Source organism: Rattus norvegicus, chromosome 8 (genome assembly GCF_021556685.1).
Source record: "Rattus norvegicus strain SHRSP/BbbUtx chromosome 8, alternate assembly SHRSP_T2T, whole genome shotgun sequence".
Classification (NCBI taxonomy): Eukaryota; Metazoa; Chordata; class Mammalia; order Rodentia; family Muridae; genus Rattus; species Rattus norvegicus.
The window spans coordinates 12,219,348-12,796,063 of NC_141541.1; the positions used below are offsets into that span (position 1 = coordinate 12,219,348).

The 576,716-nt window shown below is 41.5% G+C and overlaps 2 protein-coding genes and 2 pseudogenes across 4 annotated transcripts; 2 read left to right on the forward strand and 2 right to left on the reverse strand.

The window, feature by feature from the left end:
- Positions 1-2,668: 2,668 nt before the first annotated feature.
- Positions 2,669-61,605, forward strand: Pgr (progesterone receptor). Its single transcript, NM_022847.2, is given in 8 exon segments — positions 2,669-4,827; positions 6,404-6,555; positions 23,927-24,043; positions 42,528-42,833; positions 52,237-52,381; positions 54,317-54,447; positions 57,927-58,084; positions 61,167-61,605. Coding segments are annotated over 8 exon segments (2,781 nt in total). The 5' UTR covers positions 2,669-3,211; the 3' UTR covers positions 61,323-61,605.
- Positions 61,606-84,813: 23,208 nt separating this feature from the next.
- Arhgap42 (Rho GTPase activating protein 42) lies at positions 84,814-315,561 on the reverse strand. 2 transcript variants are annotated; one of them, NM_001430509.1, is given in 24 exon segments: positions 84,814-87,903; positions 88,372-88,451; positions 93,923-93,985; positions 95,978-96,134; positions 96,510-96,893; positions 98,204-98,348; positions 99,911-100,070; positions 101,873-101,978; positions 105,060-105,118; positions 105,899-105,983; positions 106,779-106,853; positions 108,029-108,091; positions 113,709-113,748; positions 114,901-114,979; positions 117,453-117,562; positions 119,560-119,660; positions 134,305-134,434; positions 136,177-136,281; positions 143,138-143,248; positions 152,990-153,091; positions 186,217-186,288; positions 222,118-222,179; positions 244,653-244,748; positions 315,137-315,561. In NM_001430509.1, coding segments are annotated over 24 exon segments (2,628 nt in total). In that variant the 5' UTR covers positions 315,291-315,561; the 3' UTR covers positions 84,814-87,814.
- A 36,106-nt stretch (positions 315,562-351,667) lies between these two features.
- Positions 351,668-351,971, reverse strand: Mpc1l-ps2 (mitochondrial pyruvate carrier 1-like, pseudogene 2; annotated as a pseudogene).
- A 69,628-nt stretch (positions 351,972-421,599) lies between these two features.
- LOC148003939 (NADH dehydrogenase [ubiquinone] 1 beta subcomplex subunit 2, mitochondrial pseudogene) lies at positions 421,600-421,920 on the forward strand (annotated as a pseudogene). The gene has a single exon (XR_015628256.1). The product of XR_015628256.1 is annotated as an NADH dehydrogenase [ubiquinone] 1 beta subcomplex subunit 2, mitochondrial pseudogene (transcript).
- Positions 421,921-576,716: the final 154,796 nt, after the last annotated feature.

The window sequence follows — 576,716 nt, forward strand, 5'->3', positions numbered from 1 at the left end:
TTTCCTTTTCCATCTAGCATCTTTGCCATACTAGCAGTGAAGCAGTCAACTGGCCCAGAGGGCAGCAAAGGAGCTCCCAGTACTCAAAGCTGAAGAACACTTGAGGAACAAAATGTATCCATAGTGGTCTACACTAAAGACAGAATACAGTGGTACCAGGGTGGAAGTGTGTTCTCTCATGCAGAATTACAGATAAACCTTTGTTACTTACTCTGTCTTGGAGCAGAGAATGTAACTTCCTGCTTCCACACATTCCCCGTCACATTGACTCTTACTGCTCTTAGTGACTTCCTACCAAAGGGTGGAACTAATACCCCGTGAAGGATCCTGGGAACCACCGCTACACACAGGTGCTGAAGCCCAACATCCTATCGTAATCCCTGTTCAGTGTGAACCCTTATGTTAGGCGGTGAAGCAGCACATGCCAAGTTTAACTTTATCTCCCAAACCCATGATCTATGACTACTTAGAGAATGTCACCCTACAAGAGCTCTCAGAGGTATCAAGGTCATGAAATACAAGGGATATCTGAGAGCCATGATAGCCCAGCGGATGCTGGGAAGCCATGATAACAATGAGACAATGTGTCCTGGGTGGAATGTGGAAAATAAATGAATATTGGAAGAAAACTGTATATATTCTGGGTATTAGTTAACAAGTACACACCAGTCTGAACTCACTAATAGCAACACGCAGGAAGCCATACAGAGAGAATATGGTTACTCTTTATTCACTGTAGATTTTTTAGAAAGCTAAAACTATTCTGAAAAGTGATGCCTGTTAATATAAAGTAAAAAACAAAAATTACCCTCATGTCTAAGATCCAGAGCATAGCTTACAGAACACCTAGTAAAGCAGACAGGAACTTTTAGAAGTCCTATTATACAGTGATAGAAGGCAGAGCATTGGTCACTGTGTGGTAGCAGTATTGCAAGGAAGGGAGGGGAAGGACAGTGTGCAGAGGGAATGAGTACACGTCTGGAGGCAAAGGTTCTATGTCTCACACTGTCTTCAGTCAGGGTTCCCCATATACATTATACATGCATATGCTCATATAGGGGGCTACCTGCTAGCCTCATTTCTTTGCCTTCTACACTTACTCTATGCACTGTTCAGAATACCCACTGCAATTCCCACACTCTTTTTCTTTTTCCATTTGGACATACCGTAAGGACATTTTTTACTGTAAAGACATACAATAACAGCTTTTTTGAATTCTCTTCTTCCTCCCTAATTCTCATACATCTAAAATTAGTCAGCGATAACTCATTGCTGGAAAAGTCCACACCCAAACCCAATGGTCCAATGTGACAGAGATTCCCTTCCCACATGTAGGACCTCCTGGTGATTCAGACACCCGGGTAGCTGGCCTCCAAGAGCCCCACCTGCTCTGAAGTTTCGGAGTGTTCTCCCAATCTTCTAGACCTGGCTGAGAATAACTGCAAGGCGTCAGCATGAAAAAGGACCTGGACACACTCAAAGACATTTCCCAAATGACCAACTCAGTTTTGAATAGGGCGTGCTTAAGACAGTGTCAAGATGTCCACTGATCTTGGATTGAGCGTGGACACTAGCTTATGACTATATATAAAATATATAGTCTCTCCCCTCTACAGTGTTCTCATGAATTTAAAGTGATTTATTTTTAAAGCTCAATGATAATTATTCTAAGAGTAGAGAAACATTGAGGGAGAAAATGCTGTTTGGCTTCCCCAGTGGAAATCTTAAGATGTGATGCAGGATATTTAATAAGGACTGAAGGGAACCTCGTGAAAACACAGAAATTTGCTCGTTAGGACAAACCAAAATGTGACACTTGATGTCCAGACTCCCCACACAGGCAGATGCATTACCAACCGTCTTCTATCCTTAACTGCTGAGTCACATTGGTGGCCCACTTGTCACAGGAATAGTTTGAATGTGTTAATGTTTAAAGGCAGGCTGGACAGGTAGCCAGTAAGAGTGCTTGGTTCCAAACTCAGGACGATTTATATCTCCAGAATCGGCATGGTTGAAGGAGGAAATCCACTGCCTGGTCTTGGGAGCGGTCTTGGCACACATGCAGTGGCCCACATGCATACATACACGCGCACTTGCTGCTCCTTCAGAGGACCCCAATTAGGGTCTCAGCACCTACATCAGACCCCTCACAACCACCTGTAACTTCACCTCTCAGGGCTCTCACCCTCTCTGCTGGCCTCTGAGCAACTATGTAACTATGTGACATACACTCAGAGACATATATACATAATAAAAATGAAAAAAATTGGTGATCATTTTATACCTTTTACACATAAAAATAATGTCACCCTATGTCATTGTCTGTGTTGAACTTTTACAAATTTCAAATTCTGAAGTCTTCACAAAAAATTTGCTTTTGATAGGGTATAGTTTTTCTCCCCTCGGGACTGGCATACTTCTTAATTGGCAGTATAAATTCTGATATGTTTAGAAGATTTTCTTCTCGAAGTCTGATGTTCCAGGTGGAATGCCAACTCCAGTTTTGGATCTCGCCAGTGATTGGCTAGGGAGGGGTTTGGGGCGGGCCTTCCTAGAGCGCGGAGGCTTACTAGAAAGCTGTGGAGCCAGTCTAGACTGTCACTATCAGGCACTGTAGTATTTACTGGTGTGAGGATTCTGCCTTTCTGCTAGCTTCACTTAGCTTAACAGACCAACCTGCAACCAGAACTCGCTGAGACTGTAGAAAACCCAGGGACTGTACTGACTGTCACAGCCTGAAAACGACTAAGAACGGGCTACTTCTTAGTCCCAGGGTTTTGGTGAGGACTGTGATGTAAACCTCCTAAGATGCCTAGCTTTCAACTAACGTAAGAAGTCCTGAGAGCGGGAGCCCTTTTTTGCAGCACCGGCTGCTCCAGCACCGGGTCTCCCATCCAAGGAGAAACAGGGCAAAAGTCTCTTGAAAACTTGCCCAATTCTGAGACCAGCTTGATCCAGCTACTTCTTCCTGCTCTCACCCCACGCCGCCGGGACAGCGCGACTACCACCCTTCCTCTGCATCTGGGTGGAGGGTAAGAACAGGAGCTGACCAAGACTGCCCCTCCCGACCAGGAGGTGGAGATCCCACGGGTCCGGCGACTCAACACCCACTTCCCCCTCCCTGTGCCCCTATATCACCGGCACCCCCTCCTCCTTCCCTTTTCCCTCCTCCCAGGAGACAGGGGAGGAGAAAAGGGGATCTCGGGTCGTCATGACTGAGCTGCAGGCAAAGGATCCGCGGACTCTCCACACATCTGGCGCCGCGCCCTCCCCCACCCACGTCGGGTCTCCCTTGCTTGCACGCTTGGACCCGGATCCCTTCCAGGGGAGTCAGCACTCGGACGCATCGTCTGTAGTCTCGCCAATACCGATCTCCCTGGACCGGCTGCTCTTCTCTCGGTCCTGCCAGGCTCAGGAGCTCCCAGACGAAAAGACACAAAATCAGCAGTCGCTGTCCGACGTGGAGGGAGCTTTCTCTGGAGTGGAAGCCGCTCGCGCCGAAGGAAGCAGAAATCCCAGAGCTCCGGAGAAGGACAGCAGACTCTTAGACAGTGTCTTAGACACCCTGTTGGCGCCCTCGGGGCCCGAGCAAAGCCAAACCAGCCCTCCAGCCTGCGAGGCCATCACTTCTTGGTGTCTCTTTGGGCCAGAGCTTCCAGAAGACCCCCGCAGTGTCCCCGCTACCAAGGGGTTGTTGTCCCCGCTCATGAGCCGGCCAGAGAGCAAGGCTGGCGACAGCTCCGGGACAGGAGCAGGGCAGAAGGTGCTGCCCAAAGGGCTGTCACCACCCCGGCAGCTGTTGCTCCCGACCTCGGGGAGTGCTCACTGGCCCGGGGCAGGGGTGAAGCCATCTCAGCAGCCTGCTACGGTGGAGGTGGAGGAGGACGGTGGTCTCGAGACCGAGGGCTCTGCGGGTCCGCTTCTGAAGAGCAAACCTCGAGCACTGGAAGGCATGTGTAGCGGAGGAGGAGTCACAGCCAACGCGCCCGCGGCGGCCCCAGGAGGCGTCACCTTGGTCCCCAAGGAAGATTCCCGGTTTTCTGCTCCCAGGGTCTCCTTGGAGCAAGACGCTCCAGTTGCCCCCGGGCGCTCCCCACTGGCCACCACAGTGGTGGATTTCATTCACGTGCCCATTCTGCCTCTGAACCACGCTCTCCTAGCCGCCCGCACCCGGCAGCTGCTGGAGGGAGACAGCTACGACGGCGGGGCTGCAGCGCAAGTCCCTTTTGCTCCACCTCGGGGCTCGCCCTCCGCGCCATCCCCGCCGGTGCCCTGCGGTGACTTCCCAGACTGCACCTACCCTCCAGAAGGCGACCCTAAAGAGGACGGGTTCCCAGTTTACGGCGAATTCCAGCCTCCCGGCTTGAAGATCAAGGAGGAGGAGGAGGGCACGGAGGCTGCTTCCCGCTCGCCGCGCCCCTACCTGTTGGCCGGAGCCAGCGCCGCCACCTTCCCAGACTTCCCGCTGCCGCCGGCGCCGCCGCGAGCGCCACCCTCCAGGCCCGGAGAGGCGGCGGTAGCCGGCGGCCCGGGCAGCGCCGCGGTGTCGCCAGTGTCCTCGTCGGGCTCCGCACTGGAGTGCATCCTGTACAAAGCGGAGGGCGCGCCGCCCACGCAGGGTTCGTTCGCCCCATTGCCCTGTAAACCCCCGGCCGCCAGCTCCTGCCTGCTTCCCCGGGACAGCCTGCCCGCCGCTCCGACCTCCTCCGCAGCACCGGCCATCTACCCGCCGCTCGGCCTCAATGGGCTCCCTCAGCTGGGTTACCAGGCCGCGGTGCTCAAGGACAGCCTGCCCCAAGTCTACCCGCCCTACCTCAACTACCTGAGGTGAGCACCTGCCATCAGCCCAGCCATGCTCCATTCCCCCATCTCGGTGTAGCAGGGTGGCCAGGGCAGTGGGGGAGGGAGAACTGGATTTTGGAGACCTGACACCCATTCTCCAGTGCCTCCCTTCTTCTTACATTTTTTCGGGGGAGGAGCGTAAAAGGAGGCGCAGAGATACCATTTTGTTGTGCACCATTTTCCCAAACATTGCCTGCAAACTTCCTGAACCAGGAGCACCCAGGTTCAAAACTTGAGGCGCCACTCAAGACCTTTTATTGTGGTGAGGATTTGTTAGGAGCTTCATAAATCTCTTGCAAGAAGGGCAATGCCCTCACGGGTGTGTGTGTGGTATGGTGTAGTGAGTGTGTGTTGTGTGTGTGTGTGTGTGTGTGTGTGTGTGTGTGTGTGTGTGTGTGTGTGTGTGTGTGTGTGTTGGGAGACTGAGGTGCAAAAGCCCAGGTTTTCTGGGAGAGGTGGGGCTTAAGTGTGACTTCAGAACTGATATCAGAAACACCTTAGGGATCTAGGCAGATCTCTGGCCCAATTTTCCTAGGAACATCAAGAGTGAGGAGGTAAGTGTTTAACACCAAGGGCAGGGCTGCCAGAGCATTGAATCCTCACACTGGTGCAGACGCCTTTACTTTCCTCATATGTGTTTTCAAGAACATTTACTCCCACATACTGAAGTAATGGACACGAAAGGGGGAAAACTGCCCAGGGTTTGGAGTCTCAGACACAGTAACTAGGCAAAGTAATGTCAGCGCGTTAACAAAGCCTTAACATCACATCTATATGTATATGTTGGAGCAGTCGACCGTTTCCAGGGCTGAGTTTTCAAGCCGGAACTGCTGCTAATTCCAGTTAAACTCCTGAAGCTCAGCCGTATTTGTTGTGACCCAGCATTCAGGAAGGAGGTCATATTTCATCTGCCAAAGGCGAAATCACTTCTGTATAAGGAGCTCTTTTTAAAGGAGCATTTCTAGCTTTTGTGAACATGAAAGGGTGCACCCACAGGCTCTCCTTTTATTAAGCTGATGAATGTTAATGATTTGTGAGTCCAAAGAATCCATTTTAGGGAGTTTATGATATCAAGCATCAAGTTTAGTCCACTGACATTCAAATACGTGTGTACACGTGGTATGTGTGTGTGTGTGTGTGTGTGTGTGTGTGTGTGTGTGTGTGTGTGTGTGTAGTTTTGTATGTGTGTTTATGGCCCTAGGAGCTGGGGATGCGGACCAGTTCCTAGAAACCTTGCTTACCTATCATACACTAAGCCCAGACTTCTATCCCCAGCAACTTATAAACTGGGAATGGTGGTGCTTCTGTTGCCAACACTTAGAAGCTGGAATTTCATGAGTTCAAGGCTAGGCTTTGATAAGGAACAAGTTTAAAGCCAACCCAATTACATGAGACCTTTAGCAAAAAACAAAAACATAAACAAAAAGCCCCATAAATAAATACTATGGTTCTATTTAAAAAACAAAACAAAACAAAAACTTTGTTCTCATCAATACCAGAAAGCTGTCTTTATCAGATAGCAGTGTACCTAAAACTAAACAGAATCTGTTTGCGTTTCAAGGCCAGATTCAGAAGCCAGCCAGAGCCCACAATATGGCTTTGATTCCTTACCTCAGAAGATCTGTTTAATCTGCGGGGATGAAGCATCTGGCTGTCACTATGGTGTGCTTACCTGTGGGAGCTGCAAGGTCTTCTTTAAGAGGGCGATGGAAGGTAGGAAGCTTCCTCCTCATTCTTCCTCCTCATCCCATTGTCATGGAGACCACCTAACACTTCATACCGTTTAGTTGTGCTTGTTTCTAAGAAATGGTGACATTTCTTTACACCTGAAATTATGATGCTATTTTAACCATATGCATTGCCTACAATATCGAAGAATGAATGTGGTTGGCTATTATAAATTTACACTGTGACTCATACTTTCAAACAGTACCCAAGTCATGACACTGGCCAGGGATTCTCTTCCTCTCAAGATACAGCTTCAACTCTAGTGAGGTGTTTATATGTATCTCCTGTATAAACAAAACACTGGGTTTTTAGTAATTAAAGGTACATATTTGTGCATATTTGTATATTTGTGCATACATTTATATACATGTGTTACATGTTCACAGTATATGTACAAATATATGGCATTTATATAATGTATAATACAGTTGCAAATTATCTACACGTTTGTCTTTTCCATAAATGCATTTTGATATAATATTGATATACTATTTCTAAACAAAAATTTAGTTGGTCTTTTTGTTTAGCATAGCTTCATGTATATGGGAGGATAGGAATTATTGCTTGGAATCAATGAACAATCTGAATTCCGCAGTAATACAATTTCCCTGGCACTATCTTGCTTTCAGTAAAACCTGCACATTTTTAAAGAACATCTTACTTACCCACTTAGCCACTGGTTTTGCAATAGTTTGCAGGGTACCTTTCAGACTTTACCTTCCGTAGAAACATTTTAAAATTCCTTCCACCTCAGTAAACTCCAGGAAACATGTTTGCCTTTGAAGATTAGAATGCATTTCCAGATTGTGTCATAGTTTGTTGCTGGAGACAAGTGTGTTTTCTAAGAAGCTGACATGGAGTGCGGAGGTGGACGTGGGCTGGGCATCAGCAGTAAGTTGTCCTCCTTCCCAGGATTCTGAGATCCAGCAGCCCCTACTCATAGGCAGCCCGAAAGGGGCTGGAGCATTCAGAGGCTTCCACGAAGGCTCTTCTAAAAATGTGTGCACTTTGTTCGCTTTTAGAGGCCTGTTTTGGTTTTGGTTTTATGTTCTGGCTAAGTCACAGATTATTTAAGTAAAACTGAATGCATTCAGCTTCAAGCACAGGGTTCACTGTGCCACCGTCCAAGAGCACATGTGAGAATGGGGGCAAGTGAGAGGACCTTAAGTTTCTGGGCTCATTAGTGGAGTGTTAACTTCTTTCGTGGGAGGATTCTTGTACCCTACAGGATCTCTAGAACATCATAAGCTTGTAATGGAGCAGGTCCCTTCTATCCTCCTTCCAGTTTATTGCTAAGCAAGTTTCAAATAGAGTAGATAGAGGCTTCTAGGAGTGTCCAGGAATGAGACATAAGCGGAGGACTTTAGTGGCTGGGAAGAAGCTGAAACAGAGCTGGGTTGTGCATTAGTTCATGGCAGACAGCTGTGCATAAGCCAGGAGGACCAGAGGTGGATGGCAGGCGTGTTCACTGAACCAATGATGTGACTGACAACCGTGGCATTACAAAGTGCTTCCCACCATCCAGTGCCCATGTCCTAGGCTCCACTGGACTCACCTCAGCCCCTCAAGAGAGACGAGTTTTTATTCACTCTTTATTCAGGAGGAAATCAAGCTGCCTTCCTGACAGTTAGGAAGTGGTAAAGTCAGGATTCAAACCCAGATGGTTCCAGCCCCTCAACCACAGCACTTCCTTTCTCATATAGGAAACACCGTCAAACCCGTTGGCCAAGTGGGGAAACATCTAGAATGCTAAATATGAATTAAGAGAGAATGTAAAGACCAGAAGTGTGTGGTATAAAGATATACATCACGTTTTCTTCACGTTTGGTGAAGTACCCCGAGAAAGGCTTACCCGGCTGACAAGCAAGTATGTTGAGTGTTCCTTTCCCAGGGTAAGAGTGGGAGACACAGTCAACTAGGACAGCTGGTTTTCATTGGTTTTCTGGTTTTACGTGGAAGAGAGAAGAGAGAGAGAGAAAAAATAACGTTCAGGAAATAGAGACTATAAATGAGAGAAATGCCTCCCCTTAAGTAAATGAATCCAGTTGGTTGAAAAGCCTATTGCACTCCTTTGCAAAGACATTGACAGAGTCAGCGTGAACCAGGACATGGTCAGGTATTACACAATGTCTCTCAAAGAGATGAAAAATATCACTCGCAAATTCTACTAATTCAGGCCTGGAACTTGGCCTTGTGGGGGACAGGGACATTTTTATTGGCTTATTTTAATATGCCCAATGACCAGAAATATATTGAATATTCAGTAAGTCAATATTTTGCTCTGTAAACTGGTCATCATAACTAATTATGCTGCATTCTCATTTGGATGGTTCACTGTGTGACAACATTAGTAGGATAGACATTGAATGCAGTATGATTAAACAAATATAACATAATAGAAATGCATTATTTACAAGGCAAGACTTTATAAAATGGATGTATTTGTAATTGCTTTGTAACATTATAACACTTTCATTTGGGTATTAATTATTCAGAAATTAATTCCCTGAAGGACCTTAGCTCATGTACTAACTTACTAACTATCTGTCATACCCAGGCCCTGGGTTAGGTACAAGTGAGAGACCATTAAACAGAATATATACCCCTGGCAGAAAAGGACATGCCACCAATAGATGGCCACAATTAATTACATATATGCTAAGTGATTGGGCCATGCAGTGCTGCACAGCCTGAAGCACTGACCCTTTGTCAGAAACAAGGAGGCTTAGGAAACTTTTATAGGAGAACTGTCATTGGTAGGCCGTGCTGAAACAGGACAGAAATGAAATTGCTTCTATGAACGGCATGCTTCTTTCAACTGGAGAGGATAATTAAGCATCTAAACAAGACTGCCTTAGAGTCAGACTTTCCCACGAGGCCATTTCATGAAGAGAAATGAGAGAAGGCTGTCCACCAACAGCTGCAGAAGCTGGATCTTCCCTGTCTCTAAACTCAGGAAGGCTTTATCATTTGCAGTCCACAAAAATAACTGATAGTCTTCTCCACTGTAATTTGTGTAATTAACATTTGGGCTCTGGAGGAGATAATTCACCAATCATCGTATTTGGTTTAATGTGCTCTCAGAAAGTTTAACCTGGGCAGTTTTCCCATTATCCTAAAAATAAATGTGCAGTAATTCATTGGACTTCATTTCAAAACTCTACAGCCAATTTCCTCTCAAGCTGGAGGTCTTTCTGTCTAACACTGAAAATAAATAAACACAGGCAGAGCTGTGACACACTGAAGTGAGGAAGAAGCAGAAAGGTGCGTTGTGTGATATCCGTGTGGCAGTTGTTAATGGCCCTTTGCCCTGTGTGTCATTAACACCACTGTTCTGAGGAAAGCAGAGTTTTCCAACCCCATACTGACAGTAGCAGCCGTGCTCCTGTCCTGTATTGATCAATCTTAAGTCCTCATGCTCAACACTTGGTCTCCTATCACTGATTCTTCAGTGACTACGTCAATGTTTTACAATATATGTATATAATGTTGGGAACTGTTAAAACATAAGCAGTATCATTTATTAGAATGTATGTGTCATTGAATCATTAGCCATAATGCTTTCTTTCCTATAATGATGTGAATTCACTTGCATTTTCATGTGTGTTTATGCATGTGTGTGCATGTGCACATTTGGCCATGTGTGCATACTTCTGTATGAATGTGTGTGTTCATATGTGTGCCTACATGGGAGTGGGGGGTTTCATGTGTGTATAAATACATATGTATGCACTTGTGTTTGTGTGTGTATTTTAGTCATATTCTATTGCTGTGAAAAGACACAGTGACCATAGCAACTCTGATAAGGGGAAACACTTAGTTTGGACTTCCTCATTGTTTCAGATGTTTAGTCCATTATCTTCATGGTGGGGAGCATGGCAGCACACAGGCAGACACGGCAGCTGAGAGTTCAATATCTGGATCTTAAGGCAGCAGGAAGGGAGAGACACTGGACCTGGCTTGAGCATTTCACTTGATCTTAGCCAAAAGGCCGAGAAGCGATGGCTTGAGCATTTCAAACCCTAAAGTCCTTGCTCCAACAAAACCACACCTACTCCAACAAAACCACACCCACTCCAACAAGGCCACGCCCCCTAATTCCTTCCAAGTACTGTATCCCTGGTGACTAAGCATTCAAAGACATGAGCCTCTGGGGGGCCATTCATATTCACGCTGCCACAATGTGTGTGCATGACTGCATTCATTCATATATGCATGGCATTTGTGTATACGTGCTTATATGTGCATGTTTGTGTGTACATGCATATGAATGCACATGCCTGTATATGTAGCTGTGTGTGTTCATACATGTGTATGGCTTGAGGCACAAGCATACTTTTGTATGTATGCTTGTGTGTACTGTATGTATGTATGCATGTGGGGGTCCATGTGTAAGAGGATTGGTGTAGTTCTAACTTTCTGTTCAAAGCTTTCTATAGTAATTCATGGAATTAAACAACTTCTCTCCAAGCATTGCTGGAGGTAGTATTTCTTGTGCTTGGTAAATGTCTGCTCCATTCTCTGGGATTTAAGTTCTTTGATGAAGCTCCTAACACACAAAGTCCTCCTGCTGCCACGTGATTTTATTTATTTTAAAAGTGTCTATTTATGCTACATGATTGTATTGGGGATACAGAGATAAATATGTAAGACCTGCCTTCAACCACTGAAAATGTAGGAAAAGGAAACTCAACTGTGCATCTAGTCTGCTGAATGTACACACACATGCCATGCATGTATGAATGAACACACACAAGCATACATACCCATGCACAAACACAAGCACATCCATATGTATGCATACACCCATGAACCTCCACTTTCATATAGACACACACATTCACACAAAAGCATGCATACACATGTGCATACACACAGCATTATGTGAAAAGAATATGTGAATGTTCTGGTTTGCCGTATCCTGGAGCTATAGGAGACAACACTACATTGCAGAAGTCCAGGATGGATGCAGGATCAAATATCTGATGTTACACAAGGGAATCTCTCATCTAACAGACTCTGACTGGCCTTGACTCTAATCTGGGCACTGGTCTAACATCTGTAACTCCTTTATGAATACAATAAAGTAGAGATACTATATTATATCTAAATTTTACCAAGAAATACACAAAGAATTACCACTATGCATTAAGTCTGACAGCAGTGTCTCTCCTCTGTCTTTTAACTCCTACCTCCCTGATGTCTTACCAGATTATTTTGCATTTGAATGAATATTAATTTACATTTTTTAGAAGTAACCATGGTTTTTCTCTGGAGACTGACTCCTTAACTCTGTCCTAATTCTTTCTGTGCTCAGAGTGTCTCTTCATTGTGCTTTTGATTTATGTTTCCACTCCAAAGTTTATTTAAACAAACTATTATAAGCAAACGCGCGCGCGCGCGCACACACACACACACACACACACACACACACACACACACACACGCCTCTTCTATGACAGGAAATCCTTAGGTCTCAGTTGAGTGATTATGGTATCAGAGCAAATCCTTGGCAGGAGGATTTTTTATGTGGGGACATCTTTGACATCTGAATAAAGATAGGTGAGCACCATTTGGTGAAGATTTAGCACCAGATTGCCCCACAGTCAGTAGGCCATCAACACTGACACCTGAAAACCATGCCTGAGACATATGACTGCCACTCTTTTTCAGCAAAATAGTGTCTCCAGTGATCTTCAGACAGACATTAAAGTGGACACATGAGTCACTGTCATCATTTAAAGCATTTGAAAGTCACCTATAAGAGTGGTAGTTTAGCCCTGTAATCTCAGTCTTAGGAGACTGACGCAGGAAAACCGTGTTTAAAGCCATCTTAGATATTTATATGTTTACATTTCAAATGTTAGCCCCTTTCCCCCCTCTTCCATACCCCTCCCCCTGCTTCTCTGAGGATGCTCCCATTCCTACCCACTCACTCCAACCTCAACACTCTGGCATTCCCCTATTTCGGGGGAAAAGGTGTTCACAGGACCAAGGGTTTTTTCTCCAATTGATGCTGGACAATGCCATTCTCTGCCACATATGTGGCTGGAGTCATGGGTCCCTCATCTGTACTCATTGATAGGTGGTTTAGTCCCTGGGAGCTCTGGTGGGGTTTGGTTGGTTGATATTGTTGTTCTTCCTATGATGTTGCAAACCCCTTCAGCTCCTTCAGTCATTTCTCTAACTCCTCCATTGGAGTCCCTTTGTTCAGTCCAATGGTTAGCTGCAACCATCCTCATTAGTATCAGAAGGGCTCTGGCAGAGCCTCTCAGGAGACACCCATATCTGGCTCCTGTCAGTAAGCACTTCTTGACATCAGCAATAGTGACTGGGTTTGGTCGTAAAAAATAAGAAATAAATTGTATTCAGTAATTAGTTACTCATACTTTAGGCACTGTTTAAATTAAACTTTGAGAAGTTTGGATTATGTGGCATTTTTCATTAACGCAACCAATGTATACTATTAAAAAAAAAGCCTTCTTAATCTACAGGAGAAGGCCCTATTTTCTAAAAGAAGTAAGTCATATATTTTGAACTTGTTCTACAGCTACCTAAGAACTTATGGAAGGGAAGATGAATGCAATTTCACTGTTGCTGGATATTCATGCATTTAAATATAGATGCATGCTCCATTTAATTTCTCTTTGGGAAGTTTGTCCCTTTTCAGTGATCACCAATCCCAAGCTGTTCTCAAATGTTTGCAGACAGTATAAAAGAAAGGATAGACTGGTTATTACTAATCTGTAAAGGAAGGAACTCTGTTGATGTCTCTCGGTGCACTAACGTGTGTGGTTAGCCATCACACCGAGACTTTGAGGCAGGTTCTCTTTCCCTAGTGTACAGATGGCATTAAGAAACAGTGGAGCTGATTCCTTCCATGAGTCCTAGGATTGTACATCCGCTAAATACTGCCTCTGTAGCAGATGACAGGGTCCTTGGCTCTAAGGACTGTGGGGAAGTGGCCGGTTAACACTCAGCACAGCAGTGTGGTGGAATGGAGACTTGGAGACCTGCAGTCAGTAGAAGTGGAGGAGAGTAGAAATGGCCATTACTGTCTTTCTATGGTAGAAACCTTGCTATATATTTTCGATTTGTGTCTTCTATCCTTCACAACATCCTTCAACAGAATTTACCATTCCCACTTCAGAGGTAAGTAGGCCAGGGCTCAGATGTCATCAAGTTCCCCAAATAAGAAAGAAAACAGGAAGAGACCACACATTTCATCTAACAGAAATTTATGTCTTTATTGAAGCAGAACTTAGGAGCCATTAAAACTACATCGCAATGCATCTTATGCTATTCTTAATCCAGTCCTCAATGGCAATAGCTAGTTTCTACCTCAAAAAGGCAGAGGAGAGTGGAGTAGAGAAAAACAAGAGAACCCCAGAGAGTCAGTTTACCAATCTTCCCAGGTGAGCTGGCAAACCAGAAACTAAGCAGAAGCTTCCTACTGTCCAGGGGTCAAGATCATTGTCCACTGATGTTTGGACATGGCCCATGATGGCAGCTTAGATCAGATGTGTTTGGGTTTCTGCTCAGTGGGTCCCAGTTTTTCCAACTGGAGGTTGCCTGCTTCTATAAAGAAGTATATGAAGATGACTGATGAATTAATGAAGTTGATATGTCCAGACAAGACACAGTTCCCCCCAGTGAACTAGACTGGTGGGGGGAGGGCGGCAATGGGGGGAGGGTTGGGAGGGGAACACCCATAAGGAAGGGGAGGGGGGAGGGGGATGTTTGCCCGGATACCGGGAAAGGGAATAACACTCGAAATGTATATAAGAAATACTCAAGTTAATAAAAAAAAAAAGACACAGTTCCAACACTAGTTGCTTCTTATACTGCAAAGAATATCTTATTAATGGGGCTGCAAAAGGGATGTGAGGTGCTGGAAAGATGTACGAAGATTTCAAATTTAGGTTTTGAGTTACAAGACAGGGAATAACATGACTAGAATGACAATACTATGAATAACATTCTCCTTCAGAGAACTGAACCAGTGCAGCGGGCATCTTGGGCCTTGCAGGAGCCATTGTGATTAATTTTAAACAGAAGGCACATAAGAACCATTAGAATGTTTATGAGAGTATGATGCTAAACACTTTATCACCACACACAGATATGGTGCCTAAAAATAGTTTTTATATTTTAAAGCCAAGCATTTTTTCATAGAAGGTTACATCTCTAAAATGCTGACATTGTCCATGGTGACGCCCTTCCCAGTAGACTGTGTTGCCTGGCAGATACTGAGTTTACAGCCCATATAATATTGCTTTGAGATAAAAATTACATTTTTGATAGAAAAATGTAACTCCCTGTTAGGAGCCATCTTTGTTGTATAGAGAAGGTTTTAAAAAGCAAAAGTGCCTGGGTATGATTACCCAAGATAGAGGCACTCCACGATGTCAAGTGTCCCAGAGCTACATGCTTAAACACTTATAAACAGATATTCTAGATGGTTAATCTGCTTGAGAGTTTCAACATTTGGGTAATGAGCAGATTTAACCAGAGCGTCATTTAATAAATACTTCCTAAATGCCAGGAACTCTCCTAAGCAAACAGTGCAAAAATGGCGGAGCTGAGATAGTAGCGGGAGCCTTCTCTCCTAACCATGATGTTATGTCTTGTTCATCTACTAGTGTCTAGTGCTCCTTAGCACTTAGGATAAAAGCTCATCGACATCAATGAAGGTTCACATTACATACCTGAATGTTTTAGAAGAAAAATTCATTTTGGGGTAAGGAGATATTAAAAATTAATATCTTAACTTAGGATCCTTCACTGTAAGCAGACCATTATGTCTTCACATTGTCTGGGAGGTCCCCTCCCCTTCCCGTCCCTACCCCTTCCTCTCCCCTCTCTTCTCTTTCCTTTCCACCTCCTCTCCTCTTCCCCTTCCCTCCCTTTCCCCTCCTTTCCCCTTCCCCACCCCTCCTGTTCTTCTCTTTCCTCTCCTTCCCTTTCTCCCCACCCCTCCCCCTTCCTTTCATCTCCTCTCCTTCCCTACCTTTCCCCACTCCACCATTCCCCTCCCCAATGCTTCCCCTCCCCTTCCTTTCTCCCCTTCCATTTCTTTTCCCACAGAGGCTAACTGCTAAATAGAATGAAAAATGCTGGGATGTGTCCTAAGTAGGTTTCTGTGACTGATCTGTCCCTACATTCCGCATATGTCTACAAAAGTCTCATCTGTTCTAACCTCCTGACTGACCACATTGCTGTGATCCTCAATGATTACACTTAGGGTTTATTGTAACAGCTGGAGATGGTCTTGTCTCTACCCCTACTTCCCGGTTCTGTTCCCATCTTAGATGCTAAAGTCATGCTTTTTAAACAGAAGTCAGAATACACCATTCCTCTCTTCAACCCTGTCCCATTCCCATGCACTCTGCTTCTGCTGAGTGCTCTCAGCCCTGATGGTGACCTCCAGTCTGTCCGATGATCTCTTTTGCACATTCTGCCGCTGTGACCTGGTAGGCTCACAGGTAGCCATGGACTGACCCTGTGTGAGTCTCACTTTCTTGTCAGTCAGTTCACTCTCTCTTCTCTAGTTTCTCTTTCACTCATTCAAGATACCAGCTCGGATGCATGAACTGAAGTGTGTCAAGTTTTGATGACCACCAATTTCTTGTTCCATGTTCTCCTCTGTGGCATGCTAACAGATTATATATTTTAACGCTATTTCCAGAGAATAGCATACTAGCCTTAAAAAAGCATACTTAATATGCATTTACTGGGAGAAACAGAAGGAAGCCACAAAAAATAAACTTCAGATTACTATAAATGAGAACAGCATCTGAGAAACAAGAATTAATGTCAGAAACAAAAAAACTGGATAAGGTTAAGAGACTTAGATGAGAGAAACTTAACAGTAAAGTCCAAACTTCAGTAATGAAATTTAAATCTATACTGGAAGACAGAAAGATCAGAAGGTGCCTCCAACTATGTAGACCCCATATTAAAGATATTTCTTCAGAATGGTGAGAAAATAGCCAACTGATGGAAATTATGTGATAAATTATGGCTTACACTGCATTTCAGCCCTTATGAGAGCCTCTTTTTAGCTCCTTTCATCAGTACCTAAGCCATGTATAACATTCGTCTTCATCTCTAATTGCATATACAAAATAGACTGAACAGGTCATTTCTCTAGGGGGTAGATACCATTTGAACTGAATTAGAGTTTAGGCTGTAATGAATTTGCCGTGTTGGCTTTGTAGTTAGATAACAAACCTGGTGAACAAAAAAAGGTGGATATTTAACTCAATAAAAAATCAGTCTCTGAAGGATGTAATGAAACCAGACTCCAGAAAAAGCATTCAATGGGAGTAAAGATAAACTTCTGGGATATTTTCTTATAAAGTTATACAGGCAAATAGTAGGTAGTCAATAAGTCTTTGCTTATTGAACCATCAGAATTACTACCTAGTGAGCATTTAGACTGCACCTGCTGAAGTGTGGAAGGTTTTATTTACTTTGCTGTACTGAAATGGTATTTTATTGATATGGAAATGAAAGCCCCGGGATATTAAATGTGTTGTTCAAGGCTATGGACCTAAAAGGTGGGAACGTGGATAGTGAAAGTAAGTTCAATAGTTGTATAAAAATTGTTTTTAGTAGGCCAAAGAGATGTAGAGCATCCTAGAAACGTTAAAATTACTGAGACCTTCAAAGATCGTGTGTATATAAAGATTATACATACCAACCATATTAGAAACTAAAGCTGATGTTACAGGAATTAGAAAGATTTCTCAGTGGTTGTGAGCACCTGCTAGGGCAGGAGTTTAGATCCAGTGCTTGGCACCTCAAATTGCTGGTGTGTGCACGTGTGTGTGCACACGTGTGTGTGTGTGTGTGTGTGTGTGTGTGTGTGTGTATTACTGCATGCCAGCTGTGTGAGGGTGCCCATGGAAGTCAGAAGAGGGCACTCACTTCCCTGAAGCCACACTCACAGGTGGTGTGAGCTAACCAAGTTGATGCTGGGCGCCCACCTTCAGTCCTCTGGAAGAGCAGGGCACACTCTCAACCACTGAGCCAGCTTTCCAGCACCCAGATTTTGTATATTTTGAGACTTTGATTTCCTCATTTAAACCATAACAATCTATCAGATATTATTTTTTTCTGAACAAAGAATCCAATGCGCAGTAAAATTCTGATTACAAGTGTCTGATTGTTAGCATGACTGCTTAATTTGTGTTTCACGAATCTCTGACAGGGTACATGCAGAACAAATCCTACTTGTTTCATTTCAAAGTGAAATTAAAATATGCTTAAAAGCTGAAAGGATGGCACTGTTTTACAAGTTTGTAAGTCACTTTAGTATTAGTCTTCATAGAAGACAGATGGCGTCTCCTGTCTGCAAGGACATCCAATATGCTGTTTTGGTTGAAGTAAATGAAGAAGTGACCCCACAAAGACACACAGTTGTAAAATGCATGGGTGTTTTGATGGTCATTTTAGGTATCACAAGGGGTAGTTATTTCTTTGGAGACAGCAAAAGGATGCATTTCTACTTTTATTATCCTTTCTGATTTTATCTCCTACAAATCACTCTCCTGTTTCTTTCTTCAAAATGGAAATTTGCTATTTTTAAAATACAATTTATAATGGAAGCCTTGAGCTGGGCAGTTATTTAAATTAAATTATCAACTTCCAAAGTGAGTAATTTGTATCCTAAAATCTTCTAGAACTTTCCAGTGAGTTTTGTGTCTTTCTCTCATTTGTTCCTTTTTACATAATCATGGTATTTATACATTCAATGTGCTTTAATCTCTTGAATTTATTTAAATTATGTTTAGCTATTGTCTTGGGTCATTTTTCTGTTGCTAACAACATAATACCACAAGCCGGATGAGTTACAAGAAAAGTGATCTGTTTTGAGATCATGGTTCTGATCCAAGTTGAGGGGACACACCTAGTACTCTCTTGGTTTCTGAGTTCTGAGGCAGAGAATGATGCATGTTGATACAAAGAGACAAATTGAGACCCAGAAAACTGGATGTAATAGCCAACCCTCTCGTGAAGTAATGCATGAAATCACTATTCTCTCGGGCCTTGAATGGCATGCGCAGATTAGCTGTAATCGCCCATCCCATCTGCTCTCACCTTTTTATGCCTCTCTATGGTATTAAATGCTTCCATAGCATGATCTCTGGAGGACACAAATGGTCTATAAGCTTCATGGCTTTGACACAGCCTTCCACAAAACCAAATTCTTTGCCACGAAAGAGCATCCTATCTGCTTGCCCATTATTTAATCAACAAATTCTCCAAAGACTGCAGGGTATTTTGGATGAAAAGGCTACACGTCAATAATCTGATTAGTAGTCTGATTCCTAGTCCAGTCAACAGTAGACAGAAGTAGAAAATATCTGTTGAAAAGTGATGGGGCCAAGAATTTATACCATTATTTCACAAAACAGTTCTGCAGATATTTGGAGACCACATAATTCTTCATTGTTAGGGATGTTCTGTCCATTGTAGGATGCTTGGCAGAGTATCAGGACTCTCTTCCATAGGTACCTACTTAAGTGTATCAATCAAATTTTTCTTCATCCATAGTGGAATACCTAACAGAGGGTTGAGGAAAATTGACTCTAGCTGCTCCTGTTTCTGTTAAGAGTGTATAAAGCCTTTAAATTCTACAAAATATCCTTTAGTTAGAAATAATTGATAAATATTTACATTTCTAGTCGCATTGAAGTAAACTGCATTGTCCTGATTTTGTACAGTTGTGACCAGATAACTGACAGAGTGACTTAAAGAGAGAATGGCTTGCTTTGGCTCACAGTTTTGGAGGGCTCAGTATATGGAAATTGGGCCCAAGTTGGGCCCCAAATCATGGAAGGATTGTAGAGGATTAAGCCATTCACCTTGAAGAAACATGGAAAGAGCCAAGAAAAGTTCTACATAGCCTTTCCTGCCTCCCACTACATACAGCTGCACCGCTCTATAACCAAGACTTCATTTTGTCATGATTTTAGTCCTAGACAATTCTCTTTCTCATCTGAAGTTTGACTTCATTGCGCTTGCTGTGTCCTGTCTTCTACTCCTGTTTTCATGGACACAGTAGCTTTGTGAAAGTCTACTCTTTAAGCAGAGGTCAACTTTTAGTGTTCTTCTTTGAGCCTGCTTACATTACCTGTGTTTTTGTTTCTGTTAGAAATTGTATTCATCATATATATATTATATATATGTATATATGAAATATATAATATATTATATATATAATCATGCTTTTTCTTCCTTCCTCAGCTCTTTTCAGTTCTTCCTCATCTTTCTACCTACCCAACTTTATGTTCTCTTTTTCTTCACCTCTACTGCTTTCTTCACACACACACACACACACACACACACACACACACACACACACACACACACACACAGGACCTAATTCAGTTGCTAAATTTCTGTGACTTAGACGGTCTTGTTTTCTTGGTGTCTTCCTTTCCCTCTGGGTCCTACACTCTTTCTGTCTCTTCCCTGTGTTTCCCTGAGCTCTGAGGGGAGTGATTTGATGGGGACTCACCAGTTAAGTCTGTGTCCCAAGGCCTCTCACTCTCTGTGTAATGTCTGGCTTTGGGTCTCTGTATTTTTCCCATCTGCTGCAGGAAGAGGCTTTTCTGGTGAGAGTTGAGCAAGGCCTTGATCTATGAGTACAGAGAAATAACATTAGGGGACATTTTATCTCTACATTTTTTCCCTTTTTTGACCAGTATTATTTGGCTTTTCCATTATCCTTGGACTGTCTAGTTTTAGGTTCTTGATCACCCAACAGTGCTACATATGGGCTCCATCTGATAGAGTGGGCTTTAAATCAAATCAGTATTGGGTTGGTTACTTCACAAGTTTGTGCCACCATTGCCCAGCATATTTGACAGGCAGTATACCCTTGTTGTAAAGGGCTTGTGCTTGCCTTGGTGTCTGTGTTATTCATTTGATAACATGCAGATTACTTTCCTGTACCAAAGAGGCATGGGGTGAAGGTTCTATGGAGATACCAGCTCACCATCATGTTCAATATAGGTATTGTCTTCAGCAATGGGTCCTTGCTATCAGTTTGTGGAGAGCGACCCAATAGTACTGGCAACAGACTGTGCTGTTTGGGGATTCCCATTAGCCCTTTGGTCAACAACGTCATTAGCTGTAACCTAATCCGAGTACTGGAGCTTGGCTGGAGATTCCTTCTCCCCCATTATTTGGAGATTTCATTTAGGTCAACTTCACGGATGTATATATTTTAAGAAGTTTCTACTTCATTCGGTTTCCACTCTACCCTTCAAATGCCCCTTAATTTTAACAGTCTCTTCCCATAGTGCCTCCCACATCCCCCATGCCCTCCCACTCTTCATTTGTGTTAATTGAGTGGGTCTTTGATTCTAGTGCCTTCTTTTGGGATAATTTCCACCTGTTGGTTTGTCTTGTCTAAATGTAATATGATAGTTTTTATTTTATCTTACTATATTTTATTTTGTTATTTTTTAAAAAATAATGGATGAATGACTGAAAACCTAGCTACAAAAGTAAAAGTTGACAACTGAATTGTCATTTATCCATGCTGGGAAAAATCAGCACTGGTTATATCAATCATCCCAAGACAACCCTTCTGTTCAGGAGTAGTTGACAAACATATACGGACACCACATGTGTCGGTGTGGTTTTCTTTTGTTATAGTTTGGTGGTTTTTTTCCTTCTTGTGTGTGGTTTTCTTTTGTTGTCTTCATTTGGAGGTTTGTCGTTGTATGTGGTTTTGAGAAAGAACTTAAATCTGAGTGTGCTGGGAGGAGCAGAGGATTTGGAGGGACTTGGGGGGAATGGAAAAATATGATCAAAATGTATTTAAATTTAAAAGTTATTTTAAACAATAAAAATATAACTTAAAAATTACCATGGTAAAAACAAAAGAATGTTTTAGACAGCAGCTATGTTTTATAGTGATAGAATGATTTTAAAAATGTGGAAGTAAATACATAATGAATTATGAAAAGTAAGAGCCCAAAAGATATCTGAGAAAATCAAAGTTGTTATCTCGTTTCCATGTGCATACACCCACCCACCCATCAATGAATGCATATACACAGAAGCACCCACACACATGCACACAAACATAGACACACATGCACACACACAGAAACATAGACATGCACACACATATGCACACACATGCATACACACATACAGACATGCACACACATATGCACACACATGCATACACATATACAGACATGCACACACATATGCATGCAAACATACAGACACACATATGCACACAAACATGCACACATACACATATGCACACACACACAAATACACATCATGCGAGAGAGAGAGAGAATTGCTGTATTATACATTTAATTCATGGTGTAGTACTATAAAAGGCAATGGATTATATATATAAATGGTATATAATAAAATGCTTGGACAGGATAACAATGACTATCTTAATTTACTATGCATAACAATACATAAAATTGTATAGGTCATATAGCTGTGTATGACTATATTTGAATGTCCAAAAGTGAACAACAAGCATTAAGATGCATATATTTATCCAACAAATGTTTATCAAAATTTTAACAAATGTGTTAAAGCATTAAAATTCAGCTTCCACTAGGAAAAACAGGCATGCAGATTGTACGAAACAAGCATTTGGTCCACAGAAAAGCACCGAAGGTTTTATGGGATCATCCAGGTTAGACTAGACAGGAAAGGGTAAGCAAATCCCTGAAGGATGAATCAGAGGAGGGGAGGGAATCAAAGAACATGGGAGTCACTGGTGAGACTGCTGTACTTAGCATGTTAGACTCTGAAGAACATGAAAGGGTATAAACATTTAAAAGGAGAGGGAGTGCTGAGGTAGCACATTTGAAACAGTGCATACAGCCATGTATGATGGTGTGAGCCTTTTATCACAGTGTTCAAGGGGCAGAGGCACATGGCTCCCAGGAACTTACTAAGGAGTCAACATAGTCTAATTTGCAAGCCTCAGCTCTCAGTGAGAGATCTTTTGTAAAGACACTAAAGGTTGACTTCTTGCCTTCAACTGTACACCCCCCCAATATACACACACATGCTTACATACATACATACATACACACACACACACACACACACACACACACACACACAAATACAAAGGAAAAGCATAGTATAATGTAATAGTTGCTATTTCTTTCCTTCTTTTCCCATTCTGAAATAGACAACCAATTTCCCCAGGAGGATGAAATATCATCATGTTGTGTCATTCATTGCTGTAAATATTCATTGGGAGCTAGACAGCATCTCCTATTGGGATTGTCATTTTGACATGCATGTGGTTATCTCCTGTTGGAGAATATGTGGATAGATAGCTAAGTAGTTTAATAGGTTGCCTTGTTATAGACTTGCAGACTGACCATGTCATATTGGACCAAGGAAAAGTTATGATGTACAACCAACAAGCAGATAGGCCATAGTGTGCTCCGTCTTAAAACTGGAGCATAAGCTGGGAAGATTATTCTTAGAAAAGTGGAGGCTACATATATTTTACTGGATTATCATCCCAAGGTATAAAACTGTATAGATTTCCATAGTAACACTGGAACAAAGCCAGTCCATTTGTTCTTGACAATTTAAACCTAAACATACACCCATGTACCTGAAGGAATGGTACCCAAATGAAGCCCCTTACATTCTCAAGGGATGGATGCTCTGGCCAGCATTGAGCTTCAGAGACAGTGCCTGGGCTCCATGCTACCTTCATAGGTGACTCTTGCATGCATGCCATGTTCTTTTAGGCAGACTACATGGAGACTAACCCGTAACTGTACATTGGGTGATGGTGTGTCTGCTTCCCAGTCCTGATGGCCCAGCATTTAGTTTCAAAGATGGTTATCATTAGAGTGAACTGAGCTTCCTGGTCCTGTGGATCCATTAGTACCATTTGTGTATCCATTCTAGTCTTCAGTAGGCGCCCATTGGAGTGACACATGGCAGGAGATGTGGGTTATATCAACCCATTTAGACTGCAACTTCATATCAGAGTGCTCAACTGTCAGAATGCCCCTTGCCACTTAAATTTACATGCTGAAATGCCCAGCCTTTTGTCTGCCATGACATAAAAATTTCATTCAGTTTAATAGTCACAGTTTCCTTATTTACATGTAAACAGTTGTTTAAATGTTTTTAGCACTCACTTTTATCTCATTTAGGCCCTCAACTCAAAGGTGAGGTACAAAGTGGCTCTGTCTCACTTTTAGCATGCAGTGGTGGCTAGCAAGAGGTGGGCTGCAGGGGCCATGAGCCTGATGCTCTGTGTAGACCTATTGACTTTTAGTCTTTAGAACCTACGAATAACTTGCACTTTTCTCATTTTTAGGGCAGCATAACTATTTATGTGCCGGAAGAAATGATTGCATTGTTGATAAAATCCGCAGAAAAAACTGTCCAGCATGTCGTCTGAGAAAGTGCTGTCAGGCTGGCATGGTCCTTGGAGGTAATGTTGATGTCTTCATTGATACTTTAGTGTGTCTTGCACTTCTATTATAACACTGAGTCAGAAGGATCCCAATTTTTTTCACTAATTAAGTTATTTATTCACTTTACATCTTAATCACAGTGCCTCTCCCAGACTCACCCTAACAAATCCCTCCCCCATTACCCTTTTCCTTCTCCTCAGAGAAGGGGAAGTTCCCCTTGGGTACCATCCTGCCCTGGGACATCCAGTCTCAGCAGGACTAAGGACATCCTCACCCATTCAGGTCCAATCAGATAGTCCACTTAGGGGGAGGGGATTCAAAGGCAGGAATAGCGTCAGAGACAGCACCCACTCTGTTTCAATTCTTAGAGGATGCATATGAAGACCAATCTGCACATCTGCTACATATAAGTAGGGGGCTTAGGTCCAGCCAGTGCATGCTCTTTGGTTAGCTGTTCAGGCTTTGTGAGCCAATATGGGCTTAGGTTAGTTGACTCTGTAGGTATTCTTGTGGTGTCATTGACCCCTCTGGCTCCCAAATCCTATCCCATACTCTTCAGTAAGACTCCCAAGCTCTGCCTGATGTTTTGGCGATGGTATATGGGTTTATTTCTGAGAAGCAGCTCTGCATCTGTTTCCATCAGTTTCTAAATGAAACCTCTCAGGAGATGGTTATGCTAGGCTCCTGTCTGCAAGCATAGCAGAACATCAATAAGTGCCAGGGGTTGGCTCTTTGCCATGGGATGGGTATCAAGTTGGGCAGTCATTGGTTGACCTTTCCTCAATCTCTGCTCCATCTTTATCCCTGAGTAGCTTATAGGCAGGACAAATTTTGGGTTGAAGGTTTTGTGGGTGGGTTGATGCCCCCTCCCCTCCATTGGAAGTCCCATCTGTTACAGGATGTGGGCACCTCAGTCTTCATATTCCCCCACTGGTAGGAATCTTCCCCATTCCGAGTCTCCTGCTAGTCCTAGAGATGTCCCCCAACAATTTTTTTCTTACACCCTGCCCCTTAACCAAACTTGATCCCCATCCTGGTTCTCCTCTTCACCCCCCTCCCATCCAAATCCCTCCCTTCAGCCACCTCTGATGTCTTTTTTATTTCCTCTTCTGAGTGAGATTCACACATCCTCCCTTGAGCCTTCTTTCCTACTCAGTTTCTTTGGACCTGTGGGTTGGCATGGTTAACCTATACTTTATGGTTAATGTCTACTTAGATGTAAGTACATGCCATTTGTGTCTTTCTGGGTCTATGTTACCTCACTCACGATGGTATTTTCTAGCTCCATCCATTTACTTGAAAATGTCATGTCATCCTTGCCTTTAATAGCTGAGTAGTATTCCATTATGTAAATATACCGTATTTTCTTTATCCATTCATTAGTGGAGGGACATATAGGTTGTTTTACTACACATCCTTGCTATTATGAAGAAAGCTGCTATGAACGTAGTTGAGCAAGTGTCCTTGTGGTATATAGCATACCATATGTGTTCTTTTTTGACTGGGTTACCTTACTCAAGATGATATTTTCTAGTTCCCTCCATTTGCCTGTGAACTTCATGAAGTCTTTGTTTTCCCAATTTTTTTATTCATCTTTATTCTTACTTTTTCTTGTTTGTTGTTGGTGACAATTCATACTCCCATTTGAAGCAACCAACAGTACAATCTTGCTAATTCTGCGGATTTCCAGCATGCTAAGTTCTATTGTGTATCAGTAGACTTTATGATAGTGTGTGGCCTTATCTTTAGGTAGGATGGGTTGGAGCTTAGCCACTGCTGCTTATTACCTGTGTAATTTTAAATGATTCTCAATGCCCTTTGGGGGACATTTAGCACCTTAACTGTAGAATAAGAGATCAGAGTTATCTTCGAGCTTAGAACTTGATCCTGAAGGTGTGTCAGATGCAGACTAAACAGTGACAAAATAAATGTCCATCACCACCATCAGGCTGAGAATCCACTTGATGGATATGTAGTTGTTCCCTGTACATGTCTTTGTTATTAGACTCCTTAAGGCATTTAATAAAATGGTAATAAATACAAAAAAGTTGGACCTGCAGATGATTGAGTAGGCAAAAATATTTGCCACATTCACTCAAGTTCGAACCCCAGAGCCTATGTGATGGAAGGGGAAAGCAAACGTTCTATAGTAGTACTCTGTTATCCATATATACAGCATGGCATGTGGATATGCCATTCAATCAGACATACTGAAGTCATGAGCTGTAGAGATAGTGAAATACTTGTTTTGCAAACCCGTGAATAGCTTTTTTAAAAGGTTGGCTATGGTAACTCTGACTTATGACCCAAGTTCTGGGGAGACAAAGACTAAAGTATCACTGAGCCTTGGTGGCTAGCCAGTATAGTCTACTTGGCAAGCCCCAGGGCTGTTAGTAGACACTGTCTCACAAAGGAAGAGGAGCAACACCCATGGTTATCCTTTGACCTCCACAAACACATGCGCAATATGCACACTCTTTTACACACACACGCACACACGCACACGCACAAATGAAAATATAGTCAGACTTCAAAATAATGGTTTGTTTATTTTTCAGATATTTCATATATTTTGATCATATTAGGTCTATCTATAATATTTCCAAGATTTTCCTTACTTCCCTACCCACGTAGCTTCTACCTGTTTTTCCCTTTCTCTTTCTCTCTCTCTTAAAATTAAAAAGATGTGTTATCCAGGGCCTGGCCTGGCATGTGATTGTTAGACCCTAATGACATTCCACTGGGAGATGTCTGTCGTATCCTACAGGATAATGCCTAGGAATACGTTTTGTACGAGGATAAAACCTGTACAAAGCATAATAAACCATGCATTATATGCTGCCATTAAAAGCTTTCTTTTTCCTGGTGCTGCCTAAGGCAAACTTACTTGTGTTCCCTCAGTGTCCCATATTTCTTCCTTCAGGATGTGTTATTTTTAGACCAATGTTCTTCAGATTTAAAACCTCACCCAAGTGCTATTTCCTCCCTAAAATTTTTGCCAGTGTTCTTGGGCAAGATTAACACCCAGTCAACATGCTGGCCACTTTGCAGTAACTCACTGAGTTAGAGCATTCCTGGTATTTTATGGTCTCATGATTACTGACTATTTTCCCCAAGTCAACGCCCAGGTCTCAAATGTGCTCATACAATGCCTGGCTGGGGAGGTACTCAGAAGGCAGTGACTATATCAGTACACCCACTTTCAGTACTTTTCAAGTCCTGTGTCTCAATTTCCTACTCCTTTGTATCCACATTATCTCCAGAAGTCTTTGTGACCTCCCATGTGTTAGAAAACCAGCCTTTTTCACAAGTCATGTATCTCATTCATGCTATGAGAAAGACTTGGAGATGCTGTGGTTTCTTCTGCCTCCACCCCTCCTTTTCTATGGCACTGCTATCTCTAATACAGTGGCCAACCCCCACCAGGATTATAATAATTTATCAATCATTGACAATTTGATAATGGATTTTGATGATACTTAACTCCTGCTACTCTCCCAACTCCTCTTAGCTCTATCCTACTCAACTTTGCTCTCTCTCTCTCTCTCTCTCTCTCTCTCTCTCTCTCTCTCTCTCTCTCCCTCCCCCTTCTGCCCTCCTCAAATTAATAACCCACAGAGTACAGTTTGACTTCCCACATACTTCTGGGTATGAGGTCATCCACTGATGCTTGGACAGACGATTCTTCAGGTTCTCTGTGAGGATGTGGGGTCTGATCTAGAGAGTCTCATGATGTTATTGGGCTCTGCCCTGTCATCCAAGTTTGTACAGTCTTTCATTGCCCTCTCTGTACAAACTTCCTGTCTTCCTGTCCATTCACTCCATTATTTGAGTATTCTCAAGCCAAGCTCTACCACCTCAATAATTACCATTGTATTGCCACAATTCGACATTATTACTTTTAACTAAAATTTCTCCCTCTTCTGACTTCTTTTCTCTCAACTCACTTCTCTTTCTTATTTGCTTTTTTTACCTGCCTCCCTCCCTCTTTTTCCTGTTTCTTTATATCATCAGAGAAATAAATATTTCATTGTGTCCAATGCTTACCTTGCAAGCAGGAGGACCATTTGTTTGATATCGAGAACTTACTCTTTTGAATGGCCGGGCATAGTGATTTTAGTTTTAGGCAGTAAAGACCAGCCAACTTGTCCGGGGTTGTAACAGACAGTCTCACCAACTCCAGCCCTCACAGGGCTTACACTCTGCAGTGCAGGAGGTGACCCATAGGTCAAAGAACAACAGGTTCTGTGAAAAATGTTAAACAGGTGGATGGATGAATGAGTGTCGAGGAGACAGCTAGTCCCTCAGCCTTACTCCACTTCACACCTTCATTCCATAGCAGAGCTATTTCTGAGACAATGGGTTTGACAGTGATGACTTTCCTAAAGCAGTGTGCATACATTACTAACAGTCTAAATGTACATCCAATGTATTGCCAAGAAACTGCTTATGTAGTGGTTTGCACTCATCTGTGGGAAGAATGGACTAGACCAATATGGTTTGTGTTTAGTGTATTACACACTCTGCTTAGACCTGTCCTTGCTGCTCTTGCCCACAGTTCCATCTAATCTCTATTTAGATAGTTACGTTGTAAAAGAGGCGGGTCTGAGTCTGGAAAGCAAGGGCAGTTTTTACCTGGGTGTTCATAGAAGAGCCCGGCTGTATGCTGTATCCGGCCTGTGGCCTGGTTTCAAGGGGGATAAAAGTGGGGAGAGAATAGAAGCAGGTCCACCTGGACCTTCTGTGTGCCCCTTTCATAGTGCCCTGAAAGTTCATACAATTGGCTTCTCAGAGCCCTTTAGTTAGTGAAGCCCAGGTACCTAAGGGCTTCCATTGCAAACTGGTTTCCTCCAGATGATGATCTTTATGTAGCTTTCTCTACTTGTAACACTCCCACCTCTCCAGTAAGGCAGCACACAAGACTTAAGGTTTTCACAGTGTTATGATAAGGATAAGGGAAAAGGAAATTCTGAGAGACATGGCCAAAGTTTTCAAGGAGAGTCCCAGAGTATGAACCCTTTAGAAGAAAAGGGAGAGAGGCGTTTATCCAGTAATAGTGTATGTCCAAAAAGTATAATATTTTACAGCTTCGTGAGGATTTTTGTAGGGAGTGGAACTGGAAGAAATAAGCTTGGAGCAGCAGGAACCTGGGGTTTGAAGTCTGTACATCAGAGAGTGTAGCAGTGGTCTTTTAAAGCAACTACTCTTGGTCTGTTTGCCAATAAACCCCACTTTCACAGGCAACATGTCTTCCATTCCCAAAACTGTCTTTCTCTTGTCCTCATCCATCTCTACCACCACTTATGAAGCCTGCATTCTTCTGTGTCTATACATGGTTTGCCTCCGCCTGCCTTCTCTCTTCACTACTCAGGAGCTTTGACTCGGGCTTCAAATGTGACTTTCAACAGAGTGACTAGCATCCGAGGAGAGGAAGTGAGGCTGATCTCTGGTGTGACACACACAGGCACACATGCACACACACACACACACAGAGAGAGAGAGAGAGAGAGAGAGAGAGAGAGAGAGAGAGAGAGAGAGAGAGAGAGAGAGAGAGGAAAGGAAAGGAAAAGACTCAGAACTTGGGAGACAGAAGAATTCCATGCCATAGCTATATACCAAGTAGCCCGAGACCAGAGGCAGTAGCAAGGTTAACTTGGGATAAATCTGTTGCAGTTGCTCCAAATTTCTTTATAGTTCTCCTGCTTATGGTGGGATTGGAGCCAACAGTTCACTGCCCAGGGGCTGCAGCCTCATAGAGCAGAAAAGATGCAGAGCTAGGAGCATATTGGCAAAGCTTCTTTGTCCACTCTTTCGTTTCCCCATTTTTACTGCCATCCTAGGACCCAGATCTTCTCAAATCACAAAGAATTCAATCCCTATGCATAGCATACTTCCATCAGTTGACCTCTTTTATGTGTCATGGTCTATAAGAATGAAGGGAAACTAGCAATATTTAAAATGTGACAAGAATTACAAATGGGAACTTTTATGGGCTTCCTAACATGAGGGTGTGTTCTCCATTTCCCTAATACAAACTAAAACAAATATATATCCTCTTGAGTATGTGAATGAAATATTGTGTTTTGTTATAGAGTATCTAATGCCTAAAGTCAATTGAATGAGGCTATGTAGATTAAATACAGGAATTAATTATTTAAAATGGCATTTAAATTATATTTTAACTAAATGGTCTCCTCCTGCTTATTCTATGGATGAGTTCTTGCCCCCAGGAATAATTAAAGATATATTATTTTTCCTTTTTAAAAACCAGATATTTTCAGCAATGTTCCAAACCACCCCTGAAGATGTTTCTCATTTTCCAGTTTGTCTTTTCAAACAGCATGCTGTCTCCAAACAATTCAATTTCACAGTGTGCATGGCCCATAAAGATTAACAGAGTATAGCTTTTTTGTTTTGTTTTGTTTTTTAGTTTGTATTTTAGTTACAATGTTTCCCCTTTCCCTTCTCCTCCTCAATTAGCCCTTACTACTTTCCTTCAGATTCATGATCTCATTTTTCATTACTTGTTATCGCATGCTAATACATATTTGCATATGCATGTAAACTCCTAAATAGAACCTGTAGATTCTGAATAGTGTAACTTGTATGCATGTTTCAGTGATGGCCATTGGTACTGCACCAGCTAGTGCTCTGTCCTAGGGAAGGCCTCCTCTCCCTCTCCCAGCTTTCTTCAGTTGCCTAGAACTCTTTGTGTAGGGTTGAGTCCTTTTGGGCTTTCTATCATCCAGTTCGTCATGTTCATTGGTATCATCTTTGTTCAACTCACTTTTGGGCAGCCATGTTGGTGACACTTTAATACTTGTTGCTAGGAGATATAATGTCACAGAGAACTCCCTGACCTCTGACTTTTATACTTTTCTGTCTCCTTGTCCACAGTGGCCCATGAGCCTTAGATGTGGGGATGTCTTGTAGATGTATCCGTTGAGTCTAGCCTCCACAACTCTGCATCTTGGTTGGCCGTGGATTTCTGTAATGCTCCCTATCTGTCACAAAGAGAAGTTCCCTTGATGAGAGGTGAAGACTACACTTAATGGTGGATGTAAGGACAGTTGTCTATAGATGACTGTTAGGACTTGTGGTAGGGTAGTAAATTGTGGATTCCCTTCCAATAGCCATGGCTTTATTAGCACCGAGTAGTTATCGAGGTTCCCAGCACCAGGGATTGAGCAGTTTTTGTGAGATTATTTGGAGATTGAAAAAATTAGTATATTGTAGGGCTATATATTAGAAAAAAACATTGAATTGTAGCTTTCGAATACACAGTGGCCCAAGAACTCTATGAGGAACAGAAGCATAGCAGTGGCCTACCGTATTACACCATAAATGGAATTATACAGAAGTTTGTTAGCACAGTATGCAGAGATTCAATCATAGCTGATTCTTTCATTGGCAAGAATCTGCACAATAAATAAAACAATTCATGTCACCCAGAAGGGAGGTCATTAGTGAAAAAGATTAGATTTGAAGTGTCAACACAGGTTAAGTTCAGTTCAAGTTTTAGCAGTAGAAACGCTCACTCTTAAGTTTCTGTGAGCTGTAAGAGATGCATCCTCCTTGGAGTGACATCTGAGTTATTCTGAGCTGGGTCCTCCCACGTCAGGAGAAGACTGTGGAAGTAATCACAGCTTGCACACTGCTTGAAGGAGACTAGAACCTTCCTCCACCTCCTTCCTTCCATCCTTTTTGTCTTCCTTCCTCTCCTCCCTTCATCCCTTCCCCTCTTCCTTCAGTTAGATCCTCCTTTCTAAGGTTTCTGATTTCTTATACAAGCCTGAGTAAAGGTGAAATATGAGAGGACACTGGAAAATCTTGCCCAGAATTTAATAAAATCCTCTGGGGGAATGTCAGAAGAAATATGGTTTTGACATGCCAAGACATAGATTCTGCTAATGGGCTGTTTGTTCCTATCTACCCCAATGACTGTTCTCATCCTAGGAATGATGTCGAGGCCCTCTGGTCTTCTCAGTGCACATGATTCTTGTTTTTATGAATCACTTCCCTGGCTTTTCACAGGTCACAGTGAACTTTTACATTTAGTTCACTGCTGTGCATTACTGAGTAGGAAGATAGTTCCACCCCTAAGGATGGTAATATATCTTCTCAGTAAGGCTTCATGTGCTTAAATTCTTGCCTTTAGAAAAACATTTCTGAATAATGACTCAAAGACTGGTTGGGGAGAAAGACGGGGGGGCATAGGGAGAGAGAGAGAGAGAGAGAGAGAGAGAGAGAGAGAGAGAGAGAGAGAGAGGAGAGATTCCTTTTACATTTGTAGGAAGAATGCTATAGCACCATGAAAATGACTAGCTCTTTGAAAAATAATGAGTTTCTGAATAGAGCAATAAGTAAATGAACAAGTCACTAATTAAATGAATGTTCATTGGAATGTTGTTGTAGCTAAGGTTCTTTCTGTAGAGAGTCATACACTTAATGTTGAGTGAGGAAACCAGTCTCTGCCTGACTCCCCTCACCTCTCCTCCACCCACATTCAGCTGAGCTTCTCTTCACATAGAGGAGGATGTCCTGGGATGATGAGAATGAGTCATAAGGCAAATTCTCCTACACCGCACTTCCATCCATGCTTCCTCTGGAGAATCCCCAAATATGAATTTCTGGACCCAAAAATGTGCAAACATATATTCAGAAGTCTGAGAGCTTGTTCTGACCCTTTGTTTAAAAAAACAAAAGCCAAAAAAAACAAAAAACAAAAACCCTGAAGCCATGATTCTCTTTTTGAGGCAATTGTGCATGATGACTGTTTCTTATTTCTCTGGACTTCACCCTGTCTTCCCCTTCACAGACAAATTCTTTCCTATCCTTTGAGCCAGCATTACGATAGACAACCACCATACCCCTGGCTTTGCTCGCCCACCACTACCCTGAATTCTGTAGCATCAAGCTGTCTTCTTATCACTGTCTAGGTGTCTGCTACACAGCCTCTCTCACAGGTGAAGCAGAGACCACTGAGTTGCAGTCTCAATTTTCAGCTTAACATTCTTCTCTGTTCATCTGGAGCTACTCTTAGTCCTGCTGTCCAGAGCTGTGTGAAGAATCTGCCAGAACCTTTTATTCTCCAGGTACAGATTGAGTAGAGAAACAGGGGTTCAAATTTTTATTTTTCAGGTAATATTGAGTGATTGAGAGAACACAAATGTTTTAAACTCAGCTCTTACATATTTGACCAAATGATTGCATTGACATCTTTGTTCTCTTTGAATATATGTAGACACATTTTGGGGACTGGAAATTGTAGGTGGATCCTGGCATGACAATGAGGGACCAAGTGGCATCAGTACACTAGTTGCTGCTAGAGCTTAGTATGAGGCAGCATTCCGGGCCTTGCACATTGGCCATTGTTCCCTGTTAATCTGAAGTCATAACTTTTCCAAAAACATTCTTCCATGATTCCTTACAAATACTGGGGAGAGACATGTAAAAATTCTCCCAGACTAGTGTGATATGCATTAAGACACTCATGAAGTCAGAGGATCCCCGTCGATCCTTAATGCCTGTTCAGCCTCATCCCGTGTCCCTGTCCTATTCCCAGAAGCTTGGGGACCTCATCGAGGCTGCATTTTAGCTTCTGACACCATGCCGATGCTTCATTTCCTACAACAACGAGTGCTGTCGCATGAAGGTGTCACACCACACTTTCAAGACCAAATGTTTCCTGCAGGAATAAAGAAAAACAGCAAAAGAGAGGGTGTGCCGGTGGACAAATAGCCACAAGCATTCAGAGTTCTCTTCATCACTGCTCTCGTTCATGTGCACAGCCCATGGTGTGAGGACCACACCAGACCAGCATCCTTCTAACAGCTCTTCCTGATTTGCTCCTCTTTCAGAGAATAGTTAGACGTAGCATTTCACTGGTGCCTCTCCCTGGTCATTTCCCACTCAGAACCTTTAATTGGTTGTATACTGTAGTCAGTTCAGTATTCTAGTTCATGATTCTTCTATGGGTTGTGTAGTTCAGTTTTATATTTTCTATCTTAATGAGGAGTTTAAAAATATGGGTGTGTGTGTGTATTTATGTGTAATGTGTGCGTGTTTGTGTCTATGCATTTTTTCATGTGTCTGTGGAGGCCTAAAGTTGATGCCTGGTGACATTCTCAATCTCTTTCCACTTAATTTAGTCAGCTGATATCTCTTTGAAACTGAAGCTTCCTAATTCAAGCTGGATTAGCTAGCCAGCTTTCTCTAGGGAACTAGTCTCTTCCGAATAAATGCTGGAATTATGACAGCTTGTTTTACACTTGAAGATACACCAAATTGTCTCTCCAGACCTAGTATTTATTTTATATCAGTCGTTGTACTTGTTTATTTAACAAAGTTGTCTCTTTTGTGAGAATAACTTATTTTTTAATTCTTTATTAATTATATTGCAAACAATAACTCTAAAATCCAAATATTCAGTTACCTGCTTAATACTATTATAGCATGCTGGTAAATCCAATCTATTTCCCATTGATGGTGATATCAGTATTCCATTTGGCTTCCATTGGTCACTCGGGATTTTTAACAATCAGCCCATTAAAGTTCTTAAAGAGCTAGCAATCAAGTCTTATATACAATAGTGAGCCAAGGACAGCACAGTGGTGACTGACTGCTGTTTTTCACTTCTTGTACTTTTAAAATTTTGGACCACAGGCTCCTTATTCAGTAGAATTTAGTTCTGTGTGGCTTTGACTGAAGTTGTGTCTTTCACAGAGCATTTACATTGGGCTATTCCAGACACTTGGGGATTGCAACAGTGAAGAACAACTTTTAACACTGACTTTTTGCCCTTGGTTTCCCATGTCTTGCAAGGAGGGTGATGACAAGCGTCAGAGCCTCATGAGGGAGCCTGTGATTTTGAATTATGAACAACCATATATCAAGTGGAGAGAGAAAGAATTGCTTCATCCACAGTCACACAAAGTGTCCTTTTATTAGGGACCTCCAGGCAACTTACTGACATTTCCAAGAGCTGAGACACACAACAATAGAGGTATTTGATTTAATAGCAGTATATGCTTCTGTCCTCCAATTACATTTACATATAAAAGCATAATCTTAAGGACACTGTGTACATTTTTCAAATGATAGAAAAATCATGTAAATGAATAAACCTATCTGTCAGTTGAAAATTTTGTTTCCATTTATGTAGGTTAGTGGTGGGGTCCGGCTTCCTTTCTACCACAGGGCTTGGCCGCTTGAGGAGGCAGGATGTGGGAAGTTGACCTGCAAGGAGGTCAGGGCTGTCAGGTTCTCAGGCTCTTGGGCATCCAGGCGCCACTGGGATGCCGCAGGAGAGCTGAGATCAGAATGGGGGGCCTGCGGGGCTGGATTTAGCCCAGGGCGGAAGGGGGAAAAGGGGAGGCTCTAGCTGGTCCCGCAGGCAGAGTCCCTCGGTTGGTGAGTAGTGGTGGGCTTGGGCTTGGTGGTGGCTGCAGCTGGGAGCTCAGGGAGGCTTTCTTCTTCAGAGATTAGACAGTGGCTCTGTAGGCAAAGGCCTTCTCCGTGACTCCCCAGGACGGATCCCTATAAAAGAGGCAGTCCATGGTTTCAAGGCGTTTGTTGTCATGGCAGAAAATGATGAGTAATAAGGTACCCCTCTTTTCAGAGTGGGCCTGAAACTAAATACCTTTTGTAGGGATGAGTGTCTAGGAAGGGAAATTCATTGGCTAAGCCTCCAGGTCTTTAGATACCTCATTATAATGGAGATCTGTCTTGAGCTTATGTGACCTGTGTTCACATCCTCTACCTGTGAAGGAGCTTGCGCATTCCCCTTACTGACTGATGGTCACAAATCTATGGACGGCTGCAGGCTATTGAGCAGCCTGACTTCCTGGGAGTCAGGCGAAAATGCCTACCATCCCTTCAAAACTCAACGAGGAACCATGGTCCCTTTCACTCTCCCACAGTTTAGAGGACAATGTCACACGTTTTGATGTTAGAAGTGCCTTGGCGGGCTGCTTGGGATAGAGTCTATGACTCCAGGAGCACGAGGAAGTTAAAGTATTTGCTAATTTGACCCACTGAAGACAAGAGATGGGCTCCTATACTGCTGGGGAAGGAGCACATGTGCACAAAGAGGTGATGGGGAAATCAGCTGTGTGTGCATCTTCAACTGCTCAGAACTTCACTAAAGTTTTCTGAGAAGATCATGCATGCCACTGCCCTTCCTCTGTCCCCTAGATCTGTACATTGCCTTTCGAGTGTCTAATATGAGTGAACAAGCCCCCAGCCATCTGTATTGCTTTCTTCCCTTGATGAGCTACTGTGTCTTGTCAAATGTCTATATCTATATCTCTCTATCTAATCTCTCTCTATCTAATCTCTCTCTATCTAATCTCTCTCTCTCTCTCTCTCTCTCTCTCTCTCTCTGTGTGTGTGTGTGTGTGTGTGTGTGTGTGTATGTGTATGTGTACATGTATTTGTATATGTATATATTCCTTGAAGTTTAGGAAGTGACTTTGTAAAGGTTTTGCCCTGCCCCGGCCTGTTTTTCTTGGGCAGTGATAAACACTTTTGATCTGAAAGTTGGAGTCTTTGTAGATGCCTTAGTGTCTGCCTTAAAGGCAGGCTCGCCCATTCTCCTTCTCCCTCTCATGGTCCCTGGTCAGAATCTCGGAACTGTCACTTCAACATTGACTCTACACCCATTATCTTTCCTCTGTTCCCATGAGTCTTAGTCCTTCAACAAACTAGTAGGGAAAGTTTTCTCCTTTAAAATTCACATGGCTGACACCATTTGTTACACTCATGAGCTCTCATTTCAGTATCACAAGTGTGTTCTTATTCCAAGATGGTTCCGATGTTTGCCCTGCCACCTCATATTGCCTTATTCTCCTTTTTGTTTATCTTCAATGCTTGTGTTTCTTAACACTTAGATGCCACTGTCTCTTTGCTATGTGTTGAATGATCTAGGTAAGGGAAGGATGGCTCCTCTAATCAAACACTGATCACCTATGACAGAAGATGCCACTGTACATGTGACTGTTAGAGACAATTCATGAAGAGGAAAATGAAAAGCAAACACAAGTAATTTTCCTTCGCCTTTCATTTTTCCCCATCAAGTATCAAACACAATTAACAGTGCTGGCCTCAAGGTTAAAGCGCTTGCTGCCTAAGAATGAGGACTAGAGTTCAAATCTCCTAAAACCTTTCATGGTGCTGTGGAGGTGAAGCAACCCTGCTCTAATTCCAGCCTCAAGCTGGTTGGTGAGACTGAGAGACCCTGTGTCAGTGAACGAGGTGAAGAACACCTGAGGATGATTCCAAACACCAACCTCGGGCCTCCATATACATGCACACGGACCTGCACAAGCACACACACACTCATACATACACACCTATACATGTATCCCTGTATATATGCTACACACACACACACACACACACACACACACACACACACACACTTACACATGTGTTTCCACACATTCACAACACTCACACATATGCACATGTAGTGGAAAATGGGGGAAAGTAATTGATTATTATTAGTGACTGTCATTGTATATGAGCCATTTAATATGCATAATTATACTTTATCCTGTGACTAATTTAAAAACGAGTTGCTTAGTATTGACTGGGTAAAATAATAACACTAGAAATACAACTTTTACAAAATTGCAGAACTTGCATGAAGATATGGCCATACCATAATTCATTATTTATTATAATATACTACTGCCGATGAGAAGAGTCATTACATCTGTTCTAAGCACTTTTGGAAGAACAGGCTGACACACTCATGGTGGGAGGTAGATTATAGATTTAGTAAGATTCTAACAATTCAGCTCTTTAGGAAAAGATCTCTTAATAATACTATTTTGCATCTTAAAAATAATTCTCCTAATGTTCAAAGTCCTCCCTTAGATAAATTGCTTGATTTCTTCAGTCTGAAGGTTTCAAAATAAAGGCACTTAGGAGAGCCTCGGTGGGGTCAGGTGAGAATCTTTCCGTGACTCCATTAGCTCATGTTGCCATATTCCCTCAGCTCACTATGCATTGTGCTACATCTATTTTGTTTGTAGTATGTCCAGTGTTTAGCATGAGTTTCTTCTTTGTTCAAGGGCCTTTTTTGTTTTGTAACATCAAAATAAAATACCCATTAAAGAAGGCTCTGTGCTATCCAATGCTGTGAACTCAGATTCGTACTCAAGGTCTGGCGCATGGCACCACTAAACATTTCCCTTGAAAATAAAAGATAAATGAAAATGGCCTGTGAGTGGCACATTCGCCCTGCTCCATCTGCGCCTCATAAAGTTGACAAATCACTAGAGTTCCACAAATCTCATCCCTAATATGCAAACACTAATATTTCTTCAAAAGTTTAATCTATTAATCAGGACACTGGAAAAACCCAGTTCAACATTGGGTTACTCATTGACTTATGAAAGATTGAGCATAACCATGAATGTTTCCTATATTTGTTCAAGCTACATTTTAGATAATCAGTATGCCAAGAAGTTGGGGTTGTTATTGGGGGAATGTTGCGGTATGTTAAAAAAAAATGATTCTTTTATCCTGCACTAGAGCCTACACTGCAGTGCCACAAGACATCTCTTAGATATTTTCATCTCAGTCAGCAAAGCATCTCACCTGCTTTGCTCCATCCCATATCACACTGCCGATGGCTACTCTCTGTGCCCAGCAACAATCTCTCTACCCATCCAGTTCCCAAGGCAAGCTGCCATCATGCCAGACATACACATCCCAGTTCCATGGTGGGTCCAGTGTCTAGCCATTACACACTCTTGAACTCAATTAAGTAGCCACCTGAAAGATCACAGAACACAATAACATCTGATCCATTGGTAAGATATAATTTGCTCATCTAGACATACAAAGCCCTGTACACATTCATCCCTTAAGAATATTCATAACAACTGTAAATGTGCAGAGAGGAATCATAATATCCACCTCCATGTTCTCTCGGCTGCTTCTCCTCCTCTCACTCCTCTCTCCTCTTCCTCTAAAACTTTTCTCCCGCCCATCCTTTCTTCTCATCCAAAGATAGGCCTTGCTCTATCTTGTACCTGCCTTCACCTGCATAATGAAATCATCCTACAGGGGAAGACTTTTTGTTTTATAAAACATCCAATCAGTGTGTAAACGTTTACTCTGGTTTTGAAAAAGGCACCAGTATTTCAGTGTAATCAAATACTTAACCCAGAACAGGGAAAAGAAGAAAAGAAGAAAGAGGGAGAAAGTGCATCATAGTAAAAAGCAAAGGATTGTGGGTTGCCATAGGAAACAGGGTGGCTGTCACATGGAGGGGACTAGGGTTTAAAAGGGTTTTCCGTGTTGCTGGCCACGTTAAGTAATTATCTTTTCATCTAAGTATTTACTTTTCAGTGAATGTTTTGCTCTACATTTTTCTTCTGTGCTTATATCATAAAGTGTAACTAAATACTTGTAAGGAAACACTTAGGAGGTGTGTGCTGAGGAGGGTTAGAGAAGAGGTGAGGTCACAGTGCTTCCCATACTTTCCTTTTCTTGTCCATTTTATTCTCTCTCTCTCTCTCTCTCTCTCTCTCTCTCTCTCTCTCTCTCTCTCTCTCTCTCTCCCTCTCTGCCTCTGTCTATGTCTCTGTCTCTTCCCTCCCCCCTCTCTCTGCCTCTGTCTATGTCTCTGTCTCTTCCCTCCCCCCTCTCTCTGCCTCTGTCTATGTCTCTGTCTCTTCCCCTCCCCCATCTCTCTCTTTCTCTCTCTGAGAGTGTGTGTGTGTGTGTGTGCGCGTGTGTGTGTACGTGTGAGAGTATATGTGTCAGTCTGTTTGTTGGTCTCTCTAGTGTTGGTTTTCACACATGCCAGACAATTACCTTGCCACTGAGTTGCATTCCTGATGCCCTTATAGTTTATATTCTGAGACAAGAGTTTTCATTACTAAGTTGCCAAAGTTGGCCTTGAATTCCAACATTTTATACTGTCAGTTTGAATGTCTGCTGTTTGAGCAATGTGATTAAAATGTTAAGCATATAATTATCATTGTAAGTTAAAGTGTACTAAAAGAAATAAGAATTCAGAAGAAAAACTACATGGAGTTATCATTAGGATTGAGGGAGGGTATGTCATATTAGCTATTAACTATTGCATTGTTAAATAGGAACCAACCATTAAAAATTATTCAAATCCAATTCTGTGCTGTTGCCTGCAACTTCTTCCCTAAATCTCCTCACAAAACCTCACTCCATGAAGACTTGGCCCACAATGTATCCCAGGGAGAGGGGCAAGGAGCAGGCTAGCCAGGGCCTTTACATCAGATACCCTGAGCTCTTGAGCTCAGCACTTCTCTCCTGCTCCAACAACAGGTGTAAAGACCCCACTCCTCACCTCTTCCCAACCTACAAATGAAGTCAAAAGTTTTCACTTTAAGACTGCAGTGAGACTAGATTACACATCTGCAAACTTTGTTTACTGTGAGAGCTCTGTATGTCTGACTTTTCTTCTCCTTAGTGACATATTTCTTTCCCAAGAACCTTGTCTGCTTTCTACACGGGATTTTCAACTTTTTCTCCTGTTGACTCTGGGAACTCTGCCCCTGAGATGTTCATGGAGTTTCAGAGCACAACTCTCATTCTTTGTCATTATGCCAGTGCCTGAACCAAGAACGAAGTACGTTAGCACTGTCTACTACCAGTATATGGTAGGAACTGGGACAACCATATCTCACCACCTACAACAGTAACTTCTGTCCACTCAGGTCCCCCAGTCTAATGCCTAATATAGAAGGGTGTTGTCCTAACTGGGCTCTGTGCTGTAGAAGCAAACAGATGTCTGAGTCACATTAAGAGCAAGAGCCAAGCTACTGCCATCTCTGCTCCAAGAGAATCCAATCTTTTGCAGACCCGTGTTGTGTGACACTGTTCCCAGAATGAAATGAGCAAATACCTGCTTGTCCCAGAAAGGAACTGACAACAGACAAATATAAATGATACTTTCAAAGTCCAATGTGCTGAACCAGTGAGATTATTGGGGTCATTTATAGAACCATTGACAATCCAGAAGCACCTATATCACCAAAGGCCACCCTAACATGGTGACATTTCAGGAAAGATGGAACCCTGAAGTACTCTTCATGGCTTACAGGCAGCTCAACATATTGAAGAGTTCTTCTTCAAGGTAGGAAAGAAGGACTTCCTCCCCTGGCCACTGCATCTAAACCTCTGAGGTGTCATCAGGAATCTTTGAGTTCTCCCAAACTCACTAATGTTTTTTACCTCCTCAGTGACATGACCCTCCTGAGCTGTGCAACGATTTGTCATCTAGAGATGTGTTCACATACAGTGATTGCTATCCCAAACACATATGGCCTATCGGCCATAGGTGGACATTACAGTCACTGGGACTCTCCCAGAACCATGGCACAGGCCTTCACATTGAAAAGCTATGCCCTATTCAGGATATCTTGAGCTGAAATCTAGCCCATTCTCAGTCACAAAGTCTTCCTCTGGTTCACTCCCAACATGTTGTGAAGCAGCGGTCTTCATAAGCATACAGGTGCCCATCTATATGTTCTCCCACCCAAGCTTTACCCAGGACCAACCCCGCTTAGCCTCTGAGATTGGTAAGTATGGAGGCATTCAGGGTAACCTGACAACAACCAATCTGTTCTCAAAAGCTAATTCCTTCTGAGCTTTGCCCTCATTCTTTTCCTTTTGAATATACAGTCATTCACCAAAATAGGAATTCTATAAGTTAACTAGAAATACATATATTCTGCAAGCACAGATAATAGGGTGAAAATTGTGTCTTCCCTTAATTTTGGTTATTTAGATCTTGCAGCAGTATGTAGAGTTATTTTAAGAAACATATGAATCTGCTGAAATTGTATGGAAGATGTTGTGGGCTTTACATAATGGACATGAATTATAATAGGTTCATAAAGAATAAAACCCAAAAGAAGACTCACAACGGTGATGAACCCTGTTTGCATGAATGTAGCCTGGGCCTCCAGCTTTGGAAGGCAATCCTGTTGTACAAGTGATCAATCCTGATGTTGGTGTCTTTTAAACACTACTCACCTTAGTAGATATCTTTTTCACTCAAGGCTCCATAACCTCTGCTTGGTCCTGATGTGAATACAAGCACTCTGTCAACCCAGACAGTACTGTTATTATTTACCCCAAATCTGATGCCTATCATTTACATTCTCTTCTTCCTCCTCCTCCTCCTCCTCCTCCTCCTCCTCCTCCTCCTCCTCTTCTCTCTTTCTCTCTCTCTTTCTCTCTCTCTGTTCTTTGGGATAAGGTCATATGTAGTGCAGGCTGGCTTTAGACTTACCACATCATTCAAGTAAGGATGCCTTGAGAGCTCCCACCTCTCAAGCACTGTGCTCACTGCATCACCATGCCTGCCTGACTCTGTTTCACTTCCAGATTAATGATAAGGTGTATACAGCACAGTGGTTATAAGGCTTAAAAAATACACTGCTAGAATAATGGATTCCTATGTGTTTACACAAAGTTCTTTTCTTTTTGTCTTCTCTGTAGGTCGTAAGTTTAAGAAGTTCAATAAAGTCCGAGTTATGAGAGCCCTCGATGGTGTTGCTCTCCCCCAGTCAGTGGGCCTTCCTAATGAGAGCCAGACCCTGGGCCAGAGAATCACATTTTCACCAAATCAAGAGATTCAACTGGTTCCGCCACTCATCAACCTGCTCATGAGCATTGAACCTGATGTGGTTTATGCAGGGCATGACAACACAAAGCCCGACACTTCCAGCTCTTTGCTGACCAGTCTCAACCAACTAGGCGAGAGGCAGCTGCTTTCAGTAGTCAAATGGTCTAAGTCTCTGCCAGGTAATTGGTACATGGTATCATGCATCAAAAGGTACTATGTTTGTGGCACTATCTGAATGTGAAAATAGTCGTACAAAAAGTCAACCACCATGTAAAGAGCACCATATGCTTTAGTGGTTCATAATGCTTGGTAAATGTCACATTTTGCTTGTTTAGTTGATAGAGCACCAGGCTAGCATGCATAAGCCCTTGGATCAATCCCCAACAACACTTGCACTCAGGCAAGACTCATATAGACTATGGGAACCCAGAGAAGTAGAGAACACATTAAGGTTGGCCAACTGCTACCTACATGAAATAGTTAAGAATAGCTAAGTGTACGTGTTAAATCACAAATATAGTAATTCAGAAAAAGACATGTCAGCCATCCCTTTAGATCACCTAGTTCATTCTAAAACCTAACTGAAGCTTTCGATCTGTTGGAGAAAAGATCAACATGTAACAACATGTAACTCCTGTAACACATCAAAACAGCACTTGAAGTACCTATATAAAGTCAGTGAGGAATACAGAAGTCCTAGGTCATTAGGAGTCTGGAAAGACAGACAGACTTCAATCTTGGTTCTTCTCATCACACCAAGAGAAGCAGGATATGGACCAGCAATCCCGAGAACCTGTGTGTTTACGGAAGTGCTTCACTGACTTAACTGGCGAGATGTGTCCCTCTGTGTGGCTCTTCAGCAGCCACATGGCTGCTCGCATTCCAACGATGCATTTCTCACCTGGTTGAGCCTTAGATGCAGAGACAGGTGAAGTTGTTTGTGTGGGCCTTAACCTCGTGATTAGAACAGAATGATTCCTTCAAAAATCATGTGTTCCTTACACCAATAGCATCCTTGTAATGCTCAGTTTTCTGACACATGGTCAAGAATCAAATGCATTATGTCCTTTTTGTCCTGAAAGAAATCCAATTCAGTTTTTATTTTTATTTTTTTAAGACTCCCCTCCCAATTTATCTGAATACATTTCTTGGCTATTATTCTACCTAAAAGGTTTGAAATAAAATGGATGAATTGTTATCGAACATCCAAGGTTATATGAAACAGAAAACAGATTCTTGTTTGTTAGGCCTTCAAACGGATATGTATTGAGAAAAATTAATAAAACTTGCTATTCTAATGGAGATGAAGTAATCCTACAGATGAGTCAGAGCGCCCAGCTTTTCACTTGCTTTGCCATAGCTGACAGGCCTTGGATGGTTAACGGTTTTCTTCAAAAAAAAAAAAGTGGCTATCACATTTGATAGATCTTTACTAAGTAAATGGCTTAATAGCATTGATATAAATAATTCTGTTTTTAAAGTGGGTGTTTAGCTGTGCTTTGATTTTCTGTCTTCATTATCTGAAAATGCTGGCTTCCTTGGCCGCTGTTGCTCTGGGTCATTGTTTCTCTAGCTTGTATTTTTGGAGACTCTTTATTGTTTAAGATGATTTTACCATCAGCTAGTAAAGTTTAAAAAGAGAGCAATTAAAAAGAACACTTATTCACTTAAGATAAAAGCTGTTTTAAGTTTAAATGTTTATAGATCAAGATATTCTGACCTCCACACATCCTTGAAAAAACAATGAGAAGAAATATGAGTACTGAATTTGGCAGGGACTTTTTAAGTGCTGAAGAATATAATTTACATGTGGCACATCAAAACAGTGGTCACGTCTTTACGATTCCCTCAGTTTCTATCAATGATTCACAAAGGCAACATTGAGATGATCAAGCGTTTGTGTGGACTGCGCTTTCTTTAGGCCACACTGGCAAAAAAGTGGATGCAGACACGCTCAAGGAGCCGTGATTAACTCCTCCGAGAAGAGCTGGAAAGGACATAAATTTAAGATTGTTCTTGTTGCCTTTCTCATCGCTGTGGCCTACTAACAAGTCCCGTAGGGAAGCAGAGGATTGTTTGAGCTTAGAAGATGGTACAGGCCATCACAGAGGGGGAGACACGGTGGTAGGAGTGTGAGACAACCGTCCCATTGTGCCCAGTCAGTGGGAGACAGAGGTCAATGCTGGTGTGCAGTGAACTTGCACCTTTGTGTCCAGTTGGAAATCCCAGGCATAACCGTTGACAATGATTTGGGTGGATCTTCTTTCTCCAATTAACACTGTGGAAATGTCTTGACAGGCAGGCCCAGGGTTTTGGTCCCTAGCTGGTTTGAAATCCAGGCAAGTTAATAAGAGTAACCATGACATTGATTCAGTGTTATTAGATACTCTGAAGTAATGTCAGCTGCCTTTACACAAGGTTATGGTTCTTATTTAGTGACTAAATGAATGCTACCACGTGCCTGCGGAGAGCAGAACTTAGCAATTAAATCGTGCTGCTAGGACAGAAAGCCAGAAGGCGAGCTCACGGCATGTAAGGACTGGATGCTGCACACCTTTGCATCTGGGCACCTGCTTTGCACAGAAGACAAGTGTATTTTATTCAGTTACTTGTTTACAATGATGTTATTAATTATGTGGAAAATAAACTTTTGTTAAAGGAGCCTTAACAATAAGCCAGATTGTGAAATTGCATATTAACCGTGAAAATGTAGCTGCATTCATTCATGTATATATGCTGTTGGAAAACCTGGTGACAGACCAGCTCATTCTTTTGAGACAGTAAAGTGTACATCAAAGTCTGATGAAAAGAGCAAGTTCAGAAGCCGAGGTAATCAGTGAGGGCTCTCGGTGCGGTGCTGCAGGGGCTCTGGGGTCTGCACTTCCCAGGCAGAGGCTCTTCTCTCTTTCTCCTCACTCTAGTTGTCACTGACCTGTTACCATAATTACAGCTAATTTTACTTCTCTCCAATAATTTTACTTCTCTCCAATAATATTTCAGAGATGTTTTAATTTAATGAGAACATGTGAGATGCCATAACCTCAAGGTATTATATTTATAGACCATCTCATAGATACACTCCATTTGCCGACATTTTAACATCTGTGTATGGATGACTTTGTGTGATATTGTTTTTATTGTCTTGAGTAAGCACTGTGTTCCTGGTTAAGGTGTGAAGCAAGGTGTTACCTACTAAATTTTAAAGCTTAACAATACACATTCCTTCTATTAAAGAACTTTCAACCTAGGGAGAGAGCGGAGACACCTGACAATAGAAGACACAGAAGTTGAGAAAACAGGGACAGATAAATGGCTTTAGCACGGGGTTCTAAAGGAATGGCAAGGAGACTCATTAACTGTGTAAAGAGAAAGCACGGTCATTGGAAGAATCAGTGTGCCCGAGAGTATAGGAAAGAAACTGTGAGTGAAATTTGGTTAGTGATAAATGAAAACACAGGAGACAGTCAGTAGCTCTCCATCTTTCAAATACAGGGATTCTTAAAAACATCAGGAGTTGAATTATTCAGTTACCCCTCTCCCTGCCCAATGAAAGGTTTTAGTAGTTGCTGAGAGAATGCATCTGCGTAGAAGAACTGGTGGATACTGTTGCAGTGAGTGTTGGTCTTCTGAGGATCTCACCACCGATTCACGCAGAAACAAATGGTAATAAATTTATTTGGGGACTGGTAGTGCAAAGTAATGGCACAGGTGGAAATCAGGTAGGGTCTTGAAAGGCATAGTAAGACAGAAATTAATAAGTACTCATTCAAAAAGCAAGAGCACCTTCTCTAGCAGTGAATTGTACCAGATTCAAAACAATAGAGAAGAGCAGAGTAAACATTTTCTTACCATGAATGTGTCTTGCTATTTGCCCTTACTTTGTGAAATGTTCACCCCAGGCCATGCTGCCACTTGCCCATTTGAGTGCTTCTCCTTTTGCTTTCAATGATGCAGACTACTTGCTGTGGTGACAGCCTGAAGGGAGGAACAACCCTTTCTCAGTTTTCTAGCTCTGCAGCATGAGGCAGTGGCAGTGTGAAAAGGGACTGTTTTCCTTCTTCCCCAATGCAATGGATAGGGCAAATCACTACATTCAAAGCCTGAGGAGAGGAGTGAAGGCGGTCTGCTGGGGGTAAAGTCAGACATGACCAGAGCGTCTATGACAACTGTCAAAGTCCACTCCCTAACTGTATTGCACTGAAGTTGTCATCACCAATGCTGACGTCTTCAAATTGTCAGGTCCAAGTCTGTCCTCAGCCATGACACACTTCGGTGCCCATGAGTAACCACTTCCTGCTGAAACTGTCCTTCGGTGTCCATGCATTCCTTCCAGGAACACGGTTTCTCCCACAAAGTTTTAGTCACTGTATAACTGTTCTTCACCATACATTTTACTTTCCTGAGTTCTGCCCTCTCCTCCACTGGTTTCTCATGCTACACATTTTGGACGGGCAGATGTATAGCCTTGATGTTCTCACTCCACTCCAATGACACTTAAATAATGGCATCAGTCCACCACTCTCAGTCGTGTTTTTCAAGTGCTCTTAACACAGCTCCACCCAGATGACCTCCCAAGTCAACATGGACTTACTGCTCATATGCCAAAGCCATTTTTCTTTTTCTGTATCCTGAAAAAAGTCCTCAGCCAGCCCTTCAGAACCATCTTTGGCTCTCTCCTTCCTTTCTTGCCTGGGTGGTTGTCAGTTCTTCCAACACCTCTATTCACTACACGGCTTCTTCCCATGGTGCTTCATGACTGCTGACTCAGCTTAGTTTGGTCCCCACCCTTTCTTTGTTTACCTAGATTTCAGCTCTCCAACAATCTAATCCAAGATTCCAACCCAAGAATCAGCTTTCTAAAATAATTGTAACCAATCATATTTTTCTTTTTCCACCTCAGAATAAATTTTAAACTATGTGGCCTTACAAATCAAGGCCGTTCTGTAACCCAGTTCTGAACTGACAGCACCCCTCTTCCCCTCCCTTCGACCACAGAACTAAGGAGCATGTGCTGAAAGGCTCTTTGCTCCATTGTCTGCCTTTCTCTTCCCATGTCGCTGTTGTTTTCTGTTCATACACATATTCTTCTGGCTGGCTCCTAATTACCCTCCAGCATTCACACTAGTCTAATCTGCCCTACATCTTCACCATACATTCCCACCATCCCACCACTTGGGAAGAGGCAGAGGCAAGTGAGGGTCTTAGGTTCAAGACCAGCCTCTGACACAAGTAAGATCTTGTCTAAGAAAAGACAAATAAGGTATAGAAATCTAAAGTGGGAGATTTATACAGAGAGCTATATTATCTTAGATGAACTCTAGCATTCTTGATCAGACTAAGCTACGGAATGTGTTGGTGATGCATCGCCTATGTCTCCCTCTGATCTGAAAATCCATATACATACTGAGATTGATGCCTTATACCACAAGGTTCTGAGATGTGTAATCCTCCAACCTTGGCTGAGGTTCACCATTTCAACTATATGACACATTTTTAAACAGAGGTAGAACTCATACATTTTTTTTATCAGAACCTTGGAAGCACAGCAAGTCTCATGAGTCACCTTTGTCTTCTCCATTATCTTGTTTTTAAGTATTGAGAATTGGACAATTCACAGTCATTTTTTTTTCAAGCATTATTAGGCCAAGACACTTAGAGAAAATTACTTTTTTGCACTACTTCTTAAGCACAATTAGCAATCATCCATCACTTTCCAAAGAGTAGGTTTTCCAGTTTGATTATCATCTCAAATGCATGAAATTTCTCTGATCAGTATCACCACAGGAATCTGATCTCCATGTTCCTGGCTTTGTTTCAGTATAAAATGATGGAATGGTATCACAGTCAATGGGGAGAAACGTTACTTGTGAGCCAGCCATGTGCAAGTCGATTTAACATTGGACTTTTTCCACAGCTTCACCTCCAAAAGGTGGAGGAAGGAGGTTTTCTGTTAGATGGAAATATGTGTTCTGCTATGAATGTTAGTAACTGAGTAACTTTTGAAATATTTCAATAAAAGTTGCCTTTTACACTACAAAAAGTAAGTGTTCCTTTATTTCAAGACACTGATAGACCTAGATTCCAGAAGTGCAAGAAAAAGAGATAAGCACAGGGATAAAGTGAATATAAACAGAGTCTGAGTTTCAGAAAAGAAAACAGAATCATGTATGTATAACTTTTTGAAAATTTAAAACTAGCATAGATTAATATAAAACAATGATTTGAAATGAAAAAAATCTATCAGAGTTACATCAAATACTTAGATGTTTTAAAATATATTAGAGAGGTTAGAATTGAGAACCAAATATACAGACTAATGAGTTACTAGAGATCATTCTGTTAATACTTTAATATGTTCAATTAATTGAATCTCAGTTTCTACCAACCTGTCATTTTGTATATGATGAAATTCATATTTGCATATGATACAAGCTGATAAATAAAATAATACATATGAAATGAAATTCTGAAAATATTTTAAATATACATTTCATTACTAATGTTTACTTGTATGTATATGTGTAATTTTATGAATTTATTCATATATTCATGTCCATGTGCACATAGAAGCACATGTGTGCATGTGTGGAGGTCAGAGGTTGCCCTGAATGTCTTCCCAGCTGTTCTCTACCTTACTTTTAAGGGCAGGGTTTCTTACTGAGTCTGGAGCTCACTGATTTGTCTAGATTGGCTGGTCGAGAGTTCCCAGGATTTACTAGTCTCTGCTTGTCCTTAGCTCTGGGATTATGCAACACCACACACCTGGCTTTTCTCTCATGCTGGGAAGGAACACTCACTCCCCTTGCTTGTGTGAGAAGCACTTTGCTGGCTGGCTGTTTTCCCAGGCCAGGCATGCCTAATATGTCTTCTGGATTTATTGTCACTCACAGCATTTATATTTTAATTATATGTGTGTTTTCCGTAACATAAAGGATTGTGCTTTCTAGCTTATAATTTTGACTTTATTTTGTATGAAGCCATATTCTTTCTTCCTTTTTATTTATTTATTTTTCATATTGTTATTTTGACACAGGTTCTCACATAGCCAGGGCTGGCTTAGAACTTACTCTGTAGTCAAGGATAAACTTGCACTCTTGATCTTCCTACGTCCACCTCCTCAGTGCTGAGATTACAAGAGTACACTACTACAATGTGGTTCATTTTTTTGTGTTTGCTTGTTTATTTATTTATTTATTTATTTATTTTTGATTCATTTGTTTTAAATTGGGGATTTTTTTCTCAAATTGATTAGTGGTTTTCCTATAGCCATTAATCCAATTAGTGATCTGTCACCAGGATCCACAGTTGGGATAATAAATATTTGCATATTCCTCAACAAAGTATATAGTTATCCTGAATCTTTAATTCAGTTATATTTAGTTATGTTTATCCTCATGGCCTGACTTGTTCAAAGTAGCATTCAGCTGCTAGAGTCACGAGTGGAACTGAGGCCTTTTTGCACACCATCACACAACTCTATCTACTCATGCCTCCTTTGCGTAATCTTCATGTTTTAAAAAGAATTGATTTTTTATCATCAATTAATTCTGAATTTTATGAAAGAATTATCCATTTTGCTCAATATTTAATGAAAGCAATACTTGTGCTCTAGATAAATTGTATTAAGATTCACACTTTTTCTAAAATGACATATCGTGTAGACATGAGCTTAAAGGAGCAAAGTCATGTGAAAATAAGAAACTTAAAAAATCACAAGCAACATTTTTTTCTTGGCAAGCTAGTGTCTTTCTGCCACAAAATAAGTTAGATCTGTGGATGCTAAAAGTATCAAAACAAAGAAAAAATAACTATTCTAATCATAATAGGAGAAAACCCTGGGCTCTCAAAACAGAAAAGAAAGGAAACAACCTCTGGAAGGCACCAGGAATTCACTGAGCTGGAGTGAAAGACAGGTTAGGGATCCAGCACAAACTGAGACCTGTCATGGGCAGGACAATGAACAAGTGTCACACAGAGATGCATTCCTCAGATGCCTTGAGACTTCTACCTCTCTCACAATAAAAACCCACACCTTGTCTTTGCTGACTCAGAGACAGAGTCCTGGTAGTGAGTGCTTCACAGACCTTCCCCAGGCACCATGCAGAGGGCAGCAGGGATTGTATGCATTTCCCCTGATCGCAGCATTTGCTGTTCTATCACACTCCAAACAGAAGGACTCATTAGTCAAGCAGAAACAGAGAGGAATGATGAGGAAGGGTGGTTAGACACTGAAGAGTGTGCCACAAATGTCAGGAGGTTGCCCAGCTACCATTAGTTAGGGAGGCACACTTGAGTTTTCATCTCTATGGAGACTAAGAAGCACAAAGACAAGTAAGTCAGTTCCCCAACTGATGGTGGGCCATCAGGAGCACATGCAGAAATTTTCAATGTTTAACAGAAAGAAATGCTTTCTCTTTCAACAGCTAATGGATTAAGTGTTACTCTGGCTTGATTTCTGAATTAGATCTTTTGTAAATGGGTAGCAGTGGACTTAAGGAAAATCACTACTTTTCAAAGAGCTTCATGGAAAGGATTTGATGCTCATGTTAAAACATTTTTACTTAATCTTAAACAAAATATTAAATACAGTTTCATTATTCAACTGTTGTATGTTACAGCGGCATCTACATCATATTCTTCCCCTAATACATCCCCAGGTTCAAGTCCGTATACCCAAATGTGATCAATACTCTCCAATATGGAGACCAATAAGGTCTCTCCAGTATGTCCAAAATGTGCTACTTTTACCCCAACTTGTCTCTTTGCCCTTATTTCAGATGTGAGGAGGACTACTGAAGAAAGGCCTTAAATCCTTCTTGCCTCCACAGGAGAACCAAGTGTCTTATATATTCTTTAAGTGTTGGGATGATGCAAACTCAGTCTCCCTCCTTTCCCTAATTCCTCCCATATCCACTCCCCTCCTTCCATGCCTTTTTCAACACTATGTCCTCTTTCCCTTTTCTTTTCCTTTTTCATTAATAAACTACTTGGTCAAATGCATGCTGCTCATATACTCATTGTTATGGGAGCAACCACTGGGGTGTGGTTGACCTATCAGGACCATATCCTTAATGAAACTGACTCTCCCTCTCCTAGAAGCCATCAATTGTCTATAGTTTCTCAGCCAGGGGTAGGGCTTCTGAGTCCCTCTCTCTGCATACTGGAATGCTTACAGGCTTGCTCTTGTACAGGTCTTGTATAGACACCACAGAAACTGTGGGTTCATGGTGAGAGAATATCATGTCAAGAAGACACTGAAAGACTAATAGTACATGTTCTCACCCATATGCGGATTCTGGCATTGATTTTTATCATGTTAACATAGTGCCTAGCATGGAAATGGGTATTACATAAATCCAGAACAGATAATTAATTCAGTTAATGATTATTACTAGCACTAAATCACATTGAGGATATTCATGACTTACAAAATGGCTATCCATTTTTCTCTTTATAGGCTGTGTTATTTATGAGCATTTTCTGATTTTTAGAAAAATATATCAGTATCTAGTTTCGACTTCCTACAAATTTTTAACATGGTTCACATGATTTCTGTGATTGGTTTCTTTCGAAACATTGCAGGTTTCCGGAACTTACACATCGATGACCAGATAACCCTGATTCAGTACTCCTGGATGAGCCTGATGGTGTTTGGCCTGGGGTGGAGGTCGTACAAGCATGTCAGTGGACAGATGCTATATTTTGCACCTGATCTAATCCTGAATGAGTAAGTTGTGACTTTTGGTGCTTCTGTTGTTGACACAGGTACATCAACAGTATGATTTGGAAAGCGGCATTACAACGGTGAATCATGTGGCAATCGCCATTGATGTAAGGGTCTCTGTAATGTGTTGACTTGGAGACCTTTGGGTGAATACTCAGGAGATTGTTAGGTGGGTAATATGTAGATCTGTTTTTAGTGTTTCAAGAAGCCTCTGGCTGATTTCCATGGCGGCTGGACTGGTTTATATCCCCAGCAGCAGGGTATAAGAGCTTCCTTCTGCCCACATCCTCATCAGCACGATGATTTTCTGTCATTCTGACTGTGGTAAGATCAACTCTCACTGTAGCTGTAATTAACTTTTGCTGGGTGACTCATGAGGGTGAACATTTTTATGTTTTTATTGGCCATTTGTACTCTATCATTTGGGAACTGTCTGTTCATTTCACAATAATAAGTTCAGTAATTCATTTATCGATTGGGTCCTTTAATTTCTTGATTTTTTTGGTTTATAATCCTTGCATATTCTAGATATTAATCCTCTGTCAAATGTTTAGTTAGCAGATATTTTTGCCTATTTTAAGGTTTTCTCTTCACTCAATCACATTTCTCTCTTGCTGTACAGAAGCAACTTAGTTTCATGCAATCCCATTGGCCAACTCTATTACTTCCTGAGAACTTGGAGAGCTTTTCAGAAAGTTTTTTGTCTATGATTATTTGCTTGAAAATTTTAGTTAAATTCTCCGAGTTAGTTACTTATTTGATGTTTGAACCCCATTCCTCTTGTCTTGAAATATGTTTTTATCTCAAACTAATATTTTTATTTATTTTTAAAAATCTGAGACATACAATTCAATATATCATGTTATATTAAGTGTTTATCATATTAAGTTTTCAGACTTGTACTTGAGGTATTGAAATAAATCAAATAGTATCACTTGACAGTAAATTTACTTTTAAAAATTAAACATAAAATATTCTATGACTATTTCAATTTGATTTATCATATCTGAGTAGTTTTTAGCATGTAGTGTTTAGATGGTACGATTTCGTCCAAGGTAATGCCTACACTGTTCTAATGGTGAATGTCAAGCTGTGTGCATTTAAGTAGTAATTGACACTACTATCTAATATCTTCACAGTTGACAATCTTCATGCTCCATTCATTCTTTTTTAACTGATAGTCCCTTGACATAGGCAAGGACTCAGCATCATCCACCTTAACAGTTCAAGAAACTGGGGCTCGGGAGAACTGGATAACCTGGTACAGACCTGAGGGGCCAGGGTTAATCTTAATCCTTCAGTGTGGGTATCTTGTCTTCATCCCACTATTTCTACTCGCTACAGTGACTAATGCTGGCCTTACAAAATGGCACATGCCGAGAGAATCCCTCATATCAGAGAACCCTGTCTACAGAGCCTGCACTAACCTTTCAATTACATGTGCTACCGTGCTTTTATTTGTTTCTCTGTCACTACATACATCACTAGGAAAAGTCAGTGTTGCAAAGTTTTAGGAACTGAAGTAATCCATTAACCTGTGCACAAAATTATATTTACACATACAAATAAATACATATACTAGTCCACCAATACAGCAGTTCCTGGCTCCAAATTCTTCCAAATCCTTCAACATTGCTCACAGCAGATCTAGGTATTTCAAGTGTCCTAATAAAAGCAAGAGACAATATTAACTTTGGTCAATGTGTATGTAATAATATTTTTAAGTCTAAATTTTCTTTGCCTTAAAAATGTAGTGCTACCATGTAAAAAAGTTTAGAGACATCGAAAATTCAAAATATTAAGTTTGTTGATTAAATATGCAGGAAAGACAGTTCCTGACCTTTTGCTCCCTGACAAGTTACATTACTACCTGGCTGATGGGCATTGGTTGTTTATGTTTACGCTGCTTTTTCTTTTGTGTGCTGTGTGTGGTACAAGGCAGAGGATGAAGGAGTTGTCATTCTACTCGCTGTGCCTTACCATGTGGCAAATCCCACAGGAGTTTGTCAAGCTCCAGGTGACCCACGAGGAGTTCCTCTGTATGAAAGTCTTACTTCTTCTTAACACAAGTGAGTATCCAAGCCTAAAGACACTTGGCGCCTTACTTTTAAATTCACAAGGTAAACATCAAAATGTCATCATATGGTCACATACCACGTATACAATTTAGATTGTAACTGTGAAGGATGAATTTCCAATATATTGCCCTTGACCTTAAAATAGTGACTTGATGTTTTTTATATATAGTCACACAACATTAAAATAGCATAGCCAATTTCTTTATTTTACATGAAATATGACTACAAACTGATTTGCTTACTCCATTTCGCAAGCTTGTTAATATGAAATCAAGTTATGCTTCCTATTAAACATACCACGCCTGCGCGCACACTCTTGTTTGGAACTATTTTCTGTGAGTGAGAACAGTTTGACTGTTCCAGCAGATGGCCTCAGGGATCAGTGACTTGGAGCATCAGCAGAGTGTGTGTTACTCGAACAGTCCCAGGGGTAAACAAGAAAGACGTAGCTTCCTCCCATGTAGTGGCTACACTGTCATGTGCCCTGCAGCCTTCCGTTGCATCTGACTAGAAATGAACAGATAAGGAATGGGTGGAAGTTTGGGTGATGCAAGACCTGAGACACATGCATGCACTGAGCCTTTCTGTGCCCTTCCCACACACGGCAGCTTCAGCCTTCAGCTGTATGATTGATTCTTTGATTTGAAAGTGAGTCACTGGGCGCTAAGAACTTAGGATGAGGTCACCTCAGTGTTTCCCTCAGCAGTATCTTTTCAGGGACTTCTGCTAGTAGCACAAATCTCAGTTGGCTGAGGAAGGGAGCTTGGGATGGGAAGGAAGAGTCAGTTCCTTAGGAGCAAGGTGCTTTCGTGGAATCCACACGAATGCGCCTACATATCTTATGCATCCTAGTGAAAACTGGAGTAACATTTTGGCCAGTGGGGAGAACTATACAACATCTCTGGAAAAGCATCTTTAAATCAGCAGCTGACACTGAGAGGCAGGGGAAATATTGGGTTTTAATGCTAGGCTTGTGCAGCATTACAAGATAGGAGAATTGTAGTGCCACATACTTCTTACTGTCCACGAGATGGATGGTCACATTCAATTGTCAAGCAGAAATTTAAATACTGTGGCGAATATAGCAAAAGTCAATGATTAAAAAATTAGTGGTGTTAAGAGGAAATGACTTCATATTTAGAAAAATTAGTTTATTTAGCTCTTTATATATCCAGATAATTAAGTTAAATACAAATATTGAAATTGTTTAAAAACTATGAAGAAATATAAGCTTTTCAAACCTCAAATAGGAACTACCTTTGCAAAAGCAAAACCAAAACTCTGGGTCTAGAGATGTGTCTCAGAAGTTAAGAGTTGAATGGTCCTTGCAGAGAAAGGACCACAGCTTGACTTCCAGCATTCCTGCAGGGTGGCTCCCAGCCACTCCAACTCCAGGTACAGAGGAATCCTCCATCCTCTTCTGATCTCTGCAAGCACTCACACGTGGGTGTGAGTATATTCAGGGACACACACAGACACAGACACACACGCATACACACACACACGCACACACACACAGAGACACACACACACAGACACAGACACACACACAGACACATATACACACGCACACGCACACACACACAGACACACACACAAATAAATAAATAAATAAACGAATGAATGAATGAAGTGGCAAAGTTGTAAGGGGATGTTTGCTAATTTCTTACAAACTTAAAGTCGCTGTATGCCATAAAATCAATGGAAAACTCTGCAGGAACAGGCAGCAGGGTCACACAGGGTCACACAGGGTCACACAGGCTCTGAGAAATCTCCTAATGAGGGGATCACTAAGAATGATTTCCTGTTCTCATGTCAGGGTGACTTACTTATGAGGATTGGTTTGGAAGCTATAGAAGTGCATTGTGTGAAATGACTAGAGTCTGACGTAACTGAAGAGAACAGACTGTAGGTCTGGTAGGGACGCATGCTGCACATCCATAGAGATGCGTAAAAACAATTTCATGTTTATTGAATTTTGCAAGAATCACTCCTGAGAAACCCCTCTATATTTAGAATCTGAGCAGCTGCAAACTGAAAGCCGAAGTGTTATTTCTTTGATTTCTCTTTGGTTTGTTTCCTTATCCCAGAGACTTAGAAAGCAGCTGACACTGAGAGGCAGGGGAAGGATTGGGCTTTAAAGCTAGGTATGAGCAGTATCTTTAACCTCGGAGCACGTCTTTACAGAAATAGTGCAGAATAAATGTCACTAATGTGGAAAACCATCGTTGGAGGAGGTTTTCTATTTTTCTCTTGGATCTACACATGGCTTCAGAAAACGTTTGCTTGAGGCTGAAGGTTGCTGTGTAGGAGAGCAAAAAAGAAGAGGTAATTGCACAAAACTCTGGCCTCTGGAATCAGAGGGTGTGGAGGGGGAGAGTGGATAACCATGTTCTTGTTGTATAAGAGATCTATGGAGGATTTGGAAGAAAGGAGCTAAAACTGTGTACTGCTGAGGAGTAACCCCAGTGCTCATCTTAGTCCCAGCACAGAAATCCACACGAAGGCAGACCAAAGGTTAATGTCCAAACTGTTAGTTAATGTATATGACAAAGTCAATTCTCTTCAAAATAAATCATCCAACATACACACGTCCCACCACTGTTGTTAGTTAATATTGTTATGTAAGTGTTGAACAGTGCAATGAATTGATTGACGAGTGACAGCTAGAAGACCTGAGCATGTTGGCTTATGTCTATAATCCAACATTTGGAAAGGGAAGGCAGGAACAAGCATTCAAGGTCATTAGCAGTTACATAATGTTCTGAATACTGGGCTACATGCAACCCTGTCAGGAAGGAAAGAAGGAGGGAAGGAGGAAGGAAGGAAGGAAGGAAATGAATGACAGCTGACAGGTACAATTACAGGAAAGAAGACAATAGACACACTATTAGAAATATACAAAGAAAACAAAGTGGCCAGGTATAAGAGTTAAATCAATGAATATAAAATAAATACTCAAATATAATAACTTTTCGCATAGCAGCAGGAAAGCAGTAATAAATATAATAAAGCAATATTAAAACTACAACAAGAAGATAAAGTTGCCAAGATCAATTTTAATAAGAAACAGTTGAGATTTACATAAAAACAAAGCTATATAAAGAAACACAAATGTAATAATGTATATAATAAAATGTATATAAAAGACTTTATAGTAATGCCAAGGCCTCTTTTGAGCAAATGTTACATTAAATGCATAATTCATAGATATAAGTCTGAAATGCAAGTTGTTCACATATTCTTTGACAATTAAAAGATTTCTGTTTTGATTTTGTCTTCCACCATTATTTTCCTTCTTAAATTGTTTCTATTTAAAATTATGTGTGTGTGTGTGCGTGTGTGTGTGTGTGTGTATGTGTGTCTGTGTGTCTGTGCGCACGCGCGTGTAAACTTAGAAATTATGTATAATATGTTAGTTATCTGGCTCAGAAGTATATTCACTGCTATTTCTTGTTAACTTTGTGCAGTTCCTTTGGAAGGCCTGAGGAGTCAAAGCCAGTTTGAAGAGATGAGGTCAAGCTATATTCGGGAATTGATCAAGGCAATTGGCTTAAGACAGAAAGGGGTGGTCCCCAGTTCACAACGCTTCTATCAACTTACAAAACTTCTTGACAGCTTGCATGATGTAAATATTTTTGTCTAACAGATTATTGGTGACAACTTTGTGAATTTCTCATCTTAGTTGGGTTTTTATTGCTGTGAAGAGACACCATGACCAAGGCAACTCTTATAAAAGAAAACATTTAATTGGGGCTGGCTTACAGGTTCAGAGGTTCAGTCCATTATCATCATGGTGGGGATCATGGCCAGTGTCCAGGAAGACACAGTGCTGGAGGAGGAGCTGAAAGTTCTACATCTTGATACAAAGGCAGCCAGGAGGAAGGTCTTTTCCACACTGGGCAAAGATTGAGCATAGACCTCAAAGTCAACCCCCACAATGACACACTTTCTGCAACAAGGCCACACTTCCTCCAATAATGCCATACCTCCTAATAATGCAGTGGCATTATGGGTCAAACACTGCAAACCACCACATACCATACAATGAACTCTGGGAGCTCTGAAAGCATTTTCCTTGTTAGATAGTCTGGACCCCAAGCCTAAGAAGTGGTGCTATTAACCTAAACTCTCACATCTTACATAGAAGCTAATATAAAGTCACAGTCCCTTTTAGATGTGTCCAAAGGCTTATCTTCTGGGTCATTCTAGATCCTGTTAGTTGATGACCAGTATTAGTCATCACAGTGTGGTTCCCCCAAATTCTCGTTTGTAGTTGGGTTTTAAAAGACAGTATCATAAAGTTGTGTTTGATGTTGACCATATATTGACCAATGTTGACCTTACATTAACCATATAATCATATATGGTTATCTGAGACATATTCGATACAAGCTTTTATTGCTGGTATATAAAAAAAAAACAAATAAAATGAGAATCAAAGTCATGAAAAAGCTACCCAGTCACCAGGCCAGCTTGTGAGCCTGAATCATGAGCAACCTGCAAAGATGATGAGCCACTTGAATTAAACCTTTACGATGAAAAGCAGAAAGTAAAAGAAGCTTTAAAAGCTCAACCTGAGGAAGAAAGCACCAGTGCAGAAGACAAATTCACAGAGCATCAAGGATACACAATGGCACTGTGTCAAAACAAACAAACAAACAAACAACAGAGAGTCTTCAATAGCGGGTATTCAGCAAAACTATCTAACTAAATAAATAAGTGAAACTTTGGGATAATTAAGTTCAAAATAGAAGACATTAAAATTCAACAAAAGTAATGAAATACAAAGGACATTCTCAGTAGAAACATTATTTAAAACCTAAGACATAAATCAGAGAGAAAAAGGTAGGAATCTTAAGAGATCAGTAGTACAAATTTCATCCTCAAATTCAACTTAATACGAATTTTCAGAAGAAAAGCTACAGTCAGAGAAATTATTACTGAAGTTGTTGAAATTGAAGGTTCTGAGTTCTTTTTTTCTCCCTTTTTTGAGACTTGGATTTCTTTGTAGTTTATACTGACCTTCAACTGGTAACAATCCTCCAGGCTTGCATGCCTACTCTTTGCTAAAGATATGAGTTTTCTAACTATACGGGAATAGAATATGGGAACTCAAAATTGATTCAAGGTACACCACAAAAACTCATCATACCAAGAGTGAGAAGACCATTCTAAGCATACAAATGAGAAAAGAAACAAGTCATGTGCAAATTACCAGAATTTTGGATGACATTGCATCTATGACAATGACAGGACATTGACCAGTGTCTGGGGGAGCAAAACCACCAGCCAAATACTCCAACAATGGGAAGGCCACCATCAGAGCGATTCAGACTTGTAAAGTCTTACAGAGTTTATCTCAAATATAGCCTTTCCTAGAAAGTGCATTAGGATGTGTCACAAAGGAACAAAGAGCTGGAGGCAAGGAGGATTCCAGCCAGAAGCTATGTATGGTGATGTCCTTGCATAATGATGGGAAGGATCAGTCAGAAGCGCTGGACCAGGACCAGAAAGACTTCACGGGTCTCCAGAACATCAGCTCCAGGATGAAAGTGGAGCTAGGGAGTGGCTAATAAGCACAACCATATTGGGGTGACCTCTCACAGTCCTTCAGAGAAGCTGATTATGGCTTTGTGACAAATGAGGGGAAATTAAGGAAATGAGATACAAGGTTATAAAATAAAATAAAAATGATCAAGAAAAGAAGTGAAATGCCAGGCAGCAGGAAGCAATACCAACGTTTCCGGTAAAAACCAAGGGCACTGAATCAGTCAAAAATGGAAACATAATTGAGCAAGATGCCTGTTGAAGAGTTTCTGGATTCTGCTTCCTCCCTTTCCTTTGTGATCGATCTTGTAGTCTGACACTTTTAAAATTGTGTACATAACATATTTCATTGTAATAGAAGCTGAGCCTGTTGGCATGGACCTGTAGTCCCCAGGGAGCTCACATGCTTACAGACTCCTCTGATCTACAGAGAAAGAGGTAATCTGGGCCACTTAGCAAGTCCCTGCCTCAAAAGTCAGTATTAAAGCAAGGCTGTGTTGCTCAACAATACACTGCTTAGAGCACATGCCTGGTTTATGTTGGGTTATTGACATAGAAACAGTCCATTGTTCTGAAAAAGTATGATTAACAAATAGGATTTATGAAATAATTGCATTTTGAAAATTTAGGTATTTAATACTCCCTTTCTATCTGCATACGTGCATTGAAAAGAAAAAGTGTTGAAAATTAAATCAAAATGTTTACTTTAAGTGATGAGAAAGTAGCTAATTTTACTACCTTAAAATATGGCAAGCTTGGGCCTGGAGAGATGACTCAGCAGTTCAGAGCCATTGCTGTTCTTACAGAAGAACCAGAGTCAGGTCTCAGCACACACAGGGTGGCTCACAAGCATCTGTAATTCCAGTTCCAGTGCATCTGATGCCGTCTGCTGGCTACTATGGGCACTACATGTAAGGAATGCATGTTCATACTCATAACACAAAAATAAGTAAATCTGTAAAATAACATACTATCAGCATGCCCCATCATACACATAAAACATTTTCCATATTACCCTGGAGCCTGGAGAGCGTTGTTTGCATGTTGGTAAGAACAAGGATCTAGATAGGTGTTTCCAGCATTAGAAAAATGTTATCATACTTGAACAGTGTGATTTTATTGTTTCTCTCACGTTTTCTACCCACGTGTTGAACCAACAGCTTGTGAAACAGCTCCACCTGTACTGCTTGAATACGTTCATCCAATCCCGGGCACTGGCTGTGGAATTTCCGGAAATGATGTCTGAAGTTATTGCTGCCCAGTTGCCCAAGATCCTGGCGGGCATGGTGAAGCCTCTCCTCTTTCACAAAAAGTGATGACTTTTCTTTGTTTCCTCTGCAAAAATTGAATTTTGTGGTGTGTCATTTTGTCTCAGTCAGGACAGTCAGCTCTGTGTCTTTATAATGTCCTTCTGAAAGCCTTACGTGTATACATATCACACTGTAAACTTAGGAGAAAACCAATGAAATTTGGATTTTCCTTTGTGATGTCTAAGCAGAATTTTTAAAGTGTTTTGTGCACCCATATTTTGAGAGTTTACATGGTTAAAAAGGACTAAAGTTGATTGTATAAGTAAACTATATCTCACCCGTGTTATTTTGAGCTTTCCAGATGAGGATCTTTAGCTTCCACATCTAACAGCTCTCCACTGGAAGGGCAGAAACCCCCTACCTGCAATTACCACAGGCTACCAAACGGGCTATGGCTACGTAGTACCTTTGGTCTCCTGCTTATATTTCCAAAGGGGAACTCTCAAAACGGCAGCCAAAAATGTGATGTGAAACAGATTTTTAGAGGGTTTTTAATGGAAAAAAAAGCAGCAAAGGAACAAAAACAAACCAGGGATGAAACGAGTTGATGTTTTTAACGTTAGACGAACTGTGTTCAAGGCTGTTTGGAAGCAGATTTATGACAGAGTTAATGACAGCCATACAGTTTCTGTGACATTATTGAGGATGGGTTTAGGGGTAGGCTGTCTTTAAATAAGACCTGTGAATAGAGACAGAAATCATGAGGTCTGTTCTTTCATTGGAATCCCTGTGGTTGGCTGACCTTACAAAGTAAGTCTCCCTTGGTAGGTCCATGTCCTTGCTTTTTAAGAACGATATGACAGCATTCTCTTGACAAACACTTTCTTTGGTCATATTGTCTTATTGACACTTTATCAAAGAAGGCTGGGGGAAGGAAAGGAGGGAGAAAAGAAAGGGGGGATAAATACCATTATTTATTATGTGTTTCTCTTGGGAAATGTAGAGAGTGAATCTCAGGAGGAAAGTATTTTTAGTGCCTCTAAATCTGAAAGATGCATTAGAAATAGACAAGTCTCAGGTGAAAAGTTTTGAGTGTCTATGACCCAATTCTAAGTGAGATGCTTCAGGAAAACCTAGATACTTGCTTAAAATCACACAGCCAGGTACAGTGATGATAAAACACACAGTTCACTTAGTCATTGCTACTTAAAATATTCATTTGGAAGACAGTTCTTTTCCAAGATGAGTCACTAGAGATATATTAGTTAATAAAACAAGTCACACATATGAACTACACCACCATGGTATAAATAGTGAGCTCTTCAGCATATTTGGAATAGGGATTAAAATGGGGACTAATGGAGACCCTTGGCGTGTGTTCCCTTCATGCGTGTGGAAGTCATAATGGCCCCCCTGCACAGCAGTACCTTGGTTAGAGCAGTCAGTCAGTTTTACCCAGGCACTCCAATGGTCAGCGTTAGAAAATAGATGCTCCTGCTACTGACTGACCTACATGCCTCCTTCTGCAATATGTCTGAAATGCATCGCATTCTTTACTGGTGCGTGGCACTTCTTAATCTCCATAGACACACGCAAACTTCACTTTACAGGCCAAAGCAGGATCTGATTCCTTGGGCTATACCCCTAACCATTATTGTTTAATTCATCAACTTACTCTGCTGCTGTTATGTGCCTGTGATGCCAATCTTTACATAAGAAAAAGGAAAAAAAGGAAAAAAGAAAACAAATTTCTGCTAGAACTTGACTCCAGATCCATGCACATATCAATCTTCAAGACCCCCTATCATTCCTGTAAAGTTTTTCTGTCTTTCATATAGTGATTGGATCCCTCGTATGTTCCCCAGAAGTTGTTTAAATTACGGTAATATGTAACTGCATCATTTTGATGGTCCATAGGTCTAGAGGTTGTGCTTAGGACAGATGGCAGTGTTTCTTGACAAAGAGTTGACTGTGACACTTGTCCTGCTGAGGTTCTACTGGGTGATACTGATAAACCTCTTCTTGTGTCTTTATCAATCATTTTATCTGAAAATTTCTCTTCATTTCTAAGCTATATTTTCCCTATCCCATGGCAACTTGCCTTTTATTGACTACATCATGGGAGCACATTTTATATGCATTTAGGAAAAGAATGGTTTGTTTCCTGTTCTGAACTGAATGAATGGAATATTATTTTCTTCCCTATAAAAGATTCTATAGGCAGTTAAATACTCTGACATCGTTTTGTACTCGAAACTTCGATGTAAAAATTTTCCCTCGTTTTTTATAGTATTCAACAAATATTTTGGAGTGCCTAATGTGAGCATAAGAAAACACACGAATAAGCTTTAATAGAACCTGGAGCTAAAGGAAAACTGTATATAACTCAAGAGGTTATAGCTATGAGTTGTACAAATCTAATGTCTGCTAACTAAAGGATCATCAGATATCTGTGGTATATAAATATATCCTTAAAGTTTGATAGGTGTGAGGCATTACTTATGTACAACTTGAATGAGATAAGTGCTTGAAAAGATTGTATTTTTAAATTAATAATTATTTAATCCAGGCAACTGTCACCAATTCATTTGGTTTGAACTTTAGTGTATTTTTGTATGTTGGTAAAGATTTTAATACCATTTTCCAAAAATATAGTGACAATAAAATACTTTTAAAATCTCTCAAATAGGATACTTAGGGAATATTTTTTCTGTGGCAGTTGTATTCATTGTGAGAGATGGTGAATGACTGTGGCCAAGAACAATGTCACGAGTCCTTTTCCTCAAGCGATGGACTCTGAAACACTGGATACGATCATTATTCGATTATTTATTATTCACTATTCAATCAGTTTTCCTTTGAGTTAAAGGACTAATTTGATAGTAGTTATCTTTGTATACCAGCACAGTTTAACTTTCAAAATAATGAAAACTCTCTGATTTCATTCAACAATGAGGAAATAAAGTATGTTGGCCCCAGGACTGGATTTTAGTGTGGCCCTTGTTTTGCAGCTGCCTAAAAACATTTGATATTCTTGATCTTGATCTTGATCTCCATACATAGTTTAAATGTCTGAACACCAAGTTTTAATATTTAAAAATATTTCTAAGCTTAGAAAGAAAACATTCTCAGAAGAGCATGGCTTGACCAAATGGAAGTTATCTCATCTCTGGATCTTTTACTCTACAATTTCCAACTGTGATGACTCCATGCGTGTGTAGTCATTGTAGCCTTTATCTCCGTTCTGCAGGTCACGTTCTCTGGGTTGCTCTAAGGTAAAATCAAAGCGTAGGAACACAGGAAACACTTGAAGGTTAGACGGTTTTGCTGCCTGACATATTTCATTTACAAAGTTAGAAAATGACTTCTGTCTAAAGAGATTCTGTGTCCAGTATCGTTTTGTGGAACTATTTTGATTCTGCTGTTTAAAACATGGCACGTTTAGTTAGGTGATGCTTTTCCATTGTACTTTCTCACTTGACTTTACATCTTACTATTGTACATGTATGAAATAAAATATTTTTAAATAGCCACAGTAAATCAACTTGTAACTTCTAAATTATTGCCAACTATAGAGACAGACTTAATGACATCATATAAAGGGCTAACCTATGACCCTGCTCACTTCTTGGTCGCTTGCTGGCTATATAAAGGTAATATATTATTGTACTTATAAGAATAATGACATATTTCATTAAACCTTACCAAACTGCTTTGCAAATAATAGGCACAGGATATATATCTGCATATATGCACAGATGCTCAGAAATGGCATTTCCATAGTCTTATCTTCATTATGCCATACTTTTATTATAACTTTGTCATGCTAATCTGTCCTAGTCACTGGTGAAGCCAGGAATCTGGAAAGTCTGGTTGCTTTCCTTCTCCCACTGTTTACGATGAAATTGTTTTAATTTGATATGTTTACTTTATTTATTTTCCTGAATGAAATATAGTCCTTTGAGTTTAGGGCCTGATTCATAAGAAATTTAAAGAGCATATCACCCTTTGTTATAATATCTAATAGCAATAGTATTTTAATTTTTGACATTTCCCAATAACTCTTAAATATCCAGACAGCTTACACAGAGCACAGCTCTCTCATAAACCTATGTTCTGTGCTAAAAGTTATTCTTGTCGTGGCTCTAAATTCATGTATAACCTCTGACAATAGGGTTCAAAACCCATGATGAAATCAACTCCCCAAATAGAATTGCTGTTCTGATTATTATAAGAGCTCCCCCTGCCCACTTGATCTGATAGCTTTAATTCCTTCGATAACTGGTATATTTTCTTTTTTTTGCTGGGAACACATAGACAATTTGCATCATTTCTGTCTTCCCTGTCAATCAGATTTTGGGCTAGAATATGAACCCATTAAATCTCTTTAAAAATTTCATAGCCTCATGTATATGAAGCACTCAAGACTTAAGAATATATTTTCATAATTTTTTACTCCATATCTTAAAACACACCATTTTTACTGCATAACTCAGCAGCCATTCTCCTAAGGATAGAAGGAGTTGGACAAGAGGAAGACACTAGGGAAGACATAACTTTCTCTTTCCTATGATCTACCTCTCAGACATAGAAAACATATTCATCTCTTAAATTCCGAAAGAAAACCAAAGGTGGATACTCTAGGAAAAGAATGTCAACTCCCAGGTTTCTCACACACAGTAAACTAGGTCATGCCATAATTTTCATTAGCAGAAGATTGCCAGGAATCCATGATGTTGCTTTTGTCTTTACTTGAGGTTGGTGGCAAGTTCAATGTCTACCTCTACATTCAGCCTGCCATTTATTTACCAGAGCATCATTTCATACCCTCTGGCCTTTAAAGTAAAAATGAGTACAAAGCCATAGAGCAGCTAACGATCCATCCACAGGGTGGAATGCAATTGGATAGGAATTGCAGTCCACTTGATATGAATCCAAGTTGAACAAGACCTAGACAACCAGACTCATGTTGAATCCCACATTTATTTAGACTCAGGGGTTGGGGGGTGGGCACCATGCAGACCACCAGTTCCTTGGACTATGTTTCTGCAAAGTTAGTTCTTCAAAACTGAAGCTAAACGTTATGTGGTGATGTTTTCCTGGAACCCCGGAACTGTGTAGGCTGAGGAAGGATTTCACAATCTAAACCGGCCTGGGCCACACAGTTAGATTTTTGTCTCCATTTTAAAAAAATGCCGAGAGCGGTTTTTTTCATTGCTTATCCTTCTCTTCCCTGCAAGAGTTTAAGAGTTTATGGGGGCATTAATGACAGTTAAGTAACAGCAAGCTCCTGCTTACTGCAAGCTCCCCTCTCCTCCTAGAGTTGACAGCATTCCAAAGAGAGCTCTGGCCATGACTGGAGGCTGCTCCCAGGCTCCTTCAAGCTCTGTGCAGCTGGGGTGTCTGGAAAACTCTTGCAGGGTTGCTGGATGAGTCCCAGAATGTCAACCTCATTTTCGATTTACTGGCTCTGGTTCCCTCATGTCACGCTGACCTTATTGTTAAACACAGGTTTGTTTGCCTTACGACTCATGGCGAAATGGGGGGAAGCATTACTTTTAAACTAGTTGAAAGCTTTTAACTGACAGGGCACTTTCAGAGAAATGTGAAGAGACCAGCCATGAAAGACCATTCTGTTCATTACTTCCAGGAAGCTGCCGTATTATTAATTCTCGGGGTGACATCAGTGTCATGGCCCATATTTAGACAAATATAAGTAAAATATGTAAGCCACATTGTAAATAGTTTTCAGGAATACATTGTACTTTACTTTTTAATTGCTTTTTGAAATTGCTCAACCCCAATGGTAACCAATTTTTCCAAACACTATTGCAAATGAAATGTGTTCAAATATGATTTTCTTTCGTAAGATATAAAGTTTAACACATGGTTACTTTCCTTTGAGTTCTCATGTTTAGCTACTTTATACAGCAGTGGCTTAAAGTGTTTTGTAACTGAAGGTAACTTTTGCTATCTTTCTCCCCCCCAAGACTGATTTTAAAGTATCTATTCATCAAATTGTGTTTCTATTGCATATACAGCTGTTCTGTTTTCTTAATGTCTTCTTCATATACATGCCACTTAGAGTTACCGAGCCCTGCAGCAACACACTTGATGTGGTTGGATTATGTTAAAAGCAGACATAACTCAGTAAATCTAATTTTTAGCTTTTTAAAATATGAAAATAGCCAATCAACTCTTCTCGTAGCTTTCCTACGAGAAGTTGGCAACTAGAAATTGGAGGCCATAGAACATTGGAGAATATTAGCTTTTCTTCCTCTGAGGGTTTTATGACTTATAAGAGAGACAGACAGTGAGTGAACAGTAGTGTACCTTGTAGTTGTCGAAAACAGAGATGTGTGCTGCTCAGTCTCCACTGGGTAGAAACGCTGCCTAGAACTTCAGATGGTGTGTATAGACGGAGTTCTACAGGTTGCCTTCTGGGACCATCATTTTTATCAGTATTGTGTCATGTTTTGATCTAAATATTTTGTGTTTTAACTCTTCTGGGGTGCTCACAGTCCTAAGAAAAATCAGAGAGGTGTGACATCAAATTTTAAGGTATTTCAAAAGAACAACAGCCATTTAAAAAAACAATTTTTCCAAATTGATGCTTTGAAACAGAGGAAGTGAAACTGGCAAGGGCTTGAAAGAGAGGTCCAGCACACTGGGTCAGTTGGAAAGTTTGTTGACATAAAAGCAGATATTGCCCTTTTGATTACTGAGCACCATCCATGACAGGATGGTGCAAACCCCAGAAGGCAATGCGCCTAGTTAACATGAAAAAGGTTGGAAGAATTTTCAGCCATTATGCAAACATGAAATGCAAATATGCCCAGGGCCAGCCCCTGTGGGGTTTAAGGGGCTCATTGTTCTAACTTGGGGCTGCATAGCTTAGGGGGAAAGTCACTGATCCATAATCTCTGTCTAAATGACAGCTAACTGAGGGGTTTTCTTGTTATTGTTATTGCTGATCTTTGCTTCTTTGTTTTTAAGATCTTAACATTTCCCCTTAAAACAAAGAGAAAAATGTCTAAAATCAAATTAACTATTCTAACCCCCACAGTAAATCAAAGCACCCGGTTTAACTCTGAAACTTCCAACTTTCTAAATGTGTGTCATGGCCAGTTCCGTTACCTATTTAAGTAAAGGAAAAACTTGCCCTGAACACAGAAACAAAATGGTGGTCGTGGTCTGGTATGGTGCTGCTGCTGCCCCTGCTGCTGCTGCCCCTGCTGCCCCTGCTGCTGCTGCCCCTGCTGCTGCTTCCCCTGCTGCCGCTGCCGCTGCTGCTGCCCCTGCTGCCCCTGCTGCCCCTGCTGCCCCTGCTGCCGCTGCCGCTGCTGCTGCCCCTGCTGCCCCTGCTGCCCCTGCTGTCCCTGCTGCCCCTGCTGCCCCTGCTGCCCCTGCTGCCGGTAACTATGGTGAAGATAAACAGTGTTACTTTAGGCATCATCCCAGTCTCAACTGCAAGATATCACCCTACTGGGCTGTGGCAGTGCCCAGTTCCTTCTTCTCTGGGCTACAGTTGGGTGGAAAGGAAAGGCCGATGGTTAGAGAGCTGAGTATTGCACAGTGAAAGAGAGGAGAGTGGGAAACACAGGGAAAATTCTTACAATAGCAGATTCCAAAAATGAGTCAAGGCATCCTGAAAAATCTATGTAAAGTAGTTGAGTAGCTTAGCATTCAGTCAAAAAGAAGGGAAGAGTTCTCCACACTTCTAAACAATAGAGGCACAAAGAAAAGGAAAGAGCATGTGGACATATGCTGCCAGAGAGCATGGAGCCAAAGTCAATGCCACAGAATGAAATCCAAGTCCCAAATATCCATGGCCTTGCACACCATCATATCATATGAAGACATGACTCTGTGTGAAAAGAGTGTCCTCTATGTGATGCTCTAGAAAATGTCCTCCTGTAGTACAGATGGTGGGGTTGGGGAGGACTCATCCTGGAAGCAGGGAGCATGTTTTGAAGGAAGTTGCAATATTCTGTGCAAATGATGGGTCATAAACATACAGCGCTGGGGTAACGGTGACCTCATTAGTTTTCCAGAAGGCTCTGTGAGACATTACCAAGAGGCACTGACAGAATGACGACAGTAGATGAACACTCAGATAACCTGCTGCACACCAGGCAGATGCCTCATTGTTTGGCTTCTGTGTTGAAACAGAAAATCCTCATCATAAAGACGAAGAAACTTCAGTTTTATTGACCACTAAAGTCCAGATGAGGACTAAGCTGTAACACCCCTCCTCCAACATCCCCAGAGTTTCAAGTACCTGCAACCACAAGGTTCTGGTGTAGGTATTTACTGCCTGTGGTAAGGTCAGAAGAGCTCTAAGCTCAGCCAATGGGAAACAGAGACACAGTTTTGCCTACAAATACAAAACAAACACATCCAAGTGTAACTATTTCTTAAGATGACACTATCCAGTAGTGCGGCAGTATAGGGTAGGAATAAAAAGATTAAATACCTGCACAGGATCTTGCCTCATGAACCATCTGAGAAGTCTGGGGGGTGGAGGGGGGGTTGGTAAGAAGGAAGCTGATGGGTGGTAGTCTGGAAAGGAAACTTGTTAGTTTGAGGTATGTCCAGCTCTCTTGATTTAATATATCCTTTGTCCTGTCAGTTCCTATTAAGGCCTCACCTCCCATCTTATGCCCACTAACAGAAGCACAGTGAGGAGAGGAAGAAGCTGACTGTGAACATGGTACCAGGGGAAAGTATGGCTTCCCAGCCACTCTCCTGCCACTTCTTCACTTCCAGGCAATTGCCAAACCTGGTCATAAATACATCAGGGTAATGCTATGTAGAAAGCGATGGCTTTTGAACATCTCAGGTCTCCCTTCACCAGCACTACGGAGCACTTTGACTACTGGCTTGATGCTTTCTATTCTCTGGCCTGTCAGATTTCTGCTACAGGAGCTTTTTTCACCGTCTGGCCTCTGCTAAAGGGTCCTTTTCTCCTTTCAAGGGAACTGTGGCTCTCAGTACATGCTATGTTTTTGATAATATATGCATTGGCAGCAAGCAAGATGTATGTGTCTCTGAGACACTGCAGATGTTGCAGCTTCATAGGACAGTAGCCACCACATTTTTGGACTCTTCTTTCTTGGTCTAGATTATCTGTGGACCACCTTTTCTTTTTCAAGGTTAGTCCCTGAGTGTAGAATTCTGACATGCTTACTACATTTGTGGCTGCTTCCTTTTCTCTTCCTGACAATTACAGGATTCTGTTTCTGAGACTAAATTCTTGCCATATCTCTTAAGAGCTACTTGTGGTCAAGCTCAACTTTATTGGTTTCCTTGGAGATAGTATCTCGCTATGTAGCCCTGGCTCTCCTCGAATTCACTGTGTAGAAAGGTAGGTCCAAAACTCACAGAATTCACCTGCCTCTGGCTCCAGAGTGCTGAGGTTAATTGTGTATGCCATCTGGCCCAGTATTCTAGTCCAATTCAAGGTCCGTCTGCTTAATATTCAGGAGTTTCCATTTGTTTTTATTTTAGAAGACCTTGCTCTTCTAACTTGACTTGTTCTGGTCTATTCAAAGACCAACCCAGGAAGTCAGAAGATGAGCTCTGGCTTTCTTTAAGTGGTTCTCCTCCAATGTCCCTAGAGAAGGACTCATTGCCAAAAAAGACCAACACAAATTGATGCACTTCAGTGAGCATAGACTACACAGATCTTTGGGAATTTCTGTCAGGAGGGTGAAGTATTCCCTTCATCTCAATGAAGCTTTAGCCCCATTGAGTGCCGAGACATTCAGAACTGTGAAAGGAAGAATGACTTTAGATATTTAAAACTGGTCAGATACCATTTTAATTCATGTTTTATGCTTCCCTTGCAATAATTTCACTGCTTTGAATGCTCACTTCCGCAGTTGATGCCAAAGCTGTTGAAAGACTCATAGCAACAGAATATACTCTGTTCTTTGTGGGTTAAACTAGTTTCCATGGTGGCCTGGGAAGAGGAAACCATCAATGCTCTGTCCTGTCCATACCCTTTCGGAACATTTTGCCATTAGTCTACTTTAAGTAAATAATAGGTCTATTAGTATATTCAGCACACATAGATTAGGAAAGAAAGTATTTTAAAATATATTGAAAGTTGAGGGTCTTTGCTAGGAAGGTAAAATTGCCTCCCGGTCTGTGGAGCCCTGGCTCTCTGTCCCCGGAGATGGCCAGGTGATGACCGTAGAAGTTGAACAGTATCATCGTGTACTTACTTCCAACCCATTCGGAATTCCCTCTCGACTTCTCCACTATGGGTAGACTTCACAGGAAAGGTTTCGTGGTTCCCACAGGAAAGTTGAGTCAGCCTATCCAGCTTGAATGATTTTCAGATAAATTGTTTTTCAAAAAACATTGGGAATTTAAATGATTCTAGTGTAATACCAAGTCATGATAAAGAATAAACTCTTTCTTTATCAATGAATTAAAACACCCCCAACCCTTGCTATAATTACATACCAGACACACATGAATAGTCAAGACATTGTTCATATTTTTAATTCTAGTTATTATTTCAGCTTGCATATGAACATATATGGTATAAGGTAGGATGTTAATATGATTTGGCAATAGGTGTGTTTTTGATAATCTATGCATTTTAATAAAGCAAGAATTGATTCTCAAGATAATTAAATTGAAGCAAACTAGTTGTTTTAATCATACATGTAAGACAAAGTACCTTATATATTGTGAGACATAATAATATATATATATGTATTGTTACTGTGGTCAAATGTGATATTTATTCTACAAATATTAATTTTCATAATAAATTGTGTACTAAACTTTAGTATATTCAAGAGGTGTAATCTAATTGTTAAGATTGTTAGCCTGCATTGGCTTCATTAAAGTAATATAATTTAGTAGAGTAATGTAAATAAATGGTAGTCAATAAATAAAATATGTGCCTACAGTGTATGTGAATTTTCAGAGAATTTGAGACAAAAGGATAAAAGGGTAGATTTTTTTTGCTGTGTTTCTGCTTGATTGGATGCCCAATATTCCAAATTGTTTGTAATAAACATATCTATTTAATTTCCATCAAGTAATAAGTTGGAAAAATGTTCTTACAGCATAAACCATGCATTGCTAGCTTGGCATTATGTTTTCACATTAAACGAGTCCCACCTCACCAGTTCAACTTTTCAATAATATCGAGCAACTCCCCATTTATCTATGAAATCATATGCTATATAATGGAATTTTGTAAACATTTGATTACAGTTATGGATAGTAGGGGAAATGTGCTCCTGGGTGTGCCGCTGGTGCATGTAGGCATTCCCAACACTTGGTAAGTAGAGGCAGGGCCACAGCTGCAAACATGAGGCCAGCTGAGGCCACGTCATAAACCCTAGGCTGGCCAGGGCTTCAGAATAACACTCGGCCTCACATTTTAAAAGAAGAAACTGCAGTAATCCCCAGAGAATGTGTAGGCAAGGCTTCAGAGCAGTTGTCTGAAATGCTGCCCTCTGGAGTCACTTACCAGGCTAGGGTGTTTGCATCTCTCTCTGTATTACTGGTGCACAGAATGTCTACGTTCAAAACGATGTCTTACCTACACAGCACGATGCTATTTCACTTGATCAGAAGTGGTGAAATCTCATCTTATAATCAATTAATCCTAGCAGGCTTATTTTGTAAAGTGCAGAAGTCCACTGTGCATGAGCAGTTTGGAATTCAAAATGCTTAAACAACATGAACACAGCGAAAAAGCGAAGCCCTCTTGTGTCCAGCTTACATTACTTGCATGTGATTGGGCTGTAGCAGAGGAAAACTCTGTGGCACAGTACTGGCAGGCCACACTGGGGAGCCACCTGCAACCATCTGTTCTGTGTCTTTTGCTCAAACATCCTTCAACTTATTTCCTCCCTTCTCACTGTTTGCTTCATTCTCTCTGAGATGGCTGAGGAGCATATTGAAACCAGACATGATCCAGTCAATCCCTTAGTCGCCATACTTTTGGATTATTATGTTTGAAATAATCCCAAATGGGGAACACTGGAGAACTACCACATCACATACATCTCAAACTTGCACACCTAGCTCCCCAGTACATTACATAAAATTTTTTAAAGAAAATATGAACAAATGGAAGAAATTTGAGTTTATTAAAGATGCATAATTTAAAAAGCAATGTAAAATCTGATTGTTAAATAGACAAGATTAAGTTACCAAATGAAAACTTTTATTTTGTTGTCATTAAAGAATTTTGGTATCATTTGTATGTCAGAAATCACCGGGGAAACACACAAGCTAAGATTTTTACTGTGAGAAGTATTCTATTGTGTATTGCTTGTGTAACATGATAAACATCCTGAACATTAAAATTTTTCTAATAAAATGTGAATCACATATGAATGCAATATATTTAAAGGAAAGACAAATTCACCATCAACAATAACCACTGTTGACCAATCAATTAACAGTAATCATTGGTAGCTGATTAAGAGTGCTGATTGTCACTCTAGGGAATGATGTGAGCAGCGCAGCTCTTTATTTCCTTTGCATGCTTTGATTTCTCCCTATCATGAAAGCCATGTTAACTTTCATCATCGCTTTTGGTTCTCATGGACGCTAAACCAGCTTGCAATTTATAGTTCTTAAAATCTGAAATGGTCCTAGTCAAGAGGAAACCCTGCCTGTCCTGCAAACACCTTTCCTTATAAGCCAGCTTTGTAGCTCATGCCTGCAATCTCAGCACTTGGGAGGCAGAGGCAGTGAGATGTGTGCTAATTTGCAGCAAGCCAGGTCTGCATAATAAGTTTGAGGCTAATCAGGGCTGCATCATGAGGTCCTGCCTAGTTGCAACCTGGCAAAATAGGGAGGCAATGATGACATCAAAGCCCTTGATATTCAGTGAAGATCGATGGAAAAGCTCATCTTTCAAGTTTCTCTCACACTTACTGTTCTGTAATAACAGTTCTCATACGTTATAGGCCAGTGATAACATTCAGCCTTGGTGTTTGCTGTATTAGGAAAGAGAAGTAATCACTGAGAATTTCCTTTAAAATTATAAGACTCTTAAAGACCGTGATTAGGACACTGAAATGGACACTATGAGTACATAGATACTTACGGATCACCCAGTAGACAGTCTGTTCACCTCAGTAAATCAAAAGCAGCGCTCTACCCAGGGTTCTAAAAGATGGGTGTGCCACTGTTTGAACAAGGGTTTCTTGTTATTTCCGTAACCTGACCTAAGCTCCAGATCTCAGTGTCGATTAACACTTGGTGGTGACACCTCAACCAAGAGTTCTATACTTACATGGGAAATTCACGACGAAACCACCTCACATGCTAGAACACTGGCACGCACATGGACATTTTCCCAAATGACTGCTAAACATCAAGTTACCACAGAATTTCATACATCATAATAAGATTATATTAACAGATTAATAAATTGTGGATTACCAAATATGTCATTTTTTAAAGAACTCAAACACCCAAAGCTTATTCATATAGATGTGCATTGAAAAAAGTGAAATATTCAAAAGGATGACATGTCTATAAATTTGTTCTGAGGTAACAGATCTGTGAAAAGCTATGTTTTGTAAATGTGATGCTTTTTTGAGAAAGACAACTGAAAATGCATATTCTCGTGCAACTTTAGCCCCACTTTCCAAATAGAAAATCAGATTCACTATTATGTAAGATGTTCTCCCCCATTTTGGATAAATTTTGTGAAAAAGGAAAGAATATTATACTTAAAGTTCATGTATAAGAAATTTATACTGGTATGTTAACATTCTTTCTGAGTAGCGAACATCTGTAAGGAGGAGGCTGGCCTGGGGAGGTTTGGTTAAGCTGTGATGATAGACTCGTGTGCTGGTGTGAGTTCTGGCATACACAGTGCAGCTCATGGGGGGCTTACCTTCAGGGGTGCATCACATGTAGCATCATTTTTACGTTTTAAAAGTTTGGTTTGAATTCAGTTACATGTGTCAGGGAGATCTTTTTCTCCATTATGTTTTTAATCCCTAGTTACTGAGCTCATGAATGAACACTGTCAGCGTAGTGAATGGTGTGGACAATATTACCACGCAGCTAACAAATGCACAGAGCCAAGTGTCTGGACGCTTAGTGCTCTACACAGTGATCAACAAACCCTATCGAACTGGTTTGAGTTAGTTACCAGCAGAAATATTAAGTTTTACTAATCTTTGTTTTCATTTTCTCTACTTAAAAAAATGAGTAATATGATAGTCTCTGTATGAAGAATGGGCTGCATGAAATATTCCAAAATAATTTGGTTTTGTAAACCACTGGACTAATATTAGCTGCATTTTATTTAAACTTCTAATGCTTGATGCTCATACTGAAATCTATACAATAATGATTTAATGAAAATTTTAATAGATTTCTTTTAATTTCATCCTGTAAATTTCTCTTTAAATCTGCTTAATTATATTAATTGGAAAATGATAGAAACTTTTAATTTCTTCCTAATTCCCTATACATCATCAAACAATCTAAAGTTACTTATAGTATTGAATTCTTTCAATTAATTTTATAATCTTTTTCCTCCATTATTTTGTAAAATTGGATACTCTCATTCTAAGACATAAAACACTTAAAATATCGATATTTTGATTTGTGATGCTTTCAAACCAAAAGCAGTTTTCTCTTCATTTTTTTCTGAATTTTGTTTTTTGTAAATTTGAATTATTTAGATAAAAACTATTTAATCTGAAAAAATGCCTTTTGTCTTTCTATTCCTCAATCCATCTTCATTGATAAAACCTTGGCTCATTAAAGCAAGTAGCATTTCCCACTATGTGTTCCTCAAATTCAATTTGCCATTACAATTCAAAATATCAATCTACACTTTAATTCTTTCCAGCTATATTTAGAAATTTCCATCTTTTTATTGCTTGAAAAAAAGGTAAATCTCTTTACACTGTACTTCAAGGATAGACTGTCAAACAGAAATGTGGAAGTTTTATTGATTAAAAATAATTGTGAAATAAGCGGAACTGAACATTTAACAGTGTGCCTGTCAAATATAATAAACTAGTTATTTAAAACTATGCACACCTGCCATCCAAGCACTTGGCAGATAGAGACAAAAGAATCAAGAGCATAAAGCCAACCTTAACTACCTAGGTTAGTAGATAGTTAAGGCTCAAAGCCAACGTGGGTGTATGACACTTGTCTAAAAGAAAGATCAAATACATATTTCAAATGGGTAAAGTCTTCTTATTGATTCGAAGTATTATATATTAATTTGTTATTTAAATTAGTGTTGCTGCTTTTGAATTGAATAAGAAAATCATGGGCAGAAATAGTTGGTCATGAAATAAATTTCTATCATAATTGCAAGTGCTCATGCAAAGCTGCATTGCTCCCTCTGCTGTATTTCTTCTACAATCTATTCATTTCAGAACTCCAAATTCATCACTTTCAGCAAATTCTAAAACTGTAGTCTAGTATCCAAGTTGGCATTTCTTACCCAAATATGTGTCGCACTTGAAATACTTTGCTTATAAATATTGTTCCTTTCTTTGTGTGGTTCCTTAGCCTCTCAGTACACTGTTGATGCAAAATTCAAATGATCATATGATCAGAGAACCACAGGATGGGAGTGCAGCATGAGCCTAAATATTATGTGGTCTATGGAATCATCACTGCTTTTTTTGAAGCAGTAGTAATCCTATCTCACTCTAGCACATATTAAAGTCTGGATAATGAATGATGTTTTTCATAGTTCCCACGAACTTCTTAGAGATCAACAATGAGAATTATCTCCACTACCCATGTCAAAGAGATTCTGAGATTGAAAAGAGTTCATCACTCATCTAAGGCCAGAGTAGATGAGGTGAGTTGGACCTAGGTGCTGAATTGTATGTCATGAGGGATGGAGCAAGATGCACTAGCAAAAATATTAAAAGTTTTTTTTCTGTTGTCAAATTTCAAATTCATTGTAGACACAAACAAGCAGTCCTCTGGTCTGATGCAATTCTAACACTATGGACGTGCAGTTATTCAGCCCTTACAAGTTACAGTTCCTTCACAGGAGACAAGTCCCACCTCACGTGCCAGGTGCATACAAGTTACCCCAAACTTAGGTACAACTTCCCTACACATGAGAAAATATCAAGATTCTCCCTTCAGGTGCAGTTATTTCCCTAAAGCTCACAGAACAAGGCAGACGTTTATTTTCACCAGCTTCCCATAAAATAGAGCACCCAGATGAAGATCTAGGTTCTGAAGAACATTGGGTGGGACTCAGAAGGATCCCAAGTTCAGGAAGGATGCTTTCCCACTGAGCTGAGTTTCATTATCCTCTCATCATGTGGGGTCACTAAGCAGAAGCTCTCAGAACAGGGTCCTTTGGGAGATTGTGTGGAAATCCCTCTGTGATACAGTACCCATTATTTCACACTCCAACTCTCCTCTCTCAAATTCCAGGAGGATAGGAGATAGGTTTAAAAGTTCTAATCCTCTATACATGGATTGGTCTCTTTGCAAATCAGTTATAAATATCCAGAAGGCAGTTTGACAGTATGACCATTAAGCAAGATAATAATAGCACGTTCTACCCAAAAACCTATGATTTTCTCAGCTTTGGGTTTTTTGACCAGAAATATGGTGCCAGGCATGAGATTCCCTACTGCGCAGGCCTCCAATCCAGCCAGAAAGTGCTTCATTATCCCATAACAATCCTGCCACTCTTACACCAGTGGGCACTTGTTACCTGGTAGCTCAATGCTGCAGCATGCAGGGTTCAAAACTGGGCAGACTCCACTGTGGCTTTACCACTCCAGTGTCCTGGATTACACCTTCCAACACTATGAGTGCTAGCCAGGAGTTTCTCTCTAAAGTAAGAGTTCCAAAGAACTGAGTTTTACCTAGGACTTATGGTGGTGAACCATGGGCAATGACAATATCTTGTCTTGTTTTGGAAACCTGGGACCAATAACTCAGAAAGGAGGTATCACATGCCTGGCACTGGGATTTTAATTTCACAACCCATGTCTTCTAGGAAGAACACAGTTCACACATGCGAAATAATTTTTTTTTCTCAAATCCTATCCATTGGTTTTTCTAAAGGCTTTGCGGAAGCCCTTAGTTTGGGTTAATCCAGCCACTATGCTCTGCTTTGCCATGGTTTTTTTCATAGTATATATATATTTTTTATTCTTTGGAAGTTCCATATATTCATATAATGTATATTGATATTGATACATCACTACCTACATCTCCTTTTCATGCTCACGAGTAGCTCCCGCACAGCTTTCTGCCAGAGGAGGAGCTCCTGAGGTATCCTAAGTACAGTATTTGTTGCATTTGTTCCATACAACAAAATTTAGCATGTAGAAATTACCCACGTGGCCAAGAAGCTATAAAGAAGTCATAGGGAATTAGCCCAAATCTCTACATTTAAGAGAAATAAGAACAGCATAATTAATGATGAAAGTCAAGGCTTAGCTAACTAACCAGCCATGATAGTTGCTTCTAAACAACCACAAGGAAAACCCTTCTTGTGAGAATAAGATTTTTGTCTTAGGATGCTCCAACCTCCCCTCCCCTCTTTCTCTCAAACTATAGCTGAAGCACTTACCTTTGCATGAATCCCCAACATTTTTTGGAGACAGAGTCTCACTGTGTAGCCCAGGCTTGCCCCAATCTCTTGCATATGTGGCAACTGATCCATCCTACACCCTCTGCCTCTCTCCACAGTACTGGGATTCCAGGGTATGCTATCTACAAAGGCCAGCTTGACCTCCAGCATTTGACAAACTTCCTGCTCCTGAATAGACCATCTCCCATGCATTCGGTTATGTGGAAAAGCAGTCCTGAGGGAAGGCAGGCACCTGGCACCCCTGCACTTTCCAGATGGAAAAATGAGGGAGGTTCCAGTAGCCTTTACATCCAACAAAGGAAACATGGCCCCAGTCTGCCTCCTGGTCCATTCCCCTAAAACCGAATCTACTTTTGCCTTCTGAGTTAGACCTGTTTCTTCCCTCTTAGAGCAGATCAGTTTGGAAATGACTTACTGGGACACTAGCTTACTGTGGAAATATAGCCACTGCTATATCCCCAAACTTATTAGCAGAACAAGAAGGTATTAAACAAGTGCAGACAATACTATTACCATCTACCAGGGCATGAAGGTTTGAGACCTGATGTGTGAAGCCCTCCTTCTTCCTCACTGTTCTCACACTCGTTATGGATGTAGCAGAGTCTCATCTGTGCTCCAAGTGCTCCTGGAGACATGTCTGCTAAACACATACTGTGAAATGTCTTTCTTAGCCAAATCCCTAAGAAACAGCCACTCACTGGTCTGGTTCTCTCATGATCAGCATAGGCATTAGCAGCAGTGTTCATAGAGAGCTAGGAGGGAAGGCTGCTTCACACGCAATGTCCTCAACATGTGACAACATACTGGTTCTAAGTGACTGTGAGGTCTCTTTAAGGCTCTCCTGAAAATTCTTCATCTGACCATAGGCTGCTCCTAAATGTCCTCACCTTTCTCTCTTATTCCCACTTCCCCTCAAGTCTACCTTTCCTAGCCCCCAAATCTCCCTTTGCCTTCTGTCTATGAACTCTCCTTCTGTACCTGAAGCAGAAATGTCCTTCAGAAAGTGGGTGTCTAACACTAGGCACTGAGAGGTCATTTATCCTGTAGATTATACTGCAGCAGACTGGTGAAGCTGGGCTATTTGCTTCAGTGTGTAACAATAAATGATAGCTTCCTATCATCATGCATAGATGTCCTTAGCATAAGGAAAACACTCACAATTGTGCTATGCCTTTGGATTTTTTATTTTAACCACTGAACACAGAGGCAAGCACAAGCAGAATAGAGATCTAAAATACATCATACAGGTGAGTTGTACCTCACAAACACAGACTCTGCTGGACCAGAGTTCCAGCTCTTTCTAAAACAGGTGACATTAAGTAGTTTTGGCCCTTGTGGTACCTGGTGTAGAATGACTTAATAGGTTGATAGGGAAGCAAGGCATGTTTTTTTTTTCAGACTGGAATTAAAATAAACTGCTGCAGTATTTAGCCAAATAATGTTTTTTCCTCACAAACAATCAGATTGTAGCTAGCTACTCTAGGTTGTGTGTTGACTTGTCCTAGAATTTTTCTTGCATTAATTTTAGGGTCACAAGCAGGGTGTTCTGCGTTAAGTCTCTCATCTGTTTTCTAGGTATGATGAGGTAAAGGAGACTCATGGGAGGAAAAGGGTAGCCCTTCCTACAAGGAAAACAGATTGTCCTGGAGACATGCCATTTGCATTTACTTGAGTCCCATTGGTTGGAAAAGTATCCAGAAACCCTTATATTGCACTGGAAGGCCGGAAAGGTGGCTTTCAAACAAACCTACATAAGTTCTAGGATTAATTAAAGAAAAGAGAGCCCAGACAGTGAATAGATAACTCATATGGAGTTCCTGCCTATGCTCATTGGATGTGGGTACATGGAACTCCGGCTGGTGGATTGAAAACAGGTAAAGGTCAGATGTAAGCCAGGCATGATTACAATAGAACTACAGTGAAGGGTGCCATGGAAAATCAAGGGTTCAAGACTTGGCATCTGTTCCTCAATCCAGCACATATTTGAGCTATAAACACACTCTGCAGCAGGGCACAGCTTCCCATCACATGTGGCATCATATGTGTTCATCATTAACTCCTCAAGGCAAGCAGTCAAGCATGTATCTTTCCAAGTCCCATCAAGGCAGAGCAGCACCTGGAATGATGCACGTGCAACTTCTACTGGTCACTCCTGCTGCCAGCATGACGAGATTGTAAGAACCCCAATGAAACAGTTGGCTTAAAAATTCGATTACATATAATAGAGAACAGTTCCAAACAAATACATAAAACATCCAACTTTCTCCTTCGTGTATCAAACCAATGGACCACTTGAGCCCAAGGATACAAAATACAAATGTTATGAGGTTGGGGGGGGGGTGACTTTATTATAAGGGTTTTAGCACAAACTCTGTAAATGATGACATCATGTCACAATGTCAAAAGTTGGTAAATGCCATTCTCCTCCATGGAATTGTCCAAAGATCCACAGTCCTATTTTGTTGCTTCCCCAATCTGAACTGTATGTACTATTAGGACACAAACTTGATCCTTGTCTCAGCAGCAAGATGGAGGAATGAGGTCTCCTGCCCTTAAGAACTAGCAAGGAAGTTGTATGTATATTTCCCCATCAATCTGGTCATAAAGTCAAGAGGCTAGTGAATGTAAACTTTATTTTCAGCTTTTGTATCTTCTACTAAGAACTGAAGCTTCCGTTTGAGAAGAAAAATAAGAGACTGTAGGAGCACCAGTCACTACATTATGCAGTCAGAGAGAAAAGATTGATAAAATTATTCTAAATAAGCTTTTGCATTTATTATGATGTGTGTATATATGCTGTGTATATGTGTGTATAGGTGTGTGCACTCATGTGAGTTCATGCATGCATGGGCATTCGTGCACACACATGCAAGGTTTGGCTGTGTGAGTGCAGATATACATGTGGTATGCAAGGGTTGTCAAAGGCAACCTATGATGGTCCTTTGGTCCTTGCCTTCATCCCTGTTTCAGACAAGTTCTCTTCGTTGTTCACCATTACATGCACAAAGCTGGGTCCCATAAACTTCTGGTGATTCTCTTTTCTTTTCCTCCCATGTCACAGGAGCACTGGGACGACTGCACACATCTTTATGCACCTCGTAGGGATTTTGACTGAGGGTGTAATATTTGCATGGGCATCTCTCCATCCCCAAGCCTGAGCTTAATGAAATCTAGGGCTCTGGCCTTACGATGAAACCACTTTTAACTTCTATTACTCCATAACAGCCACGCTGAATTTTGTTGGCTTACTACAATAATTTATTATGCAATGTGACTTTGCCAGAAACTTGAGACAACTTGGCTGAGCAGATTTACAAATAAGCTGACTGGGGCATCTCACTCAGGTGAGTTCATTAAGCTGACCCCTGAGCTGAACTGAAAGGTCTAAGAACATCATTGCTCTAACACTTAGCTGCTCCTCTACAAGACACTGATACTGGCGCCTGAACTCTGGAAGATCAGTATGCACTCTAAACCAGCCAGCCAGCCATACAGGAACACTTCCTCCATAGTAGACTGGTGAATGCTTACGATGATGTGGTATATTGAAAAAAATCAGGTACAGGCTGTTATAATTACACAGCCCATTTCTAATCTCTCCTCAGATAAGTGAATTATTAAGATCATAAGAAATATTCTCCTAACCTCTCTTTCTAGTTTATCAGGAGAACATCACCAAGCGTTCATGATTCCCCACGTAACTAAATCCCAAATTAATAGTTTTCTGAGCTGACTGAAAATTTTGGTTTTCCTTAACATGAAGTCCAGACAACTACTCTCCAGTGGAGTGGGTCTTCAAATGCAAAGGCTAAGTTAGCTTGTTTTTAAAGGCATTTGAGACACAGTATAAATGTACAGCAAAGTTATTGTGCCAACTTAGATCAGGAATAACATGAGTGCAGATAAATACAGAAACACGACAAAACAAGCAAAGGATCAGCATGATAGTTTTTTGACTATAATTTTCACCATACTTATTACTTTATTCTTCATTTTAATGGCTGCAAAGGAGCTCCTGGTTTGGTACCTAAATATCTGACTTTTACACAGACAATAGTACCTCAAACTTGAACACTACATAAATGGACTCCAAATAAAGACACAGGTATCTTCCCTGTTAGACTCCCTATTTATAATGATGTGTGTGGTACTGTATGTTTTAAGCATGGAGTATGAACATGTGGTGCTCCCAGATCCAGCAAAGTACATGCCATTTACCTCAAAAGGTAGGTGGGAGAGGACTATGGCACACAGAACCTTCACCATGTTGTGACATAGAGAGCAGTGCAGTCTTCATCAGAGGTAAGTAGATTCAGCCACGGCTTCCATATCAACTATGGAAGAGCACAGATTATGGGAGGCACCAAGGAGAGATGGCCAATGGTGGGAACACCGCCATCTAACTGAGGTGTTCTGGGATGCTCCGCTACAACTCCATCCCACACTTCACTGCCTCAGTAGACCTCCTCATGAACATTCTGAACCATGAAAATGCTTCTTGCCTGTTGGGCTTATTCAGTAAACACAAAGACTTGACTTCTTCTTATAACCCTAAGAGATCCCTACCCACAAGCATGGCCTGTCTATCATACAAGGAAGGACATCATACCCTTCTGGGCCCATGACAACATACCCTCATCTATAGGAGGAGTTTATTGATTGTGCAAATACTGATCAGTTTCCTGCCAAGTGTCTTCCAGTGAATATTGCAACATTCCTACAGTGGTTTCTTAAAAAGATGGATGCAACAGTCTTATCATTCTTTTTGAAGTATCACTCAGTGCTTAAAGTGCTGTGTCATTCATAAGCCCGTTTTTCCAAAGGTATTACCACTCGAAGCAGGAAGGACAAACAAGTCAAGTGTGGTCAGGAAGTTGATAAATGCCTGTTATTAACTGAAAAAGACAGGTTGACTGGGGTCAGACTATTTGGAAATGCTAATCTCATTTTTTAAACGCGTTTTTATTTTGGAAAGCAAGAGAAAACAAAGGAAGTGAAATTAGACCCTCATTGGAAAATCTACAGTCAAGAGGGAAGTAATTTCAAGGTAGAGGTCAAACCTCTGCTTTTGTTTCTACTGAGAGATGATTTTCAAAGTCTCACACAGTGACATGAGATCATGATAAGAAGAAATGCATTGTGAATTCAAAAGACAAAGTCTGTTCCTAAGGTGAAGTGCTTCTGGTATTAGTTAATAAACTAATCATATTGAACTCTGCTGCTATGGCACAAACATGCTACCCAGGAAAGAATCGCGGTCCACAAACCCTAAAATTTATTTTGAGCACTTGCGTGGTTCTACAACTGAAAAATTACAGTTTGTGAAGCTTGCCTCTGTACATATTAAACATATTGTTTGAAATGACTCTTAAGCTATGTATAGCAAATATGAACAGAAATTGTTTTCCTGATTTGAGCTGGGTTCCATGCCTGCAATCAATCCATATTTTAGAATATCTGTTAGAACATAAGGTGTCTTATTTATACACAGTATTCCGCAATCGAAAAGACTCAGGCCTTTCTCAATAAGGCATGCTCAGGCAGCACTATCAGATAATGTTCTGAAATATTAGGACAACTTTTCTAATTAGCCTCTGTGTAAGAGAAGGATTTGAGGTTGGAAGAGAAGTTAGCAGCAGGATATCTTCACAGAAGCAGAGAGAGATTTCATGTATTCTCGACATAGCGTGTGTTCTAAAGGCAGTCACTGTATGGATCGGTAACTACTGAGGAGAAAATGGAGGAAGTCTTATGTATTTTTATTGTTATTACTTGGCATCCCAGTAGTTGGGGATTAGCAGAAATATAAAGTAATACTTGTTCTCTCTTTCACCCACTATCCCTGACAAAGTCTGACAGCAAAAGGGCTATTGGTGAATATTTCAGTCCTGCCTGTAACACAATAAACCATACCAGTAAGCAAGAGACAATGCTTCTTCACACTGCACAGACACTGAAGAGATTGAAAGATTCTTTTACTTTTCAGAAACTGGCAAACAATACATTAGGAAAATCGTTCAGTTGAATGACTAACTTGTATGAACCAAATGGAGTAGAATGGCAGCACAGGCCAAGAGTCGAATATACCAGTGTTTCAAACCCAAGGATACTCATACAGAACACCCAAGAGAATTACATCAGTCCCCAATGCTTTCCTCACATCCATCAAACTATAGGCCTTTATTTGGGTGCATACTGTAGCATTCAGAGTGTGGGTATGACAGTTCTAACACATCTCACTGTCCCTGAGCAGGTCAGGTTCTTCATGAAGTTGATAGCATCACAGTTTGGAGCGGGACTCTTTCCATCACCAGCGATGCTCTCCTGCCCTGCACAGCTTCCTTCCGGGCACTCCAGAGCACACATCTTCATCTCTGCAGTGCTCTTGCATGCCTCATCTGCAGGATACTTACTTCAGGGGAAAGCGCCCTTAACCTTTCTCCCATATATCCTCATGGTTTCCTCACATATGCAATCAACACAAAGAAAGAACTCTTAAAGCGCAAGTGCAACATGAACCAGCATGTTTGTGTCTTGTTTCAGGGAAGGAGCCTCAAACACATACTGACAGAGTAGATCTCACCAGCAGAAAGGAAAGCTGTGTTTCATAACCTAGTCCTACAAAGCTCTAAGTGAGCATCCATGGGTTTAGCTCACAATTGGGAGGCAGGAATGTTAGGGTCTACATTAAAATAAAATGAAAAGTTGGGATTTCTCTGTGCAGCAGCAGTGGAGAAAGATATTGGATACTTACTGCCAAGTTGGTCTTGGAGAGCAAACCAGCTTCCCTGCAGGGGTGCTGATCTAACAGGTTGCAAGGGGTTGATGACAAAGGGCTTCAACAGAAAGCCCTGCAGAGAGGCAACTGGTGCATTACAAAGGCTACTTTCAGTCCCAGAAAACGGTGACCAGAGGCAGCAATGCCATTTGTATACTAAAAACCACCAGATACCCACCTTGACCAAAGGGTTTAACAATACCTCACTGCAGTGTACAGAGACTAGAATCCAGAGGAAAGAAAGAGAAAGAGCCAAGATTTCATCGATTTCCTCTCAGGTCAAATCTTTGTGAGATGCTTTGCACTCATGGCCTTCAGTTCACTGGTGTTATTTTTGGATACATCTGTTTGTCAAGTGTTACTCTCTACTCGTTAATTCTAATCCATATCTTAACTTATTTAAAAGCATAAATGCACTGAGGCATAGCGCTGTGTGAATACTTTGCTTATTTTCTCTAGAAGTGCTGATGTAATGCAGAATAAACCAAGACTATAGCCTATACCACACAACAATAGCTTCGTAGCTCTTTAGACACCTGCGTGTCTATGAAGTAGAGAAAAGGTTGAAGAAGTCAGTTAGATAGCAAGGCCACATGGGCACATGCTCTGGGCAGACAACCTTTCAGACTGTGGAGAAGAAGTGCTTTTTGTCATTGTATATATTCATTGGAATTATTGAAATAGGTTATGATAGAAGGAGTGGCTGATATACAACCCTTAGTTTGCAACCTCATAAGGAAGAGTAAATACCTCTCTGCTGTATGAGGTCTATAATTCAGTGGAATTCATAGGAAAGGCTATGGCTGAATGCCATCCTAGAAAACCTTGTAAATTCCACTCCTGTTAACAATGATGGCTTGCTCTCAAACTCTGTGGTCGGGGGCTGGAGTTACGACCATTAGTAACTCAGTTCCCTCGGTAATTCTAGTTCAAGGCTATTAGCCTCTCTTTTCTGACCTTCATGGGTAAAAGGCATACATGTAGTACACATACACACATGTGGACAAAACATTCATATAAATAAATAAATCTTTTTTTAAGAAAGCACACTTTGTGGTCTAAGAATCGAGTAGGTGTTCATTTCCTGTTTCCAGTAAAAAAAGGTTTAGAAGGCACAGTTTCTCAATTAAGAGTTCAAACAATGTCTTTATCATTTGTACAACAGCATCTGAGTCCAAAACTTCCCCATCATTAAAACCAGAGGCCGTAGCAGTTCCAGTGGGCTGGCTGCATGGTACACCACACCTTTACATTGGCCCACAATGGCCATTACAATGTCACCATACTGACAGGAAGCAAAAGATGTGCACATGTGATTTATTAACACGTGTGTTTTAATGGAAAATTTTATAAAAGTCCCAAGATCAGTTTACATGACGTCTAAAGGAAGGATGGTTCATCTGGGCTTCATAAGTCACATCTAGCCTGCGACAAAAATATACCCTTACAGGCTTTACAGACGTGTTTCTCCGACTTGCGCTTGGAATCAGAGAAACCATCTACTGTTCTGGATGGACTGCTTATGGTGGAATCAGTGTTTGACTTACACTCGGCTTACTTTACAGACTTCATATACATTATTGCTTTCAAATACTATCATCTTAGAAAACAAATAAAATATAGTTATGATAAAATAAGGACTGATTTTCTTGAAATGTTTAGGACCAGCAAAACAATCACATATAAAAACAGTATATTAAAAAAACAAAAATAATAAATGAACAATTTAAATTACAATTTTAAAGTAATGATTTCAAGGTTCCCCAGAGACTATCAGGCAATAAGGAACAGATTTTAACATGGGCAGAGCAGATTTCTGACTTCCAAATTTGGGGTATGCAGGATTGGGTTTGGTATCTAGGATTCTGCAACTGCTAGCAAGCAGACTCTGTCACAAATCACTTCCTCTGAGAGAGGGAGAGGGAGAGAGGGAGAGAGGGAGAGAGGGAGAGAGAGAAGCATATCTTAAAAGTAAGAAAACAGCAAAAAGAATAGCTATGATGCAAATATTTGTGTTTCTCTTTCCATCAAGTAGGAGCTACATAGTCTGCTGGTGAAAAACTTGAGACACATAGATGTTTCTTTTAGTGGCTGGTCCCCCATATCTGTGTCAGATAAAATTATAGCACTGATTATGTGTTACCATGGATACCATGAAGATACTGCCATCCACTAATACTATTAGAGGAAGACAACGTAGTTTTCAGGGACTAGTCCTGTTCTGCCTTCATAAGTCGCCTTTAGCCACCCCGGCTCCACTGATGGATGTACTGGTCAAAAAAGAAGCAAATAAATGTTACTCCAAATAATAATGCAGCTTCAAATAATTACTGCAAACTAAACAGTCAGCTAAGGATCTATGTACTCATGTTATTACTGCCCTTACATAGTTGGAAGACTCTCTGGACTCCCACAATCAATTAGATAAACATATTTGTCTAAAATAGCCCGTTCTATATGTTTTTGTAAATATAATATACTTTCCAGGCTAGCCCTGACAGACTCATTATGTATCTCTGGCTGTCCTCAAGCTAGTGGTCCTCCCGCCAGACTCAGGAGTGTATTACCATGTCTTGTGAGGAAAGGTTCCTATGATGGAGGCTGGGATCTAGAAAGATGTGTTCCCTGAGAAAGATCTGAGAACCGGGGTGTGGGATGGAATCTGAACCCTCTCTAACTGTGCTACGGTTCCTTCATGCTCTCCTAGAGTCATGGCAGTAATTGACAGAGATACTCACCATTGGAAAAGATCGCCCCCTGGGGAAAGGACAGCTCATGGCTGTGCTCTGCTTTGCAGGAGTACATGGCTTTGGCTTGGCTGGAAGATCAAGAAAGTTCATAAAAACAACATTAAATTCAAATGTAGCCAAAACTACTTTTTAAAACTAATTAACTAACTTATTTATATCCTGAGAGCAGCTTGCCCTCCCTTCCTTCTCACCCTCCCTCCTTTTCACTTCAGTCCCCCTGTCTCCTCAGAAAAGAGGAGGGCATTCTTGATATGCAACCTGACATATCAAGTTGATAAAACTACTCTTAATTAATGTTAATAATACTTAGACTGTAACCTAAAGATGAGTACAGATGGGTCCACATCGATGCATTCTTCACAAACTGTGTATGATTCTACTGTGAGCAGATCACACCCTGTATACCACTGACACATTGGAAATTCTTCTTCTGTTTCTACTCAACATATCCTAAGCAGGCAAAACAACTGGCAGCCAATAGCATAAGCTGGTTTTAAATATACTGTGATCTGGCTGGGCAGTGGTGGTGCACACCTTTATTCCCAGCACCCGGGAGCCTAGGCAGGCAGATCTCCATGAGGTTGAGGCTAGCCTCATCTACAGCGCAAGTTCTTCAAAAGCCAGAGCTACAAAGAAAGACTTAGTCTTAAAAAACAATGACAACAAATATATGCTGTGATTTGTTAGAAAGCTCCTGAGAATGCTGCTTTGTTGTTGCTTTGTTTTTGCTTTTGTTGTGGTTTTGTTTTTTATTCCACTTTAATTTTCAAGTTATCTTATACCTAAAAGATATGGTAAATACGTTGAGTAATTGTGATATTTGAAGAATAAGAGTGGAGGTTGTTGATGAACCTCATTGTCTGGGTGATGATGGACTCCATTGGATGCTTTGCAACCCAGAAAGGTATTTATATCACTCTTAAAAGGAACAACGACAAACCCCTACACAGCCAGCACCAAACTCTGGGCAGCCAGAGCCTCTGTTTTAAGAGCAGCCAGAATCTGGGACTTTCATATGAAATCTGATTTACAAACACCAGAGACAACACTAGAGCTCCATCAACCAATGCTGGCCAGGGAGGAAGTTAAGAGACAAGTCCCCTTTCCTCTGCCACAGTCCATTACATCCCGAAAGACTTGCCACACCCCTGACTCCACCCACCATGTCTTTTACAAGGAGACCAAGACATGGTCATTTCTGTCTTTATTGACTTGATGGCTTCCCTGGCACCCTACAAACTCTGAGCTTCCTTTTCTGTTACCTGCTCTCCTATTATCTAGAGAACAAGCAGAGGACATAACTATGTGGCACTACATATGGTGGCTCAAAAGTTTGAGTGAGGGTCCACTTGACCCTGAGAGTGAAGTGTGGTTCACAGTGTTGATGAAGAGAACCTAGACATCTCTGCTGAAGCCTATTCAAAGCTGATTTCACCTTTAGACTGTACAGAAAATTATTACAAATGCACAGTCTGTTTACTAAACATCTAAGTGGTCTTTATCTTAGGACAGCCCTCTGACTTCACTAACAGCTTACTTTGCTAATACTCATGGGTTATCTTTGTAACTATAGTTCTGGCCAACTTTCATATCTGTAGGCTCCTCCCCAAACACACATTCAACCAACCACATGAAAGTATTCAGGAAAAATATGCATCTGTCTTGAATATACACAGATCTTTTTCTTGTAAGCATTTCCTAATCAACATGGATATAATATCTATATACAAAGCATGTATACAGTAGGTATCTACAATATTCTAGTGATAGCTATATCAAGGCAAATGCCATACACTGCCTATGAGAGGCCAAACAGCCGTGGATTTTGTGCATTGGAGGAAAGTTCTCAGAACCAATCTTTTTATGGAAAGAGAGAGAGGCTTGCTGTTCAGTGTTTACTTAACAAGACTACTTAGCACTTTATAATAGAAAGGCTCCATCTAGTGGAACAATTCCATTATTGTTTCTGTTTTTGATTTTTTTCTTTTCTTTTATTGGATATTTTCCTTACTTACATTTCAAATATTATCCCCTTTCCTGGGTTTCCCCTCTGGAAAATCCCAATCCTATATGACCAACCCCTACCTCTATGAGGGACATGACTAGACAAGGCTGACCACTCTCTCCCTACCTATTCAGTATAATACTCGAAGTCCTAGCCAGAGCAATCAGACAACAAAAGGAGGTCAAAGGGATACATATTGGAGAGGAAGAAGTCAAATATATTACTATTTGCAGATGATATGATAGTATACTTAACTCACCTCAAAAATTCCACTAGAGAACTACTTAACCTGATAAACAACTTCAGCAAAGTGGCTGGATATAAAATTAGCTCAAACAAATCAGTAGCCTTTTTCTACTCAAAGGATAAACAGGCTAAGAAAGAAATTAGGGAAATGACACCCTTCATAATATTCCCAAATAACATAAAATAACTTGGTGTGACTCTAACCAAGCAAGTGAAGGATCTGTATGACAAAAACTTCTAGTCTCTGAAAAAGAAAATTGAAGATCTCAGAAGATGGAGAGATCTCCCATGCTCATGGATTGGCAGGTTTAATATAGTAAAAATGGCCATCTTGCTGAAAGCAATCTACAGATTCAATGCAATCCCCATCAAAATTCCTATTCAATTCTTCATACAGTTAGAAAGAGCAATTTTCAAATTCATTTGGAAAATCGAAAAAAAAAACAGGATAGCAAAAACTATTTTCAACAGTAAAAGAACGTCTGGGGGAATCACCGTCCCTGACCCCAAGCTGTATTACAGAGCAATAGTGATTAAAAAAAAAAACTGTATGGTATTGGTACAGAGATAGGCAGGTAGATCAGTGGTATAGACCCAGAAATAAACCCACACACCTATGGTCACTTGATCTTTGACAAAGGCTATCCAGTGGGAAAAAAGACAGTATTTTCAACATATGCTGCTGGTTCAACTGGAGATCAGCATGTAGAAGAATGCAAATTGACCCATTCTTATCCCCCCCCCCATACAAAACCTTAAGTCCAAGTGGATCAAGGACCTCAACATAAAACCAGATACACTCAAACTAATAGAAAAAAAGTGGGGAAGAACCTCGAACACATGGGCACTGGGGGAATTTTCCTGAACAAAACACCAATGGCTTATGCTCTAAGACCAGGAATTGACAAATGGGATGTCATAAAACTGCAAAGCTTCTGAATGGCAAAGGACACTGTCATTAGGACAATAAGGCAACCAATAGATTGGGAAAAGGTCTTTACTAATCCTACATCTGATTGAGTGATAATATCCAATATATACAAAGAAATCAAGAAAGACTCCAGAGTATCACATAACCCTATTAAAAAGGTACAGAGAGCTAAACAAAGAATTCTCAACTAATGAATATCAAATGGTCACGAAAGAACCTAAAGAAATGTTCAATATCCTTAGTCATCAGGGAAATACAAATCAAAGCAACCTTAAGACTCTATTACTGATTCTTAACTTCCTAGTGATGTTTCTCACGCTGGTGACCCCAGCCATAAAATTATTCTGTTGCTACTTCATCACTGCAATTTTGCTACTTTTATGAATCATACTGTGAATATCGGATATGCAGACTACCTGATAATGTGAAAGCGGTTGCAACCCACTGGTTGAGAACCTCTGCAGGCCAGACAGGCAGAAGAACAAGGTTAAGTCTCTACCTGAGGCCAGAAAGCAACAACAGTATCAAAGAAATGCAAATGAGGTTTGTTGTGGCATGGCGGCTCGGTACCCTGTGCCTCCTCAGGAAGGAAGCCATGATGTGATACCTAGTCTGGTATTTGTGAGTGCTGTGGCGTGGGTTCATGCAGTGCAGCAATTATCCTACTGAAATAGCAGTGTGATTCCACTGAGGATTTCAAAAGAGACAAACCCAAAAGCAACATGCAAACTGTATTTCAGGCTTTGGCCAAGACGGTCATTGTCATCCCTAATAACTAGCATGTGCCTATAACCTTCCAGGCAGAAAGTACCCTAAGGGGAATACTTGTGTTCCCTTTTGTTGTCAGACTATTGAAACAATGGGGTTCCAAGGAATTGGAATTCCTCCAGGCAACTCATACTGGACAATGGTAAAAAGGGAAGCCTGGTATCCCCAGAGGGGCTCTTCTCCTTGGAGAGATTTTACAGTTTTGACACCTTAGTAGAACACCCTGTAAGAGAGAGATGATGGGGCCAGCCCACTCCTTGATTAGGACTGCTTTGTTTATACATGTCTCTTGCCCGCTCTTTAAACACAGATCTTTTGTTGCACTCCAAAAAGGGACTTGTTGGAGGATGTTACCAGGACTCTTTGTTCCTCTCTTGAATGTATCCTTATTCAATAACTCTCATCTGTCTGCTTTTCTCCATTTCCTGTCTCTTTAATTAGCCTACCGAGGGCAGGTGGGCAGGCCTGGCTTATTTTATTAAAGCTCTGTGGAATGACTTGCATGAGCCTGAGCTTTGACGCTAGCAGTGAGGATAACATCATAGGATTGTGTGTACTGAAAGGAGGCTTGCTGGGAAGTTCACACACTTGTAAAATTGACAAACAGCAATCATCAGCATGAGTATAATCAAAAATTAACACCAAGAACCTTTGGTTGAGAAACTACCAGAAGACAGACATATAAATCACATACATACACATACACATACATGTATAGCAACTACCCAGTTGTGGAAACTCAGAAATGCTCCAGCACATCTGAAAAAATGAGGAGGAGAGGCAGGTTCGTTCGACAAGCAAGCTCATTTTTATGCTTCTATGAAGTACCTCTTCTAAAGAGAACATTTTGGTAAACTGGCCAGTTTCGTGCAATTCCATTATTCAAATTAAAACCGAAGTCCTCTGCAGATTAGAGGAGTTTGGAAAGACAGAGGAAACTGGAACTTGAGACAGAAGCAGCAAGGAGCAGACCCACAAGACTGGAAATGGAGCCAGAAAAACAGAGACTCCTTGGCTAGTTAGCTCTGCAGTACTGTGATGTATTGTGCATTATTTTCTGGAAGATTCTTTCAGAGCACCAATACCTTTTAAAAGTCAAGCATATATTTTTGACATTGATCCCAAAATTTCACTAAACATGTACTAAGAGACAAGTTACAGGAACTTCCAATCTTAGAAAATTTGTTTGCAATCCTTCTTTTGGATGAGAGTGCAGGACCTTATGTATCCCAGGCTGGTCTAGGATGATCTTCAACTTGGCCTCCTGTGAGCTAGGATTATAGGTGTGCACTTTCACATAGTTTATGGTGGGCTATGGATCAAACCAGGGCTTCATGTACCAGGCAAACACTCCACCAACTGGGTTACAGTCCAGGTAGAAGTCTTTCCCAAGCATTTCAGAAGAAAGGTATCATGGTGACAATCTGATACAATGCTGTTGGCTGACATACTCTTCCTGGTAAGGGCTTATTATTTCATTATCTGAAAAACTGAGGTCCTGCCTGTCACAAATTGTGTTGTATCAGCAAAATGCAGTGCCCCCGCCACTGTTTTATTTAGTTAATGTGTTAATGCTTTTGAGAACATACCGTCCAGAAGAAACTGGCTTGAGCGACCCAGCATTTTCAAATAATTGAGCCTTTGCTGCCACTCTGAAAAACAATTTTAAATGTATTGAGTAATATTTAGAGAATTACAATATTTTCATATTTTTAAATGAAGTCAATCAGAAAAACAAGACATTCTGTTCAGTGGGATTCCCAGGACTACTGTGGAAACAAAAGAAAACAGAAACTGCCATCCAAGACCGCACAGTAGAACTGCTTCCTGCTTTGATGTGAAAGAGCTCAGTCTGTGGCTCACAGAGCCTGAGACTGTAATGGACCTACAGTTTGCTCCCTGGGCTCTCAGGGTCCTCATCCTTTTTATCACTGAAAACAAAGGTTGCAGCAGAGAGAACATTCCCTCCCACTAGGCTCCCAGCAGGAAGCATGTCATTGGCTCTTGTGCTTCCACAAAGAAGACTCACAGTTGACATGACAGGAGGAGCTGTTACTCTTTGACTGCAGAGGGACATTTTTTCCTGTGTTTGTAAGGTGGACATTTTGCTATAAAGCAAAAGGATAAAGGAAAACCTTTGAAAATACGTTCAGTAAATGAACGTGCTGGCTTGCATCTCGCTTAGCCACGGAGTGTGTGTTGGAGAGTGGGGAGGTGGAGTTCCGGCTATAGAACTGGCTACAGAACAAGCAGAGCAAGTGTAGTTAAAGCATCCTTGATAAATTCACACACAAAAATTTAAACTCCATAAATGAGGCTTTAAATTTGTCTTTAAATAACCTTTTTAATCCTTCTAATTAAGTCATTAAATTATTATTATTTAAATAACTTTTTGCATGCACGGAGAGGTCACAGGACAACTTTTAGGAGCTGGTTCCTTCTACCATGCATGCCTTGGAATGGAATTCAAGTCCTACAGTTTGTTGGCAAGACCCTTTATCCACTGAACCATCTCACTAGTCCCAACCTTTAATTAGTATTCCTCATAGAACTGTAACAGATAATTCTGAGGACCACTCCTCATCTTACTCAAAAGACAACCCCCAAAATCCCAGAAGGTTTTCTGTCTCCTAAAAGATAAAGTATATATTTTCTTATCTCCACAGACTAACTACCTAAATTTTAATTTCTTTTAAGAGCTTTAAATGAACACCAAGCAAACAGACTTGCAAACAGATTCATCTAACTGGACTTATGGAGACGGGCAGGGGAGGTTGGACACAGTCTGCAGCTAAAGACACAGAAAATCAATTATGTGCAGAACAGTTTATGAGCCCATTCCTATGGAGATGAGCTCGGCCAGTGAAATGCTTTACTAAACCTTCAGCCCTTCTAGGACAGATGAGTACTGTGTAGGGAACCTGATGGTCAGAGAACCCAGGGCACTTAAACATTTAGACATCTGTTCTGGTCTCTGACGAGGCCTTCGCTGATACTGCCACTCTTGATGGCAATGAGACTATAGACCTTCAGAGGAGACCACACATGGGTGAGGGCTCACAGACACCGGAAATGTTCAGCAACTGCCAAGAACATGGAAGCAGAGGAAGAAGAGCTTCCTAGTTGGATGTTAATAAATTCTTTCTTCAGGTTCCCATTCATCCCTCCTCACCCTCTTTTGCTCCCATTTATGTGCTGTGTTCTATAAGCTTTATTTTCTGGGCACTGTATTGATGAGAAGTGCCCTCGTTCTATTGCCTTCATGACCCTAGTTGTCTCTAACCTTGTGGAGGTAGAAAACCCTCACTTGTGGGAATATATATGTGTGTATATATATATATATATATATATATATATATATATATATATACATATATATATATATACATATATATATTCCTACATTAAGTCATGACTCTGAATGTAGACTAGCTTTTGAAGCAATAACCCATGAGATTAGTGATACCTTAACCCTACAGTAACTTTTACATTACTTATTGAAGTGAACAGAGTCTTACAGAAGTTAACGATACAGGCTTTATAGATGAGCCATTCAAATATAGAACTCCCTGATTCTTTTAGTACAGGCTCAACCCCTCTGCACCATTAGAAGGCACAGTGAATACAAACTCATTCTAACTCACACTGAGCCAGGTCGCTGGTAGCCATTGCTGGAGGCGGTGTCTAGCCTTAACCTCCGGCACATTTTTGGAGGCAGCTCTGGGTTTGGTGTGGCTTTGGGTGACTCTTTGGAGCCTATAGAAGTTAAGCTTTGAATGGATCCACTGTAGCTCTTGTTTCCTACAAAGAAAGCATAAGAAAACAGGCATGGTGCTATTAGCCAAAATAATAGCAAAAACACTGCACAGCACATCACAAAAGGCAGCATTTTCATCCAAGAAACAAGAAGGTACAGAATGTTCTTTGGGTACAGCGGTCCATCACTTAGGGAGATCAAAATCTATAGTAATTACAAGACATCAACCAACCCACAAAGATGGAAAGATTCAGGGGGGAAAATGTCACAGTGCTGAGAAGTTTGAAAACCCATGCTCAAGAACAAAGCAAGAAAGCTCAGGTGGTTTCCCCATTAACCTTGTCCCTGATTAGTCACCCTGAATGGGCTAGCCAGAAACACGGACTGTGCCTTCCAGCATGGGCTCCTGGCTTCCTCACCTTCTGCTGCAGAGATGGATCTGAGAGAGGAGGAAGCAGAGGATCTTTTCAGTCCTGAGAGCCCATAGGGCCCTTTCTTGACTAGGTCTATGGGGGGAGAGACGTCCCCCGGGCTGGTGACCGAGGCCACACTCTGGCAATCTGACTCCACGTCTGTTTTGGTTGCATCTTCTCGAGAACTTGATTCTGGACTAGTTGTCCAGAGACCCAGACTTTTCTGTCCATTGGAAGATGATGGGGCTGCGATCCAGGGAATCCCACCTGACTTCTCCCTGGGCTGGCAGGAAGTAGACTTTGTGGTGCTGTTTTGTTCAGAGGAGTGGGAGGAGAGTGACTCTATGCTGCCCATGGGTGTGCTGTCTGGGCTGCTGCTATAGGAGTCACCTGAGGAGAAAAAAGGGTCAGTGGCTATGGTCATTAACACAGCACCCACCACCTTGTGCAGTATGTTTATCGCGCCTTTCATGACCATCCGACCCCACAGGCATGGTGAGCCTTTACCTGGTGTGGTAGATTATTCCTCAGGACTAAAGAAAGGCTTTAACGTCTGCCTCTGATGGTGGCAAATGTGACAGACCATGCATCCTCCAGGATGATTTTTTTATGCATCTCTATGAACTAACTGTCTCTATGAACGAATGTGGATCTTTGAAACATTTTTGAACTCACTGGAAGTTGAACAAAAATTGCCTGTGACAGAAGACTCAGAAGTAAGAGAAGTAGGCTCCCTCCATGATATTGTGTATTTTTAAAAAGAATCAATGGAAAAGGCTCATTTCTATTAGAAGGCCTATTTTTGCCTTCTTTTATTTTGCTGATCAAAGATGGCTCTGATTTACAAGGTACCAGGTCTCTGTCATTCAAAGGTGCCACTGAATTTCACCAGCAAATTGCGAGCTGCTCCCAGCTTTAGAAGGAAAGATTTTTTTTTCATTTTCCTACTATGAATATAATAACACAAGAGACTGGCTGTTGGACTAGGGCGTGACTCAAGGGTAGAATGTTTGTCTAGTCTGCCATTTAACTAGGTTTATTTTTTAATGTTCCTAAAAGTCAAAGTATCAAAAGTCATAGAAATTACGCTAAATCTTGCAAATACACCTAAATCAAAGTTTACTAGACAATTTTCTATTAAATATGGATCACAGGGGAACACTGGGGGCCTGGTGGAAAAGACATCAAAAATGAGAATCACCATAGTTTAACATTTGTCATCAGGTCAAGCAACGGCCCACCCTGCCTGGAGGCTTGGTTCAGAATAAGAAATCTGTGATTTCCTGTGTGCTGTTGGTTTGCTTTATTTCCTAATGCTCTTTGGGACAGTCTGACATCCAAGAGTGGATTCTTTAAGAACATAATGTGAAAGAAAGCTGGAAAAGTGTCTTTTCAGTCCAACATCCGCTAGCTTCTCATCTGCTACTCTGACAACAGGACAAAACCTGCCACAAGTAGCACCCAGTGTCCTTAATCACAGCCACAGAAAAGAGAGCAGTGAACAAACTACTTTTTCCCTTTGTAGCAATAATGAATTTGCTTGCCCAAGGAACCTTACCATGATGCTGACAGGGACTGTCTCAGCACTAAAAGAGGGGTGCTAGGGAAAAAAGTACCCACAAGGACATCTATTTATAGTCAGTGAAGTCAGAATAATCAGAACAATGAGGGGAGCCACTTCCCGCAATAGGCACACTTACTATCAGGCTCTGCCAGGCACGGTGTGTACCTCCCTCTGGGCTTCCTAGAACCTGTGGACAGGCAGATGGCACGCGTCCTTCGGGATCCAGATCGAGACTGAGGCTGAGGAAGAGGAATGTTTGGGTCTGGGGCAGTATGAAAAATCTACAGAGGAGAAAAATGGACTGTTGTCAAGAAAGAGTGAAACTGCCCTGTGCATCCACACCGTAGAAACTCTATTGGCTATAAAAAGCATCCTAACGGTGCAGGAGAAGCCTGATTCAAAACTCTTGTTTTCCTTTGCATCTAATGAATAACACCTCTGGGTTTTCATCTTTGCTGTTCTCCATAGCTTATGGTGAAAGTGAGATCTGACATCTTTAGGGAGCCTATTGCATGAGCGAATGTCTACGCCAAGAACCTCTGCTTGTTCATAAGGCACTGCTCTTTCATCTCAGGAAAGTATAACCTGGGACAAACTTGGTTCTGTGTGCCTTCTGGTGAAGGAGCTCTTGCAATGCATGGGAAGGCCCTGAGATGCTGAGGGTTCTGGGCTGTAAGGAGGTGGGCTAGCCATCAGAATTAGGGTAATCAGCCCTTCAAATTTCTGCATCTCAAGAGTCTGTCACTTGATTCTAGGCCAGAAGGCTGAAGACTTGTGCTCACATGTTATTAACAGAGGACTGTACTAGTGGAGATTTGTCTCTATAACTTCTCAGTTCTGGAAGCCATGTTAGACTTCCTATGTGTATAGATATTTGGTCATTCTCAGATTTCTGACAGGGTTGAAGACTGATTGTAGACTCATAGCCTATCAGGCTGTTTAACTCTGAAAATACATATTATATTAGATAGTTATCAGATAGTATACAAGCTATCCAGAATATAAAATAGATATTAAGCCTTTCTTAAGCTGGAATGGATAACTAATATCTGTTTAACTGATAAAATGTTGGATTGGGTGTTAGGTATATTTTATGCTTTTAATTTGAAAATCATAATAGTTGTGCTCAGCTTATATTTGAGAGAAAAATTTTCTTTTTTTTTTAATTAGACAAAAAGGGTGAAATGTAGGATGATGTCATACAGGTGAAGGCAGGTACAAGATAGAACGAGGCCTGTCATTGGATGAGAAGGAAGGATGGGCAGGACAAAAGTTTGAGGGAAGAGGAGGAGACTGGAACTGGAGGAGAAAGAAGCGGCTGGGAGAACATGGAGGCGGATGTTAAGATTCCTCTCTGCACCTTACAGGAAGGTATGGATGTGTACAGGGCTTTGTGTGTCTAGATGAGCAAATTATGTATTACCAATTGGATCAGAGGCTATTGTGTTGTGTGTTCTTTCATGTGGCAATTTAAGTTCAAGGGAGTGTGTGGCGGCTAGAGATGTGTGTATGGTGGCAGCCTGCCTTGGGGACTGGATGGGTAGAGAGATTGCTGCCAGGCTCAGAGAGAGGCCATCGGCAGTGTGATATGGGATGGAGCAAAGCAGGTGAGACACTTTGCTGACTGAAATGAAGATATTAACCAAATTCCTTGGGGCACTGCAGTGCAGGACCCAGTATGGGTTAAAAGACAGCATTATATTTTTTTATAATTTTACAGCAACAGGAATTGGCAAGGAACTGACAAGATGGATGTTTTACATCTCAGATCACAAAGGAAAGCTCACAGAAAATACAGTGTCCTTAAAATCCAGCTAGCAATGCGAGGAAGGGTCTCTGCTACCTTCTCATAGTGCTCGATCAGGATCTCCACCACTATGTTCTGAAACTTGATGTTCATCATAGCAGCCACGGTTTCCTCCTGTGCTCTCATCAGCGTTGGACCAAATATGACGCCAAGATTCGAGATAGTCATGAGATTTTGTTGGCTATGTAGAGATACTCTGAAAAAAAAAGAACATGAACCCTTAATGTAAAGTTTCAATAGGTATGAAATGTTCTTTCTCTATCAGTATTGGTGTATTAAAAAATTAAGCTATATATGCCACTAGAGGGCAGTTTCCCTGACCAGTATTGCCCATTCCCAATGGATGTGAGTAGGAAATAGAACAAAAGGGAAGAAAGGTGTTTACAAGATTAGTAATTAATTGCTTTATAGGAGAGGTCACACTGCTGTATAGTAGAACTAGACATTCCCACTAGCCTACTGTAGTTTGGCATCGCTTATGGAGCTTCCCATCCCCTCTTCTCCCCTGACTCCCTAGGAAAATGACAAATGTTTAAGAAAATAGAAATAATATTAGAATATTTATAAATTATGTACAAACACTCATTGAATTTTCACATGGCACAATGTTCTATGTCAATTGAAGATTTAATGGTGGGTCTGGCAAAATGATTCAGAGGGTAAGAAGTTTCTGATATGCAAACTTGATGACCTGAATTTGATTCCTCAGCCCTGAGATGGATGGAAAGAAGGGATTCCTGAAAGGTCTCCTTTGACTCCACAGGTGCATTGTGCCTGCCCACGCCATCTTCCATATTAATATAAATAAGTATTTATATTTATAGTAATTTATAGAAAAATCACAGAATAATAACACTAGACAAAAGCTAATAACTAAAAAGATCAAATTACTGAAGGAAAGATGTCTTAGGGGTTTTAATTTTTGGTCGTGTTTTTTTTTTCCTGAATTAGATGCAATTTTCCTAGAGAAGCATCAACTGTTTGGTACTTCTGTATTGTACTTCTAGTAAACAGACAACTGAGAGTAGGTGAGTTAACAGTATATTTTGATTCAAAGAAATTTCTTAGGACCAGTTCTTAATTAGCTTCTTCTACCATTTTTGAAAATTCTGGGGATTAAGTTCAGAAAAATCTAGGCCTGGTGATAGAAACCCAGCATCTCAGATACTGAGGGGGCGCAGAAAGCAAATGTGAGGTTCATGCTCTCCCACTGAGTTACATCACCAGTTCTAATCAAAGCAAAACCAAAGTAAATCACTACAGTGAGTCATCAAATCATACAAATAAAAAGTCATCTGTCAATCATCTATCTATTTATCTATATACTTATCATGTATCTATCTGTCCATTCATCCATTCATCTATCCATCCATCATAATCTGTCTATCATCTATCTACATCTATTTACCTATGTGTCTATCACCTATGTATCATCTATTTATTACCTATCTACATCTATCTGTCTATCTATCTATCTACCTAATTATCTATCTAGCTATCATCTACTTGCCCATAATCCCAGTTACCTACCTGCCTACTTACTTATCTGATAATCTAAGTGAAATAAAATCTTCAAGAAAAACTGTGGGCCCCACGGAATAATCTGCATCATCTTTATGATCTGAGAGAACTTGTTGACCTTAGTCATACCTAGCACTGGTCTACAAACTCACTATTCTAACACACTTAAAAGAACTGGGAATACTATAAAATAACATACATTCCTTCATACATTTTTAAGTTGACATGAAATGTTTTATCACTAGTTTCATGGTTACAGGGGACACAATCATCTGCATATTGGAGACATGTAGATTGATACAAAGACAAACACATATCTTAAAAACAAACTGCATACCATTTTCTAAAGCTCCCTCAAGGGAGTCCAATTACAACAGCAATCACATAACAGCATCATTTACTTTAAGAAGACATGAACAAGTTCATCTTAGCAAGACTAGCAAGTCATTACAGGAACATTGTGAGTCACAGAATTACTTGAGCAGGTGTTTAATCAAGATGTCCAGCATCTCTCTGTTTTTCTCCGGCAATTTGTGCACCAGTGCATGGACAGCCTCCACCCTGTAGTTTTGGTCGTCTGACTCTGTTATGTAAAAAGGGTTACAGATGTAATTATGTTCAAACCTGTGACATAAACATTAGTCATGTGAACATCACATTCAATCCTGCCATTCATGCCTTAAAGCGGTTGCTTCACACGATGCTATTAACACATCTTTTAGGCTAAGAAATGCTGAATGAGTTTGCCCATGGCTGTAGTGTTAGGAAGTATTAAACCAACCTGTATTGTGCCTTGTTCCTCGTTACTAAACTATATTGTTCTGGCCTAAGCCATTGCCTGCTTGAGTTTAACAATAAGACCTTCATAAATATAATACATGTGTATACATGTATGTGGTAGGGGATATGAATTATAGATTCTGGTGTAGACTGCCCAGTCTGTTAGCTGATATAATTCACATCCCTACACAGAAATATGCTAGAGCTAAGCCTGTATGACCAGAAGGAGCCAGAGTTCCTCTCTTCAGTTCATAGTCCAAGGGCAAATTCAGTGTAATTGTGATGGTTTGAATGAAAATGGCTCCTGCCAGTTGACAGGGAGTAGTGCTGTTAGGAGCTATGTCCTTGTTGGAGTAGGTGTGGTCTTATTGGAGGAAGCATGCTACCATGCTTCCTGCCATGATGGTAATAAACTGAAAGTCTGAACTGTAAGCCAGCCCTAATTAAATGTTTTCCTTTATAAAACTTGCCATAGTCACAGTGCATCACCACAGCATAACACAATGACATTCCTGAAGTATGGGCATTATGTAAACAGAAAACAGTGACCTCACAGTAACACTAGGACATCTAAAACTTGAGAAATCACCTCAGCAAGTCCAGTGCTGCCAGACTAAAAGCCTGGGTGCCTGTAACATTTCAGAAGGAACTGACATTACCCCGTTATCAGTAGCAAGTTTGGGTAAAGTGGCCGGCCTTTCAGGCTCTTTCTCAAACTCTTTGTAACATCACAGGCCACCTACACACACCCGTGTGGAGACAGGAGGAAAGCACCCAGGTCAATACTGAGGACTCTCTAAGCTGGTAGAGTAGAGATGCCAAGACTCTAACATACCAGCTAAGTAAATGAAGGCCAAGACTCTAACATACCAGCTAAGTCTATGAAGGTAAGAACATTGAGAACCAAGGCCAGAGTAAGCAAAGTTACACAAGAAAATATGACTGCATAGGCAAAGAGAATGGACTGAAAATGCACTGGACAGAGATCCCTCACTGAGTGAGGAGGAGGGGCAACTGTAACAGTAGCCTTTAAGATCTGGAAGGAGGAAAATGGCCCCCAGTTCAAGACTGGAAATGGCTACCAGCTTAGATTGCTACACTGTGAGGCTTTACACTAAGCAAACCCTTGCCTAAGACCAAAGATGAACTCATCTGCCTAAAAATGTATTTTAAATATCAGGTTACTCAATGTTTTTCAAAGGTGAAAGTGAAGAAGACTTCCCGTCAAAAACTTTTATCAGCTCAGTTGTAGTTCAATTTTATACATTTTAGACAGTTGTTCAAATATCACCAAGTAAAAATCTCTGGATTAAGAGTCTAAAACCAAATTAATGACAACAGCTCCTGGCTTATAGCCCTGGCTGGTATCATACACTGGTGTCTTAGAGAAGTCATTTACCTACTTCAGGTCCTGACTGGCTCATCAAAAAAATGAGGTCCTATTCCTCGGGCCCTACTCATTTTGCAAAGATGTGTTCATATGAACACATGTTAACGGAGAGCATCCGGAAAAAGCCTTAGGAAGGTGATGAGCTAGCATATGGCCAGCCATGGTTGCTGACCTTCAAACCAAGTGAGCTGTGCTCCCTGAGTCTCCTTGGCATCCCAAAGCCTGGCGGAAAGGAAGGCACCTGTCTGGAGGATTTGTCAGTATTTTTGTTTTTCTTCAGTGTGAAGAATGAAGAGTACTTTTAAATCACAGTCACACCTTGACAATGAAAGGCCAACTAGTGTTAGCGTAGGTTGCTATAGTTTACATTGTGATAACCAATCAGATGCCCAGCTGGCAGTCTGGTTCCAATAGCTGTAAAGTATGAATTACTAACTCCTTAGGTTACATTCTTATTCTCTTCAAGCTCCCAACTCCTGATTTCCTAATCCAATCAACCATGACCACTAAATTAAACACTTTGACCCCCCCCCCAGTGACATAAATACATGACACAAATCTGAGACTATAACAAGTAACTTCAGGGGAAGGGAATTTATACAAGATTTTGCACTGGTTCATAATGTTTGGTCTTTATTTTTCAGCCTTAGGAGTATAGTATGTAAGTGTGAACACTGACATAACTTCCTTCATACACTCGTGATCATGCTTATGATAACCACAGTTGCTGTCTTAGGGATGGAGAGGTGGCTCAGTGGTTAAGGACACTTCCTGTTCCTATAAAGGACCTGGGTTTAGTTTCCAGTACCCATATCAGAAAACTCATAACTGCCTGTAACTCCAGTTTCTAAGGATCCAATGCCCTCTGAACTTCAAGGGCATACACCTGATATACATAAACTCATGAAGTTATCCCACATAAATAAACATTAATAAAATTTAAATTTTTTTTTCTGTCAGTTGGCTGGTGGTGGTAGTGATGCATGTCTTTAATCCTAGCACTTGGGAGGCTGGAAATGGCTACCAGTTTAGACTGATTGCTAAACTGTGAGGCAGGTGGAACTCTGAGCTCTGAATTCGAGGCCAGCCTGGTCTCCAGAGCGATTTCCAGGACAACTAAAGGTACACAGAGAAATACTGTCTCAAAAAGCCAAAAAGAATTTTCCTGTCATAGAAAACATGCTTTTGTTAATTAAATAAGAAATTAGAATTTTTTTCTACAGTCTTTTCAAATCACATAAGACTGTCACTTCAATAACAATGGGTTTTGGGGTATAGTGATGGTAGTCATGATTTGTGTTATTAAAGGACAAAATATTTAGTTTACTGTGTACTTTTTATTGGCTTGGAAACCACAGCAAATGCTATAATATGCCATATTGGCAATATTTTTAAGCAGCATATGAAAAAATGCTGAGGAGATTTCAATGTGCATATGTAAGTAACAGGCACTAAAGCTGCATCGGTTCTGTGCTTTGGGTAAAGGGTACTTACTGACAGCAATGATGAAATCCTTGTGCAGTTTGTAAGTCATCAGTGGTTCTGCAAGGCACCTGCAACAGATAATCAAAGGACAGCTAGAACTGTACAAACCTTGGTCTCCCTGCATTTCCAGGTTTTCTTTTAAAACCCTGTGATTGCTTTTAGCCAATCAAAGACAATGACTAACAGAATAATTGGCTGGTTAGGTAGTATGAGAAAGTCCTAGAAGGGGGTCCTGACGGTGCTAAACTACAGACCTCAGACAGACACTAGCCCTAAGAGCTCTTATCACAGTTGTGTGAAAGGGAATGCTACAGTGATGGCAGAAGCTGGCCTAGCATGTACAAAACCCTGAAAGATTGGTTCCCTAGTAACCCATGCATGGCTGTGTACACCTGCAGTCCTAGCACTGTTGAAGTAGAGGCAGGTGGATCACAAGTTCATGGCCATTCTCAGGCCATGGGAATAATAAGTTGAAGGACAGACAGGGATAGAAGAGAGCCTGTCTCAAAAACAAAAACAAACAAAAAGAAAACAAGGAAACATTGGTGCTATAACTTTAGAAAACCTCATTTCAATATATTTAAAAACACACACAAAGCCTAAATATTTAAGCAAATGAAAACACTAACTAGGGACGCACAGCTTTTTAAGTTACTGTTGGCAAAAGCACTATGAGTTCCCGAATATGTAAATGCCACTGGTGCTACTTCCTCTTATGTAAAGGCTTTAACTTTGGGGAGTGAGGACCCCGTGCATGGATTCCATGTAATCATGTGATTACTTTCCAAGGAAGAGGAGAGCATGCATGGCCAGAATTCCCAGTATTCCCAGTACTAACCCCTCCTCACCTGAGGTAGTTTTTCAGCCCGCTCGTTATAGTCTTATTGTCCCACAGCTCAATATCAATGTCCATATCAGGAGGGGACTTCGGAGCTAGAAAGAATAAAAATTGAAATGTTTAAACTGCAATTCAAAATATTTCCTGTGTCATGACAAGAACATATACCAACTCAAATGGGCCAAAGCGAGAGAAATTCACTTCTTAGGACTCCAGTAGAGTTCAGGAAACTATGCTCCAGTAAGAAAGTTGCCTTTGTGATCTGATTGAAAACTCACTGTTTCTTACCCTCAAAGTTACCATGTTGTATTGTTGCCTCCTGAATCAATTTCTTGGAAATGGCTGACAGGATGGGGCATGCTTCTAAGTGTTAGTGTGGGCCAAGTTAGTCATCCCTCACATATCTGAAGAAGCAGGTTGTATTATCACCCTCAGTTTAAAAATGGAGGAGACAGAGACCCAGAGAAGCTAAGCAAACTGCAGATAGAAGAAAGCTTTTAAATGTTGGAGCTGGGATTCTGAGTCAGGAAACAGTGTAGAACTATAAAGGGCATCTATAGGCCCATGCATGTTCCTGTATCACTTGCCAACAAAGGACACCTAAAAGAGTCCAACCTCACAAAATTGCCATCTGTTACAGAGCAACGTTTAAAACTGAATAAATGAACTAATGTTTTAGCAGACTGGTAAAATATGGGTTCTTACTTCCATGATCTTGGGTTCAGGTAGCAGCACCCCCACATTTCGAAGCAAACTTTCAAAAGTTAATTTTCAATATGATGTAAGAATTAACAGAAATAAGAAACTATCTATGTTACGGAGAAACCTGAATTGGATTACCTATACAAATATCCCAAATCAATGGCACCCCAGTTTCCTCTAACACTTACAAAATGTGGTGTTCATGAGTTTCTGGACCTTGGAGTTCACTCCTCCTATTCGGTACAGGCCCAAGATGTTGATGCCTAGTGGGAAGAAATTCACAAGAGAATGACTTAAGGAGCATCTCAAGCAGAGTGTAAAACTCCCAGAGAAACATGCCCAAGCGGACTCTGAAAGGCGCTCATCCAGTTTTGCGGTGGCTTCTTCCCTGAAAGCACGCAGCCAGCACAGATATCTCAGAGCAGACACTGGAACTGAACCGCGATTTATGTCTTTTGACATCTTCAAAGTCCTGAAGGAAAGCTGCCTATTCATCAGTCTTTGAATATAAAAACGCACAAATCAAAGAAGACCAATATTTCTCGTCTATTTCTTCTGTGTTAGAGTCCTCTGCATTCAATGATCCCAAATGTCATTTGTGTCTTTATTTCAAAGGCAGGAGTGCAGACTGAGAGAATTCAAGGATTCTACTCCACCCCCTAAACCATGTACATGTAGGAAAATTCTGAATGTGAGTTCAAAGGACTCTGAAGCACAACAGGACTTCTGCTTTAAGCAAGTATCTCGGGAGGTAAACATATGTAACCACTTTCTGGGGGCAGTTTTATGGGGTCATGATTTATTTCCACAGGGGAAGCTGAAAGACACCAAAAAACAAACAGCCATTTAAGTCACAGAGGGGAAGAATATAAGGCAGATAGACTATGGCTGCAATCTTCTTAAGATCTGACCTCTAGTATTTGAAAAACTGAAAAAGCTTGCAATGATAGATGGTATTTTGCCCTCCAGCTAGAAGTAAATGTTTGACAAAGCTGAGAGGAATAGTAAAGGGGTTGGAGAGAGGCCACAGTGGTTAAGAGCACTGCCTACTGAAGAAGCCAGGTTCATTTCCCAGCGCCCACAGATGGTTATCACCATGGTTAGCTCCAGCGCCCACAGATGGTTATCACCATGGCTAGCTCCAGTTTCAGGGGATCTGATATCCTCTTCTTGCTACCAGGCAAGCACACAGCACATAAAATTATATCCTGGAACTTACAGATACTCATATAAAATAGAATAAATTTTTTAAAAAGCATATAATCTGATTGAAAATATAGCTAGCTATATATTCAAATAGTTTAAATTTATAGCATTCTCAAAATGGTTTTTGTGTTCATGCCCCAAAGCTCACTTCCATTTCTCACTGAGGGGTTTGAGTGAGAGAGGGAGACATACATACATATGGGGATAACCATGCACTCATCCCCAAACTCACCTCTCGTTTCCACAGCTTGGATACATTTTCTCACGAAGTTGAACCCTGCTTCATTTAAGTACACTGCAAGTGAGACACAGCCGAATTATGATCTGATGTGAAGTTTGCCTTCCCCACTTCAGCTGACTCTGCTCTGTTCTCAAGAATTATGAGTATGGTGGTTGCTACAGCCTTCATCAAATATCTTAATTCATCAGGGAGCCTCACACTCAGTCACTTCATCAAGCTGCATAGTGGGAAGCATGGGCCTCTCCATGTTGTGTTGAGGCCTTCCGCTTTTCCTGGGGCAGCAATCCCCACTTCCAGGAGAGTGAAAAGTGAGAGTAAGGCCTTCCAAGCACTCATTCTTACTCATGAGGTCACTACAGCATCATGAGGCCCTTATCATAACTCATCAGGTTGCTGAAAACTCTAGTGCTCTCTTTTCATTTAGGATCTGAGTTTCAAGCTCGCCTCTCTTGAAGTCATGCTTTACACTCAGAATAACTCAGATGTCAGTCCTCGTGCAGGACCTCTGTGTTCAGAACCTCCCCAACCCCTAGTCCTGAAATAAAAAATAGGAAATAATTTTCCTAGACTTTCTTTGAATCAGGCTAAGTGTTGGCGAGATGGTAAGTGGACAGAAGCACTGGCTGCCAGACACCATGACCAGAATTTGATCCCTGAGATCCACAATGAAGAAGCAGAGAATCATCACTGCAAGTTGTCCTCTGAGCTCCACACAAATACTACTACAGCACGTGCCCACTAACTACAGTCATCATTCAATGTCAATCACGTAATACATAAGCTGTGAAGGCAAAACTAAACTAGATAATTACATAAAGGAAAACATTTAAAAATGCTAAGCAAGAGGAAAAACTTGAAAAGTCTTTATATTGTAGTAATTTTCATCACATGTAGGAGGTGTGTAATTTTTTAGTATGTCAAAATAGTAATAAATAAGGGTAATTGAAACCAATAAAAATAAAATTTTTCCAATATTAAAATGGTTTTAATTTTAATGTAAAACGTTGGGTAATTGAGCACATTGTTCAGCTTATCAATAAAACTGGATAGGAAGAAGAAACCATCTTCAAACTGTTTCAATAAAACCAGTCTTTAGCACATAGAACAAAGAAACAGTATCATGAAAATGGAATTATTTTGTCACATATTCATTTTGAGTCAAATAAGTAATAGATAGGCTATCTCTCAAATGCAGAAGCAAGAGGGTTCTGAGAGGTGAGAGGACGGAAGGCAGAAGAAATGCTTAAAACCAGATAAGAAAGAGAGAAAGATGATTGTACTCTTTCATTTAAAATTCATGTCACTAGGAGCTGAGGAGAAGACTCAGTAGTGCTTGCAAGGTAAGCAGGATAACTGGAGTTCAGATACCCAGCAGGCCACAAAAAATACAAAAAATAAAACAATAAGAAAAATTTCTCCCTTGGTGGACCTGGTGGCTCAGACATAATTCCAAACCCAGAAAGCAGAGACAGAGAGAGATTCTCCAGCTAAGCTGGTTAGTGACACTAGCCACAGGGGCGAGCTCTGGATTTGCCTGAGAGACCTGCACTCAGGGAATAATGTGGAAAAGCAATGGAGGATAGCTCCAGACCACAACCTTAGGCCTCACCATTGGCACACAAGTGCACACACACAAGCACGCACACATATACACAAACATGCTGAGACATGTAAAAACATCCAGGCACTTGCCTGACAACACATAATGAAAATGGCAAAAGAGAAGTGTTTGTTAGTTGACATGGTTTTAATCTCTTTTATTAAGTATAAAAATCTCTTTCTTATAGGACGCTAAAGGATGAATTAAAATAACACTTGGAAAGCGACAACAGTGGTGTTTACTTAAGCAGAGCAGGTGCTGTGCAGTGTGGCCCTGTGCTCGCTCACGCCTGTTGCTGACTGCAGTATAATGTAAACCCCTGTGTGTAGGGGAGCGCTTTATGAGCCAGGCCTTCCTTAATCTTGGGCTATGCCTGAAACAACTATGGCTTGAGGATCTGTCAACCAGCCATGTCATTTTTCTTTTTTAAGAGGCATATCATATTATAGCAACAATATCAACAAAAAACCAAAACCAAAAACCAAAACAAACAAACAAACAAAAACAAAAAACAAAGAGCAAATTGGGGCCAAAACAAAGCTTTGTTTCTTTGAATAGTCATAGCTCAAGCATTCAGTGGGGGAAGCCTTGTGAACAGAGGAGGCAGCTGAAAAGATTAAGACATGTTCCTCTGGATTTATTATACTTCAGTAAATCACAGTGATTTAATGCAACATATCAGTGATCTGAACAGATTGTGCACACTGTGCTGCTGTTCACATATATTCATGCTTTGTCCTTCAAGCAGGAAGACTGTACTTCTTGGAATCTTGAGGACTAGTTATGGTTGTGGGATCACTGCTATCCAGTGAGATGGAATGGAAGTCATCCTACATCCTGCAGACCAAGGTCACTGCAACTGGCATAAGATCAGCCCGATGTGGAAGGAGGTTACTCTCTGACCTCCCAAGTCCCCGAGTCCCTGTGTGGACATGCACTATGAACCGGATCAGAACTCTTGCTGCTGCAAGGCTCTGAGATCTGCAGATCCGCTGTCACCACAGCCTGACCTGACCTTCTCTCATTTAATTATGTATAACTGAACCAAGTTTTGCTGTGACAACAACAGACTAAGGGAAACAAATTCAAGCCAACAAAACTTGTATTCTTACTGAGAATTGTATGCCCTTCTGCACTTTTTGTGTCAGCTCATAGTCCCAGAGACCTGCTGAACAATGTTTCACTACAGAGCTCAGCATTCAGTGCTATGGTGGGAAAAAATGAAGGGCGTGTGGTTAGTATAGTTTGTCTCCAGTTGACTTGTAAAATATAGGCTTGGGAAGGGTCAAATTTTAGGAAACTTGTGTGATACAGAATGAGCAATACGCTAACGCTGTGAGAGGGTTAGTACATTGCTTTCATTAGTGCAAAGAAAAATTCAACTAAAGATGTTGTTTTTAGTGGCTAAAAAATAGAAACCACTTACTCTTAATTTCAGAAGAGACAGTGTGGGAAGTTTCATTAATAAGTTAAATGACACTATTAAAAAGAGTGTGCATGACCCAGAGGGGTGGAAGGAGTAACGCTCTTGCCATGCAGGCTTGAAGTTTAAACTCAAAGAACCTACATGAGGTTAAACTCGGGAGATGCAACTGTCCTAGCATTCAGACAGTACGATGGGAGCCACAGAAAAGAGACCCCCTGGGAGCCCCAGGCTGGGTAGACTGGGGTGCTCAGCTGCAAACAGGAGGCCTTGTCTCTGTTAAAGTAGAAGGTGAGGACCAACAGGGAAGTTGTTCTCTGACCTGCACACAATGCTGTGGCATGGGGGTCCCACACTTACACGCACAGACAGTGAGTGTTTCTCTTAGCTCTCTGTGGTAGAAGACAAAGTAGTCTTGGCATGGGGTAGAAAGAAAGGGAATTCATCCTACATGGTAAAAACTTGGAGTTCTGGGAGAAATGTCTGCTTTAGAACAGGGGACCAAGACAAGCAACCAAATGATGTTCCTTTGGTCTCCTTTCTCTACCATGCCTGAGTCTGAGCAAGCTTTTTCGGTGGCTTCTCAAGGGGTAGAGTAACAATCTGTGAACTCTCTGGAGACTGCCCTGTGCCCCACGCCTACTTCTCCTTGTTTTGGAGAAGAGCAGAAGAGTATTCAGAGTCCACCTACCACCAAATTCCCAGACAATGAAATCCTATAGTACTAATGGCATTTGGCCTGAAGACAGACTAATATAATAAAGTTAAGTTACTCAATCAAAAGTTAAGTGTAAGCAGTTGGAAACTGTTCAGGGCCAAAGCTTTTATTAAAATCCAACTGAAGTTTCCACAAGGCCATTTCGCATCACAAAAGCTATGCATCTTAACACAGTTCCAGCAGCCCGAGAACAAGAGCGGCTTTCTGAAGCTAAGGAAGCAAAAGGCCTTATTCTTTCAACTTCCTCCTGACTCAAAACCCAGCTGTCCCTTTGGGTGTGACCCTGGGGTCTCTCCACACCTCCCCAGGGCTGCCTAGAAAAAGCAATGCTTGTCTTTAATTCCCCAATCACATTTCTAATCTGGCATTTCTGACTAAAACATACAGATGCCCAACATCATACCATGTGTGATTTTAGACGGAAACGAGACAAGAGCACATCTATCTCAAGTGGTCCTCAGGGTCAACTCCTCATCCTTTAGGAAGAAGAGAAGGATGAAGGATGAAGAGTTGGCCCTGTACACCTGTCAGACTCATGCAATGCATGTAAGCTAGAAGTCCCTTTGATGATGGCCTTTGAACCTACAGAGCTTTGTCCCCATTGGAGAGTGAAATGGTGGCTCAAGTTGCCTGGGCCGCCTGTGAAGTCCCAGTGATAAACTATCCAGGCAACACAAAGTCCAGGAGGAGGACACTTCACAGATGGCCACTGTTCAGAATGTGAAGAGAAAGGCTATTGTCTGTTTCCCCTTAGGAAGACCACACCCCAAGGCATGCTTGGAGAAAGTCATCCAGACAATGGTTACATGTTAAAGCTGTTTGGAAACTTTAAAAGTATATACCTCACACACTCATCCTCTGAAATGTACCCGTTAGCCATCCAGGAAAAAAACAGGTGCCCAACAGAAAAATGTAGAACTCAATACTGTGGCTTTCAGGAATTGGTGCTTCACCTAGATCCAGGAGTAAAGGACCAGCTAAGGAAAATCCACACACAAAATTTGCCACCAGAGAAGAGACAGGCTTAACGCGGCAGTGGAGTAAAACTGGAGCACACTGTTGTCTTTTCTTTGTTAAGGACCTAGATGGAGGCACTGAGCTAGGACTACTAGCCAAGAAAGATGATTTTGTATTTCTGAAAAATGAGCTCAGATGGCAAAATCATGACGCTTTCCTAGTGAACGTCTATCCTGATGGTCCCACTTGAGGTTAAGTCCCACTATCCTTTCAACTGGACAGCATCTATTTAACACTGAAAATAACTACTCCCCCAGATAAATTAACAATGTCTCATCATCTCAAGAATAATACATTATATCTCATAATCACAAAGACATATATTCATTATCCCGGACCAGTTCTTTGTGGGCTTCTTGTTGTATTTCTCATGTGGAGGTTTGTCCTAAGGATGATCACACTTTCCTTTTCCAGTGAGTTATACAGCTTTACTTAGAGCATGGAGAGCAAGTACGGAATCACGTGTGACTGCAAAGCAAGGGACTTCTTCCTGCTCAGGCTTAGAGGTCTCTTAGCTGCACCAGCACAGCACAACCTCTGCTCTGTGGCTGTCTCGGAACACTCCTAGCACAGCCTTCTTGAAAACCCGGTCATCCTTACTGTTTGTTTTCATGATTTTCTGTGGAATTAGGAGATCAGGGTTTCCCTCTGGTTGTGTTTGAGGGAACGGACCAAGCTGAGGGGATGACACCAGCAAGGATCATGTTCAGAATTCATATTACTATTTCTGTGACTTCCTTGTCTTTTCTGTCAGGAAATATGACTGGATTGATTTACGATTTACTCTTCAGGGCAAGTCAGAACGTAGAAAAGCTTGTTTCTCATGAAAAGTTTCTGTTCCTTTAAAAGTCTTAGTTAGGCCAAAAAGTAGTGTTCATGCAAAAGATCTAAAGGAAGAAGAAAAAGGACTTACTTTCTTCTTTCTTGCTAATTATGGCGGGCAACGTGTAAATCTAGAGAAGAAAGGACATCAGTTAGTGATTGATGCTAATGGCCATGTGGAAGAGCAGCAAGGTGATGCTTACATTAAAACAAAAGGACTTTGCTCACAGTCCACCAACTGATTTCAGGGGGCTGTCTATCACCATGAGATTCATCTGATTTTGCTGCTTCCTCAAATGAGCCGCCTGGGCTTTCTTTCATGTGGGCACCGTCTTCATGGCATTGCTGAGATAACTAGTCACCCCCACATCTGCTTTAGTTCAGGAATTCTTAGCCATTTGTGAAAAGGTTTTTAAACATTTAAAATCTACGACTAGTTGAAAATTTTGATTGATTGACATTGTACAAAAACAACAACAACAGAGTAGAAAAAAAAAAGCGATGAACACAGAGCCAGGTCCTTTTATTATTTAGTTTGGTAGACTTAAAATCATGTCCTTGTGTGCTTAGTGTTTAGACTCTAAACTTCGAGTCGAGAATGCACTCCCAGTGCCTGGCACAACTGACTGTGGCCTAGAAATAGGGTTTGAGGGGAAGTCTCAGGGTCCACAGAACATGCTAGCTAGTGCCGAAGCTCAGGCCTGAGCTTGGACTGTTGTTGTTCTCGGCCATCAGTGGAAGCCTCTCTAGTGTCTGTTTATTCTATCTGTTCTCACTCCATGAACTGGGAATAGTGTTCCTACGGAAGCAAACAGCAAGGAGTAGCTTCTCTCTTTCCCACTTAACTTCCCTGGTGTTTGTGAGTAAATTACCACACAGACATCGAAATGACTATTACAGACTATTACAGACAAGATGTGCACCACATGGGGATGTCTCTGGTAAACTGCTGTTCTTTAAAGAGGCACGGACCACAAAAAATGACCCCACACATATTCTAAATAGGAACCTAATAAAATGAGGCAAGGCATGCAGCCAAATTCATGATTATAAATATTTTAAAGTAATTTTAGAGTTGTACATTGGTCTTGGAAATCTTGAGAGACAAATTGTAAGTAGGAGTTACGTGCTAATGACTGAGCAAACAACAGGAAAGCAGGACAGGCCATTCTCTTCTTTGCTACTTTAATGCTTCCAGTTAAATTATATACACATAAAAAGGAAATGCAGAACTGCTAAGTTTTAGAGGGAAACAAAAACTAGAGATGGCGTCCCGATCTTACCGGTTCTTTCCCGTCCATGGCCTCCAGCCAGAGTTTCCGGTTAGCTTCTGAGAATGCCTGTAGTGTGATGATGCCATGTCTGTGGATAAACAGACAGCCTCCATGTGAGTTTCATTCCACTGTGCCTTTCAGCATTTGCTAATTTTCAAGTCCTTGATTCATTAAGTGTAAACTCATAATTTGGAAAGAAAAAAGATCAAAGCAATGAACACAATGGAAATAGAAAACTGGAAGGTTTGTTCTACAGCCATCTTCTGGAAAAGTCACACATGACACACATATGATACTCACACATGACACTTGCACACATATATGCACACATATACCCTTGCACACATATATGCATAGAAACACACATGCATCCACATATACATTCACACACACATACCTGCACACATACATACATGGAAACCCAGATACACTCACATGCAAGCACATGCACACATGTGCGTGCACGCACGCGCGCGCACCCACACACACACACACACACACACACACACACTCATACACACATGGACACCCATATACACTTATACACATACATGCACACATGTCCAAGCACACACATACACACTTTTTAAATTTAAATGCTAACAGGTAAGCCATGAATGTGTAAGGCACGGGGCTGTCTGAAGGGATTAATTCAGTTTCCCCTGAAATGGTCAAAAAGATGGCAAACGCGTACCCACTGCTGCTCAAAGTCCCCGCTATTCGACACTGAGGGTTGATTAAGCTCATGAGCCTGATGGGACCAGCCAGTCACTAACAAGGGCAACGTGTGAAGAAGCGTCAGGTCATACCTAGCCCATGGTCCTTAGCGTTTCTCAGCACCATGAAATGAAGTGTCCAAATATAATTCTCCTGTCAGGCAGGCAGGTATATGTCTGCACCGGGGAGCCTGAGACCAGAGGATCTCAAGCCCAAGGCCAGCATGGCTTACACAATGAGTCTGAGTCCAGGCTTGGACTACAAAATGAGATCCTGTCTCAACAATGTCCCCAAATTTCTTCAATGCAGCCACTGTGAAAAGTTATCTAAGCCTGCATTTCCAGATAAAAGAAGGCACCATATAAAAGGAAGTTGAGGGTGATATAAAAACTTATAGATTAACTCATGTACAAAAATTGATAATATACCCACAATTCCTCTGTAAAACATTGGGAACCTTCATTATTTATATGAAATGATTAAAAACTTAAAATAGCATAATCTGTCAACAAATAACTTACTTATATTTCTTCTGAGATATGAAAATGGCTCACTAGAAGGACAAGAAAAGAAAAACATACGGAAGGGCCCAGGTTGTTTGATGTGGTTGAATTGATTTTCTTTCTCTGGGACAAATTCTAAGAATGACCAGCTTTATATATTTTAAGTGCATGATCCTCTTGCCTCAGCCTCCAGAGTGCTGGATTACAGATGTATGCTGTGCCAGCCTTGGTCCAGAGTTTAAGTCAATATCACAGCATGATACAATTAGTAACAACGGTCAATACGTGCTGGATGCTTCTGGGTGCTGTGTTCATAGGAACATTTGATTACCTCATTTAACCCTCAACACACCCTGGGTTTATTTCCCTATCTTGGGGAAGAAAATGCCAAAAGCACAGTTTAAGTAATTATAATAATGCAGAAATAGAAGGCGCTGTGCACACAGCAGCCCTCTAGCAGCACTGAACTTGGCCAGCTCTGCAGTGTGTCGTATCCCCCTAGAATCTTCATGGTCCATTATCATCAGGCAAAACCATCAGGCTTCAAGGGATGATAAAAATGCCTGTTCTGAGCTTTTGCCTGCTTTTCGGACCCTTGTCTTCCTACGGGGTTGCTTTGTCCAGCCTTATTGTGAAGGGAGACGCCTTGTCTCACTGCAATTTGATATTCCCTGTTTGACTGATATCCCTGGGAGGTCTGCCCCTTTCTGAAGGGAAACTGAGGAGGAGTGGACTGGGGGGAGGGTAGAGCTGGGAGGAAAGGAGGGAAGGAAAACTGTGATCAGGATGTAAGATATGAGAGAATAAATTTTAAAAGTAAAAAGATTTGTTTTTAAACCGGCAACCAACAACACACACACACACATAAATACATGTATGTATGTATATGTATATATATTTAAGTTCTTCTATGCCACTCTTTAGCAGCATTATGCCTCATGGTTTTTTCTTTTTCGAATATAATACAATGAAAATGTAGAGGATAAGTATGTGAAAGTCTGAAGTAGGCATGCTGACGGTCTCATCACCCACACTCTACACCAGTGGCTCTTGATCTTCCTAAACTTCGATCCTTTAATACAGTTCTTCATGTTGCAGTGACCCCAACCACAAATTTATTTCCATTGCCGCTCCATAACAGTGATTTTGCTACTGTTACGAATTGTAAATACTTGTGTTTTCCAATGGTCTGTTGTGGCTCCTATGAAAGGGTCGTTCACCAGCAAAGGAATTGTGATCTGCAGGTTGAGAACCTCTTCTCTACACCATTTTATGTTGTGCTTCTCCAGTCTTAGAAGCAGAAATGAAGTAAAAACTAAAGGTGGAAAGTAGTGCTCAAACCTTTCGACCACTTCTATGTCAAAGCAGAAGCGTTTGTCAATGGAATCTGTCTTCCGTCGGATACATGACTTTAACTTAAACATTTCGGGTGAACCAGTAACAAGGCCATTCTGAAAAAAAAAGAAAGGTATCTAGTTACTAACATCAGGGAGTGGATTGAGTACAGTGATTCAAAGTTGCCAACTGGAACTGTTAACTTACAGATAAGTCATAAGGAAAGTTAACTCCTGTTGCTCTCTAATCCTCTCCTCGCATTGACAATATACTGTGCTTTGTTTCAAAGAAATCTGTCCTAGGACTCCCCTGTACCTTTAGACACGTTTACTCTGAATGGGAACAGATACTGTACAGTGCACACACTCTTGGACTTGGGAAGATCCGACATTGCAGTCACTGTAACAGCACAGCTGCATGTGAGGTAGATGTGCTAAGATACTGCCCTATTTCTCCATCAAAATCCTCTATCATAAAAAAGTAATCATAATCCATATAGCTAAGAGATTAGTGCCATGGGTATGGTTCTGTACTGGAGCCTTGGGGTGATAAACAGTGGCTTGCACCAAGTCCCAGAGGAGCCTCCAGAATAGGGAAGCTCACATTCGCCATTCTGTTCCTGCAGGCAGCCATAACATTCATGGTTTCACTGCTAACCCACTTCTTGGAGAATCAAATGCAAACTCTCTGGATGGGACAGAACAGGGGCCTGAGAATTCTCAGGAGATCTTTTCTACATGTGAGACGCCCATCTAGAATGCAGAAAAGTTTAGTTCAATGATCATTAACCATGTCGTGGTTGTCACAGATTTAGTATCAGGACTTTGGCTTGGTTAGCTTGCACTGTAACACCCCAGCTGTCATGTAAGTTGAATTTCTGTCAATTGCTACTCTACGTGAGTCACAGATAAATGTGAATTGTGACTTAATAACTCTGCAGGTGAAGCTACCCACAGGCTCTTTTACTCTGCTAGGTTCCCCTTCTTTCACATGTGTCTCCCACTTTGAATTATTAGGCTCTGATGGATGCCTGAGCACAAGAAGTTTCAGTTAATATATCTTAACATTTCTACCTTCCGTCATTCACTTTGCCATGTTCCACATGATGAAGTACTTGGGTGACTCATTTACTTTCTAGAAACAACTTCCTCATCTGTTAGAATAAGGTTGGAACAAGTTCTCTTTAGGAGAAAAATCCACCTACAGAACTCTTAGCCAATGACCAAATTAGGGTTAGGGTTAGGGTTGGAGTTAGGGTTGGGGTTAGGGTTTAGGGTTGGGGTTAGGGGTTAAGGTTGGGGTTGGGTTAGGGGTTATGTTGGGGTTGGGTTAGGGTTAGGGTTAGGATTAGCAGGGTTAAGGTTAAGGTTAGTTTTATTAAAACAATGAATGGCAAAATAGATGGAAAGACAGGAAGGAAGGAAGGAAGGAAGGAAGGAAGGAAGGAAAAAGAAAGAAGGAAAGACAAACAGACATAAAGAAGGAATGACACATAGACGGAAAATGAAAGAGAAGTTCGAGTGAGTTACACTTGACATGGAGTACAGACTGCTCCATTTCATCCAATAAGGAGCATCATCATGTCCTATGATGCTGGCTCGCCGTGAAATATTTAGTGACAAATTTAATCTTTTGGGGAAGTGAGCCTTGATTTGTTGGTTTGAAGGTTTGTTCATTGGCATTTTGGTATGTGAATTGGTTGAATGTCAGAGGCTAGGGCACACATGGCATCTATAACATTGCCAGCTGTGACAGGGTGCAGAATCCTGGGGACAAGCTGGGTCCGGGCTCTGGCAATCCCTTCCTTGTTTGGTAATCAATCCACAGTGTAGACCCCTCTTCTGAAGCCAGGAATGTACGAGGGGTACCCCAGACATGTACTGAAGGACTCCTACCAGCAACTGAACTGCTTATAAATACATGATAGCCCCAGCTAGGTAGAAATACTGTGCATTATTTTAATGTCATTAAAGTCACTAAAAGTTCTTTTAGTGAACTTTTCACTTATTAAAAATGCATACTGTTTCTAGGGAAGGGAAGCACAGGTGACACTTTATTTATCTTCCATCCTTAAAATGATAAGCTTAATTTAAAAAGGAGAGAGCTCACTCACCATCTTCCCACTGGCTTTCACATCAGAGACGCTCATTGTGAACATTTTGCTTCCTTTGTCGTAAGTACAGTAGTGTTTAGTCCAGGTGAAACCCAGTGGTCCTAGTGCAGGAGGCAAGAACACTTCAGATTTGGTGAAATGGTTTGTACCTGAGTGTGTGCGTGGGCACATGGAGAGTGTCCACACATCAGTGTAGTTGGCACACTCTCTGTGCGTCTGGCCAGGAAAGGTGACTGAGGACAGCATCACAGACTCAAAGGGTTTCACTCAAGCTCTCTGAAGAATCTGGAAACCCACGAGTGAGCCTATCTGTAAACTTCAGCTATCTTATCCTTATCCATAAGAGTGGAATTTGGTCAATAAGTCCAACCAACTACAGACAGAAAATATTTGAAAACCCAATCACAAAGACACTTAACAAATATAACTATTTTTAAAGATGGGGGGATCTTGCTTTGACTATTCTCAATGTTACCATGTAGCTAAAGCCAGTCTTGAGCTCATGCTCCTCCTGCCTTCAGCTCCCAAGGACTGGGATTACCAGTGGGTTTCACTATCCCTGGCTGCTGATTAGAATACTTTTATTACTTAGAACCTAGACAGACATAGAGTCACTCAGTAAGCAACTGACAAATAAGTTAAGAGTGAACGATCATTTTCTCTGACATTTCACCCTTGGAGTTACTTCCTCTTACTGTCGATGTGAGAGAAATAAAGCAGAAGATGGAGCTTGGAGGGTAGGGTGCCCTCCTGATCCCCGCAAAAGCAGAGAGGGGTCTCCAGGGCTGAAATCAGCACTTAAGAGTCAGAAGTAAGGCAAGTTCACAGTCATTGTTAGCTACGTGGCAAGGGCTCACCTGGGCTACAGGAAACCTTGTTGTTTTTAAAAGTAATTTTACTAGAGTCTTGTGGAAGAGCAGGGGATAGAACTGAGAAAGCTGGAGGGGTGCATGCCAAGGACAGCACACAAAGACCTACAGAGTCAACCTACCTGGGCCCATGGGGACTCACAGAGAATGAACGATCAACCAAAGACCATGCAGGGGCCGCTACAGATGTGCAGCTTGGTCTTCACGTAGGTCTCCTAACAGTTGGAGCAGGAGCTGTCTCTGACTCTGTTGTCTGCCATGGAACCCCATTTCCCTACATGGACTGCCTAGCTGGGCCTCAGTGGGAGAGGATGCGATTGTCCTACAGTATGTGCAAGGGCGGGTGGTACCCAAGGGAGGCTTCTCCATTGAGAAGGGGGGATTTAATGGTGGGAGGGATTTGTAAGGGTGGGACTGGGGGCTGCAATCTGGATGTAAAGTGAATACATAAATTAATGAAAAAGTTCTTTTATTTATATCATTTGTATTAAAAAGATGTGTATTATCAGTAATGCTCACTTTGTTTCTCCTATAAATACTATCCCCTTCTCACAACACAGCACTCCATGTCATGGGCTGCTAGTGTCTCTGAAGAATCAGATGCTCCTGTGTCTACAGTGGGGTGTATTCTTCATTCTGCTTTCCTCTGATGAAGTACAAGAGCTTGCAATTACCCAGAAGATTGTCCTGAATCCAAATACCATGATGGGCTGTGTGGGTTGGAAACAGAGCTTAGGGCTCCCTTTCTTGAAGCTTCTTCAGCTTCTGCTCCACCCACTTCAAACAGAATCCCTTAGTCACCTGTATGCATAATGTGACTGCTGGCTCGGTTTCAGAACCCTGCACTGGAAGGCAAGCAATTAGAACAGAAAAGAGCGCCCCTTGAGACAGTGCTTCAGGAGCGCTGGGTTTTGTTTGTGTTAATGATAGTGTCCTTAGTGTCAGCTTGAACTTTGGTAAATACTTAAGCGACTTTAGATTTTTAAATGACAGGGTACACAAACACTTGGCAACTCGAGGGATTACCGCAATTAGATCCCGTTCTGTTCTGAGAGCACTTCATACCACAGCGCTCCACACTTGATACTCCATGTCATGCGACTACTTAACAGCTAGGGGCGCTGAGTGGGACAAACCTGATGCAAACTGGCAGCGACTGGTACTTAGGGAGCGATGTAATTGGTGGGATCAGCTGTTGCTTTAAATTGAAGCAGCCACCATGCTCTGATGAGATTTGAAACGGAAAAGTGTCGGTTTTTTTCCTGCCTTATGTTACATGTGTAACCTCCTGCACTTCGTGATGATGTTTGCTTTTCATCCCGCCGCCTCCCTCAAGGCTTACCGGCAGGTGTGGGAGATGGTCTTAGATAAATCGCTTAAAATCCCCCTATTAAAGTACCTGAAAAATTAAATTTTATTCCAACTCCAAGGCTACAAAACCAATGAATCCCAGTCACCCTTCTCAGTGATCACAGAGAGCAGTGACAGATCTTTGGGGGTCGGGTGTGGGTGGGAGTGGGGATCATGTTCATGAACACAAAGCTTTACCCCAGAACCTTCATGTTCGACTTGACAAAGGAGCATGACTCAACTCCTAAGGAAAACAGATCCGTCAGCCCTGCATAGGGGTTAGGTGTTAGTTTTAAAGGAATAAAATGCTAAATTGTCTTTATTATTTCATTTTCGAAAATAAAGTTATTTTCATACAATATAGTCTGATAATGGTTTCCCTTCTCTTATCTCGTCCCAGATCTAGCCCACACCCTGCCATTCCAAATCCACTCTCTCTCTCCCTTAAAAAAACGAACAACAAACAAATTAACAGCAAAAGAAATGAAGAAATATAGACACACACAGAGTAACAGGCGCAGACACACATACAAACACACACTCTAAAAATTAGAAATAATAATGAACAAATAAGATTTTTTAAAAAATACCCAAATAAAGCAATGTAAGACCCCCCACTCCAGAAAAAAAACTGTACAAAAATGCCTGAGTTCATTTTGTGTTGGTCATCTACTTCTGACCGTAGGCCTGCCCTTAAGAGTGGCGAAGCCTAGTGAGACTCACTGGAGAACCATTTGTAAGCCGTTATCAGTTGAAGATAGCTTAGTGTCTAGGGACAGGAGCATCCATCTGCTTCTCCATCTCAGCACTAGGACACATGTGGTCTGGGCCTGTGTAGACCCTTTGGCTGTTGCCACAGGATCCGTGAGTCCACATGTGCATCAGTCCTGCTGTGTCTGGGAGGTGCTGTTTCCTTCCATGCACACCGACTCTTAACAATCTTCCCACCTCCTCTTCCCCATAGTTCCCTGAGCCCTGAGGGGAGGGGTTTGATGGAGGCATCCCATTTAGGACTGAGAGTCCCAAGGTCTCGCACTCTCTGTCCAGTTGTGGGAGTCTGTCTCTCTCCCCACCTACTGCAGGAGGAAACATCTCTGGTGATGACTGATTGAGACAATGATTAATGGATGTGGGGTTTCATTTGTTTCAATAGTTTGTTTATTTTGGTTTTGCTTTTGTTTCGGAACAGTAGTATTTAGTTTTACCCTAGATCCCCATGCTGTCCAGTGTCGGGGTCTTGGCCGCCTAGGCGGTGTTGGGGATGGGTTCCATCTCTTGGAGTGGGCCTTAAACCCAATGAGATACGGTTGGTTAGAGCCACGTTTGGTCCACTATTGCACTAGCTCATCTTGCAGGCAGGTCACCCACCATTGTACAGTGTTTGTAGCTGGGCTGGTGCTCACCACTCTCCTCTAGTAGCATGCGGAGACGCTCCCATTACTAAACACCAGTCAGTAGCGGGTGAGGCTCAACTTCTCCATGTTCAGTGAGTTAGTTATATGGGCCTTATCTTCAGCAATAGCACATCAGTTTGTGGAGAGCAACCAACAGCCTTGGGAATAGCCTGAGCTCTTTGGGTGTCTCCTTAAGGCACCTTTGACCAACAACTCAACTAGATATAACCCATCCCTGATACTAGAGGTTCTCTCAAAGAGACAAGAAATGTCCATTGGGACTTTGACTCCCATGTTATTTGGTGATTCCATTTGGATTTCTTTCATATATATATATATATATATATATATATATATATATATATATATATATATGTGTGTGTGTGTGTGTGTGTGTGTGTGTGTGTGTGTGTGTGTGTGTGTGTGTGTGTGTGTTTGCTGTAGTAAGTTTCTGTATGAGTCCTCAAATGGCCCTTAAGTGTTAGCTGTCCTTCCTTCTATTCCCTTTCCTAATGCCCTTTAACTTTCCACTTCTCACTTCTCATTTAATGCTCCTTTTCCAGTCCCCCTGTGTAATTATATAAGTTCTATGTTCCCTTACTTAGGAGATCTTTTTTCCCACTTGGTTCCTTACTCTATACCTAACATCTGTGGTTATTCAGATAATAGCATTCTATTGAAGGATTAACGGCTAATATTCATTCACACACAAGTAAACGTGTACCATATTTATTTCTTTGTGGGTCTGCGTTATCTCATTGAGAAGGATTTTTTTATTACTGTAACTGTGTAGTGTAACTTGATTTCAGGATGGTGATGCTTCCAGAATTCTTTTATTACTTGGAATTGTTTTAGCTATCCTGGTTCTCTGTCTCTGTCTCTCTCTGTCTCTCTCTCTGTCTCTGTCTCTCTGTCTGTCTCCCCGCCTCTCTCCCTGTTTTCATATAAAGCTACATTCTGTCCTTTCAGTTTGCAAAGAATTGTGTTGAAATTTTGATGTGTTTAATTTTTACATTGCTTTTAGAAGAACAGCCATATTTGTTATATTAGTACTAGATCCATGAGTATAGAAGATCTTTCCATTTTCTGCTACCTTCTTCAATTATATTCTTATAATTGAAAGTTTATATAATTGAAAATTATATAACTATATATTATATATAACTGAAATAATTGCATTGAAAAATCTTATAAGGAAAATATCTATTTCTATAATATTTTAAAGTCTCACTTTTTTAGAATTAAGTTTGTTTATAAAATACATTGTATATTTTTAAGCTATTGTAAAAGATTTTGTTTCCTAATTTCTTTCCTATTTCATTTGTCTTTTTTATATAGAAAGGCTATTTACTTGTGAGTGTTAATTTTGTATCCAGCAAATTTTTTTTGAATTTGTATAGAATCATATCACCTGCAAAAAAAAAGATTTTGACTTCTTTGTTTCCAATTTATAACCCTTTACCTCCTTCAGTTGTTGTATTAATGTAGCTAAGATCAAGTTCTATATTATAGGTATGGGGAGAATGGAAAACCTTGTCTTGTTCCTGGTTTTAATGGAAATGCTTTGAGTCCCTCTCTGTTTAGGTTGATTTGGGCTGTGACTTGCTGTAAATCATCTTTATTTTGTTGAAATCTATCACTGGTATCCCTAGTCTGTCTCTCTGCCCTATCTCTGTCTCTTTGTCTCTCTGCCTCTGTGTCTCTGTCTCTCTCTGTCTCTCTCTGTCTCTACCGGAGACAAGCAGCCTCAATTAGTTTACAGGTTGAATTTCCTTACTCCTGACAAAACCTGCTCAACCAGCACCTAAGATTCCTGAGATGCTTCCCCATGCTAATGAGGCATTCCAGGTACCCCAGTCAATGACCTTTGTCTGTCCATTGATTCCTTGTTCAATGTCTCTGTTCCCGCTGCCCTCATGGACTGAATTGGCCATCAGTCTATGGAGAGACCCACAACTCAGAGCTCTTCGTTTGGTTGGTTTGTTTGGAGACTTTTATTTCCTGCTTCTATCTCACAAGGGGCTCTTAAGTTGCTCATATGATCTTAATTAATAGGCAGTACATACCTACAAATTTATCCCTTTCTTTTAGGTTTCCAAGTTTGGTGGAGTATAGGTTTTTAAAATATGTCCCTATTTTTCTCTGATTTCCTTGGTGTCAGTTGTTATATCCCTATTTCCATTTCAAAAGTTATTAATTTGGATCTTCTTTCTGTGTCTTTTACTTAATTTGTCTAAGGGTTTTGCAATATTTTTTTTAAAGAACCAACTACTTGTTTCACTTATTCTTTATATTTATTTGTTCTTATTTTATTGATTTCAGCCATGAATATGGTTATTTCTTGCCACCTACTACTTTTTGGTGCTATTTCTTCTTTTTTCTGTTTTCTATCTTTTAGATGTGTCATTCGGTTGCTAACGTAAGATTCCTCCCACTATTTTCTGTAGCTACTTAGTGCTAAGCACTTGCGTCTTAGATTGGCCTTCATTGTGTCCAATGTTTTTCCTTTGTTTTCATTTTCATTACACTCTAAAATGTTTCTAAGCTTTTACTAATTCATGTCTTGAGCAATTTGCTATTACTATCGAGGTGTTCGGTTTCCAGGAGTTTATATACTTTCTGCTGTTTTTGCTTTTGTAGACTTCCAGTTTTAATCCATGGTAATGAGATAGGATGCAAGGACTCCCTTCAGTTTTCTTATATATTTGTTGAGATTTGATTCATGTCCACATATGTGGCTAATTTTGGAGAAAGTTCTGTGAGATGCTGAGAAGTATATTCTTTTTGTTTGAGTGAAATGTTCTATAAATATCTGCTCGATCCATTTGATTTAACTCCAGTATTTCTCTGATTAGTTTTTGTCTAGATGACTTGTCTATTGGTGAGAGTGGAGTACTGAAATCACCCATTATCACTATGTGAGGTCAATATGTAATTATAGCTGTAGTAGTATGTACTGCCCTTATGTCTGGTGTATATGTGTTCAGAATGTCAGTATCTTCTTGGTAGACTTTTTTTCTTTGATGATTACGTAGTGTCCTTTCTATCTCTTATGATAAGTTTGGATTTGAAATCTATTTTGTCAGATAATGACATGACTATACCTGCTTCCTTTAGTCCATTCACTTGGAATATCCCCTTCCATCATTTTACCCTAAAGTGATATCTATTCTTACAGGTCAGATGTATTTCTTGGATGTTGTAGAAGGACGGAACTCATTTTCACATCCATCCTATTAGTCATTGTCTTTTTATTAAATTGACATGATTATTGAGAAATATTAATGAGCAGTGTTTGTTAATCCTTGTTATTTTATTGTTGTGTGGTGGTGGTGGTGGTGGTGGTGGTGGGGTGTGTGTGTGTGTGTGTGTGTGTGTGTGTGTGTGTGTGTGTTAGAGAAGAATAGAAATGGATTAGGAGAAATAGCTGAAAGAGGCTTTAGGAAAGGGCTAAAAAGATTCTGTTCACATCTAGAGTTAGGGTCCCCAAGACCCTGGAAATGTGGTGGGGAGAAGGGATCCTGCAAGAAGGATTCAGTAAAACAATGGATTGTCTGAGAGACAGGAATGCAAGGGCTAGAGAACCATGTGTCTGATGCGAGAATTAAAATACACAATGAATGGAGTTGAGGTGGAAAAAAAGACACTTGTAAGAAGGTTTTTACCAGGTTGAGAGTGAGACTGCAGAGGTCATCCTGGACAACTGAAAGGATAATGTCACCTTTACCCGAGTCACTGCCAGCTGTGGTCACTGGGGAGTGTGGGTAGAGAGTGTCTCTAGATATATGTGGCTGAGACGATGGGCTCTAAGTCATTTTAGGAACTAAATTAAACAACCCTAACTTGTACAGACTAACAAGGATTCAGGAGAAGTAGTCCTTTTAATAACATCACTGGAAGTTGAGATATTTGATATATATTATTGTTAATTCATAGATCCACAATAGGAATAAATATGAACAAGGAGGCTAAATTCAGTAAATTATGTACAAAAGCAACACAAAACAATACAATACACAATATAAAAGTTCATAACAGAGAGCTGGAAATACAGAAGTTTGTAACATGCTGACCTAACCATTCATAAAGCCTTAGTTAGGTTCATTCCCCAGCTTTCTTCACTCGGTGTAGTGACAGGGTCATCAAACCTTAACACAAGGGAAGTGGAGAGGCAGAACGATCAGTAGTTCAAGGCTATCCTGAGATACATCATAAGTTCAAGCCCAGTCTGAAGGGAACACGAGACCCTGTTTGAAAAACTAAACAAAATCCGAAAGGTGGATGGCAGACAATGAATTCCAATAGATTTCTGACTATGAGACCCATTTGCTTCCCATGTTGATTGAAGACTATTAGATGAGACTTAATGCTGCTCAAAGGCAGACAATGTCAGCAGTTCACATGCACATAAAGAACTCTATATTCAGAAGACAATGACTCTCTCTACCCTATCTTATCATATTGACTACAGCAATGATTCCAGAGGTAATAGGAAAGCATTAGTATATAGAAAATACTGTTGGCCAAATACAACTAGTGCCATTGTATACATGACACAGGCAGAACCAGAGAAATCCCAAGTAGAAACTGTGTTGGGACAGAAAAGCCATATCAGAGAGGGGTTCATTAAAATAAAGGAATCATCTTGCCTATGAAGGTCTCCAATGACAGACACTGTCCAAGTGCTCCCTCACAAGAGGACATTAACACAGGAGCCTTTCATGATGACCTCTAAGACACCTTGCTGCAGGGGAAAATTGAGGGGAAAGCCTGAAGGCAGAGGAGAAGCCTTGAAGAGGCTGCTGCACAAGTCTAGCCTGGACTAAGAAGGGGGAGGTGAGGGAGAGGTGAGAGGAAGACACAACAGACAGATTAGATTCCACGACACAGAGACTGAATTAAAGATTCTATAGCCTCGGAGAGTGCCATTAAAATAAGTGAAATAAACTCAGGATAAGGTTAGCACCACAGAGGCTCAGGATAACCCTGAGAAAAATCAGTTGTCTTATAACAAGGTATTACAGAGCAAAGTGATAAAAATTGTATGATATTGGTACAGAGACAGACAGGTAGATCAGTGGAATAGAATGAAGACGCAGAAATAAACCCACACACATATGGTCACTGGATCTTTGACAAAGGAGCTAAAACCATCTTGTGGAAAAAGATAGAATTTTCAACAAATGGTGCTGGTTCAACTGGAGGTCAGCTTGTAGAAGGATGCAAATCAACCCATTCTTATTGCCCTGTGCAAATGGGAACTGGGGAAAATTTCCTAACAAAACACCAATGGCTTATGCTCTAAGATCAAGAATTGACAAATGGGACCTCATAAAAACTGCAAAGCTTCTGTAAGGCAAAAGACACTGTCATTAGGACAAAACAGCAACCAACAGATTGGAAAAAGATCTTTACCAATCCTATATCTGATAGAGGGCTAATATTCAAAATATACAAAGAACTCAAGAAGATAGAATCCAGAGAGCCAAATAAGCCTATTAAAAATGAAGTACAGAGCTAAACAAAGAATTCTCAGTTGAGCAATATCAACTAGCCATGAGGCACCTAAAGAAATGTTAAACATCCATGGTCATCAGGGAAATGCAAATTAAAACAACCCTGAGATTCTACCTCACACCAGTCAGAATGGCTAAGATCAAAAACTCAGGTGACAGCAGATGCTGGTGAGGATGTTGAGATAAATGAACACTCCTCCATTGTTGGTAGGATTGCAAACTGGTACAACCACTCTGGAAATCAGTCTGGAGGTTCCTCAGAAAATGTGACATTGCACTAGCTAAGGACCCAGCTATACCTTTCCTGGGCATACACCCAAATGATGCTCTAACATACAACAAGGACACATGCTCTACTATGTTCATAGCAGCCTTATTTATGCCAGAAGCTGGAAAGAACCCAGATGCCCATCAACAGAGGAATGGATACAGAAAATGTGGTACATCTACACAATGGAGTACTACTCAGTTATCAAAAACAAGGACTTCATGAAATTCATAGGCAAATGGATGGAACTAGAAAATATACTGAGTGAGGTAACCCAATCACAAAAAAACACACATGGTATACACTCACTGATAAGTGGATATTATCCCCAAAACTCGAATTACCCATGATAAAAATCCACAGACCACATGAAGCTCAAGAAGGAGGATGACCAAAGTGTGGATGCTTCAGTCCTTCTTAAAAGAGGGAACAAAAATATTCATATGGAGAGGACATGGAGACAAAGTTTGGAGCAGAGACTGAAGAAATGGTCATTCAGAGCCTGGCCCACCTGGGTATACAGCCCATTTATATACAGCTACCTAAACTAGATAATATTGATGAAGCCAAGAAATACATGCTGTCAGGAGCCAATATAGATGTCTCCTGAGAGGCTCAGACAGAACTTGTCAAATACAGAGTCTAATGCTAGCAGAAAACCATTGAACTGAGAATGGGGTCCCCATTGGAGGAATTAGAGAAAGGATTAAAGGAGCTAAAGAGGCTTGCAACCCCATAAGAACAATACCAACCAACCAGAGATCCTGGGGCCTAAACCACTACCCAAAGAGTACACATGGACAGACCCATGGCTCCAGCAACATATGTAGCAGAGGATGGCCTTGTTGGGCACCAATAGGAGAAGCCCTTTGTCCTGCCAAGGCTGGATGACCTAGTGCAGGGGAATGTCATGGGGGTTGGAAGGGGGGGTTGAGAAGAAGGAACACCATCATAGAAGAAGGGGAGGGGGATGGGATAGGGCGCTTATGACCCGGAAATCAGGAAAGGGAATAACATTTGAAATGTAAATAAAAATTGTTGAAAAAAATTATAGGAATAAAAAATAAGGTATGAATAACATATAAGTACATTAAGTCCTCACTAGGTCTATTCAGGCAATCTTCAACCCTACATTATTAAAAGGTGCACACTTAGTAGACTTGTCCACAAATGCTACACTATCTGTAGATGGGTCAGCAAGCCATGGCCCCGTTCACTGAATGAACTACTAGATAGTGACTGAATAACACAGATTTGAAGAGTAAGGTCAAAATAATGTTAGTTTTTTTTTTTAATCCAAAGCCTTCCTGCCTTTCTGTTTAGAATGAAAATGGGACAAAAAAATGACAAAACAAATTTGTCCTGACTTTCAATTTTTGCTTTGTTTGTTTCTGTTTTGAGAAAGAGGGAGAGAGATGTGCCATGAAGTTGTGACCCTGAGTGGGTAGAAAGGGAAGTGAAGGCTTCTGGGATGAGTACTGGGGAAGGGAAAACATGATCAAAATACAGTGTACAAAAGTTTTAATTAAAAAAATAAATAAATGGTGTGTATGCCAGGATTGCAGCAACTATCTATATTATCTAGGGGAAAAATGAAATAAAATATTCATACAGAATGCCTCTCTGTAGCGTTACATTTAAAAAAAAAAAAAAAAAAAAAAAAAGGACACACCATCCCATACATACTACACCCAGCACCTGTGGGCCACATAACAATGGCGGGGTGTTCTCATCTCTGTAGACTCTCCCTTTAAAATTCTCTCCACCTGACTCAATGAGTCCCCATGGCAGGTAGCTACCATGGCAGCCCCACTCATCAAATTTGGTGGCTAGCTGCGGTGCTTTGACACCGTACCTTTCTCTGGAACTCAGTTGAGTCACCGTGTGAAGGCAAACAACACACAAACTTAGTTTAAAGTCAACAGGTAACTCAATCACTGGATATAACTACTAACATCCTACTTAGTAAGCCATATTAAAATAAATCCTCTAATGGCAAATAAATTAGCCTTTTAATTAAATCAAAAGTTATAATATCTACATATGTCAGCACTGACACACAAACACATCACCTTCAACCATAACCTTTCCATTTCTTCTCCTGACCATTGAGACTGTAAGATACTCAAGGGACATGTTCCACAGTCTCCATGTGTCTTAGTCAGGGTCTTATTGCTGTGAACAGACACCATGGCCAATGTAAGTTTATAAAAGACAACATTTAATTGGGGCTGGCTTACAGGTTCAGAGGTTCAGTCCAGTATCATAAAGGTGGGAGCATGGCAGCATCCAAGCAGGCATGGTGCAGGAGGAGCTGAGTTCTACATCTTCACCCAAAGGAAGCCAGGAATAGACTGAACATCCCCAGGCAGCTAGGAGGAGGGTCTCCAAGCCCACCCCACAGTGACACACTTCCTCCAACAAGGCCACACCTTCTAATAGTGACACTCCCTGGGTCAAGCGTATGCAAACCATCACACCATGCTAATGGGGGAAAAGGTTGATTTAGTTGGCAAAATACTGTAGTTGAAAGGTTTGTTACGGAGAACCCAGAGCTGCAGCACTGACTGTGAAGAACTTTGATATGCATTTGTAACATGGTCAGTAACATGACAGTGAAGGTTGCATGTGATACTCAGGCTGTGCTCAGTCATTAAATAGTGTCATACAAGCACATACCAATTTGATGGACAGACTTGGCAAGCATGCCTTACCACACAGCCTGGATGGACAAGGGACCTAGGCTCAGGTGAGGAGCTAGGACTCTCCCTCTCATTAGCAGTATGATCTTTTCAGATCTGAAGTTATGAATCTTGATGACACTCTAGTTATTTTATAATTAGAGCATAAGAAATAGCTAGAGTCCAACTATTTTAAATTTGACCAAAACAAATAAATTAGACTATGGTTATTTATTTATTTATTTATTTATTTATTTATTTATTTATTTTTGGATTTGACATTTCCTGGAGGGTAATCCCTAATTTACTTTTAACTGCTGACCTGACTACCTTCCCAATGGTATACTGAGGATACTTCCTCTTTCTCCTAGCCACCGTGGGCTTGTGGTCCATCTCTCCTCACAGCAGCTTTCTCCTCTCCTCTCGTTCTTTGTTCTTCCTCCTTCTGTCACTTTTCCATCCCCAACCAAAGTAACTCAAAACCAACCTACCTCTAATCCTCCAATAATTGACTATAGCTAATTTTATTCAACCAATAGTTTTAAATTAAGGAGCAGGGTTTGCACAACAAAAGCTGGTAAATGGGAAAATCCACTCCTAGGCCTAGACCTACAGACACAAAATTTAGCATTCCAATACACAGCAACATACAAACCCTCAACAAATAGCTTTGAGCCTCAGGTTCATAGGTCCATCCACTGGCCATAGATCAATCCATTGGTTCAGATAATATGAGGTATAGATTTGACTTGGCACACAGCATTTGGGGGGATGTTTACTTTAAATTTCTTAGCTTTGAAGGGTCGGAATGAGCATTACCTGAGAGTAATTTAATTTTCATTGAGTACAGATCTCAGCAAAGCTGAGGATTATTGGCATTGAGCAGCAGGCACTGAGACAGGCACTGAGACAGTTTTCTACTTTCCAAAGCACATACTGATCCACGAGGCCGGACATAACAGCTCGCTCACCACAATGTGAGGATGGCACATTACGGTACATCTGATGTGAAACTGGGTTGGTTTAGTCAAAATACTCAAGGCGGTTTCATTTAATGAGCACACAGAGAAGAGGCCCCAGTTACCCACGTCTGAGTGGATCTATGTTGATTTTTGTGGGAAGTACATCCTGGGCATGGGGTGGGTGGCTGTGACGGGTCTCTGTTGCATCCGCCATTTGTTTTCTCACTTCAGGAAGCAGAGAGTGCCCATGTGACATGGCATAATTTCTGCTTTTACTTCTGAAAACTGGCAGAGCCCAGAATTTAATGACATGGTGCTACTGAGAGAAAGATGACTAGTACAGTCACCAGCCTGCATCATCCTGATGAGGGCATTCATGGGACGTTCTCAATCTCCCATGGGACTTTAAATAGAGAGGGCTGCCACCATTACCTCCTAAAAATGACCCCTGCATTTTTTTTTATTAACTTGAGTATTTCTTATATACATTTCGAGTGTTATTCCCTTTCCCAGTTTCCGGGCAAACATCCCCCTCCCCCCTCCCCTTTCTTATCGGTGTTCCCCTCCCCATCCTCCCCCCATTGCCGCCCTCCCCCCATAGTCTAGTTCACTGGGGGTTCAGTCTTAGCAGGACCCAGGGCTTCCCCTTCCACTGGTGCTCTTACTAGGATATTCATTGCTACCTATGGGGTCAGAGTCCAGGGTCAGTCCATGTATAGTCTTTAGGTAGTGGCTTAGTCCCTGGAAGCTCTGGTTGATTGGCATTGTTGTACATATGGGGTCTCGAGCCCCTTCAAGCTCTTCCAGTTCTTTCTCTGATTCCTTCAACGGGGGACCTATTCTCAGTTCAGTGGTTTGCTGCTGGCATTCGCCTCTGTATTTGCTGTATTCTGGCTGTGTCTCTCAGGAGCGATCTACATCCGGCTCCTGTCGGTCTGCACTTCTTTGCTTCATCCATCTTGTCTAATTGGATGGCTGTATATGTATGGGCCACATGTGGGGCAGGCTCTGAATGGGTGTTCCTTCTGTGTCTGTTTTAATCTTTGCCTCTCTCTTCCCTGCCAAGGGTATTCTTGTTCCCCTTTTAGAGAAGGAGTGAAGCATTCACATTTTGATCATCTGTCTTGAGTTTCATGTGTTCTAGGCATTTAGGGTAATTCAAGCATTTGGGCTAATAGCCACTTATCAGTGAGTGCATACCATGTGTGTCTTTCTGTGTTTGGGTTAGCTCACTCTTACTGGGGAACCCACACTTGCCTTTGCTCGCACTGGCAAGGCTATTCTTCCATTAAAGCTACCTCCTTGACATTCCAGTGTATACTAATGAGCAGCTGAGCCATCCCAGACTGGGTGACTGCAGGACTACTGGACCTCCCATGTCTGACAACCGGACTTTATTGGAATAGATGGATCACAGCCTATAAATCTCTTAGACCTGTTTCTCTAGGTCCCTGACTAATGCACTGGATAATGGGACTAGCCCCAGAGCTCTGGGCTTGACTAACAGACCCTACCTATGTGACAACGTGGAGTGATGTAGGAGATGGTTTCTGACATGAGCTGCTATGCATTAGTGCATATGTGCACCTGTAACCACCTGTGTCCACACACATGCAGACATCCATATAAACACATGGGCCCCACACTCGTGGAATATCTAAAGGAAAGTAAAAAGAGAGACCTCAAGTCCGTCTCTGGGACTCACTTTTCTCCTGGACGTAAAGATAGCCCTCCATGGTCCACTGGCTGGGTGGTCTGTAGTCCTGGTTGGCAGCCTTCATCCTCTGCATCAATCTCTCCACCTCTTGTCGGGTACTTTCAAAGTTGTTCCTTGTCTTAGTGAAGAGAAGCCACAAACTCACTTAGCACTTCCCACCAGGGTTAGGAAGGTGTTGACTAGTTTTCAAACTGCTAAAGATAGCAGGGTAACCTTGATCTCGAGTTCTACTCAGTGTAAAGGACTCTGCTGTTCTGAGTCCAATTCCAATAAGTCTCTCTGTGTGAGAGATTCTGCGTAGAGTCCCAAGTCGGTAAACAAATGAAATTATTGACCATCTGCAAGCTTTGGATTAGCTAAGATTAAAAGTAGATACATAAGAACTTAATCTCTTTTTGAGGAAGAAAAACGATGCTTTTGATATATGTGACAATGAGCAAATTTAAAATAAAATCCCTTCTTGTCCCAAGGCTTTATATTCTAATTTCTATTTTTTTTTTAGAATTAAAGAAAATCGTTTTACTATAATGAACTCACAAATAAAAGCTTCCCATGGATAGAGTGAGGTGGCCACTCAGAAAACCTCAGCTTCAGAGTGTACCTCTCAGTGAAGTCTACAATTGGAGGGCTTGTTAAATGACACATCACATGATTTCCTTTCTGGAAGTACTAGGACAGTTGTTAGAAGGCCAGTGTAAAACTTATTCACATAAAATCCAAGTTCTTTCTTTTGAGACTAGTAATTTATGAACTTGATAATAAGTTTGTTTAAACTGTAGGGGGAAAGTAAGGTTTTCTCTAAAAGAGTCTGGTTTGCATTCGAAGCATTTCACCCTAACAAAAGTGTGCCAAAAATAAAGCGCACAGCTTACCTCCAAGGCTTTGTTGGTCCACAGCAAGAGAAGTGAGCCTCAGAGTAGCTGTTTCACTCTTTTAAACATAAAGATTGGTTGATTCTTTCAAGTGTTTCCTTTCTCCTATCTCTACTGAGGTAATTGTAGTTAATACTGTAAGAACTTGTAAAAACTCTCTGGCATCTGCAATTTTCCTTTTTCTTTTTTTAATGAAGACAGACAACTGTCTTCCACATTCGGGGGGAATACTAAGGGCAAAACTAACTATTCCTGCTCGGGAACCAAAGTACAAAAGCTGAAACCTGAACATGATTAGAAAAATGCAATTAAATAGTTGTACTAGGACATGCCATCTGGGTAGCATGGTGTCTAGACACCATGATGATAAGACCCAGATAAGCAGGGACACACACACCTTTTACAGATGATTAAGTGAAGGTTATTTTGGCTAAATTGCTATCCACTCAGGTATTCAGTGACTGAAGACTTAACATGAAGGCTTTGTTCTTCCCTAGCTGTTGTTCCCACAGAAGTATGCTGGCTCATGGTAGAAGTGTCGCTATGTGTTCAGAGACCAAAAGAACTAGAGGACCTCACATGTATTTTCTGTTCTTGTCTGTGTGTGGTGAGGAGAATTTAAGTTCCATAAAAAAATTTTAGGCGTATACACTATACTAACTATACTAAACACAGAGGATGTGTGAATCGTAGACCCTACTCATCCTGAGTCACTCACTGAGCTAACAAGAATACCAGTTACTCTCCAAGGACCTACTTTGTAATACTTTTATAAAATCCAGTGGCACACATTTTTCTAACATGACATTAGTTCTTCTCTGGTAGACATTCACCTGGTTGCTAGGAAATAAGTCATGAGGATGTCTGTGAAGAGGACTCCCTGAGTTACTGCAGTTGGCCACATATACACACAAGGTCTGGTTTGATCCTAACTGAGTCACTGTGAGGTCGTGGCTAAGGAACGACAGGGTGGGCAGAGCATCCTTACATTTTGTAAGTTGAATTGTAGCTGTTGCTTGTACGGTGCAAATTCCTGGGCAAGTTCATATCCCTCATGGTAAAATGTAAACAGACCCTGAAGGAAGGACAAAAGCTGCAAAGATAAAAACATACACATAAAAAAATCATAAAAATCAACATTCAATACAAAATATCAAGGAGATTATATTTCATTCTAATTTCTCAAAGTAACAGTTTTCTATCAGTGTTTGGCCACGGAAACGGGTGTGAGGTGGAAACAAGAGGTCATTGCCTTTTTATCTTGTCTCTCTGAGAAGTCATGAACATGCACTGTCCACTGTCCTGCTTCCAAATGCATCATGAGACAACTACGGGAGCCACTAAGGGGATCACAGAGAATTGGGAATGGTCTCGAGACAAAACAGAAGGTGAAAGAGCATCAGATTTACAGACTGGGCAGGATATCACAGGAAGGAGCTGGCCACGGACAGTAACAATTTGTCCAGAGGGAGGGAAGAAAAATTACCACAAGGTGGCAGTATAGATCCTGTTTGGGCTAGGGAAGAGTTTTCAAGAATTCAAAGCAGGTTTGCAGAACTTAGAATCACATGATCTTTTCTACTCAAAATTAAATCTTCAGAAAAGACATTCCAGGGGTTAGGGATTTAGCTCAGTGGTACAGCGCTTGCCTAGAAAGCACAAAGCCCTGGGTTCGGTCCCCAGCTCCGAAAAAAAAAAAAAAAAAAAAAAGAAGAAGAAAAGACATTCCATATTCCTAGCCTTGAAATCACAAATTCTTTTGTGCTTAATTACTATATACTTGCATCTGTAAATAAGGAGAGAGCTTATCATAAAATTATGCGACAGGCATGTTTACTAGAAACTTTATCTAGAAACATCATGATTTTGATACTTTATATAATTCGCTGCAGTTTTATTCCACAGTCTTAGGCACTGGCGTGGTCAGCCTACAACTTCTTGCTGCAATAAAATGGAAAACATTTTCATAAGAATCTTATACTATTTCACTTGTTATTTTTCAAATTAAAAGAGAACGACTAGACTATTTGAAAGACCTTTCTATGTGAGTAGCTTCTCCCACCTCCTCTGTGTGGGGAGGCAAGAGTACCCCAAGAGTCATCTCACATGGGTGTTAGGACTGCCAATCCCTATGAGCCGGATGTAAAAGAAAATGATGACGTCATGCTTTTCTTCAACGTGTAAGGAGTTGTGTTCATTTTAGGATTCTGACACTTTCAAAATGTTTTCTTAAGTTGTTTTCTTTTTCTTTTTCATGTAATTTAAACTTCCGGTTTAGAGCAAACTGGAGCTTAAAGCTGGATTTAAACCCTCTGGTTAGGCCCTGCATGTATAAATCTAGACTTTTCCAAAGGTTAAAAACAGTAAAATTTTTGGAAATGCATAACTACAGGAGTCCTCTGACTTGCCATCAGAAGAGTATTTCTCTGGTGGCATCTAATGAGCCTGCGGAGAAACTGTCTCGTTGTGACGTCATAGGGAGCTGGTGTCATTTCAAAGCCATTAGAAGCCACCCAGCTAGTTAAATTTACAGAGAAGATATTTTAAAACATTGAAATAAATATATAAAATAAATAATGCCCCTAAATCCACTTTTTTAATATTCTGACTTCTCAGAGCATGAGGGTGGGCGGGAAAGGACATACTGTACTGTGTGTGTCAGAAGTATAATGGCATCTCAATAGTGTGTGTGGATTCCTGGAGTCTGGCTTAAGGCTCTGGAGTAAAGTTAGTTTATATATTAAAAGATAAGATGCATACAGAAGTGTCACGTGGTTGCCACTGTGCTCACGACTACCCTTCGCACACGCTGACATTTGTCAAGTCACTCGTCAGGAAGCAATTCGGTAGGGATCGCAATGAGCCGTCATTCTCCACTGAAACCTGTTTACAACCTGAGCTTTAAAACCCACGATTCCAGCACTTCTGTCTCCCCGAGGTTGCTCTGTATCCTAAACATTCCCGAGACAGCGACGGCCACAGACAGAAATCCACCTGCCAACCTCGTTAGTGGGGCTGCAGGATCGCTTAGTCGGAGGAATCCATTTCCTCTCATGACATGTTCTAAGCACCCAATGGGGAGTGAAAAATTTTATTGAAGTACATAAAAATTACACACCAGATGCTGGATAGATGGCTCAGTGGAGGATCTGGGTATCAATATCAGGTATCCAAAGGGCGGCTTATAACCTCTGTAACTCCAGTTTCCAGGGAATCTCAGTAGCCCTCTTCTGGCCTCCATGGGAATTAGGCACACATACGTCCACACAAATACATGCAGGCTAAACTCATACCCACACAAAATAAAATAAATAAAACTGAAATAGTAATTAATGGCACACCCAGAGCCTTTTTCTCTGTGCTGCATTTCCCTGGAAGCAGCTTGAAAATCTAAACCGAAATGCGTGTGAAACAAGGGCCCCTAGATGGCAGCAGAGCTCAACTTTTCAGAAAGGAGTGCACACTCACACACATTGATGGCGCACTGAGCAGATGCCATGGCATTAAGCCAACGATGTTCGGTAGAAAGACCCGGAACTGTGAAGAACTGACCTTCCCAGACCCTCTTCATCTTTGGTCAGTGTGGGGTTAAAACAAACAAAGAGGAAAAGAAGGCTTAAGCTCACTGTGGAATAAATGTGACCTTTACAAAAATGTCAGAGATAACCATTACTAATTGTCATATACATGTGTCAAGGTGCACTTGTTCAGATCCATCAAGAAGATGGCCCTCCCCCTACCATGTGGGCTTAGTGGCAGGTAAGCATCTTTACTCCAGATTCACATTGCTTCAGCACCAGGGAAACCTCCTATCACTCTTTATTATCTCCACAGTGCTTAGAGTCAAATTATTATTGTTTAACCAGACCAAACCAGACCAAAGTCAACACAGATACCGGGTTTGCAGATAATTTTTAGAACTAAAAATACTTTCATAATTTTCCCACCTATTGGTTGCTGCTTGACTGAAATATAAACGAATGTGGTAGGCATGCATTTGCTACTCATCTTTACACACACAACTCACTGGGCTAAAGTAAGAGGACAGAGTGCGTGCAGTGTCTAGGGAGAGGCAGAACCAGCCGCAGCAGGGGCCTCCATAGTCCCTACTTCCTCCAGCCACACACTAATTCCTGACAGTTCCACAACCTCTGGAAACTGGGCACAAGGAGGACAGGACACTCCACACCAAAGTACATATGTGGGAAAGGAAATGCACGATGTCCAGACCAGAAAGCAAATTGCAAAACTAACCATTTGCAACTGCCCTGAACTTGTGTACACAAAATCCGAAAGAATCCCATAGGTTGATGTCATTATGCAGGTGAAGGCAGACGAGTTAGGTCAAGGCCATGATTGGACAGTAAAAAAATAAGGCGGGGACAAAGCTATTGTAAGGTGGGAGAGAAGGGGAAGAAAGGAGACTCAAGATGGAGACAGGGAAGGATGACTCAGATCTGGGTGGTCTTGAATTGCCAAGATTGCTGGGATGGATTTCTGTAGGCAAATTTATCTTATCTAGGTGGGCAGCTTACATCCTTATCAATGGGTTGTGAGTTTATTGTGTGGTTGTATCGTGGGTTGAGAATTTAACGTGTAAATCTGATTGTTGGGTTACAGTTTGTTGAGCCTTGATTTTACCAGGTAGCTGGGAGTTTATACTTTAACGACCAAGGGTCATTGCTGGGAGTGTGGGTAGAATATGTGGGAGGGAGCTGTGATAGGCCAGCCACTGCTGGACTTCTAGAACCATGATTTTACCAGGTAGCTGGACCCAGAGAATTAGAGGCTTGCAGAGAGCCACTGGGAGAGCTACTAATCTGAGATAAATTAGCGCTAGTTTCAATGACCCGTTGGAACCAGAAGTAGTGGTAGCCGGGGTAATCGTGGGAACCAGTTCTGCTGCTTTTTTATTTTTACTGCAACAGAATCCATCTTAAAGAAAACCAATAGAACTAATAAACTACTCCTGTGAGATCAGTGTGTAAAAGACTGACTTTACACTGGCATACACATCAACAAACAATCTGAAATGAAACTAAGAAAACTCTCATCTTCAACTGCCTTAAAGGAATAAAATACTTAGGAATTAATTTAGTAAATTTAATTCAAAACATATTCTGAAAACCATGAACACAGCATAAGTAAATTAAAAGATTTAAACAAATAAAAATTCTCTCCCCTTCACACTCTGAAGAACTTCAAACTGTTAAGACGACATTTTTTTCCACATTGATGAACAGGTACAATAAAATCAGATGCACATCTCACTCACATCTCTGCAGAACCTGGTGATTCTAAATTCATGTAGAATGGGAAACAACAGTAGCTGACCAAAGAGCTCTCAGTAAAAACAGAGTAGGATGCTTTACACATCTTAACGCCATTCCAACTTAATGCCAGACATTATAAATGTGCAGCATGCTGTGATAGGAGCAGAAAGACAGACACAGATCAGACACCATGGGAGAGTTTGGATGGACAACACTTGGTTCCCAGCTGGTGGCACTGGGACTGGGAGGCTGTGGAACCTTCAGGAGGTGGGATGCTGCTGGAGGAAATGAGTCACTGCAAGTTGGACCTAGAGTTTACCACCCACTTGGCTTCTAGTCCTCTGTTCTGCCCAGATCTGGGCCAGCGCCCATGGCTACCTTGCCTTCTCCTTCACAAAGGACTGAGTCCCCTGAAACAATGAGCCAAAACTATCTCCCCATATACCACAAATCTCTGGTCAACCAACGCTTCACAAGACTCTCCAGCGTCTCACAACTAGGAAATGAACACACAAACACACACACACACATACACACACACACACACATACACACACACATACACACACACATACACACACACACACACACACACACACACACACACACACACACACACACTTGCTTAAAGTGAATATCAGCTTGCATTTCCCCACAGTTCAAGAATACTAATCATATCTTTTGCCTGCCATCTGTGAACAAATTACTATAAAATCTCCTCTTCATACAACTAAGGTCATATCATATAAAGATGTACCTGAGTGTCGCCAGACAGAATGGGCCATAAAGAAGTTCAGATCAGGCAACAGACAACCCCCAAGTCACTCTCCAAGAGGTACACAGATAACAAAATTTCATTTCATGTTCAGACAAGGAATAATTGCCCAACCACTAGGCAGAGTCAGGAAGACAGGCAAACATGGAAAGAAATATGCAGAACTGTCAGAATTAATGGGCTCTCATGCTGTGGTGCAAAAAATAGGCCTCAACCTAGAAATGCTGAGAGGCACGTGTGACAGGAGTTCTCAAACTAGGGGAGAAGTAAGAAGTGTGGCTTTCTAGACTACAGTGATCCAGGAGGAGGCTGGATCAGTGGTTCAGAGAGATTCCAGTTCTTCGAGAGGATACGAGTTTGGTTCCCAGCACCCGAAACAGTAGGCACACAACCTGTTAACTTCAGCTCCCAGGGATCTAATGCCCTCTTCTGGCCTCCAAGGTGTGCACGCATGTATACATATATACGTACACATATATAAAGTTTTTCTAAATCTTACCCGACTCCCCCCCTCCAAAATAGTCCATCATGGAGCTCTCTATCACGGCTTAGTCAAAAAGAGGGGACCAAGAGTCATGAGTAGCAGCCTTTGCCATAGAATATGGCTCATTCGGCTGGGAAGCCATCCACAGGCCACAATAAGATTCAGAAGGCCTCCCCTAGAGTCGTATGGAGTTTGATCAGATGGTCTGTTAGGTAAGTTACTTTCTCATTCTAAGGGAATTTAACAACTTAGCACTTTAACAAGCAATGAAGTTGGTAGAAAATTAAATCCCTGAAGCTGAGTTGTGTTTCCAAAGCTCCTAATCCTCCTGGCTCAGGGACTAGCCTTATAAGATATAGAGGGCCTTGTTTACCAGACTGAGTTGGTGGACCCCAAAGCTGAGAACCTGCAACTCAGGAGGGGACCCACATTCTTGCAGCCTCTGTTCCTCCTCATTGCATATGTCTGGTGAGATCCCACAAAGAAACAGATTGTGACAGATGTGACTTTTCACTAGGTCATCGTCTCTCTAAAGCAGGGACAGGTTATTACTTTTCATTATGCATGAGTATCATTGGAAGAAACGGTTAGCTGCTCTATGGTTTCCTTAGGCACAGGCCTGTCTTCTCATCTCATGGGAACTGAGCTGTGTCTATGGATCAACATCAGAAGACTGCCCTGGTGCCAGAGCTGACCTTATCTATCACAGATGCCACCTTATGAAAATTCTTATGTGAGCAACACTGTTACAAATTAGACCATACTTGGGAAAATGCTAAGAAAATGGAATAAGCTTAATTAGGTCCAGGATCCCAGCCCTTGGGATGTGCCACCCACGTTCATGACTAACACACCCCTCCCATACCCCCAGTTAATTCTCTCTTAAAAGGCACTCCTATATATAACGAAAAGGGAGCATCCTTCATTCCCTGAGCATTTCCCACCAAATCAACTAACAAATAAGACTTCACTGCCATGCAATGGACACCATTGTTTAGCTTTAAATTAATAGATTTTATTTCTAGCATAGTTCTATGTTTTCTCAAGAAATGAGGGTTCTCCTCTGCTCCCTCAAGTACACATTCTGCATCCCACACATAAGGCCTCTATGGTTAATAGCCTGCATTCCTGTGGAAGAGTTATTACAGTCATGAGTCAATATGGATACATTATTAACTGAATCCAAAATTTGGTGTTTGAATTGTGCATTCTATGGGTTTTACTGGTACATTTCATTCATTCGCCATTACAAAATGACAGAGAGGAATTTGCTGCCCTAAAGGTATTTGTCCTTCCCCAGTTTCCCTTTTAAAAAAATTCTCATTCATCATAATTTCAAATGAAAAATTTTTCTCTAAAACATTTTTCTCATAGATCATTTTTGAAGCTATTTATACATTTAAAAGCTAAAACTTACCGGTTCCACAAACTCAAACTTCTTTTTCTCTTGAACCTCTTGGATTTTAAAGACATATTCTAATGAAGCTTCATAGAAGTTCTGATGTTCTCGGCCAATCTGTGAATCAGCCTAAAAAAAGGAAAGCCCAGCATATGACACAGGGTTAAACCCTCATGAATCTCTATACAGAGGGAGTAAGCACAGGGTGAACCCCACAAACTCTCATGAATCTATTACAGAGGGAGTGGGCACAGGGTGAACCCCACAAACCCTCATGAGTCTATGCACAGAGCGAGTGAGCATAGGGTGAACCCCACAAACCCTCATGAGTCTATTACAGAGGGAGTGAGCGCAGGGTGAACCCCACAAACTCTCATGAGTCTATACACAGAGGGAGTGGGCACAGGGTAAACCCCACAAACTCTCATGAGTCTATACACAGAGGGAGTGGGCACAGGGTGAACCCCACAAATTCTCATGAGTCTATACACAGAGGGAGTGGGAACCCCACGAACCTTCATGAGTCTATTACAGAGGGAGTGAGCATAGGGTGAACCCCACAAACCCTCATGAGTCTATACACAGAGGGAGTGGGCACAGGGTGAACCCTACAAATTCTCATGAGTCTATACACAGAGGGAGTGGGAACCCCACAAACCTTCATGAGTCTGTTACAGAGGGAGTGAGCACAGGGAGAACCCCACAAACCCTCATGAGTCTATTACAGAGGGAGTGAGCGCAGGGTGAACCCCACAAACTCTCATGAGTCTATCACAGTGGGAGTGGGAACCCCACAAACCTTCATTAAATACTAACTTCTGCAAATAGTTTTAATGCAGCTTCAACTCATTAGAGCTTATAGTGAGTGGAGTCAAGGTAAATACAGACACATACACAGAGCTAACCATCAAAGGGTAGGATACAACAAGCTACAATACCTTCACGAATGAAATGAAAATGCTACAGTAAACAAAAAAAAAGAGCTCTATTAAAATCACAGTAAAATTATGGGGAGAAATCTCCAGAGAGGAATACCAAGGCACATGAGAATCTACAGAAAGAATCTAGAGACAGCACTAAATTCTGAGAGAAAATGGCAGAAATTGGCTCTCGACATCAACAGTTGACAGTGAATTAATTCAGCCTAGAAGGGGAACAAAGATGTCTGAACAGAGAGGAAGGAAAGCAAGAGAAGGTGATGGAATAGACGTGTCTGTCCTGAAACAGGACTGTGTTTGACAGCGGTGGGGTGGGGCAATGGGGGTTGGAGTAGGGCACTCTGCGTGGGTGGGCTGGACAACGAATAATTATATTCACGTGTGAGAAGTTCACACTGGAATCTCCATCTTTGTAAGTTGAAAACTTAAGAAAGAAAAGAGAGAGAAAGAGATGGGGGAGGAAGGCAAGAAAGAAGAGAGGAAAGGAGGCAGGAAGGGTGGGCAGAAGTCACTGTCGTGAAAAACTGGAGGTAGACAAGCCCGGCAGAGCTGCCTGCAGAGGAATCAGGGAAAGTAAGGTCATAGCAAGTCTGGGTTTTAATAAAAGAAGTGTTTAAGGATGTTAATCAAGAAGGTGACACGCCATTACAGAAAATCTGGCATAAGCAATTTCTGCGCAGAGCCAAAACCAAACAAAAAGCTGAGAACAGTTCCATAGCGAACTGTTCCACCAACACCAGGGGCACCTCTTCCTCCTGACTGCAGTCGGGTTAGGACAGAGCTACTGACACAGGTTCACTGCTTCTCTGTGTCTCCTCTTCCATGCCGTCGTCAGACATCTTGGAAGAGTGGCGCTGGACCTGTAGAAGCACATAGGCTACTTTTCTTGTCCCATTCGGTTCTCCAGCAGCAGCTGGGATTGATGGAGGCAGCTGAGTGGCGCTCTGCTGCCGGCTGTCCACTGAGAGGTAACCTGGGAACAGACCGTGGTTCTGAGCCATTGACAAGGCTAATGTAGCCAAGCAAGGTAGCACAAGAATGTGCGGCTTCAGTTTCTTGTCCTGGTCATCACAGAAACAAGGGTTTTACTTGGAACCTCTCAAGATGACACATACTTAGTATGTATTTGGCCATAGAGTTATAAATAATCCAATACTATCAGCAACTCACTTGGGGCTTAAAGTTGAGAATTCCAGAGTTTAAACTAACATATGTTGAAAATTAGGTAGGTTTTAGCCAAAATTTTTCTGGCTCTGGAAAATCATTTAGGAACAATGTAGTCCCGAGTAGGAAGAAAAAAGAAATTCCAGATAAATGTACCACTGTTTCTCTTATCATCATCGAGGAGAATGAGCTAAGCTGGGCATCAGAAGGAGGGGCTAGCTCTTGAGAGACAACATCTAATTTGTACTGTATGTTGTTTTCTGTGGCACCAGTCGTCTCCATATGACCACCTTCAAACCACAAAAACCACTAGCAGTGAACGAAGAGTTGGAACTAAGAGACAGTGGTCTCTCCAGGTCAAGCTCTGAGCACAACATTCTGTTTCAGGCAGCATCCCATTTAAAGATTCAATTTTCTTTAAAAGGTGTGATCGATCATAGACAGTGCAACCAAGCACCTAAGAAGACAGTAGAAACCCAAGGCACCTTCAGAGTCAAAGTGACTGGTTCTAGCTCAAGGACTGAGCAGAAGACTCAGACCTGCAGGCCTGACCGCCGACATCAGAAAGGCTGCTAACCAGACTGACACTGGCCAGTAGTGGATCATACTGGCCAAGAAGAGTCCCATAGTAACCAGCCTGGCATTGCTGAAAATAACCTAATGAGACAGTTGTGTCCCTAAATCAACCACCAGACTTCCAAAACAATGCACCCAAGAAATGGGGATATCCTAGGAATCTCACACTGGGAGACAAAAAAGGTCTGGGAGTTTGCCTCCAGGCAGGAGAACCTGTCCCCAACACCTTGGCCAGAACTGTTTAGATTTGCACATCCCTGATTGGCCCTATATTTACTTTTTAATCTCATCTCAGGACGAAAGATGGACCTGGTGGGGGATGTCCACTCGATCTAATTTTCCCTCTTCCCAATGTAGCAACATTGAATAAACCTGACTTTTTTATGATTTGTTGGGCTCTTTTAATTGGCTTCTTGAGGACAGGTGAACTAATTTGGTCTCCTGGGGTACAGAATGTGACTCCAAATGTGGAAAACTCTCCCTAGCTGATAAAAATGGCAATGTGCCTAAACTAAACTAAATTGTGCCTGAAAGCAATATGGCTTATGGGAAATACTGCCTTTCCTTCTAGGGGAGATGTGAATGATGGTCATGTGGTCACCCTGCAGTGAAACCCTGGGTACTGACTCTCTAGTGTCTGAATGTTGCCTTGTAATGACAGCTTTTCAAGTGTGCACTTGGAACTCTGACTGAAAGAATTCAGCATGCCTGTGTGCCTTCCAAGGGTGAAGGCCTCTGCACCTGCCCTCCTCCGGGCTTGTCTCTTCTTCCCACTCTTGTCTCTCTGTCTTATCACCACATGAATCACAGCCACAAGCCAGTGGTTGTTGTGAGCTTTTCCACACAGTTACGCCCTAGTTGTAGTCTAGTGCGCCCCTGACATAAGAGTCTGAAATCATCTCTTTAGAGATTTGGCTGCTGTGTAGGCAGCCATTCCTCTCAAGGCCCCAGCCCTTCCAATGGAGACTGCAGAGAGAGAATCCAGATAGTTATTTTTGCCAGCTTTCAGTTTTAGATGCTTTTGCTTATTAATATGCAATAAAAATCAACTCAATGAAGATTCTCAGAGGGAATAAAAAGGCCACCAGAGGGAAGTATACATAAAGACTACGACAGCTCCATTTCTTCTCAGTACAAGATGAAGAAGGGCATTTTCCACCTGACATGAATTCCCTTAGCTAGAGGCTGACTGGAAAATACTTAAGTCAGGATTACTCACACCCATAATTTCAACATTCAGGAAATGGAGGCCAAAGGACTGCTGCAAGTTCAAAGCCAAGGCACACAACCACACTCTACAATGTGGGACTCTGTCTCAACAAACGTAGAAAAACAAAAGCAACCAGTAGAGGAATAGGGACAGCAACTCTCAAAACCATTCAGCAGAAATGTGTCCTGTCTACAGTTATGTAGGGACAAAGAGCAGAGATGGAGGGAAACCCAAACAAAGAATGGCCAAGATTGAGAGCCATTCCATGGGCAAGAACCGTCACTATCAATCATACTTGCAGACAGGAGCCTAGCATAACTGTCCTCTGAGAAACTCCCCCAGCAGACAGAAACGTGCAGAGATCCACACTCAAACATTAGTTGGAGCTCAACAAATCTTGTGGAAGAGTTAGGGGAAGGAGGGAGGGACGAAAAGAGGAAGAGAACTTCTCAGAAAGATCAACAGAGTCAACTAACCTGGACCCTTAGGGACTCCCAGAGACTGAACCACAACCAAATAGCAAGTATAGGCTGGACACTAGGCCCCTCACACATATACAGCACATGTGCAGGTTGGTCTTCACGTAGGAGCCCCAATAACTGGAGTGGGGGCTGTCCCTGAATCTGACTCCTGCCTGAGGAGAAGGCAGGAGGAAAATAGGGTTAGGATCTGCTGAGAAGGTCCTGGAAGGAGAGGGGCCTGATATTAGAATGAAAAGGGAATAAATAAATAAATGTAACTAAAAAACAGACTTTGTTTATAATACTAGCAACAAGCGTTGTCTCCTTCTTTTGACTAGGTGAAACAACACTGATTCAGCTTCTAAGTGGGACAGTTTTAAAGCTAACAGTGAACGGCAGCAGCCATGATGTCTGAGCAGAGGTGTGCCCTGTTGCTCATGGAGCAGAAGGGACTTTAATCATGATTCCATAGTAGCTGTAAGTCCTCTGGGATGCCGATGTGCTGTCTTGGGGTGAAGCATGGAGAGGCCTCAGGGAGTCTTTGGTGAAGCATGAGCCCTCCAGGGAAAACTGTGAGTGGTGAATTCAGAAAAGAAACGGAGAAGTTTAGAGTTGGTGAGGGTATATGAGAAGACTGGGAACGAACAAACAAAAGCAGAAACTACAGCAGGGTGTGCTGCATTCCTGGAATCCCAATTGGCTAAGGTAGGGGATTGGCGGGAATCTAGAGGTCATCCATAGCACATTCTGCCATGAATACACCGCAAGAGCCTGTTGAGAAGGGAAGAGAGAGAAAACAAGACAGAGAATCAGAAGGAATGAAACGTGTTTGTCTATTTATGTATGTGTGGACCTGCATGAATGCAGGCAGGCATCCAGAGAGGTCAAATGGTGTAGGATAACCTGGAACTGGAGTGACAGACAGTTGTGTGGTACCATGTGGGTACTGGGAACCAAATCTGAGTCCCCTGTAAGAGCAACAAGTGTTCCTAGCCATTGCGCCACTGCCCCAGCCCCAGAAGTTACATCCAGATGGATCAAAAGGGTGGTTACAAAATACGTACTTTGGCATGTTGAACAGGGACCTTACAGTAGAAATGACAGAGTGAGAACAGACCACATCCTGTAGACAGTGCAAGGATTTCAAAGGAACCAGAAGATTTCTGTAAGGGGACTGCATAATAAATGGATTAAACAGGGGTCAGTTGCAGGTAAGATGGCTTTTGTGGTTATAGCCAAAGTGGCTGGTGCACTGCCATAAACAAAGGTGAGTTGAAAGCTGTGGGATGACTGGAAAACAGAAAAAAATTGAGTATGAATTCCATGCACCTAAGGACAGAATATTAGCATGAACAGATCACTAAAATAAAATTAAAGGAACACATAGGATGCATAAGGTTTCTCAGGCCACTGAGTGGTAGCTGGCTGTCCTGGGACCTCTGAGTGGTGCAAGCTGCCCAGACATAGCAGGATAATGGCCTTTGACACAGGCAGTGTACACAGAGATTAGAGTGCACAGAGATTAGAGTGCACAGAGATTAGTGTACACAGAGATTAGAGTGCACAGAGATTAGAGTGCAGGAAGGGGTTTAGCAATGAAATGGTGGTGAAGAGCAGGACACAGGGTCTGAATGAAGGGCGTGGCTCCCTGAGGGGTGAGGTAAGAGGCATTTGTTGAAGTTTTCAGTGGAAAACTGAACCGCATTTCTAAAAGGAATCCACTTGTCCTTTTACATTTCCTATCTGTAAGTCAATGAATATCTACTGTCCTAAGCTCATTCTTTACCCATTAGTATGACTCAAAGGTATAAAGCCTAGAAATACAGCCCCAACAAGTAATGCTGGGATGCAACCTTTAGTATTGTGACACAACACAGTCCCTCATCAAACGAATCTGAGACATACTCTATATTCTGGCTTAGTTCAGTATTTCTCAACTCTTTCAATGATTTGCCGAACAATATTTTTAGGTTTTCTCCTTATACATGTGTGAGGGTTGGCAGTTTGGGAGTGTGTACTTAGCTGTGTGTGTGTGTGTGTGTGTGTGTGTGTGTGTGTGTGTGTGTGTGTGTGTGTAAGAGAGACACTGTCTCTCACCAAACCCGAAGCTCCTTTATTCAGCAGACTCCTGGCACTAGCCCTAGAATCAGTTGGTCTCTACCCAACATGCACTAGAGTTACAGGTGTGAACCATCACTCCTAACTTGTAACTCAGGAGTCCAGGGACCCAAGTGCAGGTCCCGATATTTGCAAAACAAACACATTATCCTCTGCCACATCTTCCCAGTTCCAAACACACAAGCAATTCTAACAGCCATACCCATACCATTTGAGTCACACTATGTGGTTTAACTGTACCAGGGCAATGTCTATAACTGTTGGTACTATGAATGTTTGCTGTCTATAAGAGTTATAGACTCTAAGTTCATCTCTCATCATTTCTGCAGGGCAAACTCTTAACAGTAAAAATTCTGTCAGCTACCTGGCACATTTTAAATCTGTGGAAATAATCCATTAGGTTAAATGAAGAATAGTCAATATTTTTTATGTCCTGTGAGTCAAACAGTGCATGACCATAGGCTGGGGAAGAGATGCAGGTCTTCAAGCACAACATTGGGAAGACAGAGGCAAGTGGGTTGGTTTGAGCTTTAGGATAGCCAGGGCTACCTAGTGAGAGGTTGCGAAAGAAAGAAAGAAAGAACGAAAGGAAGAAAGGAAGAAAGGAAGAGAGGAAGATAGAGAAAAAGAAAACAAAAAAGAAAAAGAAAAAGGAGGAGAGAGAGGGAAGGAAGGAAGGAAAAAGGCAATGTCGTTTACATGCCGTCATTAATCACCTCCCTCTTGTATCCGCACCTGGTTTTATCATTGCTTTGCAAATGTTTCTCATATATGAGGGTTAGAAACTGCTCTGCTATGGTATATAAATTCCCTAACAATTTATTATTTAATTTAGTTTAATATCTTTTAAAATCAATATTTTATATGCATTCATGCTCTTCTGTTTTTTCTTCACAGTCTCTCTCTCTCCTTCCTTCCTTCCTTCCTTCCTTCCTTCCTTTCATCTGTTTGTCTGTCTGGGTATTTTTTTGTTTCATCCTGGAAAGAAATTAATCATTTACATATCAAATGTTATTTTTTAAGTCCAGCCTGTGGTCTTGATGTGTCTGACTCTAGCTCTCTCATTACTTATTCCAATGGCCTTTTTAGTTGCTGGCCTTGGAATGCTGTCAACACAAACTGACAGTTTCATGCAGTGTCAGCGCCTGATTTTTCCAAGAAAATTGAGTAAGGATGCAGCTATGCAGGTGAGAAGACAGGGGTCCTTTTGAGAGCAGGTTACTAGCCTGATCCTGCCCGGGGAAAGAAGCAGGTGACATTTAATGCTATATCACAGAACTACACACAGGGTGGTGACTTAGCTCCCCAACAGGTCCGATTCCTGGAGGAGCAGCAGGAAAGGCTCCACGCCACACTCTCTGTGCTCCATACCAGGAGCAGCCTTAATTCAATGTCAGCTATGTTGTGCTATGGGCCATGCTTCCTAACAGCAGCCCATAATATGGGCTTGCATGCTGGAGAGTAATTCTGGATAACATTGTTAACCCTGTAATCCCTTTCCATCTCCAGCTAGATACAGACCCCCAACAAATACCTAGTTATTCTCAAGTAAAAGGCACTCACAGCCACTAGCAAGGACAGTATTAATACCAAGCTAAGCTGTCAGGAAGATGGGAGACACCCTGTAAAGAGACTGAATTTCAGGAACAGTTACTGCTTCCTGAAGAGGATGTAGGTACCATCTACCATCTCAGTAAGCATGGTCCTTATCTGTAAAGATCCTGAACTTCCAGGCTATGCTTCCTGCCACGGCAGGCACTTGCTATGGCTCACCGATGACACTCAGTAAAGACTTCAGCCATATGACTACATCTATGTCCATACTATAAACATGTCTCTCCAAAGTTAATTGTAATGCAGTAGACAAGGAAACATGTGGGACTTCATATATTTGTAATACGTAGACAATCCTAAATGATGCCAGATAGAGCCAAGTCTGATAGTGTTAGACATGGCCAAAAAATTATGAGAGCCCAATTCAGGCTTATATCAGGTGGTCTTTTGTTTCATTTTGGCCACAAGCATCCCACAATTGCACAACTATATAATGAATAATGTTTGTATTGCAGTTAAATAATGGTAAAAGGCAGAGATGTAAATGAACAGCTATAAAACATCAAGTAAAACAAACTTCCTAATACCAATCTTCTTTTTAAATTATTATTTTTATTTTTAACTTTCTGTGTATGTGTAGTGTGTCTGCAGGAATTGATGTGCATCATGTGTGTGCAATGCCCACAGAGGCCAGAAGAGGCTCTAAACTAGACTTATACATGATTGTGAGCTACCAGATATGGGTGCTGGGAACTAAATCCAGGTCCTCAGCAAGGAGCATCTGAACTGCTGAGCCAGATCTCCAGGTCCTAATCAGCTTTAAACTAAGACATTGGACGTCCTCTAGGAGAATGTGAGCAACAGGACACTCCAGGTCCTTTCCTGGCACTGGACTAAATTCTTCAACCTCTAAGTGTCAAGCAGCCATCGTGGCTGGACTTGGTAGTCTGTGAGGTGGGAAGAGTGAGGAGAGCAGAGGAGCAGAGTGAACTCGGGAAATAGTTCATAAAGGTAGGTGGCTTTCCTGGGAGATGTGTCTGAGAAGGTCCTCCTCCCTTGTGGACTTTGCAAACACAAAGATGGGAGAAAGGGGCTAAAGTGGACAACTACATAAGCAAGTTCTAAGACCCTGAGAAGGTAGAGAACTCAACATATTCCTGCACTGACTGGACCCTATGCCACACACGCTCTCAGGGGTCAGGGTGGTGCTCCACAGTTTTACTGCTCTGAGATACCAATGTCAACAAAAGTAGAACTTCCTCCTCTCTCTCTCTCTCTCTCTCTCTCTCTCTCTCTCTCTCTCTCTCTCTCTCTCTCCCCCCCCCCTTTTTTTCTAAACTCCCTCTCCTGAGACTGGTGCTGCATAGCTCCAGCCTGTCAGGGCTGCCCTTGACAGTGCTATCTACATTACCAATAGCAAGAACAAAATGATTCAAAACAAGAGAAGATGAAAATTGCTAGCAGGCATGAGACAGTAAAGTGTCCCTGAAATAATTAATGTAAAGTCACTGAGATTTCAGAACAAGCACTTGTCCATGTCCTTCATCTTGCTGGAAGCAAAGCCTTAAGAAGTAATATCACCAACATTTCAACTTTAATTTAAAGACTACAGTATGAACTGAATAGATCCTGTCTACTTAAAATATGTCCAAGGAAAAGAAAAAATCTTGTCTCAGGCTTTCTTATTATTGAAGGAAACCTGTATCTTACACAAAGAACCATCAGTACTGACTGCCATACAGTGTGAACTCGCCCAGCTAACCACGACGACGATCATTTAAGAAGTTACGGGTGGGCATACAGCCAGGCTGGGAATGTTGAGGTCACATGATTTAATGTGCATGCTTACCTCTTGCAAATGAGACTCCTTCTTCTTAGCCGACAAATTCAAATGTTTATCCAGAATAGAATAGTATTTTTCACTCTCTTTGTCAAACTTCTTCTTTCCATCCTAGGGAGCAGCAATTTAAGAAAAAAGATTCAGATTAAAACATCAAAGGAACCTCCATCTTCTCCATCCTCAACATTCTCGCCAACGGCAAAACTTATGAGGTAAAAACTTTAGCTTAATAGAGGATACCTTCATAACATATCTGCAATGTGACCAGGATGGAAATGTCTAATTTTTTAAAGACTGTTTTCGTAAGTCAAATTAGTTATCACATAACCAATCTAGAAAATCGCCCACATAACTCTTCACAACATGATCTTCTTTCACCAGGAAAAGGTGTCTGACTTTGTCTCTCTCCTTTCCTTATCCCTCTTCTTCCCCCTTTTTTTTCCTATCCTCCCATAATTTCTGTTTCTTTCTTTCCTATTCTTTCCATCCTTCCCTCCATCCTCAGTTGTATTTCAGCCTGAAACCCGTCCAGCAATCCCCCATCAGTGCAGCTGACTGGCCACCACTAAACAAGGAAGACAATTCACCCTTCAGACCAGACTAGAATCTCCTCAGTGCAGTAGAGGGTGGCTGGGCAGTAACAAGAGCAACACATACAGTCAAGTTTTGCTATTTCAAATAATTCTTTTTTACAGAGAAGGAAGATGTTTAGATTTTTGTCGGCTTTAAATAATTAAATATAATTAAAAGTCAATCAAATAAAAGATTAGTGATATCTTTTATCACACTCCCTGGATGGAATTCTAATAGCTGGTGTTTTCTTTTTCCTAAACCTTTTTTTTTTCTTTTCTTCTTGGTAGTGGTAGGGAATCTTGCTCCATTTGTGAGGTCATGTAAAAAATTCCGTGCATAAACCACCTTGGCCATTTCAATGTGCAGTCTTGACCAGGTGAAGCTTTTCAAGGGCTAGCACTTCACAGTTTGTTTAAATGGCTATCTCTGGCTTCCTTCATGTGGAGTGTACTGGTTTTGTGAACCAGTTTTGTGTCAACTTGACACAAGCTGGAGTCATCAGAGAGAAGGAGCCTTGTTGAGGAAGTGTCTCTATGAGATCCAGCTGTAAGTATTTTCTCAATTAGTGGTCAGTGGGGACGGGCCCAGCCTACTGTGCGTGGTACCATCCATGGGACCTGAGTTCTATAAGAAAGCAGGCTAAACAAACCATGGGAAGCAAGCCAGTAAGCAGCACCCCTCCATAGCTTCTGCATCAACACCTGCCTCCAGGTTCCTGCCTTACTTGAGTTCCTGTCCTGACTTTCCAATGATGAACAGCAATGTGGAAATATAATCCAAATAAGTCATTTTCTCCGCAACTTGCCTTTTAGTCGTGGTTGTTTCATCGCAGGAATAGAAACCCTGACTAAGACACTGAGTGCCCAGACTCTCTAAAGCAAGGTCCTGTGGTTAGAGTGCACCAGGCCTTGATTCAGCATGTGCATCCCGTCAGGGGGAAGAAAGGTGCTACTTGACTGGGATGGTTCTGGACCTGTTCCCAAATGACAGATTTGCAAACAACCAGGTAGACTCAGTTGAAAGCAGGAGTAACTACTACCTAGATGATGAGACATCTGAGCTGAGGTTTAGGTCACTTTGAAGACATGAGAAACACACTGAGTATCTGTATAGTGAAGGATTACATCTGTGAAGGAGGGAGAGGGAAAAGTGGTGATGAAGGAGACAAGAACCTCTCAAAACAAAACAAACAAAAACAAAAACAAAAACAAACAAAAAAACAAAAACAAAAACGAAACAAAACAAACAACATCACCTCTACAGATATTTACTACCTCAGGAGAACATATAGTATTTCCATAAGAAACACAATGAAAAATACTTGTGTTTCCATTGAAAAAAAAAAGGATGAAGAACCCACACAACACAGGATGTGGAAAAGACACCCAGCCCTCCAAAGACCAGACAAGCCCAAGCTTCTGGATGGGAAGAGGTTGCAGTCACTTCCGTCGTTCTCAGCCATGGACACTCATATTTGGTTCCAGAATAAACTGTCTTTTCCTGTCCCCTATCAGGGAGAGTTCTGCTTTCATGCTGGCATGAGGGAACAGCAGATGTTCAATGAGCAAATGAAATTTTGGTTGCACCGGTGGGCACCTCAGTTGCGCGAAGATATTCTACCTGCTCAGTCAACTGGAACACAAGACCCGGGGGTCATTCTCCAAACAATCTGTAACTGTTTGACATGGCTACAGAGACCTAATATCTGTGTGTGAGCAGCTGCACAGGCAGAGCCAGGCTGACAAAGGGGCTTAGAGTCCCATGCTGGGCACTGACGAGGAAGGAACTGGGTTCAGGAAGAGCATGCAGCTGTTGGAAGGACACTTACATCTCTGTTTTCCCTTAGCATTTGGTGACATTTTTGGAAATGTTAATTTGATGCCAATACATCAGCACATCTGGCAACACAGAGAGCAATCCTAGAAGCAATTTTTGAATTCTTATTCAAACCCTGACACGAGCTGAGACAAAAGATTGGAACATATAAAGGAGGCTATAATGTACAAAGTGAGTTCTAGAAAACCAAAAATAGTAATTCACACCACCCTACAGGTACAATTCAGCACTCTTGTGAGCCAGGTCTTGCCTGAGAACTTGATAGTATGTCTCCAGAAACTAACTCTTGTGTCTTGTGCAACTAGTGATGAACAAATAATTTTTTTCTGAAACCAGTGTCCCAGAGGGAGAAAAGAAATTGATCTATAAATCTTTATTTATATGTATTTGATTATATGATCACTGCCTCTTAGTGTTATGAAAATATTAGAGAAACAGAAACCTACCTATCATCATGACCCTTTCCTGAAGGCCACTTTTGTACTAGGTCACCATTTAAAAAAATACCAATGAAAATAATGATTGGATGGACAGAGAAGTGGCAGTGGAAAGGGCTTTTGATAAGATGCTACAGTCATAGGTGACGTACTATATAAGCTGCATTGTGTTTAGCACCTTGGTTGGGGCAAATATATGTGTGTGAAAATCCACAAAAAGGTGGACACAAAGATCAAGGTTATGTACATACATATTAAATAAAATAATCCAAAGTTTCAATTCAGTCCTGAGTCCACACAATAGCAAGGAGGGGCAGCCATTAGCATGGCTGGTAAGCTGTTTCCTTCTCAAAACACAGTGATAGCCTCTGAAGAAATCCATGATGGCTGAGTCACTGTGGCTGGACCACACCTTCAAATTACATAGAGAACACAGTGCTGGGGGAGCCATGACAACTCCAAGTGTCAATGTCACTATCAGAGCAATTATTCATTACAAAATATCTAATAGTTATAAAATTTTAGGCATTCTGTATCTATGAGATTAAAACACACTGTTGTTAAAACCATACTAACTCAAAGCCTTCTGCTGGCTTCAAGAAGACACTTTGAAGAACAGTATGATGGTTCGAATATAATGGACTTCATAGACTCATATATATAATACTCAGTACCAAGTTGAACTTTTGGGGAAGGATTAGGAGGTGTGGGTTTGTTGGAGGAGGAGGGTCAATGGAGGAAATCTTTCAGGTTTCAAAAGACTTGTGACATTCCCAGTGTTGTGTTCTCTCTCTCTCTCTCTCTCTCTCTCTCTCTCTCTCTCTCTCTCTCTCAACTTCAAACAAAATCTCATCAATCCATTCCCCACCAACGTGCCCATTCCAGACTGACAACAGAGAGACATTCCTGAGGGCTTCTTCCAGAGTAGTTGCAACGTTCTCATCCCCATATTGCCCCTTTCCCAATTACATCACCACGAGTAAATGATATTCAACATAACAAAACAATATCATCCTTGGACAGCAAAGGTGTCCTATACACCAGACAAAAGGATACGAGAATAGACATGGATAATAAGACATGAATGAAGTCTCAACACACAGAACAGAACACCCAAAGCATAATGAGGATACAAAGAGATGCTCAAACTCATTAACAGAGAAAACCAAATGAATCCATAAGATGTTCATATTAGAATTATTAGATGTTGCCAAACATTACAGAATTGAATGACATTTGCTGGCAAGATTGCACAGTGAGGAAAAAGATGCTTGCCACCCAGATGATGACCAAGTGTTGATCCCTGGGACTCACATGGTGAATGGGGAGACCTGATGCTCACCACTTATTCTGTGGTGTGATAGTCTACACACTTGTAGCAGGCATGCATCACACACATACATAAAGTAAGTAGGTGAATAAATAAATTTGAAGAAACGTGAACACTAACACATAGGACTCTGGTCTTCTCCTTCTTCTGGAACTAAAGGTGAACCTTCCATTTTAGAGGGAAGGGTTACCATAACCATTCCAGACAGACCTGCCCTCAGAAACAAGTTCTGAGTGATTTTTTTCTAAGGACAAGCTGACATCTTGTTCATGAGTACACTTTTTATAACTCATCAATCTGAGCCTTTCCCCAATTCTATTCTTGTGTCACATGTATGCATGTATGTGTATATATAGCTTGTGTGTGTGCATGGAGGCAGAGATAGACTTCAAGTGACTTTTATTCATTGAAGCAGGGTCTTCTCCTTAGGTCCAAGCTCATAACATATCTAATCTTGCTAGTCAGCTTTATCTGAAGATCCCCATTCTCTGCCTTTCCAGTGCTGGAATTTCTGTAGGTTCTTGTGCCTACCTGGTGTTTGCATGGTTTTTACAGACCGAAGCTCGCATACTCACACTTAAACAGTAAGCCCTGTACCCTTTGCGCTCTCTCCTCACCTAACTTTGGTCCCTTTACCGTCTTATCTTATATATGGTACCTATACTCTGAGGTGACCATGACTAGAACAATTAAAAGGAAACAAACCTTCCTTAAAGTTGGAGAAAAACAATTTGTCTACTCTAAAAGATAAGCACACCCAACTCTGACTTGGTGAGCTGATACTATTAGCATCGCCAGAACAAGGCCAGGTGTCAGCAGAAGCACTATGGGTAATCAGCAGAAAGCCTGTGTGGTCCCCAAGCCCAGGCTATCACACACACACACACACACACACACACACACACACACAATGGAGCAAATAAACCACAGAAACTTTTCTTTCCTCCAGAAGAATGTGGGGTGAAGGTGGGTCAGAGGAAAAATGAGAGAGGGTGTAAAGGGGAGGGAAGAGAAGAGGAACACAAGGAGAGAGAGGGAGAGGGAAAGATTTGGGGCAGAGAAGGCAATTGGACAACGAACTCTGAAGTTTCAGGCCTACTGGCACAGAAGGCCGCAGAGTGGGTAGGAGGGTCCATCTTTCATCTCTGCTTGGTCTGCATGGGCCGAGCATAAGGAGGAGGGGCAATGTGAATGGGCTATGGTCTCATAGGCTCTGACACAACAGTATGAATAAAATTATGATTGCGTAACTCTGTATTCCAGACAGGACATTTGGAAAATAACCCTGGGCAACTGCATTCTGAGATGTTCTAATTAGTTACCCAAACTTTTTTTCCACACTAAGCATTAAAATTTCCCTTTGCTTTGCAGACCACTGGAGTAGAAAAACATGGTGTAATAAAATATTGTGACAAAGGTTTAATAGTATGCTTTTGATACAGGAAATATATGATTGGAACTCAGGAAGGTATTCTCTAGTCCCCAGGGTCAAACAATAGCAGGTAGAAGTTAAATTTTATATTGTGTTAATTGTAATGCTGTTCTACATAAAATCTCTTAGAAACATTGGTTGAGGAGAAAGTTTCTTCTAAAACTTTATGTATGTATTTGTTTGTGCATGCATGTGTGCTTTTGTTTGTATGTGTATATGTGTATGTGTGTGCAGGTGTGTGCATGTGTGGATGTTTGTATGTGCACAGGATGTGTGTGTGTGTCTTTGTGTGTGTGTGTGTCTTTGTGTGTGTGTGTGTGTGTGTGTGTGTGTGTGTGTGTGTGTGTTTTGTGTGTGACTGATGTAGTCCTTAAGCAGCAAAATGGAAGGAAATGGATGTACAAGCAGGAAGGACAGTCAGCACAAGAGTCCATGACCAAATAGCCACTGCAGTAGGAGGAAGTAGCCAGGTGCTCAAACAAAACAACACATCTCATTCACTCCTTAGGAAGCCATTGTACCTTGGTGAGCAACGAGAGAGGGCACTCAAATGTCTAACTCCTTCTTATTAATCAAACTTTTTCTCTTGAGTGTCAGAAAGCCTACTGCAGTTCAAATGGTCCCTTCTGCAGCCATGGAGAACCGAGAGCAGTAGTGTGGTGCTCTGTCAGGAGTCTAGTTCAGATGGTCAAAACGCCCCTCCCAAAGTCTTGAAAAATACAGGGCAACAGTGTGCTGGCCAGTCAAGAGTCTAAAGGACAAGAGGGGCCAGTGAATGTTGAACTTCTCACCCAAAGTTCAGAAAAGGGACATGTGGAGGGGACAAGAGGAGAGATCCAGGGAGGGAGACCTAAGGGATAAACTGGGCTCAGCACCAAATACATAAGATCTTCATTGTATATTATCTTTATGACTTCGAGATAAGGTGAAGGACGCCCTTCACGTGACCTGCAGGCTCGTTTACAACCTTCCCTTGAGTCAGTCTTTATTCTTTCCTATGACAGGCCACTCAGAAATATTTATGGATAGGAAACAGTATATTATAAGGATTCCCACCTAAAAAGTAAGACTTTGACGTTCCTAGAAATGAATGACTATGGGTGATGCAGCACCAATAAATCATAACACCAACAAGAGTGGACTGCTTCTGAGGTCCACATCAAAACAACAACAACAAAAAAAACATAGAGTGGACTGCTTCTGAGGTCCACATCATAACAACAAAAAAAAAAAAAAAAAAAACAAAGAGTGGACTGCTTAGTTTCAATATGTAAAGGAAACAAAAGAGAGAAAGAGTCAGAGGTAGAACACAGTGAAGTTCTGGACATTGTACACCCCTGAATACCAGCTTATAGAATTTTTCACAGTAACAGAACCTCTGAATTGTACCTGGACAAATAGGTACCAAGATTAGACAGCACAGTTCCCAATCTCCTAGGAAGATGTGTTTATCCGACTAGTGCCTGAGTACAGCATCAAAAGAAACTTCTAGAAACTTTGTAAAAGGCTTTATCTCATTTGACCTTTAGTACCACAGAGAGGACATCGTCCCAACTTGGATTGTAAAATGCCCTTGCCTACCCCTGACTTCCTTCTATTAACTGTATTTTTTTAACTTAAAAAAGTGTGTGTGTGTGTGTGTGTGTGCAGGTAATCACAGAGGTCATACGGGGGTATCACATCCTTTAGAGCTGGAGTTATCGGCATTTATAACTCACCTGATATGGGTAGTGGGTCTCAAACTTCATTCTGATAGAGCTATGACCATCCTTAACTGCTGAGCCATGTTCCAGATCTCTCCACTGACTTTTGACATATAGATAGATAGATAGATAGATAGATAGATAGATAGATAGATAGACTTTTTAAAGAAGGATTATGTCAAAAAGATGAAAGGCTAAATTGCATGACTCTACAAAAATAAGGAAGAAAGCACAAAGAAGAGAAGAGGAGAGGAGAGGAGAGGAGAGGAGAGGAGAGGAGAGGAGAGGAGAGGAGAGGAGAGGAGAGGGAAGGAGAGGGAAGGAGAGGAGAGGAGAGAAAAGGTTTTAGAAGTTTGTAATGGCCAAGCCCTGTGAACTGACAAACAAGCCCTGATGTCAGGCTTGGGATATGCCTGTGGTGAGTAGAGCATATGCCTAGCATGCAGGAAGCCCTACGTTCAATCTCTAACGAAACACAAGCCAAGGATGGTAGCAAAAGTCTGTAAGGCAGGCCCTGCAGAGGTGCATCCTCAGCTATACAATGAGCCTAACCCGGATACATGAGACCTGTCTCCCAAACAGAATAGCGGCCATCTTTTCTCCTATCTTCCTTCTCTTCCTTCTTCTTGTTCTTCTCTCCACACACAAGCCAGCTGACATGGACAAGACAATGTCTCCAGTGTTACCTCCTTGAGGAAGTGTGAATTGTGAGAATTCCTTGCTTTTGCACCCCAGCTCTGGATACTTTAACTGCTCTCTGGTCTGCCTTTTAGTCATAGATTCCAAGGACAAAGCCCCATTCCCATTCCTGAAATTTCACATCAGCTGGTGAGGACAGCACAAGGCTGAAAGTAGGAAAGGAGATACTGTGGCCACCCAAGGTGAAAGGGACACTACAGAGCAGAGTCCTCACTCTCCAAAGACAAAATAAAACGTAAACAAAACCCAAGGCCCCAGAACAAAGTTCACCCCTTTTATGTATTTGCAAAATGTACCAAAGAAATAGAAAGTAGCTGGTGGCTTGTGACTTAGTGCACAGAGAGGTTGCAGTTTCTCGTTACATCTTTAACAGTGATCTCTGATCATGTTTGGGACTTCAGACAACGTAGTGGTAAAAGTAAGCCACAGGGGAAGAAGGCAGAATGCATGTTTCCTTCAAGTGCGCATGCCAGGTAACTTCAATAAGAGAGACACTCTTGAGACTTTAGCAGTTATAATTAGCAGACATGACTCTAAAAGAATTAACTTTATTAACAAAGAAGTCAAAATTAATTATTAGGTTTATAATTCTTTTTTTCCAACTGTCAACACACCAGTCAATACAAATCAACCTTTAGGTTGGGCAATTTTCTCAGATTTAAATTAATTGTCAGAGGATTTTTTTGTTTCCATAAGACATGAACCTATTAAAAGACAGTTTAATATTAAAATACTACTTGAGACCTCTCCTGCTGTTAATCACAGTGAATATGGTGATGGCTTGTCATTTTTGTCAATTACAACTTTTAGTTTTTTTCTCTCACTTTAAGTTTTACTGAGAACCATTTGGTCATTTGCTATGGCTACATAAAAGGAATCTGGCAGTATAGTTTAATGAGTAAAGATGCTGGCAGCCAAATTTTTTATGATGTGAGTTTGATACTAGGACCCACATGATAGAAAGAGAAAATTCTCACAAGTTGTTTGGCTTCTATATGCATTGCATGACATGATGTATCATCTCAAATAATAAAAATAAAATAATAATAATAATAATAAACTTTTTAGAGATAATTTTTATCCAATTTAATCCATCATGAATATTAACATACCTTGATAATTGAAAAGTTCATTTTATTTTCTAAGAAAGCCACGTTATTCTAATAACCTTACAAATAAAAACATCACAAAACCCAGTTTGTTTCAAAGTAAAGGGTAAAAACACGTTTTATCTATCCTATCAATTCTGAAGATATCTCTCTGTATCATGAAGTCTTAACTTTATTGCCAGACTAGGAACATCTGACTAAAACTAAGTTACATAAAACAGGGATGAAATTTAAAACAATCTCCCAAAGACACATACAAATTACACACACACACACACACACACACACACACACACACACACACCCCACATACATGAGCACATACTCTCAGCCATAGTCACACACAGGTACACACACATAAGCATACATGCACATATACACATACACATAAGCATGTATGCACATATACATATATATATATAACTACATGTACACATGTACATACACATATGCACATACTCCTAAATATAGCTCTAAAGTGTAGCACTGGTTAAAGATTCCCATTTCTTTTTTTTTTTTTTTTTTGGTTCTTTTTTTCGGAGCTGGGGACCCAACCCAGGGCCTTGTGCTTCCTAGGCAAGCGCTCTACCACTGAGCTAAATCCCCAACCCCAAGATTCCCATTTCTTATAGACTCCTTCATCCCTCCATGGAAATCTTATTTACCCACATACTCCTAGCATTCTGGAGAACATATGATGGGCTCTGGAGCAAAAGCAGGGTAAAGGAAACAACTTACAAATTTGTTTAGCTGCACACAAAACTGAACTGTTACATGGTGACCACATGTTCTCCATCTCCAGAGAGGGGAGACAGAAGGGAAATGACCAAATGAGAGATATTTATGTTACTCATCAGGAAGGGTTGTTAAACCACTTTAGCATACCAGATTACGCTGGACAAGAGCTAATTAACAGAAGCAGTCGGGGAATCTTCTTCCTGTTAGTCATGCTGTGTATGGGAGCCTAGTCTCTTTTTAAAGAGCAAGCGGCATTTAACAGCTAATGTATTTGGGAATCATTATAATTGATTAGAAACCTGACATTTCCCTTTAAGGCTTGTCTAGAACCATCTATGGGATTTTCATAGTGAAAGCAGCATTCTTCTTCATTTAATTCTAAACAGGCATTGCATATAATCAGTTCCAGTTGTATTTGCAAGGATGGCTTCCTTTTAATAAAATTGTGTAAATAAAAACCTAAAACATCAAATTTTATGGCAAGCCTTGGAAATGAGATGGGCAATGCTCCTTCTTAGAATGTGTCAGTACAATACAACTGATTCATGTGGACACAGAATTTCACAGTGGCCATTCACATCAAGAGTTACTAAAGAGCATTGGGTTTCAGGACCACAAGCTTCTCTCTAGATGCAGCACTCAAGCCCACAAACAACTTCCCATTTCTTGATGGTATAAGCGGCAGAATAAAATACATAGAGTGCATGAAGGCCAAGGTTCACCTCTCTGATGGACAGATGATCACAATGTGTGGGTCATCTCAAGAAATGACTCAAAAGGGGGCTACTTACCCACCCTCCAAGCAAAATAAAACCAAATCCTTGATTTACTTATTCCTTGAATGTGACAACTGAAAACCCTGAGGATATCAGCAAGAACAAGACACATTCCCTCCGCCTGAAGTCTTCATCATATAATATGAACCACAATAAAATAGACAACATATAAAAACAAAAAAAAAAACAAAGCAAATGAAACATCAGCAAATTAGGATGACGGTAAAGAGCAACTTAAACAATATCTGGGCTGACAAGTTACAACCAATTCTATACATGGAGAAATTTCTTATAGCCTACACCACGTATATCATGGGATGTGCAGCTAGAGATGAAGAATGCTTAGATCACATCTATTTTAAGTGTGATTTCTCTGGAAATGATCTGAGAAAGGAGGTGTAGACAAGAAATAACTGGATTGAATTAAAGTAATAAAAGGGATGAAGGGACCACTTCAGGAAATCACTGAATTGGTGATATTCACACAAGGGTAAGAGGAGGCACAAAAGGACGGTGAAGGTTTCTAGTTAGAAAAAACAGAGCCTACATGCAGATGTAGGAGCTGAGGCTGTACACCCTGGATCGAGTTACTGTCCTGTTCCACACTGAGAGTGGTGTGTTGGGGACTGTAAAAATAGTTAGGTCTTGGAACTGTAAACGATGTGAGTTAAGAGTCAGGGCCCAGATAATCACTGGCATGTTGTATGAGCACAGGGTGAACCACTAGAACAAGGGACAGCAGACAACATGGTTACCTCAGGACTACTTGATTCTTCTCCCAGACAGGAATTATTTACCATCACTAAACACCTGCACTTTGAAAGGAAAAGAGCTGGGGCAGGGGATTTAGTCCAGTGGTAGAATACTGGCCAGGCACATGTTTAAACCCTGGCATAGAAAAACAACCAAGCAAACAACAGCAAAAACAACACTAAGTCAGAAAACCAGGATTATTGGCCATCGTGTATTAGTGATAGAATTATCATGTGGCCCAAGATAAGAGACATATCCACTAACTTCATTTCCCTCATTTATAATAGCAGGAACGTCTACAACTGTCCTGTTCAACACATGAAGTCACATTAAGTGACTCATGGAGTATTTGCTGAAAACATGCTCACGTAAGAAAAAGACACTGACATTGTTTCAGAGGTCTTGAAGTACAGAGTATAGTGCATAAAAGTCAGATGGCAAGCACACTATGCTACAGCCATCACAAAGCTCAACAGGGAGGGTAGCTTCTGCAGTGGGGCTGCCAAAATCTTCCTAGGAAACAAATGAGAAAATACACATCAAAGTATGTATTGAGTCTACTGTGCTCTTACAGGCAATAGTGAGTCTATACCACCTCCGTGATAAATCTGTTTAATGTTCATTTTTATTTTATTACTTTTATGCATTGTGGGACAATGTGCACATGACTGAAGTCCCTATGGAAGACAGAAGAGGACATCAGATCCCCTACACATGGAGTAATAGGAGGCTCTGAGCCCCCCAACCCCCAATGGAGCTTAGATCCTCTGTAAGAGCAGTATGTACTTTTAATTGCTAAGTCATTGCTCAACCCTCCACCCTCCACCCACCACGTAGAAGATGCCAGTGTTGAAGCACATTCTGTAAAGACCTTATTAAATCATACTTATTCTACAAAGAATATTGTCCTCACTTCTTCCATAAAGAATATAATCCTCTCTGAAGATATTAGAACCACTTGCTTTTTGAATCTATAAGCTATCTGCAATAAATCAATTAGCCATTTTTATGATAAATTGGTTTCTTTTTTAAAATACATTTTAAGTGTCATAAAACAAATAGTAATTTACTTTCTTCCATGTGTCTTTAAAACTGAAAAATTTTAGAGCTGGCAGGAAAGACAGCAGACATGTAAACAACAAACACATGCGTAGCTCTCCCACCGTCCTCATGCATGGCTTTCCCACCGTCCTCATGCATGGCTCTCCCACCTTCCTCATGCATGGCTCTCCCACAGTCCTCATGCATGGCTCTCCCACAGTCCTCATGCATGGCTCTCCCACCATCCTCATGCATGGCTCTCCCACAGTCCTCATGCATGGCTCTCCCACAGTCCTCATGCATGGCTCTCCCACAGTCCTCATGCATGGCTCTCCCACCATCCTCATGCATGGCTCTCCCACAGTCCTCATGCATGGCTCTCCCACTGTCCTCATGCATGGCTTTCCCACCGTCCTCATGCATGGCTCTCCCACAGTCCTCATGCATGGCTCTCCCACCATCCTCATGCATGGCTCTCCCACAGTCCTCATGCATGGCTCTCCCACAGTCCTCATGCATGGCTCTCCCACCATCCTCATGCATGGCTCTCCCACCATCCTCATGCATGGCTCTCCCACAGTCCTCATGCATGGCTCTCCCACAGTCCTCATGCATGGCTCTCCCACAGTCCTCATGCATGGCTCTCCCACAGTCCTCATGCATGGCTCTCCCACCGTCCTCATGCATGGCTCTCCCTCCATCCTCATGCATGGCTCTCCCACCATCCTCATGCATGGCTCTCCCACCGTCCTCATGCATGGCTCTCCCACTGTCCACATGCATGGCTCTCCCACTGCCTCCACAGCCTCCACTTTGTTTTCCATCCTCTATCCCACTCTTCCCATGCTGTGCTTTGTGCACATCTCTATCCCATAAGTAGCTCACAAGGTGGTCAGATTAATTCAGATGAATGGGTCAGGTGGCGAAATTAAGACTATCATTTAAGTACTTCAATGGGTTTGTGCTAAAAATAAATAAATAAATAAATAAATAAATAGATAGATAGATAGATAGATAGATAGATAAATAAATAACCCAAAGAAATAGTCTAATATCATTTGAAAAAACAAAAACAAACAAAAACAGAAACTGGAGATAAAAGGAGGCAATGACTTTTACATAGAAGTTATGGGAAAGATGAGACTGATGAGACGCAGTGAGGAAAAGTATCCCTGGGCCATCATGAAAAGGGAAGCCACAGGAAAACCAAGGACTTACATTCACAAACATCTCCAGCTCAGCAGTGTTGGTCTACAGTGAGGCCGAGGGAACCTTAACAGCACCAAGCTTTTAGCACTGAGGAAGCCCTGGTTTGATCCCTCCCACCACATCCATGGGGCATGGAGGCACACAACTGTAAGACCCCCACCCAGAGGATGGAAGCAGGAAGAGAAAAAATTTCAAGGTCAACCCTGGCTACACAGGAAGTCAAAGGCCAGGAAGGGCTCCAGGCCTTCTCAAACACAAATAAACATCCAAACACACAGAGAAAAAAAAAGCAAGAGCTTTCAAACAAAGCTGTCAGCAGACAAAACAAATAGCTGCAAGGGATGCTGCAAGGGATGCTGTTGCTATTAACAACTGTAAGCAGAGTTGGGGAAGTCAGTAAAAGAGGGATAAAGAACTTCAGGTACTAGGCAGATACAGGACTGTTTGTTAGTGAATGATCACCTGCTGGACAGTAAAACCATGCCAGGAAGTTTGGTAAGGTAGAGCAGATTGAGACCTGAGAATCAGTGGACACACACCTGAGACTTAGGTGACTCCCAGCTCCCTGCCAGATTCCAGACTTGGCCAATAAGCTTCCGTTCCCAGACATCCCTCCCTGCAAAAGGTCTACCCTGAGAAATGGGTATGGTACAGTATGCATCCATTTTCTGCCATGAACAACCAATAAACTGTTTAGAATCATGGACTGTCATCAAGATCTGCCATGGGGAGCCATGGAGAAGGCCTTCGCCTACAGGGTCCCACCTTAATTCTCACGTAGAAGATCTCTCTGCACTCCCAGCCACAACTGTAAGCTACCAAGCCTTCCTCCACCAAACTAAGTACTATCACCCATAGAACAAGCCAGAGCTCCCCTTTTACACCCCCCTCCCCCAGCCAGCCTGGGCTTGAGAGTGTCCCCAGCCCACGGACCCCTGACTCCTTTCTCAGCTCTTCTGCAATTCCCAGTGGCACCTAGATGTCTAAGAGTCTGAGAACCACATGGCCTGGTCTCTTCACAGGCCCGGGGACCCTTGAACCAGCTCTGGCTGTCCCATGCCTCAGACTGCATTTTCTCACCCAAAGAGTGATGCCTCCACACTTCCCTATAGGTCAGCACCCACTCAAGTGGTGGTGTAGGACGGGCTCAGTCAAACTCCCTGTGCTCTGGCTCCCCAAGAGGCTGTGCCCAGCACTAGAATGGACACAGACGCACAGTGTCCCCATTTGGACCTTGTAATTTATAGCTAATATTTTCCTTTAAATGACCTATAAAGCACAGACTATTAAATAAAGGATGGTAAACAAGTCTGAACCCAAGTCATCGTCAGTCTATCTCTAATGTTTTTCACAAAGAACTGACGAATGCCTTCTTTCGAATATTTGTAGTCTCACTAACCTGTCTTCAAGGGGGCAAACTAGTAAAAAGTGCCCTGGTAAATCCTTCATAGACCTCATCATTCATATACAATAATATGTTGTCTCCAAAGCTTGCTTACATAAGGGAAATAGTACAGATGTAAATGTAAAGAAAATACTTTTCAAACCAAGGCATACCCAAAGGGGGAGATTTCACAGTAGCTAAACATTTACAATATTAAGCAATCAATGATGTTCATGGTTTGAGTCAGCTGTGAAGTGGTAGCTTAGACCAGTCCTATAAAGAAAGGCATTACTCCAGATTTTTTGCACAGAATTCAACAGTTCCTCGGAAACATCTCTCTCTCTCTCTCTCTCTCTCTCTCTCTCTCTCTCTCTCTCTCTCTCTCTCTCTCACACACACACACACACACACACACACACATACACACACACACACACACACACACACACACACACACACACACACACACACACAGATTTTTTCCATGAACATCTTTCCTTATACAATGTCTTGTTTTTGATTCACTGAATAAAAGAAAGGGTTCCTTCGAAAGAAAACGAAGATCAAAAAAGTAATGACTTATAATATATACTTCATAATATGTCAGACCTGTCACATCACCAATGTCACATGGTTTCATCAGAACCTTTCAGTATCTGGGCTGGAGAGATAGTTCAGAGGTTACAAGCACTTGCTGTGGCTCATACTGAGAACCACGGTTTCCTTCTCAGCTCCCAGAACCCTTTTAATCCCAGCTCCAGAGGGATCCTTTACCCTCTTCTGGTCTCTTGGGGTAATCTTCTCATGTACACATTCTCAGAAACACATGAACACATCATTTAAAAATCAAAACCTTTTAAAAGATTTCTTCTGTATTTACTTATCCAAGGTTACACAATTACAAGTCTTAAAGATTTTGATCTTGGGATTTAAAGATCTACATATGTATGACAGGTGGACTTGCTAGAAAGGGCAGGAAAATTCATCTTGTCCTGTTGCCTCTAACTTAGCCCGGTGGGAACAATGTGGATACAGTGTAATTAGATGAGGGTGTCACAGTGGCTTTTCCCCAAAGCATGTATTTAGTTCTTCTTGTGGAAACTTCAAAGGGCTTTGCATTTTGTAGCTTGACCTCCATGGACATTTATAACTTTGCTTTGGCAATAGTCATGCCAGACTAATTTAAAGAAGTTCATCATTAACCTATGTACTTGTAACAAAGCTATAAAATCTCAATCTGAACTTAACCTGGCAATTAGAGTTCTCAATGATCCTTTTGTTATTTTTTTTAAATTGACCAAAGCAAGTGGAGATGCTAAGTAACCACAAAATCTGTAAAACAAATTTTGGGGAAAAGTGTATGTTATTAAGAAGGTTTAGAAACCAACTTCGAGTTTATATAGCTACAGAAAAAAATAAGGCAGCAACTTGATGAAAAGTCTTTCTAAAATGAAAGGAATGAAAATGCCCCTGTATATCCCAACCCACACTGGAGGCTGGCTTAAACAGGCTTCATAACACTGAAATCTGAATACACCACAGGTTCAGGAAATGGTGAGTCCCATGATTGAATTTAGGTTGTGACTCTTGATGGCAAGTTACTTTACCTCTAAGTCATCTGACCAGCCCCCCTTGGCTGAGACATCTTACCAGCTCATCTACTCATGTTTTTAAAAGCAGTATGGCAAATCCTGACCTAAGAAAGCAGTCAATAGAAAATCCCATAAGATTCCATAGAAGATTAGGCTGTGACCAACACGCTTTGCTCCCTACACATCTGAACTGCTTTTGTAAATTCCACCCAAGGGCTCAACTTTAAACTTACTGAGCTCAGGTTTAGAATGTCAAGGGAAAGTGACCGCTAAGATGTGTCCTTCCCACAAGCATGTGTCAAGGGACGTACAGAGGAAACAAAGCTTTGGAGTCTGAGAAAATCTGCAAGACAATCCAAGAATTCAACCAGCACTCCCTCATCCACCTGTGGCCGCACTGGACCAGCTTTGGAGGCTGCCAGAGCAGCGTTGGACCAGCTGCCAGTATCTAGTCTGTCAATGAACAAATTCAATCACTCTGAGTACAGCCTATCATGTTTCAGGCTTATGGTCAATAATCAGGAAGCAAGGGAAACAGCTTGGCTTCAAATCCACAAAGTCATTATCCCAAAAGGCTGAAGTATTTTCAAACTGGCCAAAACACAGAGACTAATTGTCTACAGAGTCATAAGTCGCACACAGTACATCTCTATTATACCCCTCGCCCCTAAGATTCATGGACCTTCTCAGAAGGTGATGTAGAAGAGCCAGGAGCTATGAAGTACCGGGAGAAAAGCAGGATCTTTTGGACTGAATGGTACCACAGCAGCTGTGGCTGCCTGTGAAAAATTGAGCCAATCAGTGTCCCATGGATACGAAGCTCATGAGTCCACTGATAGTGAAGATGCTGCTCTCATGTGGTGGCTTCCAGAGGAGGAGTCAGTTTTCTCTAAGGGCATGGCCTCTGGATGTCAAGCTTTAGTAAATCTTACACCAGGAATATATGGGTATCACAAATTGGACTCATTGGATAAGAGAAATAACTAAGTAATTTTTAAAAAGCTAAAACAAAGTTGGGAAGTGTAGAGAGAGCTGGTTCTAGGAGGAGTTAGAGGGGCAGGGTAAACATGATCAAAACAGATCATAAATATGCCTGAAATTCTGAAAACAAATAAAAGATAATATTAAAAACCCACTTTCCAGAATACCATGACTCCCCCAGGCCCTGACTCTCTTCCGCTGTTTTTGTTTGTTTGTTTGTTTGTTTGTTTGAGACATCAACAGGCAAAGTCTTGATCACTCTCTCCCACATTCTGTGCTCACAGGCTTCGGCCACATACAGTGTTTTTGTGGTCTCAGAATTGCTTTTTGCTGTCTGTCCACAGTGGAGACTAAGGCAGAATTCCTAGAGTTTTGTGACAGTCCATCCCCGAAACGCAAATAGAAAATACTCCACATTTCTCCTGAATCTCCAAGTTGCTCTGAGTCACTGTCAGTTCTCTAGGGGAGAGTGCCTACAGAGAATTTGGAAACATTTTGAAATAGGAGCCATAAATTTCCCTATGGAAAAGCCACACTGGAATGCACAAATTGAGAGGGAAGTGTGCAAAGAGAGAACCTGACATAAACCCTGGGTAAAGTACCAGAACTCTGCTACAGCTCAGCAGTGGTGACGTCATCGTTGGTGATATCATCAGCAAGAGATCCCACTCTGGCTGCCACCAAACATTTTTTATCAACTTGTTAGCTAACATTAAATGGATCACTTCAACCTTTTTAAAATTTATCGGTTTTATAGCCTTGTTTATGAAGATGAATTCCTACCTACTAAAGAAAGGCCCTCAGAAAATACATGTGACAGATTAAAAGGGGGAAAATTTTACAATAGAAACCTTAGACTCAGTTTTGGGGTCTTTTGAGTGGAAGGGCCAATATGGCTTATGCTAAAACAAAGGCAAGCCAACCAAACTTGGCAGATGATTCAATCACCACCATGCTTGACTTCAAAGCATAAGGATTCACTTTAAAAATGACAGGAATGAGGGTGCATGCATGCAATTCTGGTGCTGAAAAGGCAGAGACAGGCCACTGGCCAGGCAGCCTGAACTAACCAGTGAGCTCCAGGCAGCTTTCTGGAACGCTGCCTCAGAAGTGCACATTCTCTGAAGTCCCAGCCTAATAATGCCTTGTGATAATTAGTTTTAATTAACAGCTTGGCTGGATTAGGAAACCACAAAGGTATTTGTAAACCTCACTTTTGCATCTAAAATGACACTTCCAAAGAGGTTCAACCAAAGCAGGGAAAACCTGTCCTGGATGTTGGTAGCAACATCCTATGGGCTGGCATCCTAGAATGAATGAAACAGGAAAAGGAGGAAGTGAGCAGGGCACAAGCATTTCCCTATTTCCTGCTTCCTAGAAAAATGGACAAGCAGTCTCATGGGCATCCTGTGACAGCCACCCACCCTTTCTTCATGCCTTTGCAGTTAAAGACTGTCCCCTCAAACCATGAACCGAAGGAAACCTTTCTGTACTTAAGTGGTCTCTTGTTGGGTATTTGGTCACAGCAAAAAGAAAAGAAGCTAACATAATGCCTCCATAATGAACTGGACTGTAAGGATGAACTCCAGGTACAAACTGTTAAATAACACGCATTAAATGGTTCAGTGTGGTCTAGACACAGTAAACCACCCTAGACTGTGTTCTCTAAAATTATACTGCATTCTGACAACCACACTCACCTCTGTGGTTATCCAAGTCCCCCACAGAGGGCAACAAAGCACACCATTCCTCCCTGCAAACCCAGGTACTAATGTCACTTCACTTGTCTATGAGGTCCTAGCTGGGGACACAGATGAGTGGTAAAATCTTTGCCTGGAATGTTCAAGGCCTACCAACATTGTATAAGGGAAAAGATAGTTAATATCCATTCATCTCAAAAAGCATCCAAAGTTACTAATCTTCAGAATTTTAATATTAATGAGAAAGTAGACATGAATTACACCAACACCAACATCTATGCCAAGTACTGGGCATTTCTGAATGAATAAGTCAAGTGGGACAGCTAAGTCGGTCAATGAAATGAAACCTTGTGACTCGGGATGGACAGGGACAAGTCTCCAGTCACAGCAGACCTCCAGATCCCATGCTAAAACATAGGCGGATTATTCGAATCCAAGTTTTATTTTAGACTTTATGCCTCTTGTCAAATGACTTTCTCAGCTGAAAACTGTGAGAGCAAAGAGGAAATCATACAGGATGGAGAGGGAAAACCTGCAGGGGAACACAGCGTGGAGGAGCTCAGATCACGTGGGAAGGGAAACTGTGTGTACTTTGACAGTCTGTGTGCCTGTGTGTCTGCCTCTCTGTATAGACAAGGGGGGGGTGTGGACAGGAAGATGGAGAGAAGGAGGGAGAGGGGGAGAGAGGGGAAGGAAGTAAAGGGAGAGGAGGAGGGGAGGGAGAACAAGCAGAGGTTACCCCAATGAATTAAAGGCCAGCACAGTTGGTAAGGGTTGGGAGACTAAATCAAGGATCTGCATGTGGGAGAGGGCAACTAGGCAGAGAGAAAGGCAACCATCTTCTGTCCCAGGAGAATGCCTACTGTCATCCTCCCTATGAGACCAATCTTACAGTAAGAAGGACCATGATTCTCTGTGTGATTGCTTTGCTAGTGCAAACCAATGAGTGTGCTCCCTAGAATCAGAGGGGCAGAGAGCCAGGTGCTTGTGATGCCGGACAAGATGTATAGGGACAGCTAGAAGTTGTCATGTGCATGGAATTAGTAGACAGATAAGTCTACTAGTTAGGGTGAAGCATTCTTTCAGTTCAGTCACCTCCCTAGCCATCTAGGTACTTCCAAATCAAGTGATAAAGCCATGCACAGGAAGAGCCTCTCACCAGAGCAGAGAATGCCACGCAAATGGGGGCTCAGATCCCAGCATGCATATGAATTGACTAGGGAGTGCCTTAAATTTTGGAGAAGTGCTTGACTAATTTGAAATGGAACCAAAAATAGTCCTCTGGCAGTGACAGGAATGACAATTAGCTCTCAGAAGCAGATTAGGGTGGTTTTTTTTGGGGGGGGGATGGGGTTGTTTTTGTTGTTTTTTTTTTTTGTTGTTGTTGCTTTGATGATGATGATGATGCTGTGGTGGGTATATGTGTTTATGAGAAAATGTCACAGTGTGTATCTGCCTGTCTGTCTGTCTGTAACTAGAGTGTTATTCCTCAGGGTTCATCCACCCTAATTTTTATATCACCTCTTATAGAGCCACTAGGGAAGCCCTGGGGTTCCCCAACTCTGCCCTGCCTGCAATAGCACTACAAGCACCCAGCTTTTTGATTACACCCATTCTAGGAATCACACTCACGGCCTTGTACTAGCAAAGCAATCACTTTTCCAAAAACCCCACCACATCAGGCCTGGACCAGACCAAATAGGGAAGGTACGGAGTACTCTTTGCCTCTGGCTACTACATGGAGAAGAGAGAGTTGAGACTGGAGACACAGGTGAATCCTAATAGAAACAACCAAAAGGAAAAGGAGCACCTCTGTGCAAGAAGGAGCTGGAGACTAAGAGAAAGTCACCAGGAGTCTTCGCACGGGTTGATTCCCATAACCTCAGAGAGGGTCACTATCACTTTTATGTGTGTCACCTGGTTCACACCTGGCAGAGCCCATATTAAAACCAATAACTGTTTCTAACCAAATCTCTCAAACATCAGACTCAGGATATAGTCAACAAAGAGATGAAGAATTTAAAGAGAAGCCATTTTTATCTCCCACGAAGCTTGACTGGGTAATTAAAGGAAATCCAGCACCAATTCCCCTTCCAAACTCTAACTGCATAGAGATCTAAGCTGAGAGGCACAGCTGAGGCCCAGAGGTCCATATGCAATCATTTTCCCAAACCAACACTATTCTACATGACATCAATTACATCCCCAAATCCCCAGAGGTCAAGTGACCTCAGAAACCAAAAAGACAGTTAGGGAATGCTAAAGCTTCAATGAACTTGAGTTTACATATCAGACTCAAATTCTTACTATCTCTGATTCCATCCTGTACCCATCACATACTGAGAAAAATTGAGTAAACACCACTTAGCATTCTACTTCTAATGATTTTTGTTTTTAAGTACAAATGAGTGGTTTAAAGACCAACAGATTTCCATAGAGCACTTGCCAGCATCACCAGAGAAACCAGTTAGCCATATTTACCAAATAAGGCAAGTTTTTTCAATGCCTGGAATCTTTCTACAGTGAGCTCACTCTGCTTCTTCCTGGGTTTCCACAGTCCCCACAGGTCATGCTCATGACTCCCACACAGTCCGTAAATCAGGAAGCTCCCATCTGGATGTGAAAGGAATGTCTCCAAGCTTCGTTCAGCTTGTTTTTAGATCACTCCTGGCTGCATATAGAAGTGTAAGAGGCAACATATAGCCCAACTGCAAGCAGTAAAGAGCAGTATTAGGGGGCTGGGGATTTAGCTCAGTGGTAGAGCGCTTACCTAGGAAGCGCAAGGCCCTGGGTTCGGTCCCCAGCTCCGAAAAAAAAAAAAAAAGAGCAGTATTAGACTAAACCCATTAAGGGAATTAGTGAGAGCCGTTTGCTCCTGTGCCCACATATGGCAGACTTTACCTCTCAACAGCCGAAACTGTCGCTCATTTTCCACTCAGGATTCCACACACCCATGTCCACTGATTTCTAATTTTCTAACAAATTACTTCATTCATATTGCTCAATTCCAAAGAAATGGCTTTCCATTTTTAACCATTTCTATATAGAAAACTGCTACACAAAGACAAAATTTCTAACTACATTGTATCTAATAAATCTATGGCAAAATCTATAATCCTTTTACCTCGCATTCACTGTATTGTGGAGAGGGTTACCTACTATATTTAGTAATTGTGGTCTTGATATGAAACCTGCCTGTCACAAACGTGGCGTGGTTTTCCCGTGACTATTTCAAGACAAATAGTTCTTCATCTTTCTCTTCCCAATGGTCTGGGCCCAGCCACACCCATGAGCAGCAAATCAGAAGTTTGTTTCCGAGGAAATAATTTCATGAAAGTAAATATTACAGAAGTAAGGAAATCTGCTGTTTGTGTTACAAATATGAGTTGTAAGCAAACTGTACAAAGTCACAACCAAGTATTCTTTCTAGAAATGCTCTGGTCTTCAAGCATGACACTTGTGCTTTGAGTATGGTATACATTTCTCACAGGTACTTGTGTGAAAACTTGGTTCCAGTCTGGTGGAGTTGAAAGAAGGGAAAACATTTAAAAGGTGGAAGGTGATTAGATATCTGAAGGGAATTTATGGGACTAAGAATGTAGCTTAGAGGGGGTTGGGAATTTAGCTCAGTGGGAGAGCGCTTGCCTAGCAAGAGCAAGGCCCTGGGTTTGGTCCCCACCTCTGAAAAAAAAAAAGAATGTAGCTTATAGGGTAGAGCACTTGCCCACCATGCAGGATGTCCTGGATTCAATTCTCAGAAAGGCATAGACTGGGCAGGCTAGCAGACACTAGTACTCCAGAGGTAGAGGCAGAAAGATGAGAAGTTCAAGTCTTCCTTGGCTACAGAGTGAGTTTGAGGTTAGCCTGGGCTACACCAGACTGACTCAGAAAGGATCAGGAAGCTAGCGGAAAGTGCTCTCTTCACTGTTAGGAGAGCAGAAGGCTACAGTCAGGTGGGGGTACCTCCCCCAAATCTCGCTGACTTCCTTCCTTGTACAGATCTCCCTTCTGCTCCTGCCCACTTCCCTATCTGTGAATTTGTCATGGGGCCACCGGCATTGTCTCTTTGGGACCTCCCAGACACTCAAATTATTAACCAAAGAAGCGTATTCATTTTGTAAGGTAACCTCGGGTACTTTGTTAACACAGAGTAGAAAAATAAAGGAGCCAAATCACCATACAAGTACTAAGTCTGAATGTATTACCAAATGAAAACTGAAATTTATTTTAAGACACAATCTTTTTTTATTTTTTTTCAGTAAGGAGCCAGGGAGTAAATATTTCATTCTTTGTGGACACATGCTGTCTTGTGCAAGTGTTCTACTTGGCTAATGGAATGGAAAAAGTTAGAAAACAGACAAATGAATGGTACCGGATTGCAACAAAGATTTCATTTCTGAGTACTAAATCTGGCTTTCATGCAATTTGCCCTGATATAAAATATTATTCTCTAAATTATAACAAAATTAAGAAAAATACTAACTGTTCACATCTCGTGGTCCACAGACACAGATAGGTAATTTGCTTGGCCTATAGCTTTCAACCTATTCCTTAAAAGATGAAATTCATGTTTAGGATTATCACAGGAAAAAACCATTACCCTTAATTCAACAAGGAAGAATTAGGAAGAGAGAGCAGCCACCCCAGGTCCATCATAGAGATATTTGGTAAGAGCCATTATCATAGCCCAGATGACACAGATGTCACACTCCCTTTAGGAATTTCCTAAAAGCATCCAAGAAGCAAGAAACAGTGCCATATAATTTTTAAAGGCAGCTATATTTTAAACCTGAATGCCTCCCACAGCCCCACTGTATATTTGGTACCAGCCTGTAACACTATTGGGAGAAGTCAGGAAGTAGGGCTTTGTGGAAAGAACTTAGGTTACTAGAGCTGTGTCCTTGAAGGGGATCTTGGGACTCCAGGCGTGCCCCTTCTACAGCAGAGAGCACTTTCTTCTGCCAACCATCCTTTGTGATGTGTGCAGTACTGTGGGCAACGTACCCAGGGCAACGGAACTGAGAGGTTACGAACTGAACTTTGAAACCAAATTCAATGAAAGAGCAAAGACTGATCTCAGGCACTTGTTATAGTAATGAAAAACCATGGCACAGTAGAGACCTACTGTGTGCAGGCACACACTTTGTGTGCAGGCACACAAAGGAAAACAGTACAGGGAAAGGAGCTACAAAGCCAAGGCAGAGACAAAGGTGACATGTCACGAAACCTGAGACCCAACATAAACTGCAAGGAAGACAGAGGACTTCAAGACATCTGTGAGTCACTGGAAACGGGGCAGTAGCAGCTTAGAGCACAGACATCCATGACCTGAATGAAGCCCAAGTGGCCTTCTGCCTGCACATTCACGGCCATACACTCACATGTATATATCACACACACACACACACACACACACACACACACACACACACACACACACAGAGAGAGAGAATTCTAAGAGGGTTTAGTCACTCTATGGATTGTATGACACTGGTAATTCATATGTTTAGTTTCTAACAGTACAACGGAAAGTACAGGAATCTATCCCAAGGAGTAACATCAGTATGCAGTTAGTATACATACTAAATTATGGTGGAAACCATATTACTTAATGTGGTTCATATTTTTAAAAACTTACAAAGAAGAACAAAACCTCTAATCCCCCGATGTGCAGGAAGCATCTCAGACACATCACAAATGTTCTACACTGTGACAGTTCCTCATTTCTCAGCCCTCTGCTTTGCCTGGGAAGTCAGTTCACCTTTGCACTAATTGGAAATCTTCAGGCATTTTTGTTTGTTTTTGCTGTAGTTTTTGAGAGAAAGTCTCAAATAGCTCAGGCTGGCTTCAAACTCACTGAAGCTAAGTCTTGCCTTGAAAATTCTATTCCTTCTGTGTCTACCTCCCGAATGCCAGGACTATTGCCAAGTGCTACCTCATCCAGGACTCTGCCAGTCTTAGACCTGCATCTGATAAATGCTGACATTTCTCAGTCCTCTGCTGGTCCCCACTGGTCAGCAGACTAGATTTGTTCTTCTGCCATGTTTAGGAAACAGTCTGCTAATGCTGCTCCGTCATAGCTCTTGGTTTCTGACATTTTCTCTTAGTGTGTGTGTGTGTGCTGAGGGTAGCAACATGGGCTATTTGTCTGTCCTTGGGACTGAGCATGAAACAGCTCAGTACTGCCTGCAGAGAGAGCATTTCAATGTCTAGGACAGATGACAGCATGCTAATAACACTTCAATGACTCAGGACTGGGAAGTGCAGCCTGGGTGTGATCATGTCTGTATGCCAAGGGTCTCATGACTTTGGAATAAAGAAACTGAAACTTTATCAGAATTTCACCAAAATGTCTGCTAAGCAAGGGGTGAAGGGAATCTAACTTAGAGGTTTCTAATATTCAATTTTTATCTCATTAGACGACGTGAGGAATGGCACTACATGGACACTTGTTTATTCTATTTTGGTTTCTTATGTCTGAGCATGTGTGTTTAAATTGGTGTAATTGTATGTGTGTGACTATGCATACAGAGGCCAAAAGTCAGTCTATGGAGTGTTCAGCTGCCATTGAAAGCAAAGATTTAAGTTAGCCAGGCAACGTAGGAAACTTCAGTAATCCCAGCACCTGGGATGCCAGAGCAGACCTTTCTCTGTGACTCTGAGGTCAGCCTGGTCTATAAAACAGCCTGGTCTACATAACAGCCTGGTCTACATAACAGCCTGGTCTACATAACAGCCTGGTCTACATTGCAAGTCCTAGGCTGACCACAGAGGTACGTGATGAAACACTGTCTTAAAGCAAAACAAACATTTAAAAGTTTGTCATCATTTTGTCAAGAAACATCTTTCCCAGAATTACCAGAAGAAACTAGATTTGTTACCAAAAAGAAAAAAAAAAGAAAAGAAAGTAAGGGGGGAAAAAAAGGCTTCATTATAAGAAAACAAGTTTGATTCCTATCTAGTCCTGACCACTGAAGAATGCAGATAAATTTAATATATAGCAGTATTTCTCAAGCTCTCACCGCACAGATACTACCGTGACGTAAGCAAGGCTCCACTGTACTTTATAGCCAACTACAATTTATATATGACACATGGAAATGGTTCTAGCATTTTTATATTTTTGGTTGTGAGCCTAGCCTTTAACGGCTGAGCCATCTCTCCAGCCCGTTCTAGCATTTTTAAAAAGTATGCATTAGACCTAAAAATGGATCATAAGGACAACACAAAAGTAAACCTTGTGGGAGCACATGAAGCATTCCGAAGTGTGGGAATTCACCCAGCGACGTAAGCTCACAGGGAAGTATTGGTAATTTCTTCTATAATTCAGGTTTAATTAAATTATAATGTGAGCACCTAATGTCTTGTTTTATTTAAATTAAAAATTGTTCAGCAGGGGGGCTCTGGGTTATAATCTAATTTCAAACACTAGCTTCATAGATGGCTCTGCTGTGTCAACAACTAACATAAAAACACTCAACACATCAGGACATAAGCCTCTTTTTCATTTTTCTCTTATGTGATTGTGTTGCTTTCACACATGGATATGTAGCACGTGTGTTCCCGAGCTCCGGGAGGCTGGAATGTTCTCTTATGTGATTGTGTTGCTTTCACACATGGATATGTAGCACGTGTGTTCCCGAGCTCTGGGAGGCTGGAATGTTCTCTTATGTGATTGTGTTGCTTTCACACATGGGTATGTAGCACGTGTGTTCCCGAGCTCCGGGAGGCTGGAATGTTGAGTCCTTGCAACAGGAGTTCCAGGAGGCCGTGAGCCTAACTGTTGCACTGTCTCTTCAGACTCTATGTGGAGTCTAGGGACGATGACACTTGTCTAATCAGAGACAACCTTATCTTCCTGTGATGTCATCTGGCTGGTTTGAGTGGCAGTGATGAGGACAGCCAGAGCTGATCCCTCAGAAGAGTTGTACATGTGTGAACACACGATTAGCTGCCAAGACAGTCCCATGCTGCTGGCTTGAAAGAGGCAGGCACTGTACATTGCCAAGATTGCTGAATTCAGTACCAAACACTCTGGACTCAAGTCCCAGAGGGAGGTCATGCTTACCTCTGGGTTCCTGGCAATGCCCCTTAGTCTCTTGGAGTTTCAGGTGAGTCGTGTAAAAACAGTGGCAGCTTCCACTCTAAAGCTGCTACCTGTGGTAGTGCTTTGCCTTTGTGCAGTGTGTCTAACCCAAGCAATGTCCGTCCAAGGTACCCCTGAGAACCACGTCGTATCAACCTTCTACGATCAACATAGGCATGTCTCCTCTACGATACAATGTGAGGTAAAGTGCCCTACATATGTGCTGACCTGCTTAGACAAAACCCACAGAACGGTCACATCTACTAGCAACTCTGAAATACAAGCAGGGAACGTTTTTGTCCTTACTATGTAAACACGAATTAATGTTCAGAAGATAGTTTTTAGTTAACAAGGCTTCAATTTCCATTCATGTACTAACATAAAACGTATTCCTAGGACCTCACTCTTCAAATGAGCTCATGCATGATCCATTTTGATGAAGAAAAAAAAGAAATATGTTTTGCATTTACCTAAATATGCTGTTGTTAGTGAACAATCATGTGAATTTCCTCCTCTTTGTTTAAAATCTGACCCCACCTCAGCTTATTTGCTTAACTTCTACATTCTTCAGGTTCCTTACCTAAGAATGGTCTAACAGCTTCCCATCTATGCTGGTGGCTGTGAGCAGTGAGGAGTTTACATGTAAAGTGCTTAGGAGGGTATTCAGTTAGTTACAGCAAAGGGTGACCATTGTTATTGTTTACAAATACGACTAATTACTAACCATCAAAACTTTTCAGGCTCGCACAGGTAGTGTGCTCTCCTGATGACGCTACAGCTGGTGTTGGAGCGAGCACTCAACAGTTAAGAACCTGTACTGAGCAGGGCATGGTGGGACACACCTTTAATCTTGGGACATGGGAGGCAGAGGCAGGTGGATTTCTGTGAATTTGAGGCCAGCCTACTGTACAAAGCAAGCTTCAGGACAGCCAGAGCTACACAGAAAAGCCCTGTCTGGAAAACACTTGAAAAGGAAGGGAGGGAGGGAGGGAGGGAGGGAGGGAGGGAGGGAGGGAGGGAGGGAGGGAGAGAGGGAGGAAGGGAGGAAGGAAGGAAGGAAGGGAGGAAGGAAGGAAGGAAGGAGGGGTGGAAGGAAAGACAAAAGAACATGTGCTGCTGTTTCAGAGGGCCTGAATTAAGTGCCTAGCGCCCATGTCAGGTGGCTAACAATCACTCCAGCTCACTGCGATATGATGCCCTCCTCTGTCCTCTATGGGCAATTGCACTTACATGCACATACTCGCACAGAAACCCACACTCATTTTATTAAAAATAACATCTTTAAGAAAATAACTTCAACAAGGAGAATTGCAGGTGGATTCAATCTATTCAATGGCTTATTATCTGCCTGGAGAACTGAAATGTTTTTATAGAAGAATTCGCCACTGGGCAGTCATAAACAGCACATGAAAACCATACCAGTACCTATGGGGCCTGTTGACAACAGGAGAAAATGTAAGCCATAACCTACCAAACCAGCACTGAGAACCATAAACCACCCCCTCCAGATTACTCTCACCACATGTCCAAGACTGTCCACTGCACTGCATGGACAACTCACAAGGTGAAAAGTAGCTTTATCACTCAGAACATCCTCAATTCTCCAAGATCATTTGAAGCCATGTATATGCATGAGACAACAAAGCAGACTACAGCCATTTTTTTTTTAACATGGACAGACGCTGTGGTTGTGATATAATTCTGGCAGTTCTGCCTGGATTTCTCTGCTAGATACTACAAAGTAAAGTAACATATGCAAGGCACATTTAAAAATAATAAGCAATGTTCAGAGACAGAACTACTACGGGCAGAACAAAGGGATGTTTGTGTTCTGTTACAGTCTTTAACATGAAGTCAATGTAGAACAATGGAGCTCAACTTCACAGTGACTACGGCTGCGTTGTTTATTTCTGTATTAAAATCACAGACGAATGTTCACATGACTTCAACTCTTCAACTCTTCAAACTCTCTCAGAAATGAAAATCAGCATCTTCAAAAGCATTTCTAGCCGAAGTGAAAACAGCTTTCAATTTTTATGGCCAGGAATTCTCAAGTTGCTTTTCTTTAGGAAAGTAGTCAGTCTTGAGCATCTAGTGTGTCCGGGAGACTGCAGGGCCAGCCTGGGAATCTGTTAACTAGCTGAGTTTGAAGTGAGGAGGTTTGGCCACACCTAGGATTTTTGGTAATTAATGTGCATTCTGCACAATCCTCTACTTACTAAGAGTAGAATTGAATATTTCACAAACGAGTTTTCTGAGGAGCAGTACGGGAGCCTGGAAGAGTCAGCAGACTGCTAGTGTGGTAGCCAATTTTGCCACTAGAGGGGGGGGGGTCACTAAGAAATGATCCCTGGACCTCCTTAAAGTCACTTCCATTTTAAAAATGTGTGACAATTACAGCTGTGCATTCTAGTTTTGCAGTATTTTTTGAGACATGTGGTTGTTGAGCAAGAACTCAGGTGAATACAGATGCTATGACAGATACCTCTCATGCTATCATTCATGGAGCTGAAGCAAGGACATGTACTGAACCCACACTCTGTCTGGAACCAAAATCAGCTGTCAGGCCAACTTGGAAATCGGAGCAAGGTGCTGCCTTAAAAAAAAAAAAAAAGGAAAAGAAACGAAGAGCTCTGTCTACCCTTACCATCAGAATCTACACAGGAACAAGGAGTGAAGGAGAGTGAAGGAGAAGGTGTGGCTGTGCCTTGCCTCTGTTCCTTCTGGAAGTAAGGAAGAGATTTCCAGCACAGTAGCCCTGAAGGCTATGATTCAGCTTGCTCTGTAAGAATGCTTTTCTGGGTACATCCAACATACTGGGAATTCTTGCTAATAGTAATTGTTTTGAATCCTCACTTTCACTTCATGTTTACAGAATATAAACAACATTGTCATGAGATAAATTAAAGCAAATATTCAATCTAACACATGTAAGAGGTCTGTCCTACAATAGAGTTCAATTCTTCATACGCTATCAGACCAAGAACCTTCCAGTAAATACATCCATGACAACTGTTTATAGATAAGCCTTCTAATCTACAGCTATGCACAAAAAGCAGGACCTGTCTCCTGTCCTCTAGTTCAGTCACCTATCATTAATCTTCTTGAATGCCTTTCTCTGGTACAGCCTGCTTCCTTCCCACAACTGGAGCTCACTAAGAGCCCGACTTTCCACAGTGGAGGATCAGGTGTCTCAAAGCTCCACGGAGCAACAACAGAAAAGTCTGTGGTTAGGGCTCTGATCCACTTCAGCTGAACACCATCGTCTGGCTATGAGGCCAGAGACACTTGATTCAGAGTTTTCCACTCCAGTCCACAGGATGAACAAGCTGGAGAGTTTGCTGACTGCCACGGAAGACTCGGGCTCATCCATATCCTGGTCTTCCCATCCCAGATGGCTAATTGGCCCCAAAATGCATAGGGAAAATTTCACTGGACAGACTGAACAGTTGCAGTATCCTTTGGACAATTAGGTTTACACACCAAATAAGGAAATCTGCAAATAAAGAAGCCATGAGCAACAAATAAGACATATACCCTCACGTATGGTTGCTTCATATTCTCAGAAGAAAACTAATAAATGCTTGACTTCAGAAAAAGATAGTTGCTTTTAATTCACTTTTCCCCTGACTGAAGATCTCTTAACAATTCGGTAGGAACAGTCCGAGGCACATGAAACAAAATCAACACAGAAGACAGACAGGTATTCCCGCTCACTGGGTTTGTATTTAGCATCCCAGCTAGTGGGTGATGGCACAATATCCTCGTGTATCTGCAGTTGTTCTGACCAGTGACTGGGATACTCAGGACACAAACCAGTGGGTGTTACTGCTCCTGCTTGAGGGCAGAGGCTCCTTCCTTAGCCTTCCTGGGAGAAGGCAGCAATCTACAACTGAAATCACCTCTTGCAGGATCGACTGGCAAATGTGGCCCATGCTAAACCCAGAAGAGAAGACCTCATGAGGCTCAGGATCCTGTTTAAGAAACACAGAGGAAGCAGAGCACTTGCATCTGAAAAAGCTTTGCTTGAGGACCACACCCCGATGTCCACTCATTACACACTTATCCCTTTCACTCTGGGTCACACTCTTCTGTGCATTCTGTATGACGTTAGAGTGTTGTCCACTGAGATGTAAGGGACACAGGGAAAGGATCATATGTCTCTTGTTTACAGCTGCGTTCCTTAATCTTATCAAACACTAGACTTACCAAGTGGGGCGACCATGACAAAAGTAAACATTTGCTGAGTTAATTAGCAGGAAGTGTTCTGACTCATTCTTTATGAAATTTGCTCTAAATTGGTGGAAGACTGTACTCAAAGCTCTAATTCAAGCCAAACACCGATAACTTATTATGGGAAACAAGGCAAAGAAGTATTCATTCAGTCCTTCGAGAGGGGAAAATGTCACTTATCAAAGAAAAAAGAGTGTAGGAAAAGGGGCTGAATGAGGAGGTCTGCTTCCTGACACTGCCATAGCACATAATACATCAGTAGAACTTCAGAGAGGAGAGGGTAAGCTATACCACAGGAGAGAGAAAGACGAGCAAAAACAAGTGATGCTTAGGTATGTGCACTTGGGGGAAAGTAAGCTCCCACTGTGTCTGATCCTGAGTGCCATGACATGTAGCCAGGGGCCAAACCATGGAAGATATTAGGATTAAATCGTCTGCTATTGTCACAACCACTGATGCTCTCCTGGGAGGAAGAATGACATGATCTAAAAGGACACATTTTGTTGGCAAATAAAAGTGGGGGGTTGCTGACCAATCAGTAAGACATGGCATTGCTACAGCCATAAAAGATGGAGGAGAGGGAAGAAAATAATCCCCCAGATTGTCACAGATTGACTACAAGAAAGTCCCATACAGAGAAGAGCAGGGATAAACACAGGAGGGGTGTGCTAAGGAGTTCCATGGGAGGGGAAAGAGGGTAACACAAGAGGTGACCATGGGAAGGGGAGAGAGGGCAATGCAAGACGAATATTAATCAGATTATATCAGACACATGTTCTAAGTTGTCAAAGAATAAATTTTACAAAAAGAGTGGGGGAAAGATAATGCTTCCGGTTATAAAACCCTCACAGTTTAGCAAGTGCAGGAAACAAAAGTCTAAGATGGTGGATTCTCATGAGATGGTTCATCAGGTATATGCTGCCAAGGCTGAAGACCTGAGTTCAATCCTCAGGACCCACAGAGTAGAGGAAGAGAAGCAATTGCTGCAAAATGTCCTCAGATTTGCACATGCTTACTCTAGGACGTGTGTGTGTGTGTGTGTGTGTGTGTGTGTGTGTGTGTGTGTGTGTGTGTGTGTTTCCTCATGATATTTCCAAATATTTACACACAACAATGACCCAATAAACAGGAATAGAAAAGCTTTCTGTCAAACGTATTTAAAGTTTTTTTCCCCATAGAAAACTTCATCATGAAAATATGACAAAAAATAAATAATTTTTAAAACTTTCTTTTTGAGTTTTGATAACATTTTCAGTATATAGTGACCAATGTTTTATTTTATTTCCAGTAAGAACAAAGCTTCTTTTCTTTTATGAATCCCCATCCTGATCCTCTTCTCAAAAAAAGTCAATTCCCAACCATTGCAGAGCAGGAGGAACCCACATAGCATGCACACATCTCCTCTACTTAGCAGAAGAATAATATCATTTATTTTTTAAAAAGAATTCCAATCTTTGTAATAGGATTTCTTTAAAAATTTAAAATGATGTCATCCTAAACATACAAAATATTTAAAAACACAAAATATTTTAAAAGGTCATTCTAATTTCAAAACATTAGCATCTGAAATTACATCACCTGTAATTAGTAGAAGAAGAAGGCAGAAGGAAAAAGTCACACTTACTTTAGCTGCACCGATCTGCTCTTTTCGAAATTTCTCAAGGGGTGCGATTAACACATCATTAGCATTTTGAATCTGAAATTAAAAATGCATATATATTAAACTCCATACAACTTCATGTCAATAATACTGAAAATGGTCTCCGTTTAGCCTATATAATGCGGTTTTTGTTCTCAAGCCTGATTCTATAAAAACTTCCTAAACTTCATATCCTATTGCATTTTTTACCTGATAATGGAGTGGGTTTTATGTATGATTTCTCTTAATACTAACAAAACTGTGGGTAATATGAAAGTAAGTTCTTAGAGTACTGAAACTGTTTTGAATGTTTACATTACTTCTACATTTTAACTAAGAAACAGTGTCTTGAATATTAAGTTTAAAAATGCCTTTAATTACACTGGTTTAATGTCGCCTCTCTGGGCATCATCCTAAAACTGGCACAGCTCTTCCACTTGTCACTAAGCTGCTAGAATTCCGTAAGTACAAAGGGAAAAAAGGCTCCATGACTTCTCTTACCTAATGAGTTTCCTTGCACTTGGGATTTGCCTGAAGGCTCTGGTGATATTTCCACCCGAACTAAAACAGTATCTGATTTCATTTCAACAAAGAACACTTTGTCTCCATGGTCCAAGTGGAGAATCATTTAAACTTTAAAACAGATAGATCTCTCAGTGCGGGTGGGTAAGAATACTGCAAGGGGGTGTGTAAGACACAAGGGCGTGAACCGGACAAACAGAGGCAACACACACACACACACACACACACACACACACACATAAAATACACACACAAACACACACACACAAACACACACACATACACACTGACAGAAACACAAACACACAGACAGGGACACACACAGGCACACACACATACACAACTTTCAACAAGCAAGCAAGAGAAAGACCCAGTGACCAAATGAGTGATGCCTTTTCACAAGGCACTCACTTGGTAGAACTTGTATAACTTGTTCTATATGCAGCAAGTGAAACGCTGAGGAGAAAAGAAAACCTACTTTTCAAATATGCTCACTGAAACATGTGGTTTTATCCAGTTACAGCTTTTCTGTAAGCATGAAATCATATGGTTTTTCCATGCGTTTAAAAATCTTATATAAAATGCCAATATTTTTATTTTTACTTATTTCATCATTTATTTTCATAACTCTGGTTAGTCTCTGTTGAGTTGTACTTGCTTTTTAAAGCCTGTGTGTATGCTTCTCTCTGTCTCTGTCTCTGTCTCTGTCTCTCTCTCTCTCTCTGTGTGTGTGTGTGTGTGTGTGTGTGTGTGTGTGTGTGTGTGTGTGTGTGTGTTTCTGGAACTTTGGACACACATGTTCATGTGGAGGTCAGAGAAAATCTTGAGTGTTAACTTCACCTTCATACTTGTTTCCTGTTTAAGAAACGGTCTTCTTTTTTCCTGACAGTGCACACTGGCTAGCTGGCTTGTGAACTTCTGGGAATTCTCTGTTCTCCACCTCCCACCTCAGCATAGGAATGGTGGGAGTAAAGATGTGTGACACCAAGTCCAGCTTTAAAAAGTTCTGGGAATCCAGATTCAAGTTCAGCAAGTGTTCCCCACTGAGATAACAACCTAACTTGATTTAGTTGTTAAACTCCATACTCTGAATGCCCAGAGACAATGCAAACAAAGGCAAAACTAAAATGCTGATGCTACTCCCATGACCCTGGCATTATTAACTCCAAAATCATGTTTCCAGAGAGGATTGACACAAGAGGGAAGAGTCACCCTGAGTGTGGGCAGGGCCAGCCCAGGGCTTGAAGTCAAGAACTGAATAAGAAGGCCCAGTGCAGAGATTAAAGCCACTGCTTACTAGGAGGGAAGTCACACTTGCAAACACTCATCTGAAATGTACCAGGAGCTCAAGTGGTAGACAGGCCTGGCCTTGCTGGCATCTTAGCACAGAAACTGGTAACCCCGAGACGACTCCTTCCTAAGCTTCTTGGGGTGTCCAAAAATCCGCAGGAGAAATAAATACGGTTTTTAATATGATTTTGGCACATGCCACTTTCTCAGTTCACATTTGTCTCTCCATCCTCTGCAGTCACCTCATCTTCACAAACAATTTAAAAGACAATTCTCTGAAGTAAAAGAAACCAAAACTCGGACAAATCTAAAGGCATTATCCAGCAGGGCCCTGGCACCGGCTCATAAACTTGAGCGTAATTTTTCCTTTAAACCATTGTAACATTGTGGAATTTTTGCATCTAGAGTTGATATGTCCAGTCAATGGCTGCTGTTCGTAATATGCGGATGTAAGTCCAAGAGATTCTGATACAAAGGCCAACACTAAATACAGGTCACTAAGTGGATTTATGACCAGCTTTGGCTATTCTAAGCCTGGTCTTTGCATCTCTCTGGGGAATGTGGGTTCTCCTTTGTGCACACTCCCAATCATGTGTGAAAGTATCCAGTTATGTTCTAAGTCACAGACAAAACGAAGGAGGTGAGAAATAATATTGTGAGAAAATTAAAAGACACTGTTGCTCCTGAAAAGCAAAGGAAAATGGTGCTCAACATAGCAAAAATCCACTAGTCAGTTTGTAAGGAGGATGTCATTTGTGTGACAAACCTTACTATTATCTTTGTTTAATCTAGATAAATACAATTTTGGTTCACACACGACACTTTCTCCTCATATTTACAAAGCAAAACCAAGAAACAACAAAAGGTCTGCTAAAGTCCCTCCGAGAAGTGCAATCAAGTCACAGAGAAGGTGGATCCACACTCCATTTCTGTGACTTGGTTTGGCTTTGCAGGAGTAACTTAGGAAAACTACAAGAACAATCTTATATATTTGGTTGTGAGCCTAGCCTTTAACGGCTGAGCCATTTCTCCAGCCCTACAAGAACAATCTTAATATTGTCTTGATAAGTAGTGGTAAAAATTTAGTCTTAGAAACATCTTACTTAAAAAAAAAAAGAAACATCTTACTTGACATTATTTATAACCCTTATTAATTCTAAACTGTTGGCTTTATTTTTATAGATATTGGCTCATAGTTAACATTCAAAAATATTTTGCCAATGACTCCACTTATTTTCGGGAAAAGAGAAGCAAATCAGATCAAAGACTCTAGCACCATGCCCTGTGTGAACTTAGTCCATTCTCAGCCTATTCCCTGATGCTGTACAACACTGGATGAGTCCCTAAAACTCAGTCTAGTGAAGAGGAAAACAGAATTTCATTTCATAGCTTGCTTACAGAAATGCCATCTTTTTGTCTATCATATGCTTATTAAGATTTATAAAGCATTGACTACTCCTATTAAATCCACTCTGTCATGATGATTTTTAGACTCCTGCAGCTATGGGATGTAACATTAAAGCAAGCTGTTAAGTTTCTCTTGGTGTTTAAGTGATTCTGGTAATCAGCCCCAATGATTCTCTGACATTACTCAAAAGCAAAGGATTCCACTGTTTTAATGTGGTTAGAAGTAAAGAGTCGGGTTGGGGATTTAGCTCAGTGGTAGAGCGCTTGCCTAGCAAGTGCAAGGCCCTGGGTTTGGTCCCAAGCTCCAAGAAAAAAAAAAAAAGAAAAACGAAAAAAGAAAAAAAAAGAGTCTTCAAAATCACTACACATACACGATACAATTTCCTACAGAGCTTGGAAGACCAAGTGATGGTCTACATGAATGACTGGTTCCTGCTTTTCACTGCTGTGAAGTTGTTTGTCAAGCAAGAGTCACTGAATGAGAGGAATCATAAAGATTCCTTAAATTTTTACTACTGCCTCTACCCCCGGCTGGTTAAAAACCAGTGCTATTGTTTCTAGCCACAGTTGCTCATTAACTATAAGGACTGCACTTCACTATACGGCAACTTTCTAATAATAAGATATTACTACTGCACATGTGCACATGCCCAAAGCACTCGAATATTTGAAGCAAATCTATAAACATATTCTATAGTACCAACCAGAGCAGATGTTTGAGACAGCTATAAGAGATGATGCCATTTACATGAAACCATGGGTGTATATACCTCACTGTAAAAGTAATGTCCTGTGAGATATCAATATAGCCAGTCCATGCAAAGAAGGAGGTCACTGCAGGTACACTTTAGAGGTATATGCAGGTACACATAGGACAGTCAATACTGAACGACATCCACAATGAGACAAAAATGGATGCTTCTCCTACTGGATATTTACAACTGGGAAAGCACACACCAGAGCTTCCCTTTGGGATGACAAAGCAGCATCCTTCCTCTGCTGTGTCCCAGATCTTTGTCAGTCCTTCCTCTTGAGCATCTTGTCTGACACGGTTGTTGTTAAGGTATGTCGGAAGGCTTCAGTAGGGCTCACCTCTTGGGTATTGACAATTCAGATTTCTACATTGCAAACTGCAATCCTTTCCCAGGTCACCAACCAAATCTCTTCTACTTGTCAACCACAGCTAAAGATCAAAACTCATACAGGATGTGGAAGTGAAGCATGTGGACAGGACTCACAGATAGTAAAGGATCACATCTCAAAACTAAAAATGCATTTTATTATGTCTTCCAAGTGTGAGCAATGATGGTGAAAAAGAAAAGGCTATTCAAGCTATCTGGACACCACAGTTAGCCAGTTAATTCTTACTTAAATTTAACTGTTGCTTCTATATTTGAATATTAGCCTCTTCATATTCAGGACATTGTTCTACTGTGAGTCCCAACACCCTAGATATCAACTGTTTAACTCTTACTCTAATTTAAATTAGTAACATTTTCCATCTAACTATTTTTTACTAGAGGTGACACCCATTTCATGCTGGAATATACTGGGAAAGGAAATGTCAGCTTGGAGACCTATGCCCATGAATCTACCCTTTTTTCAAAGGCAAGGCCACACTCAAGAGTCCAGCATCATGCCTTGTGTTAACCATATCAGTTATGAGTTTATTCCCCAATGCTATGCAACACTGAACAAGTTATTCACACTAAGTCTAATGGTAATGATAACAGAACTTCATTTCACAGCTTGCTAATAGAAACCAAATCTTTATATTTATATCTGTCATACATTTATTAAGATTTACAAAGCATAAATTGCTTCCTATTAAGCCCACTCTGTCATGCTGAACAAATGATATACAATCAAACACATGTCAATTCTTAAGATTACAGTAGACTCTACTACTGTAATTCAAATGTAAGAAATCTCGCTAGCACATCTTCAATGTCAGGCAGCCCTTGTAACTGCACAAGAACAGTCACCAGGGACAAATGGCTACCAGCCTCTCTGCTTCTAGGGTTTATGACTTCTTCTGACAAACATGAGTCAAATTGTAGCTTGCTGTTTCAAAATAAAATCATATATTTCCCATACAGTGAAGAGACAGAAAGTCATTCCACCATGAAAGAATCAAGCCAAGAAAGAGAAAGTCAATTACAGATGTTCATCTCGTCTGATAGGAGTTGGTCACAACTCAAGGCTGTGCCAGATGGAACTTCCTAAGTACTAAAATATTTGAACCAAGAGACACTTCTTTTAGCTTTTTCATGCTGTTGTTCTTAATTGAGATCACTGAGAGGTTAAGCAAAGAATATTTTTGAGCCCGATGCGGTGCTGCATACCCATAGTCCCATCAGATAGGAGGCTAAGACAAGAGGATGACATTTAAATATCATGGGCTGCACAACGAGAGCCAGCGTCAGAGCAAAGTCCCGTTAAAGTCAGTACACACTCAGGAAATACCTGTAAAAACTGCAGTGCGAGTCTTCTCCTACCCTGTCTGCTTTATCATTGTCCCGACAAATGACTCTTAGTACATAAACTGAAAATGATGACACTTTAAAGGAATCCAAGAAAAAAGAATTCCAGGTTGCTTTCCAGCTAAAAATAACAAGACCTCCAAAGAGGTCAAATTAGAATCGGTGCCTTAAAGGTTACTAAAAATAATTAGCCCAACCATCTGTAACTATGTGTACCTTAATATATTGTTTCAATTTTGAAAAGAGAATGCACTTAGCATTTTTATAGACTTTTCAAAAAGATGCTATGAACTCAAAAGCCATTCCAGAGGAGCTTTGTGTACACCGTTCAGAACCTGAGTTCTCAAGGCAAAGATAAAAAGTGCTCTGATCCCTGCTGCTTCTCCTCAGGTGCCTGAAGAGTCATTCCTACCCAGTTCAGGAAAAGGCGTCTTTGTAGATACTGGTAAGGTGGCTCTGATTACGCCTCTAATACTCCAGGGCCCCTCAGACCTGCATGCTTCTAGTGGCGCCACTATTAGATTCCAGTGCTGTTGTCTGCTGCTAACTCTCTATGAGGTGGCCAAAGATAACCCATAACAGCTAGCTAGGGCATACCAACACCCCCAGGCTCCTGACAAACAGACCTCCACCCATTCCCAGACCTCAAGAACCAGAAACACAATGCGCTCTGAGATGAGCTCATTGTAGCCTCAGGAAACTTCTTTTTTGTGTGTTTTATACCCTAATTGAGTTGAAAAGAAAAATGACTTTTTGGATGAGGACAGGAAGAGAGAGTTTCAGCAAATAGGTAAATTGATATAATTCAATATATTCTCTAACCTCTACCCCAGCAGCAAATATATTTTAATGCGATTTCTTCTTGGTGATTTATTGTACCCTTCCTTCTATTTATCACAAAGAATGCTTTTGGCATGAGAAAATAAAATTGTTCATCTGATTTAACTACTAATTTATTATTTTAAGCAAGTTTCTGACAATCTTTGCTTAAGGAGAGAAGCTTATAGGAAGAACAAAAATTCATTAAACAAACCCCGGAGTCATAGTGTTGTGACAGCGATTACGTCTTAGTAGTTAGATTTCAGAATATTTTAATCAGAATTCTCTAATAGTTAGGTCATTTTCAATTGCTCAAACCTTAGGAAAGATGGAGGATATCATCACGGATAGGAGATTTCTTAAACTCTTTACTGTGGTTCAACAGAAACAGGAGAGGGTGCAGGGAAGAGAAGCTGTCCACCAAGAACACAGGAATTTAGCAAGATAGAGCTGTGTGTAAGAAGACAAAACAAAGCAAAACAGAACACAGAAGCTGGCCTGCCACAGAGGGATACCAGAAGTTGCAGGAGCTATGCAGCATGGGATATGCTGGAAGAAGCTTATGAGCACAAGTGGCTTTGGGTCCGTGTTCCACCACGTCAATCAGCAAGTGCTACACATCAGGTTTAGCATATGCACACAGGTCTACATATGTACCTTGGTGGCAAGGGCTAACCTTTATTTCAGCACCCTTCTGCCTGGGGACAAGAATGTATTTCTTTGGCAAACAGCATTCTTAAGATGGCAATCAACGGTTGAGAAAATACTATGGATATATGTGTGGGGGGCAGTTCCCAAGGATTAGGCCTGAGAACAAAAAGGGAACAGCTAAACAGGCTGCTCCCACAGGGGAGCTAGGATGGGATTCTGGACTCACAGGTAGCAACAACCCTGAACTTTCTTTCAGCAGGACAGAGAATTTCTCCATGGGTAAATAAAATTATTATTCCCATCTCTCAGCTTGGAACACTGATGCCCAAAGAAATAAAATAACTTACCAGAGATCACTCACACCTCATAGACAGCAAAGCCAGAGCTGGAAGTCAGTCTGGATCAGACTCTAACCTGCTAATCATTCTACCAGTGTTCATTAGAACACCCCTCAGAAAAAATGTGCCGTATGGCCAAATCAAGGCCGCTCCCTAACACCATTACCTGAAGGATCAGTATACCCTAAACCATAATATTTAATAATAGTAATAATTAAAAAACAAAGAGAGCCGTGGAACTTGATTATGAGCTAACAGATTACTGTCAGAGACTTTCAACTTTGAAATACATCTGCTCTATTTCCTGTCATAAATCATTTTGAAAGCCATGTCCTGCAGAGTACATTCCAAATAAAGTACAGGTTCATGTGGTGCTGAAGCTATATTTATACATACATATGTATATGTATATGATTTTCTTTTTAAAAAAAGTCAAGCTGAGTGGAATAATAATGATTTTTCTTGGCTTATGTAGCTGTTGCAATAAAATAGCAGTGAGGTAAGAATCTGCATGGCTGGGCAAGGGGTTGGCTCTCCAGCTATTTACCTCAAGTAGAAGTATTGCCTATAGGCAAGTCTTCCAATTAAAGTATTAGAAATTAGGGGATAAGGGAGTATCCCTTAAAAGCAACCATACAAGCACAACCCACTCTTGGTTCAGTCTCCGTGGAAGAAAACTTCCATGAGGTGTTATGTCACACATTTTCTTGATATAAACATGGGAAACTTGGTAATTATAACACACCAGGGGTCAATATAGATGTCTGAGGGCAAGTGCCCATGCACACATAAATGCACAGAACATATTTGTACTGTAACTACCACTGTGGGGACCGCTTGGATGTGAGCATTTAAAAGATCTCCTGGGAATATGAGGAAAAGAAAATACTCTTTCTGAATAAATAATTCCTTAATCAAATAAGCCAACTGGTTGAATTTCTGTGATGTTAAAAACAATAAAGCCAGGGGAAAGTCATCAAAAGAGAAGAGATCAGCTCTTTAAGAGAGAACTATGGAGATCCATGAATAGCCAAGAGTGGCCTTGGCCCAGCAAATCTGAAAACAGGGATATGATTTATTTTGCAGGAATTTTTTTCGTTTCAACTTTCCCAGGCATTTGAGCACAGGCTCTTAGTCATGACTAAGAGTTACCTCATAAATAAGTCCCATATGCTGTAACCCTTGTCCCTGGTCTTCTTAAAAGCCAGGTCTAGTCATAAACTACCTGCCAGTTTTCCACACTCCACAGCTGTCAAATCCCTTCTTGACCAGTCAAATGAGAAAATCCCTTCACCCGCTTCTTCAAGGTCTAATATGAGAGGTACAAGTGATTTGCCAAATGAAACAGATTCTCTTCACATAATGACGGGCAACAGAAAAACGACATTCCTTTCCCTTATCTGTGGGATGGAGACCCCAGAGAAAACACAGCCGGTTACTACCACATCATTAACTTCTGACCTCTTTTGGTCTTAATCTCCAGACATAGCTGTAATCACTTTCAGGTCACAGAGCTAAACTGATGCTTCAGATTGCCCTCCAGGTAACCAAGCTTCTCAAATGCTTTTCTTCTGTAGTGCCTGAGACACTCTCAGTGTCCCCCACACATGCAAGTATTCACAATACACTGTGGGAAACCAGTTCACCTTGAAGAAGCTTGAAAGGAGACAAAACAACAAAATTATTGATGTCTACTTCTTTGTCATCCTGAAAAATAAAGAGCTAACCGTCAGGGGTTCAGTTCACATACCCTGAAAGACTGCTCCTGACTGTCAAACCATTTCCTATCTCATGGTTATCCAGGTCCCCAGACAGTCTTGACAACTGGACAATCGCCCGTCCCTTTCACAGTCAGCAACCACATCCTGTTTGTTAACACTTTTCTTTTAATAATATCCTATGAGATCCTAGCATACAAATGCTCAACAATATCTTTTAACTAGTCACAAGTTAATCAATATTGCAGTTTAAGTGATATAGCCAATTAATTATATAACATTGATGTGAGATGGAGAATTCAGGAATGAAATAAAACTCGTCCGAGTGCTACAACCTTCAAAAGACAAACAGCTGTCCACACTAATCTGAACACGTGGAGACAGAGCTATTAGGGTCAGTGCTTTTGATGCTGTGTCTCTATCCCAGGCCTGCCCTGTCTCTTGTTAGGCCAGCATCTAGGTATACATCAGGGCCTTTGATGTGGATGAATTCTCTGGGGTTATCTGTCAGGACAAAAGGAAGATAGATAATCTGAACCCGCACTTATCTTACAGTTTAAGATAAGAATGCCCATTCTCTCCTCAGGAGCCAAGCACATGCCTGAACAGGCAGGTGAGGTAAAGATTCATGGCCTGTCTCTGACAGACTCAGACTTACTAAGCTCCAAGTCTGAAAAGAAGTGTTCCTCTCTCATGGTATCTCACGAACTCAGCTTCCAATAGGTTCGGGTTCCTCTCAGGCCTTGTCCTTTCTAGTGAATACCAGAATCAGCAACCAGTCTAAGCAGTCAAGTAACTGTGGCTTCTCCTTCTAGGACATCTCCATTACCAAAGCATCCCATCATGACTCTCTGCGACTGCATCCTCTGGGCAAACCTACCAAGATGAACTTACACACACACACACACACACACACACACACACACACACACACACACACACACACACACACACCTTGTATTTGGTTTCCCACAGAGATGATGGTGGTATCTAAACAAAAAGAGAGATTAATTCCTTCCTCTAATCATCTCTTATGTCAACAACCAAAGACCCTCAGAGGTGGTTAGCCTGAGCTTCAAAAGTCCCCCTCCTCTCATGCACTGCAAGCCATCTCTCCTCCCAGGTAGAGCCGTCTCTACAGGCTCAAGCTCACACCCTTGCTTCCCAGGCTCACCCGTCTCACTGCCCGTCTATTGAAACATTTCCACCACAGAAGCCTCAGGCTGTGCCATCACCTGAGTGATCTGCCCTTACTGCTCCTTGTTTAAGTCTTAAAGGAATTTCTTGAGATTCCCAAATGATAGAGACCACCACACTACTCTGGCAGTGTGCTATGTGTCAGTTTCCCAACCACAACATGGGTGCTTCCCACTTTCCTTTTGTACCTCTTAGTGGCTTAAGCAGTAGTCATTATGGAGTGCAGCTATTAGACAAAAAAAATCTAAGGCATTTATCAACACAAATCCACTGATTAGAGATGGAGAAGATATGAAGAGACAGCGTATACAAAATGTCATGACACTGTTCATTTATTTTTGAGACATGGCTGCATGGAGCCCAGGATGACCTCCAACTCTCAAAGTAACCAAGAAGAATCTTGAATTTCTGATCTTTCTTCCTGTGTCTTTCCTGAGTTGAAATGTCTGTCCTTTGTCACCCTGCTTTATACAGAGTTGGAGATTGATACAGTTTTTTGGGGGGGTACACTAAACAAGTGAGCTAACTCTTACTAAGTTAAGTGAGATCATGCTCAGTGTTGACTTGGCATTTGTGCATGTTAACAGCATTTTCCTAATCAAATTCCAGCTCAGCCTCAAAGAGCATCCCATCCATTTACACACTAACTGAGTATAGGATTTTTTTTTATGAACCACCAGAAAAGATAAAGCCTGAGACTATAGATTCCTCCTTGTGACTTTTGCAGAAAGAAAACACTCTGGCCAATAATGAATGCAGATCACCTTCTACTGGGTGTTGAAATCTGAGCCTCTCAACATTATCTTCTGGAACTTACCATTTTGGAAATGGATCTTGAATAAGAAGCTGGAATGGGGCAGGGAGACCAGGCATGCTAAATGCTATCTGGCAGAGCAATCTGACCCCCGTCCCTGGCCATTTATTGGGGATGAATGAGGAATGGCATGCCTATCACCGTGTGCCAACGATTCAATTAGACACATAGCAACCTTGGAAGACTGGGTCATGACACATAGCTCCTTGCTGCCTTCAGCTTTGCAGGCAGAGAACACTCTATCCATGGTCCTACAGGATCCTAGTACAAGGGGAGCATGTGCACAAAACTAAGGGGGGTAACAGAAGAGGAGGGCAATGGCCAACCTGGAAAGTTGTTTACCTCTTTAGCTGCTCCCACAGGGCCCATTTCTGCTCTCCTGCTTTACTTTGATTTCCTTCTAGTGTTCCTGTGCACATTTAACCAGGCAGACCCTCAACACCCTGTCTCTTCACTAAATACACTCACCAAGGACCATTCTTGGGGAACCTATGGTCTAGTTATCTGCAACTCAGAGGACATGCCAGTTTGCCTTCAGTCCTTCCCACTCTACTAGTACCTTTGTGAATACCCTGATCCATTCTCTGGATCATTCCGTTTACTTGGTATCTTCTGGTTTCCAGGCAGTCCAGTTTGAGTTCAGTGTTCTGAAAGACAATTGCCCCTGGAAAAGGACGGATGGCTCAATACCACCAACACTCTATTTTCCTTCTGTTGCTGTGATAAAACTCTGATCAAAGCAACTTAGAGAAAGAGTGGATTCATTTATTTTTACACCTCCAGATCTAAGTTCATCACTGAGGGAGAGCAAGGAAGGAACTCAAATCAGGACCACTGGCTCCTGCTTGCAGCCATTTCCTTCAACCAGGACTCCCCACAGCCAGGAAAGCACAGCAGGAGCCATTGAGAATGCTGCCTCCGTGCTGGCACTCTCTGACTTGCCCCTACATCACCACAGTACCTTTTGCAGTTACCTGCCTAGGAATGTACTGGCTACAGCCGGGTGGTCTCTTCTACATCAATTAGTATGATAGAAAACTCGAGATTACTATCCAACCAGAAGAAACACTGAAAAGCTACACTTTATAACCGCCAGGTAAGAATTCAGTTAATCACCAACTAAGTATGGTAAAACATAGTGATGTGGGTCTGGGGATTAGCTCACAATGTTTCAACCACTAATTCCTGGGTTAATAAATGTTAATAAATGTAAATCAGCACTATAAGCAAGTACTCTGTAAGACAATGCCTCTCCTCTTCCACAGCTTATATTGACGTTCAGGAAGACCATTAAATAAGCAAAATAATAATAATAATAATACTTAAAGCAGCAACAAATAAGGAGAGGCACCAGAATGAAAACAAAACAGAGAGCTGAGAGGGCGATACCTTAACCTGGCAGGTACAGGTCAGAGCAATTTGTTCTGAGAACTTGACCCTCTGCTGCTGACCTTTGTTTTTTTTTTTTTTTTTTTTTTTTTTGGTTCTTTTTTTCGGAGCTGGGGACCGAACCCAGGGCCTTGCGCTTCCTAGGCAAGCGCTCTACAACTGAGCTAAATCCCCAACCCCTTCTGCTGCTGATCTTAAATGCGGAAGAGATGGTGAAGGTAAAATGGTTGTGTGTGAAAAAAAATGCCTTGGTGGCCTTGGGGTCTGCAAACCTCTGCCTGGCTTTGGGGAGGAGACACCACAGGGGGGGAAAAAAAACCACTAACACCAGGCACCTCAGAGACAAGACTGACTCCCTGACCTGACCAGAGGGCCATGGCTGTTTTCCTTCCCATGTACAGGCTGCTTAAAGACAAGACAGTAAAGAGGTCCTCAAGATGTAGATCAACTGTCTTCTCAGACTGTTGTGATAAAGCACTGTCTGGATAAAGCACAGGTCTAAGACAAAGCAAACAAAAAGAAAAGCAAAGGGCTTGGGGAGAGTGAAGCTTGAAACTGGCTTGAACTTCCTCACCCCTCCATGCCACACCCACACTCACAAACCCACACTTCACATCACCTCCACACCCCACACTCCTCTCACCCACAACTCCATGCTCCCCAACCCCTACTCAATGCTCTGGAGGATTTTGAGGTAAAAAGAAGAACAGGTATGAATGCCCTGAGCAGGACATGTGTGCTCGCCACACTGAGAGTCTGGACACATGGCCAGAGTGGCAGAAGCGCAGAGAGAGAAGCCTATGACACAGGCTCTGGCAAAGCCACAGTACATGAAGCCCCGAGACTCACAGGCTAGGGTCAAGATTATTTCATGAGCGCAGAATGTGGTTAAGGGACACAAGACTGTGAATTATATTACAGTGAACACCCCTTGTTCATCACACTATTGTGTGTAAGGTTGTGTCCCTCCTGAGGTTTCCAGAGTCCATTACTACAGAGAGGAGAAACAGCCACTGAGGATCCCCTGACCTGAAACTGAACCCAACGCCTGCACAAACAAAAAAGCAAGAACCCTGAAACCACCATGGAAAAACCCCCTGATGCAAGCTGCCAGGAACTTCCCATGAGACAGGCCCAACTGTTTGTAATTGTTATCTATGATTCCACACAGGGAAGGGCTGGCAAAATTAAAGCAACTGCTCTCTGGGTGAATGAGAGGCAGCTTTGTGTCATAAGTAACTTGGATGTTGTCTCATAATATAAAAGTTTATTGATCCAGACACGTAGGTCCTGCTTTACCAGGAAGCAATATACCATAGCCTATCTATACACTGAGTCTGCGTCTTTCATGTCCATGTTAGACTGAACTGAAAATAATTTGGAGCTAAGCAAACTGACAACTTTGTATAGCTAGTATAGGACAGATAGTGTCCCTTCTGGAATGACAGTGGCACAGACTAAGATCATCATCGTAAGATTGCTCTACCATGTGACAGCAGACAACACTAACGGAGCACCATCTTCCTAGATCTGACAGGAATGACTTCTCAGGGTTTCCCATTAGAAATTAATGTAGATTTAGGGACAGCTTTCGCCTCTCTTCTAAGTTACTGAGAAGCAACTTTGAAAATTTCAGAGCATTTTCTTTTACAGGATTCAATCACGAAAATAAATGGTTTGGCCACTCTATTTAAAGTAAATTAATTCTTTCCATGTTCAGGGAAAGAAGCTCTGCTTCAAAGGAATCAAATAGAGTGTGGCATGAGAAGGTACCTGGCAATATTGGTAAACACAGGCATGTGCGCACGCGCGCGCACACACACACACACACACACACACACACACACACACACACGCTACACAGGAATATTTAACAAGAAGAGATTCTGGTGTGGGTTCGCCTTCACAATCACACTAACTGTATAATTACAGGGCCAGCATGAGTTTGAAACACCACAGCATTTCATGTGGTGAGAACAATTCAAACACAATGGTAAAACTTAAAATCAGATTTAGTCCTAGAAAATACCAGCTTAATTCCTGGAGAAAGACAAGAGTGATTCCTGCGCGGGGAATCTGGGGGTACATAGAAACACATAGCACACTTGCTTACAGCTGCCTGAGTACTCCATGTTTAATGAGATGATAAGAGACATATACAGACCATAATAAGGGGAAATGGTTTGAACTGTACACTTTCTGGAAGTGTGCCTCAATTATATATAATACAGCACAGACCATGCTCAGGATTGACACAGCAAGTGCTAATTCCAGGCACTTTTGATGTGCCTGATAATTTCATGCTAATCAGTTCACATCTACAAAATCAGCTGAGCCGCAGAGGAGAGGTGATCTATTAAAAGGGTAAAATGGAAACTTGTACGATGGATCAGTCAACAGAGGCATTTCCCACTAAGCCTGACAGTCTGAGCTCCAGGCCCAGGAGTCAGGTGTTGGAGAATCAACGCTTAACAGGTTGTCCTCTGACCTCCACTGAAGCTATGCACCACATCACTCACGCACATGCGCTGGAAAGCACATACAGGCAGAGCACGTGCACGAGAGCAACACACACACACACACACACACACACACACACACACACACACACACAGACAGACAGACAGACACTCACAAAGTCAGAAAAAATGTAATTTTAGAAAAGCTTAAAACGCAAACCATATTTAAGAAAAAAAGAAAACACCATCAACCACTGAAAAACTCAAGCATGAAGAACTTAAAGTGCAAATTAACAAAGACATCATAATAGTTTAAACTAGAAAATTGCAGTGCCTGCATTGTGGCATTCGGTTAGAGAATACAAAATGGTGGAAATATGTCTAAGTTCCTCTGCAGCTCAATGCTAACCGCAGTGCAGTGGTGCCTTAAGGTCTATCAAGCCACAATAGGAACACAGCATGGCAGAGCAGGAACCCTGTGGAGAGCTCGATTTTCACATTTATATCCACACTCGTTTAAAAGATGAAAATATAAGGACAAATCACTCTCCTGGGTCACAAATCAGACTTCACATAAAAACGTGCAACTCGGGTAAATAGGATAAAGTCTACGTGGATTTGTAGATCTTTAGAATGTTAAACCTCAGTGATCGGGGCCGGGGGTGCAGCTCTGGAGTGTTGCCTGGTACAGAGTCAGGCTCTGGATCGGATCTCCAGGACCACATACACCAGGTGGGATGGTGCAGACCTGCAATCTCTTTGGTCAAGTTGTACAGGCAGAAGAACCAGAAAGTCCAGGTCATCCTCAGCTACAAAGTGAATCTGAGGCCAGCCTGGGCTACGTGAGACCCTATCCCACACCCACACGAAAGGACTTGAAAGTTCCTGCTCGGAGCGGAGTGTGGCCCACACGTGCTGGGTTCTGCCTCCCGAGTCTACTTTGCCCCACCCATCACTGTGTTCCGATCTTGGTCATAGCATTTATTGCTGTCTATGGAGGCTTCTTTGGCTACAGTCTGCCTGGGCTTTTGACATTTCCCAGTGCTACTGATGTTGCCTCCAGGAGGGAAGGTTGCCTTTACGTGCTGTGAGTTTGAAACTTCTGGGATAACTTAAGCTCTTAGAATTCAACCTTGACGTATCACTTCAACTCTGGTGTGTGACGCGAACACTGAGTGACAACGTATGTACTCCTAGGTATGAAGAGCTTTTGTAGCTTTCTCAATGAACCTAGGTCCAGGTCCTAACACGCAGAACTTGAGATCACAGTTTAAAACTGACCAAAAGAACGTACACTTTGACCCCTACAAAAGGAAATACTGCTACTCAGATACACTCCATAACAGGAAGGCTGTAGGGCTGAGAAGAGCATGCGGTACAATTCTATAACAGCAACCAGGGAACAGTCAAGCCTGGGTTCAAAGGCTTTTAGGTCCACCATTACATTCCTGACTCGGTTTCTCATTTATATGAAGCTCAAATCTTGTCAATGCAAAAGTGAGAATACGAATCGGTTCTGTAATAATGTATTATTTTGAATGGCTACAAAGAAGAGATTATTCATGTAAAGTGCTATCAATATCTATCACACAGGAAGCATTGACCCTCCAACCACTAAATATTAAATACCATGTGCTATTTTTCAGACATAAGATTATGAGCCCCAAGCATGTACTGGAAACTGTCAAAATCTCCTAATGATATTCAATGAGACTTGTCATAGAAGTCTGTAAATCCATTAACACTTCTCCCATGCTGAGATCAGTCCCACAGGGAAACACTCAAAGCAGCCAAGGCCAGCCTGCCTAGTATTTAAACCTTTTTAGCACCAGACAAAAGGCAAATACACGAGCTTGGAGTGCTGCTTGCACTGACCACCAAGCAGAACGGGGGTGTACTGTGCCAGCTGAGAGCTTCACAAATGACGTAATAAACAGGGCAAATAGTTTTAATGTTTGTGTTAGTCTGCTACAGTCTCAGAAAACTAGAACTGCACACCTCTGCTCTCTCTCTCTCTCTCTCTCTCTCTCTCTCTGTGTGTGTGTGTGTGTGTGTGTGTGTGTGTGTGTGTGTGTGTGTGTGCATGTACACATGTGCACGTATCTGTGGGGAGGGGACCTGGGAACTGAACTCGATCTGTGTTGTGCTTTGCCAGCTCTGTACATCTCTGCTCTTCATGTGTGTGTGTGTTTGTCTGTGAGTTTGTCTGTGTGTGTGTGTGTGTGTATGTGTGTCTGTGTGTGTGTGTGTGTGTGTGCGCGCGCGCGTGCGCGTGTGTAACTGTGGGGGAGGGGCTCTCGGGACTGAACTCAGTCTGTGGTGTGCTTGTCTGGCACTGTACATCTCTAGCCCTTTTTTCACATTTACTTTTCATGGTCTGTGTTGTAAGCAACAGCACCTTAGGAATCTACCTTCGGCCCTGATCTTACTGCATAGCTGAGGATCCCCGTGAACTTCTGACCCTCCAGCCTCTATTTCCTTAGTGCTGAGACTGGAGATGAAAGGCAAGACTCTGTGCCTGCTAAGCAAGCTCTCTAACTACAGCATTCTATCCCCAAACCCTTTGTACTTTCTAAAATAGTCTCTCTGAGTTACCTAAGCTGACCCGGAAGTTACTGTGTCAGTCAGGGAGACCGAAAACTCCCACACCTCTTGCCTCAGTGTCTCTAGCAACTGGGATTACAGGCCAGCACCTGCATAAAATACTAGACAGCACATGGTTGGCTACTTGTTAGAATGAATAAAGTGGCACCCTCTAATAAAGCATTGATGTTCCCTGAGGCTGAAAACTATTGGGTCATTTCTGGCTAGACAGACCCAATAACCCTGGTGGGTGCAAAGCTAGCTGTTAAATCCTACAGAACACAACGAGGCTACCCAAGGAGAAATGAACCCAAAGAATGCAAAAGACTAAATCTCAACCAAGTCCACTAAGACTTGAGTCAAATGGCCTAGTTTGTCCAACAGAAAAGGTGGATGCTGTCCCCAGAGTTTGTTCCCATGCGCATTTCTATCTAAAGCACAGTGCAGTGCTTGAAGCCCACAGTGCACTTTCCCACTTAAGTCATATATTTGACATGTTCCCAAATTAGCTCTCAGTGTATATAAGGCGTGGATACTGGGAGTGTGTCAGCTGGGAATGCCTGCATCCCTCCTCTCCCAGGGCACAAGGAAAAGCCGGAAAGTACAACCACATCCTGGCACCAGCATAGCAGGGACAAGGAATTCCTCACCATTCATGCCAAGCAAGAAAAGCAAAACCAGTAGAAACCAGATCTTCTATAGGAAGCAGGGCCCTGAAGCAGAACTGTGGGATTCCCTGCACACAGGCCCTTTGGGTGGACGAAATGACCACAAGTCACACATGCAGAGAGTACTGTCTGACATTTTATTGACTAAAAGTAAACAAGGAGAAAATATCATCCTGAGTGAGGTAACCCAATCACAGAAAAACACACATGGTATGCATTCACTGATAAGTCGATATTAGCCCCAAAGCCTGAATTATCCAAGATAAAATCCACAGACCACATGAAGCTCAAGAAGGATGACCAAAGTCTGGATGCTTCACTCCTTCTTAAAAGCGGAAACAGAAATATTCATAGGAGGGGATATGGAGGCAAAAGTTTGGAGCAGAGACTGAAGGAACGGCCATTAAGAGCCTGTCCCACATGTGGCATATATATATCCAGCCACCAAAATTAGATAAGATTGATGAGGCTATGAAGTGCATGCTGACAGGAACCAGATATAGATGTCACCTGAGAGACATAGCCAGAGCATGTCAAATACAGAGGCAAATGCTAACAGCAAACCACTGAACTGAGAATGGAACCACCATTGGAGGAATTAGAGAAAGGATTGAAAAAACCAAAGCGGCTTGCAACCACATATGAACAACAATGCCAACCAACAGATTTCCTAGGGACTAAACCACTACCTAAAGACTATTCACGGACTGACCCATGGCTCCAGCTGCATCTGTAGCAGAGGATGGCCTTGTTGGGCACCAATGGAAGCAGCAGCCCTTGGTCCTGCGAAGGCTGAAACCCCCAGTGTAGGGGAATGGTGGGGAGCTGGGAAGGGGGAATAGATGGGGAAGGGACTGCCCTTATAGAAGAAGGCATTCTTCATCATTCCTGGTATTTTGAAATGGGAGGAAACAGTGTATTCCAAGAAGAATGTTTCCTTCTGCTTTTCTTCCTTTGGTTCTGAAATAAAAAGCTCAATTCTCACCAGTCTCTGTCCCAGACTCCTAATTAGCTAATGCTAACCACCGGGTATTATTGTAGTGGATGGTTCTAAATCTTGTAGATGCCTGGGTTTACTGTTCATCAAAAGCTGAACTTCTACCCAAGCAACAATGCAAGTACTAGCATTAAGTGACTAGAAGAACTGATTTCTTTGTAGAATTAACATCAGGGTTCACATTAGTAAGCCTGAAGTGAACCCCTGCTTCCATATTTCCAAGTATTTATGAGAGACTCGTCATTAAAAGTCCACATACAGTGACAGCCATTGAGTTTGCCATAGAACTCAGGAAACAGTGTGCTCCTGTGTTCCACAGACTACAATGGCAGGGGAAGAACCTTCAACTTTTAGCTCCATGTAGCTGTGACAAGTATGTGTCATGGTTGAAGCAAAAAGGACTCCTATGTTGTTGGTTTGGTCCCCAGCTGGTGGTAGGTACACTTGAGATGTGACTGAGTGATGAGGGGACTAGTGTCATCAATAGTTTAACTCAATAGAGTATTAGGAGTTGGGGACTTATTTAAAGGAAGTAAGAAGTTAAGTCCCCAAGAAAGGGCACCTCCTGTGCCTAGCCTCCTCTTTCCATCCTGAGGTGAGCAACTTTGATCCACCACCCCCTCTTACTGCCCAAGAACAACAGGGCAAGCTGCCCACACACTGAACCCGCAGAAACTTTTCTGAATTGTTTTCTCATGCATTTCACCATGGCAATAACATGTGACTCACAAAACGTGGTATCCTTTCTTCACTGGCTGTTTACAGGCTTTGTTGGTGTTTCACAGACAGTGACTTTTCTCTGTGGATGAGGTAAGCCTGGGAACACTGAACAGAAGTCTCTATATGTGGTCTCTCTCCTATCACCCGCCTCCACCCTTATCTCCAGGGACAAATGGACCAGAGGTAAACATTTCGCCTGCATTCTAATGGGTGTTAGGGATCCATGTGCTTGTAACAGTCGTGGGGCGGGATTGTCACCCTTTCCCAGGAGCGCCGTTCTGCCATCCCAGATCACTGTGTTCCCATAACTACAGGAAAAGCACACTGTGCTGGAGCTGGTTCGGTGGAAGGCTTTACCTCTTTCTGTAAAGATGTGACTTACACGAATCCCAAAGGCTCTTTCTGCAAACCCTTCCCATGGCCACTTTTTCTCTTCATGCTAAATACAAGAACTGTGTGATCCTCTGAAGACCCAAACCTTGGTCAGGCAACCCACTCCTGCACAGGACACCAGTAGGAAAGCATTCTTCCCAGCTGCACAAACCAGAGAGACATAGGTGACATCAACTTGAAGGGACATTTTAGAGACAGTAAGTCAGTCAGTGCTTGAAGTATTCCCAAAATCACTACATAAGAACAGAGACCATGGATCCCTACAGCCCTTACAGTCTGAAGATTGGATGAATGATGCGTGAACAGTGAACAGTTGTTATTGGTAAGGTCTTCTCACTGACACTCACTGCCTATGATGTTTGGTTTACCTGAGTGGCATGACAGCATGTTTTCAACTGTGTCAACTCGGGAAGGGTGCAACATATACAAACTACAGTACAAAATATTTCATTTTGTACTGAAATACATTGAGACATTCTATGGAGTTGCCAGTTTGTTTATTTTAGAGACAGAGTTCCAGGTAGCCCAGGATGCCCTGAAATCACTGTATAGCTGAGGATTACCCTGATCCTTCTGCTTCTCCCTCCCAAATTCTGGGATTATAGGAATTTACCACCACACAGTAGCAATTATTTTTAAATTCTTCCCTAAGATAATTTCAGGGATAATTGAAGTGTCTAGATTAGATGACTGGTTTTGAAAAGTCCATGGGTGGGAAAAGTGCAGTTGTATTCAGCACCCTGAGTGGTAGGGGTCATCAATAGAGATCAGAGACGTTGGGCTACACAACGGTCACAAGATGTAACACATTCAGTGCCACATCTGTGCCCCTCTAATAAAACATTACAGGATGTGTTTCAGGTTCTGGAAATATCCTCTCAAATTGCTTTGCACAGAAATCTTAAAAATCCTGGCACAAATGTCAATTAATTCATTCAAAGTCACAGTCGTAAGAAGACGGGAGGGGAGGACAGTGGGAAACGCAAAACTTCATCAGCAAGAATAAGAAGAATGCATCAGTACGCATCCATCACTTCAGCTCCTGGATGTGGAACAGACTTCAGAAGTAGAGACCACAAACTTCCATGAAGTGCAGGCTGAGCTGACAGCCACAGTCTGAGCTGCCACACTTGTTTGTCTGATATAATACAGAATAAGCTGGGAAAGATGAACATTTCAGAGTAAATACGTAAACACATACAACCACGTTCTTTGAAAATAACGGCTGGGGCTGGTGATGAAAAACACATGGGCCCTAAATGTGAGGACATGCCACACACGCAGGACTTATAAAGATGGCAGCAACACAATAGACACCAGGGAGTGGTAGTTGGAGACAATCTAAGCAGCAGACTGCACAGAAGAGACAGCCATCCTGTTCTGTCCATGAAGAAAGGTCTGCTCACACAGCAAGCACAGCATCGGAGGAGAGAGTGCCCCCAAATGAATCCTCTCCACTCCCCAGTGTAACACAAGCTAGGTTCCCAAAGTCTAATTATGTGTGTGTGTGGGCGTGCGTGTGCGTGTGTAGCATATGTGTATACACACATTCAATTGGGTGCATATGTAAGTGCATATGTGGGGGTGGAAGTCAGAGGCAAACATAAGGTGTCTTCTTCAAATGCCAGTCACCATTTCTTTTTGAGTCTCTCACTGCATCTGGGGCTCCCTGATTCAATGTTTTCCAAATCTAAATCAGTTGGCCTAGAAAGGTAAACAAGATAACTCTATTCTAAATGGGTAAGCGCTCTCATCCTAAACAATACTATCAGAAATAACACCCAAGTGGATCAGCAAGACAGTTCGGCATAACAAAAGCCACTTGAGGCTGACAGAGCTCACACTACTTAATTATTAAATGGCAGTGGGCAGTGCTAGCCAAGTCCTTAAAGGAAAATGTTTTACTTTTTAGCAGTTGCTCTCTGTCAATTTTAAACAACAGAGATGTCCCAAACTTTCTCTCATAAGCCCTTCTATTGTTATTCTTTTTGGAGTTAAAATGACATTTCTTATTATTAATAAGGAATTAGTCACCTCTCAGTTGTATGAACCACTTTCTTTTGTTTCTCTATCGAGTTTGTTCATAACAATAGTCACTCATGCTAAATGCTGAGCTCTGTGCCTTGAGCCAAGGACGCCAATGCTCCAAGAGTGGTGACCACAAAGTCTTGGCTTCCATCACCAGGGGTAGAAGGAAAGAAATGGGGTGAAGAGGAAACACTTGCCATTCTAATGTCCTCACAGCTCATACTCAAACAAGACTTTGTAGTGTGGAGGGGAATGGCATGAGTCCTGATCTTCAAACATTATTCCTAATACAGCTGACTAAGTCTAGGTGGGAGAGACGTAAGCCCTACAGTGGGCTTCCCTCACCTAAACTGAGTAACCTACTGCATGACATAAAGTTACCATCGAACATAAAGCCAGTTATGAATCCATGTGCTTTTCCAGGTCCATACTGGGGCTTGAACAGAAGCAACCAATAGAGCCTTCTCTAACCCTGAGCCTCTGAAATGACGTTCTGGCTTTTCTTTCTCGTTTCTAAACCACATCTCTTAACTTTCTTGCCACACCTCTCCTGTGGAAAGGAGTCATTAGTAGTCTCAGTGAACAACAAGGAGAGGAACTGAAAGGAAGCCTCGTTAAATGGACATTAATGTGAACAAGAAGCCAAGGGCAAGCCACACAGTCTACAGCAGCATAAGCAGAAAAGATCTGGCCCTCTGACTGCTGAATACCAACTCTTTGCTGCCCTGGGAAATTTCCCACAGACAAATATTCCTACAACTTCCTTCAGCCACCCGTGGGCGGTGAGCACACATGTGGCTCCAGACGCACGCTGTAGAAGCACAAACGTGTTCTCAATTATAACCTGCTGCCTCTAAGAAACCTGTGGTTAAATTCGCCGCCAAATGACGTCCTCATTTTCTACAGTCATGATTTACTTCATCGAAAACCTTTGTTTTACAGTTTTGCTTTTGGAACCTGTCAAAAATAGTTCGTTCTTCTTCTCCACTGTCCTCAGTCACCATGACAATGCTTTTAAATGTGGGCGTGTCAGCAGAAGTGACTCTTCCTGTAGACCGGTGACTTCACCGTAGAATTAGGTTCAGCCTCTCCAAGGACAGCATTCACAAGACTAAACAATGGCCTGACACGTGGTAACAGAATCATCTTGGCATTTTCTGTTCACAGTTTATAAGACTCAGGAGCAAAGGGTTAATGAAAATGATCAAAAGTTTCACTGCCTGCAGCCCAGTTCAAGGGCCTACAGAACACTCCAAAGAAAATATTCCCTCTAATAACACTTGGATCAAATGGGTGATTTGGGTTTGGGGCCAGTTAAAACCTCAGGGAATTACCAGACTCCGCCTCTGTAACATAAAATGGAACCATATGTGGTATCAGTTTCCCAATCATATGAAGTTGGTACAGGGAAGCCTACTAAAGAGGAAAAAAATCTACTGTCAGGCTGACGCCTGCGCTAGCTCTCCTAGTTAAGGCAGGACTGAATGTCCCTTTCCAAGGAGGTTATGAAATGAGATGGAGCTCAGAAAAAAAAAAAAAAAAACAAACAAACAAACAAAAAAAAAAAACAAGGAAAATGACAAGGACCCACAGACTGTCCTGTAAGCTGCCATCTAGAGTAAGAAAGTACAAGATCTGAAGGTTTTGTGTGAGAGTTGCTGTCCTTATCTCTGCACTGTGAGTCCTGCCTGGCCCCTTTGGGATCCATGACCACACTGCTAGGAGTCTGAGTTAGAGTTGCCCCCTGCCCCCTTCCCAAGTGTCTGGCACATCTTCCAGATGCCCCTCCCACTGCCAATTTCAGTCCCCTCTCCCCTGCTCTTTTTGTCCTCCCCACCACTTTTCCCCTCCCCTCTCCTATCCAGACCCCTCCCTCCATCCACCTTTCTGAGAAAGATTCAAACATCCTCCCTTGGACTCTCCTTGTTATTTAGCTTCTTTGAACTCATAGTGACCTTCAAGCCAAGATGTGTCTTACCCACAAGATGTGCAGAGACGAAGATCAAGTAGAGACAGAGGAATGGAAAACCACTCACTGGCCCAAATCCCACGGGTCATCCCATGGGCAAGAACCAACCCCTGACACTATTAATGATACTCTGCTATGCTTGCACACAGGAACCTAGCATAACTGTCCTCTGAGAGGCTCCACCCAGCAGCCAATGTGAACAGATACCAAGACCCACAGCCAAACATTACATGGAGCTTGGTGAGTCTTGTGGAAGACTTGGGGGGGAGTATTGAGGGACCCAAAGACAACAGGAACTCTATCGGAAGTCAACTAATCTAGACTTTTGGGGGCTCTCAGAGACTGAGCCACCGACCAAAGAGCAAGCATGGGTTGGACCTACCTCCTCTCCCCCACAAATATGGAGCAGATGTGCAGTTTGGTCTTCATGCAGGTTCCCCAACAACTGGAGAGGGGACTGTCCCTGACTCTGTTGCCTGCCTGTGGATCCTGCCTCCCTAACTGGACTGCTGTGTCTGGCCTCAGTGGTAGAAGATGCAAGCCTAGTCCTGCAGAGACTTGATGGGGGTGGGGGAACCCCAGACCCTCCTCCACTCTCAGAGTCGAAGGGGAGGGGGAAATGGGTGGAGGATCTGTGGGCAGGGTACCGGGAGGAGGGGGGATGCTGAATTGGGATGTAAAGTGATTCATTTAACTGTTTTTAAAAAAGGGACAAAGTTCTACAGCAAAACAAACCAAAGTTAAATGAAAAGAAAAAAATAAACAAAAATTATGCTACTAAACACAAAGTGAACATGTGATTTGCAGTTTTTTCCTCTAACAAAAGGTTTTCAGTGTTTGCCTCCCACCAGTCTGGTTTTCCAAAATTTCATTTCTAAGTTGTATTTGGCATGGTCCTGTCTGCTGGGAAGGCAAACACGGCTTTGAGATAATAAATCAAATAAGTAGACTAACAGGTGAAATACAACACGCATGGTTCTAGGCTCAGCTCTAACCAAACTCTGCATGCTAGTCCAGCCCAGAGGTTAGCATCTGCAAGGACTCACTTCAAGGCACAGCCAACGCTCTCACTCAAGGGTACTCAAGCAAATGTGTGGCTTTGTCTTACAGTCTGTTATGTGTGAGCAAATGCTCTCCTTCACTCTTAGAGGTTCTTTAATTATGTAAAATGTTCCACTGTGGGGTTATAAGTAGATACTTACAAACTGTGAAAGTATCTGCTCTGCTTTTAATATATATATATGTATATATATATCCAATAATATATATCCAATAATATATATCCAATAATATATATATCCAATTATATATATAATTGGATAGTTTTTATTTACATTTCAAATATTATTCCCTTTCCCGGTTTCAGGTCCATAAGCCACCCTTATCCCATCCCCATCCCCCTTCTTCTATAAGGGTGTTCCCTCTTCCCAACCAATTCCCCTTCCTGACTCCCCACCCTGACATTCCCCTACACTGGGGGGTTCAGACTTGGCAGGACCAAGGGCTTCTCCTATTGATGCCCAACAAGGCAATCCTCTGCTATATATGCAGCTGGAGTCATGGATCTGTCCATGTGTAGTCTTTGGGACTACTCACTAGGTTTAGTCCCTGGGAGCTCTGGTTAGTTGGTATTGTTGTTCTTATGGAGTTGTATATATCTTTTTTAAAATATAAGGATCTTTTAAGATAGATAGATAGATAGATAGATAGATAGATAGATAGATAGATAGATAGAGGCAGGCCTAGAGAGATGGCTCAGTAGTTAAGTCAGTGGTTAAGATCACTGTCGGTTCTCCCATAGGACCCTGGTTCAATTTCCAGCACCCACATGGCAGCTTATAACTATGTGTTACTCCAGTTCCCAGGGATCCAACACCTTCACACAGACATACATGTAGGCAAAAACAAAAATCAAAAATAATAAGCATGAAATAAAAATAAATACATCATTAAAAGGAAAAGAAAAAAGAAGATAGGACACCAATTGTGCACTGTGGGAGGCACCATCGTTCAAGGGGCAGGGAGTGAGGAGCTTTCTGTGATGACAGAATATCTCTCTTTTCATTCCTTTGGAAGTCATTCAGATTACGTCACTAAAGTTTCTAAACTGTAGCAATAATTCACTCATCCCTCCATAACAGAGAAAACTAGAGAGTGAAACTTTTTCACAGAGGAATTTGGTTGTAAGAGCCAATCTACTCATACTTTCTACATGAAAAAAAAAAAAAAACCTCACAGTTCTGTGGACAGCCACGCAAGCAATAACTGGCTTTACCTTTTCAATTATCAGCACGAACCCCAACTCTACACACCAGTCTGCTTCACCCCTGCAACTGCCAACTACTCTGACGTTCCTGTGGGTGCTGAGGGTCGAGCTCGGTTTTCCACGACAGAAACCTGCACAGTCATCCAGAATTAAGCTGTTTTGAAGATAGAAGGAAGGTCAGAAACTCCCTGGAGCTGCTTAGCATGAACATGAAAACACAGCAGCCCAGAAGCCTCAAATGAAGTCCACAAATCATAGGCATTGTAGGATATGGAAAATACCAAATCTGTAGACGACTCAGAGTCACTTGAGAGCATAGTTTGAGAAAATTACAAATTATATTCTAAGAGCAAATTATTTTAAAATGTTTGTGCTCCAGACAGCTAATGACACTGCTGGCTTCAACTCAAAGTTCACTGAATGCCATCATCATCAGAACTCTTGACCCTACCCAGATGACTCAGCACACGGAACCACCAGCTACCAAAGCAAGTGTCACCACGCTGAGTTCTCCAAGCCTGTAAGGGATCCCTTGGCCTGCAACCTCTTTAATCCATTTAAAGACTCGTCTTAAAAACTGTTAGTAACTTTCCAGAAAGGGTAAAGCACACCCTGAGCTGCTTTAGTGAGAAAAACAAAGTCCTCCTACCCAGTGGCTCAGCAAATCCACAAAGGCAGATCCTGGCTGCCTTCAAGAGTCCAAAAGCTCCACGTGGTGACTGACGGACTGGTGCGCACGGCTTTTCTCTCTTACTGTGTTATCACTCTGCTCCTTTAGAATGGCCCAGTCACCTCTAGATAGATGGGGACATGGGCAGAGCCAGAGATAGGAGAATGGGAGGGGGAAGGAGAGAGAGAGAGAGAGAAAGAGAGAGAGAGAGAGAGAGAGAGAGAGAGAGAGAGAGAGAGAGAATATCAGGGAAGGACACAGAGTCACCATCCATTCACAGCTTGCCTGATCTGTTACTGACATGCTTGTGACACAGATGTGCGGCTGAGGGCACTTAGTTATCATTTAAGATCTGGTACACAAACCCTTCACAAATCCCTCCAGGCAGAAATAATCCACACCTCCCCTGAGCTCACACAGCACTTCCCACATGCTTGGCTACCAGCATTCAGCATACCTGACGTCACTGCTATTATTTGTGGAGGGTCTCATCACCAACTCAACACCTAAAGGCAGACACTGCCCAGCTTGTCTGCCTCTCATCCCGCTACAGCACAGGAGACATCAGATGATGCGAATCAAGAAGGGATGCTGGGTCTTAACAGCAGTTAAGAGCTACAAAATGAAAACGCCTGTCCAGCTGACCTGGAGCACCCACCGGTGAGGTTCTGACAGGCAGACCACTCATCGGGTTGGTCTGTGAACTGTCAGTACCATTCTCTAAAGCTTGTCCCTGCCCTGTTCGCTGTTAACAACAAAGACAACCGAAAAGGCAGTGTTCTGTGAGGTCCAGCATTGCCTGTCTGGTTGCCTGCTGAGGTTTTGACCATGCAGTCACTATAGACAGGCCTCGATGGGTCCATTCCTGAAACCGAAGCTGGGTAATCTTCCTTGCATCGAGGATGGAGTCACCCATAATGGGCACATCCTAGAGTTCTGGCCATGCACACAAAAAAGAGGTTAAATATGAATTTTAATAGAAAGGTATAAAGGCTATATTATTTGACCTCAGAAAACTTATGACTGAGTTGCAAAAACTTGCTCTTACATAAATTCTTCATCAGAATATAACATAGGAAACATTTCCTGTGCACCCGCTTACTATAGGTAATGAGAAGTGACTACTAGAAGCAGCCTTATCATTTAAGAGCTAAAGGCTAATAGACCTGAGTAATAACTACCCCAGTTAACTGTAAGTCAGATGATGTCAAGGAATACCATCAGAATCCACTAGAAATGGCTCCTGGTAAATCAAAAGACAATGGATCACAGCTGTGTCTATCTGGCAAGCTCTGCTATTTGGGGCTATCTCCACTAGAAGGACACAGAGAAGGACTCTACTGATAGATGTCATTAAGTGTCCTACAAGGTAGGAGACAGTCCTCTGCAGTAAAGAAGCCTTCAGCTCAAAATGCTAACAGTCCTGGGTCAACCTCCTGTCTGCTCTCCTCTCAGTAGTCCCAGTCACTGCTGTATTCCTCCTCCCACTCCCCATGACAGGATGCCCATAAGGCTTGTTTCTCTTACAGCGTCCTCCACCTCTCTGCCACCTGTTGGTACATGTCCACTGGGGCCAGGTTCACATCCTATACTGCCTTGACTTTCATTCTCACCATCAAAGCTCCAATTATGACAACAAGAAAAATGCTGTGGAAATATCAAACTATTCTCATTTTTATAGCATGCTTTTCAAAGGCTGGCAATAAAAGCTCTTTAAAATGCTTGTCTGGAAAGAACAGAAGACAAAGGAAATGACTCTTATTTAACTATTGCCAATGAAAATAATGAAGCATCAAATGACTACAATACCCAGAGTGTAAACACACTTTAGCTTTGACTCAGTGTGTCTACAGTGATCATCATTCACCTAACAATGATCATCTAACATGTCAACATGCACCGAGAACCACAATTCTTTTTAACATTTTGGCACCCTCTGTCCCACCACAAAGAGAGTGTCTTACACAAAGCAAGTTCTCTGAAATACTCCACATTGCCTTTTGCTTCAGAATGCTCACTGATAAACTTGTAAGTACATGGATGAAGTGTCTGCCACCCACTCCAGCATAGATGAAAGCAAAATTATGCTGCAGCTGTGGCTACTAGGAAAACAGAAACAGGAAGTGTTAGCAAGGATGCAGAGAGATCATACAGCCTGTGAACTATGTATGTGGAACTCCATAGCCACCTTGGCAAACAATAAGGCAGTCTCTCAGAAAACTAAAGGTGGGTCTGGAAGCTCAGCTGTGAGGAGCTGGCTTGTTATGCATGAAGCTCTGGATTCCTCTACTGAAGGAGCTCCATGGTGAACGATTGTTATCCCTAAAATCTGGAGATGGATCAGGGATTCCAGGCCATCTTCAGTTGCAAAGAGGGTTCAATAACAGTCTGGCTAACTAAACCATAGCACCATGTCTCAAGAAAGAAAACCCTCACAAAGTCAAGTCCATCAATTTCGCAGTGTGGTGAGGCCCCTCCCCGAGCTACACAAAGATTGGCAGTTAGGATTTGCTTGGGAAGGAGCGGTCACTGAGAGGTATAGCCACTGCTAAGCTACCCGTCATTGAGTAAGTAACCCCACAACTATTCAAGTGCAGGCAAGCGACTTTCACTAAACACAGTGGGATATAGACATGAACGTAGGAGTGGGATGTGTTAGACAAAGAAGGTTCCAGAGGGAGCAGGGTGAAGTACAAGAGAGAAATGGAGGGCTGCATATGATCAAAATACATTCTATGTATGCAGAGAATAAAATCTACCAAAAGTAGTCATATGAATGATAATTAAACACAGTTCTAAAACAGTGTGTGTATATTTGTGCATGTGCATAAAGTAGGGTCTCAAACACATCTGTTTACCCATGTTCATATTAGCATTGTTCCCAAGAGCCAAAAATAGAAGCAACCTTGTATCATTTGGTGACAGATGACTGTAAAGTGTGTATTGATGCTCGGAAACAGTACTCAGTCTTAGGACAGCAGCGGTTCTGGCCCACACTGTAATGGGAAATCTGAAGATGTTATTCTCTGTGAAGAGAGCCAGGCTCTGAAGGCCAAATGCCGGATGGCTTTGTGTATGTGAGGAAGGGAGAATACAGCACTGTTGTGTGGCAGAAGGGTTTGTTCAATGAAGAGAGTCTCAGAGCTGGTGATGAGTGAAAGAGCGAGGCACAGTAACAGGTGTCCAGAACACCACTGATTACAAGACAACAAATCGGGGGCTGCAGAGGTGGGTTAACAGTCCAGAGCACTTGCTACTCTTGCAGATAACTGGAGTTTGGTCCCCAGCATCAAGTAGCCTAGAACTCTGCTGTCTTCTGGTCTCCTTAGGCACTCCCACATGTAGGAACAAACAGATACACATAGACACAAAATGCATGTCTATGGCCCCCATCCCTCTGTACTTGATGACAAGCCATTTGAGCACACACACACACACATATATATATATATATATATATATATATATATATATATATATATATATATACACATACACACATTCAAACATACAACATGGGCTGGAGAGGTGGCTCAGCGGTTAAGAGGACCGACTGCTCTTCCAGAGGTCCTGAGTTCAATTCCCAGCAACCACATGGTGGCTCACAACCATCTGTAAAGAGATCCGTCCCCTCTTCTGGTGTATCTGAAGACAGCTACAGTGTACTTATAATATAATAAATGAATAAATCTTTAAAAAACATACAACACACAAATACACATACATGTGTGCACACCCACATACATAGGCAAAAACAAATAAAAGAGTTTATACCTAAAATATCGACAGCAGTTAGTAACATCATTTCCATAGCCCTTCTTAGAACTATTTACTCCTCATTTCCTGCACATCTTTAAGGTAACACATCTAGACACGAGTGAGCTGCTTGTGTATGGGAGCTAAGCTCAGAGTAACACATTCAGCTTGTATTCTGTTGTTGCTGCTGCTGTTCTTAAATCTTTAAAACGTCACAGAAGAGGAAAAGGAAAGCGCCAGGATACAGGAGAGTCTGTTGTAAAACAGCTCTCCCTAGAATGGCTGCATAAATACGACCTGGACAATAGCATTAGCAGTGGCCATAGGAACATGGGAAGAGGACATTTTCATGGGGCCCCACTCCTCCAGCGAGGACTACGGGGAACTAATAACGGCTAGGAGAGGAATGAGCTGGCATATTCATTATCCAATGCACAGTTGTCAATTCGCAACCCATATACACACAAACAATGAAAAGGAAGAGTCAGGAAGTTGCATCTGCATACACACACACACACACACACACACACACACATACACACACAACATGTATGTGAGGGTTACATGGAAAGGCTTGAAGGAGAAAAAGGAGGGAGATATTTTAAAATAAATTACTGATTTGCCTTCAAATAAATGTAAAGAAGACTTGAAAGTTTTAAGTACTATGAGTTTTAACAATATGCACAGTGGAGAGACCACCCTTTACCCTATTTCTTTCTGTACAATCTGCCTTGCAGGGGGTCATTTTGAAAGGCACTCTAAACTGAATGTATTACCTCCGTCGGAGTAACTATTATGACGCATGTACACAGCGAAAGAGTGGACATACCCAGCTATGCAAGGGTGTCTAAGAACAGTGACTTGGAAAAGAAGGGGCAATAGGAACGAAAGCTTTCGGTCCCTGTCTGTCTTTAAATCCTTCAGCCCATTTCTGAAGACCTTGCGCAGAGCGAGTCTCATTCCAGAACACTAGCCATGCTTTGCCCACTCACCACACTCAATCTTGACTTTTCCTATGAGCTCCGTGATTCACCAACTCCACCTTCTCAGCCCCAGGCTGTCTGTGGCCCCCATCCCTCTGACCTTGATGACAAGCCATTTGAGCAGAGCCCCGAAAACTGACGACACGCTTATTCGCTAAGTCTTCGCTTCCCACTGCCCCATGGCAGCCGAGTGTCTTCTAATCCTACACCTACACTCCTTCAGCCACTCGCTCCCCTGTCTTTACCTCTGTGAGAGCACAGCTCACTACCTGACACTGACTCTCTCCTGCGTAATCTGCGTCTGCCAGCTGCACAGCAGAGACTCTTTTGGCTCCTTGCTATAATCTCAGCCCGCAGAACAATATCCACTTAGAGAAAGACACTTTAAGTGGTTGCAAAATGTGAGTCCATCCCTTTTCAAAGACTTCTCAGGCACTGTACGTTGTCTTCAGTCAACATACAAAATAATGACATTTACATACATGTGCACATTGTATATACATGTGTATACTGTGCTGTTACCATCTCTTGTTACTCACTTACCCTCCCACCATTCCCTTACACAAACACACACCCACATACACACACCCACATGCACACACACATACCCATACACACACAGAGAGACACAGACACACACACACAGACACACACACATACACACACAGAGAGACACAGACACACACACACAGAGACACAGACACACACACACAGAAATACACATACACACACATAAACACACAGAGAGACACAGACACACACACAGAAATACACATACACATACACACACACACACACACACACACACACACACACACACATATATATATAGTCTCAAAGAAGGTGGAAGGTGAAGACCAACTCCCAAGGCTGCACTTTGACCTCCATGCGTGTGCTAACACTCACACACCCAGGAGCATACAGACACACAAACACAGCACAAAGAAAAAAAGTGAGAAAAGGTAAAGCCTAAAATTTCCCAATATGATGTACAGTTTTCAGTCTACAGAGTAGCAGCTATGAACCCTTTAAGATAAAGAACAAGAGAGAAAGACACCAGGCCCAAGTGCTGTGTCCATTTGGAAACCATCATTAGGAAAAAGAACACTTACATCTGTAAGCAATCAAAGCCCTACCCAAGGAGTTATGCTGAAGTAGCAAAACAGAAAAGGAAATTTTCATCACCATATACATATAAAATGATGAGAAGTCATTAAAAATGAGAGAGGACTTCATCGAGCCTGTTCTGTTTTATATGGGTCATGATTGCATTATCTGGGAGGAGAAGGCCTTGAAATCTTTCCCGATAGTCAACAGCTATAAATCAATAGACTGAACACAGAAGCCTTAGGAGACAGGAAGGTATAGAAAGATTAGGGGTCTATTTTCATGTATCCACATATATATCTTGAAATTCGGCAATTTTATATATAACCACGAAAATAACAACCATTATGGCATCAACTGAAAGGAGAAAAAACATGCCTGAATGTTCCTGAAAACAGAATGCTATGGTACAAATATTTTGAAGTTAATATCAACTTAGTCTTCTGTGGATTACCAGACATGAACAGAAAACTCCTAATAATATATTTCCTGAGTTTTAGAAAGGAAAATTACAACTTTCCAAACCTTCTTCCAAAAGCTAGTGAGTATTACACTATGAAGCTTTGGCCTTATCTCTCATTCCTTGCCTTTCTTACACTGCAGAGTAGATGCGGTCTACAAGCAGTGAAATGTTTGCAGGCACCCTGCCCGCACAGGCTCCATTCACTGACCACTATACAAGTTCTATTCAGAGGTATTTGTAGAATTTTAAGACAACTTTAACTGTCATTATGCATACTTTAAAAAAAGTATGAGTATTGAGGTTGTCGGTAATGTGATAAAAATCTCTCCCAAGCCTCATTTGTTGCCACTCCGTCCCCAGTTGGTGGAAGGGTTTGAGACAGCTATGGAACTGTTTGGAGGTGGAACCTTGCTGGAGGGGGCACATTGCTCAGGGGCTCTGAGGTTCTCCAGCCCAGCCAGACTCCTTGATTCACTCTATCCCTACCAGCCTCCTCTATGTGGATGAAAATGTAGCCAACCAGCTTCCTGTTTCAACTGCCATACCTTCCTATGAAGAAGGACTGTATCCACTCTGGGACTGCAAGTTGGAATAAGCCCCAGTCTTGGGAGTTACTGTTTGTTGGGGTGTCTTATCATCATGGAAAGAGTAAAAGAAACAACAGGCATTAGAAGCTGTAACTACCTCTGTTGGGTCTGTGATGGAAACTGTAACTACCTCTGGTGAAGCTGTGATGGAAACTGTTACTACCTCTGGTGAGGCTGTGATGGAAACTGTTACTACCTCTGTTGGGGCTGTGATGGAAACTGTAACTACCTCTGGTGAGGCTATGATGGATTGAGGTGATGTACTCTCTCCTTCGGGGTAGCCTCCAAGTCACAGTGTTACGGAGACAAAAGTCTAAACTTTATCCCCAAGGGACACTAACATATTTATTCTTTACATTTTAATTTCTAGAAAATTCATTTCATTACTACATTCATGTCAAGGCCTGCATAACTAAAACTTATTTCTAATGGTTAATGTGAAGGGTAGGGAAGTGTCTCCCTGTGAAGGCACTGGCAACACCAGCCTGGTGACCTGTGTTTGATCCCCAAAATGAACAGAAAGAAGGAGAGAACCAATTCCATAAAGATATCTTCTGACCTCCATACAAATACTGTAATAAACACAGTACACACATAAGCATAATATGCACACAAACAGTAAACCTCCAATCCATTGTCTAGAAAGCTACATGCAGGCATACCACATGTCCATATTAATGAATGCGTGTCTGTGAGCAATGTGCATGAGGTGCCTGCCGAGGCCAGAAGGTCTCAGGTTCCCTAGAACTGAAGCTGCACATGGTCATGTACACCTATGAGTGCTGCAAACCAAACACGGGTCCTCTACAAGTGTTCTCAGACACTGCACCAACTCTCCAGCAGCTCACAATTATATTCCTTTTCTTTTTTGGTTTGGCTTGGGGTTTTTGTTGTTGCTGCTCTTGCTGCTTTCTGGGATTTTGTTTGTTCTTTATTTTTGTTTGGTTTTGGCTTTTTCTTGTTTTACCTTTCTGGCAGGGTTTCACTGTGTATCTCTCGCTGTCTTAGAACTTAATGTGTAGCCAGGCCTTGAACTGAGTGCTGGGATTAAAGTCATGGAATACCACACCCAGGCCAAAATTACGTTTTAAGTGAAGTGTTAGCAATGCTCATGCTGTGATATCCTACACAAGCTAACCCATTAGCATGGGAACATTTTAACCCCCTTTTCCAGACCGAAAAGTCCTCCTAGCTCAAATGTTCCCATTTCTAAAGTCTCATGCTAAATGTCTAAAAATGTCAGCTTTTCTTCAAGGTGAAAATACACCACTATTATATCATCTACAGTCCAGGAGTAATATAACCTGTGAATATCTGTTGAAGAATGTGTTCTTAACAAAGTTTCCTCCAATAGTTTAAATTCTCACAACGATTAAGTGAGAAGGCAGATGAAGATATTTATTCCTGGTGGGCAAAGGAAAGAAATAAACATGCTTTATCTTATTAGCAACAGTAGAAATTACAGTCTCAAATCTTTTCAAAATGGCGTGTAGCATTCGTTTTGGGTTTCTGGCCCTCATATGCTGTATGGGTATCTAACTCAGGTTTACTCCTTCTTCGGACATGCTCAGACAAAGCAGGATTCACCAGAAATAAGGAACAAACTTACCAGTCTACGCCTTTCTTCTTCTACAGCAATGAGTAGCCTTGCAAATTCTTTCAGTGATTGAGCTGTTAAAAACAAGACAGAAAGACATTAATCCTCTTTCAATGCTCATAGTTAATTACCTAGGAGCAAACATTACAATGAAGCTAGTTATTCATTTGAATATCTTAAACTATGTGGTTTTGTTTGTATATCTATAAAGTCATGTACATGGTATGAGGCTAGTGACTAATAGCTGTGGGTAAGAGATGCATATTTCTCTGTAAGCTACAAATTAAAGTCTATAAGTTTGCCTATAACAATCCTAAAACAAATACAAATTATATATTTAACATATGAAACATATATTTAAAAGTCTTGAATCTCTTTCAACAGTGGTCTGTGGGTATAAAACATTTTTCAAAACTATAAAAAGCAATAGGCCAGGCAGAAGAAATGACTCTGGTGGTAAAAAGCACTTGTGTGAACCTGTGCACCTGAGTTTGGCTCTCCAGTACCTACATAAAAAAACTGCGCATAGCCACACATGCCTGTGACCACTGTGCTAGGAGGGAGGAAATGATATGGGACAAATGAGACTACAAATGAGAAATATGGTGGAAAATGATAGAAGATACCCTCCTCTGACCTCACACATGAGCATATGAGAACATGCATACATGTACATGCATGCACACATACGCACACTCAGGCACAAACACGTGCAGGGCCTAATAAATGGAATACTGTCCAGCTATACTTAGTAGTGTTCAATAATGCAAAGCACCCCCACTAAATTCTATTAGCTCAGGAACATCGTGGAAGAAAGGACAGAAAGAATGTAAGATCCAGAAGGAAATATGGGGATGCAGAGGAGGGAAAGTTGCTGACCTCTTATGTACTCTTAACATACAGCAGCCATGATGAGAGGCAGCAGCTGCCCAAAATCTTGCAAGATTAAGCCCCCAGCAACCCTCATCATGAAAAAGGAAGGAAGTCACAAGTCCCCATCCATTTCTAAGGATTTGCTGATGGTTGAGGGAGAGGAAAATACATTTTCTTATTCAGTGCCCAATGTCTTATAGACAATCTCTCTCTCATGATCTAAGCAACTCTGATGAAATTCATTGGGCCATTTAAAAGGCATAACAGTAGAAGAGAATCCAAAAGAGTGGAGTGAGAGAAAAGAGGGTAATAAAAAGTCAAACACATTACGTAAATGTATGAAAATGTCAAGTTGAAACCCATTTTATAACATGAAAGGAAAACACACCCTAGATACACTAGATGATAGATAGATAGATAGATAGATAGATGTAAATTTATTTAGCTGGACAGTAGTGCCAACACTTAGGAGGCAGGGGGCAGGAAGATCTCTGAGTTGGAGGCCAGGCTGATCTACAGTTTGTTCCAGGAGAGTTGGAGGTAAACATAGAAACCCTGTCTTGGAAAAGCAGAGGAAGACAAGAAAAGATGAAAAGGGAAAAAAAAGAAAAGAAAAGAAACCCACCTACCAGCCTTGTAGATGATTACAATATGCTAAGGAAAACATATCTCAAAATAGAGAAAGAGTGTTAAAGAGTTCAATGCATATTATACTTTTTTTTACTTCCTTTGAGTAAAGAGAGTTACCAGAACAAGGTTGGAGAATTCGATGGGTTAAGGTTGTTTTGTTTTCTTTTACTGTTACATTGAAATAATCTGACAGAACCAACTTAAAGGAGAAAGACTTTATTTTGGGTTACAGTTTCAGCTAAGTCCATCAAGCAAGGAAGTAGGAGAAGAAAATTAGTCACATTGTGATTGGGCTCAAAAGCAGCAAAGGCACTTGCTCCTTGGTTCCTTCCTTCCTTTAATATTCCAGAACCCCTTTAGGGAATGGTGCCACCCACAGTGGGTAGGCAGGTTTTCCCACCTTAATTAAAGTAATGAAGATGATACACCCACAAGAACGCTGAGAGGTCCATCACCCAGGTGAGTCTAGATTTTGTCAAGATGCCAATTAACCCTATCACAAAAGGTGACTAATGGGAAGGAGGGAAGGAAGGAAAGAAGGAGGGAGGGAGGGAGAAAGGGAGGGAGAGAGGGAGGGAGGGAAGGAAGGAAAGAAGGAAGGAAGGAAGGAGACAGGAAAGGAGAAAGGAATAAAGAAAAATAATGGTAGGAAGAAAATAGGAAGGATCAAAGGAAAAAAGAAAAGGAAAAAAGAAAGGAAGGAAGAAAGGGGGAGGGAAGGAGGAAAGGGGGAGAAAAAGCCAGTTACAAACTCACAAAACAAAGATATACAAATGGCATAATGGTATCAAGCTACCTGTGTCAGAAATAATACACTTACTCATTATAATATGAATATTAAAACTGTCAACTAAATTGAAAGAATAGAAAGATGATGTGGCAATTTGAAATAAGGGCACATTACAAAAAAATGCCAGGATATCAGGAAGTAGTACCTAAAAATAGAAATCAAGGGCCAATAGGACCCTTACGGTCCTGAAAAAAGAAAAAAAGAAAAAAAGGAAAAAAACAAAAAACAAAAAACAAAAACCAAGCAGGCAAACAAGCATAAGAAATGGCGGCTTCTGACCTCTGACCTCTGACCTCTGACCTCTGACCTGTCTGTGGGAGTAAGTAGAAGCAGTGAGAACCAGCTGGAACAGAGACTTCTGGGTTTTGTTAAGTTTAATAAAAATCTGCACTTTTAAAAAGAATTAACAAAAAAGGGAGATCCTACAGTTTTTATTTTCTAACAGCACAGATCTGAAGGGCCCAAGTTGCACATGATACAGTTTTCTAAAGTTACATTGTATCTACCACAAACAGTGAAGAACCCAGAAACAAATAGGCCTTCTCTTTAGAATTCAAACCTAGACCCTCTGGCTAATCAACTCTAAAAGTGACGTCAGGCTCCTGACTACTCAGAGACACCTGCTGCAGATCACTCCAAAGGCACCTGCTGATGCCCACAGGCAGGCTCCTGGGTCACCCAGGAGACACCTACTGACACCCACAAGCTCCATCAGGAAATCTACTAAGGTGGAGTTTGGTTTCTGAGTAAGAAATGAGGTTTTCCTGTCTGTCTCCACTGCCTATTTGTTCAAAAGAGAGTGGTGCCACTTTCTATCTGCACTGAACTGGTCTGTTTCCCATATAAATGCTATTTATACACTCGGCAAGATAATAGCTGATTATAATGTAAATGTCTGAGAAGACGAACTTTACCATACAAAATAAATTGAATGTCTGGTTCCCCACAACAAGACCCACCCGCCTCCAGCGGTTTTAAGAAACTGGATCCAATCTGACAATAAATTTTGTTCCCTCTTTTTCTTTTGTTGACTTTTCAGGGGAAAGTCTTCAAACAAACAAAACCCAAAAAAGCTAAACTCGTTTTTTCAAATATTCTAAAGCCGGTTCCACTTAAAAAATACATATTTTTGGTTCAAACGGAGACATTTGTGTTCTTTGAGAATGTAAACACACGGGAACAGTGACTATCTGTCTCATAAATCGGTCGGTTGGCCCATCAACTTCAGAAGAATGTGGCGGAAGCTTTCCTAACTCCACTGTAATAATCATGGGGGTACTGCATTAATAGCACACTTGAAGAACAGAAATAAGACAAGAAGCCCTCAAAATAAGCATAAACGTCTCAAGTTATTATCATACACGTAAATCAGATTTTAGGAGCACAAGTTTCTGGGGCTCTCCAATCATTATACTCCCCCCACCCACCCCACTCCCACAAAGTCCAACAGGAAGCTGTCAAAAGCTGGGTAGAACCAGCTGTGTACTGTTCCTGGACAGCCACCAGAGATGACATGCAGTGTTAGCACACAGAGCCACAAATGCCTTAAGAGACTACAAGACCATGGGGTACTGCAAACAATTCCTCTAAAATCAGAAACAAGACAAGGACATTGATGCTCACCAGTCAATACCTACTTGCCATTTTAATCAAAGTAATTGAGCAAGAGAAAGAAAGAAAATCTAAATGGGCTGAGAGAAGTCTCAGCAGTCAAGAGAATTTGTTCCAGCAAAAAACCAGTTAGGTTCCCAGCACCCACAGAAGACAACTCACAAGCATCTAGAACCCCAGCTTCCCGGGATGATTCCCTCTTATGGCATCATCTGCAGGAAAACACATGAACATGCACACAGGCATATAAATAATAATGAATTCAATCTTTAAAAAGAGAGAAAATCCTAAAGACACCATTGAAAATTCCACAGAACTGATAAACAAACTCAGTCAGGCAGAAAAGACACAAAATCAATAAAAAGAACTGAGCAACAGGCTGGTGATGTGGCTTATGGGTATGATATTCAAGAGGCAAGACTCTGGTTATAGACCTCTGTACCACACTCATGAATGCATGCATGCACGCACACGCACACACACAGACACAATAGTTTTCCTATGCATTGGCTATAGATAAGGATAAAAAACAGAGAAACAATCTTGTTCATGACTGCTTTTAGAAAGAAAGTAGAATCGAGGAATAAACTCAAGTAAGGAAGTGGAAACACCTTGAGAATGAAAATTATCAAACACAGAAGTAAAGAACAGAAGACACTAGAAGGTGGGAAGGCCGCACACCCATAAGGGATCAACTCTGTGTAGGTAGCCTTTAGAGCACAAGAGATTTACAGGCCTGCATGAAACATCAGTGACACTGTACCGAAACAAAAAAAGGTAATTCTTAAGTCCAATGGAAGTGCAAAGGACCCCAAATAGTAGAGGAGATTGTCAACAAAAGGGACAACTCCAGTGCAAAGAGAATACCTTTCTCAAAATGTGCTAGAGAATGATAAAGATCAAAACCATCATGGAATGGTCATGAAAACTGGAGCATGCACCAGTGTAAGATAAACTCCTACGACTGAGTGTATCAACGTTGACAAACATGGCCAAGCATGTGTTGGGGAAAAGAAAGCCTTCTCAGCAGACAGGGCTGAGAAAGAACGGTTCTTGCTGAGGTGATTCCAGCTAGAGCCTTATACAAATGTGTTTTAGCTTCATTTCTGCTGCTGTGATAAACATCCTGGGAAACTTAAAGGAGAAAACGTAAAGGGGTTTGTTTAGCTTACGATTTCGTATTACAGCCCATTATTGCAGGGAAGTCACCTAATAGGGAGCTTGAGACAGTGGTCACAATCACATCACATCCCAAGATAAAAGTGCTATGCTCACCTGTGTGCCTGTGCTTAGTTTAACTTCTCCATTTGTACCCAGTGCAGAATCCACTGTCTACACCTACATTGGGCTGAATCTTTCCACACTCACTGTTTTAATGAAGACGGTCTGCCACATGCATGCCCACACTCTAACCCAATGTAGACAATCCCTTATTGAGACTCTCTTCCCAGGAGAGTCTCAGTTGTTAACAGTTAAAGTTAACATTACAAAAAAAAAAGAACAAAAATAAAAATAAACAAACAAACAAACAAAAAAACACTCAACCTGAGTGGATCAAGGATCTTCTTGTAAGAACCAAGACATTGAAAGTGCCACAAGAAATATGGGATAACACTTCGATGTGTTATGGCACAGGCGAGCATTCCCTGATGCTTAGGATGCAAATGGAAGAACTGACATGAGAATGTATCAAAACACTCTGCACTGCTAAGTAAATAATCAGTTCTGTGAATGGCTAACGCAAAGAATGGGAGAAAATGGCCTCCAAAATCTCACAGACTGAGGACTGATGTCCACCGGTATAAGGAGCTCAAAACACTTCTAATCCCACAAATAGCTCAGAGAACAAGTGAACAATGGATTAGTAGATGCTTCTCACTTATAGTCCTGTAAACAACAGTTCATACAGGAGCAATGCTCACTGCCTTCAGCAATCAAAGAAATCCAATCAAAAGTGCAGGGAGGTTCCGCCTAAGCCCTCTCAGCATGGAGATAGTCAATTAATCCATCAATTAGAAGAGAGGGCAGTGATGCTGTGGAAGGCATAAAGCTCTGTGTGCTGCTGTGGGGTTAAATTAGTGCAGCCCCTAGGGAATCAGCACAAAGTCTCCTCAAAACCACTACAAACAGGTCGTACCATCTGTGGGTCTGCACTGAAGGAGGCAAAGTCCCCATATACACCCAAGTACTTGCATTTATTGCTGCACTACTCACAGTAGCCAAGCTGTGCATTCCATAGAGATGTCTCATTCGTGCATACACATAGAACAGACTATTACCCAGCCATACAGAAAGCTGAAGTCATTCAAAGGATACTCGAGCATGTGGTTCTGGCAGGCCCTGCCCTTCTCTCCCATTCCCTCTGCCTTGCTAAACAAAAACAATTCCATTACATTCCTAAAGTTAGCCACCAGGTCTATTCTGTTATTTGACCACTTCCTCCTCCTGAGGGTGCCGACCAAGGTCTATCTATCAAAGTATGGAAGTTCAGCTAACAAAAGCCTCTTTGACTCACCTAATTCACATGTCTGATTAAAATTTGACTCGTTGCTCTAGCATAGGGTTCCCCCTATAACTTTATAAAACCCCATTTTCCTGTGAGCCAAATCCATCTCCTCTCTATCCAAGGGCAGTCCTTTCTCCCCCTGGGACAAATGCCCTTCCGCATCTCCCTTGTTTCCGTCCCCTTCTCCCTGGTCCTCTATCTCCTGTTCTTGTCTCTTATTCTCTGTCCTCTGTCCCTCTGGGGTAAACAAGGCTCTTGTGCTAAGAAATCACTGGTTGTCCTGAGCTAGTACCAATTCCTTTGAAGGGAAATGGATGGAACCAGATGTCATACAATGCCAAATAAACCAGAAAGACAAACACCCCATGTTTCCTCTTATGTGTGGAAACAGGAGTTTTCTGAAAGGTGAAATCGTCCAGAGACTACTAGGGAGGGATGAGAGCACTAGGCAGTGGGGGCAGGCTGGGAGAGGTAAGAGGGAATGTGTGAGAAAGAGAGATGAACACATGACCCCTAAAGTTATGTACGGAAATCTCAGCGAACCTTACGAACATGTAAAACCGATTTATATTAATAACTTAATTTATTAAAACTACTTTATACGAAAGAACATGAGGTCCACAGGATTTTACTGTACCCCAGACCTTAAGCACAAGAAACATGAAGTTACTCCTCCAGCTTCCACTTTCTATGAACCTTTGAGTCATTTTTTCAAAGGTGTCACTTTGGCAAAACTAAAAAGATTGCTAATTGTACAAACTTTTCTAGTACCCAGGCAGAACTATCTGCTAATGACCTTTCATGTGTTATTTACTGATACTGATACTGAATAAAAGTCTAGGTCCAGAGTAGCATCTACTGTAACAGTCATTACAGATTTTGACCACACCCACTTTCAGGATGAGAACTTGATTTAGGGGAACTTCTCCAAAAATAATACTTAATATGCAATGAGTTTTCCACCAGCGAACACCGTGTTAATCTATAAGTTAAAAACAATATATCTATGCAGTATATCCAATCCAATGTACATTCAAGAATAAAAATACCAGCTTTTAGTCTTTGACATAGAAAATATCATCAAAAAGATAAGCCAGATATCTCAGAAAGTTATGTTATCCAAACTACAGCCACCTGCATAAAATTTCCCTGGCTGTACTCATTGCTAACCATCCTCCCTTCCTGCCCATCTGCAGCGCATGACACCTGGCAAACCACCAGGAGAGTTTCCCCTACAAATTTTAACGCTACAGACATTTTTGAGGTCACAGATATTATTATGCATACTCCTTTTATCTCCACAACACATATTGGAAAAACGCTTTGGGAACTAGCGAGATCTATCCTCCAAGTGAACATGTGAGGGGCCATGTGAATTTAACGACTCACAAAGGCACCAGTTAAATCCCACCTTAGAGAGTGAAAAGATTTAGTGATAACATTGGACATATTTGCCAAAGACCCACTTTTCAACATTCTTGAATGTCCAAAATATCTTTTCCCTTTAAGCAGTTTTTAAGCAATTGACTTAAATTTTTAAGCATACATTCACCCAATTAATTTTTTTAACTAGAAAACCTGCTAAATGAAGCAAAACTGAGAGAGGACAAGACAGGTGTGGTGGCTCATCCCTACTTCCCATCGCTCCAGAGGCTGAAGCAGAGTGTCAGTTAAGGTTTGAGGCCAGTCTGACGTACATGGTGAATTTCAGGACAGCCTGAGCTACAGAGTGAAGCTGCTCGAAACCAAACAGGGCTGTAGATGTGGCTCAAAGGGTAAAAACATTTGCTGTCAAGCCTGATGACCTGAACTCATTACCTAGGACCGGCAGTACGGAAGCCAAAACAAACTCTCACGGGTGTTCCCTGAGCCCCACGTGACACATGTACAACTCCCACATAGGGATTAGATAGGTAAATAAATGAAATTTTAAAACAAAACAGAACGAGAAAGAAAGTGGCATCCTACTCACTGTTGACAGACACACACTACTCGGTTGTTAAAGTCCCCTCAGCATGTGCTCTACACATTTTTAAACCATGACAACAAAATGTTGGGTTAAATGCTTCTTTCAGAAATCCGTCCTCAGTCTGAAACAGTGCCCATCCCAAAGAAAAGCACAGATCACCAATTCAGTGGCACAGACAACCCCAGCCTGCCAGGTCTCGTCTCTGGAGGAAGCACATCCCTTGTAGCTTTCCAATGATCCATCGCCAAGAACCAAGTGAGCACCAAGGAGAACAGAGAATCCTTAGAAGTATCGTGTGTGTGTGTGTGTGTGTGTGTGTGTGTGTGTGTGTGTGTGTCAGATCGAACTGCTGCAATTACATTGTGAGTCTCCCGCAAGAATGCCACAATATTACAACACCTTTGCTACTTGGAAGCACAAAACGGGGCAGTGAAGTTCCCCCTTGAGCAGCCCTCTGGATTGAGTTTTATACACAGGAAGAAGACACAGCTTGATGATAAGCTATGACAGGTGCATTAGTTTATGTTCCTAAAACTAACCGTACTAAGAAAAGTAAAAATAGCATCAGTGGACAAAGTCAAAAGACTCTCAATGTGTCTCAGGTGCGCATCTGTAAGTTACAAAACTGAATGACTCTGCATGCAGCATGAGCATCTGTATGTTACAAAGTAGAATGACTCTGCATGTCACATGCATGAGTGTATGTTACACTGCAGACACATGCAGGGACTTATGAGGCGGAGTATCCTAAGGAGTTTACTCGGGGAACAACTGCTGAGAGGATTCTATTTCTTTGAATAATTACAAAGCTCAAGGGTAGCGCAGAAGTAGTGTCAGTGGCACAAGGCTTTGGCTGCTGCTCAGTTGAACCTCAGCACAAAGCAACAAACACAATTTGCTTGTGGCATGCCCGAATAGTGAATGCTGTGTCAATGAAACAGTGGATGAGTATCAGTACTGGCCCCACCTTTCCCATCAGTCATTGGGTATGGTCCATCTTTGACTTCAGTGTCAGACCACCCCACCCACTTCGCCATACTGACCTTATTTGTAGCTGCCATACTGACCTTATTTGTAGCCAAAACTCTAGTTCCTATTTTCTGGCAGCCACAACATCAAATATGACTTTCCATTCCCTCTGTGACTTTAAGTTCCACAGAAACCAGCTGGGCAGTGTGATTGGTACATGCCTTTAATCCCAGCACACAGGAGACAGAGGCAGGTGGATTTCTGAGTTTGAGACCAGTCCAATCTACAAAGTGAGTTCTAAGGTAGCCAGGGCTACAAAGAGAAACCCTGTCTCAAGACTAAACAAAAGTTTCGGAGTCCTATTTCTCTAATTTAATGTCAACATGCAATGTGAAACATTGGCTTCATTTCAAAAAGGAGAAAGAACAGACGGCTCGAAGATGGGACACCTTGCCCCACAGCCCCAAAACAATGAGTGTGAGACAAAGTAGGTATTTAACTTGATCAATTCCAAACTCTTCCAGCCAACTGTGACTGCAAGGCTGTGGGATAACAGTGCCAGCCTGCTACACTGCCAGATTACAGGAGAGAATTGTCCATCTTTAAAGGTGACAATCCCAGGGCCATTGCTCTCCAAGAGTGACTAAGCACCAAGGGGGAGGGTGGACCAACCCCTGAGGAACTTGCTGAGGACAACCATCCACTTACATCTATCTAGCAGGCGCCCTGCTAGGCTGGCTGCCATCAGAAGTAACTTCCCACCATACATTCCTTCACATTCTGCAGTGGCATTCCTATCCCTCAGCGGCTTCCTGCAACCCGCTCCAAAAGCCTTCACATCCTCTTCCCTGCCCAGCTTCACTGCTCCACAACCTCTCATCAGCTGTGACCTCCTGGCTGTGAGCCACAAGACACTAAAAGTTCACGTTATCTAACCCCTTTGGTTTGTGTTTCCGGGAATCCTGCTATTCAACCCTAGTTTACTCCAAATCTTATTTCCCACAGTGGCTATCTCAAAAGAATGTTCCTTCTCCAGAACCCAGCCCCAAATTTCCCTCATTCTCACCAGATGCCCTGGTGTCCTGTTCCACACAGACACATCAAGGAGTCCTGATCAACACTGTCCACTCTTCCATTTCTGGCTTTTCCTCTCTGAAGCTGGCAACTCCCCCTCCGAGCCTCTCATCACACCACAAACCTTGCTTGCCCATTTCTTCCCTCCTCCTCTTTACATAACCACTTTTTCTTCCTCACATGGTGCCCCTTTTTCTCTCTATTGCTGTGAGAAAACATTGCAAGAAAACACAAATTAGAGAAAGCAAATGGTTTGTTCCAGCTTGCACATTACTTTGCACATTGCTGAAGGAAGTCAAGTCAAGACTGAAGCAGAAAACAGAAGCAGAACCCACAGAAGGCAGCTGCTTGCTGGTTCTAAAAGACTCGTGCTCTGAATAAGCCTTCCTTGTGCCCCCCCAGAGCCACCCATCCAAGCAATGGACTGAGCCCCCACATGGATTAACAATCAAGAAATTCCCTAGTGACAGATGAGCTGAGCTAGGCAATCCCTCAACTGAGACCCCAGCCCCTTCTCAGGGAACTCTAGGTTCAGTCTGGGCAACAGTCAACACTAAGTAGAACACACAGCTACCATTCCTTCCTTTTGATCTACATCCAAACATGAAGCAACCTACTCTCCAGAGTGGAGGAGGATAGAGAAGAATGACATGAGGTGGATTTAAGGGGATTTAAAACTATTGCTCACCGTATCTCAGGAGGAAGTCAAATGTGGGCATATGAACCTGTCAGATAGGTAAACTGAGGCAAATCAGCGTAAGAGCCTCTATGGTCATATACACAGTTAAACTCTTTGACTTCCATTAGCTCACTGAAATGTAGACACTTTCCCACTATCGCAGAGGTAAACCCACCTTCCCAAGTCATTATCCTAAGTTTAACAAGTCAAATTAAAGGCTGGGAATTTCCAACAGGACCCATGCCATAAAACCACATAAGTGTGGCTATAATTCCTCAACAACTCATCTGAAGAATTATCTTCACTTCCTCCCTCTACACACCTGGTCACCAAATGCTGATCTCTCTCTGTCCATACTCAAAAAGGTCACCCATCAGCATCGGAGACTGCAACCCATTTGAAGCTCTGAAGTTATAACATGATCATCAGTTGAGACTAGGTCAGTGGTGGATCATTTGCACCAAATGCAAGGCACCAATTCTCGATTCCTAGCATCACATCAGGACATAAAAATCTTTACAAGGCTCCCTTGACATTGCCACTTTACAGCTCAGCATCTTTAACAGATAAGGAAATTCCAACTTTCACATTATAAGCACTATGTGTAGCTTCCATGAAGTAGTCATAAGCACCTGGTTTCATATATTAATACAGAGCACTGTAATTTCTAACCTTGGTATTTTGACTTCGAAAGCACCTGACCTAAGTGTCCAGTCCCAAATCAAATTACCACTCTTGCTAGATCCTGGTGTCCCCAGCCTCCAGTCCCTTCTCTGACTTTGGTATACTCAAAGCAGTCTTGTCCTTACTTCACCAGAAGCACTCCCTCAATCCAAAGCCAGGACAAACCATGCCTTCCATAGCTTTTCAATTTGAAAGCCTAGTTTTGATTTTTATAGTTCTGGGAAATTTTCACTGTAACCTCATCTCTTTTATTCTACAGACGGACATACCTCAAACAAAATCTTCTTCCAGGCTTCAATTGGAAACAACCAAACTTCCTTCTGAGTATATGGCCTGTACCATGCATTGGTCAGTCTACCAGTATAGTCACAAAAAGCACATCTGGTACCACCCCCAACCTAGTCACCACCAAATGGTCTTCTGTGTGACCAACCCATTGATTAAAGTAGGAGTTGTGTCATTATGATCCTAGGCAGAAGTCGCAGAGATATTCTAGGGAGACTCTGGGCCCTCCCTGTTTTGTCACCCCCCCTACTTCTGTTTACTTAAATTGATTGACATGAAAGAACTAGGCATATTAGACCAGCCAGGCTGGGATGGGTGGGATCATATACATTGCACAAAAATACAAGATTGGTTTTTTTTCTTTCAAAAATGGATGAATATTCTCTACAGGTTAGAGGATAGCCTCATCTACTGAATAACTTCTAAGCTAGCTAGAACTGCATAGGAAGACCCCATCTCAAGAATAAAAGGGAGAAACTTAAAATTTCCGTTTTCCTTGACTCTGACTTGAACAAAAAACTGTTCCTGTAACAAAGAGTGCCCAGGAAAGTTTCCTGTTCTCAAAGAAAAGACCAATTGGTCTGTCTCACAGTTTAATTTACACATGTCCGAGCCTTTGGCTCATGTCTTTTTCTCAATTATGAGATGGCCACAGGCATGGAAGTGGGGGAGGGTGATCAGATACCCCAGGATCTGATCAAAATGTGATAAATCTATTTCCCTTCTACAATTCCTCTTTCCTAATTTCTTGTAAAGTAGAAAATGGGTGGCTGGCTATAGACCTAACTGCCAGAACAAAAAGGAGGAGGAGGAGAAATTTAATAGCTAATGTGTATGAAAATGTCCCAAGGAAACCCAAAATTTTGTAAACATAAAGCACATTTAAATGATAAAACAGTGATTGTTAGCCCCCCCCCCAAAAAAACCATACTGACATTGGAATTCTATAAAATCACAGCAACATTTCTTTGACAAATAGTTTCTACTCACACAGACAACACAGTCAGGAGCTCATGTGAGAGCCCATCCTGCTAGCCCCACGACCAAAAGAAAGGGGTGAAAAGTAGAAAACCTTAGAAGCATCTAACTTCCAGACAGAGAAGCATAAACGATCCACAGGAAAGGACTGTGGTGTAACACAATCATGGACCGTGATGCAGAGCTTATGTTCCAGTCAGCATCCGTGAAGCTAGACTTCACAAGCAGATGAGGAAGACACCAATAAAAGAGGTCTCCTCAGCGAATGTTTGAGAGACTCTCATAACAAAACTGCAGACTGCACCTGTCTCCTGCACAGACTTTCACTTGCTAAAAAGCCTGTCTTGGGGACTGGACTGATAACTCAGAGGTCAGCTCCAAGGTCAGGGGTGCTCCCTGCTCTTCCAGTGGATTAGAGTTTGGTTCCTAGCACACAAGTCGGGTGGTTCACACTGTCTAATTCCAGCTTCAAGAACTGCAGCACCCTCTTCTGGTCTCTGACGGCACTTGCAGGCATGAGTATAGACACACACATATGCATAAATTAAAAACAAAATAGTACATGGCTCTGTTGTTAAGCAAAAATCTGAAAGACCATGAAGTTCTAAGCCAACCATGAGTTCCACTTCCTAAGACCATTCTCATCGTAACACACAGCCTGTGGGGTTCTGCAGTGGCTATTCATGGCACTGTGAGTGTATACAGCAGATATTGACAGTTCCTGTCAGGCTGTCGCAGCCAATCGTCACCTGGGCCTGCACCCAGAAGACAGTCAAGTAAAACACTTCCCAGCTCCACCATCCCAGGACCTGCACACGCCATTTTTCCTTACCCTCCTCCCTCCTACCTCAGGTCTTTGGTGCAGTTTGAAAAGTCCCCCTCAAGTTCTTGGTCTGAAATATTTGTTCCTCAGCTGGTAGCACAACCTGGGGATGCCATGGGACCTTTAAGAGGTGGTAACAGTTCATGGACTAGTTCACTAGTGGGAGGTCATTAAGGGTTATAGCCCGACCCTTGATTCCCAACCCTCTCTCGGCTTCATGGTCTACCATGAAGTGAGGAGCCTGTACCACACACTCCTACCGCCATGAACTCCATCCATTTTGCCTTCCCTAACAGTCAGACTAAGACCCTCTCAATCTGTCAGCCACAATAAATCCTGCTCCGCAGAAGTTGTTTCCATCACGTATGATAGTCATCAATACGTGGAAGCAGTTACTATGGCTGCCATCTCTTCCCTTCCAAAGGTGAGAGATGCTTTTCCTCCTCTGATAATGCTTCCCTACAGCTGCTTTAGACAGCGCTGTCTCGGACTTAGTCTCCTTCCGGTTCCCTCCCACCCTGCCAGGACTGCTCTATCTTGGATGGGGTCTCAGCCCAAGGAAGTTGCTTCTGCAGCATTTGACACACTCAACAGAACTCTGACGTCATTGTGACTTTTACTGTTGTTTTCCCCAGTGATAGTATAAATATGAATGATCCAAGCCACTGAGGGAGCCTCAGTACTGGCTGCCTGCTAAGTTATTATGAATAATGAGTTTTACAGACAGGAAATGCAAGCACAGGCAAGCTCAGAGTGGAGAGAAAGCTGCAAAGCAGGTTTCTGACTCTAATAGTCCTGCTCTGGCATCTTGCTCTGAGAGAAGGCAGGGAAACAACCATCCTATTATTGTCCCCAGTAGGCCAGGGCCACCACCACACTGCCCATGCTTCAAGCAGGCGAGTTTGGGCGGGTCAGGCCACCCAACTTTTCGACTCCTCTGTTCTTGGCTAAGAAAGCACCAGGAATACTGGGTAAACAATGGCTCTGAGAAGAGATGAGTTTGTATTCACAAGCTTGCGGACACTGCACATTGCTGCATTCTGTGTTTTAGCTGACCCTGTACTTATTTCTTTTTTTTTTTGCTGAGATTATTTTTGTGACATTGTGTTATCAACCATAAATGATGGCCTGTCTAAATAGGCCTTCTTAAAGTCATGTGCTCTCAGGGAAGGAATATTGCAACTATTTCACCTTTGAGTCAGTGCACTACATACAGGCAAAAGCTTGGATCACCCCACATGGTCCTGTCCCCAGAGCGATGCACAAAGCTTAAAATAGAACAGGTAGCCCTTAGCAAAAGAACAGAAAACCATCTTCAATTCTGCTTTGAAATTTCCTTTCATGTTCACAAACATTAGAAAACACACATGTTTCTAACACATATGTAAGAATCATATGCATGCGCATACATGCCTGCATATGTGTGAAATACTTTCTCAAATTTAGAAGACCATACCTTAAAAGTCATAATAGACATGTCTAAATATAAAAAAGGGTCTCATTGAGCTAGTCTTGAACTCACAATCTTCCTGTGTCAGCTGCCAAAGTAGCCAGGCTTACTGAATGTGCCAGCATGCCCAATTAGTTTGTTTTTAGCGTGACTCTAAAGTTCTACCTAGCTATCTTTGAAAGGCTTATTTCATTGATGGTGTAGGAGGCACTGCAGGGAGGCCAGTCAGTCAGCAAATACTAAACATTGACTACAAACAGCACTTCAGAGCTCTGAGAAAGTGCAGAAACCGGTGTCCAACTTATTCCCTTGAAACAGCTAGAGCAGACAGCTGGAGCCTCCATAGAATAAAATCAAACCACTTTCAATAGAATAAGACCATGGAAGAAACATGGCTTTGGAGGACTCATGCATATCAATAAGATAAAACAAATAACCAAACACAACAACAACAATGACGACAACAAAATCGTCTTTTATTCAGGCTTGTGGCATTGCAAGTTTTCTGAGTCATTTTCTTTCATTTAAAATTTCAAATAATCTCCAGTTTCTTAAAAATACACATGAGCCAAAGTTTATGGCCCAAACCCTTGAGAAGACTGAAATGACAAAGCCCTCCTTGGCTACATAGAGAGCTGCAGGCCAGTGTGTGGTGCATGAGAACTTGTCTAAAAGAAAATAAACCAATTAAGTTAAGACAAAATAAATAAAATATAAATCTGACAACATGATCTGACTTAAGCAGCGCTCTCTCACTAACTACAGTTCCAGTTAGGCTGCACTCTGCTGTCTCCAGCCTTATTTGTGGGTGGTGTTGCAGGATACAAAAATAGGGGTGACTTAACAAAGAAGGAGAGATGGAAAACAGTAATTCAATTGTCTGACTGACAGCTATTAAAGAGTAAAATATACTCCCTCCAGAGTTCAAAGGAAAATGTTATTTGTATAAACAATCCAGGCTTTTGGAACTGAAAGAAGAATCCACTTTTGGATACTTCCTGATTCACATAACCACACTTAAGTGGGCTAGAACAATGGTTTGTAAAACCTGACAGACTGTCTTTCAAATCAGCAAATGACGAGGGATTCTTTTTACTTAGATTTAATAAAACATCAGAGGTCTCTTTAGAAAATTTGTACTTCACAATATCGTTGTCTTTGGTTTATGATATTGTTTAAAAAGAGACCCCAAATCAGCATGTAGAAGGCAGAGGCCCAAGCGGTCAAACAATGCCCAAGAAAAGTGTCATGGCTACAAAGAGTTCCACTTGATGAACCTTGCTATCATTTAACAATCCTAAGAGCATTTGGATGGGTGAGTGTTTCAAGTAGGTAACCAAATTCTGAGGAAAGCAGTTATGTGTTTTCAATAGTTTAGCCACTAGTTAATTTTTGAAGAAAAGTGAGTTCTTAAGTAGAAGAGAGATTCTGGTTTTATAATAGATTGATTCTTTTTATTCTTTTTTGTCATGTCTATGTGAATATAGTGTCTTTGTGTGTATACTCATAAGTGTGTGTGTATCTTCATGCACATGTGTATGTCTGCATGTGACAGCCCCAAGGAATGTTATTAGGAATGTTCCTACAACACTCTTACACTTTTCTTTGAGGCAAAGTTTCTCAGTTCACCCCAGGGCTTAGAACATTTCTTTAGCAAACTTTTTCTAAGGATCCCCTTCTGCACCTTCTGAGGATGGCATTTCATTTCTGTGGGCTTTGGGTGCTGGAACACTAGTCCTCTTGCTTGTGTAGCAAGCATCTATGCTGCTGAGCCATTTCCTCAGCATACGCCTGTTAGCCTTCATCAAATACAGCGCTCTCTCTCTCTCTCTCTCTCTCTCTCTCTCTCTCTCTCTCTCTCTCAAAGTGTTTCTACCCTACATAAGAATTTCCTCACAACACAGAGAAAGTAGCTGATCAAACTAAAGCTTTTCCAACTGCCTCACTGAGGAACGTCTTCCCTTGACACCCTCAGACCAATCTCACAGGATCACTCAGGCTAACTTTAACTCGCTATAGAGTTCCCTTGCTGTTGTACCACATGGGCAGGCCCTCGGCCTCAAGGAGATATGAAACAATACATATTTATACTTGGATAAAGTCATGTTTACTCAAATACACCTACTAAGCTGGGTGTGGTGGTACACACCAGTAATCTCAACACTTAAGAGGTGCAGGCAGGCAGATCTGGATTCATGGTTATTCCTAGCCACAGAGCAAGCTCGAGACTAGCATTGAGTATATGAGACTCTATCTCAAACAAAAGTAGGGCCTGGGACATGACTCAGGAGGTAAAGCACTTTGCCTCATAATTCTGGGGATCGAAGCTCAATCTCTGGGACCCTAGAAAAAGTGGAATAATAGAACCAACTCCATAATGTTGTAGTCTGATAGCAAACGAAACTGTTTGTCTTAAATTTAACAGTTGCAGCCTCATTTTTCACCATAGTCTCTTGAAGACAGAACAAAAAGAATCAAAACTATATAGGACCACCCAAAACAACGCCAGATATACAACACAGGTTGGTTTTGGTTCAAGTAAACCCCTCCATGAAAGACATGCATACAATGTGTACTGTATTGCCATGGGTAACTTGTTTTTGAAGGCAACAGGTTCTTCATTCTAGACAAGTAGATACTAATGACCCTTGTTACTATGAGCGCACATTTGCATTCAAAACAGAGTTAAGTGCAGGAACAGAAATACACTAATCAGATCAGAAATAGCTAGATGCTTAGTACAAAAACACACTCTGCTCTGAATCACTCAACCGCTTTCTCAACTAAGGGTTTGGCATGAACCTTCTTTGGCAGGTGGCTCTGAGTTACGTACCTGCAACACAAGAGTGTTCTGTTTGGGTGTGTCTAACTGAAAGCAGTCTTCACCTAAAACATTTACTAGCACACAGGCTCTCCTTGGTAAGTGTCTAAGTCTTGAGCGCAAGTGTCATCTCTTCCCAGATGTTCTTAGGAGTCTCCAAGAGTTCGGCACAGGACACTGCAGCCTTATCAAAGATGTTCGTGCACAGCCACACGTGCACTGCAGGGGGCTTTCCAGCATTGATTAGAACAGACAAATTGTGCTGAGCTCAGCTTAACTAAAACTATCGGAACTGCTTTAAAGCAGAGAGAGACAGACAAACAGGCAGACAGACAGACAGACAGACTAGGGTGTTCAGGAATTATTTCAAGGGCTAGAGAGATGGCTCAGTGGTAGAACATTTGTCACTCAAGAATGAAGGTCTGAGTTTAAACGAGCAGAGTCCATGTTAAAGCTTAGTCCAGTAATGCACACCCAGAACACTGCCGTCAGATGAAAGGCAGAGACAGGAGAGTCCTCAGAAGCTACAAGCCATCTAGCCTGCAATATTCAGCTGCAAAGAATGAAAAATCACTATCTCAAACAAGCTGGAGGCCAGGACCAAAATTGAGCTTGTCTTCTGACCCCCATATGTTCATGATGGCCTGTGCACACACATGCATGCACACACTCTCTCTCACACACATACTCTCAAACACACAAACACATATATGCATCACATATACAAGAATATTAAAAGCTATTTCAAATTTTAAGTTCTAAGCAGAAAAACAAGTCAGAGGAACTTTCATGCTCTGTCCTCAGTATGAGTGGAGTAAATGCTAACGTAATATATGAAGATGCATAGAATTCATTACCCTACATTCTCTAGTGCGTAATTATCTTTACAAGACTGCCCAACTCCTAGATAGGCTCACAGTAGTATCTGTGAACTTTCAAATCTTCAAGCCAAATTGCTGTAAACAGTTTTCAATAGAACGAGACTGTTTTCTCTATACAAACTCTTTTGTTCCTACTAGTCTTCAAGGTCTGTATATAACTCCTGTTGGAACATGGTTAATCCCAGCATGTGTGGGCACCAGGAATACCATTGCAAAACGTACATGCAATGTTTTTGCAGTGATTGGAAAATATTACTGCATAGTTATAGATCATAGTAAAATAATTGAGCACCTTTTTCCTAATCTATCCTATAAGTATATCACTTAAGAGAAAGGTTGACACCTCCCACCACACTAATGTCTGACCCCCAGATTGCTAACTCAGCCTCTAGCTCGGAACTCCTGAGCGGTACACAAGTATGCAATCTGAGCAGCAACTGAAACGCTATCTAGATGCATTCAGCAAGCTGCTTCCACTCGCAGTGCTGCATGCATCTGGGAAGCCGTGAGTGCAAGCAAAAAAGCCCACAGCTCACCTACCTGTGGTGCAAAGAAGCAATGGCCTCTAGCAGTTTGGGGTGTGAAGGTGTGTGCATAATAGAATGCTCTATTGGGACTTCAGCACGGGAGTGTACCCAAGAAGTTCTCAGTGGATCTTACATGAGGAATTCCAGTTTACTGTTCCAAACCATTTCACACTGGCAATCAAGAGCAAATACAAAACAAACACCTAAAAAGGTCTAAAGGGCATGGGTGTAGGCAGAAGGGGGCAAGGGGAGAAGAGGAAAGATTTACCTGCTGGATACTGATGTCCTCTCTGAGCAGACTCCCCAGAAGAGCTTTCACTCATGTGAAGGCACCTCCTTTTCTTTAATCAAGGTCTGAACTTGTCTCCATCCACCATGGGCACATGAGAATCCTGCTACCCTGTCTCCTGCTCCCGCCCTCCTCATAAACATCGCCGTGGCACTACACATCACCTTACACTGAGTGGAGATCTTTCTGTTGTCACTGTTAGTCCTTCAGATTTTACACTTATGCCATGGATCAGTCTCAAGACTATTGTGGCTGAAGCTGTTACATCAGTCAGTTGCTGAACTAATCATAGCTTGCTCCTCTCTCTCTCTCTCTCTCTCTCTCTCTCTCTCTCTCTCTCTGTTTTTGTTTTGTTATTTTTTTTCTTCCGAGACAGGGTTCGTCCGGTACAGACCAGACTGACTTCAAATTCACAGGGATTTAGCAGCCTGCGCTTTCCTTTCAAGTGCTACAGGCATTCACCACCACACTCAGCTCTGCCTTTATTTTATTCCTCTTTCATTGAATTGGAGAAATAAAGAGAATAAATAAAGATGTCCTGGAGCTCTAGTGAGTTAGGGTTCAGACACGAAGTATTGTAGCTTCCCCTGCAGAACTGGAGTGACTGAGCGCATGCCAGGGCATCCCCTTCTACCCCAACAGCCTTACACCTCAGCCTGAGGTACGCATCTCTCTCAGTTCCCTGTCCATAGAAACACATTGGAATAATCTCATGATTCTCAATCAGAAATTAATCAAAGTCTTCTATTACCTACAGAATTTATTTTAAAATCCTGCATTTGGAGGCTGAGTTATAAGATATACATGTTGGGTGATTAACATAAATGAATTTACTATGCTTTTACATGTGGTCAAACTCAGTGAAAGTCTGAGCTCCATCTTCAGGAGCACAAGCACAAAGAGGCGAGTAAAGCAGCTGGCACATAATCCTTAAGTCTCTTCATGTAAAATTAGCAGGCAGCACTCACCCCTTCATTACCCTCACCTCATCTCTCATCTATTGTCTTATCCCCAGAGCCCTTAGCCGTGACTATAATTACATACTGGCAGTCGAAAGCACGCCTTAGCTACTGAGCTACACACGCCTTTCCAATCTAATCTACAAGCAAGCAGGACACAGCAGTGTTTGTTTAGTCAAAGTGGAACGAGTCAGAAGAGAGCTCGAGTTCACCTGGGAAGTTACCTCGTGCTGCTTGGCTCTGGAGCGGCCGGCATGTGACTAAGACCCTGCCTCTGCAGCTCCCATGTTCCTCGAGTGTGACTTCAAAAGAAGCCTCACAGCAGAGGCTTATTGGAAAGGTAGAGACTATTTGGACAGCTGTTGCCTGCATTCTTACAATCATATGAGAGAAAATCTGGAGCAACCTGTATGTACTCCGGACACCATTTTATTAACTTCCATAAGCTTATGTGTACAAATCTGATGGGAAAAACTCACCAAACCATTAAAAAATGGTGCCTGTACAGACTCAGAAGTGTTTGCATAATCCTTTGCAAAGGGAAAACTACTAATTACTAATTCATTCTATTAGAAACACATAGAAAATTAAAAGCTTCTTAAATCATATCTCTGATAGACTGTCTTTTATGAGGTTAGCTTGGATCATATGCCAAGACTTACATAAAGGGGCCTGGCTTTTGCGTTCACAAAATTTAGGTTTTTTTTTTTGTTTTTTTTTTTTCCCGGAGCTGGGGACCGCAGAATTTAGTTTTATATATTTTCCTAAATGGTGATGCTTGTGTGTTACTCTCTGGGTAATATAGTCTAGGCTTTATCTGGCTGTGTTGATTGTATATATTCACAACACAAATGTAAAGAGGCCAGAAACAAGTGGGACAGCGTACACTAAGCATATTGTGTCAGTGTGACAAAAAAAGTGACCATCCATTTGCAGAGGATAACGGGGCCTGACCATTCCTGCTATCCTTTCCACACTGAGGATGAAGGAAGGAACATTTGTCTGTCTGACGTTCATGTAGCAAACACGTCTATCCTCACTTCTGACAGCATAAGTGAGCCACTTCCCAACCCATATAGAAGCAAGAACCATATACAAACCCAGGTACCAGTCATATCCATATGCCTCTCACACTCCTATACATACAGCTTACCAAGTAAGCATTGGCTTGCCTACCATCTGTAAAGCCCTGGGTTTCACCCCAATACCACGCAAACCAGGAGTTTAAAGTCAGCTAGCAAATTGAAGGAAATCTGGAGTATATGAGACCTGGTCTAAAAAATTTTCAAAAAAAAAATATATATATATATATATATATGTTCTGCCTGAGACTTGAACCACAGTCTGTTAGAACACTTGTTTAACACATGACTAACATTCTTTGTCTTCTTCTTAAACAAATGCTAGTATTAGCAAAGAATTCAGTATTAATGTAAGAAAGAAGAAAGATGCCTCTTAAATCCTATACCGCCCATATTGAGTACATGCTCAGCCCATGTTTGAAGGCAGAGACAAACACTGTTATCAGTATTTTCTCAAAGCACTGACCTGAGTTGGAATGATTAAGTAATTTGAACACGGCGGGGCAGAGGGAGAACAGCCAATTTAGAAATAATTTGTAATTATTTTCACAGAAACTCAAAATTAAAGTCAGAGGCCACCCTAAGTATTTATGACTTAGATCTGTGCAGTTTCTGTGATTTCAATGTGAACACTACCTGCGGTCCACTCGTGGACTCCAGTACTCACCAATACTGATCTCGTCATCAGTTTCTGCATCTCCGATACACTCAAACTGGAAGTCTTGCAGAGACTGGGAAAACTTCTGTACAGCCATGGACAGATCTGCAGTGAAGAGAGACCCATCATGAGGTTTGCTGCTTCAGGAAATCAAGGAAAGACACAGTTTTAAAATGCACACGGTTTTAAAATCCCAGCTTGGCCAACTGAAGAAAATGCACTGAGACTACTAAGCAGGTACATGCTTTAAGGTATGAAGCTGCCCTTTGACCCTTCAAGACCAGAGTGGATTATCTGGAAGCCTCTATCAGGGAATGGCCACTCACACCACAAATGAGACACTTATTTGAAAACAAGGGATTCCTGAGAGAGGCGACTAGGGCTGAGAAGAAGCTGAATGAACGGTGGAAGGGAAGAGCTCATGCACCTGTGAGAAAGGTAGGAGTGGGTCTTCCCCAGTGAACTACTGGCTTAGGTACCACAGGCAAAAGGTGATCTGGGAGACTGTTTGCAAAGAGCTTTGTGATTTATGGAGACCTGTGTAAACGCGCTCCCATGCAGACTTCAATACAAACAAGGATCAGAGTGAAAAGTCAGAAAAGTAATTCATTTTTATTTCTGGGGTGAAGAATAAATTACTTTAAATGACATGACCCCCAAAAAGTAAATCCTCGGTAAGCAGCCACCTTGGATGCACCCCAAGAGAATGACTAAGCATTTCTAGTCCTGAGCTGTGCTGCCTAGATTGAAAGCCACGCCCCTCCACCAGCTTGCTCTGTTACTTTGGGCTACTCACTGAACTGCTCTGGGCCTATCTCTGCTCCCGCTCTCAGACGAAAAACTGGAATAACAATGACTGGTTTCCAGAATTAAATGAATTAATATCTGCAAGGGATTTATAACACACTGACAGGTCTTTAAACTCCACTCAAATGTGTCAAATGAAACTAAAAATAATCAACTTCACAGTACATCGTCAGGGAAACTATGAAGTTCTCATCTCTCAGAGCAACGCTGACCTTTGTCTGCTGACTCTTCTGAAGATATTTATAGTAAAAATTAAGAGTAAAGCCTTTTCAAATTGAATGATACATGTATTCTATTTAACAGTATCCTTGCATGAGTTATAAATCAATACTAACCCCCTCTATTTGACCCAATCTATTGAAACTAAGACGTTCTCCTTGATCAAACTTTTACCAGAGTCCTACCCCATTACCTTCCTTACTGAGTCTCTAGACCCTGCTCTTAGCAAGGATCCTGCTAAGTGAGAGAGAATCCCCTGCCTCAGCATCCAGTCAGCTTCTTCAGCACACCCCCACACCATGCCCACCATTCTTTGATGAGGAATCCCTGGTCTCTTTCCAGCACAAAGGCCCTGCCTTGCACATCACTTTGCCTTTTTCTTTAATGTACAGTTCCTCCTAAACCTGCTCAGGGCGGTAGACCCTCCCTCCACTATTTCTGTTAGGCTTTGTTCAGTCTCATGTCTACTGCAGTGGTCCTGACTTCTGCTATCCTGTCTTCTTCCGGTTAACATGTGTCAGAAGGAATGCTCTCCTAGCTGTAAATGCAGCAGCATAGCTCAGCACTTAAACATTCATGAAAGCTTAAACCCAAGGCGCCATCAACAAAGACACTTGGAGCATCCTCCAACACAAAGGATTGGCCTCCTTGCTGCATTCCCCAAAGGCAGTTCTGAGGATCACAGGCTCCAAGTTTCAAAACTTTGGAGATTCTGTTGACATCTTGTTTTAAATGTATTAGGAGGAAGTTTTGTTTGTTTGTTTGTTTGTTTGTTTACAAAATAAACCATTGGCATCTCCGCTTATTAAAGAGGAAAACTCTAGGGCCAGCTACAAATCCTACTTCTGGATACTTTGAATTCAAGGAGAAAGATGAAGAGAGCCTCCTGGTTGTCCTCGTGAACTCTTTATGAGAAAATCAAGACCTTTAAGGGGTGGAATTCCCAGCCCTCATGAGAAGAGCAAGGGTGTTAAGGAGTAGACTTCCTAGTTCTCCTGGTGAACTCTTCCTGAGAAAAGGAAGGGCTTTAAGGGGTAGACTTCCCAGCTGTGTGCACTGTACTCCTCTTTCCTCAGGCTCATTTTCTGATCTGCACAACAGGGAATTAGTAGTTTAGGACTGTTGGGGAGACTACAGGAGGTTTGTACCTGGTGCTTATTAGACAAGACAGTAAGTAGTATCCATGATTATCATTGATCTCCCTCAGAGAGGCAGTAAAGCTGATGGGCCTTTCAAAGAAGCACACCAGGCCATTATCACACATCTACCAAGATGCCCAGGTCAAACTAAACAGACTAACAGTAACAGCCATATCGAATACTGTAAAGAGACAGAAGGCACTGTGATTTGGATTCCTAGGACATACTAAGCCAAGCTGTCTGTGAGAGCTCTTGCTAAGACCAGAGGGAAGCACTCCATTTAACCTCTTCATTGTCCCACAAAGGCTAAAGATACTCATGCTCTTCTGGCAGGTCAAGAGCCCAGGGATTCTCCAGTGAATGTCCTTCCTTCCTCCTCTCTCCCACCATCAAGAGACCTTCTGAGCTGCCTGTAATTCCAGATGAGCTGCTTAGACACTTCGTCCAATGGAACTCTGGGTATAAGCTCCATTTCTCCCTAAACTCCTCCTTAGCTCTATGGATTCCTGAACCGCAAAGGAAAAGCTCTGCTCTCCCTTCACAGACATGGCGGTTGAGTGCCCACGGTGATTTTTATCCTCAAACAAGAAAGTGTCTGCTTAAAGTGACACGGCTAATGCAGGCAAGCACTTGGACATTGATCCTGCAAGAAGGTTGAATGGTTTCTACCCCTATGATTTGCAGTAACTAGGGGTACAGTGTGGGTAAGTTCTGTGACTGTGTTAGGCAGTCATTCATAAGCAGCCTTGGATTCTTCATGAATACCCCCATCCAATAATCAGCAGCTGTCAAAGCAGGAACTGAAACTGTAGGATTCTGACTGCTACTCAAAAGAAAGGATCTAAGACATACTTCTTACAGTAAGTGGAGACATGACACACAAACGGGCCTAAGGATCCTAAGGTCACTCTGTATGAAATATAATGTAGAGAGGGGGCCCATGCCAAGGTGTCCCCCTGAGAAATTATGCCATGCAACAGATCTGGTATAAGGGGTTTATTGTGGGGAAGGGGGCATGAGGGTAGAGGCAGATAAATGGGAGCAGAGCCCGAGGGCAGAGAAGGGGTGGGAGACAGAGGACAGAAAGGGAGAGAAAGAAATACTGGCTGGGAACACAAGGGATCACTGGGGTGACCGGCAGTCCTTTCGTATGCCTCTCCTACCTCGGCTGGTGATGGCAGGTGTTGGCAGCAGGTTATGACATAAGACACTGCTATGTGGGAGGAGCCTGGTGGAATCGCCTGGAAGCTAACACACTATCTAACTGGAGACATTTGGTTAAAGAACAAAATTACCACTGAACCCTTCTACAAAAGTGAATCCAAACAGGCCTGTGAATAAGCTGGTTAGAAATGTGCTGCTCAGAAAAGCTGTCCCCAAAACTTTCAGAGATGATATAAAAACTACATACAGGCAGCATAGTGGTCACTCTGGCCACTAGCCTCTCTCATGCTGTGAGTGCTTTCTTCCTCATTGGCTCTCTTGAAGACTATTCCCGAAATAGAATGAGTACCTTATTATTCTGCAATAAACTAAATTTGTCTACTATGTAATGCTTCGTGTGTGTATGCTCTGAATTCATTCAACAGACATCCTATGACCCAGGGAATAAAGGAATCTAGAATGAAATTTTAGTGACATCTGTACTTGAATGTCTTCATCTGCTAGGCTATGGTTTACCTTTGGCCTCTGTAAGGATTAGACAGGGTCGACAATGCACCAAAAAGTCTCCTGGCAACTGGAGAGTACTGAGAACACACTGAGTGTTTCAAGGCAAGCATCTCAAAAAAGGGGAACAGAAACTTTCAATCGTCGGAGTGCCGTAGCAGACCACAGTCTCTAGAGCACGCTCAAGAAATCAGATGTAGAAATTTCAGGTTTCCCCTCTGATGAAGTAATCCAGCTGCAACAGGTGTTACTGTGTGTCTCTGTGTAACAGGTTGGGGTCTATTTCAACACTTGATTAAGTCAGTTCTCACCCCCAACCCCAGTGTTTCTGGAAGCATATCAGTCAGGATTACATACAGGAATCCAGACATCAAGCAGGTTACGGGACAATTTTAAGACTAAAGGGAAAAGTTTAGAGTTAAACGCACTCAGTTGCTGGTGGGTTTTGAACCTTTGATCTCCCTTCTGTTTAGTCTTACCCTGCAGCTGCCAAGGTTATAGTCAAGTGCCAAACAATGCCATGATGCGAGTGAAGAGCTTGTGTTTGCTGTTAGCAATGCAACGTAAGAAAATGTGGAAGGCTTCCTAAACCCATAATCTTGGCTCTATCTCCTACTTGGTTTACAATTCTGAATTAGAAACCCTGATATCCTTCATTGGTTTGAAAATAACACAAGCTGGGGGTGTAGCTTAACTAGAAAGGAGAGACTTTGCATATTCAAAGCCCCAAGTTCAATCCCAACACTAAAAATCCAACATATAAAACAAAATCAGAGACACACAACCCCGTAGTTGTCCAGATGAAGTCCCTAAATGAAAGTACAGGTTCAACCTCCTTTAGATAAAGATGACTAACATCATAAAATAACCTGGGTTTTTAAACCGAATGAAGGGCTAGGGCTAGAGCTCTGGTTGTAGAATGTCTGGGTAGCGTCCACAAACCTCTGCTTCTCATTGCCCACCAGATAAACCAGATGTGGTGGTGCACACCTGTAAGCCCAGCTCTCCGGATGTGCACTCGGGAGAATAGCATCGGCTACACAGAAAGTTTAATGCAAGCTTGGGCTACGTGAGATTGTATCATTAAAAAAATTTTTTTAATGTTAAATTTTAAATGATCACAAACAACATAAAATCAATTCTCCCCTTACATACAAAAAGAAAAGATTAATAGCATAAACCATGGGCTGGAGAGATAGCTCCGCAGTCGAGAGCACTGCTCTTGCAGAGGACTCAGAGAAGCCACATGGAGGCTTACAACCCTCTGTAATTTCAGTCCCAGGGGTCTGATGGCGTTTTCTGACCTCCATTTAAACTGGTCATTCACGTGGTGCACATCTACACATTCAGATAGCACATATTCCTAAAACTAAATAAATAAGCATTTAGTTTAAAACAAATATGAACCATGCCATCAGAGGATCTAGCACAGACACTGGGGTCGAAAGACAACCAAGAGAACCCACTCCATCTGGAGCCAGGGCAGAGACTGCATTCATTTCCTTGGGAACAATGGCACCCACAGTCAGCAGGCTTGCGGTGCCACACACAGGGTTTCCTTCCCATCTGCCTGCCTGAGAGTTATGCGCACAGTGTCTTCCTGAGTATTCACATTCAACTCAGAAGACATGGCATTGTGCTCTAGTCAGCAATAATAACCTGTACCACCCAGGAGAGAGAACACTAATGATAATGCTGTAACCTCATCTCATAAGGGGAATATGAAGTCCCAAGTAAATACTTAATTATAGTTTTCTTCCACATAGACTTAAGGGTGGGACCTACCTATATTTCGGAAGCATCAATGGATTTACTATGGCTTGTTAGCTGTAGAAGTAAGATACGTTTCTACCGGAACACATATAACCTGTCAGTCCACTGTTATGAACCATGTTTCCAAAATGCAGCATTTCCAGGATTAGGTTTAAACAGAACTCCAAGGAGACATATTCCCAGATGTGTGTCTTCAACTTCACTCTGCTGTGAAGAGGGCAGAAAGTATGTGCAATGGGAGTACAAAACAAAGCAGGGCCTGGTGGGGTACACTGGTAACCTTAAAACATGGGAGGCGACAATTCCAGGAAGATCAGGGATTCGAAATCAGCCTCAGCTACATAGCAAGTTTCAGTCGGTCTGAGATTAAAAAACAAAAACAAAAAACCAAGAATCAAAGCAGAGCAGATGTACCAATGCTTCCAAACAAAGCACACAGTCCAATCGAGGCATGAAGGATACAATTACCTTCATCAGAGGTGATCAACACATTCTCCTATAAGGTTAACAACACCGACTGTGATGACCAGACACATCGTACTTTGCACCTGGTACTTTTCAAAGCACTTAATGCAACCAACCCTGTCCTGTCTGCAGCAGCCATTGAGAACTAGATAGCAACATTCATTTTCATTTTGCAGATGAAAAACCTGAATTACAGATGTGCACAGGCCACCAAGGTGGCACAGAGGGTAAGGGAGCCCACAGTAGGAGAAAGCCAGTATCTGAAAGTTGTCCTCTAATCTCCCCACCTGTGCTATCTGTGCTGTACATGCAACTCGTCTTCAATAAATAAATAAATGATAGACAGACAGACAGATGAAAGAAAAGAAAGGCAGTGACTGCTCCCCATCGTCACACAAGCTAACATTAGAAGTTAACCAGAATTTGAACCCAGGAAAGCACACCAGCACTTCCAGCCTCCCTCACAGTCTGTAGTCTTTGGATAGTGGTAACAATTCAGAAGACACAGTCTATCCAGCCAGGGGAGAACTCTCATAGGTGTCAATATAAACAGAGACTTGAGAGATGCAGCTAGGTACCAGCAAGGCTGATAAGTTCTTCCAGAAACTTCTAAAGCACAGCTTCTACAGACAAAGCCAACCATACTATGAAAACCCACATGCAGCAGAAAATCTCACCATCTTAAATAGACCATGTTCTGTCTTGTAGTTATGTCACCTCACTCACTTAGAACACGTACTTACGGACTGGAGAGATGACTCAATAGTTAAGAGGACAGGATTCAATTCCTAGCACCCACATGGCAGCTCACAGATGTCCATAACTGCAGTTCCAGGGGATCTGACACCCTCACGAGGACACACATGCAGACAAAACACCAATGCACATAAAATAAAAATCACACATATATTTTTAAAGAACATATATCTAGTTCACATTCTGGAATCAAAATGGTCCCCTCGAGATTACCCCATCTCTTCAAAAGTCTCCCCTGGCTTGTTCCAGCTTCACACCTCACCTCTCCCTTTACTAAGCACTCTACATGGAGGCTCTTATATGTACTACATACAGAGGCTCCTGTATGTACTGCACACAGAGGCTCTTGTATGTACTGCACACAGAGGCTCTTGTATGTACTGCACACAGAGGCTCTTGCATGTACTGCACACAGAGGTTCTTATATGTATAGCACATGGAGACTCTTGTATGTACTTCACATGGAGGCTCTTGTATGTACTTCACACAGAAGCTCTTGTATGTACTGCACACAGAGGCTCTTGTATGTACTGCACACAGAGGCTCTTGTATATACTGCACACAGAGGCTCTTGTATGTACTTCACACAGAAGCTCTTGTATGTACTGCACACAGAGATTCTTGCATGTACTAGACATAGAAGCTCTTGTATGTACTGCACATGGAGGCTCTTGAGTGTACTGTACGCAGAGGCTCTTGTATGTACTTCACACAGAAGCTCTTGTATGTACTGCACACAGAGGCTCTTGTATATACTGCACACAGAGGCTCTTGTATGTATAGCACATGGAGACTCTTGTATGTACTGCACATGGAGGCTCTTGTATGTACTTCACACAGAAGCTCTTGTGTGTACTGCACACAGAGGCTCTTGTATATACTGCACACAGAGGCTCTTGTATGTATGTCACACAGAAGCTCTTGTATGTACTGCACACAGAGACTCTTGCATGTACTAGACATAGAAGCTCTTGCATGTACTGCACATGGAGGCTCTTGTATGTACTTCACACAGAAGCTCTTGTATGTACTGCACATGGAGACTCTTGTATGTACTGCACATGGAGGCTCTTGTATGTACTTCACACAGAAGCTCTTGTATGTACTGCACATGGAGGCTCTTGTATGTACTTCACACAGAAGCTCTTGTATGTACTTCACACAAGCTTTTGTATGTACTTCACACAGAAGCTCTTGTATGTACTGCACACAGAGGCTCTTATATGTACTGTACACAGAGGCTCTTGTATGTATAGCACATGGATACTCTTGTATGTACTGGACATAGAAGCTCTTGCATGTACTGCACATGGAGGCTCTTATATGTACTGTACATAGAAGCTCTTGTATGTACTGCACACAGAAGTTCTTGTATGTATTGCACACAGAGGCTGTCTCTCATTTCCCTTCTATCTCAGGTATGGGTAAACCTAACTTTTCCAGCACAGAATAATAAAGTGAAGAAAGGCTGTCACCCAGGAATCTACCCAGTACCTGTCACATCTTGCCATTAGTACATGTTTAATGGTTGAAAGCACAGATTTATGAAAGCCAGGTAAGTAACTAAATCTCTCAGAGACTATCTCCTTCTATGCTCTTACAAGCCTACACTTTGCATAGTTGTGCTGTGACTGAGAAATGCCCTGCACTGGCTTGTATATTTGAATCCTGCCCTGACCGCTGGTGCTATCTAAGGAGATTGTGGAAACTTTAGGTAGTAGAGTCTTGTTGGAGGAAGTATGGCATAGGTATTTATTCTTTGCTTCTCTAAAAGCAAACACCTTAGTTCACTAGTGTTGACACATACATAAGGGGGAGGGGAAGAGGAGAAAGAAACAGAGAGGGACATAGAAGAGAGGAGTTTTCATCATATAAAGAATCCATTTTAGATAAGTTGCTGAGATGCTCATGGTAATGGAACAAAAGTTTAATTTAATAAAAACCACACAGCATATTACAGAACAGGCCACGTCCGGCATCCGGCAAATAAGCCTCAGTTTTTAATCATCTCAGAGATGTTTTTTAGCATTCTCTTTGGAATCACAAGGATCAGCTTGTTCTATGCAGGAAAGTCTTAAGAAAAGCATGCTGGGTGTGGCACAATCCAATGAAAACAATGCGACTCGTGGTTTCTATGGCTCTCACTTGAACAAAGTCTCTATAGGCTTATTTTGCAAGTTTCTATTTTATGTATGTGTCAGAAAATAACGGTTGTTGGATAATTTAAAGAAATCTTCTTCACAAGAACCTAGAACAAAGCTCTGGGATTGTTAGTCACTCGATAAATGTAAATTAAAGCAGAGTCAAGGAAAGTCTCTCCCCAAGATGCCGCTACATTGCTACATCACAGTGGTCAAGCTGGTGGGAAACACAGCACCACAGAAAGAACTAGCAGAGGCCACACGGCCCTAACATGACTCACAGAGCCATGGAGGCACAGAGAAGCACAGGTTACCTAAGGCCACCAAACTAGTCAGAGTACCAGGGTGGAGCACGTGAACTTTGCATCATCCAAAGACGGTGAAACCCATCATCCCAGTGTGAATGACCTCACTCATTTTCAGATAAACATTCTGTATCTTCATCTCTGCACCCATGTGACACAGGGTACATTCACTCCTCTCAAAGGCAACACACATCGTCAAGGCATCCCGTTCTAGCATGCACAGAAGTCATGTTCACACATCATCAAGGCATCCCTTTCTAGCATGCACAGAAATCATGTTATATAAAGGTGACTGTGCTGGAAAGTAGTCCCTGAGTTAGAAAGAATCATTTTCTTGTGTCATATACTGACACAAACAAACATGAATGTCATTCTGGCAGAGTGCGTCTCTGAGCAAGAAGTTAGCTTCAGCGAGTCCCAGGTTTCTTTTAGAAAAAAAAAAAAAAAAAAGGACACCAACTCCTTTCAAGACTGCTGAGGATATTATGTGAAATTTCCTAAGCATAGTATCTAGTTCAGAACAAATACTGACTCAGAACAATCATTAACTATTAAATCCCTATTTATTATGATAGCAGATACAGAAGATGAAATATTTTCATTGTAAGCATAAAACATTTAATCTGGAATTCAATTCCTATCTTCAGGGGAGCTTCATTAAAAATAAATAGTGGGACTGACTGCTCTTGAAGACAAAAAGTCTGTAATCCCATGAACACTATGTGTTTGGGAAACTATTCCAGAAGATTCCAGCCTAAAAATAACAACAACAAGAATCCAATACTTGCCCAGATTTTATCTACAATGTCTATAGAGCCATAAATTCCATAAAAATTAAAAACAAAAAGCCTCAAAGATTTCACTATTGCTAGTTAAAAACAGATAGCTCAAACGACAAAATAAACCACACATCTTCTTTCCGTGGGGAAAATACTTGAAAGAGCGGAGGCCTGTGGGGGGCTGCAGCTTCCCCAGCTTCTCTGCTTGCTTTCAAAACCATTCTTCATCTCTCTGCTTGAGACAGGATCTTACAGAGCCCACGCTGGACTCAAACTTAACTCATACTCAAGGAGGCCCTTGAACTCCTGAGGGCTGGGCCGGTGGGTGTGCAGCACCACACCAGGTATGTGCTCGGTGTGGACCCGGGACCTCCTGCCTGCGTGACAAGCCCTGGGACTCGTCCTCCACACTTGCAGCTACCTTTCTCTGGAGCACATAGCATGTCCATCTACCCAAGATCAAGACTTTGAACAGGACTTGGTGTTGCCTTTGCTCACTCTTCATTCACCAGTCTATTACCAGTTCTTAACCATTTATTCTCTTCCTCCATCCACCCTTCCCGGCATCACATGCTAAATGTATTTGCTGTTGAAACCTGCTTTGGCTACTTTCATTCTCCTGCAAAGCCTACACTAAGCTGTTGTCTTCTAGGTTATCATCTTTCCCCTAGGGTTTCGTTGGTTTTACTTCAGAGAGTGGCTTTGTGTCATTCCCCCACCCCGCTTTTAGTGAAAATATATTTTCCCCTCATGAGATGGAACCCTATGCCCAACGCTGCTTCGAAGCACTGAAGGGCAGGAACCTGAGGCAGATGAGCCGACGGGAAACCAAACACAACTGCTCTGCTGAAGGAACACAGCAATAGACTGACTCCTAACAGAATCCTACTATACATTTGCCTTGCTCAGTCACCATCAGAGAAGCTTCCTCCTGCAGCAGATGGGACAGATGCAGAGACCCAAAGCCAGTCAACGTGCAGAGAGAACGAGACCTTGGAACACCCAGTCTCAAGTGGGGTATTTCCATCAAATCCCTCCTTTTGGAGCTCAGGAAACTCGGCAGAAGAAGGATTGGAAAGAGTTTAAATGCCAGAATGAATGGGTGGAGGACAGAACAAAACCAAGGTTTTCTACACATAACAGGGCTGGTGGACATACTAGCTCAGAGACTGGAGGAGTGTGCACAGGGTCTGAACTAGATGGGGTCCTAGAGGAGAAGTGGACTCAAGCCCTCATGCCTAACTCAGAAGCAAATACCCAATAGATACCATTTGCAAATGAAAAATCTGACTTCTCCAAGTGAGTTTCACTAGGGAATCAAACCACTCTAAAGGGTCCATGCCCACCTGTAGATGGTCAACACAAAACAAACTCAAAGGCATCTTTGGAACTTCTGCATCTCATAATGTTAAGTCTGGGTAGCTTTAAACTTTGTTTTATTTCATTTCTACATCACCAGTTCTTTGTGTATATACTGTGGCTTCCATTTGGGTTTTTTATAGAATTTCTGGGTGTGTAAACATGTGCATCTCTGTTTTTTTTTTTTTTTACTCTTTTTCTTGTTTTGTTATTTTGTCACATTCAATTTTGTTTCTTTTAATTTAATTTAATTTAATTTTATTATTATAACTTAGATTCCTGTTTTCTTTCTAAAGGGTAGACAGGAAAATTTTTAAATAGTTTTGAAAAACATTACTTTCTCTCTACATATATTTTGATTATGATTCCCCACGCAATACTTCCCCTCTCCTCTCATACTCAAATACACCTTCTTTCCTTCTCCTTAACAAATGCACGCTCTCAAACTATTTCATGCAGAATGTTCTAGCCAGAAGAAGGTAATCTCAACTCACATTCAGAGAGCTTTTCTCCTCTGGTCTGGGGCAATGTCCAGCTGCCTTCAGTAGGATGGTAACTGGGATCACCAGGAGCTAGAACTGCATCACTGTGAGGACTGCACCGCTGCGAGGGCAATACTGAGTTACACAGCAGTGAGCTTCAAGGGGAAGTTTAACAATTACTTGTGCTGATATTGTCCTCATCACTGAAAACCTGCTAAAGCACCTTAGGTGAGTTTCCATTTAGTAATTACAGGTATTGACATCCATAGACCCTCAGGCTTCCCAGGCAATAAACCGCAGAAGGATGAAGAACCTCCTTTCACAGAACTTGGGCAATCAGCTAAGCGGAGCAGAACTTAGGGTTCAGTGTATTTATTTATGAAAGTAAACCGAGGCCTTTCTAGACTTAGAACAGAGCATTTAGAGATAAGAAGGCAGTGGGTATGTGCAACTCACCTCCAGCTGTAAAGAGTGCTGTGAGAGACAAGGTAAAGAAAACCAGAGTCCCAGCAAACTCAGGTGAGTAAATGAATACTAAATCTGGTGGGTGGAGTCTGAGGAAAGGGATGGCTATGAGTTCTTTAAAGTCTTTTGTACAGCTGGAGGAGGGAGAGAAGAAGAGAGGGAGAGAGGAAGAGAGGGAGAGAGGGAGAGAGGAAAAGAGGGAGAGAGACAGAGAGACAGAGACAGAGAGAGATTGTTGATGCCAGATAGATATTTTACCTACTAACTTAACTAACTTAAAATCTCAGCATTGTCTTAGAAGAGAGCTATCATAAAAAATGACACCTCAGCGGGTAAAGTAAGCTGCTAACAAGACTGACTGCGTGCATTAGGTTTTTGGGACGCCCATGGTAGAAAGAGAGAACTAACATTTGCTTATATGTATCCTCCTTCCCCCAATACACACACACACACACAAACAGACACACATACACACACACACACACACACAGATACACACACAGACATACATATCCACACACATACACAGACATATACACAGACACATCAACATACAGACACACACACATACACACACACAAAGATACGCAAATACACACATAAATACAAAAGTATAATAAAAATTTTAAGAAAATTAAAAATGATTCATTAGATCTGGTTGAGTAAACATTGGTTAAAAAATAACTTAAACTGTGGCTGGAGAAATGGCTTAGCACTTAAGAACACCTGTGCTTACAGAGGACCTGGGTTTGGGTCCCACACCTTCCAATGTTCACCCTCTACCCTCCACAGGCACTATATATGTGTGGTACACACACACACACACACACACACACACACACACACACACACGGAGAAAACATCCATACACATAAAGTAAAAAGAATTAAAGCCTCAAAAAATGTGTTAAAAGGCATTAAATCAACCCAAATCCCATGGGGAAGAGAGCAGACCACCCAAAAGTGCAGACATCCCAACACCGCAGGACAGACTGACATCTCTGCACACCTCAGTCCACATCCCTGGTCCAAGGGGAAACTAACTGCACAGTGCCTCAGGACAGAGGGATATAGGAACAGACAGCCTCCAGTACCCGTGGTTCTGGTCTGCACCCAGGACCGTACTGATCCGGCCAAACAGCTCCCTGCACCCAAATCCCGTGGGGAAGAGAGCTAGAATCTCAGAAGTGTGGATACTCCTGAGAAGTCAGAGGAGAATACCCTATGCCCACAGTCCAGAACCAAGAGGGAATCACATAGTGCCAACTGTGACTGCTGGGTGCAAGGACCTACACGAGCAATCAGAGGCAGGACCCTTTGATTCCTGCCAGCACCTAGAGCTGGAAGACAGTCTCCAGGAGCACCACCACAGCTGAGAGCAGAGCACCTGTTCTCAGGAAAGGTTGAAAGAAAACAGGAAAATAGTTTTACAGGAGTGCTAACACAAAGGGCTACAGCAGGGCCAAGTCACTCCCAGAAACAGCAAGACAAGCAAAGACCAGAGACAACCCAATGGCTAGAGGGAAGCCCAGGAACCTAATCAACAGAAACCAAGACTACTTGGCATCATCAAAGTCCAGTATTCCCACCAAAGAAAATACTGGATATTCGAACACAATAGAAAAGCAAGATTTAGATTTGAATTCATATTTTTCAATAATGATGGAGAACTTTAAGAAAGACACAAAGAACTTCCTTAGAGAAATGCAGGAAAGCACAAGTAAACAGGTAGAAGCTCTTAGAGAGGAAACAGAAAAATCACTGAAAGAATTACAGGAAAACACAACCAAACAGGTGAAGGAATTGAAAATGGAAATAGAAACAATAAAGAAAGCACAAAGGGAGACAACCCTGGATATTGAAAACCAAAGGAAGAGACAAGGAGCTGTAGACACAAGCATCACAAACAGAATACAAGAGATAGAAGAGAGAATCTCAGGGGCAAAAAATACCATAGAAAACATTGCAACAACTGTCAAAATAATGTAAAACGCAAAAAGCTCCTAGCCTAAAACATACAGGAAATCCAGGACACAATAAGAAGATCAAACCTAAGGCTAATAGGTACAGAAGAAAGTGACTCCCAACTTCAGGGGCCAGTAAATATATTCAACAAAATTATAGAAGAAAACTTCCCTAACCTAAAGAAAGAGATGCCCATAAACATACAAGAAGCCTACAGAACTCCAAATAGATTGGAACAGAAGAGAAATTCCTCCTGTCACATAATAGTTGATACACCAAATGCACAAAACAAAGAAAGAATATTAAAAGCAGTAAGGGAAAAAGGTCAAGTGACATATAAAGGCAGACCTATAAGAACTACACCAGACTTCTCACCAGAGACTATGAAAGTCAGAAGATCCTGGACAGATGTCATACAGACCCTAAGAGAACACAAATGCCAGCCCAAGTTACTGTATCCAGCAAAACTTTCAATTAACATAGATGGAGAAACCAAAATATTCCATGACAAAACCAAATTTACGCAATATCTTTCTACAAATCCAGCACTACAAAGGATAATAGGTGGAAAACTCCAACACAAGGAGAAAAACTACACTATACAGAAAGAAAGAATATAATTTCCTTGCAATGAAACCAAAAGAGAAACAAACAAACATAATTTCACCTGTAACAACGAAAATAACAGGAAAAGACAATCACTATTCCTTAATGTCTCTCAGCATCAATGGACTTAATTCCCCAATAAAAAGACATAGATAGACAGACTGGATACATAAAGAGGATCCAGCATTTTGCTGCGTGCAGGAAACACACCTCAAAGACAAAGAAAGACACTACCTCAGAGTAAATGGCTGGAAAAAATTTTTCCAAGCAAACGGCCCAAAGAAACCAGGTGGAGTTGCCATTCTAATATCAAATAAAATTGGCTTTCAGCCAAGAGTCATTAGAAATGATAAGGAGAGACACTTCATATTCATCAAAGGAAAAATCCAACAGGATGAATTCTCAAGCCTAAATATCTATGCTCCAAATGCAAGGGCACCTACATTCATATAAGAAACCTTACTGAAGCTCAAAGCACACATTGCACCTCACATGATAATAGTAGGAGATTTCAACACCCCACTCTCATCACTGGACAGATCATTCAACACCCCTTCATGATAAAAGTCCTGTAAAGATCAGGAATTCCTTCATGAAAAAAGTCCTGTAAAGATCAGGAATTCAAGGCCCATATCTAAATATAGCAAAAGCAATATACAGCAAACCAGTAGCTAACATCAAACAAAATGGAGAGAAACTTGAAGCAATCACACTAAAATCAGGGACTAGACAAGGCTGCCCACTCTCTCCCTACTTATTCAATATAGTACCTGAAGTCCTAGCCAGAGCAATCAGACAGTGAAAGTAGGTCAAACGGATACAATTGGAAGGGAAGAAATCAAAATATCAATATTTGCAGATGATAGGATAGTGTACTTAAGTGACCCCAAAAGTTCCACCAGAGAACTACTTAACCTGACAAACAACTTCAGCAAAGTGTTGGGGTATAAAATTAACTCAAACAAATCAGTAAACTTCCTCTACTCAGGATAAACAGGCTGAGAAAGAAATTAAGGAAATGACACCCTTCATAATAGTCCCAAATAACATAAAATATCTTGGTGTGACTTTAACCAAGCAAATCAAAGATCTGTAAGACAAGAACTTCAAATCTCTGAAGAAAGAAATTGAGGAAGATCTCAGAAGATGGAAAGATCTTCCATGCTCATGGATTGGCACAATTAATATAGTAAAGATGGCCATTTTGCCAAAAGCAATCTACAGATTCAATGCAATCCCCATCAAAATCCCTATTCAATTCTTTATAGAGATAGAAAGAGCAATTTGCAAATTCATTTGGAATAACAAAAAATCCAGGATAGCGAAAACTATCCTCAACAATAAAAGAACTTCTGGGGGAATCACCATCCCTGACTTCAAGCAGTGTTACAGAGCAATAGTCATAAAAACTGTACGGTATTGGTACAGAGACAGGCAGATAGATCAGTGGAACAGGATTGAAGACCCAGAAATGAACCCACACACCTATAGGCACTTGATTTTGACATAGGAACTAAAACCATCCAATGGAAGAAAGATAGTATTTTCAACAAGTGGTACTGGTTCAACTGGATGTCAGCATGTAAAAGAATGCAAATCGATCCACTCTTATCACCATGTACAAAGCTTAGGTCCAAGTGGGTCAATGACCTCCACATCAAACTAGATATGCTCAAACTAAGAGAAGAAAAAGTGGGGAAGAGTCTCGAACACATGGGCACTGGGGAAATTTTCCTGAACAAAACACGAATGGCTTATGTTCTAAGATCAAGAATCAACAAATGGGACCTCATAAAACTGCAAAGCTTTTGTAAGGCAAAAGACATTGTCATTAGGACAAAATGGCAACGAACCGATTGGTAAAAGATCTTTACCAATGCTACAACAGATAGAGGGCTTTGTATATCTAAAATATACAAAGAACTCAAGAAGTTAGACTCCAGAGAGCCAAATCATTCTATTAAAAAATGGGGTACAGAGCTAAACAAAACATCCTCAGCTGATGAATATAGAATGGCCAAAAAGCACCTAAAGAAATGTTCAACATTCTTAGTCATCAGGTAAATGCAAATCAAAACAACCCTGTGATTCTACCTCACACCAGTCAGAATGACTAAGATCAAAAACTCAGGTGTGAGAAAAAGGAACACTCCTCCATTTTTGGTGGGATTGTAAACTGGTACAACCACTCTGGAAATCAGTCTGGAGGTTCCTCAGAAAACTGGACATTGAACTACCTGATGACCCAGCTATACCTCTCTTGGGCATATACCCAAATGATGTTCCAACATACAACAAAGACACATGTTCCACTATGTTCATAGCAGCCTTATTTATAATAGCCAGAAGCTGGAAAGAACCCAGATGCCCATCAACAGAGGAATGAATTCAAAAACTGTGGTACATCTACACAATGGAGTACTACTCAGCCATCAAAAACAATGATTTCATGAAATTCATAGGCAAATGGAATGAACTAGAAAATATCATCCTGAGTGAGGTTATTCAATCACAGATAAACACACATGGTATGCACTCATTGATAAGTGGATATCAGCCAAAAAGCTCAAATTACCCAAGATGCAATCTACAGACCATAGCTGTAGAGTGTTCCTTTTTCTCACACCTGAGTTTTTGATCTTAGTCATTCTGACTGGTGTGAGGTAGAATCACAGGGTTGTTTTGATTTGCATTTACCTGATGACTAAGAATGTTGAACATTTCTTTAGGTGCTTTTTGGCCACAGCTCAAGAAGAAGGATAACCAAAATGCAGATGCTCCCACTCCTTCTTAAAAGGGGGAAATATTCATAGGAGGGGATATGGAAGCAAAGTTTAGAGCAGAGACTCAAGGGATGGCCATTCAGAGCCTGAAGCACATGTGGCCCATATATCTACAGCCACCAAAACTAGATAAGATTGATGAAGCTAAAAAATGCATGCGGAAAGGGACTGAATATAGATCTCTCCTGAGAGTCACATCTAGAGCACGTCCAATACAGAGGTCAATGCTAGCAGCAAACCATTGAACTGAGAACAGGACCCTCTTGCGGGGAATTAGAGGAAGGATTGAAAGAGCTGAAGGAGCTTGAATCCCCATAGAAACAGCAATGCCAACCAACCAGAACTTCCAGGGACCAAACCACTATGGAAAGTCTATACATAGACTGACCCAGGGCTCCAACTGCATATGTAGCAGAGAATAGCCTTGTTGGGGCACCAGTGGGAGGGAAAGCCCTTGGTCTTGCCAAGGTTGGACGCCCAGGGCAATAAGGTGTATGTATAGTGGGAATACCCATATAGGGGAGGGGGAGGGGAGGAAATTGGGACTTATGGACAGGAAATTGGGAAGGGGAATAACCTTTGAAATGTAAGTAAAGAAATATATAATAAAAAATTTTAAAAAGGCATTAAATCATCTTACCAGCATCAATCATTATAGAAAAAAATATGGTTTCTGTTTTCTTTCAGCATCTTACAGTTACAAATAGGTCTTGTAAAAAAGTTCTGAAAGTCATGTAGGATCATTTACACCTTTAATCCTAGTACTCAAATAGGAAAGGGTAGGCAGATCTGTACACCAGCCTGGTCTACAAAGTGAGTTTCAAGCCAGCCGAAGTTAATAAAGATTGTTTATCTCAGCAATAGAAAAAAGAATCGATTTATTTACATGAGGACTTGGGGTATCTGTTCTTGGCTGGAGTGAACTCTGCTCCGAGGTCATGATTCAGGGTCACATAACAAACTAATGTCCACAGTGCTGGCCCTGATGCTCTTGGAACTCAGGCCTTTGTATGTTATAGTCAAGTGTCCCACTACCGTGATACAGCCCCAGTCTCCAAATTTAACATCTTAGACTCTGAGTCTCCCTTTAGAATTGCTTATAACCTTGTGATCAAAGGGGCACACACTAACTTTAGACTGGTCAGTGGAAGACGATCGGAAAAAAGTTTTTCTTGGTAAGGCAATGAGTTTGTATCTCATTGCAGTGGTTTAAATGTAAGTACAGGCTTTATCAATCTGTTTCTACATTCTTTTACGTTTTTTATTGAGTATGTTCAGGGAAAGCGGCATAAATGCAGGAAAGTTCATTCGCCATGGTACATATGTGGAGATCAAAGGGCAACTTGCCAGAGAAAGGCCACCAGTTAATATCGTTTATTATGTGGGTCTCAGGTATAGAACACAGACCTTCAGACTTGGTGGCAAGTAGCTTAAGCCACTGATAGCTTTCACGGGTTGTAAAATGGCCTGAGTGTGCAGCTCAGTGCTGGATCAGTTCTCTAGTTTGCACAAACTCCTGTTTCTTCTGGATATGGTAACCTTTAATCCCAGCAGAGCCAGGCAAATATCTGGGAGATCCAGGATGACTTGGTTGACATAGCAAGCCCCGGGCTGTCCAAGGAAGTGTGATGCTGTCTCAAAATCAAAAAAGAAAACAAAACAAAACAAAACAAAAAAACCACATCTCTAGGCTTTTTCCCCAAGACTAAAAATGAAAGAGGGGAAAAAAGAACAGAGAAGGTGAGAGGCCACCTGCCTGGCAACTTCTGCCAAATCCTGGGAACCCTTGGTAGAAATAAAGATGAGTGACACGAAAGTTGTTCCCTGACCTCCACAATGCAGTGCAATGGTACGTGTATGCCCACCACCAGCACAAACAACTCAATGAACAAAAAAGAGAGAGCAAAATCTTTAAACACACACACACACACACACACACACACACACACACACACACACACACAAGAACTTTCTGGAAAAATTCCTTTAATTAAAGACCTTACACTTAATAAGTGTTTAAATGAAATAAATACTCAAACTTGGGATTATTTTTTAAAGTTTGGCCATTCAGTAATTCCTTCATTCCTGGATGAGTTTTATTCCACACCCATAGGAAATAAACTGGTATAAAATCTTAATCATGGTCTCTGATGATGTGACAAGTCAACCTTATGGGGGCAATTTGCCTTCGAATAAATTTCTTATTTATTTCTTAGTGTAGTTTCTGGAAAGAGGATGTTATTTTTTCCTGTTCGTGCTGTTTTAGCTGTGATGTAGTCCTTTCTAGGCAGTCTTACAAAATCACTCCCACAGGACCATGAAGGAAATGCAAACCCCATTTCTTGACCACTGCTTTCAGTATTAGACCAATCATGGCCACAGCTCCATTCTGCTTATCACGAGCCAAAATGTCTTCAAAAGGTGTTGTTCACATTATCCTACAGTGTATCTGAATTTGCTCTGTTCTCGGTTACTGAGTGCAGGATATACACATCCTATCCTAAGGCCACACAGGAAGAACCTTACTGAATGCTCGTCCCATGTGTCAAGCAGAATCTGGCTATTTAACAGTGAGCTAATGTAGGATAGTTGACTTTCTGCATTCTTCAGCTTTCTTCCCACTGAAGGCAGGCAGTAAGCTTGCCCACTGGGTCCTGAAGGTAAATGCTAATCAGAAAAGTAAATGAGGGAGGAACACAAAGGAGTGTGCAAATAAAGGGGGTGCAATGATTTAAGCAGGGCAGTTGGGTGAAGAGTTACTAAGAAGATCTGAAAGAAAAGGATTAGGAAGCAAGAACCAGCTTTGTCATGACATTCAAGAGCCCAATGTTTTATTGGAATAGAATTCTCCTTGCTTTTCATCTCCAGCCAATGGACTACTACTGTCACTGTCTTCTCTGCCTTTAATGAGTCTAGAAGTGGGTAAGTGGTTTGACAAGTTGAAGAGCTGTCTTCTCTGCTCCAATGGCTAGAGATGTGTTTTGTCTTCATTGTCTTTAACCCTGCAGAACTCATTGCCTCCTGTGTCCTTAACAGTCCTCAGATCTCTGGCACTCTAAATTTACTTTGTAGGCCCAGGATGGTAGCATTATTTAAGAAAGTTGATACACTGTGTGTGTGTGTGTGTGTGTGTGTGTGTGTGTGTGTGTGTGTGCACATGTGTTTCCATGTGCCTCTTTCCAGTTTATTCAGTCCCTTACTGAACCTGGAGCTAGACTGGTAGTTGGCAAGCCCAAGTGAGCGTCCTGTCTCTGACCCCAACAACTGTGTGGATCCATGCCTGTCCTATGTGGGTATGAGGATCAGAACTCAGATCCTGGTCAGCAAGTGCTCTGACCCACAGAGCCATCTCTCCAGAACTCAGTACAAACCTGTTTGAGTGACCAAAATAAGTCCCATGTGAGAACAATCTGATCAAATGAATAACCTACTTTATTATTTATTATTTTAATTTATTAATGAGTTATTGTTGCATTATCAATAACTCAACACTTTGTAAGAAGGAGCTTTCTAGGACATCTCTCAAGCCTTTACAGCTCACACTGCCCTTGCACCCACCTGAGTGTCCTACAACCCACGTCTTAATTCTAGCTCAAAGGGACTCAAAACACCGGGCCTCCCTACATACTCACACGTACACATGCACATGTACACACGTATACACATATGCCTACAATCCTGTATCTCAGGCTGAGGCAAGAGGAACAATACAGTGAGTTCCAGACAAGCCTGACCTTCCCAGCAGAGGGGCCTAGCCTCAAAAAACAAACTAGCAAACACCAATTCCAGCATCCAAAGTGTCCTGTTCTTGAGAAGGTAGAGGTTTGAGGTTTTGAAGTTCTGAAGAAAGCCGGATTTCAAAGGTAGGAAGCTCTGTCTCTTTGGTAAGCTTGGAATGTCACAGTGACCTCAAGCAGGCTGCCTACGTGCAGTCTAATTAACCCCGACATTCCGGAAGACACCATTGCCCCAAAGTCTCTATTTTCCCAGCAACAACATAACTAGGAACAACTCGTCTTCCTGGGTGTGGGAAGTTCCACAGCCAGACAGAGTTGCTCAAGTGGATACAGTCGGGATTCCTGGGGTGTCTGCTGAGTAAGTCTTCTCCCTTCTGTAGTCTCAGCTCAGCTGCTAATGATAGATGACTGGAGTGCACAAGAGTAGCTCCAGGAAAGAGCTCCGTGTTTGGGAACTGGATGTCACTAAGCTCTGCCATTATGCTGCTTTGTAATGAATTTTGGTGTTATATGGACAGAACTTGCCTTCTCAGCCACTTCCAGAATAACCATCCCTCATAAACAGATACTAGAGTAGCAGTTAACTACCTATGGGGCCAGAGGGATGGCTCAGAAGTTATAAGCACTTATTGCTCTTACAGAACCCAGGCTCAATCCCCAAGCACCCACATGGTGCCTCATAACCATCCACAACTCCAGTCCCAGGGAATCAACACCTTCCCAGATCCCCATGGGCACCAGGTACACATGTGCTCATATATACATTCAGGGAAGTACTTATACACAGACAAATCTTAAAGAATCTTTTAAAGTATTACTTAATAAAGATGCACATAATCTATAAACAGTTTTAATACTATTCTTAATCCTCATTGACTTTATTAGAGTGTGTGTGTGTCTGTCTGTGTGTTTGTGTGGCTGTGTCTGTGTTGTGTGTGTGTATGTGTGTGTGTATATGTGTGTGTGTATGTGTGTGTGTCTGTGTCTGTGTCTATGTGTGTGTGTTTGCGTGTGCCCACGACATATGTATGGAGGTCAAAGGACAACTTTTGGAAGTTGTTTCTTTCTTTCTGCCATGTGAGTCCTGGGAATCAAGCTTAGTGCATCAGGCTTAGCAGCCAGTGCCTTTACTGCTAAGCCATTTCCTAGACGTAAGATTAAATGAATTCACAAAGGGTTAAGTGGTGTTGGAGTGTTAGGGCACGTTTCAGCGGACTCTAGCTCATAAAAACTAATCCTGTGTGGATTGTTTCTCTGTGGTATTTCAGTGAGATAGATGGTATAAAAATGGCTTCAGAACAACCTTATCACGTACCTTACAAAGTACAGATACTTGTAGCTCATCGGATTATTAAAGGTGGGGCATAGGCCTTAAGCACAATGAAGTAATAAAATTGTTCTGTTCCTCGAATCATCACATAATGAGAGATGGGGCTGACTCAGGAGGTCTGCATTAAAATCTTCAACTTTAAAATGCAGGCTGGTGGGGCTTTGTAAAACCCCCAAATAGTTCCAGAATTGCTTTAGTGTTTCAAAATGGAGTAGGATAGCAGAAAATGAGGTCTGTAAACATGTGGGATAATGAGTTTATTGAAAACAACTCACAAAACGCACAGTGTAAGTAGAGAATAATGATCTTTGTGCCCTGACTTCCGAGGCAGCCCAGGCTCCACCACTCCACAGTGTCCTTCCTTGTTTTCTGTGGAGAGCCAGGCATGGAGCCAACATACTCCACATCTTGTCCAAGGCAGTGGCTTATGTCTTCTCCTTTCAAATGTCATTCATTATAAAATATTTCCAAACTTTAAGAGAACATTCTTCGTATTAGTATGTGAAAAAGGCTCCTTTGCCATAACCATACTGCCCATATATAGCCACGGTACTGCTGGAGACTCAGCACGTCTGTTTGGTGGAATTAAAATACACTAAGAGATGAGTACACTGAAAGCCTAGTACACTCCGTCGGCATTTTAAGCTCACAGCCCAGCATCTCACTCCGTTTAAACTGTATTTGTAAAAGAATGTATCTGGGTGAGTTTGCAATTATTTCCTGCTTAAGCATAGCTTATTATTAGATATGAGAATGAAGCTCCTTGGGTTGTTTTTTCTTTTTTCTTTTTTTCGGAGCTGGGGACCAAACCCAGGGCCTTGCGCTCGCTAGGCAAGCGCTCTTCCACTGAGCTAAATCCCCAACCCCTGGGTTGTTTTTTCTTTTGTTTTAGTTAGCTTGTTTCTTTGAGACAGTCTTGTGCTTAGTTTTAATCTTAGTTAATCTCGAACTACCTGGGAAGAAAGTCTCAGTGAGTGATTGTCTAGATCAGGTTAGCCTCTGAGAATGTCTGTGGGGGATTGCCTTTATTACTTTGACTGAGTTGGGAGGATCTGCCCACTGTGGGTGGCATCATTCCCTTAGGCAGGAGATCCTAGACTGAATGATAGTGGAGGAAGCGAGTTGAGCACAGCCATGCATTCATTCATCCTCTCTACTTCTTGACTGTGGCTATGATGAGCTACTTCAAGTTCCTACTACCTTGACTCCCTAGGATGACAAACAGCAACCTATAACTGAGAACCAAATAAACCCTTTCTGGGTTTAGTTGCTATTGTCCAAGTGTTTGATAAAGCAGTAGGAAATAAAATATTCGACAGAAATTTGTATCAGAACTGGGATCACTGCAGTAATAACACGCCTGTGTGGGTCACGGGCTTTTGGAACTGGTTTGCATGAGGAATGGAGAAGAGTTTTAAGCTTTGCATTAGGGAAGTCCTAAAATGCTTTAGGCAGAGCTTTAAGAGGCGGAGCTTTGCTGAAGGGAGTACATTATTGAGATGGGATGGAGGAGACTTGAGCCCTAATATCCTGGAGCTACTTCCTGTCTTTCCACTTGTAGACTGCTGACAGACATACTGTGACAGGTCCTCCTCATGTTCCTCTGCCATGCCTTCCCACCACAAGGACTGGTCACAGCTCTATTCTGCTTATCACGAGCCAAAATGTCTTCAAAATGTGTTGTTCGCATTATCCCACAGTGTATCTGAATTTGCTCTGTTCTCGGTTATTGAGTGCAGGATATACACATCCTATCTTAAGGCCACACAGGAAGAACCTTACTGAATGCTCATCCCATGTATCAAGCAGAATCTGGCTATTTGCAGAACCATAAGGCAAAGCAAGCCATTTCTCCTTCTGTAATATTGTCAGAGCATTTTATCAGAACAGGAGAAAAGCGACCAAGGCAGATCTCACGAACCTTGTTCTTCCTGCATAGCTGAAGCCTAAGCTCCTGGTTCTCCTGACTACTTCCCAGGATTACATGTAGCACCAAGTTAGACTTTTTAGGTGTTTTGTTGTGTTGTTGTGACACAGGTCTTATTCTGTTGTCCCAGCTGGCCTGCACGTCCAGGCTGCCCCCTAACTAGTAGACACTGATGTGCTAGAATGTCGGTATCTTTCTCAAGCACTGAGGTAATACTTACATGAAATTTTAATGGAACCCAAAACTGGAGGCATTCGAATGTGTTTTAGAATGTTTTTATGGCAAATGGCATAAGAAAATGTGCTTGAGTCAGTGGCAAATTTACTATTTGCGACCAAAACAGTTCAGCTGCAATAGAGCTGTTGTGTAGGCATTTCTTTGGTAAAGGTTTTCTGGATGCATTACAGATGGAGTCATCATTTGCTGATGAGTTATAAGTATGGAAAAGAGGGCTATGTGTAGGTTTCATACTAAACCAACTACATGTATGTATGTATGTATGTATGTATGTATGTATGTATGTACCTTACTGATTATCTTCTTCAAAATGAACCACAGGGGTTGTAAGAGATAGTGTGGCAATGAACAGCTCTTGGTTCTTTTGCAGAGGATCTGGGCTCAGTTCTCAATACCCACATATGACTCACGACCATCTTTACTCTAGTCCATTGGAGCCAAGGCTTTCTGGCCTCCAAGACATGCACGTGACATGTGGGGTGTGTGTGTGTGTGTGTGTGTGTGTGTGTGTGTGTGTGTGTGTGCGCGCGCGCGCGCGCGCAAAATTCACACATAAAACAATATATTAATTTTCAAAAAATAGAAAAAATAATTTTAAAAAGAATTTAAGAAAAGCACAGATCACTCTCATTTCAAGGAACTTGTAGCAGGTGCTACCACACTCAGCCCACACAGGACAGCTTGATATTTAGAGTGCAGGGGCATAATAATATCCCATTCCTGCTCCTGTGCTAGGTCCTTGCAGAGTGACCAGCTTTGAGAAGCAGGAATGATTGAGACTCCACCCTATTTCAGTCTCAGGGTCACCTCCCTGTCTCACAGCTTCAAAGAAAACTCAGGAAGGCAGCACTGGGTGGCAGTGTGACAAGGGCAATCAGTTAAGCCTGTCACACTAGCACATGTGTTTGCCACACCACAAACAAGTTCTTGTTTCTTATCCAGGAGGGACGAGTCTCCTGGAGAATAAAACATTATTGCCATCAATAGAATCAGCATCACTTTAACCCTTGGCCAGCCGTGATGAGGAGGCAAAGAGGTGTCTCAGAGCCTGGGTAGGAACTGATATCAGGAAGAAGAAGGAAAGAAAGTCCATTCTGTTTAGAACATCTGTAGTCGCCCTTCTATTTCCTGAAAAGGTCACAGAGGTTCCCTCCAGTTTGCTTGTTTAAAAACCTGTGGAACGCATTCAGAAAGCCTGGGAGTTTCTGCTTGGAACAGCCACCCTGTGGCTCTCCCTCCAAGCCTGGGCATGTCAGAACAGCACACAAGCATCAGTCATTACACAAGGACAGGTGAAGCCTACTCTTAGGATTTGCTAAAGACAAAACAATGGTTTTCAGATTAAAAAAAAACTTCCCACACTAGGTTATTTCATCAACTTAATCTCTACTTTTATTTTGGGGTACCGTGGAAAAGCAGTTCCCCACAGATTCTGCTTCATGGGCAGTATCTTAATATCAGTGTTCCCTACCCATCACTCAATTGGTGTGCTAATAACTCAGAGCCCAGGAAGATGCTGGGCTTAAAATCAAGGCATTCAAGGAGCATCAGTCTCTCAGAGGGGACCCAGAGAGAAAGAAAGGAAGGGAATGTGCAAAGGTCGCTCATGTGACAGGCTCACAGAGCAGGAAGCAGTACTGAGTTGTTTCTTTCCCACACTGTCTTCATCAGGCACTCAAACTCCAGGCCTTTCCAGATTGCCTGTGGTCTTTCAGGAGGCCCCAGGTCTCACGAGGGCCCGATGCAGACACACTCTTCCTTCTCTCTCACATGTACTCTGCAAAGCATCCAGACAGCCTGTCAGATAAACCCGTCTTCCTCCCTGAAGCAAGCCCTGTTATTGGAAGCCACATGCCCTTGCTCCAGGGATAACTGAGCTTCATACATACAGAACCATTCATTTCTCCTGTCTCCTTAGGACAAGCGATAAGAAGCGTAGCAATTACCTACCTAATGTTAATACTCTGCCTACATATGCACACCACACACACACACACATGAACACAGGCATGTGGCTGTCTGGGATGCATTTGAAGAAATGCGTCATTAGGCGCTTTAGCCACTACATACTTACACAACCCCAGATGGTACAGTCTGTCACATCTAGGCCACACGGGAGTGAAATCACATATATGCATGCAGCCAGTTCTTGACCACTGTTAAACAGCTTATGTGCCAATGTGTGTTTTACAGTAACACATTTAGTAGTAAAAATCCAAAGTCATAGCTGCCCTGTGTCAAACTCTAGCAGTGGCTGAGCCTTCCCTGGAGCAACAGAGTGGAGCCTGGACCACAGGAGGCCACAGGAGTTTCCAGGTCTCCTCCTTCATTCCAAAGCCTGAGATACACAGCGCCCCAGTGAAGCCTTCCTTCCCTCACCCATTTGTTCTCACCCCAGAACTCACTCAGCATATGTGGCCTTTCCAAAGGGTTCGAATCCCATTCCCACTAGTGACTAGTTCTTTCTATCTCAGTCAGATGACTTAAGCTCTTCTTCGTAGTCTCAATTTTCTATCTAAAAAAGAAGTGTTGCTTGAAAGATTAGAAAAATAAATTTATAAGTTTTCTCATCGAATATATTTTCTCCTCTTCTACACTGAAAGAAATCATGTGCAAACTGGCAAAGGAAGGGGGAGGGGCTTATGAATTAGTCAGACAGCTAGGTTTTTCCTTTAAGTTTGTTGTTGTTTGTGTTTCTTTGTGATTTGGGTTTTCTAACATCATTCATTCATTCATTCATTCATTCGTTTATTTTTACTTGTTCACTTTACATCCAGCTCACTGTCCCCTCCTGGTTACTCCCTACCACAGTCCTTTCCCCCCATCCCCCTGTTTTTGTTTTTTAATGAGGCAGGGTCTTGAGTAGCCTAGGCTATCTAGAGAGCTAGATATGTAGCTGGGTATGATCCTCCTGCTTCTTTCTTTCTGCATGTGGGAATTGCAGGAATGTACCTTCACGCCTGGCTTTACATATCTGAGAGATCAAACCCAGGGCCTTCAATGTGTGATAGGTAAGTGCTTTAGAAACTTGCAAACCTGGTTTATTATTCCAGTTATTTGTGAATTGCTTTTTCTAATTCTATGAAGAATTGAGTTGTAATTTTGATGGGGATTGCATTGAATCTGTAGATTGCTTTCGGCAAGATGGCCATTTTTACTATATTAATTCTGCCAATCTATGAGCATGGGAGGTCTTTGATCTTCTGAGATCTTCGATTTCTTTCTTCGGAGACTTGAAGTTCTTGTCATGCAGATCTTTTCCTTGCTTGGTTAGAGTCACTCTAAGTTATTTTATGTTATTTGTGACTATTGTGAAGGGTGTCGTTTCCCTAATTTCTTTCTCAGCCTGTTTATCCTTTGAGTAGAGGAAGGCTACTGATTTATTTGAGTTATTTTTATATCCAGCCACTTTGCTAAAGTTGTTTATCAGGCTTAGTAGTTCTCTGGTGGAACTTTTGGGGTCACTTAAGTATACTATCATATCATCTGCAAATAGTGATATTTTGATTTCTTCCTTCCAATTTGTATCCCTTTCACCTCCTTTTGTTGTCTGATTGCTCTGGCTAGGACTTCAAGTACTGTATTGAATAGGTAGGGAGAGAGTGGGCAATCTTGTCTAGTGCCTGATTTTAGTGGGATTGCTTCAACCAATCAGACCCCATCCGAGCTCCCAGGGACTAAACCACCAACTAATGAGTACACATGGAGGAACCCATGACTCCAACCACATGTGTAGCAGAGGATGGCCTAGTCTGACATCAATAGGAGGAAAAACCCTTGGTCCTGTAAAAGCTCATTTCCCCAATGTTGGGGAATGCCAGGGCAGCATTGAGGTGGGACTGGATGAGTGGGAGTGGGAGCATCTTCATAGAAGCTGAGGGAGATTGGATGGGAGAGGAGGAAAAGGGGATAACATTTGAAATGTAAATACATAAAGTATCCAAGAAAAATAAAATTAAAAGATGAAACTTGCAAACTCAGTCAGCTGGAGCTTTTTAAACCTGAACTGCACTGAAACAACGGAATCTAATTAGCATTTTAGACTTCAGTCAAACACGAAAAACTCCAGAAATTAATTATACAAAATCACTAACGAAATACAAAGGTTTTAGAGAGTCCAAAAGAATTAACAAACATTCCAATTTTTTAGGTCAACAAAACAAAACTATCCTGCCTCCAGACACATTTTACCACACAGATATTTGTACACATCCGCTGCTCTAGGTAAACCGCGGCTGGACCACGGGTCAGGCGCTTTCGGCAGCTGTAGCTCGGGTGGGGCATGAAAGGAATGAATGTGGTTATCAAGGCGTTTCTGAGTAAGGAGCCCTTGGAAGGACATGACAGTGAGGGGTCATGGGAAACGAAGTTCCCTTCACCCCACTTCCTGTCGGCATTCACAGTGTACAGGCCATCAGCAACTGATGTTTACCAAAGGGGGCTCTCGGGGTGGGGGAAGGGACAAAGAAGCACACAGATACAGAGCACACTCCTATTACACTGCACTCTAACGATTTCTCCTTAAAAACACTAGAGACGGTTTGCAAGCTTTAGTTCATTTCAGCACACAAAACATTTCATCCCTACGGCTTTGATAAATCCACATAAATCAAGGAATTCGTCAGCTAATCGCACAAATAAAATCCAATTAAGGGGAAAGACGCTGCTCACTGTGTTCCTTCAGAGCAATATGTATACAATCTGAGGTTACTTTCCAGTGTCCTACAAAGAAATATCTCAGGATTGCAAGGTTTCAAATTAAGAGTTCTCCTGGTTGAAACAAATTTGCTAAAATTGATTAATTAATTAATTAAAAAACAGGCAGAAATAACCTGAATTTCATAAAAATCCAAGAATAGTTTAATCAACAAAAGCCCCTTACTTTGTTATTTCTTTGGAAAACCTCAGTTCAAAAATATTAACCAATTAACAAATCTTGAGTCATACAACTAATATTGACAGCTTCTTTCCGTTTTTTAAAGGAGTATAAGCTAGTCATGGGAGCTCAAGTCTAAGCAGTTGGGAAATGAAGACAGGAAAGTCAGGAATTCGAAGCCAGCCTCAGCCCCATCGTGAGTTCGAGGCTTGCCTTAGTGACATAAGACCTCATCTTAAATTTTTAGAAAGACACAAAGGCAGGCAGGCAGGCAGGGAGGGAGGGAGGGAGGGAGGGAGGGAGGGAGGGAGGGAGGGAGGGCAGGCCAAATGTGTATACATTCAATGGTTCATTGTCTTAATCCCGGAAGTCTAAAAAGAATACAAGCACTTTTTAAAATGAAGGTTGATCTCATGAAGCAGCCTATTACTTCAGTTCCGGTACACATTTTCTTTGCAGCTGTGAATTTACCCATGGAAACGGGCCTCACTGCCTCGGCTTGAATGTTATTAAGTTGAACAGTCTGACAGAATGTGGAACATCGGCCTCACCATGGAATGCTGTGTGCTTCAATTCCTCCTGCTGCTTCTTCAAGAAGAGCAAATCAGAATATTAAAAAGCATGAGCTGTAATAAACAGATCTCCACACATTTTCTGTATTTGTAGTAAGACACGTCCCCTCTCTTTCCATCATCTGAGTGGCAAGTATCGATTCCTTACAGCATCCTCTTCACCATATCAAGGTGGATATACGGCCTGCAGACTGCTTACACACCGCTCTGATGAAACAAGGAAGTTTCCTTAGAGAAAATCAGTTAAGAGACCTGTTCTAGTTTGCTCTGTGGTAAACTCCAGGCTCAAAGGCAACCCTGTAAGGCACAAATGGGCTTATCTCATCTTCTATTTCCAGGTAAGTCCATCACTAAGGTAAGTCAAGGCAGAAGTCCGGAGCAAACACCCTGGAGGGAGGTAACTTGCTGTCTTCATGTTCAGCTAGCTCTTATGCAGTGTGGGGTGCCCAGGGATGGTGTTACCCATAGAGGGCTGCATGTGGGTTGGTGGTGTTACCCATAGAGGGCTGACTCTTTCCATCTCAACTGTCAGTCAAGACAAGCTCTCACAGGCATGGGCATAAACCTATCTGATTTGGGAAATCCCCCAAATTGAGAGTCTCTCATATGACTCTAGACTGTGTCAACTTGATAACTGAACCTGACCAGGACAAGACTCTTGAGCAATGGTCTGATTACCTGCAAAGTGAGAATGTATATGCATGTAAGATTGGCCAAGTTTCTCTGCTTTAAGTATTTAAACTGATATCACGTCCTTTTGGGTACAGTTTTTTTTAAACGTTTCTTTTAGATTTACTCATTTTACTTTCCATGCGTTGTAGTTCAGCTTTATTGACTTTATTGCTGTGAAGAGACTCATGACCACAGCAACTTTTATAACGGAAAACATTCCATTGAGGCTGGTTAACAGTTTCAGAATTTTAGCCCATTATCGTCATGGAGGGGAGTGTGTCTACATAGAGGCAGTCATGGTGCTGGAAAAGGAGCTTAAGAATTCTACATCTTGATCCGAAGGCATCAAGAAACTGTGCCACACTGGGAATAGCTTGCACGTAGGAGACCTCAAAACCCACCCCCACAGTGACACACTTCCTTTAGCAAGGCCACACCTCCTAATAGTGTCACTTCCTACTGGCCAAATATTCAAACATGAGTTCATGAGGGGCCATTACTATTCAAGACACCATAATATGTATGCATCTTTCACCTACATGTGTACCACATGCATGTTTAGCACCTGTAGAGGTCAGAAGAGAACCTCAGATACTCTGGAAATGAAGTTACAGATTATTATGAACCCCTGTGAGTGTTGGGAACTAAACCTCTGTCCTCTGCAAAAGCACCACCTATCTAGTCTATGTAGTCTATGTAGGTGTGTGTCCGTGTGTGTGTGTGTGTGTGTGTGTGTGTGTGTGTGTGTGTGTGAGAAAGAGAGAGAGAGAGAGAGAGAGAGATTGGAGATCAGAGGACAACTTCAGGGAATCAATGTTCTCTTATTTCCCATGTAACGTTTTTAGTTCTAAAAGATAGGTGGCACCAAGTTGTCATCACACAGCTGCTCCCTCAGATCCCATGATGCTGCAGGGTTCCAAACTCAACAGCTCCCAACAGCAGCAGATAGCTAACTGCACAATCTTCTCTGTTCTCTCAGTGAATATTGGCCCCTCCCACACTCGAGTTCCAATCGATGTTAAAGAAATACTTCTCTCCAACCCTAGCATGAAAAATAATGGGGGCATATGTAAATAATTGCCTCTCAAGTACTAGATCACTATAGCCCAGTCAGCAACATGTCGGCTATTGAGGCTTCGCTTCCCTTACAAGTAACAGTGACCCAGTGCTGAGAGTGCATATGATAGTGGGGTAAGAAACACATTGACTATTCTTCCTGTTCTTTCCCTTCCCATCAGAAACAACCAAAACTTACATTAGGCATAAAAATAAAGTCTTGGATACCTAGCAGCCACATACTCTGTGAAAACCGTGACAAAAGGTTCTGAGTCTCATTCACAGTTTATGAGGAATGTAAACAGAGAGAAATCACTATGCACTCTGTACAAGAAGGAAGGCAGAAGAGGAAAGGCTTGATTAATGAATAAGTCAGAGCTGGCTAAAGCAGGAGAACCAAGAATTCAAGGTCATTATTTCAGGTTCAAGGCCAGCATGAGACAGAGAGAGAGAGAGAGAGAGAGAGAGAGAGAGAGAGAGAGAGAGAGAGAGAGAGAGAGAGAGAGGCAAAAAGCAGTCATTTCCAGTACAAGACTGGAATCTTCCAATCCTCCCCCACCCCCTAATCAACACAGATCTATGACTACACAGAGCTTGTGAAGAGCAAGCTATGCTTAGATTTCAAAGGCTATGAGAACCTCGTGACATGATGACAGCAAGGTCAGGTCACGTAGCAACACATGTCCAGACTTTACCTCATTCTATAGGCACCGTGATTACATACAGCCATCCAGATAAGCACCTTTGTTCCCTAGCTTCACATCACTATGACACTCTTATCTGAGACAAACCATTAATAACAGAGGAAGGGTTTGTCTTGGATCACAGTTTCAATGTTTCAGCCCAAGCTGGGACCAGACTACTCAGACAGTTGGTAAAAGCACTTAGCTGGACTGCATGATTCCTGAGGTTTGATGTCCAACCTCTCTCTCTCTCTCTCTCTCTCTCTCTCTCTCTCTCTCTCTCTCTCTCTCTCTCTCTCTCTCCTTCCCTCCCTCCCTCCCTCCTTCCCCCCTCCCACCCTCCTTCTCCCTCCTTCCCTCCCTCCCTCCTGCCCTTCCCTCCAGCCCCCACAGATGGTTTCAGTTTAAGGTTATATCCCTATTTTGCCGGGAGCTCCTGTTGAAGATCTCTTCATCTCAAGGTATCCAGAAAACAGAAAAGGGCCACTTCCAGTATCCCCTTCAAGGACCTGCCCCTCATGACTTAACTTCCTTCCACCGTATCTCTCCTTCTCAAAGTTTCAGCACCTCCCAGTAGAGCCATAGACTGCTGAGCAAGCCTTTATTTAATATATGGTAGCTTTGGGGAAAATCTAGATCCGAGCTTTAGCAGATGTAAAAACTAAGCTATCCTGAGAGAAGCCACCTCCCTGGATGCACAGTGGATAGACATCAGCATACAACCATATGGCAATGATCATTCAGAATAATATTAGCAGCAACTATTCATACTAGTCGAGGTGGTCACGTTCAAGTGTCTAAGCAGGTTTTATATTTGTTTTCTATACTCTGGTATACCGGCTCATGTCTCATGACATCTTTCAGCGTCCTCCTCATGTATATTGTAAATTGCTCCCTAAGCCTTCCCACAGCCACTGATTCTTGGGTTTGTTAGGGATTTTGGACTTTTATTTTTCGTGTGCGTGCGTGCGTGAGTGCGTGCGCGCGTGTGTGTGTGTGTGTGTGTGTGTGTGTGTGTGCGTGTGTGTGTGTGTGTGTGTGCCACATATGTTCTTACAAAAGCAGAAGGCACCGGCCTCTCTGTGACGGTTGTGAGCCACGTGACACAGGTACTCCTAACCTCTGAGAGGAGTGAGCAAGCTCACCTCTCCAGCCTCCGCTGACTCATTTTAAACGACTTCCTTTGCCTTACTGACTGCGTTGATTGGACTTATTTGAGGCCTCGGAATCAGACTGGGTTGAGAAACCCTGAGCACATTAAAAGCTTGTACAAAAATCATGGGGCTGCTTTCTCTTAGCCACGGTGATAAATAAAACCAAGGCTGAACACGCACGCATGCACGCACACACGCACACACGCACACACACACTCACACACACACTCACACACACACGCACACATGCACACACTCACATGCACACGCACACTCACACACACGCACACACACGCACACACTCACACACACACTCACACACACGCGCACACACACACAGCTTTTCCACACTACAAAGACAGCAGTAGGGTCACACACACACTTACTGCTCAGATAAAGCACAGTCCTGTCTCTAATCTTTACTCTGCCCTCCCACAGCCTATAACTTCTAAATGCCACTACAAAACTTGAATTATTTCTTATACCAGAGTTTATGTATTTTAAACATTTTCATTTATACTTTATATGTGTGGGTACACCTGTGCAGGTCGAGGCCAACTTACAGGGGTCAGTTCTCTCCTTCCACCATGTGGGTTCTGAGGTGACCTAGCCTACTGAGTCATCAGACTTTAGCAAGCCTCATAAGGAAGAAGCTAGAAGACAAAGAGACTCTAAAGTAAACAGCTGGGGCTTATAGCATGTGTGTGCTTAGTATTAAACTCCAAACCCATGCAAGGAAAGTAATCACCACATTCACAGAAGAGGGGCCAGCAAGATGGCTCAGTGTGCAAAGGGGCTTGTCACCAAGCATGAGCACCTGAGTTCAATGCTCAGGGCCTACATGGTATTAGGAAAGAATCAAATCCTACAAGTTGTCTCCAGATTCCCACATGTGAACAGCAACATGTAGTAATATGCACAGACACACACACACACACACACACACACACACACACACACACACACTCACGCATGCACCCACGTTCGCAACATACACACAAAATATCAATAAAAATAAATATTTTTTAATGATACAAAAAACCCTAAAAACCTTTGATGTGTCCAGATATAATGCCAGTTATAAGACAGTGTGACTGTGACTCGCTCTTTAGCTGTTCTTCTCTGGCTGTGCTCGCTGTAGAACTGATGAGTGATTCCGAGCAACTCATTGATTGAGGAAAGAAGAGGATCTGTCAGGCACCGGCCGATTCACTTGATAAAAGGCTTAGAGGCCTTTAACTATGTGCAGCTTGGTGAAATCTCGTCTGTATTAGGGCCTCAGCTGTTAGGAGCTAGACAAGCCTCTGTGCCTACTTAATTGTCTGGCAAATACATTTTTCCAAAGGTTATGTCTAGATTTGAGAAAATGAAGCATGGTTCTCCTGAGGTCGAATAGGTTTCCCCAGGACCATATTATTTAAACCTCATTTTTTTTTTTGTATCCACGTTCTCTAAGATTTTAGCCATAAGTTCAAATCTAGAATGGGTTACCAGGTCTAGTTGTAATCTATGAATATTTGTGGTATACCTGACAAATTTAAATTAAAGCTTTTTGAATGTCAAAAAAAAAAAAAGACAGTGTGATTCAAGCCATTCATGATTAGTGGACAGTGAACCATATCAATGCAAAATAATTTTGTTCTCACACAAAGGCATTTTGAAGCCTTCAGGGATAACTATCGTGATGGATAGATAGATAGATAGATAGATAGATAGATACATACATACATACATACATACATACATACATACATAATTTGTGTAGATACGTAGATAGGTAGATAGGTAGGTAGATACATACATACATATGTAGATATATACATATATATGTAGATATGTAGATAGATAAGTACGTAGACAGACAGACAGACAGACAGACAGACAGATAGATAGATAGATAGATAGATGCCTTTAGTCATGTACCATGGCTTGCCTGTGCAATGTTCCCATAGGCTCCTGGGTTTTGACAGTTGGTCCCACACATGTGGAACCAACGGAGGCACAGCTGGAAGAAAGAAAGGACAAGCTACTGGAACTGCTTCCAGTCTGAGTTCTTTTGTTTCCTGATGAACAGGGATGTGAGGAATCCACACCACAGGCTCTCCACCCTAGGCCAAACTGGTAAAAGGCAGTAGTAGCTTTCTTCACCACATGTTTATACCACCTTAAACCTGGAGTCGAAATCAACCTCTCTGGCCTAAGGTTGTTCGACTATTTTATTCCAGAAAGAAGAAAATCCCTGGGGACTCGAGTGAAGTCTGTAAGAGGAAGATAGAAACACTGGGTAGAGCACAGCTGCTAGATCCCAAACTTACCCCACACCCCAGAGAAGAATCAGAGTCCTGAGCCTGCACGTCATGTGTGGATTCTGGGTGTTTACACTAAAAGCACAGTTGGTAAAAAGAACACACTGGGAAGAAAAATTTTCTTTTCTTTCTTTTTTTTTATTGGAAAACGGGTGTTTTCAATTGGTATATTCTGATCAGTTTTCCTTCCTTAACATCCTCCCAGATCATCTGTCCCCACTTCTTTATCCATCCACCTCTGTGCCTTCCTTCTCTGTCTCTCTAGAAAAAAAACAGGAAGGGGAAGGCACACACACAAATCTCACAAAATCATAAACACTAATATATAAGCAAAAGATGAGTAATATAAAAATGCCAAAACAAAGCATATAAGGCAAAACACCTACCACAGTACCAGCGAGTCTGTGTGTCATCTGCCTACCACTGGGCTTTGGGCCTCCCTTAAATGTGGTTTTTAATGCTAGTGAGACTCCCTTGGAGAAACTCATTTTACTTCTGCTCACAGTTCTCAATTGGACATTAATCTCTAACCCTAACTAACAATCAGGGTTACGCACAGGAATAGCACCAGATTCCCAGAAGTGCTGGGAGTCCCTCTGCCTCGGACCTGTACAGGTCCTGCGCGTACTCCAGTCTCTGTGAGTCCACATGTGCATCAGTCCTGCTGTGTCTGGGAGGTGCTGTTTCCTTGGTGTCTTCCATGCACACCGACTCTTAACAATCTTCCCACCTCCTCTTCCCCATAATTCCCTGAGCCTGGAGGGGTTTAATGAAGTCATCCCGTTTAGGACTGAGAGTCCCAAGGTCTCACATTCTCTGTACATTGTCCGGTTGTGGGAGTCTGTCTCTCTTTCCACCTACGGCAAGAGGAAGCATCTCTGGTGATGGCTGATCGGTATAGCAGAATATCATTAGAAGTCATCACATTTCTATATTCCTTTACAGCAGTGGTTCTCAACCCTCCGAATGCTGCGACCCTTTAATACAGTTCCTTATGTTGTGGGGACCCCAACCATAAAACTATTTTATTGCTACTTCATAAGTGTAATTTTGTTACTGTCATGAATTGTGATGTAATTATATGATATTCAAGAGATCTGATATGTGATTCCCCCCAAAGGCACCATGATCCATTCATTGAGAACTACTGCTTTAGCAGAACAATAGTATTTGGCTTTCCCCGAAGTCCATGTGCAGGTTCTTGACCACCAAAGCAATGTAAGGCATGGGTTCTAGCTCATGGGGTGGGCCTGAAATCCAACCACACAGTGTTTGTAAATTCCAACAGTCCTTGTGCCCCTATCACATTGCACCAGAATATCATGCAGGCAGGTTAACACTACAGATTGAAGGCTTGTGGTTGGCTTGGTGTCTACCTTTCTCCTCTGGCAGCTTGCAGAGTGCCTTCCAGTATCGTGAACACTAGTCAGTATGGGTGAAGGTTCTAGTTAGGGACCAGCTCAACTTCTCCATTGTCGTTGAGTTGTGTAAGTCTTGTCTTCAGCAATAGGTCTTTGCTATTAGTCTGTGGAGAACAACCAACAGCTTTGGCAATCGCCTGAGTTGTTTGAGGGTTTCCATGGGCCTCTTTGGCCAACCACTCAATTTGCTGTGACCTATTCCTGACAATGGAGGTTTCACTTGGTGGCAGGAGAGGTCTAGTTGGGGCTTTGTCTCCCCTACTCTTTAGTGATTACATTTAGACTTCTTTTATATATATATGTTCATATTTTAAGAAATTTCTGCTGAGCCCTCATATGAAACCTCAAATGGCCCTTAACATTAGTTGTCCTTCTCAATATTCCCCTTCTCTATTTAATCTTTCCATTCCAGTCTCTGTATCCCATTTCTCCATAACTATATATTCTATTTCCCATTCCTTGGGAGTGTCTTCCCTCCTCGATAGGTACTTACTTTGCTGTTATGCAAATACTGGCATATTTATCAAAGGCTTAAAGGCCAACAATCATACAGGAGAATACATGGCTTATTTATCTTTTGGTGTCTGAATGATTTCCTTCTAGTTCTATGCTTTTACCTGTGCATTTCATGATTTCCTACTTGTTTTGTTTTGGGTTTTGTTTATTATCGTCATTGGTTGTGGGGGTGGGGTCCTTAACGAGACACAAGTGTCTCTGTAGTAGAATGAAGTGACCTTCGGTTTATGCCCCAGAGTAGTATAGCTGGATCTTGAAATAAATCTCTTCCCAGCTTCCAGAAGCAGATTTTTCAGAAGGAATGAAAGTACCCCAAAATACAGTATGGGGTTCAGCTGCCAGTACAGTTTGAACTCTATTGGGGCTTTTATTCTGTCTTTTGAAATCGAGACTTGATTTTTCTTGTTGTTCAAGTTAAAGTTAAAAGGGTTTTTAGTAACCTGCCCTTAACCCTGCACATTCTCTCATGTCTTGTTTTTGCTCATGTGTATGTACTCCTGAAGAATGTGCATATTACATGCATGGGAGAGAAAGCAAACGGAACTGGTGTGTCTGGGTTCCACAGCTCTAATAAAGGGCCAGGCGTACTGCACCATTTCCCAGCCATGCTCTCCGTGAAAGCAGCACGCTCCTCAGGAGTTTCCATCCATAGCTCCTGGTGGGTAGAGCCTGCAGCAGACCCAAGCTTAGTACATTAGGTGAAATCTACTGTTGATGCCAATAATCTGTGCTGGTGCCTAGATCCACTCAGAGCAGGAAGACTCTAAGAGATAGCACCCTACACTGGACCACAGTGGGGTATGCTGCCTTCGGAAAGGTTGGGCTGCCCACTACGTAAACATCTGCTTCATGCTTTACCAGAAGAAAAGACAAAACATCCTGAGAACGGGCAAAAGTGTGGGTATAATTAAGGCTAAGTCTATTCTACTCACTTACGACACCTAGGAAGGTTTTGTGGGATGAGTGCAGCACAACATTTGCCTACACTGTTCGAAATCTATCTCACGAACAAGTCCTGTCCCGTTAATGAAATTCCACAGTGAAAGCTGACACATTTTTTCACATTTTATTTGTGTGTATGTGTGTGCTCGTGTGTCTGTCTGTCTATCTGTGTGGGTGTATACACACAGCCCCACAACACACATGTGGAAGTCAGGAAACAAATGGCAATCGTTTTTCTCCTTCCACCACATGGCTCATGGAGACCAAAGCCAGGTGGGTAAGTTTGGCAACAAGTGCCTTTGCCTGATGTGCCGTCTTGCCATACATAGTCCAAACATTTCTAAGATTTTCTTTTTGTTATGCTTACAAACATTTATTCACCGTGTATGTGCTCACACAGCAGTGTGTATGCATGGGAGAACGTGCCCCATGCACATGTGGAGACAGAGAACAGCTAGAAGTCAGATGTCTCCTGCCAGCACGTGGGTTCATCAGCCTTCATGGAAAGTGCCCTTCCTGTCTGAGCCTCTTCTCTTACCCTTCTCATCACTGTGACCAAAGACCTGATGACAAGGAACCACTTAAGGAGGAAGGGTCTAGTGGCTCCTTGTTTGGAGGGACATAGCACATTCTAAACAGGAAGGCATGGAAGCAGGAATCTAAAGCTGCTTCTTCACAGCTTAGACCAGGAAGCAGAGATCTCACAGGAAATGAAGCCAGGACACAAACACTAAGACTCTCCCACAACAACAGCTCACTTTCTCCAGCTAGGACACAACCTCCCAAAAGAACATCACCAGCTGGAGACCAAATATTCAAGTACAGAAGCCTAAAGGAGTTTTTCACATCTAAACTACACTATTGACAGAAAACATTATAGAGAAATTCAAAGATGACAAAATTTTTGCAAAATAGAACAGACTGTAAAGTCTGCTGCTGAACCTTTAAAAAAGGACTGAGTTGGGAGCCTTGAGACAACCAGACTCCTGCCCACCCCATAACCTCTCAAATCACTGTTTGTAAAACTGGCTTTAGTGATGACTTGATAAGGAGATTCTTATTAACACCTCGCCATTTCTTTACTCTCATATATTCCCCTAGAGGAAACTGCTCAGCTAATGTTCAAAGCCCTCTACACACATAGGCTAGAGTGACAAACTCAGGCAGGTCTATAGATTTGAAAACTAGTGAGAAAGGTGGACAAAGTACACTCTCACTTTCTAAGACATCCAGATGGACACAGGGCTGCTCCCTTAAAGTCAGGAAATGCACCTCTCTATTGGACCTTTTCTCCTCCAGAGGTTAAAGTTCAGAGTTCAGTAATCACTACAGAGGACACTAAAACCTGTGGTTCAGGGACAAAGTTTCCTTAAAAAGAAAGCAATCCAAGGACCTTTGACTTCGACTTCCTGTGGGATAATCGGTAATGAGTGCTGCCAACAACTAATTTGCATAAGTATGTTTATAAAAGTAACTCAGAAAGGGCAGGGATGTGTTCAAAGTCCAGCATATACATATGTAAAAACGTCATTACATGCTCCAGTACTAATAAGCTCAAGTGTGTGTGTGTGTGTGTCTGAGTGTGTGTGTGTGAGTGTGTGTGTGTGTGTGTACATGCTTGCGTGCACCAGGAAACTGAAGTCCCCCAGAAATTTTGGTTTTACCCCAATATCTTTGTTATTCCACTCAGCAAGCGATTGATTCATCGCCAAAATGGGTACTGAAAATTAAACCCCACAAGCCCTTCTCTTTGAATGAAGAAAACTCTGCCAACTGTGGGGTTTTTTTTTAAAGCTAATGTTTACTAACAGTTTAGTTTGTGCTCAGCATCTTGCCATGGGCTGTTAAATAATTCTAATCTGTACCTCCCCGTCATTCTTGGGAGCTGAGTCTAATCCCCCCAGCTTGAGTATAGACACCCAGCTAGTTGGAATCTGCGCATAGACTTGAATCCAGCAGGAGAAGTGCAGAATCAGAGCTCTGAACCACTATCTCCACACTCAGTCTGCATCAAGTGAAAGCTTGTTTATCCAGATATTGCTTGAGTCCACGGAGGTTGATCCCACTATGAGTAGCAGGAAATATCTGTGTAAGCCAGCCTGACAGTCCTTGAGGTTGGCTAATGACCTTGACTTGAGCCCTAACAGATCTGAGATCTTAATGCTGGAGAATCAACACATGAAGCCTCGTTCAAGATTGTAGATCTGACTGAGCAACACAGAGGAAACGAAAATTGATTTTTCCCTTTGCAAACCTGAGAGGTATTGTAAGTGTCTCAGTGGAGAAGAGTACTGTAAATGAGACGTGGATACTTACCATGCCACGGATGCTGCTCCCTGTGTGTGCCCACAGCCCTTTTCCTGGGGCCTTCTAGAGGCATTGCCATCTAAGTGTACAACATGACTACCTATCATGTCCAAAACCATCCTAAAGGAATTAATGTACCTCGGAACTCAGAGAAAAGATTCTCCCAAGCCAGATGAGCACAGTTTATTGTGCCCAACTGCACTTACAAGCCTGAATGTACAGCTCTTTGCTTTGTGGGTGTGTTATTCAGAATTATTATTGCTGTATTGAAATGCCATGGCTAAGCCAACTTGGGGAGGAGAGGGTTTATTTCACTTGCAGTTCCATATAACAGTTTATTAGCAGTTGCAGTGAGCACAGGCACTCAGGCACACCAGGGACCTGGAGGCAGGTGCTGATGCCAAGCCCATGAGGGTTGCTGCTTACTGCCTTGCTTCCCATGGCTTGCTCAGCCTGCTTCTAGAATCAAGGACCACCAGCCCAAGGATGGCCCACCCACAATAGGCTGGGCCCTCCCCCATCAACCATTAGTTAAGAAAATTCCTATAACCTGATCTTATGAAGGCATTTTCTTAATTAAGACCTCCCCTCAGATGACTTTAGCTTGTGTCAAGTGGACATAACACAAGCCAGGATAATGGCAATGTATCTGTGGTTGTGAGTTTGCAAGGATAATGGCATAAGAACTCTATCTGCCTGTTTCAAACTCTTAACACCTCTTCAGCCTTCATTCACTCAGCCTTTACTTGAATATTGACCAGGGGTAGGGGGTGTGAGAAAAATAAATGAGGTCAAGAAAAGCAAACATGATAAGTGGTCCAAATCTATAATCTCAGCTCTAAGGAGAATGAACCAGTAGAAACACAAGTTCAAGGCCAACCTGGACTAAGAAAGAGATAGGACAGAATGCAGGCAGTGAAGCCAAGGAGTAGTTCAACCTTTCCTCTGGGAACCCCACTTTGAAGCAATTTTGCTAGGAACCCTCAGCATGCTTAGCATGCTGCTGCCTCCACAAAGGCAGGTATGCTCATGACCAGTGACTGGTGCTGGTAGGAGACAACACCGATGTCTTTTTTTAGCAGCTTTAAAGTGGGGGAGTCAATAGCAGGTGACCAGTGCCTTCAAAAGTCACAGGAAACTCTCAGCAATGCTCCCTGGGTCCCCAAAGTGACCCACAAAATCCAGGGGCACCAACGTGTTGAACCTGTTGCTCCCAAGTAGCCCCTGTCAAACTCCAAAATCCAGGGAAGATTGTCCACAGTCACTCAGAACCAGGACCCAGTCCTGACTCTGCAGGAGCCCGACTAACAGAAAGCATCTGGGTGCTAAGAGGCACCAACAAACGCCGTTACTTAACTTTAGAACTGTTTGCATCAATCACTCTGCTGAAAAGGTAAAACATAAAGAACAGGAAGGTCAATGAACAAGAACAATGTACGATGACTCGCAAATGAAGATGCCACGTTGAAACCCACTGCTTTGTATTCTAACCTTAAAAATCAGCTTAAAGGGGAGAAGATAGAATTAAAGTCTAGCAACACAGCTAGGTAAGTATTAGTTTTGAGGCTGAGAAAATGGATCATTAGGAAAAGCACTTGCCACTGAAGCCTGACAGACTGTGCTCCATCTCCATGTAAAGGGGAAAGGAGGGAACGGAACTACAATGTTGTCCCTGGCCTCCAAAAGTGCCATGGTGTGCTTCCCACACATACACATGCCATATATACATCTAAACTTTAACTAAAATTTGTTAGATGTAGGCTATGCCTGAACGTATACTGGTGTAATCAGAGACATGTATTGCCTTCTGAAAATGCTTGAGTGAAAAGGAATTCAGATTTGCATATGAACACTTGATGTCTTAAAGTCCACGAGAAAGCACTGGGATTCCAGCTGTTGTTAGAGTTCATCTAAAAAAGCTATTCTTGACTAGAGGAACTCATCCACTCCCTCCCTTTCCTGCAGATCTTGCCAAAGGCTTTGAAACCAGGCCAAATCCACCTTTGGAGCAAAAAGCCCTCAGTGGGTAGTTTTGTGAGTTCTTCATGTTGTGGTTGTCTGTTGTGGAGTGTGGTCTGGTTTCTGTTGTACTGTTGATGGTGGTTTGAATGAAGATTGTCCCCATAGACTGGGATATTAGAAGACTTGGAGGCTCCATTTGGGGTAGCTGTAGAATCTCTAAGAAGTCAGTCAGGAAGTATGTCATGGCAGGAGGGGGGTGAATGTTATTAGTCTTACTCCACTTCCTGTACACGCTGCACTTGGTGCTCATGGTTGAGAAGTGATCTCTGATCTTCCTGTGCCTGCCTGCCCGCCTACCTTTCGCCATCCTGCCTCTATTCCATGATGGGCTATCAATTTGTGGTCCTATAGTCCCAAGTAGACTCTTCATTTTATATAATTGTCATGGCGATGGTGCTTTATCACAGCAGCAGAAAAGTAACAATGCCCTGGGCATAAACCCAGCGCTTCATGCTTGTGACTGCTCTACCATCCAGCTTTATTTCCAGTCCTCTCGCTACTTTTCATTCAGAAAACCTCACTGGCCTTGAACTCACTTCATAGCTTAGACACACCTTGACTTTGGGATTCTCTTGATTCACCCTCCTAAACAGCTGAGATTACAGCCCAAGTCATCAGGATTTCAGCTTTTTGATGTCTGGATTTCCTTTGGCCACCTAAAATTTATATATCTGTATAAATATTAACTATTACACTTACTAACTTACTGAAGGTAAAGCTTAAGGTTATTCCTACTCATGTCCTGTAAAAGAAACAGTGGTATATTCTCTAACCAACACACTCAATAAAGAGCAACTGACCATAATCTCTTTGTCACGGTTGCTAAAGTTAACTTAGAGTTAATGGTTCAACAAATCCAAAAAATTCTAGAATTACTGAAGGAAGCAAGGGAGGATATAGAATTAATAGGTTTTTAATTTTAAATCTATCGTGGACTTCTTTTGTTTTGGATACCTATCTAAAAGTATCTTCAACAATGAACACACATAGTAGCACACAATTGTCTGTAAAACCCCAGACCCAGGGGATCTGGTGCCCATTTCCTATCTTCATGAGCTCCAGCATGCACATGATACACATACACATATTGGCAAACACTCGTACACGTTAAGTAAATACAATCTAAAATTTTAAATCATTAAAAATCAATTGATACATCAACAGACAAAAGAAAGGTCATATAAGCCTTGCAGACAAATCTCTGTAGTGCCTTTCCTCATAAAATTCAACTTTTTAAAAAGACTTGACATAAGTATCTTGAAAGAAAGGTAACTTTGCAATTTCTTAGATGTAGCTTGTACCAGCACGTTTACTGGTGTGATTGAAGACATGTGCAAAACAGGTAAGCCAAACTGGAGAAACTAACTGGGCTACATGCAGAAGAATGTTGTTTAACACTTAAAGAGCTACCACACCCCAAAATGAATACACCTGGGTAAAAGACCAATGAGAATGCAAACTATTATGAGAACATTCTGTGAATTATGACAGACACAGGACACTGCAAAACACAGAGAGAACACGATGAAATCTGCAGGCTTTGGTTAGTTAACACCTGCAACAGACTTGCTCATTTTAACAAATGAACCACACTTAATGCTATATTTTAACAGGGGAAACTTCACATGTATGAAGAGGAAAAAGAAGGGAGATTACATGGACTCAATTTAGAAAAATCTTTTTAAAAGCTATACAGCTATAGAACCTGAATTTGTACACAGTAGTTCCTTGTAATTATCAAGTTTTGAATATTTTGAAAATGGTCACAGTAGAAGTTTCTAGGAAAAGAATAATGGAAGGGTCACACACATATATTTTAAATTGTTAGGAGCTTGTAGGTCAAATAAACACAACTCATCAATCACAAACTTTCAAAACACATTAAGTAGCAAGGCCACCGAAAGTTAAAATTAGAAGTCCTTACTTTAAGTTTTTTATTTTAATATTTAAGTATTTTATTTCAATTTTTGAGAATTTATTATAGGCATACCATGTATTTTGTTAATATTTACCCTCATTTCCCCCCTTAGACTGCCCTAGATTCACACCCCACTCCTTAACTTCGTGTCTTCTATCTTTTTAATTCAATGTGTGCTGCTCATGGAGGCTTGGCTGCAGGGCAATCCAAGGGTGCATGGTCAACCCTCCCTCAAAGAAACTGGCTCTCCCTCCCACCCCTCAAACCATTTTCAGCTATGGTGGGAGTGATTTTAAGTCCTGTGAAGATTTTGTTTTGTTTTATTTTTGTTTATCCTTTTTCAAACATTCCTTTAGATTTTGAATTTAGCCGTGTTAGTTTTGTAAATCTGGAATTTTCCTCTCAGAGAGTTTGTATTCCCCATGAGAAAAACAGTTCTGTTATTACTAAAAATTATCATTATTGCATAAACAGTACTGAAATGTTAGAGAAAGTTTAGAAAACAGAACAAAAATAATTATATTCCCACCATCAAAAGAGCCATCTGTGTAAATTTTCTCCCCCCCTCTTTCCAGTGTTATTAAGAATAACTACATGGGGGGTTGGGGATTTAGCTCAGTGGTAGAGCAGCTTGCCTAGGAAGTGCAAGGCTCTGGGTTCGGTCCCCAGCTCTGAAAAAAAGAACCAAAAAAAAAAAAAAAAAAAGAATAACTACATGGGGACAACCTATCCCTGGAGTCTCCTGACTTCCACCTGAAGCCTCCAGTTTACTTAAGGTGGTAAGAAAACAGACTCTTTCGTTAGATCCCATTTAGTTTCTGAAAACCCAGTGGAAGCTTAAAGAATGGGATTAAGGGGTGACAGATTGAAACGTTCCACTTGATATACACAAACAACGTTCCTCTGTGGATAGTCTGCATGGGTTACCTCCTGTATCAATCAGTGAGATCCAAGGCTAGAAGAACCCAGACTATACATTCTGTCAGAGGCGAAGTACAAGGAGTCCACTACTGTCCAGAATCCCAGCATGCTTTATGTGGCTGCCATCTCGTAGACAAGAGAGACAGGGGAGAAACAAGGGTGCTCCACTAAGGCAATGATGCCTGAGGTGACAGACAATGGCTGAGTTGGGTACTGAGTATAGTGACTCAGACAACAGCAAGAATTTGGAAGAACCGTGCCTGGAATTAACAAGTGACAAATAGCTTTGCCGATAAGCTTTCTCTGGTCCTCTTCTCTTTCCAAGTGCTCCTCTGTGAATGTGAAATGGCTGCACCATTCTTTTATGCTGGATAACAGATTCAAGATGTGTAAAATCTACAGGAGACAGCAAGCAGGAAGAGCTGCATTTACTACCTATCACTGTGAGCCTACAAGCCCTGGGTTCGGTCCCCAGCTCCGAAAAAAAGAACCAAAAAGCACACACACACACACACACACACACACACACACACACACACACACACACACACACACATGGGCACGGGCGGATGCACATATGTACCAGACATGCAGAAAAAGAGGGAGAGACAGAAAGAGATGAGAAAGACAGAGAGAGAAAAGGCAAGAGAGATGGGGGAGGGGAGAGGACTGAAGTATACATGCAATGTAGATCAGAGCTCCCAGCTCGGCCCAGACAGATGCACAAGCAAAGAACAGCGCTAGACTGTGACCCTTCAAAAGCCAGCTGTGATTCCCACTAGCCTTGCTTCACATTTCCCTGCTGTTGCCACAGAGACCAATGCTAAATAGTTATGATAGCCAAAACTTCCCAGAGAGCATGAAGTGGACACATCTTTCAGTCCCAGCCTTAATCTCCATCAAATCTGTATCTACACAGGGCACTAATTGATGTGTAACTGCTTTCTGACAACAGTGCACAGGGTGAATATTCCAGCCAGAAGTAAATAATATCTAACAGTGAAGAAAAGAACAGAGAAAAAGAAAAAAGTCATCATTTCGACATTCCCCGAAATGTTTCTGGTCACCCTGCACAAAACACTGTTATTCTTGGTGTTGTAATAAGCCTATGAGTCTTACCAAACGTCTGTCTAGCAGTGTGCATTTTCCTTGAATGATGACTGTTTTTTTCTATCTATACGAGAATCACTGCTTAGTAAGTCATGTAAAGCATGAGTTGTCAAGAATATCTTCCCTTACTCCCCCGTCTCAAACACATTTGAGAATAAATGAGATTAAAGTAAATTTAAGAACTACTAAAAAAAAAGAATCCTTTCAAATAAGTTCTCCACATTAAGCACAGAACCGTTACATGGTATGGGCTTCAGGTAAGATCTAGCCACACAGCTCACTTGTATAGAAGCTTCAGGGGGTACAGCCTTGCTGGTGGAAGGAAGCTTGTTGTTGGGGGTGGGCCTTGAGGTTTTGTAGCCTGCCCCACTTCCTGTTCTTTCTGTTTCCTCCACATGTGTAATGTGATCTCTCTGCTTCCTGTCTGCCTGGTGGGACTTAAGGATTCTGTTCCTTTCCTTCCCAGCCATGATGGACTGTATCCCCTCTCCCCAAAACTGGATCTCTGAAAGCATTTTCTCCTGTAATTTGCTTTCCACAAAACAGAAAATTAACAAATACACATGGATAAAATATTAATTTACATGACATTTTGTTCAACACAGGATTCACTATTAGTTCACTTTCTGTCTGTTTATTGTTTTTTGAGACAAGGTCTTCCTGGGTGATCCCCAACTCCCTGTAGTATCAAACCTAAACCTGCTCATCCTCTTGTTTCCACCGGCACAGAACAAGATCCCTCCAGATTTATGTGGTACCAGACATTGAATCCCAAGTCCTGTGCATGCTAGGCAAGCACTCTATCCACTGAGCTACCTCTCTAGCCCTCCTAGTTCACACCTTTTTAAGATTTATTTTTATTTATGTCTATGTTTGTACATGTGTGCACACATGTGACTGTAGTGTCTGCCAAGACCACAGGAGAACACTGGATTGTTCAGATCTCTAGCTACAGGCAGTTGTGAAACACTTACATGACAGCTACAAACTGCATCCTTTTTTTTTTTTAACCAAATGTTTATATACATCAAAGAATTCCAACAGTGGATCTTTCACATATGAAGGACAAAGTATTATATACATACACACAGCAAGGGATGGCAGGGCCATAACAGGAGAACTGATAGTTTCCCACAATTAAAGGTCTACCATTTCTGGTTCATTGCTCTGCTCCTGCCTCTCAAGTACACTTACAACTCTAAGAACAGGGCTCCTCACTAGATAACATGTGAAGAAAGGGCAAGGCAGGAGGGGTAAAGGTACAAAGTTGAAAATGAACTCAGTGTGGCCACATCACCCGTTAGCTCATAAGAGTGCTAGCATGAAACTTAACACAATAAATTATGCACACTAACTGATTTACTTCAAAATGGCCAAGTACCATGTGTGTTCTTCTGTGACTTGGTTACCTCACTCAGGATATTTTCTAGTTCCATCCATTTGCCTAAGAATTTCATGGTGTCATTGTTTTGATAGCTGAGTAGTACTCCACTGTGTAGATGTACCACATTTTCTGTATCTAGTCCTCTGTTGAAGGACATCTGGGTTCTTTCCAGCTTCTGGCTATTAAAATAAAGCTACTATGAACATAGTGGAGCATGTATCCTTGTTATATGTTGGAGCATCTTTTGGGTATATGCCCAGGGGTAATATAGCTGGGTCCTCAAGTAGTACAATGTCCAATTTTCTGAGGAACCTCCAGACTGATTTCCAGAGTGGTTGTACCAGCTTGCACTCCCACCAACAATGGAGGAGCATTCCTATTTCTCCACATTCGTGCCAGTATACGCTGTTACCTGAATTTTTTATCTTAGTCATTCTGACTAGTGTGAGGTGGAATCTCAGGGTTGTTTTGATTTACATTTCCTTGATGACTAAAGGCGTTGTACATTTCTTTAGGTGCTTCGTGGCTAATCGATATTCCTCAGTTGAGAATTCTTTGTTTAGCTCTGTAGACCATTTTTAATAGGGTTATTTGATTCTCTGGAGTCTAACTTCTTGAGTTCTTTGTATATATTAGATATTAACCCTCTTTCAGATGTTGGATTGATAAAGATCTTTTTCTAATCTGTCGGCTGCTGTTTTGTCCTAACTGTCTTTTGTCTTACAGAAGCTTTGCAATTTTATGAGGTCCCATTTGTCGATTCTTGATCTTAGAGCATAAGCCATTGGTGTTCTGTTACAAACTGCATTCTTGTCCTCTAGAAGAACAGCTAACTCTCTTAGCTGGGCATCTCTCCTCCAGACCACCATTCACTTTTTTATCGATAATAAATGTAGACAATATTTATAAATGTCCTAAAGATTGAGAAATTATTATCCACCCTATGGTAGTATAAATTAGATGGTTCTAATTTAATCTATAATTGTTCTTCAGGAACTCATTTTAGATTTCTCATTTGCAACACACATTTGAATTCCCAACCTATATATAACTTCAATTTCCCCACTTTTTATTTCTTGAAATTTTCGTCGAATTTATTTATTGCCATCTTGAAACCAAAGAATAACATTTTTGTTCTCTTGTTTCAAACCGACTCACTTGAGCATATCTGCCCTTCTTTTCTAACAGCCAATCCATGTCCCTCCAGAACTCTGAAACTCTCAGTAGAATAGACTGAAAACTCAGAGGTCTAAGTTTAAACAGAAAATGTCTGCTTTCAAAATGAGGTGAATAAGCTCTCTTGACCTTCAGGTCACTAGCAGGACGACACAGCTCTGAATGCCTCTAGATTTTTTGCAGGGAGTTAAGCAAAGTTTTACTCTGACAGGCCTCATAGGCCGGGTGAGATGCAATACTCACCAGTGGACTGTGGCTCTACACGATCTCTAGAGTACTCACTCACACACTTCTCAGCCTGCAGTTCTCCACCTCAGCAGAGGAAGGCAGCTATCAGCCCATTCAGGTTAGAGACAACTCACCCCATGTGATGTGGTTGTCAGCATGGGGCTTCCCTCAGTCCTAATCTTTGACTAGGATTCACCTTGAGAATTACAACTTGTACCAGCAAGGTGTCTCAATGGGTAAAGCCTGATGACCTGAGTTCCAACCCGAGTCCACATGATGAGTGGAGAGAACACGCACAGGCACACGCACACACACACAGAGAGAGAGAGACAGAGAGACAGAGAGAGAGACAGAGAGAGAGAGAGAGAGAGATATGAATATAACAGGTACCTTTTAAAAAGAAACAAATCTTCCAACCCACCAACCTTATGCATGTGACTTGTTAGTCAAGTTTCATTAAACAATGTTTTCCTACAGATATTCAGTAAATTATTACATCTTTGCTATTTTTCCCTAACATTAATTCAACTTATTGATTTAAACAACCTTCTAGGATCAAACTGAGTTTGGAGCCATGGAACACTTGCCAGGAAAGGAAGCTCAGGGTGCCAGAGGATCCAAAGGATCAACAGAAGAGTTCTCACAGAGTGAAATCCACATCACAGTCCACATGACATCTCTTCACCACATGCAGAAATCCAAAATGGCTTCTCCATGGTTTCTCTTTTGAATGTGTTTTCTGTCCGGCTCAGAGCCAACCCCAGTTGATAAATGGTTAGGAATGTGTTAGGCTGTTATCTAGGCTGATGACACCCAATGAAACAGAATTCTGTAGGTCTAAGTACCTCAAGAGCTAATCCAAGGATGCCGCCCCAGACCCTCCTTCAGAGCTGGACACTGAACCAGTATTTCTGCTTTTGCTGATTTATTTTATTTTTATCTGCTCACAAAATAACTTTTAGACCGCTTAAAAGGACGAGGAGTAGAGGTGTCCCCTTCTTTCTTGCAGACCCATTTAAAAAAACAAATAAATAAATAAAACAATCCACACTCATAAGATATTTTCTAACTTTCTATTTTTGAGTGCATTTTTTAACAAACTTTGGTTTCGCTTTCTAATAATATGTTCCCTCTAAAGAAACATGTTTACCCCAAGGATATAAAAACCACAAAATCACAATTCTAATTCCATTTCAGAATCAACAACTGGCATCTGTGCTAACTAGAAGTTCCTCTCTGTCCTAACTACTGTCATAACTACTAACGCTACAGTTCTCATTAACTGCCTGACATCTGTTTCATCCAGAATCTGCTCATTTATTTAATTTACTCCTAATTAAATTCTGGTATCTTTACAATGAACCATAAACAAGTCTGTACTGGTAAATGTTACATTGCTGGACAAGGCCTCTATTCACCATGGAATGACTGCAGGCCATGTTTGAACCCAGCACAGTTAAGGGCAGAACCATCAGTGAAATCAGGCATGGGAGTTGGCTCTGTACTTTAGAACAGATTTCAATGATGTTCAAGTCCCGGTTCCCATGTGTCCCCTCATATTCTGTTAACCAGTCATGAAGATAATTCGTTTTTCTTTTCAATGCTTGGGTCATGTAGCCTGTATGGCCAGACTATCCTCCCAAACAAAATAGTGGATGTTACTCACTAGAGTTGCTCTAGTAATGTCTCCATCATCAAAACTCACCTACCTCAGTTGTTTCCAGACCTTCTTTCTGTAAGGTCCCTTAGTGGTACAAGGTGCCATGCCAGGGCACATTCCCTGGGAAGGGAGCACCAGTTTTCAGTCTCTTGAGAAGACCCTAAACATCTTATAGCTAAATTCCTTGCTCTGGCAGAATATGCCAGAGGATAAGTCTAAAGAAACAGAAAGTTAGTCTGAGGCTACGGAACCTGAGATATAATCTGGCCCCAAGCCTTAGGTACCTGTCCAGGACAGAAGCCTGTTTCTCTGTCTTGTGTCTGAGACAGCCTGCAAATACTGCACTGTAGGTTTTCTACCCCAAAGGCAGCTACCTTCTCCATGCTTCTCTAGTGCATGACACCTAGGACAGAGGTTTGGATCTGAGACAGCCGGCAAACATTCTGCTGTAGGTTTTCTACCCCAAAGGCAACTAGCTTCTCTGTGCTATTCTGCTGTGTGACCACCCCGGGACAAAGCCTAGCTTGTCCTAGACAGTTCTCACCCAGGAAAAGAAGAAATAAACAGAAAGAGAAATTCTCCCTCACAGGCACTAACATCCACTTGTGTCAACTGTTCTAGGCCTACATATGCAGTCAGAAAGACCAAGTTCTTCACCCTCACACTGTCTAACTAGAGACGAGATGGAGAAAGATGTATGTGGTCTGATTAATCTGTGATCAAGTCAGTCTGGTTTAGATAACAGTCGTCTATCTGGAATCGTTCAGCTATGTCACTCTAAAGTCTAACCAGGTATGTCTGCTCTAATGAGTGTCCATTATCTCCAGGCCAAGTCCAAGAACCATGCCCAGATGTTAGAGGCCCGGCCACCGTGTCTGCTCGCTCAAACCCTTCCACATTGCTGAAGGAACAAGACACTCCAATACCAAGTTCTCAGCACAATGCAGATTTATCTGCCCCAGAGAGACAAAGGGAGGGGAATAAGAGGCAAACACAGAAGAAAAAGGACCAGGGAGAAGGGGAAGGGAACAACAGGTGGAGGGAAGGGTACTTGTCCTGGAGGGGGAAAAGACTAAGGACTGTCTCTGGATACCGAGGACACAGATGTGGCTCATAGGTGAAGAGGAAACCCTGTGTTAGGAGGAGGTGTTTAATTTTAATCAGGAATGTTCATTAGATGAGCCAAAGTTGCCTTTTGATTGCTGGGCTTCCATACTTTGACAGCTGGGTCTTGGTGGTCAGTTTTAGGAATGCAATCAGACTGTTTTTCAGCATTTTTTAAAAATTATTTTAGGCACGGGGACGGGGATGAGCAAGGCCTGTCAGCGCCATGTTAGCCAGGCCCCGGCTTGTTAGAGTCCCTTTAATTGGAACGTTTACATCCTAACAGCAGAGGAAGGAGAACTAAACAATCAACTCTGGAGATGGAGTTGGCTGGAACTCTGGATGACACTGATGGTCTCAGCACCAGCACCCAAACACTCGAGTTTGTTTGACATGAAAGTGAGCTTAGCAGCTGAATTCAAGCTAATCCTCCAAAACCTTTCAAAACGTTTCAAAACCTTTCAATACATTTCTTTTTTTTTTTTTTTTTTTTTTGGTTCTTTTTTTCGGAGCTGGGGACTGAACACAGGGCCTTGTGCTTCCTAGGCAAGCGCTCTACCACCGAGCTAAATCCCCAACCCCGTTTCAATACATTTCAATACGTTTAGCAGAAGTAGGACTATGAAATGCCGCTAACCGCAATCTTCCTACCTCAGGCCCTTTACGAAATGCCTTTACAGGTGCGTAGATTTTTAACTCCCTTTTAAACAAATCGATTCATCAACTGAAGACCATTTGGAAGATCTGCTAAAAAGATTCTCCTTTCACAAAAACAAGATTCCAGAAATCTTTGCTTCGTTCTTCCACCACACTCACTCCTGATTTAAATAGCAGAAAGTGAGTCAGGATATGGATACCAGATTAGAAAAACATATCTGCTCAGAGGCACCAGGCAGGGTCAATGTTAAAAATCTTGCCTTAATTCATTTATTTATTTTTTAGAGAAAATGAGCAGAAAAGACACTGTGGTATAATAATTTGGTTAGAAAAGAAGGCTGATAAGTATGATGAAATCCAAGCCACGTGACAGACATAGACACATGGATCTCCTGACTGAACAGAATATCGTGAAGCGGGGCATAGACAAGGAATGAGATGGGGCAGGCCACAGCCGTGCTCCCATGGGAACACTTTTTGCAGATTCCCTAAAGCAGAACTAGCAAGCGACTAACATATTATCCCAAATTCCTCCTGGCTAAAGTCCTTAGAATGTCCAAGAGATGTTCACCAGAAATGAGAGAAAGTGCAAATTACCTTTCATCCCGGCACAAGTGGAAAGGGCCAGACCCTTGGGAGATGCAGTCACAGTGGGGTGCCCTGAGGAACTAGAGGAACCCCAGCCTCTGGTTCTCCTCTCTGTTTTCTAGCTCTCAAGTTCTGAACAGTTTTTTCCCCCACCTCGGTGCTCTGTCCTGAGCTCCCAAAACATTAAAACAACTGAGTGACACAGGAGACAAAAGGAAACCTGGGAAACATGAGCTCACACGAACTTTGTCCCCTGCTGAGGTGATCTTCTGAAATATTTTGTTAGTGATAAAAAAGAATGAAATTGAATTAAAATAAAAATAAAACCCTGATTGACACACTGGTTAATAAATGATTGGAGTTAATTGCTAAAATCTGTGTAGCAAAGCCAGCAATGCCAAACCTGAAGTACCACACAGCCTCACAGAGTTACAAATTCACCAGAGGCTGAGTGCAGGGTGCGGGTCAAGGTCCACCCCCAAAGCAACTAACAGTAACTAACAGAAGGCAAACCTTAGGAGGCAGCACAAGCCAGTTACTGATCCAGCGTCTCTCCCTTTCTCTAGTTAGCTGTGATCCACCTGCCTCAGCATGTGTTACCTCAAGACAATAATGTTATGTCTTCCTGTGAGGGAGTTCTACAGAAACTGGAACCCTTTCCAGACACTTACGAAAAGAAAGCTTGCAAAATAAATTAAACTCACTATAGGCTCTGCGCTGGAATCCTTGCCAGAAGAATATTCACAAGATACCTAAAGCCTGATTCTGTACTTCAGAAGAACCATAGCTAGGGACACTAGTTATGTTTTCACCGAACACCTGGGATAATTAATTGGCCCATAAAAACTTTACGATTACCACAGCCAAATAAAATAAACCAGACCTGGATATGTTATTTTTAGGATTTGTCTTGATGTCTTTTCTGAAGGACAAAAAGCATTTCTAAGACAAAAATAGATAAAAAGAAAGGGCAAACTAAATAGCCAGAATTGGAAGTAGCAAATCAAGAAGGCAAGGTTTGTGAGGACCCAAAATAAAATTGCTAGCAAACAATTTACAGAGAATCTTTCCTGGACTATGAACAAAGACACTGATGTCTAAAGACTGAAAAGCTGTGTTTCTCCCTGACTGACTTACAGGTACATGCTGGAGATTTGAAGTTCATGGGACCCTTCTACACACCCCACACACACTCACACACACTCACACGACACAAACTCACATACACACACATTCACACATACTCACAAACACCACACACTCACATACAAACACACCCACACATACCACACAGTCACATACACACCACAAACTCACATACACACACACCACACTCACACACACACTACACACACACACACCACACACACACACACCACACACACACACACACCACACCACACACACACCACAAACTCACATACACACACACACACCACACTCACACACACCACAAACTCACACGCACACACACTCACACACCACAATCTCACATACACACACACCACACTCACATACACCACAAACTCACACGCACACACACTCACACACCACACACTCACATACACTCACACACATACCACAAACTCATACACAAACACACACACACACACCATAAACTCACAGATATACACACACACCACACACTCACATACACTCATATATATTCCCATAAGAACACACTGACACATACACACTCACGCACACCCCCGAGTGCACATATCAGAAAACTGTAGAGAAAGGCTTTGACGGAAGGGTGCTGAGCAGTTCCCCAACGTTTGCCTCGGCCTCCCAGTAGGTATCCTTAACTTCCTATAAAGGGACAAGGGTGGGATGTCCCTGATAACACTAACTCCTACCCACCCCATTCCTATATTTACACACATTTTTTTTCAGTTTATTTATTTCATTGTGTTCCCATGGGCATATTTTTGCCCTGTGTAATGACAATAATACATAAATAATTCTACGCCTTACCTTTTCTCTCAAATTTAGATTGTAAAATTTATGTTTAATAGATAAGCAAGAAGTTAATAAACTGTAATAGCACTTGCTTGCCATTTCTAATTATTTTCAATTCTAAGTAAATATAATTACATTGCTAGGGACCACATCCTATTTATATGCAGTGCACCACAGCCAATACATGGTGGTATAGGGTAGTAAAATGGCTGAAAACCCTTACATCTCTTGAGTTGGAGATTTATTTTTATTCTTTTTAAGTGTGTGTGTATGTATGTCCGTGTGTGTTTCTCTGTGTCTCTGTGTATGTGTCTGTGTCTCTGCCTGTGTGTGTGTGTCTGTATGTATGTGTATGTGTGTGTTTCATGTGTACTTGTGTGCTCCTCACGGAAGCAATAAAGTTTTAGATCTGTTGAAGCTAGAAAGTTATAGGCTGTCACGAGCCACCGGAGGTGGGCGCCAGGAACTGAACTCAGATCCTCTGGAAGAGTAATGTGTGTGCTTTTACCACAGAGCCACCTCCCCAGCCTAAAGGACAACTTTTAAAAAAATCAAATGTTTTGCTACTATAGAATCCAACTATACACTGAAGGGATACATTCTGAAGATGACGGTGACAGCATATTGAAAAAAATCAGTCCTCTCAGTAATTAACCATCATGTTTCTATAAGAACAGAGAAAAACCTTCTGCACCCTCTGAGCGCCCTACTGGCCCAACAAAAGGTTCATGGGACAGCCTAGAATCCAAGCTGAGGTGTTTGGGGCTGTGGTCCTTGGTGTGGGACAGCCTAGAATCCAAGCTGAGGTGTTTGGGCTGTGGTCCTTGGTGTGTCCAGCATGAGGGCATGCACAGTGCATTCTGTGTTGTTTGAGTGTCCTAGACCAAGGTGTGAGAAAGGGCGGGTCCTACAACAAACATCTCAGACTCAATAGGCATTTGGTGCATCGCTGTATGTACAGGCAAAATGCTCACACATGAAATGTGAAATGAGTAAATCTATTGTTTTTTTAAAAAAACTCACTTAATACTTGAAAAAAAAATCTATGTAGGGACTGGCGTCAGCTGATGGACATACAAAAACCAGCAGCTAGAGCGAGCTAAGGAGGCTGTGAACGACTGCTTTTTTATTTCTAGGAAAGTCCGTGGTTGCACCCCAGCACCCCAGCACCCCAGCACCCATCACCCCAGCACCCCAGCACCCCAGCATGTCAGGGCTTCCTTATCACAGTTTGCACACCACAGGCTTCAGTTCAGAAAGACAGACAAGTGCAGGCTTTACAGGAGGAATTCTTCCCAAGATGAAAGTCTTATTCAATCACATAGCGGATACATGATCCAATTTCCTGTTGGTGAACTACAGCCAACTGCAGATGTCGCTTTACATAAAACACAGCCTGCTCTGGCTCCCTTTACATTTAATATGGAGACTGTTTTAAATTACGTGTGAATAGCACCACACTCTATGGACTCTCAACTATAACCACGTTAACAAAAGATGCTCAGATGCAATGAAAATATTTAACATAATGGTGTGAATACTTTATATATTACAGTTTGTGCACTCTGTATTTAGAGTGTGTCCATTTCAACATGGGAAGGTTAAATTGAAAGTGAAATAAAATTTATCATATAGAAAGACTTAGAAGAAATTCTTTTCAGAGCATTTTAATAGCACTATTACTTTATAAAAATATGAGACAAGAAGGCTAACCAGGGGCAATGAAAATATTTTAAAAATAGTGGAATGGAGGCACTATACGTATATAAAAAAAAACATTGAATTTTTAGCAGGGTAAGTTTCATGGCAGGAACTTATGCCTTGAAGAAACTGTTAACACACACACACACACACACACACACACACACACACACACACACAATGACATTTAAAGAACAAATTCTCCCAAAATTAAAAGTCATCACTTTGACCTGGGAACGGTGGTACACGCTTTTAATCTCAACTCTCAGATGCTAAGTGAACATCTATGAGTTTGAGAACAGACTGACTATTCCATTTAGAGAATTAGCCAAACTTGCACAGTGAGACCTTGTCTTTAAAAAACAATCCTTTAAATGCTAAAACAGCATTTTAACAACAAATCATAATTGTATAATTTTACCTCTGTAGCAATGTTCCTTGTAACTGAGTCACTACACAATATTATCATTGATGAACAAAATATTCTTTATTGAGGTGTGTGTGTGCGTGTGTGTGTGTGCACACGCGCACGGGCACATGTGCATGTAGCATGTGTGTGTGAGCACATGTGTGTTTTTTGCACCTGAGTACAAGTATACATATACCACAGCACACAATGTGGAGGTCAGAAAGTCTGTTCTCTTTTCCTCCTCTGGATTCTGGGGATTAAACTAAGTTCATTAGTCTTTGGCCATCCCACCAGCCCAACAAAAGAAGCTTTAATGCCAATGCCAACTTGTTTACTCCTTCCTTCCTTCCTTCTTTCCTTTCTCCCTTTCTCCCTCCTTCCTCCTTCCTTCTTTCTTCTTTCTTCCTTTTCCCCTCCTTCTTTCTTTCCTTTTTCCTTCCTTCCTGTTTGAGATGGAGTTTTCTGTATCCCAGGCTGTCCTCACACTCACTTGAACTTCCAATCCTCCACCTCCCAAGTCCTGCCATACAGGCATGCACTACCACTCTAGCTTATGTGGTGCTGGGAATTGAATCGCCTGAGCTGCCCGAATCCTGGGCAAGCCCTCTACCAACTGAGTCATATCCCCAACCCACACATATCAAAAAAGCCTAACCTAATCAATTTCATTGTTGTGAGATTCTATAGTATTCTAGAAGTTTTTCTTAATGATTTTTCTTCCCAGAGAGTTTCAGAATCATTCCCACTATTAAGTGGTCTGATTACAACCCTCAGCTTCAGCATTTTGATATATTAGCTGGGCACAATCTCTTATAAATCTGATCACGTAATAAATACCTTCACTCCTGAGAGTCAACATTAACTAGAGAGGGAAGGCGTGAGAAAATTAACATCCGTTGCACCAGATACTCTGCGGATATCAAGTATCCAATATAAGTCTGGAGAGATGGACCAGCAGTTAAGAGCACTAGATGCTTTTCACCGAGGACCCAGATTCGTTTCCCAGAACCCACATGGCAGCTGCTGACCAACTGTAACTTTACTTCTAGGTATCTGAGGGCCTCTGAGGGCACCCAGCATGTGCACATGTAGTGCACAGTCATATATCTAGGCAAAATACCCATACGCATTATAAAGAAAAAATTTAAAATATATCCAGTACAAAAAATATATGCATGGAAGTAAACATTATTAACTACTCTGAAGTCAGCAGTCATAGGAGAAGCAAGGGATACACCCACAATTATAAGTGGAACTGCAAATGTAAGTGGAAAGCCATGTCTTTCTATGAAACTGGACTAGCTCCTGCTCATGCTACATCTCCCACAAATGTATCAAGTGCTGAAAGTGCTCTAGCAGTCAGAGAAGACGCTAACAGCCCCGAATCCCCGTGAGGGGCAGAGTTACGCTCATCTGAAAAGCAAGCATTTTCTGTGTCTTTTCTTCAGGTTCAATACTCAGATGATTTGAGTAAGCCGGGATTGCTTGACTGACGTTCAAAGCCCAGTCTCAGAACAAATGACAAAGTGCATCTGGAACCGCAGCTGGAAGCTGGAAGACGCACGTCGGAGACAGCACCTCGTGACTGAGGTCGCCTTGTTTCACGCTCTGTAAATGGGTGTCACAAAACACAGCTCAGCCAGCCACAGAACTGTAATTTTCATTAGAGCAATGTGAATTAAAGGAGTACCGAAGCCAGGAATGTGGTCCCACACCTGTAGCACCATCACTCATGACACTAAAGTGGAAGATTTGCCCTGAATTTGAAAATAGCCTACGTTACCTACTAAATCCTAGGCCATTAACAGTTCTATAGTAATACCTTAATGAGGTAGAGAGATGGTGGTGGTGGTGGTGGTGGTGGTGGTGGTGGTGGTGGTAGTGGTGGTGGTAAGATAGATGATAGATGATAGATAGATAGATAGATAGATAGATAGATAGATAGATAGATAGATAGACAGACAAACAGGCAGACAGGCAGACAGATAGACAGAGGCATCTAGATTAGGTAGATAGATGGATGATGGATAGATACATGACTGAGTACTGAGAAGAAAAGACAAGTACCCAATGCAGTCTAAAACTTGACCATCTGAGACAAAATTCATTGTCTTCTGGACCTTTCCTAGTTTTCATGAGTTACTCAGAATATATAATCATTATTAAATATTCTTTTTTTTAACCCTCTAAAAGTCATATCTTTCAATGCCGGCCCCAAAGGCCAGACTTTCTGTCCCTCTGTCCACATTCTCCCATGCCTAATTGCCCTTTAATGTCAGAGCTGCAATGATTATACACATAAATACATACATATGTATGTATATATGTACATATATATGTACATGTATTTGTATATGTGTGCATGTATATATGTATATACATATGTACATGTATATATATGTATGTGTGTATGTACATGTGTGTATGTATATGTATGTATTTATATACATGTATACATGTATGTGTGTATATATGTGTGTATATTTATATACATGTATAAATGTATATATGTGTTTGTGTGTATGTGTGTGTGTATGTGTATATTTATACATAAAACAGTGGCCATCCAATTATCCCTCCTGGTGGCTTTGATGCCAAATCTCATTCTCCCTCTTCCTTGAGTAACCCTCATAGATTTACTTAATCTTTACATTGAGACACAACAATCTTCTTCCCTGATTCTAAACTCAGTGTCCTTTCCTATCATTGCCTGCTCCCAACTAGTCCACAACAGCCTACCAATCCTACCTCAGTCTTCTCTCACTACTAATGCCAGGATGACCTCAAAGTCAAAATCGGTTGGGTGTAATGGCAACCGCCTTTATCCTAGCTAACCCTAGCACTCAGGAGGGCCTCTGAACTCAACACCAGTCTGGACAACAAAGCAAAGTCCAGAACAGCTAGGGGCTACACAGAGAAGACATGTCTCAAACGAATAAACAAACACACACACACATCACTATCACCCACAGTCTATCTGCGCCTCTGTGGAAAAGAAACTGTGTGGGAAAAACTTCTCTCCTCCGCAGCTCATCTCATCAGGGCCCATTATGTTTAGAGAAACTGCTCACGTACCTACTTCCCTTTGAGATGTACAAGGTAGGATCATCATTTAAGATAATTTATGAGAAACTCCCATTATACCAGAAAATCAACCAAATCAGATAAGCCAACCATGTTGAAATGTAACAATTTTGCATTTCTTAAAGCACTCATAACAGTAGTTTTTTAATATCCAATCTAAAAGTTACAACAGCAGCAACAACAAACAACTATCACGCTCAAATTGTTCTAGAGTCTTCCTTAGGACCATGATTCTTGTCTCTCCCCACATGTCCATTATAATCCAAAGTCCTTTTTCCACTCAGGAAAGGAAAACATAGAAAATCAGATCCTTCTTATTTTCTAGGCATCCATGTCTGTTCAAAAAGGAAAATGGTTGGAACAAACAAACAAACAAAACACGGCAGATTGAGGCCTGTTTGTACCTTACCACTCGGTGTGGCACTTGTTCTGAAGCAAACCATGAACTTGACACATTGCTGTGTGTGCCGGTTCCACCACAGTGCTTGCTTCAGTGTAGTCATGGAATATGTTTCTTTTCCATACAGGGTCTGGCTGTATAGCCCAGGGCAACCTCGAACTCACAATTCTCCTGCCTAAGGATCCCCAAATGCTGCTCTGAAAGGTATATACCACCATAGCCAGCTTCAATAAATGGATTCTTGACAGTGAAGTTAGGTACTGTAAATAGGAGAGCTCTGCTCAGCCACTTCTGATTAGACGGCTCTGAGAAATATCCAAAGTAACGTTTAAATCTCAGCCCAGGAGATGGCTCGGCAGATGGGGGTTTCTTGCTGTATAATCCTGGCAGCCTAGGTTCTCTCCCTGCATGTGCACATGCACACACAAAGAAAATATTATCTTTTTAAATTTAAGTTTACCTGGCCAGAGATTTACATAACTTAATTTTGTTTCCTCCTCTTCCCCCTCCTGCTCCCCTCCTCCTCCTCCTCCACCTCCTCCTCCTCTTCTTCTTCTTCTCTTTCTTCCTCTCTTTCTCCTTCTCCTCCTCCACCTCCTCCTCCTCTTCTTCTTCTCCTTCCTCTTCTCTTTCTCCTCCTCCTCTTCCTCCTCCCCTCCTCCTCCTCCTCCACCTCCTCCCCCTCTTCTTCTTCTTCTTCTCTTTCTCCTCCTCCTCCTCCTCGTCCTCCTCCTCCTCCTCCTCCTCCTCCTCCTCCTCCTCCAGCTCTTCTTTGGCTCCCCCCCTCTCCTTCCTCTCTACCTCCCCCTTCCGAGACAGAGTCATCCATAGTTTGGGTTGGTCTCCGACTCACTATGTAGCCAAGGATTACCTTAACGCCTGATCTTTTCTCAGTGACCCAATTGCTTGGATTAGAGGTATGCACCACCGCAAACAATGTCATTCACCAACTGTCCTGCTACCTAGCACCTTGGCCCTTTTTCTTCGCTTCTGGGGCTTTTAGGATGAACTAGTTTCATGTGCACTGCTAGCACTATACAGAAATCAGCCATCATAACTCACAGTCTGGCTGCTAGGAAAGATGAAGCTGAGGTTCCATGACCAGGCACTTGGCAAGAGGCTCTAACTTTCATGATGAAAGTCAGTGAAAAGCAGCTCTTGGCTGCTGGGACCTGGTCTACTGGGGACACATTGTAAGGATCCTTAGAGTCTGGGTAGGGGTCTGGCAGGCTCACGGAAAGGCAAAAACTGGCAGAGTCGTGAGCTGAACCTGCCAGGTGGCAGGTGGAGAAGTGGGATACGTCACCTGCCTGGAAGCTGAAATGGCAGAATTGCAATTCAAGCAGCGGAGACGGCTGGCACTGGAGTCAGAGCTCTGCCAAGAAAGAAGACTCATGAAAGAAATTCAAGGGTATGCAAACTCACATCGTTTCTCCCTTTCTCCTCTGTCTACCAAACGCATGTCAGTGTTGCATAAATGCAACAATAAATTGTCTACTCAATGCAGTGTAATATTTCAGTTTTTAAATCTCCTATTTCTGCTTAGGAATCTAGGGAAAAGGAGCCATTTTCCATATAAATACATAAAACTCTAATAAACGTATACCTGTCACCAAAACAATACTAAATGTAAATTCTGTTTTTTTTTTCTCTTGCATAGCCCTAAACATCACCTTTAACTCAGTTAGGCCTGACATCTGTGAAACCATGAGGATTGGAAGGATGTTTCTGAAACAACGTTTCAGTCACTGAGTTTAGTGGTTCCGGAATTTTCTGCGCTCTCTGAACGTCCTCATCCTAGTGACTGAGGCCCTGTATGCTGCAGTTACTGCAAAAGGGGTCCTCCCCCTACACAACAGAACGCCCCAGTGACCACTGGCTGCAAAGGAAACCAAGAGAAACAGACACCATTCCTGAGTGCCCACTGAGCTCCTGTGGAACCTGCAATGAGGTTGCTTAGAATAATCAGCCAGGCTGGCTTAGCTCCACTCCAAGAAGCACCAAGGCACCCATTGAAATTAGCACAATTACCTTCCAGAGGAACAAGTCCCTGAAATGACCTTCAAGCTCCACAGTCTGAATCTAGCTCCTAACATTAATTACAGCTTGTTTGGAAGGTGTCCGCTCACTTACATGGAGTGCTCAGGACAATAAGGAGCAAATGAAAGGCTTCGGTAATTCCACATTCACACTTTCGATGGTGCGGCTCAGTCCAGCAAGTGAAACCACCTCTGTGGAATTTACAGCACTAAAGCAGTGCTCTAGGCAGCCAAGGCCAGTCCAAGACAAGTTCAAACACCAGGAACAGCCCAAGGTCACGCTTCTGAGTCTGCAAATGACAGTGTAAGCAGGAGGGACCCAGGGAAGGTCTCTCAAGCACTGTAAAGGTTTCCTTTCCTCTTTTACTTAATTTTTTCCTTACACCACAAAACCTCCGACTGCAAAGTGGGTCCCGAGTATACCAAGGAGACTTACCTTAGTATCTGTACTTGTACAGAACGAGGCTGAGTTTGAATGGGAGATGGGTGCATCCTCTTTCCTACCACAGTTTCTTTTTGTTTGTATTGTTTTTGAAGACTCTCAGGTAGCCCAGGCTGGCCTCCAACTTGCTGCATAGCAAAATTATCAAGTGAAGCCATGACATCTTTCCTCATCCTCCTGCTTGCACCGCACAAGTACTAGGATGGCAGGTCCAAGCCAGAGTATCAGCTTGCTTCCTAGAAAACTCAGGGTGGTCACTGACACTGAGTTTTCTTTTGACCTTTAACACCTACCTCCTAACATACCACAAATACACCGAGTAGCTGTGAGCTTCACACTCAGGTCTGACTGTGTTGATACATACCTACAGGGAACTGTGCTAGCCTATGCTAGTTATCTCCCTCCAGAGGCATATTCTACATCAGCCTGTGCCCCATTGCAGCACTGGAATAAGTGTTATGCATCTTCTTGGGGTGTGTCCATTGAATGACAGACTGTGAGGGAAAGTTCTCAACAAGGCATCAATGCTGACAGAGTTCCCATTGGCAAAAGCAGTGAAACACTGAAACACCACCGGATGCTATCAACAGTCTCTGAGAGGAAAATCAACTTCAGCAAAAGAACATCATTAGCACAGTTAACTGGAGCTGACAAGTTTTGTGTTGGTTTTTCAGTATTGCATACATTAAAATTGTAAACTAACTGACTTTTAAAATAGTAGGAACATAACACACAGAAATGGTTTCATGCTTACACAGTGCCTTAATTTGCATTGCTGGGATTAACAACAGGAGCAAAGGTAACTTGGGAAGGAAAAGATTTATTCTGCTTAACTTCCAGGTCACATTTTGTCATTGAGAAAAATGAGGGCAGGAACTGAGGAGCAACACTGCTTACTGACTCCCATCTCATCTCAGTCAGCGACCTTTCTTGCAGTTCTGAGGGATACTGTTGTCCCCCAGGGGCTGGTCCTCTCACATTAATTAGCCAATCAAGAACAAGCTGGACAGACATTTCCACAGGCCACTCCTAGGAAGACAAGTCGTCAACTGAGGTTCCCTCTCACCAGGTCTTCTCAAGTTGGCAATGAAGATTAGTCATGACGCATGCAAACAAAATGGCTAGCCATTTCCAGCATAAGCTACTGAGAGGAAAGCCGGGATAGAGGAGGGCTGGCCCCCATGCTGCACGGCAGGCTGGACTGAAGAATGCTCATTCTACCACAGCCTGTCATCTTATTTTAGTATCCACAAGGTACGGTTCCATGACCACGGAGCCACTGAAATCTAAGAGCATCACCTGTGTCAAGGAACATAGCATCTGCATAGAACCATATACATCCCATCCACATTGTACCTCAAGACCAGACCACTTACCATCCCTAAGGCAACGTAAATACCTGTTGCACAATACTGGCTTGGGAAAACGACTCTGGTGGTTGAATGAGAAAGTTCTTCCATAGGCTCGTGTTTGAATGTTTGGTTCCCAGTTATTAGAACTATCTGGGAAGAATTGGGAGGGGTGGCCTTGTTGGAAGAGGTATGTCACTAAGAGTGGGCTTTGAGATTTCAATAGCCAATGCTGCTAGGCCCAGTGTCAGTCTCTGTCTCTCTGTGTCTCTTTGTCTCTCTCTCTCTCTCCCTCTGACTCTTTTCCTCTCTTTCTCCATGTCTCTTTTTCTTTCTTTCTGTCTCTGTCTCTGTCTCTTCCTCCCTTCTTCCCTCCCTCCCTCCCTCCCTCCCTCCCTCTCTGTCCATCTGTCTGATACCTGCAGACCAGGATTCAAAACTCTCAAATACTGCTCCAGCATCATGCTGTGGTCCTTCCCGCTATAGACTAAAGCCTCTGAAATTGAAAGAAAGCCTCCAATGAGATGCTTCCCCTTCTAAGAGTTGCCTTGGTCATGGTGTCTCTTCACTGCAGTAGAACAGAAAGTAAGGAAATGATGAAGAGAAAGTCTATATACAGAGTGAGATCTTTCCCTCTTGCCTAGTTTTTCCTTATTGTATAAACAGTGAAGAACATTATCAAATATCACTTCATACATATAAAAGGCTATATGTATTTGTATTATTAGTTGATTGATTTTAGTTGACAAAAACTAGGTTGAGGAGATAGCTTGCTCAGTAAAGTGCTTACCATGTAAACATGAAGACCAGAGCTCTGATCCTAGAACCACCATTAAAACAAGCAAGCAAGCAAACAAACAAAACCCTGGGTGTGATCATATGGTTGTCCAATTACAACACTGGGTAGACAGAAACAGAGAGATACCTGGGGCTTCACAGCCAGCCAGCCTAGTCTAGTTGAGGGTAAATTCCAGGAGGGAGAGACCCTGACTCTGAAAACATGGTGGAAAACAGAAAAGAAATGACAGCCTAGGAGTTCCCTCTGATCTATACCTGTGTGCAGTCATACACACACACAAATAAAATTGACAAAAACTGTATACACTTATGGCACACAAAATTACATTCTAGCATATGCATTTACCCCAGAATGGCTATAAAGCAATGTGTGCATCATGCATACATCTCTCTCCTTTACAGTAGAACAGTTGAAATTCCAGTTATTTTCAATCCCATATTCTCCTTCAGCCGCCCACTTCAAGAACAAAACCTCATTTTTGTTCTCTCTCAAGGATTCTTTAAACTAAACGTATAGACAAAAAAATAGTACACAGGAAAGAATATAAGAGAATAATTCTGAAATATTCCAGCACATATTATCCTTTAAAAGAAAAAAAAACAAATAAGTGATTTTATGATTGTTTAAGACTAAAGCCTAATAAAAGAATAAAGTTCATATTATGTACTATTTGATCAGGGTGGAGATTTTTTTCAAACAGAACTTGAGTCACTATTACCAAGAACATTATTAAATATCACTTCTAGATATAAGGTACAGGACAAAATAAACAAGCATAGCAATGAGGTTTGTAGCTCCTTGCCAGCTGGCATATCTGGGATTCGAACTGAAGTCAAGCTCAATATGCTAAACCATCATTCTTTCCCTCAGAGTGGGCAAAGAATGCAATGTAATAACTCTGGCATCTTGTACACATTTAAAATATGATCACATGAGCCTATCAAACAAATAATCCTGGAAACTGAAGGCGAGAAGATCCACTGAGCTGAGGCATTCAAAACTATTCTGGTTCTGGGAAACATATTGAGACTTCCTCTCAGGGGAGAGAGAGAGAGAAAGAGAGTGGGGGGGACGACAGAACTGGCTACTCTTCCAGAGGACCTGAGTTTGATTCCCACCACCCCACATGGTGACTCACAACTGTCTATAACTTCTGTCTCAGAGGACTTGACACCTTTTTCTGACCTCTGAAGGCATTGAATACATAAGGTTCATACATATATGGGGGCAAACACTCATACACATAAAATACAATTTGAAACTCAGTATGGTAGTACAATACTGTGATCCCAGAACTCAGGAAGTTGTAGCAGCTAGATTTTTAAGATCAAAGCCTGTCTGAGCTACATAGTGACACATTGTCTCAAAGTACAAGAAACAACATCGACAACCACAAAAAGCCCACAGGATAAAGTTTCTAGTTGAATATATGAGCCATCTTCCATACAGACAACTAAAGAAACTTGGGTCAAGAAACGTGTAGTTTTATAGAAACAGGCATGTTGTACATATAAGCCAAAAGAAAGTACGCACAATCAATATAGTGTCATGAGCCAATAATCCCAGGACCAGAGGTAGAGACAGCAAAATAGAGAGCTCAGCACCAGCCTGAGCTACACAAGGCTCTGCAACAAACGAACAAATAAACAAACACAAGAATGCATGGAGAAAAAGTTACCATGTAATTAAGAATAGAAGCCAGGCACTGATATCATTTATTAAACAAGGTTATATTAGAAAAATCACTAGAAAAACAAGTTTCATTAGAATCTCGAAATGGATCACAGGCGTAACTATTAAACTAGTTGAAGACCCCCTCGGATAGGTAGGAAAAAGTCAGAAGAGTGACTGGAGCATCAACCCTTCAAACAGGGTAGTCAATCTCCTCACAACTTCAGAGGGAAGGCATCTCACAGCTGTAACCTGGCCTGGAGGATCCTCCACAGGGAAAAGTGTGCTGGTGAGCAAAAGGTAGTTCTCTACTGTGACCTCGAGGATCCTTTGCTTCCACATTTCATAGCTGATACTGGTGTGTGTGTGTGTGTGTGTGTGTGTGTGTGTGTGTGTGTGTGTGTGCGCGTGCGTGCATGTGCACATGCTGGCTTGCCTATGATCAACTGCAGTGACTTGGGAGTTCCTTCTCTCCTTTTACCACAGGTTCCAGAGTGTGAACTCAGGTGGTCAGGCTTACACAGCAAGCCCAGTTTACACAAGGAGCCAACTCACCAGTCCTGGGAATTCTTTTAGTAACAAATAAAACATTTCTTCCACAATGAAAAGAGTAATAAGTGTGTGTTAGTTACAGCAATACACTGTCATCACAAAGCATTCTGGAAAGGTAACAGGTTGATATATTCAAGGGCAGAAGGCTGAATTCACGAGGCAGGGTCTCAGTGTGTCCAGCCTAGCTAGGGCCAGTCCACAGGCTGCGTTCATCCCAGAGTAGCTGTGAACGCACAACAGCGTGTTTTCAGATACAATGGCAAAAGGTTGAGCGTTCCTGGTATTCTCCAGGACTTGACAGGCTCGCCTTCCTTTGGTATGCATGACAGAACAGCCCTAGTGAGCACTGAGAAACACATTCTCTTTATAAAGCAAACCTGAGGAGTCCCAGCAAAGTTTATAATAGCACCAGTGAAATAACATACTGGTCAGGAAGTATCTTCAATGTGCAAAACGCCAAATTCAGGGCACCTGACATCCCCGAGTGTGAGTCAGCCCGCCTGGTACAACATCCCGGGAATGGTTTGGTGTCTGTGAGGAGGCATTTGCTCTCTAATGCTCAGTAAGATTTGTTCTGAGACCTCAACCAGGATTTCAACCAGATCAAGAGACTTCACTCTTGTGTAGAAAACAACTCAAAGAACTGCAAAGAAGCCATATTTTCACAAAGCACAGTAAAATAATCATTACCATAGTAGTCTCAAATCCCAATTAATTGACAACGGGTATCCCACCTGTACAATTACAGCACCCCGAGGACTGCCAGATCACCCAGAGGCCTCTCCAGCCACTGTAAGGGCCCTCACCAGAGGCCAAAGACAGGAAGCCTTCCCCAATTTCCATCTAAGACGCAAACGGGGTCTGGGAAAGGGGATGATAAAGTTTAGTGTGCAGTAAGTAACCGACTTGGTTCTCGGTATTAGAAAGCTTGAGTTGTATATATTATACTAATCAAAAGGGGAAGTTCTAGAGGAGAAAGGAATATCCCGACAGGAGGAGTGTGGGAAAGGAGGCTGCATCTGATACTGACATCCATCCTGACTGAATCTAGACCTGAGTTGTCACTGACGACCAACACTGCACATGAAGCAGACCAAAATTTAACAGGAACACAAAACCCTCAAAGGCTTTAAAATCCACGGGTACCCTACTGTGTCCAAACAGCTTACCAATGGCCAAAATGCAGACTCAACTCAATGAGGAGTCATTGTCGTATGAAATTACTTTTTCTAAAGTATTACTAAATCTTCACTTTAAATTATTACTAAAGCTTCACTTTAACTCTCTACACTCCTATTTCCACTCCCCACAAGAGTTTTGCTTGCACTGATGTATTTTGTTGTTGTTGTTGTTGTTACTTGTTTGTTTTTCAAACAGAGTTTCACTCTGTTACCCTAGTTGGCGCGGTATGTCATTTGTAACTCAGGATAGCTTCGAAGTGCTAGCATTCCTCCTGACTCACCCTCCTCGGTGCAAAGATTACAGACATGCGTCAACCATGCCTGCCCGACTCTCTCCACGACATTTAAACGAAAATCCAAACAATTTTTTAAAAACACTACCACTAACAACAACAACAGAAGAAATCAGGAACCGAATCTTAGCAACAACAAACAAAAGTGAAAGTCCCCAACAACTTTTCCCCCGACAAGTCTCCAAAGTTGACTCTCTGGCAGGGATCTTTTTCTTCCCGGAGTTGCCAGGGAAGTAAAACAGCACCACTAAGAGCAAACTTTGTTGGCCACCAGCAGGGGAGCCCTTCAGCTTTTGTCTCCAATCCATTCAAACAAAAGAAGCTCGGTCAGGAGCTTCCCAACCAGAGTCCCGCACCCCACGGGGTCTTGCACACTTGGGGGGGTCCGTCACTCACTTCTCAGCGCCCCGATGAGCAGAGAGCCATCCTTCAGCAGCTCTTTGATGAACTTGTTGGTTCTCTCCAGCTCGATCTCGTGACACTGCAATCGCTCCCTGAAATCCGGACTGTCCAAATAAGAATCGCTGAACTCCAGAGTGGGCAGCCCCATGGCCCAGGCGCGGCGGCCGCTAGCTGCGGCGGATGCGGGGGACACTGAGAACGCCGGGGAGCAACGGGGAGCACCCGGGAGCGCTGGGGAGCGCGGAGGACCGAGCCCCGCGCGCCTGGCTCAGTGCAGCTGCCCGGCGGCCGGGCGGAGGCTCCGGGCGCTGTCACCCGGGCACATCGTCGCTCGCTCGCACCGTTGGGGTGGCGAGACTGCGGGTTGCAACGCAGAGTACAACTTCCTGGCAGCGCCACTCGCTGGCCGTGGGGACAGTGGCGCGCACTTAGCCGGCGGCGCCCCGCGGCGACTCGGGCCCGCAGGGAAACCCGCCCCCTGTGCCGAGAGCACGCGGGCCGGGCTGCAGCTCCCGGGCCGACCTCCTCCACCCTCCCCGCCCCTCGCTGTCCCCGCCCGGTCCCCGCCCGGTCCCTGCTGTACGCAGTTCGCTCCCTTTACTGCTCTTCAAGCTCACCCGATTCCTACCCGTCCCCCTCCGGGCACTGTGAACGTCAGGCCCTGAGCGCCCCAAACCATCTCCAGCCCCCAGTGTCTTCCTTAGACATACTCGAAAGAGTCCCCCGTTAACTCAGGCTAAAGTCTGTAACCTCAAGCCTGAGGAACGTACCACTTTCCAGCCCGGTTCAATTTTCACTTCAGGGTCCTGCCCAATAGTCTCATGTAGAAAGGGTGTCCTGCCTGTCTCCCAGCCCGGCTTTGAACCACCAGGGAGGTGTGTTGGGTGTTTCCCCGGTCGTCAGAAAGGGGAATTGGTTTTATTAATTAACTTATTTCACATATTTTATACGCCTGTTTTAGTGTCTCAAATTGCCACCTGGGTGGTTGGGCCTACAAGTCCAGAGATTTTCAACGACTTGACCAAGCATTTCAAAGGAATCATTAATTCCTTTGGTGGTGGTGGTAGGTAATACCTCCACTCAACTAGCTGGAGCAGGAGAATTGCCAAGAGTTCAAGACCAACATGGACTACACAGAGAAATGCTGTCTCTGGGGTAGAAGTACGAATTCCTGCAAAGAGGCCATTAATTACCCCTGAAGCAGAGGTTCACCTAATAAATGTTCTCTTGAAACCCTGGCAGCAAGAGTCTACTATTCTATCCCATCCTGCATGCATCTGTAGGATTTCTGAGAACTCCGTTCCTTTTCTTAAGGATCTGTTTTTCATTTCTACATTTCCACTGCTTTGTGTATTTGAACCATCTGTTTAAAAAAAGAAAGAAAGAAAGAAGGAAAAAAGAAACTTGTACAAATCATGGGAAAATCCATGGACGTGCTTTACATTTTTTTCCCAATTAAATTTCAGAAACTTCTAGCTTCATTTTTTTTCAGGCATACAATAACATTAAAAATAGCATGAAAACTTTAAAACAGACAAAATCATGTAAACAATGTTTGATGGTTTGTTTCAAATTCTTCTTTTAAAAGCTAACACCCATATTTCAGTATTAGTCTGCACACATTAGAAAAATGTGTGAGCACAATTATATACATTTTATTTTATTTTAATTATATTTATTTCTAGGGATGGGGAACACAGTGAAGGGACACTTTACTGGAACGGATTCCTTCTACAATGTAGATACCAGGGATTGAACTCTGATTCTCAGGCCTGGCAGCAATCACCTTTGCCAGCTGAGCCATCTTGCCAGCCCTAGTCATAGTTATTTTAATTTCTGAGTCAGTTTCATAGATGCCTCTCTTGGAAGTACAGGGGAAGGTGATAATACTGTTTATGGACTATGAAAGGGCTATAGTAAGCTGTCTTTTAGGTACTGCGATTTAACTATTTGCCACACAAACTGAGGGATAGAAAGCCAGTAAGACCTAACAAATGATTTCCTCACAACTTTTGCACGTTGCTGCTGTTCTAAGCACCTAAATGCTGAGGTCTGGTTTGAAACATTATAACTAATTCTGTGGAAAGTGAATGACACTCTTTGATAAGCAGCATTTTGTCGTTGGTGTGTGAGTCATATAGGCAGCTGTAGTCTAGATTCTAAGACCTGAGTTGTTATTCCTCAGGCAGAGAGGTAAGTGCAAGTTTTAGGCTGGCTGTCTACACCACTGAGACCCAGATAAAGTGATTTATATGAGACCAGGATGATAGAACAATTGAAGCATCCTGCTTGACCCTGAGAGATTCTGAGCAAGAGAATGACTGAGTATATTCCCTGCATCAGGGGTAGAGATGCTGGAGTTTGGCAGGGTGCCTAGCAACCTGAACACTTGCCCTGGAGTCCATCTGAGCACTGCTCTGGAACTGGGACTGTATGCCTCCCCTTCAGTGAATAGGGTCTAACTACAGCGTGTTAGGAATGGACACTGCCTATGGTGACTCAGTCTGTGATTCATGCTTTAATTGTGCCTTTTAGTCCAGCCTTCTCTCATGCCACATTAACCCAGCTATCTGAGACATTAGAAATGGTTCAGCTTTGAAACAGATTTACTAACATTTTTCAACTTCTGTTTGTGCATTATTAGTCTCCAACAAGAGCAAATGAGTTAGATTCCATGCAAAAGACAGGCTACGAAAGGTTAGCTCTCCAAATCGGCAAGTAAAAAGTCTCATCTGAAATTTCACTGCACCGAAATGGAGCCTTTCCGCTTGTGCAGTACGTGGCATTGCTGACTGCACAGATATTATTGGCTGAACACACCCCCTGGCACTGGCCTGGATATTGGCACAGTGAAATGTCTCTACTGTTTTCTTCATAGATCGGTGAGGAGATTTGCTGTGTGCTTCCTTTCAAGAATGAGTAGGTAATGGGGGTGGGAAGCAGACACAGTGTTGTGAATCTTCCCCCAAACCTTTGCCATGTCCCAGGTAGATGCCTCCAGGAGTGTTTCTGGGAAGGTATTGTTTTGTGGTTGCTGACAACAGACCTTTCTTTGAGATTAACTTTTATTTCTTAAATATGTATACGAATGCATATATGTGTGCATGTGTTTGCACATGCCATGGGTACAGGTGTCCTTGTCAACCAGAAGAGGTTGCTGAGTCCCCAGCAAGTGAAATCGTTCCTCTGTGAGCTGACAACCAAACTCAGATCCCCTACAAAAGCCGCCTGCGTCCTAACCACTGAGCCGTCTCTTTGTCCCCCTGAGAACACACTTATGCCTGTAAGAGCAAATCTCCTCAGACTACAGAGACACTTGGGGAAGATAAATGGCTAAACTATGACCAACTGTAGACTCTTTGGCCTTTCCTGAGGGAGAGAGTATAGGACACTGTCCCTGTTGACGTCTCCAGCTAGGCATTGCCTGGTCTCAAAGGAATTCCCTGAGAGGAAGTTTCACAGCATTCTGCTTCTTTCTTATACCAGGTCTATGACTTCCAACATGGAAAAAAAAACAAAACACACACACACACACACACACACACACACACACACACACACACACACACACACACACACACACGAAGCTCCAGGCATGAGGGCACATGCCTCTAATCCCAGCAGTCTGGAGGCAGTATCAAGCAGTCTCTGAAAATTCAAGGACAGGGTGACATAGACCACAACTCAAAAAAAAAAAAAGTAATAGTAACATTTTCAAGAGCATGATTCTTTTCTAAAAATCAATCACTATAGTTAAATATATGTAAATTTTACTATTCTTATCATGCCAGTCACTAAATATAGCCCCACCTCACAGCCTGGCAGGACCTGCTCTGTTTTTCTCCCCCACCCTGTGTGACTTCAACAGCCTGGGCTCTCGGATGAGGGGAGCACACTTGGCCTTTTTGTGTCTACTTACTATTGCTTATATCAGTCATTGCCACCGGAGGCAAAGAAGACATGTTTTAAAGTCATCTCTATCAACATGCAGTTTCTTAAAGGTACTTTTATCACAGTGATTAATATTTATTCATCAACAAATATTATTCGGGGAGATGTCCTTACCATGGCCTGTGTGGAGGTCAGAGGACAGTCTGCAGGGCTTAGTTGCGTCCTTCTACTGGTTGGGTTCCAGGAATAGAATTCAGGTCATTAGGCTTTTCAGTACACGCCGTTCAGTACTGAGCCACTGTGCATGCCCCTACATTCAGTTTTGAAGCAATTAAGTCTCTAATATACTCTTCTACCAGCAGGAAAAAAAGATTAGGATTAGGCTCTGATGTGCCAAGGATTTCTAATTATGTTTATTTACAGAACTGAAGAGGTGTCGAGGCAGGTAAGAGCACATGCTGCTCTTCCAGAGGACAGGAGTGTGATTTCCAGGAGCCTTGTCAGGTGGGCTCACAACCACAAGTGATTCCTGATCCAGGGCATTTGATGCTTTCTTCTGGGCTCTGTGAGCACAAGTACATGCATGCAGAAGCTTGAGTACACACACACACACACACACACACACACACACACACACACCACCACCACCACCACCACCACCACCACCACCACCACCACACGAAAATAAAATAAATCATTAAAAATGTTGCTATCATGATTTTACTCCACAATATTCTATCCCCACCATTTATCATCAGACTGGTTGATATCTGACATTACCACTGAAGTACAGAATCTTCTGTGGCTATAAAAATGTTCTCATAGGCTGTCTCTAATGTATGCATCTCTCCTCCTGCCTTTGATTGCTGTCAAAATGAACAAATGCTAAATATAAATATGTATTTTGAAGTCATTTGAAAGCTGTGATCTACATAGCTGGCCAGAGAGATTCTGTCTCAAAAGAAAGATATTTGAATCTTCATTTTTAAAAACATGATTTTATTGCATTTAAAGGAGTGGTTTTGTACCTTTGTGTACCATGTGCGAATCTCAGAGTTCATGTTGATACGTCACTAGAATTTTAGACTTTTCCTTTCTCTGCTTCTTTTTTATAGTGTTGGGAGTTAGATGTAGGATCTTGAACAAGGTAGGCAATGGCTGTACCATCCATTATTCCCAGCCCTAGCTAGCCACATCCCCATGTTGAACAGGTTGTGTGTGATATAAAATATATCAGTCTTCACTGTCTGTCTTGCTGGAGAGAGTATCTGTTCACAACTATATCTTCCAGACTAGCTTCCAGGACTTCTTGTGTCTCTTTCTCCCATCTCTCCACAGACACTAGCACATCATGGGTTCTAGATTCTGTGTTCAGGTCCTTATGCTAATGAAGTAAACACTTTATGCACTGAGTCTTCTCTCCAACCTTAAAATAGCTATGGTTCTTTTTTTTTTACTTCCTTGTATGGGGTCTCATGTAGTGGAATTGGGACCCAAACTCTATGTAGGTTAGGGTAACCTTAAATACTGGGGTAACAGACATGTAACCTGATTTATGTAATTCTAGGAATAAATCCCAAGGTCTTCTGAATCTGAAGCAAGGCCTCTAGTAACTGAACTACATCTTCAGCCCCCATTTTTATAGCCTTTTCTGGCTAAAGCAGTGGTTCTCAACTGCTGCAACTGCCTTGGGATTGAATATCAGGTATTTTCCATGTCAGATATTTGCATCAAGATTCATGACCATAGCAAAATTATAGTAGAAACAAAATAATTTTATTGTTGGGATCACCACAACATAAGGAACTGTATTAGCAGCATTCGAAACGTTGGAACCCCTGACTTAGAGACTTTTAAGTGATCCTGTTGTAAATGCAGGATGCCTTGAAACTGTCCAGTTTGCTCCCAGTTTTGTTTATTGTGAAGAGGTTTTAGAATGTGTTTGAACAGAAACAGGGGAAGGCTACCCTGCTTAGGGTAGAGCTTGACTGGGTGTAGAAAGAGAGGGTAGAGATCATTGTTTGCTTCCAGGTCCAAAGTGTGTCCTTGCTGGACAAGTTGACAACCTGCTACCCCCAGCAAAGGCAGGGAGGGATGTTTTAAGGAAAATATCATGCCCCATGGTGGCTTAAAGAAGCTAATTCAAACAAATAGCTCCACGTCAACCACAAAGAAGTCAGCTCTGGAGTGCTGCCCACTCGTGAGTGATTAAACCTAACAGAAGGTGGAGACCCACAGTCTCTGCAGCTGGAGGATGGCTGAACAGGGGGAAAACGGATGCAAGAGAGCATCTGGCTGGGAATCAGAGTGGCCACTTCCTATGAGACTGGATCCCCTTCTCAATGACGTTCATTCTGTCAGTGTGCTTAGACAATAAGTCAGAAAGCTTTTCAAAATCAGTGGAAATAATGACAAAACAAAATCATTGTTTCAGCAAAGGGCAGAATTATTATTTTTATACTTTACATATTTTAACATTTGTTAGTCATTTTTTTCTCTATCCGTCAGTTTATTAAACTGGGAGAAAGATGTGCACTGCTGAGAGGAAGTGTTGGTTTTGCTAGATAAACAAAAGTAGACAGGGAGCCAAGGAGACTGACACCCCTAGATACTCTGTTTATACGTCTCCAGCTCTTGCTCCCATTCCACTGGGAAGACAAGGTTTCCATGCACCAGAGCACAGCAGCTGCAGAAAAGGCTCTCCAGCTGTCCTGTTTATTATTACTTTTTGGAGACAGGGTGTCCTGTATCTCAGGATGGACTTGATCTCACTACATAGTAGAGGATACCCGTGAACTCTTGATCTCTCTGCCTGTTTTCTGTGGTACTGGAGATTAAACCTGGACTTCATGTCTTCTAGGCAAATACTGTTAAAATTATAACGAAAAGAAAAAGAAATGAACTCAAAACAAAACACAATGTTTCATTCTAGACCAGTGGGCTTAGCTTTACTCAGAGAGGAGGGGTGTACTTGACAGGTAGTGCCAGGTGTAAATGAGGGACAGATGGGGTCCCTTTCCTTTTCTAGGATGTCCTTCCTTTGGGAGAATTTTTCTGAGCACCAAGGCTCCCTGGTGGTAGGCATAGAGGCCAGTGTCTCCAGGCACGGGTGTGTTGAAAACTTGTCTTACAGGTCCTTCAGTCAGCAGACTAAGGAGTGACTCACCATCTGACTTTTCCTTTCATGTTGGGAATAGAGAAAGATGAAGAGACAAAGATATAAATAGTGACAGAGTTTGTCTGATAGGGAGGGGAGAGGAGAGAGAAGAGAAGGCTGAGGGTAGAGGGAAAGCATGGAGGAAAGAGAAGAAAGGGAGAAGGAGAAGGAGCAGAAGACTGGGGAGAGGAAAAAAGGAAGAAGAGAGGGGGAGAAGGAGGGGAAAGAAGGGAGAGAAGAGGGAGGAGAGGAAAGAGGAGAAGAGGGCGAAGAGAATAAGGGGAGGAGAAAAAAGAGGAAGAAAAGGGGAGGAGGAAGAGGAGGAGGAAAGGGAAAGAGGAGGAAGAAAGAGGAGGAAGAAAGAGGAGGGGTTGCCAGGTTCTCCTTTAGGAGCTGCTTGGCTCCTGGATAATCACGGTAGTTTAGGAAGAATGAACTAGCCAGCAATGGTGGTGCACTCTTAATCCCAGTACTCGGGAGGCAGAATTCGGAGGATCTCTGGGAATTTGAGGTCAATTTGGTCTATAGAGTGAGTTCTAGGATTGCCATGACTCCATAGAAAGACTCTGTTTTGAGAAGGAAAACAAAACAAAGCAAACAAGAAGAGGATGAAATAACTGTTCCGTCCTGGCAAAGCAACGTCCTGCCACAGGGTTTGCTTTCTGCTAACCGATTCTCCCTGCCATTCCAGAGACTGAGAGGCGGCTGAGGAGTTAGTGGTAAGAAGGAAACTGTGGTCCACTCATGTTTTCTAACATAAGACCAAGTGAGTTAGCATTAAAATAGAATTAGGCTAGCAAGGTGGCTTAGTGGATAAAACGCTTGCCAAGCAAGCATAGGCACCAGAATTCAGTTCCCCAAATCACACAAAAAGCCAAGTGGGTGTGACAGCCTATCATCCCAATGAATGGAGGACCAAGACAGGGAATCCCTATATCAAGTGACTAGACTGTCTAGCTCCAGGTTCTTCAGGAGACCCTACCTCATTGAATAAGTTGGAAAGCAATGCAAAGACTACTGACACCAACCTTGTCACCTTATTGACTTGTGCAACCACTCATTTAAGAACATATAAGAACATGCATATGCACACAACCACACATATACATGCACACACACACATACACAACCAATAGCAACAGCAACAACCTTTTCTTTTCATCCAGGTATGGGGTGCCTGCCTGTATTCCCAGAAGTTCATTTTAGGTCACCTTGACTATATATTAAGACCCTGTCTTAGTTAGGATTTTACTGTTGTTTTAAATAGACCAAGGCAACTCTTATAAGGACAGTTAATTGGGGCTGGTTTACAGGTTCAGAGGTTCAGTTCATTATCATCAAGGTGGGAGTGTGGCAGCATCCAGGCAGGCATGGTGCAGGATAGCTGAGAGTTCAACATCTTGTTTCAAAGGCAAACATGAAAAGATTGCCTTCTAGGAAGATAGAATGAGGGTCTTAGAGCTCATGTCCACAATGACACACTTCCTCCAACAAGGCCACACCTATTACAACAAGACCACACCTCCTAATCATGCCACTCATATTCAAACCATCACAGACCCTATCTCAAAGCAAATAAATAAGCAAGCATTCCACAAAGACTAACCATCCATTTAAGTGCATAGACTAAAGGATGATAACTTAAAGTAGCCCCTCTCCTTCCAAATTGGCACTTCCCAATGATTCTGCTGGTAGCTGCCTTTACTGTACCCAGATCTGTTTTTCCAAGCTCCTAGCAGCCCTCTGTCTCTACAGTGGACATCCCAGAAGCATTTTATTTAACCTGATCTTCTAATTGCATTATCTTCCTCCACCCCCACCCGGCCCCAGTGCCTCCTTATTTGACAGAGGGACTGACTTGACATCCTTGGTACCTCCAGAGTACCAAGTTACCTTGGTATTTCCAGTGTCAATTGTCTTTCTTTTTAGTCCTGGCTTCAGGAATTGCTTGCAGAATGAAAAAGCCTTTGGCTCTTATCCATGGGTCCTGTGAACCATCTTTTAATCAGTTGTTGAAGATGGGCTTATCTTTATGACAAAGCAAGTCTTACTCTCTGGGTTTGAAATCCTTCAGTGGTCTCATTGATTGATGGATGGAGTCCAAATTCCTAGGTGTGCCAACCTGCTGACTGCTATCTCTGGCGCTGTTGACTGTCTTTTTTTTTTTTTTTTTTTTAATCTGAAGGAAGTCAGGCTGCAGTTAAGCTTCATTGCGGAAAAGGCGTTGTATGGGCTGGTGAGAGGAAACTTGCAGGTGGTCAAGAGGCAGCAAAGGGGCCAATTTCCGTCTGGGTGGGGAGGCAAAAGTCTGAATTCCAGGTCTTGGGAGTGGAGGCAAGAAGGACAAGGGATTCTTAGTCAAAGTCAACTTCATAGCTCAGTCAGCCTGGACTGAAACAAAACCAAACAAAACAAGAGAAGAAGCTTCCTATTTTATGTTTTAACTTTGGAGATTGTCCTTAGAAATCATAAAAGCATGTTGTGAGTCATAAATACAAGGGCAATGTGAGAGGGACCTTCTGCACAGCCTCTTCCATGGCACTCTCTACACGGCAAGTCCTGCTGTGTTGCCCAAGAAAAGCATGGTATCCTGTGGCACTTCCGCTGTTAGGCATGGTTTAAGGAAGGAAAGCTGCAATGATGACTGCCTTCTGCTGCCATCTCAAAAGGCATCTCTTTGTTACTGGCTAACGAGTAAGAAAAGCAAACAAATTTTTTAGATTTCATTTTAAAAGGTGTGTGTGTGTGTGTGTGTGTGTGTGTGTGTGTGTGTGTGTGAGAGAGAGAGAGAGAGAGAGAGAGAGAGAGAGAGAGAGAGAGAGAGAGAGAGAGGTGCAGACATGAATGCAGGTTCTCTTAGAATTCAGAAATGGAGATCAGATTCATGGAACTAGAGTTCCAGGGAGTTGTGAGCTGTCCCATGTGGGTGCTGGGAACTGAATTAGATTCCTCTAGAAAAGTGTAAAGGGCTCTTAGCCACTGAGCCATCTCTCCAGCCATTGCAGGGTATTTTCAATGACATACTCATTACAGATAAAGTTCAAATGTTATTACAACTTGCTGAATGAATATAGTTCTGACAAGGGTTTGGCCTTTCATTTTAGGTAAAACTTCACTATGTATCCCTAGCTGGCCTGGAACTTACTATGTACATCAGACTGGGCTCAAATGCAGAGATCTGCCTGCCTCTGCCTTTCGAGTGCTGGCATTAAAGGCGTGTACTACCACATTCATCTACAGTGCTCTCTGTCCATTAGAGTCCATGTGTTTGCTTACTTTATTGACTATTGCTTTTACGTCAAAGACAAAGACAGCATCTTGTTTGTATCACACAGACTCCACACTCATCTCCTAAAAGAAGCCAAAGTGAAATTTGGCTTTGTCCTTCCTAGCCCAGAAAGAACTGTATCCACTACCATGGTAGGTGGCCAAAACTCACCATACACATGAGTGGAAGAAAAATTAAGAGTATAGAGTAATTATAATCTTCCTCTAAATGTAACTTGACTCCAGTATCATATTTCAAAAACCTTACTTGTCTCTCAGGGAATGTGCTGAAAAATGTGTTTGCCCTCACTTTCCAGAACTGTATTAAGGTTAAAGTATAGAGAGTTTTCAAATGAGGCAAAAGAAACCTGGTGATTATATTTTGGTTGATGTATCATCAGAACTAAAAATAGGATGGAAAGATGGGAAATTGTTACTGGAAGCTCCATCCAAGGCATGCTCAAAGATTACAGATGAGGCAGAATGGTGGCTGGCATTCAACTTGCAACCACACACGACAAGTTCCAAACCACAAAGAATATCAAGGGTTCAATTCCACATCTCTATTTTCCAGGTGTTCTTGTCTGGTTTTGTGTTTTTTAAGCATGTTTTTATGAAGCCCGGGCTGGCTTCAAACTTATTATGTAGCCTAGGATAGTACTAGACTCCCGATTCTCCTGCCTCTACCTTCTAAATTTTGAGGTTACAGGCATGGGACACTATAGCCAGCCTTGTCATTCACTTTGAGTCTGTCCTTTGGTTTTGGCTGTCCTTTCCCTGGGATTATGAGAAAGTGTGTGTGTGTGTGTGTGTGTGTGTGTGTGTGTGTGTGTGTGTTCAGTTTACCTTGGGAAATAGGGCAAAGCCTTAAATACAACCTTTAGCTTTATTTCTGAGACTAGTTTTCAGGTCTACATATAACATGCAAACTACCTTCTCATATGACTTAGCAAGCATATGAGATGGTACAGAGTTGAATTGTCCATTGGTACTAGGATAAAGAGTGACAGACACTAAATGGTTAATTCTGTCCCCCACGTGAAAACAGAACTAAATATTTATTTATTTCTATGTATGCAAGCATGTGTAACTGCATGGGTTTTTGTGCAGTGTGTGCAGGTACCTAAAGGCCGACAAGGGCGTCCAGTTCCCTAAACTGGGGTTACATACAGTAATTGTTATAACCCTGATGAGGACTCGAACCCTGATTTTATGGAGGAACCATAAGCACTTGTAACCCCTGCTCCATGTAGCCCCTCATGATGGGGGAGTGTGCAAATTGGGAGACTGGCTTTATGGAACAAAGCCAGGTTCCAGGAGTAGAGGTATAGATTTCCATTTCTTATTCCTAGTTGCTTACATTTAATTCTTAGAACAAGATGTTCTTGACCCCAGAGGTCATAGCAACTTGTTTGCTTCACTGGCGTGGGAGGATAACTCATTCATGGTCCAGTTTCAACCCAGCACTTCTCTCCTTCAACTAAACTAAACCCTTGAAGATAGGGGTTTCTCCTTTAGCTCCTATGGACGTCCTGGTTTTACTTTCTGGTAGTACACCAAGCTCATCACAGGTGTCTGTTCTGTTTGATTTCATGGAGCCCAGTCTTTGCTCAAACTCGCTCTATGTCTAAGGATGATCTTGAATTCCAGCCCTTTCCTCCTCGGTTCTGAGAAGACAGGTGCACAAGGCCACATGCGTAATATTCTTATGAATAATCATCCCTACACAAGGAAAACACAGCCTCATGTCTAAAGCCTTATATTCCTGATTCTTTCACAGTCTTCCTAGTCATCCCGAATTATATTGTCTCCTCTAGTCTTGTCTTATGTCCCCTGGCTTCCTACACACACAGACACACATAGACATACAGTGTCCACATAGACCAATAAGAAGTATCAGATTTAGAGGAACTGGTGTTACACATGGTTTTGAGCCACCATTCAGGTGCTGGGAATCAAACCCTGGTCCTCAAGAATAGCATCTAGTGCTCTTAACTGCTGATTGATCTTCCTAAGCCCAACTGTGTAAGCACCCCTCCAGCCAGCCAAGGACATAACTTTCTCTATGATTCCCTTTATAGGTTGGCCACCCACGTTTCACTGCTCTCCTTAGAAACACTAATCACTCTCTTTCTCTGTCCTTTAAAAGGTGTGCTCAGATAGTCACTACACCCAACTAACTAAAAATAACATTGAGTTGGGTATGATCCCACACACCTGTAATTCTAGCACTCTGGCAGTTGAGGTAGGGGGATTGGGAGTTTAAGGTCATTCTTAGCTACACAGGAAGACTGAAGGAAGGCAAGACTTTTAGAAAAAATCACAGGGCCTTTTCCATTTGGTAAACCAGAAGGAACACAGACTAAAACCAGATTTTCCCTATTTATTTTCTAATGTGTAAGAAAAGTGCCCTCCTACATATCCCTCTGGGGCCTATTCAATGTCTGCTCCCACTGTCTCACTTCACGCTGAACTGAGGAAGGAGATGAACCAGGCCTCCAGGTTCAATCTGCCCTTGAGGCTTTCACTTTACCTATGCACTAAGTTTTCAGTGGACTTCTGTCCTGGAAATCTCAGTGCTTAGACAGATATCCAAACAATGTGCGTTCTGAAGATCTCAAATGCCTACGCACTAACCACAGCTGTTTGTTTATCCCATTCCAGCAGTGACAAACACAGTCACTCTTTCTTGCCTTTTAAGGTAGCAATCCAGTTTAATTCGGGCAGAGGAAGGGTGGTGGACTAGGGATAAACCATCGTTATGCAAGAAAGAAAAACTACAAGCTGTTATAGCAATCTGTTCTTTGAGTGTTCATGTTGAAGAGGCAAGCCCAGTTTATACAATATATGGAGGGATGGGAGCAACATCAGGCAGAAACATGGCCAAATGATGGGTGGGAGGAGTGGGTATCCAGTGGATGTTTTGTACATGTGTCAAGGCTGGAGGCTGACTCTGGGAGTCTCCCCCATATTTCTTCTCTATCTTGTTGATTGAGACAGGGTCTCTCACTGGCCTGGAGCTCACTGATTGGCTACAATGGCTGAACATCCTACAGTCTTGGCCTTCTAGCTTTGGAATTATAGGCACACAGCTGCATGCCTGACCTTTTGTGGGGAGTAGAGATTCGAACTTAGATGCTTGTGCTTGTGTGACCAGAACTCTACTCACTGAACCTTCTCCATGGCTCCCTCGGGAACATTTATAGGAAATTTTTTTAAAGGTTTATTTATTTTTATTTTAGATATTGGGGGGGGTGTTCTGTCTGCATGTGTGTCTGTGCGTCACGTGTGTCTTATGCTTGTGGAAGTCAGAAGAGGACATTATAACCTCCAAAACTGGGGATACAGATGGTTGTGAGTCAAAAAGTTGGTGTTGTAGTTTGAACCCAGGTTCTCTGCAAGAGCAACAAGTGCTCTTACCTGCTGAACCATCTCGCTAGCCCCTCCTGGAACCATCGTGTAGACTGCTTCATGAGCACACACACATGTTGTTTTGACTGTGACATAAGCCATTTGTCATTATATAAAAATGTCCTTCCTAGAGAGAAGCGCCCTCTTTACTTTTAAAACCATCTGAGATGTAAATAAAGGCCACATCATGGTTATAAGTATGTGTGTCAGGGATGCCACATGGTACAGCCTTGATTAAAAATGATTTATTTTCACTTTTATTTCTCTCTCTCTCTCTCTCTCTCTCTCTCTCTCTCTCTCTCTCTCTCTCTGTCTCCCTGTCTGTGTGTGTGTGCCTGTTTGTGTCTGTGTCTATGTTAGTATGTTACATGTTTGCATGGGCTTAGAGATGTTGTTGTAAAAATATAAAAAATAAAAAATGATGTCTTTTGTCCCCAATAGGTCCGGCCCTGCGGTGTCCAAGATATCTACTGGATATCTTAAGTCTCAGTCAGCAAAACGTCTCACCCGCTCTGCTCCATCCCATATCACACTGCCAAAGGCCTCTCTCTGAGCCGTCAGCAATCTCTCTACCTATCTAGTTCCCAAGGCAAGTTTCCATGCCAGAAACACACATCCCAACTCTGTGGTGGCCCACACCAACCGCCGCACACTTTCTTACACTTAGATCACTACATGAAAGAACACACAACACAATAACCTTTAGCCCAATTCATGAGATATAATTGCCCACCTAAACATACAAAGCCCAATATACATTCATCCCTTAAAAACATTCATAACAACCTGTAAAGGTACAGCATGGAATCTTAATGTCACCCGCCATATTGTCCTGCCACAGCTTCTCTCCCTCTCCCTCCTGTCTCTTCCTCCTTTCCGTTCCTGTCTCCACCTCTTCTTTCAAACTTCTCTCCTGCCCATCTTTCCTTCTCATCCAATGACAGGCCTCCTTTTATCTTGTACCTGCCTTATCTGTGACATCATCCACATTTCACCCTGTTTGTCTAATTTAAAAAAAACTTTTATCTCAAATATAAGCTGAGCACAACTATTATCATTTTGTAATTAAAAGCATAAAATATATCTAACACCCAGTCCAATGCTCTATCAGTTAAACAGAACATTTAGTTATCCATTCCAGCTTAAGAAAGGCTTAAAATCTATATCTTGGCTAGCTTGTATTCTATCTGATAACTATCCAATAAAATATGTATTTTCAGAGTTAAACTGCCTGATATGCTATGAGACTATAATCAATCTTCAATTCATCAGAAATCTGAGAATGACCAAATATCACATAGAAATGACACATGGGAAGCCTAACTCGGCTTCCAGAACTGAGAGGTTGTAGAGATAAATCTCCACTAGCACAGTCTGGTTAGCAACATGTGAGCACGTCTTCAGCCTTCTGGCCCAAAAATCAACTGACAGACTGTTGAAATGCAGATTTTGAAGGGCTGATCACCCCATCTTGTCAGGGCTTATCAGTCAACTCTTCTGCATAATTTGTCCTTTTCTGGACAGTATTAGTTTGCAGATGAAACAGGCAGTTTTGTCCAGCGGCTGCCTAGCCACAAAGTATTGCCTTACCTGGAGGTAGAGATGTTCACATTCTTCATTAAATCTGCAGAAGGGGAACTGTTAGGAGCAGATATGTCTCAACAAAAGATAAATAACTTTAAATCTCAAATTTTGTGGATTTCTGACTTGAAGGTCATAGGACAGTTCTCAGGAGCCTACTTTCTTCCTTCTACCTTGTGAGTCCTAAGGATCAAAGTCAGTTCATTTTGCTTAGTAGCCATTGTTCTGAACCCCTGTGCCATTTCACTGACCAACACTAGGTACTTTAAAAATGTGATCTTGAAGGGTAGTGGTGGCACATGCCTTTAATCCCAGCACATGGGAGACAAAGGCAGGTGGAGCTCTGTGAGTTTAAGGGCAGGCTGATACGCAGAGAGAATCCCAGCACAGACAGCCTATGAAAAGAAACCTGTTTGGGGTGGTGGTTTGCTCTTACCAGGTAAGAACATGGTAGCACTCAGCTATAATCTCAGCACTTGGCAGGTAGAGGTAAAAGGATCCGCAACCAAGGTCATCTTCAGCAACACAGTGAACTCAAGGCTGTCCAGAGATCCAGGAGACCTTGCCTCTGAAACCTTCTGCTTTCTTTTTTTGAACAGAAAGGCGTATAAATAGGTATTTCCATTTCCCTCTCAAAGTAAAAAAAAATGGTGCATTTATGACCTAAAAAGAAATTTGAACTATTTTGCAAGTAGTTACAAACAATAAGAAAATATTTCTTTAAATATATCCCAGCATTTGAAAAAGAAATACCAATATGTGCACATCAAAAAAAAATCTTCAACGTTTTTTCCCTTGGAAATATTTGGTACAGAAGTTATTATCGTTTTGCTGTTGCTATCATTTAAAAAATAAATGTCAAAAACATCAGTGCTGTGAAAGTAAGAGTCAATGAATGAATAGACTACGATGCCATTGTTAGAATATAAAACACTGTGATATATTTGCTCAGCCTGTCATGATGTGAGGAATCTCAACCATGCAGTACTATTAATAGAACTCCACCATGGTTTCCCCACTGTGCTAGATGACATCCTGTTAAACCACAAGCCAGCATTAACCCCTCTACTCTAAGTTACTTCTACCATATATTCTGTCACAGCAATGAAAAAAGAAATGAAAGCAGAAAACATTTAAAATACAATTTTGAGCTGAGCATGGTGGTATATGCCTTTAATCCCAGCACTTAGGAGGCAGAGGCAGGCAGATCTCTGAGTTCAAGCCAGCCTGGTCTACACAGTGGGTTCCAAAACAGTGGGTATTATACAGAGAAATTCTGTGTCAAAGAAAGAAAGAAAGAAAGAAAGAAAGAAAGAAAGAAAGAAAGAGAGAAAGAAAGAAAGGAAGGAAGGAAGAAAGGAAGAAAGGAAGAAAGAAGAGAAAGAAATTGTTAATCATTGTGATGGTTGGTATATGCTCAACCCACTATTAGAAGGTGTGACCCTGTTGGAGTAGGTGGGTCACTGTGGTTATAAGACTTCGTCCTAGTTTCTCGGAATTCAGTCTTCTACTAGTATCTTTCAGATGAAGATGTAGAACTCTCAGCTTCTCCTGCACCATGCCTGCCTGGATGCTGCCCTGATCCTATCTTGATGATAATGGACTGGACCTCTGAACCTGTAAGCCAGCCCAATTAAATAGTGTCCTTTATAAGACTTATCTTGGTCATGGTGTCTGTTCACAGCAGTAAAACACTAACTAAGATAAACCTTTTCTTTAAAAATTCTTCTAGGGGCTGGGGATTTAGCTCAGTGGTAGAGCGCTTACCTAGGAAGCACAAGGCCCTGGGTTCGGTCCCCAGCTCTGAAAAAAGAAACCAAAAAAAAATTCTTCTAGAGTATGGGGGGGGGGGCAGGGAGCAGGGAGAGTTGCACCAGAATGACTTGGGACAGGGGAGAGCAAGCCTGTTAGGTAGGACAAAGAGGACCAAGGGGAAGAAAGTAGCTTCTTTAGAAGGGCAGTTTCACATGGGCTGGTGTCAGGCAAAGTGACACCTGAGAGGAGAAAGGTAGGATGACAAGGTAGTACACTTGACCTCTGCTTTATACTCCTAAAACAAAATGGAACCTATGGGACGGAAATGTGTGTTTGTTAGTGGAGACTGGACTAAGCCTTAGGAATGTGAGGCAAGTGCCCCCCTCCCCCTCCCGCCCCGAGCTACAGCCTGAGTCCTTTTAAACATTTAATTAAGATCAGTATAATGGCTAATATTTATTTTCTACTTGTAAGGCTCAGAAATCACCAAAGAGAAAAACCTCTAGGCACCTCTGAGGTATGAACTTGATCAGGTTCGTTGAGGTAGAAGGATCCACACTGGCAGTGAATCACTCTGTTCCCTGGTCTTGGGTCCCAGGCTACTATTCATTTATCTTCTTCTGGACTGTAGATGCAACGTGACCAGCTGCCTCTTCAAACCTGGTTGCCTTTACTGTCTTGCCTTGGTCTTTTACCCCCAGACCATGAGCCAATATCAATCCTTCATTTTTCAGTTGCTTGTGTAAGTATATTTTATCATGACTACAGCAAAACTGACAAAGACAATAGGGACTCACTAATTGCCCAGGCTGGCGTTGAATTCGTGATGCCTCAGTCCTCTGAGTAGCTAGGATTATAGGCCTGTGCCATAAAGCCAGGGTGGTAGTTACAAACACCCAGAACATATAAGTCAGCTGATGCCTAACCGTCCAGGTTAACAGCCGGACTGTTCTACAATTTCACTGTTGCCTTTGTTGCTTTTCTTTCTAACACACTTCGGAGGTATCAAACTATCTCCAGAGACTTGTTCAGAAGTTACAAAACAAAAATGGAAAAAGTCATCAACAGAAGCCCTGTGAGGAAGAGAATGGAGAGATAGTTCAATGATTAACAGTATGTTTTGCTCTTGAAGGAGACCTGGATTTATTTCCTAACACCCACAAAGAACAGCTTACAAACGAAGCTGGAGAGATGACTACTCTTCCAAAGGTCCTGAGTTCAATTCCAAGCAACCATATGGTGGCTCACAAACCATCTGTAATAGGATCCAGTTCCCTCTTCTGGTTGCTGGTGTGTATAAGTCAGTGATAGTATATTAACATACATAAGATAAATAAATACATCTTTAAAAAAGTATTAGTTTTATTTTTTTTTTTAAAAAGAACCACTCACAACTGCCTACAATTCCAGGCCAAGGGATCCACTGCACTTCTCTGGCCTTCAAGAGTATACATGCATGTGTGCATGTACACACACACACAAATACATAAAATTATACAATACATATTTCTTTAATAAATAGCTTTGTGGAGATAACAGTCTCGGCTTCAGACTGGATGGAAAGACTTGGGGGAAAATGCAGACCCCAAAGTGGGTTTAACAAGTTGATTTAAAGAGAAGGGAGTGGGAGTTATGGGCGATCCTACTAAATTAAACAAATCTAGAGGAGCTGACAGCACAGCTTCAAGGAGACAAATTCATATACCAAGTTGCTTGGGGTCTGATTAAGAAAAACAGAGCTATAACTTAGAAATACTCCATGAATAATAGAAACCTCTTGGCCACATAGTTAAGAGGCATTTCAAAATGGTATCTTAGTGCTTAAAATAAGCGTGTGGCTTTTTTCTTGTGAAAATGGGATAATGCGTTTGGTGTTAGAGAACATGGTCCTATGAGAATTAAAATATGCTGTCCGTTCATGAAATAACATCATGCTATTTTCAGTGTGTGGTTTATGGAAACAGGCTGATCCTACTCATGCTGCAGATTTGACAATGTAACTTTATGCACAGTAATAGATAATAGATAAAATACTGATTTAAATATTTCTAGAGATTTTAAGAATATAATGACTTTAAATAGTGGACATTTTATACTAACTTGGCCTATTTTGTTCATCATCAGCCTTTCTAAAATATTTCTGCACCATCTTACCATTTCTTAGCCTATTCAAGACCAGAAGGATAAAAACTCAGCCATCAACTGATTTAAGTTTTTATTCTAAATTGGTCATAGATGATCGATTTGGGGAACTGAGCTCCGTCCTTCTATCATGTGGTCCTGGGGTTCAAACTCAGGCCGTCAGGATCAATGAGCACGTCCCTTTTCCTGCAAGCCCTGTTTCCAGCCCTCAAAGGCCACTGTCTCATCTGTGGGTTCTCATCTGCATTCAGTTACAGCTAGAGAGAGACTTACTGCCTACAACCACAGTAGTCAGTCAGGATCTAGGTGTTGCCTGACAAATTCCCAAGAGTGATGGGTCCGGAAGAGCCTTGGGAATGGAGAGGGAAGAGCTCCTGGCCTGTGCTGATGCTTTTGTTTACAGATTCTCATAGCAGAGTCCCATGAGTTCAGTAAGATCTCCAAACCTTGTTATCTGTTCATAAATGTCACTAAGGGCAGTTAAAGGAGACTTTTATATGTTCTGTTTGGTAACAAGAAAATTTTCTTACCTTCCCAGACATTCAGAAAAAACTTATTGGGAGGAGGCAAGTACAGTGGCAGGTTTCCCCACTTTCGGCATTGAGAGACAAGAATCAAGAGTTCAAGGCCAGCCTGGGTTACATGAAAGATCCTGTCATAAAAATGAAAGCAAAAACAGTGCACAGCATTCAATGTGGATGATCATAACTTGTCAAAACACTGAGAATAAGTGACTGAATGGTCAAGAATAAAAGGGACATCTATAACAACCACCTCCTCCATCCTATGCAGAGATCAGGTGGCATCACAGAAGTGGGAGGAGAGTCTTCGAGAGCCAGAGCCAGCTCTGTGAAGCTGTGAAATGCTGCTGTGAAAAGCGCTGTGAAATGCTGTCTTTTGACTTGGACATGACATGGCATTGTCCTCATGAACCCAGACCAGCTGTGGTTACCTGTCTAAGACCTGGACAAGATCAAGCACAGCAAAATTTCATCGTATTTGGAGAAGAGGTTCAAGGGGCCTCACTTGTAGTAGAAGAGTTATTGACGAGTGATGGTTTTTGGGAGGTGAGTCATTTTTCACTGGGGGAGTAGGTCACTGGTAGGTTGCCTATAGTCTATAGATGGACCCACACCCATGCTTATATGGGTACCATTACTTGGCTCCGTGAGTTACGGGGGACAGGGGGGATGGAGAAGATGTGTGCGAGCCTGCTGACTGTGACATAGATTTCCACTTGAGAAACAGCTGAAGACTTAAGGTGAGCAGTACTCTTCCACCAGTAGTAGCAGCTATTTTAATAACTAGTTTTACAAGAAGGCATGCACTCCACTATCGACCAGATCTCCTGAGGCTCAGGGTTCACTTCTTACTGTCTTATGAAGCAGGTGGGTCCTGCTTCATTAGGATCATGTAAGTCACAGTAAAATCGTGCTGTGTTCCTATATGTGTGCATTCTGACTCTCTTCCTAGTCCCCTTCTCCAGGCAAAAAAACAAAGCAAAGCAAAGCAAAACACTTATCCAATTTCAAACCACTTCTGGGACCCAGATTGAAGCATCAAAACACATTTCTATAAAATACCTCCCTCCTTCCCTCCCTCCCTCCCTCCCTCCTTCCCTCCTTCCCTCCCTCCTTCCCTCCCTCCCTCCCTCCATACTTGCATACATAAATACATATTTTTATGGGCTTGGCCAGATGGCACTTTTTAGTATTAACAATTCTCATGAGCCTTTCTATGTAATAGCGCATTCTGTGTAATAATAACACGTAATTATTATTCTCTGCTATTATGCAATGACTTCATGGTGGGATGTAAACACTAATTAATCGAGGTTACAAAGCCCTGTGAACACAGTGCCTGTGCTGCACTCACTCCCCATCTCTCCGAAGGCTGCTTTGAAGTCTTGAATATTTAATTAATGATTACAACTCTCGCTGCTATCTGGGAAGATTGAAGCTGACTCATTTTTATCTTTTCCCATGGTTTTCAAATGACTGATCACTCAGGATTTTCAAAGAGAACTAGAGAAATTTGACCACTTAATTCTGAATAAGAGCCTGCTGTGGTAGGGCATGCCTGTGTCCCTCACACCAGGCAGAGGAAGGCTGGAGGGTCCAGGAGTCCAACTATGCCCTTAATTACAAAGAGAGCGCATGACTAACCTGAACTATGTGAGATCCAGCCTTAATAAAACAACAACAGAAGCTTGAGGGCTGAAACTCCAGGCCAGCCAGAGCTACATGACACCCCACCTCAAGAAGTAACTAAATGAAATGTCAAGTCCAGAGCATGCAGAGTTCAGTTTTAGAATCCCTGCTAGACTCTTAAATTTTTAAGAAATGTCAAAGGCCTAGTTTGTGTCAGTCTATTTAAAGGGCTTAGGTGGCAGGGTTTGGTGACACATGCCCATAATCCCTGCACTGAGAAGGCATAGGCAGAAAAATTACATGTTCAAAACCAGCCTGTGCGACATAGTGGGTCTCAAGAAAGACAAAGGTGGAAATGTGGGGTGGGTTGGGAATATAACAATAAGTAAATAAAATAAATAAGAGGAAAAAAGAATGGTGTTCCCCGAGACACGCAGTCTCACAGGCCTGATGGCAGAGAGCTATAGTATGTTACAGGTTGCTATGATTTGAAGGACTGTCCCCTCTGAAATGCATGATGCAATTTTTTATTTCTTGTTGTTTTGTTTGTCTCACTTATTGAGGTTTGGTTCCCTCAAGGCCTGGTTGCCCCTAGGATGGAGAAATGCTATGTACCCTTTCCTCCCAAGTTATTCCTGATTGGTGAATAAAGATGCCTTCAGCCAATCACTGGGCAGAAAAGAGATAGGTATGGTTTGGGCTTGGAGGCCTGAGGGAGGAGAGAAGGGTGGAGAGAAGACATATACCATGGGGTAGGTGAGTTATGAAAACATGGCCATGAGGGCTGGCCATTTTGGATTAGGAGAGCCCAGATGGAGCATAGCAAGTCATATCTCAGGGATTTTGGCAGGGAAATAGACATAATAGTTTATAAGGTTCACGTGTGCCCAGCTCTAGTACATTAAATACTTATTATAAATGTAAAAAATAGTTGCATTTTTTTAAAAAATCTGGGAACCAAAACCTGGGTAGAAAGCCCTGATTTAAGATAAAATATTTTCTACAACACATACTTAATAGCTCTGGCTGGGCTGCACCTCTTACTGTAGACTAGGCTGGCCTTAAACTCACAGAGATCCAATAACCTCTGTCTCCTGAGGCTTAGGATTAAAGGTGTGGGCCACTGTGTCCAGACCAAATGTTTTTCCTTTGTTTGTTTGTCTGTTTAGAGACAAAGCACCATTTTGTGCCTCAGATTGGCCTGGACTTTTCTATGTATCAGAGGCTAGCCTTAAACTCAAGATTCTCAATCTCCTGTCTCCCAAGTGCTAAGATTATAAGCACCACTACCATACCTGGTTTTGTTTTTTGAGACAGGGTCTTGCTAGATAGCATTGCTTGTCTCTGGATGTACTGCACAGTGTGAGGTGGCTTAACATCCCAGCGAAACTCTCCTGCCTGGACCTGCTAAGTGCTAGGATTACAAGTGTGTGGCCTCCACACCCAGTATCATGTTAACATTTAATTGCCACCACTCCAGTGTTAAATGGTGAGACATTTGTTACAGTTTGAGTGTGGAGTATTCCTCAAAGTCTCTTATGCAGACATTTGACCCCCAGTGCTTTTTCCAGAGGCTGTGAGACCTGGGTGTGAGCAGCTGGAGAAGCTGGAGAAGTTGGAGAAACTGGAGAAGCTGGAGAAGCTGTGGGAGGGTCTTAGGTCTTATAATATGTGTTTAGCATATATAAATATAATATATGTATAATATATATTATACTATAACTATAACATATATGTTTAGGAGTATCTTCACATATCCCTCTGCTTACTGGATCTCAATCATGGGAATGGACAGCTTCACATTCCTGCTGATGTAACCATAGCTACCCCATTGTCATGCCTTCTGGCAGAATATATTCTCAAACTTTAAGCTAACATGATCCTTCCTTCTTTAAGTTCCTTCTTGTCACTTTTTGCTCCCATCAATGAGACCTACCCAGGAGAGAGGGTGGGATTAACATTGTTATGAAAGGTGAGCTTAGAGCCATTTTTTTGTTGTTGTTGTTCATCTGGTTTGAACATGTGACAATGCATTCAAACCAGTAGCTTGGAAACAGAGCCATGGAGCTCCCCATGCCTCAGTACTCAATTTTGTGGATTTTCAGATGAACACATTTCTACCCACTGCCAGTCACCCAGTCAGCAGTGTTCTGCTACAGGTAGTAAGACATAATATACTTTATGGGGGATCCTAGGTCAATACAGGCTCTAAAACTTCCATGTCCTTGGGAGAATTGCTTGACTTGTATTATGCTTAGTTGTCTGAGTCATAAGATGGGAAAATAAAAATTGTATATAGAGAGTGATAATTGTGAATTATTTCATCACAAATGGTTTAGTTTGCTACTCTAGTAAGACTAAGCGACTTCTATTCAATGTAGAGTCACTAAGAAAAGCAGATTTTCTGAGACACTGCTAGAATACTTACAGGAGGGGTTCTATCTCAGGCCATTAAAGTCTGGTTTCTGCACTTAACTCTTGACTTACTTCTTGGCAGTGAATACATCTAAGAAGTTTGTTGGGTTTCAGACAGGGGACAAGTGGCTGAGGTGCATATTTGATATACTAAAGTAGACCTGGCCTCCAGGTTCTCCCAGCATTCCTCAGTTCCTACTGTTGCTTGGCAGGATTGGCATACTTCCCTCTACCTTGAACATTCTAGCCCCCTTCCTTCTGTCTCCCTGTGTGCTTTGTGACTCCCTGGCCTTATTGTTTGGGAGTGTTAAACCTGCCCAAGAATTGCCCCCAATAAACCTGCCTTTATACTGTAATTTGGCTTGAATTGGCTCATTTCGTCACAGATAACCTACCAAGGGTCACATTGTGATTTCATCTAAACCGCATAGTAACTCTGTACAGATGAGAACTTAAGTATCTCACTTGAGGTTCAGCCCAATGAAGACCTGAAGCATTCATACCGAGTAGACAGGCTTCCTTCCTCAGAGATGAAGCCTGAGTTGTAGAGCCCTGTCTCTATAAGCTTCTGTCACAAATCATTCCTGGCCTTTCTTTTTGTTTTCTGGCATCACTGGCTGTGTGTCTTCATATAAGATTAGTTTGGGTCAGATCAAATATAGACAACTGTTCAAGATGGAGTTTCAGTACCTAGATTGGCCTGGGACTTGCTCCATGTCCAAAGTTGGGCTCAAACTTGTTATTCCACTCTCTCTACCTCCTAAGTACTGCAATTAACAACAGACACTTCTACACCTGGAAATAATTTTTAAGAACTAAAAATAAATTAAAGACCTTTAAATCAATTAATTTTTAAAAAACCTTTGTCACTCTTGTCTTTGACAATAATCACTGAAGAAGTTACAAGGAATTGTATTAATTATATATGGCTCTGCTTACAAATACATAATAAAATTAGCAAATAGTAAGGAGTATGCAGATATTAATTCAGATTATGTTAATCTTTCTCATAGAGGACCCTTTAATACAGGTCCTCCCAAACCATAAAATTATTTTTGCTATTACTTTTAACTATAATTTTGCAACAGTTGGGAATTGTAATGTAAATATCTGTGTTTTCTGACACTGTTGGGAACTTCTTTGACAAGGTCATCGTCCCTCCTAGGGGGTCACGACCCACAAATTGGGAACCTTTGTCCTTGATGCTGTCTCCTGGGTGATTCTAGATCCTGTCATTCTGGCAGCTAAGAACAGCCATCTTGTCATCTTAAACATTTTTTTTAAGATTTCTGTTTATTGGGCTAGAGGGATAACTGGGGGTTGAAAGTCCTTGGTGCTTTTGCCAAGGACCCAGAGCCCACAAGACAGCTTACCACCTACGTGGATCTCAAGTTCCAAGAAATCTGGTGTCCTGTAGAGTACTTTCCTTTTGTGACCGATTTATTTCACTCAATATAATGTCTGAGAGTTGGTCAGTGTTGGAAGGTGGCAAGACTACTTGGCTTTGTTTTTTGTTTTTTTAAAGCTGCCTGACATGGCATATGTTGCCTATGTGAAAAAAAGAATAAAAATAAGAAGGAAAGGAAAGAACATGACTGCTTCTAATATGGTGGAAGATAAATTCTATTATAGGTCTGTGGGAGAGCACAGCCAGAGGCAGGGACATCTGGGAAAGTCCAGAGTGGACCTGTCCCTGAGCCATGTGAGGAAAGGGGTAAGGCAAGAAGAGGGAAGAGAGAGCATTGAGAAGCAACCAAGAAGGCAAAGGTATAAAGAGGACAGGTGGTTGAAATGACTGGATTGTATAAGGATAGAGCAACCAGACTCCTGAGTTGGAGAGTTCAAGGTCCAGGGAGGGTATATATACCAGGAAGTCCCAGTTACCAGTGGGGATTGAAAAGATGGGAGAACCCAATGACCGAACAGGTTCGCTCTGATATGTTAGTTAGGGCCTCAGCCCTTTGTACTGGGATTTGAGACTTAACACTATGTTAACAGAGATCCTAGAATATTATTCAGTTCATGGTGCTTAAGCCAGGGGAGTCCAAGACCAAGGAAGCTATGTCTCATAAATAGGAAAAAGGAGCCCCTTTTAGTCTTATCACATTAGGAAGATATCCTATGGGATTGGAAGTGAATAGGACACTTTGTTGGGTTCCAGATCCGAGACAAGTAGCTGAGGTAATTGTTTAACATGCCAAAGTGGATCTGGCTTCAGGATCTTTCTACATCCCTCAGTACAAGGCATGGCTGCCATATCCCACCCTTTAGTTTGAACTTTCTAGCACAATGGCTAGGCTTCTTCTCCCCCAGTGGCTATGCAGTATGTAATCCAAACATTCTGATTCTCTCTCCCTCTCTCTCTCTCTCTCTCCTTCCCTCCCTCCCTCCCTCTCTGCCTGCCTACCACCCTGTACTTTCTCTCTCTGCCCTCCACACCCCTGCTTTTTACCTTCCCTTCCTCATGGTAACTTTAGTAGCCATATAAATGTAGCCTTCATGACCCAGTTCCAGCCTTACCTGACCCCACAAACACAGCATCACCTTGGTATATAAACTTTTAGAGATGTCTAAACAATTACATTTCATGTGCATCAGAATGTCTTTACCCACTCATCCATAGATGCTTTGTTATTGGGGGAACTGTGGTTCTCTTGGGGTGGTTCTTAATCTCTGAAATAAAAGAAGTTAGGATTTTGTTTTGTTTGCTTTGTTTTGTTTTGTTTTGTTTGTTTGAGCTCGGAGACTATTTTATTAAAATTTAAGAGAAAAACAGTAGGGAGAATGAGCAGTAAATCTTGACAGTTGCCTGGAAAGGGGATATAAGAGAAGGCCAAACTGCTTGCTGTGGAGGCCCACCGCTGAGGTGGACTACAGAAGGACTGAGAAAGCCCGGAATACCCGGGAAAGGTGCTCAGGCTTTGGACAGTATCTCCCTTCTCCCATGAGAAGAAAGGGAATAAAGAAAAGTTATACTTTTCCTAACTCGGGGAAACAGGCAGGCCACATGGCAGAAGCTCATGCTGCTGCCAGGCAGAAGGGGTTACAAGCATCTGCCTTGAGAGGGGCCTTCTGGAAAGGAGAACTAATAAGTGTTGGACTGGGTGTTAGGTACATTTTATGCTTTTACACTACAAAATAATAATAGTGGTGCTCAGCTTACATTTGAGAGAAAGGGTGGTTTTTTTTATTATTAATTAGACAGAAAGGGTGAAGTGTAGGTTGATGTTATTATGCAGGTGAAGGCAGGTACAGGATAGAACGAGGCCTGTCATTGGATGAAAGGGAAGGATAGATGGGAGAAAAGTTTAAGAGGCAGAGGAGGCTGGAGGAGCAGGGGTGGGAGGGTTGAGAGAACATGGTTGTAGATGTTAAGATTCCTCTCTGTACACATTACAGGTTGTTCTGACTATTCTTAAGGGATGGATGTGTGTGTACAGGATTTTGTGCTGTCCAGATGGGCAAATTATATCTTATCAATTGGATAAGAGGCTATTGTGTGATGTGTTATTTCACGTGGTGACTTAATTGAATTCAAAAGTGTATGGTGGCTGGATGTACTGGGCCTGCCATGGAATTAGGATGTGTATATCTGGTGAGGACAGAGAGGCTTGACAAGGTGCCATGTTGGACATGCCGCTCATGGACATTGGGTCAGAAAGCAGATGGGGGCAGCATGGAGCCGCTGAGATAAATTAGCACTAGTTCTAATGGCCCATCAGAGGTAGAGCTAGAGGAGAGAGCAGGATCACCAGGGAACCGGTTTTTATTTTTACCGCAACAAGGAGAGACAATCATCTCACCATAGGGGCAGTAATCCCGTTTTGGATAGTTTGGAATGCCAGGTCTCCACCCAGAGCAAGAGATGGAACTCAGAACAAAGCTGAGGCAGAGTAACCGTATCACATGGTAATTGGAATTCCTTGGAAAAGGACCAAACACTTACATTTCTAGTGTTTACCAAGGGAGCTGGAGCAAAGCTTCCAGAGCCTGGGGCCATTAGCAGCCACTTCTGCTTCCTAGCTGTAAGCTCGCATTCTTTAGGATGTATGTCCGGAAGACTAAGCTATCCTTGAACTTCATCAAATCATAGTAGTATTTTTAACTTCTTGGAGTGGGGTAGTGTCTCTCACCATTTTCTATAGTCTCTGTACTATAGAGAAAAAGTTGGTTAGTGTTTGCTTTAGTTTACCTTCGAGCAAGGGTTTCTGTTGACCACATCATTTTGTTTGTTTGGGAAACAGACTTTCTCTGTTTAACCCTGGCTGCCCTGTGTACAGCAGGCTGGCCTTGAACTCAGAGAGTCTCCTGTTGCTGCCTTCTTCTGGAGTGTGGGATTAAAGGTGTGCACCACTACCACTCAGCAGACATAATTCCTCATGATTGATATCTTTAGTTCTTTCGGTAGTGGTCATCGTGGAAGAACTCTAGAAACCCTGAACACTACAAACTTGACTGTGGTGGGGCTTGGCTGACTCTCATTCCCCCTGACTTGCTAACAACCATTAGACTACATTCCTAAAGCTGGCCACCAAGGTCCATTCCCTTATTTGGCCCTTCCTCATCAGAGTCTGACTACCAAGATCCAGCTATCAAAGGACAGAATCCAGAAATCAAAAGTCCCCTTTTGGCTCACCTAATTAACATGCCCAATCATAACCAACTCATGCTAACACTCATTTGTCCTTTTTTCTTTATAAACTGTCATTTGCCTTTGGGCCATGTCTGTCTCCTCTCCTTCTAGAGACAGTCCTTTGTCCGTCTGGGTAAAATTCCATTCCCACCCTTGTTCTCTCTCTCCCCTCCTTCGGTCCTCTGTCTCCTGTCTTTGTCTCATTTCCCTTCCCTTTGTCCCTCTGGGGCCAATAAATCTCCTTTGTTGAGAACTTGGTCTCTAGTTGTCACACGCCAATTTTCAGGTCCTTTCAGTGATGGTGAATGCAAGGTGGCAGTTGAGGATCTGCCTTTTTCCAAAACAATCATCGATGTTCAGGACCTGCCAATTCAAAGTCAGAACTCTCACCTTTATGGAGGATTATGCTGGAGCCAAATGTGCATGAACATAGCTGGAAACGGATTTAGGTCACCCCCAGCTCCACAGCCTCAGATGCTCTCTGATGATAGAAATCCAAAGGATTTACCCACTGTTCACCTGGATTCTAGTTCACATAAAGTGCAAGGCAGCAAATGACTATTAAGTGGGATAAAGTTGGTTAAGTGATTAGAACTTCAGAGATTGTGGAGAGATTAGAACGCTGCAAGTCCAGAGCTCAAGTATCTTCAACTGTCATTTCTGTCATTGACATGCATATTCTGGCTATCAGCCTTTGGTGAGAAAGAGGATTTGCATATATTTTCAGTTTTAGTGGGAAAAGGAACTCAATTTTATTTATATACATACTTAGTTATTTTGAGACAGGACCTTGACGTGTAGCCCAGGCTGGCTTTAAACTTGAAAGCCAAGACCCTTTTTACCACAGTTGGATTAGAGGTACAGGTAGGGTTGTGGGTCCTGCATCTGCTCTACCCCAGGCTCAGCTGCTTGGGGAGGCGAGACCAGGGGAGTATGACTGTACTTAGCATGGGGACACCACCAGAAAAGTGCAGTCTGATATGAGGAACCACAGGAGTTGTTTTGGGGGTCCGCTGGTGTGGGATCTCAGAAAGCCGGGTGTGGCTGGGAACCATGGAAGAGCTGAGAATGGAGCGGGCCGCAGGCTGGATCTAGTCCAGAGCCTAGGGGTTGGGGGGAAAGGAATTTCCGACTGGTCCCACGGTAATATTCCTTGGCTTGACAGAGGCAGATTTGGTGGGGATCATGGCTGATAGTTAAGAGAGGCCTTCTACCAGAGACTAGATGGAGGATCTATAGGTGAAGGCCTACTCCATGGCTCGACGAAAAGAGACAATCCCCGGTTCCAAACCATTTATTGCCATGATAGGAAGTAGATGTGTAAAACCATACCCCCTCCTTCTAAGGGTGAGCCTGAGATTAAATAAGTTTTGCAGAAAGGAATGTCTGGGAAGAAAATCTTATTGGCAATGCCCTCCAGGCCTCTAGGTGACTCATTATCGTGGAGATCACTGTCTTTAGCCTATGTGACCACAGGTCACATCTATTTTCTCATTTTCTTGGTCTGAGATGTTAGGGATGCCTCATCTACATGTGGAGGGGCTTGGGACATTGTCCTTACATGACTGATGGCCACAGATCTATGCGGAGCTGTGCTAGTGACTGGGGCCTGGTGCCTGGGAGAAGGTAAGGTTCCTACCATCCCTTCAGGGGTTCTGGGGCTTCAAAGCTCAACCAAGGACAGGGCACCTGTCAGTGTAGGTTGATGTCTTTATGCAGGTGAGGTCAAGGCCCATGACTGGACAGGAAAAAGTAAGGCGAGAACAAAGTTTTTGTAAGGTGGGAAAGAAGAGGAAAAATGGAGAAGAACCAAGATGAAGGCAGAGAAGGATGATGAAACAGAAATTAGGGGTCAGATAGCAAATTCATGGCTCTGAGTTTACTATTAGTGTATTTTAAAAATATTTATATTAGAAATAGCTGAGAGTAGTTAACAGACAACAGTCCAGACTACTCTTCATAGATAGCTTCCAAAATCATTGGAAATCCACAGAATGTGACATTTAATTTTATTTATTCACTTGTTGAGACATAGCTGCTCCTAACAGCTCCCCATCTGTGGACACAAAGAAGCAGTTGAACATTTCTAAGGTACATTGTGGTTAGGTGGCCACTGGGCAGAAATTTCCTATTTCTCCTACAGATCTATACTGTTCTTGAGAGGAGAAGAACCAAGATGGGGGCAGAGAAGGATGACCCAGATCTGTGTGGTCTTAATTGGCCATACGTAGTTATAAGTATTTCTTAAAGAATGGATTTCTATAGGTCAATTTATCTTATCTAGGTGGGTGGTTTATATCTTTATCAATTGGTTGTGAATTTATTGTGTAGACATATTGTGAACTGAGAATTTAATATATAAATTTGATTGCTCAATTACAGCTTATTGAGTCTTGATTTTAACGGGTTACTGGGAACTTATACTATAACTACCAGGGGGCAGTTTCTGGGAGTGTGGCCAGAGTCCGTGACAGGGAACTGAGATAGGCCAGCCACGGCAGTACCTCTAGTGTCCTGATTTTACTGGATAGCTGCGACCAGAGAGTTCCCGGCTGACAGAGAGACAGCCAAGAGAAAGTGGCTAACAGTGGGAACAGAGACTGCAGGGGCTAGAGGATAGCTATAGGTAAAGTGGCATGGTGCCACACTAAAGCTGGCCACCACTGAGATGAAGGAACCTGCAGATGCCACGTGGCCTATGGTGCTGGCACTATTGTGGAATAAAAGATTCCATTTTTAAATAATTACTGCAACATCTCATGGTCCACTGTCATACAACAATGCTTGGGCATTTATTATTTAATAACTTGAGGGGCTAAAGGGAGGGTTCAGTGGTTAAGAACACTAGCGTCTTTTCCAGAGGACCAGAGTTTGGTTCCTGTCACCTGCCTGGTGGCTCACAGGTATCTGCAACTATAGTCCCAGGGCATCTGATGCCCTCTTCTAGCCTCCATGGACAGGTCTAGATACACATGTGGTACACACACAACATTTATGTAGGCAAACACTAATGGATACTTCTAGATACACATGTAGCACACACACAATATTTATGCAGGCAAACACTCATGCACATAAAATCAAAACAAATCTTTTTCAAAAAATGTGCTTAATTATAATTGGGGTGAGAAAAAATTTGAGTTTTTCACAGCTTGTACATTCCCACATCCTCTTTTCTATGAATAGAGTCACTTTGCTTCTCTTGAAACTGCAGTGGCTGACATTAACTTGTAATTTAATGACTGGTGTCTATTTCCTGGTTCTGAAAGAAAGGGCTGAAATATCTGTAGAGTAGGGTATTTAGCAAAATCTTTCTGAATGGTTCATTTTCTGGAAAAATATTATAATCCACATTTTTATGGCAATAGTATAGCCTGTCTGCTTAAGTAAGAGATACATGAATATTATTAATCTCAGAGGATTGCACAACTTTAGAAATCCATTACACTCAGAAAAGATTAGGAAGGAACCTAGGTACGCTAGCTCAGACCTGTAATTCCAGCCCTTGGGGGGCTGAGGCAGGAGAGTTATATAATGAAACTACGACTCAAAAATAGAACACAAATAATGAAGTTTTGTGAATCCATACTTATGTTCCTGAGTTCTACAAATCCACACTCCTAGGAAGATGGATGAATAAACTAATTTGAGAAATGAATAAACTAATATGGGAAAATAGTAGTTCATTTTTTTAATCTCACTGAGTAGAATTTTATCTCATTTATTTTTTTGAGAGAAGGGTCTAAAGGTGGTACCGGAGCCTCACAAGACAAACAACCTTTTTCCTGCTTAGCCAAATGCCTATCCCGACGGGACATGCTGAAGTACACCTGCTAGATTCTCAATGGAAACGACCCGAAAGGACTAAACTCTCCAGGAAGTTCTGTCATTGTAAACAAAAGATACTTTTTAAAACAGAGTCTTAATGTGCTCTTTTTGAATTACAGAGATGAAAAAATAGTTGAAGTACTAAATTTTTCTTATGATAAAATTAAAATATTAAATGTATTCTAGAAAGTACATAAAAACACAAAATTGACACATTTTCCAAGTATTTTTGCATATACAGTTTATGTATATTTATGTATATTTATAATAATATTCATATTTATATATCACATAGTATATAATAAATATATTATAATATTATATAAGATTTAATATATAATTAATATATATCTATAATTATATAATATATATTTATATGTTATTCATAAGAATGATATATATTTTACTATAACAAGATATTAATCTAATATATTTATATATTAATATATTAAAGTATATGTCAAAATATATTAAAATAAGTATATTTTAATATATTTTAACATAATACTAAATAACCATATATAAACAACATATATGGTATATATTTAGTAGACATATACTAAGTATATTGTATATATATTATATACACTCTATCCAAGCCAAATACAGAGACTAGAGAGATTGTTCAGCAGTGCACATGCTGCTCTTGAAGATGATGCACATCAATGCCTCCTAACTCCCTGTAATCTCCAGTTCTATGAGCTCTGTCAACCTCATCTGGCTTCCAATGATACCTGGGTACACATGGTGAACGTTCATATCTGCATGCACACATACACACAAACATCTTTAAAGCATAGGAGCCAATTTCGTATACGGTGCACTAAATTGCTTTTGTTAGTAGATGTTGTATCATCACTAATCAAAACTTTAGTATTCTTTTGTGAGATTTATTTGGTAACTATTTTTTAAAACATGGCTGTTGTGTAGTCAGATTTTGTATTTGAGTTTGAAAGGGTATAACTATTTGTTAGAAAAGGTACTACAGCATACACTTTGGAAATCCTGTGGTCCCAGTGCAGGTCCTCAAGTTTTACAGTATATTTACTTTTGTGTGAGGCTTTTCCTGGGGAGATGTGGGATTAATACACTCACTAAAAAGCAGAGGACAGGCAAAAAGAATGCTGTGAGCTGACCTAATGAATCTCAGAGCTCTCTGAACAACATGTTCAACAGTTTGGAGACCATCTTCTGCTTCGCAGGGCTTACTGCTCAAATCACTTGGTATTAGTGTTCCTTCTAGGCTATGCGCCACAGTTACCTGGCAACAGCCAGATAGACCTGGCTTACTATAAAGGGGGCTATTTACCTTCTCCTCTCTCTCTTCTCTTCCTTTGCCTCCTCTCTCCCCCTCTTCCTCTCTCCCCCGCCCCTTGCCTGCTCTCTCCATGTGTTCCTGGCTATCCTCCCCCCCACCCGTGTCTGTCTGTCTGTCTGTCTGTCTCTCTCTCTCTCTCTCTCTCTCTCTGTGTGTGTGTGTGTGTGTGTGTGTCTGTCTGTCTCTCTCTCTCCCACTTCCTCCATCCCGCCCTTCCTAACTCCCCTTCACATGCCCTAAATAAACCCTATTCTATACTAAATCCATCATATGACTGGTACCTCAGTGGGAAGGGATGCTTCATCATGGGCCAGCCTAGGCACTCCTTCTCCTCACCGAACCATATCTCTATCAAATATATCTTTGTCTCATTCTCTTTTTTATAAAACACAACACTTGGGAAGAGAGAAGCTTTGTGGTTCTGGTAAATTTCAGGGACTTCCTGAAATTTATGGGTTGTCTACTTCCTTAATCCCTATGAGTCTCTCTTTAGAGTCTTTTGAAGACTTTAAATTGGGAGAAAACATGCTCCTACATTGTTTCAAATGGAAATATAGTATCCCACAGTAAGACACAGCATCATCTATGAAAAATGTCCCAGATCTTTAAGCACCACCTTGTTCCAAGTGTCTCATAATTGGTTACTTTAAACACCATCCTTAAAATTCAATTCATGCACATTTCCCTGGTTACTTCTTTGAGATCATTTTTTAAAAAAGAATTATTTATTTATTTTATGTATATGAATACACTGTAGCTGTCTTTAAGACCCATTAAAGATGGTTGTGAGCCACCATGTAGTTGCTAGAAATTGAACTCAGGACCTCTGGAAGAGCAGTCAGTGCTCTTATCTGCTGAGCCATTGCTCCAGCCTGAGATCATTTATTGAAAATTGAATTTTCAATGAGTTCTATAGTTTTCATGGGGATTACCAAATTATTGTCCCAGAAAGACTTTAAAAAACTCAATTCAATGCCTTAGGAGTAAGAGTGGAGACTTCAGTTTTGCCACAACACCAACACAAGTTTTCTAGAACTGTGAAAAGAAATGAATTGGTAAGTGAAGAATGTGCTTTCTCACAGACAAACATTGAAAACATTATGTTTAATAAAATGAGTTAGTTACAAAAGACCACATGTTATATGAACTGTCCAAAATAGACTAATTCACAGAGACAGAAAATAAATTAGTAGCTTCCAGGAGTTGGAGGGAATTGATAGTGACTCTTAGTGGATGCTGGGTTTCTTTGCAGGCCAGTGAGAATATTCTAAAATTAGATAGTGGTGAAGCTTGCATAACTTTGTGCATATACTGTAATCACTGATGATCATACTTTCAAAGGAAGAGAACAGCTTGGGGGATGGCTGAACAGCAAAGAGTGCTTGCTGCTATTGCAGAAAACTCAGCTCCGGTTCCTAGAACCCACACAGTGGCTTATAGTCTCCTGAAATTTCAGCTCCAGGGTACCCAATGCCGCTTTCTAGTCTCCACAGGGACCTGTACACATGTGTACATACTCCATACAGATACATATGCACACATGTAATAAGAATAAAAGCAAATCTCTAAAAATGTGACATAACAAGGCTTTAGCAGAAATCATCACCAATGAAAACTTGGACGACTGCCGTGATGATTGGCTCTAATAGTGATTTATAGTCTTCATTTCCCTCATGAGTGAGCATTTACACTTACTGAGTTTTCGTCATGTTTCTTTTCTCATTTTCATGAGTCATTCTTTTGCAATGGTTTGTATCAGACAATGACTCCTGCTTTTTATTCATTCGTTTTATTATTTTGTATTGTTAAGTTAAATGTATGTTCTTGCGTATGGGTGTGCACCTGAGAAGGTACGTGTACTATGTGCATGCAGTGCCTGCAAAGATCAGAAGAGGGTATCCGATTCCTTGAACTGGATTTATAGCAATACTTCACAGACATGAAACTGCTAAGAACCAAGTCCGAGTTCTCTGCAAGAGTAGCCACTCTTAATCACTGAGTCATCTCTTCATCCCAGACATATGCTTTTTAAAAAAATATTTTTAAGTCATTTATTGCCATTAAATTACAGATCTGACGTGTACACTATGGAAAATGATACTCGTTACCCCTGGAAGTTATGTGTAGACATGTGACCAACTGATGGATATACTGTAATCATTAAAGAAAAAGTCAAAAAGTTTGATTACTTAAGTGCTTATAGTTATAAAATTTTGTTTCCTTAGATTATATTACACAAATCCCAATAGATGATATATGCATTATTACAGATTATTATAGATAGAACCATCATCCAAAATTATTAAATTAGGTACATATTTTGAACTATATTTAATGGAGGAAAATACTTCAGCATTGATAATGTTGAATTCTGCACACCCCCCAGCATAGCTGTACCCATTTTGTTCCATGCCAACCAGCTATTTCATACTGTTACTGTAACATGCCTGCCAGTCATTGACACAGAAAAATAACTCTGAGCAACGTCATGCTGATCTCATATCTTGTTATAATCTGTATGTTCTAAGTTTTGTTAGTCTTTAAGAAATACAGCAAAGCTTTATGTAGTATCCATCAAGTCAAAGGTCAATATGAACTGTTATATCTAAAATTTCTTGAGTCAGAGCTGACTACTGGGCAGCACTTCCTGTGCCTGCATATGAACTCACTGTTGTTCTTGTGTTATTTCCTTTATAAGCTGACAGAGAAAGATGTTCAATGTCATGGCTTAGCCCTGTCAGATCATCAGTATTAAGGTGTGCATTCAACAAGCCATCTCTGTCTGACTGATATCTGTGTTCATGTGGTTTGTGGGGCAACTCTTAGACTCTAAGAGATAAGTCAACAGAGAGTTGGCGATTGCATTACATTGGCATAGCTCTTCGAGGTAGCATTTTGTGTTCCTTTAATAAGACTATGCTGATGTCATCTGGGCCTTGGCAGCAATGCCCAGGGTGCTGTCCCTTTTAAGAGTTGGTCATGCTCTGCAATGCAGATGCTGGCTTATCATCTCATAGTTGATAAGTCATCCTCCTGAATGAGCTAAGCTACTTCATTTGTTACAAGGTATGGAAACAGAAGTCAGTTTCCAGGTTGTACCTTGTAGGCAAATCTCACGGATGTCAAATAATAACAAGTGATAATCTCTGGAGACATCTTCACATCATTGATAGCAGCAATGGGGAGTCCCCAGTTGGTACACCCCAAAATTTTGTACTCATGAGATAATCCCAGAAGTCCTTGCTCTGAATATAATCCACTGCTTTGCTCACCAGCATTCTAATGATGGCCATGGGGTTCAAGATGCAGATGACATGAGAATTGACCTGACTGAGTCTGCAGAGCTCCACTTGGCACCCTCCTCATGGCACCCTCCTCATGACATATACATCAGATATATGCCTTTTTAAAATTTTTTCTATTTATTTATTTTATGTAAGTACACTGTAGATGTCTTCAGACACACCAGAAGAGGGCATCAGATCTCATTACAGATCATTGTGAGTCACCCTGTGGTTGCTGGGATTTGAATTCAGGAACTCTGGAAGAGTAGTCCATGCTCTTAACCACTGAGTCATCTCCAGCCTGATATATGGCTTTCTACACATAGTGGGAAAGTCTTTGACAGATGCTGGCACCATGTTTAAGGTTCTGACCACTGCATAGGTATTTCCTATCAGTGAAAGGGTTGGGCAGAATCTCCACACTTGAATGAATTTAATTCTTTACTGTTGGTAGTCTTGATGATTCTCTACAAGACAGAAAAAGGAAGATTAAGGATTTTAACTGGGTTGGTTTCAAAATTACAGGCTGAGCAACTTGCTGCTGGTGGCATCTGCCCAACTCCTAAATCATAACATGTTTGATGTAGCTTCAGAAGGAATGCATTGTGGCCAGTCTTCTTTACTATATTGTTAAGGTATTCTCTGGAAATTTTGAAAATGCTGAAAACAGTTGGTAGCTTTAAACAAAAAGTGTGTCCTTGGGTATCTTATAATGTGGAGATTTACTTCAATATGTGCAGTATCTTCTTGTTACTGAGCTTGTCCTTGAACTTCTGACCTTTCTGCCTCCCCATCCCAAGTGCTGGTGTGACAAGTACCACCATGCCTGGATCATGTTTACTCTTATTTGAATATTGCATGCAGGAAAGAAGACTCTGTTTTGATGTAATGAAATCTAAGGTTTGAGTTGATTCTATAAGGGAACTACTTCTGTGCTTACCCCACATTAAGTATATGTACCAATTATAAAATTCAGCATAATTTTAGAATTTGTTTTTGTATTTTTGAGTCACAGTCTCCTTCTCTAGCCCAGGCTGAACTAAATTTCACTCCGTGGCAAAGGCTGACCTCAAACTTTCCGTGGTACTTTTGCTGTGACTTCCTTAGTCTTAGAATCACATTCATGTGTCACTATGACCAGTTCTATGTTTTCAACACACAGAGGTATCATAAATAATCAACCAGCTGGAGATGATGATTCCAGGAAAGAACTTCACATTCTTTGTTTTCTTAGTGTATGAAAGTCTGTTCTCAGCAACAGAATCCAGGAGATGGCTCATCACATGCAAATGTGATGTCGTAATGAAAGAGCAGAACTGTTCCAACCAGATTGCGATCTGCATTGTCTACTTTAATGTGAACTTTATCATCTGGCCAAACCACCACCTCCAACTCTGTCCCAGAACTAATTAAACCTAAATCAGTCATTGCAAGTGGCTGTGGAGAGAGGTTCTGGGAGTAGCACTGGGCAAGCCTTGTTCATTGTTCCTGTTCCTTACCCCTGCCTGGGCCGTTCCGCTGGTGGGGTGGGGTGGGGTGGAATGGGATGGGGGTACAGTGGGGAGCTTAACAAACTTGCTTTCCATTTGGTTTGGGATATTGGAAGAGTTTCTCCGACTGACAGTGGAGTGCTCTTTCAGTATCCTGACTCGTTACAGATGACTGGGTATGTCTATATCCTGGGAATTTTCCAGACAGTAGATTGTAAGTGTTCTTATCCCAGACACAAAAGAAGCGTTTACTGTGTGAGAGATGTTTGGGTATTGTAACCATTCATATGCTTAAATATATCAAAATATCATGCTGTACATCCAAAATGTGTACAAGAGGCAGTCATCACTAAAAAACTTACAGGCAGTTAGTATTTCTAGGGTGTGGAGAAACATAATGTTCATGATGTATCCACGAGTAACTTGTTCAAGCTTCTGCAACTAACTCCACACTCATATTACTAACTGTAAGCAAAGCAATCCATCCTAATCTAACTCATTAGCTCACAATGAAAGGCATAAAATCACAAGGGGAACGAGTAATGTAGATGAAGGAGTCCAGGAGTGGGAGCAGGGTAGGAGGCAGTAATCCAGGAAGCATATGATCAAAGTGTGTTATAGGCATGGACCAATGTCACACTGAAACCTGGTATTGGGCATAATTAGTATGTGTTAATAAACCACTGAGTAATAGAAGGAATAAGGTAAAGAGGAGCAGTAGGGAGGTTAGGACCAAAGTGAGAAGACAGGGAAGGATGTAGGGCAGGAAGTGAGCGGTGACAGAGGAGACGCTGGGCTGGGAGAAGCTGGGGAGTGGGCAGCTTGTGGACCTCCAGGTCAGGGGCAGTTCAGCTATCCTAGATTCACATGAGAGTGGAGACAGTCTTTGCAGTGGGAAAACAGATGATGCATCCGAGCATAAATAAACAAACTTCCCAAGGAACAAGTCACATGTCCAGAGAGCTGAAAAGCAAGCACGGGCAGGCTCTACTGACAGCCCTGGCTGTGAGGAAAGGAGCTTGCTCCCTGGGAATCAGTCTGGGTCCTGTAGAAAGTTTGCATGGAAACACATCTTTCAGGCTCAGCCAGGCATGTGTTTAGTTAACACCTCTCTGGTTAGCACTGCACAGTTTCATAGGTGTCTGTGTCCGTAGCTCTCTTGGATCCTGTGCGACTGGAATGGAATTGGTTCCTGTGAATGTAACAGAGACCAGCAGCACAACACAGAGGTTATAGTAACTTGATGCAACAATAAAGAGAATAAAATCTTAGAGTCTTCTTGATTTTGAGTGGTATAAAATGATAGGGCGTGAACAGGTTAGTTAGCCATGATGAGTGGGAAGCTCTTCTAGATTGTAATGGTCAACCAGATTGGTTTAGCACTGAACTCCACAGAGCATAGGAGCTTGTGCAAAATTACTGTGGAGTTCCAGTGTTTCTTTCCAGAGAACTAGGTGAGGCCTGAGTTTCTATGGCCAAATATGATCTGTTGATTTGGGAAACAATTTTATAAAAGATTATTTGCTTTATCTGCTTCAAACACATGCACACATATACACACATGTCCACACTCACAGACACACTATATACGCATAAAGGAAAAGAATATATACATATATATTCTGTGAATTTGAAACCAGCCTGTTCTAAATAGCCAATTCCAGGTCAGCTAGTGTAGTAGTGAGGTCTTGTCTCATTTCTTTTCTTCTTACCCCTTCTTAATGCTCTCAGAAGCAAATTTCTTATAGTGAGTGCAATCACCCCAAATCTTTGAGAAGTAGTATTAGAAAATAAGATATAGTACTCAGTAGATTCATATAACAGGCTTTTTTCCTACAATAAATAAATGTATTCAAATTTAATAGTGCATACTTTAAAGTATATAATTTGAGATAAATATTTCTTACATTTTACTCATTTATTTAGCTATTTATTTATTTATCTTTTATTTAGTGTGTGTAGGTATTATGTATGTGTGTATGTGTGCTTGTATGTGTGTGTATATATGTGTGCATGTGTGTATATGTATGTATTTATATGTGTATATGTATGTGTGCATATTTTATGTGTGAATGTGTGTGTGTGTGGGCAGGGTGAACATGCACTTATATCCTTATACCACAATGTATGTGATAGAGAAATATTTGCAGAGGTCATTTCTCTTTTCTACCCTGTGAGTCTGGAGGATAGAACTCACAGCCTCAGGGTTGGCAGCAGGCACATCTACCTGCTGAACCATGTCACCTGCCCCAAATTAAGATCCTTCTGGCAGAACAATTTCATGATAAGAATGAATGTATTTGTGCTGTTTTATTAATAACATATCTTCCATATGTAGACACTCATCTTACATCAGAGAACCCTTTTGTATAAAAAACAAAGTCTTGGGCTAACAGGACATCTGAAAACAACAGATGGTGTCAGAACAGTGGGAGGTGGTGGATGGGACAAGGCAGAGGCTGAGTCAGAGGAGCATTCCACACATATGGGAACTGAGCTGCAAGGGGCCGATTTGTTCCAGGAGGGACCAGGGAATCAGACCTTGAGACTTCACAGTGTGCTTCAAAGCCTGACCTTTTAAACAAGAGAAATATGTAAGCCAGGCAGTTAGGACACATTACTAGAGTCATACAGCTTGCTCAGTGTCGTGCTATGGTCTTCTCATTTCTATTTAATTCTCACAAGTCTAGTGGGTCCTCACAGACTCTGCTTCTGCAACTTAGTTGTCAGAATCCTGAACTGTGCTCTTTTATAAGAGGAACTCCAAGACAACTTAAGAAACGTGTAGTTAGCAAAGAGCTGCCCCCTCCTCCACACCAGAAGGAAGACAGGTATCCTCCACAGACACCTTGACCCCCTGACTCCACCTCCCCAGTGTGGGCCACTGCTTTCCCTTGGCAGTGGCTTCCTTTGCAATCTCTTTTAAATCTCTCTGAAGGAAGAAGCATAGCATTGCAACTTGGTATGTAGAGTCTCCTACTAATAGTCTGACTGACAGACTGACTGGAGAGAACTACACATGCAATGTTGAGTTAGTTAGTTAATACCTTTGTGCCTCAGTTTGCCCAGTGAAAGTAAGTATGATAAAATGGACATCACATCTTAGTTCTAGTTCTTGTAGCTTGGCATCACAGAATGGCTGGCAAACAGGTCACAGAAATTTATTTCTCCATTTGGGAGTCGACAAGTCTCTAACTACAGTGTCCGCAGCAGAGGAAGACCTTTTCCGGATTCCATACTGCCATTCTTTGAAAGAGAGAGAGGGAAGACTCATGGTTTTGTGTAGCTTCCAGGGCTGGAATGGCTAAGGAAGGGACGGTGTGTAATGGTTCCTGCCCCTGGATCAGAGCGGTTCTTCGTGAGTGTTACGATTGTTGTAGGTGTAAGACTTGATTGCTTAAATATGTATATGTATTATGCTAATATTATGTTATGTGAATGTTCTCCTTGGAAAATCCACGAGCTAATTACAGAACTGTATAGAGAGCTATTTTAAGCAGACCACAGAGCTGTCAACTTGCACCCATCACTGACTCTTGAGTTGTTTCTTTAGCCACTTCCAGATACCCCTTCCTTATCTCAAGCTGAGGCTGGTTCCTGGCACGTAGTCTGGGGTGGCCTTGAACTTTCGTGTAGTAGAGGATGACCTGGAAGTCCTGATCCTCCTACCTGTACCTCCCAAGTGCTAAGACTCCAGCACACCTGGCTGGAGTCCTTCTTATGGAGCACTAATCCAGCTCATAAAATTTCATTCCTTACTGACCTTTCCCCTTCTAATTCTATCACATTGACTCCATGCAAAAATTTTGGAGGTGACATATACACTTTGTCCATTCACCCAGTGGTTAAGTATATAAAATGGCTATAGTTCAAGAGAGATGCTTTCAATAAAGGTAACACTTAGACTGTTCGATAAACATTAGCAATTATTTTAGGTCTAATCCTTTGAATGCAGTTGTCTTCTCCTCAAATGGTCAGATTCATAGTTTAAACTCAAATGACTCAGAGCTACTTATGATTAGGGACCACTGATAAATTTGGTGGGTCTGCTTGACTGAAGCATACACATGCCTGTGGTGAAGAGGCTTGGGATGTGGATGAGTATTTACTCAGTAAACAGTTTTTTTAAGGCATGTAAGAGTGGAATCCATTTGTTGATCACATGTTAACTAAAGAGTTCTGGGACATTCTGAGGTAGACACTGCTAGTTGTGACAGTGCACATGAAGATGGGGCATGTTGAAGAATCATACTGTATTACCTTAATTAGTCTATCTCTGATGGGAGCAGCCTGCTGGCAGGAATATAGGATCAGGGAGAAGTCAAAGACACTTGGGGTGGCTGTGATCTGCATACCATCATGACCTAACTACAACCCTAGTGGTCTACATAAATGCCACCTGTTAGCAATGTGTGCTTTGGAGAGAAGAAAACGTCTGATGTTTACAGCCGGGCTTGCTGGTGTTGAATTGTGGTTCTCCAAATAGCACTATCACAACGTATTGCTAAGACAGTGCTGCATTTAGTGTTCACAGTGGCAAAGGAACAGAATACCTCCATCAAGCTTTAGTGCTATATTGGTGCACAGAAAGCAAAGTCAGATATTTCAAAAAGTTTGCTCAGGATAATGAAAAGCTCTGTACTGTCAACTAACAATCTAACTAGGCACTTAGAAATGCAGGTTACTGGGGAACACGCCAGCAACACTGACAGGTCTCGAAAGACTGGAAGAGATGCAAGATCGCCATGTAGTGTGTGATGTAAGCCATTTAGTGTTCCACAGTGACTTCCAGTGTATGCTTCTCAGTGTCCGCCATTGCTCCCCAGTGCTTATCAGTAGCTGGAGATTTTATATCCCTGAACTCCTGTTTAGCTCTCAGTTGGTGGAGACTCAGACTTCCTCTAACTTTCCCCAAGGGAGAGGAAGTTCATGGGTCCCTTAATAGAAGTCTGCAATGTTGATCAAGTTGATTCTGGGGCAGAAGTAGCTAATGAATTGATAAATTATCCCCCCTCTCTTTATTTCCCAGACTGTGGTCACCCATTGGTTCTGATATGGCTTCTAGTCGATTACCTTACCTGGAAGTCCAGACAATCTATGACTGACATTTTCTAAGTTTCCTCTGTAGCTTTAAAACATCTTTGACTGTCATTACCGCCCTAGCCCTCTGTCACGGTATGCTCTAAGTCTTGACGTTGCATCTGAACTGTGCAAGACAAACACCCTATGGGACTTTCCTCTAGACTAGCAGAGCTTTTCTTTCCCTCAGGTTTCTTCTCTGACATCTTTACTTCCGGTTTACTATAAGACCAAGAGAGGGGTGAAGAGAAGAATACTTGCTGTCTGGAATTGGGGAGTGGTATGGGGAAGTGACTTTATCTTACTATTGAGCTTGTTTGGGGTGACAGGAACATTTTAGAAATATACAGTAATCATAGAGGTTATCCAAGATTGTGACTGTCTGGCCTGGAGATGATGGCTAAAAGCTTGATTTGTTCTTCCAGAAGACTGGAGTTTGGTTCAAAACTGCCCCAATTCTGGCTCCAGAGAATCTGAGAACTTCCAGGCACTCATGTCACACACACACACGCACACACACACACACACACACACACAAACATACACACACACACACACAGGCATGCATGCACGCACACATGCACACTCTTGAACACACATAATTAAGAATGAAAGTTTAAAAATGCTCTACATGAAGGTCGTAACTGTGGGCTGGCATAGAGTTTGGACTTCAGAGTGTTTGGCTAGCATGCGGGAAGCCCCGACTTTGGTCAACAGCACCTTATAAAATTGGATATCCTGGCAGTAGTTTGTAAGTCCAGCATTGGGAAATGCAGGCAGGAGTAGCCAAAGCTCAAGGTCATCCTCAGTGAGCCTGACACAAGCCTGGCCTAAATGAAACCCTATCTCAAAAGATGTTGTATGTGTGCCTACCGTACTCAGCTGTGTTCTCCCATAATCATACAATGATTGCAGAAAGGTTTTATGCTATGTGCATCTCAGTTTATTACTATCAAAACTTGTTTAAAAACCATGTAGTGAAACCCAGCAGTTCCCTTCCTAAGTACCTTTAAATTTTTATATCACCACCATCGTCATCATCATCTTCTTCGTCATTGCCATCATCATGTCCATGCATACAGGCATATGTGCACCTGCCATGGTGTATGTGTGGACAGCCCATGGGAGATATTACTCTCTTTCCAGCTCGGCATCTGGGAAAACTCAGGCCACCAGGCTTCCATAGCTAATGCTTTAGTTCCTGAGCCATCTCACTGATTTGAAAAGTCCTTCCTATCCTTCAGTTTCACTCTGCAGAGGCAGACCCTGTTAAACAAGGGTCTGTCTTTCCTCCTTCCATTTCCCCCCTCAACCTCTCTCTCCCTCCCCCTACACTGTCTTACTGAAATAGGATCTCATTGTACATCCTCAGCTGACTTGGACCTTTGGAACTTGCTTATTTAGACCAGGCTGACCATGAACTTAGCTCTCTCTCTCTCTCTCTCTCTCTCTCTCTCTCTCTCTACATATATATATATATATATATATATATATATATATATATATCTTTGTGTCTTTCTCTGTCTCTGTCTCTCTCTATCCCTTTCTCTCTTCGTCTCCCTGTCTCAAAGAGTCTCATTCAAAGCTCTATAATTATCCACCCCCCCTTTTGACACACGAACTCTTGGCTTGTAGTTTTAATATTTTTCTCTGTTTCTCTCCCCTCTCCCTGCCCATGCATTTAATAAAGATGTTGAAACTTGAATTGTGTGCCATGTGTTCTTGGAACGGCCGTTGGCTCCAGGCAGTCACTGAGAGGACAGTCACATCCTTTGTTTTCTTCCTGGTACCCTTCTCCTGGGTTCAGCTGGCACACTGTTCTAAATACAAGCCCATTTGTCTGAGGTCTGCCAGCATAACACGCTCTGCCAGCTCTCCTCTCTGGCTGGATTAGAGCTGGATAGTCCCAGCTGCTGGCTCTGGCTGGGGGCCTGCTTCCAGCAGACAGAGCTTCTGAACTCTGACACTGCAGCCTATGTCTTCCACCCACCCTCTCCTGGAGACGCCTGATATCATGGACTACATGCCAGAATAGGTCTCCATGGACACAGATAGTTGATAGAATCAAAGACAAGTTCACTATGTCGTTTGTGCCTTACAATTGCATTTATTGCTTCTTCATCCCTCAGAGCCCTACTGCATCCTGCCCTCCCTTTGGGCTATGACCCTAAGGTTCTGTCACAGCCCAGAGACATGACTTCCTACAGTTACAACAGAGCAACCCTTGGTAAGAAGCCAAAATAAATCAAAACATCCTTTGTGCAGAGAGTCCCATTCGGAGCTGAACGGGGTTCCTGGAGGAAGTGGCTGGGAAGAGGAAAACTGGGTGCTAACTAGGAGAGGAAGTGAGCAGAGTTCTGTGTTGCCCCAGACTGTCCTGTGCTATCCAATCTTCAGCTTCATTTTGTTTTCTTTCAAACACAGTTGTCATGATAACACCTGTCACTCTTTTTCTTCCTCAGTTTCAGAAAAGGACAACTGAACTGCTATACAGGATCGCCAGGTATGGGGGAGCACTTGGGAGACCAGGAATTCAGGGTCATCTTTGGATATATGGTGAATGCAAGGGTAGTCATTAGACATTGTAAAAAAAAACAAAACAGAAAAACAAAACAAACAGCCAAAACAATATCAAAACAAAAAACAAAAACAAAAACCCAAAAAACAAAAAGGAAAAAAGGAGATCATATATATTAATGTATAAAAGTATTGTAGCAGGTGTGAATCTTAGACTCAAATGTCAGGGTATAGGGCAATATATATTCAACTTTTAGAATTTGCATATATGTATGTATGTATTTATATATGTGTGCATGTGTGTGTTTGAGTGCCTTGGCACAGGTATGAAGGTCAGAGTTGTCTCTCCTTCAACATGTAGCTCTCGGGGATTGAACTCAGGTTGTTTGGCTTAAAGGCAAGCTCTTTTACCCACTGAACCATCTTGCCCACTCTCAATATAATGGAATATTGAAAGCCTAATTAAAAATTGATCTCAATCAGTTTAGAGTTCTCTTTTCTCTTCTTCCTTAGTTACAACTGAACTCCTTAAGGCTTAAATGTTGAAATACATAACTATTATCATGTTGGTTTGCTTAACAAATCTGAAGACTGACCATGTGCAAGAGAGGTCACTATATCCCTGACACTATTAATGATATTCTGTTAGGCTTGCCAACAGGAGCCTAGCATAACAATCCTCTGAGAAACTCCACCCAGCAGCTGATGGAAACAGATTCAGAGACCCACAGTCAAACATTAGACCAATGTCAGGGAGTCTGGTGGAAAAGTTGGGGGAAGGATTGAGGAACTGGGCGAGGATAGGGACTTCACAAAAAGACCTACAGAGTCAACTGACCTGGATGCTTGGGGGCTCCCAGAAACTGAGGCAGCAACCAAAGAGCAAAGAGCAAAGAGCATGGGTTGGACCTAGGTTCCTGGCACATATGTAGCAGATGTGCAGCTTGATTTACATGCAGGTCCCCCAACAATTGGAGCAGAGGTTTCCCCTGAATCTGCTGCCTGCCTATGGATCCGATTCCCCTAACTGGGTTGCCTTGTCTGGCCTCAGTGGGAGAGAATGCACCTAGTCCTGTAAAGACTTGATGTGCCAGGGTGGAGGGATACGGGACGGCTCTCCCTTCTCACAGGAGAAGGGAAGAAAGGGACAGAGGGAGGGCTGTATGGAGGGACTGACTGGGAAGAGGGGGCTGTTATTGGGATGTAAAGTGAATAAATAAATTAGTGGGAAAAAAAGCATCAGAGTCCAGCACTGAGGCTCGCTTTTCTTTCTTTCTTTTTTTGAAACTGTATTTTGATCCTTTTATGTTCATCAGGACATACAACTTCCTCTCCTAGAAAATTTCCCACGGTTTCTCTCACAGGCTGTGCTCTTGTCAGCTCAGTCCCACTGGGCGTTCTGAGCATCAGCTGCAGACGGCTGTGATGCCTACTCCACCACTGAATACTGCCACTCTCTTTAAAATGCACTTTACATCTGAACGTTCATAGCATCCTCCGTGTATTCCAGCAGGAATGCAATCTTTTGAATATTTGAGAGGCTTCACAAAGAAGTTTCTGATTTATGATCCCTCATTGCCAGAAGGGAGAAAGAAGTAGGCACTGAGGAAGTCGGAGGAGGACTGTTTCCGGCCTCACTCCAATTGGAGTTCTCTGTGACTGATGCTGTGGGGGTGCCATTTAATATTCAATAAATGTTCACAGAGTGGAGTGTGTGCATGAATAAAAGAAAAGGAGTAAAAGAAGCAACCAGGGGAAATTCACATTGGCTAACATCGCTATTGAATGGCGAGGTTTTAAATGATGTATCTCATGCCTTCCTACTGTTTCTAGGCACCCCATTAACTGCTAAGGAAAATTGGCTCCTTCTCTGAGTATCTGCCCAGAGTTTATTGTGTGGGGTACAGCGATACTCACTTTCTTCTGATCCGTTGCCCAGGTTCGACCACCCGCTGGAACACCTGCCTGGTTACTGTTCCCAGGCTGCCCAGTCCTTTAGAAATCTCTTGGAACTGTTCTGCTCCAGATGGGTGAAAACTACCCAGAAAAGGGAGTAGCCTGGGGACCGCCAGAAGATGTTCATTTAGTCATGAGATGAGTAGACACAGACATGGTTACCCTGGAAGAGATTGGAGAATATCAGAGGGAGGGCTAGGGGGAATGAGTCAGCCACGGTCTTTCTCAGAACACAAAGTCTGTGACCCGTAACACAAAGGTGACTGGTGATTTTCTGGGTGGGGTTTCTGTTTGCCTTACCTGTTACTTGTAGAGGACTCAGCCTGGCTACATCCACTTGTTCTTTTTTCTTGTTTCTTATTCTCTCTGTTCCCTTCTATCTTGGGAACTTTTCTCTTGCTTTGATTAAACATCATGACCAAGAATAGCTTGAAGTTGAAAGGAATTATTTGATTTGTGCTTCCACATCACTGTTGATCACTGGAGGAAGTCAGGACAAGAATTCCATCAGGACACAGAAGCTTACATAGAGGTCATGGACGAGTGCTGGTCACTGGCTTGCTCTTCTTGACTTTCTCAGCCCACAGTTTTAAACTAAAGAGTTATTTCTTTTATGTATATGAGTGCTCTATCTGCATGTACACCTGCATGCAGATGAGAGAGTAGAAGATCACATAGATGGTTGTGAGCCACCATCTGGGAAATGAACTCAGGACCTCTGGAAGAGCAACCAGTGCTCTTAACCACTGAGCCGTCTCTCCAGACCCCAGCCTGCATTTTGATAGAGCTCCCAACCACTGGCACAGGGGTGGCATTACCCTCAATAGTCTAGGCCATCGACATCAAACACTAGTTCAAAATATGCCCTATAGCCTGAATACAGCCGATCTTATGGAGACATTTTCTTAGCTGAGGCTCCCTCTTCTCTGATGATTATAGCTTGTGTCAAAAAACTGTCCAGCATAATTGACCCTTTGTTGCTTGACATACAAACACATCATTGTTAAGTCATAACCTTTCCATTTCCACCCCTCCCCAAGATCATACATTAATATCAACATCATAATATAAAACATTTCACAAATGTAAAAAGCCTCACAGACTTACAAATCCCAACATTCTAAAATTGTAAAAAAATACTCAGCCTCTTTTGAGATCCAAAAATCTCCATGAAACTAAAGCCTAAAAAATAAAATAAACTTAAATACTTTCTTATTTCAAGAAGGAAGAACCTGGGCACAGCCACAATCTGAACAAAACAAAACCAAACTCCAATAATGAAAATAACTCAATGTCCAACATCACAACTTCTAGGTTCCTCCAAGATGCTTGGGTCACTTTTCTACCTACATCCTCTGCAAAACCCACAACTTGTCTTCTAAGCTTGTAAGCCTCCACTCTACCACCATTCCTGTTCTTTGTGGTCATTCCATGGTACTGATAATTTGAAATTACTGGGGTCTTCTTCTGCAACTGGACTGCACTTTCACCAATAACCTCTCCTGGGCTCTCTTCACTGTGCCAAGCCTCCAATTCTCCTCATGACTCCTCAAGACTTTGGCTTTAGCTGCTATCAAGGCTGTACCTTCTCTCCTGGTTTCCACTGGCCTTTCACAGTGCCAAGCCTCAACAGTTCCTTAACCCCTACACAGTTTCCAAAGCAGTACCACTTGGGAGACACTTTACGTGACTAAATTTGACTTCCAGCATTAGGTACAATCTTGATAGTCTCTGACATGGCTTCTGTGTGCTAATTCTGAGGAAATTCATCCCAGAAGATTTCCCTATAGTGGTACCATCTCTTCAGCTGTGCCTGAATAGCATCAAGTATCGTGGCAAATTCACATTAGTGGTTCTGGTATCTTGCTGATCATAGCTAAGAGAAGTGAAGATTCTTTTCTCAAAATATGCAAAGCCCCTGACAGACTCTTTAAGTGACCGTCAAGTTCCTTGCTGGAACTTCACAAGCCAGGCCTCTGTCATCTGCATTTCTCCCAACACCCTTCCAAGTTCCCTCACCAACCTTAGAACACGCAATGGTTTTTTAGTTCCAAAGTCCTTTAGCAATTCTCCCTGTGTCAGGTCTGGCACAACAATGCCCCACCCCCAATACCATTTTATTTTAGTGACTTCTAAGGCTGTGATTAAACACATGAATGAAACCAAGTTGAAACCAAAAGGTTTTATTTGGCTTATGCTCCATATCATAATTCAACATTGAAGGAAATCAGGACAGAATCTCAAATAGGGCATGAAGTGAAGACAGGAGCTGATGTAGAGGCCAAGGAGGGGGTGTTGCTTACTGGCTTTCTTCCTATTGTTTGTTCAGTTTGCTTTCTTATAGAACCCAGGACCAATAGCCTAGGAGTGGCCCACCGTAGGTTGGACTGCTGAAACTTTTTGGAAGTGAAAGCCAAGAAGAAGAAGAAGAAGAAGAAGAAGAAGAAGAAGAAGAAGAAGAAGAAGAAGAAGAAGAAGAAGAAGAAGAAGAAGAAGGCTTTTGTCAAACTTTGCCTGCCTACCAAAATTGTTTCTTATGTTGCCTTTGACCTATCTAACTTTACCTTTAAAGTGCTTAGAATACATGTGTCACTGGCCCATTTACAGTAGTTTTTGAGACAGGGTCTCTTAATAGTCTAAAGCTTACCAAGCAGGTGGAGCTTCCTGGCCAGTCAGCTCCAGTGATCTACCTGTTGCTGCATCCTCAGTGTTGCGATTATAAATATGTCACAATGGCTGGCCTTTTTAGTGAATTATGGGGATAAAACTTATATCTTCATACTTGCAAGGCAATAATGTTATTAATGAAGCAATCTCCCTAGTCCCCAGGGTTACCTTTGCTAACATAAGATGGTGGTAAGGAGGCTGTCAGGAAGATACTCCTGAGTCATGTCCAAGCCAGAGGCCTTGCATTGACACACTGAACACATCCTTAGTGTTTAGGAGTCAGTGGATCAGTGGCCACACAGAAGATCAGCTAAACTCAAAGTTGACACACAAACTTCTTATATGTCCATGTACACAAAGAGTACTGGGTTGTTAAGTATTTAATCAGACTTAAGACATTCTGACTTAGGTCATACAACAATTTCTGTGGTCTAAATACATCATCCTTGTTCCTAAGCCAACCATTATATGACATCCCTGAAAACGGATGTCATATAAGCCCTGGTCTTTCACAAAATTTATTCCTGCATGCCCAGTTAATAGGCCACAGGGAAGTGACCAACATTCACAATGAGGTTCATGTACTGATAGACTAGGATGCTGGAGACAGTGACATTCCACTGGCACATCACATACCAGATGGTGCTCTCCCCTAACTCTGCATGATGCCTATAAATGAACTCACTTACCCACAGTTCTTTGCTTCTAATATCTTCTAATCCAGTGGTTCTCAGCCATTCCTAGTGCTGCAACCCTTTTACACAGTTCTACATGTTGTGGTGACCTCTAACCATAAAACTATTTTGTCGCTCTTTTATGATAGTCATTTTGCTACTGTTATGAATCACAATGTAAGTATCTCATATGCAGCATATCTGATATGTAAACCCCCAGAGGGATTTAGACCCACAGGTTGAGAACCCCTGTAAACCCCACATTAGGCCACTCCCAGATTCTCTTATTCTTTTCTGCTTGCTATTTCTTGAGCATCTATTATTATTGATCTTATTGATGTACTGTTTTTAATATTTGTGAGCTGCATCTTCAGTCTGAAAACACAGCATTTAACCAAGTCGCCTTTTCTGCAACTCTGTCATAAAAAAAAAAAAACAAAAAAAATTCCCCCCAAACCCACACATCTTACAAACATATCCAAAGTCAAAGCCACTGTGTTTAGAAGTCTTAAGTCCTCTCAAATCAGTCTCTGTGTTCTGCCATGATGGCTCCACACTTGCTGACCTCTAAGACCTGCATCTGGTACGTCCATCCTGTTTCCAGTCTTCTTCTTCAGATCTATTTAAATATCCATGACCCTGTTTCTAAATGACCACAACAGGTCTTGTGTAATAATTTCATTTTACTTAAATTCTATTTCCATTTTTTTGTTTTCTTTGTTTTTTTGTCAAGATAGGATTTCTCCATGTACACCTGGCTGTCCTGGAATTTGCTCTGTTAACCAGGCTGTACTGGACTCAAGAGACCTGCTTGCCTCTGCATCCTGAGTGCTGAGATTAAAAGTGTGTGCCACTACCGCTTGGCTTTAAAAATGGTTTTATTGCTCAGATTTGGTGGGGAACACTGTTGCAAGATCCCCATCCCACATGACAACACCAAAAATCTATGGTTACTAAAGTATCCTAACTGACCAGGTGGTTCAGTGGGCAAAGGTGCTTGCCACACAGAAGGATACCCTGAGTCTGAGTTCAAGAACTCATGATAGAAGGAATGATGGCTCCTGAAAATTGTTCTCTTACCTCCACATGTATATGGGACTCACACACCTGCACACACACACACACACACACACACACACACACACACACACACACACACGGTGGGGGAGGGAAAGAAATAGTTTTAAAAATCTAAAAATGAAACATAAAGTTAATTATATAAAATAGTATGTTTTCATACAACCCATATACATCTTCCTATATTTTAAAATATTCTGCATATTATTTATTGCACTTAACAGAATAGGAATGTCCTATAAGCAGTTGTTATAACATCTATACATGTTAAGAGAGCTGCACTCTTTTCTGGAATAATTTGATCTATGGTTGGTCAGGTGGATGTGGAATCCATGGACGTGGAGAGAAAACCCAACCAACCAAACAACAAGTCCGAAAATAAACTCTGAAATTCCACTTCCCAGAGATGGCACTGATAACCTATTGGTGTATACATTCTGTGTATACATTGTTGGTGTATGTATGAATGAAAGAACATTTACATCATGTATAAAAACAATCCACATAATACAACCATTTACAAAGTTAACTAGTCTGATTCTGGACACACAGGATACAGTTGTATTTTTTATTGGTCTTGGCTATCCATTGACAACAGGAATTTTCTTCTGTGTGTATACAAAACAGTGGGCTTCCCTATGATTATTTTCATGCTTAGACATAAATGTGAGCCAAATACAATAATATACTTACATATACAGTTATAAAAACATCTCTAGTCAAAACTTCAGCTAAATTTAGATAATAAAACTTGAAGTTATGGAATCCTTAATGTTCTTCATGCTCTCCACTATGTGACATGAATGAAGATTTATTACAATTGGTTATTGATCAAATTAACTCATAAAAGTATAGATGTCTTTCACCTCCTCAAATAAGGAACAAAATTCACCCTTAACTGATCTGTGCACCTTGCACAATCCATATGAATATCTTAGTAGCACTAAAATTTTAGTTGTGAGATTCATATGTTGTAAAATATACAGCTCTGACAAGATTCATTTGCCTGGACACTGAAATGTTCCAGTTCCCTACCTCTTGAAACTGTTTCCAGAGAACTTCTTCCAAAACAGGTTCAGGAATACTGGTGATTTCAGATGACCTCACTTTATCAAACCTTTCAGACAGATCCAGTCAGAACTAAGTCTTCTAAACACAATGGATAACAGATGCTAAAGCTAGCTTTATTAAGACTAACAAATTTGTCTAATTTTCCTATCCCTCTCCACTCTTTTTTTTAATTTATCAATTGTTTTTTTTATTAACTTGAGTATTTCTTATATACATTTCGAGTGTTATTCCCTTTCCCGGTTTCCGGGCCAACACCCCCCTCTCTCCTCCCCTTCCTTATGGGTGTTCCCCTCCACATCCTTCCCCCCTTGCCGCCCTCCCCCCAACAGTCTAGTTCACTGGGGGTTCAGTCTTAGCAGGACCCAGGGCTTCCCCTTCCACTGGTGCTCTTACTAGGATATTAATTGCTATCTATGAGGTCAGAGTCCAGGGTCAGTCCATGTATAGTCTTTAGGTAGTGGCTTAGTCCCTGGAAGCTCTGGTTGCTTGGCATTGTTGTACTTTTGGGGTCTCGAGCCCCTTCAAGCTCTTCCAGTTCTTTCTCTGATTCCTTCAACGGGGGTCCTATTCTCAGTTCAGTGGTTTGCTGCTGGCATTCGCCTCTGTATTGCTGTATTCTGGCTGTGTCTCTCAGGAGCAATCTACATCCGGCCCCTGTCGGTCTGCACTTCTTTGCTTCATCCATCTTGTCTAATTGGGTGGCTGTATATGTATGGGCCACATGTGGGGCAGGCTCTGAATGGGTGTTCCTTCAGTCTCTGTTTTAATCTTTGCCTCTCTCTTCCCTGCCAAGGGTATTCTTGTTCCCCTTTTAAAGAAGGAGTGAAGCATTCACATTTTGATCATCCGTCTTGAGTTTCATTTGTTCTAGGCATCTAGGGTAATTCAAGCATTTGGGCTAATAGCCACTTATCAATGAGTGCATACCATGTATGTCTTTCTGTGAGTGGGTTAGCTCACTCAGGATGATATTTTCCAGTTCCAACCATTTGCCTACGAATTTCATAAACTCGTTGTTTTTGATAGCTGAGTAATATTCCATTGTGTAGATGTACCACATTTTCTGAATCCATTCCTCTGTTGAAGGGCATCTGGGTTCTTTCAAGCTTCTGGCTATTATAAATAAGGCTGCGATGAACATATTGGAGCACGTGTCTCTTTTATATGTTGAGGCATCTTTTGGGTATATGCCCAAGAGAGGTATAGCTGGATCCTCAGGCAGTTCAATGTCCAATTTTCTGAGGAACCTCCAGACTGATTTCCAGAATGGTTGTACCTGTCTGCAATCCCACCAACAATGGAGGAGTGTTCCTCTTTCTCCGCATCCTCGCCAGCATCTGCTGTCACCTGAGTTTTTGATCTTAGCCATTCTCACTGGTATGAGGTGAAATCTCAGGGTTGTTTTGATTTGCATTTCCCTTATGACTAAAGATGTTGAACATTTCTTTAGGTGTTTCTCAGACATTCGGCATTCCTCAGCTGTGAATTCTTTGTTTAGCTCTGAACCCTATTTTTTAATAGGGTTATTTGTCTCCCTGCGGTCTAACTTCTTGAGTTCTTTGTATGTTTTGGATATAAGGCCTCTATCTGTTGTAGGATTGGTAAAGATCTTTTCCCAATCTGTTGGTTGCCGATTTGTCCTAACCACAGTGTCCTTTGCCTTACAGAAGCTTTGCAGTTTTATGAGATCCCATTTGTCGATTCTTGATCTTAGAGCATAAGCCATTGGTGTTTTGTTCAGGAAATTTTTTCCAGTGCCCATGTGTCCCAGATGCTTCCCTAGTTTTTCTTCTATTAGTTTGAGTGTGTCTGGTTTGATGTGGAGGTCCTTGATCCACTTGGACTTAAGCTTTGTACAGGGTGATAAGCATAGATCGATCTGCATTCTTCTACATGTTGACCTCCAGTTGAACCAGCACCATTTGCTGAAAATGCTATCTTTTTTCCATTGGATGGTTTTGGCTCCTTTGTCAAAAATCAAGTGACCATAGGTGTGTGGGTTCATTTCTCTCTCCACTCTTTTTAAATAATTTCTTGTTACCTCTATTCAGCAGAAAGTAGTTATGGGTGCTCATCCTGATCCCTTGGATTTGGGTATCTGGTTGTGGTTATTTTATAAATAATGGATAGGTTGTCATTTTAAGAGATAATTTGGAAATAGTTATAATTTTGAACAGGAAGTAAATAGATGGGATGGATTACTAAATTTATTCTTAAGCAAAGCATTGTGTAGCCACAATCTTACATTAGTAGAAATCTTTATAATTGATACAATGTGACGTTATAATTTTGTATTGCTTAGATTAATAGATTGATGATTTGAGATTTTCATAGGTATAAATTTCTTATATTGATACAAAATTTGAAATTAATATTAGTAATCTTATATAAACATTGTGCCTTTGCAACTCATTTAAGAATTCAAGGCTTAGGCCCAGTCCTTCTAAACTGCTATTATAAACTGCTTAGGATGATTAAGTAATAAGTTAAGATCCAGATAATAAACTCAGGCTTATATTAGATTCTGATCTAATTATATTAAGGTACTTTCTATAATATTCAAATAGAACTAGCTAAGAATAGTCATGGTTTAACAATTCAGATATACTTTATATAGCTAGATAGCCTTTAGAAACAGCAGAAATCCACAGAATATGACATTTAATATTAATTCATTATTAAAGATCATTTGACTGGAGACATGTCTGCTCCCTACAGTACCCTATTCTATGTTCAAAAAAGAAACTGAACATCAAAACCTCCATGTGGAGTTTTTCCAATTATGGCAAGATAGCTACTAGACAAAAATTACCCTATTCATCTACAGACAAAAAATACTATGCAAGAAAGGATACACAACGTGGGATAGTCAACAGTTTAGCTCTGCCAAAACAGAGTAGAGAAGTCCTTAACAGTTTCTTCTTCATTTCAAGGTTTGTCAGATGGTTCTGGAGTGGAAAACTAAAGACAGATGTTCAGATATTTTGAGTAATAGGGGATTGCCCAAATAGTCAGCTGTGTCTACAATCTGTTGAAGTTTGGAAGCTATATTTTTGTGCTTCCTACATATTCAGACAGTAATTCATTCTTAGATTTCTGACAGGGTTGAAGACTAGTTTTAGTTCTACAATCTCACCTAAGTTGTTTGGCATTGTAGAAGTTCTAGATTTGAAAGGATAGTTTTGATTGGAATAGAGAATTGCTGTACAGCCAATAGCTGGACAGGCAGATGGAGGTGGAACCTTTAGTCACATGGGCAAGTGACTGAGAGAGGGGACTAAGAGCAGAATTGTGATGACACAGAGGGAGGAAGATCAGATTTAATAGCTACAAGAGAGAATGTAGAGGAGAGGGAATGTGGCTCTATGTGGGGGCTACCCAGAAGGTAACAGTGCAGCAAAGATAAAATATAGATTTAGAAGGTCTTAAGTCAGGAATACCAGAGTGAAGTATGTGCTAGCTGTGGGGAGGTTTAGAAGTGCCCAACCATTGAGAGAGTCAAGGCATATCAAAATTAGCTGGCATGTGTGTGTCTGCTAAAATCCCTGGCTACATTCTCGTGTCTCCCATTTCACCCTCTGCTGCTCTCTTCTTTCCACAAAATGTGTCCATTTGTTTTCAGTCAAATGCATATGTGTGTGTGTGTGTGTGTGTGTGTATGTGTATGTGTATGTGTGTGTGTATGTGTGTGTGTGTTTATGCATAACAATCAGCCTTTTAGCAACACAATGATGCTAGTTCATGTGAAATACATATTTTATAATTGTAAGATTATAAACCATATTTCTATTTAATAATATATGAATATTTTAAAATTTTACCAAATATTATCTTTGGTGTTTATATATGTTGTATGTATGTGTGAGTGTGGGCATACATTTTGGAGGTCAGAAGACAATTTTTGGAAATCAGTGCTCTTATTCTGCCGTGGGGTCTGGAAATCAAACATCAGGACTAGTAACAGCACTGAGTCAGTTTACCAGCTTGAGTATGAATTTTATTTTATTTTTTACCTTTGACTATACAGCCCTGGCCAGGCTAGAACTCACTATATAGATAAGTTGATTCCAAACTCATAGATATCCTCCTCCTTCTCTCCCTCTATTTTTCCTCCCCCCTCTCTCTCCTTCCTTTTTCCCTCCCTCCCTTCCTCTCTCCGACTCTCCCTCCCTCCTTTTTCCCTTCCTCCCTTCTTTTCTTTATCTCATTTGCTAGTTTAACTTCTTTCTCCTTCTCCCTTTTCCTTTACTATTTGGATTTTTGAGATAGGATATTACTGTATAGCCCAGGCTGTCTGGAAGCCACAACTCTCCTTCCTCATATCTCAAGTGTCTGTGATTATAGTCGTGTATAACTATATATATATATATATATATATATATATATATATATATATGAAGTTTATAGACTAGTGAAGAATTGGAATAGTCCCCCAGGTTTCTGTTTTCTGCCTTCAAAACTTTCCTTGCAATGTTGTTTTAAGGAGCCAGAATGGAAATTATTAGCTTCAAGGTAAATTGTAATGAACTGTGGAGGGATACAAGATGAGCTTAGCTGGCTCTTGGGTCCATCTCAAGCACACACAATAAACTTGTAACTATGTCAGTGAAGTCTCCTGATGCACGAAGGACCCTCCAATTTCAATGTCATTAAAGATTTTCTGCCTTGAGTGGTGTTGCTGATAGGTTTTTTGGTGCCTGTGTCTCTCTGTGTGATGTTGACTTTACTGACTTTTGAACATCTGAACCCTGCTTGCAGTTTACACTATTTGGAGAGTGGCAGGAAGCAAACATCTAATGAAAGTGTCCTGAAAAAACTGGCTGAAAGCAGAAAGCAGCACAAAAACATTACTTTTCAGATCTAATTTTGGCATCTGGAGCATATTCAAAACAAAATCACATACACATAAGAAAAATGGAGTAAAATAGCGATTATGCTGTGCTACTCCAGGCATAATTGTGGACTTTTAAAAGCCCATGAGAAAAGCTATAATTTTAATCTTCCCACCAAATACACAATTCCCTGGATTTTGTAACAGCCCCTTGAGGTCATCTGGGAAGGTCAAATTATTGGTCTAATTTTGGTCTGCTGGTTACAGCATAGAACAGGATCGGTGGCAATCACACAGGCTGTTAAGCACAAAGTCACACTTGGGCAGGAAGCTTTTAGGCACTATAGGGTAAAGTTCAGATATTAAGCATGAAACTCTTAAATTAAAAAGAAGCTGTTTGGGTTGCTGACGTAACTGTTGACTTTGGATGCAGATGGTGAGATCGTTTATGGTTTGCCTTCCTCTAACACTACTCTTATATTTGATGTGCAGGGACTCCATCTCCTTTTAAAAGTAGATGTGTGTATGTGTTTGTGCAGGTACTCGTGGGATCTAGAAAGGACCCCATGGATGTGGAGGTACTGATGGCTGCGAGGCACAGCACATAGGTATAGAAACTGAACTTCAGTTCTCTGCAAGGGGCTGCGAACACTTTTAACCTGTGAACCATTTCAGCAACCCATAACTATTTCCTCAATGGTCTGGTCCTGTTCCCCAAATTTAACTGCTAACCTCTTGCTTTCTATGTTGACAAGTCTTTTGACCTCTCCAGTCTGTTTGCCTGGGGAGCACAAAACAGACAGAACAAAGAGGTGACTTCTGCTGTCTGTGTCACCACTGTCATTTATGCCTCTCACAGACAAGGAATGTAATTATTGTAATAACGGCAACCGGAGGTATAATTAAAGGCACACACTCCAAAAATATCAAGTGTTTTTGTGGTACTGTTGTGGTGACATCACAGAGGCTGACATCATCTCATGGTTGATTGGTATTTGATGTTCTCATTATGCCTAACACCCCACAATTGTTTGTCAATGCAATACCATCTCTTTCTCCTCCTCCTCCTCCTCCCCCTCCTCCTCCTCCCCCTCCTTCTCGTCCACTTACTCCTTTTTTCTTCTGTGTTTTTGAGACAGCATTTATATATGTAGTTCTGGTTGGCTTAGAACTCACTATCTAGACCAGGATGGCTAGACTCAGAGATTCTCTTGCCACTGACTCTGGAGTGTGGAAATTAAAGGCGTGCATCACCATACCCAGCTCCATTTTTGCCTTTAATCAAATATTCATATTTGAAATTGTTCCATCAACCAAGCATATGTGTAACCTATTTTCCTTTCCTTTCCTTCCTTATTTCTTATTCCTTTTCCATTCCTCTCTTCTTTTCTTCCTTTCTCCCTTCTTTTCATCCTTATATTTCTTTCCTGATTGTATTTACGAGATGGGTTTTACATTGTAAGCTCATGCTGTTCAGGAAGCCTCATTTCTCAAGTGGAGTGATTATAGTAGTGTGTAACTTTTTTTTTTAATCAAAGACTATTCTGAGAGTTGGTTGATGATGTGGTTACACAATCCCCATAGACAGAGTCCAAAACAGATTTGATTTATACTAGATTCTCTTCTACATCAAACAGTATGAGTCACAGGCAAGAGTTACAAAAGAAGTCGGTACTTAGCAGAATTTGAGATTTATACCCAGAGAACTGGGTTTCCATCCTGATTCAGCAATGAAGTTCTACCAAATCCAAAAGTTTGATAATGGAATATTTACTACATTTGTTGACTTCTCCACAATAAAAATGCTCACAAGGACACATAAGGTCAAACTGGCCATGATGGGATGCCACATGCATCGTCTCAGCACCAAGTAAGTCTATGCAGGAGGATTGCCACAAGTTGAAGGTCATCCTGGAATACATTGTGAGTATCATGTCATCCAGGGATACACTGGGAGAGATTACATGAAAAATTGAAAAACAAAAACAAAAACAAAAAAACAAAAGAAGAAGCTCCTCCATTTTTGGATGCAGTGACTTCTCTCTGCTTAGGAAGATACAAGCAAGGACTTCTAATGAAAGCCACAGTGTAAGGAAGCCAACCAAAGGTAATAAAACTATGAAAGAAGAATCAGCATCTGGTATAATTTGAGGTGTTTCAAGATGCCTAATAGAAACTCTTTTCCTATTCCAATGGTAGAAGGAAAATAAAGAGCATGGAATTGTAAGAGCTGAAGCAGAAAGCCATGTCAGAGACAGCACGGTTCCTGACGTCAAATTTTACCCCAAAGCCCACAGTGACAAAATGCCATGGCACTGCTCCAGAAACAGGTACAAACAGGACAGGACAAAGATCTAGAAATAAATCCCCATGGCTAGAGCCATTAGGTCTTCAATAAAACTGTCCAAAGAAAATCCATATAGTGAAAAAAACCCCTAGTTTTCTCAGCAAATGGTGCCTAGAAAACTGGATGCCCACAAAAGAATGAACTCATTGCCATATTCTCACCGTATACAAATATTAATTCAAAATAGATCGAAGACCATGTTGATGCTAGAAGCCATATTTGGGTCCTCTGTAAGAACATAAGAACATAAATCTCCCTTAACTTCTGAGCCATATCTCTAGGCCCAAATCCAATTTTATTATGAAAGGCCATGTTTGCTTTGCTTCACTGAAAAATGTTTTTTATTTTGCAACATTATGGAGTCACAAGTATTGGCAAAGTTATCACAGAGAAATACTGCGTGATCATCACCCATCTTTCCCCAAAGGTCACATCTTTCAAAATTACAAAACAATCTCCAAACTAGGGATTCATTATTGGTATATTTACAATTGTATGCCATTTTGCCACAAGTGTATGCATATTTGCATAGAAACCACATCCGCAGGGAGCAGGATAATTGCTACACGATGAATATCACAATCAAATTAACACTTTATAGTCTTGCTTCAATATCCTTCTTGTTTCTGAGATAATACACTCTGACCAAAAACAACTTGGGGGTAATTTATCTTATAGTTATTACTAATTATTGAAGGACATCAAGACAGAAATTCAAGTAGAAACTTGGGGAAAGATCAGCTTACTGTTCCATACAGCATTAGTTCCCACCAATGAATTCACGTCTTAGCTGAGACAGTACATCAGGAACCTTGGAAGACGCTGGCCTTCTCGCTGACAGAATGGCTTATGCTCAGGTAGCTTTCTTATATAGTTCAGGACTAACTACCTTGCCAGGGAACAGCACTACCCAAAATGGGCTGGTTCCTCTTATATCCATTAACACTCAAAACAGTCCCTCCAAGAGACATAGCCACAGAACATCCTGAACTAAGTGGTCCCTCTGTGGAGTCTTTTTTTTTTTTTGATGACTCAAAAAAAGTTGTGGCAAGTAGACAATTGAAGATAACTAGGCAGATCCCAAGAAAACCATATAGGAATTCTACTATGGAGCTCCCTACCCCCATTATTTTCAAGCTTTGGTAGCCACAGCTTTCTTTCATGTCTTTGTTCACCCATTTTGAGGAGGCTGAAATTCCTGTAAATAGAATCCTGAAGCAGAACGTAGGACTTGACTTCTCACTAAATATGATGATGCTGAGATCCATTCAAATAGCTGCACACATCTCTAATATTGGTGCTTTCCATGGATACAACATCCTATCTCTAACAAAGAAGCTACTTGGAATTGTTCCCACCAGATGAGGGAGGAAGCCTTTGTGATGATGATTGTGTTAGGCACTCATAAATGACGAGAGAAGAAAGAAGATTTTTTTTTGTAGCCAACAATATCCTTAAAGTTGTTCTTGGATTATGGGTGAAGTGCCCTATACCAGGCCAACCACTTATCCTTTCTTTGGTGTATTTGAACTAAACATACTGTTCTCGTTTGCTAACATGATGTAACCTATTTACCTGCAAAGACTCAATTGAGGAATTGATGGGGGTTCTGGGGAGTGTATTGATTAGTAATTAATGCAGAGCAGGGGGTCAGCCCACAGGTTGCACTACCCCTTGGCAAGTATTTCTGGGTTGTCTAACTAAACATGAAACTCGGAATGATAGAACCAGAGAGAAAGTCAGAAACATTCCTCCAAGGCTTGTGCTTGGAGTTCCTGCTTAAGTTATTTCCCTGATTTCTCCCCATGATTGTCACCTGGAACTGTAGTTGAAATAAACTATTCGTTTACTCTAACTTGCTTTTAGTTGGAATGCTTTTTCACATCAAGGGAGTGAAATTAGACATAGGTTCAATATATTTGTTGATGTTTGATAGCAGCCTGTTATTTTATCTTGGGTTTATATTTGTTCTGCTTTTGTAGAAGGGGCTTACTATAGGGATTAAGCCAGAGCATGTGTACAGTAAGCAAGTTATTTACAACTGAGGTATAGTCTGGATTTTTGCCATTTTTAGAGACAGTTGCACTAGTGTGGAATTCTGGGTTGACAGCTCTTCTATTTCAGTGCTGGAGAAAAGGCTCAACTACTGGCCTCACAGCTCCAAAGGAGAAGCCTGCTGGATGGATTGCCTCATTGGATGATGCTATTCCTTCTCTCTGCTTTCAAGGACGGAATAGTTTTTGGTTGTAGAGTTGTGGAGTTTGCCTCTTGGTATTGACTTATTTAGTATGATAGTATTTGTATTTGTTCATCTTTTGGAATTTGGAAGTTTATATTTCCAGTGATATTTAGAGAATTTGTCATTATTATTTTGAACATTTTGTTCAACATTACATAACTGACTGCCAGCTAAGCAACTTGCCCTGATAGAAGTATTCACACTTTCTTCTGATTAACCCATCAACTCCCTGTTCCCTATTCTAGTTTATTTTTAACTTTCAGAATTACTTTAAGAATATTTAACAAAGTAATGAGACCCTTCCAGTTTCTGTCTGTACCTTGAGGTGACATTGTGTCACAGCTCTCCAAACTCAAATCCTGCCAGGAGAGAGCTGGTCTCCCAGAAGGGCTGACACACTTGAGAGCACAGGTGAGACCACTATTTCTGCTCAAATGCCTGGCCCAAGAGGAACAAACCCAGAGCCCTCAGAACACAGGAGCTGAGGAGCAGACTGGGAAAGGATCCTTTCAGTTTCTGTCTGCACCAGGAGCTGACTCTGTGCCACAGCTCTCAGTACCCAAATCCCACTGGGAGAGGCAGATGCTTGCAACCAAGCATTGAACTAAGATCCAGGTCCCCATTCGAGCAGATAAAAAAAAGAATTGAAGATGATAAAGGGGTTTGCAATCCCAGAGCTCCCAGGAACTAAACCAATATTTAAATAGTACACATGGACAGACCCATGACTCCAGCTGCATATGTAGCAGAGGCCTTGTTGGGCATCAATGGGAGGAGGGGCCCTTGGTCCTGCCAAGGCTCTATGCTCCAGTTTAGGGGAATGCCAGGATGGAGAGCAGGAAGGGGTGGGTGGATGGTTGGGGGAACACCCCCTGAGAAGCAGGGGATAGGGGTTTTATGGGTGGGAACCTGGAAAGGGGATAACATTTGAAATATAAATTTAAAAAAATCCAATAAAAAGAAAACAAAAACAAAACAAAAAACAATAATTGTATCTGGGTCTAGTATGATGGTTCAGAGGGTAAAAGTGCCTGCCACTAGCCTGACAATCTGAGTTTGATCCCTAAAACACATGTGGAAATAGGAGAGAAATGACTCTCATAAGGTATCCTCTGAGCTTTGTACCTATACCCTGAAACCACATGCATGTAAAATCTCTCTCTCTCTCTTTCTCTCTCTCTCTCTCTCTCTCTCTCTCTCTCTCTCTCTCAATATAAACTTAATAAACCTAAGTTTCTTGATAATAATGCTCACATAGTATGTTAAATTGTTTTAGAAGTCATATAGGTTCCCCTCACACATAAGTATCTTACAGGTTTCTGTAGTGATAAAATTGATAAAGTGTATTGGACAAAGAACTCTTGACTATAACCCTCTATGCCCCCACTGACTGTAAGCAAATATCAATCCATGCGGACAATTGAAACAGAGATTGAAGGACTGGACAGAGATTGAAGCATTCTGAAACCCTGTAAGTACATATGGCATTCATGAAATCAGGACCGGCTCCAGGGAGACAGATCAACTTTATTTGGAGGTGATTAAAGGCTTATATAGTTTTAGGAATGTGGGTAGAAATATCCAAGGTAGGCAAATGTCATTGGCTGAAGGCTTAAGTTACTGAGATGTCTCATTAGCATGAGGAGGTATTATAGGAATTTCAGGTGCTAGCTGAAAGGGTCCTTGTAGGATGAAAGGAAGTTGAACCTTTAATTTATCTAAGGCTAATGGACATTCTGCAGGTAGAAGCATATGGAGACAAAGGTCACAGAATGGGGAAGCCCTGCTAGTTAAAGGAGTCCTCCATTTTTGCATCAAGAACAGAAGGCTATCCAGACAGTGGTAGAATTCTATCTTAATTAGCAGAACAGTGAGAACATCATCAGTGTCAGTTTGCCTTTCACACTCTGCTTATCCTCAGTGGGATGCTCACAGATACTAGAATCTGGCTTTTAGATTGCCAGTGTGTGATATGCTTATCTTTCAGATAAAGGAGCATTTCTTATGTGATATTTGTGCATTGCATTTTTCAGATTACCTTAGGGAGCCCACAGTTCCAATATTACAGAAGGGAAGAGAGAAGAAAAGAAAAAGGGATCAAAAGGAAGGGAGGGAGAGAGGAAGGAAGAGGAGGGACAGTCAAAGACAGTGAGAGACAATGAGAGAGAAGGGAGGGAGGAGGGGAGACAGACAGACAGATAGATAGATAGATAGATAGATAGATACATACATACATACATACATACATACATACATACATACATACTTAGCCAGATACATACCCAGATACATAGCTAGATGGATGGATGGATAGATAGATAGATAGATAGATAGATAGATAGATAGATAGATAGATAGAGATTGGTAACTTGTGGTGCCTTCCTCATGTCAGGCACTAAGTCTCGTGTCAGAAGTCAGAATGATTCTTTACATGTGCTCATGTGCAAGAGCGTAACCAAAGCTGGAAACACCTACAAACGAGGCTCTCAACATTTCCGTTTCTTCAACATACTCCTGTCTGTCACAGCTCGCTTCCCACATGGTAGTCATGTTGAAGGAATTCATGTGGGTTGTTAAATCTGCTAAAGTGGGTATCGTTGCTTGTGTTTCTTTTTGCCCAAACTGGTTGTTGTAAGATGGGCCCTATCGCACTGTAAGCTCTAAGATATTGCTGTTGAGACAGGAGACAGAAGAAGTATTAGGGCAAGTGTCAAGGGAAACCCTGTTCACTGGCATTCTTCAAATGGAAAGAGACTATCTTAGACCTTTTACACAGCTTTTCCTTGTAGTTAAAGACATGTATGTAATGACAGGAGTGCACTACCACACTGGGCTCTTTCTTTTCCAGAGGTGACAACAAGCAGGCTAATTGGAAACAGGTGAATGATTGTAAAGATTCTCAGCTCTCAGTCATATTAGGTAAAATTGTTAGTAGATAGTATGGCCTTTATTGAAACATAAGCAAAATTCAATAAACATCAGTAAATAGATAACTCCCTTTATCCACAGTCAATGGTGTAAAACAGCAAGAGTGATATGTGTCATTCCTCATAGGGTGAAGTTTGTACTTCTCTACCTAGGTCCCTCAAAACCCAAATTATCCCTGTGCAGTGTATGTATCCATGTTTCATATGACTCTTGCCTGTCAGTCTCACAGTGACTGTCTTGGTCATCGGATCAACTTGCAGTGTTTTCAAGTAGCTGTTATCTCACTTAAGAATGGCCTTGGGACAATTAGGTTTGACTGACAACTCAACACAATTTAGAGTCAAGTTGGAAGAGAATCTCAGTGGAAGAGCTGACTAAATCAGATTGGCCTTTTGGCATGTCTATGGGGAATGTTAGTTGATCAAGGGGGTCCACTTCAGTGTGGCTAGTACCACACCATAGGGAGTGGTCCTATGTTGTATAAGGACCACTAGCTGAGCATGCATTTGTAGCTGGATTTTTTTTGCCACTTTCTTGGGTTCTTTTTTCTACCACCCTTATCTCTTGCAATCTCCCAACTCTAGATAGGAGAGAAAGAAGGTTTAGAGAGAAAGGGGTCTTCTATATCATTTGACTACGTCCTGTTGATTAGGGTCATCCGATTCCTTGAGCATATCTAATCTTCATTGTGAGAAGATCTCTAACCAGCAACCAGCAAGCAACAAACACAAAACAACCACAGCAACCATCAACAACCCCCACCAGCAGTAGCAGTAGCAGCAGTCTCTTGGGGCTTTGGTATTTTTATGAGTCCTCAGAATTCCCAACATAAACGATCTGCAGTTGGCAAAATCACTCTCAGCCACAGCAGGAGATAAACCATGTTCTGCTGCTGTGGACAATCTGAATCAGCCCCATATTCCATATCTGGGAATAACACAAAATCATATTTATTTGACACTTTCTTCTTAAAGAAACCAAAATCCTCACTTCAGGCATCTGTCAGCCAGGCAGCCAGTATTCTCCACGGTTCCTTCCTGCATTGCTGTTGCTGTGAATGAATTCATTGTTTGAAGATGATGCCGTGTATACCAAGGAGGCCATTTTCCAAGTTCCTGCCTTGAGCTCCTGCCTTGAGCTCCTGCCTTGAGCTCCTGCCTTGAGCTCCTGCCTTGAGCTCCTGCCTTGAGCTCCCTTGGTGGTGGACTATGACCTTAAATTATAAGCCGAAACAAAACTGTCTTCCCCTAAGGTGATTTTTTTTCAGGTTGTCAAAGTATCAGCATGAAAATAGAGTCCAGCTCAAGTACAGTAGATGTAACTCTGGCCACTTTAGATGTGCAGAGACAAAGTCATAGTTTATTTCCTTTAAGTATAAGTTCTTAATAAGGAAAGAAAACTCTCATTATTGAGGTTACTCAGATGTTTAATAGGAGACCATGAAACTGTAAAGATAAATGTATCTTAGACTATAGCCTCAGACTATTGTAACACAGTAATTGTTTGTAATTAGTCTTCAGGTCAGAGGGAAAAGCCACTAAATTTGAGTGTGTTCATATACGAGAAGCAACAGTGTGCTTGGGGATGGTAATCAGTTGGCAAAGAGCTTGATCAGCAGTTAAGAAGCCTGGGTTTGATCCTTACCCCTGAATAAAGTGGTCATGAAAGTAAATGCATTTGGAAGGAGGAAACAGAATGACTAGAAGATCAAGGCCATCCTATGCTGCATAGCTAGTTTGAGGCCAACCTGTTTAAATGAGAATTTGTTTGAAAAATGAATATGGCTCAGTGGTTAGGGTTAAGGTTAGGGTTAGACTTCTCTTCCAGAGGATCCAGATTCATTTTTCAGTACCCACAGAGAAGTACACAAATGCCTACAATCAAATTTCCAAGGGATCAAATGCCTCTTCTGACACATATGCAGGCAAAACATCCATATCCATAATTAATAAAAATAAAATAATTATAAGTAAATGATGAAATGAGCAAATAGATAATATCACAAGTAAAATTTTAACCCCTCCTTATGATAGGGCTGTATCCTAATAAATCTGCTGATTCTATCAGCTTAGCCATGTGTGTTGTAGCACTTGCTATTGTTGAGGGAAGCCCACTGGAGCTCAATAGCAGTGGTATGGGGAGAAACACAGAGTGTTAGCCTAGTAGCCATCAGGGTCACAGGCTAGAACTTTAGTCCTTAGGACCCATGATCTCTGACACAGAAAATAAGTCTTTCCACTATCCTTATTCCCCCTTGATGAGGTATCTTGTTGCATAATCTAAAATGAAATTTCAGTCTAAGAGATTTTTATAAAGGAGCATTGTGGGGTTGTTGTTGTTTGTTTGTTTGTTTGAGGCAGGGTTTCTCTGTGTAGTCCAACCCGGCCTAAAACTCTGCCTCAGCCTCTCAAGTGCTGAGATTAGAGTCATGTGTTGTCAGACTTATTGTTTTCTTTGTTATTTTTCACTTGTTGCTGCAGACTTTCTCACATAAAGAGACACTCTAAAGAAGCAATGGGACTTTTCTTCTCCTAGAAATGCAGCAAGCATTGTGACTGCATGTGACTGTAGGCAAGATCCTGAGAAAGTAGAGAATGAGAAAATGCACATCTTCAATAACGTTATGAAACCTGGTGCTTACCAACTGTGGGGCCTTAGCTGTACATGTCTCTGGGCTCCATCTTAACCCAAATCTTCCACTCTGAGGGCTCTTTGAAAGAAAGAGCCATTGAGCTATCTGTCTCAGGTGTTAGCAAGAAAAAGGACAGCCCTACAGCAAGTTTCTACAACTATCCATAGCACGGCTTGTGTTAGAAAACAAAACAAAACAAACAACCAGTAGACCTAGAATTAGATGTATTTTCAAGCTTTTATATATTTATTGATTAATCATCGTATCATCATTGTGTGTCTGTGTGTGTTCCCACATGTGCACACACACAGGCACATACACATGTGGTATGTTGCCTGCTGGGGCAACAAGAGAGCATTCGATTTTCAGGAATGACAGAGGAGTGATGAGTTCCTTGATGGAAGTGCCGGGTTTAAAACCCTGGTCCTCTGCAGGAGCAGCACACCCTGGGAGCTCGCACACAACTGTCTCTCCAGCCCCCTAAGAATTCCTGTCATGAAAATCTGGGGACGGAAAGCTAGGCTGCTTGTATCTCCATTAGTTGAGGAAGCTTTGGGATAGGTTGCTGGTGCACAAGAGGAAGTGAGTGCTGCTTCTGGGTGGGTTGGGCTTTGCAGTTTAGAAATTGCTGGTTCACACATATGGCTGACAAGATGGTGGTTGCCACATGGTGAGATGTAACTAGAAGCAATCTTTTGTTGGTTTTTGCCCAAGGTTCCTAACTGATTTTACTCCCCTCACCCTAATCTCCTCTCTGTCCTCCAACTCTTACAGTAAAACATAGGGCCTACCAGGAAATGTCATTTACTTGGCATATTAGATTCCCTGAATTATTGAGATTTTGCGATTTGTGTTTTCTTCCCTTTGAACTCAAATATAACCTCACTAATAAACTATTTTAATACATTAGATTTGAAGAACAAATGAAAACAAGTAAACAAGCAAACTTAACCACATTAGCCTGAGTTGCAAGGTTGAATGTTTGCCTATCATGCATGAAACTCTGGATTCAATCCTAGCATCATATAAATTGAGAATGACAGCAAATATTTATAATTTCAGGCAGAAAGATGAGAAGTTCAAAACCATTCTTAGCTGCACAGTGAGTTCATCATCAGCCTGGACACAAGGTCCTGCCTGAAAAAGAGGTGTTGCTAGACTCATCGATGAATGTGTGTGTGTGTGTGTGTGTGTGTGTGTGTGTGTGTGAGTGTGTGAGTGTGTGTGAGTGTGAGTGTGTGTGTGTGAGTGAGTGTGTGTGAGTGTATGTGTGAGTGAGTGAGTGTGTGAGTGTGTGTGTGTGAGTGTATGAGTGTGTGTAGTGTGTGAGTGTGTGAGTGTGAGTGTGTGAGTGTGTGAGTGTGTGTGAGTGTGTGAGTGAGTGTGTGTGTGAGTGTATATGTGAGTGTGTGAGTGTGTGTGAGTGTGTGTGAGTGTGAGTGTGTGTGAGTGTGTGTGAGTGTGTGTGACTGTGTGTGAGTGAGTGTGTGTGTGAGTGTATGTGTGAGAGTGTGTGTGTGTGTGTGTGTGTGTGTGTGTGTGTGTGTACTTTGGATGAGTAGATTTGAATTTGGCAGTTGTAGACCATATTCAGTTTCCAGTTGGTAAGTTTCCCAGGAAGAGTAGAAGTGTGTTGTTATTGTTTTTAAATAAATGAATAATCCTTTGACAAACAAGGTGTTAAAGTTATAGAAACAATTCAAGAGTCCAAGTCATAATCACTAGATTATTTTACAGTCCTATGGGCACTCCTCAGTTACCATACAGATTCCTAATCTGCAGCTTAATCTTGAGGAAGTGTTAAAGAGTTCACCAAGAAGTCTCTTCATCAAGAAGACAGTGATTTCAGGAGATTTTGAGGCTCAATTTACAAATCCCTGGATAAAACTGGTGTCTGTGAGAAGTGATAAAACCATGAGGTATTTTTTGGCATAGTTGCTTTGTGAAAATATGCTCTTTCATCAACTCATAGAACTAAAAGATGAAAGATGGGGCCAGATGTACAGGTAAAATCCCTCAAGCCCAGGTCTTGGGAGGTGAAAGCAAGAGGAACAGAAGTTCAAGGTCATTCTCAGGTACATTTGGAAGGGAAGGGGGGAATTGGAATAGTAGTGGACATGTGGTATAGCACTGAAGGAAACTCTACCTACATCCCAGCCTGGTTGGAAAAATTTTGCATTTCTCTACCTCTGCAATTTCCTTTCACATCTACCAGAATTTCATTCTCTTTAACCGCTGGACATATCAAAAAGAAAACTAAGCTCCATTCTGCAGTTTTCTCTGGGACCCCCTCAAGATTAGATTCTTCTCATTTTTGAATGAGACTAGTGCTATTGGCAAATGTTCTCTATTACATAGTATTTTATGTTATCTTAGAAGGATTATTCAGTTTCTCTCCATTTCCATTTCTTGACTATAAGATAGAAGTAATAACAACTTCACAGATGGTTAGGAAGATTATAAATAATTCAGGGCAGGGAAGATGCTCAGTACATAAAAGACTTGCTCCCAAACGTGATGAACTGAGTTCAATCCCACATACATGGTGGAAGGAGGGAAGTAGCTCACTCAAAATATTCTTTTAGCTCCGTGTGTGCACATGCACACGCACACACATACATATATAGAGTCACACACAAATAAATACAAAAATATAAATATTCTAGTGAGAAGCTTGGCAAACACTATGTAAAACACAGTTGTGTTTCTTTTTTTCCAACTTTATTAACTTGGGTATTTCTTATTTCCATTTTGATTGTTATTCCCTTTCCCAGTTTCTGGGCCAACATCCCCCTAACCCCTTCTCTCCCCTTTTCTATGGGTGTTCCCTTCCCCATCCTCCCCCCATTACTGCCCTCCCGTCAACAATCACGTTCACTGGGGGTTCAGTCCCAACATATAACAAAGACACGTGCTCTACTATTTTCATAGCAGCCTTATTTATAATAGCCAGAAGCTGGAAAGAACCCAGATGTCCTTCAACAGAGGAATGGATACAGAAAATGTGGTACATCTACACAATGGAATACTACTCAGCTATCAAAAACAATGACTTTATGAAATTCATAGGCAAATGGATGGAACTGGAAAATATCATCCTGAGTGAGGTAACCCAATCACAGAAAAACACACATGGTATGCACTCATTGATAAATGAATATTAGCCCAAATGGTTGAATTACCCTAGATGCACAGAACACATGAATCTCAAGAAGGATGACCAAAATGTGAATGCTTCACTCCTTCTTTAAAAGGGGAACAAGAATACCCATGGGAGGGAATAGGGAGGCAAAGTTTAGAACAGAGGCTGAAGAAACACCCATTCAGAGCCTGCCCCATATGTGGCCTATACATATACAGCCACCAAACTAGATAAGATGGATGAAGCAAAGAAGTGCAGGCTGACAGGAACCGGATATAGATCTCTCCTGAGAGACACAACCAGAATAAGGCAAATACATAGGCGAATGCCAGCAGCAAACCACTGAACTGAGAATGGGACCCCTGTTGAAGGAATCAGAGAAAGGACTGAAAGAGCTTGAAGGGGCTTAAGACCCCATATGAACAACAATGCCATCAACCAGAGCTTCCAGTGACTAAGCCACTACCCAAAGACTATACGTGGACTGACTCTGGGCTCCAACCGCATAGGTAGCAATGAATAGCCTAGTTAAGAGCACAGTTGTGCTTCTTATTGATTTTAATGCCTCTTGTACTTGATGAACCAAATCCTTACATAGTGATAAGAGGAACATCATTCCCAAACAGAACCAATAGTCTGCTTATATCTGCAGCTTCTCTGTTTATGGTCTGGCCTTGGACACAGTCAGTGGCAGTCAGCACATTGCTGGGTGGAGGTTCCGTGAGGACATGTGCTGCTGACTTCATTGCTTCAGGAAAGGGCTGATCCAGGTGCATCAGAACCATCGGAAGTGGCTCATGCGCAGATGGTCTGGGCTTCACTTCACTCAGTTTGTATAGCTCAGTGCGGCCACCCTGTCATAGGGAATAATCATACCTTCACCAGGTGGCTAGATCAGTTCTCTATGCCTGTTACACTCCCATTTCCAGTGACTGCAACTACTTGAAGTAATCTATTATGCAAGTGTCCTTTATGCTCAAAATAAAACTCAGGGGTGATCCAGAAGTACGTTTTGACTAGGAGGAAATTAGTGGAATTATGCTGGGTAGACATCATGGAAAAGACAGCCTGCCATCCAAGATGGAGTCAGGCCAGAGTGTATTCCTGGAGCTCTCAGGTTACCAAGGAGACACACACTGTGATGGGCTGTTTAGAAGAGAGGAAGTGTTTTGAGGACAGTACATATATCCAATTTTATTTTGCTAGACACCATTTGTAAATATCTTTCTACTTGGGGATGAAAGATTATATGCAAGTGTTATGCCTATAACTCTTTCAAAAGACACTTATCTAAACTTGGCCACGAAATGCAACATTGTCGGCAAGTTGTAACTGACATGTTTCTCTTTACTGATTCCAAACAGAAACCTAGGTTTTTTTCTGCAGCTACTTTCTGGGAAATGTGTAGTCAGGAACCTGGATTCTCCAAGCTCTAAGACTACATTACCAGAGGGGGTGGTAATGTTATGACACATGCAAAAGTCATATGTCCTGGTTGGGTCTGACATCTTTGAATGTCATTTCCATTCTCCTTCCTTCCCTGAATCACCTCTCAATTTTGTTCTAGTGTAACCTCCATGTCAGTTATTCTCAACTCCTTGCAGAATCTGTGGCTGATCACATTTTTTTCTCTGCCAGGGACTTTTGCCTGAACCCTCCTGTGGAATTCCATTTGAGTAATTCTGGTTCCTTTCAGTCTTGACTTCACTATCTTTAGAAAGTCATCTGTACATACACTGTAACCTGTCCCCCCTTTTTCTGGGCTATGTCACATGGTAACCTATTTCTTTGCTTTTTGAAGGTAATTGTTGGGTATTGCTCCATCAGGTTCATGCCCAGCACATGACTTGGAATGCAGTAAAATATTATTTTAAAATAATCTTAATGTATGAAGAATTTTAAGAAGAAATTAGAAATATAAGAAACTTTTTGGACATTTTCATTTCCTGATCTGCTTGACTCTACTTTCTCAAACTGTGATAATTAATCTTCATTGCCAGTGTCAATGGATTTAAAATCACCTCGAAGACACACCCCTGAGCATGTCCATGAAGGTGTTCCATAGAGATTTACCCAAGAAAAGAAGACTTCCCATCTCGTGGGCTTAGGTTTTAGGGTGAATAAAAATGAAATATAAAAGAAAGTGATCTGCCACAGCTACAACTTTTTCCCCAGAAGTCACACTGGCCTGAGGGAAATGAAGTAAGATCCTTCCCTCCTATGCCTACGAACACCCCCTCAAAGCACATCCAATAGCAGCAAACTGCACCGTGCCCTGAGCGACATTTTCTGGCCTTCAGCTACTTTCCAAAGCCATGCTAGTACTGTGGACCATAGAGGCAACAATGGTACCCAAAATTTCAGAGGTCACACAGGCCACAAAAATTCCAGTGGAGGCACCCTACTGAACCTGAAGAGTTGCTGGTCACCAGAACCCCAGACCTCTAAGATCAGAAGACCAAGAATAAAACAAAACAAAACAAACAAACAAACAAACTAAAAACAAAACAAAAAAAAACCCAAACTCACTGCAACCACAAAAAAAAAAAAAAAAAAAAAGGAAAAGGAAAAGAAAAGAACACCCAAAACCCCCAACTAAACCAGCAAAAGCCACATGGGATAAAATGTCCAAAAACCATCTATCTAACAAAGATAAACACAGAAACCAGCCTTAAACCTATTATAAGCCCAGAACTTAGATGACTAAAGACCAACATAAAAACACAATCAACAACACCCAGGGAAATGTGGCAGGCACCACAAGAGCCCACCTATCCTTCTACAGCAAGCCTTGGATACATACATTACCAACAGAATGCAGGAGATGGAAGAGAGAAAATCTCAGGTGTAAAAGATACAATAGAAAAAACTGATACACCAGTCAAAGAAAATGTTAAATCTAAAGTGTACCTGACATAAAATGTCCGGGAAATTGAGGACACTATAAAAAGACCAAACCTAAGAATAGAAGAAGGAGAAGATGCGCAGCTCAAAGGTCCAGGCAGAAATGCCTAGGAATATACAATAAGTTTACAGAACACTAAATAAATTGGAACAGAAAAGAAAGCCTCCTGCCCCTCTTTCATATAATAAACAAAACATTATTAAATGCTTTAGGAGAAAAAAAACCCAAGTATCACATAAAGGCAGACCTATCAGAATCACACCCAAATTCTCAACAAAGACTCTAAAAGCCAGAAGGGCTTAAACAGATATCTTGAAGACTCTAAATTATAGGCTTAGATTTTTCAAAACCTACTTTAATAAGGGTTCTCATATGCTTCAAGTCCCCTTTTAGCCCACCATCCAAAGGTGGGGTAGAAAAGTTGGTAAATAGGACAAGGTGGTGTAGACCTGTTTAGAAGTAGTTCTTTGGAGGCAATTTCAATCTCTTTATCAGTTCAGTTCAGTAGAGTTAGGATACCAACAGCCTAATTCAAAAGTGTTACCAAACATGAGTCAGCAAAAGTAGCACAGTCCAGCAGAAACTGCCAGGCCTCCTTGGAATCAAGTGACTAGGACCAGCTAGAATGCTAGGAGTTCTCTGCTGAGATTCTTTGGAAAAACTGAAGATCAACCAAGACTCAAGACCAACAGAGAGCTGTACAGCTAGCTATGCAAGCACCCTGCCAACTATCCATTGAATCCTATTTATACTCTCCAAACATCATGTATCCTCTTATAGGTCTCATCTCAAAAAATACCATGTGCATCAATGACCACAATCAGAAATTTCCACTTCAGAAAGTGACCAAAGATGTCAGACTAGACAACTATAGCCAGCAAAAATTTCAATCACCATAGATAGAAAGAACAAGATATTATACCACAAAACCAAATTTAAACGGTATCTACCCACAAACCCAGCCCTACAGAAGATTCTAGATGCAATTCTAGATTCCAATGCACAGAGGTTAACTACACCCAAGAAACACACACACACACACAGAATTGGGGGAGGGAAAGAGAGAGGGAGGGAGGGAGAGAGAGAGAGAGAGAGAGAGAGAGAGAGAGAGAACCACCACCAAGATTAGAATAATAGGACTTAACAATCGTTGGTCATTATTATCTTTCAACAACAATGGACTCCATTCCTCAATAAAAGGGCACAAGCTAACAGAATGGATGCAAAAACAGGATCTATCATTCTGTTGCATACAAGAAACACACTTCAATATCAAAGATAGTCATTGCCTCAGAGTAAAGGGCTGGAAAATATTTGTCCAAGCAAATGGACCCAAGAAGTAAGATGGAATAACCATTCTAATGTCTAATAAAACAGACTTTCAAACAAAATTAATTAAAAGTGATAGGGAAGGATACTTCATATTCTTCAATGAAAAAATCTACCAAGATGACTTCTCAATTCTGAATATCTATGTTCCAAATGCCTAAACATGTTTATAAAATAAAGATTATAAAACTTATATCACACATCAATTAATAGTGGGAGACTTCAATACCCTACTCCCATCTATGGACAGGTCATCCAGACAGAAAGTAAAAGTAGATAGAATAAAACTAATATGCATTAAGACTCAAATGGACCTAACACATATCTACAGAACACTTCACTGAAGCATAATTCAACACAGTTCCTAACAAAATTTCAAGCCAATTCTGTACAAAACTTGAAAGAACAATATTCAACTTCATCTGGAAAAATAAAAAAACCCAAGATAAGTAAAACAATCCTGTATAATAAAAGAACTTGTGGAGGAATCATCAGTGAAATTGAATAGAAGATGCAAATGTAAAGGCACACACCTATGAGTACTTGAGTTACAACAAAGAAGTCAAAATTATACAGTAGGAAAAAAGAAAACTTATTCAATAAATGGTGCTAGTCTAATTGAGTGTCTGCATGTAGAAGAGTGCAAATAGACTCATATCTATTGCTCTGCACAAAACTCAAATCCAAGTGAATTAATGACCTGAACATAAAACTGGATACAACAAACCTCATAAAAGAAAAGTTAGGGAATAGCTTTCCATGGATTGGCACAGGTAAAACTTTATGACCAAAACATCAATAGCATAGGTACTAAGATTAACAAAATAAATGGAACCTCACAAAATTCAAAAGTTTCTATAAGGCAAAGGACACTATAGGCTTATGCTTTTCAAAACTTACTTTAATAAGTGTACTTAAATGTTTTAACCTCCCTTTTAGCCCACAACCCAGCAGAGGTAGTGGGAAGGAAGGGTTAATAGGGGAAAAGAAGATTTGGACATGTGTAGAAATAATTCTTTGCATTGAATCCAGTATGCAGGATTATCCAATCATTGTCAGGATATCAGCAATTCAGTACACATGATTATCAACAAGAGCTTAATCTAGTAGCAAATACCTTTCATGAACCTCAAAAGAGGCAAGAAGACATTGGGACATCATGAGAATTTCTTTGGAGCATTTCTCTTTAAGAAGTCATGACAAATGATGATCAGCAAAGAAGGCAAGGTGAACCAATGCTACAGCATTATCAGCAAAGTTCAGCATCAGCCAAGCCCAACAAACACTAGCAAAGATTAGTAAGGTAAACTGATACCACACAGCATCGTCTACTCTCTGTTGGATTACATTTGTATCATTTCCAAACATTCCCTGTTCTCTCATATGTCTGCTCTAGTAAAGTACCACATACCCTTTCGCTAGGCAGCATCTAGAAAAATATGTTTCTGTTCTAAACAAAACATTCTTTCAGAACTTTCCAGAAAAACATCACATGACACACTGAATTTCTAAGAAACGAGAAATTTCCACTTCGGAACACCATCAAAAGAATAAAATAGGCTGCACCTGGAGCTGACCTGTGCCCCAGCTCTCTTTACACTGATCCTGCCAGAGGGGTGCTGGTTTCTAAGGAGTGCTGACACACATGAGAGCACAATTCTGCTCTGAGGGACCCACCTGGAGCCCTCAGGAAACAAGAACAGTCCCGGAGAGGATCCATCAGGTTTCCTTTTGCACCAGGTACGGACCCTGTGCCACGGTTCTTCATACCCAAATCCTGCCAGGAAAGAGCTGATCTCCCTGTAGTGCTGACACACAGGAGGGTCAAGCCACTGTCAGAGACAGCAAGACCAGCTAACACCAGAGATAAGCAGATGTCAAGAGGCAAGGGAAAGAAACTAAGCAACAGAAACCAAGACCACTTGGCATCATCAGAACTCAGTTCTCCCACCACAGCAAGTCCTGGATAAACCCAACACACCCGAAAAGCAAGATTCTGACTTAAAAATCACATTTCATGATGATGTTAGAGGACTTAAAGACATACAGGACAACACAGATAAATAGGTAGAAGCCCCTAGAGAGGAAACACAAAAATCCCTTAAAGAATTACAGGAAAACACAACCAAACAGGTGAAGGAATTGAACAAAACTATCTAGGATATGAAAATGGAAATAGAAACAAGAAATCACAGAGGGAGACAACCCTGGAGATAGAAAACCGAGGAAAGAGATCAGGAGTCATAGACACAAGCATCACCAACAGAATACAAGAGATAGAAGAGAGAATCTCAGGGACAGAAGATACCATAGAAAACATTGACACAACCATCAAAGAAAATGCAAAACACAAAAAAACCTTAACGCAAAACATCCAGGAAATACAGGACACAATGGGAAGATCAAACCTAAGGATAATAGGTACAGAAGAGAGCAAAGATTCCTGCCTTAAAGGGCCAGTAAATATCTTTTACAAAATTATAGAAGAAAACTTCCTTAACCTAAAGAAAGAAATACCCATAGGCATAAAAGAAGCCTACAGAACTCCAAATAGATTGGACCAGAAAAGAAACTCCTCCTGTCACCTAATAGTCAAAACACCAAATGCACTAAACAAACAAGATATTAAAATCATTAAGAGAGAAAGTTAAAATAATATATAAAGGCAGACTTATCAGAATTATACCAGACTTCTCAAGAGAGACTATGAAAGATCGTGGGCAGATGTCACACAGACTCTAAGAGAACACAAATGCTAGCCCAATCTATGATATCCAGCAAAATTCTCCATTGACATACATGGAAAAACCAAGATATTCCAAGACAAAACCAAATTTACACAATATCTTTATATAAATCCAACCCAACAAAGGATAATAGATGGAAAACTCCAACACAAGGAGGGGAAACTATACCATAGAAAAAGCAAGGGAGTTATCTGATTTCAACTGACCCAAAAGAAGATAGCCACACAAAGATAATTACACCTCTAACAGCAAAAGTAATAGGAAACAACAATCATTGGTCTCTAATATCTCTCAACATCGGTGAACTCAATTCCCCAATAAGAAGACTAGACTAACAGACTGGATACATAAAGAGGACCCAGCATTTTGCTGCATACAGAAAACACATCTCAGTGACAAACACAGACTCTTCCTCAGAGTAAAAGGCTGGGAAAATGTTTCCAAGCAAATGGTCCCAAGAAACATGCTGGATTAGCCATTCTAATATCTAATATAATAAACTTTCAATTAAAAGTTATCAAAAAAAGATACAGCAGGACACTTCATACTTATCAAAAGGAAAAATCCACCAAGATAAACATTCAATTCTGAATATCCATGTTCCAAATGCAATGGCACCCACATTCATAAAAGAAACTTTACTAAAGCTCAAAGAACACATTGTACCTCTCACAATAATAGTCAGTGATTCCAACACCGCACTCTCATCAATGGACGGATGATGGAAACAGAAAGAAAACAGAGGCACAGTGAAATTAACAGAGATTATGAACCAAATGGATTTAACAGATATCTACACAACATTTCATCCTAAAACAAAAGAATATACCTTCTTAGCACTTCCTGGTACCTTCTCCAAAATTGACCGTATAATAAGTCTCAAAACAAGCCTCAACAAATACAAGAATACAGAAATAATGCCATGCATCCTATCAGATCACCAGAGACTAAGGCTGGTCACCAATAACCACAAAAATGACAGAAAGCCCACATACACATGGAAGCTGAACAACACTTTTCTCAAGGATAACTTGATCAAGAAAGAAATAAAGAAAAATATTAAAGACTTTTTAGAATATAATGAAAACGAAGGTACAATATACCAAAACTTATGGGACACAATGAAAGGAGTGCTAAGAAGAAAATTCATTTCTCTGAGTACCTCCAAAAATAAACTGGAGAAAGCATATACTAGCAGCTTAACAGCACATCTGAAAGCTCTAGAACAAAAAAGGAAGCAAATACACCCAAGAGGACTAGATGGCAGGAAATAATTAAACTCAGGGCTGAAATGAACCAAGTAGAAACAAAAAGAACTATACAAAGAATCAACAAAATGAGGAGCTTGTTCTTCGAGTAAATCAATAAGATAGATGAACCCTTAGGCATACTAGCCAGAGGGCCCAGAGAGAATATCCAAATCAACAAAATTAGAAATGAAAATGGAGACATAAGAACATAAACTGAGGAAATTAAAAAAAAATCATTGATCTTATTACAAAGGCCTATACTCAACAAAACTGGAAAATCTGGAGGGAAAATTTTCTAGACAGATCTCTTGTACTGAAGTCAAGTCAGGATCAGAAAAATCATCTAAACAGTTCCATAAACCCTAAAAAAATAGAAACAGTCATTAAAAGTCTTCCAACAAAAAAGAGCCCAGGACCAGATGGTTTTAGTGTTGAATTTTATCAGACCTTCATAGAAGGCCTAATACCAATACTTTCCAAACTATTCCACAAAATAGAAAGAACACTAACCAACTCCTGCTATGAAGCCACAAACACACTTACACCTAAACTACACAATGACCCAACAAAGAAAGAAAACTTCAGACCAATTTTCCTTATGAATATCAATGCAAAAATACTGAATAAAACTCTCCCATACTGAATCCAAGAACACATCATCTATCACGATCAAGGAGGCTTCATCCCATGGATGCAGGGATGGTTCAAAATGCAGAAATCCATCAATGTAATCCACTGTATAAACAAACTCAAAGGAAAAAAAAACACATAATCATCTCATTAGACGCTGAGAAAGTATTTTACAAAATTCAACACCCCTTCATAGTAAAAGCCTTGGAAAAATCAGGAATTCAAGTCCCATACATAAACATAGTAAAAATAGTAGAAAGCAAAACCAGTAGCCAACATTAAACTAAATTGAGAGAAACTTGATGCAATCCCACTAAAATCAGGGTCTAGACAAGGTTGCCCACTCTCTCCCTACTTATTCAATATAGTCCTTGAAGTCCTAGCCACAGCAATCAGACAACAAAAGGAGGTCAAAAGGATACAAATTAGAAAAGTACGTAAATGACCCCAAAAATTCCACCAGAGAAATGCTAAAGCTGTCAAACATCTTTAGCAAAGTGGCTGGATATAAAATTTCCTCAAACAAATTAGTAGCCTTCCTCTACTCAAAGTACAGTTAGGCTGAGAATGAAATTAAGGAAATGACATCTTTCACAATAGTCACAAATGATATAAAATACTTTGGTATGACTCTAGCCAATCAAGTGAAAGATCTGTATGACAAGAATTTCAAGTCTCTGAAGAAAGAAACTGAAGATCTTAGAAGGTGGAAAGACCTACGCTTATGGATTGGCAGGATAGTAAAAATGGCCATCTTATCAAAAACAATCTACAGATTCAATGCGATCCCCACCAAAATTCCAACTCAATTCTTTTTTTATTTTATTTTTTTTTGACCACAACACAATTTAATAGATACCTCCAGAGACTGTGAACCTTAATACACATTTGGAAAATACAGTGCTTGCCCCGGAGTGCCCTGGCAAGGCTGCAGTGACTACAGATTTAAGTAGACTTGCTTAAAGAGAAAGCAAGGTTGCTAATGCAAAATGGGGAGCTTTCTTTCTTTCTGCTATTATTGTTCTTAGATTACTTTTTACATTTGCCCCCACATCATCTTTTCTAAATCTAAATTCGCATACAAGTATTAGAGATCATTATGGAGTTTTCTAACAAATTGTGTTTCAGGAGATTCTACTATTTTTTTCCTCCATCTTTATTAACTTCGGTATTTCTTATTTACATTTCAATTGTTATTCCCTTTCCCAGTTTCCAGGCCAACATTCCACTAACCCCTACCCCTCCCCTTCTATATGGGTGTTGCCCTCCCCATCCTCCCCCCAGTACCACCCTCCCCCCAACAATAACGTTCACTAGGGGTTCAGTCTTGGCAGGACCAAGGGCTTCCCCTTTCACTGGTGCTCTTACTAGGCTATTCATTGCTACCTATGCGGTTGGAGCCCAGAGTCAGTCCACGTATAGTCTTTGGATAGTGGCTTAGTCACTGGAAGCTCTGGTTGCTTGGCATTGCTGTTCATATGGGGTCTCAAGCCCATTCAAGTTCTTTCAGTCCTTTCTCTGAATCCTTCAATGGGGGTCCCATTCTCAGTTCAGTGTTTTGCTGCTGGCATTCGCCTATGTATTTGCCTTATTCTGGCTGTGTCTCTCAGGAGAGATCTACATCCAGTTCCTGTCAGCCTGCACTTCTTTGCTTCATCCATCTTATCTAGTTTGGTGGCTGTATATGTAAAGGCCACATGTGGGGCAGGCTCTGAATGGGTGTTTCTTCAGCCTCTGTTCTAAACTTTGCCTCCCTATTCCCTCCCATGGGTATTCTTGTTCCCCTTTTAAAGAAGGAGTGAAACATTCGCATTTTGGTCATCCTTCTTGAGATTCACTTGTTCTGTGCATCTAGGGTAATTCAAGCGTTTGGGCTAATAGCCACTTATCAATGAGTGCATACCATGTGTGTTTTTCTGTGATTGGGTTACCTCACTCAGGATGATATTTTCCACTTCCATCCATTTGCCTATGAATTTCATAAAGTCATCGTTTTTGATATCTGAGTAGTATTCCATTGTGTAGGTGTTCCATATTTTCTGTATCTGTTCCTCTGTTGAAGGGCATCTGAATTCTTTCCAGCTTCTGGCTATTATAAATAAGGTTGCGATGAACATAGTGGAGCACGTGTCTTTTTTATATGTTGGGGCATCTTTTGGGTATATGCCCAAGAGAGGTGTAGCTGAGTCCTCAGGTAGTTCAATGTCCAATTTTCTGAGGAACCTCCAGACTGATTTCGAGAATGGTTGTACCAGTCTGCAATCCCACCAACAATGGAGGAGTGTTCCTCTTTCTCCACATCCTCGCCAGAATCTGCTGTCACTGAAGTTTTTGATCTTAGCCATTCTGACTGGTGTGAGGTAGAATCTCAGGGTTGTTTTGATTTGCATTTCCCTTAGGACTAAAGATGTTGAACATTTCTTTAGGTGTTTCTCAGACATTCGGCATTCCTCAGCTGTGAATTCTTTGTTTAGCTCTGAACCCCATTTTTGTAGGGTTATTTGTCTCCCTGCGGTCTAACTTCTTGACTTCTTTGTATATTTTGGATATAAGGCCTCTATCAGTTGTAGGATTGGTAAAGATCTTTTCCCAATCTGTTGGTTGCCGTTTTGTCCTAACCACAGTGTCCTTTGCCTTACAGAAGCTTTGCAGTTTTATAAGATAATCCCATGCATCCTATCAGACCAGCATGGGCTAAAGGTGATCTTCAATAATAATAAGGAAAATATATTCCATATACATGGAAGTTGAATAATGCTCTACTAAAGGATAACCTGGTCAGGGAAGAAATAAATAAAGAAATTAAAGATTTCTTAGAATTTAATGAAAATGAAGGTACAACATACCCAAACATTTGGGACACAATGAAAGCTGTGCTAAGAGGAAAACTCATAGCTCTGAGTGCCTACAGAAAGAAACAGGAGAGAGCATATATCAGCAGCTTGACAGCACACCTAAAAGCTCTAGAACAAAAAGAAGCAAATACACCCAGGAGGAGTAGAAGGCAGGAAATAATCAAACTCAGAGCTGAAATCAACCAAGTAGAAACAAAAAGGACTATACAAATAATCAACAGAACCAAAAGCTGGTTCTTTGAAAAAATCAACAAGATAGATAAACCCTTAGCCAGACTAAACAGAGGACACAGAGAGTATGTCCAAATTAACAAAATCAGAAATGAAAAGGGAGACATAACAACAGAGCCAGAGGAAATTCAAAAAATCATCAGATCCTACTACAAAAGCCTATTCAACAAAACTTGAAAATCTGCAGGAAACAGACAATTTCCTAGACAGATACCAGGTACCAAAGTTAAATCAGGAACAGATAAACCAGTTAAACAACCCCATAACTCCCAAGGAAATAGAAGCAGTCATTAAAGGTCTCCCAACCAAAAAGAGCCCAGGTCCAGACGGGTTCAGTGCAGAATTCTATCAGACCTTCATAGAAGACCTCATACTAATACTATCCAAACTATTCCACAAAATTGAAACAGATGGAGCCCTACCGAATTCCTTCTACGAAGCCACAATTACTCTTATACCTAAACCACACAAAGACCCAACAAAGAAAGAGAATTTCAGACCAATTTCTCTTATGAATATCAATGCAAAGATACTCAATAAAATTCTTGCAAACCGAGTCCAAGAGCACATCAAAACAATCATCCATCATGGTCAAGTAGGCTTCATTCCAGGGATGCAGGGATTTTTTAATATACAGAAAACCATCAATGTAATCCACTATATAAACAAACTGAAAGATAAAAACCACATGATCATTTCATAAGGTGCTGAGAAAGCATTTGACAAAATTCAACACCCCGTCATGATAAAAGTCCTGGAAAGAACAGGAGTTCAAGGCCCATACCTAAACATAGTAAAAGCCATATGCAGCAAACCAGCAGCTAATATTAAATTAAATGGAGAGAAACTTTGAATCAATTACACTAAAATCAGGGACTAGACAAGCTGTCCACTCTCTCCCTACTTATTCAATATAGTTCTTGAAGTTCTAGCCAGAGCAATCAGAACAAAAGGAGATCAAAGAGATACAGATTGGAAAGGAAGAAGTCAAAATATCACTATTTCCAACTCAATTCTTAATAGAGTTAGAAAGAGCAATTTGCAAATTCATTTAGAATAACAAAAAACCCAGGATAGTGAAAATCACCCTCCCTGACCTCAAGCTGTATTGCAGAGCAGTAGTGATAAAAAAATACTGTATGGTATTGGTACAGAGATAGGCAGGTAGATCAGGCAAATAGAATTGAAGACTCAGAAATGAACCAATACACCTATGTTCACTTGATTTTTGATAGAGTAGTAAACCCTTCCAGTGGGAAAAAATATATCATTTTGAACATATGATGCTGGTTCAACTAGAGGTCAGCATTCAGAAGAATGCAATCAATTCATAGTTATCACCTTATACAGAAGTCTAGTCCACATTGATCAAGGACCTCCACATAAAACCAGATACACTGAACTAATATAAGAGAAAGTCGGTAAGAGCCTCAAACACATGGGCACAAGGAAAAATTTCCTGAACAGAAATTCACTGTCTTTTTTTTTTTCGGGGCTGGGGACCGAACCCAGGGCCTTGTGCTTGCTAGGCAAGCGCTCTACCACTGAGCTAAATCCCCAACCCCGAAATTCACTGTGTTATTCTCTAAGATTGACAAATGGGACCTCACAAAATTGCGAAGCTTATGTCAATCAAAGAACACTGTCATTAGGACAAAATGGCACCCAACAGATTGGGAAAAGATCTTTACCAATCCTAATCTGACAGAGGGCTATTATCCAAAATATATAAAGAACTCAAGAAGTTAGACTCCCAAGAATCAAATAACCCTATTAAAAATGTGCTACAGACCTAAAGAAATAATTCTCAGGTGAGGAATATAGAATGACTAAGAAGCACCTAAAGAAATGCTTAACATCCTTAGTCATCAGGGAAATGCAAATCAAAACAACTCTGAGATACCACCTCACACCAGTCAGAATGGCTAATATAAAAATCTTATGTGACAGCATATGCTGTCATGGATGTTGAGAAGGAGTAATAATCCTTCATTGTTGGTGGGAGTGCAAGATGGTACAACCACTCTGGAAATCAGTCTTTCAGATTCTCAGAATATCGGACATAGTACTACCTGAGGACCCAGCTATACCACTCCTTGGCATACACCGAAAAGATGCTCCAATCTATATCAAGCACATATCCTCTACTATGTTCATAGCAGCCTTATTTTTAATAGCCAGAAGCTGGAAAGTATCCCAGATGCCCATCAACAGAGAATGGATACAAAAAATGTGGTACATTTACACAATGGAGTGTTACTCAGCTATTAAAAACAGTGATTTCATGAAGTCTATAGGCAAATGGATAGAAATAGAAAATATCCTGAGTGAGGTAACTCAGACACAAAAGGACACACACGGTATGCACTCACTGATAAGTGGATATTAGCCCCAAACCTTGGCTTACCCAAAATACAATCCATAGACCATCTGAAGGCCAAGAAGAAGGAAGACCAAAATGTGGGTGCTTCAGTCCTTCTTAGAAGGGGGAACATAAATATTTACAGGAGGAAACAGGGAGATAAAGTGTGGAACAGAGATTGAAAGGCCATCCAGAGTCTGTGCCACCTGGGGATCCACCCAGACACTATTGTGGATGCCAAGAAGTGCTTGCTGACAGGAGCCTGATAGAGCTGTCTCCTGAGAGACTCTGCCAGAGCATGACGAATACAGAGGAGGATGCTCGCAGCCAACCTTTGAAGTGAGACCCCCCCAGTGAAGGAGTTGATAAAGGGTTAAAGGAGCTTAAGGGTTTTGCAACCACATAAGAACAGCAATACCAACCAACCAGAACTCCCAGTGACTAAACCACCATCCAAAGAGTACACACTGCCAGACCCAGACAGAGGAACCTCTTATGGCTGAGAAGCAATTAAAAAATATTTATCATTCTTAGTCATCAGCGAAATGCAAATCAAAATGATTCTCAGACTCGATCTTACATCCATCAGAATGGCTCAGATAAAAAACTCCAGTGAGAACTCATGTCGGTGACGATGTGGAACAAGGGGAACACTTTGCCATTGCTGGCTGGAGTACAAACCTGTCCATACACTTTGGAAATCAATTTGGAGGTTCCTTAGAAAACTGGGTATAGATATAGCTCAAGACCCAGCTATCTCACTCTTGGGCATATATCCAGAAGGTGCTCCACCGTCCTACTAGGACACTTGCTCAACTACATTTGTAGCAGCTTTATTTGTAGTAGCCAAAAGCTGGAAATAGCCTAGATGTTTCTCAACTGAAGAGTAGATAAAGAAAATGTGCTGCATTTGCACAAGGAACTATTACTCGGTTATTAAAAAATAGAGACAAACTTGTAAGTGGATATTAACCATAAGGTAAATGGTAACCAGGCTACAGTCCATAGACCCAAGAAGCTATGTAACAAGGAAGGTTACAGTGGTGTGCTCGAATCTCAGTAAGAAGGACAATTATAATAGAATTGTGGGTGAAAAGGAGGGTGGTTATGAGGAGTATGGGGAGCAGAATAAACGGGGAGGGGGAGTTGGAAACAGGAAATATCAGGTTGGGGAAAATGGAGGGAGAGATTACTGGATTATACTGGAACCTAGAAACCTAGGGCAATGGAAACTCTCAGGAATCTTTGAGTGTGATGCAAGCTAAGACTCCTAGCAATGGAGGATATGAGGAGCCTGAACTGGCCATCTCCTGTAACCAGGCACGACTTCTAATGGAGGGACACCAACCCAGTCACAAAACAGTTTGACCTATAATTTTTCCTTCCTACAAGATGTACAGGGGTAAAGATATAGCAGAAATTGAGGGAATGAACAATCCCTGACTGGTCCAGTGATGAGAAGGAGCCACTGTCAATATAATATTCTGTTTTACTTGCAGTCAGAATCCTAGTATAACTGTCACCAGAGAGGCTTCACCTAACACCTGATGGAAACAGATGCAGAGACCCACAGCCAGATACTAGGCAGAGCTCGGGGAATCCTGTGGAAGATGGGGGGAAGAACTGAAAGAGGCAGAGTGGCCAAGAACATGTCAAGAAAACCTACAGAATCAACAAACGTGGGCCCATAGGGGCTCACAGAGACTGTACCATAAAGCCTTAACTGAGCAGACTTAGGCCTTGTGCACATATGTGACAGTTGTGCAGCTGGGTCTTCATGTGGGACACCTAACAGGGGAGCAGGGACAGTCTCTGACTCTGATGCCTGCCTTGGAGACCCTGTGCCCTAACTGGGCTGCTTATCTAGCTTTAATAGCAGAAGATGAACCTAGTCCTACTGCCGCTTCATACGCCAAGGTTGGTTAATGTCCATGGGAGGCCTCCCCTTCTATGAAGAGAACAGGGAGAGTGGAGGGCGAAGGGGAAGGAGACAGAAAGGAGAGGAAAGGAGGCAAGGGAAACTCTGGGGATGATATAAAGTAAATACGTAAATAAATGAGAGAGAGAGAGAGAGAGAGAGAGAGAGAGAGAGAGAGAGAGAGAGAGAGTTGTTTGCACCTCAGCACCCATTTTTCCCTGTTTTCTGAGTGCAGATGCAACGTGACCAGCTGCCTTAGTCTTTGCTGCCATAGCTAGAGCCAGATTCCTTCCATTCCTTCTACGCCATGGTATGCACAAACTGTGAGCCAACACAGCTTTCCTTCCCGAAGCTGCATTTGTCATGCATTTGTGCATAGCACTGAGGAACACAGTGACCACATCTATCTCAAAGGCAGCTTTCATTAACTTTCTGGGTTCCATGGTCCTCATTCACTAGGTCTTTGTTGTAGCTGTTGTCTGCCACACTGTACAGGGTTGACTGTTTGATCAACAGAATATAGAATGGTACCACCCTTATCTTGCCAGATAATGAAGCCACCCTTGCATCTATCTCTAATCTGATCATTTGCTCCCCAGAATCTTGTGCCAGATTAAGAAGGGATTGGTGAGTTTGAAGCACATTTGTGACCATCTGCAGGACAAATTCTGTGATCTATTGAGATTTAAGTGACTGAAGCCTGGAGACATTCGATGTGACACCAGGAGAAACCGTGGGTCTAAACCAAGTATTCATTCCTGGTTCCATGACCCTTAGGAACTGAGATAATTCAATAACTATTGCTCTGGCTACTGAGTTTCTGGATAATTTGTTTTGGAGCAGGTAATGAGTAATATAGCTGCTGACATTCCTGGTTTCAGTATAAAAAGCCTCATGCCCAGGAAAATCTCCCAATTTTGCACAAACAGCTCATGCATCAGGCAAAATGTAATTTGTGCTAACATGATTGGGTCTTAGGTTTGTGGAGAATAGTAATGATTTGATGATAGTGTCATCTCCTTCAAGATGGTGTGACTGAAATACATTACTTCTAAGTTCTTTTCCAACATAAAATCAATTCTGTGACTAAACTTTCTCCCTCCCTTTTTCCTCACCCCCTTCCCTGTTACGGCTTCCTTTCTTTCTTAGTATGGTGGCTATGAAGATCATGCCCAAGCAGACAGAATGAGGCTGCCCAGTAAACATTAATGCAAGCACTGAGTTTGCAGCCTGCTATAAAGAGAGTCTTACATCAATTCTTGACACAAAAGCATCTCTCAAACATGAGGTTTTAATTCTAACTCCTGTCTAGCAGGAAAGGATTTATGCTGTAATCTCTGTCTTTGATCCCTTTCCTTCATTCTAGACTATACGGGATTTTCCCCCAAAGCACAAATTAACATCCTTTGTCACTTGTCATTTAAAGGAGAGACGATTTATTATTTTTAATCCATGAATTAAATGTTACCATGTACTGTAGCCTTCTCTGAGATGTCCTGGTACTGATTTTTATGTTCTTTGTTTTGTTGTGAGATGTGTTGTTGTGACAGCCCTGTCATAGGAATAGGAACCTGGTGTCCTTCGTGGTGACAGTGTGAACGGACTACTGTGGTGGCATTATGAATACACTTCTGGTGTGGTTGAAGGGAGGGGCTCCTGAATGCCAACCCTCCCCGAAATGATCAATCGGAGTTAGAGGTCCCTGGGGGAGAAAGAAGCATTTTCCTCAGTAGGTTAGCTGCTAGGAGGATGGACTTGCTCTTTTTATTGTTCATGCACTTTTAAATAACCCTTCACCCAGTGTCTTATAAAACTCAAAAACTGGATTAAAAATAAACAAACAGAATAGGGGATTATCTGTTAAGCAGAAGGACAAGTGGAGGTGGGGTTGGAGGAGAGGATAACGCATTGTAAACCACATTCTATACATGCATCAAAATGTATGAAGCCCATTGTTATAGAGAGCTAACATACGCAAAAATAGAAAGAAAAAAAAACAAAGATCACAATTGTGAAGCCCCAGAGGAAAGCGTCCTTCCTTCCTTTCCTCTCATCTCTGTCTTTCCCTCCCCTGCTCTCCCCTCTCTTGTCCCCTCCCTTCTGTTTCTTTCCCTCTAATCTCTTCTTTTCTCTTTTCTCCTCTTTCTCTCCCTCCCTCCCTCCTAATTTTCACTCTCCTCTCTTTTCTCTTATTTTTCCTCCTTTCTTTCTTCCAAAGAGGAAATGCATATGTATCATGTAAAAGCAGGAGGTCCTCCCGGCAGGGAGTGTAGGTGGACTTGGAGAGAGGGCAGGAAACCGTTCTCCCCAGAAATTCAAATGGCAGTGATTGAGGGCCCAGGAACAGAGGAATTCTCTGATTCTCCGAAATCTAAGTGAAATCTAAGCATGACATGCAGGCCTTCAGAGCAGTGGAAGTTTGTCTGAAGGACTGAGAGGAAGTAGAGGCTTATGGAAAGATCACAAGTAACTTTCAACGTTCCCCAACATGCTGGGGCTGTGTCCAGGATCTTACTAGTGCTGTGACATTCTTGCACTAAACTACATCTCCACCTCTAACTAGTCATTGAAGAAAAATAAGAAGAAATGATTCTGTGTAGACAGATGGAGTCCTTTTGTAGTTTGTGAAATGGGACAAGGGCTGGGTGGCATGGATCTTCAGATGTGATGATTTCACAATAAGTCATAAATTCTCCAATACCAGCCCATTCAAAGGGTGGAATCTAATGAAAATTCACATATTGACCAGGAAGTAGACACAGAGCAGGGTCTGGCATCTCATGAATGGTGGAAGGAATGATGTTTGACGATATGTTACAGTACATGCTCTCTCTCTCTCTCTCTCTCTCTCTCTCTCTCTCTCTGTGTGTGTGTGTGTGTGTCTATCTGTCTTTGTCTCCATATCTCTGTCTCTCTGTCTCTCTGTGTCTCTCTGTGTCTCTCTCTCTCTGTCTGAGATCACTTTGTCTCTGACAGCAAGTAGCTGAGGCATCCTGTCAGCAGCCATGTGGAGGAGCCAACTTTATGCAAATCTTGCTGTTCATCAAGACTTGAAGCTGAAGACCTACTCTCATATATTGACTGCAACTTTCTGAGAGACATCAGAATAAAAGTACAGCTAAGCTGTGTCCACCAAGGAGCTGAAATAAGAACATTGTCTGCAATGTTTAGATAATTTGCAATACATTTGTAATGCAATCAATATCCCCATCCACCCTTAGGCTTCTGTAAACTTTAGAGAAATGAATATACTCAAATCTACCCTCTGGGTTACAAATATTTCTAGCATAATAGGGTCATGTTCTTTTGTGGATGTGGAGGGCTGTACTAGGGACTGGACACTTGGTTCAGTGGATGAGGAGGCCTATGTTAGATTTGACCTTTGGTCCAGGGCCTGTACACAGCTGACAAACACTCCACCTCTCAATATGATCTGCAGCTAACACATTCTGGAATGACATGCAGTGCACACCCTGGCTTACAGACTCTGTAGGCTGCCAGAACTTACCGCACATTTCCTCTACTGTCCTGTTCATGGCCATTGGACATCTGGTTTCTGAGGACTTGCATTTTGATGGCATATGATAGTAGCATATATTAACGTGGGAGAGCTGGGATTATATTCTATGACAAACCAACATGGAAAATCTGGTTTGAGGATGTAAGCATGGGCAGTAGAGCAGAGGGTAAGAAAAGACATCTGTTGTCTTCTTAGGGGAAATACCTAAGAGACCTTTCTCTTCAGGAGGACCAATCATAAGTCTGCATTTAGATCCATGTGATTCATTGTGTCCTTCTAATTGTCCCATTTATTTTTGAACTACTTCGGAGAGCTTATCTTTCTTTGTAATTAAGTGATTCCTTTCCAGACAGTAAACCAAAGCCTTATTACTTAGTTCCTTATTCCACTCTAGATCAGTGCCCATGAATAGAAGCAGTACTGCCTGTCCATATTTTCAGCAAGATGAGTTTTGCCAACACAAGATTGGTCAATGTGTATGGAACCATTGCTAACAAAAGCTAACCCCTGACAATGTAGTCATTTCTGGGAGATCTCATGTATAAGCACAGAATAGAGAACAACCATCTCATGGCAAAATTTAAGAATACTTTAGAAGGTTTGGGATGGAGCTCAGTTAGTAGAGAACCTGACTAATATGCACAAATTCCTGAGTTTGAAGACAACACTGAATAAACTCAGCTAAAGGTTAAGGCTTGAAATCTCAGCATCTGGAGGAGGTAGGCCGGAGGAATAGAATTTCAAGGTCATCTTTACAAAATAAAAAAGAAAGGGTTCAGTCTGTAAGGTGCTCACTTCGAAAGCATGAGGGTTTGTGTTCAGTGTGCAGAACCCATGCAAAGCAAAACAAGAAGCCAGGGCTGGTGGTACATGCTCGTCATCCCTGTGCAGGGGACATGGAGACAATAGGATCATTGGGGCTTGCAGGTCACTCTTCCTCGCCAAGTTCCAGATCAGTGAGAGAGCCTGTCTAAAAAATGAACAAACAAACAATCATACAAACAAACATGGAATTCTGAGGAGGAATAGCCAAACTTGTCGGTCTTGTACACAAACATGTGTACCTGCACATATAGAATATATGCACATATACACACTTTTAAAAAGGAAAATGGAAATACATATCTTTAAGAAAGATTATTTTATTTTCATTCGTGTGTGTGTGTGTGTGTGTGTGTGTGTGTGTGTGTGTGTGATATGTATGTATGGATGCATCTGGAAATCAGAAGATGGCACCTAATGCTTGGACTTGGAGTTATAGGCAGTTGTGAGTCACTGTACATTAGGCTGGGAACCAAACTCTGGTCCTCTGAAATAGCAGAAAGCATTCTTTTTTGTTCATTTGTTTGCCTGTTTGTTTGTGTGATGGTTTGAATATGCTTGGCCCAGGGAGTGGCATTATTAGGAGGTGTGGCCTTGTTGGAGTAGGTGTGGCCTTGTTGTACAATGTGTGTCATTGTGGGTGGGGGGCTTTAAGACCCCCACCCTAGCTCCCTGGAAGCTAGTGTTTGCCTAGCAGCTTTCAAATGAAGATGTAGAACTCTTAGCTCCTCCACTGCCATGTTCCTACCTTGATGATAATGGAATGAACCTCTGAACCTGTAAGCAAAGGACAATTTAACATTATTCTTATTCTTAAGATTTGCCTTAGTCGTTACCGGAAGTCCCACACCCGCGGATCCCGGCCCGCAGCAGCTCTCTGCTCCCAAACCACGTGGGAGAGAGACCTCACCGCCTGGTCAGGTGGGCACTCCCGAGGCTGCAGAGCGGAGGAGACCACCAACACTGCCCACCCCTGCCCACATCCCTGGCCCAAGAGGAAACTGTATAAGGCCTCTGGGTTCCCGTAAGGGAGGGCCCAGGAGCGGCAGGACCCCTGTGCCTGAGACACCGCCGGAACCTGAAGGAAACAGACCGGATAAACAGTTCTCTGCACCCAAATCCCGTGGGAGGGAGAGCTAAACCTTCAGAGAGGCAGACACGCCTGGGAAACCAGAAGAGACTGCACTCTGCACACACATCTCGGACGCCAGAGGAAAACACCAAACGCCATCTGGAACCCTAGTGCACAGAAGCTCCCGGAAAGGGCAGCGCAGATCTTCCTGGTTGCTGCCGCAGCAGAGAGCTCGTGGGCAGCACCCCACGAGCAAATGTGAGACTCGGGACCAAAGGTAAGACCAACTTTTCTGCTGCAAGTGACCTGCCTGGTGAACTCAAGACACAGGCCCACAGGAACAGCTGAAGACCTGTAGAGAGGAAAAACTACACGCCCGAAAGCAGAACACTCTGTCCCCATAACTGGCTGAAAGAAAACAGGAAAACAGGTCTACAGCACTCCTGACACACAGGCTTATAGGACAGTCTAGCCACTGTCAGAAATAGCAGAACAAAGTAACACTAGAGATGATCTGATGGCAAGAGGCAAGCACAGGAACCCAAGCAACAGAAACCAAGACTACATGGCATCATCGGAGCCCAATTCTCCCACCAAAATAAACATGGAATATCCAAACACACCAGAAAAGCAAGATCTAGTTTCAAAATCATATTTGATCATGATGCTGGAGGACTTCAAGAAAGACATGAAGAACTCCCTTAGAGAAACACAGGAAAACATTAATAAACAAGTAGAAGCCTACAGAGAGGAATCGCAAAAATCCCTGAAAGAATTCCAGGAAAACACAATCAAACAGTTGAAGGAATTAAAAATGGAAATAGAAGCAATCAAGAAAGAACACATGGAAACAACCCTGGATATAGAAAACCAAAAGAAGAGACAAGGAGCTGTAGATACAAGCTTCACCAACAGAATACAGGAGATGGAAGAGAGAATCTCAGGAGCAGAACATTCCATAGAAATCATTGACTCAACTGTCAAAGATAATGTAAAGCGGAAAAAGCTACTGGTCCAAAACATACAGGAAATCCAGGACTCAATGAGAAGATCAAACCTAAGGATAATAGGTATAGAAGAGAGTGAAGACTCCCAGCTCAAAGGACCAGTAAATATCTTCAACAAAATCATAGAAGTAAACTTCCCTAACCTAAAAAAAGAGATACCCATAGGCATACAAGAAGCCTACAGAACTCCAAATAGATTGGACCAGAAAAGAAACACCTCCCATCACATGATAGTCAAAACACCAAACGCACAAAATAAAGAAGGAATATTAAAAGCAGTAAGGGAAAAAGGTCAAGTAACATATAAAGGCAGACCTATCAGAATCACACCAGACTTTTCGCCAGAAACTATGAAGGCCAGAAGATCCTGGACAGATATCATACAGACCCTAAGAGAACACAAATGCCAGCCCAGGTTACTGTATCCTGCAAAACTCTCAATTAACATAGATGGAGAAACCAAGAAATTCCATGACAAAACCAAATTTACACAATATCTTTCTACAAATCCAGCACTACAAAGGATAATGAAGGGTAAAGCCCAACATAAGGAGACAAGCTATACCCTAGAAGAAGCAAGAAACTAATCATCTTGGCAACAAAACAAAGAGAAGAAAAGCAGACAAACATAACCTCACATCCAAATATGAATATAACAGGAAGCAATAATCACTATTCCTTAATATCTCTCAACAGCAATGGCCTCAACTCCCCAATAAAAAGACATAGATTAACAAACTGGATACGCAACGAGGACCCTGCATTCTGCTGCCTACAGGAAACACACCTCAGAGACAAAGACAGACACTACCTCAAAGTGAAAGGCTAGAAAACAACTTTCCAAGCAAATGGTCAGAAGAAGAAAGCTGGAGTAGCCATTCTAATATCAAATAAAATTAATTTTCAATTAAAAGTCATCAAAAAAGATAAGGAAGGACACTTCATATTCATCAAAGGAAAAATCCACCAAGATGAACTCTCAATCCTAAATATCTATGCCCCAAATACAAGGGCACCTACATACGTAAAAGAAACCATACTAAAGCTCAAAACACACATTGGACCTCACACAATAATAGTGGGAGATTTCAACAACCCACTCTCATCAATGGACAGATCATGGAAACCGAAATTAAACAGAGACGTAGACAGACTAAGAGAAGTCATGAGCCAAATGGACTTAACGGATATTTATAGAACATTCTATCCTAAAGCAAAAGGATATACCTTCTTCTCAGCTCCTCATGGTACTTTCTCCAAAATTGACCATATAGTTGGTCAAAAAACGGGCCTCAACAGGTACAGAAAGATAGAAATAATCCCATGCGTGCTATCGGACCACCACGGCCTAAAACTGGTCTTCAATAACAATAAGGGAAGAATGCCCACATATACGTGGAAATTGAACAATGCTCTACTCAATGATAACCTGGTCAAGGAAGAAATAAAGAAAGAAATTAAAAACTTTTTAGAATTTAATGAAAATGAAGGTACAACATACCCAAACTTATGGGACACAATGAAAGCTGTGCTAAGAGGAAAACTCATAGCGCTGAGTGCCTGCAGAAAGAAACAGGAAAGAGCATATGTCAGCAGCTTGACAGCACACCTAAAAGCTCTAGAGCAAAAAGAAGCAAATACACCCAGGAGGAGTAGAAGGCAGGAAATAATCAAACTCAGAGCTGAAATCAACCAACTAGAAACAAAAAGGACCATAGAATGAATCAACAGAACCAAAAGTTGGTTCTTTGAGAAAATCAACAGGATAGATAAACCCTTAGTCAGACTAACGAGAGGACCCAGAGAGTGTGTCCAAATTAACAAAATCAGAAATGAAAAGGGAGACATAACTGCAGATTCAGAGGAAATTCAAAAAATCATCAGATCTTACTATAAAAGCCTATATTCAACAAAACTTGAAAATCTACAGGAAATGGACAATTTCCTAGACAAATACCAGGTACCGAAGTTAAATCAGGAACAGATAAACCAGTTAAATGACCCCATAACTCCTACGGAAATAGAAGCAGTCATTAAAGGTCTCCCAACCAAAAAAAGCCCAGGTCCAGACGGGTTTAGTGCAGAATTCTATCAAACCTTCATAGAAGACCTCATACCAATATTATCCAAACTATTCCACAAAATTGAAACAGATGGATCACTCCCGAATTCCTTCTATGAAGCCACAATTACTCTTATACCTAATCCACACAAAGACACAACAAAGAAAGAGAACTTCAGACCAATTTCCCTTATGAATATCGACGCAAAAATACTCAATAAAATTCTGGCAAAACGAATCCAAGAGCACATCAAAACAATCATCCACCATGATCAAGTAGGCTTCATCCCAGGCATGCAGGGATGGTTTAATATATGGAAAACCATCAACGTGATCCATTATATAAACAAACTGAAAGAACAAAACCACATGATCATTTCATTAGATGCTGAGAAAGCATTTGACAAAATTCAACACCCCTTCATGATAAAAGTCCTGGAAAGAATAGGAATTCAAGGCCCATACCTAAACATAGTAAAAGCCATATACAGCAAACCAATTGCTAACATTAAACTAAATGGAGAGAAACTTGAAGCAATCCCACTAAAATCAGGGACTAGACAAGGCTGCCCACTCTCTCCCTACTTATTCAATATAGTTCTTGAAGTTCTAGCCAGAGCAATCAGACAACAAAAGGAGGTCAAGGGGACACAGATTGGAAAAGAAGAAGTCAAAATATTACTATTTGTAGATGATATGATAGTTTATTTAAGTGATTTCAAAAGTTCCACCAGAGAACTACTAAAGCTGATAAACAACTTCAGCAAAGTGGCTGGGTATAAAATTAACCCAAATAAATCAGTAGCCTTCCTCTACACAAAAGAGAAACAAGCCGAGAAAGAAATTAGGGAAACGACACCCTTCATAATAGACCCAAATAATATAAAGTACCTCGGTGTGACTTTAACCAAGCAAGTAAAAGATCTGTACAATAAGAACTTCAAGACACCGAAGAAAGAAATTGAAGAAGACCTCAGAAGATGGAAAGATCTCATATGCTCATGGATTGGCAGGATTAATATAGTAAAAATGGCCATTTTACCAAAAGCGATCTACAGATTCAATGCAATCCCCATCAAAATACCAATCCAATTCTTCAAAGAGTTAGACAGAACAATTTGCAAATTCATCTGGAATAACAAAAAACCCAGGATAGCTAAAGCTATCCTCAACAATAAAGGGACTTCAGGGGGAATCACTATCCCTGAACTCAAGCAGTATTACAGAGCAATAGTGATAAAAACTGCATGGTATTGGTACAGAGACAGACAGATAGACCAATGGAATAGAATTGAAGACCCAGAAATGAACCCACACACCTATGGTCACTTGATTTTTGACAAAGGAGCCAAAACCATCCAATGGAAAAAAGATAGCATTTTCAGCAAATGGTGCTGGTTCAACTGGAGGTCAACATGTAGAAGAATGCAGATCGATCCATGCTCATCACCCTGTACAAAGCTTAAGTCCAAGTGGATCAAGGACCTCCACATCAAACCAGACACACTCAAACTAATAGAAGAAAAACTAGGGAAGCATCTGGAACACATGGGCACTGGAAAAAATTTCCTAAACAAAACACCAATGGATTATGCTCTAAGACCAAGAATCGACAAATGGGATCTCATAAAACTGCAAAGCTTCTGTAAGGCAAAGGACACTGTGGTTAGGACAAATCGGCAACCAACAGATTGGGAAAAGATCTTTACCAATCCTACAACAGATAGAGGCTTTATATCCAAAATATACAAAGAACTCAAGAAGTTAGACCGCAGGGAGACAAATAACCCTATTAAAAAATGGGGTTCAGAGCTAAACAAAGAATTCACAGCTGAGGAATGCCAAATGGCTGAGAAACACCTAAAGAAATGTTCAACATCTTTAGTCATAAGGGAAATGCAAATCAAAACAACCCTGAGATTTCACCTCACACCAGTGAGAATGGCTAAGATCAAAAACTCAGATGACAGCAGATGCTGGCGAGGATGCGGAGAAAGAGGAACACTCCTCCATTGTTGGTGGGATTGCAGACTGGTACAACCATTCTGGAAATCAGTCTGGAGGTTCCTCAGAAAATTGGACATTGAACTGCCTGAGGATCCAGCTATACCTCTCTTGGGCATATACCCAAAAGATGCCCCAACATATAAAAAAGACACGTGCTCCACTATGTTCATTGCAGCCTTATTTATAATAGCCAGAAGCTGGAAAGAACCCAGATGCCCTTCAACAGAGGAATGTATACAGAAAATGTGGTACATCTACACAATGGAATATTACTCAGCTATCAAAAACAACGGCTTTATGAAATTCGTAGGCAAATGGTTGGAACTGGAAAATATCATCCTGAGTGAGGTAACCCAATCACAGAAAGACATACATGGTATGCACTCACTGATAAGTGGCTATTAGCCCAAATGCTTGAATTACCCTAGATGCCTAGAACAAATGAAACTCAAGACGGATGATCAAAATGTGAATGCTTCACTCCTTCTCTAAAAGGGGAACAAGAATACCCTTGGCAGGGAAGAGAGAGGCAAAGATTAAAACAGAGACAGAAGGAACACCCATTCAGAGCCTGCCCCACATGTAGCCCATACATATACAGCCACCAAACTAGATAAGATGGATGAAGCAAAGAAGTGCAGACCGACAGGAGCTGGATGTAGATCTCTCCTGAGAGACACAGCCAGAATACAGCAAATACAGAGGCGAATGCCAGCAGCAAACCACTGAACTGAGAATAGGACCCCCGTTGAAGGAATCAGAGAAAGAACTGGAAGAGCTTGAAGGGGCTCGAGACCCTATATGTACAACAATGCCAAGCAACCAGAGCTTCCAGGGACTAAGCCACTACCTAAAGACTATACATGGACTGACCCTGGACTCTGACCTCATAGGTAGCAATGAATATCCTAGTAAGAGCACCAGTGGAAGGGGAAGCCCTGGGTCCTGCTAAGACTGAACCCCCAGTGAACTAGACTGATGGGGGGAGGGCGGCAATGGGGGGAGGGTTGGGAGGGGCACACCCATAAGGAAGGGGAGGTGGAGGGGTATGTTTGCCCGGAAACCAAAGAATTATTATTAAGTATTAAATAAATTTAAAAAAAAAGATTTGCCTTAGTCATGGTGACTATTCATAGCAGTAAAACCCTAATACATTTTATTTTTTCAAGAGAGGGTTTCTCTGGAACTGTCCTGATCAGTAGATCAGCCTGGCCTTGAACTCAGAGACTCAACTGCCTCTGCCTCCTGAGTACAGGAAGCTCTCTTAATCTTAACTACTGACCCACCTTTTCTGCCCAGGTCTATGTTATTTGTGTCAATAATAAAGCACTTTATACACTTTCATTGCATAATCCTAGCATCATCACAGAGAGCAATCCACTGTACTGAGAGCAATTCACGGTACTGAGAGGTACGGTTTTGCTACTTTAAAATCCTTTAATACAAACTATACTTAAAACACTGAAAATAAAAAGTGAATGTGATTTGTAAAATAATATTTACTAAACTCATCCCCATCTAACTTTAAACAAAGGAAACTCAAGCTATGATATTTATTTAATAGGCTCTGGGAAATTATCGGTGGGTTACCCTAATCCAAATCTCTTAATGCTAGCCTAGCTACTGGCTCAACTGTGTTCCACAAGTACTATTTGTTTGAAATTCTCTGAGTTATTTTTGCTCCAGCAGTCTGGTGTTTTGGGGAGGCATATCATTCTGGCATGTGCCAGACTCATCAGGACTCATGGAGACCTATGTTCTCCAGTCTTCTCCTCTGTGCTCCTTCTTCCTCTTCTTCCTCCTCCTCCTCCTCCTTCCCCTCCTCCTCCTCCTCTCAAGTGCCTACTTGAGACCCCTAGCCCTGTAACTCAAACTGTACATCTGTCTATTCCACCAAGTAATTGGCTGTTGCCAGTTTTATTTAACCGACAGTTTTAACTTAAAGAGTACATTTTATATAGCATCTCTTGGTAGGTGCATCCTGGGGGTCAGAACCAGTGCTGGGGGCTGGAGGGACTGGGACCAGATCTTTCAGAGCCAGTATTTAGCATTTAAATACAAGCAGCACCAGACCAACCCCCTACAATGAATGTCAGATAAAACAAAACAGCCAGTAAGAGAAATCTCTTCCTCTGAACAAATGCACAAACATCTGATTACACATTTTAGACAGGAAAGACTCTGAGGGAATCAGAATACCCTGTCTTAAATGATGTAGACTTACATTTCTTTAGATACATTTCTGAATAAAACTGGACCCTACTAAGTTGTGTGTCTTTTGTGATATCACTAGCTGTTTGTCTTCTGGGTTTCTAGTGAAGGTTTGACAGGGCTGCAATAAAGAGTGAGGGGAGGAAGCAGGGAAGTGGTAAATAGGCCAATGACATTAATCATTTGCAACATAATTGGGTACAACCTTTGTCAATCTTCCTTGGCAAAGAGCAAAGTTTACATTCAATTTTTTCCATGGGTTTAATAGAGGCATCCCTGCATGAGCTAGCATGCGTGGTTATATTCATAAAGCAAAGCACAGACACATTATCTTAACTGCTCTGAAAATGCAAACAACCCCTTACAAGATAAGGGGTCTTCAGCTGAGAATCTGATGGTTTCTCTCTCCCGATTCAACACAAGGAACCAGAGAACAACTGTGGCTCTTGACAACTTTCCATGAGGTTCCTCACTATTAGACTCCATCCCTAAGGAGCCAGAACTAACTTTAATTGCAATGTCATCTTTCTTTGATGAGTATGTAGTGTCCTTCCTCATTGCTTTGATTAGTTTTGGTTTTATGTGGAAAGTCGCGATAGCATTCACCTTACAAGATGGCGCTGGCTTCCGCTGTGCCCCATGTGGAAAGCCGCAATAACATTCGCCATTACAAGATGGTGCTGGCTTCCGCTGCGCCAGCCCGACTTCCTTTCAGGAAACTAGTTGTGTGCGCATGGGCAAGAGTGTGTTCGCGCCAAGTCTTTGCCCATCCTGGGGCGTGCCAATGAGATTATGGGTAAGCGACCAATCAGGCGTGGACATGCCACATTAGGGTGTATATAAGCAGCGCCATTCTGGGGCTCGGTCTCTTCCTCTTTAAGATGCAATAAACGCTTTGCTGCAGAAGGATCCTGGTGTCCGCGCGTCGTTCTTGCTGGCGAGACGTTGGGCGCGCGACAGTTTTAAATCTATTTTGTTAGATATTATGGCTACACCAACTTGCTTCTAATGTCTATCCTTAAGATCTTAAGATTTCTTGGATGCACTATAAGGATGGATCCTGTTTTCATACCCATTTTGTGTGTCTGTGACTTTGTATTGAGAAATTGAGACCATTCATATTAAAATATGAATGAGCATCGCTTCTCGGCCTTTTGGCTAAGATCAAGTGTAAAATATCAATGAGCAATGATTACTGATTCCTATTACTTCCTTCTTGTTATTGGTGGTGGTGGGGAATGCATGTGTTTGTGTGTGTGTGTGTGTGTGTGTGTGTTTGTGTGTGTGTTTGTGTGTGTGTGTGTTTGTGTGTGTGTTTGTGTGTGTGTGTATGTGTGTGCATGTGCACACACTTCCCTTCTTTTGGCCTTGCTGATATGTCTTTTCACTCTGTAGTTAGCCTCTGTAGGTTGGAGTTTTCCTTCTAGCACCTTTTGTAAGGTTGGATTTGTAAATAGATACTTGTTTAAATTTGACTTTATCATGGAATATCTTATTTTTTCTATCTATGGTTAAAGTTTTGCTGGATGTAATATTCCATCTGAGATTTCTTGGAGGCTATACCCCATCTGTCTAGGTTCTTCTGGCTTTTTCAGAGTCTCCATTGAGAAGTTGAATGTAATTCTAAAAGGTCTATCTTTATATGTTACTTGGTCTGTTTCCCTTGCAGCTTTACTAATCTTTCTTTATTCTGTATAATTATTATTTCAGTTATTATGTCGTGAGGGACTTTGCTTCTGGTCTAGTCTATTTGGTACCCTTGAAACTTATTAGGTTCTTTCTCAGGTTAGGAAACATTTCTTCCATGATTTTATTGAAAATGTTTCCTGAGCCTTTGAGATGGGGATCTTCTCCTTCTTCTATTTCTATTTTTCTTAGGTTTTATTCTCTCACAGTGTTCTTAATTTCCTAGATAGCTTGTGCCAGGAATTTTCTAGATTTAACAATTTCTTTGGTCAATGCATCAATCTGTCCTGTCGCATTTTTTTAGGTCTGAGATCTCCCACCCATCTCTTGTATTCTGTTGGCAAAGCTTCTGTTGTTCCTGTTCTTCTATTTCCAGATTCAGTTGGTTTGTGTTTTCTTTATTGTTCTGTTTCCATTTTTGGGTCTCAAATAGCTTTACTGATTTCCCTTACCTGTTTGTGTTTTCTTATCTTTCTTTAAGGGATTTATTCATTTCCTCCAATTGTTAGTGTTTTCTTGGATTTCTTTAGGGATTTATGCATTTACTCTTTAAGGACCTCTGTCTTCTTTGCATAGTTGGTTTTAAGGTCTTACTTCAGCTGAGTTGGAATATTCAGGACCTGCTGTAAGAGGATAGTTGTTCTCTAGTGGAAACACTGCCTTCTGGGTTTGGGATGATTATAGATATCGGTGCTGATTTTTGGGTTTGTTGTAGGTGGGTGTTTGGTTCCTTGATTTCTGTACCCTCTTTGGGGTCTCAGGAGTGTAATGGCCTTTTTGCTGGTGTTGGAGGATGCTATGCAGTGATGGACACAAACAGGGAGGCAAGGAAGTAGTGGCCTATGGAATCCATAGGAGATGTGGGCAGGGAGGGAAGGGCAGGTATAGCTGGTGATCTATTACAATGCTAGGTTTGGGTCTGAGGGATTGGGTCTAGGGCAGTAGTTCTCAGCCTTTTGAATGGTGTTGACCTTTAATACCATTCCTCATGTTGTGATGATCTTCATGCATCAAATTATTCCACTGCTGCTTCATAACTAATTTTGCTATTGTGATAAATCAATGTGAATAGCTCATATGTCAGATGTATACTATATGGCTACGATATGAAGCCCTCCTAAGGAATTGTGATCCACCAGGTTTAGAAACACTGGTCTAGAAGAACAGAGCTGTGTGTGTGTGTGTGTGTGTGTGTGTGTGTGTGTGTGTATGCGTGTGAAAGATCTGTGTGCAGCCTACTTGTTTTTTGGGCTGGCATGGCCTGTGGTTGAGTGGGAGGGGTCTGCTGGAGTTGGGGGCTGGGATACAGTGACAAATGGAAAGAGGTTAGGAGGGGATGGTCTGTGGGATCCACAGGATTTGTGGGCAGGGGAAATGGAGGATGCAGCTGGTGACCTGTCACAGCTTGAGTAAAACACTTCTTAAGCAGCCTTATTCTGAGAGAATAAATCTTCAGCCCCAAACAATAAAAAAGTGATATAATATAGTTCAGATCATTTAGAACATCTCAGATTTCTCATACATTCATAAACCATAAATATTTCAGATAGATATAGCTGGGAATATAATACTTATCTTTAACATCAGCACTCGGGAGGCAGAAGCAGGTAGATCTCTGTGAGTATGAGGTCATCCTGGTCTACTGGTCTGCACAGAGTTCCAGGTCATCCAGGGATATGTAGTAAGACCTTATCTCAAATAAGTCAATAAGTAAATAAGTAAGTAAGCAAAGAAATAAATGGAAAAAAATGTGTACACCATCATTTGAAGTGCCTAAAAAAACTTTGAACACTTAATCTGCAAGGAAAAGTGAGGGAAATGCAAGAAGGAGAGAGAGAGGAAAGAGAGAGAGAGAGAGAGAGAGAGAGAGAAGGAGAGAGAGAGATATCTTAGGAAGGAAAATCTAGACACTTTCATTTCTTGGGGTGGAAATAAACCTGTGAGCTGCCGAGGGAGCCTGGACACAGCTTTCTTCCTGACAGATTTGAGAGAATGTCATGAAGAAATGACAATGTGTCTGAGAGGCTCGGACCGGCAGCTTTCCAGGGAAGAGCAGTCCATGTGCACCTCAGTATGTTGAGGTTACGGTTCCCCACCAGTCACTGGCAGGTGAGGAAGATTTGCCATCGATGCTTGTGGTTCAATGATTTCATTGGAATCTTAAATGTTTTACTTGTTGGTTCAATAACAGCCTGATTTGGGCCTCTGGGATTATGACTTGCCAGCTTCATTTGTGAATTTAATTTTAGTTCTGAGATGATTTTAATAAAAACTGATTGCTTAAGTAACCGGAGCTATGAAAACATGTGGAAGATAGAACACACATAGAACACACATGGTGGTCAAGTATTCATCAAGAAGACATTGCTACATTTTTGGCAAAGTTTACTTAAAATTACATTTTCTGTGCTAAACGTCTTTTCCTACGTTCAAATTATTTTCGTATTACACCCACTAGACAATTTTCTAGTTTTTATTTTTATACATATTTTACCCTTTATTTTATGTTTTTCAGTGTGGGCCTGAGTGAACATATATGCACCAAATGAGATTGGGTGCTTAGTAGGCCAGAGGGTTTGGACTCCATGGAATTGGAATTACAGGGAGGTGTGAACCACCTGATATAGGTGCTGGGAATTGAAGCCAGGGGTAGGAGCTGGAGCAGAAGTGAGCCCTGAGTCTTTTGTATAGCCTCTACTGTGTGTGTGTGTGTGTGTGTGTGTGTGTGTGTGTGTGTGTGTGCGCATGACTACGTGCACATATATTCAGGTTCTCTTGCAGGGCAGAAGTGGAGTTGGAGCTCCTGGCACTGGAGTTATAGGCAATTGTGAGCTGCTCCGTGTGTGTTGGGAACTGATGCTGGCTCTGTTGTAAGGGCAGCAAGCTCTCCTAAGCACTCTGTCATCTCTGCAGCTTCAGTTCTTGTTCACGGTTTCAAGCTCTGAGAAGGTTGAGCTCTGTGCAGAGATGGTCAAAGCTCATTCAAAGGACTCCTTCTGACATCTCAATGAGGCAGCTCGGTCTCTGGCCTGCCAAGATGCCCTGATTTTGGGGATGACATCTATGTTGCTTTGCACTTGGGATGACTTTGTAGCTTTGCCCTTCTGGAGGTCTGGTTGTGACTGAGGTACACAGCAGTGTTTGAGATTTGATAAAATATCTCAGACTGTTTCTCCTACACTTCATCTGCTAAATTTTCTGATTCTGTGGGACTTGAGTATACCCCCACAGTACTCTAAGAGACATTTTAATCACCATGCCTTTGACTAGGTTGTTCTTAAGTCATGAAGTGGTTGTCCTAACACAATTGCTTAATGCTCAACAGCTGATTAATTAAACAATTTTAGTCTTCTGGATCATTTAATGAGTCACTGTGAAGTCTTCCTTGCACTCCATTTTCTTTCCTCTGTCCCAAATGGTGGCAACATCTGGTTCCAACATTAAATCAAGCCAGTTTTGGCAGGTTTGCTGGTTGCTTCCTATGAACAATCCTGTGACTGTGTGAGCTTACTAGGATTAGGCAAAAGGCTGCATATTGTTACCGCCTGAAGATATCATAGGATATGGCTTTGAGCCCAGCCTTTTCTTAAATTATAAGATTCCTTTGTCTACTCTTTTCAGCAGTCACTCACAGTCCACACCGGCACACACAGGGCACAGTCCTCCCGGTTGCTGGGTAACCTAAACAGGGTTTTCCTCAGATTGTAGTTAATGTTCATGGTAATGAAGTTGTCATTATTGGTGGGGCAATATGGATCAGTAACCTGAGCAAGTCCAGTCTTCCATGGAGTGCATTTTGAGGATTATTTTTGTACTTGTTGCTGTATCAGAATAAGGCTATTCATGCCCTCAACTGACTGGTGCAGAGGTTCATGGGGATAATAGACTCCTTAGGTTATGATGCTACACATTCACACACACACACATACACACACACACACACACACACACACACACACACACGCCTGCTTTTACTTTTGGAGAAGTATTATTTTAGAGAGTTTTGGGGGGCTGACTATGGAGACATAGATCTAATTTAGGAGCTGCCACAGGCAGGACTGGAAGAGCATACAAGTGAGGCACACCTTTGTGGGAAAGTGCTTCCTCTCTTTGTTTGCTGACAGCTTCATTAGTGAAGTCCAGCACTGAGTCCTGAAAGAAACCTGTCCTCACACTAAATGTAAGAATCTCCTGTGATTCCACACTGTACCCAGATATCTGGGTCGCATGGTGCAAGGATGTGGAAAAGTTCAAGGCTGAGATGGCTACACTGGTGACCCAGGCCAGGAAGAACACCCTCACACTGGAAAAGCTTCATGTTTCCAGCCTCCTGTCCAGTGTCTTTAAGCTACTGATGACCCATAAGTGTTGGCGATGGTGGACACATTCAGCCCCGGTACAGGGAGTTTCCCCAGCTTACCCAGTCCCAGGTGATCCATGGTGAGGTCTTAAGCTCACTCATGTGGTTCTGGATTCTTTGGAGATTTTGGCATGACTCGGATGCTGTGCTGGGTCACTTTTCATATCCAGATCCATCGAAGTGGACAGATGAAGAACTGGGGGTCCCTCCTGATGACGAGGACTGAAAGTGTAAACTCCTCTCTGTACGAGAGCAAGGTGAGACAATTCAAGAAATTACAGCCCTCATTAAAGGTGTAAATTAAAGTGGCTTGCCAAAATGAGGAACAAGAACTGTGTATGTTCTTGTTCCTAGAACCAAACACCAAACCAGAAGGAGCTTAATGGGGTGGAAGGATATGTTGGCTAATGGTTTCAGTACAGAGTCCATGATCGGGAAGGGTAGTGGTGGGAAGATCTCCCAGTTGGCCCTGGGGCTGCTTGCTCCTATTTGGGTGGATTGGGAAACAGAAAGGAACATTCTGGTGCTTAGCTGCCTTCTGTTCAGTCTGGGACCCTATCCCCCTCGATAGTATTATCCACAGTCAGACAGTCTTCTCTCCTCCATCCATCATCTCTAACGTGCCCTCACAGACACACTTAGTAGTGTTCTTTACTAAGGCCCAAGATGCTTCTCAATCCAATCCAATTGATAATGACATCAACCATCACACATACAGTTATGAGATTTGGTGCTAAAGATTATGTGACAGCTGTGTGTATCTTTATAGTTTAAACAAATTGGGAAGACAGATGCTGTAATGGGAACACAGGACACAAACATGAGCACAAGGAAAAGGTATTTCAAATACTCAGGGAGACAGTAACCAGAGTATAATTCCCAGAATCTGTATAAATAGCTAGTCCTTATCACAGAAAATGAGGTTAAAGCAGAAATGAGTCAGGGCATGGAGACAAGAGTGCAGATCTTGCTCACAAGCTAGAAAGGATTCATCACTGAGAGGGAGGAAGGTACAGTGAACAACGAGGTTGTTGAGGTGGTTTGAGGACTTTCTCACATTGGGTTTGTAAGACACGGACATCTTCAAAGATTCTGAGATAAAATCTCTGATAAGATTTGCACTGTGGACAACTGACAACATGTGCTTTCTAAGAGGTCATAGGGCAGACTGCAGCCAATGGTACCACTTTCAAGGCTGCTTCAGATATCCATTAAAGGCATTTTGAATACCTGAAGTATAGGGAGTGAAAACTTGAGAGCTAAGTGGACAAGGCTTGATGACCTATTTCATGTGGATGGGTAGGGACACAGAGGGACCAAGAATCACTCTTATTCCGATACCTGGGGCTGGAGAGATGGCACAGCCATTAAGAGCACTTGCTGCCCTTGCAGAGAACCAGCATTCATGTTGGGCAGTTCCTGACCACCCATAACTCCAGTTCTAGGTATCCATCACCTTCTAGCCTCTGTGGCCACTCATACATGGTTGAGTTCACTCACATAGTCAGACACACATACCCGTAAATATAACTAAAGAAAAAATGTAAAAGTACTGAGTCAGGGATGTTGCCTCTGGAGATTTCATTATTACAAAGATGCTAAGCTTAATCTTAGATGGTTTTCTTTTCTTGGCCCTCCGAATAGAAAAACCCAGATATAAGCATTTGGTTAAGAGTGAAACCCTTGGGGGTTGGAGGGATGGCTCAGTGTAAGAGTAGTGACTGCTCTTCCAGAGGTCCTGAGCTCAATTCCCAGCAACCACATGGTGGCTCACAACTATCTGTAATGGGATTCCTTGCCTTGTTCTGAAGACAGCAACAGTGTACTCACATAAGTAAAATAAATAAATAAATAAATAAATAAATAAATAAATAAATAAATAAATAAATAAATATTTTAAAAAATACTGGAGAATATACTATAGAGTACAGGACAAAAAAAAAAAAGAATGGAGTCCTTACATGTTTGAGGATCCTTAAAACAGAAGAGGTTGTCACTGACATTATCATAGACATCTTCCCAGAGGAAGACATGTGGTGTTATCATGGCTTAGTTCAGACCCTAATTCCTCATGTTAATGCTTCCCAGAACTGTTCCTTCCTCTTTACCTCTCCCCAAATCTTTGATTCTTCATTCTAAGAAAGAAAGTTACCCAGTTTCTGACGCCCATGTCCTACAGTTACAGGTGTTTAGCCACCCTCTAGAGTGTGGTGGGCTACCAGGAGCTTTATTCTTAAAGAAAAATGACTCTCACTTCCCAGGAAGCCAATGACTGTCAATAGATCCTCAGTAAGGGGTGGGCTCTCACAAGCCCCACTTCCTGCAGTCCAGAATCTCAATTGGCTTGATTTTGGGTGACTAATCATAACTGCTATGAGTCTAGTAGTCCTGTGATGCCCACAAGATGCCTTTTGACCTCTGGCTCTTCTGCAATGGTGCCTGGGTCTTGGGGAGGCATGTGACACAGATGCCCCGGTAATGTAATATGACTTATTTATTATTTATAGCAGGCAACACTAAGAAATAATGGGAACAATGGAGAAGGGAATGGATTTACTGTTATGCAGGGGGAGGTGATTTTTCCCTAACTGGTTATTGATTTGGTCAATTAAAGAAGGTAGAAGCCAACTGCTGGGGAAAAGGAAAAAGGTGGAACCTATGGGGCCTAGGAGGAGGAAGAGAAGACACAGGGAGAGAGAAAGGAGCTTTGGGCCAGGCTTTGGGATGAGAAGGACTCAACAACCATCTAAGGTCTTGAGCCAGTCAGAACTGGTGGCCTCCACCACCGAAGGATGGCTGATATAGGCTAGCTGATAAGGTTAGGACATGAGATTTCTATGTCCAGCAGTTGTATTATCTGACAAGTTCTAAAATAATAAAGCTGTCTAACGTGTTTCTCATCCAATAAGCAAAAGCAGAGCAGTGGCTGGCATCTTGGTGAAGCTGGGAGGTGCTGGAGGCCGAGCTCCAGGGAAGGCAGTAGTGTGTTTTTAAAATTACATTCAGCACCGTTAGTTGTCATATGTCACAATCCGATAGACTCCACCCTGTTCCTTATTCCATCTTCTTCACTCTATATCATTCTTGCTCATGGCAGCTCTCCTCTCCTGTTAACATTACAGAGGGCAAGGACATGGTGTGCATTTTGTACTCTTTCTCCTCTGTGCATCATCAATTATATCACCTCACAACTTGCAATTCTGTCTGTCTGCTTGTCCATCTTTAATAGCCTAGCATTTAAAGTACGAGGATAAGAAAATTCTTATAGTCATGTATAAGACTGAGACATCTACCTTCTGCTCTCAAACATGGGACCCTAACCCTTCAATCTTTAAAACCCTTTTTAAATTTGGTGTGTGTGTGTGTGTGTGTATGTGTGTGTGTGTGTATGTCTGTGTCTGTGTGTGTGTTTGTGTGTGTCTGTGTGTCTGTGTGTATGTCTGTGTCTGTGTGTCTGTGTGTATGTCTGTGTCTGTGTGTGTGTCTGTGGGTGTGTGTCTGTGTGTGTGTATGTCTGTTGTCTGTCTCTGTCTGTCTGTCTGTCTGTCTGTCTGTCTGTCTGTCTGTCTTTCCCCGTGTGTGTGTGTGTATGTGTATGTCTGTGTGTGTGTGTGTTTGTGTGTGTGGGTGTGTTTGTGTGTGTGGGTGTGTATGTGTGTCTGTGTGTCTGCGTGTCTGTGTGTCTGTGTGTCTGTGTGTATGTCTGTGTCTGTGTGTGTGTTTGTGTATGTCTGTGTGTATGTCTGTGTCTGTGTGTGTCTGTGTGTGTGTGTATGTCTGTTGTCTGTCTCTGTCTGTCTGTCTGTCTGTCTGTCTTTCCCCGTGTGTGTGTGTGTGTGTTTGTGTGTGTGTATGTCTGTGTGTGTGTGTGTTTGTGTGTGTCTGTGTGTCTGTGTGTATGTCTGTGTGTGTGTATGTGTGTATGTCTGTGTCTGTGTGTGTGTTTGTGTGTGTCTGTGTGTCTGTGTGTATGTCTGTGTCTGTGTGTGTGTGTTTGTGTGTGTGTGTGTGTGTTTGTGTGTGTCTGTGTGTATGTCTGTGGGTGTGTGTCTGTGTGTGTATGTCTGTTGTCTGTCTCTGTCTGTCTGTCTGTCTGTCTGTCTGTCTTTCCCGTGTGTGTGTGTGTGTGTGTGTGTATGTCTGTGTCTGTGTGTGTGTTTGTGTGTGTCTGTATGTCTGTGTGTATGTCTGTGTGTGTGTGTATGTGTGTGTGTCTGTGTCTGTGTGTGTTTGTGTGTGTCTGTGTGTATGTCTGTGGGTGTGTGTCTGTGTGTGTGTATGTCTGTTGTCTGTCTCGGTCTGTCTGTCTGTCTTTCCCTGTGTGTGTGTGTGTGTGTGTGTGTGTGTGTGTGTGTGTATGTGTGTGTTTGTAGATGGGAACTGGGGATCAAACATGGCAGCAAGTGCTCTTATAACTGCCATTGTTAGTCCATAAGCTCAGTGATATCCCTAGGTCTATTTACAGTTCTCAGACCCTGTGGACTTAGATGGAATTTTAACACAGAGTGTCTGTCTGTCTGTCTGTCTGTCTATCTATCTATCTATCTATCTATCTATCTATCTATCTATCTATCTACCAGCATCTATATTTCTATGAGTGAAGGTTAACTTTCTTCTTTCTCTTATCTTTTGCTTTTTTTGGAAGGGGGTTCTATAGTCCTGGTTGTTCTGGAACTTCCTCTGTATGTTGTAGACCAGGCTGGCCTCAAACTCAGATGTATGCCTATGTCTTATTCCTGAGTGCTGGGATTAAAGATGTGTACCACCAAGTTCCGCTGAGTAATGGTTAAATTTTTTCCATGTTTGGCTACAAAGCCTTGTGTATCTGTTTATGCAAGAGGATGCTGTATTATTAAATGCCACCCCAGGTCTTGTGATTATAAATCTTGACTGTCAACTTTATTGGACTGAGAAAAGTCTGGGTGACAGTTAAGTACATCTCAATATGTCTGTGCCAACGTTGAGGGCATTTTGAGAGATGCTCAGATAATGAATGGTCTCACCTGATGAATGATTTAATCCTCTGATAGACTCCAACATGATTGGACTACTAGTAAGTGGTAAAGCTGTAGAGTGTGGGCTTACTTGGATGAAGGGGATTCCTGAGGTTGTGCTATGGGAAAGTATGTGTTGGCCTTACTTCTTGGTATTATGCTGTTTTCTGGCACAATAATCAGAACATCTTTGCTCCACTATGATCTCTGTGTCATGCTTGCTCTCATCTCAGGCCCAAAGCCCTGAACCCAAGCGACCATGGTGGAAATCTGAAGTTGTGAGCATTGTTGATTTTTTTCCTGCCTTTAAATATTTTCTCTCAGGTATTTGCTCCAGTGACAAAAAGTCTAAGAAACAATCAGTGATTGGTTCTGGTTATATGATTTGATTACTACAATGCCAGACAGAGGACCACATTGCACAGATTCAGAAGCCAAAGGCAAATCTAGAGTGGTAAGGGAAAAAGAAGAGGAGTTTATGAACTTGGATACACAGCAAGACACAGTGTCAGGGTGATAGTCCCCAAGTGTGGCGGGCCATCTCATTTTTCTAGAAGGAGCCATCGTTCTTAGGGCAGTGCTTTTCAGTTAGACTCAGCACCCTCGGTGATGTTCCTAGACCCGAGTACTGTGTGGACTACTCCAGGACTCTCTCTTGTGTTCTTCAGGCGGTCGGGAGCTCTGCTGCTGCCTTTGTTTGGCATTTCTCCTACAGTGTTTCCATTTAGTCACTGTTATGGGCAGCCCTGTCCTACTTTCTCTTCAGCTTGTCTCCAATGGGAGCTGGTGAGCTCAACTCTGGCCAGACACAGATAGTTGATGTGTTTGACTGAAATCAAACTGCCCATGAAGTCTGGTGTACACACGGGGACAAGGGTACAGTCCATAGAGCAACTGTATTTACAGGAAGAAGATAAACGACAGACCAATCATCAAACAACACTCTTGGCTGCTTTCTTCCCTGTCCATCTTTCCCACCCCTTGATGTTCAATCGCATGATCTCTTTGTGAGTAGTTCATTTTATCCTGGAAGCTGTTGGATAAACTTAGATTTGAGAGCAAATAAATACAATTGAGGCTGGAGTGTTAGTCCCTTTGTCTCTGATAGGAGAAACTGAGAGGCCAGAACACAACCACCATGGAGACAGAGGGATGATGTCATCATTTTGAATGTTATCATTTTAAGGCATTCACTTGGGTTTCCCTTTGAAATTGAGTCAGTAACTCATTACACTTTTCAAGAGCTTCTCGAACACAATCTCGACATGTTCATTGAGAACAGAGGAGGGAGGCTTCCTAGGGCCCTTTCTGTTTTGTGGTTCTCCAGGTTGGTAGAGATATATGGCCGACTAAACCAGACAATGCATGCTGAAGCAGGAAGAAAGCTGCAAACTCCTTTCTGCTCGGGTTTGCTGGAATGTTTGTGCTGTAGTATCTATTGTGCTGTAGTATCTGCAATGTTGGAGAAGTTTGGTCAAATTGTGTGCTCATTGTTGCTGGGTGACTGATTGATAAAAGCTGCTCTAAATAGTTGCTGGCAATCAGGATTTCGTAGGCCCTTGGCTTAGTTTTTCTCCATATGGTTTCAGTTTTGTGGCTGTGTTTCTAGCTTTGAGTGACTGCAAAAAAAATGAAAGATTAAGAAAATAAAAATAAAATGATTTGAGAATTCCATCTATCCTGATTCTGTAAATAAATATATATTTTTAGAGAAATCAAGAGTATGCCTGAGCCCATGCCCATGTCTGTAGGCTGTGTTGCTGTGGGAGGCTGTACTGATCTCAGTGGCTCACCCTGCTACCTGAGGCCATGGTGATGTCCAGCCTATGCTGCCACAGAGGATCATGTCTGGGTCTGTGTTGATGTTCATGAACCATGTTACCACTGAAGGCCACGTGGCTATCAGTTGCATGTGCCAAAGCCACATGGATGCCTAGAGGTCGTGCTGCTTTAGGGGCCATATTGATGTGGGTGGCCTACACGGAAGGCGATGTTGATGTCCATGGTCAGGCAGCCTCCAAAGGCCTGGTCTGGATCTGTGGCCCTACAGCTTTGGGAGGACATGTTTATGGTCTGTGTTACTGACAGAAACGAAGTGGTCCTGCTGACTGTGAAGAACGAGGAAGCTACTTTTGTTATTATATTGGCCATGTTGGCTCACAGTTGAGGGAGAGGCATGGCAGGCTTCTGTGACAACCCCTACTCTCTCGATCCTCAACCCCACCCAAGTAAATAGCCTAGACAGGAAGCCACCAAGGAGAACTCCTAAAAAGTGTGACAGAAATGAGGAAGAGTAACTATCCACAACTGAGGGCTTCTGGTGGAGGTGTGGGAGGGGAAGGACTCATTCTATTTAAGAGACAGGCCATTAAGAGTTCGACCGTGCTCCAGTGAGTGTATAGACAACACAAAGAGGACTTTCTTTTTCCCTTTTTTATTTTCTTCTTTTTTTTGTGGTGGGGGGCAGAGGCCACAAAGTGGGATAGTGGGCATAGAAGGACTGGGAACCGGTGGTGGTCCAGGTGTATGATGTAATGATGTAACTCCCCAGAGAATCATTCAAAATGTTATGTGGAAAGAAAGAAAGAAATCAGGGATAAAACACATTATGCCAGAAGAAATGTAAATGTTCTCAAGATGAACAAGATACGTTCCATTCTTGAATGAAGCTCGGTAGAGAAGAAAGTTTGCTCACTCTATGACAGACACCCTGTGACCACTAACAGGAAAGGGACGGGAGGGTAGAGGGAGGAGAGGAGGAGGAAGAGAGTCTTGGAGGAGATGTAAAAAGAGATAAGGGAGGGAGGGGAAGAAAGAGAAGGAGGTGGACAGTGGGGAAGGGGAGGGAAGCAGGAAGTGATGGGAAGAGAGAAAGAAGGTGAGGGAAAGAAGAGGGAGGACAGGGAGAAACAAAGGGGAAGGGAGAGAGAGGAAAGGAGAGAGGGGAGAAGGACTCGGGTGGGGAGAAGGACGACAGGGGTGGGGAGTAGAGGGGGCAGAGAGGAGGAGGCAGGAGAGGGGGGGAAGGGGGCAGAGAGGAGGGAAAGGAAGAAAGACTAGGGAGAGAAGGAGGGGAAAGATGGCGGAGATTTATCATAACTCAGCCCACAGACTCCCCATCTGAATTCTACATCCTTCTCCAGTGCTCAATTGTTGGTTTGTAATTGCACACCAACTTTTAAAATGTAGGCAGGTGCAGTTGCAAATACAATCTGATGTATAATTACCATTATTATGCTTGGCATTTGCAAATTTAATTTTAATTACAGAATTAGCTGCTGTCTTGTATCAGGAAGAAAAGTGTTTTAATTTAACATTTTAATAGAAACTGTATGCATATTTACTAACTTCATTATAAAACTATCATCAAGCAATTTTTGACTATCTATTGCATGAAACACAATGAGATTTTTTTTTGATGGAAGATGCTATAGTGTTATTTTAATAGAAGCATGTTTTATTCACAGCAAACATTCTTCTCTCAGTCTTGGGTGCCGCCTAGTGGACTTAAGTAGTAAGTGACTAGGAAAGTAAGTGAAAGCAAAAGGGGTTTTGCATTTGCTGACACAAAAGCGTAAAATGCTTTGTTTTCTTAGCACATTAATGCAATAGCCACATGATATGTCATAGAGTATATATATGTATATATATGATAGCATTTATTTATTTACTTACTTACTTATTTATGGATACCGGGTCTCACTCTATACCCTCTTGGCTGGCCTGGAACTATCTATGTAGATCAGGCAGGCCTTAGACTCACAGAGCTCCAGCACCCACTTCTGTCTTCTGAGTGTTGGAGGTCAGGACCACCACAACTGGAAACATGTCATATAGTATTACAGATAAGAGTCAGATGGCAAGTATGGTGCATATATAACATACAAACATATATTTGTTATAACAGATGGATTAGTAAAACCTTGTGTATATGTCCCTCAGGATATGCAAAGCACCGGCTGATCTCACAGAGGACCAGAGTCAGATCCCACATGCACACTGGGTGTTTCACAATGCCTGCAACTACTGCTCTAGGAGAGCAGACACCGTTTTCTGGTCTCAGAGGACTCACGTTCATGTGTACACACCCTACACCCTCATAATTAAAAAAATAAACACTAAAAACTGCAGCATAAAAGAAAACAGGATCATGGAGACAGAAGAAAAACAAAGAAACAAAGCGAGGCTTCTGTCTAACTTACTCTGTCACTTTTTCCATGATGGCAGACCTACTCCCCAAAAGTCAGAGGAAGAAACATCAGCACCATGTGGGTGAAATTAGCCTTCAGTCTCCTAAGAAACCTACCCTAGCCAGCTACGCAGGCCAGTAGTCCCTACAGAGGTGTTCTACCTTTCATTGCTTTGTCCAAACTTTGTGCTCAGTGAATCCTTACGATACAGTTTCTAACTATCCGGCGAGTGTTAGCCATTTCAGCCCTTCAAAGACATCCTGGGGGATTGGAGCTGTGTAGGCAGAAGACAAGTTCTTTCAAAGTAAATTATCACAAAGCACTCCCAGACAGAACTGTCCCTCTCCCCTCCAAAATCAGAGACAATTCCTTTCTCAGACTTCACTGATTCAAGCAGGTGCAGCAAAGATCTTTCTCCTTTCAGCATCAGTTTATGCACAATTATGAATCATTTTACTGTTTTATTAAAAACTGACATGTGACATTAAAGTTGTAAAGGTAATCTGAATGTTAATGGTCTCAAATTCAAACCTGAATCTCAAATTCAAACCAGTTCTCACTTTGTAAAGAGAAAAGCTACTTTTGAAGTACTCAGAACCATGTAGATGCAGTAAGTTTTTTTCCCACAAGATGTCACTGTGGTACCAAGAAAATGCAGTCATGGATATATTTATCTGTCTGTGACCTTATTTTTAAAAAATTGATCCAAAGATCAGTACACAGGATATGGTCTTGGACCTAGGGACATCTATGAATTAATTTGATTTATAGATACTCAATAGTCCCTATACCTGCATACAAGCAAGCACACCTGTTTAGCTGTATGGCAACGCCCTTAATTGTATGCAGCCAAAGGGAAATATGAAACCGGTCATGTAAAAGTCCACACAAGGCTTTAGGGAGATGATTTACTAGACACATTTTCTGAGGGTGGTGGAAGCCCGATCATCTTGCGGGGTATGTGTGATACTTGGCTTGAGTGCGTTAGTGGACTTAGTGATCTAACAAGCCAGGTTTGGTCACCCTCCATTCGCCACTGAGAAAATGAAGATTTATTCAACATAGTCACGTTGGCAAGAGGGACAATGAGATCTAGTGGCCTCCAGCCCATCTTTTGTGAAGGGTCTGAAGATGTCAGCAAGATCAGAGTCCAAAATCCACCTCAGCCACTGGGGTAATATCTGGCAGATTAATTAACCAGTGTGAGCCAGCTTTCTGATTTGTAAGTGGGAATGGTGATCGCTCATGGTTTCTGCTGGAATGAGCTAAAATTACAAATGTAAAGCAAACAGAAGGGGGGATTGAGGTTGGAGAGGTGGCTCAATGGTTAAGCGTGCCTGCTGCTCTTCAGTGCTCTCAGGTTTGATTACCCTGCACCCGCGTGGCCAGTCACAGCAGTGCAATTCCAGTCTCGAGGAACGGATGCCCTCTTCTGGCCTCCTCTGGCACTGCAGGCAAAATAATAAAAGGAAGCATGCAAAATAATAAAAGGAAGCAACAGTAGCAACAGGAGGTGTTTCTAATTAATTTGGCGAGGGCAATGTTAACATGAATCACAGTTAATGCGTTGAGCGTAGCCATAGAATACGCTAAGGCTTGAGTTGGCTTCATAGATACAGAATTCCTGTTCTAAAACTTAAAAGCAGGTACAATGATTTAAGCACTTTGAATAACTGATAGTCTGAAATGAAATGGCTTTTAATCAAGATTTTGTTTGTTGAACTCAGCTACTTATTTGAAGAATAAGTAGATCTGGTCCTACTTTTGTCCTGCTTCTCTTCAGCTAGTGATTGGAACCAAAATTTGCCTTAAGTCTGGCAGCTGCACTTAGTTAAACAGCATTTGGCCGACTGTTAGTCAAACTGTGGGATTTCTTCTTGTATGGCCATGCTGCATTGTGTATGGCTCCTATTTCTAAGCCTCCACTAGCTCCCTCAGGCCCTCGGATAAACTGAAAACATGGCCGACATCTGCAGCTTGCCTAATTAGTAGCGTCAGCCTCAGATGTCTAAGCCAGGATGTCCTCACATCGGCTCATCAGCCATACTTCACAAAAGGAGGATTTGAGTCCTGGAGCTTGAACGAACTTGCTCAGCGCAGTACTTTTCCCGAGGCACTGAGCCAGGACCACGATCCTAGCATCTCTGCTCCCTGGCATCACTTCTGAGTCTGGTGGATTCTGGGCTGTTTCCTAACACTCAAGGACTCGGAAAGACAAAGGACAGGTTCCGTCAGAGTACTCCAGGGGATCCTGTCACCCACAACATCCAAGTTGGGTCTGCACAAAGATATCAGAAGAGTAAAGAAATCTTCAGTTTTTTTGTCTAATACGTTTCACTTTTTAAGAATATCCCCCCTCTCTCCCCAGCTTTAAATCTTTGCCAATAGGGTTTTAGGCTGCAGCCCAGGCAAGCCTGGGACTAGCTACTTCACCAGCCTGGCCTCGACCGTATCTTGATCCTCCTGCCTCTGCCTTTTGACTTCTGGAATGGCTGGCACGATGGGCTTCTCTAGAATTTTTAAAATATGATGGTTGAGTATAATAAAAGAGTCCAATATTGTTAATAATTCTTAAATGGCTTGTGGGCCATGGGCCAATGTGAGGCTTCAGTTCTCCTAGCAGATGGGGACCTATTTAGGAGCAATAAAAACTGTTCCGCTAGACTCTTAAAACTCCAGGGTACGCTCTGCAGTTGGGCAACATCTGTCTCACTGAGGATCTGGTTTGAAATGTGGAGTCCTAGATCTTATCTCTCCAAACTTCTTCATCTGGAATCCACATTATAACAGGAGTCTCATGACTCTTTTGGGAAAGGACCCTGAAGTTTGGGGAATAATTTCCCCTTATTGTGCTGGGATCAAACCTGGGGCCTTGCCCATGCTAGGCAAACTCTCCACTTCTGATGTTCCACTCACTCTGCTCCTTAGCACCAAGGAGCACCTCCTGAGGCTGTGTTGCAAAGAGCCTTCTGGAAGCAGTGCATGCGCTGTCCTCTCCTGATGCACAGCGACAGTGCATTTCTCAATGTCCACATGGAGCACCACAGGCCACAATTTCCTATGTCTTCCTAGTGTTGACTAGCATTTGTTTGACAAGAATTTCATTTTATAAAAGGAGTTATTATTTTTAATTTAGAAATATATCCATTGGTGAGAATTTGAAGAACGCATTTAACAAAAGGGAGATATCTGTCAATAACGATTCTCCCATTTGAGTCTAATGTATTTCAGTTATGGGTGCACACACATACCCGTTAAATAAGTATTAATCTACTGGGTAAACAAAAGAGAGGGCTGTACAGAGCACTTGGTTTGTCTTGACACCCCATCTGCAGTGACATTTTCAAACCCACATACTAATTTTTTCTGTACATCCTTCTAGAGAAGTTTATGCACATTCCTATAAGTATGAATATGTATAATTTCTACATTTAAATCGAGTTTCACACCTATGTTTATGTTTATGCAGCTAAGGTCCACAACTATGATACATTTTGGAAACTGTTTTTTATTCCTTTTTATTTTACCCCAAGCTTTCAATATTTTTTTTAGGGTTTTAGTAAGTAGCCAAAAAATATTTGTATATCTTGATAATTATGAGCCTAACTTAATTTGCAAATTTTAGTCCCCTGCCATTGTAGATATTCTTGTGATGGATTTTTTGCACAGCATCAAAGTCCAGTGGTTGTGCATGGAGCCTGGGGAGACATGGTGGACATACACCTGAGATGTCAGGGCATCTTACACACTCCTTTCCTAAGCCTTGGCTGCTCAGTTCGTTTTCAATTCTGTGAACGACTTTGTGATCTGCTAATATAACCTCCTTTTGGAAAAGGCTAAGGAGGTATTTATAGCCTGCAACAAATAAGACTTAATCACTACATAAAGCAATGTGAGAGGAGGAGAAGATGGCATTTCCATCTGGCTAGGCAGTGCTTCTGCATATGGTGGAAAGATGCAATCCTCTAATGAGGAAAGAGAAGCAAAAACAACACCACCTAAAAGTAAGGAAATGACGAAGCGTTGTTAATGGGAAATGAACACTGGAGAGAAGCTGGTCCTCACTGCAGGGGTTAGGGAAGGAGCATGCTCCAGGGGAAAGCTTCTTCATGGGAACCAGTTGAGGACAGAGAAATTCATGGCAGAGAGTTCTGGTCTACCTTCCGTTTCCAAAGGAAGGGGGTGGGGAAGAATCGAAGGGAAGAGTTATTTATCAGATACACTTTGAGCTAGATCCCAACCAGACAGATCCAGACCCAAAGTGCTGTATCTTGTCTGCAGAGGTCACTGAGGGTAGGAGGGGACACACCACTGTAGTGCAAGGAGATGAGGAAGGACAACTGGGGATTACAGGAATGCACAGAGGAAAAGGTAATCCTGATACAACTGGGGAAGGCCCATTCTTGAGGTGAGGGTAGGGTGAACAGACTGAATCCTCCCTTCAAGCAAGACCGTACTGTCAACCTCTCCAATCTCAAAGTTAAATTCAATCTCACTGAATCAGTTCATTAGGTTCAAGTGAAAATTAGTTATTTCTGAGAGGTTCCCAAGTGAGGGCCGGAGTTCAGGAAAGATCTGGACATTTCTGGAGTTGTGTGATATCTTGGGGTGCCATCAGAAAGTAGGGCAAGTGTTTTCTCATTTTCTCACAGGGACCATAAGAAATCTGGACCTTTAGGTGTTGTGAGTAGGAGTTCACTTCTTCCCAAAACATGTACAGATGTTCAGCCTTACAGAGAAATCCAGATATCATTTCACATTATTTATTTCCCAGTCATGTGAGGGACCAGAGCTCCCTCTTCCCAGTCCTGAAGTACAGTTTTATGTTAAAGCATTTGAATGGTTTCAGAGATTTAAACCTTTAGGTTAGAAGCGTTCATTTTTCCCCCAAGGAAAAACAGCCATAGTGTTTCCTAGAGGAATAAGGAAATGAAATGTCACAACCGAGGAGACAATTTAGCTGAAGATTTTGTATGTATGTATACCTTGCTGTATGTCTGAGAGATAAATCTATATGGGGAAATGTCATTTCAGGCTACATTTTTATGTTCTGGAAAAATGGTAGACGAGAAATGAATAATTGACCCTGGCCATTTTCTGTTTTCCTTGCTTTCTCTTGCTAGCAAATAAAAGACATAAATATTAAAAGCACTCACTCAAGCTGCCTTCGGAAGATGTGGGTTATGTTGTAATGGGCACACACATTGAAGAGCATTGCCCAAATCAGTCATTATTTTTATCCCCTAAGCATGCCTTGGTGTAGCTCTATGACATTATCATGTGGTGTTACAGGGTTTACAGTAATTGCTCTTTTGCTGGCTTAGCCCTAGGTGAGCTATACTTTGAACAAACTTATACAGTTCAGCTTGGGCAAATTTTTACATTTGTCTAGCATGAAATAACTCTTCCTCTTACAGACAATCATCAGAAATTTTCTCTACTATTAAACTGTCTGCAGTATGGTTTTAAAAGAATACATTTACACAAAATTGATCCAAATAACACATTTCACCAGCCCAGTGTTTCCTCAGAGGGTGCTTGTGGTACACACAGGTATTATTTAGTTACCTCTGAAGTTATATTGGCTGTGGGGGCCCCTAAAAGGGAAGAATCTTAGCAGGCTTGCTTTATAAGAAGAGTAGACTCATCTTACCTTTGAGAATTGGCACCAGAAGCTAGGGGGCAGTTAAAGAGAAGGCAGTGGATATGAAAAAAAGCCAGTTGTTGAGGGTGCAGGCAGTATCTGGCTTTTGTGTCCATGTACCCTTGATCTAGAGATCAGCATCAGGTGCTGTTTACTGGGTGCTGTCCACCTTATTTTGAGACATGTGTCTCACTGGCCTGGGACTCTCACCAGGTAGGTTAGATGGCGTCCAGTTGTCTCTACCTCTCCTATGCTAGGATTATATATTTGTGCCACTGCTGAGGTTTGAGCAAAAAATACCCACCCTAGGCTCATGTGTCTGAATAACTGGTTCTGGGTTTGTGGTGTTACCTAAGAAGGTTGTGAAAGTTTTAGGAGGTAGAGCCTTGCTGGAGGAAATACATCACTGAGGGGCAGGCTTTGAAGGTTTACAACCTCACCTCACTTCCTGTCCTTTTTCTCTTTCTGCTTCCTGTTGGTGGGTAAAAATGTGATTAGACCTCTTACTGTGCCTGCCATCATGCTCTTCTGATTGTTGCCGTGCCTTCCCCACCACAATGGACTCTGACCTTCTGGAACCATAAATCAGAGCACAATACCACAATAGTGGAAGGAGACTAGGACAGACACTGTGTGTGGGTCTTTTTTTTGTTGTTGGGTTTTTTTTTTTTTAAGTGGATCTGGATCTAGGGTCCTTGTGATTAATTAGCAAGCATTTCACGGCCCAAGCTATCTCTACAATGCCTTATTTGAATTCTCATTCCTACACTTATCCATCTAATTCATGTTTCCTATTAAAATACTAGTAGCTGGGTGTGGGAGCTTATGCCTATGACCTTAGCACTGGGAGGAGAAAGCATTGGGATGAAGAGTTCAGTCACTCTCAGTGACATAGGAAGTCCATGGCCAACCTGAGCTACATGAAGCTCTGTCCATGGTAGGGATGTAGCTCAAGGGGAGAACACCTACTGAGCACACTTTGGGTTCAAATCCCCAGCACCAAAGACACAGAAAGACAGAATTAAAAGTCACAAAGTACAGAAGGCACCAGTTAGAGCTGGCTGTGCAGCACAATTCTTAAATTATAATTTCTTGTGTGACCTGAGACCTAGCCTTCTCTTCTTCTTATTCTGCCTACCTACAGGTACCTTAGAAGATTGTGTGTCTCCGCTAAGGCTAGAAAATATTGTTCAGGGGTAGTTAGGTTAAGAGTAAGTTTTGTTTGTTGAGATAACCTGAGAAAAAGAAACTTAGAAAAGAAAGTGGTTTTTGTTTGTTTGCTTGCTTGCTTGTTTTTATTTACCCTTACTTTATTTTATTTTGCCACTGTTGTTTTGGTCTACCGTTCTAGGCAGGAAAGGCGTGTTTGTAAGAGTTAAAAGTGCACCCACTTTGTTGCACCCAAAAAGCAGAGAGAACAGATATTGGAGTGAGACTATACAAACTTAGGGCTCCCCACTAGCGATGTTCCTCCTCCAGCAAAATTCCATCGGTTAAAGGTTCCATAACCTTTCCAAATGGCTTTCCCAACTGTGTATCAAGTGTTAAATACATGAGCCTATGGGAGGCATAATTAATTCAAATCAGTGCTGCATATAAAACAGACAGTTTGTTGAGTACACTCAGTGCAGTGACAGTAGAGACAGATAGATTGCACTGTGTGTAAAACCGAGACCACAGCGCGCATACTGTTTGCATCCTGTCTCTTTCATAGCACATGACGGCTGTCTTTCTTATAGTGCAATTATAGACTTACTCTGTTAATGCATTGTATTTTATGCCCTTCACTAAGATTTTTTAAAAAATTTAAATTTATTTTTATTTATATGAATATACTCTATCCATCTTCTGACACACCAGAAGAGGGCACTGGATCTTATTAAAGATGGTTGTGAGCATCCATGTGGTTCTGGGGAATTGAGCTCAGGACTTCTGAAAGAGCAGTCAGTGCTCTTAACCTCTGAGCCATCTTTCCAGCCACTAACTAAGATTTAAAATAATTTAATAGTTATTTTATTTAAAATATTAAATTAATTAAATATTTTAAATTATTTTAAATAACTTAAAATAATGAGCAGTTGCCTACCTGCTTGTAACAAGTAATTATCATTTATTATTCTCCAGGGTGCAGCGAACAAAGTCAGTTCTTCATGAGACACATAAAAGTTTGGCCTCTGTTAGGTGACACCATTCCTGGGGAGACTTAGTTATTAACATCTACTTATCACAGAGAGGCAACCACAGACCAAAGTAATAGTAACATTAAATTGTTATTTTATTGCTACATCAAGAAACTTATAGGGGTTACTTATAGAAATTTGAGTGAGTGATTACTTACAGGAATGTGAACAACTCAACGAGAGTTGCATCTTCAAGAGCCCACCTCAGCACAGATGACTATTTACTAATGTTGAAACCCTGGAGCTCTGTCTGTGATTTGTTGGTAGCTCGACAGGTTCCAGAGTCTCCTCCCTTCTTGACAGTTCTTACTACTCATATAATCTTGGAAAGAGAAGGGTTTTGTGAATACAATGGGATTTTCAGAGACTTGAGAGTGGTCTTCTACTTTGGTCACTCTGAGCCTCTGTCCTGGATGGAATGCTTCAATTTAGAGGAAATTGCTGCATTGCAGGTTTACCCAGAAAGGGAAAACTTACAATACCCAGTTACATGTACCTGAAAGACCGGAGAAGTCTACAGGAAAAGCTAAGCATCAGCAGAAAGCAAATGCCATGTAGAGAAAAGCCTGGTCCAGCTTTCCTGCTTCCCTGCTCTTTTCCCACTCAAGCATCCAGAGAAGACCCAGAGTCTAGGTGCTGTGGTCTGTTGAACAGAGAAATTTTGGACTGGGAAGATATGGGAGCTGTTTCTAACAGCTCCATTCATTCAAAAGGATTATTTGCTTTTCAAGAATTTGTGACCATGGATGACCGTGGTGCCACTCCGAATCAGAATCACGTCAGTTTAAATTTATTAGGCCAGAGACAGGCTCACCCTGCAAACAGCCAGGCATGGAAGGACAGTGATGGTGGAGTTGTGACTCTTCCCCGGGATAGGCAAGGGTTGTCATTCCTCCCTTCACGGCCAGAAAGGATGAGGCCTCCTTGGTGTGCTACTTCATTTCAATACATTAAGAAAAAAAAAAAGAAGTTGTTTTTCCCAGAAGGGACTTGAGTGGCTTTTAATCTATTAAGTTGTGTCCTCTTCCTGTTGAGCTAACTGCAGTGGATTTACATCACTACAAAATGGAGTCTTGTACTTGGTAGAGTAACCTGATCCTTCTCTGCCCCAGTGCTGACAGCCACTCAGCAGTAGATTTGTCTGTTCTACACATCATGTAAATGAGTGGTTTCGTGTGTGTGTGTGTGTGTGTGTGTGTGTGTCCCTTTGTGACAAACTTCTCTCACTCAACTTCATTTCCTTTCATGACTGAGGTGTTCAGGCACACGTTTATTTCTCAGCTCGTTAGGTGACGGACAAGACAGTGGGCTCTAGTTTCAACTGGTCTGAATCAAGGTGCTATTACATTTGTGGCGACATTTTCATAATCAACATCTAGCTTCAGTTTTCTTAGAGCATTTGATGAGTTGGAACACACCTTTAAACAAAAATGCATGGACGGGAAATTACAGCACATTTTCTGCTAATTCTTTTTAAGACTGAAACTTCTTTCTGTACCGAAAAAGGTGATTATCTTTTAAAATGTGCAAAGCATCACTCCTTAGTGTGAATGGTGATTTTAATTTGTTCCTGGAACACAGTGACTCGGCAAGAATCTGACTTTTTCAGCATTGAGGGGAATAAGCTGCAGCTCCATGTTGCAGCCAGGCATGAGGGAAGGCTGGGCAGGAGGTCCACCATTTACTCTGCTCTATGGGGCTTTGTGCCCTCCTTTGAACAACAATCCTTGAGTAAAGAAGACGAGGCATTCAGTAAGATGTGTGAGCGTTATCCTCTTCTCCTTATTCAGAAACCTGGGTGCGAATGGCAGGAAAGAATTCTCCTTTTTAAAATATCAAAAATTGTAGAATAATGGGGTTGATCTGAGCAAATTAGAAAACACAGATAAACACAAAAGAGAAATCAATTTTTTCTATGTAAATTTTAATAGAATGGTTAATAAATACACACAGTGACTATTTGTGTATTTGTCTGTGTATCTATTTATTATATATTATATAATATGTATAAATAATATATGTAAATATATAGAATTTATAATTTATATTATATAAATATAAATAAAATATTAAATATAAATGTATGTTAATATGAGTAGCTGATTATTTTTTATTGGATTTTTTTATTTACATTTCAAATGTTATTCCATTACCCAGTTTTCCAGACATAAGCCCTCTATCCCATCCCCTCCCCCTTCTTCTATATGGGTGTTCCCCTTCCCATGCAACTCCCCCTTCCTGGGCCCCCCGACATTCCCCTACACTGGGGTTCCAACCTTGGCAGGAACAAGGGCTTCTCCTTCCACTGTTTCCCAACAAGGCCATCCTCTGGTACATATGCAGCTGAAGCCAGGGGTCAGTCCATGTATAGTCTTTGGGTAGTGGTTTAGTCCGTGGGAGCTCTGGTTGGCTGGCATTGTTGTTCTTATGGGGTTGCAAGCTCCTTCAGTTCTTTCAATCCTTTCTCTAATTCCTCCAACGGGGGTCCCGTTCTCAGTTCAGTGGTTTGCTGCTAGCATTTGCCTCTGTATTTGACATGCTCTGGCTGTGTGTCTCTCAGGAGAGATCTATATCCAGTTCCTGTCAAGTAGCTGGTTATTTATGTAGTTGTCTATTACCTATATATTATACTTATGGTGGAGGTGTGCAGAGCATCTCTAGGATGAACTGGAGACCTGAGATAGTCAAGGCTCTTAGGAGTCAATATATCTGACCTTAACTGAGCCGCATAGTAGTGGGAATATGGAACTTGAAGAGGCCACTTCCTGTAGTCAGGCAGAACTCCCAGTGGAGGGATTAAGGACCCTAACCCATCCACAAAACTTTTGACCCAAAATTTGTCCTCTCTACAAGAAATGCAGAGACAAAGATGGAGAAAAGACTGAAAGAATGGCCAACCAATAATCAACTCAGCTTGAGACCCATCCAGTGGGTACCAACCCCTGACACTATTAATGATACTAGATTGCCTGCAGACAGGAGCCTAACATAACTGTCCTCTGAGCATTACCACCAAGCAACAGACTGAAACAAATGTGGATACCCACAGCCAAACATTGGACAGAGGTCGGGGACTCTTACAGAAGAGCTGGGGGAAGGATCACAGGCCTGGAGGGGATAGGAACTCCAGAGGAAGACCCACAGAGTCTGGAGCCTTAGGGGTCTCGGAGACTGGTCCACCAACCCAGGGGTGGACATTGGTTGGACTGAGGGCCCTGGCACATATGTAGCAGACATGCAGCTCGGTCTTCATGAGGCTCCCCAACAACTGGAGCAGGGGCTGTCCCTAAGACTGAAGCCTGTTTACGGAATCCATTCCCCTAACATGGCTGCCTTAATTTGTCCTCAATGGGAGAGAATGTATCCAGCCCTGTAGGGACTTAATGCACCCAGTAGGGGTATACTGGGGGGGGGGTACTCTCTCAGAGGATAAGGGGAAGGGGGAAAAAGGAGATAGGGGAGGGACTGTGTGTGGGTGGACTGGGAAGGGGCCAGCGATCAAGATGTAAAAATCAATAAAGAAATTATGGGAAAAAATGCAAGTGAGCAAAGCAAAATGAAACAAAAAATCCTGTCACTTAAGATTAGCTTTGGTGGTGTCACAACAAAACCTCATGTTTCTAGTATGAATAAAGCCACTGTGCTAACAGTCTGTGAAAGGCATAACAAAACATTTACATATAGCAGGTAATGAGTTACTAAGCTATTGTGATATATATTTATCATATTATGTGTTAAATCATTACATTTGCCTTCTACTTCTAAAGAAAAGTTTGTTATAATGCAGTATGTTATCTCTTAGCACTTAGTAACCCGGGGTGGGAGGATTTAGAGTTTCAGGCCAACCTGGGCTAAATACTGAGGCTGAATAAAAAAGAAAACTAAAAAAAAAAAAAGAGAGAGAGAAATTAAGTTCTTCTATTAAGTTTTTTAATCAAATGGTGGATAAAAGCAAATGCACAGTGGTTACTCATATATTTGTCTATGTATCAATTTATTATCTCTACTGGTTTGTCATCAATCTAATCTATCTCTCATTTATTTCTCATCTATGTATCTATCTATCTATCTATCTATCTCTATCTAGTATCATCATAGTTCATCTATTATTTATCAATTTATCATGTTTTCCCCTGTAACACTGGGCATCAATTTGCACATGGTAAGCAATGATACATTTGCAAACAAGACATTCCAGAATATAGACTTTATGAAATCATCTAGAACCTGGAATCTAAATTACTACATAGCAAATGCTAGTGATCTCACTACCACTACTAACTTCCACAGAACCCACTGAGGAGTCATGCACATTTCCTGATGTCGTAGCTGTGAGAGCTAATCTTTCCTGGCAGTGTGAATGGAATTGGAGTCTCCGGGAGCACACATTGGGCATGTCTGTGAGGATGTTTGCAGACAGGTTTAAATGAGGAGTGAGATCTACTTGGATTTGGGGAGGAGCACCAACCCATGCTAGTGGTCCTCAGCAGAATAGATAAAAGAAGTCTATGTGAATGCCTGTGACCACTCTCCCTCTGTCTGTCATGATGTGTGGAGTTGTAGCCCTGTGGTCACAGCACCAGGGACGCTGCCAGGCCATCTCTACCATGAGGGACTAAACCCTTTTTAGTCCTGATCTAAAATAAACCATTCTTCTTGTAACTGCTTCCTCCAAGGGGTTTTTCTACTACAAGTAAAAACATCTACAATGGTTAGGGTTTCTATTGCTTGGATAAAATATCATGACCAAAAAAGTTGATGGAGGAAAGTGTGTGTTTCATTTACAGCCTGAAAACCCTCCCTGAGGGAAGCCAAGGCAGGAACTTGAGGCAAGGAATAAGAGACAGGAGCTGATGCAGAGGCCATGAAGGGCTTGCTCCCTCTGCTTTTTCAGCCTGCTTTTTGATGGCACCAAGGACCACCACCCAAATGTGATGCCACACTCAATTGTCAATTAAAAAAATACACCACAAACCAATCTTGTGGGAACATTTTCTCAACTGAGAAATGACTTTAACTTGTGTCATGTCGATATAAATCTAGCTAGCACACATGCAAAAAAGCAGAGAGAGAAGCCAACCATTTAGTAAGGATATTTATAAATAGACATGAGCCACTAATCTAATAAGTAATAAAAGATTTGATAATTAGATAAGCAGAGTTAATAATAAGTTTACTTACAAAGGTATGATTTTAGTTTTTAGTCTTTTAAATTAACACAAATAATACTGATTTATTTAAGGAAAACATAGACAACAAATAATTGGATAATGGTAATAATTAATTGCTTTTTATCATAAGCTTTAGTGTAAGTTACCCCAAAAGCTGATGCTACATGAGACAGAAGCAGAGGCAGAAGGGGATCCCCACTCCAATCTCCTGAAACAAGACATAAAACCTAGAAATACTACTCTGACCATTTTTATGCCTCCACTCTGGAGTCCTTCATGTGCTGTCTCAGGCCTACAGGGATAGAATGTTCTGCAGGGACATCCAGGACACATTCAGTAAACAGAATCTTCAAACATCCCATTTATTAGTGTTTCCTCACACCCCTTTACCCCAACCATACTTCTTCACGACTCTCCATAGGATATGAACATTTTCTAATTCAAGTCTCCATTTCTGAAGTCTCCCTGCTTAAAATTCACATTTGTCAACACGGGGTACATCATTTCAAAATTGTAGTTCATTCCGAGCTGAATACCAACAACCATGGCACAGGACCATAGCTTGGCCCAGCTTGTTCTGAGTGACATGTTCCACTGTGCAAGTGGCTAATCGGATGTTTTATAGTTATCGCTTGGTCCTCTCGAGTGTTGGATGCCCTCAATGCCCTCTGTGTGTCATCCTTGGTAACAACATCATCCATACCCTCCCACTGCCTCTTCAGATGCCCTTTAGAAACCCACCACCCCTTCTACCTGGAACCTGACCTAGGCTCCAAACTTTTTTGCTTTTGCAATAGAATCTGGCCTCAATATCCCTTAAAATACCAGTTCCCCCTCATCATCCCTCTCTGGAGCCTGCTTTCAGTCCACTGGTCCCCTCTCACTACTGGCACCTGCTCCAACTATGTGACCCCTCCACTTCCCCTGGATTTCCCTTTGCAGGAGGTTGTCAGTGTGGATGTCTTGGTCAGGGTACACATTGCTCTTCTCTCAAATACAGAAGAGACTGGGGTCTTGTACCCTTATTTCCTCCACCTTCACTAAAGAGTAACAGTATAGCACCCAATCTTACAACCTCACTTTCTATGACGTTCATATGATTCTCATTAACAGCTTTCTGCATGAGGAGCACAGGAGAAGCTGGATACATGCTAGGGAGCATGCAGAGAAAATACACCAAACTAATGCTGCCCACTTGCCTGAGGAAGTCCCAGCAGAGATTCTGGATGGAGCTACCATGCTTACAGGGGCTTTTTAGCTAGAGATCAATTTATAACTTGCTTCTGGCTGGTCTTTATAAGGTCATTCTTAAAATAGTACCTTGCAGAAAAAATTCAAGAGGTCATCCAGGACAAAAAACAGTCTCATTTCTGAGACTATCATACAAAGGCCCTTGTACAATATACCAATCTGGATTCCAAGACCTCAGAGAGAAAACAACGCCTCATGACCTACTTCTTTTCCCAGTGTTTCCCACACATTCGTGCCAAACTTAAACACCTAGAGAGGAGACCCCTGACTCTACAGGCAGAAGTCTTAGCGCAACCTTTCAAGGTATACCTGAGAGAGAGATGAACAAACTCCACAATAAAAATAACAAATGCTGGGTAAGGACTTCAAGACAGCCATGGAAACTGCCCAGCCTCCTTTGCCTCTAAAAGGCCAAGGACCTCTGGGTCTCTGCTTCAAATGTAGTCAAGAGGGGCCTGGGCCTGCCTGAACCCTCACAAACCACCCTGATCATAACTAGGATGCTGTCAAAGGGATATTGGGCTGCTGAATGTCCACATGTCCTTCACATAATGGGGACATCAGATCCAGATAATCCTTTAGTCAACCTCCTATCTGGCCATGAATGAATGAGGGGACCAGATTCCTTCAGCTTGACCACTGTTGTCTCTGAAAAAGAATCCTGGGAAGTATTCACAGGGTGAATTTCTCCTTTGTTTTGGATACCTGGGTCACTTACTTGGCCCTGATAGAATTTTGGGGACACACTTCTCCTTCTCATTCCTCTATTGTCAGGGTAGCCTTATTAGCATCACCAAATCCCACTACTTAGTTGTATCTTTAGGGGTGCTCCCTCTACCCACTTCTTCCTAGTGATACCAATCTGTCTCATCTGCTTGATGGCAAGAGACCTCCCAGCTAAAGTAGAAACCTCTATTTCCTTCACTACTCCCATTTGTTGACCCTGGGACTGCTAGCACCCCCTCCAACTCCTTCTTTAAACCACACAATCCAACATACTTTTACCCTTGCAGGACTTTCAGGAAGATCTCTGATTATGGGAAACCCCAAACCACTTTCTAGCCAAATGTTACCCCTCTCTCAAATTCCAATTGCAACACCTTACTAATTACATTACCCAGGCCCAGTAACCAATCTCTCTCCAAAGTCTTAGGGGACTTAAACCTCTCTCTGGCCTCCTAAGTAAAAACCTTGTAAGTCCCATGTTATTCCATCATTAGCACACTGGCAAATGGGGTGGTAAAAAGAAATCCCAGTGCAACCTAGAACTTGGGTCAATATTGGACATGTTAACTCTGTGGTGGTTCCTCTTCATCCTGTGTTACCTAACCCTACTCTCTTCTCCCCATCCCTCAGAGACACCTCATTCTCTGTCCTAGACCTCAATGCTATATAACTCCTTTACATTCTTCTCAATCCGCAATCACAAAATATCTTTGCCTTCTCAGTAATTCATCCTTTCAAATTTGTCAAGCTGACACTTCTACTCTATTAAACTTCCTGCCTGGCTGGGGATATAGGACTTCACTCCCCCAAATCCAGCTAATCACCCCTCAATTACTTATCTGGAATTATTACTCCAACTCACAAGGCCATTACCCTAGATAGAAAATACTTAATCTACTGATTCATGGTGCCCATCACCAATGAGGAAATTCTATCTTTCCTAGGGGTGACTGGTTTCATAGGCTCTTGGATCTCCTCCTTCTTCCTCCTTGCTCATCCCCTATATGAGGCAGCTCTTGACCCCCTCTTTATGTTCTTACCTGTGTCTTTAAACTAGCAAAGGTGTAATTCTTATACCTCTATGCAGAATCCAAGTATGCTTTTTATATCCTTCTCTTAAATGCAGCCATCTGGAAGAAGTGATGATTACTAACAAAGGGAAAATCAATCATGAACTCAGATAAAGTCAGGACCATGCTGAAGACCTCACAGCTTTCTGTGGCCATAGGAATTGTGCACTGGTAATCACACCAAGTGGATCATTCTACCATCTTCAGGGGAAATAACTGAGCTGAAGAGGTTAGGCAGAGCCACAGCTTTCGGAGGCTTGGGTCCCTCTCACCCTACACAAGAGACATCCTCGCTTTACAACACATTTCCTCACTATCATGTCTAGACACTCAACAAACTCTACCCCATCTACACCAGCTCTCATGCTCATAGGCAGGCTTTGTCTCACATCATTAAGCTTCATCTCCAGGCTATCCTGGATTTGTCCTTTTTTTTTAAAGATTTATTTATTTATTATATGAGTACACTGAGCTGTCTTCAGACACACCGGAAGAGGGCATTGGATCCCATTACAGATGGTTGTGAGCCACCATGTGGTTGCTGGGATTTGAATGCAGGACCTCTGGAAGAGCAGTCAGTGCTCCTAACCACTGAGCCATCTCTCCAGCCCTGGATTTGTCCTTCTTAAGGGCCATCATTGCCTCTTGTAAGATCTATCTGGCATCTAACCACAACTCTAGCTATTATAGCCCCTCTCTTCCCACTCATTGGCCAGGGGATCTCCCAGGGATCTGCTGGCAATTTGATTTTACCTGTATTTCTACTGTCAAATGACTTCAATAATACATCTTGGTCCTGATGGACTCTTTTTCAGAGAGAGTAGAAGCATTCTGCATTATCAACAAAAGGGCACAAGCAGTCTTTGATATTTTTCTTGAAGATCACCCCTTGCTTCAGAGTCCTAACTTCCCCTTGATCAGATAACAACAATGAGCTTTACTTCTCAAATCTCTCAAATTTTATCCAGATCTCCCAAGATTCCTCAATATTTCCATATCCTATATTTTCTCTAGTTCTCAGGAAAGATTGAGCAAACCAATCATTCCCTCAAAAACATTTTTACTCAGCTTGAACAAGGACTTCACTGAGATTGAGTAAAGCTTCTAATCCTAGGCCTCCTAGACTGAGGTCCTCCCCAAACAGCCAGCCTCTCTCCATTTCTCCTTTTGAGCTTTGTGTGGGTGACCAATTCTAACTCCTGGTCTTTCCTTCTCCCCACTCACCTGCTTAGTCCCCCTGCTCATATGCCTGCCTTCTCTGCTCCATCCATTCCAACCCATCAAGTTTAATACTGGATATCTGGACTGTCTCTCCCGGAACAGTGACTCCTATCCCTCTTCCTAGGATGGAAGGCCCTCCCTGAGTTATATTTGTCACTTCCAGTGATACTGAACTGGAGGACTTCCTCACTGTACACACTTCTCACATCTTAAACTCTTTGCTCTCAAAGTTAAGAAACAATGAGATAAATCTTGATTTTTGCATTTCAACCCCCACAGACTCCCTTAAGATCCAGAAGCTGCCTTCCATCTCAGGAACACAGTTGACCATGCTTGACTCCACTGGACTGGGCCATGATCTCCCCTTCTCTATTTCTCCCTTATCTACAATCTTGGGTTTTCTTTGAGAGATCATTCCTTGCTTCTACCCTGGTATCTTGGGTAGTTTTTACACATGGATTTTAATGTCCGAGAGATTCCCACCTTTAACCGACAACCCCTCCTAATAGAGTTGGGAGATTGCTCTATAGCAGCCTGTGAAAGGCCAATCCAGTTCCCTATAACTCCCTTATGCATCTCTCCTCCAGGGCTCGTGCCTATTTTCTCTGTGACCAAATTTCAGGCTACTGAAAGAAGTGGTCAAAAGCTTTTGGAAGTTGCCCATATTGGTCCTGCAAATACCATGGGACAGATCTGGGTTATCCTAATGCCCCCTCTTGTCTTCACATACAGGTGGAGGGTCCTTCCATTTTTATATTCATGACCCATGTGACAGCAGATGGGAGGAGGGTGTCACTGGCAAACTGTCTTATGACATGCTCTGCAGGTGTTTGGGGGTAGAATCAAAACACAAAGAGTATACATTCTACTAGAAAAATCCAAGAAGTGATTTGACGTTCATTGAAGGCTCTCACTTTCCTAAATCTCCCCTCTTGGAGGACACTGATTGTTCTCACCTCTCTCTTCTCACGGTAACGTTACCTCTTGCCTCAGACCTTAACCTGTGCAGATCACCCAGTGAATAGCACTCTGCCTGGATGCACTGGAGAATGCTGGGTATGCTTCCCTCCACACAGCCTCCATTAAGCTCACACCTGCCATTTGTGGCTTCACTAGTCACCTTTCCTCTCATTTCCCCTTGTTAACTGTTCTGAGTCAAATATCACTACTGCCTCTTAACTTTCCCACAATTCTCTCTTTGGTGTTGCAGACTGCTTTACCTCCTCAGGGACACACTGAGCATCCTGGATTCTTCAGACTATAACAATACCCTAAGCCTCAGCACTACCACCGAACTGCTAGTCTCAAATGTCCGTGCTGCCTCTCTCCTCTATAGCACTCAGATTTATGATTTATGGCTGGGACTTGTGCCCTGGTATTCCTCTTTCCAAACTAGTTGTGACACCCTGTGAAGAATCCTTGACAGTTCCTACTAATGGGTTAATGTAGGATTGAATGTTAAACAAGGGGTTCAAATCCTACTCCTTCTGATAAACAAGCAGGTTCAAGTCCTACCCATTCTCAAAGTCCTGGGTATAACCACTAGCTTTGCCACTGGAACAGCAACTCTGACTACTTGCCTAACTATTTACTATTCATCCAGGACCTCAAAGGCTGGCTCAATCATCCTTACCCTCCAGGACCAAAGAGACTCATTGGCCAAAGTTAGTGCTTGGCCTTTTGTTTGTGCTACAAACCTTGTATGAATTAGATCTAATAACAGAAGAGAAGGCCTTTGCCTCTTTCTGAGGGAAGAATATTGCTTCTATGTCAGCCAATTGGGAATAGTAAAAGACAACCCCAGACAGATCTCCAAAAACATAAGGAACAACTCTATGCCTCTGGCCAGTGAATTGTTGATGATCCAATATGGACTGGAAGACTGCTTTTCTTAATATCCCTTCCTATAATCTTTTTGTCTTGATTTCTTCAACAACAAATTCAAAAGATTTCTAGCCAGACATTTAATTAGTTGTTATTGCAAGAGTATCAGCCCCTTGCTATGATACCAAAGGCCCTTATCACCAGGATTATGCCCTGGTGGTGAAGATCAAGTTTGTCCAAGGAATTCAATACCCCGAAACAGCAAGAATCAATCTAGTAAAAATATTCCCCTCTCTCCTGACTAATAATTATATATATATATATATATATATATATATATATGAAGGAATAAAAAAGAGTAACAGTGTACAAACACCAAGCCTGTTCTAAACCTGGGCCTTGACCCTGACCCTGCGCTGTACTTTTTCACCAGTTCACAGTATATGTTCTAAAGACCCTACAAAAGCCTGCCCCTCCACCCAGCCTGCTGCTCTCTCTATTCCTGGTCAGAGGGAGCCACCATTTTGTGTTCCTTGTCAATAATCTTTTGTGTGAGGTGTGTTGTATGGTGTGACTTTGTGATACTCATTGGCTCCTTCTTGGTAAGATACTCTTGCTCTGAAACTCCTTTTCACACAGACAAATTATGTGATAATTCAAAGCATTTGCCAAGTCCATTTCAAATACATTGATGGGGACCTTGGATGGTTTCAGCAAAGTGAGAAAATGTCTGCTGTAAGTTTCAGATGTTACATGGAACATTTTTAGCTTTTGGGTTGTATGGTGGTTTGAATAAAAATTACCCCTGTAGGAGTGGCACTATTAGGAGGTGTGACCTTGTTGGAGCAGCTGTGGCCTTGTTGGAGCAGCTGTGGCCTAGTTGGAGGAGGTGTGTCACTGGGGGTAGAGCATTCAGATGATCAAACCAGGTCAAGTGGTTCATTTGATAAACTTTCTGCTCCCTTCCATGGTCTTCCCACTTCCCAACCCAAGTGGAATTGTTTTAAGTCAGAGGGTAGGTCTGGAGTTTCTACGGCCCCATGCCTCTTTACAATGAATGGCACAAATGGACAATACTTATTACAGGAAATGACATAGCTTATTGAAGAGAGATAAAGGGAATTTGGAGGTGAGCTAGGCCTATCCTGTGGCCTGGTCCTGGGGAATATACAAATGCCTGGGGTGAGGCTTGCCTGCATGGGTCATTTACATAGTACCTGCTTCTTCCCAGTTCTCAGCAACCAGAGTTATCTGAGCATGCTCCCTGTTGACTAAAACTTAGGCTAAGGGTTGGCAGCCTCATTATTGGTGCAGTCTTTCACATGCAAGTAAATCTTGGAACCTCCTTCATCATGTCATATTCTCCTGCCTCAGCATCATTCCTGAGATACTCTATAACTGCAGAAGCCAGCTGTGTGCTTGGCTGGAAAGGAGAGGGCCATGCTGGTTAAAGCACACAGCTGTGCATTGCAGGGAATTTTGAGCATGTTTACCATAACACTGTTCACAACAGCTAAGATGCCCATGATGGTGAGTGGATAAAGGAAGCGTGGTATATATACACAATGGAGTAAGATGTCCATGATGATGAGTGGATAAAGGAAGCGTGGTATATATATACAATGGAGTATGATGCCCATGATGATGAGTGGATAAAGGAAGCGTGGTATATATACACAATGGAGTAAGATGTCCATGATGATGAGTGGATAAAGGAAGCGTGGTATATATACACAATGGAGTATGATGCCCATGATGATGAGTGGATAAAGGAAGCGTGGTATATACACACAATGGACTATTGTTTTTCTGCAAAGAGGAACAAAATAAGGGGATTTGCAGAGAATGGTTGGAAGCAGAGGTTATCGTCTTAGGTAAGTTGTGAAGCAAACCCAGCAAGGTAAGTGTCATATGATATCAAAGCAGAAAGAAGATTGAGAGGGGGATTGAGGAAGTGAGGAGCAAGAGGTAGAGATGTGACACACGAAAAGAGAAAGGAGACATGGGGGGCAGAGAGAAGAAAAGAAGGGAGGGGGGCAGCAGAGGCTCACAGTGTAATGGGAGATCAGTAGGTACCAGGAAGACTCTCCACAGCAATGTAGTCTTCTTTGAAAAAGTGGAAAGATCGGAAAGAATACAACACCAGAGACCAGATTTTGACCAGGAAAGCCAGCACGAAGGAAAAACCTGGGCTTCCATGGTAAGCATAGAAGATCATGTAAAGTCTAATGCTGCTTTGGGGAGGGCACATGGTAAAGAGATGCTTCTCCATTGCTGTACTGCTTGACACAGTTCTGTGCACTCAATATGACTGACAATCCTACCTGTTGGGTGGTGGTACATTTAGATTTGTCAGATTTGTCAGGATTCTGTGTGACTGGTGAGTGTTGCAGGGGACCCAGAGGGGAGAGAAAGCCAGGCCAAAGAAGGTTGCACTGCTCTGTCCTGTGCTGCTTGCCTGCACTAATCCTGAATTCTTGGCTGGATCAATAGAAGATACACAAGGCTGTCCAATGGTATGCAGTCCCATCTGAGATGGAAGCCACCTGCAGTCATTTTGCATTTTTATGCTTGATATAATCACCATAGCACAGGTTTGCTTAAGGGAGAAAAGGCATGACATCAAGAACTAGAAAATATAGACTTGGGACAAGGAAACTTTTGGTGAACCATATTAAGGATGACAATGTAAGTATCCTTTACAAATGGAGTCGTATTGAAAATGTGGTCATGTTCTGGTGTTTTTCGTATTAGGGGCTGAGAGATCATGTGCCTGGCCACAGATCTGAACTGCACTCCAGGAATGAAGCTGGTGGTTGTTTGTTCTGTGCCTGGTATTACCCACTGTAAATCTGTCTTTTCCGGATGAGACAGTCATATTTCTGTTTCCTGTTCCATGAGAGGAAGTGACAGCCATTGTTTCTAAGATGCAATAATACAATGCTAGGGAAAATGTGATTCCCTGGAAATGAGTTTTGGGGAGAAGGGCATACAATGGGGGTCAGATAAATGGCAGCATGCAGAGCAAGAAGAGGTGGTTTGTCATGCAAAAGAGAGAGGCAGAGGAAATGCTGGCCTTCCTTTCCACACTCCCATGGAAATATGCATGTGTGCGCGCATGTGTGTGCGCATGTGTGCATGTGTACAGGTGTGCATATGTAGGTGTGTGTGTGTGTGTGTGTGTGTGTGTGTGTGTGTGTGTGTTTCAAATTCCAGATAACATAAGGCTTCAGAGATAGCCCATTGCAAGGGAACACTGAAAAGAGGCTTTCTTCTGTCTAGGATATGAGGCCAGATGTTAAGAATCATTTATGAAAGGTTATGAAGAATGATTCATTGAAAGATGTCATTTATTCATAACCCATGGTAGGAATATGCTTTATTTTGGGACTCTAAGGTCACACACGTGATGTTTAGTAATTAGAGCACAGGGAAAGGCAATGGAGGTGGCCATTAGTCTGCTGCTTATTCACGGGAACACAGGCTTTTTTTTCCTTTTGCTCACTTGGCAACAGTAATGACCGAGAAGAGGACCATGAGCTCCAGCTGCTGCTGTGTCCCCAGCTCCCCTGATTTCCCAAATGGTCCATCCAACTCCTTAATTCTGTGAAGAGCCCTATACTCTTTCAGTATAGTCTTTCCTCAGACAACCTGTGAAGCCACATTTTGGTACTTGATGCCAAGTAAGTCTCAAGCAACACTGAAATCTGACATCCAGATCCAGGAGAAGAGGAAAGGAGAGGAGGGCAGGGGGTTGAAGAGAATTCAAGGTGTCTCAGGGAGGTATTTTGTTCAGTAGCATACAAGCCATTAGGCAAGCAGAAGGCCTCAGACGCTCAGGCACTGCACAGTATATATGGGTGGCACAGAACCAACCATATGTGGTACCCTGACAGGCACAGGCACAGACAGGCACACATACAGACCAGCACGGGTTGTAGGAGGATAGGGAAGTATGCATACATACATAAAGATGGACAAACACAGCAGACTGGTGATGGTGAAAGTCAAAACCTCTGACATCAAGGAGATCAAGGACATTGAGTACATCAAGGACATATTTTTATAGAATCACACAAAAGGGATAGTCTCACAGAAATAATTATATAACAGATTAAATCACTGTTTACTTTTAGGTTCCCTGGACATCTCGTTATCTATTTTGTGCTGACTCATGGCACCCAGATGACCAAACTTGGACCATGGATCTTGGACCATGTCTGATATCCATGTCACTATGTTGTCTGAACATAAATTGGTTCTTATGTCCCTCTGTTACCTATACATATTTGAAAGGATCATGAAAAAGATAAAGCAATACACAGAATAAATCTGGACTCTAGTAATTAATAGCTAGTGTCACAGGCTGCAAACATGATGGAGGGAGAACGGGAAATAGACCGTCATCTGAAACTCCGTAAAATGCAGAAACAGAGTGGCATTAGTTATTCCCACTGCAGGAGAGATTACAGTAAAATCATAGAATGCTGTTATTTCGTTGTCAGCAACTGTCACCTAGAACCTATAAAGGCCAAAGGACTCACTAAGAACATTGATAGGAAGAACCACAGAGCAGTCATTCTAGCTTTCCTATTCTCTAAGGATCTCTATCTGGAAAAACCTCCCATCCTAAAGACCATGACTGGATGAAGAGTCAAGGAGGAGGGGCTTGAGGGGCCAGTTTCTGATTAAGAGCATACATTCTTCCTGCAGAGGATCAGAGTGCATTTTCCCATACCCTTGTGGAGTGGCTCACAGCCAGCTGCCTTTAACCCCAGTTCCAGGGGATCCAATGTCATCTTCTGGCCATTATGAGCACTGTGCTTGCATGTGTAAATTCACACATAGACACACATATACTTAATACAAATGAAGATAAAATATTAAAATAAAACAAAATAAAAACACAAGCAATAGATCACTGATTAAAATGTCTGAAGGAAAGACTCTATAAAAACAAATACTATGTTCCCCAAAATATTTATTTAAAATCATCTACATTTTCAAACATTCTCAATTAAGTACCAGTGGAATATCTGTTTTCTTTAAAGGGAAACAAATGCTTCTATTTAAAATTAAAATTTTCATTAAATTAATTAAAAGGCCATTGAGTTGCTCAGTGGTTAAGATCAGTTTCTGTTCCTCCAGAAGACATGTGTTCAGTTCCTAGAACTCATGTTGGGTGGCTCCTAATGGCCAGGTCTCATGCAGTGTGGGTCTCTGACTAGGGACATAAGACATGAGTACACGTGTACAGTAAAGCTGAGATCAGGTGGGTGTCTGCTGCTACCACAATGCAGAGTCCTCTAGTGTTCTTTAGATACAGCATGAGTTCTCTCCCCCTTCACCCGAACCCTTGCACCTGGCCAGGCCAGAGATTTCTGTGGAAAACCTCCAGTTTGGGGGCCAACATCTGGTGCCCAACATGGGACTTGAACAGCGACACAACTGCCTGAACGGATACTGTGGGACGTTGAACCCCCCACCCCCAAGTCTGTGTTCTTTCCTGCTGTGCTTTCAGTCAGCACCATCACATGGATTTGGACAAGCTGAAGGGGCAACTGAAGTCTCCTGGCCAGAGCTAATCTCTGGGGTTGGCTGAAGGTCCCTATAGCCCCTGTCTAAATCCCAACATCCGCAATGGGCATTGGTAAAGACTCTCTATCCAACCTCTCCTTAAAACAAAAAGAAAACCTGGTAAGTCAGCAGTCACTTAAAAGCCACAGGGCAGCTGCCAATCTATGGGAAGGCTTAGTGTTTTGGACCTCTGTGGAATCTCCCAAAGTCGATAGGCCAAGGGAACCTTCTCACTGGACAAAGCATTTCTCTTCTTTTCTTGAATTGTCATGGTCAATTCAACATCACATAAAACATTCCCCCAGGCCAGGGAGATATGTGCCCTACGATAATCCCATGGAATAAAAATAGCCAAAAAAAAAGCCTCTTTCTTTTGTGAGGAAGTCCGTCAGATAGCACCATGCATGGGTAATGACAATATTTATAGCCCGGACTCATGGACCCAAGTAGCTTCTCTTATCAAAAATAGAGATAAGTAAGAGGGAAAAACACCCTCCCATGATTTTTTTCTGATTTTAGCTGCAATTTGGTAATGCGTAGGGCCATCCAAAATAGGACAGTATGATAGCAACACAGCTCCTGAGTCCCCTCAGTCAGATGAGCCCAAAGATCAAGGTCCTAAAAACCACCCTATTTCAGATCTCACAGCCCTTACATCGACCCACCCCTGCCTCCTTATGCTTCAGAGGAGATGCTAAATAAACCATCTACTCCTCCTGTTCCTAAAACCCAAGATTCCCTTGCAAAAAACAAAGCCTGCCTTCCCATGTTACCCAGGAGCCTGATACCAACCTAGAACCCCTCTCCTGACCATTATTAATAGCTGTTTCCCTTAACATTTCCCTTCACGACCTCCCTGGACCCTTACCCACAAGGAAAGAACAGGACATTCCTCTCTTTGACCTACCTCACCTCTTTGCCTTGTAGAACCCGCCTCAAGAACCCATCCAACATGTGCCAATGACATCGCCATCTCCAAATCAGTATGCATTAACCCTCCTGCCCTCCTTTGGTGAAAGGCACTACAGGTACCTGTATTAACCCCCCTTTCAAGGTTCCTGCACTCTCATGATAATTATCCTCCAGGTTTATATCTACAAATCTGAAGAATTCACTTTGCAGATAGGAGGAAGCTGGAATAAGAGAGAGATCTTCATCTCTCTGCTCATTGAACTAGGCCGTGCTGTCTCACTGGGTGTGATAGGAACCACTGGAACAGCCCTTGTCCAAACACAACATGTGGCCAGGGATTTCCAAGACAAGCTTGACCAGTCAATGGCTTCCACTCCAGAAAGCCTGGAGTCTCTTCAATGGCAGATAGCCTCCTTAGCAAGAGTTGCTCTCCAAAACCAGAGAGGCCTGGACTTAGTGACTGCTGAATAGAGAGGGACTTGCATTTTGTTGGGGGACGAATGTTGCTTCTATGTCAATGAGCCTGGGCTGGTAGAACAAGATATACAAATGCTCAAAGAGTTCTGGGGGAACCTCTGGGCATGTTATACTCCCAACAACCCTTTTCGTGGGTACTCTAATCCCTTGGTAGTTTGGGTTCTTCCCCTCTTTGGCCCCGTATTACTCATTGGAGCCTTACTTCTCTTGTCACCCTGTCTCATTCAGTTTCTAAAGCAGCAGATGAGTAGCATTGCTGAGATCACTGCCAATCAGGTCTTGGTTCAGTATCAAGCTGTTCCCAACATAGGAGACAGTTATTCTGATGATACCTCTCCCTTAAAAAAGAAAAGGGGGAGTTGTAGGGCAGTTGGCTGTGAAAGGTATCCTGGTTTCTTGGTCGAGAAAAGGTTGAAACCCCGGTACTTGTAGAGAGACTTGTCATCAGTCACAAAGAATCAGGACCACACCCTCCCACCTGTAGATAAGGTAATCCCAAGCTCTCAGGCCAAGCCAATAGGAAGTACTTGCTGTCAAACCTTGACTCACCCCAAAACTGTATATAAGAAAACCCAGATGCCCTTCAACAGAGGAACGGATACAGAAAATATGGTACATCTACACAATGGAATACTACTCAGCTGTCAAAAACATGACTTTATGAAATTCACAGGCAAATGGATGGAACTGGAAAATGTCACCCTGAGTGAGATAACCCAATCACAGAAAAACACACATGGTATTCACTCATTGATAAGTGGATATTAGCCCAAATGCTCGAAGTATCCTAAATGCACAGAGCACATGAAACTCAAGAAAGATGACCAAAGTGCAAATGCTTCATTCCTTCTTTAAAAGGGGAACAAGAATACCCTTGGGAGGGAATGGGGATGCAACGTTTAGAACAGAGACAGAAAGAACACCCATTCCGAGCCTACCCCACATGTGGCCCATACATATACAGCCACCCAATTAGACAAGATGGATGAAGCAAAGAAGTGCAGACCGACAGGAGCCGGATGTAGATCTCCCATGAGAGACACAGCCAGAATACAGCAAATACATTGGCGAATACCAGCAGCAAACCACTGAACTGGGAACGGGACCCACATTGAAGGAATCAGAGAAAGAACTGGAAGAGCTTGAAGGGGCTCGAGACCCCATATGAACAACAATGCCAAGCAACCAGAGCTTCCAGGGACTAAGCCACTACCTAAGGACTATACATGGACTGACCCTGGACTCTGACCTCATAGGTAGCAATGAATAGCCTAGTAAGAGCACCAGTGGAAGGGGAAGCCCTGGGTCCTGCCAAGACTGAACCCCCAGTGAATGTGATCGTTGGGGGGGATGGCGGAAAGGGGGGGAGGATGGGGAGGGGAACACCCATATAGAAGGGGAGGGAGAGGTGTTAGGGGGATGTTGGCCTAGAAACCGGAAAAGGGAATAACAATTTAAATGTAAATAAGAAATACCCAATTTAATAAAGATGGCGGGGAAGAAAGGAATTAAAAAAAAAAAAAAAGAATCCTATCCAGAAGGATTAGAAGTATGCGAGAACTGCTCCATCATCTGAGAGCTTCTGTCATAAGATCTGTAACACTGCCACTTGGGAGAGAGACCTGCTTTCCAGGAAATCACTGCCAGAAACTCCCCTGCACCACTTCCTGGCTAGTCAGTTCCCTGCTGGCTCAGCCCAGCATACGTCTTGGAGTAACTGAAGCAGCAGCGGTGGAAATGGAGGTGGAGCAGCTGAGGCAGAGGCTGTGGAGTCAGTCCCCCTCCCTGCTGATGTCCTCTCCTCTTCACCTGAACCCGTGCACCTGGCCAGGCCAGCCATCTCCGTGGAAGTCTCCAGTATGCAGGCCAGCAGTTTCTGGTTGCCACTACTTCAGGAAGAGATTTTTAAACCTCAGTTCTTTTAGAGGCCATGTCATAATATTTCTCTTCCAATTTCATTAAAGAGACTAGAAGATAATTCCGAATTAAGCTAATATAATAATAAAAATGGATGCATTAAATCTTTGGAGTGAGTCAATCCTCCCGTGAGACAAAACAAAAATGAAAACAAAAACAACAGAAACCAAACAACAGCAGCAACAACAACAACAACAACAACAACAACAACAACAACAACAACAGAACAAAACAAAAACTTCTAGGGGAAATGAGAACATAGTCAGATTCCTACACATCCTATGTGTCAAGTTGGGAACCTAAATTCATTGTTACAATAATTGCAAGAATGACAACTTTTACAGTTTTCTAAGATTTGCTTCTTATGGCTTGGGTCTTCCTTTGAAGGAACCGTGACTGCCTTAGTTAGCCTGGGTCCTAGTGTATTAGGTTCTGAGTTTGATGCTGCATTGATTTGCAATCAATGTCCACAGTTCACAGAAGAATAAATGGATGTCAACCCATTCGAGTCTCTAAGTTCCTCAGACTTCTCTGCAACACAGTAGGTACGTTTAGAATCAGGTGTTCATTGCAACACCACTGGGTTCCTGGAGAGTGGGGAGTCCACCCAAAGCTAACATAGACTTCTGACTGTCAGCTTGCTTTGCAGCAGTCTTTATCAAAACTGGGATTGACTCTAACAGTGCTATGCAAAGTCAGGTTAGTTTTAGAATATGGACAGATGTCCATGGAAGTCCACTTCTGTTCCTCTCTAAAATAGATGAAAATTAGAACAGTGAACTGGAGATGAGACTCAGCTGGTAAAGTGTTTGTGTAGAATGTGCCAGGCCTTTTGATCCTCAGCGTCATATGACCCTGGGTCACTATGGAGGTGGAGTAAAAGGAGGACTCCATTATCATCTTCACATATAAAGGGGGTTGGAGGACAGTATTGGGCTAGAAATCCTGACAAAATAACATAAAATATAATAAAAACAAAGTGACAATAATAGACCTAGTGAGTTCCTTGGAGCACAATACCTTCCAAATGGAATGAAGAGAGGTTAGTGGTCACTGGAGTCCTTGGACACTAGCCCAGGGATAGGAGGCAGGAAAGGAAACAGGGAGGGCTGTGCATAAAGCTGGAGGTGAGATGCTATTTCAGGCAGCGTTCTTCACAGAGCCAGGCGACAGAGCAGAACAAACTGGCTGTACTTTGTGCGCAGTCTGGTCATGTTATTGTGGATTTTGCCTCCCCACAGAGGAGCCGTTCCATTCTGAGCCTTTCAGCCCTGTTTCGGCTGAATTTCCAGTGTTTTAAGCCACTTGATTTTAAACTGTTCATGACAAAACAATTGACAGATCCATCAGAACCATAGGTTAAAAAAAGATACAAAAACTTCTGAGACAGTTAAAGGTAAAGGCTGATTTTGAGGTGAGAAGCAAGATGAAAGTGGAGCGAGAAGATGAGTTTTTTCCCTTTGGGATTACCCAAGGGACGTCCAGTCATCTGTGACCCACTTCTCAGTTCCTTTCTTAGATTCATGGCCATGCATGAGTTCTTTCAGAGGGCCATTATGGAGATAGGCAGCATGGTTCCAATCATGTCCCCTTTTGGTTAGGCTCGTTTCTCATTCCTGTGACTAAACAACTGTTGAGCAGCAACTGAGGGGTGCTTAATTTTGCTCATGGTCTGAAGAAGCAACCATAGTGTGAACACAAGAGCAGCAGGGGGTCAGGCTGCTGGCTCACATCAATACAAAACAAAAGCACAGAAAAGAACAGGCCAGTGCGGTCTTGTCTTCCTACCGTCGGCCTACCCTTTATTCATTCTATGATTCCAGCCCAAGAGATTATGACGTCCACATTGGAGGCAGGGCTTCCTCTTCAGTTAGTCCTCTGGAAATGTCCTTTGAAACATGTGCAATGTATTTCTCTCTGATGCCTTAAGCATTTGGAAAGACAATCAGATTGACAAGGAAGTAAACCATTCTACCATGTTAGTGAGTACGTCTGCTAAGGATATCAACTGTGGCCTCTGTGATTAGCTATCAGAGAATATGGCTCTGTAATTGCATCAAAAGTAATTTTAATTCATGTAAAAATAAAACATAACTTTGCATGTAGAATTGTTCCATATTGGCAGACATTCAGAAGAAATCCAAATGTATGAATGAAGTATTTTGGATGTTGTGGGCCATTCATTTGGGTAAGGTCCTTTATCAGCTGTTCCATGAAAGGCAGATCTTGTACTACTTTTGGCTTTCCTTGGTCTCTGCTCGACACAACACTTTGGTCATGGTCCCTTGAAGCTGTGTGCTTACATCTGATGGCTTCCTTTGGAAAGTGGGATGATGTCACAGCAGGGAACTAAACTTCAGAGTTAGATTTAAACTGTAACCAACATGCTTTACATTCAACTGGCTTGGCAGCTTGAGCAGCCCACTTGACCTCTCTGGCCATGATTTTATTAAGATGGGATAAATGCCATCCTTTATGACAATGGCCTTCTTCAGCATGCTCATTTTTGAAGTGTAGAAATCTAATTGACTCACATCCAAGGTCATCCTCAATTTTAAACCTTCTCACCCAACACTTAAATATTTCTTACTCCCAGTTAACTTTAGAATCAGATATCTGAAGCAGAGCTTAGTATTCTCCCAGCCTATTACTGAGTGTGGCAGTTTAAATATTCTTGGCTCATGGGAAATGGTACTATTAGGAGGTATGGTCTTATTTGAGAAAACATATCCCTGTTAGAGAAAGTGTGTCACCATGGAGAGGCAGGGCTTAGAGGTCTCATATATATGCTCAAGTCTGGCCAGTGTGATCAAGAGTCACCTTGTGTGCACACTTTTAATCCCAGGAGACAGGCATACAGATGTCTAAATTCAAGGTCAATCTACAGAGCAAGATCCAGGACAGCCAAGCTTAAGTAACAGTGAAGGAGTTAGAACAAGGGAGCCATGTTCCAGCTCCTGCAAGCAGTAGAACTCAGCAGCTTCAGTCAAGTGTCTCTAGCTTTATATCCAAGAGGAGACTTCTGGGACAATTGGTACTGGTTAGCCGAAGCTCTAAAAGAGATCAGCATCACTGAGGTGAAATCTTCTGGGAAGTGTTTTTTGAGAGCTGTGTTCCAGAGATGCTAAGGTTGTACCTCATGCTGCGACTGGACTTGATAATGTATGAGTCACTCAGGTGGTACTGGTTTTGAAGGCATGAAGGGGTCATGAAAAGCAGCTGAGGATAGGCACTGTGAGAGGCCTTTGGAAGGCCATTGGCAAAGGTGCAGCCTCAGTTGTAATTGTTGGCCCAGAATTGAAGGGATCAGGCAAAGGAGTTGAGACTTGACACCATGAAGAGAGCCTAGGAGAGGCGACTGGTGAAGCCTAGATGCAATGGAAGACCCCAGTGTATTGGAGACGCCAGTACCATGGGATGATCACCAAGAACAACAGCAACAATGTAGTGTGGATCAACCTGAAGTTTAACTGCTACAGAGGGCAGAGCTGAAGAAGTGAAGTCAGCCCTTTGGAGGATCATGTGTGGATCCAAGACATTGAAACAAGCTGTAACATTGAAGCTGCCTTGGAGACCCAAAGATGTTAAAGATGCCAGGGTCACAGGCTATCTGCTGAGGAAAGCTGCTCACAGGGTGTGGAACCAGCTCAGGAGAAAGAAATTTGTTGCAGTCAACAAAGATGAAAAGATCTGAAGACTGCTTTGACACAGACATGGAGAAGGCAGAGGTTGAAGTTTGCCCAGCTGGTCGCCTGTCTTAATTCGGGGATTACAGTTAAGTGATTGGATGGATCCTGGAAGAGACTTTGAACTTTGGACTTTTAACATTGTTGATACTGCTATAGACTATGGAGACTTTAGAAGTTGAACTAAATGTCCTTTTTTATTATGCTAAGTTTAGGTATGGCTTCCATAGACACATGTGTTTAAACAAGCCTTTGGAGGCCAGGGAGTGGAGTGTGATGGTTTGCATATGCTTGTCCCAGGGAGTGGCACTATTAGAAGATGTGGCCTTGGAGGAAGTGTGTCACTGTGAGGGTGGGCTTGGAGACCCTCTTCCTAGCTGCCTGGGGATGTTCAGTCTGTTCCTGGCTTCCTTTGGGTGAAGATGTAGAACTCAGCACCTCTTGCACCATGCCTGCCTGCATGCTGCCATGCTCCTGCCTTGATGATAGTGGACTAAACCTCTGAACCTGTAAACCAGCCCCAATTAAATGTTGTCCTTTATAAGACTTAAAAAAAAAGAGTCACCTTGTGGCTGCCTACAGAGGACAGTCTCCTGGCTGTCTGTGGAAGACAGTCTTTTCCTGGTTGCCTGGGTGACTAAGTAAGTAACAGTCCAGTGGTCAAAAGAGATGCCAAAATTTGTGTTCCAGTCCACTGGAGGACATAAAGCAGAGGATGCTCATGTCTGCATTCTTCAAGTGCAGCCCTCATCAGGTGGTAGCACTTTTTTAACCTCACAGAGAAGACTTTTAAGCAAGCAGTTATCTTCCCTTTTCCCTTTGGGCTCATAAAAGTAACCCCAAAATTCTCATCTATAGGACTGCAGAGATGGCTCAATGAGCAGAGGCACTTGTCACCAAACTGGTGATCTGAGTTCCATCCCCAGAACCCTCACCCCAGGAGCAAAACTAGTTTTGTGAATTGTCTTTGACCTCTACATACACTGTGGCATTTATTCTCTCTCTCTCTCTCTCTCTCTCTCTCTCTCTCTCTCTCTCTCTCTCTCACACACACACACACACACAAATAAATGTATACAAATTAAAATAAATTTCTCATCTATAATGTGCCATCATATTTGCGAGCTGAAAATCTTTCAAATTTTGATTTTTAATATATCAATACAAAATATATTTATATATTTAAGCCCCTTTAAGGCAAAGGACACTGTCAATGGGACAAAATGGCAACCAACAAATTGGGAAAAGATCTTACCAACTCCACATCTTATAGAGGGTTAATATCCAAAATATCCAAAGAACTCAAAAAGTTAGACTCCAGTGAACCAAATAATCCTATTTAAAACTGGGGTACAGAGCTAAACAAAGAATTCTCAGCTAAGAAATCTTGAATGGCTGAGAAGCAACTAAAGAAATGTTCAACATCCTTAGGTGTCAGGGAAATGCAAATAAAAACGACCCTGAGATTCTACCTCATACAAGTCAGAATGGCAAGGATCAAAAACTTAGGTGACAGCAGATGCTGGAAAGGGTGTGGAGAAAGAGGAATACTTCACTATTGCTGGTGGGATTGCAAGTTGATACAACCACTCTGGAAATCAGTCTGGAGGTTCCTTACAAAATTGAACATAGAACTACCTGAGGATCCAGCTATACTACTCCTGGGCATATACCCAAAAGATGCTCCAATATATAATAAGGATACATGCTCCACTATTTTCATAACAGCCTTATTTATAATAGCCAGAAGCTGGAAACAATCCAGATGTCCCTCAATAGCAGAATGGACACAGAAAATGTGGTACATTTACTCAAAGGAGAACTACTCAGCTATTAAAAACAATGACTTCATGAAATTCTTAGGCAAATGGATGAAACTAGTGTCTCCTGAGAGACTCTGCCAGAGCCTGACAAATACAGAGGCATATGTTCCCAGCCTATCACAGGGACCCCAATGGAGGAGTTGGAGAAAGGACTGAAGGAGTTGAAGGGGATTGCAACCCCATAGGAAGAACAACAATATCAATCAACCAGAGCCCCCCCAGGGATCCCAGGGACTAAATCACCATCCAACGAGAATACATGGAGGGACCCATGGCTTCAGTGATAAGGTGGGAGTAGGTGTGTGGAGGACCAACCTCCTTTGAGGCAAAGGGGAGGGAGATGGGATGGGGGTTGTGGATGGGAAACCAGGAAAAGGAATATCATTTGAAATATAAATGAATAAAATGATTTTTTACAAAGAACTCACAAAAAGTATATATTTATATATTTAAAGTTTCCTATTAGATAGATACCAGCCTGTCGTCATTCTAGCAACATTTCTGGATTTGGTATGCCTGCTTTCATTTGTAAAGTCATTTTAAAATTGTAAGCAAAATAGAATTATGATCATGAAAATATTTCAACAGAGTAACTTGTCCTTTTATAGCAGCTACTGACTTTTTACACAAAGCTACAGGTGACTGATATGAAAATATAGTAAAGCCATTGTGAACTATGCTATATCAGAAGGTAGCATCTGCATTATGAAATAGCAAAGTTAGAGTTATCGTCTCTGTCCCATTTCAGTGGTTGGAACAGATCAATGTCACTCATATCTTGGCATGGACTCCTCTGAAAGAATTCAGAGGAGAGAGTGCAGAGGACAGGGCCTCATTGTAGAGAAGGAGAGATCAGGACTGACTCCTGTGCAGCTCCACCTTCTAGGTTAATATAATATCCTCTAAAACTTATAGAACAAGCAATTTTTCCTGCTGTGTTTTGTCCTCTTTGGTTTGTTGACTGGCCAGCTTGGACTGCCCCTTATAGAAGGGAACAAGAGTGCATTTTGATCTTTATCAAAGCCTCCAGTTACATAGAGAAGCATTAAGGTTTATGGCACCTGAAGCCAATAATGACCTTCTTATTAGATTAGCATGTCAGATCTTCTTCCATGGACAGAGGGAGACTCAGGTCCCATTCTCCTGAGTAGCAAGTCAACTCCTGCTCTTCTCACCGTGTGTTTTAGAAGCTATGGCTTATGAAGGATGTCTGTTCAGTCCCAATGTCCTCCAAGCCTCACCATGGCTAATTTGCTCTCAAGTACAGGCCCACTAAAGGGATTATGGGACATGAGATAGGGTCAGTGGGGGACAATTTGGAGTCTCTTTATAGCCAACAGATAGAAATAGGTCAATAAATCTTCAGTTCTGATTAAACAGCAGAAAGCATTGCACCAAACCAGAAGGAAACCCTATCATGGCAGCATGCATTGCTGTATCTGCATGGTCTCGTCTTTGTGTAAAAAGAAAGTCAACCGGAATACACGGGAGGTCCAAGATACCAATGCTACCTGGGGGTTCAGCTAAAAAGTATTTGCTATTATTCCTTTTCAGAATGATTTTTTTAAAAAGATTACCTCCCTCTCTCCTTCCCTTCCTACTTTTCTTTTGCATATGTGAATATATGCAGATATGTATACATGCCACAGTGTTGCATGTGGAAGTCAGAGGCAACTTGAAAAAGCCAGGTGTCCCCTTTTACTACATAGACTATGGGGATTGAACTCGAGTTATTAGTCTTGACTACAAGTTCCTTTAGTCATTGAGCCATCTCTACCTTCAAGGGGATTTCAAGATTCATCTGCTTTGAGATAGTCTCATTTCCAAAAAGGTTAAAAGTCACCACAGTGTGACTTAAAATAATCTTTCTTTCTTTCTTTCTTTCTTTCTTTCTTTCTTTCTTTCTTTCTTTCTTTCTTTCTCTCTCTCTCTTTCTTTCTTTGTTTCTTTCTTTCTTTTCTCTCCTTCTCCTTCTCTCTCTGTCTCTGTTTCTCTCTCTGTTTCTTCCTCCCCTCCTTTCTAACATGCTCTTAGATACATATTTAATTTAGTACATTCTTGTTCCTCCCATCCAATCCTCCGTCATCCCCTTTTTCCCCTTCTATTAACCTCTCTCTTCTATTGACAATTCCACTTCCACTCTCATTTAACATATACATACATGCTTATTTTGAGTTGTGGATGTTTTGAAGCACGCTTTCTGTATGTAGTCTTGGCTGTCCTGTAACTCTCTCCATATGCCAAGTTGACCTCAAACTCACAGAGATCCACCTGCCTCTGCCTCCCAACTGCTGGGATTAAAGGCAGGCACTACCTCTGCCTAGCATGATTTTTTTTCCTTTGGCTATTTAAGGATCACAATGAGAGAACACAAATGAATAATTTGTTTTTAACAACTTAGTATAGGGCATAGGCAACCATATTTTGCCAACCACAAGAAAAACAGATTTCAGAGCAAGAGGAAGTAACTTTGATGTCAGCTGTTACTAAGGGTCTCAGAAAGCTATGGCATGTGTGCCAGAGAGTAGAACGAGAAACAAAAATCTACTAGACTATGTCTTATCTGTTTCACTCAGGAAAAAAGAGCCACTCTGTGGATATGACTCAGATATCTCCAGACTAGGTGCAGAATTGGGGTTGCAGAGACATCAAAAAGGTAAATTATAGACAGGATCATAGGGAATTCTCTAGAAAACATCAAGGTTCTACCATGCCATGCATGAGCTAGAAGGCAGCAAAGGCAGAAGCCCTGCTAAATCACCCCTACTCAGAGGGAGATAACTGTTTACAAGGAAGGATTAGCAAAGAGTCAAATCAAAGGCCAAGCTCTCTTTAGATGGCACTAGCACACATTCTCTTTACGTAAACATTAAACTTGGTGCTGGTAGGGAGAAATAAATGAAAATAACTCCCATGATTTGCACACTGCCTTTAAAATTCGCTGGAAACCTATTCATTGCCTGTTTCGGTCTTCCCTCTTCTGCAGTCATATTGACCTCCTCATGATGACAGTTAAAGCTCTTACATCCCAAATTTTAGGATTAGTTCTTTCTCCTTATATCTTTTTATTTTAACTCCATGAAAGGGACGTTTTTCTCTCTATCTTACTTAGATAGCCTTGTATAAGACAGAGTTAACACAGAGGTGGAGTAACAGGACACAGGACATATGGTTTTATTGATTAACTGTTACATGCTTGAGATGTCATAGAAAGAAAACGAAGACTGGAGAGATAGAAAAGTTGAAAAGGCTTTTAACAACTCCTGAGCATGAAGGCTCAAGTTCAATGTCTAGAACCCATGTAAGGAGCTGAGCTTGGTGGTATATGCTTGCTAAGCCACGGCTGGGGAGGCAGAGACCTGGGGCTCATGAACCAATCAGCCCTGCCTAATGGGTGAATTAAAAAAAACCTCACCTCAAAAATAAAATGAATGGCCTTCTTGTTTTGAGGGATGACATCTAATGTTGTCCTCTGGACTACATAGACACACAGACACACAGACACACAGACACAGACATGGACACAGACTCTCTCTCTCTCTCCCCCCCCCCCTCTCTCTCCCCCTCTCTCTCGTTCTCTCTCATGCATATGCACACGCACAGGCATACACTCAGACATGGGCACACACACACAGAGCAAGCACCAAGAATCTAATGTAATCTGAGAATTGTGGGTAAAAAAAAGTACTACCCTTTCCCATCTATTGCAAGGCTTATGACTGAAGAATCAATGAAGAAGGACTAACATGAGGGTAAACACACATGCATTTAATGTATGCTTATAAATGACAGTCATACTTCCAAAAAGAGAAACTCAGAGAAACAGGAAAGCCTGTGTATTGTTATATTAACTGTGAATAGAGCTGGGTAGTCAAAATGCCTCTGAACAGTAAACTAGGGGGAACTTAGCAAGACTGTGTTCTTAAGATATTCTCCATATATGTTCTTCATAGGAAAGAGCATGGTTTTCCTTTCTCAACAGATGGTTGTCTCTGAAAGGTGTCACGTCCCATGTCATGGAATATCATCCAGGTTTTGTGGTCTGCTTTGGGGGAAAGAAGGGGCAAAGAGAATATGATCTTCTAGTGTTTGTTTCTCACATGCCAGTGTATCATATTTGGGGTTGTATCATGTCCTGACCACCTCAGATCTTATGTCTTATCTCAGCAACGTAAAGGATGATGGATACAGGCATGTGTTTACTTAGTGTGGAGTAGATCTTTCCTAGAAGAAATTAATGTTCCTTAGAGCAACAGATGGGAGATTCTATAGCTGTGAAAAAGTTGGTCTAGTTTTCTCTAGTTTTTGTGACAGATATGGGCTGCTTTTTTTTCTGGTTGATGCTAAAATTTCCTTTTTGGAGAATCCATATTTCAATAAGGAGCATTCAGAGACAGATTCCTCCTCAACACACCTGTCATTTTTCAAGAGCCTTTGGATAAAAATCATCACTATATTAGTATCTTGTTGTGCAGGCACACCCTGCACTGAGGACACTTCTGTGTAACAAATCTATACTTCTTTCTGTGAGATTTCTTTTTCTTTATTTATTTAAGTGCTGACACTTGGCTTGAAATGGCACATCTTTAACTCTTTTATTAAATATTTATTTTTTTATTATTTGAATCTCTCTCTGTCTCTGTCTCTCTGTCTGTCTGTCTGTCTCTCTCTCCATATATATATATATATATATATATATATATATATATATATAATTATGTGCATGAGAGTACAAGAGGTCATGGGTGCTAAAATTGAGCTTAGGTCCTCTGAAAGAGCAATATGTACTCTCAACTGCTGAGCCATCTCTCCAACTCAGTTATGTTTAAGTTTGAACCTTATAAGTGATTCTGAGTCTTCTCGAGGACTCAAGACAAAATACTTAACTCTGTGACTGACCACTTTTGCCCAACTCCAAGACCTCAGTTTACCCTAAAAGTGCACAAGGTAGCATCTTTCTATACTTTGCAGCCAGTTCTTGGTAGCTACTTAGGTTGGAGTTGGTAGGTTTGAAGCTCATTGAAGATGACTGTCTTTCTCAGTCAGCTTTGAACTCCAATTTCTACATCCCTAGCAAAGACACTAAATTTAAGTAAGAGGAAACATCACCTTTGCTTCTCCTTAGAACTTGAAATACAATGTAAAGGATGGAAGAATAACCACAATTGCGCCTCATTTTAGATCTGTGAATCTCAGTGAATCATGGTGGCACACATCTGTAATCGTAGGACATAGGATACAGAGGCAAGAAAATCAGGAATTCAAGTTAATCTGTAGCTCCATAAGTTTGGGGCAATCGTAGCCAAATATCTTAAATATACATGCTACAACACTAGCTTGCCAGCAAAGATAGATGTCTACTGGTGAATTGGTGATGTGTTTATTGTATGAAAAACAAACTGCTTTCTGTTTAGATTTGAGGCCTGCTTTCTGGCTAGAGGTCACAGGCTCTGCGAGGGAATATACCACTGTTTTGATAAATCAGATATTTCATTAAACTGCCTTCTAAACATCTGTGTTTCTACTCATAGACCAGTATAGGTCTCAGGATGGATTAGATTAAAAACCTTGGCAGTGGGAAATGGTAAAAGCAGGGATGCACAACTTGTTGAAGTGCAGAGAAAAAGTGTTGAGCACACATACACACATACACATTGTCTCTGTCTCTCCCTCCCTCCCTCCCTCCTTCCCTCCTCCTCCTCCTCTCTCTCTCTCTCTCTCTCTCACACACACACACACACACGCACACACATACACACATACATGCATACACACACATACACAAAAAGAGATAGAGATAGAGATAGAGATAGATAGATAGATAGATAGATAGATAGAGAGAGAGAGAGAGAGAGAGAGAGAGAGAGAGGATAAAATTCTAAAAAGGAAAAAAGGAAAGAAAAAAGCAACATGATGTATAGCATGTAGTTTTTGCTACCTTGCTCTGGACGGACCATGCTATCATCCCTGGTCTGGTTCCCTCAGATTCGTGATGAAAAACATAACACACACACACACACACACACACACAGAGAGAGACACACACACAGACACACACACACACACACACATTAATTTTCAACCTGCCTTATGGCTCAATTGCTGGACATTTCTAATCTCCCACGGCTAGTATGCCCTTACTAATATTTGTAGCTCAGTACCTTAAATCTGCCCTCGACTTAAGTTACTCAGTTACCTTCTCCTTGTTCAGCAACCCAAACTGCCCTCAACTTTAGTTTTGTTTCTAATCTCCCACCTGGGGAAATGGCCTATGGCCACTCTGCCTGAGATCTCACATGGCTGGTCACCTTTTATCCCTCTGAAACATGGAGAAACTCCTCCTCTCTCCTTCTGCTAGCTGCCTGCGTGGACCTGGAAGTTCCATCTATTCTGCCTAGCTCATTAGCTACTAGCATCAAGAACCAATTGGGGAACAGGACCTTAATATCAGAACCATCCCCTACAAAATGACATTGTGAGACAAGGAACTTCCAAAGATGCTGTTGAGTTTATTTCTGTTGGCATCCACTGATGGGTATGCATCCTGTCCTTAGTAATAATTAGTTTTCCCAGTGAGACTCCCTTCAAGAAACCTAAATTTTCATTCACAAGTACTTACAAATTGTAGATAAGTTATGGGTTAAGGATGGGGTCCATGTGTCCACTTCTCTTTTCAGTTCTAGGACCTGAACTGTTGCAGACACATGCAGACTCTGTGCATGCTGCTTCATTCTCTGAGTTCAGTGCCAAATCAGTCCTGTTGTAATTAGAGGCCCACATTTTCTTGGTGTCCTTCATACCTTCTGCTTCTAACTCTCTGACTTATCTTCCACAGGGTTCCATAAGGCTCAAGGGGGAAGGATTAGATGGAGACATCCCATTTAGAACTGAGTGTTCCAAGGTCTCTCCCTCTCTGCATAATATCTGACTGTGGGTCTCTGTTTGTCTCCATCTACTGCAGGAGAAACTTCTCTGAGATGACTGAGTAAGGCACAGATCTATAAATATAGCAGAATGCCATTGTAGTTGCTTTACTGTTATATTCCTTTGGTAAAACAGTAGAATTTGATTTTAATTTAGGTTGTTGGACCAGCTAGTCTCAGGTTCTCAGTCACACATGCAGCAGTAGGTATGGGCTCTGTCTCATGGAGGGGCCTTCAGTTAAATCAGGTATCGGTTGGTTACTCCTACAAGCTTTGCGCCACCATTGCGATAGCATACCTTGCAGGTAAAACACCTTTGTAGATCAAAAGTGTGGCTGGGTTGGTGCTTACCTTTCTGTTTTGGTAGCATACAGAATGTCTACCAGTACCAAGAGTACTAGCCTGCTGGAGTAGAGGCTCTATGTAGGCACCAGCTTGAGTTCTCCATTTTCAAGGAGTCGTGCAGTTGTCTTCAGCAATGGAGCCTTGCCATCAGTTTGTAGAGAGCAATCTATAGACTTGGGAGTTCCTGTGGGACCATTTGGTCAACAACTCAATTAAATGTAACCCATTCTTGCTACTAGAAGCTCCATTTGGTGACAAGAAATTTCTATTTGGGGCTCCATTTCTCTGTTATTTGGTAATTTCATTGAGCTCGCCTTCACCTATGCATTTAGTTTCAGAAGCTTCTATTGCATTAGGATTCTATACCACAACTCAAATGCCCCTAATTTTAGCTGTCTCTTCTCATAGTCCCTCTCTCATCCTCCTCTTCACTCCTAAATTTACCCTTCTGTTCCAACCTTCCCCATTCCTCCATCACCCATAACTAACTGTTCTGGTTTCCTTTCTAGGAAAATCTATCATTTACCCTTAATTGTTTACTTATATGTAAAGTCCATGGTTCTTGCCACACTGTAGCTTGCCTATCAATGATTTAACAGCTAATATCCTCATAAAAGCAAATACATACCATATTTACTTTTCTTGGTGTAGATTACCTCATCCAGGGTGATTTTTTTTTCTAGTTCCATTTACCTGAAAATTTCATAATTCCCTTTTTAACAGGTGAATAAATTCATTTTTATTTAAAGTCACATTTTTCTAATTTATTTTTCTGTTGAGGGACATCTAGGTTGTTTCAAATTTTTGGCTAATATGAGTAGAGCAGCAAAGAGTGCAATTAAACCCATATTGCTGAGTTGGTGACAAAGACACTAGATAACCATAGACCTAAGTTAAAATTCAGTTCTACTGTTCTACTAAAGGAATAAAACAATCAAGTGACCATAATGACATTCTGTTACATTCAAGTATCAGTGCTCAATCATGGCAGGATGACATGTCCTTTGGACATATGCCAACCAGTGGTATACCCTGATCTTGACATAGATTGTTTCTCATTTTCATGAGGCACTGATTTCTATCACGGCTGTACACTTTTGTACACCCACCATCAATGAATGTCTCCTTTACTCCACATCCTTGCCAGCATAAACTGCCATTCATTTTAATGATCCTGGCAGTTCTAACAGGTGTAAGACAAAATTTAAAATAGTTTTGATTTGCATTTCCCTGACAAGTAAAGATATTGAACATTATATCTTTCTAAGTCATTTGAGTTTCCTCTTTTGAGAATTCTTTAGTCAGGTCTGTACTGCATTTATAAAATGGATTATTTGTCTTCATTTAAAACAACTTTTTATTGATTCTTGGTGAATTTCACATCATGGACCCCAAGCCCACTCATCTCTTTCTCCCCTTGCACCCACTCTCCACCCTTACGAACTCCCTCTCTAGCAGAGAAAAAGAAAATGGTTGTTTGTTCCTGAATTTTTAGTGAAATTGTTTTGAAGTTTTTTCATTTAAGTTGATGTTGTATGGGCTTTGAGTAATCTGCCTTTACCATGATGAGGTCTGTCCATGGTCTCCAGGACTTTTATCATAAAGGAGTGTTGTATTTTGTCAAACACGTTTTGTGTGGTATTTGCCTTTCAGTTTGTTAAATGGAAGATTACATTTATTTACTACAAATACTGAACCATCCCTGCATCTCAGGGAGGAAGCCTTCTTGATCATGATATATGATCTTTGTGAAATGTTCTTGGATGTGGGTTTTATGTATCTTGTTGAGTTTTTTTTATTTTAATCTATATTCATAAGGGAAATTGATCTGTAGTTCTCTCTCTCTCTTTTTTTATCCTTATGTGGTTTGGGTATTAGGGTAACTGGAACTTTATAAAATGAGTTGGGCAATGCTTTATGTGCATTAGTGTATGGGTGGCAGATCCCTTGGATTTGAAATTGCAATCAGTTATAAGCTGCCATGTGGGTGCTGGGAACTGAACCCTAGTACTTTAGAAGAACAGAGAGTTCTCTTAACCATCGAGCCATCTATGCAGCCCTGGTTTAGAGAATGACAGCTTATATTCCAGTAGGATTTATAGGTCTATTTAAATTGCTTGTCTGATCTTGATTTAATTTTGGTAAGAGGTTTGTATTAAGAAAATTATCCACTTGTTTAGGTTTTCCAATTTGGTGGAGTGCAAGTTTTAAAATATAACCTCAAGATTCTCTGGATTTCCTAGAGATCTGTTGTTATGTCCTTCTTGTTTATTTCTGACTTTGATAATTTTGATCTTATCTCTCTACTTTTTAGTGACTTTGGTTTATTGATTTTCTTTTTAATTGGTCTTTTTTAAATTTACATTTCTAATGTTATCCCCTATCCCGGTTTCCTGCCCATAAAACCTCTATCCCAACCCCTCTTCTTCTATGAGAGTGTTTCCACCACCCATCCACTCACACATTCCTGCCTCCCCACCCTGACATTCCCTTACACTGGGGGTTGATCCTTGCAGGACCAACGGGTTCTCTTCTCATTGGTGCCCAACAAGTCAATCCTCTGCTACATATGCAACTGGAGTCATGGGTCTGGCATGTGTATTCTTTGATGGTGGTTTTGTACTTGGGAGCTTTGGTTGGTTGGTATTGTTCTTATGGAGTTGCAAACCAATTCAGCTTATTCAATCCTTTCTCTAGCTCATCAAATGGGAACCCTGTTCTCTGCTGAATAGTTGGCTGCAATTGGCCACTTCTGTATCTGTCATACTCTGGCAGAGCCTCTCAGGAGAAAACTAGATTAGACTCCTGTCATCATGCAGTAATATTGTCTGGGTTTGGTGGCTGTATGTGTATGGACTGGATCTCAGTCTTTGGATGGCCTTTCCTTCAGTCTCTGCTTGAAACTTTGTCTCTGTATTTCCTCCTATTAATATTTTTGTTCCCCCTTCCAAGAAGGAATGAAACATCCACACTTTGGTCGTCCTTCTTGAGAGTCATGTGGACTGTGGATTGTATCTTTGGGTAATCTGAGATTTTGGGCTAACATACACTTATCAGTGAGTGCATACCATGTGTGGTTTTTTGGTGATTGGGTCACCTCACTCAGCATGATATTTTCTAGTTCCATCCATTTGCCTATGAATTTAATAAAGTCTTTTTTTTAACATAGCTGAATAGTACTCCATAGTATAAATGTATCACAATTTCTGTATTCATTCCTCTGTTGACGGACATCTGGGGTCTTTCCAGCTTCTGGCTACTATAAATAAGGCTGCTGTGAACATAGTGGAGCATGTGTCCTTGTTATATGTTGGAGCATCTTTTGGGTATATGCCCAGGAGTGGTATAACTGGATCCTCAGGTAGTGCAATGTCCAGTTTTCTGAGGAACCTCCAGACTGATTTCCAGAGTGGTTTACCAGCTTACAATCCCATCAACAATGGAGGAGTAATCCTATTTCTCCACATAGCCACCAGCATCTGCTCTCACCTGAGATTTTTATCTTAAGCAATCTGACTGGTGTGAGGTGGAATTGCAGGGATGTTTTGATTTGCATTTCCCTGATGACTAAGGATGTTGAACATTTCTTTAGGTGCTTCTCGACCTTTCGATATTCCTCAGCTGAGAATTCTTTGTTTAGCTCTGTACCCCATTTTTTTAAAAAATTGGGTTATTTGATTTTCTGGAGTCTAACTTCTTGAATTCTTTATATATATTGGATAATAGCCTTCTATCGGATGTGGGATTGGTAAAGATCTTTTTCCAATCTGTTGCTTGCTGTTTTGTCCTTATAACAGTGTCTTTAGCCTTACAGAAGCTTTGCAGTTTTACGAGGTCCCATTTGTCGATTCTTAATCTTAGAGCACAGGTCACTGGTGCCCTGTTTAGGAAAGTTTCCCTAATGCCCATGTATTCAAGGCTCTTCCCCAGTTTTTCTTCTATTAGTTTGAGTGTATCTGATCTTATGCAAAGGTCCACTTGGACTTGCGCTTTGTACAAGGAGATGACTCCTTGTAATGGAACAATTTGGATTCTTACATGCTGACCTCCAGTTGAACCAGCACCATTTGTTGAAAATGCTATCGTTTTTTCCACTGGATGGTTTTAGGTCTTTTGTCAAACATCAAGTGACCATAGGTGTGTGGGTTTATTTCTGGGTCTTCAATTCTATTCCACTGATCTACCTGCCTGTCTCTGTACCAATACCATACAGATTTTATGACTATTGTTCTGTAATACAGCTTGAGGGTCAGTGTTATTTATTCGCCCAGAAGCTCTTTTATTCTTAAGGATAGTTTTCACTATCCTTGGTCTTTTGATTTTCTAAACAAATTGGAAAATTTTTATTTCTAACTCTATGAAGAATTGAGTTGGAATGTTGATGGGGATTGCATTGAATCTGTAGATTGCTTTTGGCAATATGGGCATTTTTTACAATACAAATCCTGCCAATCCATGAGCATGGGAGATATTTTCATCTTCTGAGATCTTGAATTTCTTTTTTTGCAGACTTGAAGGTCTTGTCATACAGACCTTTCACTTGCTTGGTTTGAGTAACATCAAGTTATTTTAAGTTATTTGTGACTATTGTGAAGGATGCTATTTCCCTAATTTTTTCTCAGCCTGTTTATCCTTTGAGTAGAGGAAGGCTACTGATTTGTTTGAGTTAATTTTATATCCAGCCACTTTACTGATGTTGTGTATCAGGCTTAGGAGTTCTCATGTGGAACTTTTGGGGTCACTTAAGTACACTGCAAATAGTGATATTTTGGCTTCTTCCTTTCTAATTTGTAGCACTTTGACCTTCTTTGTCTGATTGCTCTGGCAATCAGAGAAATACATTGAATAGGTAGGGAGAGAATGGGCAGTCTTGTCCCTGATTTAGTAGGATTGCTTCAAGCTTCTCTCCACTTAGTTTGATGTTGACTACTGGTTTGCTACATATTGCTTTTACTATTTTAAGATATGGGTCTTGAGTTCTTGATCTTTCCAAGACTTTTATCATGAAGGGGTGTTGAATTTTGTCAAATGCTTTCTCAGCATTTAATGAAATGATCATGTGGTTCTTATCTTTGAGTTTGTTTAACTCAAAGATTACGCTGTTGGATTTCCATATATTGAACCTTTCCTTGATCCTTGGGATGAAGTCTACTTGACTATGCTGGAGGTTCATTTTGATGTGTTCTTGTATTCAGTTTTCAAGAAGTTGTTTGAATAATTTTGTATCAATATTCATGAGGGAAGTTGGACTTAAGTTCTCTTTCTTTGTTGGGCCTTTATGTGGTTTAGGCATAAATATAATTTTGACTTCATAGAAGGAATAGGGTATTGTTCTTTCTATTTATATTTTGTGCAATAGTTTGAACAGTATTGGTGTTAGATCTTCTAAGAAGATCTGATAGAACACTGCATTAAACCCATCTGGACCTGGGCTTATTTTGGTTGGGAGACTTTTAATAACTGCTTCTATGACTTTAGAAGATATGAGACACTTTAAATGGTTTGCCTGATACTGATTTAACTCGGGTACCTTGTATCTATCTAGAAAATTGACCATTTCATCCAGATTTTCCAGTTTTGTTGAGTATAGGCTTTTGTAGTAGGATCTGGTAATTTTTTCCCTCCATCTTTATTAAATTGGGTATTTCTTATTTACATTTCTTTTTTCCCATCTTTATTAACTTGAGTATTTTTTATTTAAATCTCGATTGTTATTCCCCTTCCCGGTTTCCAGGCCAACATCCCCCTAACCCCTCACATTCCCCTTCTATATGGGTGTTCCTCTCCCAGTCCTCCCCCCATTATCACCTTACCTCCAACAATCACGTTCACTGGGGTTTAAGTCTTGGCAGGACCAAGGGCTTCCCTTTCCACTGGTGCTCTTACTAGGATATTCATTGCTACCTATGAGGTTGGAGCCCAGGGTCAGTCCATGAACAGTCTTTGGGTAGTGGCTTAGTCCCTGGAAGCTCTGGTTGGTTGGCATTGTTGTTCATATGGGGTCTCAAGCCTCTTCAAGCTCTTCTAGTCCTTTCTCTGATTCCTTCAATGTGGGTCCCGTTCCCAGTTCAGTGGTTTGCTGCTGGTATTCGCCAATGTATTTGCTGTATTCTGGCTGTGTCTCTCAGGGGAGATCTACATCCGGTTCCTGTCGGCCTGCACTTCTTTGCTTCATCCATCTTGTCTAATTGGGTGGCTGTATATGTATGGGCCACATGTGGGGCAGGCTCTGAATGGGTGTTCTTTCTGCCTCTGTTTTAATCTTTGCCTCCCTATTTCTTGGTAAGGCTATTCTTGTTCCCTTTTTAAAGAAGGAGTGAAGCATTCACATTTTGATCATCCTTCTTGAGTTTCATGTGTTCTGTGCATCTAGGGTAATTCAAGCATTTGGGCTAATAGCCACTTACCAATGAGTGCATACCATGTATGTTTTTCTGTGATTGGGTTACCTCACTCAGGATGATATTTTCCAGTTCCAACCATTTGCCTAAGAATTTCATAAAGTCATTGTTTTTGATAGCTGAGTAATATTCCATTGTGTAGATGTACCACATTTTCTGTATCCATTCCTCTGTTGAAGGGCATCTGGGTTCTTTCCAGCTTCTGGCTATTATAAATAAGGCTGCTAAGAACATAGTGGAGCACGTGTCTTTTTTATATGTTGGGGCATCTTTTGGGTATATGCCCAAGAGAGGTATAGCTGGGTCCTCAGGTAGTTCAATGTCCAGTTTTCTGAGGAACCTCCAGACTGATTTCCAGAATGGTTGTACCAGTCTGCAATCCCACCAACAATGGAGGAGTGTTCCTCTTTCACCACATCCTCAACAGCATTTTCTGTCACCTGAGTTTTTGATCTTAGCCATTCTCACTGGTGTGAGGTGAAATCTCAGGGTTCTTTTGATTTGCATTTCCCTTAGGACTAAAGATGTTGAACATTTCTTTAGGTGTTTCTCAGCCATTCAGCATTCCTCAGCTGTGAATTCTTTGTTTAGCTCAGAACCCCATTTTAATAGGGTTATTTGTCTCCCTGCGGTCTAACTTCTTGAGTTCTTTGTATATTTTGGATATAAGGCCTCTATCTGTTGTAGGATTGGTAAAGATCTTTTCCAATCTGTTGGTTGCCATTTTGTCCTAACCACAGTGTCCTTTGCCTTACAGAAGCTTTGCAGTTTTATGAGATCCCATTTGTCGATTCTTGATCTTAGAGCATAAGCCATTGGTGTTTTGTTCAGGAAATTTTTTCCAGTGCCCATGTGTTCCAGATGCTTCCCTAGTTTTTCTTCTATTAGTTTGAGTGTGTCTGGTTTGATGTGGAGGTCCTTGATCCACTTGGACTTAAGCTTTGTACAGGGTGATAAGTATGGATCGATCTGCATTCTTCTACATGTTGCCCTCCAGTTGAACCAGCACCATTTGCTGAAAATGCTATCTTTTTTCCATTGGATGGTTTTGGCTCCTTTGTCAAAAATCAAGTGACCATAGGTGTGTGGGTTCATTTCTGGGTCTTCACTTCTATTCCATTGGTCTATCTGTCTGTCTCTGTACCAATACCAAGCAGTTTTTATCACTATTGCTCTGTAATACTGCTTGAGTTCAGGGATAGTGATTCCCCCTGAAGTCCTTTTATTGTTGAGGATAGTTTTAGCTATCCTGGGTTTTTTGTTATTCCAGATGAATTTGCAAATTGTTCTGTCTAACTCTTTGAAGAATTGGATTGGTATTTTGATGGGGATTTCATTGAATCTGTAGATTGCTTTTGGCAAAATGGCCATTTTTACTATATTAATCCTGCCAATCCATGAGCATGGGAGATCTTTCCATGTTCTGAGGTCTTCTTCAATTTCTTTCCTCAGTGTCTTGAAGTTCTTATTGTACAGATCTTTTACTTGCTTGGTTAAAGTCACACCGAGGTACTTTATATTATTTGGGTCTATTATGAAGGGTGTCGTTTCCCTAATTTCTTTCTCGGCTTGTTTCTCTTTTGTATAGAGGAAGGCAACTGATTTATTTGAGTTAATTTTATACCCAGCCACTTTGCTGAAGTTGTTTATCAGCTTTAGTAGTTCTCTGGTGGAACCTTTGGGATCACTTAAATATACTATCATGTCATCTGCAAATAGTGATATTTTGACCTCTTCTTTTCCGATCTGTATCCCCTTGATCTCCTTTTGTTGTCTGATTGCTCTGGCTAGAACTTCAAGAACTATATTGAATAAGTAGGGAGAGAGTGGGCAGCCTTGTCTAGTCCCTGATTTTAGTGGGATTGCTTCAAGTTTCTCTCCATTTAGTTTAATGTTAGCAACTGGTTTGCTGTATATGGCTTTTACTATGTTTAGGTATGGGCCTTGAATTCCTATTCTTTCCAGGACTTTTATCATGAAGGGGTGTTGAATTTTGTCAAATGCTTTCTCAGCATCTAATGAAATGATCATGTGGTTCTGTTCTTTCAGTTTGTTTATATAATGGATCATGTTGATGGTTTTCCGTATATTAAACCATCCCTGCATGCCTGGGATGAAGCCTACGTGATCATGGTGGATGATTGTTTTGATGTGCTCTTGAATTCGGTTTGCCAGAATTTTATTGAGTATTTTTGCGTCGATATTCATAAGGGAAATTGGTCTGAAGTTCTCTTTCTTTGTTGTGTCTTTGTGTGGTTTAGGTATAAGAGTAATTGTGGCTTCGTAGAAGGAATTCGGTAGTGCTCCATCTGTTTCAATTTTGTGGAATAGTTTGGATAATATTGGTATGAGGTCTTCTATGAAGGTTTGATAGAATTCTGCACTAAACCCATCTGGACCTGGGCTCTTTTTGGTTGGGAGACCTTTAATGACTGCTTCTATTTCCTTAGGAGTTATGGGGTTGTTTAACTGGTTTATCTGTTCCTGATTTAACTTCGATATCTGGTATCTGTCTAGGAAATTGTCCATTTCCTGAAGATTTTCAAGTTTTGTTGAATATAAGTTTTTATAGTAAGATCTGATGATTTTTTGAATTTCCTGTGAATCTGTAGTTATGTCTCCATTTCATTTCTGATTTTGTTAATTTGGACGCACTCTCTGTGTCCTCTCGTTAGTCTGGCTAAGGGTTTATCTATCTTGTTGATTTTCTCAAAGAACCAACTTTTGGTTCTGTTGATTCTTTCTATGGTCCTTTTTGTTTCTACTTGGTTGATTTCAGCTCTGAGTTTGATTATTTCCTGCCTTCTACTCCTCCTGGGCGTATTTGCTTCTTTTTGTTCTAGAGCTTTTAGGTGTGCTGTCAAGCTGCTGACATATGCTCTTTCCTGTTTCTTTCTGCAGGCACTCAGTGCTATGAGTTTTCCTCTTAGCACAGCTTTCATTGTGTCCCATAAGTTTGGGTATGTTGTACCTTCATTTTCATTAAATTCTAAAAAGTTTTTAATTTCTTTCTTTATTTCTTCCTTGACCAGGTTATCATTGAGTAGAGCATTGTTCAATTTCCACGTATATGTGGGCATTCTTCCCTTATTGTTATTGAAGACCAGTTTTAGGCTGTGGTGGTCCGATAGCACGCATGGGATTATTTCTATCTTTCTGTACCTGTTGAGGCCCGTTTTTTGACCAATTATATGGTCAGTTTTGGAGAAAGTACCATGATGAGCTGAGAAGAAGGTATATCCTTTTGCTTTAGGATAGAATGTTCTATAAATATCTGTTAAGTCCATTTGGCTCATGACTTCTCTTAGTCTGTTGACATCACTGTTTAATTTCTGTTTCCATGATCTGTCCATTGATGAGAGTGGGGTGTTGAAATCTCCCACTATTATTGTGTGAGGTGCAATGTGTGTTTTGAGCTTTAGTAAGGTTTCTTTTACGTATGTAGGTGCCCTTGTATTTGGGGCATAGATATTTAGGATTGAGAGTTCATCTTGGTGGATTTTTCCTTTGATGAATATGAAGTGTCCTTCCTTATCTTTTTTGATGACTTTTAGTTGGAAAATGATTTTATTTGACATTAGAATGGCTACTCCAGCTTGCTTCTTCTGACCATTTGCTTGGAAACTTGTTTTCCAGCCTTTCACTCTGAGGTAATGTCTGTCTTTGTCTCTGAGGTTGTGTTTCCTGTAGGCAGCAGAATGCAGGGTCCTCGTTGAGTATCCAGTTTGTTAATCTATGTCTTTTTATTGGGGAGTTGAGGCCATTGATATTGAGAGATATTAAGGAATAGTGATTATTGCTTCCCGTTATATTCATATTTGGATGTGAGGTTATGTTTGTGTGCTTTCATTCTCTTTGTTTTGTTGCCAAGACGATTAGTTTCTTGCTTCTTCTAGGGTGTAGCTTGCCTCCTTATGTTGGGCTTTACCATTTATTATCCTTTGTAGTGCTGGATTTGTAGAAAGATATTGTGTAAATTTGGTTTTGTCATGGAATATCTTGGTTTCTCCATCAATGTTAATTGAGAGTTTTGCAGGATACAGTAACCTGGGCTGGCATTTGTGTTCTCTTAGGGTCTGTATGACATCAGTCCAGGATCTTCTGGCCTTCATAGTTTCTGGCGAGAAGTCTGGTGTGATTCTGATAGGTCTGCCTTTATATGTTACTTGACCTTTTTCCCTTACTGCTTTTAATATTCTTTCTTTATTTTGTGCGTTTGGTGTTTTGACAATTATGTGATGGGAGGTGTTTCTTTTCTGGTCCAATCTATTTGGAGTTCTGTAGGCTTCTTGTATGTCTATGGGTATCTCTTTTTTTAGGTTAGGGAAGTTTTCTTCTATGATTTTGTTGAAGATATTTACTGGTCCTTTGAGCTGGGAGTCTTCACTCTCTTCTATACCTATTATCCTTAGGTTTGATCTTCTCATTGAGTCCTGGATTTCCTGTATGTGTTGGACCAGTAGCTTTTTCCGCTTTACATTATCTTTGACAGTTGAGTCAATGATTTCTATGGAATCTTCTGCTCCTGAGATTCTCTCTTCCATCTCCTGTATTCTGTTGGTGAAGCTTGTATCTACAGCTCCTTGTCTCTTCTTTTGGTTTTCTATATCCAGGGTTGTTTCCATGTGTTCTTTCTTGATTGCTTCTATTTCCATTTTTAATTCCTTCAACTGTTTGATTGTGTTTTCCTGGAATTCTTTCAGGGATTTTTGTGTCTCCTCTCTATGGGCTTCTACTTGTTTATTTATGTTTTCCTGGAATACTTTCAGGGATTTTTGTGTCTCTTCTCTATGGGCTTCTACTTGTTTATTTATGTTTTCCTGGAATTCTTTCAGGCATTTTTGCGATTCCTCTCTGTAGGCTTCTACTTGTTCTCTAAGGGAGTTCTTCACGTCTTTCTTGAAGTCCTCCAGCATCATGATCAAAAATGATTTTGAAACTAGATCTTGCTTTTCTGGTGTGTTTGGATATTCCATGTTTGTTTTGATGGGAGAATTGGGCTCCGATGTTGCCATGTAGTCTTGGTTTCTGTTGCTTGGGTTCCTGCGCTTCCCTCTCGCCATCAGGTTATCTCTAGTGTTACTTTGTTCTGCTATTTCTGACAGTGGCTAGACTGTCCTATAAGCCTGTGTGTCAGGAGTGCTGTAGACCTGTTTTCCTCTCTTTCAGTCAGTTATGGGGACAGAGTGTTCTGCTTTAGGGCATGTAGTTTTTCCTCTCTACAGGTCTTCAGCTGTTCCTGTGGGCCTGTGTCTTGAGTTCACCAGGCAGGTCACTTGCAACATACAAGTTGGTCTTACCTGTGGTCCCGAGGCTCAAGTTCGCTCGTGGGGTGCTGCCCACGGGCTCTCTGCAGCAGCAGCAACCAGGAAGATCTGTGCCGCCCCTTCCGGGAGCTTCAGTGCACCAGGGTTCCAGATGGTCTTTGGCTTTTTCCTCTGGCGTCCGAGATGTGTGTGCAGAGAGCAGTCTCTTCTGGTTTCCCAGGCGTGTCTGCCTCTCTGAAGGTTTAGCTCTCCCTCCCACGTGATTTGGGTGCAGAGAACTGTTTATCCGGTCTGTTTCCTTCAGGTTCTGGCGGTGTCTCAGGCAGTGGTCCTGCTGCTCCTGGGCCCTCCCCCACGGGGGCCCAGAGGCCTTATACAGTTTCCTCTTGGGCCAGGGATGTGGGCAGGGGTGGGCAGTGTTGGTGGTCTCTTTTGCTCTGCAGCCTCAGGAGTGCCCACCTGACCAGGCGGTTGGGTCTCTCTCTCACGGTGTCTGGGAGCAGAGAGCTGCTGCGGGCAGGGATCCGTGGGTGTGGGACTTCCGGTAAACACAGAACGTGCCTGGTCCTAGAGGAATTCTGCTTCCGTGTGTCCCAAGCTCACCAGGCAGCTTTCTTGCAGCAGAAAAGTTGGTCTTACCTGTGGTCCCGAGGCTCAGGTTCGCTGGTGGGGTACTGCCCACGGGCTCTCTGCAGCGGCAGCAACCAGGAAGACCTGTGCCGCCGTTTCTGGGAGCTTCAGTGCTGGTTTTGTTCTTTCAGTTTGTTTATACAATGGATCACATTGATGGTTTTCCGTATATTAAACCATCCCTGCATGCCTGGGATGAAGTCTACTTGATCATGGTGGATGATTGTTTTGATGTGCTCTTGGATTCGGTTTACAAGAATTTTATTGAGTATTTTTGCGTCAGTACTCATAAGGGAAATTGGTCTGACGTTCTCTTTCTTTGTTGGGTCTTTGTGTGGTTTAGGTATAAGAGTAATTGTGGCTTCGTCGAAGGAATTCGGTAGTGTTCCATCTGTTTCTATTTTGTGGAATAGTTTGGATAGTATTGGTATGAGGTTTTCTATGAAGGTCTGATAGAATTCTGCACTAAACCCGTCTGGACCTGGGCTCTTTTTGGTTGGGAGACCTTTAATGACTGCTTCTATTTCCTTAGGAGTTATGGGGTTGTTTAACTGGTTTATCTGTTCCTGATTTAACTTCGGTACCTGGTATCTGTCTAGGAAATTGTCCATATCCTCCAGATTTTCAAGTTTTGGTGAATATAGGCTTTTGTAGTAGGATCTGATGATTTTTTGACTTTCTTCTGATTCTGTAGTTATGTCTCCCTTTTCATTTCTGATTTTGTTAATTTGGACATACTCTCTGTGTCTTCTCGTTAGTCTGGCTAATGGTTCATCTATCTTGTTGATTTTCTCAAAGAACCAACGTTTGATTCTGTTGATTCTTAATATGGTCCTTTTTGTTTCTACTTGGTTGATTTCTTTATTTATTTCTTTATTTCTTCCCTGACCAGGTTATTCTTTAGTAGAGCATTGTTCAACTTCAATATATGTATGTAGGCATTCTTCCCTTATTGTTATTGAAAACCAGCTTTAGGCCTGATTGTGGTCTGATAGCACGCATGGGATTATTTCTATCTTTCTGTACCTGTTGAGGCCCGTTTTCTGACCAATTATATGGTCAATTTTGGAGAAAGTACCATGAGGAGCTGAGAAGAAGGTATATCCTTTTGCTTTAGGATAGAATGTTCTATAAATATCTGTTAAGTCCATTTGGCTCATGACTTCTCTTAGTCTGTCTACGTCTCTGTTTAATTTCTGTTTCCATGATCTGTCCATTGATGAGAGTGGGGTGTTGAAATCTCCCACTATTATTGTGTGAGGTGCAATGTGTGTTTTGAGCTTTAGTAAGGTTTCTTTTACATATGTAGGTGCCCTTGTATTTGGGGCATAGATATTTAGGATTGAGAGTTCATCTTGGTGGATTTTTCCTTTGATGAATATGAAGTGTCCTTCCTTATGTATTTTGATGACTTTTAGTTGAAAATTGATTTTATTTGATATTAGAATGGCTACTCCAGCTTGCTTCTTCCGACCATTTGCTTGGAAAGTTGTTTTCCAGCCTTTCACTCTGAGGTAGTGTCTGTCTTTGTCTCTGAGGTGTGTTTCCTGTAGGCAGCAGAATGCAGGGTCCTCGTTGCGTATCCAGTTTGTTAATCTATGTCTTTTTATTGGGGAGTTGAGACCATCGATGTTGAGAGATATTAAGGAATAGTGATTATTGCTTCCTGTTATATTCATATTTGGATGTGAAATTATGTTTGTGTGCTTTTCTTCTCTTTGTTTTGTTGCCAAGACGATTAGTTTTTTGCTTTTTCTAGGGTGTAGCTTGCCTCCTTATGTTGGTCTTTACCATTTATTATCCTTTGTAGCACTGAATTTGTAGAAAGATATTGTGTAAATTTGGATTTGTCATGGAATATCTTGGTTTCTCCATCTATGTTAATTGAGAGTTTTGCAGGATACAGTAACCTGGGCTGGCATTTGTGTTCTCTTAGGGTCTGTCTGACATATGTCCAGGATCTTCTGGCTTTCATAGTCTCTGGCGAGAAGTCTGGTGTGATTTTGATAGGTCTGCCTTTATATGTTACTTAACTTTTTCCCTTACTGCTATTACTATTCTTTCTTTATTTTGTGCATTTGGTGTTTTGACTATTATGTGATGGGAGGAGTTTCTTTTCTGGTCTAATCTATTTGGAGTTCTGTAGGCTTGTTGTATGCTTATTGGAATCTCTTTCTTTAGGTTAGGGAATTTTTCTTCTATGATTTTGTTGAAGATATTTAGTGGTCCTTTGAACTGGGAGTCTTCACTCTCTTCTATACCTATTATCCTTAGGTTTGATCTTCTCATTGAGTCCTGGATTTCCTGTATGTTTTGGACCAGTAGCTTTTTCTGTTTTACATTATCTTTGACAGTTGTGTCGATGATTTCTATGTAATCTTCTGCTCCTGAGATTCTCTCTTCTATCTCTTGTATTCTGTTGGTGATGCTTGTATCTATGGCTCCTTGTCTCTTCCTTTGGTTTTCTAGGATTGTTTACCTTTGTGCTTTCTTGATTGCTTCTATTTCCATTTGTAATTCCTTCAATTGTTTGATTGTGTTTTCCTGGAATTCTTTCAGGGATTTTTGTGATTCCTTTGTATAGGCCTCTACTCATTTATTTATGTTTTCCTCCGTTTCTCTAAGTGAGTTCTTTATGTCTTACTTGAAGTCCTCCATCATCATGATCAAATGTGATTTTAAATCAAGATCTTGCTTTTCTGGTGTGTGGATATTCAGTGTTTGCTTTGGTGGGAGAATTGGGCTCCGATGATGCCATGTAGCCTTGGTTTCTGTTGCTTGGGTTCCTGTGCTTGCCTCTCTCCATCATGTTGTCTCTAGTGTTACCTTTTTCTGCTATTTCTGACAGTGGCTAGTCTGTCCTATAGGCCTGTGTGTGAGGAGTGCTGTAGAACTGTTTTACTGTTTACTTTCAGCCAGTTATGGGAACAGAGTGTTCTGCTTTCAGTAGTCTTTCCTGTCTACTGGTCTTCAGGTGTTCCTGTGGGCCTGTGTCTTGAGTCCACCAGGAAGGTCGCCTGGAGCAGAAAAGTTGGTCTTACCTGTGGTCCCGCAGTTCAATTGGTCGTGGGGGACTGCTTTTGAGCTCTCTGTGAGGGCAGCAACCAGGAGGGCCTGTGCCACCTTTTCCCGGGGCCCCCATGCACCGGTGTCCCAGATGGTGTTAGGTGTTTTCCTCTGGAGTCAGAAATGTGGGCAGAGTGTAGTCTCTTCTGTCTTCCCAGGTGTGTTGCCCCTCTGAAGGCTTAGCTCTCCCTCCCATGGGATTTGGGTGCAGAGAACTGTTGATTGGGTCCCTTCAGGTCAGGGTGGTGTCTGGATCTCAGGGAACCTGCCACTCGAGTGCCTCTATCTTCTGGTTCCCAGAGGCCCTATACATTTTCCTCTTGGACCAGGGATATGGGTAGGGGTGGGCAGTATTGGTGGTCTCTCCTGCTCTGCAGTCTCAGGAGTGTCCACCTGTCCGGGTGGTGAGCTCTCTCTCCCACTGTGTTTGGGAGCAGGGGACTGTGGGCTGGGATCAGTGTGGGTGCGGCTTCATCTCTGTTATTTACATTTCAATCGTTATTCCCTTTCCTGATTTCTGGGCCAACATCCTCCTAACTCCTCCCCCTCCCTTTCTATATGGCTGTTCCCCTCCCTATGCTCCCGCCATTACCACCCTTCCCCCAACAAGCATGTTCACTGGGGGTTCAGTCTTGGTAGGACCAAGGGCTTCCCCTTCTACTGTGCTCTTACTAGGCTACTTATTGCTACCTATGCAGTTGGAGCCCATGGTCAGTCCATGTACCGTCTTTGGGTAGTGCCTTAGTCCCTGGAAGCTCTGGTTGGTTGGCATTGTTGTTCATATGGGGTCTCAAGCCCCTACAAGCTCTTTCAGTCCTTTCTCTGAGTCTTTCAACGGGGGTCCTGTTCTCAGTTCAGTGGTTTGCTGCTGGCATTTGCCTATGTATTTGCTGTATTCAGGCTGTGTCTCTCAAGAGAGATCTATAGCCTGTTCCTGTCAGCCTGCACTTCTTTGCTTCATCCATCTTGTCTAATTGGGTGGCTGTATATGTATGGGCAACATGTGGGGCAGGCTCTGAATGGGTGTTCCTTCTGCCTTTTGGAGAAGGTTCCATGAGGTGCTGAGAAGAAGGTTAGGTTGAAATGTCCTATAGATATCTGTTAAATCTACTTGGTTCATAACTTCTGTTAGTTTCTCTGGGACTCTGTTTAGTTTCTGTTTCCATGATCTGTCCATTGATGAGATTGGGGTGTTGAAGTCTAGCACTGTCATTGTGTGAGGTGCAATGTGTGCTTTGAGCTTAATAAGATTTCTTTTATGAATGTAGGTGTCCTTCCATTTGGAGCATAGATATTCAGGATTGATTGTTCATCTTGGTGGAGTTTTCATTTGAAGAATATCGTGTTCTTTCTTTTCCTTTTTGATAACTTGTAGTTGAAAGTTGATTTAATTTGATGTTAGAATGGCTGCTGGAGCTAGTTTCTTGGGACCATTTGCTTAGACTTTGTTTTCTAGCCTTTTACTCTGAGGTAGTGTTTGTCACTGAGCTTTGCTTCTTTTATGCAGCAAAATCCTGGGTTCTGTTTACATTCCAGTCTGTTACTCTATGTCTTTTTATTGGGGAATTGTGTCCATTGATGTTGAGAGATATTAAGGCATAGTGATTTATGTTTTCTGTTATTTTTGTTTTTAGAGGTGGAATTATGTTTGTGTAGCTCTCTTCTTTTGGGTTTGTTGCAAGAAGATTACTTTCTTGTTTTTCCTAGGGTGTAGTCTTTCTCCTTGTGTTTGAGGTTTCTATTATTCTGTGTAGGTCTGGATTTGTGGAAAGATATTGGGTAAATTTGGTTTTGTTATGGAATATCTGGGTTTCTACATTTCTGTTAATTGAGAGTTTTGCTGGATATAGTAATCTGGGATGGCATTTGTGTTCTCTTAGAGTCTGTATGACATCTGTCCAGAATCTTCTGGCTTTCACAATCTCTGGTGAGAAGTCTGGTGTAATTCTCTTAGGTCTTCCTTTATATGTTACTTGGCCCTTTTCCCTTACTGCTTTTAATATTATTTCTTTGTCTTGTGTATTTGGTGTTTTGACTATTATGTGACGGGAGGAGTTTCTTTTCTGGTCCAATCTTATATGTTTATGGGCATCTCTTTCTTTAGGTTAGGGAAATTTTCTTCTACAATTTTGTTGAAGATGTTTACTGTTTCTTCAGGTTGGAAATATTTGCTTTCTTCTATATCTATTACCGTCAGGTTTGGAGACTATAGAGGATGCTTTTGATGCGGGCCAAGCTCACCTCCCAGCACAGGCAAGAATCTTTTAGTCCTTGGACCAAATGAGGCCAACATTCTTTTCTGTCTGCTGTCCTGATGCCTTTGCTGAAACATCAATGAATCCTCACCCCTGCATGCTGAGCTGGACAATCAATGATGGGTAAGAGAGCGATATATTCATGAATAAAGGGCCTAAAACAGGAGGGCCGCCATTACTGCTGCCTTATCCCATAATGGACCCTGGCCACGGGATTCTCTTGGCCATGTGACAAATATTGCTCCAACCTAAAACAGATGCAGTTTCCAAGGGGCTCATTCCAGTACAGCACAGCCATTGATCACCTTTTCATTTGATTATAAGGAAGGGGGAGATGTTGGGAGTGATGCCCTTAAAGCCCTCCATTATTAATGTCAATATTATGGTTAGAGTTAAGTATGACTGGGTTCATGGAAAATTCCCAGCCAGCTGCAGAAGACTAATACAAATCTGGTGGTCAGAATGCCCAATGATATGACAAACCTGTAACCTTTCTGAAAAACCAACATCCTGTTGACATCAGCTGACCACATGAGTGCTGTGTCCTTGGCCTGCGTAAATGTTTCTTACTTCCCCCATCTCTCTGTTACCCCTGTTATGGTATAAATTCAGCCATTAGAGAGGGAGAATGTAGTAAGAGGCCACAGCAAGTGGTCTTCTACAGACATGGGGATGAGTCTGAAGAGTTTGAACTTGGAGGAGAGGGAGACATGAAAGTCTGTAATTAACCTACCTGTTTTCCTATCTGGGGTGGCCTGTGGGTTCCCAGGGAATGACTACTGGAGCTGAGGGCTGGGATAAAGACATCAGTAGGAGGAAAGGACATTGAAGGAGAAGGTAGATATGGGGTAGAACATGGGGAGGTAATAGTAGGAGGTCTGTTACAAAGCTGGGGATGAGACTGGGGGATTGGATTTGGAGGAAAAGAGACAAAGGGGATGGTCTTCAGTTAGCCGACGAGCGTACCAGGCCCTCATTTATGAGAGGAAATACTTCTTTTTTATTATATCTTTTCTTTTTTGTTGTTTGATATATTTTCTTACTTAAACTTCAAATACTATTCCCTTTCCAGGTTTCCTGTCCATAAGCTCCTATTCTGTCCCCCTCCCCCATATGGGTGTTCCACACATCCACACCCCTTACCTCCTCCCTCCCCCGACATTCCCCTGGGCTGGGGGTCCAAACTTGGCAGGACCAAGGACCCTTACACTGGTGCCCCAACAAGGCTATTATCTGCTACATATGCAGTTGAATCCCAGGGTCAGTCCATGTATAGTCTTTCGGTAGTGATTTAGTCCTTGGAAGCTCTGATTGGTTGGCATTGTTGTTCTTGTGGGGTTGCAAGCTCCTTCAGCTCTTTCAATCCCTCCTCTCAGTCCTCCCAAAATGGTCCTGTTCTCAGTTAAGTGGTTTACTGCTAGCATTGACCTCTGTATTGGTCATGCTCTGGATGAATCTCTTAGGAGAGATTTATATCTGGTTCTTTTCAGCATGCACTTTTTAGCTTCATCAATCTTATCTAGTTTTGGTGGCTGAATAAATATGGGGCACATATGGGGGGCAGGCTCTGAATAGCCATTCCTTCAGTTGCCACTCTAAACTTTGCTTCCATATCCTATGGATATTTTTTCCCCTTTTAAGAAGGAGTGGGAGCATCCGTATTTTGGTCATCCTTCTTCTTGAGCTTCCTGTGGTCTGTGGATTGTGTCTTGGGTAATTCGAGCTTCTAGGCTAATATCCACTTATCAATGAGTGTTTTTCTGTGATTGAGTTACCTCACTCAGAAAATTTTCCAGTTCCATCCATTTGCCTATGAATTTCATAAAGTCATTGTTTTTGATAGCTGAGTAATATTCCATTGTGTAAATGTACCACATTTCCTGTATCCATTCCTCTGTTGAAGGGCTTCTGGGTTCTTTCCAGCTTCTGGCTAATGTAAATAAGGCTGCTATAAACATAGTGGAGCAAGTGTCTTTGTTGTATGTTGGAGCATCTTTTGGGTATATGCCCAGGAGAGGTATCGCTGGATCTTCAGGTAGTGGAATGTCCAATTTTATGAGGAAACTCCAGACTGATTTCCAGAGTGGTTGTACCTGTTTGCAATTCCACCAACAATGGAGGAGTGTTCCTCTTTCCCCAAATCCTTTCCAGCACCTGCATTTTTTGATCTTAGCCATTCTGACTGGTGTGAGGTGGAATCTCAGGGTTGTTTTGATTTGCATTTCCCTGTTGACTAAGGATTTCGAACATTTCTTTAGGTGCTTTTTGGCCATTTGCTATTCTTCAGTTGAGAATGTTTTGTTTAACTATGTATCCCATTTTTAATAGGGTTATTTGGCTCTCTGGTGTTTAACTTCTTGAGTTCTTTGTGTATTTTAGATATTAGCCCTCTATCAGATGTAGAATTGGTCAAGATCTTTTCCCAATCTTTTGGTTGCCATTTTGTGCTAAAGACAGTGCCTTACAGAAGCTTTGCAGTTTTATGAGGTCCCATTTGTCGATTCTTGATCTTAGAGCATAAGTCACTGGCATTTTGTTCAGGAAATTTTCCCCAGTGCCCATGTGTTCAAGACTCTTCCCCACCTTTTCTTGTATTAGTTTGAGTGCATTTGGTTTGGTGTGAAGGCCTTTGATCCACTTGGAATTAAGCTTTGTATAGGGTGCTAAGAATGCGTCGATTTGCATTCTTCTACATGCTGACCTCCAGCTGAAACAGCACCACTTGTTGAAAATGCTATCTTTCTTCCATTGGATGGTTTTAGCTCCTTTGTCAAAGATCAATAACCATAGGTGTGTGGGTTCATTTCTGGGTCATCAATCCTGTTCTACTCGTCTGTCTATCTCTGTACCAATACCATACAGTTTTTATCACTATTGCTCTGTAATCCTGCTTGAGTTCAGGGATAGTGATTCCCCCAGAAATTCTTTTATTGTTGAGTATAGTTTTTGCTATCCTGTTGTTTTTTTTATTCCAAATGAATTTGCAAATTGCTCTTTCTATCTCTATAAAGAATTGAGTAGGAATTTTGATGGGGATTGCACTGAATCTGTAGATTGCATTTGGCAAAATGGCCATATTTACTATATTAATCCTGCCAATCCATGAGCATGGGAGATCTTTCCATCTTCTGAGGTCTTCTTCAATTTCTTTCTTCAAAGCCTTGAAGTTCTTGTCATACAGATCTTTCACTTGCTTGGTTAACATCACATCAAGATATTTTATACTGTTTGGGACTACTGTGAAGGGTGTCATTTCCCTAATTTCTTTCTCAGTCTGTTTATCCTTTGAGTAGAGGAAGGCTACTGATTTGTTTGAGTTAATTTTATACCCTGACGCTTTGCTAAAGTTGTTTATCATGTTAAGTAGTTCTCTGGTGGAACTTTTGGGGTCATGTAAGTATACTATCTTATCATCTGCAAATAGTGATATTTTGATTTCTTCCTTTCCAATTTGTATCCCTTTGACAACCTTTCATTTTCTGATTGCTCTGGCTAGGACTTCGAGTACTATATTGAATAAGTAGTTAGAGAGTGGGTAGCCTTGTCTAGTCTCTGACTTTAGTGGAATTGCTTCAAATTTCTCTGCATTTAGTGGGATAGTAGCTACTGGTTTGCTGTATATTCCCTTTACTATGTTTTCATATGGGCCTTGAATTCCTCATCTTCCCAGGACTTTTATCATGAAGGGGTGTTGAATTTTGTCACATGCTTTCTCAGCATCTAATGTAATATAATCATGTGGTTATTATGTTTGGGTTTGTTTATATATTGTATTATATTGATGGATTTCTGTATAATAAACCATCCCTGCATCCCTGGGATGAAGCCTACTTGATCATGATGGATGACCGTTTTGATGTGTTCTTGGATTCGTTTTGCAAGGATTTTATTGACTATTTTTGCATCAATATTCATAAGGAAAATTGGTCTGAAGTTTTGTTTCTTTGTTGGGTCTTTGTGTGGTTTTGGTATAAGACTAAGGTTGGCTTCATAGAAGGAATTTGGTAGTGGTCTGTCTGTTTCTATTTTGAGGAATAGTTTGGACAGTATTGCTTTGAGCTCTTCTATGAAGATCTGATAGAATTCTGTACTAAACCCATCTGGTCCTGGGCTCTTTCTGGTTGGGAGAGTTTTAATAACTGCTTATATTTCTTTAGGAATTATGTAGTTGTTTAGATGGTTTATTTGTTCCTGATTTAACTTTGGTACCTAGTATCTGTGCAGAAAATTGTCCACTTCCTCCAGATTTTCCAGTTTTGTTGAATATAGGCTTTTGTAGTAGGATCTGATGATTTTTTAATTTTCTCAGATTCTGTTGTTATGTCTCCCTTTTCATTTCTGATTTTGTTAATTTAGATACACTTTCTGTGACCTCTGGTTAGTCTGGCTAAGTGTTTATCTATCTTGTTCATTTTCTCAAAGAACCAGCTACTGGTTTTGTGATTCTTTGTATAGTCCTTTTTGTTTCTACTTGGTTGATTTCAGCCCTGAGTTTGATTTTTTCCTGCCTTCTACTCCCCTTAGCTTTATTTATTTATTTTTGTTCTAGAGCTTTTAGGTGTGCTATCAAGCTCTCTTTTGGTTCATTGCAAGGAGATATTATTCTTGCACTCTTTACGGTGTAATTTCTCTTCTTGTGTTGGAGTTTTCCATCTATTATCCTTCATAGGGCTGGATTTGTAGAAAAATATTGTATAAATTTGGTTTTTTTCATGGAATATCTTGGCTTCTACATCTTTGTTAATTGAGAGTTTTGTTGGATATAGTAGCCTTTGCTAGCATTTTTGTTTTCTTAGTGTCTGTAGGACATCTGTCCAGGATCTCCTGGCTTTTATAGTCTCTGGTGAGAAGTCCAGTGTGATTCTGATAGTTCTGCCTTTCTTTGTCACCTGCCCTTTTCCTCTTACTGCCTTTAATATTCTTTGTTTGTTTTTTGCATTTGGTGTTTTAACTGTTATGTGATGGGATGAATTTCTCTTCTGGTCCAGTCTATTTGGAGTTCTATAGGCTTCTTGTATGTTTTTGGGCATCTCTTTCTTTAGGTTAAGGAAGTTTTCTTCTATAGTTTTGTTGAATATATTTGATGGCCCTTTAATTTGGGAGTCTTCATTTTCTTTTATACCTATTTTCCTTAGGTTTGATCTTCTCATTTTGTCCAGGATTTCCTGGATGTTTTGTGATAGGAGCTTTTTGCATTTTACATTATCTTTGACAGTGGTATCTTCTGCCCCTGAGATTCTCTCTTCTATCTCTTGTATTCTGTTGGTGATGCTTGTATCTATGACTCCTTGCTTTTTCCTTAGGTTTTCTATATCCAGGGTTGTCTCCCTTTGTGCTTTCTTTATTGTTTCTATTTCCATTTTTAAATCCTGAACTGTTTTGTTCAATTCCTTTCCCCATTTAGTTGTGTTTTCCAACATTCCTGTAGATCTGTTTTCCTGTTTTCTTTCAGTCTTTTCTGAGAACAGTTGGGTCAAATTCAGGTGTGTATGAGCACCTGGTGACTGTCTTTCAGCTCTAGGAATGGGCAGGAATCAGGGATTTTTCAGGGATTTTTGTGTTTTCTCTCTAAGGGCTTCTACTTGTTTACTTCTGTTTTCCTGCATTTCTTTGTTTTGTTTTTTTTTTTCCAGCGTTGAGGACGGAACCCAGGGCCTTGCACTTGCTAGGCAAGTGATCTACCACTGAGCTAAATCCCCAACCCCTCCTGCATTTCTTTAAGGGAGTTCTTTTTTTTTTTTTTTTTAAAGATTTATTTATTTATTATATATAAGTACACACTGTAGCTGTCTTCAGATACACCAGAAGAGGGCATCAGATCTCTTTACAGATGGTTGTGAGCCACCATGCGGTTGCTGGGAATTGAACCCACAACCTCTGGAAGAGCAGTCGGGTGCTCTTAACCGCTGAGCCATCTCTCCAGCCCTTTAAGGGAGTTCTTTATATCCTTCTTAAATTCCTCCATCATTATCATAAAATGTGATTTTAAATCTAACTCTAAATCTTGTGTGTTTGGATATCCAGTATTTTCTTTGGTGGGAGAACTGGGCTGTGATGATGCCAAGTAGTCTTGGTTTCTGTTGCTTAAGTTCCTGCGCTTGCCTCTAACCATTGGGTTGTCTCTGTTGTTTGCCTGTCTTGCTGTTTCACTTGACCCTCCTGTAGCACTGACCATTTGTGTCAACACTCCTGTAGATCTGTTTTCCTGTTTTCTTTCAGTCTTTTCTGAGAACAGGTGGGTCGAATTCAGGTGTGTATGAGCACCTGGTGACTGTCTTTCAGCTCTAGGAATGGGCAGGAATCAGAAGTGTCCTGCCCCTGATTGCTCCTAGGTCCTTGCTCCAGGGGGCACAGTTGGCACTAGGCAATTCCTTCTTGGGTCTGGACTGTGGGTAGAGGGTAGTCTCCTCTGAGTTCTCAGGAATGTCCACACTTCTGAGGGTCCAGTTCTTTTTTCCATGGGATTTGGGTGCAGGGAGCTGCTCAGTTCAGTCCTGGGCATGGGCCAGAACCACAGGTACTGGCAGCTGTCTGTTCCTATATTCCTGTGTCCAGAGGCACAGTGCAGATTCCCCTTGGACCAGGGATGTGGACAGAGGTGTGCAGAAGTTGCAGTCTGTCGTGCAGTCTTAGGATGTCTGCATTTCTTGGTGTTCAGCTGGAAATACTTCTAATACCTTGAAATATCTCTTCTACCATGGCTGTTGTTTATTTTATTTACTTTTGTTTTTGAGTAAAGAAATTTCAAGTCACCTTCATGTAGCTGGGATCTTGAACAAAAGCCACAACATTGCAAAGGGTACCCATTGTTTTCATCAGAATCTGCCTCTTCTAAGTATTGACTTGCACACTGAAGGAAGAATGGTAAATGACTGAATGGGAGCTCAGCTCTGTCCACCTCAGGTGCAGAAGGAATATGGCTTTAAAAGGCACATATTGAAATGGGCATTCTAGCAAGACATAGGGGCAGACTTTTGTAGCTCTATCATTCATGAGGCTGAATTAGGACCATTAGCAGTTCAAGGCCATTTGCAGCTAAATGGTCATTTGGGACCAGCCTGAGCTATACGATCTCTTGTCTAAAAACTTACCAACCAAATAAACAACAGGAACAAAAATAACTAACCCACCAAACAAACAAAATCCTAAAAACAAAAACAAAACACAACAGCAAAGCAAACAATCAAATGGTAGATCTAGCATTGAAACATGGAATTAATAAACTCCACAAATAATCTGAATTAACTGAGAGTAGTTTAAAAATTCAGAGATAGGCCACCATGACGGTGCAGCAGGCACAATTTCTTGCCATTCAAGCTTGACCACCTGAATTCCATCCATGGTACTCATGGTGGAAGGAGAGGACTGACTCCTGAGAGTTGTCTTCTGATGTCTACAGATACTCTATGGTATACACACACACACACACACACACACACACACACACACACACACACACAGATAGATTGAGAGCTACAACAATAATCACTACTACTGATAAACAAAAATCCAGCCCTCATTTGCATAGCAGCCTCACCTAGAAGCAAAACTGAGTGTTCTATCCAGAAGGGACATCTCGATTTCTCCTACATGGTCTTTTGTTTGAGTCATATAAAGGACATATTAATAACATGCAGAAAGTGATTTTCTGGGTCAAGCTCTGCATTATAATAAATATGGATTCAATCAGGAAAGTGAGCCTTAAATTGCTTACTTTTTTTTTTATTTAGTTCTTTTTGCTGTGGCCCAGATGGGCACACAAGCAAATAAATCCTTTTAATTGCCCCACTCCACAGGGAGCAAACAGCCCACCCCAATAAGTCCTCATGGGGGCTTCTCAAGTGGGGTGCATTCTGCAGAACAATTTTTGCTTTTATTTTACCTTTTATTTTACCAACGGATTTTAAAAGGCAGCATTGTAATTTGGCATTAAATATTTAAGAATGATATTAAGGTAAGATTGATTCATTTAGCAGGCATAATGGAGTGGGAAAGCCACATGGGGCGACTAAAGGGCTTCTCAGTGGGAAATCTATGCTAGCAGGCATCAACCCGCACCTGGTAATGGCCATGAATAGGCTCGCCCTCTTGCTATTTAAATAAATTGATGTGCAATTCATCTGCTGCTTAGAGCCGCTGGAAACGCACTGTAGTAACGCTGTTCTTTGGCAAGCATCCCAATGAAGTGCCAGAGCCATTCATCAGAGTGCCGTGTCATTCATGTTGTTGCCAAGCTTGCCCCCAGAATGTTCCATTACCCCTGCAGTGAGAAGAATACTGTACCCCCTTGACTTCCTTGGGAGGCATAAGCCAAAATGAAAGGGAAAGTACATTTCACCTTAAACGTGGTGTTCCACTTGTGAGTTACCTGTAAGAGCATGATTCTTTCAGGGTTACCTAAATGCTGCCCACTTATTTCTCAGTGTAGAATAAACAGTATTACAACTACACTGTTGCCTCTTCTACCTGTTTTTGTCTTGACTGGGAAGGAGAATAAAAGTGTCCACCATTTAAAAGGCTTACACCTTGTGAGTTACATAGGTTTGAATTTCTTGGTCCTAAAATGCTCAGACAAATCTTGTGGTTTTATTAGCTATTTCCTGGTGACGTATAAATCAATAAGAGTGCACTTTAAGGCACTTGAAATAGGTACGATCGTGAAGAGTGGCCAGCTAATTTGAGACCTAATAGACTGTTGCTAGTTGCCATCACTTTAAAGCATGCTGCCCTTTCTTCAGTCTTTCTCTGTCAGACGTATGTGATGGGATGTTTGTAGAATATGGATATCTGATTTATGCCTTTTACATTTAGAGGAATGTATCTCAACAAATTGTGTGTTTTGCATTGAGGTGGAAGTTTAGTAAGCCGAAACACATACTCAAGGGAAAAGAGGTTTTGTTATATTTGTATGTTTCTCTGCGTGGGTATGTGCATGCGTGAGAGTTGGTGCCCTCTAAGCTCAGAAAGAGCCTCTGATCTTCTAGGACTGGAGGTCCTGGTGGTTTTTAGCTGCCTGACATGGGTGTTGACTTGGGCCCTCTGCAAGAGTTGCATGCTCTTAGCTGCTGAAGCGTCTCCCCAGATCTAAAATGCTTCCATTTACATTGCATTGCTTATATTACCTCCCAGAGAAAATTTTGAGACACGTAAGAACATTTACAGGTATGGCGTTTGTGGCAACGGGTCTCTGCTGATTCAATTAAGGAAAAGTTCACAGTAACCCACTGAAAATGCCTTGCATGAGGATATGCTCTGGTGACTGTGTTGACTTAACTTGTTTACTATCATGATGCTTTCATCATTTGCTTTTCTAATTATCTTTCCCCACATTATTAAATATAATAATTAATAAGATGGCTGACTATGGTTGCTAAACATTACTCAATCATTAGTGTCTAATCTGCTCCAGTATTCTCTCTGATTAAACATGATGGCTGACTTAATCAAATGAATCTATTACATTTAAGGGCAAGCAGACCAGTGGTTGCTTAGCTACCCATTGAGCTCCCATGCCTTGTCAGCATTTATGTAGCAAGGTGATATATTCTAACACCTTGCAGACTGTCACCATTCTGTGGTCTATAATTCATTTGTCTATGAGCATTCCTCTGCTGATTTTCAACTTTCCTGGCTGACTCTCCCCAGAAAACAGGTTTCAGCAAGAATCAAATTGATAACAAGGTCCCTTTGCAAAGAAATCAGCATGTAAAAAGAAGTTGCTGGTTACACGGATCTTCCCTAGTCAGATTTGCTTAGAACAGAATTTCTGACATATTCGTATATTATAACATAAAATGATACCCATTCATATATACCCATCTGTGCATTCTTCACAAGACACTAAGGCAGAAATAGCACCATTATGTTACTGTGCATTGCATGTTGGTGGCCCTTTGCCCCAAATGCATATGTTGATGGCATCACTCCCAATGGGATGCTATTGGAGCTGTACAGAAATTAATTAATGAGCCCTCTAAATACAGTCAGTTATTTAAGCCTCAGGCAAGTGTTTTACTAGACACTGATTCCTCAGTCCTTTGATTTTAGATTTCCAGCTTTCAGATTTGTTCAAGTCCAGCTTCTTAAGTTGTGACAAATACCTGAAAGGTAGGATTGCAAATATTTTGGAAAACAGAAAAAGGAATCTGCAGTGTAAGGACCAAATTAATTGAAAATCATCGTGCAGAAAATCTGATGTGTTTCCATCAAGGCCTCCTTCTGTGCATGTTCAGGGAAGCCTTGGTTGTGAGGTACACAAGGTGAGCATTTAACATGCACATGCTATCATGTTACATGATGTAAGCATGTGGCACCTGACAGCCCAGCTCTGATTCTCATGATTGTATGTATGAACTGCATTGTTTTCAGTTGTACATGCAAACATTTCAGTTCTTACAGACACAATGGTTTAACTGCAGAAGACACAGACTTTATAATTTTATTTTTTACTGTCACTCTTCAACATGTATCACAGTTTATTTTGAAATGTGTCATTCAGAATGGTTGATTTTGCAAATTGCTCTTGGAATTGGTGATGAGTTTTATAAAATGTAGTTAAGTGAATTTTGGGTTGGGATTAGGATCAACTTTCCAACAGTTTCTCATATTGCCCTAAACATCTTTATGCTATGAATTTATGTGAAGTGGAGGTTTCAACACTGCTGGTTATAAAATGAAGATGTTCATCAAGTCTTAAAGACGCCAAAGACACTTTACAGACTATGTATACAATATTCAGGTGAATTAATGTTTTAATTATTGTAAAATAAACATGCAGCTTTTTTAGTATAAAATTTGCTTTCATCTTTACCTTCTTTGGTAAATTATATGCTATGAAAGAACAGTGTTTTTAAAACACTATTCATATGATTCATTATTAGTTATGGTTTTATTTATTTACAGATTTATTTGCCTATATATCTAGACTGAGTAGCTGTGGCTTTGGCAAAAACTGATCAATGTTTGAAAGGCACTTAAGAAAGCCTTAAACCACTTCATTTATGACATTTTTGTAGTAGAACAAACTAAGATATAGACATTTTCTTATGATTGTAGAATAATAAAATTGACAAAAAAAGCAAAAGATAAGATAGATAAATTCTTTTTTTTTTTCTGGAGCTGGGGACCAAACCCAGGGCCTTGCGCTTGCTAGGCAAGCGCTCTACCACTGAGCTAAATCCCCAACCCCAATAGATAAATTCTTATTAGATGAATATTGAGTGTACAGAAAATAGCACTGTAATATCAGCTATTCTTGTTACAGGTCCTTCGAGGGACCTCTGTCCTGGTTGGGGCAGAAACATTTCAAAATCTGCATGCCTCTTTTCTAAATCGATTTAAAATTATCCTTTCCTCTGGAAAAGTGTCTCACACGGTTGCTTTGCCTTTCCCAGGATCAGGAGGGCGGAGATCCAGAGCTCTTAAGCCTGAGTTTGAACTGCAGTCAGCAGAGGAGTCGGGGAGGCAAGCAGACAACTTGGTGAACTCAGGCTGATTTGTTCTTGTTCATGAGAGCTACAGAAGTGACTGTAATGATTGGAAACAGCTCCTCAGGTTAGGACTGTTTCTCAATCAGTAAAGAGTTTGCCTGGCTTACGTGAGAGTCTGGCTTCAACTGGAAGTAGTGAGCAAATATGTAACCTTAGGACTAGGGGGGTGAAGGCAGGAGGATGAGAAGTTTAAGGTCATCCCCTCAGTGAATTTGGGATCCCTGGGATCCATGAGATACTGTCCCCCAAAACAAAATAATACAGGAAAAACATAGTCCTTCCTCCAAGAGAAAGTTGTAAAGAGGCTAAATGTTTGTCAAATTGTTTTCTTATTGGATGAAACATGAGACTCATCTCTTCTGAGTAATGGATATTAGTGAAACTCTCTCATATTGGAGTAGCATTATAAAAGATTCACAACTGGAGCAATGGGTTAGTTCTAGCACCCGAGATTGAGTGTTTAAAAAAAAAACACTTCTTTTGCGATGTTTTGATGAAGTCATTTAATCTATGGAGTAAATAACTTTTGGTGAAAAGCAGTTATCTTGAAATAGCATCTACAATTACCTTTAAAGGAAGCTGGTCTATAATCCATTTATCTAAGTTTACTGAGGCAGATGTCAGCAGTTTGGGTAATTTCCCAATGTGATGAATATTCATAAGAAAATACTATAAAAATTACAGATGAGCTCTATTATCTCCATTACTTGTGTCCTATAAATACATTGAGAGCTAGCTAACTTGCTGGTTTTTTTTTTTTTTTTTTTTTTTTACTAATAATGTGTGTAGATTCTGATAATGTGATATCAGTGATAATGTCTTAATCATTTCAGGAACAAAGAGTTTCCTATAAGACTTAGTTTGTTATTCATGTCTTGAAGGTAATAGCTGATACAGTATATTGGACTATTGTATGAATTTAATAATATGCACGTTAGTATATATTCCACTAATGACTCTTCAAGCACCTTCTGTCATTATCCCTAGACATTGTCATTGGTTCCATTAAAGTCCACTTGAGCACCTAGATTTTGGTTTCAGTTTCTTTTATCTTTTCATGAAATATAGTTTCTTCATGTAATGGTTCTTGAACTATAAAAAAGCATTTTCTGAGTTGAGGCTAACCTTTCCTGACTCTGCAGGTTGTGATTTTCCTCGATTCAAGAACTGCCCCATAGTCTACACTCTGAGACATTTTAACAACATTCTAGCAAAACCACCATGTCTCAAGGAAAGATGCTAGTGTCACCTTGCCCAAAACCTATGGGACAGTAGGCGAGAGTGGCTTCTGGTCACATTAAGCTTTCAAGTATAGCTGATAAACATTTAGAATCGTCTTGCTTATCCAGCCCTAAAGAGTGGGTAAGGCAGGTAGACAAAAGTATTTGTTAAATGATTAAGATTAAGGGAACTTTAGTTCATGAACCAAGTTGCATCAAATTTTGCTGCTTTAGGGTAGATAGATTTTAATCTACTGTTTGGGCTTACTCAAAGTTGAGGAGTTGGGCTGCAGCGATTGGAATGAAAAGAAATGGTACCATCGTTCCAAAGATATTATCCGAAGGTGCTTTGAACCAAAGGACAGAAAGTGGCTTCAGAGTCCAGATGTCTGACTCCCATCTCCTTCCTTTTCCAAAATGGGTTGTGAAATGCAGAATTTCTCTTTTCCCTGGTGGGTCATAGAAACAAAACTTGTATCTCCCAGAGCAAACCACATGATTTAGAAAGTTCACTCTCTGCTTGCTCCCTTCCCTTGAAACTAGGTCATAAAACCCCTATTTCTCAGCGCTCTGGGCTTCTGTTGGAGGGCCAGGATCCGGGTGTAGAGAGGCCAAGTAGAAGATAAGCAAGGAGTGGTTGCTGATTCCCCCTGAGTTTATTATCCCTGGGTCAGACCTTTTGCCCAAAAACTTTTTCTGTAAGATTGCCCACTTCTGGGAGATGGAGCACAATAATTACTTTCTCCCGAATCCTTCATATGGGTTTTCTTTCATATTTTCATGTCATAGCACACATGCTGAAGTAAATTTGCTGTGCTTCCCTCCCGCTGACCTGTCTTTTCTTGTGTCTGCCTTGGCCACCACATTTTTGCCCTGTACTGACCTTCACAAAGCACTGAGACCTATAGTTTCCATTGACTGTTGGGCTCAGTGTACTTGTCTGGCTAAGTCTGTGAAACAAAGCAGGATATGTAGGTAGGGGGTTCTTAAATGTCAGATTATAATTATTTTGCATTCCACATGTCTTAATGCAGACAGTTCCTCCAGTTCCTGTCCCTTCACTCTGTACCTGGCTTTGTATCTGCCCTCCTTCGTGAGTTGGACAGTGATATTGTCAGTGACAGTTCATGGTATCAGAATGGGTGGTGACAAAAGCTGTACCACATGGAAGTGGTTGTGCCAGAGCCGTCTAACAGGAGACGTAGGTCTCGGGACATCTAGACTAAGAAGCTGGTGAGAACAGAGTGGCCCGACGATATCAGTTTGAAGGAGCACCAGGGGAAGCTGAGCAGAGCGCGGTCCCTTACACTGGCTCTCAAGTTCTGTGGTTATTACCATGAGTGTAACAGAGTAAGCGAGGCGCTGTTGGAAGCATACTTCAAGCAGACACAAGCCAGACAATTTAAGATCCTGCATACTGAGATTCAAACCCACCCTCGAGGACTCTTCACATTTGGCTTTGGATGGAGAGAGAACAGATTTCTTCTCAGCCGCACGTGGCGCCCTAGACTAGAGACAGAGCAGCCCAGATTTAGTAAGCAAGTCCCGCGGGAAGCGTAAGCAGATGCTTACAGAGCAAGAGTCCACACTTCCGCCTCCTACATTCTTTCTGCATACCTTTTCTCAGAGAGGAAACCAGGCTGTCTTAAACAGAGGAACGCTACTTCTAGCTCTGAGGTAGAAGTGAGCCAGATGCTTGTGGTGGCATCAGATAGTTCACAGTGTCTGACCTGTCAGGCCAAGCCTTCTGGTAATTTCAGTTGAAAACCTGATGAAATTTTAGTTAGTCACGTTTTCAATGTATGTATGTCTGAAAAATTCTATTTCATATAGAGTTCACTCTGTGATCATTTCATACAAGTACATTGCACATTTCACTTAATCTCATGCCTACCTCTGCCATCCCTTTGCCCTCCCTGACAGCTCCTTCTCAAAAACAAACAAACAAACAAACAAACAAACAAACAAACAAACAAACGAGGAAATAGTGTTACTCTCACATTGACAAATTGAAACCCATAACCTGTAATTGGGAGGACTGGCCTCTCAGGCATTCCTGACCAATAGCTAGTAGTGAGGTATCTCATTGTTATTTTTCGTTGTTGTTGTTGTTGTTTAAATGGAATAACTTTAAGCTTCTGGGAGAAGAATGATCCAGCCATATAGGGAACTTCCATTTAAACTGTGTTTAAAAGGTATATTTTAAAATTAGATTAGAACATCTATGTTTCTGCAGGGCTTTCTCATGCACCCTTACTTTTAGCAACTATGATTAAACTCAGTGGGTCAAAAACAATGACAATGACAATTAAACTGAAATGAAAACTGAAAGCCAGCTGATGTGACAGGAAGCTACTGTTCTGTACAGGAGCCTGCCGGTGCTCTGGCTTGTGCCCCTTCCTTAGCCAGGACCTAATCATTCAATGCTGCAGTTTTCTCTTCACACAAAGTAAAAAGTAATGGCTCGTATCTGCATATCTCACTCACTGATTGACATAAAGTGTGCCATACCATGCCAGACAGAATGGACACTTTTTAAAAAAATATTGAATATTTTTTATTTACATTTCAAATGTTGCTCCCTTTCCTGGTTTCCCATCCACAATACCTTTATCCCATTCTCCTCCCCCTTATTCTATGAGGGCGTTCTCAGACCCATGCACCCGCCCCTTCCCACCTCCTGCCCCAACATTTCCCTGTACTGGGGGGTCCAGCCTTGGCAGGACCAAGCGTTTCAACTCCCGTTGTTGCCCCACAAGGCCATCCTCTGCTACATATGCAGCTGGAGCCATGGGTCTGTCCATGTCTAGTCCCTGGGTAGTGGTTTAGTCACTGGGAGCTCTGGTTGGTTGGTATTGTTATTCTTATGGGGTTGCAAGCCCCTTCAGCTCCTTCAAACCTTTCACTAACTCTTCCAATGGGTACCACGTTCTCAGTTCAATGGTTTGCTGCTAGCATTAGCCTCTGTATTTGTCATGCTCTGGATGAGCCTTTCAGGAGACAGCTATATCAGGCTCCTGTCAGTATGCACTTCTTGGCTTCATCAATCTTATCTAGTTTTGGTTGCTGTATATATATGGGCTGGATCCCCATGTGGGACAGTCTCTGAATGGTTATTCCTTCAGTCTCTGCTCCAAACTTTGTCTCCATATCTTTTCCTAAGAATATTTTTGTTGTTCCCCCTTTTAAGAAGGATTGAATCATATGCACTTGGTCATCCTTCTTGATTTTCATGTGGTCTGTGAATTGTATCTTGGGAAATTCCAGCTTTTGGGTTAATATCCACTTATCAATGAGTGCATATCATTTTGTGTGTGTGTGTGTGTGTGTGTGTGTGTGTGTGTGTGTGTGTGAGAGAGAGAGAGAGAGAGAGAGAGAGAGAGAGAGAGAGAAATTGGGTTACCTCACTCAGGATGATAGTCTCTTATTCTATTCATTTGCCTATGAATTTCATGATGTCATTGTTTTTGATAGCTGAGTATCACTCCATTGTGTAGATGTACCACATTTTGTGTATCCATTGCTCTTTTGAAGGGCATCTGGGTTCTTTCCAGTTTCTGGCTATTATAAATAAGGCTGCTATGGACAGAGTAGAGCAAGTGTTTTTATTGTATGTTGGAACATCATTTGGGTATATGTCCAGGAGTGGTATAGCTGGGTTTTCAGGTAGTACAATGTCCAATTTTCTGAGGAACATCCAGACTGATTTTTAGAGTGGTTGTACCAGTTTGCAATCCCACCAACAATGGAGGAGCATTCCTCTTTCTCCACATCCTTGCCAACATCTGCTGTCACCTGAGATTTTTATCTTAGCCATTCTGACTGGTGTGAGGTGGAATCTCAGGGTTGTTTTGATTTGTGTTTCCCTGATGACTAAGGAAATTGAACCTTTCTTTAGATACTTCTCAGCCATTTGATATTCCTCAGCTGAGAATTCTTTGTTTAGCTCGGTATCCCATTTTTAATAGGATTATTTGGCTCTCTGGAGTCTAAATTCTTCAGTTCTTTGTATATTTTGGATATTAGCCCTCTGTAGAATGTAGAATTGATAAAGGGTTTTTCCCAACCTGTTGGTTGCAATTTTGTCCTAATGACAGTGTTCTTTGCCTTACAAAAGTTTTACAGTTTTATGAGATCCCATTTGTTGATTCTTGAGCATAAGCCATTGGTGTTTTGTTTAGGAAAATTTCCCAGGTGCCCACGTATTCAGGCCTCTTCCCCACTTTTTCTTCTGTTAGTTTGAGTGTATCTGGTTTGATGTGGAGGTCCTTCATTCTCTTGGACTTAAGCTTTGTACAGGGCAATAAGAATGGATCCATTTGCATTCTTCTACATGCTGACCTCCAGTTGAATCAGCACTATTTGTTGAAATTGCTATCTTTTTTCTACTGGATGGTTTTAGCTCCTGTGTCAAGGATCAAGTTACCATAGGTGTGTGTGTTCATTTCGGCATCTTCAATTCTACTCCACTGATCTACCTTTTTAAATCATTATTGCTCTGCAATGCTGCCTGAGATCAGTGATGCTGATTCCCTCAGAAGTTCTTATTGCTGAGGATAGTTTCCTCTGTCTTGGATTTTTTGTTAATTCAAATGAATTTGCAAATTGCTATTTCTAACTCTATGAAGAATTGAGTTGGAATTTTAATCAGAATGCACTGAATCTGTAGATTGCTTTTGGCAAAATGGGCATTTTTACTATATTAATCCTGCCAATCCATGAACATGGGAAGTCTTTCCATCTTCCTAGATATTCAATTTCTTTCTTCATAGACATGAAATTCTTTTCATACAGATCTTTCACTAGCTTTGTTAAAGTCACACTGAAGTATTTTATGTTGTTTGTGGCTATTGGGAAGGGTATTGTTTCCCTAATTTCTTTCCCAGCCTCTTTATCCTTTGAGTAGAAGAAGGGTACTGATTTGTATGAGTTAATTTTATATCTAGACACTTCGCTGAAGTTGTTTATCAGGATGAATAGTTCTCTGGTGGAAGTTTTGGTTTCATGTATGTATACTATCATATCATCTGCAAATAGTGATAATTTGACTTCTTCCTTTCCAGTTTGTATCCCTATGTCCCCCTTTTGTTGTCTGATTGCTCTGGCTAGGACTTTCAAGAACTATATTGAGTAAGTAAGGAGAGAGTGGGCAGCCTTTTTCACTGGGATTGCTTCAAGTTTCTCTCCATTTATTTTGATGTTGGCTATTGGTTTGTTGTATATTGTTTTTACTATGTTTAGGTGTGGTCCTTCAATTTCTGATCTTTCCAAGACTTTTAGCATGAAGGGGTGTTGAATTTTGTCAAATGCTTTCTCAGCATCTAATGAGATGATCATGTGTTTTTTTGTTTCCTTTGAGTTTGTTTACATAGTGGATTGGATTGATGGATTTCCGTATATTGAACCATCCCTGCATCTCTGGAATGAAGTCTACTTGATCATGATGGATGATTGTTTTGATGTGCTCCTGGATTCGGTTTGGGAGAATTTTTGCATTATTATTCATGAGGGTAATTGGTCTGAAATTCTATCTTTGTTGGGTCTTTGTGTGGTTTAGGCATAAGAGTAATTGTGGCTTCATAGAAGGAATTTGGTAGGGCTCCTTCCATTTCTTTTTTGTGCAATAGTTTGGACAGTATTGATATGAGGTCTTCTGTGAAGGTCTGATAGAATTCTGCACCAAACCTGTCTGGACCTTGGCTTATAATAACTACTTCTATTTCTTTAGGAGTTATGAGATTATTTAGATGGGTTTTCTGAACCTGATTTAACTTTAGTACTTGGTATTTGTCTAAGAAATTGTTCATTTCATCCAGATTTTCCAGTTTTGTTGAATATAGTAGGCTTTTGTAGTAAGATCTGATGACTTTTTGAATTTCCTCAGATTCTGTTGTTATGTCTTCCTTTTCATTTCTGATTGTTTTAATTTGGATACTGTCCTGTGCCCTCTTGTTAGTCTGGCTAAGGGTTTATCTATCTTGTTGATTTTCTCAAAGAACCAGCTCCTGGTTTTGTTGATTCTTTGTATAGTCCTTTTTCTTTCTATTTGGTCGATTTCAGCCCTGTTTGATTATTTTCTTCTATCTACTCCTCTTGTGTGTATTTGCTTCATTTTGTTCTAGAGCTTTAAGGTGTGCTGTCAAGGTGCTAGTGTATGCTCTTTCCAGTTTCTTTTTGAAGGCACTCAGAGATATGAGTTTTCCTCTTAGCACAGCTTTCATTGTGCCCATAAGTTTAGGTATGTTGTGCGTTCATTTTCATTAAGTTTAAAATGTCTTTTCTTTCTTTCTTTCTTTCTTTCTTTCTTTCTTTCTTTCTTTCTTTCTTTCTTTCTTTCTCTCTCTCTCCCTCTCTCTCTCCCTTTCTTTCTCTCTCTCTTTCTTTCTTTCTTTCTCTCTTTCTTTCTTTCTTTCTTTCTTTCTTTCTTTCTTTCTTTCTTTCTTTCTTTCTTTCTTCCTTGACAGAGTTATCATTGAGTAGAGTGTTTTTCAGCTTCCATGTGCATGTGGGATTTCTGTCCTTATTGTTATTTTGAAGGTCAGTTTTAGTCCTTGGTGATCTGATAGGATGCATGGTCTTATTTCAGTCTTCTTTTATCTGTTGAGAACTGTTTTGTGACTGATTATATGATCAATTCTGGAGAAGGTACCATGAGGGCTGAAAAAAGGGTATATTCTTTTGTTTTAGGATGAAATGTTCTATAGATATCTGTTAAGTCCATTTGTTTCACAACTTCTGTTATTTTCTCTGTGTCTCTATTTAGTTTCTGTTTCCATGATCCAATGGACATTGATGAGAGTGGAGTGTTGAATTCTCCTATTATTATTGTGTGAGGTGCAATGTGTGATTTGAGCTTTAATAAGGTTTCTTTTATGAATGTAGGTGTCCTTTCATTTGGAGCATAGATATTCAGGATTGAAAATTAACCTTGTTGGATTTTTCCTTTGATGAATATGAAGTGTCCCTCCTTGTCTTTTTTGATAAATTTGGTTGAAAGTCGATTTTATTTGATATTAGAATGGCTATTCCAGCTTGTTTCTTCAGATCCTTTGCTTGGAAAATCCTTTTCTTGCTTTTAGTTCTGAGGTGGTGTCCTTCTTTGTCACTGTGGTGTTTCTTGTATGCATCAAAATGCTGAGTCCTCTTTATGTATCCAGTCTGGTAGTCTATGTCTTTTTATTGAGGAATTGAGTCCATTGATGTTAAGCGATATTAAGGAATCGTGATTACTGTTTCCTGTTATTTTTGTTGTTAGAGGTCAAATTATGTTTTTGTGGTTCTTTTTTTTTTTTTTTTTGGTTTCCTTGCACAAAGATTATTTCCTTTCTTTTTCTAGGGTGTAGTTTCCCCTCCTTGTGTGTGAGTTTTCCATCTATTAACCGTTGTAGGGATGGAATTGTAGAAAAATATTGTGTAAATTTGGTTTTGTTCCAGAATAATCTTGGTTTTTCCAAATATGTTAATTGAGAATTTTTCTGGATATGGTAGTCTGGGCTGGCATTTGGTCTCTTAGGGTCCATATGACATCTGTTCAGGTTCTTTTGGCTTTCATAGTCTCTGGTGAGAAGTCTGGTGTAATTCTGATAGGTCTGCCTTTGTATGTTACTTGACCTTTTTCCCTTACTGCTTTTAATATTCTTTCTTTATTTTGTGTATTTGGTGTTTTGACTTTTATGTGACAGGAGGATTTTCTTTTCTGGTCCAATCTATTTGGAGTTCTGTATGCTTCTTGTCTGTTTATGGGAATCTCATTCTATAATGGCCATCTATAATTATGTTGAAAATATTTACTGGCCCTCCTAGAGGGCACAAAGGGCACTAGGTAGCTTCCTCTTGGGTCAGGAATGTGAGCAGAACTTCTTGTCTCCTCTGAGCTCTCAGGATTGTCTACATTTCTGAGAGTCCAGCTCCCCATCTCACCAGCGCTCCCCTCTTCAGAATAGACACTTATTAAACTTTAGCTATTACTTCTACATATGCATCTGTTTTACTCATGCTTTCTGGGGTTAGAACATTTTCATTGTAAATATGTGACCGTTGGTGCTCCCCTGGGCTCCAAGTAATTTTGGAATCCTGATGAGCAAATGGAGGTATTAAATGGCAAATACCAATCACACAGCCTTCCAGTTTCCCTTAGGGGGGCGCCGTCCCCCCTGGAACTTTTCCATCAGCCAACAAATTTTCATTATTTTTCCATAGGGTAGCAAATCTAGGAGCTTTTTGGAGGAAAGACAAGTCAGGCCAACTATCCAGCCTTTACATGTGGCACTTCCTCAGCATGGAAAGTTCCTTTCTTTCCCACAGGCTGTTTCCCCTCAATCTTCTTAGTCTTGTCTCTGGTGCAACAGGGAATCCTAGTAATTCACTAAGTCTGCCCATAATTGTGTGCATGTGTGCACCATTCATGTGCATACAGGTACATGGGAGGGCCAGGGACAATTTGGAGGGCTGTCCCACAGGTTTCACCCACCGTTTTTGTTGTTTTGAGTTGGTTTCATCCGGGACTAGCACTTGCTGAATGAACTAGGCAGGCTGTGCAGAAAGCCCCAAGGATCAACTTGTCTCCATCTTGCTAGCTTGTTGTAAAACCATGCCTGACTCTTAAAAAGTAACTGCAGAGATTGAACTCAGATTCTCAAGCTTGCAAGGCACATACTGTATGACTAAGCTATGTCCCTAGCCTTGAACATTTGCCTTCTGAAAAGCTCCTATCTCTCCGCTGTTAAAAACTACAGCATGCCATTTTTTTTCAATGTAAGTTTTAATGCTTTTCCAACTCCTTGATTAGTTCTCAGCTCTATACTCTAGAATTCTGTGTTCATCACCATGGAATGCAAGGCAGTGATGGGCACCCAACACATCTCTGAAGTACTCTGGCAGACAGTCCCTTGATTCATGCACATTCCTTTGTACTGTTTCCCAGATATTTGGATTTTCATAGGGTGTGTGTGCCCTTGTGCAACACCTATTTTCCTGCTTCTGAAATGTGGTTGTTATAAGGCTTAAGGGGTTAATTCAAACCCTAAATGCCACATTGCCTATTTTTTTATTGATAAAATATTTAAATAAAAATGGATTCTGAAGGAAACTCAGGGACACTTTTACTCGAGTTTGAGAATGAAAGCAGCAGGGCAGACAAGCTGGAGCTCTTGGCAGCTGTGGGGAGGAGAGGCAGAGGAAAGACTGGAAGAGGAAGTTAGACTGAGCGAGCTCAGCAGGTATCCTGGTGGTGCATCTCTGGGGTGGCTTTCAGGGCAGTTAAGTGCCTTAGAGAGATAGCTATTCCTTCTACCTTTTTACCGCATCCTCAGTGTTTTCACTTTCTGGCCGTAGGCTGCTCTGTAGGTTGTAAAAGACAATATTTTCCCTAATAATAGGAGGTTTTCGGTCTTCTGTTGGCAAGAGAAGAACCTGTTGTCTATACTGAAGAGTACTCATGAGCAGTGCATCTGTGAAAGAGACTCTTGAGCATTCAACTTGCTATGTGTGCCACAGATTGTCACCATATAGATGTTCATATGTGGGAAAATAGAATTTTCAGCATGGGAGGCATCCTCTGCCTACATAGAAGAAGTTATGGGCTATGGATGAGCTGAATTGTTGGCTCAGTAGTTAAGAGAGTACACTGCTCATATGGATTTGAGTTTAGTTTCCAGCATTTTTGTCAGGTGACTAACACTGTCTGTAAATTCAACTCCAAGGGTCTGACTCTTCTTGTATGACCTCTTTGGGTTTCTATGCTCACATGTATCCTGTACTCCTCATCTCATAATTAAAAACAAAGTTTGAGAGGAAGATTTGGTGTCTTGAATATGCTTGGCCCAAGGAATGGCACTAAGGAGGTGTGGCCTTATTGGAGTAGGTGTGGCTTTGTAGGAGGAAGTGTGTCACTGTGGGGGATGGGCTCAGAGACCCTTCTGCTAACCATGTGGAACCGATCTTCTGTTTGCCTTTGGAACAAGATGTAGAACTCTGCTCCTCCAGTGCCATGCCCACCTAGATGCTGCCATGCTCCTGCCTTGATTATAATGGACTCAACCTCTGAACCCAGTTACATATTTTCCCTTATAAGAGGTGCCTTGTTCATGATGTCTCTTCCCAGCAATAAAACGCTGAGACAGACAAGGACTTTATGTTATGTATTTGTATACATAGTATTTAGTAAAGACTGGAATTGTCATTTATGCTCATTAGTATCTGCTGAATGAGTAAATGTACATTCTTCCAGAAGCTTTTTCATAGTTCCTCTCTTAAGGTTTGGAGTCAGTTGCTAATTCCTTTTGTGATCTTGGATTCTTGACCCACTCAGCTGGTTTGTCTGTAGTGTATGGCTTCCTTGATTTGTATTTGCTTCTGTTTTTCTTTCCTTGGCCAGGGTTCGAGCTCTGGATGACAAGCTATAGGTGAAGCTGCGGGTTTTTCAAGAGGAGCAGCAGAACACCTTTAGAACTCATGGAAGGCAGCCCACTTGCTAGCACTAGCAGGATGGATGTACCCTGGAGAGGCAGAGCCCTGGGGAGTTTCACTCTGCTTGTTGCCCTTCTAGTCATCACATCCCTTATAACCTATGAGTTGCATCAAAACTTCCAGCCCCTCACTAGGCAGTATCATTGGCACTTATAATAATGGTGATTGATCTTTCTCAGGCATTGGTGATGGAGTAGATTAATTATTCAACCAATACCCTCAGAAAGAACTAAGAAGATGCAGATTTTTAGCAATGACCACTACCCTTAGGAAAAAAAAATAGAAATGTAGATTGGTAGTAAAATTAGGTTAAGACATTTTTTGCTAGTGACTTTGAAGTAGGGCATCTTGGGGAATGAGTTAAAGTTCAGAAAGGCACACTGTTAATAGTTGAGTGAGGACGATTTTGAGGTCAGAAACTAAGAACAATGGCAGTCCAGCCAGCACTTAGCTGACGTGCCTTTCTTGCTAAGGCTGGGCTGGTGATCGAGGTGATGATTACTTACTTGTACCTATTCTTGCCCTCGGTTTTCTGATATGATTTAATAAAACATGGATAAGAAGTAGATGTGCACCACAAGGGTTTGGAGTAGAAATGACTGACTGTCTTTCATGTAAAGATCTAGATTTGTGATTCTTTTAAGATTTTTTATAAGATTACTTTTTAACATAAGTAATAAAATCATTGATCTCTTCTTTGTAACCTCAAACTGCAGCTTGCCAGTAAGAAAAACTGGCTGAGAAAAAAATATCTTGCTTGCTTGCACTTTGTTAATCTCTAACAAGTGCTTAGATACAATTGTGAGTAGGTTATTGGGAATAATTTGTCTTTTACCTGTATTAGAAAAGAGCTTAATCATATAAAGGTATTAAGAGACATGCTTGCTTTTCTCCTCTCTTTGGAATTGTTAGCTTAAAGAAAAATAGAATGTGGCTACATTGTAATTTTGTACTGATAAATTTTTTCTGGGGGGGTATAAATTATGAAGGAAAACAGTTGTTGGAGCTGTGGGAACCTTTCATCATTCAACAAATGTGTGTGTGTGTGTGTGTGTGTGTGTGTGTGTGTGTGTGTACCCCATCTATTGCCGGCCCCAGAGAATTATTTCCCTGCTTCAGAGAATTACATTTTATTCCCTCAGAGAAAAATCTGCTGAGATTAACTGCCAATGCCACGCCCCTCCTCAGGGGACCTGAGCTGTCGAAGCTGGCACTGGCAGGGGTAGGCTCTATATACCTAAGGACTCAGCTCTGCATTAGCTGCCCAGTTCATGTTTTGCTGGGACATCACAAAGCAACAGCATGGGCAAGGGTGACCTGGAACAAACAGGTCTCAAATACTATCGAGGCCCTGGCAGTGTTCCAATTTTATTCCAAAAGTTTTAAAACAAACCCTTGTGAAAAGCAACTTATCTTTCAAATATTTTAAATAATATTATTTATGAGTGCATGCCTGCGTGCCTGCGTGTGTGTGTGAGAGCGTGCATGCATGTGCCTACCGATGTACGGATGTAAGAAGAATGTGTCTGGTCTCCTGGAGCTGGGGATACAGGAGCTTGTAAGCTCCTCAGTGTAAGTGCTAGGAATTTAGGTCCTCTAAAAAAAATCAGCAAGCACTTCTAACTGCTGAGCCATCTCTCCAGCCCCAGGAACTTATTATTTTTTTTTTTAAAGAGCTACATAGCCCATATCAGAAAAATTCTAGAAATTGTTTTGGTTTGCTCTGAATTCCATAATCTATTATTTAAAACTACATATTATATTTGTTTTACTTCTCTTCAGCAAACTGTGTTCTCTCTACATCAGGGCTTATTTAGAAGAGAATGGGTACTTTATCTTAATTCCAGGCTCTAAACTTTATTGCTGTTCCCTGGAGATAGCAAGACAGCCCGTTATAATATGGAGATTGAAATCATTTGAATCAGCAACATCTGGGAAAAGTGTGTTGTATCTGCACACAGCATCCTGAGTTGTTTGCACTTCGTATTTGAAAACTTCATATGTCAGAGTCAAGTATACCTTCATTTCCTGGGTTGCGAATTCTGCCAAGATGCCATTTTTGTCCAAGTATTTCCAGAGGCCCTGGTAGATGTTACAAATGGAGCCTCCTGGCAAATTGCTGCTAGTGTGATTTAGCTTTTGCAGTCAAGATCCTTTGGTTTTTGCCATACATCAGCAGGAATACTTTTATGCGTGCTTGCCTTCGTAAAGGAATTAATTTGTTGAAATACTGCCACACAACCACCGATTAGGCATGAAGATTGTCCCCCACCCCACTGGAGCTCTGAGGGTCGCATAGGTTTATATAGGCCTAACTAATGAGTTAGACTCATTTAAAAAATTCATTTGTCATGCTTATTAGAATGAACCTATATTCCTTTATTACCCAGTACAAATCCTTCGCACATCAAGCCCAGAGCATAAAATTAAAATTGCATGAAACTTTGATCTCCTCCTTCATTAATTACGGAGGATAATTACACGCAGGTGCCAGCCCCTGTCTAACAGCAGATGCTTTCTGACCCTCAATATAATGCTGCATATTTGCTATGTATACTTAAAAGGGGACAAAGGTGTGTACAACACAAACTGCAGCCTTTTCATTAAGCCGCGAGATATGAAAGTCTACCTGCACGATGCTTAGGGATAATTTTAATTAGAAATCTCTGACAGTTAATCCTATGATAATGAATGGAAGAGGTTCAATGAGCAAAAGGATAGAAGAGGGTAAAAATAGGTCAAATTAATTTTTACAAAATTAAATATTCATTTAGATCAAGTTGGAACCTTGATTTGAATGTCTTTGTTTAGCTTTCTTAATGTTACATGAACTAAATAACCAAAGAATGATCACTCTAATTGTATAAATACGTAGTATCATACCCAGTAAAGCAGAGAGCACACAACGGCACTTTGTAAAGTGTTATGAACTGACTGTTAAGAAAGTCCTGTGTATCCAAAACTATCTGCTGTGAGACAAAATCTGCAATTCATTGACTTGCCCCTAGCATAATTTAGATATCATTTTGCTTTGAACTTTCCATTTATATTTTGAGACATGTTCTCAAGTAGCCGGGCCTCGAACTCACTTTGAGGCTGAAAATAATCTTGAACCTCTGATCATCCTTCTCTATCCCAGCTCCCAGGCACCGGGATTACAGATGAATATCACCATGCCTGGCTTACACACTGCTGGGGATTAAACTGAGGGCATCATGCACCCTAGGCCAGCACTCTGTCAACTAAGCTACATCCTAACCCTCATTTAACTTTCAATCATTTTCCCTCCTCAAGATTCGAGGAAGGAGTGAAGTAACTTATAAGTTATGCCTATATGTATTTATTTTGTTTTGTTTTTCTAAAAATTTTGAAGCCCAGAACCTTATTACTGACATTAAAAAAAATCCAAGAATTCCAGATATTTAAGAAAGTACAACAGCAGTAATTTTAGAAGAAAATAAAACCCATCAAAATGTCAATCAGTTCAGCACAGTTAGAACTAACTGGTCAACAAAACTTAAAATGATTAAATGTTCAATTTCCATATTCATTATGCTGGAGACATAGTAAATAAAATTCATTTTAGTTTAGATAGCAGTAAATGTGTGATTATGCATTCATGTAAGAATTTCCAACCACCACTAGTTATAGATCATACTAGGATCTGGTATGATCCTAGCATAAAAATAACCACAACAGTGTACTAGAAAGTATTAACTGTCACTCAACACAGCCTAGAGAAACCTAAAAGAGAAAGCCCAAGTGAGTAACAGTCTTTATCAGGTTGGTTTATTGACAAATCTGTGAGGGATTGCCTTAATCTATATTGACACAGGAGGGTCCAACCCAGTGTGAGTGGTGCCATTTCTTAGGTTCTGGGCTCTGTAAGAAAACTTGCTAAGCATAAGCCCCAGGGTGAGCCAGCAAACAGTGTCCTCTTCAAGTTCCTGAGTTCTCGCTCTAACTTCCCTCAAAGACACAGTGTGACCCAGAGGGGTAAGTCAAATAAGCCCTCCTGTCTCCTAAAGGACACTTGGTCAGAGTGCTTATCACAGAGAGAAAGGAGCCCAGGATGACTATAGGGGTCCGCATGAAATGCGGCAGACATGCAGGAAAGAGAATCTCAGCTGCAAAGGAAGGGAAGGGAAGGAGCAAGACCAGAGGAGTCTGAAGGGGCAAGTATGCCCAACAGGAGAGTGTTAGAACAAGAGAGTTCTAGAAAGCAGGGACAAAGACAGGAAAGTGAATATGGCAGTGTTTCTGACTAATGGCTTTAGGGTGAGAATGTGATGAGACACCAGGGATGGAGCTGGTCCAAGCAAGGACAGAAAAGCAGGCATCTGAGCAGCCAAGCCACATGTCTGCTCCTTTTTACTTCTGAAAGCAGTCTTGAGGTCTGGACACATTGCAGGCAGGCTGGTGGCATGGTGACATCTGGCTTACGTGTTAGGTAAAGACTCACCATTTCATGTTGGAATGCTACAGCTCCGTGTCACATAGTGGCACTGGGATAAAATTCAAGGAGGGTCAGATACGCTAAAAATCAGCCATCGAGTGTCTGTGCCCAGACTAACAGGGCCTATAGTCAAAGTAAGACTGATCACTGGTAAGGGGTTTCTCTTCCTGTGCCTATTTCTCCCTTTATGTGTTTCCAGGCAGGCATGGTCTATTGTGTTCTACCTGCTTCGTGGAGGTATGGGTTCAAAAGAATAGGAGCATCAATATACCTTTTACTACTTTTCAAAAGCCTCAGGCTTAGAGGAGATGATAGAGCTTATAAAAAGAACTGATATGCATTAGGAAAAAGCTCATTAGAAAACGATGGAAGAATCCCATGCATTAAGAGGCTGTTGCTCTCTCCTGGAGAGAAGAGATCACAGATGGTGTGGGAGAGTGGGTGCTATTTCAGTTTTACATTCTGATCTGGGTGGGAAAAAGAGTCAATCTTAAAGTCTGAGGATGGAGCTCGGTTGGTAGAGCACTTGCCTCGCAAGCAAAGCCCATCTGTCTCCAAAGTTTAACTCTTAGCATCGCAGAAACTGGCCACAGTGAAAGTCACTAACAGTCCCAGTGCTGAGCAGGCAAGGAAGTGAGATCTAGAGGTCAAAGTCATGTTTGAAGACAAGTTGGATTCATGCTATCTTATGTTTCAACAACGACGACGACGACACCACAAAGAGAGGCACTATCTCTGTCATTTGTAGTGGTCAAAACGAATATTTTGGCAAACTACAAAACTAAGGTGGCTACTGTCTTTTCAAAAGCAAGGGTCATTAGGCAACACAGAAGCCTTTAGGGGACTGTTAGGAAAGCAAAAGGGGAAGCTAAGGTTAACAGGCATGCTATAAGCTACAGCAAACTGTGAACTGTTTGTCCAGGCAGGTGGCAGCTGCTGGCAGCCAGGCAATATGCACATGTATGACCAGTAAGCACATGTAAAAATTAGTGAGGAAAAAAAACAAAGAGAAAGAAAAAAACCGGAAAGAAAAAAAACACCCGAATCTTGACAGTTATTCAAATGACTGCTGCTGTGGTTGTGTTTCCTTCGAGCGCCTCCCAAGCAAAGCTGGGTTTGATCCCTAGCACGAGTGAAATGACTGTTGGTGTTTGCTGTATGAAAATGACAAAGGAGAATGCATCTTGTGGGGTAGGCTTCCTTAATCATGGGAATCAGTGAATGATATAATTCTCAGCTAAACTCTGCCTTTGTACCTATAATAAAGCATATGATAAACACTAATAAAACATTTCCAAGTAGTTTGAAGTGTATCTCCAGTGCTGTCTTATACCTCACAGCTGGTTAGAAACTTCAGCTCTGTAGACTTACAGTCATAGCTCATCACTGCCTTCATCTTTAGATCCTTCAGTGATTTTAAAATTCTCTATAGAGCCCTGGAGTTCTGAAGGCTCTGAGCCCCAAGTTCCACAAAGGGAGAGGTGGCCACTCCTCAGTCATCTGATTCATGAAGACATATTTATTGAGCATCCACATTGGGCCATAGGGATTTGGTGTTGCAGAGTCACCTAGGAAATAATGCTCTTGGAGGGAGGGACTTGGGTAGTCCTAGATAAAGTGAAAAGGCAGCATAGTGCCAAGCACTTAGCATGGGGTCTGGAGTGTGGTGTGTGTGTGAAGGGTCTGTATTTTTTTAAATTTCGCCTGCTATTGATACAGTTGTTACATGGGGTTTATTAGATGGGACTGAACTGTCCCAGTGGGCACTTGCTCTATTGTTTCTAAAATTATGCTTCTTGTAGTTGGTGCAAGTTTAGGTCAATCACTTGATCACCAACCCCAATAGCTGCCTGGTATCAGGGTGACTTGCCTTGGAGAAATCTTGGCAGGTCGTCATTGGAACTGAAGGATGGCTGGCTCTAAGACACTTTCTACTTGTTGATACAAGATGCTGCTATCAATCATTTCATTGACAAATTCAATAGGGACTTTGTGAATAATGAAAAAAATGATCAGGTTGATCGGGAATTCACTGCTGACAATCTGATTGGCAGTTGTTGCCCACAGCATCAAGTGTTAAATAAACCTGAAAGGAAAACCAAGATGGGTGTATAAGCAGCAAAGAAGGGTTACATCCTGCAATTGGGTATGAAGAGCAGATGGGAAACAGCAATTATGGCTTCGGGTGTGTGTGTGTGTGTGTGTGTGTGTGTGTGTGTGTGTGTGTGCGCGCGCGTGTGCGTGTGTGTGCAGGTGTCAGAGGAATAAACAATAAACTGGGTGTCATTGTCTGTTTTATTCTCTTAAGACAGGGTTTCTCACTGAGCTTGGAGCTAGGGTAGAGACTAGTAAGCTCTAGCAATCCTTCTGCCTCCACTTCCCGCACCACTGGGGTTTCAGGCACATGTTAGTTGAACTCAGGGCTGTAGGCTTAGGCAGCAGCTACTCTTGCCCATTGATCCATCTCCCCAGGTCTTCTGTTCTGGTTTGAGGATGAAATGTCCTCATAAATGTAATCTCCGTCGGGGGGTGGTGGTATTTTTGAAGGCTACATAACCTGTGGGAAGTGGAGTTGTTTTGAAGACAATTGATGACTGAAGGTTGCCAACCAACCAACCCGTTTGACTATGGACTCAGTGTGACTGCCAGCTGCAACTTCCTAGTCTGCTCTATGCCTTTTGTTCCATGATGGACCTTGTCTCATCAAAGTGTGAGCCCCAATAAACCCTTTCTTAAATTGCTGCTTGTGTCACAGCAGCAGGGAATGCAAGTGTATGGAATACAGATTGCAACCTGCAGGTCACTGCCTGTCTTAGCCAGGGTTTCTATTCCTGCACAAACATCATGACAAAGAAGTCAGTAGGGGAAAAAAAGAGTTTATTCAGCTTACACTTTCACATTGCTGTTCATCACCAAAGGAAGTCAGGACTGGAACTCAAGCAGGTCAGGAAGCAGGAGCTGATGCAGAGGCCATGGAGGGATGCTACTTACTGGCTCACTTTCCCTGGCTTGCTCAGCTTGCTTCCTTATAGGACCCAAGACCACCAGCCCAAGGATGGCATCACCCACAATGGACTGGGTCTTCCCCGCTTGATCACTAGTTGAGAAAATGCCTTACAGTTGGGTCTTATGGAGGCATTTCGTCAACTGAGGCTCCTTTCTCTGTGATAACTTCATCTTCTGTCAAGTTTACACATAAAAACAGCCAGCACACTACCCCTTTGGAGGTCAAGTGACGCTTTCATGGGGGTCACATATCAGATATCCCACATATAAGATACATTACAATCCATAGCAGTATTAAAAATTACAGTTATGAAGTAACAACAAAAATAATTTTATGACTGAGGTCATCATAACACAAGGGACTGTATTAAAGTGTCACAGCATTAGAAAGGCTTTGGACCATTGACTTAGAGCCTAATTGTGGATATTAATCCAGAATATTTTGCCCTGAAGTCTGAGGACATAGCTCAGTTGATAGTTGTTTCTGGCCTTCAGATTTCATAGAAGGCAAACTTAAAAGAACAAAGAGAATAATTGTATGGCTTTATTTTCATTTTTCAGAGATAAGAAAGAGGAACTAAGAAGGTTTTTGACCCAGTGCCATCAACATTTTACAAAAGAAAGAACATTTTAAAATACCAAAATGTTAGAAAGGGCATCATCTCAGAATAGAGCACATCTGTGTTTGAAAAAAGATTAATTTAAAAATATAAAAGCCCTTCTATATTGTCCTTATTTATCTCATATTCTAGGCACCTTGCCATGAATTAGTACTACTCAGATCTTATGGTTTAATAATTTCACATAAACACAATGGATTTTCCCATAATGCTTTGTGAGAATCAGTTCCACACTGAATGAGTTTTAGTGTCTCTGTTGTTGCTCACCTACACTGGGAAGGCTCAGTTAGGTGACAGGACATTACGGCTTATGGTGAGGCTGGTTTTTTTGTTTGCTTGCTTGTTTGTTTGTTTTGGTTTTTTTTTTGAATTTTCAATGCATTTATTTCAAAATTAAGTAATTTGTATACAAGCTACTCACAAACCCACATGCTCTGTCTAAAGCGTAAGATTCACATTTACAAAGCCATCCATCGCACATAATTTTGGTGACTCATGTGCATCTTATTTAAAAGATAAATATTGTGTGCACAGCAAAGACTATAAGACTTGTTTGATAATGAGATCATGTGTACATAGTAAATATTCTAAATGGTTATCAGAGACGTTAATATAGAATCATTTCCAAGTTCAAATCTATAACGATAAATACATTCATGTTACTTAGTACAGATGTAATTGTTTAATTTTATGTCAGTAAACTTCAAGGCTGACCCCTTTCATTCAAGTTTTGTTTTGATGTTCCAGTGAGATGAATCTCAAATTTCCTTCAAGGAATTGCTTATCACTGGGCCTAGAGAGACGTCTCAGCTGGTCACTTGCTGTGCTTCTGGAGCAGCTGAGAGTGTTCTAATGTGTACTGTGCATGGCTGGGGACGATTACTAGTTCACATACTTAAGTCTTACATGGTAGTAGGTCATCAAAGGTCTTCAAACATGGGGTGAATGACTTTCAGGGAACACTGAAAAGAGCATCTTTCTTAATGTGATTTTTTTCTAGAAAGCTGTTTCAGGGGCCAGGATTAATACATTAATGCTATTTTTGAGAGAGGCCAATGCAAGGCATAGAGAGACAAGAACTCAGAGGAGAGGCAAGGCAGGCCGTGAGCCAGCAAGAGAGCGTGTAAGATTTACAGCAGAGAATAAAAACATCGATGGCACACTTAGTGTGTGAGGCCTGTGTGCCTGGGGAGCTTTCCAAGATGGGTTAGAGGGAAAAACTATGACGTGCAGAGCTTTGTGAAGTAAACCATCTAAGAATATAATCATATTTGCTTTATGAAGTAACTTCCTTATACTTCAGTGTTCATTCATTCCATGTTTCCGAAGGCTGCTTCCTGTCAGATCCCTTACTCTGTGTGGGAAATGCGGATAACAGTTCTGCAATGGTTTAAAAATCCAGAAAGCCCACGGGTATCTTTTTCATAAGGTCAGGGTGGCTTTGAAAGAGCTACCACTGTGAGACGCGGAGTTTAAGGGCTTCAGATGGAGAAGTTCAAATAGGTGGGCAGAAACCAGGACAATAAATGAGACTTAATTATTGCAGGTGGAGAAAACATGGGGCTTCACCAAGGTCGGTTTTCTCTTTCTGTGATTAAACACTAAGACCAAAGCAACTTACAAAAGAAAGTGTTTATTGAGGGTATCCGTTTTCAGAGGGTCGGAGTTTTAATAGCAGCACTGGAAAGCTCATACCTTTATCCACAAGCAGGGGGCAGAGAAAGTCACAATGGAAATGGCAGGTGAGTTTTTGAAGCCTCAAGCCTGCTTCCAGCAACATTCTTCCTCCAATCAGATCAAACCTCTTCCAACCAGGCCACACCTCTTAATCCTTCTCAAATAGTTTCACCAACTGGGGTCTAAGCATTCAAGCATATGATTTTATAGGAGCCGTTCTCATTCAGACCACCACAGTGGCAATGTAAGTAGACAGAGAAGTTGAAGGTCAAGAGAACTGTCGCTGAAAGAAGCTTGGAAAATATTTACTCTGTGTGTCCAATAGTATTCAGTGACACAAATGAATTAGAAAAAATTTTCTAGTATTGTTAGAATTTCTTCTGATGATATCCAGGAAATTTTGGTTCTGGGACAAGGTCTTATGTACCCCAGATTAGAAAGAACTCTCTATGGTGCTGAGGCTGTCCTTGAATTACTAATTATACTATCTTTACCTCCAAGTGCTGATATGCATTACCATATCAGATGTACAAGATAATTTTATGTGAACTGTTGGTGTGTAATTTTAAAATGGTGTTTGTTTTAATATTTCTTATAATAAAACAACTAGATCATAGCTATGACATGCTACAACATTTTCAAGATAATGTAGGTTTCTATTTGAACATGATGTTGGAAAGCAAAGATCTTAGTCACTGTATGGAAAAATATTTTAGGTAAAATTGTGTACAATCATATGGAAATATGACTAAAACAGTTACATAATGGTCCAAGTTGAAAGCTGACACTTTAGACAGCCTTTTAGCTGGGTGTTCATGGTGATTTTAGGATCATACAGAATCGTGCGTTAACAGTAGCTGAAGCTAAAGATACTGAAGCGGAGGTACCCTGTTCAGTGCATGAGTGAACTTTGCTTAGGACTGGACTTTAGAACCTTGTACTTTTTCTCAATAAAGTTCTACTGGATTCCCTGTCTGGTTTTATTGAGTTCCATTTTTTTTTCTTGCATCAAATATTTATTTTCCCCACTCCCTCAAAGGGAAGAAAAGGGAAGCCTAATAGTCATTTGTAGGCATCTTCCTTCCCTCTCTCCATGCTGTGGCATTGCCTTTAACTAAGACGATTCATCTTCATCCTTCGTTAGAAGATGTGATTTACTGAGGTGGTTTATGGCCAAATAGAGTTGCCGGCCTTGCAGATTCTCTTTAAGGAGGTGTCGAATCAAATGTGCTCCTGCTGCCTGTGAAAATCACGCCCCAGATGTTTTTGGTTGAATCTGTGTTAATTTCCATTGCTAACTGTCAAAGAGATGAAGGCCTTCCTAGCAAAGCCCACTGATGTGTGGCCAGTCTGATTCAGTTTTCCATTAAAGACATCGTACCTTGCATGCATACATCAAATGAATAATGAAAGTACTTTATTTTCATCACTACTAAAAATCAAAAGCTGTGGAAAGACAGGAACATGTCTTTGATGGCAAAACTCTGAAAACTTTATACAAGAAAACAGAGCAGATGCAGAAGAATAATAAGGTCAGCGTGGCCAATTAGAAACCATCAGTAACCAGCTCTAGGATATCTGAAAATTGTATATATTTGACAAATTGTATGTCATATAGACTACACATGGCTTCCTCTTCCTTTTTTCCCCAGTTTTATTTAGACACAATTAGGAAGCAAATATTAAGTAGTAAAACAAGATGTTTTATCTGTCTGTCTGTCTCTCTCATATATATATATATATATATATATATATGTGTGTGTGTGTGTGTGTGTGTGTGTGTGTGTATAAAATGAAGTACATTACTGTACACATCCTATCAAATGACTGTTGAATTTTTGGGGTTTCTGTGCAACAAGAATGTTGAAGATGTACTATCACTGTAAATCTCAAGTGTAGCACACATTATTATCTGGAAACCCCGTGTTGTAAGTTACTGTTCTAGAACATCCTCCGTAACTGTAGCTATGCTCCTTAGTTTTGTGTCTTGTCACTCCATGGTGCTCACCAGGGCATCTCCATTGACCAATATCTGGAATTACAACTTTTCCGCAATCTTACCAGTTCTATTCCTTAGTAACTATTGTGACATTTATAATCTAGTGTGTTGCTGTGGTTGTGGTATTTTCCTGATGGTTTGTGATGGTGAAAAGATCTGCATAATTATTGATTATTCATATGACTTTTTGGGAGGAAGAAAATGTCTATTTAGATCTTTTGCTTACGTTTAAATTAGGTTATTTGATTGCATCTGGGTTCTTTATTTCTTAAAAATTTTAGATATTAATCCATTTTTAAATATGGTTTGCAAATATTTTCTCCACTTCTGTAGGCTTTCTCTCCATGCTTTATTCTTTGCTATTTTGTATAGAAATTTTCAGGTTGGTGTAATATCACTTTTGCTGAGTGCTTATTTCCATGGTGTTTGCCTTGGGTCTATGTACAACAGAGGATAACACTGAACACAGGAAACTGTCACCATGTTCTCTTCTAGCTGTTGGATCATTTTCAGCCTTATACTTAAGTCTTTAAGTGATTTTGCATTGTTTTTCTTCCCATAGTATGAGCAAGGGATGAGTTTTATTCTTTTGCATGAAAGTACTTTTCATGTTTCCTTGGAGTGTGCTGGCCGCCTTGGACACAGATTAGCTAGCTCTCTGTATGTTGGGGTATCCTGTCCTCTACAGGAGTTTGTTTTTGGGCCAGTGTGGTATTATTTTGATCATTACATGTTTGTACCTGAGATCTTGTTCCTGCTGAGGTACAGAAGTTGCGTTATCTAATGACTGGGGGTAAACTGCATTTTCCCTTATTTTATATCATGCAAACCTTGTTCCCTAACCTTGCATACATGTCTTCTATCTGAAATAGACACTGTGTGTTTTACATATAGTTCAGAAATCCCCTCAAGAACTGTATATGATGCTATTGTCAGTGAATTTGTTCATATTATTCTTTTCTGACTTTTCATGTGTAGAAACACCCAAGCATTATTGTCTATGGATCTAGACTCCTGCAAGTTTGCTGAACTTGACTATTTCTTACAGTTTTGTTGTTATTGTTGTTTCTTTTCTCATGGCATCCAGCTTTTCCATACAAAAAATGATACCATCTGTAGACTGACATGCCTTCCTTTTCAGAGTGTATGTCTTTTATTTCTTTTTCCTGCATCTATGTTTTATGCTCCTGTTGTTACAGTACACACACACACACACACACACACACACACACACAAACACACACATGCACATACACACACACATGCACATACACAAACACACATACACACATGCACATACACACACATATGCACACACACATGCACATACACACACACATGCACATACACACATGCACATACACACACATGCACATACACACATATGCACATACAGACACATGAACATACACACACATGCACATACACACACATGCACATACACACACACATGCACATACACACACACACACGCACACACACACACACACACCTGGATATGGTGAGCACACTGAATTTACTGTATCTCTAGTTACTTGATATTTTTGTTGTTTAACTTTTACAATAGGGTTGAAGATGATTTATGTATCACCATTAGGGGATTAGTGCGTGTTGAATTCAATGTATGCTTTTATTGGCGAGTTTATTCTTTCCTGTGTTTTAGCTAATCAGTGTCCTGTCACTTCCTCTTTATGATTCCTGTAAGATAGTTTTATCACTGAAGAATTTCTTTGTTGTTGTAAAAATATAAAAATAAAAAAGTAAAGGTGTCTTTGGCCCACTAAGTCCGCACTGCAGTGCCTGAAGATATCTGCTAGATATCTTGGCGGAAACACATCCCAGCTGCACACTTTCCTACACTCAAACCTTCGCATAAAAGAACACGAAATACAGTAATCTTTGACCCAATTGATAAGTTATTATTGCCCACTTAAACATACAAAGCCCGGTACCATCCATCCCTTGAGAACATTAATAACAACCTGTAGATACACAGAGCAGAATCTTAACAGCACCTGCCATCTTGTCCTGCCACAGCTTCTCTGCCCCTCTCTCCCTCCTGTCTCTTCTTTCTCTCTAGTCTCCTCCTCTTCCTTCAAACTCTCCCGTCCATCCTTCCTTTTCCTCCAATGACAGGCCTCCTTCTATCCTGTACCTGCCCCTCACCTGTACTTTACAAATTCAATGGGGAAAAGGTTCTGATCAAGTCACCTGATTCCTGAGTAAGTGTCTAGGCAGCTATCCTTGGGGCAGTGGAATTAGCATCAAAATACAGATAACTCCAGGGCAAACCACAACATTTCTTAGCTTTTGTTTTTCTCAGAAAACCTTTAACTATGTCTTGTGAAGGTAGCTTGCTGGATTTGGTATTCTTGCTTGGCAGCCTTTTTCTTTTATTATTATTACTTTGTATATATCACTTCTGTGTCTACTGGTCAGTCTCTGCTGACACATCCACTTAAGAACGATAAGCCCTTGTGTATCAGAGAAAGAAATAGAAGTAATAGAACAGAGTCTGTCTGTCTATCTGTCTGTCTATCTATCTATCTATCTATCTATCTATCTATCTATCTATCTATCTATGTCTAATTGTCTATCTATCTATCCATCCATCTTCTATCTATCTATCTATCTATCTATCTATCTATCTATCTATCTACCATTGATGTATCTATTTATCTATTGATCATCTATCTACTATTTATCCATTATCAATCCATCTGTCATCTATTTATGGTAGGGGATTTATTTGATTGGCTTCCATGTTTCAAGGCTAAATAGTCATCCTATGACTATGGGTTAAAAGCCAAGGGATCTTGAAGCTGTTCAGTAAGAAGCTGAACCCCCCAGAACAGGAAAGAGGAGAATGATGCAGCCTCATTTAAAGAAGTCTGGGAGGCCCCCAGAGAACCACAGCTGGACATCTCCGTTCACAGGTTGAGGAACATGAAGGCTGAGGACCACAGGTGACATGCAGAAGTAGCCATTATTCTTTGTGTCTAATAAGTTGCTAATTTCTTTCTGAATGTAAAACTCTTTCAATTGCTAGTGCAAATGAGAGGAAGACAGAGAGTCAGAGTTTTACTACGTTGTCTAGAGTGGCCTTAAACTGGTAATTCTGCCTCATATTTCTAAGTACTAAAATTTCAAGCAGGGACCCTTTGATAACCTGATTATAGTATTTATCAATGTAATAAATTTAAAGTGATTCTATTTGTAGACTTTTGGGCTTCATAAACTGGAATGACTGCTTATCTGAAGACTTGGAAAAAATTTGCCTTATTCGATTTTTGAGAAATTTAGAATTATTTTAGAAGATAAGATATAAAAGTATTTCGTATTTATGGGGTATCATGTGACCATTTGACAGTCAGGATAAGCAGGGGCACTTCCTCAAATAGCTATCATTTCATTGTTGTAAAAGATTCAAATTTATCTATTTTACTGTTTTGAAATGAACAACCCATTTCTTTTCTCTACATAGTAACATTGATGTTCAGTAATAAGCTATAACTTCTACATAATTCTAATTATCAGCCAACTATGGATTTCTTGATCCTACCTCAGGAGATTTGTCTGGAAATGCATGCATCTTAGACTCTTCATCAAATAAACACTAAAATGAAAGTTTGCATTAGTAATATCATTGAAGAATGACCCTAGGTCCTAGGGAATTGCGGATCTTCTGTGTTATCGTCTAGATTTGGACGATACTGCCACCCTCATCTTTGATGTCTGCACTGACTAGTCTTACGTCAACTTGCCACAAGTTTGAATCATTTGGAAGAGGGGCCCTTAATGAGAAAAAAAATCCCCTTCCCACCAGACTGGCCTATGCCTAAGCCTGTGGTCTATTTTCTTGACTGATGATTGCTAAGAAAGGACCTAGCTCACTGCGATGGTGCTCCTCCTGGGCTCTTGGTCCTAGGTGTTATAAGAACGCAAACAAAAAAAGCTGGGGAGAGCAAGACTCCTCCATGACCTCTACACCAGCTCCTATCCCAGGTTTCTGCTCTGATTGAATTCCTGCCCTGACTTCCTTTACTGATGGGTTGTTACCTGGAAGTGCAAGATAAACCAACTCTTTCCTCCTCAAATTGCATTTGGTCATAGCATTTGGTTTTACCACTGTAATAGAAACCAAAATGAAGACAGTTCTCAACTTTATGCACTTTACTTAATGGAAAGTCAATGTACTGTTCTCTAGAGAACAGCACCTCTCACGGTATCAGATTTTAAGATGGCATGTCAAATATATCTTTAAAAATCCCTCTACTCTCTCAAGCTAGCAGCTGCTAGACACATGGAAAGCAAATAGCAGCAGGCTCTACTCTTATGTACCAACTGCTACATGCGTTGCCTTGGCTTTCACCCTGTGGCAACAACTGTAAATCTGCATCTCCTGAACTGTCTAAGATCGGCGTGGAGTATGTATCAATTACATGCACTGCATCGAATGGCTCCTCAGGAAAGGAAATGGATTCAGCCCATGGCAATTGCAACCAAGAAGCTGATAGTCTCCATGTAGGTTGGTCTTACCTTGGAGCCTGGAGGGATGGCCTCTGCTACTCACAGAGGATACATTCAGCAGTGGCTGCAGAAACATAAGTCTTGGTGAGGTGAGGATCATGCTGCTTAGCTCCTAGTCAGCTTTGCTCTAACAATAACACTAGAGTGGATGATGACACACATTGGTTGATGTCCTTGGCTTATTCGGTCCATCTGAATTTTTCAAGGTGGGCATCACAAAATCCAATATTTGCAACTGTCAGAACACAAGCTCTTTCTCAGATCACCTTCCTCTTCTGGAGCTTAAAATCTTTTTGCTTCAAGGCCCCTGACCAACAGAGCTATGTACCACGGCCCATACATACCATTCCAGTATACTGCTATCATGATCAAACTTTCCCCCAAAGCATGCTGATAAAGGTATGTCTCCAAAGACAAACCATGTAAAGAATATCCCACTGGCTTCTGTGTTTATGGACATCCCTGAATGAATTTTTGATTCTGTTCTTCTGCCTTCAGCTCATGAGTGTATATCAAGGCAGACCGACTGTGGATCAAGGTGAATTTTTTCTTTTATTTCCAATTGGCTTATTTGTTCATAAAGGCTTCTTCTTACCTTCGCTCCCACAACAGCAATTATGAAATCGTGGGAAGCCACACATGCAGCCACTTTGAAAGATAAGGAACTTAGAACCACCTCTTAATGAGGCTTACTCAGATCTCTTGGCCTAATTCATGTCAATTGTAAATGAAGTCTTCTCTCACTAGCTTATTGATCCACTTGGTGACCCAGACACAGTATGTCTAGAAACATGGATTCTTAATTTCCCCCAAGCAAACCCTATGAATCCACCAGGGTCTGGTAGTATGCTAGAAGACTTTGGAAGGTGCATTAGTCAGCTTCATGCCACTCCAAGGAATGCCTGAGGTAATTAACATAAAGAGGGAAAAGAAAGCAAGAAAGTGCATATTTTGATTTTGGTTTTTCAGATGGCATGGTCTGATAACACATTAAATGCCCTGTGCTGTGACTATTTCCCAGATCATGCTGAAAGCTTTCCTAATACTGGTGTTTTTGATGCCAAGCAGTGGACACAATTCGAGTTCTGAATAGCAGTACTGTTCTTATCAAAGCCAGCACTTTTCTAGAATCACCTACATCTGTGAGCTCAGTTCTATTCTTCTGTGTGACTTTGTCATCAAGTCAGAAGAGGATTCCCAGGTGTGCAATCTGCTGTCTTTGGAGCACAATTTGGGGATAATTAAGCTTCGGTGCACCATGTCCCTCACAGTGGGAATTCTGGTAAGGTTTGACTTTCTTGTGTATGAATGCTTCCATTTTCTCTAAATCATTACCTTCTTGAAGCCTCAGTTATCATGAGCCCTCATGTTTTTATAGACACTACTTTGAAGTAAACAGTCCCTTCTAAGTTTGCTGTCATTCTTGCCTATTCCTGCTTGGTAATTCTAGTTCAGTTATCATGAAATCATAAATATTTATTGACTTAATTATTCTGTAGAATGTTTAAAGGGTCCAGGCCCCTGAACATTTTTTAATGACAGAGTGGAAGGGATAGCATGATCTCTGGGCAGCTATAGAATGGATATTGTGATTCATCACATGAGAATGAAAAGCATTTCTGATTCTTACCTCTAAAAACAATGGAGAAGAAGACATTGTATGTGGCAGATTAAGGATAGCGTGCGATACTGCTGGGGCCATTATGATCTGCTCTAGAAGGAACTACATAACCTGTGTGCAGTAGGTCACTGTCATCCAGAGTGTGATCTTGAGTCAAAACCTTCCATTGGCTGAAAGAATACTGAGAGGAAGGGATGGGGGGGAGGGAAGAGAGAGAGAGAGAGAGAGAGAGAGAGAGAGAGAGAGAGAGAGAGAGAGAGAGACTCTGAGTTATCAGCCCTCTCTGCTTCCTACTTCTGGAGGAATGAGAACACACTCGTCTGGGAGGACAGAGCTCACTGGACACTGCAGCACACATTACAGATGAGCCCTTTTAATGCCAGTGCATGAGGTTTGGGCACACTACTTTATTCCCTACCTGTGGATTTAAAATTCATTTCTTTAGAATTATGGGAAAATGTCCAGTTTGGGCATATCTAGTTCCCCTTTTTGATTATGTTGGTCTTGCCTTGAAAAGCATAAGATCTCCTTTCCCTCCTTTCAACTGTCGTTCATAATTTTATGTAATAGAATTCCCAAGTGTTAAAAATTGAGTAAAATTGAAATAAAAACTGCTCATCCTTTCTATTTGTCAAAGTCATAATGATTTAGAACATTTCCAGACATATTAAGGGAGCCATTGTCTAAGCAACATGTCATATTAATGCTATCTTTGCAAAACAGTCTATATAAAACAAACAGGACTTAGAGTGAAGACCCCTTTTTTATGAAAAATGACCATATGTCACAATGCAGATATAGTTCTGATTCTCTGTGCTTTTTGAATGGGGTGAACCTGCCTAGCTCAGTGCTTACTAATATGTTCATTGGCCTCACACATTCTTTGACAACAAAATAAAACATTGTTCTGGAACTTACTTAGTCATGTACTTTAAATATAAAAATAATTGACTTAAGTGTCAATCAATGTTAATCGTCAGCTTGATGTAATCTAGAATCACTTGGAGGAAGGTTCTCTAGATATGCCTGTGGAAGATCATCTGAATTATATGGTATGAGAATTCTAGTTTAGTCATGGGTAGCACTATTCTCTGGGTAGAGAGCCAGGATAGTTTGCAGAAAGAGAGTTGGAGCCTTTAATGTAAACATGAATGCTCTCAGCTTCTTGACAGAGGGTGTTATGTAACCAAGTACTTCAAGCTCCCACCTCCTTGGCTTCCCTGTTGGCATTGATGTCTGTACATTGGATTGAGCCACAGTTAACATTTTTCCATTTAAGTTGCTATAGTCAGGGTATTTTTATCATAGCTGCAGGATGAGAAACTAAGACAATTAGTAAAAATAATACCTGTTTGTCAACGTTTGGTTAGTGGCAACATGTTAGTGGTGATTTCTTTCTGACTGTTTATAACAAACCAAATACGGAAGACCTGCTTGGCAGACTCTTCAAGCTTGGCTCAGTATCAGAATAGCCTCTAGCATTAAAGTGATCTTCATTTTCTGCCACTTCCTTCTTCATAAAATCAAGAATTTTGTAATCCATCCCAAATATCTCTATCATTTTTCTCTGCAGCTCCTTCCACCTGCCCAGATCCCGATGCACACACTGACTTATTGTCTGCCCAGATCCCGATGCACACACTGACTTCTTGTCTGCCCAGATCCCGATGCACACACTGACTTATTGTCTGCCCAGATCCTGACAGACACACTGACTTATTTTCTGATCCCATATATGCTTCTTCCAGGATTTCATCTAAAAGAAATAATAACTATACATATTAAAGAAAAGAGATTTATTTTACTTTTTATTATGGTTATGTATGTTTGCATTGGGGGTGCTGGTGGTATTACATAGCTGAGTGCAGTCACCTCAGAGGCCAGTAGAGAGCATTAAAGTCCCCTGGACCCAGATGTACAAGGAGTTGTGAGCTACCTGACATGGGTTCCAGAATTAACTTGAATATTCAGGAAGAGCAACATGTACTTTTTGCTACAGAGCCATCTCATGCATCCCAATATACAAACTTCAGTCTCTTTCACTTAACATGATACATCAGAGCATCATCTATATCGATGTATGTGCTGCAAGGTTAGCAATTTATTATTTTTGATTCTTGAGTACCATTCTATTTTGTAGCTATACTAGTAGTAGTGTTCTTTCCTTCTTTCTTTCCTTCTTTCTTTCTTTCTTTCTTTCTTTCTTCCTTCCTTTCTTTCTTTCTTTCTTTCTTTCTTTCTTTCTTTCTTTCTTTATCATCGTCACCTTGAGGATGATGTAGCTATTTGCAGCTTTAATGGTTACAACAAAGTTTCTATATGTATTTTTTTTTGGAAATGTGTTTTCATTTCACTGGGTAAGTAAATAAGGAAGGGATTTATGGGTTACAGGGTAAATGCATATTTAATTTTATTAAAATCTGCCCAGGGCTGGTGTTTTAGTTAGGGTTTTACTGCTGTGGACAGATACAATGACCAATGCAAGTCTTATAAAAACAGCATTTAATTGGGACTGGCTATGGGTCCAGAGGTTCAGTCCATTATCATCAAGGTGGGAACATAGCAGCATCCAGACACGTGGTGCAGGTGGAGCTGAGAGTTCTACATCTTCATCTGGAGACTGCTAGCAGAATACAAACTTCCAGGCAGCTAGGGTGAGGGTCTTATAGCCCACACCCACAGTGACACACCTACTCCAAAAGGGCCACACCTTCTAATATGCCACTCCCTGGGCCCAGCATAGACAAACCATCGCAGCTGGGGAGATGGCTCCGTGGTTTAGAGCATTTGCTTTGCAAGCATAATGATCTGAGTTTCAATCCCAGGCCCTCATATAAAAGTGAGCCATAGCTTCATGTTCCTATTACTTTAGTATGGGGACCAGAAACAGGATGGACTTAGAAGCTCAGTGACTGCCTAGTTTAGCTGAAATGAAAAGCTTTAGATTCAGGGAGAAGTTTTGTCTCAATGGAGTTAACAGAGAGGATTTGAAGAAGACACTAGCACCCTCCTATGAGCTTTGCATGTGTATGCCTTTTCATGTACAACTGAATACTCATGTACAACAACTCTCTCTCTCTCTCTCTCTCTCTCTCTTTTCTCTCTCTCTCTCTCTCTCTTCTCTCTCTCTTTCTCTCTCTTCTCTCTCTCTGTGTGTGTGTGTACGAGAGAGAGAAAGAGAGAAAGAGAGAGAGAGAAGAGAGAGAGAGAAAAGAGAGAGAGAGAGAGAGACAGAGAGACAGAGAGACAGAGAGACAGAGAGACCAGCTGAAGTGCATTTCAAACTACTTGCCATTTTGTACCTTGCCCCTGGCTCTAGGGAACTATGAATTCTCGAAAAATGTTTTCCTTAATGATAGTGATATTTTCAAGTACATGTTTCACTCATAAAGTCTTACCAACATGACTACCAAACATGAGCTGAGCAAGGACAAAAGGAATAAACATGCTAAATGTAGACAGGAAAAGCCCATGAGGTCTTACTCCACTACAGAACTCCAGGCAACTAAGGAAGTACTGAAAACAGGAGAAGTAGTCTTTCCCAGGAAAGAGCAAACTAATTGGTTATCCAATATTAAATGGTGAGTCCTGAAAATATACATATACATCATACATATTTATATATGTGTATGTGCACATATATGCACGTGTACATGCACACACATCTACATACACATACATATATGCATGTAATGGCAATTAATAAAAAGAGGACTTTTTAAAGATTTATTTATTGATTATATATAAATATACTATTGCTCTCTTTAGACACACCAGAAGAGGGCATCAGATCCCATTACAGATGGTTGTGAGCCACCATGTGGTTGCTGGGAATTGAATTCGGCACCTCTGGAAGATCAGTCAGTGCTGTTAACCGCTGAGCCATAATGGGGGGAGGATGGGGAGGGGAACACCAATAGAGAAGGGGAGGGGTAAGGATTAGGGGGATGTTTGCCTGGAAACCGGGAAAGGGAGTAACAGTTGAAATGTAAATAAGAAATACCCAAGTTAATAAAGATGAAAAAAATAAAATAAAAAAGTAAATAAAAAATAAAAAAATAAAAAGAGGTCACTGACTTGAAGGCAAGCAAGGAGCAGGAGGTATACAGGAGGGCCTAGAGGAAGAAAAGGGAAGGAGTAAGTGATGTAATTGTATTGTAATCTCCAAAAACAAAACAAATGAAAAATTTACAAGTTTTATATTTTTTTCTTTTTCTTGGATTGTTTAATATGTAACCATCACTGGTTTTGTATCTATAACAAGTGTGTTATGAGCCCCCTCTTCTCTAAATAGCTAGGTAGATAAATTAGAGCATACTGTCAGCTATAAGGATATTTTTCTCAGCTATTCTAACAAGTTGGGTTGTGTGGCTTCACTGTTCGCTTTCTTAACCAGCACTCTGTCATCTATGACTGCGACGTCCTGGTGCAAGCTATACTATGCTGGAAGTCACTTTTTTTTTTATGGTTAATATCCACTTTTTTCCCCATCTTTATTAACTTGAGTATTTCTTATTTACATTTCAATTGTTATTCCCCTTTCCAGTTTCCGGGCCAACATTCCCCTAACCCCTTTCCCTCCCCTTCTATATAGGTGTTCTCCTCCACACCCTCCCCCGATTACCACCTTCCCCACAACAATCATGTTCACTGGGGGCTCAGTCTTGGCAGAACCAAGGGCTTCCCCTTCCACTGGTGCTCTTACTAGGATATTCATTGCTACCTATGAGGTCAGAGTCCAGGATCAGTCCATGTATAGTCTTTAGGTAGTGGCTTAGTCCTTGGAAGCTCTGGTTGCTTGGCATTGTTGTTCATATGGGGTCTCGAGCCCCTACAAGCTCTTCCAGTCCTTTCTCTGATTCCTTCAATGGGGGTCCCGTTCTCAGTTCAGTGGTTTGCTGCTGGCATTTGCCTCTGTATTTGCTGTATTCTGGGTGTGTCTCTCAGGAGAAATCTACATCCGGCTCCTGTCAGCCTGCACTTCTTTGCTTCATCCTTTTTATCTAGTTTGGTGGCTGTATATGTATGGGTCACATGTGGGGCAGTCTCTGAATGGGTGTTCCTTCTGCCTCTGTTCTAAACTTTGCCTCCCTAAAGTTTTAAAATATAGTTAAGTCTCTGATTTCTCTTTTTCTGTATAACCACCTTAAATAGGTTATTTCATTTTTCTGAGCTTCACTTTCCATAGAAGTGATATGGGCTAGCAACATGACTCAGCAGGTAAAGGCACCTACTACAAAGTCAGAGAACCGAAGGAAGATTCCCAGAACTCACAAACTAGGAGAGAAGGAAGAACTGATTCTTGCGTGCTGTGCCCTGACCTGCATTTGCACATCCTCATAGAAAAGTGAAACCCCTAAAAAAATAATAAGTGCAAAGAGACTGGCAAACACTTGAGTACAGGAATACTAGGTGTTTTGTCACATAGTCACATAATTGGTTATTAAATATAGGTTCCTATGTCTCTTCTCAATTAGTAATTATCTCCAAAATTCCATGCCTTACAAAAACCCTTCAGGTTTTACACATCATATCCACCTGAGGCTATTTGGTGATGCTCTAGTAGCTTTCTCACACACCTGCTGACAGTTACAGAATGCTCACAGGCTCCTGAGGCTGTAAGTGTGACAGGGCAGCAGACAAGTGCAGCAGGTTTCTGGTCCATCTGGAACATTCTCTCTTCTCTGATTTTGTCTTGCTGGATAATGAAAGGCTGTGAGCCCAAAGTGTGAGCTTGATGTACAGTTCTTTGTGGCAGTCTCATGCTGCAGGGGAAATCTACACACAGCAATCTGAAGACAATTTACACTGAAATGGTTCTTTGCAATTTAGGCATTTAATTAGGGGATTTTAAAGCTTAATTAAAAAGTGAAATCATTTGTCTTTATTTCTGAAACAATGCCATTGTAGATGGTTCAATTATATAAAATAAAACACAGTAAGATATGTCTTTCCTTGTCTGATGCTATTGCATCGTTCACACATAACAGCACTGCTCCATAAAATGGATTTGAGAAGATGGAAGAAAATTGAAATATAGAGTCATTAAAGATACTATTGAAAGTAACTTCTGGAGTTCATCGCCCAGACATGTGGGCAATCCTGAGACTGCAGGGCAGGAAAGACTGCCATTTCTGCCCACCTTTGCCCACATCCCTGGCCCAAGAAGAAACTGTATAGGGCCTCTGGGAAGAGGAAGATAGGGGCAGTCAAGCTGCAGGAGCCTTGCAGTCCAGACTGTACCCAGATCTGAATAGACCCAGTCAAACAGCTACCTGCCTCAAATCCCGTGGAAGGGAGTGCTAGACCTTCAGAGGGGCAGATATGCCTGGAAAAACAGAGGAGACTACTCTCTGCTCACATTTCTGACTCTAGAAGAAAACACCTAGCGCCATCATCGTCCCCTGTGCATATGGACCCAGAAGTAGGGGCAGGCCCTTCTGGTTGCTGACCTCATGGAGAGCTGAAACCCAGCCCCGAGGAGCGACTTCAAGCTGGAGACCAAAGGTAAGACCAACTTTTCTGCTCCAAGTGACCTACCTGGTGGATTCAGGACACACGCCCACAGGAACAGCTGAAAGACAGGGGACATGAACAACTACACGACTGAAAGCAGAACACTCTGTTCCCATTACTGGCTGAAAGAAAATAGGAAAACAGGTCTACAGCACTCCTGACACACAGGCCTATAGGACAGTCTACCCACTGTCAGAAATAGCAGAGACAATATGATGGCAAGAGGCAAGCACAGGAACCCAAACATCAGAAACCAAGACTATATGGCATCATCAGAGCCCAATTCTCCCACCAAAGCAAATGCTGAATATCGAAACACAATAGAAAAGCAAGGTCTAGATTTAAAATCACATTTGATCATGATGATGGAGGACTTTAAGAAAGACATAAAGAAATCCCTTAGAGAAATGCAAGAAAACACAAGTAAACAAGTAGAAACCCTTTGAAAGGAAACACAAAAATCCCTAAAAGAATTAGAAGAAAACACAAACAGGTGAAGGAATTGAAAATGGAAATAGAAACAATAAAGAAAGAACAAAGGGAAACAATGCTGGATATAGAAAACCAAAAGAAGGGACAAGAAGTCATAGACACAAGCATCACCAACAGAATGCAAGAGATAAAAGAGAGAATCTCAGGAGCAGAAGATTCCATAGAAATCATCGACACAACTGACAAGGATAATGTAAAATGGAAAAAACTACTGGCCCAAACCATACAGGAAATCCAGGACACATTAAGAAGATCAAACCTAAGGTTAATAGGTATAGAAGAGAGTGAAGACTCCCAGTTCAAAGGACCAGTAAATATCTTCAACAAAATCATAGAAGAAAACTTCCCTAACCTAAAGAAAGAGATGCCCATAAACATACAAGAAGCCTACAGGACTCCAAATAGACTGGACCAGAAAAGAAACTCCTCCCGTCACATAATAGTCAAAACACAAAATCCACAAAACAAAGAAAGAATATTAAAAGCAGTAAGGGAAAAAGGTCAAGTAACATATAAAGGCAGACCTATCAGAATAATACCAGACTTCTCACCAGAGACTATGAAAGCCAGAAGATCCTGGACAGAGGTCATACAGACCCTAAGAGAATACAAATGCCAGCCCAGATTACTGTATCCAGCAAAACTCTCAATTAACACAGATGGAGAAACCAAGATATTCCATGACAAAACCAAATTTATACAATATCTTTCTACAAATCCAGCCCTACAGAGGATAATCAATGGTAAAGCCCAACACAAGGAGGCAAGCTACACCCTAGAAAAAGCAAGAAACTAATGGTTTTGCAACATAACAAAGAGAAGACAAGCACATAAACATAATCTCATCTCCAAATACGAAGATAACAGGAAGCAACAATCACTATTCCTTAATATCTATCAACATCAATGGACTCAACTCCCGAATAAAAAGACACAGATTAACAAACTAGATACTTAACGAAGACCCAGCATTTTGCTACCTACAGGAAAAAACATCTCAGAGACAAAGACAAACACTACCTCAGAGTAAAAGGCTAGAAAGCAACTTTCCAAGCAAACGGTCTGAAGAAGCAAGCTAGACTAGCCATTCTAATAGCAAATAAAATCAATTTTCAACCAAATGTCATCAAAAAAGATAAGGAAGGACACATCATATTTATCAAAGGAAAAATCCACCAAGATGAACTTTCAAACCTAAAACTCTATGCTTCAAATAAAAGGGCACCTACATACATAAAAGAAACCTTACTAAAGCTCAAAGCACACATTGCACCTCACACAATAATAGTAGGAGACAACACCCCACTCTCATCAATGGACAGATCATGGAAACAGAAATTAAACAGAGACATAGACAAACAGAAGTTATGAACCAAATGGACTTAACAGATATTTATAGAACATTCTATCCTAAAACAAAAGTACATAACTTCTTCTCACCACGTCATGGTACTTTCTCCAAAATTGACCATATAATCGGACACAAAACAGGCCTCAATAGATACAGAAAAATAGAAGTAATCCCATGCATCCTATCAGACCATCACGGACTAACATTGGTCTTCAATAACAATAAGGAAAGAAAGCCCACATATACATGGAAGTTGAACAATCCTCTACTCAATGATAACCTGGTCAAGGAAGAAATAAAGAAAGAAATTAAAGACTTCTTAGAATTTAATGAAAATAAAGGTACAACATACCCAAACTTATGGGACACAATGAAAGCTGTGCTAAGAGGAAAACTCATAGTTCTGAGTGCCTGCAGAAAGAAACAGAAGAGAGCATATATCAGCAGCTTGACAGCACACCTAAAAACTCCAGAACAAAAAGAAGCAAATACACCCAGGAGGAGTAGAAGGCAGGAAATAATCAAACTCAGAGCTGAAATCAACCAAGTAGTAACAAAAAGGACTATACAATGAATCAACAGAACCAAATGTTGGTTCTTTGAGAAAATCAACAAGATAGATAAACCCTTAACTAGACTAACCAGAGGACACAGAGAGTGTGTTCAAATTAACAAAATCAGAAATGAAAAAGGAGACATAACAACGGAATCAGAGAAAATTCAAAAAATCATCATATCCTAGTACAAAAGCCTATATTCAACAAAACTTGAAAATCTGGAGGAAATGGACAAATTCCTAGACAGATACCAGGTAACAAAGTTAAATCAGGCACAGATAAACGATTTAAACAAACCCATAACTCCTAATGATATAGAAGCAGTCATTAAAAGTCTCCCAACCAAATGGTCCAGATGGGTTCAGTGCAGAATTCTATCAGACCTTCATAGAAGACCTCATACCAATACTATCCAAACTATTCCAAAAAATTGAAACAGACGGAATGCTACCGAATTCCTTCTATGAAGCCACAATTACTCTTATGCCTAAAGCACACAAACACCCGACAAAGAAAGAGAACTTCAGACCAATTTCCCTTATGAATATCGACACAAAAATACTCAATAAAGTTCTTGCAAACCGAATTCAAGAATACATCAAAATAATCATCCATCATGATCAAGTAGGCTTCATCCCAGGCATGCAGGGATGGTTTAATATATGGAAAATGATCAATGAAATCCACTATATAAACAATCTGAAAGATAAAAGCCACATGATCATTTCATTAGGTGCTAAGAAGGTATTTAACAAAATTTAACACCCTTTCATGATAAAAGTCCTGGAAGGAACAGGAATTCCATGCCCATACCTAAACATATTAAAAGCCATATACAGCAAACCAGTAGTTAACATTAAACTAAATGGAGAGAAACATGAAGCAATCCCACTAAAATCAGGGACTAGACAAGGCTGCCCACTCTCTCCCTACTTAGTCAACATAGTTCTCAAAGTCTTAGCCAGAGCAATCAGACAACAAAAGGAGATCAAAGGGATAAAGTTTGGAAAGGAAGAAGTTAAAAGATCACTATTTGCAGATGATACAATAGTATATTTAAGTGATTCCAAAAGTTCCACCAGAGAAGTACTAAACCTGATAAACACCAGTGGCTGGGTATAAAATTAACTCAAATAAATCAGTAGCCTTCCTCTATACAAAAGAGAAATGAGCTGAGAAAGAAATTAGAGAAATGACACCCTTCATAATATTCCCAAATAATATAAAATACCTTGGTGTGACTTTAACCAAGCAAGTGAAAGATCTGTATGATAAGAACTTCAAGTCTCTGAATAAAGAAATTGAAGATCTCAGAAGGTGGAAAGATCTCCCATGCTCATGGATTGGCAGGATTAATATAGTAAAATTGGCCATTTTACCAAAAGCAATCTACAGATTCAATGCATTCCCTATCAAAATCCAATCCAATTCTTCAGAGAGTAAGAAAGAACAATTTGCAAATTCATCTGGAATAACAAAAAATCCAGGAAAGCTAAAACTGTCCTCATCAATAAAAGGAATTCTGAGGGAATTACTATCCCTGAACTCGAGCAGTATTACAGAGTAATAGTGATAAAAACTGTATGGTATTGATACAGAGACAGGCAGATAGACCATTGGAATAGAATTGAAGACCCAGAAATGAACCCACACACCTATGGTCACTTGAATTTGACAAAGAAGCCAAAAATCATCCAATGGAAAAAATATAGCATTTTTAGAAAATGTGCTGGTTCAACTGGAGGTCAACATGTAGAAGAATGCACATCGATCCATGCTCATCACCCTGTACAAAGCTAAGTCCAAGTGGATCAAGGACTTCCACATCAAACCAGATACACTCAAACTAATAGAAGAAAAAGTGGGGAAGCAACTCGAACATATGGGCACTGGAGAAAATTTCCTGAGCAAAACACCAATGGCTTATGCTCTAAGATCAAGAATCGACAATTGGGATCTCATAAAACTGCAAAGCTTCTGTAAGGCAAAGGACACTGTGGTTAGGACAAAACGGCAACCAACAGATTGGGAAAAGATCTTTACCAATCCTACAACAGATAGAGGCCTTATATCCAAAATATACAAAGAACTCATGAAGTTAGACTGTAGGGAGACAAATAACCCTATTTTAAATGGGGTTCAGAGCTAAACAAAGAATTCACAGCTGAGGAATGCTGAATGCCTGAGAAACACCTAAAGAAATGTTCAACATCTTTAGTCATAAGGGAAATGCAAATCAAAAGAACCCTGAGATTTCACCTCACACCAGTGAGAGTGGCTAAGATAAAAAACTCAGGTGACAGCAGATCCTGGCAAGGATGTGGCGAAAGAGGAACACTCCTCCATTGTTGTTGGGATTGCAGACAGGTACAACCATTCTGGAAATCAGTCTGGAGGTTACTCAGAAAATTGGACATTGAACTACCTGAGGACCCAGCTATACTTCTCTTGGGCATATACCCAAAAGATGCCCCAACATATAACAAAGACACATGCTCCACTACGTTCATAGCAGCCTTATTTATAATAGCCAGAAGCTTGAAAGAACTCAGATGCCCTTCAACAGAGAAATGGATACAGAAAATGTGGTACATCTACACAATGGAATACTACTCAGATATCACAAACAATGACTTTATGAAATTCATAGGCAAATGGATGGAACTGGAAAATCTCCTCCTGAGTGAAGTAATCCAATCACAGAAAAATACACATGGTATGCACTCATTGTTAAGTGGATATTAGCGCAAATGCTCGAATTACCCTAGATGCACAGAACACATGAAACTCAAGAAGGATGACCAAAATGAGGTTGCTTCAGTCCTTTAAAAGGGGAACATAATAGCCTTCGGAGGGGATAGTGATGCACAATTTTGAACACAGGCAGAAGGAACACCCATTCAGAGCCTGCCCCACATGTGGCCCATACATATACAGCCACCAAACTAGATAAGGTGGATGAAGCAAAGAAGTGCAGGCTGACAGGAACCGGATGTAGATCGCTCCTGAGAGACACAGCCAGAATACAGCAAATACATAGGCGAATGCCAACAGCAAGCTACTGAACTGAGAACGGGACCCCCGTTGAAGGAATCAGAGAAAGCACTGAAAGAGCTTGAAGGGGCTTGAGACCCCATATGAACAACAAAGCCAAGCAACCAGAGCTTCCAGGGACTAAGCCACTACCTAAAGACTACACATGGACTGACCCTGGGCTCCAAATTCATAGGTAGCAATGAATAGCCTAGTAAGAGCACCAGTGGAAGGGGAAGCCCTTGGTTCTGCCAAGCCGGGACCCCCAGTAAACGGGATTCTTGTGGGGAGGGCGGTAATGGGGGGAGGATAGGGAGGATGAAACCCATATAGCAGGGGAGGGGGAGGGTTTAGGGGATGTTGGCCTAGAAACCAGGAAAGGGAATAATTTGAAATGTAAATAAGAAATATCAAATTTAATAAAGATGGGGAAAAAAAGAAACATAAAGGGCAACACAAAATGATGCAGAATAATACCAAAGGCTCTTCTTTACTTATAACTAGAATTTGAATGGAACAGCCAAAAAAAAAAAAAAAGAAAAAAGAAAGAAAAAAAGAAACTTCTGGGCTCCCAAGTTGTTTTCCCTTCCTGTGTTTTATGATCCGTGCAACACATGAGCTTTTCCTTCAAAAAATGTAAATGAGAAGGGGTTTTCAGTATATTACCTGCAATCCCACGAAACAATCTCCACCAAGACTTGCCATGATTGGTCTCCTCAGTCTTCAATTATTTATCATAAGCAAACAAGCAATGCTGTCTGCTCTATAGTGCTTGGCGCACAGACGTCTCTCATCATTACTGTTGCTGCTTTTGCTGCATCTGTACGTTTGTATGAGTATAGGTGCACATCTATGTGTCTGGGTACCCACAGAGGTCAGAAGAGGATGTCAGATTCCTTGAGTCTAGACCTGCAGGTAGTTCTGAACTGCTTGGTGCAGGGATACCTACCAACCCTTGTCCTTATCACACAGCGTGAAGCATTGCTAACCACTGCACCATCTCTCCAGGCCATAAAAATATACTTTCTCTATAGCCTACAGCCTATAATTTATATTTTGGACATTTATTTATTCTGGAGAATGAGTGGAGGCTCATGTTTGGTCCTCAAGCATTCTACTACTGACCTTTATTCTCAACTCCTAAGATTTGAATCTTTTTTTTTTAATTGGATGTTTTTAAATTTACATTTCAAATGTTATTCCTTTTCCCAGTTTTCTGTCCATAAGATCATATCCCATAGTCTCCCCCTTCTTCTATGAGTGTGTTCCCTGTGCCCAACCATCCCCCTTCCCACCCTGACATTTCTCTACACTGGGGGGTCCAGTCTTGGCGGACCAAGGGCTTCTCCTCCCATTGGTGCTCAATAAAGCCATCCTCTGCTAAACATGCAGCTGGAGTCATAGTCTATTCATGTGTACTCTTTGGGTAGTGGTTTAGTCCCTAGGAGCTCTAGTTGGTTGGCATTGCTGTTCTTATGGGGTTGCAAACCTTGTTAGCTCTTTCAAACCTTTCACTAACTCCTCTAATGGGAAACTCATTCTCAGTTCAATGGTTGGCTGCTAGCATTCGCCTCTGTATTTGTCATGCTTTGGATGAGCCTCCCAGGAGACAGCATGCACTTCTTGGCTTCATCAATATTGTCTAGGTTTGGTGGCTGTATGTATATGGGCTGGATCCGTGGGTGGGTCAGGCTCTGAATGGTCATTCCTTCAGTCTCTGCTCCAAACTTTGTCTCCATGTCTCCTCCTATGAATATTTTTATTCCCCCTTCTAAGAAGGACTGAAACATCTGCATGTTGGTCATCCTTCTTCTTGAGCTTCATGTAGTCTGTGGATTATATCATTGGGTAATCGGAGTTTTGGGGCTAATATACACTTACCAGTGAGTACACACCATTTGTGTTTTTTTGTGATTGGGTTACCTCATTCAGGATGACATTTTCTAGTTCCATCCATTTGCCTATGAATTTCATGAAGTCATTGTTTTTGACAGCTGAGTGGTACTCCGTTGTATAGATGTACCCTGTTTTCTGTATCCATTCCTCTGTTGAAGGACATCTGGGTTCTTTTCAGCCTCTGTCTCTTATATATAAGGCTGCTATGGACATAGTGGAGCATGTGTCCTTGTTATATGTTGGGGCATCTTTTGGGTATATGCCCAGGAGTGGTATGACTGGGTCCTCAGGTAGTGCAATGTCCAGTTTTCTGAGGAACCTCCAGAATAATTTCGAGAGTGGTTGTACCAGTCTGCAATCCCACCAACAATGGAGGAGTGTTCCTCTTTCTCCACATCCTCACCAGCATCTGCTGTTACCTGAGTTTTTGATCTTAGCCATTCTCACTGGTGTGAGGTGAAATCTCAGGGTTGTTTTGATTCTCATTTCCCTGATGACTAAGGATATTGAAAATTTCTTTAGGTACTTCTCAGCCATTTGATATTCCTCAGCTGAGAATTATTTGTTTAGCTCAGCACCCCATTTTTAAAATAGAGTTATTTGACTCTCTGGAGTCTAACTTCTTGATTTCTTTGTATATATTTTATATTAGCCCTCTATCAGATATAGGATTGGTAAAGATCTTTTCCCAATCTGTTGGTTGCCATTTTGTCCTAATGACAATGCCCTTTGCCTTACAAAAACTTTGAAATTTTATGAGGTCCCATTTGTCAATTCTTGATCTTAGAGCATAAGCCATTAGTGTTCTGTACAGGAAAATTTCCCTAGTTCCCATATGTTCGCGGTTCTTCCCCAGTTTTTCTTCTATTTGTTTGATTGTATCTTGTTTTATGTGGAGGTCCTTGATCCGCTTGGACTTAAGCTTTGTACAGGGTGATAAGGATGGAGCAATTTACATTCTTCTACATGCTGACCAGTTCAACCATGCAGTTCAACTAGCACCATTTGTTGAAAATACTATCTTTTTTCCACTGGATGGTTTTAGCTCTTTTCTCGAAGCACATGACCATAGGTATGTGGGTTCAATTTTTGGATCTTCAATTCTGTTCTATTCATCTACCTGCTAGTCTCTATACCAATGCCATACAGTTTTTACCACTATTATTCTGTAATACAACTTGAAGTCAAATGTCCCTTAGAAGCTCACGTCTTGAAGATTCAGACACAGGGTGCTGGCATTGTCAGGAAGGGTGAGACTTGGCATTGGTGTAGTCTGAGGAAGTGGTGAACATCTGAAAGCATGAAAAGTTGGAATGCCAAGGGAAGAAGTCTCAATCTGAGTCTGATTCAAGCTGAGAGTGAAACAGACTGAGAATCAATTATATCTGCTACTGGGGCACATGCTAGTGGAGGAATCATCCTGAAGCAAAAGTGAGGTCAGGACACATCCAAACCACAAAACTCTCACCTTGAGACTGTCAGAACTAAGAATCACACCCTGCCTGTTCTGGGCCTGCATGCCTTGGTGCCCAAATCCCTACAACCCCTACCTCCACCACCACTGAGATAAGTCATGAGGCCTGGTAGGAAAATTACAGGTTTAACTTCCTGTCTGCTGATAGGGACATGTCCAGCAAGCCTCGGGATTCCCTGTTAATATAAATGAAGCATTCCTAACTCCTCAGTACCAAACAATAGTGCATATTCACATCCAAACCCCTACTTCCCAAGGTTTATATAACCTTTATTATTCCCCCCCAAAGAGAGATGTGTGCCCACTCCCTCCTACTCAAGACAATCAAGATCCTATAAGCCTACTCCACTGTCCGATCTAGTGCAAAATAGTGCCTGAACACTTTGAAGGCAAAAGCTGAGCTGGGACCCAAAGCGACTTTGTCTTCCACTGTTCATTCGGTCTGGCCTTGAGTGGATGGGATAATACTGTTAATAAGTCCTGTTAGAAAGTTTCATCTGTAGTGACCTTCTATGGAACACTTTCACAAACCCATCAAAGCCAGAATAAATTGAGCTAGTGATCTCTCATCCTGTGGTCTACTCATCCTCATATAGAAAATTAACCATCACATTTCTTCATTTCCGATTTACTCTAGAGTCATCCTTTGTCTTATTTTATGGGTTTGATATATTTTTTATATGTCAAAGTTTCCTTGGCTTTTGGAGTGTCTTTTGCTTCAAGATCAGGTTGTGAACTTGTGAGAAATGCACATAGTAACAAATTCCCGCCTTGGTATTTCCTTGTTGTGAAGATTCACCATGACCACGGCCACTCTTATAAAGGACATTTAACTGGGGCCCACTTACAGTTTGAGAGGTTTAGTCCATCATCATTCTGGCAATAGGTAGGCAGGCAGTCCTGGAGAAGGATCCGAGCAGTCTATGCCTTGATCTGATGCAGTTGACAGAGACTGTATACCACACTGGGTATGATTTGAGCATATAAGACCTTCAAGCCAGCCTCCACTCTGACACATGTCCTCCAACAAGGGCACACCTATTTTTAACAAGGCTATATGTCCTAATAATATCACTCCTCATAAACCAAGAATTCAATTCAGATGGACTGTGTACCACGTGCCTTTCATGTTGGGTTGGTTTTATGATAAGAAATGATGACATCACATTAGATCTCTGAATGGTAGCTTATTCAGAGAGGAGCCAACCAGAAATGAGGGCACTAAGCTAAGACACTTTCCATATGCTTGGCAAGACACCTGTGTTCCTAGGTTATCCACCTTCATTTGGTGTCAATTGACCTAGATCAGTATGTCTTTCCTCCCACTGGCTGAACATTATAATCACCTGGGGAGACTTAAAAAAATTGTAATATGTAGATTCTATGTCAGCCAAACCCACAAAGTCTTTAATGCAGAGCCCATTCCCTAGTATTTTTTAAACACTCCCATGGTGAGTCTAAAGTGCAGCCACAGTTGAAAGCTATTGGTCTATATCTTCCCAGTAACATGGCATCTGTTATTCCTGCTGAGAGCAAGGGAAGTAGTGTGAAATGAAGACAAAGTTTACAAGTGGGACAGATTGACTAGGAAAAAAATCAATAAAAGTAAATAAACTCTATTTCAGACATTTCAAGGGGCTGAGGTTGTGGCTCAGTGGATAAGAATACTTGTATATACATGAAGACCTGAGAACACCTATCTCTATAAAGAGAATCAGATGTGGTTGCATACTTGTAGGATTCTATGAGGATCATTGGATCAGCTTGCAGCCCAGCTAAACAACGTTCTGAGATTCAGATTCAGTGAAAGGTTCGATATTATGGAATTAAGGCAGAATGATAGAGTAAGGTACTTGATGATGACCACTTCTGGCCTACATACTCTTGCATATGCCCATAAACGTATGCATTGGACACACACACACACACACACACACACACACACACACACACACACATCTGGAGCCCATGAGGTCTAAATGTAGAGGGTCAAATCAACCAGAGTGGCCTGCAATATTCTTTAGTAATGCTTGGTAGATAAAGAGCAGAAGAAACAATAGGGCTGCTCAGATCATGTCCATCCTCAAAACCCAGAAAGCCCAAGTAAGAGAGAACTTCCAGGCTTCCATTTCCACTAAAGCTGTTTCAGTAGATATGCATCAGTGGTCTTTACTTTTAAGAAATGCACACTGTACCCACACTGTATGGGCAGAAGTAGGTCTAGTCTTGAGTGTGAGAATTATAGAAATCAAGGTTGGTCAGAGTGTCAGAGAAGAGGGCAGATTCTGTGACTACAGTGAACATATGCCTGAAATGCCGGGCCTGGGGATTTAGTTAGCTCACACAGTTGATGAAGTCAGAAAAAGAGAATAGAATGGGAGGGAGGGGAATAGTCAATTAACAATACACAAAGCAGGAGGAAAAAACCCTCCTGGGGAAAATTGTTGTCCAGATAGTGACTAGAGAGTGTGAATTAAATGATGCTTGTTTAAATTTTACTCCGTCCAGTGAACATGCAGCTGCCAACATAGGAAGAGAGAACTAAGAGAGTGCAGGGAGGCTACTGCACTTCTTTGCTGGGATGGCTAGAATAAGGAACACAGACTAGTGGCTTCAACTACAGCCATGGATTTCCAAACAGCTCTTAAGGACACAGTCTAACATCAAGATATTGGCAGGCATGTGTTTTTCAAGGGCTTTGTAAGCCTCTAGTATATAATTGTTAGTATTTCCTGGGATCTTTGTGTCATCTTCATTATGACTAGACTTTGAATTTACCTAATCATTTCCTATAAAGATGAAAATCATATTGGATTACGATGCAATGAAGTTAAACCCCAGGTCTTCCCACTGCTCAAGTCTGGGTTAGAGAGGGCAGAACCCTCACTAAATGAATTTCTACAAGCAGTTTTGCTAAAAGTGCAGGTTTCTCAACCTAAAGGATTAGCCATTCCTAGTGTGGGCTGCTGTCTTTGAGCACCATCTCTTGGCTCTTTAGAACAATGGACTCTGAGAAAGTTGGGGAAGCTTTTGACTTGCAAACATGAAGATCTAAGTTTGATCCATGAATCCTTGTGAAAAGTAACCAGGTGTGGTAGCATATGCTTTTAATTCCTAGTCAATGTGTTTCTAGGTGCCTCTTGTCCCTGCTGGTGTTAGCTCTGGGTTGTAGACTGTGTGTAGCCCAGGCTGACCCTTTTGCATATATGCTGGGGATCCAATTTCAGGTCTTCATGCTTGCAAGACACATTACTAACCAAGCCATGTCCCAGCCTCAAGAGATATCTGAGACAATAAAGGGCCAAAACATTGTGCTATGTAAGAGTTTAAATAAATAACATTTATTTCTTGTCAAAACTACCTAGCAACCATGTAAGAAAGAAGAAATTTTGGGCTCTGAGATATAGTTGTATATTTTACTGACTTAGTTCTTTGGTATGTGTGACTTTTCTGCTTATTTTCTGAATACTTAGAGGACAAGAACATTCTTATTATTGCTTTCCATAGTTTATTTTAGAAACCTCCTGGCTATACAGTGAGGAGAATTGTGGTACAGGCCTAGAGATGCCATGGCTTTATATTAAGCATCATAAAACAAGCAAAAAGAAAACAAAATTCTCCTGAGGTATAATTTTCATGTAGAGAAGTGTACAATTTACGATTTTCAGGAAATGTGCTAAGTTGATCACCCATTGTCACAATATAAGTTTAGAATAGTCCCTCCACCCTGGTATATCACTGCCTCCCCTCACAGTTAATGATCCTCTATTCAGCCCTCAGCAATGGCTATTCTGCTTCAACAGACTTCTACAGGCCTTTTAAAATATGTCCTGGGAAATTAAAGAAAATTCTACTTCTGGGATACATTTTAGTAAAATAAAAGCTTACACACTAGCTTTGACTTCAAACCACCTGAGTGAAGCTGCTATTTTAATTCTAGTTATAATGACTTTAAAAATGAATTTGGTCATCAGGTCAGTATATTATTTGAAAAAAATTTCCAATATGTCTAATAGTCTGCTTTATTGTCAGAGACCCCTCCTATTGCTAAAGGTTAAGTCAGGCATTTACTTAACCCATTAGCTTGTCCTTGATTTATGTATAATTATTACCTTAGAGATCTCTGAGGTAGTCAAGGTGTCAGATGATGTAATGGAGGCATGACAAAGTACACTTGTTAAAAGTAAATTATCACTTCCTATTTCCCTGGACTGACAACCTTTTATTATTGCTAACATTTACAAGGCGACAAGTGAGCTGTCTCAGAAAACTCACTTGATTACTTTGGAAAGGGAAGCCTATTATTTTCATTTCAGTAATTTTCCCAAATGGTCATTACATTTGAAATTTTTTTTCTAGGAGAGTTCTCTCTATTACTTCATACTCTTTCATGAAAGCCAGAGATGTGTGATATGTGTAAGGACAAAGGGCCTGTGAGCTCCACAAGGACATGGGCTTATTCTTGGTCTATAATTGACACATGAAAAAAAGCAAAATTTAATTGTATGCTGTCAAAATGAGATTTAAAAGTTTAGTCAAAATATTTTTAAAATCTATGCTTAATGTACCTATGAGAGATCAATACCTCCTTTATAGATATTTTTGGTTATTTTCTATTTTTCCACACAGATTAATTATATTCATATACATTGCATTATTACATATTTCTGTTTATACCACACACATCAGCATTGATAGTCATGGATAGAAGGAGAATAGTTATGGATCAAAACCATTCTAGAACCTTTACTTTTCTATGTAAAGAAACAGATCTCTGTGTGACAGAACAAGAATAGTAAGCATGAACTGCTTTGTGGACACATGACCAAAATTCCTACCCTTTACTGAATGTTCGCCATCAGTAAGGCATTCTATAATTTGGGTATAGTACCAGACTTCACCAGGTTCTGTGCACACTAATTCGGCATCCCATAGGTCACTATAGGTATATGAAATTTACTAGATCAATTGCTTTGTGTGAGACAGCCTTATGATTTCTGAGTAATGGTTTTATCAAATGGTTAGATAAAAAGGAAATTAAAAGCCTGTAGTTGGTTGGTCTGATGCTATTTGTATTCTGATATTAATAGTGGTTCCTCAAGATGGGCTGTCCTGGATGAGCAGACAATTATCTTCTCAGGTGATCTCATATGAACCTTCTCCCTATTCTAACTGGTCAATAAAAGGCTAGAGCCTGTGTTTGTGCAGTGGAGAGGAAAAGTGAGACTGGAGGTTTAAGAGTAGGGGCAGGTAGAGAAAAAGAGGAAAACAGGAGAGGGGAGAGAAGACAGGGGAAGATGAGGAGAAGCTGTGATGGACCAAAATCTAGTGGCCAGGAGAAACCTCAACTAGCAAGGTCTTACAGCTGGGGAATAAGTTAGTACAGTGTTAGATCTGCCCAATCTAGGCATATAGTTTATAATTATAATAACTGGATTGTGTGTTTTGTATATTGGCTTAATAGGGTTGAAAATTCAAACAACAAAAACCCATGTGCAGTTTCAGATCAAGGATACTAAAATGGAAAGACTGGAGATCTGGCTATGCTCACAGAAACTACAAAGGTATTGCTAATTCCTCTTGTAGAATAACAGAGAAAACAAAAAATCAAAATAAAACAACAACAACAAAAACCAAATTTCTAACCCAATGCATTGCCCTTGACTTTACTCCATCTTGGAAGATTCTTGACATGATTCCTGTGCATCTGGGATCTGAGAACCAAAGGATTGACTATTACAGAGTTGCCGATGAGAATGCTGGGAAAGGAGTGTCCTCCTTAGAGCAGTAGCATTGGTTAGTCCATCAGAAAGACCCTGCAGGAGCAAGGCATTGAGGGACTCACATCTCACTTAGGGAATAGAAGCTATTTGACTGCTAGTCTTTACATGTGTGTAACCATTCTAGGGTTTGAAGATCTTGGATCAAATATGACACTGACTGAGGTGCTGACTGGACATCTGTGCTCCATTTTACACTTGGCTCCAATATAAAGTTTGATGAAATTCTTCCCTTGCGTGTATTTGAGTCCTTTTTCTTCAGGACTGGAGCTTGGGCTTAAGGATCAGAATTGTCTACTAGTGATGGGCCAAGAATAGCTCAATGATACGGAGGCATTTTCCCCAGTGCAGGGGAATGACTTAACTCTCTCAACCACCTCTAACATGGGGAGTTGTGTTGGGAAGGGAGAATGTTTCTTTAGTATTTCAGTCAAGTAGATTGCACAGTACGTGCCAGAAAACAGTCATGTTGCCACTTAATTCTGTTGGTGTTTGTCTATGGCTGCACTTTTCTCATTAGCTCAGGCAGTCTTTATCTAGTGCAGGACTTGCAGCTTCATGGCTACTCTACTTCTTCCCAAACCATTCTTCAAAGAGAGCATGACCTTTGTAATAGAAAAATCTGGTCATGTTATTATGTAAAGTGCTGTGTGATGCTTTAGAGCTGGCAAGACAAGAAACCCCAGAGCTTGCTGTGTCCAGGAAGACATTTTCCTACTCTGAAGCCAGAACCCCACTAGCTCCCTTTCCCTCTATTGGCTAACACTCAAATGATATTTCTCTTTGTCCTGGTCTGTTTTCAATTCTTTCATTTTGTGTGTGTGTGTGTGTGTGTGTGTGTGTGTGTGTGATGTGTATGCCTCACTTTCATGTGCAGGTCAGTGGAAAACTTGCCAGGTTCTTTTATTCCAGTAGGTGGGATCCAGGGATCAAACCCAAGTCAGGCTTGGAAGCAGGCATCTACACAAACCATGACACTATCACTGGCCCCCTAGCCATGATCTCAATCTGCATAGTGCTTTGGAACATAGGCTCTTCTCTGCGATGTGCTTTCTTCATTTTATTTTTCTCATTAACACCTAGCTCTCTTTAAAGCTTCAGTGATGTTGCTCTGGGAGGCAGGCTGCTTCCTTCACTTAAAATTCTTAAGCATCTGTTTTTCCCTCTATATGATGGCTTGTTTTTGTGTCTTATTTATTTCCCCACCAGACTGAGATCCTCTCAAAAGCAGGTAGCAGGTTTTGGTACTCTAGAGATGAATACTGTCTGCTGACTGCATAAATGAAGATTCCTATCTCTAATGTGTTGAGTATAACTACCTTCCAAGTGTACTGAGCACTTCATGTTTACTAAAGACTTTTCTTAGAGCACAGCAGTTATATTTTCTGTCTTGTTTCTGGGAATTCAGAGCTCTCTCTCTCTCTCTGTCTCTCTCTCTCTCTCTCTCTCTCTCTGTCTCTCTGTTTCTGGTCTCTCTGTCTCTCATTCTTTTCTTTCTTTCTTTTTTTTTTAAATACAAGATCTCTGTATTGTCTCTAACCCAGGATAACCTAGAATTGAATGAATAGCACAGGCTTGCCTTGGAATCATGAATGCTGGGACTGCAGGTGTGAGTCCCCCATCTGGCCAGTGTGAGTTCCCTGTCTGGCATGTGTGAGTCTCTGATCTGGTGGTGTGAGCCCCCCTCTGGCAGGTGTGAGCCCCCCCTCTGGCAGGTGTGAGTTCCCTGTCTGGCAGGTGTGAGACCCCCTCTGCTAGGTGTGAGTTCCCTGGCTGGCTTCTTGCTCCTTTGTAGCTTACTGCCTGTTCCTTGGTAGCTTATATGTTTTTTTCTTTGTGATTAGTTTTCCTTGATTCTACTATACTATTAATCAGTTCTGATTGGGTTTGTCTGACTTCTTATATCTGTGGATGGAGATTTCAGCCATTAGTTCTTTCATTTATCCCTCCTGAGTTTCCCCTGCACTTTCCTTGAGATCTGACAGGAAACCAGTGAGGCCTTCATTAGAACGGTATGTGTCATCTCACTGCTCACTGAGAAAAGAAAATCAGTTCCTGACCTGAGGCTCCAGCAGGCCTGAAGGCCTAAGTGTGAATTTTACAGACACAAGATCTTCTGCATGACTAAATGGGAAAGAACATCTTAACTGGCATTTGAATACCACCTAAGCCTTAGACTGCAGTGAACTTTCACCAGCTGTTCCAAGAACACCTCTGGCAAAAAGATCCTATCTCATGCCCCCTGCGTCTTTGTTCTTTAGGTTTGTGGAAGGCGTTTCTTATTCACATAAGTCAGAATCGGTTGTTTGGAGGAATGTGCAGACACCTTAGTTTATCTTTCTTTGCCTCTTGTCCTAGCCTGGGTTTTATTGCTGTGACAAGCACTATTGATTAAAAAGGACTAGGGCAGGAGCAGGTTTCTTTTACCTTCCAGGCAAAAGTCAGCCACAGAGAGAAGTAGAGTCTCAGTGCAAAGGCTCCAGGCAGAAAGTACAGAGGATCCATTTTCCTCTTCCTGGCTCGAAGATGAGTTGATTCCAGTTCCAGTCAAGTTGATGACCAGTTGTAGGCGTAGCACCTTGTCATTGGGTTTTATTCTGTATGTTTAGTAGGAAAATGATAAAGGAGATTCATGCTGTTCTGGCATTTTCAGAGTGTCACGGAATCTCATCCCACTGCATGCAACTTAATTTTTCAGAACTTTAACGGAGACAGTAAATTTGAATCACCAATTTTGCCACTTTCTTTTGTCACCTTAGAAACACACATTCTTTTCACTCTCTTGGTCACATTTTCCTCATATATAAAGTGGCAACTAAATTTCCCTTCTGGCTTTCTGCATGACATATTTATTTGTTGAAAAAATATGTTTTTAATTAACATAGGATTATATTACTTGCCCCCTTCCTCGTCCCCCTCCAATATCTCCAAGTCATCTCAGCAAGACCCCCACTCTGCCTACACTTAAGCTGATAACCTTTCTCTCTCAATTATTATTGTACATATATGTGCCCCCTCACAAAACTTAAGTCTGTTTATATCATCTGTGTCTATATGGTTTCATGGCTGATGACTCTGTGTTGGATAACCAATAACTGGGCTCGTCTCTGAGCAATCACTGTAAGAAGTTAATTCTCCTTTTTCCAGCATTCTTTAGTTGCCCGTAATTCTATGTCTAGGGGGTAGCACCTATCAAATTTCATGCTTACGTATTAATATATTCATCTATGTTGCCATTGTTTTAACCTGGTTTATGCAGACATTTCTAGGAGAGACGTTTCACAACAGAATTTCTGGTTCTTACAATCTCTCTACCCCTCTTCTGAGATGTCTCCGGTCCCATAGATGCAAGAGCAGTCATGTAGACATATCTATTGAGGCTGTGCTCTCCATGTACACTAATGTCTACATTGTGTCCAGTTGTAGTTTTCCGTGATAGTGTGATAGTCTCAACTTACTGTAAAAAGAGGCTTCCTTGATAAGATATGATAACTGCCCTTATCCAGGCAAAGCAGTTCCTGCCGCTTGTTTGATTTTTCATGAAGACTAATAATTTATAAAAAAAAACATTATGTAGAAAATTGAGTAATTTTGGCTGGTTATTTAGCTCAACAATCTTCACAATTCTCCCTCATTTGCTAACTATTAACAGGCTTCTATTTGCATGCCTTGATTTCTGCTCCTTGTTGATCAATATTTCCCTACTGATAAAAGGGGATAGATATTTTGGCTTAGCCTTGGGAATTACAGGCTGTAAGAAAGAAGGTCAAACTAGCATTGTAAATCAAAGTAGCTCGTTTTAAAAGGGTAAAGGTTTTTCACCACAGTAAGTTATATATCTTTAAAAGACTTAACGATGCTGTAAAGGGTCTGAGAAACCATATACGAGTGCTTTTAGAAGCAGCAGAATTGTTGCCTCTTGTGTGGTATGAGCTCACCTCCTGTGTGTTTGGAGGCTCACTTCTCCATCCTACATCCTCTGTAACCTTGGCCTTGACTTCAGATATTAGTCTTTATAAAGTTCCCTTCAAATAAAAATGGTTACATTACTGTACATTGGTTATTTCTGAATTGCCATACTAGGTCATCTTAATAGTAGAAAGGTGAGCGAGCCTTGAGCAATGAAATGATGTAGATCCATGGTGGATAACTATAAATTAGAGGATAGGATTCTTCTTGGTGGAAATTGGGGATGTCTGGATAATCTGGAGAAGACTGGGAAGGTGGAGATTGGAGGATGAATGGGTCCTGAGTATTGGAGAAAGAGAAAAACAGGAAGAGAGAAATACCAGGTTAAATACCCTGGTATTTGACACTTGCAAGTTCTTTTATCTACAATACGACTTCTAATATGCCACAGCCTCCCAAGGCTGTTAACAAATGGCTGTATGCTAGTGAAGTAGGACAGATTCATTCTCACAGTTTTCAAAGTCGGGAGTCCAGGATCTGGGTTTGACAGGGTTGTATTCCTTCTGAAGGTGGTCTTTCCTGGCTTGTTCTCAGTTTCTTGTACTTTCTTAAAAGAAACATTGCTAAAATATTTCTACATTTTCTTAAAGAATGTCATTCTATTAAGACCAGCTCTAATCTAACATGACTTTCCTGATGGGATTAATACCAGATGTGAAACAACCCAAGTGAAGAAGACTTTACTTCAGTTTGATGACATCGTATCTAGCTTGACATGGAAGGTAAGATTGTAGGAACATTAGACAAGTTGTCACAGTGGGTCAGCTGTCAGGAAGCAGAGAATGGACAGACAGTGTACCTCGGCTGTAAGACCCCAAGCCCTACCCTCAGCGATCTACTTCCTTGAAAAAAGTCCCATCTTTTAAAGGTTCTTCAGCGTTCTGAAACTGCCTCCATCTGAGGTCTAAGGGTTCAGATCCCCAAGGATACGGATGATGTCTCACATTCAGACTCTGATAGCCTCATTTTAAAGTAATTTGTAAAGATCTTATCTAGGAGTAAGGTCACATCACAGGTCCTAGGTGGAGAGGAACTTTTTAAGGGGAGGGGATACTATTTAATACAGTACACATAGTTTAATCATCAAGGAAATAAAAGATCTTTTACACACACACACACACACACAAACACAAACACAAACACACACACATGTGCATATAGCTTTTTCTATTCTGCCTTATTATCTATGAAATGGAGAAGTTTACCAATGATCAACTCTGAGGGTGGGGGTGAGAAGGTGTTTATGAACCTTTAACTTCTCATCTTTTCTTTCTTTCTTTCTTTCTTTCTTTCTTTCTTTCTTTCTTTCTTCCTTCCTCTTCCTTCCTTCCTTCCTTTCTTTCTTTCTTTTTTTTTTACATTTTATTTTTTATTTTTTATTAACTTGAGTATTTCTTATATACATTTCGAGTGTTATTCCCTTTCCCAGTTTCCGGGCAAACATCCCCCTCCCCCCTCCCCTTCCTTATGGGTGTTCCCCTCCCAACCCTCCCCCCATTGCCGCCCTCCCCCCAACAGTCTAGTTCACTGGGAGTTCAGTCTTAGCAGGACCCAGGGCTTCCCCTTCCGCTGGTGCTCTTACTAGGATATTCATTGCTACCTATGAGGTCAGAGTCCAGGGTCAGTCCATGTATAGTCTTTAGGTAGTGGCTTAGTCCCTGGAAGCTCTGGTTGCTTGGCATTGTTGTACATATGGGGTCTCGAGCCCCTTCAAGCTCTTCCAGTTCTTTCTCTGATTCCTTCAACGGGGGTCCTATTCTCAGTTCAGTGGTTTGCTGCTGGCATTCGCCTCTGTATTTGCTGTATTCTGGCTGTGTCTCTCAGGAGCGATCTACATCTGGCTCCTGTCAGTCTGCACTTCTTTGTTTCATCCATCTTGTCTAATTGGGTGGCTGTATATGTATGGGCCACATGTGGGGCAGGCTCTGAATGGGTGTTCCTTCAGTCTCTGTTTTAATCTTTGCCTCTCTCTTCCCTGCCAAGGGTATTCTTGTTCCCCTTTTAAAGAAGGAGTGAAGCATTCACATTTTGATCATCTGTCTTGAGTTTCATTTGTTCTAAGCATCTAGGGTAATTCAAGCATTTGGGCTAATAACCACTTATCAATGAGTGCATACCATGTATGTCTTTCTGTGATTGGGTTACCTCACTCAGGATGATATTTTCCAGTTCCAACCATTTGCCTACGAATTTCATAAAGTCGTTGTTTTTGATAGATGAGTAATATTCCATTGTGTAGATGTACCACATTTTCTGTATCCATTCCTCTGTTGAAGGGCATCTGGGTTCTTTCCAGCTTCTGGCTATTATAAATAAGGCTGCAATGAACATAGTGGAGCACGTGTCTTTGTTATATGTTGGGGCATCTTTTGGGTATATGCCCAAGAGAGGTATAGCTGGATCCTCAGGCAGTGCAATGTCCAATTTTCTGAGGATCCTCCAGACTGATTTCCAGAATGGTTGTAACAGTATGCAATCCCACCAACAATGGAGGAGTGTTCCTCTTTCTCCACATCCTCGGCAGCATCTGTTGTCCCCTGAGTTTTTGATCTTAGCCATTCTCACTGGTGTGAGGTGAAATCTCAGGGTTGTTTTGATTTGCATTTCCCTTATGACTAAAGATGTTGAACATTTCTTTAGGTGTTTCTCAGCCATTCGGCATTCCTCAGCTGTGAATTCTTTGTTTAGCTCTGAACCCCATTTTTTAATAGGGTTATTTGTTTCCCTGCGGTCTAACTTTTGAGTTCTTTGTATATTTTGGATATAAGGCCTCTATCTGTTGTAGGATTGGTAAAGATCTTTTCCCAATCTGTTGGTTGCCGTTTTGTCCTAACCACAGTGTCCTTTGCCTTACAGAAGCTTTGCAGTTTTATGAGATCCCATTTGTCGATTCTTGATCTTAGAGCGTAAGCCATTGGTGTTTTGTTTAGGAAATTTTTTCCAGTGCCCATGTGTTCCAGATGCTTCCCTAGTTTTTCTTCTATTAGTTTGAGTGTGTCTGGTTTGCTGTGGAGGTCCTTGATCCACTTGGACTTAAGCTTTGTACAGGGTGATGAGCATGGATCGATCTGCATTCTTCTACATGTTGACCTCCAGTTGAACCAGCACCATTTGCTGAAAATGCTATCTTTTTTCCATTGGATGGTTTTGGCTCCTTTGTCAAAAATCAAGTGACCATAGGTGTGTGGGTTCATTTCTGGGTCTTCAATTCTATTCCATTGGTCTATCTGTCTGTCTCTGTACCAATACCATGCAGTTTTTATCACTATTGCTCTGTAATACTGCTTGAGTTCAGGGATAGTGATTCCCCCTGAAGTCCTTTTATTGTTGAGGATAGCTTTAGCTATCCTGGGTTTTTTGTTATTCCAGATGAATTTGCAAAGTGTTCTGTCTAACTCTTTGAAGAATTGGATTGGTATTTTGATGGGGATTGCATTGAATCTGTAGATTGCTTTTGGTAAAATGGCCATTTTTACTATATTAATCCTGCCAATCCATGAGCATGGGAGATCTTTCCATCTTCTGAGGTCTTCTTCAATTTCCTTCCTCAGTGTCTTGAAGTTCTTATTGTACAGATCTTTTACTTGCTTTGTTAAAGTCACACCGAGGTACTTTATATTATTTGGGTCTATTATGAAGGGTGTCATTTCCCTAATTTCTTTCTCGGCTTGTTTCTCTTTTGTATAGAGGAAGGCAACTGATTTATTTGAGTTAATTTTATACCCAGCCACTTTGCTGAAGTTGTTTATCAGCTTTAGTAGTTCTCTGGTGGAACTTTTGGGATCACTTAAATATACTATCATATCATCTGCAAATAGTGATATTTTGACTTCTTCTTTTCCGATCTGTATCCCCTTGACCTCCTTTTGTTGTCTAATTGCTCTGGCTAGAACTTCAAGAACTATATTGAATAAGTAGGGAGAGAGTGGGCAGCCTTGTCTAGTCCCTGATTTTAGTGGGATTGCTTCAAGTTTCTCTCCATTTAGTTTAATGTTAGCAACTGGTTTGCTGTATATGGCTTTTACTATGTTCAGTTATGGGCCTTGAATTCCTATTCTTTCCAGGACTTTTATCATGAAGGGGTGTTGAATTTTGTCAAATGCTTTCTCAGCATCTAATGAAATGATCATGTGGTTTTGTTCTTTCAGTTTGTTTATATAATGGATCACGTTGATGGTTTTCCGTATATTTTTTTTTTTATTTAAAATTTATTTTATGTCTGTGAGTACACTGTTGCTGTCTTCAGACACACCAGAAGAGGGCATCAGACCCCATTACAGATGGTTGTGAGCCACCATGTGGTTGCTGGGAATTGAACTCAGGACCTCTGGAAGAGCAGTCAGTGCTCCTAACCGCTGAGCCATCCCTCTAGCCCGGTTTTCCGTATATTAAACCATCCCTGCATGCCTGGGATGAAGCCTACTTGGTCATGGTGGATGATTGTTTTGATGTGCTCTTGGATTCGGTTTGCCAGAATTTTGTTGAATATTTTTGCGTCGATATTCATAAGGGAAATTGGTCTGAAGTTCTTTGTTGTGTCTTTGTGTGGTTTAGGTATAAGAGTAATTGTGGCTTCGTAGAAGGTATTCGGTAGTGATCCATCTGTTTCAATTTTGTGGAATATTTTGGATAATATTGGTATGGGGTCTTCTATGAAGGTTTGATAGAATTCTGCACTAAACCCGTCTGGACCTGGGCTCTTTTTGGTTGGGAGACCTTTAATGACTGCTTCTATTTCCTTAGGAGTTATGGGGTTGTTTAACTGGTTTATCTGTTCCTGATTTAACTTCGCTACCTGGTATGTGTCTAGGAAATTGTCCATTTCCTGAAGATTTTCAAGTTTTGTTGAATATAGGTTTTTATAGTAAGATCTGATGATTTTTTGAATTTCCTCTGAATCTGTTGTTATGTCTCCCTTTTCATTTCTGATTTTGTTAATTTGGACGCACTCTCTGTGTCCTCTCGTTAGTCTGGCTAAGGGTTTATTTATCTTGTTGATTTTCTCAAAGAACCAACTTTTGGTTCTGTTGATTCTTTCTATGGTCCTTTTTGCTTCTACTTGGTTGATTTCCACTCTGAGTTTGATTATTTCCTGCCTTCTACTTCTCCTGGGTGTATTTGCTTCTTTTTGTTCTAGAGCTTTTAGGTGTGCTGTCAAGCTGCTGACATATGCTCTTTCCTGTTTCTTTCTGCAGGCACTCAGAGCTATGAGGTTTCCTCTTAGCACAGCTTTCATTGTGTCCCATAAGTTTGGGTATGTTGTACCTTCATTTTCATTAAATTCTAAAAAGTTTTTAATTTCTTTCTTTATTTCTTCCTTGACCAGGTTATCATTGAGTAGAGCATTGTTCAATTTCCAAGTATATGTGGGCATTCTTCCTTGATTGTCATTGAAGACCAGTTTTAGGCCGTGGTGGTCCGATAGCACGCATGGGATTATTTCTAACTTTCTGTACCTGTTGAGGCCCGTTTTTTGACCAATTATATGGTCAATTTTGGAGAAAGTATCATGAGGAGCTGAGAAGAAGGTATATCCTTTTGCTTTAGGATAGAATGTTCTATAAATATCCGTTAAGTCCATTTCGCTCATGACTTCTCTTAGTCTGTCTACATCTCTGTTTAATTTCTGTTTCCATGATCTGTCCATTGATGAGAGTGGGGTGTTGAAATCTCCCACTATTATTGTGTGAGGTGCAATGTGTGTTTTGAGCTTTAGTAAGGTTTCTTTTACATATGTAGGTGCCCTTGTATTTGGGGCATAGATATTTAGGATTGAGAGTTCATTTTGGTGGATTTTTCCTTTGATGAATATGAAGTGTCCTTCCTTATATTTTGATGACTTTTAGTTGAAAATTGATTTTATTTGATATTAGAATGGCTACTCCACCTTGCTTCTTCTGACCATTTGCTTGGAAAATTGTTTTCCAGCCTTTCACTCTGAGGTAATGTCTGTCTTTGTCTCTGAGGTGTGTTTCCTGTAGGCAGCAGAATGCAGGGTCCTCGTTGCGTATCCAGTTTGTTAATCTATGTCTTTTTATTGGGGAGTTGAGGCCATTGATGTTGAGAGATATTAAGGAATAGTGATTATTGCTTCCCGTTATATTCATATTTGGATGTGAGGTTATGTTTGTGTGCTTTCATTCTCTTTGTTTTGTTGCCAAGACGATTAGTTTCTTGCTTCTTCTAGGGTATTGCTTGCCTCCTTATGTTGGGCTTTATCATTTATTATCCTTTGTAGTGCTGGATTTGTAGAAAGATATTGTGTAAATTTGCTTTTGTCTTGGAATATCTTGGTTTCTCCATCTATGTTAATTGAGAGTTTTGCAGGATACAGTAACCTGGGCTGGCATTTGTGTTCTGTTAGGGTCTGTATGACATCAGTCCAGGATCTTCTGGCCTTCATAGTTTCTGGAGAGAAGTGTGGTGTGATTCTGATAGGTCTGCCTTTATATGTTACTTGACCTTTTTCCCTTAATGCTTTTAATATTCTTTCTTTATTTTGTGCGTTTGGTGTTTTGCCTATTATGTGACAGGAGGTGTTTCTTTTCTGGTCCAATCTATTTGGAGTTCTGTAGGCTTCTTGTATGCCTATGGGTATCTCTTTTTTTAGGTTAGGGAAGTTTTCTTCTATGATTTTGTTGAAGATATTTACTGGTCCTTTGAGTTGGGAGTCTTCACTCTCTTCTATACCTATTATCCTTAGGTTTGATCTTTTCATTGAGTCCAGGATTTCCTGTATGTTTTGGACCAGTAGCCTTTTCTGCTTTACATTATCTTTGACAGTTGAGTCAATGATTTCTATGGAATCTTCTGCTCCTGAGATTCTCTCTTCCATCTCTTGTATTCTGTTGGTGAAGCTTGTATCTACAGTTCCTTGTCTCTTCTTTTGGTTTTCTATATCCAGAGTTTTTTCCACGTGTTCTTTCTTGATTGCTTCTATTTCCATTTTTAATTCCTTCAACTGTTTGATTGTGTTTTCCTGGAATTCTTTCAGGGATTTTTGTGACTCCTCTCTATGGGCTTCTACTTGTTTATTTATGTTTTCCTGGAATTCTTTCAGGGATTTTTGCGATTCCTCTCTGTAGGCTTCTACTTGTTTATTAATGTTTTCCTGTGTTTCTCTAAGGGAGTTCTTCACGTCTTTCTTGAAGTCCTCCAGCATCATGATCAAATATGATTTTGAAACTAGATCTTGCTTTTCTGGTGTGTTTGGACATTCCATGTTTGTTTTGGTGGGAGAATTGGGCTCCAATGGTGCCATGTAGTCTTGGTTTCTGTTGCTTGGGTTCCTGCACTTGCCTCTCGCCATCAGATTATCCCTAGTGTTACTTTGTTCTGCTATTTCTGACAGTGGCTAGACTGTCCCTATAAGCCTGTGTGTCAGGAGTGCTGTAGACCTGTTTTACTGTTTTCTTTCAGCCAGTTATGGGGACAGAGTGTTCTGCTTTCGTGCGTGTAGTTTTTCCTCTCTACAGGTCTTCAGCTGTTCCTGTGGGCCTGTGTCTTGAGTTCACCAGGCAGGTCACTTGCAGCATACAAGTTGGTCTTACCTGTGGTCCCGAGGCTCAAGTTCGCTCGCAGGGTGCTGCCCACGGGCTCTTTGCGGCGGCAGCAACCAGGAAGACCTGTGCTGCCCCTTCTGGGAGCTTCAGTGCACCAGGGTTCCAGATGGCCTTTGGTGTTTTCCTCTGGTGTCTGAGATGTGTGTGCAGAGAGCAGTCTCTTCTGGTTTCCCAGGCTTGTCTGCCTCTCTGAAGGTTTAGCTCTCCCTCCCACGGGATTTGGGTGCAGAGAACTGTTTATCCGGTCTGTTTCCTTCAGGTTCCTGCGGTGTCTCAGGCAGGGGTCCTGCCACTCCTGGGCCCTCCCCCACAGGAGCCCAGAGGCCTTGTACAGTTTCCTCTTGGGCCAGGGATGTGGGCAGAGGTGGGCAGTGTTGGTAGTCTCTTCCGCTCTGCAGCCTCAGGAGTGCCCACCTGACCAGGCGGTGAGGTCTCTTTCTCACGGGGTCTGGGAGCAGAGAGCTGCTGCGGGCCGGGATCCGAGGGTGTGGGACTTCCGGTAAACACAGGACGTGCCTGGTCCTAGAGGAATTCTGCCTCTGTGTGTCCCGATTTCACCAGGCAGCTTTCTTGCAACAGACAAGTTGGTCTTACCTGTGGTCCCGAGGCTCAAGTTTGCTCGCAGGGTGCTGCCCACGGGCTCTCTGCGGCGGCAGCAACCAGGAAGACCTGTGCCGCCCCTTCTGGGAGCTTCAGTGCACCAGGGTTCCAGATGGCCTTTGGTGTTTTCCTCTGGCGTCAGAGATGTATGTACAGAGAACACTCTCTTCTGGTTTCCCAGGCTTGTCTGCCTCTCTGAAGGTTTAGCTCTCCCTCCCATGGGATTTGGGTGCAGAGAACTGTTTATCCGGTCTGTTTCCTTCAGGTTCCGGCGGTGTCTCTCTTTCTTTCTTTCAAACATCCTGTATCCCTTTGGAGGAGTTAGGGCTTCTTCAACCAATTATGTTTACTGGGTAGGTCATCATGGCCAACCCTTCCTTGGTCGGTGGACATTCAAATGACTTAATGAATAACAATTAGATGGATCATTCAAAACAACAACCCAAACTTCTGAATGTACAGTGACTCTGTCTTTAGTGCAGTTTCTAAAAATGGACTGGCAGATTTGTCCCCTCACTCTGACAACTGTGACTCTGAGAATTACTTTTCTTTTCTCTCAGCTTCCTGCCTGCTACAGTATTTGCTTTTGGGTATCCATTATTGCATAGAGTCTGCCTTGAGGTTTGAGAGGGAGAAATATAAACAGAGACAAGTGGACACTGCAGCACATTCTGATGTACACTTATGTTTCACATAAAATGCTTAAAAATACCGGAGCACATAGCTGGGAGCACGGTTGTGTGAGCACTGACTTCTCTCAGTAGCAGTGCTCTGATCACGCTATGTCAGTAGCTTCTGATTCCTCTTTGCCAAAATATTAGCTTCTGCTTCATTTCAGATCATATTTCTTTACTCTCCCTACAACACACTAAGCCTCTAGCATGCTTTCAGTGAATATCCTATTTTTTTGTTATGTTTCACACTGACTGGTTTCCACAGATTGTTGAGGAACTACATACGATCATGGACATAAAGTAGGTACAAGCTCAGTTGACAGTAAATGTGGCAATGCTGAGTATGTAGCTTAGAAGTACAGTGCTTCCTTAACATGCACTGTGCCTTCCTGTGGTCTCCGATTCTGCAAAAGATGAAATGGCAGTGACGAGGGGTACAACTGGGGTATGCTAAGAGTTAGATAGCAGTAAATTTCTGTAAATAAGTCAATAAGCAAAAGTAATGAATTTGGCAAGTGAATTTTTTTTTTGTGAGAAAGTCCAATGAGAACTTGATATGCTGATAAAGGAGGACAGGCTTTCATTTGTAGGGATGAAGATTTGGGAATCTTTGGCAGATCAATCTGAAGAACAAACAGAATTGAAGGCTGAAATGGGACAGATTCCAGATACTGTTTATTGTTGACAGCGATGTCCCCAGAAGACTGAAACACATATTTGCAGTTCTATTTAGAAGCAAATGCTACTTCTTTTGTATTGCCCAGAGAACAAATTCTATAAAAACAACCTTTGAAGAAAATGGCCTTTGTTCCTGGCACAAAAGACTATGAAAGGGAAACTAATAAAGAATGGAAGGGCCTTTTGTTCGACATGCATGTGTGCAGATTCATTATTTCCCAGTGCAAAGGTGTATACCTGAAGCCCTATGGGAAAGGCAATATCATGCTGATGGATGCAGTATCCTAAATATGCATATGCATATTCATAGCATGCCAATTATTCTTTTGAAGTTGGGTAAATTATGCATTTGAAAACTAACAACTGAAAGTTTGGTGGAAACCTTCAGCACCCTGAGATAAAGACGGAAGGAAAGCGGATTACTGCAACAGAGCCTTTCCTGTCAAGTTTCTCTCATTTTTGTTTCTAATCACCAATCCTTGCCCAGTTCTTTTAACTACCTCCATAGCCCAATTATCCCTGAGGCATCAGGGAACAGGCGATACCCAAGCTGCACTGGGTTTAATTGCCAAGCATAGACTTGCTGTTTGAAGATAAGCTCCTAGTTTGAATTAAGGGCTGAAAGTATTGTCAACTTCTAACACTTTTCACTGGGAGATCAACTTGTCATCATTGCTCACTCTGCTAGGACCCATGGAGTTTATATTTTTTGTCACATACTGTCCTGTATGTTGGATAATTATGAATAATTACTCTTAAGATCTCAAGCTAGTACAGAAGATAGGCTATAAGGAAGGAAGAAAAATAGTATTGTCTCCAAGTTGCAGTACGTGCTATGAAGAAAACGAACAAGGTGAGGGTTGTGGAGACAGCTCATTTGACAAAGTACAGGCTGTGCCAGGATGGAGATCTGAGTCCAGTCAGAGAGCCCACAGAGAAAACTGAGTATAGTATCATAAGCTTATAACTCTAGTTATAACTGAGTACTTCTAGTACTAGGAAGGCAGAGACTGACTCATCACTGAAATTTCCTGGCAGGCCAGCCTAGCCTACCTGGTAAGCTCTAGGCCATTGAGAGACTCTGTCAAAAATGCAAGTTAGATAGTACCTGAGATAGAGAACCTGAGGCTAACCATCAATCCTACACATACACATATAATATACATACATACATACATACATACATACATTCATGCACACTTACACGATATATATGTACACACACACACACACACACACACGGCACTCAAATGTGCATGTCCATGTACACCTATGCACAGAGGAACATAGGGAAGTGAATAAAGGGGAAGAGGAGGAAGAGAGATCCCAGTGGAGGTTCTGTGAGGTTCACTCTATTTACATGAGTACACTCAGTGATAAGACCTTCTCTATACAGTATGGGATGGAGATACGATTGATAACTGATCTTAGGCCTCACAAGGTCATTCTTGGGAGTTAAGGTCCTCACGGATGCTGGATGCTGGCTATGAACTGACGTCAGAGGATCTGTGTGTGTGGTGTTTGTTTTGGGGAGGTGCTGTTTTTTGGTGGTGGTGACTCTTGCATTATCTTTTTGATTTTCCTTGAGAGTTATTCAGTTCTCCTACTTTGCTTAATGGATAGCTAACATGAGACCTATAAGTCTGAATGTTCTTTGTGGTGTCCTCTGATTGGAGACCCTATGGGCAACTGTGGGTCTCTGAAGATTTATGTGCCTACTTCATCTGCCCTTTCTGGAGCTATGTATCTTTTCTGTCCTCATCCTTGCCCTCTTCTGGAACCCAGAACTGACAAATCCCAAGCCTCCTGTGTGATATCCATCATGACAGGGAAGGCATGGTAGAGTTCTTGGTAGTGAAAACATGTAGAATGAGCTTGAAAAATAATTGTACTTTTCTGAGTTGTGGTACAATTCTCTTGAACCTCTCCAAGTCTCTTAAGGCTCTGATGAAAATGGAATGAAGATGGATTAGTTAAGGCAAAAGGCACTTGAAATCTAACACATAAGACTGTTCCTCTACTGCACTCAAATGCTGGGGATAGTAGCTAAAGCTTCACTGAAAGAGAAGAGCCCATGAGCAATAGATGGATGGCTGGGTGGAGATGGACCATAAACAGTAGTAAAGTGTTCTCTGGGGGAAGGTTGTCCTACACCGGAAATTTGATTTGTTCCCTCACGCAGTGGATAAATTAGTAATTTGAGAAGGATCTAGTAGTGTGAACCTGTCCATAAATACTGGCCTTGCTTAGCTAGCTCACTTGGCTGATTCTATACTCACCAAACAGTTGTGTGCCCATAATTTGGCTTTCCAAATAGATCTGCCTACGCTGAGAGCATATTTTGTCATGCTGACAGATACATTTCAGATGCACAGACTGCTTCTATTTTTCACTAGAAATGAACAAGTTGGGTCTCTGTACTTCAGCCAGTGGTGAGTTTAGCTTCCTAGAGTTATTTTCCCTGTATCTGATCTATTCTACGACAAGCATGGAATAAATGGTCTGTGCTTTCAGAACAGAGCATTAGATCAGGAGTTGTGGAAAGCATCCAAATTATTCCTGCTCTCATAGGATACTACTTAGCTGAAATGATGACATATTCACAAAATGACAGAGAAGACTTTGATACTTCAGATAGTTGAGGTTAAGGTAGACTTTTATTTTGATTTTATAAAGGTGCCTTTTCAGGAGCAATTCCAACTTCATGGAGGATTGTGGGTAGTAAACTTACCACTACACTACAGGTATTCACTGCAGGTGATGGCGGAATGAATAAGGTCCAAAGTTGCCTTTAGTGCAGACTTGCTTAGAAGGGAGCACTGAAACAAGACTGTATAGGACTGCCAGGAAGGTGTCTGATTTTCTAAGATTGCTACAAGAGGGTTAGTTGATGTAGCCTTAAAAGCAGATAGCAGATTAAAATAAGGTTTTTCAAATACTTCACTCTCATCAATGGACAGATAATGGAAACACAAACTAAACAGAGACATAGTGAAATTAACAGAAGTTATGAGCGAAATGGATTTAAAAGGTATCAATAGAACATTTGATCCTAAAACAAAAGAATATATCTTCTTCTCAGTACCTAATGGCACCTTCTCCAACATTGACCATGTAATTGGTCACAGACCAGGCCGCAACAGATACAAGAAGATTAAATAACTCTGTGCATTCTATCAAATCACCATGGGCTGGTCTTCAATAACAACAAAGAAGACAGAAAGTCCACATACACATGGAAGCTGTAAAATGTTTTACTCAATGATAACTTGGTTAAGGAAGAAATAGAGAAAGAAATTAAAGTCTTTTTAGAATTTAATGAAAATAAAGGTACAACATACCCAAACTTATGGGACACAATGAAAGTAGTGCTAAGAGGAAAACTCATAGCTCTGAGAGCCTCCAAAAAGAAACTGGAGAGAGCATACACTAGCAGCTTGACAGCACATCTGAAAGCTCTAGAACAAAAAGAAGCAAATTCACCCAAGAGGAGTAGATGGCAGGAAATAATCAAACTCAGGACTGAAATCAACCAAGTAAAAACAAAAAGATCTATACAAAGAATCAACAAAACGAGGAGCTGGTTCTTTGTGAAAATCAACAAGATTAATAAATTCTTAGCCAGACTAACCAGAGGTCACAGAGAGTGTATCCAAATTAACAAAATCAGAAATGAAAAGGAACACATAACAACTGAGGAAATTCAAAATATCATCAGATCATACCATAAATGCCTATCAACAAAACTGGAAAATCTGGAGGAAATGAACAATCTTCTAGACAGATATCAGGTACAAAAGTTAAATCAGGATCAGATAAACCCTGCCAACTGTTCCATAACCCCAAAAAAATAGGAGTCATTAAAAGTCTCCCAACTAAAAAAAGACCAGGACCAGTGGTTTTAATGCTAAATTCTCTCAGACCTTCATAGAAGACCTAATACCAATACTCTCCAAACTATTCCACAAAATAGAAACAGAAGGAACACTTGTTCCATGAAGCCACAATTATGCATATACCGAAATCACACAAAGGCCCAATAAAGAAAGAGAACTTCAGACCAATCTCAATGCAAAAGTACTCAATAAAATTTTCACAAACTGAATCCAAGAACACATCAAAATGATCATCCATCATGATTGAGTAAGCTTCATCTAGGGATGCAGGGTTGGTTCAATATACAAAAATCCATCAACATAATGCACAATGTAAACAAAATCCAAAAAACACTCCCATTAGATGCTGAGAAAGCATTTGCCAAAATTCAACACCCCTTCATGTTAAAAGTCCTGTAAAGACCAGGAATTGACAGCCCATACCTAACCATAGTAAAAGCAATATACAACAGACAAGTAGCCAATATCCCACTATCATGATAAATGGAGAGAAACTTGAAGCAATCCCACTAAAATCAGGGACTAGATAAGGCTGCCCACTCTCTTATTACCTATTCAATATATTACTCGAGGTCCTAGCCACAGCAATGAGACAACAAAAGGAGGTTAAACAAAATACAAAATAGAAAGGAAGAAGTCAAAATATCAGTATTTGCAGATGATATGATAGTATACTTAAGTGATCCCAAAAGTTCCACTAGAGAAATACTAAGCCTGATACACAACTTCAGCAAAGTGACTGGGTATATAATTAAGTCAAACAAATCAGTAGCCTTCCTCTACTCAAAGGATAAACAGTCTGAGAAAGAAATTAGGGAAATAACACCATTCACAATAGTCACAAATGATATAAAATACCCCAGTGTGACTCTAACCAAGTAAGTGAAAGATCTGTATGACAAGGACTTCAAGTTTCTGAAGAAAGAAATTGAAGAAAATATCAGAAAATGGAAATATCTCCCATGCTCATGGATTAGCAGGATTAATATTATAAAAATGGTCTTCGTGCCAAAAACAATTTACAGATTTAGTTCAATCCCCATTAAAATTCCAAATCAATTCTTCATAGAGTTAGAAAGAACAATTTGCCAATTCTTTTGGAAAATCAAAAACCCAGGATAGTGAAACCTATCCTCAACAATAAAAGAACTTCTGAGGGAATCATCATCCCTGACCTCAAGCTGTATTACAGAGCAATAGTGATAAAAACTGTATTCTATTGGTTCAGAACAGGCAGATAGATCAGTGGAATAGAACTGAAGACTCAGAAATGAATCCACACACCTATAGTCGCTTGATTTTTGACAAAGGAGCTAAAACCATGCAGTGGAAAAAAGATAGCACTTTCAACAAATGGTGCTGGTTCAACTGGTGATCAGCATGTAGAAAAATGCAAATTGATCCATTCTTATCACCTTGTGCAAAGCTCAAGTCCAAGTGGATCAAGGACCTCCACATAAAACCAGATACACTGAAACTAATAGAAGAGAAAGTGGGGAAGAGCCTTGAATACATGGGCACAGGGCAATATTTCCTGAACAGAGTACCAATGGCTTATGTTCTAAGATGCATAATTGACAAATGGGACCTCATAAAATTTCAAAGCTTCTGTAAGGCAAAGGACACTGTCATTAGGTTAAAAAAAATGGCAAATGATCTTTCCAATTCCTAAATTCCATCGAGGACTAATGTCCAATATATACTAAGAACTCAAAAAGTTATAAATCAGAGAATCAAATAACCCTATTAATAGGGGTACAGAGATAAAGGAAGTTTTCACAGCAGAGAAATCTCAAATGACTGAGAAGAACCTAAAGAAATGTTCAACATCCTTAGTCATCAGGGAAATGCAAATCAGAACAACTCTGAGATTCCACCTCACACCACTCATAATGGCTAAGATCAAAAATTCAGGTGACAGAAGATGCTGGCAAGGATATGGAGAAAGAGGAACACTCTTTCACTGTTGGTGAGAGTACAAGCTGGTACAACCACTCTGGATATCAGTCTGGATGTTCCTCAGAAAACTGGGCATAGTACAACCTGTGGACTCAGCTATTCCCCTCCGGGGCATATACCTGAAAAGTGCTCCAACATATAACAAGGACACATGCTCCACTATGTTCATAGCAGCCTTATATATAATAGCCAGAAGCTGGAAAGAACCCAGCTGACCTTCAACAGCAGAATGGATACAGAAAACGTGGTAATTTACACAATGGAGTACTATTCAGCTTTTCACAATAATGACTTCATGAAATTCATAGGCAAATGAATAGAACTAGAAAATATCTTCCTGATTGAGGTAATCCAATCACAAAAGAATGCAAATGGTATATACTCACTGATAAGTGGATATTAGCCCAAAAGCTCAGAATACCCAAGATGCAATTCATAAACTGCATGAAGCTCAAGAAGAAGGAAGACCAAAGTGTGGATGCTTCCTTCAGAGCTTCTTAGAAAGGGGAATAAAAATACTCACAGGAGGAAATATGGAATCAAAGTGTAGAGCAGAGACTGAAGGAAAGGTCATCCAGAGACTGATGTACCGGGGGTATCCATCCCATATACAGACACCAAACCCAGACAATATTGTGGATGCCAAGAAGTGTATGCTTACAGGAGCCTGATATAGCTGTCTCCAGAGCCTGGGAAATACAGAGGCAGATGCTCGCAGCCAACCATTGAACTGAGAATGGAGTCCCCAATGGAGGAGCTAGAGAAAGAACTGAAGGAGCTGAAGGGGTTTGCAACTCCACATGAAGAACAACAATATCAACCAACCAGACCCCCTAGATCTCCCAGGGACTAAATCCCCATCCCAAGAGTACACAGGGATAGACCTATGGCTCCATCTACATATGTAGCAGATGTTGGCTTTGAAGGGCATCAATAGGAGGAGAGGCTCTTGGTTCTGTTAAGGATTGATGCTCCAATGTAGGGGAATGTCAGGGTGGGGAGTTGGAAAGATTGGTAGGTGGGTAAGGGAGCACCCTCATAAAAGCAGGGGTAGGGTGGATGGGATAGCAGTTTTCTATAGGGGAAACCAGGAAAGAGGATAACATTTAAAGTGTAAATTTATAAAATCCAATAAAAGAAAAAATAAAGCCTGACAAAGAGAAAAAGATAAGGCTTTTCTAATATTTCTAATAAAGGAAGGATTGTAGTAATGCATAATTTGTGACTGGACCTGAAGCAAATAAGGTTCCCAACACAGAATACCTGGTCATTGCACTGTGGCCACTGCTTCAGTCATATGAATCTCATTGCACCCTTTTCCTGTTGCTGCAATAAAACTATTGACAAAAGAGTCTTAAGGGTATAAGTGTTGGCTTTGTCTCAGTCCATCATGGTGGGGTAAACATAACCAAGACAGAGGTGAATGTTTGTGTTGCTCTCGATCATCTCCCCCCCCTCTCTCTCTGTCTCTCTCTGTCTGTCTCTGTCTCTGTCTCTCTGTCTCTCTGTCTTTATCTCTCTCTCTGTCTGTCTGTCTGTCTCTCTGTCTGTCTCTGTCTCTCTCTCTGTCTGTCTCTGTCTCTGTCTCTCTCTCTGTCTGTCTCTGTCTCTGTCTCTCTCTGTCTCTCTCTCTGTCTCTCTCTCTGTCTGTCTCTGTCTCTGTCTCTCTCTGTCTCTCTCTCTGTCTCTGTCTCTGTCTCTGTCTCTCTGTCTCTCTCTGTCTGTCTGTCTCTCTCTGTCTCTGTCTCTGTCTCTGTCTCTGTCTCTCTCTCTCTCTCTCTCTCTCTCTCTCTCTCTCTCTCTCTCTTTTTCTTTCAGTAGCTTTCAGGATTCCTACCCATGGGTCAATATCATTCACTGTCATTCACTGTGAGTGGAACTTTTCTTTTTGGTTAACCTAATCTACATTACCACACAGGCATGTCCAGAGGCGACCTAATCTAAATGATCTTTTCATAGGAATGTTACAAGGCTGTTCCTTTTAGGTAATTTTTGATGCAGTTAAAATGTGATAATTAATATCAATATACATGAATTACATCATGTTGAATTTTCAACAGTGAATGTCTTAAACAAGCATAGCTAGAAATTTAAATTTTAAAAGACTATGTAAGTCTCAGGGAATAGAGATTGTCAGGGCTTTCCTCCTCCTTTTAATCTAAGACTGACCACCTCCCTCCTTCCCAATCCCTCTCCCACCTATATCTTAAAACAGGCAAGACCAACATTTGCAGTATTTTTGTAGTGACAGCTGTGGCTGCATTGCACTTCTCTCTTGAATCTAACAATCTTCCTTAACATCAGTCTTCCATTGCTCACAGGCCACATGGATGAAGAATGTACAGGCAGAAGATAAGTATGCAGCTCCTACTGATGGCAGAGGGCACAGGACAGCTGGGCAATTAGACATTCTGCCACAAAGTTACAAAGCTTGGTCAGCCCATACTGAGAAATTTGCCCATCGAAGGACAGAATTCAACAATCCAAATGTGGCTCAGTGAAACGGGTCTTAGAGAGGAGAAGTTGGGAGAGAAGTTTCTCCCACTAGAATATAATCAATCTGATTATAAGAAACTTCCAATCACCAATAGAACCAATTCTGACTTGTTGTCAATACAGGGGTCTACCTGTTTTGCTGTCTACTCTATCCCCCAGTACATGCCAGGCACATAGTAGGAAGTAATTAGGAAACACTTCAGCAAATGAATGAAGATCCATTTAAAAAATCAGTTTATTCTTTGCAAGTTTCATACATTTATACGAACATTCTGTTCACACCTGTCTTAGTTACTGTTTTACTGCTGTGAACAGACACCGTGATCAAAGCAAGTCTTATAAAGGGCAGTTGGCTTTTAGGTTCAAAAGTTCAATCTATTGTCATTAGATGGGAACATGGCAGCATCCAGGCAGGCAGAGATGAGAGTTCTACATCTTAATCTGAAATTGGCTAGTGGAAGACTGACTTCCAGGCAGCTAGCATGAGGGTCTTAAAGCCCACACCCACAATGATATACCTACTCCAACAAGGCCACACCTCCTAAAAGTGCCACTCCCTGGGGAAAGCATATACAAACCATCACAACACCAGTTACTCCATTCTCTCTTATCGTCCCTCTGCCACCCCTTTTCATACCTCCAATGCCTCATTTTATTTCCTTTGTTTTTATTTTGTTTTGGACTTTCCCTATGACTCACTGTTCTAACCAGGGCCACTCACATCGGTATAGGAAGGAAGCCATCTATTAGAGAGCATAATTGGCTCATTAATGGCTCCGTCACTGAAGACAATGGCTTCCTTTTCTTTAACAGCCCTTGTCCCCACATGAAGGCCTAATCCATTTATGACTCATTGTTGATTGCTTCAGCTTTGTGTGGGCCTTAGGCAGGTCATGGCAGTCTTGTGAACTCACGACTGCCCGAAACATGTCATGCTCTAAGAGAGCATTTCATGACTCTCTCCCCATTTCACGGCTCTTGCGTTCTTTGCACCTCTTCTGTGATATTCCCTGAGCTTGCAGAGGATGATAAGGACCAGCACTTTCTTTCAACTCCTTTTCGTTTTCTTCAGATGCTTCATTTAAAGCTTCCCCCAAACTCCAGGTTAGCTTATGCTACTACAGTGAGTTTTTTTCCTTTTTTGGAAACATCCTTTAAACACATTGATGTTTACTTCTATATTTCATGGATTGTTAAATTATAAGAAATATTGATAGAATTTGTAGAAACTCCTACACATCAGCCTGCATGTCCCAGGGTTATCTGACTTAAGAGAGGATTAGCAAAGCTTCAGAGGCTGTGGCTGATCTCCATTACAAATGAGCCTGGTATGACAAGGGGACCTGAAGAGCCCTCTTAAGAAGGAACTTAAGGGAATTTTTTAAAAGTTGAGCTGTCACACCTATCTGTTAAGCAGACAAGATACGTAGACATTGAGCTATTTTTTAAAACATGTTTTAGAGAGGGTAGAAAATAGCCTAGTTTGAGAAGATCAATAATCACCTTTCAAATTATATAAAAAGCAAACATTTTATTTCAAGTCAACCTTCTCAACTTTTGTAGGAAAGAGAGGGAAAGGTGTTGGTTGTCAGAACCCTGCGTGTTTGGTAACAGCATATGTCAGAGTCAGCCTTAGGCTTGCTTTTGTTCCCTCCTCATTATTGGGCTTCATCCTTTTAGGGAATTTTGGCTTTAGTCTGTTTTTCAGAGTTGGTCACAGGGTCTTAGGTTCATCTAATACCAAGCATCTTCCAGGTCCCTAGCATCTTCTTTGACAGAGGTAAGACAGATATGGTCCATGCCCTCCTATAATTTATCACTTGTAAGAGTATGACATGCAGATTCATGGTTGTATCTGCACTCTGTGTTGTGTTGGTGGAAGCAGAGGAAACAGAGGGCTAGGAGAATCAGTTAGGGTAGAAGAGAGAGAGGACCAGGAACATAGAGGTGACACACACTAATACAGATGGATCAGTCACAGGTTGAGACTTCGGAATAACCATTGATGAGAAAATGGATGGTCATTCAGATGAAGAGGAATGGTGTAGACCATGGGAAATAAGAATGGTTTGAACTGTGGATGTGTGAGATACTGGGAGGAGGGACAAGTGGTCCATGGGATGTTCATGACTCTTGGAGGAGATTAAAGGGTTTAGCACTTTGCTCAAGCACTGAGCTTGCACTTTTAGGTGTCTCCGGTAAAGAACACTACACAAACTGGGTTCTGAGACTTCACTGCTCAGTAACAGCCTGCACTGGAGATGCATATTAGAGTATTATCAAAATTGAGATAGAAACTTAATTGGATCCAATTACTCAAGGGAAGTTATGTTAAAAAAAAGTGGCGAGGAAAGCACAGGATCCCATAAGATTGGCGTGCTACATGGAGGGCCTCCTTGCTTACCTGGTAGGTAAAGGGCTGCCGCCACAAGTTCTCAAAAACAGTAACCAGAGTAGCTGGGGGACTCTCCTTGCAGGTGTTGCCTCCGAGGTCACAGGCAAGCATGATTTAAGGAGAATGAAATTTGGTGAGAAGACCAGAAATAAGTTGAGAGAAGTTATCATCAGAGGCATGTTAGAGCAATATGAGGTTTTGGGAGTGGGTGGGCAGTGTTCAATGTGGGCTGGAAAGCAAATATTAGATCAGCGAATGTGGACGGAGGTATCGGAGCCTGGCTTTCTAATGTGTGGGTTGTGGTCTGGCTATACTCTGTTTTACAGTTGGACTCCTCTGAAGCCTGGGCCCTGAACACAGGACATTTGTCCTTTACCTTGTGTGTGCCATCCTGTCACTGACACCAATGAGTGCTACTCCACACACCTTGGCATGTATATGAGGTTTTCCTACGCAGTGTTTTACACCACGTAGAAGCAAAGCCCTGCTTTTAAAGAATGACAATGATTTCACTATGACTTTAACTTTACTTAATATTAATTTAATTTAAATATTTTGCTCTAAACAACATCTTCCAGAGACAATGGGACTCTTACACATGTAAACTTTCAGTCACTGAAGTAGCATGCACAGGGCCTGAACAGGTTTAAGACAGATGGGAGGGGAAGAGAACATGAATTGCCATCCCTAAGTTCTACGATACCTCTAACTGACAATCACTTGCAAAGGGAAAAATTAATTTTCTCTAACAGAGTCTCACTGTATATAAAAGCATAGTTGAAGGTGGGCCCTATGCCAGGCGGTAAATGGCCAATGTGAAACAAAGTCAATGGCATTTCCTTTTCACGGCCATCTATCATCTCTCCTGTCTTTTCCCATACTTGATCCTGACCCCTCCTCTCACCTTCCTTCATAGTTCCCTCTCTCCATCTGCCTCTTATGACTTTTATTTGCCATTATAAGTAAGATTCAAGCTTTCTCACTTGTTCCGTTCTCCTTGTTTAGCTTCTTTGTGTCTGAGGAGTGTAGCATGGGTATCCAGTAGTTTATGGCTAACATCCTCTTATATATGAGCACATACTGTGCAAGTCTTTCTGGGACTGGGTTACTGCTCTCAGGATGATATTCTCAAGTTTCATCCATTTGCCTGAAAGG